General features: G+C 33.6%; 4 protein-coding genes and 1 long non-coding RNA gene across 14 annotated transcripts; 1 reads left to right on the plus strand and 4 right to left on the minus strand.

Moving 5' to 3' along the window:
• Window positions 1-32,359: 32,359 nt before the first annotated feature.
• Window positions 32,360-32,887, minus strand: LOC140448773 (uncharacterized). Its single transcript, XM_072541888.1, has one exon. It carries the CDS (start codon window positions 32,885-32,887, stop codon window positions 32,360-32,362), a length of 528 nt encoding a protein of 175 aa, XP_072397989.1.
• An 80,262-nt stretch (window positions 32,888-113,149) lies between these two features.
• On the minus strand, window positions 113,150-464,329 carry tmod (tropomodulin). Of its 9 annotated transcripts, none has more exons than XR_011951597.1 (10): window positions 341,491-341,643; window positions 229,977-230,129; window positions 225,144-225,311; window positions 224,316-224,439; window positions 217,742-217,962; window positions 213,530-213,781; window positions 200,286-200,433; window positions 180,136-180,208; window positions 136,711-136,768; window positions 113,150-116,276 (listed from the first exon to the last, which is right to left on the minus strand). XR_011951597.1 is itself a non-coding variant. In XM_072540128.1 (9 exons), exons 1-8 carry the CDS (start codon window positions 464,206-464,208, stop codon window positions 193,332-193,334), a joined length of 1,224 nt encoding a protein of 407 aa, XP_072396229.1. In that variant the 5' UTR covers window positions 464,209-464,329; the 3' UTR covers window positions 113,150-116,276; window positions 193,322-193,331. The 9 variants fall into 9 exon arrangements, 7 of the variants coding, with proteins under 7 accessions (XP_072396229.1, XP_072396232.1, XP_072396228.1 ...); XR_011951596.1 differs by lacking the exon at window positions 180,136-180,208 and adding an exon at window positions 193,322-193,411; XM_072540128.1 differs by lacking the exons at window positions 136,711-136,768; window positions 180,136-180,208; window positions 341,491-341,643 and adding exons at window positions 193,322-193,411; window positions 464,131-464,329.
• LOC140448373 (uncharacterized) lies at window positions 265,067-267,034 on the minus strand. The gene is made up of 3 exons (XR_011951699.1): window positions 265,850-267,034; window positions 265,642-265,766; window positions 265,067-265,545 (listed from the first exon to the last, which is right to left on the minus strand). It is a non-coding gene; the product is annotated as an uncharacterized lncRNA (long non-coding RNA).
• Window positions 464,330-487,069: 22,740 nt separating the features above from the next.
• LOC140447453 (methylthioribose-1-phosphate isomerase) lies at window positions 487,070-512,675 on the minus strand. Of its 2 annotated transcripts, none has more exons than XM_072540111.1 (6): window positions 512,170-512,675; window positions 508,580-508,815; window positions 501,657-501,865; window positions 496,662-496,825; window positions 495,702-495,903; window positions 487,070-489,150 (listed from the first exon to the last, which is right to left on the minus strand). In XM_072540111.1, the coding sequence occupies exons 1-6, from the start codon at window positions 512,299-512,301 to the stop codon at window positions 489,026-489,028; spliced, it is 1,068 nt and encodes a 355-aa protein (XP_072396212.1). In that variant the 5' UTR covers window positions 512,302-512,675; the 3' UTR covers window positions 487,070-489,025. The 2 variants fall into 2 exon arrangements, with proteins under 2 accessions (XP_072396212.1, XP_072396213.1); XM_072540112.1 differs by lacking the exon at window positions 512,170-512,675 and adding an exon at window positions 511,931-511,954.
• A 1,124-nt stretch (window positions 512,676-513,799) lies between these two features.
• On the plus strand, window positions 513,800-515,480 carry LOC140448374 (putative glutathione-specific gamma-glutamylcyclotransferase 2). The gene is made up of 2 exons (XM_072541462.1): window positions 513,800-514,162; window positions 514,339-515,480. The coding sequence occupies exons 1-2, from the start codon at window positions 513,983-513,985 to the stop codon at window positions 514,717-514,719; spliced, it is 561 nt and encodes a 186-aa protein (XP_072397563.1). The 5' UTR covers window positions 513,800-513,982; the 3' UTR covers window positions 514,720-515,480.
• The last annotated feature ends 4,818 nt before the right edge of the window (window positions 515,481-520,298 follow it).

The following is a 520,298-nucleotide window of genomic DNA, read 5'->3' on the forward strand; positions in this document are numbered from 1 at the left end:
ACAAATTTGGGTTGGGGGAAAGAAATGAAAGAGGGGACAGACTTGTCATATTCTGCCAAAGCGAGGAGATGGTAATAATGAATACAAATTTTAAATTACCTAAAAGAAGACTTTATACCTGGAAATCACCTGCGGATTCAGAAGACAACATTGTTCGAAACCAGATAGATTACATTTTAATAAAATCTAGATATAAAAACGCTATAAAGTCTCTGAGAACATACACCGGAGCTGACATAAATTCAGACCATAATCCATTAGTAGGCGTAATGCAGATAAAATTGAAGAAGATTCAAAAACAAACAAATATACAACGGTTTGATGTCTTAAAGATAAAAGAAGAACCTATACGCCAGAGCTTAAATCAAGAAATAAATGATAACTTAAAGAAAATCAAACAAGACGTGATAAAAACAACAGATGTTAATGACAAATGCAACATGGTACGGGAAACTTTAATAAAGGCAGGAGAAAAGCTACTGCAGACAAAAATAAGAAAAAAACAGAGATGGATGACTTCAGAAATCTTAGATCTAATGGAGGAAAGAAGGAAACATAAAGGCAGGAGTAAAGCAAAATACAAGGAACTACAGAGATTGATAGGAAAAAAAATAAAAGAGGCCAAATCCACCTGGCTTGCTAATCAATGCAGAGAAATAGAGGCATATGCTTAACAGTATGATAGCTTTAACATGCATAAGAAAATAAAGGAAATGACAAATACACTGAGAAAAAAGAAAAATGTCCTTCTGAAAGACGCAAATGGAAAAATCATTATAGAAATTAAAGAGAAATTAAAAAAATGGAAGACATACATAACAGATCTGTTTGGGGATAATCGACAAGAACCGGAAAAAATCGACAGCGAAACGGGGCCAGAGATCATAATAGAGGAAATCGAACAAGCAATACGAAAGGCAAAAAACGTAAAAACTGTAGGTCCAGACGAAATACCTGCGGAACTACTGAAATGTCTAGACGATGAAACTCTACCTGTACTTCTGGACCTATTTAATGAAGTATATAAAACTGGAAAAATCCCACAGGAATGGTTGGTTTACACCTTTGTAGCAATACCAAAAACAGTATATGCCAAAGATTGTTCAGACTATTGGACAATATCACTAATAAGCCATACCCTCAAAATATTTCTAAAGGTGATTCATGGAAGATTATATAGAAAACTAGAAGATGATATGGATGATACTCAGTTTGGGTTCCGCAAGGGACTGGGAACGAGAGAGGCATTGTTTGCTTTTAATGTCCTCTCTCAAAGATGCTTAGATATGAACCTAGATATTTATTCCTGTTTCATCGACTTCGAGAAGGCATTCGACAGGGTTCGACATGAAAAACTAATAGAAGTACTGAGAAACAAAGATATAGACAGACGAGACTTACAAATCATTATCAATCTGTATTGGAATCAAAAGGCCAATATAAAGATAGAAGAACAAATGTCCGAAAATATAGATATAAAGAGAGGAGTAAGACAAGGCTGTGTTCTGTCACCATTACTTTTTAACGTGTAGTGAAGCCATATTCCAGGAAGCGATAGCGGATCTGGGTGATGGAATCTCTGTAAACGGAAGAATAGTAAATAGCATAAGATTCGCTAATGACACCGTTATAATGGCAGACACCCTAGAATCGCTACAAGAATTGGTAAATAGAATTAACGATTATTGCATTAGATACGGACTAAAAATAAATAAGAGAAAAACTAAATTTATGATTGTCTCAAAAACGCAACATGAAAATGAAAGATTACTGATAGAGCAAACCCAAATAGAAAAAGTAGAAACATATAAATATCTGGGAACCTGGGTTGATGACAAAAATGACCAAAGCAGAGAAATCAAAGTCCGAATTGAAACTGCAAGGCAAGCATTTGTGTCCGAATGAAGACAGTGCTTACCAACAGAGACCTTCAGTTGCATCTCAGATTGAGGGCTCTAAGATATTACATATTTTCTATCTTATTATATGAAATGGAAGCTTGGACATTGAAGAAACAACACATAAGAAAAATGGAAGCGTTCGAAATGTGGTGTTACAAAAGAATATTAAAAATTCAGTGGATTCAAAGGATTACCAATGCTGAGGTACTACGACGTCTAAATAAGGAGTTAGAAATTATGAACAGCATAAAAAGAAGAAAACTAGAATATTTGGGTCACATAACCAGAGGAGAAAAATATGAGCTGCTGAGAATTATTATGCAAGGAAGGATCCAAGGAAGAAGAAGCATAGGAAGAAGACGCATCTCCTGGCTAAAGAACCTTAGAGAATGGTTTAACTGTAGTTCACTACAACTTTTCAGAGCAGCAGCCAACAAAGTGACCATAGACGTTATGATATTCAACCTCCGATAGGAGATGGAACTTTAAGAAGAAGAACAAATTTAACTAGAGCTAACGGCAACAATGTTAAATAACGGCAGTAAAGTCTTACCGGGGTCGTTTTTATTGAGTATGAAGATAAAAAAAGATATTTCCATAAAATTTGTCCCCGTAACAATATAAATTGTGCATATTTTATTCGTTTCACATTCTATATGTGCAGTGCATAGGCGTGGTGTGTTCTGTTTCTTGTGCATGTGACTTTGTTTTACATTTATTAAAAAGACTTTTTTCTATTTAATAATTTTAAATTCGTTTATAGATGTTTATTCTTTTTACAGCATTAAGATGGATGTCGTAGCGGGTCCAAGTAATGTACAAAGAAAGCGGAAGCGTATGTCGGTAAAAAAAATCAGATTGTTTCTAGAGCGTGTGAAAATTTGGAAAATACACTTCGTACAGTGGAAGCTATAGCTCAGTGTTCATTTTTAACGGGAGTATGCATGTCGACAACAGAACGTATTGTACGTGAAAAAAAGGTGACTGGAATTGTGCAAGCTCCAAAAGAACATTGTCGTGGTAGAAAAAAAATTAAATTGGACGAGTATCAGAAAAATTGTGTACGCTCTACTATTAATTTCTTCTTTTTTGAGAATAAAGCGCCAATCCTGGATGGTCTCATTCCAAAAATGAGCAAAGAGACGTTAAAGATAATAATAAAAAAAATTAAAATTTATATATGCCAAACGATCCCGCAAATATGTCTTAATAGAAAGAGAAGATATAGTTCCATGGCGACGAAGATATCTTTGTTCTAATAGAGAGGTTCGTTCTGCCCACAAAAAGGGGGTAACGAGGACCAACGGGTAAAGGGCAACGACTGACTGTCGCCACTATTTAAACGGGGAATTATCACGAAGACGTGGACGCTCAACGCTTTGAAAAATGGTTTGAATCCCTTCTTTCACAAGTCTAGCCAAATTCGGTAATAGTGATGAATAACGCTTCTTATCACAGCCGATTAGTAGAACATCTGCCAACTGTGGCCACCAGAAAAGCAAATATGCAGAGTTGGTTGGGACAAAAAGGAATTCCATTTTCCAAGGACATGGTTAAGGCTGAGCTTATATGTGTAATTAGATAGCATGGTGACAGATATCGCCAGCATGTTGTAGATACAATGGCTCGTGCTAAAAGCATCACTATTTTGAGACTTTCTTCTTACCATTGCGAGTTAAACCCGATAGAATTAATCTTGGCTCAAATAAAGGGTTACATACATCGGGAAAACCTGACATATAAAATTTCTGATGTCCAACGTTTGTTAGAACTAGCAATGGAACGGATACGGAAAGAAGATTGGGCTAATGCCGTAGCTTATGTGATCAAGGAAGAAGGGAAAATGTGGAAATTGGACGGGATGATAGACACTGTTTCCGACAAAATAATAATAAACTTAAATGTGACTGGAGATTCGTTATCGGACGAGTCGCTGGATTTCGAAACTTCATAAGCATAAATTAGGTAATTATTTCTTTGCTTTTTAGTTATCCTTCTTCTACATAAATTGAATATAATAATTATTTTGCAAAGTTTTGAGTTTTTTATTAAGCACCCTATAATAAGAATAATAGTTTACTTTATTTTGTTAGACAACTAGAAGATAAAGTTAAAGTCACGTACAAAAACCGCTTTGCTATTTAATGCAAATAACTTTATTACTAGTCAACCAAGTAAGCGAAGATTTCTTTTACAACATCTTTATGTATAACACTTTACTGCTTTGTTGTGTCAATCGGCCCTGCTTAACAAGTTTTCGATTTATTTTATTGAAATAGGACTTACGGAATATAATACATCGTATTTATACAGTGAATTTATTATTTTTTTATTGTATTTATTTTTATTTTAATGATTTTCGTTTAATTTTTGTGACGTATAATGTAGATTTACCAACTAAACAAGGTAATGCATTTCCAAGAATATATTGTTATTAGAAAAATAAGGTTCCATCCACACATATCATTGAAAAATTATTCATGTTATCTAAATTACTGTTATGGACAAAATATGTGCTACAGCCGCGATATCTGTCGTATTACCATCATATATTACAGTCTTGTTGATGGTTAAAAAATAAATGATCTGGTATTATTTAAAATCTTAGTGAGAATTACATTAAGGTAAATGGACAATCCTTAAATATCTTGTTTAAAGTTTTTGCACAGCATTGCAAAAAAGTTTTTGCAATCTCAGTGTTTAATTTTTTTTTTTCTTTTAAAATATTCTTACGAAACATAAAATATCTGAAATTAAATAATTGACTTTTTAAGTGATTAAAATTAAATTTTAAAAATTGTTTGAAGCCCATTGATCATCGACTAATTACTAACCTGTCTTCTTATATTGCTTTTACTTTACCTGTCAAAATACACATGATAATTTAATAATGATATCGGTCTTAGATTCTAAGGTACGCCTCTGCAAAGTTGATAAGGGAAATATCCTTTCGTCGCTTTAAATGCGATTTTGCCAATAATTCACATTCAATTAAAAATTATTTAAGTATGTATATATATATATATATATATATATATATATATATATATACGAGGCATGTTTTTTAAGTAAGTACCGTTTTGCGATTCCTCTGCCGCAGCGCTACGGTCGGCGTTCCGCGCATGAGCGCTGGTTACCTACATCTCTTGTCTACGCACTGACGCCATTACAGTCTGATTCTTCATTGTATACTTGTTTACTCCAGTGTTTAAGATGCCTCCAACAATCGTGAGTCACGCTGATTGTGAAGTACGGGCTGTTATACGATTTCTTAGTGCTAAAGGCGTAAAACCGATCGATATTCATCGTGAGATCGTTGAAGTTTACGGACAAAACATTATGAGTGATGGAATGGTAAGGAAATGGGTGAGAGCATTTAAAGATGGCCGCACAAATGTGCATGATGAAGAACGGAGTGGGCGTCCTTCGGTCGTTAATGAAAATTTGGTGTAGAAAGTGGACGAAAAGGTGAGAGAAAACAGACGCTTTACTATTTCATCATTGTCCGACTGCTTTCCTCAGTATTCTCGTAGTGTTTTGTATCGCATTGTTACCGAGAACTTGAATTACCGGAAATTGTGTTCACGTTGGGTTCCAAAAATGTTGACGGATTTGCACAAAACCCAACGTTTAGGCAGTGCATTGACTTTCCTTGAGCGGTAGCACAGTGAAGGTGAAGATTTTTTAGACCAAATTGTTACTGGTGACGAAACTTGAGTGGCCTACGTCATACCAGAATCGAAACAACAATCCATGGAATGGCGACATTCATCATCACCCAAAAGAGTGAAGTTTAAGCAAACAATTTCTGCCCGGAAAATCATGTGCACAGTTTTTTGGGACAGAAAAGGAGTATTGCTAGTGGAGTTTCTGCCTCGTAATGAGATAATCAATGCAGCGTCTTATTGTGAGACATTGAAAAATCTGCGTCGTGCAATCCAGAACAAAAGACGTGGCAAGTTGAGTAAGGGTATCGTTTTGCTGCATGACAATGCCCGTCCACATGTGGCTAATCAGACCAAAGATCTCATCAAATCATTTAAATGGGAAACTCTAGATCATCCTCCATACAGCCCTGATCTGGCGCCCAGCGACTACCATTTGTTCCAGCACTTGAAGAAACACCTGGGCGGTCAGCGTCTTCAAGACGATAACGAAGTCAAAACATTTGTGATGCAGTGGTTAACAAGTCAGGCGACAGAATTTTATCAGGAAGGTATTCAAAAACTGGTGCCACGTTATGACAAGTGCCTCAATATTCACGAAAATTATGTAGAAAAGTAGATAAAGGTACAGGCTTTCATGTAAAAATAAAATTATTGCCATATCTTTGCACGTCTTTTTTTAATTCCAAAACGGTACTTACTTAAAAAACACGCCTCGTATATATATATATATATATATATATATATATATATATATATATATATATATATATATATATTGTATATCTGAAAGATTTTCAGGACAATTAAACCTAAAGCTAAAATCAACAGACTTCTGAGATGAACCGCGTCGATTATCACTGCGCCGAGCTTTCGGCATCCTCTTTGATATCTTCTTAAATGCTTCCGAGGTTTCAGTCTCGCGTGCCCCCAGACACTACAATACTGATCACTGATCAAGGCATTACTACTACTATCTATGGCTACATTTATACCGTCGATGGTGACGTGGTTTGAGTGAGGTTAGGGTGGGGGTTGGCATGAGGGTTGGCGCGGTGGTTAGCGCGCATATTTCTGGCAGCGGGATTTTGATTGGAGGATCGAGCGAACGATATTTTCTTCATGAGAAGTCTCCATTTCGAAGAACTGGATGCCGTCATCTCTTTCCCACAGAGTGATGAAAACCTTGAGATTGGTTTTTCTTTATAATAACGTCGAGAAACGGTAGGGATGACTCAGTTTCTACGTCCATTCAGAACTGGATACTAGGATGTGTACCATTCAGATGGGTTTGAAAAGACACCAAAGATTCCTTGCCGTGGGACCAAATAACGAATGTATCGTCAACATACCGTAGCCAATATAAGGGTTTGAACAATGATATGGATAGTGATTGGGTCTTGCAGTATTACATAAAGATATTAGCAATTACTGGCGATAGTGCCATATTGGTGTGCTATTTATTAGTCTGTGAATTTATTTTAAAAGATGAAATAAGTGTTGGACATACAATATTTAATGAGTGGTAACTGGTCTTGCTGGATACTGCATTTAGTTTTCAGAATGTTTAAAGTTTCGTCTATAGGAATATTTGTAAAAGGTAAAACGATATCGAAACTTACTAAAATGTCGGATGGTGAAATAGGGTATTGTTTAAGAAGTTCGATAAAAGGAAAATAATTTTCGACGAAGGATTTTCGACGGGAGATTGTAGAGTTTTGGCCCAGTACTTGGCCAATGGTTGTGTAGGGTAGTTGTATGTACTGACAATGGGACGTAGAGAAATATCGGATTTATAAATTTTGGGTAGGCCATATATTCGAGGTGTTCTGGAAGACTTTTCACGTGGAATTAGAGATTGTTTTATGTCAACAGGAAGAGGAGTTTTATTGATGATGGCTTTTGTTGTTTTCTCTAGATAGGTTGTTGGATTATTAGTAATTGTTCTGTGGTCTGGAATTATAATGGGAGTTTATTGATTTCCTTTATCGGCGGGAAGAATGTCTAGAGTAATTAAACTAGTCCTGAACAAAATGGAACCAACATATAAAGAAAGTGGACAAAAACCGGTCAGCTAAAAAAAAATATCTAGCAAATCTTTTAATATTACGGAGCTTAAGCTTTAGAAAAATATATTATTAGAGTTTGAACTCGTGACAATGTTTGTAATTGAAGTCTAGATCCCCGATAAATTCTATTATCACGACAGCTTCATTACAGAACTGACAAAAAACTCAATTTAAAAAATATCGCTTTAGTAGCATCGATTCGGTTAAAATATCGGTGTAGTTTGAGGGATTATTGGAAATAAATTGTGCATTTGTCCATAACAACGACATTTATTGCTTCACAATGGCGGATCTATGTCGGATCCAAAAATAATTACGACTGGGCTGAACTGAAACGTTAATACTTTAATACCGTTAATTAATCCTGATAAAAAGCAGATTGTCAATAATTGGGAATTCCTGTTTGAATGAGAAATAATTAATTAGTTATATAGATAGGCGGAATGGATCTAGATCACTAAGTGCGCATTATCTGATTAATACACGATAAATGAAATCGGCTACATAATTCATTAGTTATATAATAAAATCTGTAAAGTAAGTAGTTAGTAGATTGTGGGATTATCATTATTATCAATAGTGATCTTGTACTGGTGTAACCCTATCCATTGTCAACCGTTGCCAGTTGCTGCACCTAATTTTCTAACATCTTCGTCTATACAATTCATCCATCTAAATTTTAGCCTTTTCGTCTTCTTGTCGTAAGCTGTAACAGGATAATTCGTATATAAAAATTGTTCTGCTGTGCTCTTGAAAGTCCTGTCTATCTTAGTCTTCCTGGCAGGAAATACATCCTATTTCTAAAGTCTGGCCGTATTCGATTAAATGTTTCGGGGGAAATTGCCCTACATTCTTCAACAATTTGTTGTTTTAAAATGTCAATAGCTGTAGCGTAAACCTTAGATTTCAAGTAGGTGAAGGCGGGGTAATGACGTCAGCTTAAGAGATCATCATTTTTTGTGACTTAATTTTGAGATGAAAGAAATATGCAACTCTGCTAGCGATCTAAGAACTAAGTTTTTAACTTAAATTAGTTTTCAGAAATTTTTCATTCGCCTTGATTAAGCGACAATAAACTCAACACTTTTTTGTGTAACGTGACAGCATTGCCCCAGGCCTAGGGGGTAATGGAGGCCACCTACTGTACTGAAATGATGGATAAGACTGCTCTATAAAACATATTCTAAGCAAATATCTTTATTGAAATTTTATATGGAATCATAAAAAAAATACTATATTGAATGATAAACGAAAACATAGCCTAAAAACAACCTACTATTCTATTCACAGAAGTCACAAACATAATTTTTGGCACTCTCTTTTCCACTGCATTGAGAATGAGCCCATTTCGAGCAAAGTGTACAGCGATACCAAAGTTGAGTGTCTCCAAATTCTCCACAAATTAAACATTTCTCCTTATCGGCAAACACAGTGGGTGAGGAGATATCATCATTTGAATCATCATCACAAAGTTTGTCATCATCAAAATCTTCTGACGATGTTTCATCAAAATCGAATTCTGGTCTGATAGTTTATTTCATTTTTTTTTTGTTTATTTATTCTTAGAAAGCTTGTCTTCAGATATAAACGTTCTTCTGTTTTGTTTCAATTTTTTTTGATTTTTTTTTTTTAATATTTTTGTTATTTTCGCAATCTGTAAAATTTTGTTTCACTGATTTCGCTTTTTGCTTCAACTCCCTTTTTTCTTTAGCGTCTTGCAGTTTATTTTTCATTGGTGTCGAAGGATAATAAAATGTTGCTTTCTATCCTGACCTTTCTGTTTAGGATCGATTCTGTTAGTTGGCATTGGTGAAATGTCGAGAATGCTTTTTGAAAAATCTACTTTTCCTGACCATGTCCCCGGTTGACCACGATTAATAATTTCGATAGCAGTAGCAGTAGCAGTACTTTCAGGAGGATTTTTATTAATAGGTGCCTCATCGGTAGAGGTATCATTGAGTTTTTCAGAAGTTTCCTCCCTGTCTTCAACAAATAATTGCTCTATGACTGAATGCGCAGGAGCAAAATCTTCTTCACTGAATTTTTGTGGTTTAAATACCACTTCAATAGCAGTTTTGAGGTTTTCCTCCTTCCACAAAGTCTTTTCTGTTGTTCTTTTACGTGATCGTACCATTTAAAAATCACAAAAAAATTCGTTGTTGACTTTTTATTTCAATAAGAAAATACGGGGCAATACCGTCATGGCGGCATTATCCCGAAGTAAAGTGACCCTCTAGAACAACTTGGTGGATATATCGCTACATACTGCAAACAATAACCACACATTTAAAAGCAATCTCACCGAAAAGTATCTAAGGTATCATATTATTAAAGGACATATTCAACAAACCAGTTAAGAACCTTATGATCACACTTACCTCGAGTTACAAATACGGCAGAAGTAAGTAAAAATATGAAACTATAACGGTTTTACTGATATTCGCACGAACTAACCTTGAAAGCGGCAATAGCTGTACTGATCAAAGCATGCTTAATCGGAAGCTATGTCTCAGCGTTAGTCAGGTGCGTGCAGAACTAATATTTTGTGAAAAATACTCGGAGACGGAATTGCCCCGTATGACGACATTACCCCGTGCTCCCCTACCACCACAGAAAAAACCTTATGGTGTGAGTTCCGATGACCAATCTGGCCAATTGGGGCCATGGATCTTTATTTATATTATATATTATTATGATTCTCGATTTATAAATTTCTTACGCAGCATAATCACAACTGATCTTACTTTTAATTGTAAATTTTTGAGTGAGTGTCTAGGCAATTCCAATGAATTCAAAAACTCTGCAGGATAGTTGGTTACGTCATCCTGATTTACAGCTGTGCAAACTGATTTGAAGAAAAAAACCTTTCCTGATAAAAATTCAGAGTGGTATATTTAATCAAATATACGCATTAAAATTCATAAAAATCGGTAAAGCCGTTTCAAAGGAGTATGGCAACTATCTATGTGCCACTAATATGACTAATAAAAAATAGGTGTTAGTGATAGAAAGTAAAAATTGAGGGTTGCATCTACTGTTTAATCCTACATCATAAAAAGATAAAAATACCACCACCTTTATTACTTAGGGCAGCGTTTCCCAAATGGTGAGTCGCGACCCGGTACCGGACCTATACGACCTATAAGTGTGAGTCAAGGTTTTCAGGAGGATAAAATTAATTACCATCTTTCCTCCTAACGTGAAGTGAAACTTACGTTAAAGTCTTACCTTAAGTTAGAGACTAAGATAACATTGACAATTAATGATATAATTACAAATCATCCGCAAGAGTGTCTTCAAAACGTTATATTGCAGCAAAATGGAGATACGCCCCGCTATACCGCCAGGGTGCTAAATTATCTAGATAGCCTACATATAGAGTGGCCACCAAGATCTCCTGACTTAACGGCATTATATTTCTTTCTATGGGGTTACTTAAAATTCAAAGTGTATCAGACAGAGCCAGATACAATTGATCAATTATGCTAAAGAAATACCTCAGAACTGTTACAGTTACTGTCTAGAAGTAAATGGAAAACATTTTGAACATCTGTTACAGTAAAATAAGTTTTGGATTCTAATTACTGTAATTTGTTTATTCGGCATTAGTTGTCACTTGCAGTTCGTTATGTATCTTGAATCATTAATTTGTGTACCCCGGAGGTAGTTTATCGAAATTTAGATTATTGCACTTTTAAATATTACTTTTCTGGCTCTACACATAGGTAAACCATACTATGTTCAGAGACAATTTTACGGCAAGTTACCGACTTTTTAATAAACACCAAGTCCACTTCCAGTCAGAGGTAAACAACACCATGTGGACTTGGTGTTGTTTACCTCTACTATATGTGTGCACCGTCATTTACCATCCGGACATAGTGTTATGTACCCTTGTACACTTCCCGTCATATAAAAATGGTACACTTTTTTTCCCAATGTAAACCAGTGTTCAGACCAAAGATATATAAGAGAGCCTCTCTTACATATCTCTGGTTCAGACTGGAGACAATGGTTCGTGAAACAATTCATTGTTGCCATCACAGATAACGGAATTGCACTAAATCTAAATAAAAAAAATAACGTTCAAAAATGTGTTTAGATAAATATTATTTTTATTATTATTAACAAAAAACGGTATCTAATAAATTTAATAACCAGAGAAACGGTTGAGTTAATGTCCAAAATGTTTGAAGAATTTTTTAATAATGGAGATATGACAAAATACTATTATTTCAGCAGTTTCGAATTATAATACATATATTTAAATTACACACTTGTTCACTGTAAAAGTTATTCATTTTGTATTAATTTCAAATTAAATTTTTAATTTTTCCAGTGTGTTTTATTTATTCTAGTATGCCACAACTCAATACAGTTTTGTGCTACACTTTACGAGAAACGAATGACAGCTCTCGATTTGAAATTAAACATAATAATTTAAAGTCATGTCTGAATTTTTTATTTTTTAACAATATTTTTGAATTAAAATATTTTCATAAATTATAATAAAACACGATTCAAGTCCTTCTTTTAGCTGGTTTGATATAATATATTCGTTATAAGAAAGAATTGAACGAAAATGATAATTTGTTTGGAGATGAAAATTCGGATATTAATAAAATCTATGAGCCTCCAAGTGGTGAAAGCTCAGAATCGGACGACAATGATATGAGACGTATAAGTAAACCAGCGAAAACAAAGGTAAAAGAGAAAGTCCTATTATTACTCCTACGATTAGTGGGGCAATAAAAAAAAAACTTCTTCAGGACGATTTATCCCTAAGCAGTGATGGAGGCAATTTCAATGAACATAATGAAGTTATTTTAGAAGAGAAAAGTGTTAAAAGAAAGGTACAAAATATAACTAAGTGTAAACAAAAAGGTAAAAAACGTGTAGTAAATGAACAAAATTGGGCCTGTAATCTTCTTCAGGACGATTTATCCCTAAGCAGTGATGGAGGCAATTTCAATGAACATAATGAAGTTATTTTAGAAGAGAAAAGTGTTAAAAGAAAGGTACAAAATATAACTAAGTGTAAACAAAAAGGTAAAAAACGTGTAGTAAATGAACAAAATTGGGCCTGTAATCTTCGCAAACGAAAAATAGCTGGTGGGAAAGAGTATCTCAGTAAAAGAGGCAAAGACATGCCTGCAAAAATGTTAAAGCCTCCTTGCATGTGTTGCATGAAATGCTCTGAAAGATTGCCAGAATACGAAAGACAAAAAATTTTCAAATCATACTGGACTGAGACCAACGTTTCAGATCTTAAAAAGCAATTTATCTTCTCATGTATCGACATCCAACCTACTCTTCGATCAAGAAAAAAAGATCCAAATTCTACCAAATCTAAAAATAATACACTACACTACCATTTTACAGTGAACAATCAGCTATTGAAGGTGTGCGAGGTTATTTAAACACACTTTGTATATCTAATTTAGTAGTAGTAAATATGTTGAAAAAAATTGAGCCAGGAGGTTTATTAAGAACTGATCAAAGAGGTAGACACACGCCAACCAATAAAACTCCTACCTAAACCATAAATGGTATACATCAACATATTAAATAATTCCCAAAATACGAGCGTCATTATTCCAGAGAAAGGAGTAAGAGAGATTATCTGGACACAAAACTTACAATAGAAAAGATATAACAACTGTACATTGATGAATGCAATGAAAGACATGTAGATCCAAAGCTCAGAGCAAAAAAGTGGTTGTACGCAGATATTTTTAATAAAGACTTCAAGTTGTCGTTTAAACCGCCCAAAAGAGACATTTGCGATACATGCAGTACATTCACCGCTCAATTAAAAAATAATCTTACTGCAGATGAACTAACCAGTATAAAAGCTGATTATGATGCTCACCTAGTTGAATGTAAAACTCGGTATAACTTAAAACAATTGTACTTTATAATAGCTAAAGAGTTACCAAAATACAAAGTACTATCTGGTGATTTGCAAAAATGTTTGCCTTCACCACTAACAAACAATTGTACTAGTTTCTACAAAAGGAAGCTTTGGTCATTAAATTTTACATTACATGATGTCAGTGATTCTTCTGTACAATGTATAATGTGGGACGAATCGAAAGGGGCCCGAGGTGCAAATGAAATTGCCTCGTCAATTTTGAACTGGGCTGACAATACAATTCCAGGTAGTCAAGTAGAGGACATCACTCTTTGGACTGATAACTGCTATGGACAAAATAAAAATATAAGTATTATAATGTGCTATTTTTGGATACTGCAAATAAAGACGATCACTCAAAAGTTTTCACTGAAAGGGCACACACATATGGAAGCAGACACTGTTCATGCTTTAACCGAAAGAAAAAGAAAGAAACTCTCCAATTTGGCCATTTTACCACCATGGGACTGGCAACAACTAGTTAGGCAAACATCAGGTAAATACACAGTGCACAATATGGAACTTGCAGATTTCAAAAACTTCAAAACGCTGTTCGATAAAAAATTGTCATCTAATCCTCCTTTTGTAAATAAAAAAAAAAAATGTTAATAAAGACCCTATTCTACTGTCAACATGTGTTTTCCTACAAGTCCAACAAGAACACATTGGAAAGTTCTTTTATAAGACCGATTTCAATAATCAAAATATGTATGAAGTGGACTTCATGAGGTATCGAAGACAGCAAGTAACGTTTCCAGCCCAATTAAATCAAGTCTCAGTACTCCCATTACCAATCACAAATCAAAAGTACAATGACTTAATTGCACTACTGCCTTTTGTTCCGTCAGTTTGTCATGCGTTTTATCAAAATTTAACACAGCGATGTAGCCACAAACGATTACCCACAAGAAGATGAAGATGATATGGAGCATCTTTAACAATTTTGAAACTTGTCTATAATTTTACTTAATTATTATAACATTATAATATTTACCTCTAATAAAATAATAGTATAGGCTGTTTAATGTGTTTGTATTGTTTATTTCTTAAAGACTTTAACATGGAATGCCGCATTATTTAAAAAAGTTTTTATAGGTAAACAACACTATGTCCAACTACACATTTTTAAAAAAAATTTAAATAATGAACGGTAAACCTCAGGTATATAACACTTCATGGAATGAAAAACGATTATACACACCATAATAATAATATATTAATCTTGGTTAAATTTTATTTTGGTTAATTTGGTTAATTTGGTTAATTTTAACATACCAAAAAGCCTAAACAAAGCCTCGGAACTTTAGATGGGTTTTCAAGGAACCGACCAAAGCTAAGAAAACGGATTATGAATATTGGTACATGGAATATACAGGGGATAAAACAAAAGATTGATATCATTGTGCCTGATCTAGAACAAATGAAAATGGATATTATAGCACTAACTGAAACAAAAAAAAAGGAACTGGTACTGATATGGTAGGAAATTATATACATATATTCACTGGAGTCCCGAAAGATAAAAGAGCCGCTAGGGAAGTATCAATACTAATAAAGAAAAAACTTAAGAATAATATCACAGACTGGGAAACAATTGATGAGAATATTCTAAGAGTAAATATAGACATATATGGGCACAAGATTACCATGATAGCCGCTTATGCCCTCTCTGATGATGCAACAATCAACGTGAAAGAAGATTTCTTTAAAAAAATCGAGGATATACTTAACAACATAGGAAAAAACAGAGAAATAATTATGCTTGGGGACTTCAATAGTAGAACGGGATATCAGAAAAACAGTAGAGTAGTACCTTTTGGAGAAATGGCAACTAATGATAATGGCGTTAGACTTATACACTTATGTGAGAGCTATGAGTTAAAAATTAGCAATGGATTCTACAAACATAAGGACATACATAGATATAACTGGATTCAACAAACACGCAATCTAAAATCAGTCATCGATTATATTATTAGTAAACAAAAATCTGTATTGCAGTGGAATGATGTAAGAGTTCTCCGAGGAATAACATGTGGATCCGATCGGAGATCCACGGAGACCAAAACCTAGAAGACAAGCAAGACTTGCAGACAGTAGATACTCCGAAGTACAACTTCAATAGTTTTATAAATGATAGTACTAAACAGCTATACCAACGACGACTGGATGAAAAACTACGAGAAATAGAGAGACAAACATTTTCAGATATTTACGAGAATATTATTGCTAGTTTACACCAGGCCTCTAAGGAGACACTCGGGACACAGCAAAACAAAATTAGTAACAAAATATGGTGGAACGAAGAAATCGAATATATGGTAAAACAGAATAAAGAACAGCATCTAAAATGGCTAAATACAAAAAATACTGAAGACCATCAAGCTTACAAAGAAGCCAATAGACAACTACGAAAAATGATAAAACAAGAAAAGAATAAAACATGGGATCAGAAATGTCAAGAAATCAATACATACATCGGGGGGAAGCAATGTACAGAGGTATGGAATTTTATACAATCAGTAAAAAATACAGGAAAAGACAAAGCACACATACACACCATAAAACCAAGACAATGGAAAGATCACTATGAAAGCTTGCTGACAGAGACAAGACAAGAATACCTAGCGAACTCCCCAACACAGTCAGTACATATACAAGGAGAGGAAGCGAGGGTAGACATCGAAACAGTAAGGAAGGCTGTAATGACCCTAAAGAATGGTAAATCCGCTGGACCTGAGGGAATCTATGCTGAAATGCTTAAGAATGGAACTCATAAACTATTTGAAATATTAACTTATGTGATCAATCAGTGTCTAAATGGACACCCAGTACCAGAACAATGGAGAACGGCATACATGTCCTCAATATACAAAAAGGGGTACAAAAGGAATTGTAATAATTATAGAGGCATATCGGTAACCAGCACCCTGAGCAGACTGTATGGACGAATTTTGAGAAATATGATCGAGGAAGAATATAAGCACAATGAAGAGGAAGAACAAAGCGGGTTCCGTGCAGGAAGATCGTGCACCGATAACGTATTTTGTCTTAAACAAATAATAGAAAAAAGATCGACTAAGAATCTAGAAACTCATATTACTTTTGTAGACCTGCAAAAAGCATATGACAACATCCCCTTAACAAAACTGTGGACAACGTTGAAAAGATCTAACATCAACCACACATTGATAAATGCTGTACAAGAACTATATAGAGACTCTAAGGCACAGATAAAAACAGGAAAATATCTAACGGAAGAATTCCTGGTTACAAAAGGCTTGCGACAGGGATGCTGTATCTCACCAACCTTATTCAAGATATATGTTGCAGCGGCATTGAAAAGATGGAAAAGAAAGGTACATAGGATGGGTATAGAGCTTAGCAATGAATGTATATATACACTCCAGTTTGCTGATGACCAGGTAGTGCTAGCGACCGACAGGGAAGACATGCAGTACATGCTAAGAAAACTGATAGAAGAATATAACGACTGGGGAATGAATGTCAATACAACAAAAACTAAATATCTTTGTATTGGAAACGAGTCAGATAACATAGACCTCGAAAACGGACAACATATTTCCTGCTGTCAGAGCTATGACTACTTGGGTGTTGCCTTTGACAATACAGGAACTGATACACGGGAAATAGAAAAACGAATCACTCAAGCAAAGAAAGTTTTAGGATGTCTCAATAGTATACTGTGGAGTAAAGAGATAACGAAAAGAAGGAAATTTAATATATATGAGACCATGATTAAAACTACTCTACTTTATGGCGCTGAAACATGGAGAATTAGTGAAAAGAACAAAAAGCGAATAGAAGCAGTAGAGACGGATGCAATGAGAAGATCTTTAGGTATTTCCAGACGAGACCGAATCAGAAATGATGTAATAAAACAACGTATGGGAATAGAAGGAAATATAACTCAAGATATAGAGAAGAAACAACTAAGGTGGTATGGGCATGTTCAACGGATGCCAGCATCAAGACTCCCCAAAAAAGTAATAGAATGGCAACCGATAGGTCGACGGAAAAGAGGAAGACCCAGATTAGAATGGCAACACGGCGTAAACAAGTCCATGAGCGAAAGAAATTTAACAACAAACGACTGCGTAGATAGGAAGAGATGGTGTTTAGGTATCGGACAACGTCGAAAGACGTTCTAAACCGATGTATATATATATATATATATATATATATATATATATATATATATATATATATATATATATATCTTGGTTAAATATAAGAAACATTTGAGTATTTACTGATTACAAATGTAAAAACTTGAAAACTGCTCTCCTGAAAAAGTAAGAAAATGGACATAGTGTCCTTTACATCCGAGGTACCGATTTAGTTGTAGTAATTTAGACAGATATAAATATTTTTTACTTCTTTTTAAAACGAAATCTCTTTACCATCTAAAAAATATTAACTCAAACGAACAAAAATTAAGTAAATTGTTGCAAGGTACCTATTGAGTGATTGATGAAATACTGATTTTAAAAGTTTTTAAATGAGGTATCACATCATGTACTGTCTCAGTTAAAAAAAAAATCAAAGTTATGACTGACACTTGAAGAGGGATCGATTAATGATTGAAATATAAATGCTGTCATATTCTACAATTATTTTAAAACTCGACCTATCAAAGTGTTTTGCTTACGTGCTTAAAATAAATAAGTTAATAGAGGGGGAGGGTAACTCTTATTCCAGCACATGGTCCATATAAACATTATTGTTTGGTATTGATAACTCCTCAAAGATCATTTTTCACTCTTTCATCTGAGAAGGTTACCGGCCCTGGCAAGGTACGGTTAAGTTGTACTGATATCGTACTCCTAGTTTTTAATAAAAACAAGTGGTTTTATTAAATAGTTTTTTAAAATTAAAGTGTTTATCTACTAGATACTACTACGTAAGTCATCTATACGTAATTATTATTTTATTATTGTGAAAAGAAAACGTCAAATAATAAATATACACTACCGTACAATCATTTTGTGAGGTTAGCTGCTATAAGTAGCTTATAGTAGCATGCGATTGGTTTTTCATTTACCAGAGTCGGAGTAAGGCCTTCGCCACCGCAGCTTAAAATGACTTCACACAATGTAAACACACCTTCCGATCTAACCAGTCCAGTAAATCAACGTTCGAATATCACAAACAGTTATGCTTCAGCCGCTTCACATTCTTTTCCGAGTAAGAACCAAGCAATTGTATTTAGTTGTATCGATAATGCTAAACTGCAGGATTATCTCATTCCTTTGGGTACAATCATCAACCCAAAAAATATTATTTTTTCATCTAGATTATCTCATAATAGAATCTGCATGTATTTGGCAAACAAAACCGTAGTAGATAACTTCATGACACAACATGGCTCTATAGAAGTACTCGGCGAAGTTGTAACAGCACACAGACTTGTCTCTCCAGCAGAAAGACTAGTCTTGTCTGGAGTCTGCCCGTCAATTCCTCATCAAGTATTAGTTGAAGAATTACAGAATATCGGTTTAAAGCTTATTTCCCCAATAACATTTCTGAAAATTAGCTCGACTCTTCCCGAATATAGTCACATATTGAGCTTTCGGAGGCAAGTTTATATAAGCCCTATAACATCACCAATTCCAGATTCTATTCTAATAAATTTCGACCAAACACCTTACCGCATATTTTTGTCCCAAGGTACACTCACCTGCTTTATTTGCAAAAATGCAGGACACATATCATCCCAATGCAAAACCAGTTCAGTAACGGAATCAACTCATATTGAGTCAAACAATGAAGTACCAAATCAAACAGCTTCAACAAGTATACTACACAAAGTACCAAACACCCAGCAGTCATCAAGTTATCCATTATCAAATCCGAGCATATCACCTACACCTACAAATCTCCAAGACAAAGAAACTACTAATACTCCTACTCATAGCAACACTTTTAATCAACCTCCTTCAGCGGCAATACCGTTTTCACAAATTTCGGAAGCAATATTTTCCAATCTATCAGCTCCTTTTCCATTAGATACAACTGCAGAAAATTCTAATAAAACTGATACATCACCACAATTTTTTGAAACAACCATTTCAACCAATCTTACAAATAAAACTACAAGCTCGACTTCTGTCACTACCAATGAGTTTACTCCAGTACTTCCAAATGTAATAAAGCCACATCATCTAAGTGAAAACTCTAATAGCAATTGCGAAAACGCAAGTTCTTCCATAAAACGCAGTATTGGTGAGATCGACACGCCTCCTTCAGATTTAGCAATTTCATCAGAAAATCTGTGTGCAAAACCCAAACTCTCTAAACCAAAAAAACCACGCTCATCTAAAGTCCAATCTACACGGGAAACTCTTGAAAATTTCATTGAAAATCATACCCCACCATTCGTTTTAAATTTTCACCAATTGTCCTTACTGATTGATAATGTCCAAGGCTCCCCCGACACTATTAGCGTCGTAAAAGAATTTACAACTGATATAGTTATGGTTTACTCCATCTTTTACAAAGCAGCTATCAATATGCAAATGATAGATCTACAAAAAGCAAGTTTACAAAACTTCAAAAGAAACTACACAACCACTTAGGGAAAGAGATTTCTGATTTAGATAGTGACTCTTCTGTAGACAATCGTTTAGTATCATCTAACTCTCAGGTGTGAGGTTCCCTCACACGTCGGAATAACAGGAAATGAAGAAGCTGACAGGATTGCACGAGAGGCAATTTTAAGTGATTTGTCGGAGCCGATAGACAAGTGTGTTTCCAGTGACTTAAAAGCTTATTTTAAAAAGTGTTGTGTTTGTGGCGAAATGAGTGGTCTCAAACTAATTCCAATTTAAATAAAATCAAAAATAATGTGTCTCAGTGGTTTCCATGGTCGCGTAATAGACGAGAACAAATTGCGGTTGCGCGTTTACGTCTAGGACATACCAGATTAACGCACTCCTACCTTTTCGCAAAGAAAAATCCACCTATATGTGATCAGTGTAACGTCCGATTAACAGTCGAACACTTTTTAACAATTTGTAGTAAATATGACCAAGAAAGACAGCGCTACAAGATCCACTCGCTCTACCACAGGCTTTAGGTCAAAACTGTTCCTGTGACAATATAGTGAATTATCGTAGATCCATAAACATTTTGTATAATCTGTAGGTGTTTAACTTTGTTATTTATATTTTGTTCCGTCGCTAATAACCTTTTGGTGGATGCGACATCTTTTTCTAATAAAAAAAAACTCTTTCATCTGATATTATATCATTTCCTTGGAGTTATTTGCTGAACTATAGCTAATAATAAAAAACCTAATTAATTAGTGGTTTATTAAAGCTACTGGGATGCAAAAACCGACCGGTTAAGTGTAAACACCAACATGGCCGAATCGGAATTATCGAAATCAACGGGACGCAATGATAGATCCATCGATAATTCTCCACAATTCCTGGTCTGTTTAATCTGTACATCATTAACTAAATGAACTTTGGGATGAATGAGTTCGGTTTACAGAACATGCGGCATGGGATGAAGTGATTGGCTTTTAGGCTCTTATGCGTGCTCCATATATACTCTTCGTTTAATATATCTACGTAAATATTTCAAGCTCTTTAAGTACCATTGGACGGATTATTATCAGACGGAGCTAAAAAGTGGTTAAATAGAAAAACTTGGATTATTCGTGAAATTTTGTATTTATCACGAAAAATTACAAATACATAGTTATATAATCATAAAATTTAAGAACAAGAATCTACTCAACTAACAGGGTTCTGCGTTATTTGAATCGGGTACACTTATTTGACGACTAGAAAACCAACTTATTGCCCAACTAATCTAAACAGAATACCAAAATTTTTATGATTTTTTTATGTTTGGAAAAATATTTATAAATTACGTAGACATAGAGTAAAAATTTTTCTTTGTCTGAGTAAAAAAATGCTTTCAGAGAAAAGAAGATTGTGGAGAAAGTGGCATACTACAGAGTACCCGAAGAAATAGTCTACATAGAGAAATGCAATACACTGAGAAATACATAGAGAGAGGCAAAAGCACAAAAAATAATCTATAAACAAATACTTTATTGAATGATAAAGACACTAAATATTCCTTCTAGAAAGCGACGTAAAAGCATATGATTAAAAACGTGTATGCTTTGCTATATTCCTTGACGTAGCTCAGACATTTGACAAAGTCTAAGACGCAGTGCTTAATAAAAAGCTACAACAATGATTTATTTATTACCATTATAACCATTTTATCGATAAGAAAGAACGTTTAGGGTTGAGCATGAGGAGACGTACTGTGACACAGTATTTGAAAAATGAACAGGTAGACATAGTTATGAGCAATAAAGTGATCCCATGCCACAACTCAGTGAAGTACCTGAAATGAAAGTAAGTATATATATAATTTCGGTTTACAACGTTCTTCGACGTCTTCCGATTTCCAATCTCCATCTCATTTTATCGTTCCATAGGTCGTCCTCCAGTTCTTTCTCTGATTTTTTTATCAACTCCTTCTCTCCAACTTCTTCTAGGCCTTTATGGTCTCCGCCTACTTCTTGGTTGCCATTCAAGAATTTGTCTTGGTATTCTATTCTCCGGCATTCTCCTTACGTGTCCGTATTATCTGAGTTGTGTCGTTTTGATGTCATCAACAATATTATGTGTAACCCCCATGATTTCTCGAAATCTCTCGTTTGATATTCTGTCGCGTCTGGAGATTCCCGCTGAGCGGCGCCAGAAGTCCATTTCTGTTGCTCTAAGCATTTTCTCTGTTCTGTCTTTTAGGGGCCACACTTCGCATCCAAATGTTGTGATACTTTTTATTATGGTGTTGTATATTCTTCTTTTATTTTCTTTAGAGATGTTTTTATCCCACAGTACGCTGTTCAGTAAGGCTATGCCTTTTCTTCCCTGTGTATTTCGTTCCTTAATGGCTGCATATAATTTTCCGTCCTGAGTGATCTTTACTCCTAGGTATTTGTAGTCATCACATAGTTTGATCTCTTGATTTTCCTCTACGAGAAGGTTATGTTGATCTCCTCCGATACTCATGTACTCAGTTTTTTCCATATTCACTTCCAATCCCCACTCTGTAAACTCTTCTAATAGTTTTCGCATCATGTAACTAAGGTCTTCAGAGTCCTGTGCGATGATGACCTGGTCATCCGCAAAGCACAGAGTGTACAAAGTTAAGTCTATTAGTGGTATGCCCATATTTGTACATTTTTTCTTCCATTTGTTAAGTGCTGCTTCGAGGTATATTTTGAATAATGTTGGGGATAAACAGCATCCTTGTCTTAGTCCTTTAGTCACTTTGAATCCCGGTGTTATCAGATTTTCTGTTTTAATTCTTGTTGTTTGTTGGTAGTACCACGTTTTTGCTGCTTCAATCAATTCTATATTTATATTTGTTTTCCCCAGTGCCTCCCATAATTTATCAAGCGGGATACTACCATATGCTTTCCTAAGGTCTACGAACGTCAGGTGGACTTCTTGGCTACGAGCCACTTTCTTTTCAATTATCTGAGTAATAGAAGAGACATGGTCTATTGTAGATCGACCTGCACGAAAACCAGCTTGTTCTTCGGCTTCCATATCTTTGTATTCTTCTTCTATTCGATTTTTTATTATTTTCCCATATATTCTGCTAATACTAATAGTAACTGCAATTCCTCTATAGTTTTCAGGTTTCGATTTATCTCCCTTTTTATGGATGGTGCTCATATGCGATTCTTTCCATTCCTCAGGTATTTCATGTTTATTTATGCCTTCCTGGAAAAGTTGTTGTAGTCGTTGAATTAGTATTTTGGGTCCATGTTTAATGAGTTCCGGAGCTACATTTCCTGGGCCAGGTGATTTGCCATTCTTTAGATGTCTGCATACGGTTTCGACTTCTCTCTCATTTATTCTGATTGGGGATCCTATCAGCCTGACCTTGTAAACCATAGTTTTCTATCTGTTTGAAGGACTCTCTTGTCTCTGTTAGTAAATCTTTAAAGTATTCTTCCCAAGTTTGCGGTGATATGAACTTGATAATCATTACAAGAAATTGAAGTGATGTTATCATTAATAAATATAAAAATGGACCCAAGTAGAAACCTTGCGGTATGCCCGAAACAACTTCATTTTGACCTGATATGTAGTTTTGTGAGTGTCTAAAGACTGATTTGTATAAGCTGGGTTGACACATCAAGAGGTATTAGAACGTCTAAAAAAAGCAACCCGAAATAGTGAAAATCGCAAAAATATAAAAATTGGGGTATTTTATAATATATATTGAGCCTCTATCGTATTATTCAGGAAAAATGTATAAAAAGAGAGATCCCAGTCAAAGAAGTACGTCATGGCTTCTTAACCTACGTGAGTGGTTTATTCAGTCTTCATCTTCACTCTTCAGATCTACGGTGAATAAAAATTATTTTAGAAAATATGGTAGCTAACGTTTAGCAATGGACATGGTATAAAAGAAGAAATATTAGTTTTGATATGGACAACCTGCATTCAACCGGCAATACAGCTTTGCAGTCACTGGAGCGATATATTATGCACCTCCTATTATTCTTAATACTGACTTACGGATGTGAATCTTGGACCCTACAAAAAGCATAAAGAACACAGAGAGACGACACTGAAATGTTCTATTGGAGAAGAATGTTATGAATTTCGTGGACTGATCACCGAACAAATAAATCAATTTTAAATGACTATGTGTCAGCAAACAGCTTTGCAGCAAAGTCCATATCCAACAATTAAAGTGTTTTGGACATGTTCATGGACGAGAGAAGACACAGAATACATGGAAAGACTTATTATCCAAGAAAAGGTGGAAGGTCCAAGCTCATGAATAAGATCCCTAACAAGATGGATCGACTTAATTACAGAGATATACAAAAGACCTATTCATGAGTTCAAAGAAATGACAGATCTTTGGAGAAGGACAATATGTGACATTACAATGAACACTACACTTCCAACGGTGGTCAGGACTGAAGAAACAGATAATGTGAATTTATATAACAATATATTATATTGGGAAAATTACTGTCAAATACCTTGGAAAAACCAGTGTAAACATAGTCTACTTAACTATCCCTTTCTAAGACTCCGGACGATAAATCTACAAAGGACAAAAAACTTAACTCTTTAAGGTTTTTCAAGCTATAATTTGTGATGGGTAGCTCTTTCGGGGCGACAGACTCAGTAAAACACAGGTTTGAAATAAAAATAAATCTATTAAGTATATATATACAATAAATAAAAACTAAAAAAAAGGAATTCTACGTTGTATACTTATAAAACAAAAATAAAATGAATTCTACGTTTCCGTCTGGGTCCCGCGATGAATGAATTCCCCGGCAAACGTCTATAAAAGAAAAGAAACTAATTAGTACTACTAATATACTCGCTTTCGCTTCAATTCAGCGAAAGCTCCGAATATGCTCGCAAACAAAATATTTAGCTGTGCAGACCCACGGCAATGTTCAATACACAATGCCGACGGGTTCCGCTTGGCTAAGGACAGAGTATGATCCTCAATACGGAAATCTTTGTCCCGGTTGGTTCTGTGCAGATCCACGGTAATGCTCAATACGCAATACCGATGGGTTCCGCTTGGTTAGGGACAGAGTATGATCCTCAATACGGAACTATCTCTGTCCAGAATGTCTCGCTGGTTCACTACACCGGCGAGTCAGGGAGCCTAGAGCGCTAGCTACAAGACTGTCTAATTCCGCTATTCACACGCCTTAAATAGCCGTTTGAATCCCACTACACCGTCAGGTTGTAGAAGTGGATGCGCAAATATTGACACTCCCACGGTTCGAACTGTTAAACGATCATAGCATCGTTACAAATTAAAAACAAAGGTAATAAAACCAGGTGTCTCACATTCTGGAATCTAACCAGTATTAAGTTATTTGTTAAAAATAACACAGTACAAGGAGAAAACTGTAACTCTTAAGTTGGATTAAAAAATGCCATCAGGGCAAAAACAAGCAAAGGAAAGGAATCGGGAAAATATGTTCACAATATCAAGACTACTTTCAGATTCAGAGTGACTACCTGTGAAATAATTTTTTTTTCTTGCTATTTACCAAATTCCAGAATTGGTCCAGAATATAGTTTAGTACAGTAACCTTCGACCCAGCGCGACTTAGGAAATTTCATGACCAGGCGCGCGGCAGCAATTTGCTGCCATGTAGTTCCTTACTATTTACCACACTTTTTTAAGTATTGATTAACTGTATCGTTATTTATTTTGTCAAAAAATTAAAAAACTTTATTAATTTAACTAATTTAAATAAATTATTTAAAAAAACTTTAATTTACTCGATCACAATTTGTACATACAATATTAGATTTAAAATGTTTACAAGTGAATGCACTTCATTTTGAACCTTTCATAGACGTATACGACTTAATTTTTTTACTGTAGCAATTGCAGCATCTACCACGTTTAGCAGGATTTTCGTCTTCTTGATGAGGAACTGGTTGCTTCAAAAACATCCTGAATAGGAATTCGGGTATATTACGTGGAAGTGTTTTAATTTGTGATCGTGTATAAAGGTGTTTTGCATTAAGTTGATTGCAAGGTTTTTTAGAAAATGTCTACTTTTAAGTGAATTTCCAGAATTTGCAGCAGAATGTAGAACAAAAGCATTTTTACATTTCCAATATTCATTAACTTGAAGAATACAACACACAGCCATCTTTTGGTAATTCGTGAAACACTATATGATGAACATAATCTATACACAGTATCAACCCCTCTTTTTGTTTGGTTGTAACTTAAAATCAACTGTGGTTTCTTAGCATCCAAGTCAATTTTACTTTTGTTGTGCATAGACGATAATAATATGACTGGCTTATTTTATAGGGCACATAAGAAGTAATCGTATAATCCTTTTAAAATCCAAATATGCTGGATTAAACTGTTTGTTGATTTATGTGGAAGAAATTCTTGAGAAATTTCTCTCTTATTTTTCTTTAGCGTCTCAATCAAAGTAACTTTCTTCTCCAACAAATATCTAGCTAATAGAATGGTGGTATACATATTATCGGTTGTTATATTTCTTCTTATTATTTCTATGGACTCTATTATACGTTTTTCAAAGGCCGAATTTGATATATCATATGGGCTGCTTACCGCAATATATCTCTATATGGGCGACAGAAAATGTTCAAGCATCACATAACGCATACATGTTTATACCGTACTTAGTAGGCTTGTTGGGTATATATTGTATTTAGCTACACCTAACTCTGAGGGGATGGAGCATTTCATCAATTGTTGTGTACTCTGATAAATTATATGAGTTTTGACAATTTTTTATAAATTTATCAAAAAACAACTTGTCTATTTTATATCTATCACCTCTTGTGTGTTTATCATTAAATTTCAATGAAAGTGCAATGAATAGAAAACGGTTATAACTTATAGGTACTCGAACAATTTTAATCCAGGTGCCATCTTTTTCCCAAAGTTCCATCACATTTGTGTGATTGTCGTGCTTTACGCCAGTCAAATAGATGAGTCCGAAGATGACCAACAACTTACCCCTGTTTATATTCCTGCAATACATATCTCTTAAATATTGCATTTTATTTATATGTTCATTTATATATAAATTGGTAAAAATTAGAATTTCATCAACCATATCAATATTAATAATAGTAAAAAAGGCATCAATTTCTGTTTTGCATGTTTTGTTGCTTTGTCTTAGGCAAGACAAAATAAGTTTTGTACCACTTACTTACTTGTTTTAAACTTGCTAATGAATGTATCTTTAACGTTTTCATAAAACACGTCCTCCTCATTTGACATTTGTTGCCCTGAACATGCATCGTCTTTGATTTCCTCAATTTGACTGAGGATTAACCGATAAGGGAATTTTAAAAAGATCACGTACATATAATATCCCGTTAAAACTTTACCTGTAAACATTCAGTTTACGCAGCAAATTACTGCGGCGCACCCGGCCGAAAAAGTTACATTAATTTTCTTTCTTATATTTGGTTCCTGAGGATCCTGAATTCTGAAGATATCCGATTCCGACCACGTTACTAACCAGGACGTTTTATTGAGAATATAAAAAGGAGAAAAGTTGTTAACCACAATAAACCAATAGCCAAAATTGAATACCTCGGTCACATCATGAGGAAAAGCAAGAGATATGGGTTGCTGCAATTAATTCTACAATAAAAAGTAAAAGGAAAACGAGGGCCAGGAAGGAGAATGATTTCCTGTCTGAATAATCTATGTACTTGGTTCAACACAACAACTACAAATCTTTTTAGTGCAGCAGGTTGCAAAATACAGAAATTTTAAATGTAGGAAAACCCGTTTAAGTTTCTTTTTTTTAATGGAACTTTAAATTGAATCGCGCTGAAAATTTTTGGAATATTTCGCATTTTGTGGCACGCAAACATTGTTTTTTTTTTAACTGTGGTAGCTCGAGAATAAAACTAAAACTGGTCTACTTTCATCTCCCGGAAAAATTAGGTTAAATACAAAATTAAATAAACTTATACAATAATTAATAATAATTAATATGTATTAATTACTAGCGGACCCGACAGACTACGTTGTGTCAAATAGATTTGAAATGTGGCAGTTTATTTCTTTAATTCTTCTGAACAGAACCGTCACCATGATGATAGGGCGGTATGAAAGGGTCAGCTCGGGTGACCTAAGTTTCTTCGCTTCCACGAACTTTGGCCACCCTTTTGGACCCACTAAAAACCCCGACTAGGATGTCTGCCAGAGGGCTTCAAACTAAGAAGGGAACTTAAGGTTCAAACCTGATTCAAAATAATCTAAAAGGATAGTGGGAACCTAAAGGTGACAAATATTCATTAAGTGGTTGCTTCAATGACAAAACATAGAGAAAATTAATTATTTATTATTATTATTATTATTAACAACATAGATTAATCACCGATGTAATAAAGAATAATGAAATAAAACGTATATAAGTATTTTCAGTAATCGCTTTATTGTAAATAAAGTGAATCATAATTATTATTAACAAAGATCTGTTTTATTTTTATTGTAGTGCTTTATGATATACAATGTTTTTTGTTTGATTACCTGGTGAATATATAAACAAATCTGATGGTTTTCCAACACGGGAACAGGCAATATACAATTGACCATATGAGAAACATGAGTTTTCTAGATTGATACCACAAACACCTAATGATTGCCCCTGGGACTTATTTATGATCATGGCAAAAGCAGGCCGCACTGGCAACTGTAGTCGTTTAAATTCAAATGGTACATTAGTCGGAATCATTGGGATGAGTGGTATCAAAACGTCTTCACCTTTATACTTTCCTTTTAGTATAGTTGCTTCTATCACGTTGTTCAAAAATTTCTTTTAACGCTAACTGTGTGCCTTGGCAAAGACGCGGTTGGTTGATATTTCTCAACATTATAACTACCGATCCAACCTGTAATTGAAGATTGTGAGGTGGCAATCCGGGTAAATCCAGCACGTTTAAAAATTTAAGCGGATAGTTGACTACATCATCTTGGTTAGTAGCCGAATCAACTGATTTATATATCCTCAATTCGACTGTAATTTGTTCTTGAATTTTAAAATTTAATTCATTTACATCTATGTTTTTTGCAGCCAATATAGCCTGTTCGCTAAACCAATCATGGTTTCTGTAATTGTAAGCAATATCTGGAAACACCTTTTAAATAAGTTCATCTTTTGATCGAGTTAACTGACAAAAATTTTAAGGAAAGTTAATACAACCAGTCAAGGTGTCTATAGGAAATTTGTCATTACCAATGTCAATGAGTTGTTTAGAGAATATGTCTCCAGATTGGTTATTTTGTAACTCGACACGCATATTCTTGACCTTGACATGTTTCCACAAACTGGAGGACTTTAAACATGCATTGAGTTCATCAGCTGGCGTTGATCGTGGAATCACTGGCAATGTTTGACGAAAATCTCCTGCTAATAAAATCATTGCACCACCAAATGGGTTATGATTGCTCCATAGATTTTGTAAGGGTCTATCTAAAGCCTCCAAAGATTTTGTATGTGCCATCGTGCATTCATCCCAAACAATCAATTCACATTGCTGCAAAACCTTTGCCATTGCAGAGTTCTTCGAAATGTTGCTTGTTGGAGTTTCGTTGCTTTGTATGTTTAATGAAAATTTTAGTGCTGAATTGGCTGTTCGACCACCTTTAAGCAAAGTTGCTGCGATGCCCGACAAAGCGAGTGCAAGTCCAATTTTGTTTTGTGAGCGAATTGTTGATAATATCAATGAAACCAAAAAAGTTTTTCCTGTACCAGCAGGTGCATCTAAGAAGTAAACCCCTCATGTTTTATCATTTGTTAATTTCATAAGTGTATCAAATACACATTTCTGTTGTTCATTTAATAGTGGGAGATTTGTTTGAATAAATTCTTTCAAAGTGTTGAGATCATACAGTTTTTCTCGGTGCAACTCTTGGTTAAAAGCATTATACATTGGACGATTGGGCGCCTAATTAAAATAATAGTTTGTTTGACATCATCAAGCACATGTCCTCAATTGAAATCAATGCTTCATTGTAAATTTCTTCGCTAATTTGTATATTTAGATTTCCCCTTCTAATCCGTATTTGATACAAAATATCATCACACATATTATTTTTGTACTTGATCCACAAATCATTTGGGTTTGATATGAAGCATATAGATATGATTATAGGAAACAATGTTCGTATTTGATGAGCTTGTGATGATACTACAGCATCATTGAGAGCTTGATCCCAATGCTTCACACAAATCACCATCAACAGTTCGTAAATGTTGGAATGATGTTGGGCCACGTACATTGACTAATAGCAGTCGTAAATAAAAACATTCATCGTTGCTTGGATGTACTGAATAAATTCGATCAATCGCATCGATATACATCTGGGTATCCTGGAACTGGTTTTCTTTGTTTCCGTCGTATAAATCTCCTTGAGGATTGATTCCAAGTATAATATTTTGGCATTTCAGAATATAACAATGGTTGAGCAATAGCGTTGCTTTGGCATATATCAAAAAAACTGGTTAATGTAGTAGATGGTAGTAGATGGTGGCTGAGCAGCTCTTTGTACTGCTTTCTGTGCTGTAATATATACTCTTTGTTCATTTTCTAAATGCACAGCTAAATGAAAAACAGTAGGTGTCTCTCATAAATAGTTAAATAGGAATTTAGTTAGAACATATTTGTATGGGAAAAATAAAAGAGCTGTTTTAGGATTTTCCCGGAAATTATTCTAGTTTTTCCCGCCGTAAAAATCATCCTTAGACTTCAAGGAACATTTTAAAAAAAAATTGTTAAGATTGGTATATGCAATGTTGAGTTATGCGCTTACCAACACATTTTGCGATTCATTTTTATATTATAGATTACATATATAAATATATACCAATATTAATTATAAATGAATACTCCAAATGTGTTTATTTAAAGTAAAATATGAAAGTAATTATTTTTTAAGAAGTTTTTACACTCTCTGAATAAATGGTTTTAAAATAAATTTTTAAACCAATCTTTTTGTACTTTACAAGAAGAATTAATAATAATTATTACATGCTTATATGAATAAAATATATTTATCAATAAAATTCAAATATTTCTTATGAAATTATTGTTAAATTAAACTTTTTTATGGAAAATATATAAATAACCAGACCATTTTACACGTCAAATGCACTTTATCCTACAAAAAAATCTGATTGATTATAAACATACGACCATATCAACACAACATTGCATCTTTTATCATACCTCTTATAACGAGTTTATTTTATAACCCCAACCATTCAATAAACATACCATAATAGTGAAAAAAACAAAGAAGGAATGTGCAAAGCTGCAGCTTCGAGAACCGGTAGCTTCAGTCGGCTTTCAGAATCCGCAAGATACATCTACAGTAAGGCATTTGTTACTTTTTTGAGCTCAAACTCGGCATTCCCGAGAAAAATATATCCAGCGGAATTTACAACAAACAAATACTTTCTATGTAAATGAAATATTTCACCAACAACGGATGCTTTGATGAAGTTTTTTAACAAGCAAAAGAAATAAAGCTGATTTTGGTTTTAATTAAGAACGATTGGAAAAAAGTGGTAGTCCAATCCATCCAAAATTCTAAACGGAAAACGTGCTGAACTTCAATAAGTTTAGTTTTTTGTTTTTTTAAACTACTGTACAGCAAATATCTTCCATAACATTTATCTTTATATCGTGTTTTTAATAACTTTTGACAATATAACAACCAATTGTAAATCAGTTACTTGGTAATTTCGCAACAAAAACGTATCTATCGTTTTCGAAATATAATATTTTACACTTTATTTGGTATTGAGACCGATTGTAGTCTAATAGACCAGGGAACTGATGATTTTCCCAAGAAACTCTGTAATACAGGTGTCTAAAAACTGCTTCTGATAAATTTAGTGATAAAAATATGTAATAAAGAAAATATGCAAAATATTAAACGTCATTTTATATATATATATATATATATATATATATATATATATATATATATATATATATATAATCCTAAACCCATTTACCCTAAGGTGTCGGGTGTAATGTCTTTAGTTAGTTGCATGTACAATTTTTCTCCATTGCTTCTTATTCTTTGCTTGGTTTCTTGCTTGTTCTTTGCTGACTCCTCGTGTCACTAGGATTGAGGTCACATTATCATCCCGTGTCTTCATTGGCCTACCCCTTGGTCTCTTGGTTTGTCTTCTGGCTTCCCATACTTTTTAAACTGGTCTTTCTTGATTCATTCTAACCATGTGTCATACCATCTCAGTTGGGCCTCTTTAATTTTCTTAATAATTGGTTGGACCTTAAGATGTTCTCTGACTGCAGCAGCACTTTCTATTCTGGAACTTATTTCAGTTTCTTCAGTTCCTCTGTTCTCTATTTGTACTGCCAAGTATTTGTAAGTATCGACTTGTTCAAGTGTATTTTCATTAAGTGTTATCTTCGTTTGTTTTCTATTTTTTTTACATACCATTACTTTCGTTTTCTTATTATTGATCCTCAAATTTCGTTTAATTAGTGCAGCGTTCCATACTTGTAAATTTCGATTGAGTGCTTCTTCATTTATCCCAAATATCACTAGATCGTCTGCGTATACACATTCTGAGATCCACACTGCTTCTAGATTTCTATGTCCGGCAGATAATTTCAATGATTCTACTCTAGTTTCTTTAATTATGTCATCCAAGACAATGTTAAACAGTATGGGGCCTACGACTCCTCCTCGACGTAGACCCTCATTTACTATGAACTCTTCGGATTCCATATTATCGGTTCTGATTCTGTTCCTTGTATGTCTATACAGATTGAACGAATTTAAAACGGAACATACGAAATCAATGTATTTCGGCTCAACTCCGTTCTAGGTGGTTGGCCAACAAAAGGTTGTCAAATAATTATATTATAAAAATCCAATACTTCAGCGGGCTGCTGGATTCTGAATTCATTCAAGAACAAGTCAAAACTCCACCCAAATAGGTTGCCTAGAATCACTGTGAAAACTAGACTACACAAGCAGTTATTATGCTGTCAAACCACTTATCGCTTCCTTATAGTCCAAGAGATAGAGCCAAAATTTTGAACTGATCAGTAATATGACATTTCTCTATTGGAATATATTCTTTGTAACTGGGTTAAGACTTTGCCTTACAGGCGGAGCCCCTCGTGGTACAGGGGGTGGCTATACAGGGATGAAGTTGTAATTTTTTTCGGAAAAATTAACGATCGATAATATGGCTGAAAATTTGCCCAGAGTAAGATCTTGGTATAACTAGACGAAATCCCAAAGGGCGGACGCGAGAGTGGATACATAAGGGGTGGCGGACAGGGGTGAAATTGCAATTTTTTGGGGAAAAATTAACGATAAGTAATATGTCCGCCATTTTCATGGCTCATTATTTAGCCCCTAAAAACTCTAAATTCAAAAGAGCGAACAGCTGGATTGGTACAGAGAGTCATAAAAAGGGGTCAAACGTACCACTTGCCTGCGCATTTTAGGTCTCGGTAACAATTTTCAAACTGATTTTATTATGATATTTTTATACCGATTGATTTGAAAATTTGTATGCTCACTTCTGTTACTATTCTGAAAAGCGTCAAGTAGAGTTTTCCTCAAAATTTTCCAAAAAAATTTCCGTAAATGAAAATTTTCGTAATTTTTTGAGGTAAAATCTAATTTGTAGAATCCTTTCGATTTTCTGTCAGTTATACCATAAATTTTTCCAAAAATTTTCAAACGATTTTTCCGATAAGAAAAAAAAATTTAGAAAAACTTTAAAAATTTCGTCATTTTTCTCACTCTCACTGATGTCATCACATTCATCATCTTTGTCACTTTCACTTTCAATAATATCACATTCATTATCTGCTTCATTTTCAATCACTACTTCTCGAACTGATTCTGGCATGTGAGGTCCACTAAACCATTTAAATTTATATGTTTCATCTTCAAGCTCCCAACCATGTTCTTCAACAATCAATTCTGTTGGTACTTTTTTATGAGCATTTGTCCAAATATTTGAAATATAATGGGCTCGCAGTATATGTTGGTGTAATTCATCTTGACATGGTGGTAAGCTTGAGGCATCGAAGTTTTTTTTTTTAAAGGCTCGTTCATATCATGCAACTTATACTGTCGGTTAAATAGTGAAAATCTGACATCGTTTACTTTTCTTTTTGGAATTGTTCTCGTCAGTCCTGTTCCATATAAGTGACATATGAAAATTTCTAAGGTTTCAAAAACTTCATTACAATCGAAGTCAGTTTCACCAAGTTGGATAAAAGCATCTTGATACTTATTACATTTAGCGCATGCGTCTAGAATTACTGATCTAAATGGAACGCGCATCATTATTATTTTAATATTTTAAAATAATAATGATGCAAAATTAATGTCTAAACAGAATTTGTAAAATTATAATTAACTAATGAAAAAAAAAATTCAATCAATTTGAAAGTTAAAAAAAATATTGAAAATATCTAAGTACAAAGTAAATTTCAAAACTTAAAAAATTGATAATTCCACTATTAAATTGATTTTTATTAATAAATGTTTGTAAAATGTTAAAGAAATTCTACAAATTGAATTTTACCTATTGATAAATAGAAATAATATATTTTGTATTTGATTATTAGTGTAATAATAAATCAAATTTTTCTTATATCTGAACAACCATTATTTATGCAATATAAATTTAAAAACCTTTTTATTGTAATAAAAAATAAGTAAAATTACTATTTGTTATACCAAAAATATTTAATAGTTAACATTATAAAATTACTTTAATTTAATAAAATATCAAATATCAAACATTTATTCAATTAAAAATTAATTCGTAAAATATTTATATTTAAGAAAAAAATGTGATTTGTAAAGTAAATATGACTTTAGTTTGAAAAAAAAAACATTATCATAATATCATTTTAAAACTACAAAATATTCTATAAAAGATTCAGACGATGACGTAGAGTTTTATCAAATGTTTTAGAAAAGTTTTTCTAATTTTTTTTTCTTATCGGAAAAATCGTTTGAACATTTTTGGAAAAAAATCATGGTATAACTTACAGAAAATCGAAAGGATTCTATAAATTAGATTTTACCTCAAAAAAATACGAAAATTTTCATTTACGGAAATTTTTTTGGAAAATTTTGAGGAAAACTCTACTTGACGCTTCTCAGAATAGTAACAGAAGTGAGAATACAAATTTTCAAATCAACCGGTATAAAAATATCATAATAAAATCAGTTTGAAAATTGTTACCGAGACCTAAAATGCGCAGGCAAGTGGTACATTTGACCCCGTTTTATGGCTCTCTGTACCAACCCAGCTGTCCGCCCTTTTGGATTTAGAGTTTTTAGGGGCTAAATAATGAGCCATGAAAATGGCGGACATATTACTTATCGTTAATTTTTCCCCAAAAAATTGCAATTTCACCCCTGTCCGCCACCCCTTATGTATCCACTCTCTCGTCCGCCCTTTGGGATTTCGTCTGGTTATAACCAAGATCTTACTCTGGGCAAATTTTCAGCCATATTATCGATCGTTAATTTTTCTGAAAAAAATTACAACTTCATCCCTGTATAGCCACCCCCTGTACCACGAGGGGCTACCGCCTTTAACGCAAAGTCTTAACCCAGTTACAATGAATATATTGCAATAGAGAAATGTCATTACTGATCAGTTCAAAATTTCGGCTCTATCTCTTGGACTATAAGGAAGCGATAAGTGGTTTGAGAGCATAATAACTGCTTGTGTAGTCTAGTTTTCACAGTGATTCTAGGCAACCTATTTGGGTGGAGTTTTGACTTGTTCTTGAATGAATTCAGAATCCAGCAGCCCGCTAAAGTATTGGATTTTTATAATATAATTATTTGACAACCTTTTGTTGGCCAACCACCTAGAGCGGAGTTGAGCCGAAATACATTGATTTCGTATGTTCCGTTTTAATTTCGTTCAATCTGTATATACTCATAATGGCTTGCCTGAATTTGATTGTCACACCTTTCTTTTTTAAACATATGTCAATCACCTTCCTTGGAGTACAATCAAATGCCTTTTCTAAGTCTATAAAGGCTTGGTATAACTCAGTGCTTGAGTTCCGTGCGTCGTTTTGTATTAGTTTCTTGATAGCAAAAATGTGATTTGGATGCTTCTGCCTTTTCTAAATCCACTCTGTGATTGTTCCATTTTAGAATCAACTTCTTGTAAAAGACGTTTTTCTAGTATTCTCTCATATACTTTGGATGGGATGCTCAGTAGTGTTATTCCTCTGTAGTTATTACATTCGCGTCTGTCTCCCTTTTTAAAAATGGGTAGAATAACTCCCACTTCCCAATCTTTTGGTATTTGGCTCTCACTCCATGCCCTATTACATACTTTTGTTAGCAGTTCAATGCTCTTTTCGCCCATGTTTTTACGCATTTCTACTGTGATTTTATCAAATCCAGCCGCCTTACCTTTCTTAAGCTTTTGTGTGGTTTCTTTTGTTTCTGCTATAATTATTTTGTCTTGAATTTGGTCTTCTTGCTCTACCTCTTCTGGTTCTTCTGTGATAATGTCTACATCGTTTTGGATATTCAGTAGATCCTCGAAATATTGCTTCCATCTATCTAGGATGTGGTCATTGTAATGCAGTAAGTGTCCTTTTTTGTCCATTATTTGATCTGATGTTTGTGGAGCCTTTTCGGTTCTTAAATTCTTCAGGGTTTTAAAGAATAACTTTTCGTTAGAGTGGTAGTCTTCTTCCATTTTGTTTCCGAATTCTTCTTAACTTTTCCGTTTTGCTGCTAGTACCATATCTTTTACTTTAATTCTTTGCAGTTTGTATATTTGGTAGTTGTCTGCGGTTCCGTTCCTTATATAATTTTTCCAAGCTATCTTCTTGGACTTCACTTCTGCCTTTATTTCATTGTTCCACCAGTTTGTACACTTTTTGCTTCTGTTATTTCTTGTTATTCCGCATACTTGTTTACCACCGTTTAGGAGTGCTTCTTTCAGTATTTGCTAATTTTGGTCTAAGTCACAGTCATGTTCAGCGTGCTCTATTAGGTAGTTTTTAACGTAGTTTTCAAACTTGTTCGCTGTCTTCTTGTCTGCTAGCTTATGTGACCTGATTACTTCTATAGTGGGTGTATTATGAGCTTTACTTTTTTTTTGTTGGTCTTTTTCGTTATTGATTCTTGTCGCACTCTCAAGCTGGTCCTGGCTACAACTAGATAGTGGTCACTATATATTTCATCTCCTCGTTTTACTCTTACGTCTTTAATACATTGCCTCGATGATCTATTTACTAACACATAGTCTATGATGGATCTTTCGCCTCTACTTTTGACTTCTCTTGTATATTTATGTACATCTTTGTGTTTAAAAAATGTGTTTATTATTACTAAATTATTTTCTCTGCATATATCAATAATATGTTCCCCATTGTCATTTTTTATTTCTTCTCCATATGGTCCTAATACATCTTGGGTATGTTCATCTCTTACAACTACTCGACCATTTAGATCCCCTAGTATTATAGTATTGTCTTCTAAACTATCTATTATTTGTGAGGCCTTATCCCAAAATAGGTCTTTGCTAGCTGCTCTTTCGTCATCATTTATTCCATACATAACGATGATATTGACTAGTTTGTGTTTAGCATCTTTAGAATTCTTTCGGAAATGAATTTCCTATCTTGAATATTCTTTACTAGGTTACTGTGTATCATGCAGTCTACCCCTTCTTTTGCCCTTTCGCCAAAGGACACTCCAAACGTCATTTTTTACTTATCCCAAAAAAAAAAAGCTTTTATCTATAACGTCATTATGCGTAAACTGGTAGGTGTACCTACATACATTTTAAAAGCACCATATTGAAGAGAAATGTTTATATTATCAAATTAAATCATTTAACGGTTAATAAATTTATGGTAAATATTGTTAAATAAGTTTACAAAAGTACTGTGATTTAAGCTTATAAACATTTAAAATAACTCAGACGCATTAAATATTGTTAAATAAGTTTACAAAAGTACTGTGATTTAAGCTTATAAACATTTAAAATAACTCAGACGCATCAACATATAGGAAATTAATTTTTTTTATTCGAAATATTGGTATTTTTATACAAATTTAAAAAAAAATAGAATGTTCTACGACCATTAGAACCTTTTTTTTTTTAAATTCATAGGGACTTCTTTTATAAACTTTAAGACATTTAAACAGCACCATTTGAAATATTAAAAGTTTAGGTTTTAACTAAAAAAAAATTTCAAAACTCATCTTTTAAAAAGTAGCCATTCATGACGCGTCAAAATGAAGTGTTTAGAAGCGAAGCAACTTAGAACCTCTTGATTTTACTATTTCAAAAACTAAATTCATAACTTCAAATTTTTAAAAGTAGCAATATCTCCGGTTCTAATTATCGAAAATTGATGTGTTTTTTTAATTTAGTGTACCTCGTGGCATAGATTATAAAAATGCAATTAGTATAATTGTGAATTGGTCGTTTAACCGAGTAATTTGTTTAAACAATTTAATATAAGTATACATTTTGCACATTTTTTTATTATTATTTATAAAAAAGATTATGCAATTATAGGTAACTTAAATATTTAGGTATTATAGTTATAAGTAATATTTTATAACAATAAATTTTATTAAAAAATTAATTTTTTATTTGAACATACTATTGTTCTGAAGCTATTTTCTTGTGGCATGTTCAAGTAATTACTATTTAAATGGGAATAAGCCACAATTAAAGGGTCAAGTACGTTTATTGACGTCTCAGTTTCCACTTCGGAAATCGTTAAATTAAACAAATTGTATACGGCTAACAAACTATACCGCTCTGAGGAGACCTAAAGAGGTCGAAATACGTAAAAGCAGCTTGTCGCTGCCCTGTATCGAAACAAAAATCTAATACCATCATTATGTCTTATTACTTTACTTTGTTTGGAGTACCAGAAACTGAATTCACTACGAATTTTTGACCATGATGAACGGCATGTTGAATGCAATTTTAGATTCCCTTGCCGAGTAATTTATCAAGCGGTTTGCTTTGCAAGTTTTAGAAAGCACAGTGGGAAAAATTTGAATTCGGTTTCGCCAGATACAAACCGTTTGATTTCTCTTTTTGTTTTTAGATGGCGTAGTTAGGTCCGTATATAGTTATTTTCATAATTATTGTCTAGGGCAGGAAAGATTTTTGTTTTGGTTCAGAGTAGTGGCTATACCGCTCTGAGAAGACCTAAAGAGGTCGAAATACGTATAAGCGGCTTGTTGCTGCTCTGTATCGAAACAAAAATCTAATACCGTCATTATGTATTAAACAAATTTTGTTTTTTTGTTACTTGATGAAAAATTCTTCTAATAATTCAATTTTGTCTGACTCTATATCTTATCGACTTAGTAATACTGGTATTTTCTTTTTAATAACTTCCTCTTTTAATAGATTTTTACTGTCATCATGGCATGTGTTTGTCTTTTTAAAGACGAATTACATGCTATGATTTTTCTGATGAATATTCTCAAGTTGAAGTTGATTTCATGTAATTGAATGAACCATCTTACGAGTAAAGTCTTCCCAGGAACGCAACTCAAGTTTTTTTTTAGTTACAAACTGTTTGAAGAACTCTATAAGAAAAATATATACTCTGTTGGAACTATAAGAATTGACAGATTCCAGAAACCTTCATTCACAACAGATAAACAATTACAAAAAAGTCAGTGCTTCTAGGTTCGAATTTTGTTGAAAAAGAAAAAGAAGACAGTAGAAAGATAGGATAAAAAGCAACAGAAAAAAATAACAAGTCAGAGACCGCAAGCGATTCAATTATTTTCATATCATAGAATCTTTATTAAGTCAAAAAAATAGACATTTCGTTTAATCTTCCATGCCTTTAACTTTGCTTGTGCCAATAGTTGGCTAGAATATAAAAGGGAGCAGCTTAGTTTACATTCCAAGGATCAAACTGATTTGTTAGATTTTTTAAATACAAACTGCTGAGGCGCTAATTAAAGTAGGAAAAAAAATAAAAAGAAGCATTGGTTGTCCCAAAATGTCAAATGAGAACTCCCCCCACACTCCATAAAGACCCAGAGTGGAAATTAGACTATTGAAGGAAATAAGGATGGATAAAATAGATCATTTACTAGAGTATGACAACAAAAAAGAAGCATTCATATGCAAAAATGTTGAGTGTAAAGAGAAAACGCATGTTTTTTGTGAAAAATGTAATGTAGATTTATGTTTTGTAAAGAACAAAAATTTATTCCAATAATTTCATTTAAATTAACTTATTTGCTTGATACAAATATACTAGATTTAATAAAAATATCGTATGTGATTATTTTTGTAAATTCGTATTATAGTCCCAATGTCCACTGCAATGGACATTCTGTCAAACGACTACCTGTTAAACAAAAATGTCAAAAATATGATTTTAGCCCACTAAAATCTTCCATTAAGAAGATTCAAAAGAAAAATATTTTTTTTTCTGCAGAGAAAAAGTCAGGACTGAAAGGGCTGGTATTGATTTGATATAATAAAAATAACTAAAAACACCGTTTTTGCGCCTTAAAAGTGCCATAAATAAATAATAACCAATAGTATGGAGTTGAAGCACTTTGAGGTTGCTACAGGTATTGCACTTTTCTTATTATTATTATACAGTGAGTGATCAAATTATTAGAGCCACCTAGTCAAATTCAATTTTTTTTTTACAAACAGGGTATATAATTAAGCTTTGTAATATAATGCGTCTGTTTCCATTCTATTATTTTGTAAAACTTTATGAAAGTACAATAAATATTCTGACAATAGTGGTAACACAGCAAGCGTGTTTAGAGTTATATTAAATAGTTTCCGTTACTCTTTAGTGATATTCTGACAGTCTTATACTATTTTTTGTGAATTTAGCAAATATTCGTTACACCAGTGGTACCACAACATCATGGGAAAAGCCAAAGACATCCCACCAAGCGAAAATAAAAAGTTTATTATTAAACACTCCCAGGACAAAATAGCATTCACTTCTAAAATTTTAAGAGCAACTGTGGACCGTATAAAGAAAAAACTTAACAAAAATGTGGTCAAAAAAAAATTATAACACCATGAGATAAAAGAAAAATTCGAGATATTGTCTTGGCAAATAGAAAACAGCCTCAAAGGATTTTAACGAAAATGATGCAAGAGTCTGGCATCAATATATTCACCAATGATAGCTCTTCGGCAAATAAAAGATTTGAGGACCTGTCGCCCTGCAAAAAAGCTCACACAAGCCATAAAGAAAATAGGCTTCAATGGGCTAAAGATTTGACCAGTGATGATTGGAATCAGGTAAATAACATTACCTAACATTCTTTTTCTCTTACGTAGTTTACAGTTGATCAATTTGTTCGCGATTCTAAAATAATAGTAATATTCCAGGTTTGTTTTTCGGACGAATCTACCGTGCAGATCCTTAGGGATACAGCTAAATTTGTGAGAAGAGTCGGAGCAAAATACAAAGCGGATTCTTTGTAAGCTTAGTAAAGCACCCCCTGAGCATCATGGCGTGGTCCATCATAAGCAGTCAAGGAACTGGTAGACTGGTAGATAGAAATTATAACCACGAAGCGTCAATTGGTCGAGCGTTTAATATCAGTATGGCCCAGGAATGAAACAATTTAACAAAATTGCTAGAAATGCATAGAAAGTATGCCAAGGAGTCATTGCTGCAGAATAAGCTCATATGCTTAAGGCATAATTTTAAGTGTTTTCATGTAATAACTCGTTTCTTTTTTAAAATTTGTAAACTTTATTGGGTTCTAAATACCAGTAAAACAGAATTAACTACAAAAATATGCTTTACAGCTCAATTACATACCATTATTAAACAAAAAGTAAAATTTTATAGGGTGACTCTAATAATTTGATTACCCACTGTATTAATTTGTACTGTATTACTTACTTACGTACTTTACTTATATTAAATTACACTGTATAATTAACGTGATTATGTAAAAAAATCTCATGGGAATACCCGAGCTTTTCGTCTTGTCTAAATATTTTAACCAATTTATGCATATATTTAAAGCATTTCTTACACATAAGTATCTAAAATTTAGTCATTAGATTTGAATTTGACCTTATATTGTTTTGATATGCCATACCATTTTTAAAGAATACTTAACTCTTTTAGTTAACCTAATATTGATATATCAACTTGACTGAAGCACATTTCACATCATTACCATCCAAGTACAGCTCTGGCTTCCTGCGTTAGAGCAGCGATTTGTTCAATGGCGATTTAATGGCCAGTGATAATTTCTAAGTCAGCAGAGCAGATAACCACGTCAAGTAAAATTACCGACAATTTGACTGAAATTCCCTTCCGGCTCGTACGTGTCGAATCTGGTTCTTGCGCCAGATTTTGACAATTTTCCACGTGTAGTTTCCGATTCAGGAACTTTTAGTTTCCGAAAGAGAAGGTCGGTGGTTTGTGTTTAAGGTCGCAAAATTATTTTCAGTATTTTAGCTCTTGAATTACTTCGGTTGAATATAAGAGAAGAGTATCCCCAATAATAACAACAAATGCTTGTCTGAGAAAGAGAAGGGATTATGCCACAAACATTTTTTTAAGTAATTAAAAGTTTTATTAGACTGAGCATCAATAAATATAAAAAATTTATTTGAAATAGTTAAATACCCAACAATCTAGGAAACTTGTTAAAAAAAATTTATGTAAAATTTTTTTAAATATTGTCAATAAAAGAAAATTTTTACGTAAAACTTTCTCTTAAAAACACATTATGCAACACATAATTACAATACTTAAAAGGCAAATAATATTACATGAATAAATTTTTTTTTATTTATCAGTAAATTAAAAATAATTCATAAATAAGTACATCCAATAAGTATAACCTTTTTCGAGACATAGCTTAACAACTTAAATGCCATATTTATGCCTCTTTACGGAAATTGTCGTTACACGCTTTCTCGGTATACCATGCGGTCCATATGTACGGAATAAATTCATTTTTAGCGATATTATGTACTATGTGAAAAAAACCTGAGACAGGTCGATTTTTATTTTTAAATTGACAATTTACAGTATAAAAATATTATCCCCCTCCAGCAGCCCCTTTGAATTATAAGCACCCCCTCGATAATTTTAAAAATCAAAGGGGGTCGTATGTCCATTGTCCAGTATAACAAAACTTCTTTTATATGTCCAGTATATAGAACTTTGTTCACCAGTGTATTTATTATTAAACATTTCACAAACCTCCTTTTGAGTTCTTCTTTTATTACCACAATTTGGCTTTTTGACTAATATTTTATTATCTTTTATGTTTTTTCCCTAATGTTTAGCAGAGCAGATACGAAAATACCTGATTATTTTAAAGTATATTTTAATAAACCAGGCAATATTTCTGATCTAAAAGATAGGACAACGGAAGAAATTAACAAAATAACCCTCGAGATCATACAAAATGTTGTACAAGAATTCCAAAATCGCCTCGGTTATTGTCAATAAGTGAATAATGGTGGTCAAGTTAAACATTTAATTTAATTATTGTAAAAATCCATTTTCTCAGTTATAATTGCACTAAACTTAAAAAACTTATACTGGTGAACAAACTATATTGGTGAACACAGGACTAAAATCCCTTTCTAACAAGGTGTCGCACGACCCCTTTTGTCATTTAAAATTTTCGAGACACTGCTTGTAATTCAAAGGGGGTGCTGGAGGGGGATAATATTTTTATATTCTAAATTGTCAATTTAAAAATAAAAATCGACCTGTTTCAGGGTTTTTTCACATAGTACATAATAACGCTAAAAATGAATTTATTCCATACATATGGACCGCATGGTATAATTATGTTTAACTGTGTTCTATTTTGCTGCACAATTTGAAAAATATTAGTGCATCCGTTCACTCACAGATGACGCTACTGTAATATATGTCAAACGCTCTGAAGTTTGCCGTTCTAAGGCAAAATGGTCTAAGTCTGACTTAGACCAATCTGCCAGAAATTCTGTCACGAGTTTGTTATAAGTGTCACGTTTGCTTGAGGTAATCAGTAAAAGAACCATGTATGCTAATAGTGATAGCAAGTACGAGCCAGAAATGACAACGATTCAACAAAATCTAGTACTAATAGCGGTAAGTTTAAATTTTTTTTATTTCCTTTCATAACCTGAAATATCGAATAGCAATATTATTTACACGTTTGTTTCAGCTGACAAACCTGTGGCGTACCAGTAGGGGGGTTTTGGGAGTTAAACAACCCCTCCCCCCCCCCGGTAAATAAAGTAAAAAATATATAAAGAATAGTAGGAAAATGTAACTTGTCTTTCACACACAATACAAAAAATCCAAAACGCTAATTGAATAATTAAATTACCACGTTAAATATGTAGAACATCTTTTTGCAATAGAGCCGACTTTAATTTTTGTAAACCAAAAACTGTAGTTATCATCATCATCATCATATAACGGGAGTCCTACGGCGATTGCCGCTTCCCGCATTTCAGCCTCCATCTTTTCCTATCTCTCCAATCTCCCTCTTCTAAGCCTCTAGATTGCATTGTTTTTGTAATGTCTCTTTTCCAGGAATTTGGTGGTCTTCCCATTTTCCTTCTTTCTGGCGGAACATACATTAAGGCTTTCTTTGGCCACCGCTCCTCCTCCATTCTCATCACGTAACCATACCATTGTAATTGCCTTCCTTGTATTCTATCTGAAAGAGTATCTCTAATTCCTGTACGGTTTCGTATTTCCTCATTCCTGATTCTTTCCATTCTCGATACTCGACATGACCTTCTAAGATAATCCATTTCCACAACATCTACTTTATCTCGTTCATTCTTTGTCATCGTCCAACATTCGGCACCATATGTGGTAACTGGTTCTACAATTATTGCTCTGTATACGCGAAGTTTGGTATGCATCTTTATTTTATTAGACCACAGTAATGAATTCAGTATTCGGATGCATTTTTTCGCTTGGGTTATTCGGTTTTGTACATCTATCTTAACTCTGCCATCTGCTGATATGCTGCTTCCTAGATATTTATACTGGTTGCAGCCTTTTATGACTGCGTTTTCAAGCCTCAGATCTGTGGTATTTCCTCCAATTTTTAAATATTCTGTTTTGTTTATGTTTACAGTAAGCCCCCATTTGGCATATTCCTCAAAGAATTTTCGATTCATATAATTTATATCTTCCTTATCGGTTGCAACCACCACCTGATCATCTGCAAACAACAATGTATACAGAGTTTCTTGTCCCAGTTCGATGCCCATAAATCTACATTTATTTCTCCAATTCCTCAATGCTTCTTGGACGTATATTTTAAAGAGTGTCGGTGACAAACAGCATCCTTGCTTTAGGCCTTTAGTGACTTTAAACTCATTTGAGGTTCTGGATCCAATTTTTACACAACTAACTGCATTTTCGTACAATTTATATATCGCTCGGATATACGTCGAATCCAATCCGGACCTTTTGATGACCTCAAACATTTTCTTTAACGGGACACTATCATATGCTTTCTCAAGGTCTATAAATACCAAATGGGTCTCTCTACTTCTTTCGACACGCTTTTCAATTATTTGTCGTAGGATAAATATATTATCAAGGCAGGATCTCCCGGTACGAAAGCCGTTTTGTTCTTCAATATCTTGTATCTGTCTTTCAACCCCCTTCTTTAATATTCTGCCGTACAACCGGCCCACAGAGCTTGTCACACTAATACCTCTATAATTGGAACAGTCTCTTTTATTCCCTCTCTTATATAAGATTTATTCTAGGATTTATATTTAGGAATTTCCTGGTCTCCACACATACATTTATTGAAAAGGTCTACTATTAATTCTAAAAGTGCAGTCGGCCCATATTTAACCAGCTCTATGGCAATGTCTCCAGGCCCTGCGGCTTTTCCGTTTTTAACCTCTTTTAAGGTTTCCGTCAAATTCGGTAAACTGTAGTTATAATACTTTATAATAATGTTAACTTCTGTTTTATGTAAACTGCTGTTTATAATCCCTTTTTGAAATAAAAAATAATTGGTTTTAAACATTTAAATTTAATTCAATCGATTTTGAAAAGAAATGACATCTGGTTTTTTCCCTGTACCCTTCATATTGTTTTTACCAAATTGATCAAAAATAGATGTTAGATATCTGTAACTGGGAGTGTCATTATAGTCTACTTATTTGAATAAATCGTAATAGTATTGCTTTAAAATAATTAAATCTCTTGGTTTAAAATAAATATTTATATTAAGAGTACTATATGAAGCCCACGCTTAATGTTACTCCGTACAATGTATGTTGACGCAATACACCTGAGGGAGAAACAGAGGGGTTGCCGTTCCGTTATTTTATTTTTCAAAACAAACAGCATTTGTGGCTGCATATTACGTGCATTTTTTATTAGCTCACTTTTTTCCGGTTGTACATCGACATCGAAGCAGATGACGTCTAACAATGAGTCATCGTCATCACGGACAGGTAGGGCTTCATGAACAAAAGGGTCAGTAACACCTGCCACCGGCGAGTGTTTACCGAACGGGTAAATATATCGGGAGTAAATCGATCATTTTTTATTTCATATTAGTTAGGAGGTTGTTCAACCTAAACTGGTATATGAAGGATGATTGAAAGAGTTTAATGTTGTTTAAATTATGCACAACCGGTGTTTAATATCATTATGAAATCATTTGCTGTAAAAAAAATGTAACAGCTGGTTGAGTCTTTTAAAATCCGAAATTTTAATGACAGAGGAATGAACTGAGGATGTACACATTAGAAGAAATACTTATGTGTATTTTTTCATTTATTGCTAGGTTTAAAAAGATTGTCACTATTCATTAGTTTATTCTACAAATACAGTCCAGATCTTTGCACGAGTATGACATTATTGACGAATACGTTTCTTTCTTACAGAAACTAAATATAAAAGAAAGAATATTGAGTATTATGTAAACTTGCTTTGAAAAGGGTTATTAAAATTGAACAAAACATAAGCAAAGAAGAACTAAAGGCTATAAGAACTTTAAAAAATGACGACTCCATAATCATCCTATCAGCAGACAAGGGGAATGCAACTGTGATAATGGATAAAATTCAATATGAAAACAAAATTAAAGATCTAATAATAAACGTACCTTATAAAAAATTAACAAAGGATCCAACAAACCTTTGGAAAACAGAATATATAAAACTTTATTCAAGTTTAAAGATTGTTTAACAAGTTATCAAAGAAGATCAATTACACTTGATTACAGGAAGACCCCTCATTTTTATGGAGTACCGAAAAATCATAAAACGAATATACCACTTAGACCCATCTGTAGTAGAGTTATTAACATTATGTACTGATAGTACATATTTTCAACTAAATAATGAATTTTATAAACAAAATTTTGGTCTAGCAATGGGCTCTAGTTAGGTTCTAGATAGATCCTGGAAGTTAAAGACGCTGTAAACTAACTAGCCAGAAACATCACCCGGAATAGGTAATCTCCCAGCGGAATTATATAAAAAAGGTGGCCACGATATCATAATAGCGCTACAGCAGCTTATAAAAGAAATATGGATACAGAAGTCCTTTTCCAGTGATTGGAATATTGGAATACTTTGCACCATACACAAAAAGGGAGATATCTTTGAATGTTTAACCATCGAGGAACTACGCTCCTAAATGCAGCGTATAAAATATTCTCCAATATACTATGCCATCGTATGGCACCATATGCAGAGCGAATAATAGGACAATACCAGGCTGGTTTCAGAGGTGGTAAATCAACAATTCATCAGATTTCAACCCTGAGACAAATTCTAGAGAAAACACTGGAATACGGTGTAAACACGCACCACATATTTATAGACTACAAGGGAGCATACGACTCTGTAAATAGAAGAGAATTGTTTAGAGCAATGATAGACCTAGGAGTACCAAATCAGTTGGTAAGTCTAACCAAAGTAACGCTTGAAAAAGTTGAATGCAGAGTACGAATCCAGGGGGAACTCTGAACCTTTTAAAAAAATAATGGGCTACGTCAGGGAGACCCACTCTCCTGTATACTATTCAATCTAGCTCTGGAAAAAGTAATACGTACGTCACAAATCACAACCTCCGGTTCAATATATAACAACTCTGTGCAACTCCTAGCATATGCTGATGATATCAATATTGTTGGGAAAACGGAAAACGCAGCACGAGAGGCGTACGTAGCACTAAAGGAAGCGGCTACAAAAATGGGTTTAATATTAAACACCAATAAAACGAAATACATAAAAATAGGTACGCAACCACAAATACTACGGCCACTTGTTATAGAAAACGACGTTATCGAAGCAGTTAACGAATTTGTATACCTGAGAACGCTCGTCAATACTGAAAATGACACTACCGCAGAATTTGCACGGCTAATAGATGCTATTTTGGGTTTAATCTTCTTTTTAAATTTACAGTTATATCAAGAAATACAAAAGTAAAACTCTACAAAACAATAATACGCCCAGTCCTAACATATGGTTCAGAAACCTGGACTTTAACAAAAAGAAATGAAAACATGTTAGGATGTTTCTAAAGAAAAATACTAAGGCGAATCTATGGAGCGGTGAATGAAAATGGTGTCTGGAGAAGACGATACAACTTCGAACTCTATAGAGTATACCAGGAACCAGATATCGTAAAACACATTAAGATAGGAGGTTGGTAGGCCATGTAATGCGGATGGAGCAAAGCGAACCAGCTAGAAAAACATTCCTTGATAGACCTTCTCAAAGAAGAAGAGGAAGACCCAGAACAAGATTCCTAGATAACATCGAAATACGTGCTTGGCGGAGGAAGGCGATGGATAGGGACGACTGGAAAAAAATTCATCAAACCCATTACCCATCAAAACAGGCATATAATGAAATTAATGAAGAGAATTGGCACAACTACAAAAAAAATTAATAGGAAAGATGATAAAATGAAGGAGTTAGACAGATTTATAGACAAAACCTTATAGACAACCAGCTATCATTAACGTAGAGAAAGATGGAAATTTATTAGAACTACCGATGGAAATGATTACTAATCCTTAATGTAAATAAGATAAAAAATATCGTGCTAATATTCTACAATACTTCTCTCGACGCCAAATAAAGTAAAGACGAATTTTCTATAATAACATATCTATTATAGTATCTATTTTGTTTTAATTTCATATACAATAAATATACAATAAATTAATTAATTTATCATCCAAAATATGTACAAATTTAATTTATCTCTGCCAATATATTATATAAATAATAAATAAAGTGACACTAGTGTGTGACTACTTCATTCTGCGGTCGGGAAATAACAAAAACGTTATTTCGTCACACAAGACGGTTTCTATAGCAACCATAAATGATCGTCACCCGAGGGCATTAACGTGTAAATAAATATTGTGCGATTATATTTAATAACGTAATGGCTAAAGGAGAAAATAGCACTAAGAACCTCAAGGATTTGATATAGAGGCATGTATATGCCTTGCAGTATATTTTTCAACACATAAAAATTAACGATAACATTACCGGATGATTGTAAAAATGCTTACTCTGCAATTTGTGCCGGATGGGAGGATGCAATATCCGAGTAATAGTGTTAAGACCAGTTCATAATATATGTTTTACATATAAATGATATACACATTCAATATTATAATTTAATATCATAGTTCAATATTAGATTCACTCATAAAATCGCCCTCCAACGGCAAATAGCTGAATTAAAAGACATTTTGGACTCATTTGCAGCTATTCCATGATACCCACAATTTATTTACTAACGGCTCATTATCATCTACTTGGTTATTCTAATAAATTCCAAGAATACTCGCTATACTAGCACGAATTAGCCGCGGTACATGAAAATTACCCATTCTTCACTTCATATGATCTTCTACTAATTATTTTGCTAATATTTTAGCAAACGCAGATTTTTCTTGAATTTTAGAATTATTTTTGTAACTTTGGGGCACTATGTATGCATTTACAATAGCAATATCTATTATACGAAAGAAAACAGCAAGAGTCCATCTGCGAGTTCTTCGACTACACGAACTTTTAGCACATTTTTCGTCCATGCAGCCTACACCTCCTTTTTTGGCATTATAACATGAAATTATATCTGGTTTTTCAATTGAAGAATCATTACAAGCTCTATTATGCATTGATGATATTAAAATTGTAGCTTCGTTTTTTCTGGCCACATAAAATACCATTGTACACTCTTCTTTGAATCCATAAACACTAGACCCAGGTTCTTTGGTTTTATTGGCCAAAAATGACGGAGATATTTCACGTTTGTTCTTTTTCAAATTTCCTACATACGTAAGATTATTTTCTGCAAAACATCTATTAGCTCTAATGACGAAAACCAGTTGTCCGCAGTAATGTTCCTGTTGCTGCCAATTAAAGGTTTAGTTAACCACAAGACTGCTTGTGTTGGTTTTGAGTATTTTTGAAGTTATACTTCTATACGCGCGCTTCACGTTGGAAATTTGTATGGGAGTGAATCTGTGAAATCATTACATATGTAAGATAATGAGTAAGAGAGAGACAGAAGATATATTTTCTCTCTCTTCCTCTCTCGAATATAAAAATGTTCCTTTTGTATATATAATTTAATATTATACATATTATATAAAGATATATATACATATAATATTATACATATAATAAAATATTTATTAATATTGTTATTTATGTGATATGTTTTGTATTATTTATTAAATGTTCATAATTATATTATTCTTTTGTATTTCAAAATAATAATCTCAATAAATCACTGTATGATCCAGAACTGTCAATTTTGAAATACATTTGTGTTATGTCCTCGGTAGTGTAGTAGTCAGTATCCCCGCCCGTCACGCGGGAGACCGGGGTTCGATTCCCAGTCGGGGAGGACTTTTTTATTAATGTTATTAGATTATTGTCATTTTTAAATACTTATGGATATTGCATTTTAGTTTGTATTGTATTATATATATATATATATATATATATATATATATATATATATATATATATATATATATATATATATATATATATATATATATATATATATTGTTATGATTGTTTATTTTGAGTTCAAAGTTAGTTTATTGAGCCAATAAAAAAATTATAGCTTATCTGTTATCAAAAGTAAAATAATTCTTATATTACCTGTGTTCGATGGATTCAAAAGATTTTCTAGTTGTCTTTTATCGGGAGAGAGAAGAAAGGATAATAATACAAATATATTATATTACAAAGATTTACGTTTCTTTATTTTATATGAACGAATAAAACAATTATTAAATTTTGTCGTTATCTTATCAATCAGCATACAAGAAAATAAATCAAATTATTATGATAATAAGATTATAAAGCTACATACATTTATATTACGTGAAAAAACAATTTTACTTAAAATTTTCTTTACTTAAAAAAAGAAACCACAAAACTTTAAACTTTTGATTAGCCTAACAAAACCTCAATTCTTAAATTTGAATGCTAATGACCATCATGTCGAAACGATCCTTCACAGATATAAAATTCAATTGTACAAACACTTACAGTTTATTTTCTTCTTGAGTTGTATGTTGGAACATACCCAGAAAAGTCCAGTCTCCTCAAAGATGTGATCTCCCTTTTTTGGCACCTCGACTCCTTCTTTACGTCTCTGCAAACCTCCTGCAGACTACACAAAAAACACCTGATTCACTTCTCCAAACTCCGCTACTTATTTATGACACCAGGACCTCCTTTTGTCAACTTGATGCCGTAAGAATACTTTCACATATACTTTATAAAATGTCCACGGTAGATACAAGGACCTCTTTTAATCTACTTGTTATCTCCTTCTTCAAACTATTCACTTCTTTTCGTTACGCCGGTATCCAAACTCACGAACCACACCCTATCTTTAGACAAACGACTGTTTTCTTTCGATGACCAAAATATGACTGACTTCTCCTGTCTCATCATCGACTCCCAAATTCCCATTTAAAAACGACCGTCCAATCAAAAAGCTTAAATTGTGTTTACTATGATATTGGAAAAGCCTAATTTCGGTTTCAGAGAAAACTAAATAGCTTACTTTAAAATTGGTTTTTTTCAATACATCATTTATACATATTTCAAAAGATTAGAATATGGTCATTTAATACTCGACTCTACAAACAATGAAGAGATTAACTTACAGGTAAAATGTCTTCTAATTCTAAACAAAGGTTTTTTGATAATTTTGTTTGCAACGGAAACAGGTCGTTTGCCAAACAAATTTCTATTCTTATCTACACTAAATCTTAACTTAAATTAATATATACATTTTTGTTTATAATGATTTCTTAAAATTTTATTTCGATGGATTTTTTTTTATTTATTTTTCTTTGGTTGGAAAAGAAAAAGTATGACAATATATATATATATATATATATATATATATATATATATATATATATATATATATATATGGAATTATATTGCACTGTATTGTAGTGTATTTTTTTATGTATATTATTGTCATTTTTAAATACTTATGAATATTGCAGTTTAACTTGTATTGTATTATTATATTATTAACAAAATAAACAATGAATTTTACTGCAGAGTATGTGTAAAAAAAATTTGCATTTAACTCCTTTCATACATATATGAAAATAAAAATATACATTTTCATCAAAATATTGATTCAATCCTTCATTATTAGTAAGTTGTTATTAATTCTGTTTTTCTTTCTGCTATGTCTTACCTATAAAATTACATATGTAATGATTGTGCAGATTGACTCCCAAATAAATTTGTAACGGCGAATGCGTGTATCGAAGTGTAAGTTCCATCGGCAGTCCCACTGGACTGCCACACCCGTTTTTTTTTTCTTCGGGTAAAAGACTTAAGCCGTTCGAGTCTTTGCCACAGTATATATACTCGTTATAGAAATAACTGGTTCTTGCATCAGTAAGAGCCATTATTTTGATGCCATACTTACAGAGCTTATTAGACATATACATTTTAAAACAGAACCTTCCGTTCCTAATTTTCAATAAAAGAATTGAATATATAAGTAACTGCTGCTACTGGATTATGTTTTTTCTTTCTTCTCGATCATCTGGATTATCAAAACGAAGAGCTGATAAAATAACTGCAAAACGCTTTTCATTCATGACAGATCTAAAAATTTCCCTGCCAGTTCCATCTGTTGCAAAAAGCGTTTTTATATTCTCATGGTTCGATTTGAATACCGCAGAATATACGAGGAGTCCTAAAAAAGCTTTCATCCCCGTTATGTCAATATCCTCAAGGTCATGGTTATTAGGATCATTATACTTTATTTTCATTAAATTCAATTTATGATTGGTCCACTGAATAACACATAATAACATATTTTCATCAAACAATAACTGCCATAACTTTAGAGGATCAGCTTCCTCTCCAAGACTTCGTGCTTTTGTTTGTAGGACGGGAATTTTTGTTACTAAATTATGTTTTCTTGTACGAGTACTAGTCGAACTTCAGATTTACACCACCTGAATCGGTTTTTTCCGTAAAAATATGTTTGATATTAATCTCAACTAAATTTTCTTCCGAATAATTTTCTTCATCACTCTTCGTAGAAATGTCTGAATCCATCTGGTTATCAGATTCCAAATAAACATCATCTTGTACTTGATCAACATCACTAGCGTCACTATCTAATTCGTCCAACCACTTCAAAGCTGTATCTATGAAATTAATTATGAAAGTCTTAAGTGTAATACATGTGGTTGAAAAACGTTGAATAATAAAAGGCTTGTTTCTTCTTCTTTTTTGTATGTATAGCTATTTTGCAGGAATAGTAATAAATTAAACAATTATTAATCAGCTGTATCTTATAGAAAATTTAATTGTCACTATTTTTTTACGACTTTGCTCCAAAATGAATTGTTTTAAAGTTATAAGCAATGAAAGTAGAAAACAATCGACGTTTTTAGGACTTTTTAAATATTTTAATTTTTTTATTATTGTTCCCGACCTATTTAAAAAGGAGGATAAGCCAATTACTATTATTGAAGTTATCACCCAACTATTTCTGAAAAAATTCGAATGCCACCTCTCACATCCAAATTTGGTCGTTATTTTACAAATGCGCCCTGGTCTAATTTTCTTTTTCATTGATACAACAAACTGAATTGTCAGTCATAACGAAATAAAAGAAAACGACAGTATAGTATCCACCTGGGAGAATATAAATCAACCAAAGTGCTACAAAAATATTGAATTGCTACTAACGTAGTACAACTTTTATGAAGGCACTTCGACAATCGTTCCCATTAATATTTGAGAGTGGTTTGTCTGTCGAAAACAAAAGCAATTTCAAATTGAATAAATATTTTAGTACTACTTCGACTTCAGTACAACACTGCCAGAGAAACGAGGCCTATAAATAAAGGGAAAGTGTAAAAATTATTAATAGTTGATGGAACGAAACGTTAGGCCGTAATGCTATTGCGTTCCCTTCGATTGAAACCGGTAAACAGGTCTCTTTTAATAATTAAGAAGCTAAAGTCATAAATACAATAAAGTCGCTTACTATTTAAATAATTTAAAATGTATGATGGGAGCGTTGTTGTCATTATTCTAAGGTAATTAAACCAAATAACAATCAGCGACTCCATGATTGGATCTGAGCCAATGTACTCTCTAAAATAATTTATCAAACTCATGTAATATGTTGGATTGATTTGCACCAATTTAACAATACTACCTATTATGTTCTTCAAATAGTTAAATTGTTTACTCTGAACATGGAATCATACATGCTGATTAACCCGGGTAACGGGGAATAGAGATATCTCATTTTAAGCGGCCCCTGGACGGTCAATATTATTGTCAATATATTGGACAATAATTTATATTGTACAATATATTGATCATTTGTAGATCACATTGAATGATTGCTCAATATATTGTGTCAATCAATACGACTTTGATTTTTATTGAGCACTATTGTAAACATTGCGGCGTCTGTGAGTAATATTGGGCTATATTGGTTCAGTGTCGTTTTAACATTCTTGTGGTAAACATCGTGGTACGTTAAAAAAATATAGCTGCAAAGGGAAAATGGGAAGAAAGAAAGTTTATTATACAGTGCATCGATGTGTATCAGTCGTTACCGGCTTTGTGGAATGTCAAGAGTAAAGACTATAGTAATAAAATTAAAAAAAAATGAACAATACGATCAGTTGCTATAAAAATACAGAAAATATTATCCACATGCTGATAAGTTGAAGTTAGTGAAAAAATTCAATTCGTTGCAAACTAACTTTACAAAGGAATTAAGTACATCGTATAAGGGACTCTGAAAAAAGCGTGCAGGGAAAGACGATGTAATTCAACCAACATTATGTTATTTTAGCGAAATGCAGTTTCTCGTAGGTCAGGACGAATCTAGTGCTTCACAAAGTACTATACAGGAGGGGGGTAATGATAAGAAAGAAGAAGATAATAATATAAACAATGTGGACAGTGATAATTCAAATACTATTTTAACAATCAGTGTAAGTATATAAAGTTTAATAATTCAAGTTTACATTTTAAGCAAATTTATGTTGCCATGAAACCTGCCCATCATTATTAAAAAAATCACAATAACTATCTCTAACACTGTTTGCTACAGTGGCTGAATTTCTAGCATGAGTTGTACAAGGAGATATTGATTGTCCAGTTGTTCTCCAAGTTCCTTCAACAAGATTTCCTGATTCAAAATTATATTTATCCACAGAATTGTTGTACATGTATGACTGAGGCTGGTTTCTTTTTAAATAATTGTGTCAATAGCAACATCATAGACGATGGTTTGAGCTTTCTTAGGCGGTAATGCAATAGGCCGTTGAAATACACCGAATTTTGATACTATTAGTCCATGCGTTTTCCATAATGTGACAAGCACAACTAAGTTGATCATTAAAAATTATTTTTTCTATCGTTAATCCTGTTTGGCTATAAGGTTTCATGAAATTTTCTGTCAGTGCAAAAGCATCATCTCCAACGAAGACAAAGAGTAGTTAGTATCTTTTCGCTATTTGGCAACAGATCAGGTTCTGTGATTTTAAGCGAATTACCTAATAATGCTTTTCCAAATGCAGTATAATTCAAAACACCTCCGTCTGATATTCGTCCATTTATTCCTACATCTAACATAATAAATTCATAATTGCTATTTACAACTGCTATCATTAAAATATAAACTTTTTGTAATTGTAATAATATGAGCCTGTATGTGGAGGTGTTTTTATTGCCACATGCTTTCCATCTACAGCTCCTCGGCAATTAGGAAAATTCCATTGAACATTGAATCCATTGGCAATAGCTTTTAAACCAAAATTTAATAACTGTTTCTTTCTTTACAGCAGTGCACAAAGGAGGGACCATCAAAAAAGAAGGCAAAAAAACTTGATGAGTTCAAACAATTAATAAAATTGTAGCCTTAGCCCGTAATCACCTTACGGGCTAAGGCTACAATTACCGTAATCACCTCAGTAGAACTTGAAAAAATGACGCCTCAGTAAAAATTTTTTGCGAAAAAGGCCATTAACGACATACTATTTGAAGGTCAAATGGGAACACTGCATAAGAATTCAATTCTGTGCAAATTAATACTTTTTCTCCTACATCTACTCCATATAGTAATGTGCAACCAAGTCCATTACAATTATTTCTAAGGATTGTTGTGAAACAGTACTTGTGAATTTTAAATCTTCAAAGGTATTTAGTAGCAAGGTAATGTAATGTTATTGATAAACGCTGACTTGGTGAGATAGCATCTCGCATAACAGTATCCTTTTTTTGAATTTCAGGTATAACCATTCTTAATAGTTCATCAAAGAATGTATTATCTAAAAAAACATACAGAAGTTAAAACACTTCACCATTGTATTTAGGTATATAAAGTAAACATGTAGTTAAAACTTTTACAAGTGTCGTCAAAATTTATACAGTAGCAGCATAACGTTTTCGATCTAATCAGATCATCTTCAGTGCCTTATGTACTTGAAGCTAACAATGAAATTAGATTTCTATGACATCCATATATGGGTTACATCTTTCCAAACTTAAATTATGTGTTGACTCTAGGTCGATGACAATGGATAAATTATTACTTGAGGAACTACATGTCTCTCTGTTCGGTTTTTAACACGTGGTTCTTGTCAGTTAAGACGACACAGACCAACTGGCTGAGGTGACAGGAATATAATTTAAGCAGACAGCTAAACACAAGTATTGGTGTGTTCCGCGACTCATGTAATTATTAAAAATTATAAAAAAATTTTAAAGTTGTTATAATAATACCTGGTATCTTGCTAATGAACCTTTAATTAAAAATGAATCTGTTTAAATGATAAAAAAATTTTATTATTTATTAAAAAATTATTGAAAAAACAACAAGTCAGTTATTAAGTTAATGGAGTTAATATTTGAGGTTGAATCTATGACATCATAAGTGGTTTAAAATTGATAGATATGGAAATGAAAGAAATTGGTGTGGTGCTATCCACATAATAGTGTAAGAATAATATAGATAAGTATATAAATGAAATGCGGATGGAGCAAACCGACCCAGCTAGAAACACGCTCCTTGATAGACCTATTGGTCAAAGAAGAAGAGGAAGACCCAGAACAAGATTCCTAGATAACATCGATGAAGACATGAGAAATATGGAAATACGTGCTTGGCGGAGGAAGGCGATGGATAGGGACGACTGGAGAAAAATTCTTGGGGAGGCTAAGACACACACAGGGTTGTAAAGCCAAAATGATGATGATGATATAAATGAAATGATTAAGTTGGAATTAATGAAATTGAAGTTAAAAAATTTTTTTTTTTATTATACAGTATACTCCCTCTATAACGAACACGGTTATTACGAGGTTTCGCTTATAACGAGATACATTAGATGTCCCGTGAAATTTCTATTGAACTATAACCGTCTATAGCGAGGCAAATTTGGTTATAACGAGAGAAAATAAGATCCAAAAACGTGTTTTATATGTTTTTGGTCCGGTCGTGGCCATAAATAAATACCTTTTCAAACAGCCCCTCAATAAACTTAACTGCAGCCCGCAATAAACTTCTTTACAATAAATAAATACAACTGTTTCACATCTTTAGAAAATAGATGATAGAATGATACTGAACCATTTAAAGCAGTTAAAAATGACAGAGTTCTTAAAATTGCAGAAGCAATAGTTTATGATATCCTTGAAAATACGCTTTATACATTATGTAGTTGGAAAAAAATATAAGTACAGATTTTTTGTTTTAACGTATATCATTGATAATAAAAGTAAACAACTCTTTTATGTTTTAATATATGTCATTGACAATAAAAGTAAATAACTTTTTTTCAAAAACGCCATTCAAACAATATTTATTAGCATCTTATATTGCTCCGATTGGCTTCACTATAGGAAGTTAATGGTTTAGAAAACTACAGATTCATATGTATGCACAGTATTATTAATGTCTGATATAACGAGATCGGCTTATAACGAGGTAATTAGTCTGTCATTTCAGTTCTCGTTATAGAGGGAGTCTACTGTATATTTGGGTAATGGTGGTTGCCTAACAACAGTAAGAGACCTGGTGTGTAAGTCTCTGAGAGTTTAAAATTGTTTTTCTTTTATTATTAATTGGTAAAATGAATAAGCTATTAAAATTTTTGAGATAATATGATAACAGGATATGCTATTCTAACTATAATTATATTGTAGTCTTGATGGTGTTGTAATATTGCCATATTGTGAAGTATGTCAAAATGAGTATAAGTGCAGTTGAGAAAGAATGAATGAGAGTATTAATATAGGAAAGAGGAAATGTAAAATGTTGGTTGAGTAATGTACAGCAGCAAGAATAAATTGGATACTATGTTGTTGTGAACTGCATGAACAAAGTTAAATAATAAAGTATGTGAATAGAAAACCAGACAAAATGATAAGTGTGTGAATAAGTATTAGAGAAAGAATAAAATAATAGAGACATTTTCCCATTAATTTTATTTTTCTAATGTACTATCTAGTGGCAGAAAATTTTGAAAATCACTTGGTTCGCTAATTCTTAAATCATTTAATAAATTTTCATGAGTGTACTTATTTCTTTTTTTGAACCATTCTTTCATGCACCTGTGTTTTTTTTCGTCGCTTGTGAAGCTACAACTAATGTGATAGCCACACAACTCGCCGTTTTTTTATTCCAAATGTTCAAAAGGGTCCAAAAGGGAACAAAACAATTTAAAAAAAGATGTTACAGTAGGCAGTACAGTGGACTAGCTTTGTACTATGTTTGCTATATTTTTAAAATTTAAATAATATATTTAAAATTGAATAAAGTAATTTTATTATTTTTTTATTATTTATATTTTAAACAAATTATATTACATTTAAATAATTATTATGTTTGCCCCTAACGCCACCTGTAGACGTGTTAACAAAGCATGCGTTGTTTACTTATGAGAGACCTGTCAAATTCAAACGAAATGTTAAATTATAATAAAATATAAATAAATATAATTTGATAATAAATTTAATTATAATATAAACTAAATAATATGTTTAAAAATATAATTGTATTTATATGAAATTACTTTAAAACGAAAACTGTGTCAAAATTTTAATTTAATTTAATATTTATTACTTTAAAATTTTGACAATCGTTGCGAATCGAATCTTTTATTGACACGTATTATTTTAATGTTTTACTTGCCGTTTATTGTCTGTTTTGTTTTGTTAGTTATTTTCTATGCAGTTTTTAATTTCAACCTGCCTAGAATAAATATAGTACGTCCACTCTATATTTTTCCATGCATGAAATTATTCACGAATTACTTTTTACACTAGGTCTCTTTTTTATTCACAGAAACTAGTATTGCAAAATTAAGCCGCTTGTCCACAGAAATCACAAGAAGTTGAACAAGGATCAACAATATCGCATGTCTTTGATATCTTGTTTACTATAAATTTTGACGTTTATAATTTTCATTGATAGTGACATTAGTTCATTTGTCGTGTTTATTGATTTATTTGAATTTATTTTTTTTTGTTTTTCAAATTATTTAACTTGTAGTCTTTGGGTATGTCAATTGAATTATATATTTTCTAGCATAATTATTGTTAGAACGACTAACTGTTGCTTTCTTAATTCGATTACTTCCGGTAATTATTTATTTTTAAGCTAATGAGAAAATATTTTCTAATCTACAAATTGTCATTATACTACATAAGTCTGATTATAGTTCTGTCGAACGGAAACTTATTTGTATATTTTCGAGATTATTTATTATTATTATTTTTAATATATGCCTGGAAAAACCCTACATTCCCAAGCGCAGCAACTTGTGTTGAATTTATATGAATATTTTGAGTTAGAAAGAAGTAATGGAGAATCTTTTGAGACTCTTCCATCTGTTCAAGAGGTAAAATATCAAATGCATGTTTGTTAATCAGCTACTAATAAATAATTATTTCTAAGGGAATTGCCGCTGCATTAAAAATATCACGGCGGACAATATACTCGATAAAAAAATAACCAAAAAAACAAAACAATTTTTTAAAAGTAGTACTAAGAATATATAGGATGTAGTCAATAAATAGTCAGTTACATAAAAGCAATAAAAAACATAAAAAATACAAAAAATATAAAAGATGAACGATGAAATTTGTATGGGAGTGAATCTGTGAAACCATTACATAATATGTAAGATAATGAGTAAGAGAGAGACAGAAGATATATTTTCTCTCTCTTCCTCTCTCGAATATAAAAATGTTCCTTTTGTATATATAATTTAATATTATATATTATATAAAGATATATATACATATAATATTATACATATAACAAAATATTTATTAATATTATTATTTCTATGATATGTTTTGTATTATTTATTAAATGTTCATAATTATATTAGTCTTTTGTATTTCAAAATAATAATCTCAATAAATCACTGTATGATCCAGAACTGTCAATTTTGAAATATATTCGTTTCATGTCCTCGGTAGTATAGTAGTCAGTATCCCCGCCTGTCACGCGGGAGACCGGGGTTCGATTCCCAGTCGGGGAGGACTTTGTTATTAATATTATTACATTATTGTCATTTTTAAATACTTATGGATATTGCATTTTAATTTGTATTGTACTATTATATGGAATTATGTTGCACTGTATTGTAGTGTATTTTTTTATGTATATTATTGTCATTTTTAAATACTTATGAATATTGCAGTTTAATTTGTATTGTATTATTATATTAATAACAAAATAAACAATGAATTTTACTGCAGAGTATGTGTAAAAAAAATTTACATATACGAAAATAAAAATATAAATTTTCATCAAAATATTGATTCAATCCTTCATTGTTAGTAAGCTGTTATAAATTATGTTTCTCTTTCTGCTATGTCTTACCTATAGAATTACATATGTAATGATTGTGCAGATTGACTCCCAAATAAATTTGTAACGGCGAATGCGTGTATAGAAGTGTAACTTCCACCGGCAGTCCCACTGGACTGCCACACCCGTTTTTTTGTTTTTAGAATAAATCTCTTAAGACTTTTATGTACTGCATAGGGATAGGTAAAGATGATCTAGAAAGTCTTTTTCATCATTTCAGAGGGCCTCGCAAAATGTATCTTGTCCACATAAAACTATGATCTTGCGCCGCCACTGTTTTAACGTTTAGGTTAACATCGTACTTTTACAACGTTTTTTCAATATTTAATTCAGGAAAGGGATTTAAGAACTTCTTTTAAGATAATTTCTTTTGAAGGTTACTAATCCAACTTTTTCTCTTATAAATTATTCACCAACTGCAGCGATTTAGAAAGTTAAAGACTCGGCAATTATTCGAATCAATTTGCTAAATAAATAGTAAATAAACCATTCAAATAGCCTGGTGATTCGACAAAAACTTCTCGAATAAAATTATCGTAAAAGTACTTGCCGCATCTAAACAGTCCGACTCCTCTCTTTGGCAAAACGTCCAAAATTTCTGTATAACTAAACGAGTTTTGGGAACTTTCTCAATCTAACATTCATTAGCCTTAAAGAGTGGGGCATTAAAAAGGAGCTTTAGTGCGAAGTGTAATGCAATGAATTTTAAGGATGCCAGAGAGATTTTCGACAGGCTCATCGAAGCGTGTCCACGCCAGGGCGACAATGGTTGCAAGAAATTAAACCCATTTAAACATTTTTTTTCTAAAAACCCTTTAAAAATGCAAAGATGCAATGTTTACTTGCAGTTATCAGTTTTTCAGGGTTATCTACAGGTGATGAAAGTTCATCTTACTTTTTTATCTTTAGTTCACCGTAAGCAATATTCACAAAACGAAAAACATTTTATTTGAATAGCATATATTTCTTTTAAAATTGGTTTAACATAAGTCGGTATTTTATTAAAAATTCTGCGTACTATTCTATAAATATAAGCAGTTATAAGAAAATATTGTTTTAAGTTAAAGACACAAAATTATTAGTTATAATAATTATTCGAGTCAATGTTTATAAATTTATGCAAATTGAGTTGAAACACGAAGCTCCAATAATTCTCGAGGACATCCAGTCGTAAAAGTGGTAAAAGCTTGTGGATTTCGTGTCACTACTGTGAAATACATACCAGGCGATCTGTGAAAAAATCATTGATTTCACGTTAAAATCTTACATATATATTTGAAGACTCTAATGAGGGATAGCTGATAACAAATCCGTCTGATCTGGCTGATTTTTCTTTGTTTTTTTTTAACAATCATAAAAAGTTTGTCTTATAGATTTATTTATTTATAATCTACATTAATACGTGGTATTAAGTAAATGTGTTAATGGTTTTGGACGAGAAGGAGAGACATCCATTGATGTCTCACCATATTCTATTTTGGTTTAGTTTTGAAGTAGGTCTTGGGGCCAGGTTCTAGCTAGTCTTCTTGTGGCTGGACCATTGTTGAATAATTCCCTTAATAGCTCATTTTAATGTTGTAAGTAAGCTCATTGGAAAATGCTTTTAATGCGGCAACGTTTGATCCATTCTTTGTTACAACCGACCGGATTTCTATGCCGAAGCACACCAGAAACGTTTTAGTTCAGAAGCAGATTTTTAGTAAAATGTAAAGTTTTGCTTGCTGTAATTAAATGCTTTTTTTTGCTTGCGTCCGTGGGATAATGTGGTTGGAAATAGATAACAACATCTGGAAGGTGCCTGCGTGAACGTAATTCTTTAAAAAAAGTACTTGTAAAGAAAATTTAAACGCATCTAAATGCTTAAACACAGCATGTATGTTTCAACGTGTAAAAAAATCCACATAATGAAAAACTGTTAGTAAAAAACAACTGCTTTTACAGACAACTTCTGATTTAACAGAAATCCCACTTTCAATTCTATACAAAATAGTAAAATATTAACCCTATCATCGCCAGAAGCGATGTGACTACAATTTTTAAGATATACAGGGTGAGTCATAACTATTGGGACATAGACTAAGGACAGGTTATTTGGACCAAAATATGGCTATTGGGCCAAATATGCCTTAATAAAATGTTGCTGAGAAAAAAGATACAGGGTGTTAATTTTTGTTTTTCGTTTTTTGCTAATAGTTTCCCTGTATATTTATAAATTGCTATCAAAATTGGCACAGAGGCATAATCTTAGACAAGAAATAGTATTTTATTTACAATTCCACTATCAAATACCAAACTAATAAACAAAGTTGCAACTAACGTAAGGTTTCCGTTTTGACGATAAATCAAAACTAAACACACTTTAACTTAAAAGAACTCACAAAAACTCAAACTAAATGTTCTACATGGTGTCCTCCGATTTCTATGCGTTTTCTAATTCTTTCTATAAAGGATTTTCGGACGTTAAAAAAAAATATTATTCTGTCCCCTTATAAGATTAGCTGCATTGTGAATGTATCTCCAAAGTTCGTCTCGTGTATTAATTTCATTGGCATAAACTAAGGACTTCATATGTCCCCAAAAATAATAATCTTTCGGGTTGTACTTAGGACTTCTTGGTGGCCATTGAAAGTCACTGCCTCTGCCAATCCATCGTTGAGGAAATACGTCATTAAGATGATTTCTAACAGCTAATGAAAAATGAGGTGGCGCTCCATCCTGCATAAACCACATTTTTCTTCTTACATCCAGTGACAGATAATCTAAAATATCACTAAGAGTATTTTCCAAAAAGAATAAATAAGAATCTCCATTTAAATTCGGAGGAAGAACATAAGGCCCTAGTAGTTGGTCGCCTATAATGCCACACCAAATATTCAATTTAAACTCATGCTGAAAATGTCTAGCTTTAATAGCATGCGGGTTTTCTTCTTCCCAATAATGACTATTTCGCCAATTAAAAACCCCTCGTCTGGTAAAAGTTGCTTCGTCGGTGAACATAATATTCTTAATAAAGTGTCTGTCATTGCGATGTTTATTCAAAATACGTTGGCAAAACTGTAACCGTCGTGTTATATCTGTTGGAAGTAAATTTTGAACAGGACTAAAGTAATAAAGATGGAGGTTCTCTTTTTTTAGAATTCTAACAATAGACGACTGAGTTACTCCTGTTGCTGCTGATAGATGTCGTGAACTTATTTCAGGATTTTCATCTACTCTAACCAAAAGTTCATCTTCTTGATTAGGTGTGATTTGTTTCGGTCGACCACCCCGATTTTTAGTGTGAAATGACCCAGTTTCACCTAAACTACGATATAATCTTGCAAAACTTTTGTGATTTGGTTGCCGTCTGTTTGCGTATAACATTCCATACCTTCTGGCTGCCGAACGACCGCAAAAATTTTCTTGTGCGTATACGCAAATCATATCTCGCATTTCTTCATTAGTTAAATGATTGTGACGAGGCATTTCAATCAAAAAAAGTAATGAAAAGTACTTTTAAAATAGCAACATTACACTACACTATCACATCAAAAATAATTTACTCTGAACAAATGACATTTACTAACAACAATTATCTGACAGTCCAAAGCATACTTTTCATAAATGAAATAATATTTGAAATCCTTTTTTAAGACTCTAAGCAGTTCGACTGCGTTTTTATCGAAAACGGTTGAAATTATCATGTTTAAACAACAGTACCAATTTTACGTAAAAATGATGTTTACGTCATATTTTCTAATAAAAATTACTAAAAAGTTTCATCAGAAAAAGTTTAGACTCAATTTGATCATTAGGAATGATCCACGTGGCGCCCTCTATGACAAAACGTAAAATTGTAAATAAAATACTATTTCTTGTCTAAGATTATGCCTCTGTGTCAATTTTGATAGCAATTTATAAATATACAGGGAAACTATTAGCAAAAAACGAAAAACAAAAATTAACTTTAACACCCTGTATATTTTTTCTCAGCAACATTTTATTAAGGCATATTTGGCCCAATAGCCATATTTTCAACCAATATGTCCCAATAGTTATGACTCACCCTGATGCTTCTTATAAAACTATTGAAAACCATAATATAGAATTGCTACAGAAGAAATAAAATAGATATAATAGAAATAATAAGAAAAAAATTAGAAACAACCGGTACGAATATAAACTGCTGTGAAAAATTCTTCAAAATTGGGTTAAGAAATAATGGATGGTTTAAACACACGCATATCAAAAATGCCTGCAAATAAAGGATCACGGTTAATTATTGTACATTGCAGAGGACATGAAGAATGGGTTCCAAATGCTTTAAAATTATTTGGGAAGAAAATAGAGGATTTTAACGTTGGCTACCACAAGAGTATGGAAGCTGATATTTTTGAAGATAGGAATGAAAACTCACCTATCCCAAACTTGTAGCCAAATGGTGTAATAGTGCTTGGCAACGCTTCCTATCATTAAAAAAGCTCACTAAGATAACAAAAGCATCTTTAAAGAAAGCTGAACTGCAAAGCTTTTTAATGGAAAATAATTTGTATATATAGAAGATTTTTATACAAAAAGAGGCTCTTGGAGAAAAACAAATAAAAAGAAACATGATCAAAAAACCCACACCTTAATTTTCCGAAGATATAAAAATTAAAACACTTTTTTGTTTGAGAAATACATTTGTACAACTGTCAATTCCGTTACATAACACCCGTTGTTACAGTTTCCTACAGTTTAATTAAATAACACCCAATAATCCATATCCTGACCGGTAATAACGCCATCTAAAAGTTTTCCTGACTTCAGCGGAATTTCATCGGAGGGGCTTCCGTCATTTCTACAGATTCGTTCGACTTTAGAAACGGATCACATTTTGTTGCAATAGCAATATCAGTAGGGCTTTTTACTACCGAGCCGTATAAAAAGTCAATTTCGTTCTTTCAAGTCTGTTTTATGATTTTTTCGCCCGATATCCAACACTTGAGTTTTGCATGTTTTTGATTCGTGTATAAATGATAAAAAGTAATTTTTGAAGTAGTTAGCAGCAATTACAATGTAAAGGATATCTCAAAGGCATATAAAACTGCTAAATTATCAGAAATTTTTAAGTTATTTAATACCAATCAAATATACAAATGAGCTGATATACTAACTGTGATAATTTGTAAACCTCCCATAGTTACTTAAGGGGGGAGGTAGGGTATTTTTTGCGTTTTTCATTCATTTATAGTATAACTTTTCAAGAGTATCCAGTTAAAAGTTCAGTGTGATCTTAGCAAAATTGATGGAGTTATAGGCATTTAGGAGTGAGTGAGTTAAGTGAGGTGAAAAGGTGAAGTGAGCGAATGAAGTCTGTGAGTGAGTGATTGAGGTGAGTGAGTGATTGAGGTGAGTGAATGAGTGAATGAGCTTGGTGACTGAGTGAGATGAGTGAGTGAGGTAAGGTGAGTGGGCACTCACAGAAATTGGAATAAGTACAGTGTCAAGTTCTTATAATTATGCACTCGCGCCAGATAACAATTAAATCACTAGAGAAGATAAAATAACTGCAGATGCAACAAAAAAAAGACAGAATTCGTCAAAAGCATGAGCAAAAAAAAGGGTGTGGCAGTCCAGGGGGACTGCCGGTGGAAGTTACACTTCTATACACGCATTCGCCGTTACAAATTTATTTGGGAGTCAATCTGCACAATCATTACATATGTAATGCTATAGGTAAGACATAGCAGAAAGAGAAACAGAACTAATAACAACTTACTAACAATTAATAAACAACATTTGACCTGTAATAGGAGGATTGAATCAATATTTTGATGAAAATGTATATTTTTATTTTCATATATGTATGAAAGGAGTTGAATGCAAAAATTTTTTTACACATACTCTGCAGTAAAATTCATTGTTTATTTTGTTATTAATATAATAATACAATACAAATTAAAATGCAATATTCATAAGTATTTAAAAATGACAATAATATACATAACTTTTCTACTTACACATATATATTTAATTTGCCATGTAATATTATTAATAAAAAAGTCCTCTCGGACTGGGAATCGAACCCCGGTCTCCCGCGTGACAGGCGGGGATACTGACTACTATACTACCGAGGACATGACACAAACGTATTTCAAAATTTACAGTTCTGGATCATACAGTGATTTATTGAGATTATTATTTTGAAATACAAAAGACTAATATAATTATGAACATTTAATAAATAATACAAAACATATCACATAAATTATTATATATATATATATATATATATATATATATATATATATATATATATATATATATATTATATGTATAGATATCTTTATATAATATATATAATATTAAATTATATATACAAAAGGAACATTTTTATATTCGAAAGAGGAAGGGAGAGAAAATATATCTTCTGTCTCTCTCTCTTACTCATTATCTTACATATGTAATGATTTCACAGATTCACTCCCATACAAATTTCCAACGTGGAGCGCGCGTATAGAAGTATAACTTCAAAAATATGCTCTAGATATTTTAGCTGGAAGATCGTCGCTATATTGGCCTAAAATAGACAATACTGTGTGATTATAAAAAAAAACCTTTTTTAAAAGGCGTTTTTCTCGGAATATATTTTACAATATTCCATAATTTCAATAATACTGTCCATTTTGTTGTTATAATTAATTTAAAACACAAAATTAGTCAAATTTTAATAAAAAAATTTAGTAAATTGGTCTTTTTTTTACTTGTAAAATTTGAAAAAACGTTAAAATGAGCAATATCTTGACATTGCTACCTAGGAAAACTCATGATTTAACGAAATCTTTTTGATTTTTTGTCAACAGATGATCCAGTTATAAGTTGCGATGAACACCGCGAAGTAACTTTTTTTCCTCTTGGAAAATTAGCTGTCATTTTCTTAATTTTTAATATTTTTGTACCAAAATTTCAGATCATCATCATCATTCAATCTTCGCTTATCCACTGCTGGACATAGATCTCCCTCATAATTTTCCATCTATTTCGATCTTGTGCCTCTTGCATCCAATTCCTATGACAACGTTTTAGATCATCAGTCCAACGTGTTGGTGGACGACCTCTGCTTCGGTAGGCATCATCTCTTGGTCTCCATTCCAGTATCCGCTTTGTCCATCTATTATCTGTCATTCGAGCCACGTGACCAGCCCAGTTCCATTTCAGTGTTGCTACTCTCTCTACTGCATCAGCCACTCCTGTTCTTTGTCGTAGCTGGCGATTTGGGATCTTGTCTCGTAGTGAAACGCCCAACATAGCACGCTCCATCGCCCTTTGACACACACGGATCTTTTGAACTGTTCTCCTTGTCATGATCAACGTTTTCGCACCGTAAGTTAACACTGGCAAAACATACTGATTAAACGTTTTTCTTTTAAGGCATATTGGTATATTAGACGATTTGAAAATATGGTTCAGCTTGCCAAAGGCTGCCCAAGTCAGTCTAATACGACGGAGAAGGACCTGGGTATTTATAGGCCATTACCTGGTCTATGGATCTTGTTCCTACGCATATATCTTTGCTGACTACAAGATTTGTCATCATCTGGGTTTTAGATATATTTATTTTCAATCCACTTTCTAGCGAGTAAAGGTAGAGCTGATTTAAAAGTTCTTTGGCCTCATCTATCCTATCAGCTATTAGTACAATATCATTTGCAAACCTTAAATCTTCTTCTTCTTCTTCACGTGCCATCTCCGCGACGGAGGTTGGCAATCATCATGGCTATTCTGATCTTAGATGCTGCTGCTCTGAATAGTTCAATTGATGTGCATCCGTACCATTCCCTCAAGTTACGCAACCATGAGATTCTTCTTCTTCCTACACTTCTCTTGCCCTGGATTTTCCCTTGTATAATCAATTGAAGTAGGTTGTATCTCTCATTATGCATAACATGCCCCAGGTATTGCAGCTTTCGTGTCTTGATGGTTTCCAATACTTCCATTCTTTTGTTGATTCTTCTCATGACTTCGTTGTTTGTTACATGCTCGGTCCATGATATCTTCAGGATTCTTCTATATACCCACATTTCAAATGCTTCCAACTTTTTAGCAGTCGACGCGTTAAGTGTCCATGCTTCTATCCCATAAAGCAGAGTCGAGAAAATATAGCACCTTGCCAGCCTAACTCTCAAGTCCAATTTTAGTTCTCTTGCACAAAAACCTTAGATGGCTAAGCTTTTCAGATAATACTTTTAAAATATTTTACTATAATGTGATAATGTTATAAAAAAATTGTTAAAATTTTTAAAATATTGAAAATTAAGCCTACCCCCTCCTTAATATATATTCACTCGATAAACATTATAAAACAAAAAACAGGCAGGTCAATTTTGTTTTTAAATGAGAGACTTTCAGTGTGAATAATTTTAGCTCTCAAAATCTAACCCTCCAGTAAGTTTTTACCCTAGCCCAGGCTGTAGGTGAAAAAGTGTGCATTAATTAGTGAATTTTTGAAATTCAATTTGTGTTACAAAGGGCGATGTCAGAAACATTCCCCCGGCCCATGTAATAGCAAGTTTTTGTTTATTATTTATTTATGAGACTTTATTAATTATTTATGAGAGTTTATTTGTAGGGCAATCCAGTAACCTATACTATTTTAACAATAAAATATATATTATCCACATTTTACGAGTACACTTTGTTTAATATATATTTTACTAATTTTAAGAAGGGGTATAATGGCCGTATAATACTACACGTTTTCTTCTACAATTTCTTGCATTTAATTTTTAAGCTGTATGAGATTATCCAATTTCTTATTTCAGAAATTGATTATAGCGAGCGTTGTGATTGGTAGAAATTTAATGTGGTTACACTGCATTTATCTGCACGTCACATGTCAAATAGATTATAATGTGTATTATAACCACATTTTACTTTTTTGGTTAGTTGTAAAGAGTTGAAAAGCTATTTCTTATTTGTAATTAATAAATTTCTTATTTGTAAAATGTCGTGGACAAGGGACCAAATGCTTATGCTAAAGTGAAGTCGTTTTACCCTGTCGTATTTCGGATTAACGCCCGAAAAATAATTTATGACTCTAGTTACAGCCACTCTGTTATGCTTTCCCTTTTCTACCTGCTGTGTGGTACCGAACCTCCTACTGGTCGGCTGTAGTACTTGAGGATAAATCAGCGCTACCAAAACAATTTTTTTATAAATCGTGAAAAAACGCAAATTGAATGCTTTGTGATGATAATTTATTGAAAAAACTTTTATAATTTTATTTCAAATAAAATTGTCTCGAGGAGTGCATCCATTCCTTGCGGTCGCATAACTGGATAATTTTAGTTATTATATTTGCAAAAATAGTAAACAGTCTGCGGAGTCGAGGCTCTCCATTGGCCGGACTCATCGGCCAATGACCGACGCGCCCTGTCACCGAGGACCCTCTCCCTCGTGTATATATTTAGAGAGCTCCGAAAAATCTCGTTATTAGTATTCAACGATCGCCGGTTTTCAATAGTGACAATGGATAACGTACAAGAAAACGATGGAACACCTAAATATAAGTTTTTATCTCCGAGTGAGCGTCGAATTGTGTTGAAAGTGGAAAATTATTTTCCTTTGGAAAAAATCAACATGGGACCAATTACTGGCAGTTCAAAAAAGGACAAGTGCAGCTTGTGGAATTTCAGAACGGACCTTTCAAAGAGTTCGCAAAATGAGTGAGGAGGAATTAAGTAAGGAAAATAAAAGGATTTGTTTGCATCCGAAAACCCTCGACTTGCCACAAGGTATTAAAATCTCAATCAGAATTTATGGCATGTACATGTACAAAGCAAAAGAACATGTTACAAGAAAGAAACTTATTCAAAAAATAAAGGACAGAGAACTTTGTGATATGGGTTTGACTAGTTTATCAAAAGTATTAAAAGTTATGGGTTTTAGATACAAAAAAACCAATAATCGTAAAGTGTTGTGCGAGCTGTCCAATGTTGTTGGAAAAAGGTGGAAATTTATAAGAAACTATTTAAAAAACAATAATTCCGAATTTGCCAGACAATTTGTGTTTTTTGACGAAACATGTATTTTTGCGAAAGGAAATAATACCAAATCATCCTGGCAAGATGATTCTACCAAATGCTATTCGAGTACTAGTGCGAGTAATGGCAAAATATATATTATATTGCATGCAGGAAATACGGAAGGTTTTATACCCAATGCTAGTCTTATATTTTCTTCGACAAAAAAAACTGATGATTACCACGGAAATATGGACGCCGATATTTTTGAACATTGGTTTGAGGAAAAATTATTAAAAAGTCTGGAAAATCTGTTATTAATAGTCTTAGACAATGCTTCGTATCACACCAGAGAGGAGGAAAAGTTTCCCACAAGCAGCTGGAAAAAAGAAGACTTAAGAAAGTGGCTGTCGGAGAAAAATATAGAACACGAACATCTAGTTTTAAAAGCTGAATTATTAAATTAGTGCAAAGAACACATTACTGAGAAAAAATTTGTCGTTGACCAAATGGCACTAAAATATGGTCATGAGGTCCTAAGACTACCACCATATCACTGCCAGTACAATCCAATTGAATTGGTGTGGGGCATCACTAAAAACTACTATGATAAACATTCATGTAAGACCACCGACTAAGCCAGCGTTTTACAACTCTGGCAAGATGCACTAAACCAAGTCAATGAGGAACAATGGAGGAAATGTATTGAGCATACTGAAAAAAAAATTTTAGAGTCATATGAAATAGAACAAGTTATTGATGAAGTAAGACCTTTAATTATTCGTAATGATGAAGATTCAGATGAATCGGATAGCGAGTCAGATAGTGATGATACCTGTCCATAGATTAAGAAGTAGATAGAAAAATTAACACAAAAGGGTACCAACCACCAAAAAAAAATAAAACAAAAACCGCATGCAGGAGAGAGCCGGAGGTACGCCGCACGACGCTCTTGAATGCAAGCACCAAAAAAATTAGATTAGCAAGTAAGGTAGATTAAGGACATGACTGGGTATTAGACGACGGATGAAAGGATTCGATGCTTGATCGCTCTCGACTGCACTTGGTGCAGAAAATGGAAAGCAAGTATCGGCACACACAACCATCATTAGATCGCCGAACAATTGCTTTGACCGGTAGTGATAAAGCCATATGGGCTAGGGATGGGAAAAACCTACCGGTTTTAACCGAAAACCGGTTTTTTTACTTCGCAATAACCGGTTTTATCGGTTGTTTTTTTGTCCCGGTTATAACCGGTTTTTTATTTTTAAAGTAAAAACCGGTTATTAGGTTTTTACGGTAATTAGGATTAGGTTAGGTATTGTTTTGGGCCCCAATCATAATTATTATTCTCAAGTAAATATTCCAAACAAAACCATAATTCAAATTTTATTTTATTTTATAAATACAGAAGCAAACTGAAAGTGCAAACTTGTAACCTATTGGATTAAAAAAACCGAAAACCGGTTTTTGGAAAAACCGGTTTTTTTGGCCGGTTATAACCGCCAGGTTAAACCGTAAGCAAAAAAAACCGGTATAACCGAAAACCGGTGTTTTGTCAAAAACCGCCATCCCTAATATGGGCTAACCTACCACTTAAATGTAAATACACGGAAATCTCCCATTGCCTGACGGGGGATACCGCAAAATAGTCGAGACCTGGCACCAAAGACCAGGGGGCGGAGAAAAGCCGGGGCTGGTTGTACCGCAGGAGGACAACCTACCTCGGTGGGTTTGGGAAGGTGTGTGTGGGAAGTAGGAATAAGTCTTTGTTTTATAAAGATATATATTTTTATAGATATATTTATAAAATATATAAAAATAAAAATATAATACAAAATTTTGAACACCCAGTATTAACATTGGCAAATTTTTTTATGCTTAAATAAAAATAGAGTTTAGTACATGCTGAAAAAGAATTTTTGTTTTTTCAGCATAAATATTAACCACAATATTAATTTTTGAAGTTGCATGTGTAATATGAAAAATTTTTCAAAAACTTTAAATATCTCAAAAACGGCTATTTTTTCGAGAATGGTATCCCAATAAAAATCGATCCAGAATTTTACGTAGATTCTAAAAAAAATAACATAAAGCACAGTTTCTATTTAAAATAAGAAACTTAATGGCGACTTCCGATACAACCGGAAGTGCTAGAAGACTAGAAGAATGAAAATATTTAAAAAATGAAGAATGCTTTGCATAACCCATTATTCCAAGTTTGCAGAAACCAGTGACGACCAGAACTTTGAAAACTTTTAACCAACATGTTGCGTGAATGACCCTGTATATTTCATACTCAATGTTTATCAATGTACATTGATATTCAATTATTATAAAAGATAATACAAAGTTGTTTTATTAAAAAAATCTCTAATGTCGTATTATCAAATTAAGAAAACCGTACATTTTTAATTTGAGAACCGCTGACGACCTGAGGCAAATCTGAACAGACACTTTTATTACTTATGCGACAGGCTAAAACGATCCTACATTTTCTACAACTCTCCTGGCTCTGGCTCCTGGCCTATAATTATATATTTTGCTGTTGCGTGTTAAATTCCTGTCAGGATATCGCTTCATAACTTTTATAGTTAATGCAAATGCATCATCAGCCACAATGACATTTGGTATTTTTAAAACCCTTCCTAGTCGGTTCCTAGCATTAGGGCAATTTACAAATTTGTTTTCCGTGAGTGCTGCACACAATCTGCTATTTTGGTAAACACCACCATCACTTACTCAAACGTTTACATAAATAAATTTATAAGATACATCTACCAATGCCAACAAAACAATAGAGTGGTCCTTTTTATAATTAAAATAATAGAATCCTTTAGATATAGGAGCACGAAATTTAATGTGTTTGCTATCCATAAATATGCATTTTAGAAATTGCCACATATTTTCAAAATTTTTGGATATTTCATTCCATTCTTAATGGGTTTTGGATATCACCAAATAAAAGTCCGATGTAGGTTGTGCTTGTTTTTAGTTTTTATTTACCTGTAAATATGTGCTTTTTAAACGATTGTAAATTGCATTACAAACTTCAGGTATAAATTTACTTATAGTGATTTCATGAATACGGGTTGAATACATAAGTGATCTATAAGTTTCACCAGTTGCTAAAAACCAAAGGGTATTCTGCCACGTAAACTTATTTAATAAGCTTGTTTGTATTGTGCTTGTTTTTAGTTTTTATTTACCTGTAAATATGTGCTTTTTAAACGATTGTAAATTGCATTACAAACTTCAGGTATAAATTTACTTATAGTGATTTCATGAATACGGGTTGAATACATAAGTGATCTATAAGTTTCACCAGTTGCTAAAAACCAAAGGGTATTCTGCCACGTAAACTTATTTAATAAGCTTGTTTGTATTGTGCTTGTTTTTAGTTTTTATTTACCTGTAAATATGTGCTTTTTAAACGATTGTAAATTGCATTACAAACTTCAGGTATAAATTTACTTATAGTGATTTCATGAATACGGGTTGAATACATAAGTGATCTATAAGTTTCACCAGTTGCTAAAAACCAAAGGGTATTCTGCCACGTAAACTTATTTAATAAGCTTTATTTATAATTTTACTTTCGAAATTGACAAACCTTATGCATCCTGAGATGGATTCCCTTAACAAGGTGTTGTATTTCTATATATCGTCTTTAAGCAACTGGTGCAATGTTTCTAATTGTGGGTCTATCATCAGCAAAAAATTTTTGTATGCATTTGGATATTCAGTTTTAAGCTCTTCGTTTAACATTTTTAATACATTATTACATTCGTTATTATTTCCTCTCAGTAACCAAGGCCTGCTTCATAAACGTTTAATTTTATTTTTTCGTTTGATTTTTGTACAGCTGCTATTGTGAAACAAACGGCAATAACTGCTATTACAACAAAATCATCATCCATATCCATTCTTATATCACTTTATCTCTCTCAAAAAAATTTAATTCACACAGCAAAATACATGAAACGCAAAACAGCTGATTTGATTGTCGCTGTCATTTACGAAATTACATAAAACGCGTTGTGCCCAAAATTTCGCGCATTTCTTGGACAAGAAAAAGTGTAGGATCTAAATTCTGGCATGGTTTCTTGTATAAGAAAATTTACGCGGGTATGAGACTAAGCATTTTTTCTTGGTTAAGAAACGGTACAAGAAATTGTATAAGAAAATGTGTAGTATGATACGGCCATAAGACAATTAACAAATGTAAGGTGACAGAAGTGTTAATATTTAAGATTCCCAAAAAAATCATACAACTGACTAAATGCATACAGTTTTTGTATCAGGAGAATCGGCTGTCTATAATTATCTCGAATCTGATCTTGGAAAAGAAAAATATAAAGGACTATCTACTAAAAAATGACCAATGTGTTGTATACTCGAATTTATTAGTTCTATTAACACGAACACCGTCTGAATTACGAAAGATGTTTAAAGGGATATACAATATAGACAAAAGAAGAATATGCAATGTCGGTATGGTTAGCATATCCATTTAATAAGACCGAATTCAGACCATTTCCGAGAAACAATGGATATGCTAAAAATCTAAATATCGAACAAAAAAGTTGAAACGAGAAAAGTGAACCAGTAGGAATTTATTGCTAATTTACTGGTAATATTTTACAATTTTTTTGTGGAAGACTTCTAGCTACAAAGAGAAAAATTAAGGTTCTTGGATTCTAGTTACAAATGTCAAAAAATATTCCTGGAAAACCGTCTGATTTAAAGAAATTTCAGAAATGCACAACAAGAATAAGAGCATCGGTATCTACAAAGTAAATAATTATTTGAGATCCCCTCGAAAATCATAATTCCTTCTATACACGGTTCACAATTTGTTGATAGCTCACTACAAGTTTAACCCTAATTAGAAAACTGAAATACAGAGAGGATAGGTAATACGATATAATAGTAAAAACCAACCTAAAACTGACGGTTTAAGACGTTTTCGACTAACCCACCTTATATCTGAAGGAATACAATACCTTATAATCCTATTACGGGGGTATTTTGAATGGTTAGAAATGATCGACCAGTGTCGTAGAGTATATGATTGAAACATTTATTTGAACTAAATAAATATATTTTTTAAATTGTACTTATGTAAATTGTATTTTTTAATAAAACTTATTTATTTTATTCAAAAATAAAAAGTTTCTTGCCATTTGTAAAAGATACATTTATTTAATTAAGGAAAAAGGTGCCAAATGTCGCCTGGCAAAATTTCCAATGTGTTTTAAATGTATCCATTATTTTCGAATCCGGAGAAAACTAATAAATATTTTTGAAAAATTTAAACGCAGAATGAAAGATTACATTATTACTCAGGGCAGAAAGTCCCTGAAAACTTCTACAATGTTTATTTTAATATGTTATGTAACAGGGGTGAAAATAAAAGAGAAAATATAGTATAATTTTTAATTGAAAATATTGCATGCAAAAGAAACTTTTTATTTATTCTAAAAAATATTTCATTCTGCCTTTAAATTTTTCAAAAATTCTTTTTAGTTTTCTCAGGATTTGAAAAAAAAATGGATACATTTAAAACACATTGAAGATTTTGACAGGCGACATTTTGCGCCTTTCCCCTTTAATACCTTACGATTACAACTACTATTACTTACCTTATATAATTACGATTAGAAAACTATTCAAATTCAAAATAAATAGGATCAACTTCGGAATGCGAGTCGTTTTAAGTTTTAAGCGAGTCGAGGGTTAATAATTAGGTTAATAATCTCTACGGTCGCATCAATTATGTTATCAAGATCCCACATTTTTTGTTCTTCTTCTATTACATGTCTTACTGCATCTTTCCAGTTTTGTTTTGTAATATGTTATAAAGACTCGTATAACAATTCACGTACAACTTGTATTTTATATGACGTATTTTTTCTAGCCACATAACTTTTCATTTGCGCTCAAATGAGTTCAATTGGATTTATTTCGCAGTGGTAGAGTGGAAGTCTAAAGACTGTGATGTTTCGCCTTTCCACCATTTTGTCAACTACGTATTTCTTGAACTTAGATTTGTGTTGCCGGGCAATTTTTAAAAGTTCTGCTTTTACCATTCCATCTTCGTAAGGCAGATACTTATTCCGCAGCCAGTCAAGAATATCCTGTTTTTTCCACGCATTCGTTAGAAGTCTTTCTACTAGTCGTGAATGATAAGGTGCATTATCTAATACTATAATTGAATTTGGTGGCATGTGTTCAATCATTTGCTCAAAATACTCTTCGAAAACATCAGCTGTCATCTCCTCGTGATAGTCTTTTGTGCTTTTGGAATGAAATTCCAACAAACCATGCTGAACAAATCCTTTTTCACTGCCAATGTGAGAAATTATTAATCTACTGCCTTCACCAGAAGGTGGGGAGATACCAGTAGACCAACCTTCCATAAAGGTTTGCCTGGAGCTTAATATATTTTTATCTGACCAAATTTTTTTTAGAGTATGACCTGAGTTCACCAACGTTTCATCCTGGTAGAAGATGGGCCTTTCTTCAGCCCGGAATTTTCGTATGGATCTTAGATAATTTCTTCTCCAACATCATCTTCTCCTCCCGGTCAATCAAAAGTGATTTTCGGTCTGATTTCTCCCACCGGAAATTTAATTCTTTTAAAACTTGCCACAATTTAGTTCGTCCGATATGAGGCAAATCCGGGTCGTCTCTAACTTCTTGTAAAATTTTGTTTAGGTTTGGTATTTCTTTTTTGAAAAAAAATCCACGAATTTTCCTTCGAATACCATTTTTGGCAAATTCATCAATTTCAATAGGCTTTTTCCCTCTCTTTAAGTTTTCGTTTGTGTTTGGGTTAGCTATACCGTGTTTTTTTCTTTTTGATAAGAACCTATATAAAGTTGACTCTCCTACGCCAGTCATGTTGGCACAACTTTCGACTATGTTGCGAACAGTGTTTGTGGGATTCTGAGAAACCAGATCATCGTGAACATTCAGGACAATAGTCTTCTCTCTTGGTGAATAGACAGACTTACTGACTGTACGCAACAGTACCGGTGTAAAACTTGATGATGTTGATGATGAAGCCATCACAAACAATCCAACAAAACGAGCACGAGCGAAAGGTACGTAATGTTCGTAGGTATATGGAATAAAAAAAACTCACGCACTGCATATAATTCGCAAAAGAAATATTCGAGACGCTAATTACTACCGTAGACGCGGAAATACCGACGAGCCGTAAATTACAAGCGATCAAAAACGTACTAAACAAAAAAATTGTTTTCGTTCGTAATAACTTCACTCTTTTAAGTTAAGTTTCGAATATAATTATATTATTAAAAATCTGGGGAATTCCATCTTAATTATCTTGCAATGAATAGTACATTCGGATATGAATTCCAGGTTTTCTAGTAAAGTGATTAAACGCGAAGATTAGTATTGAAATATCCAAAGAGATAAGGTATTCTTATTTACAAAATTGTTAATGGTTAAATTCTTATTTTTATTAATATAATATAATAACCAACATTAGTAAGCAACAGTATTAAAACATTATATTATTATTTAATGAATAAACACCTTAGGAACGCCTATGATTTACGACCGTTTTATGAGTTTGAGGCATATTTCGTGCTCTCAACAATTTGTGAACAGAGTATAAATAATTGTTTGCAAGCTGAGGTATTTTAAACATAGTATTAGCTATACCTATAGTTTGTCTCAAAATATATCGTTTTAACTTTTCCGTTCTTAAAGGATTAGTGGTATTATTGCCATTATTAATAGACAAATACGTTTTAAAATTCTACCTTACAGCTCAGGGTTGAATCAGGTACGGCTAATGTAATCAGTCATTAAAAATCTCTACTTGCTACTGAGTGTATAGTATATTATGAGTGAAGATTACACATTATAGTGAAGATTGTTCGTAACAAATATGTTTCGTCCACGGAAAAATAATCGCTCGAGATCTACTAAACATAATCAAAAGTATTTGTCATTGGACGCAAAAAATAGATAAAAATGTGTGTCATACTTTAATAGATAGGGGCTTAATCTAACAAAATGTTGTGAAAAGAACATATTTACTTACAAAAACGTCGATATCGTCGACAAGGGCTATTGTAAGCGGAAAACCATTGACAGGACGAAAAAAAGTAGTAATTTTTAGTCTCATTATTTGGACAGTACTCAATAAGATATTATAAGAAGAACAATAAGTTGTTCTTTACGAAAATCAGATAGTTCCTACGTTAGATAAATTAAATTGAAGTTATAGGAAGAAGAAACAAATATAGATACCACTCTTCATACAGTCCTTTCTAAAATAAGTTTTAAACACTTGAAGAACTGAGTATCTCTCTGAAATTATAGGTTAGAAAACAAATCTATCATATATCTGGATAAAACATGGTTTGATACTCATATATAGTATGTAAAAGAATTATTCCTGAAAGTAGTGTAATCGTCATGGATAACACAAGCTACTACAGTCTAGAGCTACAAAAAGCGCCAAACAAGTACTAAAACTGAAATTTATGAGTCTTTATTAAAAAATGTTAATTATTTTAAAGCCATATATATCAGTTTTAGTACTTGTTTGGCGCTTTTTGTAGCTCTAGACTGTAGTAGCTTGCGTTATCCATGACGATTACACTACTTTCAGGAATATTTTTCAAAAGAGAATTTTGAAACCGATTTTCAAAAAGTTCTGCACTGGTATCTTCATGATAGTCTAAGCTGAAGTCTTTGATATTCTTTGCAGATACGAACAAACAGTTTAGAACCCACATATCTTTCGAACTGGCGTGAATTATTGTTATGCGTTTTCCTGTATTTAAAGATGCTTTCGTATGACATTTTTTACTAAAATCGACCTTCTTTTACATACTATATCATAAGTATCAAACCATGTTTTATCCAGATATATGATAGATTTTTTTTCTAACCTATAATTTCAGAGAGATACTCAGTTAGTTCTTCAAGTGTTTAAAACTTATTTTAGAAAGGACTACATGGAGAGTGGTATCTATATTTGTTTCTTCTTCCTATAACTTCAATTTAATTTATCTAACGTAGGAACTATTTGATTTTCGTAAAGAACAACTTATTGATCTTCTTATAATATCCTATTGAGTACTGTCCAAATAATGAGACTAAAAATTACTACTTTTTTTCGTCCTGTCAATGGTTCTTCGCTTACAATAGCCTTTGTCGACGATATCGACGTTTTTGTAAGTAAATATGTTCTTTTCACAACATTTTGTTTGGTTAGGCCCTTATCTATTAAAGTATGACACACATTTTTAACTATTTTTTTGCGTCCAATGACAAATGCTTTTGATTATGTTTAGTAGATCTCGAGCGATTAGTTTTCCGTGGACGAAACATATTTGTTACGAACAATCTTCACTAATATACTATACACACAGTAGCAAGTAGAGATTGTTAATGACTGATTACATTATAGCCGTACCTGATTCAACCCTGAGCGGTCAGGTAGAAATTTAAAACGTATTTGTCTATTAATAATGGCAATAATACCACTAATCCTTTAACGACGGGAAAGTCAAAACGATATATTTTGAGACAAATTATACCTGATAATTGATGTTTGGAAAACTGCCAGAAATAAAAATTTGCTAATAGCTTATAATTGCCAAAAAATGCAAAATAAAAGCATGTAGTTGCAAAAAAATCAGTCTATTGTGTACTTTTATGTAGATGTGGATGACAGAACAATTAACAACATTAATTATTAAAATTATAAAACACCATAAATAACCGGAAGCATGGAAAACGAGCGAACTAACTCTACTACTCAAAAAAGGAGATAAAAATTAGCCAGAAAACTACAGAGGTATAAACTTAAATACTACCCTAAAACTTACAACCAAAATTTTACAAGTAGGTACTAATAAATTAGAGGATAAGTTTAGCAGGTGAACAACAGAGTTTTCTTAGTGGAAGATCGTGTACAGAAGCAATATTCGTTATAAAGCAAATTACTGAGAAATGACTAGAGTATAATAGACCAGCATTTCTGTGTCTAATTGACCTAAAGAAAGCGTTTGACAGAGTAAGACTCAAAGATGTAATCCATCTTGTGTATATTAGAGAAGTTCCCCTAAATATTTTAAAAACTATCGAAAACATCTACCAAAACAAAAAATGAAAGTCAGAATAGATGGACAACTTACAGAAACTATAGAAATAGGCAGCGGAATAAGACAAGGGGACTCATTAATCACCATGCCCTTCAATTTTATCATTAATGAAATCATCAAAAGCGTTAACAAAGGAAGAGGATACAGAATGGGAAACAAACAAATAAAAATACTCTGGTACGCAGACGACGCAATATTGATAGCCCAAGATGAAGATAGTCTGCAAAGACTGATCCACAGATTTAACATAAGAGAAAAAGAATTTATTATGACAATCTCAACTCAAAAAATTAAAACAATAGTAGTCAGCAAAGAAACAACGAGATGTAAAATAGAAATTGATGGCATCAGTATTGAACAAGTAATGGAAATAAAATACCTGGGAATTACACTGTCCAGCTATAAAGACCTGGACAAAGAAGTGAGAGATCACATACAAAAAGCAAATAGGCAGGATGCCTCAATAACACTATATGGCGAAACAGACAGATTAACACTGAGATGAAGTCAAGAATTTATAAAGCCAATGTAAGACCAATAATGGCATATGCCTCAGAAACAAGACCTGGCACAGCCACAACGCAAAGGCTATTGGAAACGGCAGAGATGAGAGTACTGAGAAGGATTACAGAAAATCCGCTAAGAGATCGAAAGAGCGTACAGTGTATAAATGAATGGACACTAAATAAAAAAAAGAATGGAATAACCACATAAGCAGAATCTTATAAGTATCGGACGAAGATGTAGTGACAACCTCCATAGAGGTATTAATCCGCCAATGAAGAAGCAGAATTGCTTTTAGAGAGGAAGAAGAAGAAGAACAATAAATAAACTTTATACATTAAAATTAAATCATTGTTTATTCATTAAATTCACTTTAAAATTTAACATTTTCCATTAATATACACTCCTGGACAAAAATATCGAATATTTTAGAATTTAATTTTTTTTTGTTTTGAAAATAAATTCTGGTCAATCAAGTCATTTCTGATGAAGAAGAGTTCATTTTAAAAATATTTAATGAACAATTTTAAGTTTTTATGCGGAGAAAATAGCGAAAAAATAATGCTTAGGTCTAGCGCCAAACCTTCAAAAAACTCATGTCCAATAAATTCTTGGTGTATCATAAGTTATGTGTACCTTTTTACAAATTGTGTCAAATCGAACCAAAAAATAAAAAGCAAGTACTCAAAAATTAATTAGTGACAAACCAGTTCCGCCTAATTCATTCTTTTCTAACGAATTACCATTAGAGTACTTAGTACGACTGGTAGGATGAAATTATTAGTACCGCCCTTATTTTGATTTTGTCAATTTCTAATAAGTTTGCAAAAAAGAATAGATATTAATTTAAGATATACAATAATACTACAACAATATACGTGCAACAATACATTGGCCTATAAGCCAGTGTTTACAGTAGGTATCCTGGAAAATTATTATAGTGTATTTTTATGTATGAGAGAGTAATAAAACAATAAATTATGTATGCAAATCCCTAAACTGTTGATACGGGTGACTCAATGAAAAACAGATATTTGTCAACAAGTTTACAAAAGTATATAGGAAAACAATTTTAAATTGGGTATGACCACCAGGTATAAAGGTTGGAGCAGAATAGAATACAATAGTTGTGAGGGTTACTAATCCCTAAATAAGGTTGCCAGTGTCGAAGTGATGGAGGTTAACAGGTACTAATGAATTTGCAAGAAATGTAAGATGTTTATTTTATTGGTTATATATAACCAATAAAAGTTTAATAAGTACCTACCTATTTGCAAAATAAAGTTTAATTCTTTAGATAAAATAAAACGTTTTATTTTATCTATTTGCATAATAAAGTTTAATTCTTTGCCTATTTGCACAATAAAGTTTAATTCTTTAGATAAAATAAAACGTTTTATTTTATCTGAAATGAGTGCATTCCACGAAGTAAGGGTTTCAACAATCAAACATTTAATTCTTTAATTCCAGGAATCTACGACAGTAATTGACTAGATAATTACCTTCTAAACTTATTCCACAGAAAATGTGATAGTGGGTTTTTCCATTTTGTATATAGGAAGGTCCAAGTGGCGTATTCAAAATTCTTAACAGTTCACTAAAAGTAGGTACTTCAGTTGCAAGGTGCAGTTTATTGTGTATACTAGTGTTATGGAAAATTTGGAAGTGCCGTGTAAACGCCGAAAAATTGGTCCTCTAACAGTTAATGAAAAAACATTAATATTTAATTGTTTTAAATCATTTACAGACAAACGTTTATGTGAAAGTGTTGATGAGACCGTTGAGTTAGTTAGCAGTACACTTGGTGTTGGGAAATCTACGATTTACAGAGTTATTAAAGAAGAGAAATGTGGTAGTTTTCAAATGCCACGTAATGCTCCAGGGAAACCAAAATTTCAAATAGAATATCATTTTAAAGAAGGACTTCGACGGAAAGTGCATGAATTCTTCTTTAGACAATAATTTCCAACATTGGCTAAAGTTCTTGTCTCAGTTCGAGATGATAAGGATTACCCAGAAATGAGTCGAAGTACGTTATGGAAACTTTTAAAAGAAATAGGCTTCCGCTGGAAAAAGAATCCCAGAAAGTCTAGTTTATTAGAAGGAAGCGATATTGTCATATGGAGAAGACATTTTCTAAGAACCATAAAGGAAATGAGAAACCAAAAAAGAAAAATATTTTATCTTGATGAAACATGGATCAACGAGGGTCATACACCAAATAAATTTTGGCAGGATGAAACTGTTACAAGTCAAAGGCACGCTTTTGTAAATAACTTATCTACTGGTTTAAACCCACCATCAGGAAAGAGACGCAGGCTGATAATAGTACACATTGGCAGTTCAGACGGTTTTGTTGAAGGTGGTTTATTAACTTTTGAATCAACTCGTACCGGTGACTACCATGAAGACATGAACGCTGATGTCTTTCAAGAATGGTTCGAACAAATGATAGATCTTCTTCCTAAGAACTGTGTAATAGTAATGGATAACGCAAGTTATCACTCCAGACTTATAGAAGGACTGCCAACAACCAAGTGGTTAAAAAAAGACTTGCAGAATTGGCTGAGTTCAAAAAATATTACGTACCATCCCGGATCTATAAGAAAGGAACTTTATTCGTTATGTGCCCTTCATAAAGAAAAATTAAAAAAATACGAAATTGATGAAATTGCCAAAAATCGTGGAATGACAGTACTTAGATCCCCACCATATCATTGTGAATTAAACCCGATTGAACTGGTATGGGCACAGATAAAGAGTGAAGTTTCAAGAAAAAATACCACTTTTAAAATTCATGATGTTAAACAGTTGTTTTTGGAGGCCGTAAATAATGCAAAACCTGAAAACTGGGAAAAGGCAGTAAATTACACTATTAAAGAAGAGGAAAAAATGTGGAAGCTGGACAATATTACTGATAAAATGATCGAGCCAGTTATTATAAATCTTGGTTCTGAAAGTTCATCTTCTGAATCTGATTTGGATTTGTAACAAGTAGCTGTAAGTTTTATATTCATATTTTTATTCATCTATTTAGCATACCTTAGACGGTTTTAAAAACTCTTTTTCTCTTTTGTAATTTTTAAAAATTAAAAAAAATGTGAATTTTTTAAAACCCTTTTTAATGTAGGCCAGTCAGTTCTAATATAGTGTGTGATAAAAGAGGTCACTTTTGTTTACATACATAACACTTTATAACACTGAAATAATTCATTTATTTTTTACAATTATTCAAAGTAATTTTTCAATTAATCTTGAGCACGCCCATGGAGTGGTCGGAGCTACCAGTTAAAATTATGCTAATTACTCTCTCGTTCATAAAAATAAACTATAAAACTGCCATTAGACCAGCTACGATGTACGGAACTGACTGCTGGAACGAAAGAGAAACAAAAAAAATGTATGTTACGGAAATTACAATGCATAGGTAGATGAGTATAGGGTTTAGCTATCTTTCTGTAATTATTTCATCATATATTCGAGGATATCGATTATAATACAGGGTGCTTTCAAAAAGGTATGTCATAAATTAAATCACGCATTCCGGGGAAAGAAATAAATTAATGGAATCCAACTTATCTTAGTACTAAAGTGTAAACAAAAAAAGTTACAGCCCTTGTAAGTTACAAAATAAAAATAGTTTTTTTGCATTATCTCCTAAACTACTTAACATTTTCTAATAAAATGGACACGTTACTTTCTTGTTCTGAAAGAATTTTTCATACAAAAGAAACAACAAAATCTAAGCGCACAGAAAAAAATTTTAAGGGGGGTGTGCAGCCCAAAATTCCCCCAAACTTACATTAAAAAAATTATGACACCAGAAAAAGTAGCATAAGTTGTTGTCAAACTCTACCAAATATCGTTCTCCATAAAAAATGTTTATATTTAAAAAAAAAATTGTTTCTTTGCAGATTTTCAAATGTTTTGAATTGTTTATTGTTTTTTCTGTGTAACATTCTTAAGTTTAAGAATAAATTTGACTTTTCAATTTTGTTTATTATTAAATACTCAATTGGGAACATCATAAGAAGCAAAAAAAATTTAAAAATAATGTGTTAAACTACTTAATCATGCTACAAAATTTATTTGATTTGAACGTATTCAAAAGTTTGGGGGGATTTAGGCTGCACACACCCCTTAAAATTTTTCTGTGCACTTAGATTTTGTTGTTTCTTCTTTATGAAAAATGTTTTTAGAACAAGAAAGTAACGTGTTCATTTTTATTACAAAATGTCAAGTAGTTTAGGAGATAATGCAAAAAAACAATTATTATTTTGTAACTTCAAAGGGCTGTAACTTTTTTTATGTACACTTTTGTACTTAAGTAAGTTGGATTCAATCATTTTATTTTTGTCCCCGGAATGCGTGATTTAATTTATGATATACCTTTTTGAAACACCCAGTACATTATAACGAAAATGGCGACATATAAAACACAGTTGCCAATTTCATATTCCAATCCATCAGTGCCATTCTGGATGATAGAAGTGATGTTTAAAATTGTTTTAATGCTTTATTTCAGCTCTTCGATGTTGCTTGGCCTATTTAGATAGACTTTGCATTATAAAAAGCCCTTCAAGCAAAGGTCTAAGTGTACGTTCACACAGACTGCTACCTCGTGATCAGCGATGCTATGATTTGCTATGCTATGCGTTACATAGCAAGCTATTATCTGTGGGTGTTTCAATACAATGATATGCTTGTGAGCTAGTCGCCACCGTAGTCTTTTCTGTGTCGAACGTGACGATGGAAAGAAAACTGAAATAAATATTGGCGGAAAATTCATTGTTAAAGTACAATATTTATTATACAAACAAGTGTTTAAATAGAAAACGTAAATGGGTTTCCCTAGATGGAATCAAACATTCTTGAAAACCAAATCCAAGCGCATACTAGCCGCTATTAGCATCGCATCGCACCAAATCGCCCGCTATTTGAACAAGGCACTTAAGATACAAGTGTTTGATATTATCGCATAGCGAAGCATCGCATCGCTGATCGCGAGGTAGCAGTCTGTGTGAACGTGCACTAAGGAGTTTAAATCCGATGACCGCGGTAATCATTCAATAAACCCCTTTCTACCAATTAATTGATTTATAGATAGTTCTTAAGATAATTCCATACATCTAGATGTTATTAGAGGGTACGTCCGGATCGTCTTTATTAAAAGATATGACTGCTAAGGCTGAAATAAAGTCAAGAGGCAAAAACTCCAAAGATCTTCATTCAAGTTAATATCGAAAAAAGATGGGACCACTGTTCGATTTCCAACAATCTCAGCACAAAAATTAACTGTTTGTGGCACTTCTATATGACCTTCTTGAAACCAATGTGAATATTCTGGACTGCAAAAGCCCACATTTTGTTTATTAACAATTTTTTTATACGGAATTGTTAATAAACAGGGATAGAAAACAGGATACAGTTTTTTTTATTTTAGGGATACTAGTTTTCATTTTTGGGAGTTCGTTAAACTGCAGACTTAAGCAATTGAATTGACAGATAGGTAATCTAAATGGTTGATAAACCATATAATTCCCTAAATTAAACCTACGTTCCTAATGTTCCTCAAGGATTTAACTGTAATTAAAGTTATAGTATTCCCATAGAAATGAGTGCAGACTATAATGGGGTGCAAAATTAACCGGACACTCAGATTTTTTGTGGTTTGTTAGTGTTTAGAGCAAAACTTGTTTAATTTATTTAAGTTATATTTTATGCCTTATTAGCGATAACGTTTTTTTCTTGTATAAACCTGTTTAGATGTTTTGTGCGAACAACAACACTTTTACCCATACTTTTTGTTATTAATGTGAAATATAATAGTGGCTTAGTATTCATTTAAGTTTATTGTGGTACTTTACCTGAAATAAGTTCGGCTGTAGGTTTTTGTATTGTCTCGTGTTTAAAACTTACTTAATGTGTGTTAATTAAAAAATTATGACACCAGAAAAAGTAGCACAAGTTGTTGTAATACACTCTACCAAATATCCGTTCTCCATAAAAAATGTTTATATTTAAAAAAAAAGTTGTTTCTTTGCAGATTTTCAAATGTTTTGAATTGTTTATTGTTTTTTCTGTGTCACATTCTTAAGTTGTAATAAATTTGACTTTTCAATTTTGTTTATTATTAAATACTCAATTGGGAACATCTTAAACTTTTTTAAATGCCAGTTTTTAGGAAAAATCTGAGTGTCCCTTTAATTTTGCACCCTAGTGTGTATTAAAAGTGATATATTATAAAGTGATTATTATATTAGAACTCCTTCTTCTTAATTTGTTTAATTAAAGTTTTAGGTGTTCCCATCTCTTTTAGTGTGAAACGTAGTAAATATGCTTTCATTATTATCCTTAGTTTTATATAATAAGTAGGTACCTCAATGTAGGTAAACTTGATCTGTCTTCTATTGTCAGTAACCAAAATAGCCAGTTACAAAAATTGACAGAGACAAAAAATGAAATGATTTATTACTAATATTTGTTACCTTGTCATTATTGCTAATTTATGTATAAAAAAGCCACCAACATAGATATAATTAGCTGCTTCGATATCAAAAATCATGCAATTTTAAAATTATTAATTATTGTGTAAATGTCAGCTGTCAAATTTTATAAAAAAGCGTCTTCATAATGGAACAGTGATTACCTTTTAGTGATACTTATTATAAGGCTTTTGTCTAGAATTTTCTCATAGTTATTCGTCTAATTATAATTAATTGTAGAAACAGCTGGAAGCTGCGCATTTGAGAAAAAGTTTCAAACATTAAACCGCCAACCGTCAAAGTTGTTTTTCAAAGATATTTAAATTTCTGAACGGACACACCTTCCGTAACTGTATTTAATTCGAATATGCATCGGTAACCTTGACCACGATTTACCATACAAACAAACAAACAAGAAAACCGCAACTCACCTGAGAAATATCCGAATCGGTCCTCATGATTTCTTCCAGTCTCTCACCAAAACCGCTTGCCATAATACCTAACAGGAAAAGCAAACACTTGGAAATCATTTCCATCGTTTTCGCGGGCACAAAAACAACACTCTCGACTTCTTAAAAGTTCTTCGTAACAGTTCGTTGACACGGATGCGATGGTTTGTGAACTTTACGCAATCACTGGCACCATTCGGCGGACGGCGATTGACTAAAGTCGCGAAACGGCGCTTGATATCAACCCCCTCTACTCGTGTGTTCTTCGTGCGTTTGTAAAACGCGCAGACGTCTAATTTCTAACAGGCAGCGGCAGGTAACAATTGAATATCCGGAAAAATTGAAGATAGGATATGGGTAACTGCATGTCACCGGATCACCTAGATATGCCACCGGCTGGCTGATAGGAAGTCGAGGACGCCGACTAACGGCCTGCAGCTTCGGCTTTACACTTCAGGTGTAATACTCAGATACTAAATCGTAGTACACGGGATTTTATGAAACAAAAATCTATTTTATTTAAAATTTACAGACAGAAAAGTTTAGCATTTGAATAAGTTGTAAAACTATTGAAAATGGTCGGTTTTTCCTGCAGTTTTCCTTGTCTCTCCTTTTTTGTGGCAGGCAGAATATATCGGTGCAAGTTCATTAGAAATCAAAAATTCGAAAATCTTCTGGTGAAGTTTTGAAAAGATTGAATGAATTTTCGTCTCAGATTTTTTAACATTTTTCCAATTACCATTGCTTTTAAAACATTTCTTCAAATAAAACAAGAATGAGTCTACCAATTAAAAATCCCTTCTAGTTCATACTGTAGAAAAAAAACGTAAAATACTTAGTGAATTCTTGAAAACACCACAACGTTATAAAGTGCAATGACTGGAGTAACCACCAAGTGTTTGCAGCTCCCAAACTGTTGGTTATAATTTTTCTATGGCACTTTTAAGATGCAAAAAAAACCGTGGTTTTTGATTATTGTTATTTTTATTGTAGCAAATCAATATCTTAGGGTAAACTGACAAGAATATTAAACAAAAGTACATAAAAAAACTTTAATTTGAGCTGTGCACATTAAATTTGACCCAATAGTTTATTCAAAATTAATCATTGAATTCCAAAAATGTGAATATTTCGCAATTTGTAATTTTCAAAATAACTTTTGAAAACATTCCAAAGTAAAAATTCATTAGTAAAATACTAATTCACTAAAAGGATGTCAAAAAGAGATGGAAAAAGTACTTTCACAGGTTATTTTGTTTATTTTTATTTTTTATTCCATAATTATCACTACGATGATGATTATTACAATTACAATCTAGTCATAAGTGACCAATGAGCAATTTTAATTTAACCTAAATTACCACTGTTCCTTAAAATTAAGAGCTTACCCCATAGCGTCTCTTATTTTAGCTTACAAGATAGTGCACTACTCTAACATGTACACGCGCACAAGCACTATGCTCTTGCCCAGTAGTATCGAGGAGCTGGATTGCCTCAATATTCTCGTGCCTATGAAGTCGTTGCTCGTGACTTCCTGCCATCTTCTTGATGATTATGTCCACAGTTTCCATTCCTAGGTCCTTGTGGAGGTCACTGTTTGTCGCATACCAAGGAGCATCTACAATATTTCTCAGTATTTTATTCTGGAATCTTTGTATTATTGTTATATTACTTGGTCTAGTACATCCCCATAGTGGGCATCCATAAGTCCATACAGGTCTCAATATTTGTTTGTAAAGTAATAACTTATGCATCGACAATGTGGAGTTTCTTCCAACTAGCCAATACATTTTTTTGTACCTTATATTTAGTTCTTCCCTTTTTTTCTTTACTTGAGCCTTCCAGCGTAGCTTTGCATCTAATGTTATACCCGAAGACTTAGCAGTATCTGCATTATAACTGGTATATATTGTATTTTTTTGTTGGTGAACATTTTGTTGGTGAATACATTTTAGTTTATGCCTTAACCCTTCATGCCAAACTTTATCAAAAGCATGTGCAGCATCAAGGAAGACAGTTGAACATACTTTCTTTTCTTCTAAAGATCTTTCGATAATATTCCTGATTCTGTGCACCTGGTGGATTGTTGAGTGCTTATCTCTAAATCCGAATTGATGTGTCAGCATAAAAATGTTTGCTTCAATAATTGGTTTTATTCTCTTGAGGAGCAGTTACTCAAACGGCTTCGATATTACAGGGAGCAGAGATATAGGTCTGTATGACAAAGCCACATGTGCTGGTTTTCCTGGTTTAGGAATCATAATGACTTCCGCCATCTTCCATATCACTGGTATATATTTTAATCTAAATGCAGCATTAATGAGATAAGTTAATTTTACGATAGCTCTTCGGGAAAGATTTTTCAACAGCACACCCGTAATTAAATCATAGCCCGGAGCTTTCTTCGGGTTAATATTTTCCCTTATTTCTTCCATCACTTCTTTTGGTGTAGTTTTTTCCTCTAATTGAACAGGTTTCTCCCATCTTTCTTCATCCTCTTGAGATTTATTTGGTTTGAATGTATTTTCAAGATATGCAGCAAATAGCTGTGCCTTTTTTGTGCACTACTTCTGGCCCAATTTCCATTTTCTAGTTTAATAGGCGGAGGGTAAATAATAGGTCTTTTCAGTATTTTAGTAGCTTCCCATAAGGATCCCGTCATCTGTTAACTCCTGTAAGTAAGAATTAATTAAGTCATTCTTTAATTGTAGGATAGTCTTTTTGAGTTGTTGACTTGCACGATTTAGTTTAGTCTTATCTTAAGGGGACCTTGTTTGTTGCCAAATTCTTCTCAGCTTTCGTTTTTCAATTATTATGTTTCCCTCTTCCTTACTTCCTTTGGATAATTGTTTCGTTTTAACCTAGATTTCAGTTTAGGAGTGTTTTCCCATGCCGCTTACTGGATATTGTTCACCAAAAATTCTGCTTCTTTATCTAATTGCTCTGTGGTTTGTAGTGGTACACTTAGATTTATTTTGTCTTCAAGGGTTAGTTTAAAACTTGCCCAATCCGTCAATTTGTTTGTAAGTGTAGGGTTACTTTGTTTTTAACAATTTCGTCATTCATGGTTAGTGAGTGGGAGCCGTATAACTGGCTCCCTATATTCGAGGGTTGGAAATCTTTTGATTCCAAGCCTTACTTCAAAGGACTTGTGAATGGATGTATCTCCATAGGTTTGGTTCTTCAGTGACCGTTGAAGGATAAGGATTGTTAATTTGAGCAAATATAGCTCCAGAGAAATAAAATCACCTTTAGTTTATCGACTTATAAGTTATAATTAACTATTTTTAGAGTAAACAAGCCTCAACACGGCTCTAGCTGACTATACAGTATCAAATAATTCTTTCTTTATCACACGTAAAAGAGAAAACCGTATTTATGAGAAAAATGCCCGCGTTTCGGCGTAGAGAAATATTTATATATGAATTGAGAGTGAATTTAAAATGCGATATGCCTCAAGGGCATGTGAGAACCAACTAACTAATAAAATAAAATTTGGTGCGTAAAAGTGTAGATTACCCCTCTTGTATTTAGGTGTGAAAACTATTTAAGAGGCTGTGGCGCCGTTAAGTCGGCTAGCAAACTTGATATTAGTGAATATTTTACTTATTCTACACTAAGAAAAGTGTAAAGAACTATATTTTTATTTTATATTTTAAAATGATATGTTCATTTCTGGAACAGTTAGTACTATGGGCGAATGATCAGAATTTAAGGCAACACAATCGTCAATGTCAAGGAAATTAGCTGAAATATTCTTAATAATAAAGAAGTATATTAGATCAGGGAACTTGTTTCTTACTGTAGGTCAGTAGGTTGGTCTACCAGTTGAAAGTGCTTCACACTTATGTTCTTTGATAGCTATCAAAACCTCCTTTCCCTTAGTGGTGGTTATTTTAGAGCCCCAATGTGTGTTTTTTGCATTAAAGTTACCTCCAATAATAAACCTTTTCCCTAAGCTTTTCAGGAAATCAGTATACTGCTCTTTTAATGGAATGTTTAGGTGGGCAGTATATTGAACTTACATTTATCTCAAAAGTTTTAGTTTTTATGTTTATTGTACTAGCTTGAATATATTCGGTTTTATAGTCCAACTCTTCATAATGGTAAATGCTATCTTTGATGATGATTGCACTGCCTTCTTTGGCCGCATTTTCAGGATGTACTGTGTGGTATACCTTGTACCCTTCAAATCTAATATAGGACTGATTTGTGAAATCCGTTTCAGGGACAAGACACAAATCAATTTTTTCTATGTCAAGGATTGCTTGCAGTTCTTGTTGATGTTTAAGCAACCCGTTGGCGTTCCATGCAACAATTCTAAGGTCATTAGCCATTTCTTACCTTCGGAATAGCACCTTGAGCTTTATATTCCATGGAAGTGGCGCTTTCATTTAGTTTTTTAATTCCTGTAATATTATTTGTAGAGTCTGTTCTGTTTCTTTATCAATCTCTGTTGTTTTTTGATATTTATCATTAAAATTTTCATTCCGACCTTTTGTTACCGCACTGTTTGTCTTATTACTAGTACCTATCTGTGCTTGTTTTCTTTTACCAATATTTGACTTGGTTTCAGTTGTCATTCTGTCTGGAGGGTGTGGCAAATTCATTTTTTTCAGATTTCTGTTTTTTACCTTTTGCATTTCATTTGTGACGATACATCCTCGGTAGTTGGCAGAATGGTTTTCGCCACAATGAACACATTTTGGTTTAACATTTTCTGGTTTGGCGCAATCTTTAGTAAGATGTTTTTTTGTGCATTTAACACACCTTGGTCCTCTAGCACAGAACTTCCATGTGTGACCATATGCTTGACATCGTTTGCATTGCGGTATTAATTTGGAATTTTTAAAAGGCTGAATTTCAATTCTTGTTCCTAGGATGTCCGTTATCCCATATATTTTGTTGACATATTCGTCTGGTTTGAAGGTTAACATAAACATGTCTAATGGCTGTTTGGTTCGCCACTTTAGCTTGTTAACTGCGTCTATAGCTTTATAGCGTCTTCTTTGCAGATCTTTAATAATTTTCTGCGACGAACAAGAGTAATGTAATTTCTTTACTATAACTTTTAGCGGTCTTTCTGTTTGTTTTTGTATGAATGATATTGAAAATTTTTCTCTTTTAAAGCTTTTATTAAATTTCTGTACTCTTTACCGTCTGGTAGGGTAGATCGGGGCTAGTTGTGACAGGGGCATGTTGTGACAAATAGTTTTATAGACTAACCATAGGTAGCAGCGTCGCCCGGTTACCCAGAATTCCACGTCCGCATGTCCTCAGTCTGTTTGTGTAGTTTGGTTGTGATGCTATGCGTTTCTGCCGCTTTATAAAATTATATGTCATTTCGTTGTAACGAAGTAAAATTTTGCTGTTGTCTTTGAATTGTTATTTCACTTTCAAACCACAAGGTAAGTAACTTATTCTAGTTGTAGTAGATAGTTTGTTTATTTCTCTCTAGTAAGACACAGTTTGGTTTCTATACGACGTGTCAAGGTCTGTGCAAGTGGCTTTATGTAAAATGGCGTACGGTGGGGCTAGTTGTGACGAAAGGCTTGGGGCAGATTGTGACAGTGTCACAACATGCCCCTACTAATCTTAATGCATGTTTATGGGTTTGTTACAGATAATGGTGAGAAATTATAAAAGGAAAACGGAACGTGGTCGGAGTAATATAAACAGTTACGAGTCGGCTTCGTTAGATGTTAAGTCTGGATCGTGTAGTTTAAGGCAAGCAGCTGAAAAATATGGCGTTAACCGGATGTCCTTACTTAGATATATAAAAAAACAACAAACCAATCCAGATGGAGTGGTAGAAATGGGTTACAAAAGACCTCGAATGATATTTTCACAACAACAAGAAGAAGAGCTCTGTGAATATGCTGTTCAGGCAGCGAAAATATTTTATGGTATTAGCCCAAAAGAAATGAAAAGTTTAGCTTTTGAATTTGCTATAGCGAACAAAGTTCTTGTGCCTGAGAATTGGGTAGCAACAAAACACGCCAGTAATGATTGGTTTACAAAGTTCATGCAACGTAACAATAATGTGTCTATTCGTGTTCCTGAGGCTACCAGCTTAAGTCGGAGTACAAGTTTCAACAAGCACAATGTCGGACTCTTTTTTGATAACCTCGAATTAGTATTAAGTCAAAACCATTTTACAGCTAATGATATTTGGAATATAGACGAGACAGGGACTGGGACTGTCCAAAAACCGGTAAAAATCATAGCGAAGAAAGGCGAGAAAAGAGTTGGTGGTGTCACTTCAGCTGAGAGGGGGACCAATGTTACTATGGTTCTTGCTATTAACGCAGAGGGTAACTCAGTTCCTCCTATGTTCGTTTTTCCACGTAAGTTTTACAAGGAGCATTTTGTACGTGATGGGCCAGTAGGTTGTTGTGGTACTGCTAACCCAAGTGGCTGGATAACAGGCCCGGACTTTTTGTTTTTTATGAAGCATTTTGTAAAAAAAGTAAGGTGCTCAAAGAAATCACCGGTTTTAGTTCTGTTAGACAACCACAGTGCTCACCTATATATCGAAGTCCTTGACTATTGTACAGAGCACGGTATTACTCTCTTATCGTTCCCTCCCCATACAACAAATAGACTTCAACCACTGGATGTTTCCGTTTTTGGTCCATTTAAGAAGTTTTTAAACGACGCCATGTGTGGATGGATGAAATCTCATCCTGGAAACACAGTCTCAATTTATGACATCCCAAGTATAGTGAAAACAGCATTACCTAAAGCTGTAACACCAACAAATGTTCAGGCAGGATTTCGTTCTACAGGAATATGGGAATTCAATAGAAACATTTTTAATGAAGAAGACTTTCTGTGTTCTTCGGTGACCGACCGACCTTTGAATAGGCCTATTGACATCGTAGATGGTAATGAGGAAGCCAGTGCTGGGCAGCTTAAAGAGTTTCAGCATCTCGATGAACCTGAACCGTCGTCATATTATGCTAACCAGCCAGGACCCTCCCATACCTATCAACCAGGACCATATCAACAAGGATCATCGCAGGCCAACCTACCAGGATCATTCCATGCCGAAGTTCTGCCTGTCAGCCCTATGGATATAAGACCTCTGCCAAAAGCTGGTCCTCGAAAAAATAAAAAACGCAAGAGCTTAACATCTGCAATTTTGACTAGCACACCTGTCAAGGAGACAATTCGCAGTGAAGAGTTAAAGAGGAAGGAAACAATAAAGTGCAAAGAGGATAAAATAAAGAAAAAATTATTTGACTCAAAACAACTGTTGCCTAAGAAAAAAGCAGCGCCAAAGAAAGAGACCGCAACAAGAAAAAGAGAAGACAGCTCAGAAGAAGAGGAAGAAGATTACTTTTGCTTAGTTTGTATGGGACCATATAAAAAGTCTAGGTTAGGAGAAGACTGGGTGCAATGTATGGAATGCAAGAGGTGGGCTCATGTAAAGTGCACAAAAGATGATCTTTATTATGTTTGTATAAACTGCCACTCTTCAGAACTACAAGTAGAATCAGCACAAATTGACGATAGCGATTAAGTTTTTTATTTTACTTTAAATTCACTAGATGTTTTTCTACACATTTGTTTCTTACATAAACATTTATCAAACATTTATGTATCTATACTTAACTATAAAATAAATTTATTATGGAAACTTTGTTATTATTCTCCAACTAAAGTTTATTATATTTAAAAATATTTACTGTCACAACCTGCCCCAAGTTCGTCACAACTTACCCCATATTGGGGCAAATTGTGACAATATGTGCATTTTGTAAAACTATTTACATACTGTAAGGTATTGCTTAAAAATTGCTGATGTTCCCAAATAATGATTCCCAATTAAAAATAGTACCTTATTAAAGTAATCTAACAGCCCTAAAAATTACGAAAAAAATGTTAAAAATTATTTTGTCCAAAGTGGCACAACTAGCCCCAGTCTACCCTACATTAACTTTTATCACTTCACTATTCACAAGTTTAGTAGTAAAGTTATTTAACTTTGATTTGAGGAAGTTATATCATATTCTTTGAAGCCTTCCGCTACCACAGGTGAAGGCATCTTGGCTTTCTTAACTGTAGTTTCTCTGGAGCTGGGTTTTTGTGGTGAGATGGATGGGGAGGTATCCATCTTACGTTTCTTGCTGGTTCTTGATTTATAATAGAAATATCCGATAATCAGTTTGGCTTTATGCAAGACAGATCAACAACAGATGCAATTTTCATTATAAGGCAGTTGATGAAAAAATACAGGAACAAAAAAATAAACTGAATGCAGCTGAATGCCATAGTGGCACACACAACACAAAAACTGGTCATTTTTCAAAACAGGGGTTTAAAGTTTGTGTGCCAATAAGTTTTGTTTGTGTCTCATTTGTTTTACTATTCTCTGTTCACAAATTGTTGAGAGCACGAAATATACCTCAAATTCATAAAACGGTCGTAAATCATAGGCGTTCCTAAGGTGTTTATTCATTAAATAATAATATAATGTTTTAATACTGTTATATATAATATTGATAATATTTTAATAGTAATATATTTAGCAAAAAAACAATTAAAACTTTCACGATTAATGTTGGTTATTATATTATATTAATAAAAATAAGAATTTAACCTTTAACAATTTTGTACATAAGAATACCTTATCTCTTTGGATATTTCAATACTAATCTTTGCGTTTAATCAGTTTACTAGAAAACCTGGAATTCATATCCGAATGTACTATTCGTTGCAAGATAATTATGATGGAATTCCCCAGATTTTTAATAATATAATTATATTCGAAACTTAACTTGAAAGGGTGAAGTTATTACGAACGAAAACAATTTTTTTGTTTAAGACGTTTTTGATCGCATGTAATTTACGGCTCGTCGGTGTTTCCGCGTCTACGGCAGTAATTAGCGTCTCGAATATTTCTTTTGCGAATTCTATGCAGTGCGTGAGTAATTTTTTATTCCATATACCTACGAACATATACGTACCTTTCGCTCGTGCTCGTTTTGTTGGTTTGTTTGTGATGGCTTCATCATCAAGTTTTACACCGGTACTGTTGCGTACAGTCAGTAAGTCTGTCTATTCACCAAGAGAGAAGACTATTGTCCTGAATGTTCACGATGCTCTGGTTTCTCAGAATCCCACAAACACTGTTCGCAACATAGTCGAAAGTTGTTCCAAGATGACTGGCGTAGGAGAGTCAACTTTATATAGGTTCCTATCAGAAAGAAAAAAACACGGTATAGCTAACCCAAACACAAACGAAAACTTAAAGAGAGGGAAAAAGCCTATTGAAATTGATGAATTTGCCAAAAATGGTATTCGAAGGAAAATTCATGGATTTTTTTTCAAAAAAGAAATACCAAACCTAAACAAAATTTTACAAGAAGTTAGAGACGACCCGGATTTGCCTCATATCGGACGAACTAAATTGTGGCAAGTTTTAAAAGAATTAAATTTCCGGTGGGAGAAATCAGACCGAAAATCACTTTTGATTGACCGGGAGGAGAAGATGATGTTGGAGAAGAAATTATCTAAGATTCATACGAAAATTCCGGACTGAAGAAAGGCCCATCTTCTACCAGGATGAAACGTGGGTAAACTCAGGTCATACTCTAAAAAAAAATTGCTCAGATAAAAATATATTAAGCTCCAGGCAAGCCTTTATGGAAGGTTGGTCTACTGGTATCTCCCCACCTTCTGGTAAAGGCAGTAGATTAATAATTTCTCACATTGGCAGTGAAAAAGGATTTGTTAAGCATGGTTTGTTGGAATTTCATTTCAAAAGCACAAAAGACTATCACGAGGAGATGACAGCTGATGTTTTCGAAGAGTATTTTGAGCAAATGATTGAACACATATCACCAAATTCAATTATAGTATTAGATAATGCACCTTATCATTCACGACTAGTAGAAAGACTTCTAACGAATGCCTGGAAGAAACAGGATATTCTTGACTGGCTGCGGAATAAGTATCTGCCTTACGAAGATGGAATGGTAAAAGCAGAACTTTTAAAAATTGCCCGGCAACACAAATCTAAGTTCAAGAAATACGTAGTTGACAAAATGGCGGAAAGGCGAAACATCACAGTCTTTAGACTTCCACCCTACCACTGCGAAATAAATTCAATTGAACTCATTTGGGCACAAATGAAAAGTTATGTGGCTAGAAAAAATACGTCATATAAAATACAAGCTGTACGTGAATTGTTATACGAGTCTTTATAACATATTACAAAACAAAACTGGAAAGATGCAGTAAGACATGTTATAGAAGAAGAACAAAAAATGTGGGATCTTGATAACATAATTGATGCGACCGTAGAGATTATTAACCTAATTATTAACCCTCAAGACGACTCGGATTCCGAAGTTGATCCTATTTATTTTGAATTTGAATAGTTTTCTAATCGTAATTATATAAGGTAAGTAATAGTAGTTGTAATCGTAAGGTATTAAAGGGGAAAGGCGCAAAATGTCGCCTGTCAAAATCTTCAATGTGTTTTAAATGTATCCATTTTTTTTTCAAATCCTGAGGAAACTAAAAAGCATTTTTGAAAAATTTAAAGGCAGAATGAAATATTTTTTAGAATAAATAAAAAGTTTCTTTTGCATGCAATATTTTCAATTAAAAATTATACTATATTTTCTCTTTTATTTTCACCCCTGTTACATAACATATTAAAATTAACATTGTAGAAGTTTTCAGGGACTTTCTGCCCTGAGTAATAATGTAATCTTTCATTCTGCGTTTAAATTTTTCAAAAATATTTATTAGTTTTCTCCGGATTCGAAAATAATGGATACATTTAAAACACATTGGAAATTTTGCCAGGCGACATTTGGCCCCTTTTTCCTTAATTAAATAAATGTATCTTTTACAAATGGCAAGAAACTTTTTATTTTTGAATAAAATAAATAAGTTTTATTAAAAAATACAATTTACATAAGTACAATTTAAAAAATATATTTATTTAGTTCAAATAAATGTTTCAATCATATACTCTACGACACTGGTCGTTCATTTCTAACCATTCAAAATACCCCTGTAATAGGATTATAAGGTATTGTATTCCTTCAGATATAAGGTGGGTTAGTCGAAAACGTCTTAAACCGTCAGTTTTAGGTTGGTTTTTACTATTATATCGTATTACCTATCCTCTCTCTATTTCAGTTTTCTAATTAGGGTTAAACTTGTAGTGAGCTATCAACAAATTTTGAACCGTGTATACATGGATTGGGATTTTTGAAAAAAAAAATTTGGTTTTTTTGGGAGAGCGTTAGGTAGCCTTTAATGAATTGTACCACAGACTTTTAAATTCAACCCTTATTTTGAGTTGTGCCACTATTGCACATTAACATTTTGTCTTTCAAGACTAATTAAGGCAAAGACAAAACTGGCATTTTTTTGTTATTCCTATCAACTGAAATAAAGGTTCAATAAAGAATACTATAAGTTATTTGAATGAGAAAATATGTTACTTAACAACTATTAGAAGAACGAAATAAAAAAAGTATGTATTATTAATAATAGAAAAAGTTATTATTAACAATGCTTTAAATAGCGGTAAAAATCAGCTGAATTGGTGAACACTCTTATCTTCACAAAGGCTAGTAAGGTCTTTGTTTTTTCTTTTCATTTATTGGCAGGCTGTCAGTGTAAGCCTTTTCTAGTTCTATAATATACATGCTTTCTAAACCTTTTCTTGATTTTTTTCTTGGTGGTATCAACTGATCTATACTCCTCTTGTGCAAATGAAGTTTTAAAATAGTAGTGAGTACCAGAACTTTTTTTTACACGAATATCACAAATATCGTTGAAATGAAAAGTATTTCCTTAGACATATTCATTGATTGAAAATTGTCGCTGTTTTACTATTTAAATTTTTCACGTCAAAAAAATCATTATGAAATAATTCGTGTACTTCGAATGGTTGTTTGCAACGAGCAGTTCGGATTGGTATATAGCGTAATGGGTCGGTAGATAAATAGGCCTTTCTTTTAAAGCTTTAGTGATATTTCTTTCTAATAAAGAGTGGTAGCTGTCACCCTCATTTTGAGTATAACCGACAACTACATACTAAATAGCGATGAGTTAAAGAAGAAATTTTGAAATAGTTTACAGCGTACTGATACATTGAAATTAGGTACTTGTTTTTTCCTTGGCCACCACAATTGTCTTAGTAAAATATGAATTTTAAATTGTCAGAATCGGTTTTTATAGATGTTTGTTCCAAATACATCAGCAGGCACGATCCAATTTCTATGGCTTCTTCTTCGTGCCAAAGAAAGCTATGCACATTTCCCAGTCCCTTTTTCTGAAGTTCACATATAGCGAACTGATATGTTGATAGCTTAGATTTACAGAAGCTTGTAGGTCAAAACAAGACATTTTTGTAAGTTAGTTACATTCTCTTTGTCAAGTATTTTTAGCTCCCGGCTTAAGTTTTTATCCTTATAATGGTTATTATAAGCATCTTCTAGGGCTATTTTTTCTTCACTCCTCGAATTTTTGTATTTTTCACAATACTTACATTGATCTTTTTTGGAAGAAAAGAATGCATAGTTAAATATTAAATAAAAAAGTTTACGATATAAACCAATTTCTACAAATTCACCATTGTCTCTTTGGTCATCAGCTTTATAATCGTTGTACAGATCTATCAATATTTTGCCTCCTATATATATATATATATATATATATATATATATATATATATATATATATATATATATATATATATATATATATATATATATATATATATATTGAGGTACTACTTCGACAATAGTGGCTCTCCATTGTCGGAATTGAAGAAAGGTGTTTACGAACCCTGTTCATAGTTTCATTACAAAATGTTTTATCTTTCCGTCAGTCATTTTCCGTCCATTTTCCATGGTGGATATAAAAAATCTTTTGCACACTCTTATTTTTTTGTATCACAGTTTTCCAAATAAAATGCATAATTATAACCACGGCCTGATGTGTTACCTTTATCTGAATATCGATTCTTCTTACACCTGTTTCCTTCCTACACCTCTACGGTCCTCCATTTTGCCTTTAAGAATCACTGAATGTCTGGTTTAATTATATACATGTATCTCCGAATATAACCTCGTTGTTAATTTATGTTTCCCATTCACCAACATTTTTCAAAGATCTGTGTTCTTTCTTGTAACGTGAATTTTTCATCACATTTCAGTCTACATGGATTGCAAGATGGAACTAAACTGCGAGCCTGTACAAGGTTACCGTTAACATTGGGGTATTTTTGGCGTGAATTTCTAAGAAACTTTCTAACATTTCTTTTTCATTGGTCTGAACAAACCTTCTTTTTCCTACTTTTAGGTTTATTAATCGTCTCCACATTTTTATCAGAGACGTTCACGTAATGAGGGTCCGCATCAGAACTAAAATGGATTTATTTTTTGCTTAAACCAGTAGATGTAATCAAAAAATCGTCTGAAGTTTTCTACTAAATCGATTATTTGGAATTATACATTAAAATAATATTGATATTATTACTTACGTTACTCCTGCTCGAGATAAGATTAATTCCCTTCTTTTCTGATAACCGTTTGGATCTGACATTTTTAAAACAATAAATTTATTCCTTTTGTTTAACGTGAAACAACTCCAAAATTCTCACTGATACAGTTTGAATATATCTAAAATTGTCTGTTATAGTGGCACAACTCAAAAGTGCCGGTATTGTATAGAAACTTGATATCGACAGGGTTCGACTTCCACTGCTACTAAAAAGGGCCAGTACTGCAAGAAACAATTTATCTCAACCGACATGTCATACAGACACTAGTGACGTCCAGCGGACATTTTTGCTATTATTTTTGTGCCAGTTTTGCAGGTCATGAATAAGGCTTTTTCAAGCCCTGTGGTGATGTTAACTCAATTTAAATTGTCCAGTAAATCTGTAAAAATACCCAAGTTATTATTTTAGTAGTTTCTACGTATTTTCAAGTAGTTCATTCAATAGCTCAAGTGGTGACATCTTTTTTAATATGACCCACCATCCACCAAAAAAATTTAAACCTTAGCTTGGCGATATTACTTTCAGATACCTTAAGTGTATCAAGAATCCAATTATGTAAGGCACGTTAATCTAATATTTAATTAGTTTATTTTTAACTTTATATGATTTTAGGATAAAAACCGCTGAAGAATTCAATTTCTATTCCAAAAAGTGCTTTTATCGAACAGTGATCAAGAACAGCGACTCTATCAAGCCGAGACTACAAAAAGCCATCTAGACAGAACTTGATTAGTCATTGTTTCCCCTAAAAGGCCACTCACAATTTATTGGCTGTCCCGGTAATGTCACTCGAGGGTTTTTTCTATATCACAGAAAAAGTTTATTGAAATATAGGGTCAGGCGTGCGTGACTCGCCGTATTTTCTTTCCATCCACCCCTGTGATAACAAAGTAGATACATACAAAGTGCAGAGACCGTCTCGTTTAATCGATATTTGGTGGTAGAGACCGTGGTAATGGTCGTGAAGGATTTTTAAAGGAAATTACAAGCTATCACAGCACTTTTATTATTGTAATACGGCCCGCAAGTGGTATCTTTAGCAAACGAAAGCGTTTTGTGTTCCAAAAGTGGCTAATAAAGGCAATTTAGGGCTATTTTGTTTAGTATTATTGCATAAGTAGTGCCATTATCATACTGGAAAGTTGAAAGCGAATAAAATAAATGTACACTGCTCAAGAAATAAAACTTTTTTTAATTTGACTCTTTGATTCTTAGTGTGAAGCTACCTTAAACAAATGTTCCTAATCGTGACAAAGATTTCTCGGCGGATGTATAAGTAATGTGTATGCCCTATATACAATTTAATTCTACTTTTAGTCTATTACATAATAACGAAAGAAGATGTAGGGAAAACGTGGGTACACTGAGACGGAAAAATTTAGGTCTTCATATTTTTTTTTCAAACTGTTTTTATTTACTTAAGTATGGCGAAAAGACATGACTAGGGTAATTGGTAATAAGTAAATATGAACACTTAAAGTGCCAAAAATATCGTATAGAAAAAAGTTTTACTCAAACAAAATAATAGGTGCAATTGTCTCACTGTGAGAAAACAGTATCTCTTTGATTTTATTGTTCAAACTGATAGACAGCCTTCTTAAATCTTAATTTATTGCTGTTTTTTAAGACTTGTTACAAAAAGAGAAATAAAACACATTTTGGATCACTCATATAAACTTTAAGAAATAGTATCAGTTACTAAGTTAACAAAAAATGACGCCCTCTGGTAACATGCGGCTCTTTTAATATTTTAACAATTTGACCTGCAGAAATACACTCAGGTGCAAAAAAATCGATCCATTCCTTATTTCTTATTTATTTGAAGTTGTATAATTTTAGAGACATTAAATTACGTATGTAAATTTAGGTGTATGTCAAATTGGTATTTCAGGTTTTTGTCAAAAAGGGTCTGAAGCAAGTAGATATTTATTGAATGTTGTTTTTAATTCAACAACCATACTAGTCTAGTGATTTTATTTTCAAAATGTGTTATATTTTTATTAAATTATCCTTCCTAAATGTCTCTAACTCCGACAGATGCTGCAAGGGCGGTGACTTTAGTTTAAGATGGTCGTAGCCAATATTATGCAGCTGAAATGTTGAGTGTTAGTCGATCTAACACGATCGGATCAAAGAGCAGTTCAGCGTTTTAGCGACACCGGTAACTTCAAAAGAAGACCAGAATCAGGTCGTAGAAGGGTAACATCCGAAAGAGATGATCGATTTCTGGGTCTCATCATGTTTGAGAAATCGGCATCTAACTTCAGTTGAACTGGCAAATCATCTGAGCGAAGTGGGAAATGTGGATGTAAGCAGATGGACAGTTCGTCGACGACTTGTAGAAGGTAATTTATTATCCAGAAGGCCAACCCTATCTCCAAAGTACTATCCATAGAACATCGCAGAGCTCGCCTTGCTTTTGCAAGAGAACATGAAAACTGAAGTGATGCATATTGGAAATGTATTGTTTTCAGATGAGTCCAGATTTTGTCTAAGGTCACCAGACGGCCGAGAAAGGGTTTAAAGAAGACACGGAGAGCGATATTTTCAATGTAATATTGCGGAAAGAATAAGTTATCCGGGGGACTCCGTTATGGTTTGGGCTGGTATCAGTTCAGAAGCCCATACTGATTTAGTTCTTGTAGATAGAGGTTCTATGACTGCTGTAAGATACATAACAAGTATTTTCGCTCCTTTTATTGAAACTAATTTTATTTTTATGGACGACAACGCGCGTCCTCACCGTGCTAGAATTTTCAACCAATATATAGAGGAGGTGGGAATTGTCCGTATGAACTGGCCAGCTTGCAGTCCCGCTCTCAATCCCATAGAACTTCTATGGGATATGATGGGTTTCGAGCACGAGTACCCCGTCTAAACAACTTGGATGAACTTACAGCGGCTCTTCAAGAAATATAGGACCATTTGGATCAATTTGATATTCAGAGGTTAATTACCACAATGCCTAGACGTATACAGGCTGTTATAAGGGCCTGAGGGAGAAACACTAGATATTGATTTATTATCAATGTTTTTCTTAATTTCAGAAAGTTTTGAATATTCTTGTATTTTTGAGTTTTGGCGTATGTCTCTATAAATAAATGATTTTTTTGGATAATCTGTAAAAATTATTTTAATCTAACATATACTTTTACATATATACCTGATTTAAAACTAATATCTTCAAACGTTTTGTTTTCTCAGCAAATAATACCCATGGATCGATTTTTTTGCACCTGAGTATAGTACAAATGTCCGTGACATTAGGAAATACAAAACATTTATTGTTTTTTGAACTTTTTCTCATAAAGTTAACTTTGACAGCCATAATTAGTATTTTACAACTTGTCCCACAAAATGCTTTTTCACTGTTTTTCTTTGGATATCCTCGTATTTCCACAGGACCTACAAATTGTAGTTTGATATTTTTTTCTGGTGTTTTTTTCCTTTGTTCTTCAAGTTGATAAGGCTGAATTTCACTAGTAAAAGTAGAATGTAATTCTTCCAACGATTCTGGGGGAGGTGGTCTATCCGTCACATGACTCCCCAGAAAATCTCCTTCGTTAAAGACATGCCGATCAAATGGAAAAATGCCTGTCTTCTTGAAAGTTGCAGCTATGTGTAAAGGGGTCATTGCTCGGGGATAGGCCACTCCTACAAATGATGCCACATGATATATATAGTTGCTGGTGTTGCTGGATTAGATTTATGCCACGAACGTAAGGCGTCATTGTCAAAGATATGAAAAGGTTTTAGAAGACCTACATCACTACTACTACTACTAAGGATTTCCACAGTTTTCACTGTCTTCCTTCACTCAACCGTTTTCTCCAATTTTCCCTGTCATTCCAGTCTCCATCTCGCAGGGTTCTTTTCTCCATAGCCTCGTCGATTTCATCTCTGAATGACCTTCGGGGTCTTCCTCTCTTTCTTCTTCCAATCGGGCTCCATTCTGTGATTAGACCTACATCAATCGGCTGTAATTTGTGTGTACAATGAAGAGGAACTGTCGGGATTGTAACACCATTCTCTTTGCACAAATTAATTCCTTCTATTGAGATGTGACTCTTATGTTTGTCCGTTGTTAAGAGCGAAGGGTTTTCTTTTGAACTTAAGGTGTGTTTGATAAAATGCTTCAATACTTCTATAAAGCACTGCGTGCTCATCCAGCCGGCTTTCGTAGCCAATCCTTAGATGCCCGCGGAGGAGCTCCTACCAACATATGACTTTTAAAATGCACTCACAGGTGCAAATACCATCCCAGGTGGCACTGCACTACCACAGGCGTTTACAATGCAGCACGTTGTAACTAATGTTCCTCGTTAGCCACTTTGAATTGTCAAAACTTGCTTGACGCCCTTTTGGGCTAAAACCTTAGCTGAACTGTTTGCGACTGTCAAAGTCCCCGTTTGATCCAGGTTAAAAATTCTCAGGCCATTTGAGAAATTTTCGTGCCTTCCTAAAACGTTTTCTAGTTTTTCAAAAAAATAATTTTACATTAGCAGGATTAAATTCTGCTGCCCTAGCTAAACTACAACCTTTGGGGTTTCGTAGACTCAAATTTGGATGCCTTTTTCGAAATCCTTTGTACCAATCTATTGATGCTTGGCCTGACTGTTTCCAATTGTCCGGTAGCTTAATATTATTAGCTTTGGCCAAAACATAGGTTAACTTGCGACAGTCGGTTACAGTTATCCCATAAAACATCTTTGAGCAAGTCACAATGTATTGAACAAGAACTTTTTCTAACTGTGACGAAAAAATTTGTATAACTTTGTAGTTAGGACTCATACTACAAGTAGGGTCTTCTTTGTATTTTTTACATATCTGCTTAAAGTTTGGAAGCTTAAGTTTGTTTCCCTGGCAGCACAGCGTGTTTTCATGCCATTTGTAACTAAAACTACCGCCTTCCTCATTCGTTTGTCCGTGAACCGACTAACGGTTTTTGCAGTTTTCTTGGGATGCACCATACAGCAAATAAACAATGACTAGTTTAGTTAGTTTATAAAATGTCCCACTGTATCCACATATTATGAGATGTCTCACTGTACCCACATCACAAGTTTTTTAGTTAAACGACTTAAAAATGTTTCTGAAACTACGTAAGAACATAACATGGTTTAGACTTACCTTAAATACGTAACTATCGGTTACTATTGTTACGATAAATTCTGACCCAAAACCGTAAACATATTTATTACTAACATTCTCATTCATTCACGTATTTTCTAGGTAATGCCTACCTGACACACGATGGGTCCCCCTTTGTTATAAAAACAACAGTCGAACTTTCTGGAGACGAGCCGATATAAACATACCAGTTTTGAGAACAATTCGCCCCTCTGTCTAGTCGAGAAGGCCGTCGACGTTTCTAGTCTAACGGTACTGGGTATATAACAGGACCTTTTTTGGACAAAACAGTCAGTCAAAAAAGAAGCTCGCGCTCGCGTTTAAATTGTAACGTCCGATAGATAAATTATGTAATTATTGGTCAAATAAATTGTTGTACAGTGGTTTAATAAATTGATACAAATTATCGTGTTTTATTAAATTAAAATAAGAACAATAAATTAGAATTAATAAAGACATAACACTATTAACACCACAACTTTATTGTTAATAGTTTTTTCATACAAACTTTAAAATTACGGGCAAAACAATTACTTGACTTCGACAATGACTGAACACTTGACATTGCCTAAGAACAAAATGCTTCAAACTGTCACTGTTTCTAAAAGATCAATGTCATAGTCATACCGCCAACTTAGTTTTTTTTTAGTGGTGCCAACAATCGAAATTCAATTCACCAAATATTGGCAAATGTCTCACTGTTCCCTATGTCTAAGTGTACCATCTTTTCCCCTACCTTTTGAAAACTACTAACAGAACTAGGTATTCCGTTGGATCTCTCCTTTGCTCACAGAAGAGGAAAAGAGGAAAGAGCGGTTCACGTCAATTGATATCGTAAAAATTGGAACGGTTTAACCAAGGCAGCTCAAAAAACGTTTATATTATTGTTAGTAGCAATGAATCTTGGATTAACTCCTACGAACCGAAAAATAAACGCCAATCCGCTGTGTGGGTGTTTCACGAAGAGAAAAAACCAACAAAAGTGATCCGTGTTCAAAGTTTGTCAAAGAAAATGGTCGCAACTTACTTTTTTGCCAAAATCTGGTCATGTGGCAACAATTTCTTTAGAGGATCGAAAAACGGTTACTTCTGATTGGTATATAACCGTTTGTTTGCCAGAAATTATCGCGAAACTCCGCCACCCACCATATAGCCCCGACCTAAGTCCCAACGACTTCTTCAAGTTCCCAAAGATCAAGAATTCAATGTGTGGGTAGCGATTAAAGTCGCCAGAAGAAGCCGTCGATACCTTTAAAATAGCTATTTTACAAGTGTCGACTGAAGACTGGAATAACTGTTCTACCAATTTGTTTGAACGTATGCAAAAGTGTATCGATCATGGTGGGACATAATTTGAAAAGCAATAAAGTACATTAAGTCTATATATTTTTTGTCTGTAAAGCTATATATAAAATTAACAAAAAACTCAGTAAAGATTATTTTTATTGAACCAATTCCACGTCTTCATCCGTCTTAATGAGCTAAATGTGCGTTCCATGCTAAATGTTGTTGCTGGAATAGTAGAAAATTTTAAACGATTTCCTTCAAATTTCTTGTGATATGCAGTATTTAAAGATTCATGAACGCTAAGTCTTTTTCTATCCATGATTTTTTCGAATGTATTTGACGGCAACTGCGTCACAATGCCACTTACTTGCCGCCTGAGACTGAGCACCTTCATAAAATTTTTGATATTTGAGGCAAGGAGAAACTTTGAAGCCGCGCTGCACTGGAGGTCGAAATAAAACACACATCCTGCACAGCGTTTCTTTTGCTAGAGCTAAGTAATGTCGGAAAGCTCGTCTAACATCTAGATTTACATTATTTTTTAAATTGCAGGTCTTGCAGATACAATACTATAAAAGTGCTTAAGAGCTTAAGTTACAAAAAAATTGATCTTTTGGGAACAGTTTCGAATATATCATCATTCTTTCCAGAAGTTTCTTCAACCATTGGAGAAATATTTTTAAATTTTTGTTTAATTATTTTCGTTAAAACTGCTTTTTCTCCTGACTGAGAACATCCTTCAATCATTCTTGAAGTATCTTCTTGAACCCGCTGCAGTCTTCCTCCCGTTCTTCTAGTTGTTCACGTAATTGTTTTACTGACTAATCCTTTCTTACAAAAATCACTACCGAACTACGCGGATATTTTCGACGAAAAATTTTTTTTAAATGTTCAAAAAGTCTTTTTAAAAGTCATTGTTTAACTTATTTTTATATTAATAAATTATTTCGCACCGTGACACCATTGTAGCATATTTAAAATAAAACGAGGGGATATAATTTATTTAAAATTTCATAATAATAACTTTACAGCACGATATTATTTTATCAACTTAACTTAAGCTACATTATATTATTATATTTCCTCAATACCGTTGCAAATAAGTAAAAGTCATAAAAACATTTTAAGCGGCAAGCTCTATTAAAATACATATTTTGTTTGACCGCCCATGCTGTACATTTCTTTATCATTTTGATTTATTACTCCGTCTTGATTCCGAAACGATTATAATAAATACTATTTAAAAAATACTACTATAAAAAAACAGATAGCTGAGTTTACATTGTTTTATCTGCAAATGGTCGTTTAAGGTACAGTGTTTTATTCTTTATTTAGTTCTTTTCAGATCTTTGAAAAAAATATATTTTTTGGCATAGGATGTTTTTACTTATTATTTTACGGCTCTATCGATCTCTCATTACTTTTAAATAAGTCTTTAACTGTACATTATTCAAAATATACGTTTTGAATTTGCCACCAAATATTTTGGTTGAAGGTACAATTACATGCGGCGCTAAAACTCTCTCCCTACTTCTTAATATGAGTGATACAATGCTAAAAAGGAGTGTGTTGTGACAGTTTAACTGACTTCGTCCAAAACGCTTCAATGTAAGAATTTCAGGAAACAAGAACTAACTATTAACAATTCCATTTAAGTTTAATTTAAATAAACGACAAATTTGGTAATCAATTCGGAGCTTCGTTTATTTTTCATGTTTAAGTTACAAAAATACGACTGCAGCTATTTCCATGTTCAGAAAAAAGTAGTTTAAGAAACACCAGAATTCTAGTACCTGTGATAATACACATACCTAAATAGTGCACATACAAGCAAAATCGATGTCCAACTTAACCAAACCATGAGAATAATCACTGGAACAATAAAACCAACGCCAGTGAGATGGCTGCCTACTCTGAGCAATATTGCTCCACCAGATCTACGCCATACAGCAGCATTAGTGAGATGATATACATAGGCAATGGACAACAAGATGGATGCCAACAGTAGAATCGGACTATATTAAGATATCCACCCCAACTCAGGGTTTCATCGGATCAAATCTGCCCCGGTCCACTTGGGCAAGGCTTAATCGTATACGTACCGGATATGGTAAATGTGCTGATTCGCTGTTCAGGTGGGGTCGTGCAGAAAGTCCACAGTGCGATTGCGGACAATCTAGACAGACCATAAGCCATTGTGTTTCAGACTGCTTGAATCGTGCCTACCGTGGAAACCTCCAGGACTTTGCGGAATGTTCCCCAGAAGCAATTGAATGGCTATGTAAATTGGACATTAATATTTAGTGTCATTCATTCTGTCATCTTTAGTGTTTAAATAATATATTTAATATATATGTAAATATTATTGTATTTGTATATTTATCGTACTGTGAAAGTCCAGTAAAGATAATTTTCTTCTTCTCGAATCCCTATCCCTATTTTTTCGTGTTTGTTTTTCAGGGTGCCCTAAAATACTGGTCTCGGAAGGTTTAGCAAACGTGGTAAGTGGTAAAATTCTTTTGATTTGAACATACCCAAAAGTTTGGGATGATTTAGGGCTGCACACCAACCTTAAAATTTTTCTATGCGCTTAGATTTTGTTGTTTCTTTTGTATGAAAACTGCTTTCGGAACAAGAAAGTAACGTGTCCATTTTTATTACAAAATGTCAAGTAGTTTAAGAGATACATAATGCAAAAAAATAATTTTTATTTTGTAACTTCAAAGGGCTGTAACTTTTTTTGTGTACACTTTTGTACTAAGGTAAGTTGGATTCAATCAATTTATTTTTGTCCCCGGAAAGCGTGATTTAATTTGACATACCTTTTTGAAACACCCTGTATAACCCTATAGTCATAAGGTGGTTAGTTTATGGGTGGACGTGGACAAACTCCCAATTTGGCAGATTTGGCTGTTTACGGAGTTCTTAGCAGTATTGATCGTTGCTTAGCTTTTAAAGATTTATTAAATAACTACATATTACTTGTACGTGGTCATTCGTTCCAAAGCCACTCCTAAATCCGGCTTGCTCTAGTGGGTGCTGCTTTATGGTAAATTTAACTTCGTTCTTGGTGCAAGGCGATTGTACTGGGTGCTTGAGGAGACCTGAGGCCTTACAGCATGACGGTTCCTGTTTCATTATGGAAGCACGATTAAATATCCGGGCTCTAGAAGTAAGGCCGGTATGTGATATTTTTTTGTTTATAGAGAGATGGTGCACGTGGCTATTTAATTTCCTTAGCGGGCTTTAAACTTTTCGACGAGATTTTAAGTTAACGTTTAACGTTTTCAACAGTGTTCAATCAGCTTTTCGAGTCTAGGCTGTAACTACAGTAGCAGGAAATCCTTCATATTATTTCTTTCACTACAACAGAGTATATATTATTTATTAGCTATTTTGTGTTGGTAAGATTCAGCCAAGACATATGTCTAGACAACTCAATCGGATTTTTAAAATTCCAAAGCGAGCGTGGGAAGGAGAGAATCAGTGTGAGGCTTAATCCTACCTCCAGAAGATATGGGTGGTGCTGTTTATGTGGGAAACTAGAAAGTACTTCACGTTTGGCTGCGAGAAGAGTTTTCATAACGCAGATTTAAAGGTGTTTTGGGCATGTAACAGGGTCTCAAGCCATATATGAAGGGTAGGAAGAAGTAGGCAATGTACATCAATGCGCAAGGAAAAGGGTGAATAACAAGACGTAGTTATCTAAAAAGTGTACAATGTTGTTGATTGTATTGTCCCCAGTCAATCTGTGAAAAAATTATCGATTTCATGTAAAGATCTTCTACAGGTTTTTGAAGGTTCTAAAACGTATATGAAAGATAGCTGATGACAAGATAAACTCTAATTCAGAAAAATCAAATTGTGTTGCATGTTTTGTTTTTGGTTAAATTCAAATGCGACTTGCTCGTAACATCTATCACTTAGATTCGTTCCATAATGCCTTTGTTTCTTTTTCTATTAGTTAATATATGAAAGGGGTGCCTTTTCGTTGATATCTTCTGCTTTATACGACCACTTCTGAAAAGGATATAGGACTGGTAATTAAGCACACAAAAAGTAGACGTTATTCTGTTTTTATTTTGTGAAAATTACAATTACTATGAATATTTTTTGTCATCACATTTTATGCAAATAAGGAAGTGATAAAACTAGGTTTATACACATTAAAGAAAAAAAAAACAAAACTAACAGACTAAAAATTTACACATAATCACTTGACTTCTTCCGAAGAAACAGCTAATCTATTCGTTTCAGAAGAAACCAAGCTAGAATAGATACTATGAAAATAACAAATGGTACCGGCACCAACGGGCTTTTCTAAACAAAATCCCTTTCAAACGCAGAACGGGTTCTGCGGATTTAGCGGTACCGGAACCTATAAAACCTATGATAAAACTTATATATACATGATAAAATTATTAACAAAAAAAATGTTAAAATCTGTCTTAAGACGAAGATGTGTCAAGCCGATAGTACACAAAGGCTTCGATAGTTCCTTAAATGTAGAACATGCGCGGTGAAATCACCTTCAATCAGAACCAAGACACATACCTTGCAGTCCAGGCATCTGGTTGAAGTGCTCCAAGCAATGGTTTCAGTGTGCAAAAACAATATTTACAGACAAAATGATATATTCACTAAAATAATTATTAATATGTAATAAAATCTTTGATAAGACAGATAGCACTTTAGAAAATCTATGAAAACCTGTAATTTGAGTTTTAAAGTCTAGAAAGATACAAGAGAAAAATGTGAATGCTTAGAATGAAATTCAATATATATTCTTTTATCTAGAAGTAATACCTGGCTTTAAAATCTAGCTTAGACATACCAAAAACTGTGTGGAAAATGACGCTCCAAGAGATCTTGGTCCGGTATGGATTTAAAGATGATTCAAATCGATTACTTCTCAAATCAATTACTAGTAGTCTAACTAGTACTTCCAACAGTACCCTTGATATCTTTAAGACTCTTGATACAATATAAACTTACTAAATTATGTTGATCAAGGTGGTGCTAGAACTGACGCTACCTAAAGAAGGATTAAACTTTCCGTGATAAACATAAACAAACTTTGCTGATAAGTTTATTCGGATGAAGCATAACGAGGCTTAAATAGCATCATAAGATGCAATCCAATCTACCACATTGGTTAGTTGAGAGGATTTTCACTGAAAGTAGTGGAATATTATCGTGGTGAAAGAGTAACTGTTTGTAGTAAAAAAATGGACAGGAACAAACAAAAATCTATCTAAAAGGACTATATTTCCAGTATTAAAAAGAGCTGTTGAACGAACTCTTCTCAAGAACAACTATTAAGTATTGCACCAATGTATCTGCAACACTTTAGCAGTGTTTTCTATACCTATTTCATTCTAGATATTCACATTTTTACTTTTAAAATTTAAACATTAAGTTGACCAGTACATTTAGTATTTTTTCACAGAAAAAGTTTACCTCTCCAAAATGTGTAACATTTAATACATTGCTATACTACATTTTGTGTAATGTTGGGCAGTGATAAGTCCAATGTGAAAGGTGGCAAAATGATACAGTGCTAAAGAGAACTTTCTTTTCAGTAACACATTTCCTAACAACCCTAGATTACGAAGTAAAAGGACAAAGAAAACTGTCAAAAACTACATTGCTTTTAGTACTCACCGAGCATATGAAGGACCTAGGATTTTCTACAACATGCAATACAATTTATGGCTTCTTAAATCAGTTTAAGACCTTATAGGATTGATATTTGAAATCATCCACCATTATAAACTATTTGTTTAAAAACTGATTGTAAACACGGTGACTATATTCGAAGTAGTTGATTAAAAAGTGTTTAAAATGAGTACATCTACTTTAACATACTAATTCCAAATGAGGTCACCAGATTCACCACAACAATAACCTTAGAAACAGTTCCATCTGCAAACCTTTGTAGGATAGATCTAACATATACATTAAATTTTCCAAGAAAACCATCAGTTTCATCAGTAAACATATATGACGCGAAGGATGAAAACCAAACTTTGTATCGCACTGTCTTCGGAGGAGGGGATCTTCGTGAAAAATCCATTTATGTTGACACGGTACCTTGAGTGGGTGAGTTCTTATGTTCCACTAAGCTTTGATTCTCACTAAACTTTCTAAATAATTAAAACAAGAAAATTGAAATATCTCGGACATATTACACGTGGAGAAAAATACACCTTGCTCCAACTGATTATGCAGGGAAAGATCCAAGGAAAAAGAAGCATAGGGAGGTGTAGAATGTCATGGCTGCGCAACCTGAGAGAGTGGTACGGATGTATATCAAATGAACTTTTCAGAGCAGCCGCTCTAAAATCCGAATAGCTATGATGATTGCCGACCTCCGCCGCGGAGATTGAACTTGAAGAAGAAACTTTCTGTCAACACGGGAAGCATATCGTAGGCTGCTCCAGAAGATCACATGGTCATACATATTCATAGCGGCTCTTGGAAATATAATCCAAGTAGTGATGCTGCCTTCCAATATCTGCAATAGAGTGAAACGGTAGGTTCTGCACGAAAGTACTTGAATAGACTACCACCGCCTTAAAAACTAATGAAAAACTAGTCTGGCAAATGTAAATAGTTATCCACGTTAAAAAGCCCCTGAACACTCAGTGAAGCCTGGTGCAGATGTAACTATGTCTCTCTTTTGAACAAAAAATACATAAACAACCCATTGCGTCTTCAAGCAAATTTCTCTTCAAAAATAGAAAAGGAATACGGTAAGAAGCCACTAAAGAATCTTTGAAACGATATTAAGAGCCGGTACGTAGCTCTATTGGTGATATAAAATTAATTCTTTCTGGAGGACCTACATGATTTGTATGTTATTGAAACGAAAAGTTATTATTCTGTGCAATTTTCTCATAAATAATACGTATTTTCCATATACAAAAAATGTATTCTGTAAATCATTTGCCACCTTCAAAAAACTTTAGCAGAGGTAAACTGTACAATAACAAAAAATAAAACCAATGTAGTGAAAACTATCTGTTAAAAATCGGCACGGACTGTCTGCTCTTCTTCCTTCTTTCTTCTTACCTAACTCGTGACAGGCTTCATGAGATGTGACAACAGCGCAAACAGCTCTTAGCTTCAAGCAATATAACCTACTAAATAGTTTTTGGGCAATTGCCCAGTACGGCGTCTGCGGGCTACAAAAAAAAAACAAAATTATAATAATTGTTACTACAATTTATAGAAAGCATAGAGTATTATGAAAGTGATTTTTGTAAAATATTATTTGTTTCTTGGTTAATTGTCCATTACGACAAGGTCTTATATAGAAATTAAGTCTCACTTTCATAAAACTATAAAAAATACCTCATTTAGAACACGTTGTATGATGTCGTTTTTGTCTTCAAGCTTATTATTACTCTATCAAAGATATTTAAAAGAAAATGGTTTATATACAATACATTTATTAACTTTTGAAAGTGTGCTATATAAGTGCTATTCGACCTGTAATATACGTATTATAGGAAGGAATATTCTTGGTAGTGTTGTAGCAGGTAACTGATTATAATCCCATAATAAAAGGGCGTTTGAAAAGTTTATTGCATAGGGTATGAATAGAATTGTTCTTTTGCAAATAATTTTGTTATCAATAGTGAAAGTGAAAACTTAAGCATCGTCAGTCGAGCTTGTTTAATTTGTTAACTACACACAACGCAAAAGTCTAGGGATATTTTTATAAATAGACGTATTTTGTTTATCTGTAATCAACTTAAAAAACGTAATACAAAATTTGTAGTTTAAATTGTTGTTTAATATGTCAAAAACCATAAATTGCAAAAAACAGAAAATTGGAGCAAAAAAATATATTGCAAATCACCCATGTTTCACATACCACCATAAAATGTCAAAAATACGAAATATAAACTTAAAATAAAGTATGGTCACCACGTTGGTTTATCACAGCTTCACATCTACTATTCATGCTCCGAATCACATTGTTAATGTCTGCTTGAGGTAGTTGTGTCCATTGTTCTTTCAGAAGCTCTTTTAATTGAAACTCATTGTAGATATTGCCCATATGTGGAGTAATTCTTCGTTGGAGCATGTCCCATACATGCTCAATGGAAATCAAATCCGGTGATTGTGCTGGCCACGGCAATACATCAATACTATCGTTATCCAACCAGTTTGTTACAATATGCGCAACATGTGGTCGAGCGTTATCATGCATAAAGTAAATATGTTCTCCAACAGCAGCAGCAAACGGACGCATAACAGGTTGAAGAATAGTGTCCAAATATTGCTGACTTGTGAAAAAGCCACGTGGGAAAATGAGGTCAATTTTTCCGTCAATCATGATTCCGCCCTACACCATTAAGGTACCACCTCTGTATGCATACCTTGAATATGTCGTAATCGTTCTCCATTTCCGGGTCGTCTCCAAACTGTTGTCCGGCGAGAATCTGGATGAAATCCATATCTAGACTCGTCACTAAACAAAACTGTGGCCCAGTCATTGTCAGTCCAATTCTGAAATTCTTGACACCAGGTTAATCTTGCAGCGTGATATTTCCTCTAGATAAAGGTGGACATCTCAGTGCTCGCCGACTACGAAGATTGGCTTCATGGAGACGATTCCTCGCAGTACTGCTGCTAATTGTTACATTATGTGCAAGCTGTAATTCATTAACCAGCTCGGGTGCTGTGATTGTTGGCTGCCTTCTGGCATTTATTTAACATTAAATATCGGTCTTGAGCGACGGTTGTAGAGCGACACGTCCTGGATGTTGCTCGGCTGGACTCCCAGTGTCTCTAAACCGATGCCACAAACGACTTACGACGCTTTGGGAGACACCCAGCTGGTCAGCATACCAGCTTCAAGAAGGCCCACGGCTCTATTCAGCTCGTCCAACGTTGAATGTTGTCATTGCATGGTAAAAAGCCAATATACTTAACTCACTTATTAAGTAAGAATGGTATAAAGCGACTAAAATTAAAAATACACAAAACATAAAAATGTCGATTTTTTTTGTCCCTTAGAAAAACATTCTAAAACACGTATTGCTATCAGTTTTACAATTTTTTTTTTTTTTTTTTTTGATAAGAAGTGAGGTCATGAAATTTCTGTCATTGGTATTGTCAAATTATTAAAATATCCTTAGACTTCTGCGTTGTGTGTATTTTGATTTTAAAATGCCGAAAATAACTAGTGTCGCTACTTGGATTAAACCTTACAAAGAGCCTTGTCTATGGATATAGACAAACTTTATTGTTCAGTTTGTGGCAAAATTGTAAGTACTAAATACTTAATTTTTTTCTATATTTGATACGATATTTAAAATATTTTAATGATTGCATAAATTAGCATTAATAAAACGGGAATAATATAGTTAAATTTTAATGTAATACCAATACCTATTTATGTACATTTTATTATAAAATAAATATTTTAACTATTGCTGAAATATCAGTGACTGCCAAGCGATAATCGTGCAGTTACTTGAATGGAATAGTTCTTCCTAAAAGACTTGTCCATGCATTAATATCTTAAAATATACCTCTTTTAAAATTGTTCAATGAAAACTTAACTTCTTTTTTAAAAAAATATTGTAAATTAAATATTCAAAGTGAAAGGACTCTAATTTAATGATTGGTGTTCTAAGCGATCGAATCTTATCAAAATCCTATTTAATTTCATGCAAGCAGTTGGAAAAACCATCTCTGCAACAATATCACCCTTTGTACTAGAAGAAATATCAATTTTTTTTTCTTCCTGCAGTAGTTCCTTACCATGAATTATTATGCTGTACCATATACACTGTAAGTCAGTCAAATGGAATAAATTAGATAATTAATAAATGAGGAAGTATTCGAAAAAACGTTCGAACACGTCGATTATTATTTATAGTTGCGCATTTTTTTCCATAAAAACTTTTTATACGGGGTGTCTCAGATAACGGTGGCCAATACCAACTTGCTTATTTTAAATAGAACACCCTGTTTTTAGATTCCCGAGATCATTTTAGACATTTTTTGAATACAATGTCCTATACCTAACTTTGATTGTTTCGGAAATATTAAGTAAAATGCAAAAATTCACATTTAGAAAAGAAAATTATCTATTTGTCGAAAGTCGCTTCAACATATTCAAAAACTTCTAAATAATTCAAATCTAAACAATATTGTCAATATATGAGATGTTCAAAATGCTCCCCACGAATATCTTGGCAACACCCTAACCGTGAATAGAAATTTCTTCTAACGTTACTCAACATCTCAGATGTGATCGATCTAATCGCAAGCGTTATTCGTCTTCGTAAGTCAGCTAAGTCAGTGGCGTTAGTTTTGTATACAATACTTTTCACATATTACCATAAGAAAAAGTCTAATGGCGTCAAATTGGGGGATCGTGGTGGCCCTTCCATCGATCCTCGCCTCCCTATCCACCGATTTGGAAATATTTGGTTGAAGTACTGCCGGACATGGATTTGGTAGTGGGGTGGTGCTCCATCTTGTTGAAACCATATCATATTCGCTGGAACTTATGGGTTTCCTGGATCAGGATACAAGTTGGCCAACGTTGGCACTACATTATTTTGGAGCAATGCTAAATAATTGTCGCCATTCAAATTGCCATCTATGAAAAAGGGACCTATGATCTGATCTTCAATAATTCCTGCCCACACGTTAATCTTCTCAGGGTATTGAGTATTGCCTTCTCTCATCCAGTGAGGATTTTCTCTGGACCAATATCGGCAATTTTGCCGATTAGCATGACCGTGAAGAGTAAAGGTGCACTCATCAGAAAACAAAACATGTTCTAATTGGATCCCATTGCTGTCTAACATTGCCATCATTTGTTCACAAAAATACGTTCTCCTATCAAAATCATCTTCCATGAGCTCCTGAGTATGTATAATTTTATAGGGATGTATTTTGTGTTTTTGTAATATTCGAATAACCGATGAATAGCTAATATCGAGTACTGGGGCTGCTTTTCGAACAGATGTATGTGGGTGTTCCTCAAACTCAACCATAACAGCCAATTTGGTATCCCCACTTATTGCATTGGCAGCTTCTTTTTTTACGTTCCTAACATGGCCCAGCTCGTGGAATTGCTTCACTATTTTACTAATTGTCCCTTGAGATATGTGCGGCAAATCAGGAAATGCTTCGTGAAATAAACGAGTTACTTCCATTTGCGTCTGTGTCTTATCCCCATAGCCAATCATCTGTATAATTGTAATTTTGTGCATTTCTATTAAATGAACCATTTTTCTGACTTGCGGTTAATGAAATTCAAACGACTATAGCACTGACAACTACTTCTGTCATGGAACAATAAAACATTGGCGTTTTAAACCAAAGTAAACAATTTTTGTTTTTTTTTAACATATCAATAAAAAGTAAAAAGGAATGCTTAAATAGTTTTTGCTTACTTTATCATTACCAAGACCTAAATGGGCAAGAAGTATTATGACAGTGGTAGCGACTTTCGACAAATAAATAATTTTCTTTTCTAAATGTGAATTTTTGCATTTTACTTAATATTTCCGAAACAGTCAAAGATAGGAGGTATAGAACATTGTATTCAAAAAATGTCTAAAATGATCTGAGGAATCTAAAAATTAATTAATATACAGGGTGTTCTATTTAAAATAAGCAAGTTGGTATTGACCACCGTTATCTGATACACCCATATAAAGTTTTTACGGAAAAAAATGCGCAACTATAAATACTAATCGACGTGTTCGACCGTTTTTTTTTTTCGAATACTTCCTCATTTATTAATTAGCTAATTTATTTCATTTGGCTGACACACAGTGTATGGTCAAGGCAGGACAAAATTTAAAAATATTTTATACACTTAATACACGCTACTTGTTTAGCAAATGGAATAAACAGGTGTGGAAGCAATTAGAAAAAAGTTTCCTTTTGTAAACTCCCTGATATCAGACATAAAAAAGTATTCCTCAAATCTCCTATAAGAATTCAACTTTGTAAAGAAATGCTTCTAAATATGTATTCCAATTCTATTTTTTCTATTCAGACTATTTCGTAGATTTAAAAAATATAATTAACGCTTTAACGGATTAAAGTTCCCAATCTCTGCTAGATGCTAAACAAATTTTTAAAAACAACGTACTTCAGAAGCAACTTTCATTCATTAAATTAAGTTTGCTTCAAAAAACTATTACTCAATTAGAATCATCAAAGTTATCCTTGGTAGAAAGCATAGCCTTAATAAAAGAAATTAAGATCAGCTTGTTAAAATGTTAAGGGGAAGACTGGAAAAGATATTTTTCAAAAATTTGAAACAATAATTCAAAAAAAACCTTGGTTTTCAGAAACATGAGGTAGCTGACGTTCTTGTTGGTAATTTTTTCGAAGAAATAGATGTAGAACCGAATATTTTTATGAATTTAAAATATATTCCCATTACATCCGTTGACGTGGAAAGAACTTTCTTAATTTAAAAATATATGTACACAGATAAAAGCCATATATTTACAAATATATGTTTTATTGGAAATTTTTGAAAAACATTTGGTTACTTATGGTTTCCATAATTTTAAGGAATAGTATTTTACTTTTTTTACGACTTTCATTACAATTAATTAGTACATTACAATTGCCTACTTAGTTTGTAAATTTATTTATATTGTTTTCCAATTATTAAAATAAACAGTAATTAATTTAACATTATTAAATACATGTTTCCATTGTCGTACATATTTTCTAAAAAAAATGCATATTTTCTAAAAGAAATGCATATTTAATGCATACTTCTTGGGTAAATTAGTGGATATTTATGCGCACAATTTTCAGAAAATCGACTTTTGGAGAAATTTTTGCAATAATCAAGCAAAAAATTAACAAAAATAACTTTACAAACCCTCATTTTTATAGAGTTTCTATGCTTTTTCGGTAAAATTGGGTCACTTTTCCATATAATTTACCGCTCTTCCCTGGTCTATTATAGTCAAATTAGCTCTTATATTCACACATCGATGAGACTAGTAAAAATATCTTGCTTTTCATATAAACATAAACTTAAATACATATTAAATGACCTAAATTTAAGGATAAAACAAAAACCGACATAAACATATTCATCTATGCTTCGTGAAATAAATTACTGCGAATAATCCAATTAATTAAAACGATATATATAACAAAATAGCGAGTACACAACGTTAAATTCTATATGCATAGGTTAGCATATATTCGAAATGAAATTCAAATAATTATTTCACGAAACATACAAATGAGGTAAATCCGAAACCAACAGTGCCCATTAATATTAAATTAGCTGTAAAAATACTTCCATTCGGTAGGTTATAAAGTGCGTGTTTGTTTTGTTCGCTTTTTTGTTCGGCTTTAAAATGTTAATAATAGGATTTGAATTAAATACCGAGCAAATGTTTAATGATGAATATATGTACAACAGTCTCTGTGGGATTATCTCTGCGCAGTAACAATGAGCACACTCCAAAATATTCCAAGTATTTTGGAAAATAATAACGCCAGTGCATGGATAATTTACATTATTAGATCGGTAGTTTTGCCTTTGCCACAGAATTAATGATATTAATTACTTGATATTTTCATTATATACATAATTATATAACCTCAAAATGATACTTCGACAAAAAGAGAAGCAAATACTTCATTTATGTTGTAATTATAATCAAAAAGTATAGGAAACCATTATATTTGTTGAAAATATGGTCCGTATTAATAACAAACTAACTGACCTGTAAAACAAGCAAACCTTTTATGTAACATTTGCGTTGAGTTCTTGACCTCTTTTTATTTTTCTCTTTCAGTGTCATTTCTTAATCTTTCACAATATTAATTTTTGTTGACTTATTCAAATTGTTTTGAGCATATAAAAAGGCGAGTTTTGGCATCTTTTGTTGCCGCTCCTCGCATACCAGTGCCATCGTGTTCTCTCATTCCAGTCTTCTTCGAGAAGTGCACCCATATGAGTTTGTAGTGTCAATTTTTTTCGATCACTCCACGGTTGTTTCTGTGTGTTCATGTCGAGTTCCAAAGCTTTCATTGCATTCTTTCTTGCACCTACGATGATATAACATTTTCGCGAAATATTCTTATCTGAAACCCACGTTTTCGGTATATTCTTCAACACTGGCCAAATCGTACAACCTGGTAAATATTTCTGTTAGTTTTCTTTGTTAGATTTCTACTTCACAAGACTCGATGTAGTGCTATGACCATAATTCTTCCATTTTTTATTGTTTTCTGGATATTTTTATATTGTCTACCAAGATATTTATACTCTAACTCTCTCTTCGCCTGGCTTTTTGTTTCTATATCTACTCTATGTTTCTTTTTAATACTTTCTAAGCAGTACCTGGCTATTTACAAAGAGCATTGTATAAAGAAGGATACCATGAGAATAATATGTTTTGTTCACTGATTTCTCCATTCGAACTAATTGATCAAACGATATGAGACTTCTTTTCTCGACACACTTAAGAGCGTAGGCGCAAAAATTCGCGCCAACGCTTTTTAAATGCATTCATTTTTTTTCGAATTCTGAGAAAACTAATAAATATTTTTGAACAATTTAAACGCAGAATGAAAGATTACATTTCTACCGAGGGCCAAAAGTCCCTTAGAATAAACAAAAAGTTTCTTTTAAATGAGATATTTGAAATTAAAAATCACACTTAATTTTCTCCTCTTTTTCAGCCCTGTAACTTTCTAAAACAAGCATAATAGAAGTTTTCAGGGACTTTTTGCTCTCGATAATAATGTAATCTTTAATTCTGCGTTTAAATTTTTCAAAAATACTTATTAGTTTTCTCAGGATTCGAAAAAAATGAATGCATTTAGAAAGTATTGGCCCGAAATTTTGCGCCTACGCTCTTAACAATTGTTTGTGTTGCCAATCTGACACGGCTTCTCGAGCATCCCACAGCATGCTGAGTAGTAAAATGGCTCATGCGAAACCTCCTATGGGTAGGTCAGGGAAATAAAAAAAAAAGTACCCTGCTTTGTAACACTTAACAAGTCAGACAAACTACAGTTGTTTTGAGTAGTATGGACCTCTATAACAAAAACCTATATGATTCCTGTAGTCGATTTTTTGGACTTGGTTAGTTATTAACAAATTAAGGTCAAAAAACGGTAAATTTTTTCGTCTATCAGCAAAAATTGAAGGGAAAATTTATCGCTTTATGAGCTCAATTTGTTAATAACTACTTAAGTCCAAAAATTCGACTACAGGAATCATATAGGTTTTTGTTATAGAGGCCCATACTACTCAAAATAACCGTCGTTTGCCTGGCCGGTTCAGTGTCACGAAAAAAACCTTATTTCCCTGGTCTATATAGGTGAAGGTGTATATAATACCGCAGGACAGCTGTGAATACAGTATTACAAATAGTATTACATATAATATTACATATAAATATTACAAGTATTATTATTCTGTGACAAAAACAGTTATCAATGATTAATATTATCGACAGTGAGAAAAGTCTTTAAAGTTGTTACATTTTTTTGTTTTTAATCAAGTGTTGAGATTATTACAACAAACGACATATATTTCTATTATATTCAGAGAGCACTTACTAGCCAACCTCTTGGAAATATTTTCAAAATTGCGATATTACAAGCGAGAGCGAGATCATCAAGTTCTACAAAAAGAAATTTCAATTCCTCCTTATTAAATTTCTTTATCTAAAACACCGAAAACAGCTGTGAGCTAGCGCCGCTACTAAAAAGCTAAAAGATAAAAGAAAAAAAAAAAAGAAAAAAAAAAAGGTATTTCTAGGACGTCATCTAAAAGATCATGCTTTATGTTATAGCGCTCTATAAAAGCTCATCAAAAGCTTCCTGATAAACTAAGTGTTTATTTTCACCTTTATGTCTTCATAAAGTTTATATAGGAAATCAAGGGAATGAGGATACAAGTAGTTATATCCTATACGGAATATACGGGATGTACGGGAAACTCTATACAGGTATAGAGTTTGGTGTACATGAATAGAGTAATTATACCGTATATAGCTGAGTCTGACCCTCAAGAAGCCTAGATTTTAAGTTCAGCAATTCAGATTTACTGTTCATTGCCAGAGCAGACTGCCTTTTTTTATATGTAAAAGGCCAAATATACATTGAAAGAATTTAGATAACCCAACATTTTTTTATATAAAGTTCAAGTTATAAGGATTAAAGAAAAATATGTAAACACGACCAAAATCTCTAATTTTAAGGGGTGAGATTGATCATTTTTAAAAAATCAATGACTTTTTGCAGTATTTTAAAGAAAAATCGTGATATCGATATAACTTTTTTTAAATTGTGGTAAATTGAATATAGAATAAGGAAATATTTATTAGGATCAACATTAACACCTAAATTCGGGGTTGAAATAAGTTCAGTAACTAAAAATCCGAAAATTCGCTGACAGGTTTTGCATGGGTGGTAAAAATGATTACGTAAAGCATACAACACGGTCAACACCCTCTGTTTTTCTATACCATCCCTCCACTCCGGCCGGCGGAGTGTAAAAACTTTGTAATTACTTTTTGTGTGTGGTCAAAACGATTATATCAATCATAACAGTATCGCAATAACTATTTGCAGTGTGCTCCCTTATGACCCATTTGCCTGAAGTGGCTGAAATTCAAAAAAGTAAAGAGGTGAAAGGAGGGGAACATTGCAAATAGTAATTATGGTAAAGTTATGATTGACAGAGTTCTTTTAACCATCCACGAAAACTCTTTGCAAAGTTGTTCAGCGAATTGTTTTCAGTCACTCTCCCTCTTTTCCATCCCCTGAAGTGAGATAATAATTGGGAACTACATAATGATTTTAATAAAGCTAAGGTTTACAAAATCGTTTTCACCACCTGTTTATAACGTTTTTCAGCGAATTTTTGGGATTTACACTCACACACCACTCTGGACGGGTGATAAAGAAGAACACTGCAAATATAAATTGTAATGTTATGGTTGACAAACTAACAATCCATGAAAATCCTTATGGAGCGATGATAAAGAAAAACTCCCTGCACGGCGATTTTTGATAAAGTTATGGTAGAAAAAATCGTTTTCACCGCCCTCGAACACCCGTCACAAAGTTTTTAGCAAAGTTTCTTGGTTTTAGATACTCACTCCTCTTTTCGTCCTGCTATAGTGAGGGAATGGCAATTAGCAATTATCTACGCAATGATTTTTATTAAAGTTGTGGCTCACAGAAACGTTTTCACTGCCCGGGGAAAACCTTCACAAAGTTTCACTCACCCTCCACTACAGAGGTAGAAGTGGAGTGGTGATAAAGGGAACACTGCAAAGAATAATTATAAGAATGTTATGGTTGATAAAACAATTTTCACAAACCATGAATATCCTTACAAAATTTTTCGGCGAGTTTTTTGTTTGTTAGTCACTCTCCTTCAACTTTCACTCTCGGAATGGAATTCGGATATACAGAGAAGCCATCTGCAGGGTGATTTTTGATAAAGTTGTGTTTGTAAGAATTGTTTTCACAATAGAAACCACATGTTAAGAAAAAGCGTAAAAAATTCAGGAATAAAAATTTAAAAAAATGTATTGACCGTAAACGTATAATAAACTCTTAGTGGTTATCTGGTTAACGATCTCCAAGATTGTCACTAGTAAGATAAAAAAGAAGAAGACGCCATAGTCATTACCAGAGGAGGGAAGCTTCATTTGGTACGCGAGCTTTTTCCTCAGGTAGAAGATTGGAGGGAGATGGTTACAGGCTCTGTGGAGGCGGAACCATTTACTGAAACGGAATTGGACGAGGCCTTAGAACGGATCAGGATCAGAAAGGCGCCCCGCATGGATGGACTCATGTTGGAGAGGGTGAAGTTCGCTGCAACAACAGAATTTGTGAGCGTAAAACAGCAGTTTCCATTTCAGTTGAAAAGCTCGTGAAGGGCCGTCTCCTTGAGTGAGAGTTTCAAGAGAAGAATGCGCTAAGTGACCGGCAATATTGTTTTATGGTCAACCAAAGATGCGGTATTGGAAGTGACCTCTTTGGTACAATAGGATATAAGGAGGTGAGCTACTCTGATCCTGGTGGATGTAAAGAATACGTTTAACATAGAAATTGGATATTAGTGAGTACCTGGTCAATGTGGTTGACAGATACTTTACAGACAGATCTACACAAATAGAGGAACCAATACTAGTATCAAGCTGTCAAAGGGTGTGCCACACAGGTCAGTACTTAGATCTACCGTGTGGTGGGGTACTGAGGCTACAATTACCGAGGGGCTGCACACTTGCAACTTGTGCAGATGACCTAGATGGCTAGCTCTCCTCAGAGGTAATTCGGCTAATTTCTAAGACAAATAATGATAGCTAGAACGATCGCAAGGGAGATCAAAGCGTAACATGAGCTCAGAGCTCCATGAAGACGATTTTGATACAGTATACGAGCCAGAGTTTTAACCTTGTTTAGGCTTAACGCCTCTTCGAGGAATGGGTACTCCTTTCTTTCGGAGTAATGGCGGTATGATAAACGTGATGATTGTTGTATTGGTGAAGTAGTGGACTACTAAGGAGCTATGGTTCAGAAGATAGCGTGTTTGTGTGAACGATATATAAGGAGCGAACAAGAGGAATTTGGGTGAATTTTGCCAAGCATGTCAGAAGAGGTACTTCAGGGGTTACCAGCCATACAGTAGGAACGGCTCTTTATCAGCGTTTTGGCTTGCAGTGGTTAACTGCGATATTTAATAGGGAATGATTCTAGAATTTCAAAATACTCATCAGGGAATTCATGTCCAGTGTTGTGCAGAAGTTTAGCTGGATGAAACGGAACTTTTCTTTTGGGAAGCCTGGCGAATATTTGCCCTTGGCGATTGCAAGGAGTCTTTCGTATTCGTTTGGCTTTATTGTTCGAGCCTGCAATGTTTCTTAGGACATACCTCCTGTTGAGGGATAGGATTCTGTTCTTAATTGGTGTGATATTTGCCAGTGTATGTATGTGTGCTGATGGATATAACCTGCTCTGCTTCATGCAGTATCTAAGGATTTTTCTTTCGGTTGCCGTAATGGCATTGATTTCGAAGGTCTTTAGAGAAGCATAGACGTATGCCTTGTATTCGATGATGGGTCTGATGAATGTTTTGTAGATGTGCACTAAAGTTTTGGATGACGTCTTTCCCAGTTTACCGGACAACCCTGCCAGGAGTTTAAACCTCTTTCTCACCCTATCTAGGGTATCTTGAATGTCGGTTTTCCAGTTGAGGGTCCTAGTAAAATGAACTCCTACATAGGAAACCGAGTTTCTAAGAATAAGGTCCTCTCCTAACAGGGTTATTCGGCCCTGGACATAGCGACACTTTGAGGTTTTGAATAAAATTGCTTATGTTTTGGAGGGATTTATCGTCACTCTCCATTTGTTGCACCATCTAATGATTCTATCAAGGTAGTTTTACGCTCTCTCGGATACAGACAGTCGTCCATGTTCTCTGTGTGATCCTGACGTGAGTAGAGCAGTGTCATCAGCGTAAAGTCGAAGGGACTCCGATCTATACTGTGGGCGGGGATGTCACTGTTGTAAACTGTGTATAATACTGGTGCAAGTATTGAGCCCTGGGGTACTCCAGCATGTGGAGTAAAGGGGGTGGATAGGTACTTTGATACTTATCGTCCGATTAGAGAGATAAGATATAGTATAGAAAAACAGACCTCCAGACGTTATTAATAAATGTCAAGAAGAATCTACAACTTTTCTTATAGAGTTTTAAGTAAATAGTTCATACGACTAAATAGAGAATTAGTAGCCTTTGTGATTGTATATCGCACACAGAACACTCCTATCTAATAAACTTTGATGGCGTCATAAGGTGACGTCTGATAAAATGTGTATTTGAAAATAAAAGTTGATTGTTTTCCAAAAATGAACGGGATACGTAAATACCAGTTTCTTGGTATGGTATCTAAAATTTCTTGTATATAAAATATTGAAAAGCGTCACTTCCAACGAACTATATGTAATTTCTATGATAATTTATCGAAAAATTTGCGTCTCACTTTAATAACTTTTATAATGAACTGTCAAAAGTGTCGAGACGTAGCTTCCGTTTTATTTATACGAAGACTGGATTTACATTTATTAGACGATGCAAAATAGAATCGATATGTAGTAGTTTGCGTAGCAACTAATAGCTCTCCATATATCTGATGGTATTTACAAATATATTTTTAATCAAAACAAATGATTATACACTCCAATTATGCATGAGTATTCTTCTTTTTTAAATTAAAGAAGTCTGCAACAGTAAATTTTATTTGGACTATTAATAATGAGTGGTATCTGTCAAAATAAGTGGTATCTGTCAAAATATTACCAAGCTGAGCGGACGGACTATAATCTGGTAAGAAAATTAATAACATTATTCAGAGGTTTAGATATAATTGTCACCGTAATTTATATTGCACAATTATATAAAACGCCCCACTCAGCAACAAGATGCTTAATCTCGAACCACTCCAGTAATAACGAACCCTTTAATTCCGCTTTAATGTTTATACCTCCGTAAAAGACAGGCGAGCGAGCCACGGTCAGGGCCACGGAGGCTGTTTTCCCAAGGGTTTGACCCGAACGATACCTTTCTCCTGAAACGTTCAAAGCAAAGCCCGCCGCTATTTGTAAAATTAAAATTCAATTAGGAAACGCAAATAATGAATTAGACGTGAAACACCGAAGGTTGCTTCAAAAGAAATCCTAACACTCGAATTATTACAAGAAATCAAGGCTGGGTGATTGATGTCCTTTACTTCGAGCCGAAGTGGCTGTTTTAATATGATTTTGGAATTAATTGTGAAGGAAACTCATTTTTATAGGGTGTTTTCAAATATTTCAGCGAGCTTTACGTAGCCCGGAGACACAGTGGTGTCTTGTCGTCTAAAGTAGATGGCGTTGAGTAGCAATACCACTCTTGCCAAGTAGGAAGTTTGTTAAAGTACCTGTTTTTCTCTCTCAGTCAGTCTTACGTTCCGGCTGTAGCTTACGAGTTCTCAATAAAGGTCGTGGCATATTATCGTGGACGTTGCGTTTCCAGCACATAGCGTTTCCGAAAAATATAATTTAAATGGTTTTAAATATGAACAACGCACACTGTCCGGAACATAGCGTTTCAGACACTTAACGTTTCCGTTCAGTATATTCGAAAACAATATTTTACTGATGCCGACGGCTACGTAACCGGTTTGTAAGGATAATGTTAATTAGATGTCCGTCGTTTTCCCCTAATTGTTTATTTAGATCTTTGTTTGATTTTGATACAGAGTATTTAAAAAAATTAATTTTCGAGGCTATTTTGTCATTTATGCATGTGTTTTTATTGCTTTGTGACAATTAATCACGGAAGTGATAAACAATTAGGAATTTAATAATAATTAATAGGTTTAACAATTATTTTAGAATGAATAGGATTCAGTTTAAATATGTTTTAAATTTAATTTCACCTTCAGTTAAAAAAAAAATAGTACATTTAACGAAACCATACATATCAAGCCAAAAAGTATTTTTAAAAAGAAGAGGTATCACTTCCGTACAAAAGTCTTAATTGTTTATCACTTCCGTGATCAATTGTCACAAAGCAATAAAAACACATGCATAAATGACAAAATAGCCTCGAAAATTTTTTTTTAAATACTCTGTATCAAAATCAAACAAATACCTAAATAAACAAGGGGAAAACGACGGACATCTAATTCACATTATCCTTACCAACCGGTTACGGCTCGTTACGTAGCCGTCGACATCAGTAAAATATTGTTTTCAAATATACTGAACGGAAACGTTAAGTGTCTGAAACGCTATGTTCCGGACAGTGTGCGTTGTTCATATTTAAAACCATTTAAATTATATTTTTCGGAAACTAAACGCTATGTGCTGGAAACGCAACGTGCACGATAATATGCCACGACCTTAAAGCGACACAATGATTATAAAAAGAGCAAAAGCGTAAAAAAAAAATTAAGTGTACACAACATGACGCATGTGGAGCCCTCTACAAAATATATAGAGACGGATATCATATTATGATTTCTTATACCTTAAAATCCTTAATCCTAAAGGGTACCCCCTCGTGAAAAATGCCCTCACTCCCAGAGTTCATTTTTTTTTATTTTTTTACGTTCTATGTGACTAAAAAATAAGGCTCAGCGTAATTTTAGCCCAACACCCCTTCACCCTTCCACCAGAAAAGTCAATTTTTCGTTTTTTATACTTTTACAAAACTTGTCTATTTTTTATAGACTTGTAGGTTGAGCGTACATAACCTAAAAATGATTGTATTTTTCAAAAACTACATAGAACTTCTTTTGCGCCATTTTAAAAAATCTGAAAAACTGCTTTTTTGGGGATTTTGGGGGATTTTCTCCATTTTATAGACTTCAAAATAGATTAAATAAAGGTCTTTTATAGGGTATATATCAAGTTATTAATTAAATAGGGTCTTTATGACATTAAAAAATTGGGCAAAATATCTTTTAATTCCCCCCAAAAAAAACACTTTTTCACGGTTTTTTAAGGTTTTGGAGGGGGTAATCATATTTTTTGAAATCGACACAATCTGAATCTATTTTCTCATGTTCTTACTGTTTATCTAATTAAAAAATAGGACTCAGCGAAATTTTTCTATTTTTATAAACCCGTTTTTTTTTTTTTTCGAAAAAAAAACATTTTTTTCGAAGTGGCTGCAGGTCCATTTTATATTTTGCATTTTTAGGTTATGTACACTCAACTTACGGGTCTATAGACAAATTGCGCCGAGTCTTATTTTTAAATCACATAAAAAGTAAAAATACGAGAACGAGTTAAGGTGTTTCGCCCAATTTTTGAATGTTCTAAAAGCCTATATATATATATATATATATATATATATATATATATATATATATATATATATATATATATATATATATATATATATATATATATATATATATATATATATAATATATAACTGTTTTGGATGGGTTGGAGTCAATAAAAAGGCTATTGGTTAACTATTTTTTTATTCTCGAGCTTTCAATTGTGTTTACAATTATTATCAAGAGCTAAAAAAGACAAAATACTTACAAGGTTGAACTAAAAAGAAAAAACAATTTTTTGTTAACTTACCAAATAAAAAAAATAGTTTAGTAAGTAAAAATTACTGCTAATACATAATTTGGTAAGTTAACAAAAAATTGTTTTTTCTTTTTAGTTCAACCTTGTAAGTATTTTGTCCTTTTTAGCTCTTGATAATAATTGTAAACACAATTGAAAGCTCGAGAATAAAAAAATAGTTAACCAATAGCCCTTTTATTGACTCCAACCCATCCAAAACAGTTATATATTTGTTCCAAACGAGTCACAAGTACTTCTTTTTTCTTATATATATATATATATATATATATATATATATATATATATATATATATATATATATATATATATATATATAATATATATATATATATATATATATATATATATATATATATATATATATATAAATATATATATATATATATATATATATATATATATATATATATATATATATATATATATATGCTTTTAGATTTTAGGGTAAATTATATACCTACGAAAACCTTGATTTAATCTATTTTGATTTTAGTTTTAGAGAAAATCCACCAAAAATTTAAAAAACCGTTTTTCGGATTTTTAAAAATCGCACGGAAAAATCTGAAAAAATCAGGGACGCAGTTTTTGATAAAGAACACAAAATAAAAACAATGGACCCCCCTAAAAAAATAATGACAAAAAAATTATGTTTTTGACGGAGTGGGAGGGGTGGCGGGATGATTAAAATTGCGTTGTCTTATTTTTTATAATATAATCACATAGAACGTAAAAAATGAAAAAAAAATCTTAATGGGGAGTACCCTTTGTACACTGGTACATCCAAAATGTTTTAATTTATTGCGATAAATATCTCTACAAATTTCAACATTAGTACTCTATGTATAAATTATTTACATACAAGTTTTGTAAACAAATGGCAAATCATTTTATCAACTTGAAAAAACGTTTAACAATTTCAGAAACTAAAACCCTACGTAAGAATAGAAAGAAAGAGATACCGACAAAACAGTTAATTCCACAAATCATGTAGCGACAATTTGGCAGCGAGTGCTTGTACCTACATAGTGCTTCTAGCGAAAAGCAATAAGCTGAATGGTGTACGTTTATCCAAAATGCACCAGACTAATTGCTCGGGTGTGATTACGCCTTAGGGACATATTGCAGCTACGAATGTGCGAAATAAATTAATAGGCCGGTCAAATTGGTACAAATTAGAAAGAACATTATTAAAATTTCAACAATAAGTGAAACTATCGACATATATTCTTCTGGATTGTCTTCTTCGTCGAAATTAATCTTTAAAAAATGGATAAAATTATCATCATATACTTTTCTTATATTTTTTATGCCTGGTAATGGCATTTGTAGAAATATTCTTTAAATTATGTTATTTTGGCTACAAACATAATTTTATAATCACGATTTTTTTGGTCTAATATTTTATTTGTATTTGATTTTGCTTTTTCGAGTTTTATTTCATTTTTCTATAATATTGTTGGTAGTAGGATATTCTTTTTATTTTAACTGTTACCCGTTCACAGGGACTTTGACATTGTTTTTTAACCCATTCCATATGTTTCTTCTGTCATTTTACTATTTTTTTTTTTGGGAATAAGCCACATTTTTACTTTAAAATTAGTTTATTAAATTTGACACTTGGATTGTTTACTTCGGATGCATTTTTTAATTGAAAACAGGTATTATCAGTACATAATATCAATAACTTCATTACAGCTTGTACATCTATTCTTGGTCTAGTTGTCAGTGTATTAATATTCTCTAATTTTATTTTGTTTATTTTTTAAATTTTATCTAATGGCACATTTGTAAATAAACTATTTATGACAAAACTAACTACAATATTATTTGAATTAAATTCAATATTCAATAATTTATTTAAAAAATGTTGTGAATTATTTATAAATATGTCATTGACCATATACCATATAATTTTATAGATTTCTACTTTAGAATGTATAATATATGGCTGAATTGTCAATATGAATGGGTCAGATAAAATTAAATTATTAGAAGATTTTTTTACCAAATAACAAAAACCAAATTAGTGTAATTTAACTTATTCCCAATCAAAATACTAAATTGTTTCTTGTCAACAATTCTCAGTGAATTGTTGCTCATATATACCGAAAGAAATATTTTTATGATTGTCTCAATAAGTTATTGAATTATTATATGATCAACTCCACACGAAGCTTGTTCAAAGTATTCTAGAAAACTGATGGAGTTATACCACAGATTCTCGTAGTGTTGCATTTCGATTTTTGTTGGTTAATGTCTTCTAAATGAACATTATATTTGCGACAGGCTCTTCAATCATCTTTGGTTTTATTTGGTTCTTTCCTAGTACATCTATATAGCCTCCACGTTCTCTAAAGTTAAATCCTTTTATTTTTATTAGTCTATTTTTTTTGCATCCAATAATATTGCAGAATTATTTATTACCCCAGTCGTCAGAGACGAAAATGCAACTGAACCTTTAAAAATCATACGAACAAGCTGAATTTTGCCGAAAGTGTCAATTTTAGGACGCTAAAAGAGATGCAAAAAAGTTACCACTTTTACGTCCGGGTTCGATTTATCAAGAATCTGTACGCGTAGAAAAAAATGTAGCTAAAGTTTATTCGTTTACCAAATTCCCATCAGTAAACATGAGCACGTGTTGATATTCGCCGTCTCATTCGTCAAGAGGCTATTAAATATAATTTATTACCTTAAGCGAGACAGATTCTCATGTTACAGATCCCAACTTGCGAGCATTTTAAATTCAAATTGTATCGTGTTGATTTTAAGTTAATATATTGTGTTATATTTATGGTATAGTTATTGTTAAGTTATTTACTGGTCGTGTTATTTTTTAGAGTTTCGTTTAATTGTGATATAATGATTAAATTTCAAGAAATTCTTACACTAACAGTTTCAAAAGTAAATATTTTTAAAAATCATATGATACATAGGTCGTACATCAGTACGACCCTGTTTGGCTTACACGTGGTTCTATTGACGATAGGGAATTTGTAGAATGAATAGGGTATAAGGTAAAGAGGTTATCTTTCTTATGCAATTTTTGTATTTTGCTGCAAATGAACTGTTTTTGATGATGCTAATGATCAATACAATGTATTCCATTCAATGACCGACAACGATGGGGTTTCCAAGAACCTAATCTTCAAAATCTATAGCATGAAATTTCAGTTTTAAATTTTGGTAACAAATGTGAGGCATTTGAAATACGCTTAAAAAACGCTGAATTTAAACTTTCATATTACAAACTATCTAAAACTTTTAAAACTGCTCTTTTTTAATTACACTAGTACGTTTTTCAAAAGTACTTAACTTTTGCTATAAATTGTACCCAAAACCGTCTTCTTGGGGGCATTTCCCGTGACGTGCGATCATTTGTAATGTAAAAGTTTAAATTCTACGTTTTTAGTCACATCTCAAATGCCTCATATTTGTTGCCAAAAAACAAAATCAAATTTTCATGTTATAGGTTTTAAAGACTGGTCACTGACAATGGAAATTTTACTACGAAAGGTCAATAAAAGTAATAAATTTTATTGATCTCACAAGAATCGTAAAAATGGCAACAATCACGCAAAGTTTATTTATTGAACAGCTTTATACAAACTGACGTAATACAAAAATTGCATACTAAATCTGCACGCTTCATCTTTAAAACGGTTTTTGATTTTTGTCAACAGCACACTCTAATGAAAAGATATCGATTTTTTACCGTCGAGTTGCTACAAATTTATTTAAAATTGATTCCGCGCACGGAATTGACATTCACAATCGCCGGTCGCTTCAGGCGTTGTTTGTCAGAGAACGATTCATTTTATGCAAAAAGTGCTAATAAACATTTTTGTTCAAAACTATCTCAGCTACATTTTTTATTTAAACATTTTTCTACGGCGTACAGATTCTTAGTAAATTAATTTTTTTACGAAGAGAGTTTTGGGAGGGGAAGCCCTAAACTTTTTTGCATCTTTTTGAAGTCCCAATGTTAATATTCTCGGCAAAATCTTCGTATGATTTTTATGAGTCAAATCCCTGACGACTGGACTATATAAATGAAGTTGTCTTAAATTCTCTGATTATATTTCAAAATAAGTTTAAAGCGCTAACTTGCAAAATTGGGAGATAATCACAAATTATTTCGCTAATTGAGTGCTTTCATCTAACACATAATATGTTGATCTTGAAAGAAGAGTATATCTATTTTGTTAAAACTATAATTCATTTCCTTTATTCTGAGTATTTTTGCTGCTTCATTGCCGAATTTCTTTATAAACCAACCGAAATATTATCTAGTAATCCTTAAATCAATCTAAAATCCCCTCTGATATTACCACTAGGGTTACTAGGCCAAATCAAAAACTATACTTTTAATTAAAAAAAGTACTTTTTTCTTTCGAATTTGTTAATTTGACCGGTCTATAAGCATTCTATCTAAGTCCGCCACCAATAACCAGATTATAATTGTCAATTACATACTCAAAACGGCAATGACCAGACTATGAGCTGGTGGCACCCAATCTAGACAGACGCCTTTCTGTAAACAGCGAAAAAGGGTACATTAAACAGGTGAAAAAACACCCTCGCGACATAGGGGAGGTAAAATATAGATCAATAATAGTCTCGACGTGGAACACATCGTTGTTATTGGTAATGTATGAAAGGTATCATTAAGTATATATTTTATATTGCATTATGGGTGATTTAAAGGCAACGATAGTTTTATGGCAGTTTTTTTTGAGTAGTTTATTATTCTTGTCGATGAATAAAATTATTAGTTTTGATAAAGAGCGGTGAATTTCTGCATAATTTTTATTACTAATGTATAAAACAATAGGTAAATAATTGTGAAATATGTGATTAAACTTAACAGTTTATGATACACCTGTCTTTATAAACTACTGAATGTTGCCACGTACATCATAAAATCCGAGAAAAAATCCGATGATTAAATTATATTATTAAATTTCTTAAAGTTGAACTAGTAGATTCTTCTGTAGAAACAGCTAGAAAATTACTTTTTCTAGCTGCTTCTACGCCATTTTTTAAAAATTTATTGGAGTATCCAGGGAGTACAATAAGTATAACAGAGTTTAAGGGATAGTGACAAACTCCTCGAATTGGCTGATATTGAAGTTTATGGATTTAAATTAGAATTAAACTTATAAAAATTCAAAAATAATATTGATTAACTTTACAAGCATTATTATTAAAAAAGTTTCATTAAAAAAGGTTAGGAGAGGGAACCGGTCTGGCGCCTTTTTTTGGCCTGGCCAGAGCCAGTCTGGCCCTGCATCTTACGACCGATTTTTTGTAAAGGTAATGGATTTTCTAAAGAGCTATGAGTCATATCGACGCAGAACACAAGTACGTCTGAAATAAGTTGGACTGATCATCCTAAAAGTTTTATCCGTTAAATCAGAGAACTTACCAACACAGAGAAGCGACACAACGGTCCAAAAGCGGGTACCATTTTTGTATACGCATGCCCGATTCTGGTTGTTTAACTGTCAAAAACACGTGCTTATTCTTTAATTCTGGTTGTTTTCGATAGTCCGTAGGCGTCTATGGTAAATACTCGACACAACAAGTGCATTTGACCATTTATATAATTTATTTATAGCTAAAAGTTAATTTATTTATAGCTATAGTTATAGTTAAAATATATAAGTTTATAGTAAAAAGTTTAATTTATATTTAAAATGTCTGGATATATTTGTGCGATTCGCGGATGTTCATCTGTGACAGGAAAAGGAATAAGTTTATTTAGATTTCCTAAGAATAATAGCAGGTAATTACTATTGCTTTGTAATTATTATTAGTTATTACATAATAGTATTGGTTTGACTTTCGAACAGTAAGCCGACGCCGATGTGTCTGTCCGAGCTATAAAAAATAAACTTTGGTCTGCCAAGGGATAGTTCAAAATGAAAACATTAAATTTGGTGGCAGTGCTATTTCTTTTATTGAAAGACGCAAGTCTCCGAAGGCTCAGGTCAAAAAATCAACAGATGGTGGCCGGGTGTCAGCGCGTTCGAAGGCAACAATACGAATATAGTATTTTTAAGAAATAAAAATATATAGAGGGTTTTATACACGAGAATATTTGATAAGAAATTACTATAATGCTCAAACTAAAAATTGTTGAAAACATAATTAGACCGACAATTGGGAAAATCTTAAAATTACAACAGAACAAGACTTTAAAATTGTAAAAACATGGTTGCAAATAAACAAACTTACATCAAATTATGAAAAAACTAAATACTTATCTACTTTTTGCTATATACAAAAGTTGTCTGCCAATTTTTAATTCGTTAAATATAAATAACAAAGATCAAATATATGGATCGGAGTACATAAAATATTTAGGAGTTTTAAATGGGAATTACAAATAAAAAATATTAAAACTTTATTTGTTGTATATCTCAATATTTAGTGACATTTTTGTGACTTAGTCAGGACAAAACTGTAAATTTATTAAGATTAGATATTGACAAAAGTTAAATATTTATTACTTACAATATACTTGAATATACTAATACTCTTATAGTTGTAAGTAATAAAGTATTATTTATAAATACAGAAAAAGTTCTTTGCTTAAAATTTGTTCTGTTAAAAATTTGTAGTGCCAAAGTGTGGATAGAAGCTTGCAGACGAGAAGATTTGTTATTCAAAATGGATTCACTTTATAATAATTATAGGATTTGTGAACTGCATTTTGAATATTTGCAATATTTCATATTTTTTGAAAGTCAACATAAACGCTCAATTTTATTTAAGAGTGTAGGCGCAAAAAGTGATCTGCAGAGTGCAAATACAAGGCGATATGTCACAAGCGTTTGAAACATGTGCAGGGTTAAGGCAGTGAGACGCGCTGGCGTGCCTTCTCTTTAATATAGCGTTAGAAAAGACTATAAGAGATGCCGAGTTACACAATAGGGGAACAATCTTTAATAAATCAACGCAGGATATGGCTTACGCTGACGATCTGGATTTGATCGTACGTACTACACGAGGACTTAAAGAGATGACTTCCACCTTCTTGACAGCCGCACAAAATATGGGCCTTAAAATAAACGAGGAAAAAACCAAAATGTTAGCATCTATTCCAAATAACAGAGATAGAGCTAGAAACGCCGAAGAATACTTCAGTATAGACCAATATAATTTTGAGGTAGTAAATAAGTTTACATATTTGGGTTCTCTCATAACAAACGATAATGACACATCTGAAGAAGTAAAACGGAGGGTACTTCTAGCAAACAAATGTTATTTTGGACTAAGCAAGCAGCTAAAAAACAGAAATTTAAGCCAGAAAACCAAACTAATAATATATAGAACACTCATCCTACCAGTGCTGACATATGGGTCAGAAACATGGACCATCTCCAAAACAGACGCAAATCTTCTGCTCGTCTTCGAAAGGAAGATACTAAGAAGAATAATGGGCGCATTCTGTGAGAATGGTATTTGGAGAAGGCGATATAATTTCGAATTGTACGAGAAGTATAAAAAAATAGTAAATGGTAGAGATGTAATATCCTTCATAAAAATAGGTAGGCTTAGATGGGCTGGACATGTGTCAAGAGCAAATGAAAATTACCCACCCAGACGAACTCTATTATCGGTCCCAGTGGGAAATAGGAGTAGAGGCAGACCACGACTGAGATGGAGGGACGGTGTGGACGAGGACGCAAGGAAAATCGGCGCGGCAAATTGGCAACGGTTGGCGATGAACAGAAACGACTGGCGAAATAGACTGGGGAAGGTCAAGGCTCAACTAGAGCTGTAGCACCACTGATGATGATGATGAGGCGCAAAATTTCGGGCCAATGCTTTTTAAATGCAATCATTTTTTTCCAATCCTGAGAAAACTAACAAATATTTTTGAAAAATTTAAACGCAGAATGAAAGATTACATTATTACCGAGGGCCGAAAGTCCCTTAGAATAAACAAAAAGTTTTTTTGAATGAGATATTTGAAATTAAAAAACACACTAAATTTTCTATTTTTTTTTTTCACCTCTGTAACTTATTAAAATAAACATTATAGAAGTTTTTAGGTTTCGGCCCTCAGTAATAATGTAGTCTTTCATTCTGCGTTTAAATTTTGCAAAAATACTTATTAGTTTTTTCAGGATTCGAAGAAAATGAATGCATTTAAAAAGCATTGGCCCGAAATTTTGCGCCTACGCTCTTAAGAATTTATATTGTCCGATATGCCCACTGACTATTAATTTTCTCGTTGTTAGCTGTCATTGGCGGCTTGGCCACGTAACTTAAAAGGAGTGTCGCTTCTCTGTCTGTTCTCTGGTTAAATGTCATTATTTGGCAGTTCTTCGTCCAGGTTGTTTCTACTCCAAATCTTTTCATAGTGCAGTAAAATTTGTTTCTTTTTTCATTAATTATCATAATTTTTAATGTTATTGTTATGTTATGTTATGTTATGTCATTTTTAATGTTTTAATTATTATTTTAATGACTTACAGATAATAATTTTTGGAAATATTTTGTGCAGTGAAATAATTTATTGGAAAGTAAGGTATGTATTTATTTTATTACTTTTTAATAAATTAAAATTTGTTACTTCGTTAACTTTAGTAATAAAAAACGTTTTTTTTTTAAATGGTATATAACATCTGATCAAAAAAATTATAGCTTTACTGAATAGTCTTTTTGTTAACTAATTTTTAATTTCTGTTGCTCTAGAAAATACGTGGAAACATAAGTAGTTCCAGAAAAGTTATTCATAGCCAAGGTCGAAAAATTATATATAAATTTGCAGGAACGAGTGGCCAAAACTTGGAATGTTTCTATCAACACGGTGAAAAGTATTGTTCAAGAAACATAAAAAATCTTCTGGTGAACGCTTTAAATCACCTCGAAAAACTATTAAGAAACCTTCAACTTCTAAAGGGTCCGTTAACGAGTTTGAAGAGGAAATAATTCGAAGAATTATGTATTCTTATACTGCAATACACAAAAGAAGACGTAAAATGAAAAGAATTTTTGAAGAAGTAAAGAATGATAAAGGGGTAAATTTTAGTGACAAAATAGACCCGTTTAGAAAAGTAGTTAAAAAAAAAAGAATTTAGATGGAGAAAAACTGTAGATAACACAAAAGTTTTAATGGAGAAATATGATATGAATATTTAAGAAAACTTAAAAACTACAAAAACGGCCAATTAAAATATTGTGATGAAACATATATTCATGGTTCACATACCGTATCAAAAGCAAGATCGTGCCAGGGTCACTCATTTTTAAATTGGGGATAAAAAGCGGAGAGTACCATGATGAACTGAATAGCACCAATTTTATAAAGTGGTTAAAAAAATTCATTCCTAATGCTTCGAAAAAAAGCATATTGGTAATAGACAATGCCTCTTATCATAATGTATTCCTAGAACCTTTTTCAATTTTTTTCTAGAAGAAAGATGCAGTATGAAGTGGCTTGCTGAAAGAAATATTTTTCATACGAGGCCGAATTATTTACAATTATAAAAACGCACAAGACACTTTGTAAAAATATTTAATTGATAAAATTCTAGCCGAACGTTGCGTCTACCACATTATCATCCGGAACTAAATCCTATTGAAAAAATATGAGCGTTGGTAAAAAACGAAGTTGCTGCCTGCAACGTAACTTTTAAATTGGATAATGTATGGAAATTAACCGAAAAACATTTAGTTAAGTAACTTTAGAATATTGTCAGGAAAGTAGAAAATGAATATGTAGTAAGAGAACATGGCTAGAGTGTCAGACTTAATTATAAACTTAAGAGACTATATTTTTTCAGACATCTGCAAGCTGCCTCGAGCTAGTTTTACATTGTCATTAAAATATTGTAATATGCTAATTTGCTGGTAATGGGGGCATTAGATTTAAATATTTAACAAATTAGTAAACATTAAGATTAAGAAGTTTACCTACATTTATTAAGTATATTAAATTTATAATTGTATATTTCGTGTATGATCACTATTATTAATCTTCTTTAATTAAATATTTCAATGTTTTTGCAAATAATTTCTTACGATAATTTTAACCCACTTCGCCTGGGCTATCATAAGAACCATAAATGTGTGGGACTTTTTCAGATGTCACTTATACCTTCCAGTGCATCGTTGCCAATTAGATCTACGCAACTATTTATAACGTCATAGCTCTTTAGAAAATCCATTACCTCCAACATTCTACATTCTAATTTATATTACGTACATTCTAACTTGTATTTGGCAAATGCATAATCCAGGTAGAATCCATTTGCAAGAGTATCAAGCAAAATTACCAAGAATCTTTACTTTATGAAATATTGGAGTCCATCAAACTTACTTAAATTACCTTTTATAAAAATGTATAAGGCAATATTTTCATACGTGTAAAATCTAACAAAATAATCCTCAATTTCAGAAGAGAAATTCTGCTACCAATCGGCAAATATAAAATCTTCATTAACTCCCTAAAGAGCGGCTGACAATTCTTTTTTTTCCTCTCTTTCGAAAGCCATTTTCAATACGCGACAGTTGTCGATAGGGCGGTCCAGCTGGTAATTAATAGGATCAACTGGAGCTACTCGACTACAGGTCGTCCGGGAATCGGGAAACAAATCGAGGAAGAGTTTTACCTTTAAAAATTAATGGCGGGTGGAAAAAACAGACCGGAAAAGATACTTTGGACGATAACAATAATTCGATATTTTTACGAAGCTTTTAGAGACAAGCCTTTTTCATTTTATTCGTTAACTTCGGGCTGCGATGATATTAGAATTCTGTTTACGCCGAAAGAGAGATTTTTATGAAAATAACAATTGAAATTTAAACAAATTTGAGAATTTCTGAAGACTAGCTCTATGTTCAGTTATACGGTTTTTGAACCTTTGACCTTTTTGACCTATATACAGTTCTGGCTCAATCACACGTGATTGTTTTCATCATTTTCCTATTTGAAAAAAAAAAGTGACAGAAAAAAAAAACCAGTAAGACTGAATTTACTCTTACGGTTAGGTAAGTAATTGATCAAAATTTCAGAAAAATCCAACGGCTGGAAAAAAAAATGAAAAATCAATATGTTGGACCTCTACGATGTCTTCTTCACTAAAAAATACGCATGGACATACTCCTAATGAGATGATAGCTTTTTTTTTGCCACTATTTTTCCTGTAACACGATTAATGAGGTAGGAACTCAGTGAAGAGTATTGATGTAAACCAACCGTCACTGAAAAACTTTTTATTAATCCGACACAAGTCCCTGATAAATATCCTTCACAAGCCTTACGTACTTCTCAGGAACTTATTTCTCTCTCATACATCTCCACAGCTCTTGTCTAGGAACTGTGCGTACGCCATCTTAAGATCTATAAATATCAAATGTGTAGCTCTCTTTTCTTGCCGCATGTGTCTATCAACTGTCTCAAAGCAAACAAGGCATCCGTTTCTTCCTTGCTGACATAAATCCAAACTGTTCTTGCAACAATATTATTCTATCCCGACATATTCAATAAAGCCCCAAGAAAACACAAAGCGTATCGACTAACACCATTTCATTTATATCTATACTCTTGTGTATATAATAGTAATCCATATCCTACGGACTGCGCCACTGCCCTAACCCATACAATTCCTGTACAACGAACCGTAACAAAAGTCACAATTAAGTATTTTCGAGAGATGCCGCTACATGAGCACGTCGCTCCTCCATGTTTTTCATTACTGTGAAAATCTTCGTAATTAGACACTACAAGGACGTGAAGCTGAATAGGGAAGGGTAGAAGCGAGTTATTGTGGCGTTAATAGAGCAGGACTCGGATTCGGTTAATTTCCGTATTACTTACTATGATTGAGTCAATTTTAGAGGACTGGGGATCGGAGATAAGCTGAGTTCGAATAAAGGTTTAGCTCATTCAAGCAAACTGTCAAAAAATATTTTTATCCCTTTTTCTATATGCTCAACGAAGTAACAAATATGTCTATCTATTTCTATCCTTATTTTATGGTTTCATATAATACGAGGTAAGATTAACATAGTCGTCATAACTGAAACACAAGAGAATCTTTTTGACGATTACGAGTATATTAAAACGAAAGAGGTCGCTGCAATGTAGCTATATTAATATGTAAGAAGGGTACATACTAGAATAGAAACGTCATCATTATTCAACTATATATGTGTGAACTGCTGTACGTAGTCTCTCTTAATGGCTTCCATTCTCTTTATCTTTTGCTCTTTGTATCCAGTTTGTATCTATACATCGTAAATATTCGGTCCGTCTTGTTGGAGGACGCCCTCTGTTTTTAAAGGCATTTTCTTTCGGTCTTCATTCGATAATTATTTTATTCCACCGATTATCATCCGTTCTCGCGACATCTCCAGTCCAATACATTTAAGGTTGTTATTTTTTTTACAGCGTCTTATACTCAGATTCCTCAGATTTGGGTTTGGAATTCGATCTCTTAGGGTTATGGCTTAGATTTGTATGGGATACGTCATTAATTTAAATCACATGGGAATATCTGACTTTAGTGTGTCTCGTAGTTTACCAAAGGCGGCCCATGGAGTTCGCATGTATCATTATCTCTACCAATACGTACTTCGTGGCTTAGATATTTATACAAAGCAGTTTTCTGTATCTGACTTCTATCAGTGTCGACACTTTCGTGACAACCAAGTTTGTCATGAATTGTATTTTTGAGAAATTTACCTTTAGACCTGCTTGTCGCAAGGCCTCCTGTACTTTCTTGGCATTATCGATACGATCTGCTATTAAAGCTATGTCATCAGAAAATTTCAAAATTCGTAAGCATGATATGTATGCCATCATCTATTGCCTTTAAGTAAAACTCTTTAATATCATTCTTGTGTGATGTTAATCTTGGATTGGATACCTGGGCCACATCCTGAGAGGGGAAAAATACGCAATCCCTCAACTAATTATCCAAGGAAAGATTGAGGGCAAGAGAGGAGTAGGTCGCAAACAAATGTCGTGGCTGCGAAATATAAAGAACTGGACAGGCGTAACTAACACTGGCGAACTTTTTCATGCCGCAAAAGACAGACGTCTGACCTTAAGATAAATCGCCAACGCACTATAGGTGCACGGCACCATAAGAAGAAGTTAATCTTCCCAAAAAATTCCTGGACGTTTCACCAATATATATTTTGTTACAGCCAGACTGGAGCTCCCTTTAATATTTAAAGGTGTTTTTAGGTTGGCATGTAACTTTGATACCATTTTTATATTTCTGGTTCAAATTTTGATATTAGGTACTTCTCTGAATGGTACTTGGGTACATCACTGAAAATCACATCCAAGAAAAATTTCCTCGGGAACTATATGTGCTTTCTGTGTTTTCCGGGATTGACTTCGCCTTGAATAATTTTGGTTTTGAAAAAAAGCATTGTTTTGACGTTTCGGCAATGTCACACTTGTTATCGTCAAGTTAGGCAGTAACATTTATAGTTACTTATATAGCCGATCTTGGCGCACTTCTCTCGAATGGTTCTTGGCAGCGCTTCTTGTGATTGGCCCTGTACATGTATAGGTAGGAGAGGTCCTAGTCGTCGGCCTTGTTGTCTGATTTATTTTTGTCTTCTTCATGTTTTTAAAGCCTTTGATCATCATCTCTTTGGTTTCGACTGATGAGATTTTTCTCTATTGATTCTCTGATTTCACATTTTCTTTTAATTTTAATGCTAGTTCCTTGGCATCGTCATAGTTAGGTCATCGTCATTTGGTTTCGGTTTATTGTATGTCCTATATTTGTGACATGTTGTGCAAGGAACGACGTTTTTTCTCTTCTTTCGATAGTATCTCGATGTTCTTAACCTCTAACATGGATTCTTCGATTGATCTGTCCAATGTACGATTTGTCACAGTCCCCACATGGAATCTCGTAAACTCCTTGAGTTTCTAACGATATCTTTGATTTTGCGGATGGTAAAATAGTTGAGATTTTTTGGCGGTATTAAATATCGTTTCTATTATGTGTTTTCTTAACACTCTATAATTTTTTTTGTTATCCCCTTCTCATATAGTAGAACGATTTTTGAATTCGGCTTTTCATCTTTCGTTCTTAATTCTTAATTCTTCTTTGAGCATTCCGCGCCTTTTCGATGGTATATGTTGAGAAGCCGTTTTTTCTTAACGCCGTTTTCTTCACATTATGCATTTCTTTATTTTGATGTTCTTCGTCTGTCAGTCTTTCGGATCTTGTAATCAGGGCTTTAATAACTGCATGTAATTGTGCAGGATGGTGATGTGACTCAGCATGTAGATCTCTGTCGGTAAGAGGGTTTTCGGCAATGCATCCGTAAAAAATATCTCACATATGATATATCCTAAGTATAAATGAGGAGTAAAGGCGCAGAACATAAATACATAGATGAAAATATCTAGAGGAGATCTATGTTCAAAAATGGACAAATCAGGACTCATTAATGATGATAATGATATATTATTTTACCTGGAGGTTTTTCGATAGATGTAGGTCCATTGACAAATGGAAAAACGCCCTTGGTGATTTAAAAGCCTTCATCGATTCAACTAACAATTTGTTAACAACAAAATAAATATGATACCTGGGGGCGATCATAACATCTGAAAATAAATATGAAAAGGACGCGGCAGCCAGGATCATTGAAGGAAACAGGGCATATTACTCATTAATGACCGTACTTAAATCAAATACCAGCAAAAATAAGAGTGTACAAGACAATAATTCGTCCCACAATAACGTATGGAAGCGAGACATGGACTCTGAATCAGCTGGAAACGACAGAATTACTGGTACTGGAAAGAAAGATACTGCGGACTATCTATGGGCCTTGCAGAAAAGAGACAACAAGAGAATGGAGAAGAAGACATAATGATGAACTCCAGACAGTATATGGAGATGAAAACATAGTACGCTACATTAAAGCAAACCGAATAAGATGGGCGAGCACGTACTAAGATGGAGTGACGAAAGACTCCTGAACGCCACATTCTGGGAAAGGCCCGATGGCAGAAGGTCAATTGGTCGCCCAAGAAAGAGATGGAAGGAAGCAGTAGCCGGTGATCTACGCAAAATGGGAATACAGCAATGGTAAATAGCTGCTCAGGACCGACAACAATGGAGGCGAATAGTAAACGCGGCCAAGACTCACATAGAGTTGTAGAGCCAAATGATGATGATGATGTCAAAATACACAGTGCTTGTTTTTCCGTAGCCCGCATGCTTGTGCATCGGCATATTGTTGCATCGCCATGATGTATTGTGAGTTTTGTAATGAACGTGGTGTTCTGGGGTTGAAGGTAATAATGTGTGTTGAGGGAAAAAAAGTTTGATAGTGCCGTACTATTTTCGCTCGTACGGAAATAGTTATCAAGGTAGGCCGAGTTTAAAGTTAATCATGGAACAATATAGTGAACACTTTAGTAAGCCGGTACCAAGCAACAAAGTTATGCTGTCTACCGTTAGAAAATTTCGTCGTACGGGTAGTGTACTGTGTCAACGAAAGGGAAGGTCTGTAGTGAAGGTGTTGGAATCATTCAAGTGAAGTCTTCGATGAACAGATTTAAAAATAAACATCAGTAATATGTCGACGGCTGTAAAAAAGACTTAAAAAAGGCTGACTTTTTACCGAATACAGCTGGGACAACGATTGACGGAATAAAATGTCGTCATTGGATTTAATATTGTACACTATTTTTGGCCATGGTATTTGAGGATCCAGATTTCTTGGCCAACGTATAGTTGCTTTTAGAATGATGTTACTGCATCTTTGTAAAAATTTGATTAAATTTTCGCAATGTGTCAGTTCTTTATACAAAATATCTAATCTGCCAAAATTTTGAGTAATGGTAACCATATAACGGTTTCTTCACATGTTTTAAAACTATTTTCTTGGAAACGTTTCAAATGAAACAATAACATTTATAAAAAGAAACCGACTATCTTTTGCTGCTAACTACGTGTAAAGTTTAACACATACAACAAGAGTAACAAAAAAGTCATCTTATGAAGTGTTCGTTGTGAGGGAGTCGGCCCTGAAGCGATTTCTATCCACACACGTTGCGGTAAAAGTTAGCGAATGAGCTAATCTAAAGGATGCTGTGTTCGTCTGTTCTCTATTGCTACCTTCTGGATATGTTTCCGGATGAAACGGCTTTTGTAAGCGTCACGGACGGGGGTTTTTCCACACGAGAAATTGCAAGTCGATTCTATCACTCCACCTTAACATGGGGCTTAAGTCGGTCAATAATAATAAGAAAAGTGTAGGTGAAATAACAAAAAAAAAAGTTACAATAAACTTTATATGAATTGAAACGAACAAAGAAGCGTGAGAAAAATTTCTGGTAGAAATATTACAGGACAAGAATTGAAACAAAATAACAAAGATAGCGATCAATACTTGTTATTTTTTGTAAAAGTTTTTAAGAGATTTTACTGTTTAGTTCCAATAAGCTTTGACAAACTAATTCCATAGCGATATATCCATAGATATCGATATCATTCTGGGAACAACAGCGGAATTTTTAGTCTTGGAATTTTTCGAAGGGAATAAATAATCATGAAAGATATAGAAAGAGATCAGTTGATTACGTAAATGCAACCATGACGATAAAGAGAAACTGAAAATTCTACTAGGTGTCCGACAGGAATGTGTATTCCAAATTTACTCCGAGACAATAGGTATTGGTTAAAGAAATGACACGCGTATCCGACATATAACAGATCATGTAGGGAAACAAGGGGCTGGTTGTAACAGGGATAAGTAGTAACATGACTTTTTCATAGGTTATTTGAACGTTTTCAACTTTAGTTGACTCAGTCTTATCTTATTGGCCTGCATCGGCACTGTCTAGTCAGTCGTCTGCCGATAGTCGTAAATAGTGGGTGTGTAAACGTGCTTCATTTTGATCATGTAATGTAAAATTTGATTTTCGTAAAATTCTAGTTATTACTATTGATTTAAACAAAACCTTATATATATTAAAATATATATATATATATATATATATATATATATATATATATATATATATATATATATATATATATATATATATATATATATATATATATTGTTGGAAGTGCTTCTTTGATTTTCTTAGTTCTTCATTCTCTTTTTTAATGTTTTTTTTTAACTTATACATTTGAACAAATTGTTAACTTATCTAGTTCAATTTATTGTTTATACATCATAATCGTATAATGTCCATTTACTTAAGTGTCTTTACAACTTTGTTATCACTGACTGCTACATATATTTTTAAGATGAACTGATGATGCTTTCTGATTAAGAAAGCGAAACGTCTTCAATAAATAGATGAAGTAGCCATCAACTTTGTCTTTTTTCTCCACCTTTTGACCGGAAAAACCAACCACTCTTTTCGGAGTGATCCTTAATTTATATTGGATTGACGGTCGTACTCCTTTTCTCGATATATATATATATATATATATATATATATATATATATATATATATATATATATATATATATATATGTATATATATATATATATATATAAAAGAAGGAGAATGAGAGTCTACATGTGGACTGTGCTAAATCAAGACCAGTTTTTACAACTGAAGAAGAAAGTAAAATGGTTTCATATATTCTGAAGTGTGCCAAAATATATTTTGGACTATTTCCCATGGAGATACGAAAATTGGCTTACCAAAGTGCCGCGAAACTCGTTGCTTAGCTACTTCTTCTTGGCATCAAATTTACACAGCTGGTCCAGATTGACTCCAAAATTTTATGCCTATAGAAATCCACATTTATCTCTAAGAACAACGGAAGCCACGTCACAAGTCGAGCAACATCTTTCAACAGGACTAACGTTGGTGTTTTCTTCGAAATATACCAAGGACTTTTCGTATTTGGAATATTGACGAAGGAGAGTCACGACTGTTCAAAAGCCTAAGAAGCCTCTGGTCGAGAGCAAAAGCAAGTAGGTGTCGTCACGTCCGCTGAGAGGGGAATCCTTGTAACAGTTGTTTGCGCCTGTAATGCAGCTGGTAATTTTATTCCTCCTACGTTCGTTTGCCCACGACGTAAATATTCTGATCTATTTGTTCGAGGTGGACCTCCAGATTCCATTGAAGCTGGGAATTTTTTCAGGTCCTGTTTTTACTGGCCATTTTATCAAGCATGCTAAACCCACCAAGGAAGAGCCAGTTCTTTTGTTACTCAATAATCATAACTCACATGTGAATATTACTGTTGTCGAAAAAGCAAATGAAAATATTGTTATCGGGTTATCATTTCCTCTCCATTGCTCCATCATCTGCAACCCTTAGATGTTGGATCTATGGTTCGCTTAAAAACTATGTGTACAAAGCAGACAGTATGGATGCATAATAACCCTGGGAAGACGATGATAGTACATGATATACTGTGCACATAAGAGGATATAAATCTTCTGGTATTTGACCTATGAATGCTGATATAGTTCAAGATACTGACTTTGGGCCATCTTATGTTACTGTTCGGTCAAATCCTGTAGAGGAATTAGAAGCAAACATAACAACGGAAAATTTAACATTGGATCTTGAAAATCCGGAACTATTAGATTCTGCTCCTGAATTGCCACCGGACCAATCTCAAGTTATTCAGGTGTTCAAATTAATTTTTCAACCTCAAAGATTAGACCTTTACCAAATGTATCTCTATAGAAACAAAATACAGTAAATAGACGCAAAGGAAAACCGACTAGTTAGTTATTTTTTTTTATTTTGTCAAACATAAATATTTGAAAATATACATCGAAAATAGAATTCAGAATTCAGCCTAAATCTGTGTTTTCTAAACGTTGCAAAACAAATAGACGACGAATGCATCGAAATGCACTGGCATGAGAATTTATAATTTGTGTCCACGTCATGCCAATTTGTCTAGGCAGAAATCCCTTCATGAAAACGATTTCCTAATACTCCATACTAGAGTAAAATATAAAATAAAAACAAAATATAAAGTCAATCAATCAATCAGTTTATAACGTTCTACGCCGTCTTCTGATTTTAAGTCTCCATGTATCTCGGTCGTTAAAAAAATTTTATTCAACTCCCCTCTCCCTTAAGTCTTTATTGATTCCTTCTCTCCAACTTAATCTCGATCTACCTTGCTTTCTTCTTCCATGCGGTGGCCAGTTCAATACTTTCTTTGGTATTCTGTGTTCATCCATTCTTGGAACGTGGCCATACCATCTTAATTGATTTATTCTGATGTCCTCTGTTATATTGTACTTAACACCCATAATTTCTCGTATTCTCTCTTTCCTAACTCTGTCTAATCTTGATTTTCCAGCCGCTCTTCTAAGTCAATTTCTGTTGCTTCTAATGATTTTTCCTTTCAGTGGCCATACCTCACTTCCATATGTAACAATGCTTTTCATAATGCTGTTATAGATTTTGTGTTTGTTTCCTTTGGAGATTGTTTTGTCCCAGAGTACACTGTTTAATTGCCTAATGGCTTGTCTTCCCTGGTTATTTCTATGTTTAATTTCTTCGTCTAATTTGCCATCGTTAGTTATTTGCATGCCTAAATATTTGTATTTTGGACAGTGATTTATTTCTCGATGTATTTCTTTCAAGTTTAGATGTTGTTGAATTCCCAATACATGTGTATATACAGTTTTCTTGATATTTACTTCTAGCCCCCATAGTTCTTATTCTTCGATAAGTTTACGGGTCATATATTCGAGGTCTTCATAGTTTTGGGCCATCACCATCTGGTCGTCCGCAAAACTCAATGTGTACAATATTGCGTCGTTTAGAGGAATTTCCATGTTTCTGCATTTTCTTTTCTACGTCTTCATTGCTTGCTCCGAGTAGATCTTAAACAAAGTATTAGACACGCAGCATCCTTGTTTGAGTCCTTTGCTGATAGTGAAACCCTTGGATACCTCCTGACCCTTCTTTATTTTACTTGTGTTATTCTTGTAGAAGTCTTGAACAGTCTTGATTAAGGTTACACTAATATTTGTTTTCTCGAGAGCTTCCCAGAGTTTTGGTTGTGGCACACTATCATAAGCTTTTTTAAGGTCCACGTAGAGGAGATTTATTGGTTGATTTCGTGCTTTTTTTTCGATTAGCTGGGTAACATTATACAGATGATCAATAGTTGATCTACCTGCTCTAAAGTCGGCCTGTTCTTCGGCCTCCATATCACAGAATCCATCTTCCATTCTCTTTTTGATGAGTTTCCCATAAACTCTCGAGATGGTGCTAAGGACTGCGATTCCTCGATAATTGTCACATACATCTTTACTTCCCTTCTTATGTATTCTCGTGATAAACGATGTCCTCCACGCCTCCGGTATACTCTCTCCGTAAATACATTTTTGGTAAATGCTGGCTAGCCGCTTATATAATCTGCTTGTACCGTACTTGAGTAGCTCAGGTGGGATATTGCCAGGGCTATTGCTACTTCTTTGTCGTCAATCCTAATTGGGAAGCTATTGCATGTACTTACACCTCTGATTGTGTTAGAGGTGTTTGCAAATATACAGTTAAGGTTTGATTTCGTTACAGTGTACCACCGCTTTTCACGAAAGAATTTCTGCCTCGACGAATTGGCGTGACGTGCATACAAATTATAAATCCCCATACCAATCCATTTCGATGCATTCGTTGTCTGTTTGTTTTGGAACGTTTAAAAAATACAGATTAAGGCCGAATCCTGAATTCGATTTCCGATTATATTTACTTTTATGGATGGAAAAGGTTTTATTTCGTTACAGCTTACCATGAGTTCGCTCTGAGAAAGCCAAGAGGCAAAAATATGTATATCAACAAAAATGATGGTACGCTGTAATGAAATCAAACCTTAACTGTCTATTTTATTTTTATAAATATTTGACATTTTGATAAAAAATAAACATTTCACAATTTCATTGATTAAAAGTTTCTTTAGTCAAAAATAGTCGCTTGTAAATTACATATACAGTTGTAGTGATGCACACCCATTCAAAATGATACATATTTGCCGTAACTTGTCTCTCCAAACTTAAGCATTTCCTCGTGACTATCAAGTTTTCCCAAACAACAGCTAGCTTTATGTGACATACGAGAGAAACATAGAATTCCTCCGTCGCAAATGCCACTGTAACGTCTCATTTAACAATCTGATTATATCTATTTGCCTTACCCCAATTTTTCTAACAATGCCGACCAAAACGAATCCATTTAGCCGGGACGCGTTTCTCGCAAAAACGGGGAAAACATATTTTGAATAGTGAATGAATAATAAATTTGGATAATATTTCTTTTCTAATAAATGGAATAAGACGTTTATACGCCTCCGGACCGGAATTTTCTTTCGTCGAAAAGGGAGAGGCGTATTTTTAATAAGATTTCTCCAGATTTTCTTGGATCACAATTGGAGATGACTGTAATTGTCCGGAGAGGGTTGTTGGGATTATATTACTTGTTTCTTGTTAGGAATTTCTCATTTTAAAACGATTAGTGAGTCTCGGACGGAGATAAGGAAGTTCTTGATAAAGACCCTTCGTTCTAATACGTTGCCTTTCGTTATACAGAGGACTAAATACTATCGATTACTTGAAAAGATGTTAGTGCAAAGATAAGTTTGACACTTTAACAACCGCCGCAAGATTATTAGAAGGGAGATGTTGTTCTTCTTCGTCATATTGTTTATCGTAATGTTTGTTGTTAACCATTTTTCCGGTTTGTACAAATTGCTCTAATTTCTCTCATTGTATTTCCTCTTTTTGATGACCAATTTCATCTTTTCTCCTTAAAAAAAAACCATTATGATTGTCAACACAAAAGAAATGTTCTTTATCCTTTTCCTATATCCAGGGCTATTTTCTAATCCTTAGAAATATGGTCCCTATATAATCATATTCGAGCATTTTTATTGTCCAGTCCTCTATTAAGTTTAGATTATATTTACATATATATATATATATATATATATATATATATATATATATATATATATATATATATATACTCATGGACAAAAATATCGAATATTTTGGAATTTTCTAATTTTTGTTTTTTCAAAATAAATTCTGGTCAATCAAGTCGTTTATTGTAAAATAGATTTTATTTTAACAATGTTTAGTGAACAATTTTAAGTTTTTATGCGGAGAAAATTGCGAAAAAAGTAAATGTTTAATATTAGGTAAATAATGTTATTTTACTCTAAACTTAAATGATAATTTAAACTGCTTAAACAAGTCGTTTTAACTGAAAGAAGTGCATGATCAGTAACGAGTATTCCCCCCTCTAGCTCTTATTACTGCTTGCATCTTTCTCAGCATGCTTGCAAGTAAATTTTGGACATATCCTTGGGAAATTGCATTCCATTCATCCCGTGCAGCAAGCCAAAGCTGCTCTATCGTATTTGGAACGGGATTTCTTTGTCGTATGCTGCCTTTTAGGTGATCTAACACACGTGCTCTATTGGATTTAAAGCCGAGCTAAACAGTGGCCAATCCAATCTTCGAATTTGGACCTCATCAAGATAATTACTCACTATGGCAGCGGCATATGGTCGAGCATTATCGTGCATTAACGTGAATCTTTCATATCCAATGTAACCAACATATAACAAAACATGATCTTGCAGGATGTTTTAAACGTAAGAATCACCAGTCATCCGTCCAATCACTTCCACAAGTGCGGTACGTACTTTCCAACTAATACCTTCCCAAAGAATTATGCCATCAACTCCACAACTAACGGTTTGGGCGAGGCTGCAGCTGGCGAATCGTTCTCCAACTCTTCTGTAGACGTAGTTTTGACCATCTGGCTTCCTTAAGAGGATTCTGGTCTCACCAGTAAAAATAACGTTTTTCCAGTTGTCGATATTCCACGAAATATGTGTTCTTACAAATTCCAAACGACGAGCTTTATGATTTTGGAGAAGACGTGGAACTTTGGCAGAGCGTCTGTGCTTTAAGTTTACTTCTTTTGATCTTCGTCTAACTATTTATGAACTCACATTAACTTGTCTAACATTTATTAGTTCATTTCTGACGTGCATCGATGTCAATGAACGATTTCAATAGCCAGTTCCAACGTCTGGCCCGCTTCTTGTGTTGTATAAAGGAGACAATTTACAACACGACCATTTGCGTTAGAAACTGCCGCTAGCAGAATTATAAGTGACTGTTTACATTGCAAAATGCCTTTAGGCGCACACAATCGCCCGCTAGGTGAAAATGTTGAGAGCGGGGATGCGGCTTGAGATCCAATGTTAAAGTGTTTTGCGCCAATTTTTTTTTTTCAATTTATTCCCAGTTGAGGTCTTGAGCAGTCGGGGATTTGGCGTTTCGCCAGGTGATGGGATTGTCCCAGGACTATCACTTTCCGTTTAGAACATCTGAGAATCAAGTATAAATTTTTTGTCTTCGTTCGCTCGCCAGAAGTGGGAAGAAAATATAAGTTTTTATTATTCTATCTTTGAGAAACCGATTATGGTTCCTTTAACATTTCCATTTGCCTGCAAATGGGAGTGGCGGTGAAGCAGTGTTCCTAATTCATCAACTTGTTCGCTGGTAAGCAGTTCATTTAGCCATTCTTTATTAAAAGAATCCACAAAGTCAACGCGTGCATAGTGAAACACAGAGAAATTCACAGTAAGTTTTTAGTTTGTTTTATCCTGCTTCAGCTGATTACTACTAAGCTGAATATTTCCGGATAATGGTCAATACAAAGAAGGAAATTTACCTGTAATTATTTTAGTTTTTTTCTACATATACCTAGTGCAGTGTTATTTTTTTTATGGGGCATATCTCTTATTTTTTCTTCTTTTAATGTTCATTTTTTTTAAATACAACACCAAAAGTGTATGTAGAGTAGATAGTAAAAAAATTCTGCTACATACATATCATGATATGACAATGACCATTCTAATTTTTCATTATTTAAAATAACATTTAACATCAAGATCATTTTTAAATATTTCACCAGGTCATCGAGAGTAATTTATATTTAACTTTTCATAAAGATGCATGAAGGTATCAATTTATTATGGACATTTCTGTTTGTAAAATGTAAATTAATATGTCCAGTAAAATTTATGTCGAAATTATATCTTAGTCAAAATAAAGCGATGTAGACATCACAGCTGATGTCACTTTATCTCTGGAGCAGGACTTGTAAAGTGAAAAGTACTTCTCGTGTACCCATGGAATTGCGAAATCCAAACTGCTTTTCTTCGACATTCTCTTCGAATCTTGTAAATCCTTACATGTATGATTTTAAGAAAATTCTTAATACCATACTCTCCTCTTTTACATTCCCTTCCGTAATAGGACATATTTATTACAAAGAATCTGAAACAGCTTTAGAAAACTCGATACTCAAATTTTTCAATTTTCTCAATTTAAGTCATCTTTTTTCGAAATTATATTGCGCAAACCCAGTTGGATTTTCGGACGTGAAATTTTCCACTGACATTAGGACGTTATTCTACTTTGCTATAACAACCAATATTTTCTTTATCTACGAAACCGGTGCATGTTAAAACCCTTTCAGTCACAGCGTCCTCCTGGGCGGACACAAATTAAATAAGCATCATATTGCCGAATTGCGGCATTTAGCCTTACTAAATAAGATGTTCCCTGTAGAAGAACAGTGTATTTACTCATTTATGAATGGTGGTGCTACCTAGGAGCGAACGCAGTACCAATAACATAAAGCTGATTACGTCAGCTTAGCCGCGAACTGGCCAACCTCAAATACGTGTAAATTTGTAAATGATTTACAATATTCGAGTACAAACTTAAATGTAGCGACTGTCCAAAAACTTATATCGGTCAGGTAGAACTTTTATTAAACGTATAGCAGCACATAAAAGGGCTTTCAATAATAGAAAAACAGATTCTACATACGCACTTCACCTTCAACATCATAATCATTCTTTTAATCACGAATTTCAAATTATTCAAAATCTTTATTAGAATCTATGAAAATTAACAAATTAAAAAACACAGACATAATTCTGAATGACCAACTTGAGACAAACAGTTCTCCCATACTCAACCTATTTCGTTAAAGTATATAAAATGTAAACACATGCCAAAAATAGATCAATTGAGAAAGGCAATTAGTCGAAAAAGCTTTAGTGATAAGATTTTATAATAAATTTTTTGGAAGTTTTGAAAACAAAGTTTTCAGTGTTTTATTGTTATATAGATATACAATTGGTTGGATTGTAACTAGTAGCTTATCATCACAGTTATCATCTGGACATATTCCATATTAGACTATTTTTAGAAAATTATGAAGCTGTTTGTCGAAAACGAATTTTTTTAATAATAAACCAGTTATTCTTGCATCTAACTTTATTGGTATAAGACAACTGGGCAATTGCCAAAGATGGTACAAAGAGAATAAATAATATATATTGATGTACACCAACCTGAGGCTGTTAGATTATATAACCAAAACATTTGAGTTAATAAGCTTGACGTTAATAACTTTTTTGTTTAGTATATATAGACCGTATATAAGAAAAATGAAAAATAACAAAGCCCCAGGAGAGGCCTTTGGCAATAAAGAGCACAAAATCGTAAGGAATGGAGGAGTTTAAGGGAGGTCTATGTCGAGCAGTGGACGTGATAAATGAAGTCTGGATGATGATGATGATGATGATGATGATATAGGCCGTTCGTTCTGCGTAACTGCATGAAAATAATGTAATTGTATATTTTCTTTTGTGATAATTCAATATATTTCAGTGTTTAACTTTTTTCTTGCGGTTTTACTGTGACTACCTAAAGTAACTTTAACCTTGTAGGACATTCAATAAATCAAAAACGAAAAGAGCTATAGCCAAATTCTATGTTTTAAAAATCTTCAAAAGAAAAAGGCTGTCAAGTTACAGATTTTTATTTGTATCATTTCTTGTAGCGTGACTAAAAGGGCTAACTGGATATCAATACTTCCTATAGTTTTAAAAGAAACTTCGTAACTCACTTATCGTCCGCTTACGTTTACCGGCTTCCTCAAACCTATTACACACTCCATATTTCATCGAAACAACACTTTGTGATCTTTTCGGGGAACAACCGGGTCGTGCCGAGAAATCGTTGCTAAAACGAGGTCACTTTTGTCGAGACCATTCGTTCCAAGCATCCGTGAATTAGATCCCGAGGGACAATCCATTCAAACATGTAACTCTTGTCTTAATCTCGCGGAAAATGAGGAACGTTGCGAGTGGATAATTAGAAGAGTCGCTCCGAATGATCCGGAATATAAGAGAAATTCCGTAATGCAGACTGTCGGTGTGCATGCATGTAGATGAACGGGAACGGCGCTTTGGGAATGCACTAAAGTTATTTATTTACTGTATGATTTGAATTGTTAAAATAAATGGTATGTGTAAGATGAATAGGGCATTTTGGGAGCAATATATATGTATATCTCGTAGCATGTTGCAATATTTAACAAAATTTGTACACTGACAAAAGTTAAAAGATTGCTCTTAGAAAATACTCAATATAAAATACGACAGATAGACCAGAGAAATTAGCAAATACAAAAACTTTTTCGTGACACTCTTTGATACATTTATCCAACAACTGCTTTTGATAAATATGGTGATAACAATATGTAATAAACCTAATATGCAATAGATGAAACGTCATTTTTAATTATAAGCAATATATAAACAATATAAGATTGCTATTTGAATTTAAATACTAAAAGTTAAGACCGGTAAATTATATGGAAAAGTGGCACAGTTTACTGAAAAAGTATAGAAAATGCTTTAAAACAAGAGTTTGTAAAATTATTTTTTGTTGCTTAATTATTGCAAAAATAACTTCAAAATTCGATAAAAGGTTTTCGGAATTTGATGCTCTAAAACCCGATCTTGAATTTTTAAAAATCCAATGGGAGTCAACATCCAGAACCAATCAGCAAAATACAAATTAGAGCTGTGCGAACTACAGTTCGATTCGTTTTTTTTAAGCGAAAAAAAAATGAAGACATTAGTACCTTTTGGAAGTTAGTCTCCAAGGATCGTTTTCCTAAACTGCGTAACTTTACGTTGAAACTATATTCAATGTTGGGTAGTACGTATACAGGGTGAAACATGAGGAACTTTACATACTTCTACCATATGTAGAGTCCCTCAGAGAGCATATCATGTGGCCACTAAAAAATGTCAACTCCTCTTCTTTATTAATTAACAGGGTAATTTGTGTAATTGACCATTTATTTCATTTTACTGTAGTGTTTATACGGTTCATTTGATTTTTTTTAATTTTTGCATGATACAGTACACTACTATCAAACATTCGACTGGTATTAGCTAAACTAAAAAATTCCAGGACTGGCTTTGGAAAAATTAATTTAGGGATTCGTATTAAATATTACACCCTGTATATATTTTTTTAAAAATGCAATAAGTGATTTTCAAACTACATAAATAGCCAATGTAAACGACATATGCGACAATGTTGTCACACTTTTATTAAATTTTTAGTGAACGATCAAATCTTACCAAAAATAGAACAACCATAATGAAGTATCAAATTATAAGGTAATTAATTTAAACAAATGTTATAAATTTCAAACATTTTAATTGAAATGATAAACTGAGTCACTGCACAACAAAAAACAGTAACTACTAACAATAACGAAGAACAGTTTAAACAAAAACTAAAAATATGTACATAGTTATAACAAACACATAAATTAGAACTGGAAAAGATACAATAATGGTAACAAAATAAAAATAATTCAAAATAGATTTTCGAAATGGAACCCTGCAGCCTGTACACATTTTTGTTGACGAATTGTTAATTGACGTATTGAATTACGGATACTCTGGGGATCGTTTCTAATAGTATTACAACAATGTATAATTCTATCAATTAATTGTTGTCGGTTATTAATATTCACTGCGTAAACTAGTTGCTTCAATCGTCCCCAAATATGGTAATCAACGGGATTGAAATCAGGGGATCTTGAAGGCCACGAAATAGGACCTGCACGTCCTATCCACCTGTTGCCATAAACATTATTGAGATGTTGTCTCACTGCCAGTAAAAAGTGTGGGGGTGCCCCATCATGCTGAAAATACATCCCTCGGATAGCAACGTTCGCGTTGGCAAGCAAATTCGGCAAAATATTTTGTAGAAAGTTCAAATAGACCTGCCCTGTTAAAGGACCATCAAAAAAGTGAGGACCTACTAATTGGTTATTTATGACACCAATCCACACGTTAACCGAAAACCTTAACTGAGAACGACGTTCTCGAATAGCATGGGGATTTTCTTCTGCCCACACATGTGAATTTCGTGAATTATTTATCCCGTCTCTGGTAAATTGGGCTTCATCTGTAAATAGTGTCCTGTATAGCGTTGGTCGATTATTGTTAATCCATCTACAAAATTCCAACCTATCGATCTCATCTCCAGCATGTAGTCGCTGAACCATTTGAATGTGATATGGGTATAGATTACTTTTTTGTAAGACTCTACTTACTTTTGATTGAGTAACATTGAGTTCTCGACTTACATGTCTAGTGCTTATTGTAGGGTTCATAGTAACGGCGTCCATAATGTCATCTTCCTGCGCTTCATCTACATGTCGCTCTGTTGTTCCACTAGGAAAAGTACTATTTTCTCGCAAATAATTAAAAACTGACCCAAATGTTGGATGACTGGGAGTTCGACGATTAGGAAATCTCCTGCGATATTCTCTACTAGCAGCCCTACCATTCCCATTACAGAATCCATAAACAAATATTATGTCTGCATATTCTGTGGTCGAAAACTGATGTGGCATTTTGAACGAAAGTAACAAAAGCTCTACCAAAACTAACACAATGTACTTAACGTAGATATGGCAGAAGAAATATGTATTCTTGTACACATAAATAACAATTGATAATGACAATAATGACAATGGGTATAAAATATCAAGAAACGTCAAAAGGTCAACGCCAACTTTCATTTTAAACTTTTTTATATTTATTTTTATTTAGTACAGTTGATGCAATGTATTATTATTTGACATAAAATTTTAATCATTTACAATCAACAAAAACTAACACATACAAGAGGTTTGACTTTTTAATCAATTTAATTTATTATTTATCGAAAATAATGCCCCAATACGATCTATGAGTAAAAATTTAAAATTGAAAAACAATTGATTCTATCGTAGAGATAATACAAAGTGACAGTAAAGATGTTAATTTTCTACGTATTAGATTATGTTGTAGGAACTCATTTTAATTAAAATGTTTGAAATTTATAACATTTGTTTAAATTAATACCTTATAATTTGATACTTCATTATGGTTGTTCTATTTTTGGTAAGATTTGATCGTTCACTAAAAATTTAATAAAAGTGCGACAACATTGTCGCATATGTCGTTTTCATTGGCTATTTATGTAGTTTGAAAATCACTTATTGCATTTTAAAAAAAATTTATACAGGGTGTAATATTTAATACGAATCCCTAAATTAATTTTTCCAAAGCCAGTCCTGGAATTTTTTAGTTTAGCTAATACCAGTCGAATGCTTGATAGTAGTGTACTGTATCATGCAAATATTAAAAAAATCAAATGAGCCGTATAAACACTACAGTAAAATGAAATAAATGGTCAATTACACAAATCATCCTGTTAATTAATAAAGAAGAGGAGTTGACATTTTTTAGTGGCCACATGATATGCTCCCTGAGGGACTCTACATATGGTAGAAGTATGTAAAGTTCCTCATGACTCACCCTGTATACTATTTCGTTTGTATATTATTTTTTAAAATAAACTTTTTTTAAATGAGTTGAGTTTTCTGGCCCTTCATAATAATTTCAAATTTAATACGGCCCGCAACGTCTAAAAGGTTGGACCACACTGCTCTAAAACATAGCTATCATTTATAAGCTTTCAATATTTTAGTTGGAATGTCATTATAATTTGTTGTTTTACCACTTTTTGACCCCAGCAATACATATCAAAACAGCCTCATATAATCTTTTGCACAGGGACTATTCATATAATGGTCCTGCTCATTATCGTATAAAGCGGAGATCACTCGCCAGTCGAGACAATCTCCAAGAATTTTGAATATTTGAATAGATAACAATCGCAATCGGGGACCATAGCAGCTTTTGTGTTCACAGACCCACTTTCCAGCACAAGAAATCCCGGGGGTCTCTCTTGTTAAAAGCTTGTAGAGGAAAACCCCGGCGCTCAGAATTGGCAACGTGACTTGATTAACGTTATTACGAAGAAAAGTCATCGCCAGATCCGGAGATCGCGTGGATATTGCGCGAAGAGTTGACAAAATTGCGGAAGCCGTTAGAAGGAAAACGGAAACGTTCGCGACGACGTTCTGATATCTCTGTTGACTTTTTTAATAAAACAAAATAAATGCTGTAACCTGATACTACAATTTTTCATTTTAAATGAAGGATCTGTCTGCCAGTAAATTGGAATTGGATTTGTTAAAAGTAGGATAATGTTGGGTATACTCTTACTTTGTTTGTTCTGTTTTTCGTTGTTCTCAGACGATTAATGGAGATTATGAAAATTTGACACCACTAAGTTAAAAATAATTTTTTTAAGGAAGCAATTCGGTGTTTTAATTGCTTTTCTCAGTTTTGACGTAAACATTTTGGAAAGAAATTATTTTTTATCGAGCTTTACGAACAGGAATTAATGTGAAAAAAAAATGTAATAGACACAGAGGAATGAAGACGGACATACGCAAGTGATGATCGGATTCGAATTCAGCACTAAACATTACATGGAAAAATTACAGCAAAAGTTTTTATTACTATATTCTAATAAAATTACAGTCAATACTAAAAACCCGTTTACTGGTAAACTATGATAGCCGTACTATAACAAATTTCAACTGAAGGTGACTCATCTACAAATTAAACTGAGAGATAACGACAACAATGTTAAATGTCAAAAGTAAATTCTTACCGGAACTTATCGGGGTCATTTATATTGAGTCTGCTTTGCCAATTTGGATAAGTAAAAAGATGGATACCGATTCGAGAACGGGAAGTTTAACGAATTTGTCCTCCTACCCCATATATTTGGCCATTTAATTCAACAAAGCGATAGCAGCTTTTTTTGCTAGAAGATTTAATCTTTTATACATTTGGCATAGCCCAGAGGACAGAAAACGATATTATTATATCGTTTTCGTTCATGGCCGCCAAAGCATGTGGCGCATCTGTACGCTAACCACTGCAGTGGTGAAGTTTAAGGAAACATTCGTTGGACTTTCCGAGTTTGAATTTGTATCAGCCCAAGTGTCTGATGAGGCTGGGATAGGCCGAAATGATTCATAAAACTTTATTGATACCGATTCGAACACGTTAAATTTAACGAATTTGTCCTCCTAGGCCATATATATATATATATATATATATATATATATATATATATATATATATATATATATATATATATATATATATATATATATATAGAAAGCTTTGTAAAGGATCGTCTAAGCATATCGCACGGCCTGACTCTAGTTCTACAGATCATAGCAGGAGTACCTCCAATACAGCTGCAGGAGAAGAAAGAAGGGAAACAGGAATGTGGCAAGAATGGGAAAATGAACAGAGGGTTATGTGGACTTGGGTGCTAATTCTGGATGTAAGGGAGTGGATCAATTACAATTCCAAGAGCACGAACTACTTCTTTACACAATTCCTAACAAGCCATAAATAGTTCAAAGACTATCTCGAAAGAATAGGCAAACCAACGGATGGTAACGATACGGTCTGTGGAGTTTATGACCCAGCGGAGCATTATGTATTTGAATGTAATAGATTTAATAAAGATAGATCCGAAATGTACACAAAAGTAGGCACATTCAGAGCGCATGACATAATGACGTTTATGGGAAGGGAAAAGAACGATTTTAAGAATGTTTGGAATGCAAAACAAAAATTATAAAAAAGAAAGAAATTATAGAAATAGACAGTAAGAACAAATATAAATAAAATGTAAAATATAAACATTCACATAAATAAAAAAGGTAAAAGGAATAAGGGAGGCTGCGCGCGTGATTGAATTTTTCTGGAAAGACGTGACACGCATGTAAGCCGAGAGTGGTGTTGGTATGTAGTATATCCTGGATATATCCGGTGGCAAGAACCCCAAAAGGGGAAATGTGTTCGTATGTACACCATCTACACTGAATCCAACTCACGCCAGGCACGATTCACCTGGTACGATCTTTAGAAGATTTCCACCTTCACACAAAAAGATCTTTCGCCTACTATACAATTATAATGGATGTGAAGAATTATCTTTACTTGCATTATTAAGATGACTAAATTAATAAACTCATAAATAAAAGAGAAACAGAACTTTTTATCTTTCTCTCGTATCCTTTATAAATGTAAATAGCGGGGATAAAATACGAGCACTTAGTGGCACCGTGATCCCTATTTCGGTATGCACCACAGACCCATATAAATTCCCCTAATAATCTGCATTTATAGAAACTCCGCCAATAAATTACGGCAATCAGAGAAACTCACAAAGTCTCACCAGAAAAGACTTCTATACTTTAAATTCCAGTCGGTCTCGAGTTGCAGATTTTTTCGGTTTCTGAGCTAGTTAGTTCGATTCAAGATTTAAACTTTTGTATAGCTTGACCAGGCAATTTAAATCGGAACTAATGAACTATTTAAAAATGTCAGAAAGGCTAGAAAGAGACGAATAATCCGTTTAGTTCCATCTGGTGTGGTTTTAGACCAGGAGCTGCACAATGCCCCTCAAAAATACTGGCAATAATATTTGTAGGTTTTTTAATTTAAAGTTTCGTGGATAAAGACTATCATAGCAATGAATAATAACTTATTGGAAGTAATAATTGTCAAGTTTCACGCCAAAACGTCAAAATAAATTGTGCAAAAATATAAGAATTAAAAAGAAGCTGGTGTGTAATACATACAAAAAGCTGTGAATACACAAAAATTATAAATCTTTAACACTGTACAACTGTACAAACGTATAGCTTGTCTGTCTTAGAACAGTGTGACAAATTTAGGCCAGTCAAGAAAAAAAACAGCTGAAAAAATTTTCAGTGTATTGTGCCATTCTGAATAAAACTTTTCAATGTCATCTACAGTCTTTTGATGAATGCTACTTCGTATCGATGACAGAACTATACAGGGTCATTAATACTACAATTTAAAAAAAAATGTGAATTATACAGGGTGCTCCAAAAAAGGATGGTATATCAAAGTTATATTTTTTCTTATGGAAAAAGACGTAAAAGATAAGTTATACTTTTATGAGGGTTCCTTATACCTAAATACAGGGTGTTTTGATTTATTTCGATTTTTCTAAACATGTTATTCGTTTTCCGTACAGAGACCGAGGAGTATAGGATGGACCACCCTGTATAATATACAGTGCATTCATAAAGTGTGGAAACGGTCTATTGTCTCATGACTTAGTTATTTTCAGAGTAAAGCTCTAGACAGGTCGATTTTTATTGTTGAACATTAAAAAAAAATAACTTTTACCCGCACTACCTTAGCAGATGTGATAGAATAGATAGGATAGAATAGACATGGCATATTTTTATCTAAAAATTAAAAGCCCATATTTTCTGAGTACAACCGTACCAAACTAATCTCATCAAAACTTCAGTATACAGACTGTAAAGGAAACCAGAGAAATCAAATAAATATCATCATCATCAGTGGCATTACAGCTCGTTATGAGCCAAAGCCTTCTTCAGAACAATCTTCCATTCGCCCCTGTCTCTGGCATCTCTTCTCCATGCTTTAACTCCGATAGATTTTAGATCATCCCCTATGTTATCTTGATACCTAAGTTTTGGTCTTCCTCTGGCTTGTCTTCCCACTGGTTCTCTTCGGTCGAAAATTTTTCTGATCGTTGCATGTTCATCTCGCCTAATTACATGTCCTACCCATCGAAGGCGTCCTAATTTAATATATGTATTTTACAACGTCAGGTTCCCCAAAACTTCTATATAACTCAAAGTTGTAGCGCCTACGCCACAAACCCTGTTCTTGGATTCCTCCATATATTTTTCTTAGAATTTTTCTCTCGAAACGTTTAAGCAATTCTTGGTCGTTCTGTGTAAGTGACCACGTTTCAGACCCGTATGTTAACACTGGCCTTATTAGTGTTTTATATATGGTAACTTTAATTTTTCTGGGTAGTTTTGGGGCCATATGTTTCCTCAGCACTTATTGGCAAGCATTATTCTTCTTTTAATTTCTTCGCTGACATTGTTGTCTTTGGTCAGCAGCGAGCCCAGGTAGACGAAGGTGTCCACACCTTCTAGTTCCAGATCATCAATTAATAGTCTAGGTATCTGGTTGTCTGATCTAGTACAATACATATACTTGGTTTTCTGTGAGTTTATTTTTAATCCCATTCTAAGTGCAGACGCCCTTAGTGATCGAAATGCTTCGATCAGAGATTCTGTGGACCTAGCAATAATGTCTATGTCATCTGCATATCTGACCACTTGTACAGATTTATTAAAGATGGTGCCATTCGTATTAATATGGCACTCTCGAGAGTGCCATATTGTGGTATGTCTAAGAGACACGACAGTCCATCTCCCTGTCTCAGTCCATTTTTACAATGGAAGGGTCTGGAAAAGTCGTTTTAGATTCTGACTACACTCTCTATGCCTGTGAGTGTAAGTTCCGTTAGTTGAACAAGATGAAGCGGCATTTGAAATTCCACCATAGCCTGTAGAAGTTTTTGTCAGTTGACTGAGTCGTATGCTGCTTTGAAATCCACGAATATGTGGTGGGTGTCAACTCCGAACTCAAGCGTTTTCTCAAGAATCTACCTGACTGTGAAGATTTGATCCGTTGTTGATTTATTGGGTCGGAAACCGCACTGGTAGTTCCCAACTATTTGTTCAGCATATGGGATCAATCTTCTGTACAATACGTTGGATAATACTTTATATGCCACGTTAAGTAGGGTGATGCCCCTATAATTATCACACACCATCATATCTCGCTTTTTGTGAAGAGGGTGCATTACATCTAACTTCCAGTCCGCGGGCGTTTCCTTCCGTTGCCAGATTTCGGTTACTAATTTATGCATGTGTTTAGAAATGGTGTCACCACCATTCTTAAAGAGTTCGGCTGGAAGATTGTCCAAACCGGGAGCTTTGTTATTTTTCAGTTTTAAAATGGCTTCTCTAATTTCTTCTTCGGTGGGGGGCGACTCTTGAGCGTTTTCATCCATTTCAGGCAAAGTAATTTTTATTTGGTATTCTTCACGACTATCGCTAAGCAGTTCTTCAAAATGATTCGCCCACCTGTTTAGTATCTGTTCTTTGTCACTAATTATGGAACCATCTCTGTCTTTACATACTGTTATTCTGGGTTTGAATTCTTTTCTGCAGCTGTTTATCTTCTGGTAGAATTTTCGCAAGTCTTTTCTATTGTGGCGGTTAACAATCTCGTTTAGAGCGTTTTCGTATGAGTCTTTCTTTCAAATGCTCGAATTGAGTTCATTGGTTTAATTGACAGTATCCAAGACGTCTAATGAATTCTTGGGTTATGTTTGACAACATCACTGGTGTAAGTTGTTGCATTTCAGTATTTCTCTTTTTGAGGTCTACTAAACTGGTAGGTCGGTTTACATACACCTCTTACTTTTCAAATAACCCCAAATAGAAAAGTCCATGGGATTCAAATCTGGTGACCTAGCAGGTCATTCAATGTAGAACCGTCCAATCCAGCGATTGGAGAAAGGTTCATTTGGAAAATTTCTAACCACTACAGCATAATGTAGACTTGCTCCATCCTGATGAAACCAAATGGTCGGATCTATTTGACCAGAATTATTGACATCTGGAAATGTTGCAGTTAAAAATTGCTCAATGCTCAATCAATGATATCTTTAATAAAGATATCGCATACTTCCGCCATACTTCTTTTACGATCGTCGTAACCTAAGATCATCAAAACTTCTATTCGCTGTTTTTCTGACAGCACCATCGTAATTTCAAATAATTCCTATTAGGGTAATATTTCTCAAAAAAATACTAGTCCAGACTTCTAAATCGATGTGACACAACAAATCAATTTAATATTGACATATCCGATGGTGACTACGAACTTACTGTCTTGTAGCTAAGGAATTTGACATGTCTCCACAGTCTATTTGATTGTTGGTAATATACTGAGTACAGTCTATCTTTAATATTTTTATAGTTATCTTTAATAGATAAACAATCTACCTTCTGTATCGTACAACATTAGGCCACTCCATTCGACCATTTGTTGTAATTATTTTATTTCTTTGTCTTTAATATGGCTTTTCATATTCTTTAATAATTTTCTTTGTAAAATAAATTTTGAATTAAATTTTAAGAAATACGAGCACTGGTTTTATTTAAACTCTGTATACTGAAGTTTGAATGTGATAAGTTTGGTACGGTTGTACTTAGAAAATATGGGCTTTTAGTTATTTAGATAAAAATATGCCCGTTCTATTTAAAAAAAATATCGATGACGTCACATCTCCAAGATAAAAGTTATTTTTTTTTTAATGAAGTAATTAAGTAATGAGATAATAGACCGTTTCGACACTTTCCACTTTACTCCACTTTCCAAGTTCCAATAGAACGTCAATGGTTGAATTTCCACTTTCAATAAATGTCAAAATTGACATTTGACTCGATACAACAAAAATGCATTCGTGTGCCTATTTGGTAACCGGAACTGGAGTAGCCGAACAGACTTTATCCTTTCTATTAAAGCCGACAGGGAAATAGCGGTTAGTGAAAAATCGAAAAATACTTTTATGAAAAATTCCGTTCGCTATCTATCCGTTTAATGAGTATAAAAATTAAAAAGTCAAATCGTGAATAGCCTCTGTGTCCAAGATTAATTCCATGCGATAAATTGTTAGAGGAACGCAGGCCAGCGGACGAGGGACAAACAAAACTGCCATGGATAAAAAAAAACCGACAAAAAACCGTTCGCCAAAACAATGCTTTGTATTGGCTGTTTTGTAACGGCAGACAGATGCGGATTGTATAGTTTTTATTCCTAATAAGTCAATAACTATATAAAAGAATCACTTTGAGTCGAAATTTCATTTTATTTATTAGTTTACCAATATAACCATTTTTACCAGTGACCGTTATATATCTTCTACATGTTATTGGTCTTTGTCTTATGCATGTTACTATATCCTTCTTATGTTGCATTTTGTTTCCTACTGCCACGATTCTTGTGTTATTAGGCGATGCAATAAACCTACCAATTTTTTGCAGTTGGATGAATGATAATGAAACTTGTTGCACACTTGTTACGAAATTTTGTGAACTAAAGTGATGATGAATAAAATTTGCAATATTGAACAAGGAAAACACATTTTCCAAAGTTTATTTCTATACTACTACTCAAAGGTGTTTTGGGGTCGCTAAACACAAATATGATGTCGGCAATGGTCTCTAAAGCATCTGGTGCCCAGGAGGGGACTCGTCTTCTAGAGTTTTATGGAAATTCGATACAAAATCAGTTCGTTCTGGGCCGAGGTGCATCGGGCCCAGAATAAAGTGTGTTATTCCATCGCCGTGTTATTCTATGATATTAGTGTTCAGCGAGCAAAAAAAACCCCGGGTAGTAATATTGAACTCATTTCCGCCAATTATTTCCGGTTTACAAATTTATTATTTTTCATCGCTTAAAATGCACTTTGGAAAATGCATTTTCCTTGTGCAATAATGCAATTTTCATTTCGACAACACCACTTTAATTCACAAAATTTCTCGCGAATGCAAGTTTCATTGACATCCATTCAATTGCAAAAAATTGGTAGGTTTTGGCCTTTTACTGTTTCATTGTCTCACCCATATATTCCGTTTTAAGTTTTTACAAAAATAAATGAAAAAAAATCTACTCTGTGGTAGAAACACGGTTTTCAAAAGCTTCGACACCTTTTTGGGATTATGAAAATCATTGTCTAAGCCAAACAGATTATTGTATACCATTCCGCAATATATTATACTATATATGTATAGTTCAAGAATTTTGAAAATACCATGGACCGATCATATTACGAACGAAATGGTTTTGCACAGAATGGGAAGAGACAGGGAACTTTTAATCACCATTAAAAGGAGAAAGACAGCATATTTGGGGCATATACTTAAAAATGAAAAGTACGAGTTGTTGCAGCTAATTATGTAGGGTAAAATCGAAGGAAAAAGGAGTCCTGGTAACCGACAAATATCCTGGCTGAAAAACATTCGCGACTGGACCGGGTTAAATACACAGACGCTTTTAAGAAAAGCAGATGATAAAAACGCATTTGCAATTGTTATAGCCAACCTTCATTAGTGGAGTCGTCACTAGAAGAAGAATTCCCCTTAAACTCAATACTCAGTACCAATCTACGCCTGCGATGATCTACGTTTTTCACGTAGAAATCGTTTGTAGTTTTGGTCAGATTGAAGTTGAAGGAAACCAAATCTGATTATTAGGTTAGATGTTCCAAACGATCATACTGAGTTTAACAGCAATTTTACTTCGTAGTAGATGAATCTTTTTCCAAGACGAATTTTTTAGTGCAACTGAATCAAAAGATTTATATAATATACTTCTGATTTAATGCAGGTTAAAAGTTAAAACAATTTCTGCCGTTGGTTATCACAGTTCAAGATCTTCTTCTTCTTCTTCTTCCTTTTTGTATGTAGGCTTTAAAGCCTGTTTCTTCTTCAATATTAGCCTCCTAAATTGTTTAAATTATCGCACCATCTTTTTCTTGGTCTGCCAATACTTCTTCGTCCATTTGGTGACTTATCTCGTGCTATTCGTACTATCCTATCCTCTGCCATCCTACTAATGTGTTCGTCCACTCCTGTTTCCGTTTTGTCACCCATCCATTTATGTCTTCTATATTGCATGCCCTTCTTATGTTTTCGCTTCTCTCCCTATCCAATAGACTTTTCTCCGATATGCGTCCGAGTACTTTCATCTCTGTTGTTTCTAGTAGTCGTCTCGTTTTACATGTGTCAGGTCTTGTCTCCGCTGTATATGTTAATATAGGTCTAATTGCTGCTTTATAGATTCTTGTTTTTGTGTCTTGTCTTAGGTGTTTGTTCTTCCATATTGTGTCATTAAGAGATCTCGCCGCTTTACTTGCTTTTAAACTTTGTTGTCGTACTTCTTCTTCAACATCTCCGTAACTAGTTATATCTATTCCCAGACATCTAAACCTTGCTTCCTGCTTTATTATTTTCCCATCAATTTCGATTTTACATCGTGGTAGCTGTTTAATGTTGTCATACATTGTTTTTTTTTTCTGCTGATCTTATCATATTGAATTTCTTGGCTGTTGTATTGAAGATGTGTGTTAATCTTTGGAGCTTGTCTTCTGTCTCGGCGATTAATGCGGCGTTGTCTGCATAACATAATATTTGGATCTCTTTGTTCCCCATTCTGTAACCATGGCCTTTACGTACTTCTTGCATTATTTCGTCCATTATTATATTAAAGAGAAGTGGGCTTAACGAGTCACCCTGTCTGACTCCGCTTTGTACTTATATACACTGTGTTAGTTTTCCATTTATCTTTGCCTGCATTCGATTATGGAAGTAGATGTTTTCGATGGTTTGTATAATATTGATTGGTATGTTTCTTTTGTACATTAGGTGTAAGCCGTCTTCGACTTGGATGCGATCGAAGGCCTTTGTCAGGTCTATAAAACATAGATATGCTGGTTTATTGTACTCGATGGCCTTTTCTGTGATTTGTCTTAGTACAAATACGGCGTCTATGCAGATCTGAATCCTTGTTGTTCATCTGATAAAGTTGTTAGTTTATTGATTTTGTTGGTTATGACTTTTGTGGTTCAGTAAAAAATCCAGGTCTCATTCATAATTTATTGTAAATCGGCGCACAAAATCAGTTTAATTCTTTTGAGAACTGGCCAAATGTTAAGAAAAATCTAAATGGGTATTCTATGTTGTTAGTAGCTCCTAGTAACATCCATTCAGTTGAGATGTACACAGCCTCACGCTGTGATTGCATGCTTTGTGTACAGAACAATATCATGTACAGAATTAATCGTGTTTTCAGTAGTAGCACTGAACGTCAACAGCAAGAATCTTTATCATGATTGGACCGATCACGTGAAAACTTTAGCTTACGTGCATACCATTGTTTTTGTGTATAAAATTGAACCTTACTAATTAAGTGACTCTATTTAAGGCCGGAAGACATTTGGATAGACTTGGGGCCTAAAAAGCAAAAATGACCCTCTGGTCATATAAAACGATTATTTAGGCCCATGGTCACATATGCATCTGAATTACAGCCGCAATGTCAACATGCCCCCTTGCAGTTCTGAAAAAGGATGGAAGCAGTAACTACCGAGTTAAAACTGCTACAGATACAAATAATGAAGCCTGGAGATCTAGTAGACCACCTAAAAATCTTGGAAGAAATTCCTTTGGATTCTAAGGACAGTCCAACAGATGCCATGCCAGTCAAATTCGGCTTTGCTTCGAAACACCATTTGAATTTGGTCATAAAAAACCACCAAATGGGTGAAGAAGTTGAACTGAAACTGGAAGAAGGTTCACTCGTCTGGTATACCAATGGATCTAAGATTAAGGAACTAGGCTTTTTCCCTTTATACGAGAAACGAATTGATATTGCTGTATAACAAAAGAGCTTGCACCCACACACTCTCTTACGTTACCAACCTGGTAACCTTTTGGCCTAATTTTGGTCTATCTTTTTGGTTGAAGAATTCAGCAGCACATGGTCGACTATGAAATATTAACTGCTGCTATTTAGAGCCCAATGGCCACATGAAGATATCTAGAACATGAAAGTATCTATATCTACATCTAACCACTATATTCTACTGCAATCCTGTCCAGCTACTTGAAGACAACATCTGAAGCCGTACTTAAGTATCATTTAAAAATCTTTTTATCTAAACCTTATAGGCAAGATTTGTTTGGTTTAATTTTATTTAATATTAAAATTTTTAATTTTTATATTTATTTATGTACAATAAATATGATTAGTTAATATCTTAGTTTATTTGTCCTAGTCAAACCCTTTTTTCACATTTACTCCTAAGATAAGACGTTCTCACATCTGAGAGACTTATCTAAACGAGGCCTAACAATTGGCTCCCAAAGAAAGCTGGGAGTTTTATTGTTCTACAATGGCTCCCAACTTTCGAAGGTAGTTATATTATTTCCCATTGGCACCCACCGTTTCTGAAGGGTCGTTCAGTGGTTAAACATTGACAGTCAACCTTTCTCGGATTGGTAGTTTGGAGCTCTACCATTGATAGAACTCTCACTCATTGATAAAATACCGTTTACAAAAGCCAAAAAAGAGTTCAATTAACTGTAGAAAATAGGAAAAAACAGAATAGAATCATCGTAGTAGATCACCTGAACAACAACGGATAAAACTCTAAATAACGAAAAGGAGAGACCGAAATCTCAAATTCGACCGATTTTTGTGAAACTCTTGAGAAACAACGTGCTAACAAGTAGTTCTTCCGTGTGTATAATATAAATCTAAATATTTTGACACCCATCGGAAGTTTCTACTAAGCTTATTTCGGCTCTGTCCATCGCGCGGGAATTGATGATGATAATTTCAAAAAGGCCCCATGTACCCGAATGAAATAATGCCTGGATAAATCTGCAAAATATATATACCGGATAATACGAAACGATGAATATCTGGAATGTTTAGCTTTAGTTATATGTGGAGGTATCGCGTATTGCGAAGACGTGCGTTTTGGGCCCTTCGTCGTAATGGAAAATGGAATGGGCGATAGGTATTGATATTTTTTAAATGAAATTTCTACACTTTTGAAAAGACATTTCTCTAGTGCTTTTTAGGTGTAAATTTTAAACAGGGTTAAAAAGAGGCAACAACTCTTTTTTAAACCTTTAGATTTTTCAAACGAATACAAAAGTAATTGATGGATTCGACCGTTACTTGATGGAAATTCATTTTATGTAACAATAAAACACTGAAAACTTTGTTTTCACAACTTCCACAAAATTTATTTTAAATTCTTATCACTACAGCTGTTTCGGCTAATTGCCTTTCTCAAGTGATCTGTTTCTGGCATGGGTTTACACTTTATAGTCTCTAATGAAATAGGTTGAGGAGGGGAGAACTGTTTGTCTCAAGCTGGTCATTCAGAATTATATCTGTGTTTTTTAATTTGTTGTTTCCATAGATTCTAACAAAGATAGCTTAAGGCCTTTATTTTGAATGTGTAGAATTTTAAATTCGTCATTAAAAGAATGATTATGATCTAGAAGGTGAAGTGCGTATGTAGAATCTGTTTTTCTATTATTGAAAGCCCTTTTATGTTCTGCTATTCGTTTATTAAAATTTCTACCTGTTTGACCAATGTAAGTTTTTGGGCAGTCGCCACATTTAAGTTTGTACACACCACTGTGTAAGTGTTTTTTATGTTGTTTTTAATATATTTGCCTAGGTTGTTATTTGTTCTGAAAGCTGGTGTTAATCCTTTCTTTTTTATGTGTTTGGCTATTTTTGTTGATATTTTGCCTGTATATGTAATCGAGCAGAAGGTACTGGGTTTTTTCTCTGGTGGTGGAAATACTAAGTTCAGGGCTTTCTTGTGTAGTTTTTGATTTAACATTTTATTAATTGTTTGTTCGTTGTATCCATTGTTTACTGCTATTTGCTTAATGATATTTAATTCTGTCTCAAAATTGGATTTTGACATAAGAATTGCTGTTAATCTATGTAACATACTATGATAGGCTGCCAGTTTATGTTGTGTGGGATGGGATGATGAATTGTGAATAGTCGTGTCAGTATGGGTAGGTTTATGAAATATGGAGAAGTCATGTTTGTTTTTAAGTCTGGTTTAATTTTTAAATCTAAAAAATTTATGGATTGATTTTGTTCTGTTTCTATTGTAAATTCAATATGACTATGAAGAGAATTACAAAAGTATTGTATACGGTTTAAAGTAGAAATTTCAATGAAGGTACAATATACAGAGTGTTGTATTTAAAACACAAAAGTAGCTAATGATATGAGAATATGGTAAATCTGTCAACGTAACAAACATCAAATTTTAATTATTTATATTACAAAATGGGTGTATCCTTATTTTTGTATAATTGGGACCAACGATTTAAGAGATCATTAGGCGTTTCCAGAATTTTGGGACAGTCGATATCTATATATAATAGGAAGAAATTCGGTCTTGCAGTATTATCTTTCTGCAAGTCTGTTCTGTATCACTATCTGATTACTCCAGTCGTCAGAGACGAAAATGCCGCTTAATCTCTAAAAATCATACGAACAAGTCGCAAGCATTTTGCGGAGAATTTTAATTTTGGGGTTCCAAAAAAGATGCAAAAAATTTTACCTCGGGCCTCCCCCTAAACCCTCGCAGGGGGGGGGGTAAAGACGCAAAAAAATCAATTTACCACGAATGTGTACACCGTAGAAAAAAATGTTTTAAATAAAAAATGTAGCTGAGATAATTTTAAACAAAAATGTTTATAAGCATTTTTTTGTAGAATGAACCATTCTCTTAGAAACAACGCTTGAAGCAACCGTCGGTTTTGCATGTCAGTTACGCACGCGAAATCAATGTTCAATAAAATTGATATCGGCTCGCCGGTAAAAATTCGATTATTTTGATTCAAGTGACCTATTGGCCAAAATCAAGATGCGTTTTAAAGGTAGAGTTCAGCTTTCGTACACAGTTTTTGTATTTTACCGCAAATAAACTCAGATTTTACACTGGTGTTAAAGAAATAAACGTGACGCGATTTTTTGTCATTGTTATGATTCTCACAAGATCAATACAATCTATCCCTTTCATTGACTGGCCACTATGAAGTTTCGATTACTAAAGCCTAATCTTTAAAACCTATAACATAAAATTTTAGTTTTGATTTTAGGCAACAAATGTGAGGCATTTGAAATATGCTTAAAAAACGCTGGATTTAAACTTTCACACAAAAAAAGATCTAAAACATTTTTTTTTTTTTTCAATTACACTAGTACGTTTTCCAAAAGAACAAAACTTCTGCAATAAACTACACTCAAAAAAGTATTCTTAAATGCATTTCCCGTGACGTGTGATCGTTTGTAATGTAAAACATTAAATTCTGCGTTTTTTATTCATATTTCAATAATGTCATTAAAGATTGATCACATGTCATTAAAGGTTTTAAAGATTGATCTCTAAAAATGGAAATTTGAGTACAACTGGTCAACGAAAGTGATCAATTTTATTGATCTCACGAGAATCGTAAAAAATGGCAAAACCGCGCCACGTTAATTTATTTAACACCTTTATAAAAACTGAGTTTATTCCCGGCACAATACAAAAACTGCATACGAAAGCTGCACTCTTTGCCTTTAAAACGCATCTTGATTTTGGTCGATAGGACGATTGGATCAAAAGATATCGAGTTTTTACCGTCCCGCTGGTACAAATTTTATTGAACATTGATTTCGCGAGCGTATCATGCAAAATCGACGGTCACTTCAAGCGTTGTTTCTAAAAGAACGGTTCATGCTACACAAAAATTGCTAACAAACATTTTTGTTTAAAATTTTCTCAGCTACATTTTTTATTTGAAAGATTTTTTTCTACGGTATATAAATTATTGGTAAATCGATTTTTTTGCGTTTTACCCGCCTACGAAGGGGGTTTTAGGAGGAAGCCCGGGGATAACAGTGGTAAACTTTTTTGCATCTTTTTTGGGGTCCCAAAATTAATATTCTCTGCAAAATTCAGCTTGTTCGTATGATTTTTAGGGGTCAAGTCTCTGACGACTGGACTAGATAGGGCTCATTAAAGACCGAAACTTGTCCTAGTATTAATTAAAAACAGACTTTTAGACAGAAAGGACCGGCATTTATGTTTTCTGATGCAAAATGCACCGCTCTCTATAAAAAGTTATAAATTCTTTATTATTTATTATATTAAGAGTGAATTAGGGGACACTGCCATAAAACTATTTACTCGTCAGTATAATATTTATATAGAATAAACTAAAGCATCCTTAGATAACACATTGCAATACCGATAGTGGTTCCTACTGCGGTATAATACATTAAGAGCTGCAAGAAAAAGTAAAAAAATAGCAATCTAAGGTATTAATTGAATTCTAGTTGAAAACGTAAAATTTATATACTATTTTCATTATAAATTATATGGTATACCTAAACAGGTTAAAAATAAGCTGTATATGTTGTGTTTTTGAATGTACTATTTCACCATAAACTTCTTGGAATATTATCGTACTTTTTCTCGTGGATTTGAGTTAGCTTTTTTCATAGCTCTTGGTATCAAGAACTTTTCAAACAGTTTGGGATACTATGTAGAGTTGAAAATATATTCATATAGAGAGAATCATGGTTAAAATAAAATATCATGTTATTACTACTTTAAATAAAAAACCATCCATTATTATTTGAAGCATGTTAGCTTTTCTTCATATTTTGTAAATAAAACATCGATTATAACTATACAAGGTGTATTATTGCTACGGATTTGCTGTTTTAAGATTCCAATATTTATAAATAATATATACAATGTGCGCTACATTCAAAAGAATACAAGTTAAAGGGCGAACGACAAAGAATATTAAAAAGTTATTTAGCAGAAACTAGTATGTTTGGACGAGTACCGGCTATAAAATATTTTGTAGATCTCTACACGGTATCTCAAATAACAATTGTATGTTTTAAACCACGTGGAAAAAGTTATGCCAATATTAAGTATAATTGGAATAATTTACACTAACAACTGTAATTTTTTTAGCTGTTATGTAACCTTTTATCGGGGACCTGATGATGGGTAGTAAATTTTAGTTCTCTAGAGCAGATTGTGAGTAAGTAATCACTTGAAAAATGGGATTATTCATTTGAATACTGGGAACATCTTAATTGTGTGTATTGTGAAGCATTGCTTTCTGACGGGAAATAATGTTCAACAAAAACTGGTGATATATTTGAAATTTGCTTTATTCAAAACAATAATAGGTAGAATGTTGACTTAAAACGTAGATTTAGAGACACGAGTGATGCTGTATGCTCTGGTTGTAGAGCAAGAATTCGATACCTTATAAGAGTTTGTTGCAGCGCAATATCATCATCATCAACGTTACAGAATAGCTTACATACAACTAAAAGTTGTAATGCCTTGCTCTTCCACTCTTCCATAATATATTCTTTTTAGATTTTTTCGCTCGTCTATTTAAGCAGTTCTTGGTCTTCTGTTCCAAGATGTGGCTATACAATCGTCAACCGTTTCCACTGAAGCCAATAAAATGGATTTTAAAATCAATATTAATGAAACTAAATCCATGAGAATCCTTGGAAGTGTCATAAGTGACAAAAAAACTTATTAACAAATTTCAGGTCCTTATTAAGAAATGTCTGCAAAGAATTGTTCGTATTTTTTGGGCTAATACCGAACAGAAGGGGATAGAGAATGAAATAAAGTACAGAAAGTGGGGTTGGATCAACCACATACTTCGTAAAAATAGATCCTGTATTTCAAAGACTGTCCTAGAGTGGAAACCTCAAAGGAAAAAAAGAGGGCGCCCAGCACAAACTTGGAGATCAATTATGAACGAGATGGTAGGTCAATGAAAGTTTTGGAACGATGCGAAGGCAACTTCGCGCAAAGGACTCAATATGCGTTTGCTTGCACACCGAAGCTGTTTGCTTGCTCAACTTAGCAGTTCAAGAACCCTATATCTTGCCTAAGTCTACTCTCTTAATCCATATTTATAATGGAAGAGACTTATATCGAGATGTACCACTAGATGGAAAGCCACACAAGCAGTTATCTTAGTAAACAGCAGCATGTGAAAGTCGTCAAAAGCGAACAAAACACCAAACATCGACTGGCGAGGTCATCCCACTTGTTCTTCGAATATAGCTCCCAGCGGAGTCCAGGAAAAAAGATTATCGTAGAAATTGCCACACATTTTAAGATCAACGAAAACATTGTTCTTAAAGAAATATATCAAATTGTGAGAAAAGCTTTAAAAACCACTGTAAGAAAGAGAATCTGTTGGGAGTGTAAGCTTAAATTGTTTTCACCCATTTTACAGTAAAAAAAATGGTGAAAACCTTGAATTATCCATGTCTGTCTGTCCGTCCGTAAACACAACTCCTCCGTTATTAGAATAAGTACAATAACCAGGGAGGTATCAAATGAAAGCTTATAACCCAAAGATGGTATTAAAGGTGTGACATTTGACCTCGGATTTCCGATTCCAGAGTTGCAACCGCAAGTACTGTTTTAAAGCGACTTAGCAACACGTAAACAAATATATACTTCCGGTTTTATAACACTTCCGATCAAAAAGTGAGGGCCGCAAGTTTGGGAAAATGACTGAAAATTTGTGAAATCCTATATTAATCGACGATTAATATAGGACAGTTACACGAAGAGTTCCTATATCGACTTCCGGTCACGTTGGGTGAAAACCTAGGGCTTATTAAGTTGTGTAACTCTAATTTCTGATATCCCGTACACTTTCAATTTTAATTTTTGACTGTTTCTACTAAAAAAATTTATAATAACATCTGTCGTTCTCCCAATGAACAGCATTATGTCAAAATTGGCGTATTTTGTATATATTTATAAGTATACTGATCAAAACGTATTAATATTCTCCTGTTAAAGTATACTTATACCAGAAGATTCTTATTTTTATACAAAATCACTGTACCAGCGTTATAATATCACCTTGTATATGTTAGTTAAGCACTGAAGAGCTTGCGTCAACTCAAACGATAATAGCTTCGTCCAATATTCCCCACATTTACGCCGGATCCCACACAAACGGGATCCATCTGTCGACAAAAATGTGGAGAACATCGTAGTGTTATGCTGAAATGTTGTTCTATAGGTACCTTCACTTAATTAGGGGTGTTTTTCTGTGATTAAAAAACCTGAACTGCAGCCGCAATTTCAAGTCTTTTCGTACTGCCGGACAAAAACAATGGTTTTATTGAGGAACAACATAAAAGGGGTGTGTATAACAATATAACATAAATTTTTGTGTATGTAGGGGTGTGATTTTAAAAGAACAAACTAATGATGCGGGTTAGGATGAGTCAATATGTTTTTTTCTGTTCATATATTAGTACTGAACTTGTCCAAGACACTTTTACAATTATTATATATAATAAATCACCAAAATTGACATTTCTTTTTAGTTGTTTACTTTACACAGCAACTTTTTTGCTTCTTGAAAATAAAATGACTAATATATTTGTATTAGAAGTGAAAGAAAATGGTTACCTCATCCTCGCCGCACAGTCGTCAAATCTCACTAAGAAAAACGATGCATGACTGAAGTAACACCTTTTGTTTCACCCCTAAAACAGTACCTAACCCCTTATATTACCTCTAAACGAAATTTTATGCAGGATCGTGTTCTTAAATCTGTTAAAAAAACGTCGTCTCGTGCAGTTTATTTGCCGTGAAAAGTGTGTTCTGTATAGCTTTTCCGAGAAAATGGAAAAAGTAAAAGAGGAAACTCCAGTTCGTGGAGTGTATAAAATACGACTTGATTTTCGGAGACGCGTTCTAGCGAAAATGAGTGTTTTACTTTCTCGGCTTTGATAAAAAATTCCACGGCGGCAATTGTAGATGCGAGATACGTTGTAGATGTATCTATACTGTACGTATACCGACAAAGCACGGTTCCTAAAAAACCTAAAAAAACCGGTTCAATACTTTGGTATAAAGGTGTTCGATGAATCGAATACGAAGAACGTTTATATAGGGAGCCGTCAATTAAATTTTCATATGCTTTATAAAGATCTATAAATGTGAAATGCTTTTGCCGATTTTTACTCTACTTTTTTCCTATTACGAGCCCCTTCCAATATCAGTTACAATCATAATCTACTTGCTTTTATAAGTTTCCAAAAAAATCTGGACAATGTAATAAAATTGTAAAAATAGTTTGCGCATCAAAGGGACAAACTCAGTTCTAGTGAAAGTTGACAAAGCAGTTCTTACAGTTGCCGATTTTCTTCTTTTTTTTGCAACTCAAGTTTCTCAATGCTTTGATCAGAAGGTCTTCCTCGTTTCAATAAAAAATTAATACTGTTAGCCTTGCATTGCTTATTGTGAAGTACACAACATCTTCTATAGAGGAGCCAACTGTTGACAATAGTCATATCAAAGAGCTGATAAAATAACCGAAGATACCATTTTTTTGTCCGCATCTTTATCTTATAACGACCAATATAACTGTCCGTAGCGTCAACTCCACCCATATGAGAGTTATCTTCAGAAACCAAACTTGGACATTCAATAATGACGTATTTATGTTGCTTCCTGTCCCAACGTTTGGCCTCAGTTAGTGACATTCTACCTTTATATGTTGATAGGAATCTAACAGGTTTATTATTCAACCAAATTACTGAAGATACCTTAACAAAATTAATATCGCATATGAATTCATAAGAAGATCCTTTGGGTTTTTTTTTAATTGCTGGTCAGAAGGTAGCTTACAATTAGGTAATCTCGATCGTCTTACCGTTTCCAACGAGAAAATACCACGTTGCAATAGGTAGACCATCAAAGGTATCGAAGTATGAAAATTATCGAAATATATTCTGTAATTTTCATTACGAGGTATTATTCGACAAAGTCTGACAACAACGTTGGCACTTGATCTCAAGTCGGGTTCATTTATCTCACGAAATTTCGGATCCAGGGAAACAAACAAAGATTGGACAGAGAGAAAAAACATAAATTACCATCTGTGAAAAACTTCAAAAAGGAACGCGCTACCCTGTTGAATCAACTTGTTGTTTCAACCGAAAGGACAATCTAACTAATAAAGAGGATCAAATAAATTTGTCAATAATTCAAATAAATTCAAAGTTATTAAAAATAAATATTAATAAATCAATTGATCCTAACAATACTAATTTAAAAACTATTAATGGCATTAAAAAAAACTAGTGGTATGGGAAAATTACATGTAAAATTTTTGATATAGAAAAAGAGACAGAAGACATAATCAAATAATCAGCAAATAAAATTTGATTCTAAGGAAACAAATGAAATCAATAGTTCAAATGAAATGAAAAATAAACATTTAATAAATTTCGACGAAAATTTTTAAGAGACGAATTTTAAAATTCATATAGACCATTTAGATTGTGATCAACAATCAATAATAAATGAATTAATATGTGAAAACAAATATGTCTTTGCAAAAGACAAATATGATGTAGGAACAGTGAAGGATTATGAAGCACATATTGATTTATAATACAAAGTCAAGATTGTGCATTGATTCCAGATACCTGAATAAAATTGAAGTGCCCCAATCACAACCGTTTCCACTTATAGAGTATTTAATGGTGAAGCCAAGAAATTGCAAATTTTTCTCAACACTGGACATAAACTCTGCTTTTTAGTCACTCCCTATGCGCATTACAGACAGACACAAAATTGGATTTGTCACACAGGAAGGACACTTTTAATGGACTTGTTTACCATTTGGATTAAAAACATATCCAGCAATATTCGAAAGAATAATGTGTAACATAATAAGAAAACACAAACTTGCAGATTTCACGGTGCATAGATAACATACTCATTTTTTCAAAATCATTCCAGTAACATATCAGACATCAGTAACATATCAGACATCTAGCAAAAGTGTTTAAACCTATCAAAAGTGAAGGTTTAAGATCAAAATTTGTAAAACGCATGTTTGCAGCTGAATCAATAAAATCTTGGATCACGTAATACAAAATAATTGTGTAAAACCACTGAAGGACAACTTAGAAAGGGATTTTAGTCCTCTGTTCAGCAATATAAAGTTTTTTAAGTTTGTGCAATCATAACTGAGAAAATTGATTATTACAACTAAATTAAATCTTCAACTTGACCACCATTATTCACTTCTTGACAATAACCGAGGCGATTTTGGAATTCTCGTACATTTTGTATGACCTAGGAGGTTATTTTGTTAATTTCTTCCGTTATCCTAACTTTTAAACCAGCTATATTGCCTGGTCTATTAAAATATACTTTAGAAATAATCAGGTATTTTCGTATCTGTTCTGCTAAACATTAGGGACAAAACTTTGAAGATAATAAAATATTAGTCAAAAAGCCAAATAAACAATTGATTACAGTTAGCCAAATTGAAAAGTTTCGTTATACTGGACATGTAACAAATATTGAACAACCAGGTAGAAATGTTAAATTTACTGAAAAAAAGTTAAGATGTACTTCTAGAGATTGAGGAAAATCCGCATAAGACAACTCGAGAACTTGCCGCCGTCAATGATGTAAGTAAATTATCTATTTTGAGAGTTTTGCATAAAGGAAAATATCACCCTTACAAAGTTCAGTTGGTTCCGGAGTTAAATGAAGATAATCCTGATAGAAGGCAAGAATTCTGTGAAATGCTGTTGGACAGAATGAACGCAGATTTGCAGTTCATAAACAAAATAGTTTTATCTGATGAATCGACGTTTCATTTAAACGGAACGGTTAACAAACAGAACTGTAGATATTGGAGCAGAGAAAATCCTCACTGGGTGTGTGAGACTGACACGCAATATCCTAAAAAAGTTAACATTTGGGTATCTTTAACAATAAAATTATTGGTCCTTATTTTTTTGAGGGCACAGTTGATGGTGAGGTTTATCTAGATTTTTGATTAACTTTTTAGTGCCTACATTACGAAGATTTTTTCCTGATGTTAATCATCCAAATGAGATAGATCGATCTATTTACTACCAACAAGATGGAGCTCCACCGCATTTTGCGCGTATAGTTAGAAATTATTTAAACGAGGTTTTTCCCAATAGGTGGATTGGAAGACGTGGAACGATCGAATGGCCGGCTAGATCCCCCGATTTGACTCTTCTCGATTACTTCTTATGGTGTTATTTTAGATGTGAATGGTGGTTATTTTAAACATTTAATTTAATTGTAAAGTCCATTGAAAAATACATTCTAAATATTATGTAACAATATTATCTTCATTCAACCTAAAGTTTTGTGATAGAGACATTATCAACATTTTACATCTTAAAAATCAATTTTCTCAGTTATGATTGGGCCCAAACTTAAACTTTATATTGCTGAATAGAGGACTAAAATCCCTTTCTAACAAGGTGCCATACGACCCCCTTTGTTATGTAAAATTTTCGAGGAGGTGCTTATAATTCAAAGGGTGTGCTGGAGGGGTATAATATTTTCATACTGTAAATTGTCAATTTAAGAATAAAAATCAACCTGTTTCAGGTTTTTTTCACATAGTACATAATAACGCTAAGAATGAATTTATTACATATATTTGGACCGCATGGTATAAGCTGATTCCAATATCAACACCTGAAGACGAAGAACAAGATGATGAAGATGGGAGCGATTACTAAACTTTTGAAAACATGAATATTTTCTCCCCTGAGAAGGGGGATGTAATGAAATTATAATTTCATCATTTAAATATTGTCGCGCTCTAACGAGCACATTAGCTGAAACATTAGCCACAGACACTTCTGTCATCTTTCTATTTAAAAACCTGTAAGATCTTATTTGTGGTTAGGAATGTTTAATGTTGTGTTACTAATCATTAAAAGCAACCTTATGAAAAATAAAACTGATTTTGTGAAAAACGTACACGTTTTTTATTCAGCTTAAACTCTTTTTCAGCCTGTCTTCATCCACGAAGATACATTTCATAAAAATCCTAGTTAAAATCGTTGCTACGACAGAACGGCACGAAAGTGGCAAACTCTAAGTACAAAATTGACTCTATTAAATTTTCAGAGGCGCTTTTGCCCTGTGGCATAATTTAATTTCGGGAATTTTAGGTTTTCCGCGTGTTCTTTAAAATGGCATCATAAATACTCGGCGGGGATTCCATTTGTTCGCAGAAATGCTCTTAAACGTTTTTTTTACATGATTTATATGTTGGTTTTGTGATAGATTATTAAATTTTTCCTCCCGTCTGCAATTTTTACATAGTGGTCCAATAATTTTTTGCGTAGATATTTAAAAGCTTGCTGTGTATAAATGTTTGATTAAATATTAGATTTTGATTATGTATATCGTCGGAAAACTTTATCAAATGCCGATTTTTTGGTTTATTCAGTATTTTATTAATAAAATGGTTATTCGTTCCAAGCAGATATCGCGAAATAAAAAGTTTCCTCTTTTACTTAAAGCTTTGGCTCATGTGTAATTTTATTTTTTACATGACATGAACGTGATAACTAACTACATATATATACAGGGAAAGTGTGTCCTTTGTACAATCAGCGCACCCAGCTCGGTCAGTGGGCTGGTAAACATATTAATATATACTGTTTTTTTTGTCGTAAACAAAGCGTTAAAGATGCGCCATTGGAGTAAAAAATAAAAGTACACCTAACCACGAACACACATCAAAGGATGAGTCATGAAAAAAAAATTGGCAACATTTATCCGATCACCCACTAGTGTCACGTCTGAATTAGAATTTGAAAAATATTCTAGGATTACTTATAGCGCTTTTTTTTTCGAGATTTTTTATATTTCTGTGCGTCATGTACAGTATGTTTTAAGAATACGGTTTTAGTACTAATCGGATTTGTGTGGTCATTTTGAAATAAAAAAAAATCGAGCAATTATTACATATTTAATAGTAGTTAAAAAAGCATTCAAAATAAAAGAATAAACCCATTTAACTTCTTACTTTCTTACTTTTTAAAACCTTCTTACTTTTATACTCAAAAGGACACATGTATTGGTTTGTTAGGTTAGGTTATATGTTAGGTTAAGTTGGGGTAGGTTATGTTAAGTTTGGTTGTGGACATAGACATATATTATAAATTAGCCCAGGGAAATAACTTTTTTTCGTGATAATTGTCCGGCCAGGCAAACGGCAGTTGTTTTGAGTAGTATGGAACTCTATAACAAGAACCCATATGTTTCTTGGCTTCCTTAGGGCAAGAACCTTAAGTTTTGGACTTAATTAGTTATTAACAAATTAAGGTCAAAAAACAGCAAATTTTCGCTTTTTTCGTCTATCACCAAAAAATTAAACATTGAAACAAATTTTAGAGTAAGAAACTTATAAGTCATATAAAAACCTTTACAATGGCGTTTTTCGAATGTTCCTATCCTTATCTGTTGCTTAGAAAATGAGTCAAACATTTCGGTTTTTTATAAATCTTAATAACGTTTTTAAAAATAAACTAAATTTTTTTTGCAAAAACATAAGTCAGAGAATTGTGTAGTTATAGTAATTGTACGAGCAGCTTCTGAGAGAAGAAAATTTATTATATTAATATTATATAAAAAAATGAGGAAAAAGAATTTTAAATATTGCAAAATAAAACATGTCGATTATTTGCTTATAAACAATAAGAATAACTTTTTAACCATTAAAAAAATTGTTTACAAATTAGTTAGTTTAGTTAACAATTTAAATAATATTTAAATAATACATATATGCAAATAGTACACACAAATTAAAACAAGAACTGTCGAAATCCATAAACAAGATACAAAGATACAGTTAACAACTCCTTCCCCCTCCTCCTCCTTTAAAGCATGTTATTTCAGATGACCCTAATAAGATCTCTTAATTGTTATAAACAACGCTACTATCAATTAAAAAAAAGGCACTAACTTCGTTACAAAGGTCAACTTTTTTTCTTTTAAATTTGTAAAAAATACCGGCTTTCTAAATATGAAAAAATCATTTTCTTGCAGGAAATGGTTAAAACGTTATTCTAATTTGTTAAACTGTTTGGTCGGGCTGTTAAGCCGCTGTCTTCTGAGATTAGTTCTCGATGTTTCGCTTGAAAGCCTAACACAGGCCGTGAAAGCCTAACACAGTTATTCTAATTGTTTATAAGCAAAAAAATCGACATGATTTTGAAAAATTATTTACCAATATTTAAAATTATTTTTTCCAATTTTTTTTTAAATAATGTTTAATTAATATAATAATAATAGAATAAATCTTCTTTCAGAAGCTACACGTATAATTACTATTACTGCAAAATTTTCTGACTTACATTGTTGCAAAAAATTTTTAATTTGAGATAAACAAATTAAATAAAATCCACAAGGAAACTAAGTTCCTGTATTTGGCTGTATACCATATATTAAAAAAAAATTTTGAATAAAATCCTTTATAAAAAGGTATTTAAAAAACCCAGTTGGGCTATGTTGAATTGACAAAACGTTTTCGGAATAAGTATTCCATCATCAGTGTCTAGTTAATACATGGTAATACATAATAATAAATTAAATAACTTTTAAACTATTTGACCGATCGACTTGAAATTTTGACTATATTTTAAGTACCACAAGACCCAACATTGTATGTAATATAAAGGTTATAAGTTTATTTTTAAAAAAGTTATTAGCATTTATAAAAAACCAAATTTTTTGACTTATTTTGCAACTTTCTAAGAAACAAATAACGATAGGAAGATTTAAAAAAAACGCTATTTTGGACGTTTTTATATGATTCACTCTCAACTCTTAACTTTCTTAAGTTTCTCACTCTCAAATTTGTTTCAAATGCTTCATTTTTTGCTGATAGACGAAAGAAGCGAAAACTTACCGTTTTTTGACCTTAATTTGTTAATAATTAATTAAGTCCAAAAAATCGACTGCGGGAAACATACCTATAGGTTTTTGTTACAGAGGTCCATAATACTCAAAACAACTCTCGTTTGCCTGGCCGGTTTAGTGTCACAAACAGGACTTTTTTTACTTATTTCCTGGCCTAAATAGACTGAGTGCTGCAATAGAGTCGCGCCCGTGCGACAAAAAAACTGACGCAAAGCAGTCCCTTTCAGACCAAATTGGCCAGGTTTATCGAGCACGTGACCTAAATTACCAATGAGAAGGTCCATTAGATAGAGATGCAGGGACTGGTTGATTTCTGTATTAACGAGAAATAATTTCAAATGCCTTGTTTAAACTTCCTAAACGTAGATTATACATATGGAGGTCACCAGCTGACAATAACAACAAATTAGTCAGAAATCAAATCGATTGTCGGATTATCAGAATAGGTTATCGTCAACAGAAGATATAAAAATTATATAATATCATCCAAAATTTATCCAGGAAAGGACACAATGCGGTTGTTTTGTCGATAAGAGTGAAACTAAAGAATTCTAAGCATCCTAACTCCAAGAAAATCATGGATACAAGGCGGGTCAAAGAAGACAACACATATGCGGAAACGAAATTTAAAATAAACGAAAACTTAACGAAAGTCAAAGAAGATAATGCAGAAACTCTATTCATCAAAAATTTGGAAAAATTCAACATGCTCTTGTGTCATTTGGAAAAGAAAGCCTCAAATCACTTGGGGAAAAAACAAAACCTTGGATGACAGTAGAAATTGGAAAATATGGAAGAACGAAGAAAACATAAAGAAAAAGACCTGAATAAATACAAAGAAATTCAGAAAAACATCAGAAAGAAAATTCGAGAAGCAAAAGAGAGGTGGCTCTACGACAGGTGCAAGGAAATAGAAGATCTGGATAAAAAGTATGATAGCTTAAATTTACACAAAAAAATCAAAGAAATGAGTAGGTTCTAGGAAAAGCACAAGAACGAATATCCTTAAACCGTCATATCAGTAATATCTCCTATAAAGGAGATATTATTACTGATGTGAAGGAAAGATTGTGTCACTGGACCAATTACACCCAAAAGCTATTTAATGATTAAAGAGAAGAACTATCATTAGAAACAACAGAGGATACCGGACCACCAATATTACGAGAAGAAGTCATCTATGCCATCAAAAACACAAAAGAGAGCAAAGCTATCGGACCAGATGATGTGCCCATGGAATTATTAAAACTGATGAATATATTATTGATGTAATGGTTGAACTCTTTAATCTAATATATCAGGCTGGCATCAAAACCCCAGACAATGGCTACAATCGACCTTTGTGGCAATACCCAAAAAGTCAAGTGCAATATCCTTCTCAGATTACAGCACAATAGCTTTAATGAGTCACCCATTTAAAACATTTTTCAAAACAATACACAACTCTTGAATATGAAATTAGTGACACACAATTTGGTTTTAGAAATGGTATGGGCATAAGAGATGCTTTGTTCGACTTGAATGGACTGGCCCAGAGATGAATGGATATAAATCAGGACATGTACCCAAAAAGGCATTTCATAAGGTTCAACATAAAAAGCTTGTAGAAATATTAAAAAGCAAAAATATTGACACTCGTGATATGAAAATCACATCTAATCTATATTGGAATGCAACTGCCAAGGTAAGAGTTGACAAACAGAACTCCCGAGATATCAAAATACAGAGAAGAGTCCGCCAGGGTTGCGTGTCGTCGCCAACAGTCTTCAATGTCTAAAGTGAAGCGGTATTTAAAGAAGCGCTCTCAGATTCAATAGAAGGCATATCTGTCAATGGAGAAGTTTTGAATAACTTGCGTTTTGCAGACGATACAGTAATAATGATCATGACTAAATCAGCAGATGCAAAACATCCAATTGATTGTTGAGGATACTGTAATTGAGAGTGTCTTCTTTCTTCTTTGTCAAGCATTTTCCATCCACTCCTGAATGTAGGTCTCTCCCAATTGCTTTCATCTTTCTCTATCTTGCGCCAATCTAATCCACTGTTTGCCTGCCACTGTTCTTATGCCATCTACCCATATTTTTTGAGGTCTTCCCATGCTTCTTGTTATCGTCCTTGGTCTTCATTCTAGAATTCTCCGTGTCCACCTGTTGTCATTATATCGGGCTACGTGGCCTGCCCAGCGCCATTTCATTTTTGTAATTTCTTCCACAATATCCCTAATCTTCGTTCTACGTCTTATCTCGGTGTTTCTAATCTTGTCTCTTAGTGATATTCCAAGCATGATTCGTTCCATTGCTCTTTGCGTTGTTTCTAATTTTTTAGCAGATTTTTTGGTAAGGGCTACTGTCTCCAAGCCGTAAGTACAAACTGGTAGTATGCATGTGTTATACACCTTTTTCTTTAAGTTTACAGGAATGGAGGTGTTTTTCAAGATACATATATGCTAATTTGCCGAAAGCGCCCAATGCCAGTTGTGTTCTTTTAATTTCAGCATCTTGATTTGGTTTTCCTAGTTTGATAACATGACCTAGATATACATAATGTTCAACATTTTCTATGGTATGATTTTGTATTGTTATATTTGTCTGGTCTCAGCTCAGTATTTTTGTTTTGCTGTAGTTCATTTTCAAGCCTACCCCTCCTGAAACTGCATTTAATTGTTGTAACATATCATTTAGTTCTTGGATATTATCGGATATTAAAACTATGTCATCTGCGAATCGCAAGTGGTTTAAGTATGATCCGTCGCCGTTGATACCCTTATTGTTCCATTCTAGTTTCTTAAAAATGTCTTCTAGAGCAAGGGTAAATAGTTTGGGAAAAATGGTGTCTCCTTGTCTTACTCCCCGTTGTAGTCTTATGGGATTAGTTTTTGTGCTTTCGTCCAGCTTTATCTGCATGGTGGCATTTTCATATATGTTTTTAATTATGTTAGTGTATCTTGAATCTATACGTGAATTTTCTAGAGATTCAAGCACTGCCCATAATTCGATGGAATCGAATGCTTTATGGAAATCGACGAACGCCATATGAATTGGAACATTATACTCGGTGCATTTTTCTATCACTGTTTTTACGGTGTGCAAGTGGTCTATGGTACTAAAATGTTTTCTGAATCCAGCCTGCTCGATAGGTTGATAGAAATCGAGCTTATGTGTTAGGCGGTTGGTTATGATTTTAGTTAGTAATTTATACAGATGTGAGAGCAAGGATATTGGTCGGTAATTCTCGATATTTGCTTTGTCTCCTTTCTTGAATAGTAAAATGACTTCGGAGTTGTACAATTCTTGAGGAATCTTTCCTTCATCAATTACTTTATTAAATAGAATATTTAATACCTGTTCTATTTTTCTTCCACCAATTTTCAACATTTCGACTGTAATTTTATCCTCTCCCGGACATTTATTCGTTTTTAGTTGATTTAGGGCCATTCTTATTTCATAGTCGGTTATGTCCGGTATTTCTTCTGAGCCGGTGTTAATTATTGTTCGTTCAGTACGTCGTTGTTGTGGTTGTGTATTTGCCGAGTATAATTTAGTGAAGAATTTTTCAATGGCCTCGCTTATTTACTTTCTGTCTCGGACGGTGACGTTTTTCTCATTTTTTATTTCTATGATTTTTCTTGTGCCGTTTGAGTTTTTTGCTTTGAGTACTTTCATATTGCAGTTATCTTGTATTATATTTTTTTTTAGATTGTTAGTATAGTTTCTATGATCGTTCCTAATTTCTTTCTTCACGTTTTTGTTTAAACTTTTGAAGCTTTCCGAAGTTCGATCTGTTCTGTTTCGTCTTTCTTTTAGTAATTTAATTGTATTAGGTTGAAGTTTAGATGTTTTGGCTGTTTTCGTGTTTGAGCATATTTTCTTAACCGATGTTGTTACAGTTACTTTTATTTTATTGGCTAGTCCGTTTATATCCATTTGTCTCAGTGTCTCTACTGATTTTAGTCTTGTGCTTAGCTCTTTTTGGTATTCCGTTTGTTTTTGAAATAGGACATCGGTGGTTGGGTATCATTCTCGTTTAATAAGTTTGTTTCGTTTGTTTCGTTCTACTCTCGTCTGTATTTTAATATTTTTTTTTTCTTTTTTCGCTCTAACCAATCTATGGTCACTTCCGGTATAGAATTTGTTTAGTAGTGTCACGTCGGTGCATATGTTTTTGTTATTGGAGAGTATATAGTCTATTTCGTTCTTAGTTTTCTTGTCTGGGCTGATCCATGTCCATTTACGTTGTTTAGATTTTTTAAAGAAAGAGATAAAATAAATTTTCGTTGTTTAAGTAGTTGTACAACATCTCACCCCTTTCGTTCCTGTTGTCCAGCCCAAAGCGACCGATATATTGTGTGTCGCCCTCTTCTTTTGTTCCAATTTTGGCATTAAAATCTCCTGTGATTATTACGAAGTGTGATTTTTCTTGGTTCCTTGCTGTTGTCAGATCCTCGTAAAATGATTCAGCTTCCTCGTCTGTTGAGTTTCCTGTCAGAGTTGAGAGTGTGGATACCTACAAATACTTAGGAATATGGATAACATCAAATGTAGACCAAACCAAAGAAATTAAGACACTTATTGAAATAGCACGTGCATCATTCGTTAAACTAAATTTCTTTGTTATCGAAGTGCATCTAAGTAAGTTAGTCGCCTTTGAATTTTGGTGTTACAGAAGAATCCTACGAATATCATTGACTCAAAGAATGTCAAATGCAGAAGTAACTAGAAGAATAGGAAATGAAGCTGAAATAATATTGACTATTAAAAGAAAACTTAAGTACTTAGGCCGTGTTATGAGAGGGCAAAGATGCTCATTATTGCAGCTTATTATGCAAAATTCGAGGAAATGTGGGAAAACGAACAATGTCGTGGCTTAAGAACTTGAGGGAATGGTTTGAATGCAGTAACTATTTAGAGCGGCAGTCAACAGCCGCTTCCGTCTTCTAACCTTCGATAGCAGATGGAACATAAAGAAGAAGAAGCAGTGACTGCTTTGCATCAGTTTTCTCTGTCGCACTGGAAGAATGCGTCTGTATTGCAGCAGTCAGTCTATTTTGTCTTATATGTCTATGGTTGTGGATATAGAGACATAAAAAAAGGAGGAGGTGGAGGAGGAAGTTTAAATATTATCTGGAATATCTAATATAGTAGTCTAACACAAAACAAACGCTTACTCTTCTTCTTAATCCACAAATTGTGTCACAATTTACATTCTTTCTCCACTTAATTGGGAAACATCTACCTCAACTGTTTTTTTTTCTAAATTAAATCGTCTTCAAACTTAAGCTCAAACGCTTTTGTATAAAAGAAACCGTGTAATCATTGTTAACCGTGTAAAAAGCAAATTCAAAGTCAAAAAATAAAACTGTCGTTGAAATTAGATTGAAAAAGCTGTGAACTTGGTTAATCCATTAGCGTGATAGTCGGTTCAAAATGCTAGCCAATATTTTTTTCAGACAAACACCATACTCACAGCACTACCTACTAGGTCAATATTATTCTGTGCGAACGATTTTCGCCGGTTTCCCCTGTTTTCCCAAAGTTACCTGGTATTTCGCCATCACACGACGACGTTCTATAAATTATGTCAACATTTGGGTCTTTTGTTTACTCAATATATAAATAACATAGTATGTTTTTAAATATTGAAAATATATTCTTATCACATCAAAATATGTATAATTCGTTTAGAAAGTATGCAGAATCTCTTTTATATTTTTCCCTTAAATTTATTGACTGATTTTTATTATTACGCATTTATTAAAATGCAAATGCTACCTGAGATATAAAAGCACACAATCGGAAGAAGCTCTCGCAGAATATGTCCAAGTAAGAAACGAAGTAAACGCAAGAATAAAAACAATCAAAAGAGAACATTGGGCTAAATTCACCAGCGACATGGACTACGACCTACATGGTGCCCAAAAAGAAAGTATGGAAAATGCTTCGCAACAGGAAAAAACCAGTTAACGAGTTCGTGCAGACCAAGGGAGTACCTATAGAGACATGGCAACAGCATTTTAAGGAGCTATATGATCCTAAAGAAACGCTTAATATAAACGAATACGAAGCAGATATAAGTGCTACAATCAATGACGAAGAGGTAGAAGCAAAGATCAAGAAGCTAAAAAATACAAAATCACCTGGAACAGATGGTATACCCAATGAACTCTTAAAATATGGAGGCCCTGAACTTGCAAGTAAACTGTCACAACTATTTAACAAAATCTTAAAGGACACAAAAACACCAGAGGATATAAGAGCATAAGAGCATAATGGCATAAAATTCAACTAATTTTACAAGGCAAGATAGAAGGCAAAAGATCTCAAGGGCGCAGAAGGACATCGTGGTTGAAGAACATCAGACAGTGGGCAAGAATGACTACCATACATCTATTTAGAGCAGCTGTCAACAATGTTGTATGGACGAGATTGCCAACATCCACAGAGGATAGGCACCAAAAGAAGAAGTAATGACTTAAGCTCACAAATGCTACAGCGAAAAGAACAGAAGAAGCAACCTCTGCGCTCACATCATTGTAAAGGATAAGAAAACAAAATGACCATGGGACCGGGGACGTATTGGACCCAGACCAATGCATCCAGGGAAGTAAGATGCTCTTCCTAGCTTAGTAAACAAAATCTTCTAGAAGATAAATCAACGCAAATGTGATGACGTATTTAAGGTGGTTCCATTTCGGTTTCCTGAGTGTAAAGGTTTCTTTGACAGATAAAGATTTCGACGTACAGCCAATATAAGTGCACAATCCCGGTTTCCTAGGATCGCGCCGAACCGAAGCGAAGCGAAAACGAATCCATAGCGGTTTTTCCCATTGCCGTCAGTTTCGAAGACGGTTTCTTAAAAACACTGATCTCCACTGAATTGTCAGTCGAAATGGATAATACAAAGAGAAAAGTCTGTTCGCTATTATTATTAAAGGAAGATGAAGAAGAGAGTGATTATTTAATATTTCAGATTAAAAGAATAAAATAACGGAATTATATTTGAATCTAGAAGCGGTAGGCATATTTAAGTTATTAACTGAATTTAGATTATATACCGATTACAGAAAATTTCGGGAGTATTTAAGATTAAGAAAAGATTGTTAACAACAGTCTTATCTTTTATAGAATGATATACGTATACATACATTTTTTTCAATTTTAAGCAAACGCATCCATTTTTTGTGGTGATTTTTACAACCGAATTCTCAATTCGGTTTCCGTCGAACTGTACATGCGACTGAACGTGACAGACAGATGAAACCGAAAAGTCTGGAATTTTCCGTTAAAGACTTCAGCGGAGCTAAAGAAACGGCCACCATAATCTAAAGTTGGCTGCATTCGGTTTCTGCCGACGGAGCCCCCTAGGACACCGCATATTAAGGAGCTCCTACTTCACAATTTTGCACCACAATCTCAAGCGGTGTTTTGGGTGAAGATTTTTTTGTTAGATTCTTAAAAAATAGCAATACAAAGCTTGTCTTTGTTTCCGTCGAAATGTACTTGCGACTGAACGTGACCGATAGCTGAAACCGAAAAGTCGGTAAAATTGACCATCACCGACTACAGTGGAGCTTAAGAAACCGCCAGCATACTATAATTATTCCCACTGAATCTTAAGTCGGCTGCATTCGGTCGCTACCGACGGAGCCTTCGAGGAAATCGCACATTAAAGGCCTCGTTCTGCGAAATTTTGCACCACTAAAGTTCAAGAGGTGTTCGAGGTGAAGATTTTTTTCTTAGTTTCTTAAAAAAGTAGAATACAGAGCTTGTCTTGGTTTCCTTCGAAATGTAGCTGCGACTGAACCGATAGCGGAAACAGAAAAGTCAGTATAATTATTCGCACTTAATCTTAAGTCGGTTGCATTCGGTCGCTACCGACAAAGCCTTCGAGGAAACCGCACATTAAAGGTCTCGTTCTGCGGAATTTTGCACCACAAGTTCAAAAGGTTTACTGGAAGAAGATTTTTTTGTTAGGTTCTTAAAAAAGGAGAATACGAAGCTTGTTTTGGTTTCTGTCAAAATGCACCTGCGACTGAACCTGACCGATAGTGGAAACCGAAAAGTCAGTGAAATTTTCCGTCACCGACTACAGTGGGGCTTAAGAAACCGCCAACATACTATAATTAATTACTATTTAAATGGGAATAAGCCACAATTAAAGGTTAAAATACGTTTATTGACGTTTCAATTTCCACTTCGGAAATCGTTCTCAAAATACAAACATTAGTTTGTATTTTGAGAACGATTTCCGAAGTGGAAATTGAAACGTCAATAAACGTATTTTAACCTTTAATTGTGGCTTATTCCCATTTAAATAGTAATTAATTTAAAATGCCACAAGAAAATAGCTTCAGAACAATATACTATAATTATTCGCACTGAATCTGAAGTCAGTTGCATTCAAACCGCACATTAAAGGCCTCGTTCTGCGGAATTTTGCACCACAAAAGCTCAAGCAGTGTTCTGAGTGAAGATTTTTTTGAAAGTTCGTAAAAAAGGAGAATACAAAGCTTGTTCGGTTTTTGTTAAAACGTTACCTACGGCAGAACGTGACCGACAGAGGAAACCGAAAAGTCGGTGATATTTTCCGTCACCGACTACAGTGGTATTATAATTATTCCTATTGAATCTGAAATCGGCTGCATTCGGTCTCTGCCGACGGAGCCTTATAAGAAACCACACATTAAGAGCCACGCGCTTCGGAGTTTTGCAATACAGAAGCTCAAGCGGTGGTCTGGGTGGAGTTTTTTTACTAGCGGCAAGAAAAAGATCTTTTACTCTTTAAAAAGGAGTATAAAAAGCTTGTCTTGGTCTAAATCCTAATGAAAACACTTTAGGGAAGGAAAATATGCAGCGTCTTGACCCAGACCTGACTTATCGACAGTAATTAAGGACATTTTCCATTGAATGTAAACGTGTTTGCGGTTGGGAAATAGCATGAAATTTTGGAAATAGCATGCAATTTAGGAAGTAACATTTTTTTATTTAGTTAATTATATTCAAAACAATTTGTTTATTAATTTATTATCAGCACATGTTCTAAACGAATTATATATTTCATACTTTCATACTAATATCTTTTTTTTTAAGAATTCCCTTTTATAATCACAATATGTTCTTTTGTGTTTAAAAAAAAACAACATATTGGCAAAAATTGTTTGATAGTTTCACCCCAAATTAGTATAATTCAATAATAACCAATTAACATTTATTTTTATCATGAATTTTTGAATTCTTTTAAAATCAAGCCATCCCTTCGTTAAAAACCAATTACAAAGCTTCAAAATAATTCACAAAAAAAAACTAAAACTTGTAATCTACCCTAACCGATTTTTTTTCTAGCGGTTGTCATCACGTAAATTCTAAAATTATAGAATTATTCGTTGTTAACAATATGGAAGAGTATAACGATGAGGTAGATTGTTAAAAACAAGTGAATCGGAAATGTATAAAATCACAAATTTCACAATTTCCAATTATTTAACGTCAATAATGGATGGACTAAAATGTTGCCGATGGTAAAAATGCCAATATATGATTGATTAAAAATTGAACAAGTATTTTACGAGATTTAAAAAAACGTTACAAAGAACGGGTTCATCGAAAATATGCTTTTTAGCAATTTCACTATACTACTGTTGTCAAAAATATTGTTTTTGATAGTAATGAAGAACAAAATTTTACGTAAGAATGTGCAGCATAGAGAAAATGAAGTATAGAGACAAATAGTATTTGAATTTTTGTTATATTCTTTAGGCATTCAAAAAATGAGATAACTACTTGAAAGTGCCATCATAAACGAAGCTTTTAACCTCGAAATAAAATTGCACAACAAAAGAAACAACCGCTTTCTTTAATATCGATAATGCCATTATGAAACAAACTACCGAAAAACGAAGAGAATTTACCTTAGAAACGAATATTGCATTTATAGATTTTGAAACAGCATTCGACTGGGCCGATAGAAACAAATTATTTAAAATGATACAAAATCAATTAAAAGAAACCAAGATAAATATCAACTAAAAAGCTGGTTATACAGGGTGTTTCAAAAAAAGGTAACCCCGTCTCTAGGGTAGATAAAAAACTGAAAAATAATTGGGTTTGCTTAGTAAAAAATTTTTGTAACGCCATCCGTTTTCAAGATACAGGGCGTTGAAGAAAAAAACGCATTTTTTACGATTTTGCCGAAACTACTAGCAACATTGTAATGAAATTTTATACGAATATGTTTTGGAAGCTGATACATCCCATGAATTTGTTTTTATATCTGATTCTCATAGAGGGCGATAGTTACACGGATCGTATTAAGTATTAGTCAATATAACTTTTTTAAGAGTATAATTATTAATCAAAATTTCAAGTAAACTTAAACATCATTCAATTTTACACGAAAAAGGTACTCTTGGTAAAACTCGATACTGTGTACCTTTTTCGGAATATTATGATTTGAAAATTATGAAGTAATAATTGATGCTGGTAGTAATGATAAAGTTCTAATAGGTATACCTCTATTTTCTCCAAGTGTGCCATGGAAATCTGACATTTATTGATAGTTATGACGATAAATCAACAATAATTAGAGTTTTGAAACCTTGTTATTTGTAAAATCAAACCAAAATGTACTCAAATGTTGAATACACTGACATGTTATTAACCTTAGGCGAATGTTTAGGATGTTCTAGTGCAGCTGTGACACGTTAGCAGAAAAGTTTCCTAGAAGAAACATACCAAGTAAAAAAACATTTAGAGCCGTTGAACGACGTTGTCAAGAAACTGGGAATGTGAGACCAAATAACATAAATTCTGGTAGACCAAGAACAACAAGAACAATTAATAAAGAAAATATATTTTAAATTTACTTAATCAAGATCCAACAGTTAGCGTAAGGAATATAGCAAGACCAACAAATACTTCTTCTTCAAGTACTTGGCGGATACTGAAAGAACAGCAATTACATCCTTATCATTACAGACAAGTCCAAGAGCTCTTGCCAGATGATCTACCGGTTAGAGTGGATTTTTGTGAAACATTGCAACAAAGGACAGCCCACAATCCAAATTTTTTTTAAATGCATTCTTTTTACGGACAAGGCCACCTTTACGCGACAAGGTATGTTTAACTCCCACAATGCACACTACTGGTGTGATGAGAATCCAATGTGATGATCACACTACTGGTGTGATGAATGTCAAAAGGGTATCACATTACCAACACTCATTTAAAGTTAATGTTTGGGTAGCAACTTTAGGTAAAAAATTAATAGGTTATCATATTCTACCTGGAAATTTAAATGGTGATATGTATCTTGATTTTTTAAACAATTCTTTATTCGAGATATTAGAAGATTTAACGCTAAACGAACGAAGATCTTTATTTTTTATGCACAATGGAGCTCCACCACACTTTGATAGAAGGTGTCGTAATTGGTTGAGTAATCATTTTCCGAATTGATGGATTGGTAGAGGTGCAGAAGCTCCGATTCATTGGCCTCCTCGTTCATGCGATTTTACCCCTTTGGACTACGCAGTTTGGTCGTATATTAAGGAAAAAGTCTATGCTACAGAGGTAAATTCGCGCCAAGAATTGGAAGAAAGAATTCAACGTCAATTTAATGACATCATAGCTGATCCCCTACTGTTTAGAACGTTAATGGAATCTTTAGAAAAAAGAATAGACTTGTGTATTCGCGAAAACGGAGGGCATTTTGAACACTTACTGTAATTGAATTTTATTTTATGTTCTTAGTCATTAATTTAATTTTCTTCTTGTGAGTTTTGTTAGATTACTCCCTATTTTATACCAGCATCAATTATTACTTCATAATTTTCAAATCAAAATATTCCGAAAACGGTACACAGTATCGAGTTTTACCAAGAGTACCTTTTTCGTGTAAACTTGAATGATGTTTAAGTTTACTTGGAATTTTGATTAATAATTATACTCTTAAAAAAGTTATATTGACTAATACTTAGTACGATCCGTGTAACTAGCGCCCTCTATGAGAATCAGATATAAAAACAAATTCATGGGATGTATCATCTTCCAAAATATATTCGTATAAAATTTCATTACAATGTTGCCAGTAGTTTCGGCAAAATCGTAAAAAATGCGTAAAAAATTTTTTACTAAGCAAACCCAATTATTTTTCAGTTTTTTACCTACCCTAGAGACGGGGTTACCTTTTTTTGAAACACCCTGTATACCTGGAGTATCCAAAGTCCCGAGAAAAATGTACTTCCCTGAAGTAAAAAGGGTTTGTATATGATTAAAAATGAGTAAAAATGGTGTTAGGGTTGCAAAATATAATTTGTCCGATCTATAATCGTTATAATTATTTTTGTTATAAAAATATATCAAATACTGGTATATTCCTGTTACGAAAAAGTCCTGTAAGAAAAGATTATTATATTTTTATTTAAAAAAGAGTAAAAATCACTTACTTGTGTCAATATTTCTTTGTAGGTGTTTGGCGATACGATGCCGGGCATCGTTGTATTCTAAATGCAATCCCAGCCTTAATATCGTCGGATTTTTCTCGATGAGTTGGGTGATCTCCATTTCAATTTTGTTACCCAACACCTGTGACCTCTGTAACAATACAATTTGGCATATAATAGAGGATATATACTCGTAGCAGAATGAATGGACTGAAAATCGCAATTTAATATATCGTTTTCTTAATTGTAAAGACTACGATCTCCTTCCCATATCAGTTGGCCCACCTATGGAATTTGCATTTAAGTCGATTACCATAAACAAATTATGATCTACATGTTTTTATAAGTTCCCATATTAATTAATATGGCATTTTTATTAATATTTATTAAAAACATTACCCTTATGGTTTTCTATTTATTTTCAATAATGTTAAAAAAATCACTAAACCCTGTCTGTGCATTTTTTCATAATTACGTTAAATCCAGAGGTAGCTATGAAAAAATGACATCAAAACAATAATATTGTCAGTTAATGTCAAATGTATTTTGTAAAGCTTTTTGCCGTTTGTGGATTGTGCAATGGGTCGAGAAAAAGTTATCGATGAGAAAATTTCAATCATTATTAGATTTTTTAATTCTGGAAAATCAAATTCGGAAATCGCGAATATGTTGCAATTGTCACGCTATAGTGTAAGAAATATAGTCAGAAGATACAAAACCTACAGGTTTGGTTGTCACAAAACCTAGAAATGTACGAAAAAGTAAAATAACCGAAGCAGATCGAAAGGCATTAAGACGCATTATAGTGAAAAATCGACGAGCAAATTATATGGAGTTAAGCGTTTTATGGAGTGACGTTATTGGAAGACAAGTTTCTAGATCAACATGTCACCGAGAGGCCCACAAATTAGGATTTGGTACTTACAAAGTAAGTTTTATACTTACTTGAAAAAAATTAGTACGAATTGTTTTTAATAAATTTCATTTTATTTTAGGCTAAGGAAAAGCCACTTTTAACATTATAATAAAAGAAAAATAGACTAAGATGGTCAAAAGAGCATAAAGATTGGACTCAGTCGCAATGGGATTCAATACAATGGAGTGATGAGTCCAGATTTGAAGTGTGTGTTAGAGACAGTAGAAGTCGCGTCATTCGCAGGAAAATAGAAGCTTTCCATCCCGACTGTCTCTGAAGGGAAAAGACAAATTTCCTGCAACTGTCACGATCTGGGGCAGCATGTCGTCTAAAGGTGTGGGAAAGTTACATTTTATTCATGGGATTGAAAACACGGACAAATATTTGAATATTTTAGAAGAATCTCTTTTACCCATTATGGAACACCGAATCAGCGGAAGATTTTGTCTTCCAACAGGACGGCGCAGGTTGTCATACCTCAAAAAATAGTTTAAAATGAATTGAAGACCATGGCATACCATTTCTGGAATGGGTTTCTAACAGTCTCGACTTATCCCAGATAGAGACTTTGTGGCGCGAAATGAAAAAAGCTTCGAGAAAACATCCTGCCAGGTCCGTCAACGAATTGAAGGAAAAATTGCAAGAAATATGGGATTCGTTTACATTAGAATTTTGTCAGAACTTGGTAAAAACTATGCCTCGAAGCATTGTGGATGTCATTAAAAATAAAGGGGATGTAACCCAGTGGTAAACTTTCACATTTTTTTTGTTAATATAACATATTCTATACGTTTTTTTTTTAATTTATTATTATTCTGTTTAATCAATAGTTTTCATTACGTTATAAAATATTTTCTATAATTAGGAAATTCAAAAATGTTGTTCAATGCATTAAAACTTCTAAGATTTACGCTGCGCTTTAATTTTTGTTCTCTAAAATTTAATTTTCTTATCAATCTAACGTTGGACCAACTGATTGGGAAGGGGCTCGTATATGAATAGTTGTGAGTCTAATTATTCATACTACAAATTTTAGACAAAATTCGTCTGTCATTCAACAACATAATCTCAAGCTCAAGCTAACGCTATCTATTAAGGTGATACACTGATTCTCAATAATTTTATTGCTTTTCATAGAACGATTTTGTTTTTGGTCTCAAAATACGGATCAACACCTGCCATGGCATCATCATGCGATTTAAACAGACAGTCTGTAAAGAGACAGTAATCGCTGAGAACAATATCTGATAAATACGATGTGTTCAATTTTTCACATCATTTTCAAATCATTACCCTCAATTTCAAATCATTCACAGCCCAACAAAAAAAAAATTTTGTCTTGCTGCTGAAAAAAAATCAACTGATTTTGCTTAATTTATCTGTGCTGATTCCAAAAATACAAACCTTTTCTTTGTATCAGCTCTAGTTTTCGAGATATAACATACTCATCAAATACTTAAATATTCTTACATTTTTGTATATTCCGCCACTGATACTGCAATATGTTTATAAAACAACTTAACAAATTCTAGTACAAATACATACTAATGACTTCTAATTAAAGTGTACTTTTTGGAAATGCCCATAACTTGAAATTAACGCTAATTACTTTTTAACTATTGTCCGATAAGTAAATAGTATTTTCTCTGAAACGACCTTAATAAATTCCTATAAAGTCAATTGCGTTCTATTGTAAAATTTAGTTTGAACTTGAGTTTCGTTGCAAGAGTTTGTTTTTGACAACTGAAAACCATGACTTCTACAAGCAGACATTCTACGTGGACATATCCTAACCTGGATTCAGCAATAAGACCAGTTCCACATCAGCTTGAACAGATACCCATTCCAATATTTAGCTGTCTACCTACGTTGCCAGAGGATAATATCAAAACGTTATCTGACGAATTACAGACTACTAGATTTGAGGAAGACGACAGTAATTTTGAAGAGGAGTCAACACGTCCTGAGCTCTTTACTCAGGAAGAGAAGTGATCGGATCAGAGATTTGAACCTTCCAAAGGATTCTTCCGAGTTGTTTGCCTCCAGACTAAAGCAAAAGAATCTTCTTCATCCAGACATCAAAGTTACATACTACCATAATAGAGAAAAAAACCTTTTGCCTTTTTTTTTCTCAGCAAAATGATATGGTTTTTTGTAATAATATTAAAGGACTGTTAGACAAATTGGGTATATCGGAATATACACCAGATCACTGGCGTCTTTCTATCGACAGTTCCAAACGAAGTTTAAAGTGTTTACATAATGGCAACAAATATGGAAGTACACCAATTGGGCATTCTACAAAAATGAAAGAAGAATATAAAACAAACTCGCTGGTGCTAAAAAACATCAAGTATGACCAACATCAGTGGGCGATCTGTGTTGATTTTAAGATGCTGAAGTTTCTCCTGGGACAAGGTGGCTATACAAAATATCCTTGTTTCCTGTGTCTTTTGGATAGCAGGACTAAAGACCAACACTGAGTAAGAAGAAAATGGAATCCCAGAGATTCTTTAGTTCAAGGAGAAGCTAATGTAGTTAACGAAGCATTGGTCGACCGAGAGAAAATAATATTACCTCCGTTACATATTAAACTTGGGCTGATGAAACAATTTGTAAAGGTCCTAGACCATAATCGTCCTTGTTTTGAATACTTGTCCAGCAAATTCCCTGCACTTAGCAAAGAAAAATTGAAAGCCGGAATATTTTACTTATAAACTTATAAAAGATTCGCATTTTACAGAATCGATGACTGAAATTGAATGTAATGCATGGTGCTCTTTTGTGAAAGTTGTACAAAATTTTCTTGGAAACAATAAATCGGAAAATTACCGGTATATAGTGGAAGAAATGTTCAACAATTTTAACAAACACGGATGTCATATGAGTATTAAAATTCATTACCTCCACAGCCACTTAGACCGTTTCCTAGAAAGTCTTCAAAGTGACCGTCCTTTTAAAGCCTTTGCAAGAAAATCATATAAAAGGAAGTTTTTAGGTGACGCTGGTTAGGTAAGATGAAAAGTTAAGTTTTTTTGCAGATGTGTGTGGTGATTTTTGTAAGTACATTATTGTACAATAAATATCTTAATTTTTATTAGTGTTTTGTTTATTTAATTGGTAGCAGCACTACATATATGTAGCTAGTGCTGCGTTAAATTACCCTATATGTTAGAAATGTGATCTGTTGTATTTCCTGAAAACGATCTGATGGAGCAAATCTAATGGTATTTTTGGATTCAGCAGGCCCAAATTACTTAAAAACAGTAAAAAAATTTCCGGCAGCAAACTGTGTGTTTACCAGTGAATTATCTAAGCCAACCCTTGGTAATAATTCCTTCTACCTATTTTTATTCCTACCCAAGTACAGACAGTCTTGGACAATGCAAACTAAAAATATCTTTCTCTGATTTTGTTGTCCGCAGAAAACAGACGTGTTTTTCGGTCGTTCTGATTTTTGTTCCCGTATAGAACAGACGTGTTCTTCCTCTATCTGTTGTTGGCTCCTGGAGACAACGGACGCTTTGTTCCTCTCTCTAATATTGGAGAACATATACGTATTTTTCGCGCTCTCTGAGTTGGTTGCCATAACCAACAGACGCTCTTTTATACTCTCTTAGTGAACGAATACTCACAATTACCTCTCCTAATTATTTTGAATCACACATATGATACAGTAATAAAACTTAAGGATTATTTTAATAATTTTGCATCTGTACATGCCTTAATCGTACACGATGGTTGCAGAAGATATTCAATCTGCAATTCATGTGCTTTAAGCACAATCTTGTCAAAAATGCGGCCACTGATCATATTCCTGCAGCCCTCCGAATTAGTTTAAAAAAAGGCAGGTAGCCTGTGAGCGTGTTAAAAACGCGCGAGCTGCAACAAGTATCACTCAGCTTCCATCGGCCACACTCGTCGCCCACGCCCACCCTGGTCCAATCGCTGAATTTTCTGATGGCTTGATCCAGAAAGTTCTATAATGTGAAACTCAGATTTCGATTTCGGTATATGAACATTCTAAAGAGTTTCTAAAGGTATGTTTAAACTTAAATATTGTATTTATATATGATTAACCCACAATTGATTGTAATTAAAATTTTATTTTACATTTATTTCACGTTTCGATTTCCATCTACGAGGCGTGTTTTTTAAGTAAGTACCGTTTTGGAATTAAAAAAAGACATGCAAAGATATGGCAATAATTTTATTTTTACATGAAAGTCTGTACCTTAATCTACTTTTCTACATAATTTCCGTGAATATTGAGGCACTTGTCATAACGTGGCACCAGTTTTTGAATACCCTCCTGATAAAATTCTGCCGCCTGACTTGTTAACCACTGCATCACAAATGTTTTTACTTCGTTATCGTCTTGAAGACGCTGACCGCCCAGGTGTTTCTTCAAGTGCTGGAACAAATGGTAGTCGCTGGGCGCCAGATCAGGGCTGTATGGAGGATGCTCTAGAGTTTCCCATTTAAATGATTTGATGAGATCTTTGGTCTGATTAGCCACATGTAGACGGGCATTGTCATGCGGCAAAACGATACCCTTACTTAACTTGCCACGTCTTTTGTTCTGGATTGCACGACGCAGATTTTTCAATGTCTCACAATAAGACGCTGCATTGATTGTCTCATTACGAGGCAGAAACTCCACTAGCAATACTCCTTTTCTGTCCCAAAAAACTGTGCACATGATTTTCCGGGCAGAAATTGTTTGCTTAAACTTCACTCTTTTGGGTGATGATGAATGTTGCCATTCCATGGATTGTTGTTTCGATTCTGGTGTGACGTAGGCCACCCACGTTTCGTCACCAGTAACAATTTGGTCTAAAAAATCTTCACCTTCACTGTGGTACCGCTCAAGGAAAGTCAATGCAGTGCCTAAACGTTGGGTTTTGTGCAAATCCGTCAACACTTTTGGAACCCAACTTGAACACAATTTCCGGTAATTCAAGTTCTCGGTAACAATGCGATACAAAACACTACGAGAATACTGAGGAAAGCAGTCGGACAATGATGAAATTGTAAAGCGTCTGTTTTCTCTCACCTTTTCGTCCACTTTCTGCACCAAATTTTCATTAACGACCGAAGGACGCCCACTCCGTTCTTTATCATGCACATTTGTGCGGCCATCTTTAAATGCTCTCACCCATTTCCTTACCATTCCATCCCTCATAATGTTTTGTCCGTAAACTTCAACGATCTCACGATGAATATCGATCGGTTTTACGCCTTTAGCACTAAGAAATCGTATAACAGCCCGTTCTTCACAATCAGCGTGACTCACGATTGTTGGAGGCATCTTAAACACTGGAGTAAACAAGTATACAATGAAGAATCAGACTGTAATGGCGTCAGTGCGTAGACAAGAGATGTAGGTAACCAGCGCTCATGCGCGGAACGCCGACCGTAGCGCTGCGGCGGCGGAATCGCAAAACGGTACTTACTTAAAAAACATGCCTCGTATATCCATACATATCAGCTTTAAATGCCAAAAAACTTGAAAATCTGTCGCCTATTGTAAATGCTGAATTTCTTACGATGAATTGCACAACGAAGACATCACTGATTGGGGCTGTAATCCAGATATGGTTTCGATGGCGACAAATATCAGAAAACTGTAACCAAACTATCCCAGTGTAAATTTATGAGCCTTAAACAAGATATTGAAACAAAAAAGACACTAAGAAATAGCAAGTATCCATTTCAAGCAAGCAAGTATCCATTTCAAGCAAGCAAGTATTGACCCGACCAGACCAGTGTGCAGTTAATTACAATATGTCTCACGTCTAATATCACGCTTCGCATAAAATGTCACATTTTATGTCAAAACATCACGTAATGCTTCAAAATGTCACGTACTATGTCGAAAGCAAGCCGCACTGGAAACTGTAGTCGTTTAAATTCAAATGGTACATCAGTTGGAATCGCTGGTATGCGTGGTATCAAAACGTCTTCTCCTTTATACTTTCCTTTCAGTGTAGTTGCTTCTATCACGTTGTTCAATAATTCAATCTATCGCTAACCGGGTGCCGTTGCAAAGACGCGGTTGGTTGATATTTCTCAACATTATAACTACCGATCCAACTTTTAATTGAAGATTGTGAGGTGGCAATCCCTGGTAAATCCAGCGAGTTTAAAATTTCAAGCGGATAGTTGACGACATCATCTTGGTTAGTAGCCGAATCAACTGATTTATATATCCTCAATTCGCCTGTAATTTGTTCTTGAATTTTGAAATTTAATTCGTTTACATCTATGATTTTGAAGCCAATATAGCCCGTTCGCTTAACCAATCATGGTTTCTGTAATTTTGAGCAACATCTGGAAACACCTTTTGAATAAGTTCATCTTTTGATCGAGTTAACTGACAAATACTTTGAGGAAAGTTAATGCAACCAGTCAAGGTGTCTATAGGAAATTTGCCATTACCAATGTCAATGAGTTGTTTAGAGAATATGTCTCAAGATTGGTGATTTTGCAACTCGACACGCATATTCTTGCTTAAGTGTAATACCTTGACATATTTCCACAAATTGGAGGACTTTAAACATGGATTGAGTTCAGAAGCTGGCATTGATCGTGGAATCACTGGCAATGTTTGACGAAAATCTCCTGCTAATAAAATCATTGCACCACCAAATGGGTTATGATTGCTCCATAGATCTTGTAAGGTTCTATCTAAAGCCTCCAAAGATTTTTTATGTGACATCGTGCATTCATCCCAAACAATCAATTCACATTGCTGCAAAACCTTTGCCATTGCAGAGTTCTTCGAAATGTTGCAGGTTGGAGTTTCGTTGCTTTGCATGTTTAATGGCAATTTTATTTCATGTAGTTCATTTAGTGGCAATGTTCGACCACCTTCAAGCAAAGTTGCTGCGCTTCCCGACGAAGTGAGTGCAAGTGCAATTTTATTTTGTGAGCGAATTGTTGCTAATATCAATGAAATCAAAAAGTTTTTCCTGTACCACCAGGTGCATCTAAGAACCTCCTGTTTTATCATTTGTTACTTTCATAAGTGTATCAAATACAGTTCTGTTGTTCATTCAATAGTGGAAGATTTGTTTGAATTAATTCTTTCAAAGTGTTGAGATCATACAGTTTTTCTCCGCTTTATTCTTTCGAATTTCTTCGCTTATTTGTATATTTGGATTTCCCCTTCTATTCCGTATTTGATACAAAATATCATCACACAATATTATCTTTGTACTTGATCCACAAATCATTTTGGTTTGATGGGAAGCATGTAGATATGATTATAGAAAACAATGTTCGTATTTGATGAACTTGTGATGATATTACTGCATCATTGAGAGTTTGATCCCAATGAGCGTCATTTTCTAGCAGTTGCAAACGTTGACAGGCTTCTCTGTATGATCCACACAAATCACCATCAACAGTTCGTAAATGTTGGAATGATGTTGGGCCACGTACATTGACCAATAGCAGTCGTAAATAAAAACATTCATGATTGCTTGGATGTACTGAATAAATTCGACCAATCGCATCGCTAGAATATGTATCTGGGTATCCAGGAACTGGTTTTCCTTGTTTCCGTCGTATAAATCTCCTTGAGGATTGATTCCAAATATAATATTTTGGCATTTCAGAATATAACAATGTTTAAGCAAAAGCATCATTTTGGCATATCTCAAAAAACCTGGTTAATGTAGTAGATGGTGGCTGAGCAGCGCTTTGTACTGCGTTCTGTGCTGTAAGATATACTCTTTGTCCATTTTCTAAATGCACAGCTAAATGAACAACAGTAGGGTGTCTCTCATGAATAGGAAAAGAAAATATTCACCAAACTGCTTCATTACTACTAACATAGCGACCCATTTGGTATTGGGTAACTTCATCATTGGAATTCTCTGCATTAATACCAATCACAGCCATATCACTCCCTTTGGTTACATATTTGCAAATGTATTTAATAGATTTCACTGAATGGCAAGATTCAACGTTGATATGCGCTTTGAAGGTCTTTGATAAAATGGGTGAATATGGAACAATCCAGCGATTATCTATTTCAATATCTTGAATTTCAAGATAAACCTGAATTAGATTAGATTATCGATTTCAATATAAACTTAATTGAAAAGCAATAAAATTCAAATTGACTCTACATTTAGTTAGAAAATATTTGTATAGGAAAAATAGAAGGGCTGTTTTAGGGTTTTCCCGGAAATTATTCGAATATTTCTCGCCGTAAAAACCATCCTTAGACTTCAAGGATCATTTTAAAAAAAGAATTGTTAAGATTGGTCCATGCGTTGTTGAGTTATGCCCTTACCAACACATTTTGCGATTCATTTTTATATTATAGATATAGATTAAACCAATGGTTGTGATTTGTGACATACGTATTACTTTTTCCTGAGCCAGATTAAACAGTATACAGAAGAGAGGGTCTTCCTGGCGCAGCCCGTTATTTGTTTTAGGGTTTCAGAGAGTTCCCCCTGAATTCGTACTGTACATTCAACTTTTTGAAGAGTTAGTTTTGTTAAATTTACCAACTGATTTGGTATTCCTAGCTCTTTCATTGCTTTGAACATGTCTCTTCTATTCTCAGAGTCGTAGGCTGCTTTGTAGTATATAAATATGTGATGAGTATTTATGTCATATTCCAGTGATTTTTCTAAAATTTGTTTCAGGGTGGAAATCTGATGAATTGTCGATTTACCACCTCTGAAACCAGCCCGATATTTTCCTACTATCCGTTCTGCGTATGGTGCCATACGGTGACATAGCACTGTGGAAAATATTTTATACGCTGCTACGTAATTCCTCTGTGGTAGAGAGCATTCAAAGATATCTCCTTTTTTGTGTATGGTGCGAATATTCCAATATTCCAATCATTGGAGAGGGATTTCTGTGTCCATATTTCTTTTATAAGCTGCTGTAAGCAAACTATGTCGGTATAATTTTAGGAGCAAGATCTTGAAACAAAAAAAGGCACTAGGAAATAATAAGCACCCATTTGGACTTGACCCGACCAGACCAGTGTGAAGTTAGTAATAACACGTTTCGCTTCAAATGTCCCGCTCCGCGTACAATGTCACATTTTATGTCAAAACATCATGTAATGTTTCAAGATGTCACGTATTAAGTCAAAAGATCACGTAAAATGCACAAAAAAATCACTAAAATGTAACGTTTTACGCAAAAGACAAAAATGATTGAAGCTGTAATCCAGATATGGTTTCGAGACATACAAATATCAGAAAACTGTAGACAAACTATGCCGGTGTAAATTTAGGAGCTGTGAACAAGATGTTCAAACAAAAAGACCCTAGAAAATAGCAAGCACCCATTTGGACTTACCCGATCAGGCCCGTGTGAAGTTAGTCACAACACGTCTTTCTTCAAATGTCACACTTCGCGTAAAATGTCACATTTTATGTCCCCTAATGTTTCAAACTATCAGGTATTATGTCAAAAGGTCACTAAAATATCACGTTTTACGTAAAAAGTCACGTTCGATGTGATAGTTCGCGTCGAACATCACGTTCCATATATCTCTTGTGTTCTAAATCTAAGAAAGTTATCTTTCTATTCTGGGACGATTGGAGGTGAGCAAAAAAGTAAAATGTAGAATGAAGAGGAAGCAGCAGCATGAAAAAAAGCTTTTTTAATGAGGAAAAGTAAATTTAACCATGGGAAATTAAGCAAAAACTTCAGCAAGTGTTGTTATCCAAAGCTGGAATCTGTTCACGACTACATTGTACAAAACTACTTATAGAAACTAAAAGAAAAAGGTACAGCCTTCAAAAAATGTAACTGAACTGTTGCCATGATGAAGAAATAATAAGATTGAACAAAAAATGCTGGCAGAGTTTCTCAAAACAGATAGAATACGATTTCTACGGAATACAAAAAGAAATATGGAGAATGATCAGAGGACAAAGAAAAGAGATTAACGAACTAATAAAAACGAAATACATTCAGAAGGAAACATGGGTAAACTACTTTCAATCCCTATTTGCTAAAGCTGACGATAATGAACCACCAACACCAGAGGTGACGACAAACGAAGAAATAAATATTGAGGAGGAAGAGGTAAAGGAAGCATTAAGGAAATTAAAAAATAGAAAATCACCAGGAGAGGACAGAATACCGAACGAACTCCTAAAGTACGGAGAACCAAATCTGACCAAACAACTATTAAAACTAATCCAAAAAATAATAGAACAAAAACAGAATTCCTCAAGAATGGAGATCAAGCATCCTAATACCTCTCCTCAAAAAGAGAGACAAATCGGACCCGGAAAATTACAGAGGAATTAATTTATTAAACACAACACTAAAATTAACAACCAAAGTGATAACAAATAAATTGAAAAAAATTATAACACTAGCAGAAGAACAACAAGGTTTTAGGTCGGGAAGATCATGCACCGACGCTATATTTATAATGAGGCAAGTGCAGGAGAAATCATTAGAATACAATAAACCGGCATATCTATGTTTCGTGGACCTTACAAAGGCATTTGACCGGGTCAAATTAAAAGACGTTATCTTTAAGACTTAGGGGGAAGATATTTCCTATTTAATTCGTATTTTCCTTCGTCTATTACGAAAGTAATCAATTTATTTTGAAAGCAGGTCATTAAATTAACTTTTGACAACACTTATGACCTATCTTAGCTATATGAAACAGTCTATAGGTAAAAGTGGCGTGTATATTTGCCCCCCTATACTATTCCGCTATATATTCCCCTATATACTGCTTTACAAATCTAGTATCTGTAAATAAGTGTAGGGAGACTACTATAGCACAATATGTAATATACCATTTTTCAAAGTAAAAACGTTGCACGTCACGATTTATACAAAGTGACGTCACTTGTATTTAAAATTTCCAGAACATCAACCTCAGATTTCATATTTCCCTAACACAGCTAATAATACGAAACCCATACGGAACTGCTCGATCTTTCATAGGCCTCAACATGGTATAATAATAAGAAAAATGTAATAATGATTATATTGGGAATTTTAGAATTATATTGATTAAATAACGAAAAACATTTGTTATTATTAATAATACAAATTTTATGAAATAACTGTAAGTTTAATATTCCATAAAATAATAATTTTAATTAAATAAATTAGACAATCGTACACCACTGCTACGGGAATACTTCAAATTTCAATGACATTCAATGACAGTTTATCTATCATTTGGCAAAATTTTTTAACGTGTTGCCGTTTTTTTAGAGTAAGAATTTGGTTATGTTATGATTTCTCACACAATTTGATTCACAATATTTATATATTATTAAATTGTATTTATAAACACATATTTAATTTGGCTTAATAGCTTTAAAAACTAATTACTGTTGTGTATTGTGATTGTGCTATGCCAAAAACAACTGAATAGTCTGTAGAAAGCTGGTAAGCTTTAATAGATTATTTTGAATAAGAAATAATGGCGGGACGTTTTTACTATTAATGCTCTAAAAGAGGTAAGTTTAAAATTTAGAATAAATAATTTTGTATTAAAATGTTTTCTTATGTATTTTAGTGTGTTGCAGTAGTCTTAAAACTAAGTGTATCTACTGTTAATAATATTTCTCAAACTGTTAAAAATAATGAATTTTTAAAATCAGTTTTGAAATTTTGAAAATGTGATTATTTTCTTTATTTTAAAAATCCAATTGACTAGTGTATTGTATTCTAAAATAGTTGAATTTTAAAAATTCCTCACTTTTTAACTATTCTGATGTTTTGGCAACTCTGTGGGGTTCTGACGTCGTAAATCTTGACGTGCACTCATTTTTATATGAAAAATTCTATGCTAGTTTCGCCCTGTATACTAACTCGAACGTAAAACTAAACCAATTTGAAAAAATGTACTAAAACTCTTACATTACTATTATATGTATAAAAATGGATCCCTATTTTCCTATTTCACTCAATAATATAAGAAGGACTTTACCGATTTTATCCTTTTTTTTTAAGTTTTCTGATACTGTGTAGAATATTCTTACAGAAAATTTTAAGAGAATTGCACAAAAAAATTAAAAATGTCAGAAAACTTAACGATTATTTAAATTTCGCGCATTTGACAGTTACCACGATTCAAAATTCAGTAAAGCAGTAGTGAGAGTATCAACGCTCCCTGCGTGTATTCACGCGAGTGAGCGGACCTCGAATCCCCAACCAGGAAGAAGCTTTTATTATTTTAAATCTTATCGTCTTAGTAGGCTAGTTAATTCTTACATTATTACCTCCTCTGTAATTGTTTTGATTTATGTAGGTTTGCGTTTGATGATGAAGATGGAGAGGGTAAAACGCTAGTAATTATCGTTCTTACCTGGTTTGCCGCCCGAAATTCTTCGACAGTCTTCTTCTTGAGCAGGGCTTTGACCAACCGGACGATGCCTTGGGGCGAAATGAAGTTCGTTTCGACGTTGATCACCCTCAAGGTACCGTTCTCCTCGATCGCCCTGCCCAGCTTCTCCACGTGTCTGTCGGCCAGACCGCAATTCACTAACGACAACGTTTCGAGATGTGTGTTGCTACAGAGGGCCTCGAACAATCTGTCGATTTTTTCGTCTGATATATTCTGAAATAAGAAAAAAAACGTGCCATTAACATATATGTTTGACTTTTATGTTTATAGTATAAATAAGTAATACAAATTGAATTATTGGAAATATTTGTAGGATCACGCTCCTACAATATAAGGAAAAAACAAAAGTGGTACGTATCTGTCTAATTACTGATTTACGTAGAAAATTTTAGTAAGTAGCTAACAATACTGTCCATTCCCTACCCGCTGGTGTAGATATTTTCACCCTATATTAGTAACGTTATAAACGTTAAATTTTTATTTAATACCTTCAAATAATTGTTCCAAATTTCTTTGGATTTCCTTTCTTTCTTAACTTTCTGTGTTGTTTTACTGTTGTCCTTCTTAAAAAAGTTGGCGTACAAATTTTGTTTTATTTAAATATAAGTTTAAGTATTATTTTTTTAAATCGATTGTCTACCAACCCAATTCCCCCTTTATTCATCGTATAATTCTTGTATATACCCTCGTACATCTTAAGTTATTTTATTTTAACGATTGGTAAAACTGATCGACACTTGTCAACTGGCTGACAGAATCCGTCGTCCTTCTTCCAGTGCGCACAGACCATTCCTAGGACCAGACCTCTACCAAAGTCCATACAGCATCATCCAGTGCATCCTAGCATTCGAGAAACGCCGTGAGGGACAACCACTAAGCCATAATCAAAATCAAAAAAGCGTCCTCAGGTATGCAGACACTTCAGAAGGTTGTCCAGTTAGCTTGCTGGGACAAAACGATTGAAGTCTTCAGTCTTTTTATCATTTTCGATGTGTTTCTTGATGGAACACATCATCACAGTGGACAAGATGAAGATTGACAGGTACATGGACTTGTAAACGAAGTTCAAATGTCACAATGGAAGGCAACACAAAAATCAGCATGATTATCAGCTCTCCACCCCTCTACTCACCAGACCTAGGCTCTTCTGATTTGTTGTTATTTCCCAGAAATCATTAAAAAGGCGGGAAGGGTGTATTGTTAGGCTGATCAGGGAAAAGAACCTGAAAGGAAAGCGGCCGCTTTGAAGACCAAGGATGCGGTGGAGAGATAACATTGCAGCAGATTTAGAAGTGGGGGCAGATTGTGAAGTCAGACGCACCCCGGGTTATAGTGCTAAAGGAAAAGAAAAAAAAATTAACAACTTTCCACACGAACAGATCTCGTGGTACCTTTAGTACAGCAAAAGACCTTTCGAAAAGTGTGTATTTTGTATGTGTAATTTACGTCTTTCAAATATTGGAAAGAGAAACACTTGAAAATTGCGTCTCAAAATCTTCAAAGAAAAACACTTAGTGTCTATTCGAGTAAAAATACATAATCCAATTATTCGTTTATATTGGCAGATGCCTCTACCTAGATCGTTACTGCTTTTCTCTTCATTCGTTTTCTCTGTTTCGCTCATAGTACGCTTTAAAATAATTTGTGAGCTGTCAAACAAGATAGGCATGATATCGAAAAATATAGCGCGTCGATCTAGCTATTCAAAGTTAAGTGAAACACTCTTCGCCCCGCATATGGGAGAAGTGTAACTGCGGAGCTGTATCATAGCGGAGATTTTAAGTTATTTCCATTTACACCGTCAGGGAGTGAAGTCGAGGTCTGGAGCTGGCCTTTGGTCGATCATGTAGTGCTGGGATTATCCCAGTACGTCTTGAAACTTTTGATCGCCCATCGTATATAATTATGAGGAAACAGTAGCAGCGGGACAAAACAGTTAGAGACCCCCAAAAATAATTCAAAGAATGAATGAAATTTAATAAATAAAAAATGAAAGAAAAGTAAAAAAGAAGTAAAAGTAACAGATATCTTTAGTAATTCTGTAGAAGAAGACTCTGTAGATCTTCTGTAGATCTTCTGTAGATTATCGTTATTAGGTGTCGGGTATTTCAAAACTTAGTTAGGAAAAAATGTACAGGAAGTTCGGAAAATACTTGAAAAACTGAAGAACAGAAAAGAAGCAGGTAAACCGGGATAAACACGGGATACTAAACGAATTACTGAAATATTGTGCAGCAGCAATGACAGAACAATTAACAATATTAATTAATAAAATTATAAAACACAATAAAATACCGGAAGAATGGAAAACAAGCGAACTAATTCTACTATTCAAAAAAGGAGATAAAAACAACCAGAAAACTACAAAAGTATAAACTTGTTAAACACTACCCTAAAACTTACAACTAAAATTTTACTCTAAGTGCTAATAAATCAGAGGATAAGTTTCGCATATGAACAACAGGGTTTTCGTAGTGTAAGATGGTATACAGATGCAATATTCGTTATAAAGCAAATTACTGAGAAATCACTAGAGTATAATAGACCAGCATTTCTGTGTCTGATTGACCTAAAGAAAGCGTTTGACAGAGTAAGACTCAAAGATGTAATCCATCTTCTGTATAATAGGGAAGTTCCCCTAAATATTATAAAAACTATCGAAAACATCTACCATAACAACAAAATGCAAGCCAGAATAGATGGACAACTTACAGTACCTATAGAAATAGGCAGCGGAATAAAACAAATGGATTTATTGAGCCCCATGCTCTTCAATTGAATCATGGATGAAATCATCATAAGCGTTAACAAAGGAAGATGATATAGAATGGGAAACAAAGAAATAAAAATACTCTGTTTCGCAGACGACGCAATATTGATAGCCCAAGATGAAAATAGTCTGTAAAGACTGGTCCACAGATTTAACATAACAGCAAAATAATTTAATATGACAATCTCATCTCAGAAAACTAAAACAATATTAGTCAGCAAAGAACCAACCAGATGTAAAATAGAAATTGATGACATCAGTATTGAACAAGTAATGGAAATAAAATTCCTGTGAATTACACTGTCCAGCTATGAATACCTGAACAAAGAAGTGAGAGATCAAGTAGAAAAAGCAAATAGACTGACAAGATGCCTTAATAACACTATATGGCGAAACAGACACATTAACATGAGATGAAGTCAAGAATTTATAAAGCCAGTGTAAGACCAATAATGATATATGCCTCAGAAACAAGACCCGACACAGTCACAACACAAAGGCTACCGGAAACGGCAGAGATGAGAGTATGAGAAGAATTACAGGAAATACGCTGAGAGATCGACGAGAGAGAAGTGAAGACATTAGAAGAAAATGTAACGTATATGTATAAATGAATGGATACAAAATAGAAAAAAAGAATGGAACAACCACATAAGCAGAATGGAGGAGACCCGTGTCGTCAAAATAGCAAGAGATAAGTCACCGGTCAGCAAAACAAGTATCGGACCACAGCGCAAAAGATGGAGTGACAACCTTCCATAGAGGTATTAATCCGCCAATGAACAAACAGAATTGCTTATAAAGAGGAAGAAGAATAAGACGAAAACGTAATTAGCTACTCATAGTGCCTCCTACTAATATTAGTCTTGAAACTTTTGATCGCCCCTCGTATATATTTATGAGGAAGCAGTGGCGGCGAGGACACTAAAAAATGAAAAGAAGGTAAATAGGAAATAAAAGGGATAGAAACCTTTGTAATTCTGTAGGAAAAGACGAGATTTGTATATTATTATAGTTAGCTACTAAGAGTGCCTCCAGTAGTACAAACAATGTTGGGACAGCAGTATTTTTTACCAATACTTTTGAAAAAGGTAATGCTGAAAAATTTATACCAGTTTGTTACAAAGTTTCTAAATATTAGTCTTAAAACTTTTGATCGTCCCTCGTATATACTTATTAAAAAACAGTGGCGGCAGGAACAAAAGAGTTACAGACCACAACCAAAATAATTCAAAAAACGATAAATAAAAAAACAAAGAAAAGTAAGTGGGGAGTAAATGTTACAGAGAACTTAGGAATTTAATAGAGGAAGACGAAATTTATACATTATTGTAATCAGGTGTAAAAAATTAAAATAAGTAAAAAATATAAAATAAAACAAATAATATTCATTTTCCACTCACTTTAATATTGTTCCAATTTAAGTCGATGAATTTGCCATCGTCGTCTTGAACTTTCTTGACCGTTTCGTCTGTATCTGTCATATTAGGTGGATCCATTGGGAATAGTTTGGGTTTAGAGGCTTTTGTGATGCCGTCCCAACCTAAACCGACCGGCTGGCCTTTGTTTAGAAGCGACGCATGGTATTGATCTTGGTTCATCATAGAATGGAAACCAAGGATAGCTAAAATATTAATGTTATTCATTATATATATCTTAATAACGGTAGGTATCTATATATATAAAAGGCTAGGACGACAAGTCACAATGTTTGTCCGGTAGGGTAACCACGCCACCTAGGAGAGAAGTCTGAACTACCAACTGACATTTTAATCTACTGAGTTATCATATTTTGTTCTTGAAACGATACGTTTTATTGATAATAATAATTATATATTAATATAATTAATAATACAATTATTTTTTTCGCAAAATTGTCAAAAATATTGGTTGCTGTAGTTTTAAAATAATATTTAATAAACAAAATAATTTAAAGATTTATTTTAGTTTAGATTTAAGCACTTAGCGCCACCTACGAATGAAATCTGAACTACCAACTGTTATGAATAAACTTATATTTTGTCTGACAGACAAAATATAAAATATTTATTTGGCAAATAAAGTACCGAATAAGAAGTTATCTGGAAGATAAATTGTGTTTATTGTAGTTTTTTATTGTTGTAGGTTATCGTAAAATAAAAAATATTGTTGTTTATTGTGGGTGAGAGACATGAATGCGGTATAAAAGGTTTAGATAAAATAAAACAGTTTGATGTTTAATGTTTATAAACTCAGTGCGAGAATATAATATTTAAGGCAGAATCGACCATTTTCATTTTTGTAATAATAGAGACTTTTTTAAGAGGTTTAGATTAAGTAAACCGACAGTGATCTATATTATGAGAATATATTGTAAATAGTCTTGTAAATAGTCTTGTATTGTAAATAGACTTAAATTTCCTATTAGAAAACAATATATATTTAATGAATAGCTTCTTCTATAAGAAGATCCATAGAAGATGGACTTGGAAGAGCCCCGATGGTAAGACAAAAAATGAGATCGACTTCATCATCACTGACAAAAAACATATAGTCAAAGATGTTACAGTCTTAAATCAATTTTCGGTTGCAAGCGATCATAGAATGGTCCGAGCAACTGTAGAAATCAATATTAAGCAAGAAAGACTGAAGATGATAAAAAGTAAAAAATTCAAACCTTGGATGCGCCCAATGAATGAACTTGACTTTGAAAAATATATCACCAGTAACTTACTCAGAAATACAACAAGAGAAGACGTAAATAACCTAAACGAAGAAATAGTAGATACATTAACACAAGCTCAGGAAAAATTTGGCCCTAAACATGGAAAAGAACAAAAAATTAGTAAAGAAACGAAACAAAAAATGGAAGATCGTAGAATGCTGAGAAGTCAAGGAAATGTTGACTCACAAGATATAAACAGCATCAATAAAGAAATCTCTAAAGCCATCAGACGGGATATTAGAAAATACAACAACGAGAAAATTATAAAAATTATAGAAGACAACAAAAGCATGAAAGCATTGAGAAGAAAAATGGAAAATGGCAAAAAAGAAATCTTCCAACTTAAAGACAAAAATGGAAATATTATCTCAGATAGACCAAGCATATTACATATAGTGGAAAGTTTCTATGAAACATTATATAAAAGTCAAGTTATTCCAGAGCTCATCGAACAACCAATACAAAAGGTACAAAATGTAGGATCGGAGCATATACCAGATATATCACGAGAGGAAATTCAACATGCCCTCAAAAATATGAAAAATAATAGAGCTCCGGGGAAAGATGGTGTAGTCATTGAGACAATTAAACTAGGAGGTCCACTTTTGATGTCCCGAATCCAAACACTTTTTAATCTATGTCTGCATAGTGAAAACATTCCAAGTAAATGGAGGAATTCGGTTACAATCCTCCTCCACAAAAAAGGGGATAAATCAGATCTCGAAAACTATAGGCCAATTAGTTTGCTTAACCACCTATACAAGCTCTTTACTCGAATACTGACAAACAGATTAGAAGCAAAACTCGATTTCTATCAATCAGAAGAACAGGCAGGATTTCGAGCGGGACACAGAACAAAGGACCATTTGCAATGCCTTAAAACTCTAGTTGAAAAGTCTATCGAATATAACAGACCCCTTGCTCTTATCTTTGTCGACTTCCACAAAGCATTTGACACAGTCGAAACAGTTACTATCTTAAAAGCACTATCAGAATGCAGAATAGATCACAGGTACGCAAATATTATTCGAAATATATACGAAAATGCGACAACAACCGTTAACCTCCATTGCATGACTGAGAAGATAAAAATTGGCAGAGGGGTGCGGCAAGGAGATACCTTGTCGCCAAAACTATTTATAACAGTTATGGAGTACGCATTTAAACGGCTAGAGTGGGAATCAAAGGGTATTAGCATCGATGGAAAGATATTCAATCATCTCAGATATGCCGATGATATTGTTCTCATAACAGACAACTTAGGAGAAGCCAGAGTTATGCTACAACAACTACAGCAAGTAACCCAGAAAGTCGGTTTAAAAATAAACTATGGAAAAACAAAAATGATGACCAATCTCGTCCCCAATGAGCTAATAGAAATTGAAAAGTCGCCCATAGAACTTGTGGAAAAATATGTGTATTTGGGTCACGAAATAAGGTTAACGCGAGATAACCAAACATGCGAGCTACTCAGAAGAATAAGTCTGGGTTGGGCTGCATTCGGAAAAATGAGAGACGTATTTAAAACAAATATACCGATCCATTTAAAAAGAAAAGCTTTTAACCAGTGCGTTCTACCAGTCCTCACATACGGAGCAGAAACCTTAACTCTCACAAAAACATCAGCCGAAAAATTGAGAAGGACACAACGAAAGATGGAGAGATCAGTGCTTGGAATAAGCTTGAGAAATAGAATAAGAAACGAGGAAGTTCGTAGACGAACCGGAGTGGAAGACATTATCGAACATATTACAAGGCAAAAATGGAGATGGGCAGGACATGTTGCAAGAATGAAAGACGACAGTTGGACAAAAAAATTGCTTGAGTGGAGACCACGGGCTGACAAGCGAAGCCGAGGAAGACCCCAACGCGATGGACCGACGACCTCAAAAGAATCGTGACCAATTGGATAGCAGACGCGCAGAACAAAAGCAGATGGAAAAGTCTAGAGAAGGCCTGTGTTCAACAATGGACAACTCAGGGCTGATTGATGATGATGATGATGATTGTAAATAGTTGCTAATAAGAGATTATAAAAGTAGGTATTCTACCTCTTTTTCTTTACTTAATTTAGGCCTTCAACGTTTTCATTTACTTGGGTTGTTACTTGAAGATTCTGATTGTACAGTGAAGCCATTTTTAAGGGATCCACTAAACAATCCATGAAGAAAATTTCTATACTGCATTCCATATTAAAACCATATATGTAGAACTTTTTATGTATAAAAGAGAAGATTTAGGTACTATTTTATCCAATTGAAGTGGCCGTAAAGTTAAAAAGATTCAACCGTTCTAATCTACAGCAATATTCTATAACCCAGCGAGAGATGAAAATGAAGACAATTTTGAAGATGAATTGCTTCTGAAGTTGAAGACGTTTAAGTAAACCTTTTCTAATATTTTAGTGTTATGGAGAAACAGCAGAAGAATCATTAATATGCATGTATAATTTTTTTATTCGTTATTAAATTTTTCTTTACATAATTTAATTTATTTCTGTCACCACATATTGTATAATCAAAAGAGATATTAAAATATTAGTGTGATTTCTTTGATAATGAAATATTGTTGTGTTCAGAAATAAATTTTACATTTATCTTACAGATAAGTAACCGCAACATAATTTGACGTGAAACAACGAGTACATTTCATTTCATGAATAAATATCTATCCTCCAGATGACTATCTGTCAGATAGGACAATATTTATCTGGAGGTGAAAAGATCGGCCCTTTCATTCAAAAAGTTTATTATTTTAAAAATTTAATTTTTAACTCTTGAAAGTTTGTTGATCTTAAAATATTGTTTGCGAATTTGGTGATCGGTACAAAATATAATACAAAACTAGAGCTTTCCCAAAAAATGAATTGCTATACTAGAATTACGCTGGTTTTTATACCTAGATCGATTTCATAACACAACTTTAGGTAAAAGTTCAGCGATTCTCCAAAAGTGACTTATTTGTTAGTATAACAGACTAAAATATCATTTTGTTTGCGACCTAGCCTTAAATAGGAGGAAGCCAGAAAAAATTGAGTGGAGTGACTGTAGATGGCAATTGATTGAATTCCCTGTCGCATGGTAACAGGCAAAATCACTAGTTAGTATATATATATATATATATATATATATATATATATATATATATATATATATATATATATATATATATATATATGATGCGTTCAGAATCATAGTGGATCATGTAAATTTACATAGTACACCAACGAACCTAATCTAAGTGAAAACCTCTTATCTAATACGCTGTTTACATAATTAAACTATGTGTAATATTATATAAATACCCTTTTTGTAAATAATTGGTGACACTTGAAAAACATTGGACTTGATCCATTATTTCTCTGATATATTTGGTGAAAAAAAAAGGATTAAAAAACGAAGTATGACAAAACTGGAATTTTAGTTACAAAAAATAATATCAAATAAAAAACGTATTATAACAATGTTCAATAATACTCTCACAGCTTAAGTGGCATTAGTTTTAATCATCATAGACCAGTTCATGATCGTCTATGTCGTCTTCTTCACCCTGTTGTTGGATTCGTGAACAGGTTCCTCTGTTGATGCAGAGATTTTTAAAATGATAGTGTGTGACTGGTGGCAGATATGAGAGGAGAGACAGCATGTCTTTTTTCTTTGCTTCTGTCAAGAGTCTAGGTGTGGAGTACCGATGACTTTAATTACCAATGAATTTTGAGACATTTATTGTGGCCATCGAGACAGTAATATACGGAAAATCTTCATTCAGCGTAGGTTTGTACTTCAAAACTCAAGGATCTTCTCCCTCGTACCTCATCCATCTTCTATGTTCTTTGTCGACACAACGTCACTACTTTTTATGTTAGTTACTTCAAAAGGCACTGTCAATTTTGAAGTTTGTATTACATCAATCCAGTCGTCTGGCCCAAAGATGTGAGAAGATTTTCTGGCAGCCTTTTCAATAATCCCAAAATCTCGGTCGTTTGGCAAAAAGGGGTGGCCAGATACAAGAAACTTGTGATCTATCGTTCTTATGTTTATGTAAGGATCTTGAACAAGATTTAGTAACGTGGCAGCAACTTTAAAATTTCTGTTTTGTCCTATACATGAATCTGAATAGAGAGTTATGTGGTTATGATTTTTGGCATGTTTTTTCAGATTCATGGTCAATATTGAAGATATTTCCTGAGATCCTCTACCACCATCCCATACATACATAAAGCCGTTGCTTTTGTTAGGTTATAGACATACATATTTCTTTTGTAATATGCAATGGATGTAGACAATTTCGTGTATGGCAGTGCTTTTTGGAGGTCAAAAGTAGCAACATAGTGTTCATCTGATGCATCATTACTGTCCAATTATAGTACATCTCGAGCTTGTTTTACTTTTGCTAGGTGAACATTATTCTCAACAATAAGTGAATTGGATGTCTCAGGTTCAGTTGCTGCAGCTATTTTTAAGGACAGTTGATCACATTTGGCGCACGTATCTTTCGATGGTATTTTAAAATGTTAATTAAACTTAGTTGTAAACACAACTGTTGTTTTTTTTTCTGAAATACTTTGCCTTTGTTATTGCATTTAGTTACATACAGGTCATACATTTTTCTGATATTTAAATCAGGCTTAAGATACTTTTTTTCGGGGTTTTTTGTTCTGCTATATTGAATGTCGTCATTTGAATCCATTTTTAATCATAAACGATTACGATAAATGCACTGAGCACAATCTGACTATTCAACTGGACTTGATCCACTCTGTCCCGAAATAATATAACACATTGTTCAAAGACATAGGAAGCTAACGTCATATGTTTATTATTGCGGTAACTTTGGATTTGGTTTGTTATAGCACCGAAAATATTTCTATTTGTAGAACATAGATACACCGCTAAATTAATTTTCGTAAAAAGTGGACTTATCCACTATGGTTCTGAACGCCTCATATATATATATATATATATATATATATATATATATATATATATATATATATATATATATATATATATATATATATATATATATATATATATATATATATAAAATACATAAAAGTGTAAGAGCAAAACGGTTTTACAACGATATTTGAATATATAGGAGGCGGTATGAAAGAGAGATACATAAGAGGGGGGGAAGGAAGTGCGACAGAAAGCGAGATAGTGGTGGGGAGGAGGTGCACACAAAACTTGTGTTTTCTACACCGTAGAGAAGCAAAAGACACAGTATAAGCTGAACGGAATTTTTGTTACTGGTTGATAAATCAAACTTACCGGCTAAGTCTATAATTTCCTCCTGTGAAGCATCAGTCAAGGCTTGTTCATATTCATCTCCTAAATCTACTGCGATTTGTTCTTCAGCCTCTTGTTCTTTCGCTGGCGGAGGCGGAGGAATCCACTACAAACAATGCACATTTATATTATTTCAGTCGTAAAATATAACAAATATTGCGAAATTTGGCGGATTATCATCAAAAAGTAAGGTTTTGTTCACAGCGACGAAGTTAAAATAAACAATTCTTTAGCACTACAATGATAAAAACTAGTATTACTGATTCAACACAATGAGTAACAATACAAAGAATTGCCATTTCTTCATGTTAAAGGTATTTTAATAACTAAATTAAGCCTATTTTAAGACTACCTTTAGTTCATTTTATCTCGTGCGCATGCGTTTCCTCCATTTGATGATACTTGTAAGCTTCCTTAATTGTAATGTTGATGGATTATCATAAAAACTTCCATCAACTTCTTGGAGATAAACTGACAAACTAGTTGATACAAAAAAATATCTGACCTGTAGTCAGAGGTTATGAAAGCTATATTTTATAATTGGCCATATTAATAAATTTTAATAATAATTAATAAAAATTGAAATGGGTAACTTTCATAATGTTTTTTTATACAGCAATAAACTTACAGATTTTCATAAAAGTTGGGTTAAGTGAGGTTATAACTGTTTTTTACATCGACAAATTCGTAATGAACCACATTTTAAATCAAAATTAAAATATATTATTCATTTGATACAAGTGGAGTGAATATGAATAAAATATATCGTGTAATAGTGTAAATTTCTAAGTATATTAGCAAAAAACTTACTTTTTTCCCTCGTACCATGCCAGCAACGTAAGGTTCCAATTCAGGTATATCGGGGGTTTCTATAGCTTCCTTATTTATATGCTCTATTAACTTTTTCCTATTGAGGGGTCCTGTTGGATCCTTATCACATTCATAACTAGTCCTTTGGGAGGGAGGTAAAAAACTATCCTAAAAAAAGTTAAGAAAACTGTGAAAAATGCCTTCATTATGACAGTTTATATAGGATTATTGTGAATTTAGAGGATAAATTCGAAATAACTCAATAAAAATTCAATAATGACATTATTACTTTATAGTCGCTGTATGAATGGACTCGTGGTTTCTTTTAATGAACTTTTAGCAGACTACCAGTAACGAAACTTTTCCAAATATAACAAGAGAGAAAATTTTGAATGAATTAGACTTAGTTTGGGAGAAACACAATTTAAAATAAGTGCCTGTAGAAAAGGAAAGAAAATTTGAGGAGGATATTGAAGAAAAATTTTTAAACTAACAAGAGAAGGCACTAATATTTTTCCCTCTGGAGAAACATGCTGTGGTTACAAATGCTCGTCAAGATAATGACATTCTACACCAGACCGCACGAGTTCGAATCTTAGCACCAACAACGACGTTTCCATTTCTAAAAATGATAAGAGCCGTCCATCGTTCTTCGGAGGGTACGTAAAGCCGTCGATTCCCTGGGCTAGTGTGTATCGACACTATAATAGTTACTTGAAACATGATTCAAACAGGATAACAAACAAGGAACCTGTGCAATAGTATCTCCCCAGTAAAAATGCCATACGATATTATTATTACGATTATTTTTAAATCCTACCTTATCTCCAACCCACCAACTTCTCCTTCAATAGTTCTTTGGTCTCAAGATTAAAAAGGTAGGGGCTCAATGAAGAACTTGATGCAATAAATATTCTACTATAAAAACTAGAAACATTCTACTACAGTATCTACAGTCTGACCAGCTGGTAAAGCTTTTAGGGCATATTTTGTCTATAGAAGATTTTTCAAGCTGTGAAAATTAAGTTTGGGTGTTACGGCGACGCAACCGTAAACAGCTTTTTATTTTTCATGAATATTGTTTCTGGCTTTTACCATGGCACTGGCGCTGTTCGTTAATAGAGCAATATAATATGACAATTTACAAATAAACGCCTCTGGAATTCCCGGCAGTCCGTTTTGCTCCGCAAACCATACTGCTAAAAGTATTTTGAGAAAATTACCGGCGGGAATTTTCTCACCGAGAATATCCCTTTCTCAAGAAGATTCTCGCCCCATATCATTAAGTTAATCTAAACCTAAACCATGGATAAAGAAAACATTGTAGAAAATAGCGGCTGTTACGAAGGGAACAAAAGAGAATAAATCGAAGGAAGAGAATAGAGGATATAGAAAGATAATTGGAGAGAGAACTAAACTTTTTCAAAATCAAAATTCTGGCCCCTCAACAACAGATACTAAAGCAGACATCACTGCTTATATAAAAATATTTTACATTCCCATTGCTAGTTTCTTGTATTTCACTACAACTTTACAAGAAAAATTAGCATATATTTCAATATTTAAATTTACAATCAGCATCTTCAATCGCTGTTGTTTACGATTTCAATAAACAACAAAATTTGCATTTTTAGTTTATATAAATACACTAGTGATTAAATTATTTATCAATGTTTCTGATGTATACAGATTATTTTTAGATTAAAACACTTTATCTTATATTCAGCAAGGTCAGAGTTTGAGTTAAATCATACCAAAAGTGTCAAGGATAATGGTCACATAAATTTCACACAGGAAATTGTGAAGAATAATAATTTTTAACAGATTTAACACAATTATTCTGTGTTGTATTATTATGAGCTCAGAATTTGGAAGAGGACAAGTACAGATAGAAAAATAGTAACTCATATAGGCGGTGTACTATAAAAAGGGATGGCAAAGAAACATATAGTGATAATTGAATTTTTTTTATTCCAGGGTTTATAAAGGAGGTATACATTTATTAAACACAACAACTACATTAACAGCGAGAATAATATCAACAAAAGTAAATGATCAAGTTACCCTACAAGGATACAAGGAGGCAAGAGGAGTTTCACACCGAGAGATCTCTCTATATATGAATGGTTTTGTAGAATGTGCCATTGCTGTTTGTTTACTAGATGTTTTTATCTCGGCACATTTCATCATCGAAGTTTCTCGAGCCTATTGCTTTTTTGACGTCCAACATAGTCTTTTTTCTCTTAATACACCTAGAACACTCTTTCACTGTCATCTTTGGCTCAATTTACTCGAAAATTTACCTTTTTATCCTTTCTGAACACTAACTTGCTTGAACTCGCATAGTTTCGTCTATGACCTTATCTTCGTTGCATAACGGCGTCGTCGCGTCAGAAAATAATCACATGAAGTTAAATCTGCCGAAGTTTTTGGTCGATCAGTTTGTATCCCAATTGGTGTAATTTAATGAGGACAAAAGTTGTCTTGACAGAAGAAAATGTTTTTGCGGGACAAACCAGGGCATTTGTTCCACAAATTTGCGTCAATTCATCTCTGGCATTTAAATAAGGAGCTATATTTCATCGATGAAAAAATTGGTTCTGATTGCGTTTGATCATCGTCAAAAGACTCTCATCTGAGATATGTGTCCATTTTTGGTCAACAGTGAGTAAAACCCGACAATCATCATACAAGCTTTTTCGTATCGAAATGTCAGCATATTCTACTGATTATGGTGCAGCCTCCCTTACATAGTTGTTCTTTATTTCTGCCCATGATTATCTAATATTCACTTCTCTGTGCCACATTGTACCTGCTTGTTTCTTTATGTCATAGTCCCATCTTAAGTTTGGATGTCGTCTTGGTCTCTTGACACCTCTTAGATACCACAGTGTAACTCTAGTGGTCCATATATTGTCAGTTCTTCTCTCTAAATGTCCCACCAACTGTCATTTTAAAGATTTGATTCTGTGGATTACATCAGTGACCTAGGTTCTTTTGCAATCTCTCTTTGTTATGCCTACATGCATCGCTTCATTGACGTTGGGAGTGACTTTGAGTTTTACTATTATCTCTTTCTTTAGTGTCGAAGTTTCTACGCCGTATGTCACAATTGGTAGTATACACTAATTGAACGCTCTTTTTTTTAGGTGGAGTGGCATTCTAGATTTGAATATTACATTTTTATTCAAAGATGTCCAAGCCAATTTTATTCTTCTATTGATTTCTTTAAGTAAGGAGCCAGATTTATGTATCAATTGTCCCAGGTATACATTGTTGTCTACTGTCTCAAGTGTAGTGTTGTTTATTATTACATTTTGGACATCCACTAGCTCATTGTACATGGTTTTTGTTTTTGCTTCAGTTCATTTTTAGACCAACTTCATTGCTACTTGCATTTAGGTCGCTTATAAGTTCTTATAGTTCTGTAGGATTATTAACGATAAGAACAATGTGCTATAGCACAACAATCAAAACGAAAGCAAGCATACTCCGGCAGAATGACAAAATAGAAGAGCTGGTTTCAACAAAAATTAAGCTTTACCAAAAATGGCTAAGTACTAAAACTGGTGAGGATCAGATGGAATACAAGAGAATAAAATGAGCAGTGTAAACCACAGTTCTAAAAGAAAAAAATATTGATTTATGTTACTGCAAATAAATACAAACTTACTGACAGAAGAAAGGAGAAAATAGCTGGAAAATGATGTCATAGGTTTAAAAATAAAGAGGGAATCTGTAAATATTAGCATGGAAACTTTGAAAATGGTAGTGAGTAGTATAAACAATGGTAAAGCTTACAGTCCAGTCCAGTCCAGTAAGATATACCGGCAGAATTGATTCAAAATGAAACATCTAAACTTTTTCAGGTGTTAACAAAAGTCTTTGAAATATTGCTGAATGGACACCCACCGCCAGACTAATGGAAAATGGCATATTTTATCTATTCACAAAAATGGAAACATAAGAAATACTGAAAATTGTAGAGAAATATTAACAAGATAATTAGAAATAATTTTAAAAACATTTTACTAAATGTTTGAGCAAACCTAAACATAACACAAATTCTTTTGAGTTTCAGACCATGTTTACCATAAGAAACAATTTTAAAAATGTACTACTAAATACTTTATGAAACCTAAATGTATAGTTGTCATCCAATTATTGCAGAAGTTGGTGGAGGTGGTGTAGTTAAGTTTATCTACCACAAACAAATAGTCCAGTCACATATGAACACAGGACTTCTACCTGCTTTTGTGAGTAATCCCAGCAAATAGAAACAATTTCATAATGACATGCAGATAATAAATTCTACAATCATTTGGTGGCAACTGTAATGCATATTCCTTGAGTTACAGAGCTTCTTGAACACCTTTATCACCTGAATCGCAAAGAAAATGATCTAAATAGTCTACCAGACCTTCCTGCAATTTATCATCTCAAAGTAGTGAGTAACAACATTGAAAATTCAGTAAATTTCATACCAGGGTTTAAGTTCAAGAAGAATGGACAGTTCCTAACAAAAAAAGAGTACAACATATCGAGAAAAAACAAAATAGTTTTACAATTATGCATCTCAAAACTGTAAATTGTAATGATTTGGTGGTTTTTTGGTATTTTGTTTTATCTGCTTTAAATAAAATTAACAAAACTGAAAAATTTAGTAAGATACGTCCCGTTTTACATAATAAATGTTACAACAGTTAGTATTAACAGGTAGAAACATAACATTTGTGTGCCAGGGACAGAAAAGTCAAAATAAACAGCAGTTAAAACCATCTGGCCGCTCACCTTAATGCAAAAAGGATGTGGTAAAAGTGTTTATTTACTTACATCAGGATCAGCCTCCTTTGCTAAAATACTAATTTCTTCAGCGGTTAATTTATCCAGTAGTTCATCAACATCTACATCATCGTAAACACTCAAATCTTTTCCATATAATTTTGCAGGGGTGGTCATTGTAGTTGTGGTGGTCTTTGTGGACGTCTGTAAAAATACAAAATTGTTTATATCGTACAATACGACTGCAATTATCTTGTAAATAGTACTAAATTGTTTTCAAACGAATCGGCAACAATTTAAAACAGGGCGTTAACCTCAATTTTCCACTAAGTAGCTTATTTACAATGCAAAGTGGCACAAAAGCAGTACCTGTTAGAATTTGTTGTGCTGAAAGAGAATTTTCCACACCCAATAGCAAGTGACCCTAATTTTTTAATTGAAGATGATAGCTAATGAGATCACCAGGTACTTTAAACAAACCGATGACAGATTGTTGATTTGACAGATCAATAACCAAATATGTAACTATTGTGAAGATAGTTGATAATAAACCTTAAATTTTATGCTGTCATATAACTTTTTTATAACTTCTGCGTTTTTTTTTAAACTGTGCTTTTTAGATTTAATAAACATAATTTGCGAATCTTTATTTGAAGATACCTTGTAATTACTCCTCATTATGCGTTAAAAAAAGTGTAAACAATTGAAAATTTTGTTTATAATGTAGATAATTTGAAAATATTGTACATTTGTGGCCAACTTCACGTCCTAAACAATGGCAAATTGCAATGATATAACAGGTGTTTATGATTATGTAAACGTAAACAACTACAAAATCTGATTTTGAAAATAAAATGTTTCTAACATATACAATTTATCCGAGTTTTATTTATGTTTTATCCTACAACTAATCATTTTGCTGAATTTTTAAAACTTTAACCAAGGTTTGAAACCTGTTTTACGCTTCTGTGAAACACGGGTTGCATACTTTTAAACGTTGGAATGATATTATTATTATAAAACATAAATTTTAAAATGATATCATAATTTATTAATAAAAATTGAGAACGTATGTAGAAACAATCGTCTATAGCATTTTTCTTTTTTTGTTGATACGTATTTGCTGCGAATAAAGAACCATAAGATGTACAATAGGTAAATAAAATTCGTTGAATCACAGGAATAATGAAAGTACTTTCTCCGATAAAAGAAAAGAAAGGCTTAGACTAAATACTACATTCAAAAAAACTTATCGTCAAGAACAGATTTATTTTCATACACAACGACCACTTCAGCTGAGAAATTCTCATGGCCTTAATAATTAAAAATATGTAACCCTGTCAAGATAATTGATTTACACTCCTACAAGCAACAGAATAATATTTTTCCGAGATAATTTATACATAGTAGTAGACAAGCATTGATCAGCTGGTGCCTGCAACATTTTTGACAAGATTTTCCTCCCAAATAAAAATAGTCGAAATCGCACACATGAAATTCAAGGTTATAAAAGCAGGGCCGATTTAGAGATTTTCCGCCTCCATTGAAAAAATATTGATATTTATAGATCCGTAAGTAATGAACTTTATCAGATAACGAAAAATTTCTCGTTTGAGTATGAATAAAATAAAGGAAGTTTTCGTAGTATACATCACTGCACCATTAGCAGCAGTATTGTAGCAGATTCTTATTTTAAATAGGTTACAATTAAAATAAAATCTGCTTACATAGTCCCGTCATCAGAGATTTGACCTCTTAAAATTATACAAACTAGCTGAATTTTACTGAGAATATCAATTTTAGGACCAAAAAAAAGTGCAAGAAAGTGTCCCACTCCTACTCCCGGCTTCCCCATAAAAAGTCACTCGTAGGAGGAGAAAATCGGGAAAGCTATTTATCTAGAATCTGTAGGTACGCCGTAGAAAATAATGTTTCAAATAAAAATAAAAAATGTAGCTGAGATAATTTTAAACAAAAATATTACTTATTAGCACTCATAAAACTGATATACACTGTTAAAATTTCTATCATTCGACGGTAAAAATTTGATATCTTTTGATTAGAGTGTCCTACCGACAAAAATCAAAAGCGTTTTAAAGGTAAAGTTGCTCGATTTTTGCCATATTTTACGATTTTCATAAGAATAATAAAATTTATCACTTTCACTTACCGATCGCAGTGGAATTTCGATTGTTAGAGATTAATCTTCAAAACTTATAACATGAAATTTTGATTTTGTCCACGAAGACAGGATTGGGTAGAATTTGTAGCCGAAATTGTGTAGTTTCGAAAAACGTACTTGTGTAATTGAAAAAATGTAGTTTTAAATGTTTTAGATCGTTTGTAATGTGAAAGTTTAAATTCGGCGTTTTTTAGGCATATTTCAAATGCCTCACATTGTTGCCAAAACTCAAAACCGGCATTTCATGCTATAAGTTTTAAAAATTAGGCTATAGCAATAGTAATTCCATAGCAACATCTCAATGAAAGTGACAAATTTGATGAGAATAATAAAAAATGGCAAAAATTGCACAACGTCTATTTTCTTAACATCTGTATAAAACTGACTTCATTTGAGCAAAATACTAAAATCGCATACAAAAGCTGCACTTTTTAGCTTTAAAACGGATTTTGATTTTTGTGGATCGGACACTCTGATCAAAAGATATCAAATTTTATTTAAAATTGTTTTCGGACGCGTCACTGAAATTGAAAATCGCTAGTTGCTTCAAGCGCCGTTTCTAAGAGAACCGTTTATTCTACACAAAAAGTGCGAATAAATATTTTTGTTTGGAATTATCTCAGCTGCATTTTTTATTTGAAATATTTTTTTTCTACCGTATACAGATTCTTGGTAAATCGATTTTTTCCGCCCCTCCCCCCTTCGAGAGGTTTTAGAGGAAAGCCTGGGGGGAAGCAGTATTAAACTTTTTTACATATTTTTTGGGGTCCCAAAATTAACATTCTCAGCAAAATTCATTGTTTTTATGATTTTAAGAGGTTCAGTTGCATTTTCGCCTCTGACGACTGGATTAACGTTAGTTTTTAGATTAAATAATCATCTGTCCCCCATGAAATCTTTATAATATAAAACTCTTCCAAATATTTAACAGAATTGGTTAGACAATATATTTTTTGTTACTTCAGATACTGTACCAATATTGCACAGTTTTTCGTTAAGACTTTGAAGGAAAGTGTTTCGATTGTATAGAATCACGTGAAAGTCTAATATATTGTGAATCTTTTTGACATCAATCCAATTATTCTCTGATTAAAGAGAGTAAAAAAGAGAAAATTCAGTTACAGTTTATAATATAATAAAGTATTTTGTTGCGGTATATGAGACTTTTTTGTGGTGTAGATACTCTTCATGTTCAGTCGACTCAACTCTGGGTATTAGGCGACACAAAGGTTTCTTGAAAAATTTCATGACATACTGACCATTGCCTCGTGAAAACAGATCAACGCAACCCCCAGACGTACAGCAGTAAGTATAACGTGTTCCCATTCCAGTTCATACCTATGAAAATGAAGAAAAACTACTAAAAAGTTGGCAGCAGACCGCAATGAAGATCAGCAAGTATTGAAAAATGTCCAGAGAGCGAGCATGAGCGGTACAATGATAAAAATGTATAAGCAGCTGTTGATGCAAGGTCTTTGTCCAAAAGAAGATCGACAGTAAAGCCTGAATGAAAGCTGCAAAAATAGATGTAGCAAAGTGATGTAGTAAAATGACAGCAAAGATCTTATAAAAAACATAAAACACATTAAAGGTCGGGCCGCAATGTGAGGTCTAGATTAGATTAGATTAGATTAAGAGAGGTGGCCTTTCGGCCTATTCCACTGCGACCTTTTCAGATCTATTGTGGTCCTCTAGTCCTAGATAACATTCTCTAGCCTGACCCTTTTTTATAAAGTCTAGTAGCTTCGAGACTGTACCTTCCATGTAGCTATTTGCCGGTGGATTTTCTTCTCCTAATGCAAAGAACCGCACATTTGCCAGACTGTCACACTGACATAAAATGTGCTCTGCTGTTTCTTCTTCGAGGTGACAGAATCAGGTGAGGTCTACTAGGCTAAATTACTTCATCTACAATTTATAGGGTAATTAAAGAAGTCAGTGGAAGAAGTCAAGAAACATATGAGTGTTATGTATTAATAGGATTTCAGACATTAACGTTTATTCAAGAACGACTCACAAGCATATATCACCATGATAATCAAGACAAAGAACTAATTAAAACCATAGACGTTATATTAATATATATGTTAATATATACGTCTATGACTAAAACATTACAACTCTCAAAACTAGAAGAATGACAATTGTCAAAACTACTTGTTACTGTCGCTAGCTCCGTTGAGTGTTACTAGCGACAGGGTATTTATTATCGATATGTTATTATAATAATGAGACATTGAGTTTCCGAACAACATATTTTTACATGCTCTAGCTAGTGCAATGACTCATTTAGAAATCAAACAAGTAATTGGATTATTTCTTATACATAATTGCTAGTAACTTCGATACAAATGCCATTTTTGGGATTATCCTCGAATTGTAAATAAATTTCACATAAGTAGGTAATTATTTCTTCCACTCACTACTTGGGTAGTTCCGCAAATATTCTTCTTAAAGTGCTATGCCTATATCTTGCTAATCTAATTCTATATCCAAGATCTTCTAGTTTACCTCTCCTAATAATATTTAATAGGGTTCTATTCTTCGAAAAAGTTCTTATTTTCTGGTTTCGCTAGTCCAAGTTGGTTTGAGTATTGTTCGATACAAGCACATTTAAAAAGCGTCGATTTTATTCATGATATCGACGTTCAAGTTTTACATTCATATGAAATATATAATATAGAGTCCACACGTAACGTCTTGAAAACCTTTCATGGATTTCCAGATGCTGATATTACTGCAGATACAGATATTACTAACAATAGCATTTGTTTTGCGGGGTTGTGGAAAATTGGAATGTATAATTCTGGAATGGACATCATGAATAAATGGAGTACAATCTGTTAATTGACTTCAGAACTGTTTCTGATGAAAAAAAATCGATATGGGACATGAGTACCTAATACCAAAAAAAATATTGAAGAATAAAGACCAACTCGGGGTATTTGAAAGAAATTTAAATATATCGTTCGGTACAAAAACATGATAGTACTTCTAAATTGGAGGAAACATAGTTTAGAAAACGCAAAGGAAAACAAAGGAAATGTTACAATATAAACCAACAGGAAGACAACAGAGAGAAACGCCCAGATAAAGAACAAGGTTGGAACGTAGAGATCATGGACGTAAATAGCCAGAAGAAAAAGTTCCATATAGTATAAAGCAAAGAAGAATTTCTAATGTGTTTTTGTTTTTGTTATTCAAAATATTTTTCATGATATAAACATAGACATTACATATAAATCTCTATAAAACTTTCTTTCAAATATATAAAAATCATGCATTTCTTGATAAGAAGTATTTTCACAACACTGTAACAATCGACCATCCTGCTGAGAACGATCCTGTTCACTCAGGGCGCCCCATGACTCTGGGCCACATAAGTTTGGGGCATGGTCCGGGAACGAGGCTCACCGCGGCTCTGCCTCCCTGGCATTCCTCCAACGCGCTATACTAGGAGAAGATTGGATATAAATTTATTTATAGGTTGCAGGATGAATGCATTGTTGCCGTATATGGCAGAAAATCTGCTAAATGGGGAAATTGATTTTATATATTGAAATTTGGGACATGTTTACATTGTTAGCTAATTAATGCCTACTTTTATTAGTGTGTCATCGATTTATCATTACGTCTGAAATGATTGTCAAAATTTGATTTAATATTATGAAAAAGGAAGTTAAAATAAACTATTTTTTGTACATATTAACGATTATTTTGTCTGAGTGGTAATTTATAAGAAAAATATGGCCTATTTCATTGTTATTTTATCACATATTTACTTCTAACTGTTGAAATTGGTTTATTTAATCGCTTCACTTGGTTTTATCACTTTTAGATAAAGAAAAATAGTACGTATTCTCTTTTAACATCCTTCTAAAAGGTATATTAACAAAATATACAAAAAGAGAAAATATTTCTGAGCTTTAATAAATGTTTTATTTTCAGTTTTTACTATATAGACTACTCAAAAACACCTCAAACTAATTAAGGAACGGTAACGAGTTTTTACTCGCAAAGGAACAGGTAAAATTCAGAAATTAATTAAAAATATATGGAAATAAGAAATACTACCTGAGGAATTAAAATCCTTGGACCCTTAAAACATCAACCGTAAATAAATTGGAGGCCTTTGAAATGTGGATCTACCGGAGAATACTCAAAATTTCATGGACATCGCATACCTCAAACGAAGAAGTGCTGCATAGAATAGGCAAGGAAAGAGAACTTTTTAACACAGTAAAAGTTAGAAAAACATCATACCTAGGCCACATACAGAGAAATAATAAGTACCAATATGCCAAACTTATAGTGAAAGGAAAAATCGAGGGAAAGAGAGGCCTAGGAAGGAAAAGACTATCGTGGCTCAGAAACATCCGACAATGGACAGGGCTAAATTTTGAACAGCTAATAAGAACAGCTGAAGATAGAGAAGAGTTTAAAATTATAGTAGCCAACCTCCATTGAGGAGAGGGCACTTTAAGAAGAAGAAGAAGAAGACCTGAGGAATGGACAGAAGCAATACTATGCCCTATTCATAAAAAAGGACATATGGCTGAATGTCAGAATTATCGAGACATAGAATACACAGGAGCAGCTTTCCTGGACGTAAGCAAAGCTTTCGATAGAGTCTAATACAAAGGGCTAATTTACAAAATGAGAGGCTACGAATACAGTGGGGCAATGACGAGACTAACCTCATCGTACTTGGACGGCCGGAATTTCAAAGTTCGGGTAGGACATGTCCTGTCCGACCTAGGAACCCCGAAAGCTAGAGTGCCACAGGGAACGTTCCTGTCTCCACTACTGTACACGATATACACCGCCAATATTCCAAGAACAAGTGAAACCCTCCTCAACCTTTATGCCGACGATACAGTAATAGCGGCCAAACATAGAAACATAGATATTGTGGTAAATAACCTGCAAACAGCGTTAGAAAACATTGAAGTATGGAGTTTACAATGAAAAATCGCCATAAACTCAGAAAAGAGAGCGGTGCTCTTCAAAAAGAGACATCAACAGCCAGAGGAACAACTAACAGTGCACGAAAATCCCATCGAATGGAAAAGCGAAGCAAAATACCTGGGAGTCTTAATGGTCAAAGGACTGTCATTCACAAAATATGTAGACGCCACAATACAAAAAGCAAACATGGCAAAAGCGTCAATAAGAGGACTCGCAGGTAGAAAAAGTAAACTGAGGACAAAAACAAAAATGAAATTAATAAATAGTATCATACTACCAATACTAACGTACGCATCTCTCACATGGGGACACGTATGTAATACAACAAATAAAAATATACAAAATTACCAAAAACCAAAAAACCCTGGTGCATAGGACCCAAACTCTTGAGCAACAAGTCTCCGAACTGAGCGTCCGCCCAGAACAAAGGCTTGAGGATGAGTTTCGACGATGAGGCACAGTTTCTCGGATAAGTTACAAAAGAATAAAAGGCCCGTCACGCTGTCCTAAATTTAAAATCGATTAGGGAACCATATTGGAGTTCTATTACCCAGGACTTCCACATGAAGAGCATTTGGCTGATAGTTGTGCCCCTATCGCACATCAGAGTGCTATAGGGGGAAAGGGATGGTCTGGAGCATTGGACCGAGGTGGAGTGACTCCTCTATCCTAAAAATGGATTAACAACGAACGTTGATAAAAGCATAGGAAAATCTCAGTGTGGGTTTAGAAAAGGCAGAAGTACTTTGGATCAAATCTCCACACTACGAAAAATACAGGCTGAAACTTACGAATACAATGAAGACACGATGGTTCTTTTCATTAATTTTAAACAGGGTTTCGATCGAGTAAAAAGAAGGGAACTATTCACAGCACTGCAAGATATGGATGTTTGTCCAAAGCTTCTTTTTCCTTGTGTGCCGTGCTTGTTTTCAAGCGTTAGCTATCGCCGTACTACTTACTAGGCTGATAGTGCTTACATATTATTATTATAACGAGTTTTCCTACACTTGTTTTTTCTACGGTTGTAATTTGGTACTTGTTTAGCTATTCGGTTGGCATTTATTATATTTAAATGTTGTTTATATTTTGTCCTGCATTCTTTTATTTTCTCATTGATCGAGGAAATATTCCGTTCTTGTTTTACGTTTGTAATTTCTCTGTCTCTCAAATCTTGTTATACATAACACACTGTCTAGATCCCTTATCAACTTTTAAACAGTTTAGATCACTATTTTGCAACCAACCTTGTATATAGGGCGTAGATAAAATTAATTTATTAAATTATACAGATCCATAAATGGCTTAAACACCATTCCGGTTACGGTATTTCTATTAATACTTATGATTACGGAAACCATTTGAAGTTTATGAACTAAATGTTTATTCATCGTGATATATAGACACTCTACATATTCATGGTACAAAGCAATAATTAATTCGAAGAATAATAAAACGGTTTATATAATTCACCGATCCCTAATTTTTTTAAATCGAAATGATCGTAGCAAAGGAAATACACTAAAACCCAAAACCGTATCGAATCAATATAATTCAGAATAAAAAGTTTTTTTTCTTTTTGCAAGGTGATCAAACTTGTGTGGTTTGATACTGTGAGGCTGAGGTCGTTGGTGCTGAGCATAGAACAGGTTGTGTACAAATATGAAACTGATTACATGACAAAGAAATTAACTATAGATTTCAGACAGCCGCGCCACAACTAACTCCTAAATCATAAGGTGTGATTTCTTCCGCGAAACTCAATCATACGGTGAGATTTGTTCTGCGACTACCACCTACGTTCTCCAATTTCAGGCTGTAACACCATGGAAATGAAAAACACCAGAAAAAGTGTTGCCTAAACTTTGCCACAGAGTGACTGATACCATTTTATCCTAATTAGTTCGAATAAATGGACACGGACAAAGGGATGGCCCAGTAAAGAATTCAGAAATTAATGATTCCACAACATCCCCTGATCCCCTGATTTCACAACAACCTACCTACTATTTTACATGTCCAAAGATTTAGGATCCTAAAACAAATATATAGAATAAAAATGATATGATCTCTGGAGGTAATAATTTTGGTAATGATTTGGAGTAAAAGAGCTAAACAAAAGAAAGCCATATTAAATTATTTAGAAGAATTTGTTTCCATCGTCACACAAACATTTAAAGAATGATTCAGTAGGCGGTAGATACTGTAGACTAACACGAAGCTTTATATTAATCAACTTGCTGTTCATGTTTTGTTACTGGTTTTACTATTCTCTTTACAATTCATAATATTTACAATTAAATTTCTATTTAGCAGTAGTTTTTATTGGAGTATCTTTTTTACATGCTTTATCGCATTCGTTAGTAAGATCTTTTTTACGTTTCCTGTACAAAACATTATGAAACATTTCAAAAATCAACATAGTAAATTATGGTCAGTTTTGACATTTTTTATATCTAACGTCCATCCCCTTGTTAGGTACACAAATGGACTCTCCGCTGTGACTGTATGAATATGAAAATGTTTTACTAATAACTCTTTTTATCGCACTTTATTCGAACATAATATTCGAACTGATAATTGCAAAAATACAACATTGTATTTATGTGAAATTATATTTATATGAAATTATGAAAATATAAATAAATATCATTTGATAGTAAATTTAATTATAAATTTAAAATAACATAAAGTAATTTTCGTCTCTAATTCGTATGTCTCGCACAGAAGTTTTTTTGGTATACCAAACTCACGCATTGATTGGCATAGTACTGTTCTATTTACACTGCCGTATGCGGCTTTGAAGTCGACGAATAGGTGATGGGTTTCAATGTTAAATTCTAATGTTTTCTCGAGGATCTATCTTATTGAATGAATTTGGTCAATTGTTAATTTTTCTTTTTTTTGTGTTGAATCCCGAATACAGAAGTGTTAAGGAAAATAGGTAGAGAGAGGGAAATGGAAAATACAATAAAAGAAAGGAAATTGTAATATCTCGGACATGTGATGAGAGACGAAAGATGCAACGTAGAGTTTAGGAGAAGCGTAGGAAGAAGACGCGTTTCCTGGTTGAAGAACCTGGGAGAGTGGTTTGGTTGCAGCTCAAGGCAATTGTTCAGAGCAGCTGCCTCAAAGGTCAGAATAGCCATGATGATTGCCAACCTTCGTCGCGGAGATGGCACTTAAAGAAGAGGAAGTGTATTTTGTAAGCAGTTGTTAACTGGGTTATATCTCTGTAGTTGTCACACTGGAGCTGAGCGCCTTTTTTATGTAACAGGCATATCACGCCTTAAGACCATTCACAAGGCATGGTCTCAATTTGCCAGACAAGAAGTAAAAGTTTATGCAGTGCTTGTAGCAAGGCGTCGCCACCAGTCTTGTAGAGTTCACTATAAATTTGATCAGTTCCTGGTCTTTTATTATTTTTAAGCTTTTTAATGGCTTGGACAATCTCTTCAGTGGTAGGTGGTCTTTAGTTTGAGTTGAATATATTCCAATCATTTTAATCTGATACGGTGTTATCTGCTACTTCGATATAATGGCCGTTAAATTTTGCGTCGAAAAATTCAAGCCATCGGTTCAAGATTGACGCCATATTACTAACTTGGCTTAAACTCTACTCATTTTGTTTACATTTCTGTAGAACTTTCGAGTTTCGTTTTGTGTATCTAGCTTAATTTGTCTTTAGGTATGCTTTACTTTTGTTATCTGTTGCTTGTTGGCACTACTCGTCAAAACATGATGACATTTATGACTTTTATTAGATTTTGACAATCGTTACGAATCGAATCTTTTAGTGATAGATATTCTTTAAATGTTTTACTTCTTATTTAATGTTTTAGTTTGTTAGTTATTTTTCATGCAGTTTTTATTTTAAACCTGCTTAGAGTAAATATATGATGACTAAAAACGAATTGATTGAGAGTAGTAAATCGATGTCAAGAAACGCTATTCTGTGACGCTATCCGTCACGACACCATACGTCATCTTGTGGCGCTAGTTCCGTGATGCTCGTCTCAGCATTTTACTGTAGAGAAAAAAGTAATACAACGCCAGTGTAGAAGCTTTGCTTCAAAAATCTTTTTCTTTTAAAAGTCGACATATTAATAAAGTAGTATTATATTTAATAAATACTGCAGTAGGCGGTACTGTAGACTAGCGCGAAGCTTCATACTGTTTTCTGTATTTTTAAAATTTAATAAAGTAATTTTATTATTTATTTATTATTTTTATAGATTTTTTATACATTTTATTTAAATTTAAAAAGTGTACATGTTGTATAAAGGACTTCCCTCGTCGCGTAAATGGACTCTTCCAACTGTTTACTGTTACGCTGTTTCGTAAAAACCATTATTTAATATGTGGTGATATCTTCCAAAATATAAATATGAAAATTCAACTTGTTTTGTTTTACTAATATCTAGAGCTCTTTTTGTCGCACTTTAATACAATAGTCGAACTGATAATTGTAAAAATCCGACATTGTATTTATATGAAATTATTTGAAAAGTGTCTAGAATAAAAATTTAAACAGATGGTTCAATATTGTTATTAATTGGATGACATTTATGATGACTTTTGAACTTCGACCGTTCCAGAATCGTTACGAATCAAATTCTAGCATTGTAGTGAATTGATGTGAAGACCGCTATTTCGTGGCGCTACTTCCGTGTCGCTGGTCTCAGAATTTTACTACAGACAAAAAGTAATACAACGCCATTATAAAAGCTTTACTTCAATAAATCCCAATCCAGATCCAGTCGTTCCTTGAAGTAGCGAACGTGACTGAACGGAAAAATATAAGGGGCTGCCGGGTAATATTGCACTTTGGTTGTATTGACAGTGTGTTAGCAAAATCATACTAACCATGATACTGATGGAAAATACTTTCAGGCATCAAAGATTAGAAAATCTTTTCATGGCATAATTAAGAAAAAAACCTCCAACATAACGCTAATTATAATGAAAGGATGGCTTCTTCTAAGATGACCTGTTACAGAAGCAATCAAGGACTAAACAATAATCTTTACATTGCCACTGTTTTTTGTGACTACGCCAAAGCTTTTGATTGTGCAAATCACGACATTTTGATAAAAAAACTAAATTTCTATGTGGAGTGGGGTATGTGGAGTACCACAAGGTTCAGTATTGGACCCTCTACTTTTTATTAGATATCTTTATAAATCACATCACTGACTTAAAAATCGATGGACAAATTTTTATTTTTGCTAATGATACCAGTATTACTTGGATAGATGCAACTATAACTTCTGACCTACTTAAAATAAAAACCTGGTCCGACTCTAATTTGCGCTCTTTTAACGTGGATAAGCCAGTACCATTATCCTATAAAAGAGCTCTTCAACCCTTGTTTCCTAATAACAGCCAGCTCATTATTGTCGATTCTGTAAAATATTTTGATATTTTTACAGCAATCTTAAATGGTCCCTTCATATCGATTTCTTAAGTAAGATACTAGCCCCAGCCTGCTATGCAATAAGATCTGTTTCGAAGGAAATCAATTTAGCATCTTTCAAAATAACATATTTTTCTTTGTTCGAGTCTCATCTTCGATATGGCCTTCCTTTTTGGGGTTCTAGTACAACTGCCCAATCTGATATTATTTTTAAATTACAAAAAAGAGCAATACGTTATCTTTTTGGCCTCAGTAGAATAACACATTGCAGAAGCTACTTCAAAAATCACGGGATTTTAACTCTTCCCTCTTTATATACACTTCTCCAAGAAATTAACGCACTACTTTGAAATATTAAAATATTTTATTAGCGGTAATAAAAATTTCCATTATAATGTTATATTTTGCAAGCCCCTTGTATATGCTATTCGTACACTCTATATTTATTGACTGTGTTTTATCGCTATAGTTTTTTTTTGCAACAAAACAAAAAGAAGCAAAAAATGTACTAATTCTATAAATATACTAATTTACAAGTGTTCACGAATTTTATTCGGCTACTGTTTAATTGTTGATTATTGTTAATTGTGTTTATTATGGAGCGTCGATCACGTAATTTGACCCGAGATGAATGTGCCCAAGCAGTGATACTGTCGGAAGAAGGTTGGAGTTACCGAAGAATTGGTCGTCGGTTTAATGTGTCCCACACATCCGTCTCACGGGTGTTAGAAATATTCCTCGAAACAGGGGATCATACTCGCAGACTAGGGCAAGGACGAAACCGGGTAACTACCCCTATTCAAGATCGATTTTTAAGAATTTCTGCTCTTCGACAACGTTTTGTAACACTTTGAATTAGCTTCGAGACGTGCATGCTATACAAATTAGTACTGAAACTGTTCGCCAGCGACTTAGGGAATACAACTTAACACCTAGGATTGCCGCCCGAGGTCCTCTATTAACTGCAGAGCATCGAAGGGGGAGACTACATTTTGCCAGAGAACACGTTAATTGGTTAGAGGCTGACTGGGAACGAGTGCTATTTACTGATGAATCCCGATTTTGTTTGTACAAATAATAACGAGAGACGTGTTCGTGTGTTGCGACGACCCAACGAACGATATGCTCAGTGTAACTTCTCACACACCACATTTTTTGGTGGAGGATCCGTTATGGTGTGGGGTGGTATTTCTTTGACCGCACGTACGGACCTTGTGGTTATACAAAATGGAACTGTTACAGCTGAAAGGTACATATTGGAGATCCTGGAGCAACATGTAGTACCATTCGCTCCTTATATCGGTGAAAATTTCTTACTAACGCAAGATAATGCCAGACCTCATGCTGCACAGATCGTCAGAAATTATCTAGAAGAGGTAGAAATTAACACTATGGAATGGCCAGCACATAGTCCGGATTTAAATCCGATTGAAAATCTCTGGGATATCCTTGGTAGGCAATTAAGAGTGACACCGATCCAACCAAACAACTTACAGGAAGTGGGAGAGAGGCTGATCCAGATTTGGAGAGAACTAGACCAAAGTGAAATACGGCTATTAATTTTAAGTATTGGCGATGTGAGGCTGTTATACGTAGTAGAGGTAGAAACACTCGTTATTAAGACTTTTTTCATATTTTAGTTTACTTTTTTTATCATTATTTTTTTAGAATTTTCCGTTTTATTTTATTTTTTCTCCTGTATTTTAACATTTTCTGATAATTAGACAAATTGTTATAATTACTAATAAAATGTAGAATAAATCTGGTGAAGTTTTACTTTTTATTCTTTGCCTGTTTACAAATAAAATTGATTTATTGAAGTGATGCGTTAATTTCTTGGAGAAGTCTATCTTAGAAACTGTTTGCTTAATTCGTAAACACCTACATGTTTTTACAGCAAGGCCTACTCATGACTACTCCACCAGAAAGTCAACCTTTGGTGTGTATATACCGACCCCGTCCACTGAGTCGGTAAAGAAATTTATATTATATTCGGCAAAAAAATTATACAACCATCTCCCTTTGCAACTTAAATCTACAACTTCTTTCTTTAAGTTCCGTAAATTGACAAAAGCCTATCTATCTGAAGACCATATTATTCAGTGGAAGAGTTTTTTAACAAATAACTAAGAAATTACAGTACGTTATTATTTTTATATATATTTGGGTATCACATGCAGCAACTTAAACAATTAGTTGGTAAGATTTTATTATGCAATTTGCAATTTAGTTAAATTTTGCAATGGATTATGTATTTTATCATCTTTTATTTTGCGATATTGACGATTTATGTAATTTTGTAAGCTTTTTCCATAAAATTGTACGATTTTCAGTGACAATAAAGCATATTTCTATTCTATTCTATAAAATTACCACAGTAGAAATGCCATTACAGCTTAAAAAATTAAATAGTACATTGGAATCTTGGACGCTCAACAAGGAATATGGAGTTGGTCGATTCCTTGTCTTCACGAGGCGAAGTAAAAGAAACAACGGGCTAAAGAACTAGGTGAAGGATACGACTTGTAATATATGGGGAAAAGAAACTCCAAAAATGGAGTTTAAATATTTACAATAATTACTCTACTAAAAGTACCACTTTCGGCATTGACATAAATTCAAATCGAACGCATGGAAAACAATTTAATATTAACTTATAAGATTTCTTAAAATTTTGTATTTCCTTACAATTCAACCACGAAAAATCTATTGTTTGTTCTTAAAAAATAAATGGAAGGTTTTTTTCAGGGCAAAAATAGTAGAAAAATTGAGATGTAACATGTAAGAGAGTCCTAATAGAATTTGAAAGGTTAGTATTATTAGAGATAATGTAACTAAAACATCTGGTAAAACCTCAAAGCAGAAATTTGTGAATAAGAAGATCTATAAAGAAGTCTAAGAAATAATAAATGAAAAGACAAAATTGTATAAAAAATGAAAACAATATATAACTGACACAGATCTCAAAACATAAATTGAAAACGAAATTAGGTACACCAATTATAATGTACGAAACGAAAAGGTTTAAAGATAAAGAGAGATGTCGGAAGGAAGTGAAAACCTTATTTTAGCACCCCTAAATATATTAAAAAGTTTTCGGGAGAGAAAGAAAAGTAAATAGAAAAAACCTTGAAATAAAAATCATGTAAGTAAAGAAAATTATGAAGATTTAAATTGGAGTGTGGAACATTTTACGTGTATTAGTGTAGATTGGTCATAAATCCGTAACTTCTGTCCATGCAATTTCATAATTATAAACGTAAACAATGACTATTCATGTGGTGTGTATTTTTTTGTACAATACTCAAGTAAAAGTATGAGTAACGGTATCGTTGCATGTGCCGTGAGAACTTAAGAGCGAAAACCATGTAGTTTTTAAATGAATGTGTTTATAGTATGTTTCTTCGCCTTTGTTTGTTGTTATGGACGATTATGTTCGGAGTCTTTGTTCTTTTCATTACAGTTGTAATTGCATACATAAACTTTTTAACGATTTTAACGCATTCAAGCGGAACGAAATGTACAAAGCAATAATTTACGACAATTATAATAGGAAATGCGGTTCAAAATGTTATTCTTTGTTATACTCCGTTTTAAAATTATTGAAGATAAATCATTTTTCGAAGATCTGACACGGAGCACATTAGTTCGCTTCCGAGGTTAAAAACCGTTTTAATTATATACTAGTTCGCCCCCATTGTTAAGCGGATTAAGCATTTATCTGCTAAGTTCTAGGAAAATTAATATCCGCTAAATTGGTACTGCGACTTTTGTATTTTATATAGAAATTATATAAAATATTGGTTGTTACATATTTATATAGGAGACAGTGGAATTAGATCATTTAAATTATATTCACTTCATTTTTGTCTCTATAAGGTACATCAAACATATATCTAAGGTAATGCCCGACATCATTGTCCTTTAAATACTCAGTAGCCAGTCCAACTTTTTAAATTTTTCTCCACCATGAATGTCCTACATGCTTTTATTTTGGCAGATGGAAACGATTCACTTACAGCTGCATGGATCGCTTTTTTGAAATCGGCATATACACTCTTGGGACTAAAATTTAGGTTTAATTTATGACACTCCTTCTTTAAACAATTTAAGGCAGTCACATATGAATTTGCAAACTTATTTGAAAGCAAAAAAAAGTCAACGGTACATAGTGTCCATTTTCAAGACCGTGAACTGTAAATCATCATCATTTTGGCTTACAAACCTGCGTGGACCTCCTCAAGAATTTCTCTCCGGTCGTCATTATCCATGGTCTTCCTCCGCGAAGCACGTATTCCCATATTTCTCATGTCTTCATCGATGTTATCAAGGAACCTTGTTCTGGGTCTTTCTTTTCTTCTCTGACCAATGGGTCTATCAACGAGCGTTTTTCTAGGTGGGTCAATTTGTTCTATCCGCATTACATGCCCCATCCACCTCAGACGTCCTATCTTAATATGTTTTACGATATCGGATTCCTGGTATATTCTATAAAGTTCGAAGTTGTATCCTCTTCTCCACATGCCATTGTTATTCACTGCTCCATAGATTCGCCTTAGTACTTTTCTTTCGAAGCATCCTAACATGCTTTCATTACTTTTTGTTAGAGTCCGGGTCTATGAACCATATATTAGGACTGGGCGTATTTTTGTTTCGTAGAGTTTTATTTTTGTATTTCTCTATATAATTGTGGATTTAAGGAAAAGATTGAGCCCAAAACAGTATCTGTTGGCCGTGCAAATTCTGCAGTTTATCTCTGCGGTAGTATTATTTTCAGTGTTAAGGAGCACTCCCAGGTATACAAATTCGTTTACTGCTTCGATGACGTCGTTTTCTATAACAAGTGGTCTTAGGATTTGTGGTTGCCTGCTTATTTTCATATACTTCGTTTTGTTGGTGTTTATTATTAAACCTATTTTTGTAGCTGCTTCTTTTAATGCACGCCTCTTGTATAGCGTTTTCCGTTATCCCAACAATATTAATATCATCAGCATGGACAAGGATTTGCACTGATTTATTATATATTGAACCAATGGTTGTGATTTATGACATACGTATTACTTTTTCCAGAGCCATATTGAACAGTATACAGTAGAGAGGGTCTTCCTGGCGCCGCCCGTTATTTGTTTTAAAGTGTTTAGACAGTTCCCCCTGAATTCGTATTCTACATTCAACATTTTCAAGAGTTAGTTTTGTTCAATTTGCCAACTGATTTGGTATTTCTAGCTCTTTCATTGCTTTGAACATTTCTCTTCTATTCACAGAATTGTAGGCTGCATTGTAGTCTATAAATATTTAATAGGTATCAATGCAATATTCCAGTGTTTTTTCTAAAATTGTGTTTCAGGGTTGCAATCTGATGAATTGTTGATTTACCACCTCTGAAACTAGCCTGGTATTTTGCTACTATCCGTTCTACATATGGTGTCATACGGTGACTGTGGAAAATATTTTATACGCTGTATTTGGAGGTGTAATTCCTCTGTGGTTAAAGCATTCAAAGATATCTCCTTTTTTGTGTATGGTGCAAAGTATTTCAATATTCCAATCATTGGGGAGGGATTTCTGTGTCTATATCTCTTTTATAAGCTGCTGTAATGCCATTATGGTATCGTGGCTGCCTTCTTTATATAGTTCAGCTGGGAGATTATCTATTCCGGGTGATTTGTTTCTGGCTAGTTTTTTAACTGCATCTTTAACTTCAAGAGTCGTTGGTGGTTCCTCTTCCCTCTCGTCTGTTGCCCTTACTTCATCTCTTTCGTCTTTCAGGTTGTCTTCTTTTATATTATGTGCCTGGTTAAAGTATTCTACCCTATTCAATACATCTTTCCTAGTTGTTAATAGGTAACCATTCTGACTTCTGCATTGTCTTGTAGTTGCCTTAAATTCTTGAACTGCAAATAGTTAAGTAAAAACTTTTGTGCAGTATTTAATAAAAGCTATATCAACATAAATTGCTTCGAATTTACTTAAAAATGTTAAGTTAAATACACAAGAAAAAGCAACAAATTTTTGTACTATCATTTTTCAATAGAAATTGTTCTTCTTGATTGGTTGTCACTTCCACGGATTTCAATGAGTCATATACTTCCTCTGCCATTATAAATATTTTTTCCAATCAAATGTACGTCTTCTACAGTAAGAGTTTCACTGCCAGTTCGTTTAATTACGCTGTGTATTAACTTCAATGTTAAAACTTCGTTCAACTACTTAAGTTTTGCCGGTTTAAAAATGTGTTTGATAAACTTTCAAGGTTGTGGTTATCACCACATTCAACTACATTGTTACAAGCAAGCATTTTATGAAAGTTGTTATCAGTTGTTATCAACAGGTCCCCGAAGACACTTTGTCTCAGGACCATGTAACCTATGTAGAGTCATACGTTGCCATGTTACCAATTCCAACGGTCACTTGAACATCCTAATTTGCAATAATATATAATGTAACATATCTATAAATTAATAACCTTTAAAGGGTTTTCACCCATATATTTTAGTGGCTCATAGCATGTATACTTCGTTACACTGATGATGGAATTTACATTCCGAAAACGTTCTGTAATATATTTGTGATATAGCCCGTTTGGGTATTTTATTATATACCTTTTATAAAGGATTTGAAAAAAAAAGTTTTCCTACCATATACATATCATATGACACGCCTTCAACAAGTGTTTTATTTTCAGCGTCAAGGAGAGTAAAATGTGATATTTAAAATATTTTATTTAGAACAAATGTTTTGAAAGTTTCAAGATCACTTCAAGGAATTCGTATGTTATTATATTTTCCGTTATTTTAAAATTTTTAGCTGAATTTGCGTCATGAGCATTAAGAAAATATTTTCGATATTGGAAAAGGTATAATATTAGCTGTCCATCAATGAGTTCTATGAAAAAAAAGTGATGATATAACGAAATTAAAGGTGTGGAGAGTTGGAATCAAACCAATACTAAATATTTTATGTTTACGAACTAAAAAAAGGAAATTTTTGTTGTAAGTGGTGTTCCTTTTCAGTCAATTAATTGTAGCAGTATAATAGATCACATGCATGTAGGTGGCGCTGGCGTTAGGGTTTGGTATTAAAACATAAACTAATTTTATTCTGCCATTTATTTACATTGTTTGGTACTCGTTTTCTAGCGGGTATGTAATTTTGTGAGTGATTTAAGTTTTAATAAGTTATTTAGGACATTTTGATTATTTGGACACTTTTACTAAAACTTTACAGCTTATCTTACAATTGTTGTGTGCTACAATGTAATTCAGTTTGCAATAAAACTGACAATGTTAAGTTTTATACATTTCGCTTGAATAAAGCTTTACAAAAACGATATTTGATCGCTATCAAATCTGAAAAAAGTATCAGCAAGCACATAAAAATCTATCCAGGCTCTTTTCAAATGAAAGTTTTACTATTACAACTATGCGCAGGTTAAACAATACTTATCCTAATTTCTTGCATTGCCATTGTCTTGTTTTTCTAGGACAATGGAGGATCCCTTAAAAAGATGCAGTACCTTAAGTAAATTTACCAAAAAGAAAGTTGAAGACTGCAGTGAAGGACTCTGGGAGAAGTGATAGAGATAGAAAAAGTTTTTGTACAGCAGTATTGCCACCAAACAAAAAGAGCAAACAGAAACAGAATTATTACAAACAGTTAAGAATGATACACAAAAGTGTGGTTCAACCATCGAGCAAAAAGACAAAAGAGGGAATCTAATCGTTATGAAAAGGAGACCAAAAAAGTGGCCTCTGATGGCGGACATATCCGGAAATGCGAATGCGCCAAATTTAAATTTCATGACACTTCACAATAATCATACAGTGGTGTAGGGGTTCTAATTTATCTATTTATTTGTTATATTAGATAATATTAATATTACATAATATTAATACATAATACACTTAAAATACTTTTTTTTAAACTAGGACACAATAAAGTTTTAATTAAATAATATCAATAATAGTCTAAAATGTGAAGCAATTGTTAAAAAACTTCAATAGAAAATACAAATAATCTTTCATGTGACAGTTGGGACAAACAATAACATCAGAAATGACATAACCTAACTAAATTTGATTTCTTAAACAAGGAAAGAGTCTCTCTTTCCTTGTTTAATGTGGCCTCTCAAGATGGCACTTCCTGTCTAATAATATTTTTGCCCCCACTACCTTTACATTCCCTCTTTTGTCTTTTTGCTCGATGGGTTCAACAGAGACACCTGCTAATGAAAATAAGTAAGAGAGTTCAAAAACATGTATTTCAACTCAAACTGTGATAACATGGAATACAATTCAATTAATTTTTGTTTGTCAGAAGAAACATTCGAAAAATATTTGTTAAGTTGAGCAAGCATCTTTGCACTTGCTTAAAAAAAATTAACTTTTGGAACATTGCAACAACTTCAGAAGACCAGTTTAAAATTATTCTGGACCGTACCTAGATTCCATTAGATCTAAGCAATGTCTCTATTATACTACAGCCAACATATTCTACATATTATAGAACCAAAACCTTTAAAATACTAATAGCATGATCTGAAAATGGAGAAATTATATATTATGTATCTGATGGTTATGGAGGCAGTATTTCAGATAAAAAAAATCACAGTAGAATGCGGAATTTTAGGACTTATTGAAGGAGAATTTATTTTAGCGGACAGGGGTTTTGATATATTAGATCTTTTAGAGGAAAAAAGGAATATATTTAAATATACCTCCATTTAAAAAAGGGGCTCAATTAACAGAAGAAGAAATAATAAAAATAAGGGCCATCGCCAATCGTAGAACCATTGTTAAAAATATAAGATTGGCAAAAAAACATAAAATTCTGAAAAATAGAGTTTTTTCTAAATTATTCCCATATAAGTATGAATGAAATTTTTGTACTGTTTTATGATTTGTAATTGTAAAAATAGAATAAGTAACACTTTGTGAAAATTATTTTTCTTTCTATAGATCTACCTATATTGATCAATTGAATTCCTGGTGGGACAGCATTAATTTTTATTATTAGTTTTACATATAATAATATTTGTGATTTGTTACTATTTATCAACTATAATTTGTTTTAAACTTGGAAAATATAAGATTTACACAAGATTTAATTTGCGTTATTTCATTGGTTAACTATGAGACAGAAAATCAAAAACAAATAACTTTTTTTTCAACGTTGAAATATCTATTATCCAAAAATGTTCAAACTAAAGACTAAATAATTCACTAATTTCACAAATTTTAAATACTGTGAAAGTATGAGTGAAAATCTGCAAAAATGTATATCTGAAAGTAAGGAATAATATGAAGTTATGATTTAATACCAAACCTCCACGTAAGCGCCCCTTACGGATATTTTTTTAACTGACTTATGGCATGTGATCTATTTCTGGTTTCCACCTTTCTGGGCGTTGTAGCCATCGTGTGCATAGTGGAAAATATTAGTTACTTCCTTTAATAGACCAGATCATACGGCAGACAATGTCTTCTGCTATGTTTTTCACGTGGTATGTATCCTTACAGGTTTGGGTAAGAGTTTGAACTCTTACCCAAAGATGCTACCGTTCCTCTATAAAAATTTTTTAGCTTGCTTTCGATTTTGCAGTATGATTAATTCATTGGTGAAAAGCTCAATTGACTATGATGTTTTTGCAAATTGTAACTCGTATCAGGTATCAGATAATCAACTCCCAGCGCATTATAGCTCGAAAATGCGACGTGTGGCGCCTTCGAAGACCAGTTTTACAATTAGGGAGCCGTTAGTATCAATATCCGCTGATACTGCTATAATCTAAGAGTTTTTATCAAAAATTAATTCATAGATATTAATTGAATTAAAAATATTTGTGGCCACTGTTTAATTGGCAACCTATTATCCATGTGTTCTCCTTATTTTAAATATATGTAAAAATGTGAGTTTGATTATGTACGTAGTGATCCAGCAATGGGATCTTAGGCTATTAGAGCATTATTTGTTTATTCCAAAGTAGCACATGCTATTTTTTGTCATGTATATTGGTCTCAAATGGTCATTTGGGTTCAATCAAATGGTTTTGCGATGGGCCTAAAATGATTACTTTAGTATGACTGAACATACAATGACTGAAAATTAAGATGTCTAAAAACAGTGAGTAGAGGGACTTATGATTTCAAAGGAAAGTATAAAAAAATATTCTTTTTTTGGGTGGAATTTTCTTCTACATTTTCTCAGTATTTCCAACGAGTAAATAAAAGTATTATCTCAGGAAAATAAAATTACATCGGTGATTACTACATATTTTCAGATAATAAATACTCCTATATTAGAAAATATTTTATATGGAGTTTTAGAGCTCACTAAAAAATCTAAACACTTCAGAAAGCAAGTTCTACTAACCACCAATCAACATGATTTTTTTCAGATTTTTTAAGAGAGTAGATTCGTATTGTATATATCATAAAATACTCCCATTTTCGAAAGAATATTTTATACAGCCTTGGAGGACACTAAGAAATCTAAAAAAAATCATAAAGGGGCTTCTATTGACCACAAATCAACAGTAGACTCTTCTGCAAAAGCAGTTCAAAATTTATTCATACTCTTTAAAAATTTATTGTAGTATCCAGGGAGCACAAAAGTATTACGGAGTATAAGGTACAGCTGGTTCATAAAAAAACTGATACGACTTTTAAAGCGTGTTTTGTAGAAAATTGAGCAGTGTATATTAAAGGATTTAAGCTGGATTTTCACAGATCCGATATCCGATGACACGAAATACGAAATTTTTTTGTACGAATATATTTTATTGTCGTATCCGAAATTTTTTGACATATATGTCATATATATGTATCATGTGTCAGATTATTGGATGGATTGATATTTATTTCAATTAACTCCATCGAGTTGATGATTACCTGTCAATAAATGATAACTCTTTTTTTATATAATATATACATTATATTGAGCTACGTTCTCGTCGTTTTTGCCTCACATAGTGTAGAAGACCCAAAAGCAACACTTTATTCATTGCATTTATATAATAATTAGGTATTTGTTCCATTTTAAATATATTTCAAATAGTAAACATAAACAGTCCACAAAAGTAAGGCTAAGGTTCAAGTTAGAATGTCAACAATGTCAAAATTCATCCGATTTTCGTGCAAAAGTTAAAATATTTTTAACTTCTTCCGACGACTTTTAATTTCGTACGAAAATCTCACCTGTCATTTTTCAACCAATGAAATCCGCTGAAATTTATATCGTATCATCGTACCGTCGGATATCGGACCTGTGAAAATCCAGCTAAATACTTATTATTTACATACTGTCACTGTCACTGCCAAATCTTAAAATTTGTCAGATAACTTATTCTGTTCAACGTTAAAAAATGGCTCCACGTGCTAGCAAAGAACTAAAAGCAAGAATTGTAACAAAATTAGAAGATGGTTGGTCACTATCTGCCGTAACGAACCATTTTAACGCAAGCAGAACAACAGCTTTTAATATTAATAAAAGATGGAGAGAACAAGGAACTCTCGAAAGAAATCTCTGGAAGACCAAAAATATCTACTGCTCATGAAAATCGTACGCTTTTGGAGATATTAGAAGAGAATCCTTTTAAAGATACGAAAACTGCAAGAATTAGGTCACAGTTTCCGGCAAGAAAGACAACAACTTGGCGCAGAATTAAAGCATCGAGTCTTAGGTATCGAACTGCAGCAAAAAACAAGCTCTTACACCACAACAGAAGCAATCAAGACTTATATTTGCTTTAAACCATCAGCTACAAAATCAAGATTTTTGGGGCAGGGTAATATTTACAGATGATCAAATTTTTCAATCTTCTAAAAGTGCAAAATTGGGGTGTATAGACCAAATATTAATAGATTTAATCCTCTATGTGTTGACAGATATCGAGCAGCTGGTCATTTTAGCGCCAATGTATGGGGATGGATTTCATCTAGAGGAATGGGAATGATATGGCGTATTGATGGCAGGTTTATTGGGTAGACTTCTGGAATATTCTAGAAAACATCATGTTTCCCAGTGTAGAACAGTTGTATCCAGAAAATAATTTTATCCTTCAATAAGATAATTGTCCTGTTCACACTACAAATATAATAAACCAGTGCCTCCAGAATAACAACATCGAAACCTTACCATGTCGTAGCTACAGTCCAGATTTAAACCCAATCGAAAATGTGTGGGGGTTATTATAAAACGGTTGTAAGAAGACAATGGCATAGTTCCTTTCACGCAGATGGACCGAAGACTACAAGCTGTTATCAATATTGATGTAGATATTACAAAATATTAATTTTATTTTACATACCTAATTTTTACAATTTACTATTTTTACAATTTATGAATTAACATATGTAGTGAATTGTTTGTTGTTTGTTTTTTTTTGTATTATTTTTCTGTCATAATAAATATAATATAATGTTAGACCAATCAAATACACTGCTTAAAATGATCAAATCTTATTAAGAGTCGTATCAGTTTTTTTAGGAACCAGCTGTATAGTGACAAACTCCTCGCTTTGGCTGATATTAAACTTTAGGGATTTACATTAAATTTAAAATAAAAAAAAATCACAAATGATATTGATTTACTTTACATGCATAAGAATTTCAAAAAAGTTTGATTTAAAAATCTCAGGAGAGAGAGTCTAGCGCCTTCCGTTTAAAGTTAAGGTTGGCGCCTTTTTTGAGCCAGTCCGGCCCTGAAACTTCACATTTTCAAATAAAATAATCCTAAATCCACTACGTCGAAGATATTGATGTCCTATGTGTTTGGATTTAATGGTAGATATTGGTTAAACTACAGTATCCAAGAAATCCAACCACATAACACAAAGTCATTATCTTATTTTGAAAATAAAATGAATGCACTTTTCTTGAAAATTGTTTACTTCTAGACAATTATGGCTCGTTCGTTTGTTGACTGGAGTGTGATCCCACTTCATAAGTATTTTTCGCAAGAAAAATGAGTCTCCAACTTGCTGGTTGTCTTTTTCTTCTATTTTAAGTGTATGAATCGTGCAGTCCTTCTACACCATTATCTATGATCTCTAATTCATCAGAAAGAACTGCATTATCTTCAGAATCATCACTTGTAGGGATTGTAGGTCTTGTAAGTAGGCACATTGGAGTACTTTGACAGTTTTCATCAAATAATTGCAAATTATAATGAAACTTTATCTATTGATAGAAAAATCAGACGTGATAATACAGTCGTATGAATTATACATGTTTCGAGGATTGGATAGAATATTAAATCTTTTAACAACGACAAGAGTTCAATAACAACTATATATTTGGTTAAATAATTTTAAAATCTGTTTAGTCTTAGTATTTGATGTTAAGTATTAAATTTATGATACTTTCATAACATTTCTATCCAAGTTGCACCTGGTCAGACATATCTCTTAGCACTTGAGTGCAGGAAACCAAGTCGAACTCTTTAATCTATAGTCAAATAACTGAGCACGTGTCGTGGCGTCGTAAAGTCAATTAAGTCATCGGTTATTAGACACGACTGGCCGGCCGGATTGGCCGACTTTGCTTTCAGTGAAATGTAAACAAAAGCGTATCGGTGACGAATCAAAGCCTATAGGAAATTTGTACAGTTGGCGTCGAAGCCAAACGTTTAGTATTACATAATTGTAGTTAATTAAACATGTTACGGTTGTTCACGCTGTCGTTGATGACACTAGAATTTTAGTTGTCTTTTTGGATTGCTGCAATACAGTTCAGGGAATGTCTTGGATGTTATATGTGGTGCCAGATAATTAATTTGTCGTGTTATTTAATTAGTATTATTCAAGTTTATAGACTAACGAAGATAACAACCATGGTCACGAAAATAACAAACTAGGAAGTTACTTAAGCACCTCAAAAAATAAAGATAGTTTTAGGATGATATCTCTAAATAAGTGTAGACAAAGCTAGGATTATATTCCACATGCATACGCAAAATTTTTTAAGCAGTGTCTGGAAATCTTCAAAAACTTCCCCCGATTTAGCAAAAACACGCCCCGTTCTTTTAACCCTAGGAGGTCATACAATACAATACATACATGCCTATTTAGAAATTTTCATTTCAGAATGCAAATTTCTAAATAGCCATATTCGGCAAGTGCAACATAAACAGAGACTTTATCAATATAGTCAAGTTTTAGAACAATATTTCTAGATCTAAAAATGCGTTTTCTGTTTACGTTTACTATTTCGATACGATATTCGACAGTAGTTTTTTGTATCCTTACATTGTTTGGTTGTTTGCATTTTGTGTTATTTGTGTTATTTTACGGTTATAGTTGCATCAATTTATAACGACTTATTTATCAGATATTGACGACTTTTCTTGTGCAATCATTGGACTCAATCAATATCTCAGCAAATAAAGGGTAAGATAAGGAAATTTTAACACTTATACTTGTAATAATGCTCTCATTGTAATATATCTGCAGGAGACAGAATAAGTTCTAAGAGGGAATATAAAAGTGGTTCAAAAAAGCGAAAGCAACGTGCTCAAAAACCCGAACAAAAACAAAAATTACAAAAATTTCTTCGTTTTTTGTGGTAACTGGTGAATTAAAACAGTAGCCTAATGAAGCTGGTGACATATCAATAGATCCAGTTGGTCTTAGTCAGGAAAAAATAAGTACTAATTCTACTCAACATGAAAATGACAACCCAGAAGTAGAGTTGGACGTAGAGCAGATTAATTACGCTCATTGTAGTTCAAGGTAACATTTCATTTTTATTTTGGTAGATAGACTAATTAAAAAATGCTCTTTAGTTCCCATGAAGTTTATTACTGTTCCGATTAGGAGTTGTATGACAATACTGAAGATTTTGATATAAAAAACCAAATTCTACAGCAGAGGCCATCTAAACCTAAAAAGCCATTCCCAAAAGACGCCAATGACCGTTCTTTTTCGGAAAACTTTTATTGTTTTAAATCTCTTGCTGGAACTGAATTATCGCGTTACTGGTTGTGCTACTCGCAAAAAACCGATGTTGTATATTGTAAGCCTTGCTCGCTTTTTGCCGATAGAACATCACAGTCATATATTGCGCATAAATTAAAGAAGTGAACGATTAACAGGGTCTTTCAAAAAAATTAATGTTCACGAAAAATTTACCTCTACATACGTGTCGGTTTCTTATAACATCAACAAAAATAACAAATCTTTAGAGTATTGTACGGAGAGTCCAAAAATTCAAAATAACTTATTAACTTTATTAAGAAATTCTTATTAAATAAGAATATAAGAAAATTATTTTTTCTATATTATTGGATACAACACAGGACATTTCTAAAACAGGCCTTATCAGTCATAGTTGGGTACGTTTCGATTGAAAGAGATCCAAATTACTGATGTTCCTAGTAATATAGAAATGAATTATGATTAGATGATAGAATAATCATTCTTAGGTTTCTGTGATATACATAGCCAAACTGGAGAAGATGTTTCAAATTTAATTTTATGTTTCTTAAAAGAACATAGTATACCAGCTGAAAAGTGGTCGCGGACAGGGTGATAACGGTGCAGCAAATTTGAGTGGTAATTATTCCGGAGTGCAATATAAAATTAAAACCGTCCAACTCCAAGCTGCTTACAACCATTGTGCATCTCATGATTTAAATTTTATGTTGCAGGACGCAAACAGTAATACATAGAAGTCTGCGATTACTACGATACCATACAAAGTATTTATAATTTTTTCGACAAAAGCATTAAAAGATGGATCATTTGCTAACAATGCTGACAATTTTAAAAACACTATCTAAAATAATATTAACTACCACAGATTGTGAGGAGAGAATCACAGCTAAGAATTTAAAAAATAAAACGGAACACTTTGAATTTGTCTTCTTAACTATTTAACAAAATAAAGTTGTGGAATCTATAAATCTATCTGTCACTATTTTGTGCAGGTCAAAAATATAATAATACCTACGTCATTTTTACAAGAATCCAAAGATTTTGCTACTAATTGTGGCTTGACCTGTAGTTTGTTAAATCAAATGGTTTGGTAGCGTTAAGAAGCATTTTGATGAATTATTACAAGATCAACGCATCTCAAACCCTGAAAAAAGATATAGAGTTGGCGTGTTTTTCGGAAATCTCGATGTAATCATTCAACAAATTCAAGCTAGATTTAGTTGCAGTAGAAGTAGTTGGAATCGGCGAACTCTATTTATGATGCAGTCAAAATAAATTATTCTTATAGATTTTTATTGCACTAGGGCTTGCATACCAGAAGTGTGTCAAGCGTACATCTTGTTTTTAACTTAACCCATGACGACCGCTAGTTCAGACAGATCTGAAATGATGATGTAAACATCATATCTTCGTGATACAATGTCAGAAGCACGGTTATCTTTTCTAGCTCTTGTAAGTACCTGTCGAAAATAAAGTTGCCCATCAGATAGTTATTAATAAAATCGTAGATACATTCGCTGATAGTAGTGCACGTAATTAATCTCTCTCTCTCTCTCTCTCTCTCTCTCTCTCTCTCTCTCTCTCTCTCTCTCTTTCTTTCTCTCTCTCTTTATTTAGTGATGAAGGAACAAGTAAAAGAAATATAAAATTGTATTACAGGTCTCAGTATAACAATGGAAGAATTAGATAAGGCAATAAAAATAGCCAAAACAGAAAAGCTACAGGATACGAAGAAATACCAACAGAAATACTTAAAATACTTGGAAATAAATGAAAAAACCACTTCTTAGCCATTTAAATAAAGTAGGCGAAACAGAAGAATGAAGAAGAAATCTTGTTTTATGCTAAATATTGTTTTATGTTAAAACATAGAAATCTCTTATAGTTATGCACGAATATTTTAGTATTATATCAATTCGTAACCCCATTTATCACTGTAAAAAAATATAAACACAGAATCTAAAAATAACCGCGGACGTGAATCACATATTTAATATTAAGAATTCGTCCATTTTGTAACATACAAAAACCATTGTCTCGGTGCCAATTTTTGTCGAACAAATCGCCTTAATATCTGTCGGTGCTCAAAAAATTTTTGTTTCTAAAGATTGTATTCGTAGATAAACGTAGTCGCCAAAATAATATTTTAAGACTGTCAACGCCGCGTCAAATCGTTTAGTGATTGCATGTGGACACTTTTTAACAAAACGCTCTAAAAAAACATAAATACTTGCGATAGTTATTTGGAGCTAATGAAAGTATTTTATGTAAAAATAAGTATATAAACTTTTTTAAACATATAATGGAATTTCCAATATATGGGATAATGGGATATATATATATATATATATATATATATATATATATATATATATATATATATATATATCCCATTACAGTTGAGTCCATGGTTCTTTACCCGTGCGTCACTAATACCTGGCGAGATAAAACACATAAAACGCATACTCTTTATCTAGCATCATTGTCTTCCACGCATGGAACTAAAGACAAACCAGCTACCGCCTGGTATTAAGTAAACATTAAACATTAAATAAACATGTTATTTTTATGAACGCTCTAGACTACATCGAAAAGAGATATGTACAAAAAAGGCATTTGGGGACGTTTTCATATTTTTTTTTAAGTACAATTTGTGACGTTTCTGGTTTATTTACTTGTGGATGTCAGTTTGTTGGATTTTGTGCTGTTTTTTTGTCCTACTTTTGCATTCCACCCATCTGTTTAATTTTTTCTGATGTTTCACCTAGAAGTAAAGCTTTCGCATTCCGTTTTGTCTCCTTTTTTATAGATAGGCAAATAAGAGCGCTATTTTATTGTTTCGGCATTTCTTCCTTTTGCCAAATTATTATTGTCAAGTGAAATATCATTTCCTTCAACTTTCTTGCATTATTGTTATTTTTTCGGTCTCTTATTATTTCTTTGACTTCATTCAAAGTTGGATCCTCGCACGTTCCTTCTTCATCTTCTTGCCAATTCTCATTTTCCTCAAGTTCCTCTTGTTGGTCTGTATTTAATAGATCTCCGAAATATTCTGCCAATCATGAATAAATAACCTTCCGCTAAATAGTTAAAATGAGACATCATAGATTAATAAAAATTGGCACTTAATCACTTCCGAGTTTTCAGCAAAACAAAAGGTTTAAACATGTGTAGTCCAGTAATTAATACCAAAGCTATTGAGAGTATGCAGACTAGTAATTAGACCGAAATTACTTTATCGTTTAACTAAAACACTAACACCATCAGAAACGACGATCTGCTACACCTGACCGAACAAAAGAGGGTACAAAATGAAATTAAGTCCAGAAAGTGGGGCAAAGACTGCCCTAGAGTGGAATCCCCAAGGGAAAAGAAAAAGAGGTCGCCCAGTACAAACTTGGAGAAGATCCATCATGGACGAGATAAGAGGCCAAGGAAAGTCTTGGAATGAGGTGAAGGCCTTAGCGCAAAATAGAACCCGATGGCGCGTTTTCACTGAAGCTCTTGTGACGATTAGGGTTTATAGAAAATAATTTATAAGTTATATACTACATAATATTAGATATTTGATTAATTTAAATAAGTTATATACTAGAGAATTTTATAAAATTATATTTATGTGAGGGCATTTTTAATAAATTAGCATATAATAATTGTAAATAGTTGTATTTTAATATTGTAAATATATATAAGTGAGCCATGTGCTTAGGCAACCAAAAATACTCTCGGAGATTGACAGATATTTATACTCTGAAGTGACGTTTAAGAATATTTACGAATATAAAGTGGATTATAATAATATATTGTTTGAAATGTGTATTTTATTAAATTAGAATGTTAAGTTACTAATTTAATTATATATTCTGATCTGAAAAGCCTAAATGTAAACAAAATTATTAATAGAAAAGAATGGAATTCTCTGGATCTCCGGAGATGGCCATGTTTGCGAAATGGTTTGTTCCAGAAAATTCAGACAAGTATTAAATAGAACAAATTGGAACATGATATCTTACGAGATGGTTCTAGAAATCCAAAAATATATAAATACCCGTGATTTGGATTCAAGATGGCAGTTTTTAGCAGTTTTATCATGAAAGTTAGTTAGAAGATAGATACATTTACTTAGTGAAGTCAATTGTTCAGAAGTTTTTTTGAAAGTTTTTAGTCAGAAAAGTTTTAGATAGTGCAGTCAGAAGAGTTTTAAGAAGTTTTTAGGTCAGTTTTTGGAAGTTTTTAGTCAGAAGTCAGGCCAGTTTATTATGAAAGTTATTAGACACATTTAGTGAAGTAAATTGTTCAGAATTTTCAAGAAGTCAGTCAGAAAAGTTTAGTAAGAAATATGAAAGATTATTTGGAGTCAGAGAATCAGGTACAAATAGTCAAATTGTTTAATATAGTGAGTTAAATGAAGATTAAAAATTATGCATATAATTAATGCACATTTATAATTATACACAAATAATTATTGAAGATTATAAAAGTATATTGGAAGAAATTAAATTATATTGTGGTTGGAGATTAGTATAAATCAACTTATAATAATTGGATATTGGTATATTGAAAAGAATAAATATAAATGCTGTTTGCTGGTTTGGTTGGTGGTATGTAAATGCTGGTGAAGAAAAATATATCTTAAATTAGTAGAAGCTGATAATTGGAAAAAGAAATTTCACAAAAACAAGGATAACCGAAGTACGAAGACTTTCAGTGGTGATTAGAATATATATAGTGGAAAACAGTTCATTTAGGCATTCAGTGAAAGAAAGGTACAAAATTTTGTTAATATAATTTAGTTAGTGTCATAACAATTTCAATTTTGAAGATAGTTTGTTTAAATTTTAGATTGTCTATAGAATTTAATTAGTTTTATAAGAATATCAGTTTAAAGATAGTTTATTTTAAATTTACATTGACTAGGTTAGATATATATGTGTGTTTCATAATAGTTATAATAAAGATAATTTAAAAAAGTACTTACAAGCTAATTCTTTGAGAACCGCGATAAAAACCCTATATATTATATTATTAAAAATACTCATTGCTCATCATTCAAACACAAAAAACACATCATAACAATTTGGCACCCAACGCAGTGGCTCTCTATTTAAAAGAATTAGTTTGGGAAGATAAGTGCTCTCATATAATTAAATTAATTATCAGTAGAAAGAAAAAATTATAGATTTTATTTTTAATTATATTTGAACAAGTAAAGTCTCAAAATGTCTCAAGGAAAGAAAGGTACAAGAAGCAAAAAGAATGAAGAAGATGTGGAAGTAGAAACACAACCTATACAAGAGGAGAGTTTAGTTCAAGCTCCACAAGATACTGCAGAAATGAATCCAGAAAGAGAGGAAAATGTCAATATGGCAGCTTTGATGTCATTATTGATGCAGATGAACAAGACAATGGAAGAGAATACGAAAAAAATAGAACACAAAATGGAACAGAATTCACAAGAAGTCAAAGAAGACATGAAAAAAATTGAACAGAAAATGGAAGAGAATTTAAAAGAAATCAAAGAAGACATAAAAAAATTGGAAGAGAATTCAAAAGAAGTCAAAGAAGACATGAAAAAAATGGAACAGAAATTGGAAGAGAATTATAGAAAATTAGAAAAGAAAATAGAAGATAATAATAATAAAATTGTAAAACAAATGGATAAAAAACTTGAAGCTGCAGAGAAAAAAGTAGCAAATGAAATAAAAAGTATACGGAATGACTACAAGAAAAGGATAGACAATGAGAGGACAGAAGTAAAGAGGATTATTCAAGATAATAAGATAGATATAGAACAGAAAATAGAGTTACAGAAATGTAACTTAGAAGTAAAAATTAACGAAGACAGGAGAAACACAGAAGAAAAATTAGACGATATACAACAAAATATCCAAATAAATTGTAATCAAATAAGAAATGTGGAACAGAGAATAGATGATATTTTACAAATGAGAGACATAGGGAGACCTTACTTAAATTTAACAAATGAGACTGGGATTAAATTCTCTGGTAATATAAAAAATTTGCATCCTAGAGTATACATAAATAGTTTAAAACATAAATTAAGATTTGTGAATAATATTAATGATATTAAAGATTATATTAGAATGACATTAAATGACAATGCAGCAACTTGGTTTGCTAGTATTGAAAATGATTTAGATAACTTTCAAACATTTGAAAATAAATTTTTAAATTATTATTGGGGTGAACTAGAGCAAGCCAAGTTTAGAGAAATTCTATATTTTGGAAAGTATAATCAAAATTTAAAATCAAATATGGTAGATTATGCATTGAAATTGATAACAGTTGCAAAATATTTAGAACCACCACTTAGAGAGGATGAAACAGTCTTAAATGTATCTAGACATTTTGATGCTGATGTTGTGCAAACCGTAACTGTACAAAATATTCAAACAATAGATAGTTTTATTAATTTTATTCAAAGAATACAAAGAGGCAATATGACAAGTAATAATAACAACAGAAAAAACAATAATAACTTTCAATATAATAATGATAATCAACAATATAGACAATCATATAATAGATATGGTGATAGTTTACAAAATTTTAATAATAATAACAGTAATCCAAATAGACAGAACTTTAATAATAATACTAGTTATAATAGACAAAATTTTAATAATACTAATTATAATAGACAACATTTTAATAACAGTACTAATAATAATAGACAAGATTTTAACAATAGAAGAAATACAGAGCGACCTAACTATAACAGACAGGTAAATTGTGTTCGAAGGAATAGGAGCTGCGAAGACAGAGAACGAAATCGTACAAGGCAAGAAAATGTGAGTAGAAGTCATAGTAGGGAAAGACATAGTACATCAGATCCAAGTGGTCAGATACAATCTGACAATTCTAATAATCAAAATTTTGTGCAGTAAACTTTCTGAATTACAAGTTAGGCCATTGCTATTATGAAAAACCTTCTGAATTTATTTCTTTAGATGAAGATAAAATTATTGAATCCATTAATTTAATTTATATAAATGCTTTGGCCAAAAATAAAATGATTAAAATTATGATAGATACTGGTTCAGAAAGTACATTAGTCTCGGAGAATTTTATTTTTAATACATTAAAACTATCAGATATAATAAAGATTCCAAAAATTAAAATTATTGGTGCAAATAATAAGAAGTTGGGTGAAATTGATAAACTAGCCAATTTTAAAATTAATATTCTTAATAAAGAAATTAATATGCAAGGATTTATTGTCAAGGATTTATGTGTTGATATATTAATGGGAAATGATGAATTGGAAAAGAAGAAAGTAAAGATAGATTTTGAAGAAAAAATGGTAACTTTGGAAGGGCAAATAATTAAATTTATGCAGAAAGATGAGGTAGAAGAAGGAATAAGAGTTGATAGGATATTATTAAAAGAAAATAATGATGTTTATGAAGAAGAAATGTATTTTGATGATAGGGAAATGTCCCAGAAGAATGTAAAGAATAATTATTGTAGTGAATATTTAAGGAATGGAAATTTTAAGCAGATGGATGCCTACGAGGCGGAGTGCGTAAAATTGGAAGCAAGGAATAATGAGTACATAATGAAGAATAATTTTATTTGTAAAGAAGAAGATATGATAAAAGTTTTAAATTGCCCTGAAGAATATAAATCAATAGTCATTTCCATATTGCAGCAACACAAGGGACTTGTCAATAAAGAAAATAGAATTGCACAAAATTATATCCATAGTATAAAAGTTAAAGAAGAAAAAGATTTTAAAACAAAATCATACCCAATACCATATAAATACAGAGAAGAAGTAAACAAAACAATTAATAATATGTTAGAAGATGGAATCATTGAGAAGGCAGACACACGTTTTATTAACCCCATAGTAGTAGTACGAAAAAGATCAGGTGAAATCAGGTTATGTTTGGATGCAAGGAATATTAACAAGATTACAGGATTTCAGATAGATAGATTAGTATATCAATTCAAAGTAGTACCAGTTGGACTTCAATCATCTTGCAGTGTTCTATGTAGATGTCTTCATGATATTTTGGATCAATATGAACATTTTGTAATTCACTACATTGGTGATATATTAATTGTTTCTAAAACGGCTGAAGATCATGAGAAACACCTAAAAATTATAATAAACAGATTAGATAAAGTTGGACTTATTTTTCAAAAAGAAGTAATATATTATAAACTTAACACTAATTATAAAAATACTAACAGCTTACTGATATATCCATTTTATTCAATAGACTTGATTTGTTAAATAGATGGTAGATTTCATTGTTGTGAATAAATTTGACATCATACTTGTTGAATTTTGTACATGTGGAAATTGTTGCTACCCTAAAAATCATAATTTGGGGTTAGATACAGAATTAATACTATAAATGTCTTTCTAAAAATAATATGGAAAGTGTAAAACTTACGATTCATATAGATGAAAGCCTTGTGAACGGAAATCTTGTCTATAAATAAACAGAATACAAAATAATTATAGAACCTTACATTAGTTGTTTTTTAATTTTTGACATAGCCTCCATTTTCATTGCTCCAATTGACATGACAGTTTGACCATAGAATAGCCGAACTGTGCTTGCTCCGTTGTTCTCTGTTTTGACATAGACAGCGAACAGGGATGTATTTAACACATTTTAAATAAAAAAAAAAATTGATTTATTAAATTTAATAAGGGATAAGAAAATTAATATTTAAAAAAATAATAAGTAAATTATTTATTTTAAATTTAAATTTTGGGGTATTGTGACGATTAGGGTTTATAGAAAATAATTTATAAGTTATATACTACATAATATTAGATATTTGATTAATTTAAATAAGTTATATACTAGAGAATTTTATAAAATTATATTTATGTGAGGGCATTTTTAATAAATTAGCATATAATAATTGTAAATAGTTGTATTTTAATATTGTAAATATATATAAGTGAGCCATGTGCTTAGGCAACCAAAAATACTCTCGGAGATTGACAGATATTTATACTCTGAAGTGACGTTTAAGAATATTTACGAATATAAAGTGGATTATAATAATATATTGTTTGAAATGTGTATTTTATTAAATTAGAATGTTAAGTTACTAATTTAATTATATATTCTGATCTGAAAAGCCTAAATGTAAACAAAATTATTAATAGAAAAGAATGGAATTCTCTGGATCTCCGGAGATGGCCATGTTTGCGAAATGGTTTGTTCCAGAAAATTCAGACAAGTATTAAATAGAACAAATTGGAACATGATATCTTACGAGATGGTTCTAGAAATCCAAAAATATATAAATACCCGTGATTTGGATTCAAGATGGCAGTTTTTAGCAGTTTTATCATGAAAGTTAGTTAGAAGATAGATACATTTACTTAGTGAAGTCAATTGTTCAGAAGTTTTTTTGAAAGTTTTTAGTCAGAAAAGTTTTAGATAGTGCAGTCAGAAGAGTTTTAAGAAGTTTTTAGGTCAGTTTTTGGAAGTTTTTAGTCAGAAGTCAGGCCAGTTTATTATGAAAGTTATTAGACACATTTAGTGAAGTAAATTGTTCAGAATTTTCAAGAAGTCAGTCAGAAAAGTTTAGTAAGAAATATGAAAGATTATTTGGAGTCAGAGAATCAGGTACAAATAGTCAAATTGTTTAATATAGTGAGTTAAATGAAGATTAAAAATTATGCATATAATTAATGCACATTTATAATTATACACAAATAATTATTGAAGATTATAAAAGTATATTGGAAGAAATTAAATTATATTGTGGTTGGAGATTAGTATAAATCAACTTATAATAATTGGATATTGGTATATTGAAAAGAATAAATATAAATGCTGTTTGCTGGTTTGGTTGGTGGTATGTAAATGCTGGTGAAGAAAAATATATCTTAAATTAGTAGAAGCTGATAATTGGAAAAAGAAATTTCACAAAAACAAGGATAACCGAAGTACGAAGACTTTCAGTGGTGATTAGAATATATATAGTGGAAAACAGTTCATTTAGGCATTCAGTGAAAGAAAGGTACAAAATTTTGTTAATATAATTTAGTTAGTGTCATAACAATTTCAATTTTGAAGATAGTTTGTTTAAATTTTAGATTGTCTATAGAATTTAATTAGTTTTATAAGAATATCAGTTTAAAGATAGTTTATTTTAAATTTACATTGACTAGGTTAGATATATATGTGTGTTTCATAATAGTTATAATAAAGATAATTTAAAAAAGTACTTACAAGCTAATTCTTTGAGAACCGCGATAAAAACCCTATATATTATATTATTAAAAATACTCATTGCTCATCATTCAAACACAAAAAACACATCATAACACTCTATGCTCCACTTAGGAGTTCAAGAACCTTATATATATATATATATATATATATATATATATATATATATATATATATATATATATATATATATATATAACTAAAACACACCACAAAGCCCGAATTGAATTCCCGAAACACTTTTTTGTTACTTCTTTTTAGCAAACGATTTGTCTTATTCACTGTCTGATATTTCACTATCACAGTCGTCACTATCTGAATTGTCTATTCGAATAATTAGAGGCCGGACCTCACCGGACTCGATCGGTTTGAAAAGACTGAACGATTATGTCTTCCGTATGTCTAATACAATTTTGCCATTGTTCTGCCTTTATTTGTTCTAGCGATTCTTTCCATAAACTAAGAACGCTAGCGTCATCTGTTGTTTTGGATGCATGTTTATCATAAAAAGTTTTGGCTATACTCCAAACTAATTCAATTGCATTATAGTGGCAATGGTAGGGTGGAAGTTGAAGAACTTAATGGCCATATTAAAGAGCTATTTGGTCAGTAACAAATTTCTTTTGAATTTTGTGCTCTCCACACCTTTGAAGTAAATCGACTTTTAAAAATATATCACTCTGATAAATTTTCTTTTCTGTCAACCAAATCTTTATTTCTTCTTTTGTCCAGCTGCTTGAAGGAAATCTCTCTTCTACTCTTGAGTGGTAGGATGCATTATCCAAAACTATTATGGATGGTCGCTCCAATTTTTTTAACAAATTTTCTTGACACCATTCTTCAACAATATTTGCATCCATATTTCCATGGTAATCACCCGTATTCTTTGTGGACGAAAAAATTAAACCAGAAATAAAACCTTCATCATTTCCAGCATGAAGTATAATGTAGCGTTTACCATTACCGGAACGACTAGAAGAATAACATTTCGTGGTGCCATCTTGCCAGGATGATTTTTACATATTTCCTTTAGCGAAAATCCAAGTTTCATCTAAAAATACAACTTGCCTCGAACTATCAGACTTTTTATTGTTCATGTATTTTCTTAAAAAATGCCAAAAAATGTTTTGAAACAACATTAGAGAGTTCACACAATACTTGTCTATTATTTGTCTTTTTATATCGAAAACTTAAATATTTCAGCACTTTCCACAAACTTGTTAAACTAATATCACACAGTTCCTTGTCTTTTATTTTTTGTAATACAGCACTAATTGTTACATAGTCTTTGGCTTTATACATATTATATATAATATTTTTAATTGCAAGTTTAATTGACTGGTGCAAATCTAAAGTTTTTGGATGTCGATGATTTCTCTTGCTTACTTTATTTATTTCATCCTCACTCATGTTATTAATTCTTCGGAGTGTCCTCTCTGAGATACCGCAAGCATCGCATGTGCGTATGAACTGAACTGCCATAACAGGTGTCAATGGACCCATATTATGTTTTCCTAAATTGAAACAACTTTCGACTTTCAGAACTAAACGCCGTTCTTCTGGAGATAACACTCTACGTTTCGACTGTATTTTATTTTCTGCCAAATTACTCATTTTACTTTAAAGTACCGCTTCACTACACTACTATAAAAAATAGGTACTTATATACAACTACTACACCCTAAAAAGGACGAGGGTTTTAGAACAGATGAAACAATCAAACACAAATTATTTAATAGCAAATACTAAACAAGCATAAACACTGCATTGATTGTGATTGCAAAAACCGTTCGCATGTTTTAAATAAGATTTTTGCTGATTATGTATTTTGCTAAATTATTAAATAACACCAATACAACCCACGACCATCAATTAATTTTTAACGATAAACAGAAGTGTAATATGATAACAAGTTTGAATTTGATCTACTTTGTCGATAACAGTGTCGTTAACAGAAAGATATTTTTAAATAGCATGAATCATTTTTCAATGATTGTGTGGATTTAAGAAATACATTACTAAACAAATTTTTAAAGTGTGTATAAATGAGATTACAATTATTATGACAAATGGTACTCCTTATTTTTCAAATAATATGTTCTTGTAAAGGCATAACTTTGATTATTGGGTAAACCTACATTATACGATACGTCAGAAGAAATTAAAAAAAAGTTAACATGTAATAAATTCATTGATTAAATAAAAATATTGCAATACATATTAAAACTAATAAACCATAACTTGTTGCGCAGTGCTGATTGAAACAACAGAGCAGTAAAATGTTATTCATAAAGGTAATGTGAAATATATCGCCGCTTATCTGGTTCGCTAGTAATAAAGTTAAGCATTTAATTGAAAAGCGGTCTTCTTAGGTGGAAAATACTTTATACCTAAATTCAAATTTAAACAAAAGTTGTAACTAGATTTTATGGCAATCATTGTTAGTTCTATATTTATTAAATTTCCCCAAAAGTTTAGTGACATATTAAGAACAATTCTAATTATCAAAATATGCACTCTGAATAAAGAGCTTTCAGTATACCTATCGACGATACGCTAAAACAAAAGATAAAAGACATTTCCTATCCATTGTCATAAGTTGATGACTACTAACTAAGTTATCTAAAAACAGGAAAGCATTATTTTGAAGTAACAATCACTGTCTTTGTTCCAAAATCAGGTTATTGACCGAAATATTCTAAAATTCTCGTTCGTTCATTATTTGGGAAGTTAATTAGTGGTATTTTTAAGATAATCACAAAAACCACCGCGTATTTGCCGCCAGTAATACGGTTAGTTGGTTTTTGAAATGAGGAAGTTATAGAGTTTGGTTAATATAGGTCTGTAGTGGAAAAATATATTTGGACTTTTAAAAAATAAGTCAAATCACAAATTTATTATTTAGTTTTAGAAAGAGGAAATGGAATATAATTTATTGACGTAAACTACGTATATAGTTCTGAAATTATTTTCATGTCAAGTGTTTTTTACTGAATATTTTGTATTTATGTTTTTTATATAGATTGTATGGAAGAATACTGAAACAACTTATATAGAGGAGGAAATTAAAGATCAATAAAAAGGAAAATGTGGTTTTCGTGTTAGCAGAACATGTAACGGCAATATATTCTGTCTTAAACAAATCATTGATAAAAACAAACGGAAACTAATAGAAAAATGCGTATAGCATTTGAGGAGATAATTTTTATAACCCCACATGTTTCTAATACTCCATTTTAAAATACATAGCCTTTCATGTTGATTGCTGATCAAAACCCCAAAGTTCGAGTTGTAATATTAATTCAAAAGTAGGTGTTTAAAGCAAAACCCTACATTTAATGTGATGGTTATAGCAAAATCACACATTTTCTATTCGTCCAATGAGGAGTAGGTATTCCAGTCACGTGGTTTAGACACATGGTTTTGATTGTTATTGGTGACTGTACACATTAGATTAGTTTCAGAGGAAGGTTATAATTTAATGTTTGTACTTAATTGAGTGAAATAATGGGTTTAAATGAAGGTACTGTATATAGTGAATTAGTTATAGTTGGAAGAGCAAGTGCCGGATCACGAAAAAGACAAAAGACAGTTCCCAGGCGACAACTTCTTAACGAAAAGAGATACGCTGCTCCTGCTGGTAGTTGTGTGTTCATAGGTAACTTACACAAAGGTAAAGCTTTTAGATGTTCTGAAGTTCAGCCTACAGACGCTGGTGCATTTCGGAAGACTCTTTATTCTAAACCTGAAAATTTTTTTCAGGACCTATTGGTTGGTAGGTTCATAATAACAAAAAACGTTCATCGTCGGAGGTCTCGAAAATATTAGTTAAGCCTAGGCATACAACAAGCAAAATCCAAACCAAATCGACTTCCTTTACCGATTTCCTCTTGCTTATAGGGATAGCGTAACTGTATGTTAATCTTTCTTTTTGCGCCCTACTAAGTTTACCCTAAAAGAGTTTCGACTACTAATATTAAAACTAAAAACTGACCAAGGACTAGAACACAACAGAGGACGTGATAGAATAAGTCAAAGATCACTGGTTAAGAAGGCGGTTCGCCAGTTTATTGGGAATTTAAAAGGTACTGAAAGTCACTACAACCGCAACAAATCAAAAAGAGTATATTTAAGTAGTAATCTTTCAATTTGGAAACTTCACATGATTTATAATGCTAGTGCAGGAAACCCTCAACTCCAAGTAAAGTGACTAATGTTTCGTAAGATATTCTGCAGATAATTTAATGTTTGTTTCAAATCTCCGGCGTCTGACTTCTGTATGCCATGATGGACTATAAAATTAAAAATGCTACAGGAACAAAAAGCAGATACTTTTTACTAAAAAAAATACACAGTAAAAGGGCACAGTTTTTCTATGATCTAATGAAAGAACCTAAATAAAAAGAGGAAACTTTATGCTTTGATATGCAGCAGGTGCAACCACTTCCTCGAACTCCTATCAAATAGGCTTTTCATGCCAGACAACTAGGCTTTTACAATGTTTATGTAACAGATATTAGTAATAAAAACAGACCGTACTTTTATATCTGGACTGAAGAGCAATCAGGGCGCGGTTTGACTGAAGTAGCTTCTGCTCTTCTTAATTATCTTTAATCAGATGACCTTACAAATGTTACCCACTTGAGATTGTTTTGTGATGGATGTACAGATCAGAACAGAAACAATAATGTGCTTCATACCTTGATGCACTTCTTAGCACCCCATGAAGGCAGCTTGGCACATATTGCTATTAATTTCTCCGTCAGGGGCCATTCTTTTTTACCAGCCGATAGGATTTTTGGAAGAGTAGAAAAATTGTTACGGAAGAAACCTACTCTTATTAATAAAGAAGAGTAAACTTGAAGAATATAAAAAGTTGGAACTGTGAAGGTACTTGGAACTGATTGGGGTTCTGAAGGATGTAAAGTCACTTGCTAATAATTTTTTGAAACATTTACCTAAAATCAGTTACACAAAAAGAATTTTCATTGAGAAAGTTGTAATAAAGAACAAAGTACAGCTAATATGGGTTAAAGGCAATGAGTTCTATCGGTTTCAAGCTTTGGAAAAACATAATGGAAAATCCTCTTGAAGAAATTCCTTTAGTTCATCCAATAAGCGAAACAAAAAAGGAGGATCTGAATAAACTGTTAAATTTTCTTTATGATGCAAAAGGGCAAGACATTGAAAGCCTTGTAGATGGACCTGAAGAAGAGGAGGAAGTTGTGTGTGACTATTTAGAAAAAGACTGTGCCCATCACTTGTAATAGACTATTAAAATATTAGTAGGGCTGTTGTAATTATAGCTAGGACTATATAACATTTCACTGTAATATTGTGAAAAAGGTTAACTATCTTATTATATTAAATCAAATGTTATTCTTCATATTATTAAGAAGAAAATATTTTTTACTTTGTATACTACAAGTAGTTTGTCCAATACTGAGTTCAAACCTACCCTTAAATAAATAATCTTAACTTTATGCAAAACCCCACATGTAACAGCTTTTATATTATATGTTTAATTTGTTAAATCACTTTCTACCCAAGTATGTAGTTTTCTTATGGTTGCTTTCTGTACAGATTTATAACTATACTACATAAATATTTGTTGGTGAGACAATATAGATGAATCGGTTTTTTTGCTTTCTTAAAAAAATAGTCAACAAGGACATGTTGGGTTATGAAAATTACCTCCTCATTTCTAGACTTACACTAAGCATGATATAATACAAACAGCGAGTCTCTGGAAAGCCTGGGATCATCATCAACTTGATCATGAAAGATCTTGGGAAGGTCGAAACTGTACCTATTCTTTGTTTTTATTCACAGTTAGTAAGGTGCTACTTCTTTATTTACCTAACATTTGCCAATTAGGGAGATCTATTGAACAACATTATTAGACAATGTATTCAAATTTCTGCTAAAGTTATCTATACTTATCCATAGATATTTTCGTTTTTTAGCAACAGCATTAGATAGGGCGATTTTTGACATATTTTTTCAGGTCAGCTTATCACATGTATTGAAGTGGACAAGATAATTTTAAATGGACTATTTCATATTATGACAAGAAAAGAAGATATAAATTAACGTAAGGATTGCAAGGGGGAGACTGTGAGCCAACAACATAAGCTGCTTGAGCTGGAAATCGAAGTCAAAAGCGAAAAGAAACCAAAATGTCGAAGAAGACGACAAAAAATCAAATCATTAATGTTAAATGACAGAACCTAAGATTTAGTTCTCCAGTTCTCCTATAGAAAAGTCAGATCATGCAGTTATAACGACTCACATCCTAGTGCTTCGAATTGGTAAAAATAACCCACTTGTGCCGTACTTTGTTAAAGAGCAACCATTAGATTCTGTGTTCTCGTATAACAACCTTGGTATTACCGTAAACATCAGCCTAACTTGGTCTAACCATATTACATCCATTTGTAAACGTGCAAACTCCAGACTATATCTTATTCGAAGGTGTTCTTCGAGGGTTTCAATGCAGTCATTCTGTAAACTTTACACTCTTTACGTAAGGCCCATTCTTGAACACGATGGACCAACGTGGTATCCTGATTTGGTTCGAGACAAAACTTTGTTGGAAAACGTTCAAACAAAAGCCACTCAAATTCCTTTGGGACTAAAAAGACCTTCTTACGCAGAAAGACTTGGTATGGCTAACCTAACTTCTTTTGAACTTCGCCGACAATGTGGAGACTTAATTACCACATTTAAAATAATAAAATTAAATTTCGGAAATCTCGATGAAATGTTCACCATAAATCAAGATAAAGGCCTCAGAGATCAGCAGTATAAACTTAAAAAGGGAACTTTTCAACAAGATCAAGACCGAACTTTCTATTAAATAGAGATTTTGAGAGCTGGAATAACTTTAGTGATAACATTGTCTCTGCTCCGCCCTCCATCTACCAACGCGTTCAAAAACAGAGTTTTTTATATTATAGTAAAAATATTGATTTTGTTTTAAACCAAAAATTGTAATTTTGTAATTTACTAGTAGGTTACTAATGTTATTTGCTTATGTATAATAATAATAATAATATTTATGATTAAAAAGGTCTATTTAGGGCAAAATAATAGAAAAAATGTGTTGGAACATGAAACCTAATACAACTTGGGGGAAGATGGTCAGTATCATTGGAGATACTGCTATTGGACTTTGCTTAGAAAAACGTCAGGAAAGCAGTTTAAGAATAACGAGACCAAATAGGTGGTGGTCAAACGAAGTTAAAGACAAAAATAAGGAAGAAAAGAAAACTATACAAACAGTGGCAAGAATCTGATACAGATCTTGAAAACTATAACGCAGACAAAAAAGGAAGCAAAAGTAATAGCAAATGCTACAGCAGAAGCGTTTACAAATCTCTACGAGTATGCGAAGGTTGTGTATAACATGTATGAGAGAGTACCAATTAGTGTTAGGACAAGTGTAGGAGAGATGATGAGTAGAATCAGAGATCGGTGTTTAGTCCTTATTTATTTTTATTAATGTTGGATGAAACAGCAGGAAAACTACTGGGTAATATTCTCTGCTGCTTAATGTATGCTGATAATGTAGTGTTAGTAGGAAAAGCCTAAAGGGATTTAGAACAAAACTGGAACAGTAGGGGCAAGCTCTTGAGAAAAAGTTTTGAAACTTAGTTGGTCAAAAACGTTGTATTTGGTATGTTCATTCAAATAAAACGATAGCTTTGGATGGTCAAATTATTGTGAAAAGTAACAGTTTTAAGTAGGTATCTAGGATCGGGATGAATGGAGATGTATGCAGTAGAATGAAGGTGAGATAGATGAAGTGAAAGAAAGTGAGTAGTGAGTTGTGTGATAGAAAATTTTTAATTAAACGAAAACAAAGATTATATAAAACTGTTATAAAACCAGCTGTGATGTACGAAACTGAATGTTGGGCAGTTAAAAAGAAAGAAGAACAAAATAGAAACAACAGATAAACCGACTGGATGAAAGTTGACTAACTATAGGATAAATCAAAGATTTTAAATATATAAGTATCATACTTTTTAAAAAGAAGTAAAATGGAAAAGAAATATTTCCAAAACATGTAGCTATTTCACTATAATTAGATATTTTCGGAAAATCACTTATTAATGAATTTTCGCAATAAATCACGGGTTTACGCAATAGCTTGACATTGAATTCAAGCAACATTAATTAATTTTCCATGGCCATTACATTTTGAAAATATCCTCTTATTATTTTGCAATGTCAAGTGGCGTTGCCAGTTTTTACAAAAACATAGATGCTGTGTATGTAAATCTGATCGGGCGAGGTGCCTGAAAACAATTTTATCAGATGGGGATCGAAATTACATAGTTTTGCTAAAATAGACACATGTCTTGGCATGCACATACGAAGATATGTACACTTATTCTATATAAAAAAAAAACAAATTTAGAATATCAATATTTTTCTTAATTTTTTATGTGTTTAAAATTAAAAGACAAGTGAATAAACATTGCATTACTCTAGAGCATATGTTCTGGTTCTTGTAAATACATTTGGAACTCTATCTTACCGGTAATCCCAATATCGACTGCATTATGACTGGGGTTCAATAATATTACACATATCTTTTAGTAAGTGGTTTTTCCTGTAAGCTTCTGCACAAAAAATCAACACTGGAAACACATATTCTTCAAAAACCGTCCTTTTCAGACATATCGTCATATTGATTTTAAAGATATATTAAAGATATAATATATAAGATACTAGCTGATTCGATTCTCTTTTTTTTTTAATGACATAAACACTAGTCATTCAGCCAGTTGCAATAGACTCTCCGACCAGACAAAATACACTATCATATTTCTATCCTGTCCTTATATGGACAAAACAAGTGAGGAAAATAGAAATGAATATGAAGCAGAGAAAAGACACGCGAACGAAGTGTATAGGAGGAAGAAAAGAGAGCATATGATGAAGAAGTTTGATGAAAACCTTGGGATTGGTTTTTCTTTATGATAACGTCGAGAAACAGTAGAAATGAATCAGTTTCCACCTCCATTGTTAACTGAATGCTAGGATGTGTACCTACCATTCAGATGGGCTTGAAAAGATACCAAAGCATCCCTGCCATGGGGCCAAATAACGAATATATCGTCACAGAATACACCACCCAACAAGAAGCGAAAGCTTTGTCGGTACCTTTGATGTTCATAGGACAGAAATTTCGGAGCGACAATGACAGTTAAACTAGTTAGTACACTAAGAAAAGTAATGAGGAAGTCGTTCAAAACTCTAGCGTAGTAAAATTATAGTTACACTGTAATTTTCTATTTAAAGTAGATCTGTTTTGTATGAATTGTATTTTTTTCTGTAAAATTTAATATGTATAACCCATATATCAAATCTGTACTGATAAATAAAAAGGTCTTAAGTCAAAAATATAGATTTGTTTTTTTTAAACAAACAAATCTTATATACTAAAACGCTAAGCCCTTTTCTTGTCCACCACTTTACTGAAAACCCATATTAGATAATTAAAATATTTTTTCGGAATATTATTACTTATTAGTATTACGTATGAGATTGTCAAGATATACTTTTGGTACAAAAATTCACTTCCGGTTTTGAGATGACCGGAAGTTAAAATTTACTTTAAGTTTTAGACCCCACAATGTATATATGGATCGAAAGGTCTCGTCGAGACGAATCTAAATATGTACTTCCGGTTGCGATTCGACACCGGAAGTGACCCGAAACGCGTATAAAACGTCAAGATAGAGCAAATCTGACACCGGATTCGTGATCAGCATGCAAAATTAACTGCTAAATGATATCCATGTCGACATTTGATGAACTAAAAATTGCATTCCGGTTTTGAGGTCGACTTCCATAATCACTTTTTTTTTACTTGCATTATTATTGATGAATGTTATGTATATTCTTGCTTATATTGTTTGTATGGATCTCTTAATTTTTCTCGCAAAATAAAAATTTCATTTAAAAAACTCGATGTCGAGTTGGTCCGCTAGTTAACGTACTAAAAGTATTTTAATACGTTAAAAAACCGATAAAAAGCGATTGAATTTGAGAGTTAATTTCAAAATAGAGATAAAAATCAGTCGATTTATATTACTTTTTATCGATTTCTTTGAGGTATTAAAATATGTATATGTATATACAACAATATGTATAAGAGTATTATTGTTTTTCTACTATTAAACAACAGACACGAAACAACACTTCTCAATACGTAAACAAACTTCAGTTTTTATAGGTCGACAGATAAACTATTTAGAACATGGCGGATCTTACAGAAATTTGGATTGCGAAAAAGCCCTTCGTTTCGCTTCTTGTTGGGTGGTGTATTCTGTGGTATCATCAACATATCGTAGCCAACATGTGGGTTTGAGCATTGATGTGGATAGTGCTCGGGTCTCGAAGTCTTCCATAAAGATACTGGCAATTACTGGAGATAGTGGGGAGCCCATTGGGCCATCGACCTTATAAATGACCCGTCCTCTATTCCCAGCACCAGTAATGCTTTGATAAGTGATCAGTGTAGTAGTGTCTGGGAACTCGGGGACTAAGACCTCGGAAGCCCTGAAGAAGACATCGAAGAGGATGTCGAAAGCTCGGCACAATGAGAATCAACGCGGTTTAACCCGGAAGACTGGTGAGGTTAATTCCTGTATTAGTATATTAATCTTAGCTCTACGTTTAATTGTACTAACCGCGGAAACCTTTTGGAACATATATACATATATATGTATATACATATATATATATATATATATATATATATATATATATATATATATATATATATTCTTAATATACAGAGTTTTTAAGCTTAATTTTTCCAAACTTTACTTTGTAAAAATATCAACATAATATCTCGGTTGACGCAAAGTAAAATGTACTTAACAACTCTTGGCCTTCTTGAGTCTGTCTGAAATCAGCACTTTATTATCAGCGAAGCATAAATGGTTTATTTTTTCACCATCGATGTTGATTTCCATGTTCACCCACTTAAGTTTCTTCAACATATTTTCTAGTGACATTTTAAAGAGTTTTGGTAAGATGTCATCGTACTTTGTTGTATTTCACATTCCACTTTAAATGCTTACTTTTAATTGTTAATAAACAATATTCACTGTTATATAATATATAACAGTGAATATTGTTTATCAACAATTAAAAGTATAAACACATTAAAACTTTGCATATTGTCATATTTGAGAGAAATATCAGATATTTAGCATAGTTTTATGAAAAATAAAACTTTTAAGATTCATTTTCTCATTTATATCATATTGCAACGTATGGCCAACTAAACAAACAAAAGACGAATTTTAAAGACGATTTCCTATTTGGCTAATTTCCTAATATTTGATAAATTGTTGGATCATATCCAAATGTACCAAAATGTTGGTGACATTCCATTAATTATTAATTAAAATGTTAATGTAACTAAAATAAAACGGTAATTTAATTTATTATGCTTTATTCCCATACTGTAGTCGAGTTGTTGAATGCGGTAATTATTTTTCTCAAGTTGTTCGAAATAACAAATTTGTGTATGTTGATAATAGTTCATTTTTTGAAACGAACTTCTATACTGGCGTTGTATTACTTTTTTTCTATAGTACACGATACACAATTACCGGTATGCTACTCAAGGAATAGAAATGTATATTCCGACGCGCATGACGTCACCTGCGAAGTAACAATACAGTGTACTACGTACATATATAGTGTTTAGTATGTTTAGTTTAATTTTGTGTATTATCTATAAACATGCCGGGTTGTGCCGTAGCTAATTGTAAAAATTATAATATCCCCGCATATAAGATCACCAGTGACATGGGTATTGGAAATATGCCCTTTGGTCTCAGCTTATTACCCCTGTGATAAGTCTTTAAATATTTTTGTTTTTGCAGATCCTCCACATTTGATTTAATTTGCCCGAAATCATGTAATTGATCATGGGTTTGTTATTGACAATAAAATAATCAACAATGATTCCTTTGAAGCGCTAATAAATATATCGACTTCAGAATTGACCATTGCGCATAAATTGACACTACATCATTTCTGTTTAAAAGGCTCTATGGGGCAAAGAGTGAGATCTGCAGTTCAATTATTGTCAAATTCTGTAGCAAAAGCTATTTGTTATGCTGGAAAAAATGAACTTATGCCAAAAGATAGTTACTGGAACACGAAATGCATATGGTACAGATTTAAAAAAGCAGGCACGTCTACTGGATTAAATGTCAGAAATGGTCAATTCAATGCGGGTTGGTAAACATAAAGGACTTATTCCATTTCAAAAAAGAATATTGTCTACTAATAGATCTCTGAAAGAGTTAATTCCTCACCTACAAGCAAAATACAACGTTAACTATATTTTAACTTCGAGGTTGAATCAAGACTTGCTAGAGAACTTTTTTTCTTATATTCGAGGAATGGGTGGTGCAAAGGATCATCCTTCGCCAATATATTTTAAATATAGACTAAGATGGTATATTTTAGGAAAACATTCGGCGGCGATCTTTACAGAATGTCGCAATACTATTGAAACTAGTGAATCTGGCGTAAGTAACAGCTCAATAGAAAGTCCTCAATTACCAAGCAATATTTCGGCGTCAGAAGATATTTGCTTGACACAAAAAATGCTGTCTAATTTGGTAGAAAAAACTGAAGGTTCGAAAGAATCTCAGTCTGAAGAGGACAAAATACTTCAAAATACATTTATAGAAGCTCACTACTTGGAGGAGAATTATATAATTGACGATGACATTTTCAAAGTCCCAGACAATTATAAGGTGAAAGAAAAAATTCATCGGGGCTCTTTGAAGTATGTTGCTGGTTATGTTGAATACAAATTCAAGCATAAATATAGTTTAGGAAACCCTACAAAATTATAAGACATACATGGAACCATTGGCTACAGACAGTCTCTAGAGGTTCTCTTTTGTACCCAAACGAAGAAGTTTTTTAACTTCAAGAAATAAATTTTAATAATGTAGTATAAAATATTCAATAAATCAACAAAATAAAGGAGAATGCAAGTCAAAATTCGAAGATATTTCAAGAAAGTGTTTTTAATATGTAACCATTATACATACTTTGTTCAAATTCCACGATTTTGGAAATATTCCAGTAATGAATTTGACCATCGAAATATGTATAAAATAGAATTAATTTTTATGCTTATGAATTGAAAAGACATTATTATATTCTACATTAAGATGAATATACACACTTTATGTAGAGAAATGTTGAAAAAAGTTTTATTTTTTAATAATCAGAAAACATATACCCAAGAAAAAAAAACATTGTAAACTACACATCTTAATAATATAAAGTGCCAAATATTCATGCTTATATATATTTGATTGCCTAATATTTAATATTGAGCGACTAACAGGGCAAGAGTTAGTGTTCTAATACAAAATTTGCTTCGCACGTAACGTCACACAGTGCGAGCGAGATAGAGCTAACGTGCGCAATAGCATACCGGTATTTGTGTATCGTGCTGTAACCTCGGAAACCTTTTTTGGATGGTGCTACAAAGGTCACCAATGGAGACACTGCGTTCGACAGCCAGATGGTTGGTGAAGAGCTAGTCGTGGATTCGAAACTAGCTTTTGGAACCGGGAATGGGCCCAACGGACGAAATAATTAAATATAGGACAGGATAAGATATATTAGAGTACGCTACAACCTAGACAGTTTAAACCATGAGAGTGTAAAGCTACTGTATAAAAAACGATTAGACCAGAAATTAGAAATGGGTAATTTCGAAAATACCGAAGAACACTACGAGCACATCAAAAGGGCGATTCATTTAGCAGCAGAAGAAGCACTGGGGAAATGTGACGAAAATCATAAAGGAATAAAACCATACTGGTGGGATGAAGAAATAGAGAAGGAAATTAAAGATAAACGTCGGAAATACCAAACATTCTTAACAACAAAAACAGAAAACGATAAAACAATTTACAAAGAAGCACAAGCCAAAGTAAGAAAAAAGATCACTCAAAAAAAGAACGAATCATGGGAACAGAACTGCCAAAAGATCAACACCTACATAGGAGGTAGAAGAAGCACAGAGAGTTGGAGATTGATTAAAAGTATGAGAAATAATAAGAAAAAAGACGTTATATCACCAATAACAACAGAAAAATGGGAAGAATATTTCAAAAAATTACTAACAGAACAAAGACCAGAATTTGCTAACATGGAAGACAACACAAATCAGAGATGGAAGAAATAACCAAATCCCTGAAAAATGAAAAATCCCCTGGTCCTGGTGACATCCCTGCAGAATTAGTGAAAGCCGGTACAGACAAACTCCAGGAACAGTTAAGAAAACTCTTTCAAGACTGCTTGAATGGAGCCGAATTACCAAAAGAGTGGAAATTATCTATCATGTCAACTACCCACAAAAAGGGCAGCAAGGATCAGTGTGAAAATTACAGAGGAATTGCGGTAAACAGCACAATAAGTAGGATGTATGGGAAACTTATTAAGAACAAAATAGAAAATGACTATAGAGATTACGAAGCAGAGGAACAAGCTGGTTTTAGAGCTGGGCGATCCACAGTAGACCACCTGTACTCTATTATGCAAGTTGCAAGTTGAAAAAAAACAGCCGTCAATAAAGAAGTTCACCTGATGTACGTAGACTTACAAAAAGCATATGACAGTGTACCCCTAAGTAAACTATATTCAACCCTACAGCAAACCAACATTAAGCATGGTCTTATCAAAGCAGTCCAAAGTCTGTATAATGGAACGACTGTAAAAATTAAAACTGGATCAAGGATATCTGAAGGATTTAAGGTCATGAAAGGACTAAAGCAGGGTTGCTGTATTTCGCCTACCCTTTTCAAAATTTATCTGGAACAAGCACTCAAGCTGTGGAAAAGAAAATGTAATGGCATGGGAATTCCTCTCAATGACGAGACTATACTGTACACCTTATGTTTCGCTGATGACCAAATACTGATTGCTCAGGATCATGACGACTTGAGTTACATGACTCAGAAGCTAATAGAAGAATATAACAAATGGGGTCTCGAAGTCAACATTAAGAAAACTGAAGCCATGTGTATTGGAGGGACAGAACAGTCCATTATATTAGACGATGGGGTAGAAATTAGAAACTGTGATGAATACAAGTACCTGGGTATGAAGATAACTCAAGATGTAACACTCGATGCTGCTATAAAAGACAGAAACATACAGGGTAGAAAAGCCATATCCATGATGAACGAAATTCTGTGGGACCAAACAATATCTAAAGCGAACAAACAACTCATATACAATACCATACTTAAAAGTGTAATCACATATGGCAGCGAAGTTTGGCAAATGAAACAAAGAACAGAGAAACTGTTACTAGCAACAGAAATGGACTTCTGGAGAAGAGCAGCAGGAAAATCAAGAAGAGATCGGATACAAAATGACAGAATACGTGAAATGATGGGAGTCAAGCATACAATAGTTAATGACATAAAAACAAAACAGTTAATATGGTACGGCCATGTACAGAGAATGCCAGATGACAGGATTCCAAAACAGATTTTGACGTGGACACCACAAGGGAGAAGGAAAAGAGGAAGGCCGAGAAAAAGCTGGAGAGAGGGAATTGAAAAAGAACTAGAGGAAAGAGAAATCCCTCCAAGCCTATGGCTGAATAGAGAAGAATGGCGGTTAGGAGTCGGAAGGCGTCGGAGAACGCTGTAAACCGATAGTAGTAGTAAGATATATTAGAAAAGATACCGAAATAAACAAAAAGATAGATGAGTAAAATTACCAAAGATAAGATAATATAGAAAAAGGGCGCCACTTAACTTTTTGGGGTTCAAGGGGAAAAATAAGAAGCCTTAAAAACGAAAAGAGATAAGGAAAGATATTTAGGTTCTGAGACCAAATCCAAGGAAAAATATCAACAGTTAATTAGTAAATAAATTTTAACAATACACTACATAAACAAATAATCAATATATTATCCAATCTATCCTAAATCAAAACAAGAAGCTAAGGAGTGTTGAAAACTCGGTATTTTGGGTATGAGGCTAAGTAGATTCCAAAATTCAGACAAGACAATGTTTGAGAATGCAAGAAGAACTTTTCTTTTGGATTACTATATTCATATAAATCAAATTATTATTAGAATCTTTTCGGTCAGCTGGTTGTTAAAAGTAGTGATAAAAGACATGGTTTACAAGAAAAAAATATTTATTTTTGGGGACAACCTCAGAATTCATCACGAAAATCAGTCAGTTAAAGTACAATTGTCATATCGTCTGTCTCAGTAGCCAGATTTAGCTACATTTGATTGCTCTGTTAATACATTCGAATGTGATTTTATTAGCAAAATTTGGAACGTTTTATAAAGTGTAAAAGGATTTTGACTATTAACGTATCAAGACGAATGCCACTTTGGTGTCTATCAGTACGATCCTAAATCAAAACAAAAAGCTAAGGAGTATTTGATACTCGGTATTACCAAATTAAATATAAATTTTAATTAAAACATATACTCTATGCTCTACTACATATGATTAAATCTATAATTCTTTACTGTTTGTGCACCAATTATCAATATTAATTTTGATTTGTACACAAAAGAAGAAGATCTCAGAAATTAATTTTATAAATGTTATGAAAACAAACAAACTGAATAAAGTGACAAAATTTAGATTGATTGTGTGACCGTTATGAAGGTGGTTGAAAATCCTTGTTCCATTGTAAATCAGACTGACCTTTGTTCTGTCGGCTTGCTGCTTTTCCTTGGATGCTGTGCAAAAACCCCCTTCTCCTGAGCTGTTTGAAAATCTCTCACATCCACACTAAAGCCCCTACAGTATCTCCAACACCTCCTGGATAATTCTATACCATAAGACACACTTCCTTACTAATTAAAAGGATTTTCACTCTCTCAATTAGCGTTACACATCTATGCTACACCGGTTTATAATTTTTCAGACTGTAACTTCCCTGTGAACTATTATGCTCTTCTTGCGGCACGTTCGACAGATACATTAAAATAATATAGACAATTATTATTTTTATTTAAAAGTAAACTTTTTTTCTTGTTACTGCAGGCTATGGTCTCCCAACTTTCAACCCACTCCTTCCACTCTTCAGAACACAATGTCGCTATCACGCCAGCAGAACTCCCTCGGCGTCTCTCCGGTCCCACTCTTTCACCGTTGACCAATCATCACCTAGCATCATTTACATTTTGCCAGTATTTTCAATCAATCAATCAATAACATCAAGACAACTTTTTGAACGTCACAATTTATATCATTAGGAATTTCCAATTCTCATAAACAAATCTCCGTTTTCGTGTACATCCTTATCAAATAAAAGAATCTAAAAATCGACCTGGTTTATCTACCTAAACGCTTCTATATAAACTATTGTCTTGAATGTTGAATTTTTGTATACAAAGATTTCTACTTAGGCATTCAAAAAATTTACCCATAATCTCAATGCCTTTTGGAGTTTTCAACAGAAACCATTACTCATTTTACTTACTGGGTTTTTAACAAGACAACTTAAGAACCTTTTCGACCAGCTGGATGTTAAAAGTAGTGACAAGGTAGGTTTACGAGAAGAAAATAATCTCCCACATATTGCTATATCGTCTGTATAAGTAGCCAAATTTGTCTATATTTAATTGGTCTGTTATCATATTTTAAGAAAGTGTGCGTGGGAAACGATTTATATCGGACGAAAAGTTTTGAGCTACTGTATATTATTCCGCAATCCCCGAAATCTTTAGTCCCTTGAAGTTTTTTTAATTTTTTTCTTTTCTTTATTGTCTAACATTCTTCAAACCGATCACTTGTTCTGCTTGTTTTTGCTTTTCTCCATACCTAGTACTTCTTTAGCCGCTTCCGTTGTGATGTTTTTATAGGCATCTCTCTCTTTATATGTGTTTTTGGGCTCTGTCTGTTTTCTACTCCGTTATTTATGTTTCTTTTATATTTTTCATTTATGTTTTCATCATTGAGTCTTCTATAATATATCGAATCGATTGTTATCTACAAGATTGCTATCTCTAGAGTCACTGTTTGGACAAGTACGGTTTTTTTCAATAATCATACAGTTTCTATTAATAACAAAATATATTTTTTTAATAAATAAGTTTTGAAGTAAAAAAATGTGTTACATAATCTATACTATGTCGTTAGATCAAATAAGTAATGAAAAATATCGATGACGTGACTGCAACTGTGTATTTCGAATCGGTGGCAGTTGCCAGTAAACACACGGCACACGGCGAGCAAGACACGTAATTTTAGTGCGTTAATTAATGGCAGTGTTAATGACATGGCGAAACAAACACAAGACGCTAAATGTAAATAGTTTTATTGGTTCTACTACACCGTTAGTGTAGCCAGTAATCATATAAAGGGAGAGATGAACGAATATCGTTCGTACATAAGTTTTGATAATGCTTTTGGCGACTACCACAATGCATAAAGTTATTTTTAAATAGTGATAGAAAGGGAATGTTCACAAACGTTTCTGTTTCATGATATTCCTTTTAATATACGTAATTTGGAATAAAGCGATAAGAAACAAAAAAATATATATAAATATATAAAATATTAATAAATATTAATATTATATTAATTATTATTAATATAATATATAAATATTCATACTGTATTAATAATATTAATATTAATATATTATTATTTAAACTAATTTAACGGATGGCCGTATCTGCAAATAGATATGCGAGTGGGCTCTATCACCCTTAGCAAATTTTATTGGAACATACCGACTATAGTACGGATAGGTCATACTCATCAAAAGAGGCCGAAGTAGAATATTATATAGTAGAGCTTTGTTTAGCAAACATTAATAGGTTGGGGTAAAATGTGTTCTACCCTGTGGATAAATATTGGCAATTGGAAAACAGATTGTATATAAAATTAAATGATGAAATTAAAGTTATTAGAATTAAAGATAGGCAAACATCAATAGATATATCTTCCAGATTGAGAATAAACTTGCATAATAATAAGGCCATATATGTTAAAATCAACATTTGGTACCTGAGAAACTTGATGTGTAAAATGTTGAGTTATTAATTATGAAATAATAAGGTGTTAATTGAATTATGAATGGATTTATAAAATATGGAAAATCAACAAATTGATAAATAAATGGGCCCGGACCCATATTATGATCATTTGATGATAACGTATTTTCTTGCACATATACTATGGACAATGACGGAAAATGTCCTAAAAATCTAATTAGGAAGGTATAGAACGAGAGCGACTTGTTGGCGATACAAAGTGTGTTAGAAACAAGAATGGGACTAAAAACAGCCGTTAAACAATTTAATGTTACTAGAACAACCCTACAGAGATTAGCCCATTAATGTTAAGAATCAAACGCTAAACCCTCTGAAGTAGTTCAGTCCAAATTGGGAAGAAAAACGGTATTGGGAAAAGAACTAGAGGCTGAGTTAGTACAGTATGTCTTAGCAATGAAGGCAGTATTTTATGGTTTGGCCAAAAACGACATGTGTACTATGGCATACTTATTAGTTGTGAGGAATGGAATAAGACATCCATTTAAAAACGAAACAGTACAAAGCAGTTGTATAGACTCGTTTTTGATTAGGCATAAAACAGTTTTGTCATTACGTAGGCCAACTGGAACTTCGTTTGCTATAGCTCTCGGACTTAACAAGGAAAACGTTAATGAATTTTTCAACTGATTTTAGCTTGAAGATTCGAAACATAATTTTAAAACGGCATAGAATATTTAACGTAGACGAGAAGGGTCTATCAGTGGTGCAAAGTAAAATTTCAAGAGTTGTGGGGCGCAAAGGCAAAAGGCAGATCGCTGCATTAACATCGACAGAGCGTGGATCACTGCTAACACTAATTATTTCTATGAGTGCTGGAGGTCAATATATTCCAGCAATATTAATTTTTTCTAGTAAAAATAGAAACAATCAACTGTGCGTGGAGCTCCAGCTGGATCAATTTATGAAGTTCATCCTAGCGGTTAGGTTCAACAGAACAGTTTTACTCAATGGTTTAACCATTTTCTCAAATTTGTTTAACCAAGTAAAGAATCCCCAGTTCTTCTCGTACTGCATGGGCATTAAAGCTACATGCGCAATTAGACATTATTAGGTTGGCTAGAGAATATCATGTAGTTATCGTTCCATTGCCGCCTCACACGACTCATAAGCTGTAGCCTTGAGATAAAACATTTATGGACGCTTTTAAAATATATTATAACGAATAAATACGTGTATGGCTTAGAGAAAATCAAGGTGCTTTAACTCAGTATGATTTCGCAGAGTTGCTTGTTAAAGCGTTTCTTAAATGTCAAACAGCTGAAATTGCAGTGAAAGGCTTCAAGGTCACTGGAATTTGGCCCTTTAATAGGAACATATTTTTTGAAGCAGATTTCATTGCAGAAGAAGATAAAGCAGGAAAGAACTACAGTTCTGATTCTTTAGAGAATCATAGTAAACCCAATGATGCACCACCAAAATCGGTAAAATATCTTTCAAAAGACATCTAGTCTCAACCGGGAAGTAGCAAAAAAATTTCTTTTTTATTATTCAAGCGATTCTGTAGCCAAGACTGTTGTATTATCAAAATCGACAACACACATGGTGTCATGATGTCGCAACCGGGATGCTGCAAAAATATTGATTCTTCTAGCTGTTCAAGAAAATATGTAGCAAAAACGCATAAGTTTGTTTCTCCATTTCACTTCACCTTTACCAGCTATTAAAAACAAAAGAGACAACAGAGGCAGAAAGCCACCTAAATCAAAAATTATAACTTCGTTGCCGTACAAACAAGAGTTGGAAATCTCATGGGAAAAACCGGTTGCAAAAGCTGCAGAAAAAGCAAAAAGAAAGGTCTTTGCTACTTCTGAATTAGCAAACAAAAAGTCAGGAAAAACAGAAGAAGCCTCAAAGCGGTTCAGAAGATGATGAAGATTTTGTACCAGCTGACGAAGCCGATGATTTAGAAGAAATAGCTAATATTCCAGAAAACAATGACACAGAGTGCTTGTTTTGTGATGGTCGATTTTCAGAAGACAAAGACGGAGAGCTGTGGATTTGTTGTCTCATGTGTTAATTATGGGCACATGAACAATGTTCTGGCACAAAACAGGACAATTATATTTGTGATTGTAATTTTTGCAAATAAATGTTACAAAATGTGTATTTTTCCTCTTTTTTTATTTCCTCTATATTTCAAAAGTAGTGTGATCAAGACCAGGATGAAACACAATTTGGCTTCAGAAATTGTCTCATGTGTTAATTATGGGCACATGAACAATGTTCTGGCACAAAACAGGACAATTATATTTGTGATTGTAATTTTTGCAAATAAATGTTACAAAATGTGTATTTTTCCTCTTTTTTTATTTCCTCTATATTTCAAAAGTAGTGTGATCAAGACCAGGATGAAACACAATTTGGCTTTAGAAATGGACTGGGAACTCGGGACGCCCTCTTTGCACTAAATGTATTACTGCAGAAATGTCGAGATCAAAGGAAAGACGTCTTTGCTGTATTTATTGACTATGAAAAGGACTTTGATCGAGTACAGCATCACAAATTAATTACAATATTAAAAGATAAAGGATTTAATAGTCAAGACATACGATTCATAGAAAAGTTATACTGGCGTCAAACAGCGACAGCTCGCATAAACGGAAAATCAACAGAAATATGTAAAATACAAAGAGGTGTCAGACAGGGTTGTATACTATCCCCACTGTTATTAAATTTATATTCAGATAGAATATTTAAAGAAGCGCTGCATAATTTGGAATGGGGCGTGAAAGTTAATGAAATTCTGATAAATACAATCAGATATGCAGACGATACAGTTATTTTAAGTGATGACATGAATGGATTACAATGTCTTTTAAATGCCATTGATATAGTGGGAAGAGAGTTTGGCCTAAACATAAACTGTTCAAAAACAAAACACATGGTGTTTAGCCGTTTAGCACATCAAGATGCACGATTATATGTTGATCGTCATATAATTCAAAGAGTGTCCAGTTTTAATTATCTTGGTTGCCATATTACTGAACAACTAGATCCAGATCAAGAGATAAAACGTAGAATCGAGATAGCCCGCACGGCATTTTTAAAAATGAAGTCATTCTTCTGTAATGATAACTTGCAACTTCAACTTCGAAAGCGCATGGTTAAATGCTACATTTGGTCAGTCCTCTTAAACGATGTCGAAGCATGGACATTAAAAATATCCACCATTAATTGTCTGGAGGCCTTTGAAATGTGGCTGCACAGACGTATACTAAAAATTCCATGGACGGCTATGCTGACAAATGTCCAGTCCTTGAGAGAGCCAATGCTGCTCGCGAGCTGCTTGAGAACATCAAATGTAGAAAGATGGCCTATTTTGGACACGTAGTAAGGGGAGACCGATATAATATTTTTCAACTTATTATGATGGGTAAAATCGAAGGACGCAGAGGAATTGGTAAAAAGCAGGCCTCTTGGTTGAAGAACATCAGGGAGTGGACAGGAATGAGGAAAGCTGAGCAACTCTTTAGAATAGCTCAAGACAGAGACAGTTTCGCCATGTTAATCGCCAACGTCAAGGGGACTTGATAGGGCACGTTAAGAAGAAGAAGTGTGATCAAATGAAGACAGACTGCCATCAAAATACTTAATAAAGAAATCAATAAAAGGTAGGTGTAAAATAGATGAGAATCAAGTTTATCGATCAATGTACACAGTATTAACACTTTCTAACTGTTTTTTTATGAAAGGAAAGGCCGGCGTAATTGTTCAATTATTGTGACAATATCGCACCACTTTTACAAATATATAAAAATTTAATGCACTTTATTGTTCATGGAGAACGATGTATTCTGTCAATTGTTATAAACAGTTTTTACCTAAAGAATCTATTTAAGAAACAAGAGTGTCTTGCCACCGAGGGAGATGTATACATTCGTTCTATTTCTGTGTCTATTTGGATATCTCCAGTCTCGCATAGATCTTTGAGGTTCAATGTATCAAATAAAATTCAAACAAATCGACCAAATAGAATGTTATATATCAATGTCAGGACGAGTTATTTTCGATTCCCGACTTACTAAGAAGATTTCACCGAGATCTGCGTTGATGTTTCTCTTTGTCTATTATTTTAAACTATAATAATACGCTGGTGTCTGCGTGGTTTAGATTTTGAGTTATTAGTAAAATCATATAAAAAAATTTTAAAATAACTACTACATTTTATATCAAAAATGTTGAAATTTTTTTATTGGACGCGGATTTTGAACGCATTAAAAGAAACGAATGGACTTCATTTTGGCTTATGAATATTGCGTCGTCTGCATAATAGCCTGACTTGACTATTTTGTTTGTCATTCTGTGTCGTTTTCCTCTATTGATGCTTTTAATAACTTCATTCACGATTAAATTGAAAAACAAATGGTTTAATGTAATATGTCTTATTGTGTTGCTTATGTCTATAGGTTCTGTAACTTTTTCATCTATTCTGACTTTTGGTTGGATTTTTGGAATTTCTCTTAATAAAAAAAGAATATAGAAGGAGTAATAAAACCACCTACAATGTTGCCACAAGTACTCATAAATAAATTTGAAAAGAATTAAACAAGATAAACAAGAAACAAACCTGTTTAGTTCCGAATGCCTTAAATAAAGTGATAACAAAATAGTTTTAATTAATCCCAAGATTTGAAGATATCCGCCCAAAATTATTAAATGAGAAATACAATACTTTGTTAGACTTTATATCAAGCTCGATGATCAGTCATCAGATCTCTGTATCTTCAGTACACGTTTTGGGTTTTACCAATTTCATAGACTACTTTTGTTCATAAACATAGAGAATCAGTAAATATACTTAAAAAAATAGTGCTAAACTGTCAAAGCCTGTTTGTATTAACTTAATTTGATTCAAAGCGTTCTCCAAAGCTTATCTCCTAAACGAGACTTGCCTGTAAACAAAATATTTCTTTAATCTTTCATATCCCAATCTGCATGAATCCCAAAGAATTCTAAAGGTCGATTCAAACACATCAGTCCCGTCACGTCACAGTTCCGGCGCCGAGCGGAACAATCCGTCATAAAAAATATTCTTTAATAGAAATATGCCGCCTTCGTTCACATTCATCCATTGCCGAACAGTTTCCAAGCATACAGGTTTCGACCTGTCTAACGTCCGACCGATTTTATAATCTCCGTGACGATATTTTTTGGTTCTGCCGGAAACATGTCGGGCAATACAAGAGAACAAAATAAAATTAACGACAAACAATAAAATGTATGAGAAAATATAATGTTTTATATGATTTGTTGCATACAAAATACATACGACATTATTTTAAAACATAATATTTCGGAAGAAATCGGAGATGGCGTGAAAACACAAGTTAATGAACTTCTCTTTATTATTTTTATTTCACTGTAACAAAAAAACATGCAGTTTTTAAATTTTATGTTTTAATAGCAATTTTTGCTATTTATTTATCCGAGAAACTTGTTATCTTTTCAACAGATTGGTCGCCGAAGAACGATGCATTCCGGGTGTGTACGAACAGACGAAACGTATAGCTCTGTGACGGGACGGTACCGGTTCGGCGCCGGTACTGTGGCGTGACTGATGTGATGCTGATGTGTTTGAATCGATCTTTATCTTTTTAACAGATTGGTCGCCGAAGAATGATGCATTCCGGGTGTGTACGAACAGACGAACGAATAGTTCTGTGACGGGACGGTACCGGCTCGTCGTCGGAACTGTGACGTGATTGGTGTGTTTGAATCGACCATAAGCGTTGTCTTCCATGAGATGCGTTCAATAAAGAGCCTGAAGCAAGTACATAAGGTGATCAATTTTGTTCGCTGAATCTTCTGTGCACAGTATCAGGCGAAACCTTGGTACCTTGAACATATGTCAGTCTCCTAGTCAAACCTGTAGCAGTAACTGTGCGCTCTCAAATAACTTAAAGTCTAAGTAACCGATCTTCAACGGCGTTTGTTGCCGTTGGTTCTGCCTGTCTAGGTCTTCTTGAGTACGAACCAGTTCGATATACCGAAAGGAATGCATCATTATGCAGAGCAACCACTCGTGTTACTTAATATGACCTCATTGTAAATTATTCTTTGTTATTAAAAACACTTCTTTAGACATATCTAGTTTATTTATGACTTTCAACAGCTCTCTTTTTAGAGTTGTCATTATTTGATTTACCAGGTTTTAATATGGCAATGAGTTTGAAGCTTGTAAATTCTTGCGGTATCAACTGATGTATTGCGCACAATGGATGTATCTGACGAGAGAGAGAGAAAGTCGCGTTTCGCCCGTATATAGAATAACTGGTATATACGAACATATGGAAACAAAAAACTACAGTAAACCAGGCAGATTGGAAAGACATCAAAACGTCTGGAAGGATAATAAATTTTAAGTAAATAAATGTCATCTTATGTTTGAATTTTGGTTTTACTTTTGAAGTTTATTTATATTTAATCTCATATGACGTGTATCATTTACTAATAATAAACGACATTTTCCGTTCAAAATTAAAACATCAAGACAACGAGTCATGAGAAAAAATTCTAAGCAATGACAAAATGTTAATTCGTACCGCGGGAAACATATGTAGGTAAATATATTCTCATACTTATTAATAAATTATTTTTCGGATTAGCGTTGTTGGCATGGAATTTTCTTTGTCAAAATTTACGAGTCAGTATATAATGATTATAAAATAAGATGATTATTGTACAAGAATCTTCAAATAAATCAAACAGAAAGTGATAAAATGGTAAGAACATTTCAAACGATAGAAAAAATGTTTGTAGACGAAGATATCGTGCTGTTACACGGTTATACTATACATACAATATATATTGCGTGTAGGATTATTAAAATATTCAGTCCTTTTTAAATGTATTTTAACAACCACATTCTTACATGTATATTGACAAGTATGAAGTGTGTGTCTGATGACATTCTGACAGTTTTTATGAGGAGTGACATAGTGTTGCCAACTATACGAAGATCTAGATTTCACCGAAGAAGTAGAAAGAAGAGGAAGAAATCTAAAAAGAAGAAAAGCAGAATAGGTGTTATGCATACTTCCCCTGAAGAGATAAAACAATTGATCAAGATAGCCAACGCAAAGAAAACACTAGAACCGGACAACAGCACAAGCAGAGCGCTCAAGAACTTACCAGCGAAAGTGATAGTATATATCACCGACATTATCAGTAATATGCTAAAATTAAGGTATTTACCAAATATATGGAAAGGGGCCCATGTTATGATTATTGGAATACCAAGGAAAAACGGGACCTTTCCACAAAATTACAGGCCTACAAGCTTATTATGATCAATAAACAAAATTACAGGAAAGTGATACTAACTATTCTTAAGGAGAAATCCATAGCAATAAAAACAATACCTGAATATATAACGAAGGGCTTCAATGAAAATATGTATACAGCTGCTGCTTTCTAGATGTCAGTGAAGCCTTTGACAGGGTATGACATGAAGTCTTGCTGTAAAAATGAACGACCATGAATACAGTGAGGCGATGACATGTCTTCTTACATCGTACCTAGCCAACAGAAGGTCCCGATTCCGGATAGGCTCAACCCTGTCCGGGGTCGGAATCATAGAGGCTGGAGTGCCACAGGGACCGTTGCTGTCGCCTTATCTGTACACCATCTACCAAGCCGACACTCCAACAGACCCCAGATCGTTATTGAGTTTATACGCAGACGACACTGCAATAGCAGCATGTAGTGCAGATCCAAACCTAGCTAAAAGTCACCTACAAAGATCTCTAAATCGCATATAAGCCTGGTGCATAAGAAAGTAGCAAATAAACCTGGAAAAAACACAGGCCGTCATGTACCAGCACAGAAAAGGCAGACAAAATAGAGATTTACCTTACTTAACACTTCAATAGAATGGACCAGCAAAGCTAAATACCTAGGCATAATGCTTGACAAAAAGCTGACGTTTACAGAACATGTAAACCAAAAGGTCTACAAAGCGAAGGCATTAAGGAGTCGTCAACTCTCTTCGGTAATAGGCTGGAAAAGTAAGCTGAGGTTCAAAACAAAAATCTGAGTTGCAAACAGCATTATCCTGCCAACATTAGAGTATGCCTCTGCGGCATGGGGACAGACCTGCAAAACAAACAGGAAGAAGATCCAAACAGTCCAAAACTCGATAATCAGAGACGCGCTGGAAATACCAAAATACGTACCGTTAAATTACGTATATAGAGACTCAAACCAAAAGAAGATCCTACGAACAATGGACGAGAGAGCATACGAAATTTTTAATGACCTCAGAAACCATCGAAACAGAATATTAAAAGAGACTATAATAAAAATCTAAGGATGGCGCACAGACGGGCCAAACAACAACTAGCCGGATATAGAGTGGACCAGCAGGATCTAAGAATACAGAGATAGCCATGCAACAGTCAACACAAGAGGTGAAAGAAGGCACAAAAAAACCTCCAGAACAATATAAATGGGGTGTGTTATGGCAATATACACCTTGGAATGCACACTGGGAAGTTTGAATAAATACCGATGATCTCACTAAAGCTAAATAAATAAGTATAAAAGGCCTATCAGACTATATAAGTATAAAAGTTTTACACGGCCGCTTAGCCGTAGAAATGTCACATAGAGACCCTATCGCGGAACCTGAGAATCGAGACCATGTGCGACAAATATGGGTCGGTGGTAAGATCACTCGGATGCCCAGCCGACAAGGAGAACAATTTATTTTGCCTAATCGGCAGCTGAGTAACCGAGCACACGCAAAGTTCGGATTGAGAGACAGTAATATAAATATGGAGAAAAGCAGATATGTGTGCTACCCCTACAGATAGGTGGCCTAACCACAGCCATGAGAAACTGTCAGGGCATCCGAAATAACTTTCAATATCATAAGCCTCACAACGAAAGTCACGCGTTGGGGAGGAGTGGAGGAAAAGCCTGGGGGTCAGATAAGTACCACTTCACAATGAGGTGAGACCGGTTTGATCTTTGGACATGTGAATGCCACTGTACAATGGTATACACATGTTCCTAGGGGCAGGGTTGATCACTAGGTGTGTGTGTCAATATACGTTACTAGTTCACGACATCTCCGTCTTTAAGTAAGTTACTTAATTTTGTATTAATATAAAAAAAAAATTTTACACCATGATGATTGTTGAGTTCTCTGGGCAACAGATGTTTCAAATGATTATTGTCTACATCCAAGTGTTCATACAACTTTAATAAAGTTGCGTGACAATAAATTTGTTATATGTTGAGATTTTCTAAGTTTTTAATGAATAAAATTGAGTTAATATGTCCAATGTTGCTTATCTCCTAGAGTACAGTTTGGTGGTGGAAAATTTTCTCCAAATGCACGATAATATTCGACCGCGCATAGCCAGGGTAACGATGCAATACTTTACAGAACACAGATGTTGCTATTCGGGTACTAACACGGCCTCCTAAAAGTCCAAACCTTAACTATATAGAGCACTTTTGGGACAAGTTGGGAAGAGTAGTTAAGCAAAATTATTGTAAGTTTTATACTGTGGTAGCGGTATAAAAGCCGCTGGTAAACGAATAGGAACAAATACCGTAAAGCGAAATAACTATTTTAATCCAGTCTATGTCAGAAAGGATGGGAGCTGTTACTCGACCTCGATTTTAATTTCCATATTTTGGAATTATGGTATGATTACGATTTTGAAAAATATCTTACTCCGGAATTAAAAAAAAAATTGTAAATTGTTATTTGTTGTTAAATTAATCAATAGTTTGGAACAATATTTTATGGTTTGATATTGAACATAAAATAAAAAAAATTATTAGAGGAATTTTTAATTGTTTGGAAAAGTATTTAGTATTTATTTAAATATTATGTTTTATTATTATTACTATTTAAGGTATAACCGTATTTAAAAGCTAGTTTCATATTTTAAATTTCTGCTTGAAACTGGCTAACTAATAAGGTTTGTCAAGATATGAGAACGCCACTTGTCTAAATGAACACACGTTTTCGGAAAACAATTAATTTGGACCTCGAACACTTGAAATAAAACGTTTTCAAAAGACCAACTTCTCAAGTTTTTATCTAATTTATCGCATCTCTCTGGACCACCTAGGTAAGAAGATTTGTCCCTATGAAACGGGCAGTAGTTAACAAGAACTTGCCATGATCAAATCTACGATCTAACGTCGAAGATGTCACTTCTCTTCGGTAATGCCGTCTTCCATTCTTTTGCATCACAACGCCGGATACCGAGCTTAGATTCTGCTCTCGTTACATGCCAATTAACACATTTCAACAAATGTTGAGTGAGATTCTCGCACAAATTCATAACAATTTATGAGTTATACTATTTTTTTTCTCAATCGTATATATTTTATTTGATTATTTATTGCTTCAATTAATTCGGCTATGTTCAATACTTCCTATTAATTTTACTTAAAACAAACTTAGTGTCGGTTAATTTTGCGGAGCAATGTAAACTTTGTGTAAGTTTTAAGCGTATACAAATAAAAAACTGATGCATAGAATTCTTTACCAAAAATAAACAGTTTTTATAACCTATTAAACGAAAAACTCAGCACGGGTGGTTAAAAAATACATTTCAACAAAAGTTGAGTGCGATTCTCTTACAAATTTATAACAATTTCTGAGTTATACTATTTTTTTTCTCAATCATATATATTTTATTTGATTATTTATTGCTTCAATTAATTAACCGGCTATTTTCAATACTTCCTATTAATTTTACTTAAAATAAACTTAGTGTCGGTTAATTTTGCGGAGCAATGTAAACTTTGTGTAAGTTTTAAGCGTATGCAAATAAAAAAACTGATACATAGAATTCTTTACCAAAAATAAACAGTTTTTATGACCTATTAAACGAAAAACTCAGCACGGGTGGTTAAAAAATTTAAGTACTTAAGAAAAAACAAGAACTGCTTTATGTTTGTTTATTTTAAAACCCATTTTTGAATTTAAAATATGAATGCAACACAAAATTTCACTCGTGTAGGAAGCGTGAAATGATGTCGATGTTGTTTGAAAAATGAGTGTTTACAGTTTGTATATAAATATATATATTTTTGTTCGACATACTTACTTTAACACTTTTAAAATTGCAGAAATCGGGTACACAAGTAGAAACGAATACAAATTTTTAAAAGCATTAATGAAATTCATCGTGGAAAAGGAAAACAACAACTCAATACCGTTTCTGGATGTGTTAATCACACAGCACATACCACACCGACAAATATTTAAATTATTCTTTAATCAGAATATAAATATCAAAAAGGGAATCATCAAACCACTATATAATAGAGCCCAAAACACATTCTCCTGAAATGCCAAATCGCATTTCAAGAAAAAAAAAACTGCCATGGCACCGCTCCAAATTTCACCTAAAAGGATGGTTAATGCCTATACGATCAAGACCCAGCCCAAGCCAACTGTCAAATTGGTATTACCACCGATCGCCAATAATTATAAATATTTATAAGTCAAGATCATTGATAATTTCTATTTCAGAATTTTTTTGAAAACAATTAAACACTTTGGCTAAACATTACCCATTTCTAATAGCACAGATATCAGGTTATCACCAAAAAGTTACGTCGATACTTAACTCCTTGTGTAGAAAACCAATAATTACGATCTCACTGGTTTTATAAGCCAGAACTCAGGCGAGAAAAAACGCATAATTTAAATTTCTATAATTCAAATATACCCTGGGGTATCACCCCAATAAGACGGCAGGTGTGACAGAAGGAAATTTTGTGTCTAAAAAATAAAAAAGAATTGGTGGACAGTTATATTTGTTCTGCGAATGAAAGTTCCTAAATAGGACCTTTTGGACTTGAAGAAATGGAACATTTAAAATCTGTATATCTAGAAAACATTGCCATTCTAGAATTCAAGTAGATTAGAGGTATGTCCAAAAGGTTTTGATAGATGAAGATGCAGGGAGGCCAAATAGCTAGTAAGACATATATCAATTCACACTATTCTAGTTCCTAAAGCCAGACATTCAGCAACAAACATGACACCTCAAACTTACATAAAAAAATGAAAGAACTTACAGGCAACACCAGACAAAGAAGAACACTCATAACAAGAGATAATAATGGAGAAATACTTACTGAAGAGAGCAAAATAAAGGAAGTATGGGAACAATATATAATCCATCTGTTCCATGACGAGAGAGAAAATGAACAAGATATAGGTAAAGAAAAACAATACCTACAAATTTTACCCTCAGAAGTAAAGAATGCCCTACAGAATGCAAAACAAGGAAAAGCACCGGGTCCTGATCAAATTCCAGTTAAATTGTTAAAAGGCTTAGATGACGGTAATATAAAGAGACTCACCCGAATTCTCAACCACATATATGTAGAGGGCAACATCCCGGAAGAATGGCTTAAATCGATATTTTTACCTCTACCAAAAAACAACAATCCCAAATCATGTAATGACTATAGATTGATAAGCCTAATGTGCCACCCTTTAAAGATTCTCTTGAAAATTGTTCAAAACCGAATTTATAAGAAATGTGAGAAGCAGATAGATGAAACTCAGTTTGGCTTCAGAGGAGGCATGGGTACAAGAGAAGCATTATTTGCGTTGACGGTACTCTTGCAGAAATGTCGGGAATATAACAAGAGTGCATATGTATGCTTCATAGACTTTAAGAAGGCCTTTGACCGAGTGCAGCATATGAAGTTAATAGATGAATTAAAAAACATCAATTTAGACAAAAAAGACATTGAGTTTATTAAGGCTATATACTGGAACCAGAAAGCAGTAGTAAAGGTGAACGATATAGAAACAAATAATATACCGATTGTTAGGCAAGGATGCGTCTTGTCTCCGACGCTTTTTCAACTCACAGGTCATATTCAGAAAAGCCTTATGGGAAAGAAAAGAGGGAATAAGAATTGGTGGAGAAATCATAAACACCATGAGATTTGCAGATGACACGGTAATTATGGCTGAGAGTATAGAAGAACTACAAACTTTACTAAATGCAATAAATACTGAATGCATTCAAATGGGACTTGACATCGACACAGATAAGACCAAATTTATGATAGTATCAAGGAGTCCAATAAATAATGAATAACTAACTCTTGGTGGACAGCAAATGGAGAGAGTGACAAAATATAAATATCTGGGAGCTTACATCAACACAGAATTAGATCCAGACCAAGAGATCCGGGTACGAATAGAAATGGCAAGGGCAGCATTCTTAAAATTCAAACAATTGTTCTGTGACAAAAATCTGAATACTGCGCTAAGACTGAGGTTTGTTGAATGTTACGTCTGGTCGCAACTATTGTACGGGGTAGAAACATGGACACTAAAAGCGCAAATAGTTAAAAAGATTGAAGCCTTTAAACTTTGGATATACCGGAGAATGTTGAGAATTCCATGGACTGCCAGGGTCACCAATAAGGAAGTGCTGAGAAGGATGGGTCGAGACAAAAAATTGTTGAGAACGATAAAAGTACGCAAGACTGCATACCTTGGACACATAATAAGAAATAATAAATATAGTCTTCTGCAGGTCATCATGCAGGGTAGAGTCGATGGCAAAAAGGGAATAGGTAGAAAGAGGAAGTCATGGCTGCGAAATATTCGAGACTGGACAAACATGACTGTAGACGAATTATTCCACGTTGCAAAAGACAGAGAAGCTTTTAAAAATGTGGTCGCCAACCTCCGTTAATGGGGACGGCATAGGAAGAAGAAGAAAGCCAGACATAGATGTCAGCGTAGCGCTTTAATTGACTTCTTTTTACTGTGATTACAACCCTTCGAAGCTTGGCAATCCAGTTGGATACAGCTACGCGCGAAACAGCGGCTCAGAAGTTCTCGGTCGATATTTTGCCGAGCCAATGTCGCAGGTGTTTGAGCCAAGAATTTTGTGATCTATTGACGTTTTCTCCTGAATTTTTCCTATGTACGTTAGTTTGGACTCTGCTCGTTTGCATCAGTTCTTCTGCATTATGTTAGGAACTTTGGTATTTGTTGTCCTTTTGGTCTAAGGTATACGTGGTATTCTCCTATTATCCCAGGAAAGGAAGCCAAAAAAGCCTTAAAAATCGAAAAATTACTGGGGGTCCTATTTTTCAACTGAAATGTTTGGAAGAAGTCAATAGAAAAGAAGTACCATTTCATGAGTATCGTAACTGTTACTGCATCTTGGTTTTTTATTAACATTTAAGCAACAACAGAGTCTTTTTTCATTGTACATAAAAACGTTCAATAGACGACTTTCTTGAAAACATTTGATCTTTAGAATTATATTTTCTAAATTAAAAAATATTTACAATTAAAAAATGTATAGCAAATTAAAACTGAAAGTAAGCTTTTTCCCAATTGTTTATAATTATTTGAAAAAACAATAAAAATATTTAAAACACATTTCACAATGTGAGTTATTATGTAGTTACTATATGTGCAAAAGATGAGCCCGATCTGTCGAGTAGCTTTTAAACAATTCTATTTGTTTGTCCCATTTGAAAAAAAAAAGGTATTTTCAAATGGATATACAAGTGCTTTATATATATATATATATATATATATATATATATATATATATATATATATATATATATATATATATATATATATATATATATATATATATATATATATATATATATATAATATTATTTACTGCATATTCCATTTATATATTTTAAAAAATCATTCGATTGTTAGACACAAATTGTATCCAAAACTTGACGAGAGATAAAATAAAAATAGCTACATAACTAATGGCAATAAAACCAAATTCTTAGTCTATAAACGGTAAGTTTACTGAGTTTTAAAATAGTTTTATCCTGCGTGAAATGACTGCAACAAATGCACTCTTATTAAAAATAGTCTCTCGACACCTATTACCACATCTAAATACACGAAATTTTTTAAAGTGTCCCCAAACTTCAAAGTCTATTCTGGCGAAAGTGTCATATTTAATATTTTATCTACTATAAACTCATCGAAAATATAAATTTTGACGACATTCGACCAGAAGCGATCGTAAACAACAGCTGTGATCTTTTTTAAATTTATTAAGTTACCTCTCGGACGGACGACCATTCCTGAAAGAACTCCATGGCCCATAGCCCACTGTAGCACTCGCGAACCCGGAAACGCGCACTCAACACCAAAGTCCCGAAGAAAAGTTGACCTTTCAGAGGCACATAGTCGCGGCTTTCCACTGAAAAACTAATAAATATGAATCAGAATCCGAATCTAGCAGACACTCTCCTTATTTTTGGAGACTCACTTAAGGTGAGATCGTGATATACAACTCTCGGCATCTGATCGGTTACGAACGCCAACGGCAACTGTATTTTACGTATGTAGAGGTATTTTTGAAATTGTTAGGTGCGTATACATAGAACGCATTTTCAGAAATACTCACGGTATTTTAGAATCTGAAGAAATCAAATTTATTAACTTTCGAGATTGTTCACGCAAGTGCAATACAAAAATAAGACGATAGGAAGATTTTTTATTACCATTTTAATCTTAAAAATATATGTACCGCTGACGTAAGCTTATTTCATCTATAACGAGATCATTTCTCTCCAATTTTTTTGAATTTTAGTTTTTGCTCTACAAATTTTAACACCCAAATATTTAAGGCTCTTTTGTGCTTCAAGGCACGATTTTATTCTTACTCGACCCACTCTTCTTTTATCATACATATCTGTTTTTTATCAATATCGTAGATATTCCTTATTTGTTATTTCTAAAGGGCCCAATTATTGTAATTGTAGAACTCTGAACATTTCCAAAGCGCTCTAAATAATCTCATTATATTAGCATTGACACTTCTTCTACGTGTCTCTCTTTCTCCGATGAAATGTCATAACTTTTGTCTTTTTTGTCGATAGTTTCATATTGAAATTCTTACACGTTCAGAATTTTGACTTTTGTTGTGTATAGGTATGGATTGATTTGTAAAACTGTATAGCTGTATATATATATATATATATATATATATATATATATATATATATATATATATATATATATATATACAGGGTGGTCCTTGTAAAAAGAAACAGTAGATTCTACACTTACCGCGGAATAACTCTCCTAAATACAGCATACAAGATATTGTCAAATATTTTGCACGAGAGATTCAAGCCTTATACTGAAATGTTTCTAGGAGAATATCAGGCGGGATTCAGGCGTGGACGTTCAACCATTAACCAGATCTTTACACTACGACAGATCCTCGACAAAGCGCAAGAGTTTAACATAGATATGTATCATATTTTTGTCGATTTTAAAGCGGCATATGACAGTGTCTTAAGACCAAGTCTTTACAACGCTATGAATGAGTTAGGAATTCCAAAAAAACTCATATTTTTGATAAAAGTGACAATGGCGAAGATGCTATCAGCAGTAAAAATTCAAAACGACTCGTCAACCCCATTTCAAATACATAGGGGGTTAAGGCAGGGAGATGCGCTGGCGTGTCAGCTTTTTAATGTCGCCTTAGAAAAAGTTATACGAGACGCTAATTTAGATAGCAGAGGAACAATATTTAATAGATCAGTCCAAATTCTAGCATATGCAGACGACGTGGACATTATAACAAGAACTAGGGCGAGAACTGCGGAAATCCTAACCGAGCTAGTAGCAGCAGCAGAACGAATGGGGTTACAGATAAATCAAAATAAAACCAAATTCATGGCGACTAACACAAACACAAGAGCTGGAAATGTTGACGCAAATTTAAACATCAATGACCAAAACTTCGAAGCAGTCAAAGAGTTCATATATCTAGGGACATCGGTTAACCCCAATAATAACACATCTGAGGAAATAAAAAGGCGAATAATAATTGCAAACAGGTGTTATCATGGTCTATCAAAGTACTTAGCTAACAAACGTCTGTCACAAAAAACTCGTATAAGGCTGTATAGAACACTGATAGTCCCCGTTCTCACATATGGATCAGAGGCATGGACGCTAACGAAAACAGATGAATCCGCTCTATCCATTTTTGAAAGAAAGGTGCTACGCAAGATATTCGGAGCGGTCTGTGAGAACGGAATATGGAGGCGTAGATATAACTTTGAACTGCAGAATATCTACAAGCATACGTTTGGTGGTAAAGATATTACCACTATAATTAAGCGAAACCGCCTGCAGTGGGCAGGACATGTAGCCCGGGCCCCTGAGTCAAACATGATAAAAAAGATTCTAACAGCGCAACCCGTGGGAATGAGAAGACGGGGTAGACCAAAGCTGAGGTGGATGGACGGGGTAACACAAGATGCCGAGAAGATCGGAGTCGGCAACTGGAAAATGCAAGCGAGGGACAGAATAGAATGGCGTAGAAAGCTTAAAAAGGTCGAGGCCCTCTAAGGGCTGTAGCACCAAGATGATGATGATGAAGATTCTACACTTTAAAATATTAAGATTTAAGTCAAATTGCTTTAATAAAATGTTGATATTAAGAAAGATACAGGGTGTTAAAGTGCAAAATTAAAATTTTATTTTTCTCTATAACTTTCATGTTTGTAAACATTTATGTATAAAAATTTACAACTAGGTACTTTTAAATATGCGAAATTATAATTTGATGCACACTTTGATGTAACTGATAGAGGGCGCCACATATGTGGTATAAATTTGCACTTAACTTTTTTGCTCTTTAAGTTACCTGTATTTGGGATAAAAAATATTAAAGACACATTATTTTAACAAAAAAAAGGTATACCTATTAATAACTTAAAAACTCAACAGTTTTCGAGATAATCGCATTTTAAAAATCAGCTGCACAATTCTGATCTAAGGCAATTACTCCAGGTAACGAAGAAAAAATAGACAAAAACATTAATACTTCTGAATTTTGGTATAAAATACCTTTAACTAAAGTTAATAGTTAACGAAATATTAAATATAATAAATATATCAGCAGGATAATTAATAATAGGATTTGACAAAATAACAGAATAATAGGATTTTACATCAAACATTTTACGTTTTATGGTAAATTAAAGTCATAATCAAAACATTTTGTTTACAAACCAAATTAAGAAATAGTTAAACTAAATAACATAACTTTTTGTCAAAGTAAGTGTTCGATATGTCCACCATTTTCTTTAAGTCATTTGTCAATATATTCCATAAAAGATCGTCTCATATTAAATAGCATCATGGTAAACATGGAAAACATGGTTCTAAAGAAACTACTGCAGTATTTATTTTTTCACATAGTTGGTTGCGAATGTTTATGGGATTCTTATAGAAACGTTGTTTTAATGCGCTCCATACACCAAAATCAAGCGGATTAAATTCGGGGCTACGTGGTGGCTATAATGTATAATGGATGAATATATTATTTTGGATACACATCGAAATCTTATGGTATTTTATGGAACTACATCTTATTTGTCGCAGAAGTTAAATAATGTATTAAACTGTGATGTATCTCGTTCATTGGTTACTTATATACACACGGAATAACCTATCGATGACATTACTTATTTATATGATTACGTTACAGCTTACGAGTAACTATAATTACATCTCGAACAAATGGACTATTATGATTTACTAACGAACTAATATTATGCTGAACTAAATTGCCTATGTGTTTACTATATTTATAACAATATCGGTTATTAGGACAACGATGATGTTTTTGTAAAAATGCTGAGTCATTCAGGTTAGATTTGTAGCAAAAGTATTATGAAACAGGACACATATGTGTTATTCAATACCTAATCTGTTAATCTATTGGTCCTAATAAAAATGGTAAACAATTTCTGTAATGAACAATAAGTATTCTTTTCGCATTTTTTATGAATTAAATTATATCAATATATCACATTGCCAAGGAATATGACTATCACGACCAATCCAACGTTTAGAAAAGTTGTATTTAAGTATGTTCTAACTGCCTTCTCTCTAGAATGTGGTGGTGTACGATCTTGCATAAACCACATATTTTGGGTTTTTAGCATTTTACAATAGAGAAAAAGTAATACAACGCCATTATAGAAACTTAAGAAGCGATAGCAAAGGGAAATTGTAAACATGATGACGGCCAACGTCTGAATACGGACACCGCACCTAAAGAAGAAGATCAAATATCTTTTCTCCAATAAGACATTTAGCACCCATAACAAAGCATTTTGTGATGTTACATTATCATCGTTGAGTTGTTTTAATAAGAATAAACTATGAATTATGCTTATCTACAGGTATTCAGTGCTTTACCGCACAAATATCAAACTAAGAATTATTGTGCAGCTGACTTATAAAATGTATTTATCTCGAAAACGGTTGAATTTTTAGGTTACTAACAAGTATACCTTTTCTTTGTAAAAATAATGTATCTTTAATATTTTTTAACACAAATAGAGCTAACTTAAAGAGCAAAAAAGTTAAGCGCAAATTTATGCCACACATGTGGCATATGTGGCGCCCTCTATTAGTTACATTAAAATAAGTATAAAATTATAATTTATCCTACTCAAAAACATCCAACTGTAAATTTTTGTCCAAAAATATTCACAAACGTAAAAGTTATAGCGAAAAATAAAATTTTAAATTTCCACTTTAACACCCTGTATCTTTCTTAATATCAACATTTTATTAAAGCAAGTTGGCTTAAATCGTAATATTTTAAAGTGCAGAATCTACGGTTTCTGTTTGTACAATTACTTAAGAGCCACCCTGTATATATGTACCCTGGAGTCAAAATTGGTCAAATCCAAAAATTAAGAAAATGTATTTTTATGGTGGGTAAAAACCTTGCAAACGAGTCTTCAGAATAGTAATGTTCAATACCGGGTCAAATCCATATTAACGCTTACAAATTGCCTATAAAAATCAGTGTGATGTTCAAATTTAGTCAAATCCTGACAATTTCAGTTTCAATATTGGGCAAGTCCATTTCGACCAATAGTAACTCGGGACTTGCTCACGTGACTATACCATTCTAAATGAGTTTTCTGGTACTTGTTTATTACTGAAAATTAAGTTAATATTACTGAAGTATGGATAATTCTATAGAGGAAACAACGCCAAACAAAAGTAGAAAAAGAACACAGCGACAGGAAGATACTAAACGTGTAAAATTGCAAAGACAAAGGTAAGAAACTTTCCATCTTACTACTGTATACTAAAAGCAGGGCTGTACTCAAAATTATTTTATACGCGAAATTTCTTGCACTAAAACATTAGACCAATTTAGGGATATACTAAATCAATGTAAACAGATATTTGTTTTTGTGTTTTGTTTGATGAGTTATAAATTATACAACAAAAAAATCCCATTTAAAATAATGTCTACAGATTTAATAATGGTATCTCTCCGATTTCAAATATTTATTATAAATTTTTTCTTACAGATACTCTGCCTCATCATTGCCAGAACAGATAACTTGTAAACATAATTCTAAGGCATACTCTTGTCAGAAGCTTATGATACGAGATATAAAACAATTCCATGATGCTTTTTATGCTCAAAAAAGGAAAAGTTATCAAGACACTTTCCTTGTTAAATATTGCAAGGCAATTGCCCACAAATAGAACTTGTGAAGCACAAATTATACCCGTATGCCGAAGTACATTTTTAAAAATACTTTTGATAAAGAAAGGAAGAATAAGGGGAGTCCTTCATCGTTATCATGGTACTGGAGAAATGCATACTGAAACTAGAGGTGGTGATAGAAAAACAACGAAGTTTCAAAGTATGAAAGGTAATATAATACAATTTATTAAGATTTTTAAATCTGTTGAATCTCATTACAATAGAGCAAAATTGATTCGAAAGTATTTACCTTCTAAAATTAATATCTCCAAAAGCTACAGGATGTACAAAGGGTCATATCCAAATACTCTTTGTAAGCTCTCATATTTTTGTCATGTATTCAATACAAAGTTTAATTTGGGATTTGGAAGTCCCAGAACAGACGTGGATTGTAAGTGTTTCGAGCTGGACGGAAAAATTAAGTCTGAGCAAAATGCGCATGAAAAGACAAATTTAATTGTAGAAAAACGAACCCATAAGCTAAAGTCAAAAGCTTTTTACCAATTGTTAAAAGAGAAGAAGCCGGATTTGAAAACAATAACGTTTGACTGCCAGAAAAACCAAGTTCTCCCCAAAGTTCCTGACCAGTCTGCCTATTACTCACGCCAATTATATATTTATAATTTTACCATTGTGGAAGGTAGTAGTAACGATTACTTTAGTAAAGAAAATACTCATGTTTTCTACTGGACAGAAAACCGACACAAAAAAAGTTCTAATGAGATAGAAAGCTGTGTTTATCACTTTTTAAAAAATGTTAATTTGCAGGGTATAAAAGTTTTGCGTCTTGTCTCTGACGGTTGCGGGGGCAAAATAAAAACTCAATTGACTGGTTGACTACAGAAGCTCCTGATACGATTGACAAGATAGAGTTGATATTTCCAGTAACGGGACATTCGTATCTTCCCTCTGACAGGGTGTTAGGGGTTATTGAAAAAAATTAAAAAAGATGGAGACCATTATATCTCCAAACGAATATGTGAAAGTTTTTGAAGAAACTGCAACAACGTACGATGTTTCAAATATATCTACATATTGAACGAATTTAAAACGGAACATACGAAATCAATGTATTTCGGCTCAACTCCGCTCTAGGTGGTTGGCCAACAAAAGGTTGTCAAATAATTATATTATAAAAATCCAATACTTCAGCGGGCTGCTGCATTCTGAATTCATTCAAGAACAAGTCAAAACTCCACCCAAATAGGTTGCCTAGAATCACTTAAAAAACTAGACTACACAAGCAGTTATTATGCTGTCAAACCACTTATCGCTTCCTTATAGTCCAAGAGATAGAGCCGAAATTTTGAACTGATCAGTAATATGACACTATGAATATTGGACGCCTTACAGGCGGACGCCCCTCGTGGTACAGGGGGTGGCTATACAGGGATGAAGTTGTAATTTTTTTCGGAAAAATTAACGATCTATAATATGGCTGAAAATTTGCCAAGAGTAAGATCTTGGTATAACTAGACGAAATCCCAAAGGGCGGACGCGAGAGTGGATACATAAGGGGTGGCGGACAGGGGTGAAGTTGCAATTTTTTGGGGAAAAATTAACGATAAGTAATATGTCCGCCATTTTCATGGCTCATTATTTAGCCCCTAAAAACTCTAAATCCAAAAGGGCGGCTAAATCGATTTTCTGTATGTTTTTTTTTCAAACTAAAGTCATATTTACTTTACAAATAAATGTTTGATATTTGATATTTTATTAAATTAAAGTAATTTTATAATGTTAACTATTAAATATTTTTAGTATAACAAATAGTAATTTTACTTATTTTTTATTGCAATAAAAAGGTTTTTAAATTTATATTGCATAAATAATGGTTGTTCAGATATAAGAAAAATTTGATTTATTATTACATTAATAATCAAATACAAAATATATTATTTCTATTTATCAATAGATAAAATTCAATTTGTAGAATTCCTTTAACATTTTACAAATAATTATTACTAAAAATCAATTTAATAGTGGAATTATCAATTTTTTAAATTTTGAAATTTACTTTGTAGATATTTTCAATATTTTTTTTAACTTTTAAATTGATTGAATTTTTTTTCATTAGTTAATTATAATTTTACAAATTCTGTTTGGACATTAATTTTGCATCATTATTATTTTAAAATATTAAAATAATAATGATGCGCGTTCCATTTAGATCAGTAATTCTAGACGCATGCGCTAAATGTAATAAGTATCAAGATGCTTTTATCGAACTTGGTGAAACTGACTCCGATTGTAATGAAGTTTTTGAAACATTAGAAACTTTCATATGTCACTTATATGGAACAGGACTGACGAGAACAATTCCAAAAAGAAAAGTAAACGATGTCAGATTTTCACTATTTAACCGGCAGTATAAGTTGCATGATGTAAACGATCCTTTTTAAAAAAAAAACTAAAAAATTTCGATGCTTCAAGCTTACTATGTCAAGATGAATTACACCAACATCTACTGCGAGCCCATTATATTTCAAATATTTGGACAAATGCTCATAAAAAAGTACCAACAGAATTGATTGTTGAAGAACATGGTTGGGAGTTTGAAGATGAAACATATAAATTCAAATGGTTTAGTGGACCTCAGATGCCAGAATCAGTTCGAGAAGTAGTGATTGAAAATGAAGCAGATAATGAATGTGATATTATTGAAAGTGAAAGTGACGAAGATGATGAATGTGATGACATCAATGAGAGTGAGAAAAATGACGAAATTTTTAAAGTTTTTCTAAATTTTTTTTTCTTATCGGAAAAATTGTTTGAAAATTTTTGGAAAAAAATCATGGTATAACTGACAGAAAATCGAAAGGATTCTACAAATTAGATTTTACCTCAAAAAATTACGAAAATTTTCATTTACGGAAATTTTTTTGGAAAATTTTTAGGAAAACTCTACTTGACGCTTTTCAGAATAGGAACAGAAGTGAGCATACAAATTTTCAAATCAATCGGTATAAAAATATTATAATAAAATCAGTTTGAAAATTGTTACCGAGACCTAAAATGCGCAGGCAAGTGGTACATTTGACCCCGTTTTATGGCTCTCTGTACCAACCCAGCTGTCCGCTCTTTTGGATTTAGAGTTTTTAGGGGCTAAATAATGAGCCATGAAAATGGCGGACATATTACTTATCGTTAATTTTTCCCCAAAAAATTGCAATTTCACCCCTGTCCGCCGCCCCTTATGTATCCACTCTCGCGTCCGCCCTTTGGGATTTCGTCTAGTTATACCAAGATCTTACTCTGGGCAAATTTTCGGCCATATTATCGATCGTTAATTTTTCCGAAAAAAATTACAACTTCTTCCCTGTATAGCCACCCCCTGTACCACGAGGGGCGTCCGCCTGTAAGGCAAAGTCTTAACCCAGTTACAATGAATATATTCCAATAGAGAATTGTCATATTACTGATCATTCCAAAATTTCGGCTCTATCTCTCCGACTATTAGGCAAGCTCCTCTTTCCTTTAAAGGAGACAGATAGTTGAACGATATTTTATACAATGTCTATCACTGGGTATGGATTTATTTTTGTCCAAGTTTTATATTGGTCCACTATTTCAAATGCAGTTCAAACAGACATATATTAAATTGTATGTTCCGTTTTAAATTCGTTCAATCTGTATACTAGATTTTAAAAATATGGCGAAGGCTGCTCTGAAAAATACCCAAAACTTTCATTTCCAAATAACAAAATGTAAAAGATTTATTATTACACGTTCTCGCAAATCTGTATTGGTCTCCGGCGAAGTTTTATAAATCCGATATTAGCAACGCTCGAAGTCTTTTAAAAAAAGGTGTAACATTATCTTCATTTACACCAAAAAGACTAACAACTGGAGTTTTAGTTAATGCTGCTAAAATTGCAGATGTTAAAAAGCTGTTAGAGAAACACTATGAAGTGGACTGGATTGATAGAGGAGTCGAAAACACAAAATTAGCATTTTGTTTAAACATTATTAATAACACTACATTGACAGAGGTACTTGAAGAAGATGAATCTTGCTGCAATCATGATCTAAACGACGAAAGTGTACGCGTTTGATATTTATGAAATGTTGATTTTTTTTAATTAAATAAATTTTCTTAGTACTAGTTTGCATTTATTTAATAATCCTATTAATAAATCTGAAGGTATTACGGCATGATATCATAGTACAAGAAATGGCAGAATTCCTACCTGTTTATAGTGGCATTTTGTTAGTTTCAGATTTAGGCAAATCCATTATTGTAATTTTCAAAAGGGGTCAAATCCTCTGACATCCAGTACCAAATTTTCAAAACTGGTCAAATCCAATTTATTAGTAGCATTTTATGTGCAATAAAGTATTCAAACGATAAAATCGATGTGGTTCTTTAATAAATGACACTCATATATTAGTAAGAAAATAATAATGTATCACGAAATGCCAGTCCATTGTGTTTGTCACATATACGAGTTGACCATTTTTGATTCCATGGTACAGATATATTCTTTCATCTATTAAAGCTAAATCACTGAGGATATGTAATGCTGTGGCTCCATGTTTGTAGTCGTTGTCTAAAATACATAATACCCCTGTGAAAAAAATCATCGATTTCGCGTATAAATCTCATAAAGGTGTTTAAAGGTGCTAGAAGGTATATAAATGATAGCTGGTGACAAGGTGTACAACTGATTTTGCTTTGAACGTTTCTTACAAGTACATTTTAGAGAAAAATGTTTCATATAAAAGTTCATATAAAGTCATTCTTTAATTCGCAAGTTTCTAAATACATACAAAAATTAACTGAGATGATTGCAAATAAACCCTTATTTTTGTAGTAATTTATAAATGGTAATAACTTCATTTTTTGAATAATGACATGTAATTTAATTTCTTAAAATTTTGGCATTTAAAGGAGTTATTACAGTGAACTACTAAATAACAGTTTGTTTATCCTGGAGAGTGATTATTTAAACCACTGTACCTGTCCAAACAATCACTAGAGGTATCTAGCAGATCGCAATTGATTCTTTAGAGCTTGACTTTTTAGAGATATTTTAAAGATATTTTAAAAAAATTTCAATATTTTAACAAAATTGTTATTAAAAAATCTGTTTAAAAAAGGGATGACTTTTCAGCTTATATACATTTAGAATAACTTTAATATTTTTTGTTAGGCGCTTGTAGGTAAGCTTACTGAAAAGTTGATAAGAAACACAATACTTAAGAAAGAAAAACCATCAATGACCAATAGGTACAAATAGATAACATTTTTTTTTAATCATATTTCCTCTATTTAACAACATTAAGAGCTGAAAATTGAACAGATTATAAGTTAAGATCAAGAATTTATGATCAAATTTATAGAGCACATATACAGAGAAGGTGTAAAAAATTACAACCTGCTAAAGTGATCGTACTCGTAAAATACCGCCACGTTAAAGTGGAGGGGAGAACTTTCCGAGCTCAGCTTTTTTTAGAGTGAAACTTCACTTTAAAGCGTGCTGAGAAAATTTGTAATATCTCGCCTTCTATGGTACGCAGAACATTCATTTTTTAAACTAGGATAGTTCAAGGAATTAATAGAAACTGGTCTACTTTAGGCTCCCGGAAAAATTGTAAAATCACGAAAAACTATATTAATTAATTTAATCAAAAAAAATCATTTAGTTTTACTATTATTCCGTAAGAACTATTTAAATTTTAATAATTAATGTATATTATTAATATAAATATATAATATATTTATATAAAAGGCTAGGACGACAAATCACACTGTTTGTCCAGTAAAGTAACTCCTAAAGCCACCTAGGAAAGAAATCTGAACTAGCAACTGACATTTCAATCTACTGAGTCAATCATATTTTGATCTTGAAAGTTAAAGAATTAAAGTCTAAGAGTTAAAAAGAGCACAGTCCTTATTATTTGATTGAGCTACCGCAATTTAAAAGCAAGCTTCTGTGTGGCATAGAAACCGAGATATTGCAAAATTTTTCAGCGCGCTTAATTTGAATTGTCATTCTAAAAAAACGGAGCTCGGACAGGTAGTATTTTACGAGTACTATCACTTTAACGGGTTATACCTTTTTACTCCTCTGTATATGCAATATATAAAATGCAAATATAAAATCTGTTCAAGTTTTAACTCTTAATGTTAAACAATGGAAATATTATTTAAAAAAAATTGCCATCTTAGTTCCTATTGGTCATGGAAGGTTCGTTTTTTTTTAAGATTATGTTTTTTCACCACATTTTCAGTGAGCCTACTTACAAGTGAGTGATGCAAAAAATATTAAAGTTATTATACATGCTAATAAGCTAAAAAGTCAGCCGTTTGTTAACAAACTATTTGGTCGATCTAGCACATTTCAATAACTCATTAACTGCCATAATTTCAAGTAGTTATATTACCTGTCATTTTTCAAAAAACAAAGTTATTCTGTTAAACGCGGCTGTGTACTGTGCGTCCTAATCCTAGTAGCTCATACGAGCGAAAGACGAACTAAAAAGTAGACCAATGGGATGGAACGAGAGATGGTGAGCCGTCGCTTATGGTGAATGGATCGCAGCAACGAGCCCAAGGCGCGAACTAGTACTTATGTAGGAACAGTACCGTGGCCGTCGTTTGATGTGTCGGTAGTCGGTATGAGGGCTAATAGAGCGAGACAAGTCCATAAGTTGCACTGGTCAACGGGTTGCGTTCCTAGTATCTGGGAGGAGCTCATGTGCGACCACTCTGCTTTCGTTCCACTACACCTCTGCAGGGGGTTCTATACGACCAGCCCCAGTCTGACCATGCGCTTGTAAGACGTGCTTGTAGTGGAGATGAGTGGTAGAGAAGTAGGCTCCTCGGCGGCACTTGTTGACCTTCATAAGGGTCACGAGAAAGGGAACGCATGGTAACACTGGTACTGCAGGGAGCGTGTAGCCACACGATATGGCTATCGTGCTACCCTCACTGGAGACGGACTTGCAGGGCATTGGTTCTTCCAGAATAGGACAGAATTTCTCTCGGATACTGGCCACACCTTTTATGCGCCGACTGTACCCAAAAGATCGCTTATTGTACGAGTAAATCCTCGTTATCCATTTGTGTTGACACGGATTCCTTGATGGGTATCGGGTCCAGGTTTTATTGGGTTCCCTGGGCTTAGAATCCCACCCGCAGCATAAATGTGTCGTGCCAACGCTGGATGCGCGCGACAAGTCTGCGCCTAGACCAGAAGACCGCATAGTGTTTAAGATTCATAGTGCTCTGGAAAATGCAATCCAAGTAAATGCAATTTGTATTTAAATAAATGTATTTTATTGTGTGATTGTTTAAAAAACAAGGCAAAATCAGCTGTTTGTGTTCAAAGATTTATCACCAACTACCGCTCATATACCTGTTAGAACCTTTAAAAACATGTATAACAGTTTTTCAGCTTTTTGTTTTCTTTACTGGCCTAAACGAAGTGTTTATACTCTTCAACTTTACTGTATCATATCAATCTCTTCCAAAATTAAACATGTTAGATAAAGTATTTCTACTTAAATTTGTTTCTCAAAATCAAAACCTAAGATTGGAAATTTGTATCTACTGGCAAAATACTTTCTAAAATGATTTCGCTCTCAAGTTGAAGACGTGTACAAATCGTAGTCCAAAAATTATTCGTCTACTATCTTATAAAATTTAAATCGACCTAAACATTCTGGACACCTTATTTAAAGTATTTTGTAGTGGCTACATGTAATTCCGTAATAATAAACACATGATTTACTTCAAACCAACTAAGTAAATTCAACTCTTGCCAACTTGTCATTCAGATCCTGCTAGAATGTAATTAAATCTTAATATTCACAAATTGGAATAAAAACATTCGTTTTTTTTTATGAAAATGTTTTTACTTAAGTGTATTTTGTCAGTTCTAAAATCGTCAAGTTGTTTGTTAATCTAAAAAATATCAATATCAAGAAGAACTACCATTAAGACACTTCTAGACTAGTATTAAGAGTTAAATAATAAACTATAACAACCGTAACAACTTGTTGTTCTTAATATATTTACCTAAATTGTTGTTTATTCTAAAAGCTGGTGTTATTTCTTTCTTTTTATGTGTTTGGTTATTTTTGTTGATATCTTGCCTGTATATGTGATCTAGCAGAAAGTACTGGATTTTTTCTCTGGTGGTGAAAATACTAATTTCAGGGCTTTCTTATGTAGTTTTTGATTTAAATGAGTACAATGACATGGGTACAATGAAAAAACAATAAATAAAAGTTTAACCCTGCGTTGGTGTGGTGCCTAAAACTTACGTGTCTGGTGTGGTGGGGTTGTGACATACCCCATAGCAAAATACGGCTCATCATTCACGGTTATCAGCTCAAACAATTTATTGCACAGTTCAAAAATAGCAGAAATAGCAACTTAAAATCATTATATTTTTCTGAAATGAAAAAAAAACAAAAGACTTCTGAACACAAAACACAACACAATTTTCTTTATTGACTTATAAACAAATAAACATTATAAAGAATAATACATACATCAACAAAAGTTACAACATCATTTACTGACTTTTCTCGTTGACGCAAGTATCGCATTTGAAACATGCGTGTTCTAAACAAACAAAATGTCTGCAATCATAACACACGTAGCGACTTTTTGAAGTTATACTTCTATACGCGCGCTCCACGTTGGAAATTTGTATGGGAATGAATCTGTGAAATCATTACATATGTAAGATAATGAGTAAGAGGGAGACAGAAAATATATTTTCTCTCTCTTCCTCTCTCGAATATAAAAATGTTCCTTTTGTATATAAATATATTTAATATTATATATATACATATAATATTATATATATAATAAAATATTTATTAATATTATTATTTATGTGATATGTTTTGTATTATTTATTAAATGTTCATAATTATATTAGTCTTTTGTATTTCAAAATAAAAATCTCAATAAATCACTGTATGAACCAGAACTGTCAATTTTGAAATACGTTTGTGTCATGTCCTCGGTAGTATAGTAGTCAGTATCCCAGCCTGTCACGCGGGAGACCGGTGTTCGATTCCCAGTCGGAGAGGACTTTTTGAAGTTATACTTCTATACGCGCGCTCCACGTTGGAAATTTGTATGGGAGTGAATCAGTGAAATCATTACATATGTAAGATAATGAGTAAGAGAGAGACAGAAAATATATTTTCTCTCTCTTCCTCTCTCGAATATAAAAATGTTCCTTTTGTATATAAATATATTTAATATTATATATATACATATAATATTATATATATAATAAAATATTTATTAATATTATTATTTATGTGATATGTTTTGTATTATTTATTAAATGTTCATAATTATATTAGTCTTTTGTATTTCAAAATAAAAATCTCAATAAATCACTGTATGAACCAGAACTGTCAATTTTGAAATACGTTTGTGTCATGTCCTCGGTAGTATAGTAGTCAGTATCCCAGCCTGTCACGCGGGAGACCGGGGTTCGATTCCCAGTCGGAGAGGACTTTTTGAAGTTATACTTCTATACGCGCGCTCCACGTTGGAAATTTGTATGGGAGTGAATCAGTGAAATCATTACATATGTAAGATAATGAGTAAGAGAGAGACAGAAATTATATTTTCTCTCTCTTCCTCTCTCGAATATAAAAATGTTCTTTTTGTATATATATTTAATATTATATATATATATATATATATATATATATATATATATATATATATATATATATATATATATATATATATATAAAATATATAAAATATTTATTAATATTATTATTGATATGTTTTGTATTATTTATTAAATGTTCATAATTATTTGATTAGTCTTTTGTATTTCAAAATAATAATCTCAATAAATCACTGTATGACCCAGAACTGTCAATTTTGAAATCCGTTTGTGTCATGTCCTCAGTAGTATAGTAGTCAGTATCCTTGCCTGTCACGCGGGAGACCGGGGTTTGATTCCCAGTCGGGGAGGACTTTTTTATTAATATTATTACATTATAAATTAAACATATGCGTAAGTAGAAAAGTTATGTATATTATTGTCATTTTTAAATACTTATGAAATGTGTATAAAAATTTTTGCATTCAACTCCTTTCATACATATATGAAAATAAAAATATATATTTTCATCAAAATATTGATTCAATACTTCATTTACTATACTCCTATTACAGGTCAAATGTTGTTTATTAATTGTTAGTAAGTTGTTATTAATTCTGTTTCTCTTTCTGCTATGTGTTACCTATAGCATTACATATGTAATGATTGTGCAGATTGACTCCCAAATAAATTTATAACTGCGAATGCGTGTATAGAAGTGTAACTTCTACCGGCAGTCCCACTGGACTGCCACACCCGTTTTTTTATTAATATTATTACATGGTAAATTAAACATATGCGTAAGTAGAAAAGTTATGTATATTATTGTCATTTTTAAATACTTATGAATATTGCATTTTAATTTGTATTGTATTTTTATATTAATAACAAAATAAACAATGAATTTTACTGCAGAGTATGTGTAAAAAATTTTTTGCATTCAACTCTCTTCATATATATATATATATATATATATATATATATATATATATATATATATATATATATATATATATATATATATATATATGAAAATAAAAATATACATCTTCATCAAAATATTGATTCAATCCTTTATTTACCATACTCCTATTACAGGTCAAATGTTGTTTATTAATTGTTAGTAAGTTGTTATTAATTCTGGTTCTCTTTCTGCTATGTCTTACCTATAGCATTAAATATGTAATGATTGTGCAGATTGACTCCCAAATAAATTTGTAACGGAGAATGCGTGTATAGAAGTGTAACTTCTACCCCGTTTTTTTTTCTGTCTTTTGTTCTGGGACACACTACACATCTACCTTATACTTTCTAACGTTTAGGCAACGGTTTATCACAATCTGCAGTCTTATAACCCGGTGTCCAACGCAGTTTTCTCGGCAACCGAGGATTCTGTTGTCTTTCTTCCATATAATCTGCTCTCAGTGACAAACTAAGATATTTCAAATATTTTCGACGCTTCAGTGTATAGTCATTATTATTGATCTTATGGATTACTTGGGAGTTAATTCCACACATATTCAAGAGCGCATAGAATACCGTCAACGGTCACCTTCTGCTGTTTCGGGAAACGTCGTATGTACCTGATAACTGGTCAACGGTGTCAACCCCTCCTTTAGTAACATTGTAGAATGTGACTATTTCTGACTTCCTAGCGTTTCCCGTAGATGAGTCTATTCTGTCATCATGGTGTAGTGTTGATAACAACAGAACATTTTTGTTTTTCTTTGGGATATAGAATACTAAGGTTGTATTTTTTTGGAAACCAAAAAGTGTACAATACTGTTCTCGATTTTTTGTATTGACCATTGTGGAAGGAATTTGCTTCTTGTTCTTTTGGGACAGTACCCACAGATGTTAATTGGTGTTCTTCAAGAAGTTGTTGCATTAATGGATAATTAGTGAACCAATTATCGAATGTGATATTTCGTTTGCTGCCAGACACTGGTAAAATCAATCGTAAAACTACATCTGTAGGCTTCGTACTCAGTTTGAAAGGACCATCCGGTTGATAACCACAATAAATTTCCAAGTTTGTAGTATAATAACATCTTGAATCGACTAAGGCAGAGATTTTAATTCCATAACGAGCCGGTTTATTTGGAAGGTATTGTCGAAAAGGGCACCTGCCACGAAATGCCTCCAATTTTTCATCAACAGTGAGATACATGCCAGGTGTATAGGCAGACTGAAAATTGTCAACTACTCTTTCGAAAACACCTCTAATTGGGGCTAATTTATCTATTTTGATTCTATCTACGCGTGTAGCTCCATTGTCAAACCGCAAGCATATTAGCAGAAATTGAAAGCGTTTTAGAGACATAGTTTTTTTTTAATATTGTCATTTCTGTGCCGTCGTTTGCCCAGAAATCTTCAAGGTTTCGCCGGACGATCGATGAATTCCTGCTAAATAAAGTAATCCAAATACAGCCTTGATTTCTTGCTCAGAGATCTCTTTTACTACGTATTGGTGATCATCGTTGTAACGTTCACTTACTGAATTGATTTTCTCATTAGTATGTTTTACAATATCAGCAATGAGTATGTCATCCATAAAAAGATTTCAACAATCAATTGCAGTTTTAGCTTCTTTAGCGTGTCGTTTCACGCCAGGCAATTGAGAAATTATATTTTCAGCTCTAGTCCGAACCGATCGTAGTTCTACCTTTTTAGCAATATCTAGCAAATGTACTCACATCATCTCCTTTCTCTTGTTCACTTTCATTTTCGTCGCCATCTTGTTCTGTGTCTGTGTCATGAGAACTTTCACTAACATTGTCGAGCTGCACTTCGTCTTCGGAATCAGGAATAGCCTCATCTTCATCACTTTGTACCTCTTCCCAGAATCTTAGCAATCTTGCTTACTCTTGTTCATAACTACACATATTCATAACAAATTTTTAGCACAACAACCAGAGTAAAAAACAAAAAAATCACGTGAAGTTCGGAAAAAATGTCCAGGCATCAACAATGATTAACTGACTGTCGCCAGAGGTGTGGTGGGGTATGACATACCCCTGCGGCATATTCTGACATCTATGTAAGTGGGTATTAAAGAAATTATGAAAATAATGCTACTCGATAGAGTAATGTTATAGTAACAGCTACTGAACAATAGAGGGCAGTAAGAGAGGGCTGTTTTTGAGAGAAATACCATTTTTTGCATGCGTGGGTTTATCACACCCCACCACACCAACGCAGGGGTAAATCAAAAACTACGTAAGAAAGCTCTGGAATTAGTATTTCCACTACTAGAGTAAAAAACCACTACCACTACCTTGTGCTCGATTAGGCACGATATTAACAAAAATAGCCAAACACATAAAAAAGAAAGGAATAATACCAGCTTTTAGAACAAACAACAACTTAGGCAAATATATTAAGAATAAGAGAAATGGCCAAAAGAAAAAGCACTTACACCGTGGTGTATACAAACTTAAAATGTGGCGACTGTCCAAAAACACATCGGTCAAACTGGTAGAACTTTTAACAAACGTATAGCAGAGCATAAACGGGATTTCAATAATAGAAAAACAGATTCTACGTACCCACTTCACCTTCTAGACCATGATCATTCTTTTAATGACGAATTTCAAATTCTCCACATTCAAAATAAAGGCCTTAGGCTATATTTATTAGAATCGATGAAAATTAATAAATTAAAAAATACAGACATATTTCTGAATGGCTAACTTGAGACAAACAGTTCTCCCCTCCTTAACCTATTCAGTTGCCTATAAACTGTACCCACATACCAAAAATAGGTCACTTGAGAAAGGCACTCCGCCGAAACAGCTGTAGTGATATTAATTTATAACAAATTTTTTGGAAGTGTTGGAAACAAAAGTTTTCAGTGTTTTATTGTTAAATAAGAACGTATCGTTATTCTCTCTTAACTGCATAACATTGAAAAAACCTACGCCTGCTCCCAAATAATACATTTTCTTCCAGCATTATTAGACAAGATCTGAAAAGTTTTAGCAAAGTGGAAGCACAAAGCAAAGAACAGATCAGAATGAAAGAAAATCCTGGAAGAAGCAATGATCCACTAAGAGTTGTCAAGTTAATGATGATGTCGGCTATTAGTCATATCCTTCATAAAATTATCTTACAAAATAGTGCATTTTTTAAAGTTGAACAGGCACTTTGGTTCAATAATCCGGAAAATGGTTCATTTAAGTTTCATGATTCGGAAAACATGTTCTTTTGTAGACTGTAGGCAATAGCTCAATTACGTTACTCTTTACTATTGTCATCTATTGATAGAGTATTCGCTTATAAATTCCATGGATACGCTACTGCTTAGTTTTCAAATAGCAATCCGCGTCAAACAAAACTGTTCGACCTCAAGGACCCGATCTAAAATTAAGTACACTTACTTGGTGGCGAATGCAAGATAATGTCTGAAAAAAATGCCGCAGATTTGTATACACTGGGGCCATTGGAACATTAATTAGTTCATAAATTCAGCAAGTAAGTAGGAAGTGAGGCTATTATTAGAAAAAAATCACTAATTTGCTCTCAAGCATGATATAGGCTAAAAGCTGTTCGCGCAAATACACTTGTATACGAGGAAGAAGGTGTCACATTAAAACACAGATGATTAGACGATTTTTCTTGGAATTTTATTGCTGTGTGGTACGTGATAAGTAGGCTTATGAATTGAAAGACAAAGACAATAAAAACGTAAATCGGTAATAAAATCTGCTCCAGGTACTTTGAGTCTCAACACACCTTTAGGAATATGTGAAAGAAAGGAAGAAATGTTTTTATTATACGTTGGAATTTACAGTAGACTCATTGGGTATAAATTGCTAATATTGAAGTTGTATACAAAAATGCCTTAAAAGGAGCTTTGTCTGTTGATGTTTGCCATGTTTTATAACTACTTTCTTTTTCCCGCGCTGGTTATATGAAGAAATCTCTACAGTTGAAGAATATGTTGTCCTCACTTTTGATAGAATCTCTTTTTAAGCAGTTATTTAGCAAAAATGAAACAGCTACATTGTCAAAGTTCTGGAGGCAAGAAAAAAGTATTGGAAATAACGTATAAAATGGACAATAAAAGATGACAAGAAAAATTATTTATATTTTCCGCGGTGGTAGTGATTATTTTCTCCTATACGAAAAATGTGTCTTAGTTTTTTTTATGAATACACACACACGATCTCATGTTTTCCTAAATGCATTTCACACATTATGAATTTCATGTTTAAAGATGAAACATTTCCCAAAGTCACTTAGCCTCTGCTTTTAACAGACACATTAAATTTATTTTCGGCAAAGAACACGTTGTCTCATCCAAAATTCAATGTCGCCTTTGCTGCTTTACGCATCAAGCGTCTGCTTCGTACTTCTTGGGCCATAAGTCTTCTATTAATAAATCGTGGAACAACTCTAGTCACAAAAAGTTTACGTTAGGCATATCGGTGGGAGAGCGGCGTAGCAATTACTACCCCTTCTTCATCATATATATAAAGTAGTATTATAATATACAATATATATATATATATATATATATATATATGTATATATATATATATATATATATATATATATATATATATATAAATCAAGGATCGGGTTTTTCGGTCAAAAGGTTGAGAAAAAAAGACAAAGAAGGTGGCTACTTCATCTATTTATTCGAAGACGTTTTGCTCTCTAATCAGAAAGCATCATCAGTTCATCTAAAAAGAATAATATGAAAAAACCAAACATCAGAGAGGTTAATACAAAAGTGTTACCTCAAAAAGACATGTAGCAGTCAAAGGTATAAAATATAAAAAAGCTTGAGACAATAAACCATCGAATAGTTAAGTTGTATAAACAATCAATTGAAACTAAGTACAGTTTACAATTTAACACAGACTTAGAACAGCAAAAGAAACATGTGATTATTATACATGTAATGTAAAAAACTTATGTAAAAAACTAGTTTCGCCGAGAAACTAACAAGATCACCCTTCCAACAATAGAGTATTAATTTAGTTTAAGTTTGACTTTAGGTAACATTGTTAAAATGATTGCCAAAGTTTGCTGTAGTAATCTTGTAAAAAATGTAATGAAAGTTACCACATAAGAGCTGATAGACAGGTATATTAGGGACGACGTGCTGATGGAGAATCCACTTAGCCATCGCCAATATGCATACCAGCCAGGAAAGTCAACTGACTTGGCGCTGGATGATCTTAATAGACTGCTCTCAAAGTCGCTAGATGACAAGGAGATAGCGGTGGCGACGTTTCTGGACGTGGAGGGAGCGTTTAATAACGTCTCCTTCGAGTCTGTAACGGACGCGCTTAAAAGAAGAGGAGTTCCTGCCTTCATATGCGAGTGAACAAAGGCGACCTTAACAAACAGGATCATTGTGTCCTCGTTAGGTGAAGCCACTATTGAAGCGAAGGCAGGAAGCGGCTGCCCACAAGGAGGAGTTTTATCCCATTACTGTGGGCTACGCTTATGGACGACCTACTTAATACACTGTCCAGGGAGGGTTTTTACTGTCTGGGTTATGCGGACGATTTGGTAATTGTAGTCCGAGGACGCTTTACCAAAATAATTTCGGAGAGACTTCAAGTCGCTCTGAGGATGGTGGACAGCTGGTGTGAGGAAGAAGGCCTGAAGGTTAACCCTAAAAAAACATCTGTTGTTCCCTTCACCAGAAAAAGAGCACTGCAAGGCTTACAGCCACTAGTGCTCAAGGGAGTAGAAATCCCATTCACAAGTCAGGCCAAGTACTTAGGTGTAATATTCGACCAGAGGCTGACATGGAATGCACACATTCAGAAAGTCACACAGAAGGCCACTATGGCCCTGAACACAGGTAGACGAATGTGTGGTAAGAATTGGGGGTTAAATCCTAAAATGAACCTCTGGTTGTACACAAGGGTTATAAGCCATGAGAACAGCCCCAACGGACGCGCTAGAAGTTCTGCTAAACCTACCACCTCTGCATATATACATACAGAGTGAAGCCAGATCAACAGTACATCGGTTGATCCAAGGCCAAGCTCCAATAAGTATGATGCAGGGAGCTGATAACTTAAGGCTATACCAGGACATAAAGGCAGACCCCGTTCTAGGAATGCCTGTAGACCGAATGGTTACGAGGTATAGTTTTAACAAAAATTTTCAAATTACAATACCAAAAAGAGAGGACTGGGAAACTGGTCCGCCGCTAACAGCAAACTCAATATGGTATAAGGACGGCTCCAAAACGGATACAGGTACGGGGGCTGGAATATATGGCATAAAACTAAGGACGGAAGTCCGGGTATGTCTAGGAACATACGCGACCGTATTTCAAGCCGAATTAGCTGCTATACACAGGTGCGCTATGAAACTAATCGGCCGAAATGTAGATAACGACTCCATCGTTATCTATTCGGATAGTCAAGCGGCTCTAAAGGCTCTCAGTTCGGTACAGGTCGATTCATGGCTGGTATGGAACTGTTTGGATGTCCTCTCTCAGGTGGGAAGTCAAAACAGGTTGACACTTGCCTGGGTGCCGGGACATAAGGGTCATCGTGGCAACGAGAAGGCCGATGAATTGGCCCGAGAAGGCGCATCTACGCCACTGGTTGGTCCGGAACCCTTCTTTGGAATCGCAAATACGATAAAAAGGGCAGCCATACACAAATGGGTGCAACAGAAGTCTCTTGAGTGGTGGAACAACTCACCAGGACAGAGGCAGGCCAAACAGTTCATCAAAGGACATTCGGCTAAATTTACAGCAGACTTACTTTCGCACAGACGCAGGACTGTCAGAATGATAGTGGGTCTGCTCACTGGGCACTGTAGACTCAATAGACACTTGAGTCTCATAGGCCTGACAGAAGAGGACACCTGTCGTTTCTGTCTGGAAGAAGAGGAAACCGCTCTACACGTTCTGTGCCATTGCGAAGGTCTCGCACGAATGCGGTTTCTAGAACTCGGAGAGGAAAAACCGGAAGCACCAGGCTACATGAAAAGGCTACTATCAAGGCTGTTGAGTCTCATTAAGAGGACCAAGCTAGATGAAGTGCTTTAAAATAAGGGGGAAACACAATAGATCTGCAAAGGTCGCAGTGTATCAGGCTCTATTGGCCGTCCCATTTTCTACATTCTTTCTTCTTTCTACCACAAAGAGCTTCTACACTTCTCGGAAACACTCGGTAAGTGGGACCTATTGAAAAACAGACAGAATCATATCTACGTAAAAAGAAGAAGAAGAAGAAGAAGTTTTGGGTGCAGGCTGAGATATCTACTTTACATCACGCGATGTGCACAGTAGATGATACCGCTTAAACTTAGTGAACCGGAAATGCGCACAAACCGCCTTTCTAAGGAAGAAAAAATGCGCACTTGGATGGGTAAACCTCTGCATGAGTCACATCCCAATTAAGTCAGCCTTCACTATGTTTGATATCAGATATTGAAGGAGATAGAGGATTTATTGATTAAGATTTGTTAGCATTTTTTCCAAACTCTACAAAGGAGTACCATGAAGAAATTACTTCTGATGATTTCGAAGATTATTTTGATCAAATGATTTGATACCAATCAATTATGTTGTATCTGTGGACAATGTCAGTTACCATTCAAAATAAAAGGAACCAACACTTAACAATAACTGGAAAAAGAAAGAGATCTTGGATTACCACCTTATCATTGCGAACTTAACCCCATTAGACTAATCTGGGTACAAATAAATGGATATGTTGCAAGAAACCATAGGCCAGGTAACAGCCTATAAATACATAGGTCACGAGACTCACATCGGAACAGAAAATCAAACCGATGAGCTTCTCCGTCGCGTAATACTGATTTGGGAACCTTTTGGAAAGTAAAACCACGTTTTTAAATCATTCCTATTTTCCAATATGTCTTAAAAGAAAGACCTTTAATTAATGTGTGCTGCTGGTGTTGACTTACGCAGTGAAAACCTTACCCATGACAAGGTGAAAAGTCCAACATTTCAGCTGTCACTTCATACTTTTTTGGGCTCTTATTTTTCTTTAGTTTCTCTTCTCTATTATTTCATTTTCATCAGATGGTCTTTCCTCTGTTTGCCTTTGATCAGTATTTTACTTCAGCTCTTCATCTTCATATTCTGTTGTGGGTTTCATTTAAAAGCTCTTCGAAGTATTCTTTCCATCAGTTTAGTATTTCTTCGTCACTTACTAATTTTCTTTCTTTTTGCTTTTGTAATGTCGAGGTTTTCTTTAGTATACTTTATCTCATTTTTCACTCCTTGATATGTCTCTAATTTCTCTATTTTTAAAGCTTTCTTCTATGCATTTCAATTTAGCTTAATTGAATTTTTTTTCTTTGATCTTATGACTCTTTTGGTTCGTTTCCTTTGTTCTTTGTATTTTCTCTCTATTTCTAGTGATTTTTCTTGCATTATTTTGAAAGTAAGCAATACGTTACTTTCTTCAAATTTTGAACCTGAGAAATCTAAATATTCCTAACCGATTGGAGATAAAATGTTTTTAATACTTAAATAGAACTTGTTGGTTTACAATTTAGCTTATTTTAGGAGAATAAAGTACAAAGGAAAATGCTTGCCAATTGTTTTGGCTACTTGTTGTAATTTTCACTAACAATTCACTACAAACAACACACTTGACTTTCCTAATCCCTTCTGAACTTATTTTAGCGACGAAAACATCGGAAATCGAATAGTTTCTAATCATAAATCACCACCAATGGCATATTTACGTTCTGTGCAGTACATTTAATGTAAATACAAAGTGACACTGAGTAATAAGACACGAGCCGGTCATCGGCACTGTTTCTTGACAGTTTTATTTTCTTCAAACTGGCTGAAAATTTATTACCAGCAAGCTTCGCAATTATTTTAGACTAATTCAACTGCAAAAATATTAGTTCACGGATAAGACATTATCAACTCATTATTGTCTATAATATGCAGATTTGATAGAGACAACATTATAGAGAAATGCCTAACTACACTTTATTTGGTATTGAGAGGGAGTTATAAAATAAAACGCATTTTGCAATTCTGCTTATTCATTGGCGGGTTAATACTTCTATGATAGGTGCACACTCCATCTTTTAGTTCACTAAACTTTTCATTTTTACAGCTTGTCACATTCTTAAATTCTTGAAGTATCAATTTATATACTCGACAAATTATGATTTGCCTAGCTCTACCTAAGTATCTTGCTTTAAATTTGACTAGCATGTCACCTTGGCGCAAATGTTTAATAAAATCGACAGAATAAGAATAAATTTAAAACTTGATGGTCTATATTATAGTGTAGGGAAATGGTGCCCAAACGATCGCAGATCACGACAGCTTCTGGAGTTGATCGCGAAAGAATTCAAAATTAATCGAGCCCTGGTCGAAATATTCCAAACTTATGAGGCAACGCGACAGTGCGATGTTTGGTGAATGTTACCGATTCTTCTAGAATGTGTATTTCACATTATAATAAGCTGCGGCGACGGAGCATCATGTAAGGTTTTATAAAGATTCTTTATTAAGTTATGATAGGTAGAAGTTCTATGTAAAATGGCAATCTTTAATACGCAAAACGAGTGCTGCGAAAAAAAAATAAGTAATGCCCATATTTGGATACAATGCAGTAAAATTTTCATTGTATTTTACAATATGTAGATATAAAAACTTTTAATAACAGGGAGAAATGCCCATTATTCGTAGTTTGAGTGGAAATAAATGGTGCTGTTAAATCTTCTTGGAATTTCATACAATAACAATATAATCTCTAATGACTTTATGAGATGGGGAAACACAAAAAATAATGTACGTTTTGTTCAAGAAGAATAATTGTCCAACTTTTATCTTGCAACTACTGTACCTCACAAAAAACTCTTGTCTTTTTTGTCTAACGCTGTTTCATATTATGGTAAAGGGAAAAAAATTTACAAATATTTTATCACAAAGTGATTCATTTGACATGTACAGGGTAGTGTTAACAGAAATTAGAACAAACTTTCCTTTTGTCAATGATTCAATTTCGAGTATAAAAAAGTTTGTTAATGCATAATTAAAGTTCAACTGTTTAAAGAGAGGGTTCCTAATACACCATTATCTCTATAACCAAAGGTGGTAAGATGGGGAACCTAGTTAGAGACTGTATATTTTACGCTGATCATTTTGAAGACATTAAAAGTTTAATTTTTAAGAGACTTCAGCAGCGCAGAACGAGATCAAACCTGGAAGACTATGAAAATCTTAGACGAGAAGAAAAAAGGAAGTTTAGAAGGAAAAAGAAAGAGTCATACGAAAACGCTCTAAACGAGATTGTTAACCGCCACAATAAAAAAGACTCGCGAAAATTCTACCAGAAGATAAACAGCTGCAGAAAAGAATTCAAACCCAGAATAACAGTATGTAAAGACAGAGATGGTTCCATAATTAGTGACAAAGAACAGATACTAAACAGGTGGGCGAATCATTTTGAAGAACTGCTTAGCGATAGTCGTGAAGAAGACCAAATAGAAATTACTTTGCCTGAAATGGATGAAAACGCTCAAGAGCCGCCCCCCACCGAAGACGAAATTAGAGAAGCCATTTTAAAACTGAAAAATAACAAAGCTCCCGGTTTGGACAATCTTCCTGCCGAACTCTTTAAGAATGGTGGTGGCACCTTTTTTAAACACATGTATAAATTAGTAACCAAAATCTGGCAACGGAAGGAAACGCCCGCGGACTGGAAATTAGGTGTAATGCACCCTCTTCACAAAAAGGAAGATAAGATGGTATGTGATAATTATAGGGGCATCACCCTACTTAACGTGGCATATAAAGTATTGTACAACGTATTGTATATATATATATATATATATATATATATATATATATATATATATATATATATATATATGTTTGTTTTGAGGTTTCCGCGGGAGCTATATGTGCTGTCACTATTTTTCCGGGTTTGACTCCGCGTTGTAAAATGCTGGTTTTCTTGAAAGCCATTGTTTTGGCGACGTTTCGGCAAGGTCTCACTTGCCATTCTCAAGCCTGGTGGAACTACTTCTCGTCGTTACTCGATTAGTACTGACTACTGACTTTGATAACGTCGCCAAAACAATGGTTTTCAAGAAAACCAGCATTTTACAACGCGGAGTCAAACCCGGAAAAATAGTGACAGCATATATATATATATATATATATATATATATATATATATATATATATATATATATATATATATATATATATAAGCGGGGATCCTACAGCTTCTGCCGCTTCCCGCATTTCGATCGCCATCTTTTTCTATCTCTCCAGGTGTCTTCATCAATGGCTCTATCTTTCATGGTTTCCATAACACCTTGTATCCAAGACTTGGCTGGTCTTCCTCGTTTCCTTCTATTACTTAGATTGTATTCCATAGCTCTTTTTGGCCATCTGTTGTCGTCCATCCTCTGTACGTGTCCATACCATATTAACTGTCTAGTTTCTATTCTTTCAGAAGTTGTATGTACTCTATCTGTTTTTCTTCTAATTTCAGCATTAGATATACGTTCTACTCTTGATATACGGCAAGCTCTTCTTAGGTAGTCCATTTCAACCGTGTCAACTTTTTTCTTTCCTTTTACTGTCATTTGCCAACATTCTGCTCCATATGTAAGAATGGGCTCTACAATTACTTTGTAGATAGTCATTTTAGTTCTCAGAACCAAATGAAGATAGTCATTTTAGTTCTCAACGTATTGTACAGAAGATTAATCCCCTATGCTGATCAAATAGTTGGGAACTACCAGTGCGGTTTCCGACCCAATAAATCAATAACGGATCAAATCTTCACAGTCAGGCAGATTCTTGAGAAAACGCTTGAGTTCGGAGTCGACACCCACCACATATTCGTGGATTTCAAAGCCGCATACGACTCCGTCAACAGACAAAAACTTCTACAGGCTATGGTGGAATTTCAAATGCCGCTTCATCTTGTTCAACTAACGGAACTTTGAGTTATATAGAAGTTTTGGGGAACCTGACGTTGTAAAATATATTAAATTAGCACGCCTTCGATGGGTAGGACATGTAATTGGGCGAGATGAAGACGCAACGATCAGAAAAATTTTCTACCGAAGAGGACCAGTGGTAAGACGAGCCAGAGGAAGAGCAAAACTTAGGTATCAAGATAACATAGAGGATGATCTAAAATCCATCGGAGTTAAAGCATAGAGAAGAGTTGCCAGAGACAGGGGCGAATTAAAGATTGTTCTGAAGAAGGCTGTGGCTCAGAATGAGCTGTAATGCTACTGATGATGATGATGATGAAAAATTTAATTTTTGAATTTTCTGATGACAATAATGAAGCAATTTCTTCTGCTCAGCGCAACGAACATTTAAAAATAAAATCGGTAAACAAAAAATTCATTTTCTGAAAGAAAATTAGGCTTTTGTTCTTGAAACACTGAATAAATTACAAAAACAGCAAGGTCCGCTTTCAGAACGTATTGCATTAGTGGAAACATTTATTTCTTCTTCTGAAACCATTAAGGGAACATTTGGAGCACAAATTTTACGAAAATTAAATATGTAACACTGTTGACAGAAATTTAGGATTTGCCATGGTTTTTCAAGTGGCAAATATTTTACGGGAAAATTTTTCGGAAGAAACCAATGTAAACCAATGCCTCTTAGCCAAACTAAAATATGCTCCTATCAGATCAGTGGATATCGAAAAAAGTTTTCCTCTTTATAAACATCTATATTCTGATAGATATCTATATTCTGAAGTCGTGCATATTTATGCGCATATACTTTATGTTTGAAAATCCATATTTGCCTCTGTCTGGTAATTAGGTACTCATATAGGGAGTCGGCATTCCAAATCGGGCGATATAGTGGGAACGTAGATCATTGTTGATAATTGATCAAATGAAACTCATAGACACCAATGGAAAATTAATCATTGACACCCAAGAGATGAAAGACAAATGGAGAATATATTTGGAGACACTTTTTCAAGATCAAAGAACGGATTATAGGCATCCATTTTCAGAGAGGATGACGGGCCCGGACATACTTAAATCCGAGGTAGAAGAAGCAATAAAACGGATGAAAAGCAGGAAAGCTATAGGGCCTGATAATATCGAAGCTGAATTTTTAAAACTCTTGGAGGAAGAAGGAATAAATTGGATCACGGCTGTCTTCAATAAAATATACAATACAGGAATCATCCCTGATAAATGGCTAGAATCAGAATTCATAGCGATACCTAAAAAACAGGGGGCTAAAAAGTGCGAAGAATATCGAACAATCAGCCTTATGAGCCACATGTTGAAACTGTTTCTTAGAGTCATCCATGGAAGAATTTATAAGAAGTGCGAGGAACAAATATTGGACAGACAGTTCGGCTTCATTAACGCAGTGGATACCAGAGAGGCACTTTTCGGAGTACAGGTACTGATTCAGAGATGCAGGGACGTTAACTGCGACGTATACGCGTGCTTGATCGACTATGAAAAGGCATTTGACAGAGTTCAACATTGATGATAAACATTTTAAAAGAAGCAGACCTGGATGACAAAGACCTCAGAATAATTTCAGAACTATACTGGAATCAGACCGCATACATGAAAATTCATGGAGAAGAAACAGATGGAAGCTACAAAATGAAGTATAAAAACGAGTTTGATGAGGAATACTTGGAAATCAATTTTTTAAACTTTAAAATTACAAAAAATAATAAATTACCAAAGCCCATAATTTGTGAAAAGGTAAATGGAATGCTGCTTCAGAAAAAAAAATAACATAGTTCACAATATGGGAGGGATCATGAATACCCGGTTACGGTTTTGGGAAAATTTACCTACTAAGTTGGAATAAACTCAGCGCTGTTTTTACTTTAAATATTTAAATGTACAAGTATCTATATTTTATTATTTTCTTTTTAGAAAGTTTATTTTAATTTAATGATATATTTCACTTTAGGTTTTATTTACAGACACTTTATTTTTATATTATTGATATGGAGTCATTTGTGCAAAATTCCATATATGTTCTTTATTAGAAAATAAAGGTAATAAAGCTAAGAAAACTGAAATGATCAATTTTTATTTAGTTTTTCCTGATAATGTCTGTGTCATACAAGATAATGATTGTACATAAAATCAGTTCAATAACGTAACTAATCTAACTGATATCAATTTCCTAAGCAAAATAAACTTATCTCGTTTTTTTCTATTAAATATATAAATTTTTTTAAAAGCATACTAGTGCTAATTTTGCATCTTCTCAGTAAGTTTATATCCAAAAATACTAGAAAAAATAACAAAAAATAACTTGTGTTGAAACCAAATGACTAAAATGTTAATTATCTTAGATTAACCAAACCTTGAGTTATGTCATCTTGACTTAGAAGGGCAGCATACCAAATCGAGTTTTTAGAGTCAAGAATGAAGAAGCCTATTCCGAATTAATAGTTATTTAACCAACAAGTGTATTAATAAGGGCGATTAACAATTGAGATATATTAACGCGCGAGCGAAGCGAATGCGTTAATGTTCGAGATTGTTAATCGCCATTTTAATTCACGAGTTCGTTACAAAACTTTTCCGTCGACCGAACTATTCAGAAATAAAAATATCTTAGTTTATATTTTTATTTACTTAACGATAAATAATGACATACAATGACAGACAGTACTTACAGCGGCTATGTCATTTTAAATAATTTTTTAGTGGGAATATAAATAGGTACCTATATGTTTGGTTGCCTACACCACAGGTCACTGCCAATTACAGAGCGTTAAATGTGGTTAAATTATTATACAAGGAATGTATGTTGTGTTGCCTATAATAAAATCGTTCATTAATAGAAAATCATTCATTAATAGGGGTCATTAATCAATGATTTTGAGGGTGTTAAAATTAATCATAAATGGATGATCGACGGAAAATTTTTATTTACTTAACGATAAATAATGACATACAATGACAGACAGTACTTACAGCGGCTACTTCATTTTAAATAATTTTTTAGTGAGAATATAAATAGGTACGTTTGGTTGCCTACACCACAGGTAACTGCCAATCACAGAGCATTAAATGTGGTTAAATTAATTTATACAAACAATGTATGTTGTATTGCCTATAATGAAATCGTTCATTAATAGAAAATCATTCATTAATAGGGGTCATTAATCAATGATTTTGAGAGTGTTAAAATTAATCATAAATGGACGGTCGACGGAAAAATATATTAATGCAGGAGTACTCTAGCCACCTTCGCAGACGATACTGGCCTTTTGGCCGTAGGCAAAAATTATGAAGAAGCAGCTAGAAATCTACAAACTTCCATTAATCTAATTAATGAATGGACTACACTGTGGCGAATGAAACTAAGTCCGTCCTAACTAAGTATGCAGACTCAGCAAAAATATTTGGGTATCACTCTAGATGCAAGGCATCGCTGGAAACCCCACGTAAACAAGAAACGAGAAGAGCTTGGCATAAGGTACAAGAAAATGTATTGGTTATTAGGAAAACATTCCTAAAATTCTTCTGTGCAAACAAATTCTTAAGCCCGTATGGACATGTGGCATCCAGATGTGGGGTTATGTCAGCAAAAGCGATATAGACATAATACAGCGTTTTTAGAATAAGGTGCTGAAGAACATCGTTAATGCCCCTTGGTAATTCAGTAACAGTGACCTCCATAGGAACTTATAAGATAGACACTGATAATCAGACCGTCGAGAATTTTGCCAGAAGTCACGAAAAATGACTTTTCAATTACAGTAACCCCGAGGTGATCCAGCTCCTTGACAATGTGAATTTGGTCAGGAGACTCAAAAGAAAGAAGTCTTTCTAGTTGGTGAAGTGTTAGTATAAAGCAGAGTACACTGGGGTAGTAATACACGCCAAAATGTGTGTAATTAAGTTATTAGAGTCTAAGGATCGCTAGTGAGTAGGTATTTTGTTTATATTTTCTTGTTAGTAATTTAACCTAGACAAAAACTGCTTATTATAATATAATAAATATGCCACGTTGGGATATTTTATTAAAAAATTTTTTTTATGTTGCTGATTTTTGTAACACCTACTAAATCTGTGAAAACGTAAGGATTTGCAATAAAAAGAGTCATTTTCTGACAAGCTCTACGTGTGCATCATGTGACTTACTCGCGAAATTGAAAATAACATATTTTCGCAAAGTGGATGCGAATTAATAGCCCGATGCGAAATTATTTCCGAATCAAGCACGCGGACACATTTATGATAAATAACCCAAACGAAATATTTATTTCTCTCATGCATTTCTACTAAAATATCTCGAAAAATATGTTCGTATTGGTGTTGATGTACTTTATGTTTTAATGCTTGAACAAAACGGATCAGTGCTGCGTATGTTTGCCACTATCTTCAAAATGATTGATGTATTTTGTGTTTGAGTATAAAAATATGTAAAGATCTTATATAAATTCAGTCAACTGAAATGTGTTTGTAGAAGCAAACTCCTAAAATATGGTTGCATGGTAATACCCCAGTCTATCTGTCAAAAATAATCGATTTCATGTAAAATCTTATACCGGTTTTTAACGGTACTAAGGTTTTAAACGGTATATAAGGGATAGCTAATGATAAATCTTTGAAGACGTACGATTTTGCCTAGTTTTTTTAAATAATCAAAAAAAATTTTTTCATCATTTTTGCATATAAAACGTTTCTAATACATTATAGAGAAAAATCGTTCAAATAAAAAGTTGTAGATCTTAATGTAACAAAAATGTGCTAAGGAGTCTGGGTGACTCTATCCAGTGTAGCAAAAGGGTGAACTCTAAAATGCACCTTGATACACCAACGAACTAATATGTGGAATAACGGAAGATGGAAGGGATTAGATAGAAATAAATTATGTAAAAGAAATAAATAAAGGGTAAATATGAATTTTAAAATATAGCAGAATTAAGTGTTGGCTAGCGACTATGCAGGAGAATGACCACTTGACACTCAAAGAAGGATTCGGCCAATTTGCATGCCCTACAGAGACCGTAAGATATAAGAACTAATGACAAGAAAACCACCAAGAAATAAACAGATGAAAGATAAAAGTTGCTCTAATGAATGCTTGGGCGCCAGGAAGGTTAATGTTTTCTTCCGAGATATCTTGTATTGCTGAAATATGAAAGATAGGTACTAATTGAAATATTAAATTTTAACCACAACTTTAATAATTACCAAACTTGGGTACAGACTATTTTAAATGCTTATATACTAAACCACCACCTCTTATGTACAGTTAACTATAGCTATATTTACAGTAAAATCCCTGAATATAATTATAAAACAGTTTACCCCTGATATACCCCTTAATTTCAAATCGTGACAAAGTTATACCCAATAATAATGTATAAATAATAAATATAATTATATACTACTCACTAATAGTTTAGTTTTCGTTCAAGAATTGTCTAGGTTTTCAAGTGAAAACTCTCTGGATATGTGTGCACACGATAACCTAACAAAGAGAAATTCAAGGGAGAGTTATAACCTCATCCCTTGGTAGACAATAAATAATTAAATTAAGTTACAATAATTAATGTTTTAAGAAAATTGAAGGTATTTATTATTAAGAATATATATTTAAATTAAAAGTGGAACCAAAAGTTAAAACCTTGAAGAGGATGTAGCAAAAGTTATTTAAAATAATTGAGTGAGAACCAAAAATAAAAGTAAGTTCTTCCTGCCGGTTTCCGTAGGTTTCCCTTGAAGATGATCCGGTGGAGAACTAGACTCAGGTGGTAAAAGGTACACCAAACCTGGATTCCCTGGATCAGGTACTCTTAGACAAATAAGTCAACTTAAAATTCTTCTTAAATTTCCAATAAATGAACTTGAAATTTCTTCCCCTTGTCCTTAGTAAGTACAACCCAAAAAAAAACTAAAAAAGATTTCTTCCCCTGACTTGCAACTGGATTCTGGGAGTAGGCGGCTAGGGTGATCCAACTGAAAGTATCCTCATACAAACAACAAAATAACTCAAATGATTTCTTCTAAAACAAACAGCTCTTGACAATAAAATAAACTTAAACTCAATTCGAGAAAAAAATGGCACTTCCCAGCCGCTACTACTCTGATCGAAACGATCCTTCTTCGATCACATCCAGTTGACAAGTGCCCTGTTAAGGTTCTACACGTCGTCGAGTGGATGTACTTTCAGAATCTTACCACTGGTGGCGCGGTTTAATGCCAACCTTAGAAAATAAGATTTACTGGGAGTTATTTAAATATTTAGTTTAAGAATATTTCAATATGAATTTAATTTAGAATTAAATTAAAAGATTCCAGTCACAAAAAAAAGGTAAACGATTATTTAAGTAACGGACTCGTTACATTAACAAGTTCTTTAATTTTAGAGTTCCTACATTAAAATACATGAACAATTGACCGAGATGAATAACTCTGTTTTTGCATGATATATAATCGAACTACTTGAAATTATTATGACAATTAATGAGTTATTGAAGTAAGCTAAATCTCAGCTAGATCGATTCAATAGGTAAGTTATTCAATTTGTTTATCCCAGAGAGCGAATATTTAAACAACTGCACTTTCCAAACAGTGACTCTAGAGGTATTTCAGCAGATCGCAATCGATTCTTTGAGGCTTCAGTTTTATGATATATTGTTATATGACTGTAATTACGGTCCTGTAATATCTCGAAAATTCTACATGGCGTTCTATCAATGCTTCATTCGCGATATTTTCCTGTTAAAATCGCTCACTCGGCGTTCACGCCTTCGCTGGCAAGATCTAGAACATATGTTCTTGTATAAAAACAGCTGCAGCTTCACTTTGAGAAGTTTTATGCGATTAGCAAAGATTTTTTGGTTGACGAAACCAAACTTCACATGTTAGCTTAAATATGTGCCTTCCATAAACTACAAGGCAAAACAGACAATGAAAAAGATGAAAAGAAAGACATGGGGAATCTAAAAATTACATTGCACAACATATCTACTCATCTAAGCAACAATCTTTGGTGAACTGATTTCTTGTACTTCTTTGGGTGCCGTGTACGTATTCAGACGTTGGCCGTCATCATGTTTACAATTTCCTGAAACCTTTCTCTGTCGGCTGCTGCGCGAAATAATTCTTCTACTGTGGAACCACACCATTGTCTAATATTACGCGGCCATGAAAGTTTCTTTCGACCAATCCATCTCTTTCCTTCCACTTTTCCTTGTATTATAAGGCGAAGTAGATGGTATTTAGGTCCTCTAATTATATGGCCGAAGTATTCTGTTTTTCTCCTCTTTGTTCTCCTCCTATTTCTTGTACTCATAAAGAGTAAATAAAAATCTGAAGTGCGGTTTCGTCAACCAAGAAATCTTCGGATTTTTACTTTCTGGTTTTATTCTCAGATGGCGCTGTAGAGTCTTTATTGAAGTTATTTTATTATTGCTTCTCTTGACGGAAAAGATCTGATTTCATTTTTAGAGCTCCTGTACCAGTCGCTCTGATGAATTCTGCTTTGATAAAATACGTATAAGCGACGAATATACAGAGACACTATACGTGAAATCAAATATTAACTGTCTTTTTTTCCGATATACGAGAATTTATTATTAATGAGATATTTGTTATTTAGTTAATTTGTTATTTAGTTATTTTGTTATTATTAGTGGGTTTTTATAGTGAGTTAAATAAAATTAGTTTAACTACGTGTACTTTCGCTTAATCCCTGGACCCACAGAAAAATATAACAATGGGTGCCAGAAGAAAGTGGGATTAAGTGAAATAAGTTATTTTCGAGAATTTATATGGTAAAAATAAGAAACGAGACCAAGATGGAGGAAAATCCGAGATATGATTGCCGCAATGGAACAACGTCGTCTACAAGAAAAAGAGGCTGACGAAAAACGGCAAGAGAAACAAAAACGTCGACAAGAAGCTGAAGAGAGACGTCATCAGGAAGAGAAAGAAGCTGAAGAATAACGTCGTCAGCAACAAGAGTTGCTCATGAGTCTTTTATCAAAAATAGAGGCCTTAAAGTGAGTAAAGAAGATATGAAAAGAGAAATCGAAGAGACAAAATAAGATATGATTAAATAATTTGAAGTAATAAAAGTCTAGTAAAGCAAAGACATAATGAGAGAACGAGTACCCTTAAAAATATCCGCCTAGAAATTGAAAAGACCAAGCAAGTGAGAGGTAAAGGTAAAAAGGTAAAGCAGAAGTGATTTGTTTCTCTGTCAACGGAATAATGAAGCCTCCTACATTTGCTGGCGAAATCTCCTGACCAGTGTATAGAAGACAATCCGTATAAATTCATTATGAATTTATACAAAATTAAATAAAATTAAAATATTGTACTTACATAACTATATAATTTTGATAAGTTAAGTTTTAATGTTTTGTCAATTTAAACATTTAATGGATTAACCTCATGTTGTAAATTTTTATACTACTTTTATACAATGTTATTTAATTCTAATGTCATTGTATTTACTGATACCATATTTTAGCATATCCTGAAGAAGCAAATAAATTTTGCGAAAGCTTGATTAAAGAACAAAGAGTTTCACTTTCCTGCCCTATTAATGACTGCAACCTCAAAATAAAACTTTATTTTATATACATATATATATATATATATATATATATATATATATATATATATATATATATATATATATATATATATAGCTACATTATTATATCAAATATAATGACAAATTGCACAGAAAATCAGAAAATATCCACTTTTTGAAAACATTGATTTTGAAATTTGAAAGCACTCTCTTGGGACCAATTTTTTTTTATTCTTTAGTACCTACTCAAAACTAGCAGATATAAAAACTCTATAACCTCAGTTAAAACTTATTCTGGAGCAGATGTTAACTCAGACCACAATCCGTTAGTTGCTGACGTGAAAATAAAATTAAAAATAATTGAACTCAGAAAACAACAACCAAAAATTAATGTAAGAATGCTAAAAACGAAGAAATAAAAAACGAATTAAGAAATAATGTGAATGTTAATATGCAAAAAACACTAACTGACAACAAACAAATTATGGATGTAAATAAAAAGTGGTATAAAATAAAAAACAAAATAAAACACATTACTGAAACCAGCTCAAGAAAGTTTGATACAACATAGGCTACAGGCTATGTTGGTGCCTCTATAAACTCTTACTTATAGGAGACTTAAATGCCAAAGTGGGAAAGGGTAGATGTGGAGAAACCGTAGGACCCTTTGGACTGGGGGAACGAAACGAACGCAGAGATCGCCTGATCACCTTCGCTGTGGAAGAACAACTGGTAATCACCAACACTTTCTTTAAACTACCAGCTAGGAGATTATATACGTGGAGATCACCTCAAGACACCCCAGATCACATCATCAGAAACCAAATTGATTACATTATGGTGAATAAAAAACATATATTGGTGCTGATATCGGGTCGGACCATAACCCACTGGTAGTTAACATCAGACTAAAGCTGAAGAAGAAAGATGCAAAAGCAAGAAAATACGATTTAGGACCATTAAAAAATAAAGACACCAGGCACCAGATACAAACCTATATACAAAAAGAATTAAAAAATACAGACAAAGCTAATGAACCAGATAATGAAATGGCAAAACTACAACAAATTAACCAGACAATCCTAGATAAATATCTTCGCCCAACAACGGTTAAAAAGAAAGAGTGGATTACTGATAAAATCCTAAATATGATGGAAAATAGAAGAAGAGCTAAAAACAGAGACATGTGAGATTATAAACGAATTTACAAAGAAATAAGAAAAACTATTAGAGAAAGCAAAAACAAATGGTTGTAAGATCAATGCAGAGAAATAGAATCATTGGAAAGTAGACACGACTCGTTTAATCGTTTTTAAGGTAAAAGAGGCAGCAGGAATGTACAAATCCAAGAGATCAGGACATATGACTGATGATCATGGCGACCCGGTAATAGACATTGAACAAACAAAGAATATATGGAAGAGATACGTTGAGAAGACATTCGATGACGACAGAGATAACAACCAGCTAATTATGGAATACGACACAGGACCACCAATCACTCAAGAGGAAGTCAAAGCCGTAATTAAAGCAACCAAAGCAGGTAAAGCACCAGGGCCCGACAACTTTCATTCAGAATTTCCAAAAATCATGGGAGACGAAGAAGTAAAATGGCTTACGACAACGTTCAATAATATCTATGAGTCGGAAAAAATCCCAGAGAGCTGGTTAAAATCTACATTTATTGCTATACCTAAAAAACCTAATGCAAAAAAATGCGAAGAGCATCGTATTATTAGTCTAATGAGCCACATTCTTAAGACCTTCTTAAAGATAATACACAGAAGAATTTATCAGAAATGCGAGTCACAGATCTCACGAACGCAGTTTGGATTCAGGGATGCGTTAGGTACAAGAGAAGCCTTGTTCGCGGTTCAGGTATTATTTCAAAGGTGCAGAGACGTCAACTGCGATATTTATGTATGCTTTATCGACTACCAGAAAGCTTTCGACAGAATCAAGCACGATAAACTCATGGATATACTAAAGGCAACTGATATGGATAACACAGACCTTCCCCTATTATTTAACGTCTATTCGGAACACGTCATGAGCCAGGCCTTAGAGCATATCGAAGAGGGTATTCTCATAAATGGTGAGCGCCTGAATAACATCAGATATGCAGATGACACCTTCCTCTTTGCAGACAGTTTAGAAGGTATACAGGCACTAGTAACGCAATTGTGGAGAATCAGTCAAGAATACGGGCTTGATTTTAACATCAAGAAAACAAAGTACATGGTCATCACTAAGAAGCATATTCCACCTAGTCAATTACTGGTAGATCAGCAACAAATACTACAAGTGCCACGTTACTACTATTTAGGAACCACCATAAACGACCAATGGGACCACTCAGTTGAGATAAAACAAAGAATTGAAAAAGCCAGGTCAGCATTTGTCAGAATGAGCAAGATATTTAAGAGCCACGACCTACCCTTGAAAACGAAAATCCGTATATTGAGATGCTACGTGTTTACAGTGCTGCTCTATGGGGTTGAATCATGGATACTAACCGAGGCATCCATGGGAAAACTCGAGGCGTTTGAGATGTGGTATTATAGACGGATACTGAGGATTTCCTGGGTGGACTGAATAACAAACATTGAGGTTCTACGTCGGATGGATAAAATATGTAAAATTATATCCACAGTGAAACAGCGCAAGCTAGAATATCTTGGACATATAATGCGAAACGATCATAGATATAACCTGCTGCAACTTATATTACAGGGAAGGGTCTACGGAAAGAGGGGACCAGGAAGAGGAAGAATATCTTGGCTCCAGAACTTACGAAAATGGTTTTCTTTGACCACTTCAGGACTATTTCGAGCTGCGGTCAATAAAGTTAGAATTGCCATGCTAGTAGCCAACATCCGTAACGACACCACAAGAAGAAGAAGATAAACTCTTGAAAGTTTAGATATATTAAAAAAGTAGTGAACAAACAAGTAACTATACAACATAGCGAACGTACATGGTGACCTATACAAGAAAATAATTTTCAACTGAAAACTACTACGAGAGATTGCATACATTCAAAATAAAGTAAGTCAAAAACTTGCCTTGTAAATCATCCTGGCGACCATCCTGATCTTTTTAGTTTTCTTTACTTCTTCGTCACTGATGCACTCACAACTTAACAAAACCATATTCCGCCACTATCGACTCGTTTGTGTTCATCCAGTTTCGATCTCGTATTCACCACTAGGAAGCCGACAAGGGCATCCATGTTTTTATACGTATATTTAGCATTTACGTAAACCAAAATAATTTACATTGCACGGGGATCTGGCGTTTTCCACTGGATGTAAACACATCTCGGAGAGGTTGTAACTCTTTCAGTTGTAATCGTTAATACGGTTCTGCTTTTCTGACAAGTCTGTTTTTCTGTCAGGTTTATTGTATACACGTACCTTGGCAGCGGAAAGTTCGTAGATTTTAAACAAGTGCATGCTGAAATAACTAAATTTATTGCATTTTAGGGATGCACGAGTGTGTTATTTAACACGATGTAACAAACAACTTGTTTAAAAATGTATCAGTATTGTGAATATTATGAAAGTATGTAGGAAACCAATATGCAGAAAAATACAATATATATTTAAATTATCAACAGATTCTTTTAAATGCACTGCTGGACATAGACTACCTCTGTTTGTATCAAAAGTTCTCGATCGTGTGTTGTTTGTAAACAGTCTTAGTTAATAATTCTTAGATCATCATCAGGGATTTTCATTCCGGGTGGAATGTTTGCTGCTCTTACTTAAAGCTTTGCTTATTGCGGTGAATCACTCTGCATTCCACTTGTATGTTGTCAAAGTTTGTTGTATGATTTGGCCTTCGTTACAATTTTCTTCCACTTATTTCGATATGTGCATAGTTCCCTCCAGTTTCACACTTCCAGAATTTTGATATCTCTCATGACCTGATCCTCCCATTTCTCTCTGGGTCTTCCCCTTGGTCTTTCAGTTGCTGGTTTCCATCTGGTGATCTTCTTGACCAGTAGGTCGTTTTTCCTTCTCTCTATGTATCCCAGCCATCTCAACCTCTGTGCTTTAATAAATCTAACTATATCTTCTCCCTTCATTTTGTCTCTTAGTTTATGGTTCATTCTTCTTCTCATTTTTCCGTTGTCCATTCTTATCAGGCCCATAATCCGTCTGAGGATTTTCCTTTTGAAAATTCTCTGCAACTCTGTATATTTTCAGTTTTGTATTTCTGGATAAGTTCTTGTCCTTCATGAGCCTATGACATCTCCAATATATTTTGTTGCCTTGGGCATTCACTATTACTCCCAAATATTTAAATTGTTGGACTGTTTCAAAAGTGTAGTTTTCTATTTTGATTTCTCTCGTCCTGTTATCTTCTCTTCTAGAGCAGAGTAGATATTTTGTTTTTCCTTCGTTAATTTCTAGACCTCTTTTCCGTGCTTCTTTTGCCAGGATTGTTACTGCTTCTTTTAATCTTTCCTTGTCTCTTCCCATAAGAACTAAATCATCTACATATGCAACTATTTGTGTTGAGGAGTGGGCTATAGTTTCTTTAATTTTGCTGGCCTTGACTGTTCCTTCTACTGCTATGTTGAATAATGTGGTTGACAGGGAATCGCCTTGCCGCACTCCTGTTTCTATTGCAATTGATTTTGTGCTACCTTCTTCTGTTGTTACTTTAGCTCAAGCTCCTTCCATGGTCATTTTTGTTAATCTGATTAATTTTGCTGGTATATCTTGATTTTTCATTTCAATAAATTCTTAGATCATCCTTTTATTATGTAGCTGATCTTCATTTCAATATAGCTGATCAAAGAAATTATAATTGTTCTGACGAACTTTTCAGATTCGTTTGCAGTGGTAGATGAGTACACTGGTTTTTCCATTCGGTACATCTGCTTACTAGATCAGGACAAATCTGTGAAAAACGACTTTTGGATGTGAGAGGTGGCATTCAGATTTTTACAGAAATAGTTAGACGGTAACTTCAGTAATAATAATTCACGTATCTTCCCTCTCAAACAGATCGGGACCGTTAATAAAAAAATTAAAATATTTAAAAATTACTTAAAAAAATCGATTTTTTTCTACTTTCCTTGCTTATAACTTAACAATTCATTTTGGAGAAAAGTCGTAATGAAACAAAATAGCGGCAATTGAATTTTCTATAAGAAATCGCTGGTTAAAATTTTTTTAATCTATTCCCTTACTACAAAATAGCAATAATTACAAAAAAGAGGGGGAAACAAGCCAATTTTGCAATCTATTTGTATCACGACGGTAAAAACTCGATATCTTTTGATTAGAGTGTCCTATTAACAAAAATCAAAAAGCTTTTCAAAGGTGAAGAGTGCAGCTTTCTTATGTGATTTTTTATTTGGCCGCAAAAAAAACTTTTTGCTTGTAGAATATTTTTTTACCCATTTTTCAGTGATTTATTACCAACCCAATAATTTTTTACCCTCAAACAGCGATTCTGTTAGCTTACTATTCAAGCAATCAGAATTTAAAAAAATATATTTATAATATAGCACAGTGCTCTGCTAGGCTTTTACGAATTTATCGCCACCCTAGTAATTTTTACCCCTCAACTAACTCCTGTGGGAAGTCAATAATTCTGCTGGGTTAAAATTTAAGTTGAAATTGAATCTTTTTTTATAATTTCATTTTATTTTATTTATAACTGAAATAAGAAAGGGTTCTGGTAAGTTTTTACTAAAGTAACTAACCTTATAATTTTTTACTCCTAAGCCACCCTTAATAGGAAACATTTCATCAGCTACACATTTACGCTAGTTGAGTATAAAAAAATCTTTTCGGAAATACGAAATACCACAGTGTTGTGCTAGATTTGTACTAATTTATTACAATCCTAGTAATTTTTCATCCTTCAACTACCATTAATGAGAATGTACCTGAAATCAGAAATTGCTGTGCCAAAAGTTTTTATTGAATGTTAGCAACCCTCATAATGTTTTATCCATCCTCTAAGCGACAGTTAATGGGAAACATTGCACCAGCTACACACTTACGCTAGCTGAATGTAAAATTCTGTTGGAAATACAAAAGTGCTCTGCTAGATTTTTACTATATTTTTACCATCAAATTCAAATCCTCTTACTGGAGGCTGTTGAACGACGCTAGAGATAAACTTTTACTCCGCCATGCATCTACAATTCACCCTTAAAAAACACTATCTTTTACACTCTTTACGTAAAGAAAAGAAGAATTTGCGGTTCACCTTTTTCGCTATTGAAAGAGGTCTCCCGACTTCTTGTTATAGTACTTCGTATAGACGCTGCTAGCGTATCAGGCTGTTATTTTAATTATAACGGCCAAATACTAAAATACATTTCATTTCATTTAGAACTTCTGTAAGTGTTCCTGATAAGAGTTGAATAAATCGAAACACATGTAAAAGGATAGTGGAATTTGAATTCGAAATAAAATGCAATTTTTATTTTCATTTTAACGTCTTTTCTCCACGTAAAGAGTGAAAGTACAAAGATTCGAGTATCTTGGTTGCTGGATAACAAACGATCTTGACCACGAGGTCGAAATACGTGCTCGTATAGAATATGCTAGGTCCGCATTTCAACGAATGAAAAAATTCCTAATAAACTCTAAGTTATCGTTGTATATCCGATACCAATTTGTAAAAACGTTTATTTATTCCATATTGCTATACGGAGTGGAAACATGGACTCTCGGAATTACAAGCATGAGGCGTATAGAAGTCTTTGAGATGTGGGTTCTTCGAAGGGTGCTGAAGATCTCTTGGACAGAGCACGTGAACAACAACGAGGTGCTAAGAAGAATGGGTATTGAGAGAAAACTCCTAAATATTGTAAAAAACAGAAAAACGAGTTATCTAGGACATATTTACAGAGGAGAAAAATACAACTTCCTACGACTTATAATGGAAGGGAAAGTGGAAGGAAGAAGAGGTCCAGGAAGAAGAAAATGCTCCTGGTTGAAGAATGTAAGAGACTGGACAGGCATGGACACACATTCGATACTAAGAACAGCTCAAGATAGAGAGCAATTTGCTGTAGTTATAGCCAACCTTTAGTAATGGAGAAGTCACCTTAAGAAGAAGAAAGAGTAAAAAAGATAGGGTTTTTCAAGGGTGAAATGTAGATGCATGTCGGAGTAAAAGTTTACTACTAGCGTCGAGAATTTGCGGTTCACCTATTTCTTCTTGTAACTTTTATAAGTGTTTCTAGTGCAATTAACGAGTAGTTTGAAATGGCGGGGTGAAAGTCGCAATAAACGTCCTCTGACACAGAAAGAACTTGAAGAGGAGGGACAAAAAATTATGGACAATGGACTAGATAGTGACAGTGAGTTTTTAGACCAGGCTAGTGAACACAGTGATCACGAAACAGACAGTGAAGAGGAATGGGACGATGATGACAAAAAAAATTGGCAAATTAATAATTCCGAAACTGGTAGTGAATATTCGGGTGAAGAAAGTGATATAGCTGACTCAAGGGATGTGTTTTATGGCAAAAATAGGTACAAGTGGTCTAAAACTTCTCCCACCTTTTCAAGTACACATAAGCATAATTTAATTAGTCATTTACCTGGTGTTATTGGAAAAGCTCGAGCTAGTATGCCAGAGAAACCAGTTGATGCTTGGGAATGTATTATTAGCCACGATATATTGCAAGAAATTCTTGAGAAAACCAATGAACGAATAACTAATATGGCTTCTAAATATAATTTACACAATTTATCGTGTCAATATACCAATCATCTTGACTTAATTGAATTAAAGGCCTTCTTAGGCTTATTATATTTAGCTGGGGTATTTAAATCCAATAATGAAGATTTAAGGTCTTTATTTGTTACGAATGGTACTGGCTGTGATATATTTCGAGCAACCATGTCACTAAACCGATTTTATTTTTTGCTTGGAAGCCTTTGTTTTGACGACCCAGCTACTAGACAAGAACGTATTGCGCACGGAGATAAACTGGCAGCTATATCCAATATTTTTAATATGTTTATAATTAATTGCCAGTCCAATTATAGCTGTGGTGAATATCTCACAATAGATGAAATGCTTATTGCATTTAGAGGAAGGTGCCAATTCAGGATGTAACTCAAAAATAAGCCAGACAAATACGGTCTGAAAATGCAGTGTTTAGTAGACTCTAAGACACATTATTTGCTAAATGGTTTTATATATACTGGAAAAGATACACGCAGAGCAAATCCAAAAAAGTTATCCATCCCCACTCTAGATGTTTTGACACTTATTCCACCCATTTCTGGTACAAATAGAAACATAACAGCAGATAATTGGTTTTCGTCCATTGCGCTCATAAAAGAACTGAGAAGCCATAAAATTTCATATGTTGGAACTCTAAAAAGAAATAAAAGAGAGGTTCCTGCTGAATTTTAACCCCAAAAAAAACAGGCCACCTAATTCTGCCTTATTTGGTTTTACAAGAAGCGAGAGCCTTGTATCTTTTGTTCCTAAGAAAAATCGTACAGTGTTGTTAGTGTCAACTATGCATCATTCCAATACAATGGTTAATGGAAAGTCAGAGATTATAAATTTTTACAACGAGACAAAAGGTGGGGTGGATTCATTGGATAGGAAATGTGCATGCTATAAAACTGGCAGAAGAACTCGTAGATGGCCTCAAGTAATATGGTTTCGCATTTTGGACATTGCAGGATTAAATGCTAACGTAATTTTTAATGGAGTTCAGCAAAATCAAATAATGGAAAGAAGATTGTTTCTAACCACTTTAGGTCAAGAACTTATTAAGGCCATTAAGGAACATTACTTATTACCGAATATTAAGCTAGCGGGAACGTTTTCAAATAAGATTGGTTTAGGGATCGAAACTTATCAGGATGGTCAAAGTTTAGTGAAAACTTACTAAAAAACTTTTTTTATTTCAGTTAAGTAGAGTATAGTAAAATTGTAAAAAAAATGTTTACTCCTCTTTTGCGATAAAACCTATGTTATCATTCATTTCCAAATCGAGTATAAATGGTTATACCGTTCTTTTTTATACAACTATTGGAGCACGATAATAACAAAAGGAGTGTAAAAATTGTATATGTAAATTCTCTATGCGTACACACCAAAATAATCTTATTTTTTACGTTTTTCCAGGAAGAAGCCGGAGTTCGTTCAAAATGGAAGACACCTGAGCGTTGAACTGTTAAGATTCCATGACTCAATTACTCTCAGAAGCGAGATTTATTCACCGTTAAATCACTCGTGCAGGTTTAATGTTATGACTACCGTTTGTGCATTTGCATTTGAAAAGTTTGTTTCAAGATTTCACAATTCAGTGTTAGCAGTCGACTTGAAAAGCTTCCCATCGATCACTCACACCTGGCTTGTCCCAATTTGCCCGTTTATTCGCCTATTATTTGCAGAAAATGTAAAATTACAAGCAGTTGTATCTGTACATGCAGTATAAAAAGTAAAACAATATGATTTTTTTAATGGAATTTTAAACAAAAAAACCTTCTTTAATAAAGAGAGTCACAAATGAAAATAAATCTAAATATGGAAGTGAAAATCTTTCCAATCAACCTTCGATATCGAGTTATTGTGCGAAATATAATAAAATAATAAGCTTTTCTATGCTTGTTATTTGTTAAACTTTGCCTTTGTTACTTGTGGGGTAAATTAAGTAGGGCTATACCCGATGCAATTAATCCCAAGTCCAGAAAAAACTATATAACTGAATTGTTCCAATATGACAGGCCAAGCACACAGTGCAATGTAAATCAAGGACTTAAAGTTTTAAAAAATGAAATTCTTCATTCCGTTAAATCCATCAAAACCAAGAAAGCAACTGAACCAAACAACATCCCAGCTGAACTCTTAAAAATGATACAAGAGAACCGCATCGTTATTCTAGTTAAGCTTTTTAATGATGAGTGTACCTGGTGAAATTCCTGAGGAGTGGATAAAGGCTGTTTTATAGCAATTTCGAAGAAAGAGTAGGTAAAAAGATAAATCAATCTGATGAGCCAAACATTGAGAAATAAGAAGTTATTGCGAAAGAGACCTAGATGAAAGTCAGTTTGTATTTAGGAATACGCTGAGTACCTGTGAGTCACATTTTGGCATAAATGTACTTTTCCAAAATAGCCGCGTCCAACCTAAAGATATGTATGGAGCTATGTAAGTGATGGAGTTTAAATATCATCACATTGACTGGCTACAGAAAACTCGAAACAGAAGTGGAAGATCAAGTGAAAAGAGCAAACAGAGCCGCAGGATGCCTGAATAAAACAATATGCACGAATGAAAATATCAGGAAAGAAATGAAAACCAGAATTTACAAAACAGTCATCAGATTAATTATGACATACGTGGCAGAAATACGCCCTGACACAGAGGGAACAAAAAGGATGCTAGATATAGCAGAGATGAAAACTGAGAAAAATTGATATTGATGGTAAGACACTATATAACCGAGCTAGAGCTTAAGGACTGAGTAAGAAAGAGAAGAGTAGAATGGAACGATCTTATAAGCAGAATGACAACAAATAGAGTAGTGAATAAGACAGATCCTCGAGAAAACCATTCAATGCGTGAGTTTGGTATACCAGAAAAACTTATCCGATTAACGAGAAAGACAATGTATAACTTAAAACCCAGCTTTAGGATACAGGGAGAAAATTCTCGATCCTTTGAGATAAAGGATGGACTCAGACAAGGGGATGCCCTGGCTTGCCTCCTATTTAACATTGCCTTGGAAAAGGCAGTCCGAGACACACGAATTAGAGACGGCGGTACTATTTACAATAGATCGATACAAATCTTAGCATACGCTGATGACATTGACATAATAGGGCGTAGCAAGCGAGATGTTGAGCAATATTTTCTAGAATTGAAAACGGCGGCGAAATAAGTCGGTCTAGTCATCAACGAAGATAAAACCAAGTACATGTTGCTTACTAACGATCCTACATATAGCAAATGAGGAACAGGAAACAGCATTTGGAAGTCACATCTTTAAACGTGTTGACAGCTTCACATACCTTGGCTCGCTAGTGACTACTACCAATAAAACAAGCGAAGAAATTAAAAGACGAATAAACCTTACAAATAGGGCACACTATGGACTTCAAAAACAATTCCACTCAAGCAATATCCAAAGGAAAACTAAAATTATTAAATTCAAAACACTGCTGAGACCGGTCCTCACATACGGGGAGGAAACATGGACTCTAACGCAGAAGGATAAAAGACTTTTGGGAATATTCGAGCGTAAGGTACTCCGCAAAATATTTGGAGCTATAAACGGTCAAGGGTAGTGGCGCAAAAAAATGATGTTCGAATTATACTAACTCTTTAATGAACCAGATGTAACGTTCATTAAAACACAGCGATGTAGAAGGGCCAGGCACATAATACGAATATGCCTGACAACATGATTGCTAAAAAGTTAAGGATAGGAACACCTATAGAAAGAAAAAGCAGACACCGACCGCGAATTAGGTGGTTAAATGAAGTTGAGACCGACTTAGGGATACTAGAGATCCAATGATGGCACAGAAACCGAGCAGAATGGCGACTAATCTTAAAGCAGGCCAGGATCCACAGAGGATTGTCGAGCCAAAGATGATGATGATGAAGACGGCGAAAAACGGTTCCCCAATACGAAGACAACCACTGAAAACGATGAAGCGACAACTTGCTGGAGACACATTGTAAACAGACAGAGTCATGACTAGATGAAAAAAAGAAGAAGAGGGAAAGGCGATCCAAACAAGGTATCGAAGAATGATTGATTATTTAAAAATGCTGATGCTCAAAGATATTATACTATTGAAAAAGCAATAAAGAAACTTTCACGAAATAGTAAAAATAGATTTCAACAATAGCAGTAGTCCTCCAGCTACTCTATAACTTAATATGACCATATGGGAAAGAACATAATCTACAATGACAGATGACATAGAAAAAATAATAGAAGGCTCAGAAAAACTGAGTCGGAAAAAACTGCTAACTAAAAGACTGTAAATCAGCTACATTATTAAACTAGAACACAAATTAACCGCATCCTAAAAGAAATATTCCTTAGCTCTTCTAAACGAAGAAAAAGCGAATTATAGAACAATATAATAATATCGAAAAATCTGTTACAATTCGAAATGTAATGTTTTTTGTGAAAACCACGTCTATAGACAAATGAAGTAAGGTTAACCGGTTGGCTACCGTCCAGAGTTGGTTGCCAAAAAAATTTAATCTAAAAATTCTCTCAAAACACATAAAAACAAGTTTACAGATAATAGTCAGTGAGTTCTTTTTAAAACTTGCGATTGTATTTTGGTATGATTCATTAGCAGCAGGTTGCTGTGTGTATTTTTATATTTTATTAGTAGCAGTTTTGTATTTTAGACGAGTTCTTCCGCATTTCGGTTGTTTGCTGTTATTTGATTCCTAATTGAGACATAATCGGTAGTTATTTGTTACGTGAGATGTGTGATTTGATATTTTTCATTTGCTGCTTTTTTGTGATATGGTGAGATCCTAGACTGCCATAGTTGATGTATCAGCTACTCAATTTACATTACGTTCGTTCCGCAGTACGCAACATTCTGACCTAAATGTGTCTGGTGTAGAAACAGCCTATAAGCCCCAAATTATTTTGGACTATAACAAACACAAAGGTGCAGTAGAACTCTCTCTCTCTCTCTCTCTTGTCGTTTTCCCATTACTGAGGATCGTAGGATCTTCCAATATTCCTAACAATTTTTCTCCATTGGTCTCTATCTTCAGCTGCTCTGAGAGCTTCCCAGAATGAGTTTCTAGATGAATTCTTAATTTATTCAGAACATCTAGTTGGTGATCGTCCTCTTGATCTTCTCCCCGGAACGTTTCCAGAAACAATTAATCTCTACAAACTATCGTCACCTCTGCGAACCACGTGACCGAAAAATTACAGAACACGTTGCAGACATTTTGTGGACAGCCTTTTTTTAATCTCATGTTGGTTTAGAATGGAAACGTTTGTCCTATGAGCTGTCCAAGGTATGCGCAGCATTCTTCTCCAGCACCACATTTCAAAGGCATCAATTTTTTGGGACTCGTGTCCACGAAGAGTCCAAGTCTCTGCCCCCCATCCATAGAAATATTGAGAATACAAGGGCATTCACCAGTCTTATCTTGATATTTTGAGAGATAGATCTGTCTTTCCAAACTTTAGTTAGGCGACTCATCGTATTTTTTGTCATACCAATACGTCTCCGAACTTCTTCTTCGCAGTTACCATCGTTAGTTATACTAAACCCAAGATAGACAACTATCTGGTATTCCTGTAACATGTTAGTCAGTTGAATAGTGTGGAATCTGTCGACCACCATTATTTTTGTCTTAGCTTTATTGATTTTCAGACCAACTTTATTGCGTTCGTACTCAACTGTTTGCAGGAGATTAAACATTTCTTGCTCATTTGCTGCTATAAGTGTAGTGTCATCAGCAAATCTTAAATTGGAGATTTTCCTACCAGCCACTGTTACTCCACCGGCCCATCCATCTAAAGCCATCTTCATGATATGTTCAGTAGATCAGTACAGTAGATAGTTTGGATAAAATGGTCAAGGAATATTCATGCAATCGTAATATAAAGCGGTGGCCTCTAGTTGTATTTTTCAAATTTATTGACATAGGTGCTATGTGCATTTGCCCTGTACATAGATAAAAATGTACACTAAGAAAAAGAAAAATCTTTTCGAAGGAGGCTCTTTCTTCAAGATTTGGCCCTTGAGCTAGTTACATCCTTTATACAATCCTGACCGCATCAAGGTTTACATAAACACATTCAAATAGCCATAGATATGGTACTAACAAAATTTTCAGAAGATTATGAACATGCAGAAACAACTCAAAATTCCAGGAAACGTGGCCGATGTAAAATTTGTAGTCGATCATCTGACAGAAAATTCACATCGAAATGCGATAAATGAAAACATTTTGTCTGCAAGGAACATTCCAATATTAAAAAAATATATATACAGTCATATATAATTTCAGAATGATATTTCCTGTTTTTGTTCAGTTGTGATTAAAAATGTGCTTTACTAATGTTTATTAATCATTTGTTGATACAACTCCAACATTGAAATTACAAATACAATATTTTATTTCTTAAAACAACTTCATTTTTTTGTCCATTGTCATATTTGACCGGGGGTAAATTTTGACCCCCATTGGTCATCAGTGTAAGAAAAAACGGTTGGTCATCAGAAGGTTAAGGAAGTATTATACTTTAAAAATATCACCCACTAACCATAGGTCATATACCTAACCTATGAAAAGAAAAGAAGAAGTATCTGAGAATTTTTTTTTGTCTTTTTTGCTCCAAAGATATTTGACTACGGTATTGAAAGTTTTTTGGCTAGTATACATAAGTTTTTACAAAAACGACGCACCATTGCGCCTCCCTCCTTCCAAATTTAAAACTAATATGTATAAATGTCTATCCACTTGGTGTATCGTTCAATCACTGCTGCAAGTAATTTGCCAAATCACATTTTTGTCCTGGCCATGACACAATAATTCTCAAATTTAAGTTCATGTTTAATCAGATATAAAATATTAGCTTGCACTTGAATAAATTTTGAAAAAGAATAGTAGGTATGTCTAACAACAAAGAAAACTATCGCAAGGATCTTTTAATCTATTTTTTAAGGAGAATAAAATGCCTTGCGTGGGACTTCATATAACTTTATATAAGTATCACGATACTAGTTTTAATGGCAACCGTTTTTATAAAATTATTAAGACGTTACATTCTTATCATCTCAGTTTTACAAAAGAATTTATAAAAATAATATAACTACCTTTTTTTGTTGCGGGAGCTTTTGAGGGGGTGAGCAACGAGGCAGGTAGTTTTGGGTAGCTACGGGCTTTGAAGAAGTTAGTGTTTGTTAGAAAAAGCATCATGAAGAAGAGTTTTTAAGTTGGCCAACCAAGCCATGAGCAGAAGGTACCTCTGGTGTCACCAGCCATACAAAGGGAACGGCTCTTGGGTCAGCGTTTTTGTCGTGCAGCTATTTTATCTGTGATTTGAGGGGGTTGATTCTAGGGCGTCGTAATACTCATCAAGAAGTTTGTTACCAGCGAAGTGTAGAAGCTTACCTGGAGGGAATAGAACTTTTATTTGGGGGAGCCTGGTGAGTGCATGCCCTAGGCGATGGCAAGGAGTCTTTAGAGTTTGTTTGGCTCTGTTGTTGGAGCCAGCTATTGTGCGGAGGACGTATCTTCTGCTGATAGTGCGGATTCTGTCTTTTATTGTTGGAATGTTCGCAACTTGATAAATAAATGTTGATGGATAATACGCATGTTTCCTCATGCACTTCCTAAGGATTTTCCTTTTTGTTGCCAGAATGGTGTTGGCTTGACTTGAGTGTTTAGTGACGCGAAGATACCATAGGACCTGATGAAGGTCTTGTAGCTGCGCAAAAGAGTTTTATTTTGATGTATTGTCAAATTTTCAAATAGTGCTTCTAGGAGATTAGCTTTTCTTCAACCTGTCTAGAGTGTTGTTGATGTCGATGTTCCAATTGGGAGTCCTACTAAGATGTACTTCCGACACCGAGTTCCTGAATTCCAGATTCTCTCCGAGGAGGACTATCTGGTCCTCCCAGCATTGCGACTATGAGGAGATCTGAATAGGATCACTTGAGTTTTTGTAGGATTAAGTGTAACTCTTCACTTGTTGCACCGCCTAACAATTCTGTCTAGCAGATTTTGCGTCCTCTCGAATACAGATGTATGTCTCAACGTCACAAGATATGTGCCTGTGGTAAAGAGCATATAGCATACAGGAATATTGACTCTGATCTATTTGAGGGGTGGGAGATGTCACTATTGTAGACTGTGTATAATATTGGTGCTAGAATTGAGCCCTAGGGGACTTCAGCTTGTGAAGTAAATGTGATGTAAATGTAATTAGATGGAGCTTTTTAATCAAGCTTATGTGCGAAACCTGATCAAAGGCCTTCTGGACATCTAGGAAGATACATATGGCGTATCTATTATTTTCGTTGACGGATTGTGATATGAAGGTTGCTGATTCAATCAATGCATTTTGTGTCGAGCGTTCAGCTCTGAATTAAAATTGGAAGTTTGGGATGATAAAGTTTGCCTTTAGGAATTCTAGGAAAATTGGTCTAGAGGATTCAGTGCTGGTTCGGGTTTTCCCTGGTTTGGGAATCATGACTGTGCCGGCCACTTTCCAGGGAGTAGGATAGTAACACAGCGAGAGGCAAGCATTGATTATGTTGGTAAGTAGCGGGATAATACTCTCTGGGAGTTTAGTTTTTTGAGGCATATTCTGTGTATGCCATCTGGCCAGATGTGTTTTTACCAAAGTTACACATCTGCCTGACAGTGTCTTCTGACACCATCTGGCACCATCGGAAGAGGATGGGCCTCCATGTGAGGTGGAGAGTTGTAGAGTAGGTCTTTCGCTGTTCTATCGGCTTTCCTTTTAGATCGCTCATTAAAATTTGGATTATTTAGGGAGGTGAGTGCGGCCTGGAGTGAATTTTTTAATATCTCGGCCTTATCTTGTGGATTGTTGATAATGATGTTATTGAATTTGAGATGAGAATGGGTCTGTGTTTTTTGTCCAGTTAGGATTTTGGATTGGTTCCACAATTTTGAACCATCCCGGTAGTCAAGGCTGGCTGTAACTGCCTAAATTAACAATGAGAGACGGTTGTATTCTATTTTAATGAGGGAGTCTCGGAATCTTTTATAGTCTCTGAATAGTCTGCGTTTTATTTTGATCTTTGCTATGATTCTTTGGAGGAGCATTGAAGTATATGGATTGTATTGATTTATTGGAATCGAGAGAAGTGGAGCCTTTTGAAGAAGACTTCCAATTCTAGAAATACCTGTGTCAACTTGGTTGATTGTTGACATGTTACCTAACTCAGGGAGGTTATGGTTGATGTCTTCTTTGAGTAGTTTCAAATTAGTTTTACGGTAATCTTGTCTATACATAGCAGTATTATTTTGCTTAGGTAGTATATATGATTAGTATATATAGTTCAATTATTTTATTTTTAGCAGCATTGCCAAGCATTTCATAACTGTTTATTCATGTCAAAAAGTCAGTTTTTAGTCAATTTTTTCAAAATGATGAAGTTGGATAAGTACCATCCCACACATTCAATATACGGCATCTGAATCTCAATAAACAAGAATATGGGATCCGATTTTCATTGACAGGGAAACATTAAGAAAGAAATTAAGTCTTCACGGACACGTGCAAATTTTCCCTATCAACTCCAGTTCCGGTCATGCTCCAGTCAAATTCCGGTCATGGTTAAACAATTAGAAACTATATTCTGAACACTACTAGTGGAGTATTTATATACAAGAGTGTCATGTGCGCGTAACACTACACTTCTCATATGTTCTGTTAAATGACATTTAAATTTTACAGTAGTATTTTTGTCTAAAGATAATAGAGGTAAATGATGAATTATACATACTGTAGAACAACATTACCAAGAACTAAAATCAAATATCTGAAGCAGACAGCTGTTTTATTATGTTTTTTAATCGTAGACTTTTTGTGAAGGAATATTCGTTATTACTCTTTTTAACTGATTATAAAATAGTCAATATTTCATCGAGTTATATGATGCTGACGCATACAAAGATTTGGCATTTGATAGTTCTGCTAAAGGTGGTTTTAAAGCAAGCGATGCTTATCTATAATAACAATTCGAGAGAAAAAACAAGGACAGCTATTTGCAGATATGTATTTAGATCAATTGTAAGGATTGTGTGGTAAAATAAAAGACGAAGAAGACGTTCATGATGAAGATTACGGGTTTCTGCCGTCGCAGTTCTATGGCTTTGTAATTAATAAAGGGGCAGGATCGGAATGAGAATTAATTACAATAGATAAGAAGTAAATTTCTGATATACGCTGTTACATAAATAACACACTTTCATGGTTGTAATTTTAATTTTTATATTTCAATGATTGAGGGTTGGTAAAAACCTTAATACCGTCGATTGTATTGCTAAATGCACTCTACAACTAACTAGATTAGTAATGAGGAGATAGATAATCTCTTCGTAAAAAACTATATTGATTATATCCTAATAGATTCCTTTTTAGTTCTTCAGCTACAATTACAAAATACGTGCTATCTTATATTCCATTGAATCAAGTGTATGATTGAATAGTAAAATGTTTTCTGCAATAATACATATATCTAGCTCTTTCTATGTCAATGTCTTTTTGCAGCTATAGCTAATAATGAAAAACCCCGTTCTGATTGAATTTCTTAATTCATCGATTAGCCATTTCTTTATACAACATATTCGAATTTGATAAGTCATCCATCTTGTTCAGTATAGCAAGAATGAACTTTAAATTTTATTCTTGGTCTATTGGCTGTATAAAATCCAACTAAAATGTCACTTGGTGTATTTTAGTTGGATTTTTATATCCATTACACAAATAAGTAAAATTTTTCCTGTATATTTGACAGTCCTTAGTTTTCTCACAGTAAGCCTGTGTATGTAAAAAAACCTGGCAGTTCTTAGACTGTGGGCATTTTCCAAAAAAAATAGATTTCTAGAAGAAAAATAGAAGAATTTCTAGAATAGATTTTCTAAGAAAAATTCTTAGAAAATTTACCATATACTCCAGTCGTCAGTGACGAAAATGCCACTTAACTTCTAAAGAATGTCAATTTAGGGTCCCCAAAAAGATACAAAAAAGTTTACAACTTTTAGTCCCCGGTTTCCTCCTAAAACACCTCATCATAGATGAGGAAAAACAGAAAAAATTGATTTGCCAAAAATCTGTAAGCCATAGAAAAAATGTAGCTGAGATAATTTTGAATAAAAATGTTCATTAACACTTTTTGTGTAGAATGAACCATTCTCTCATTCTCTCATGAACAGCGCTTGAAGCGACAGTTACGCGCTCAAAATCAATTTTAAATAAAATTTGTATTAACTCGACGGTAAAAATTTGATCTCGTGCAGCTTTTGTAAGCAGTTTTTGTATTCTGCCGCAAATGAAGTTAGTTTTTATAAAGTTTTGACAACAAATGTGAGGCATTTGAAATATACCTAAAAAAAGCTGAATTTAAACTTTCACATAACAAACGATCTAAAAATTCTGTTTGGTTGCACAATTACATTTTTCAAAACTATACAACTTCAGTTGCAAATTCCACCCAATACCGTCTTCGTAGAGGTCTTTCCCGTGACGTGTGATCGTTTATACTTTAAAAGTTTAAATTCTGCAATTTTGTAGGCACATTTCAAATGCCTCATATTTGTTGTCAAAACTAAATATTGAAATTTCATTGATTTATGAGAATCGTAAAAAAGGCCAAAAATCGCGAAACCTTTATTTATTTAAGACCTTTATAAAAACTGACTTCATTTGCGGCAAAATACAAACATTGCATACGAAAACTGCACTCATTACCTTTAAAATTCATTTACATATTTTTCAATAGGAGACTCTGATCAAAATATATTTTTACCGTCGAGTTGATACAAATTAGATCTAAAATTAATTTCGCGCGCTTAACTGACATATTTAAATTCGCCGGAAACTTCAAGCGTTGTTTCTGAGAGAACGGTATTATCTCAGCTACATTTTTAACTCAAAACTTTTTTCTACGGTGTACAGATTTTTGGTAAATCGATTATTCCCGTTTTGCCCTCTACGATAGAGCATTTTAGAGAGAAGCTGGAGGGCAAAAGAGATAAACTTTTTGCATCTTTTTTGGGGTTCCTAAATTGACATTCTATACGAAATTCAGCTTGTTCGTATGATTTTTAGGGGTCAAATCTCTGACGACTGGACTAATATAGACGTATATTTGAGATCATTTATATAAAAAAAACTTAAAGTTATATTAACAATAAAATAGATATAAAAGCCATCCCCAATATATATTATATTCGAAGAAATTAGTCGTTATCAAAATTGTTAGGACACGTTCATACTGCACATATATTTAAAATGGACTGACTCCATCCGTGTTTTATCTTAAGACATATTTTGCCTGCCTTGTGCTCTTAGTTTTAACTTTTAATAGCACTAATTTTCTCATATTAGCATTATTTCATTAACTAGGACTGGGTTTTATGAAACTGAAATTTTTTCCTCGAAAATTTATCTATTTACAAGAATTCTATTTTGATTTTCATGAAGCTCTAAGTGATCGTCAAAAAAGTGTATCTTGATCTTTGTGTATCAAAAGTGTTGATAACTCGTTGGTATAAATTACGAGAGTAGTGTACCTTTTGGAACTCATTAAGTTAAAAAAATCATCAAACTCATCATTAGTTTGCTTCAAAGCTCTTCACTGAGTCCCTACCTGTTTAATCTTGTTATGGCCGTACTGACAGAGAAAATAAGGGAGGGGCTCCTTGGTCAATGCTTCTTGCTGATAATACCATGTTAGTAGAGGAGAGCAAAGAAATGTTGGAGGAAAAGTTGTAGTAATATAAAAGGGCTATTGAAGAGGGAGAAGTGAAGTTTAGCAGGTCGGAAACGGAGTATATGTGGTTGGGGGAAGAGAAATGGTTGGAGACATAGACTTGCTTGGAGAAAATCTAGGAAATGGCTTACATAATAGCAAATGTGACACTAGATCGAGAAGTTACCCACAGAATACAGGCTAGTTGGTTTAACTGGATACGAATGTGCGGGGGTACTCTGTGGTCGAAAAATCGGAGAGGGACTGAAAGGAAAGATATACAAGAGTGTGGTAAAATCGGCATTGATGTATGGCGGTGACGTGTGGCCTATAAATAAGATTCAGGAAAAGAAGATGAAGGTAGCTGGAATGAAAATGTTACGGTGGATGTTGGGTAACACTAGAAGGGACAGGATCAGGAACGAATTGATTATGGAAAAAGCCTTCAGTCTCAAAAAGATTCAAGAACAAAGACTGTAATGGTTTGGTCAAAATAGATGAAGAGATGAAAACTATGTGGAACGAAGGATAAAGTTATGTTAGAAGTTGATGAAAAGAGAGTTAAAGGAAAAACGAAGAGAAGATGGAAGGACTGTATGGCAGAAGACTTGAGAGAGAAAGGTTTAGGTGAAGAAGACACTCTGGACAGACATGAGTGGCGACGAAGGAACAGCGACTCTTGAAAAGGGAAAACTGAGGAAGAAAAAGAAGTAGCTTTTGGAACTCCTAAATTGATTTTACGTAAAGAATCAATTTTTAAGATAAGATCTACAAAAGATGGTTTTTATAGTCTACCAAAGGAAACAGGGAAGAAATATAAGAGACCAAGGAATGAAAGTGAAGGAACTATACTATCCAGAAGACACGTAAACCAGGATACATGGATTTACTATCTAAAGAAACTGTATAGAGATGAATGACATGATATTAGAAGCATTAGGAACTAGAAATAACTACAAAACAAGAAATTAATATAAAGATGCAGAAAGTTTGCAGATGCAAAAAATTGAAGAATGGAAAAGACGCAGGTAAAGATCGGATACCAAAGGAACGGGTAAAATATTGTTTAGCAGCCATAACGTAACAAATAACAGCAGTAAAATTAATAAAATTGTAAAATTTAATAGAACACCTGAAGAATAGAGAACTAGCGTACTAATCCTGCTATTAAAAAAGGCGATAAAACACAGCCTGAAACTACAGAGGTATAATCTTGTTTAATATTTTTTTGAAACTTACAACTAATTTTTTGTAACAATTAATGAATCACAGATTAAGATGAGCAGATGAGCAACAAGGTTGTTGTACTGGAAGATCATGTCTAGATACAGTATTTGTTGTTGGTGTAACAATTCTATATTGTATATTTTTATGTGTTAAGTGTTAGTACTACCTGTTATGACACAAGTGTCAACGTCAACAAGTAGAACCTAGAGAGATGGTAATCAGGAATTTGTGTTAAAATAAAAATGTTTATTTCTGTCAACGAATCGTTTAGTATTTCATCTGTGGCAGACTTTTTCCATCACGCATCCCTAAATTCGTCATGAATCAAATAGTTCAATTGACCTCCCTGGATATCATAAAAACTGTTGAAAACATATATCAAAACAGTAAGATAGAAATCAAGAAAGAAGGATAATCTTCAAAACGGAAACGGAATAAAACGGGGGAGCTCCTTAAGCCTTATTCTCTTCAATTTAATCGTGGATGAAGAGATCAAAAGAGTCTACAAAAGAAACAAATAAGTAAAAATATTTATGGAAATGAATAGGAAGAAGAATTTAGGAGGTAAATGTAAAGTAATTTCTGTTCAATATTACCAAATATTACTGTTTTTTTTTTCATTTTTGTATTTTGTTAGTTTTTGTAACAAACTGTTGAGCTTTTTCTGTAAATTGTTATATTAGTAGCTTGAAAATAACAACTAGTACAGAACAAACCGCCGGACCTGTATCTCAGACTTTTATTTAGTGTGATTCCATTAAAATTTACACTCTGTTTCGCATACGAAGTGTTGGGTAAGGAAGATGATATGGTACGTGAATATATACATAATTTCCTGCTTATGTTAATTTATTCCACACTTAAAGAACACGCTAATGGCCTTATGAAATAGCCAAGCACTGACATTACGCAATGCCGCCGGCTAAGAAATCATCCTACACCTCTGTGATGGCTTATGGCGTGTATAGAAATAAGCCTTTTAGTTTAACTTTTCCTGTTAAAAGACAAAAGTTTAGCGGCTCTATAATTGTTCAATCATTTATTGAAAAAGGGTTTAATAGTATTCATTAACAATAACAAGTTAGCATTTACTCTATATAAATGGTTACTGTAGATAAATCCATATCTTGATTAATATCTAGGCATCTATAGGACATAATATTGCTTAGATTATTTCGAAATCCAAATTGAATTCCACTAATAACATGTTTTAACTTTCTGCATCTACTGTCACCTCGGGGGAACAAATACGGGTCTATACACCTTCTGTTATCTCCGGGTGCTCTGTAGAGGGTTTCGAATATCGCAGTCGAGAGCTCCTCTACCCAAGTCCATTTACTGGGTATGGACTTGTAAATATTTATCTTCTGATGGCTTGTCTTGAAAAAGACAAGATATTTCTTACATGACAAAGGTACACCAAGTCGAAATAAAGCATCAGGTCGTGGTCTTCTGAAGGCTTGTCTTGAAAAAGACAAGATATTTCTTACATGACAAAAATATAGGTCGAAATAAAACATCAGATTGTAGTTGAATAATATCTCAGCCACAGAGTATAATTGGAACAGCAGGAAGCAGCGCCCCAAGAGCACTAAGCTCTCGGAGGGCCCGTGAGGGACTGACCTGGCTGACCTGAAAATCGCCAATATTTATATGTGCCGTTCGAGCGATAAATAGGGATTTCCAGGTCAAGAGCCAATGGGAAAATTCGAGGCGGGGCGATGCGCATCGAAATGCGCACTAGTCCACAGACTATGGCATTCGATGACACTACAGTACATAATAATGCCTAGATTATTTCGAAACTCAAATCGAATTCCACTGATATCATTCCACTGATATCTTTCTGCACATTGTAACATGTATCACTGTTAAGAATGTTTTCAACGTATGTTCCATCAGGCGTAGAGTGCGGTAATCTGGGCGGTGTTTAGAGATTATTTTATTTTGTCGCGTAAAAAGTTAATATCAGCCATTCTTGGGGTATAATTCCAAATGTTGCACAAATTTACCAAACATCAATCTGTACTTTAAGAACTTCGACTGATAGTTTGTCCGGGCCTGGTGCTTTTCGTCTTTCAATGTATTTAGTGCATATAAAATCATCAAAGGACGTCTCAGGTTCCTCAACACTCTCTGCTGTAAATATATGAGGTCGATTCCGTCTTTGTGGTTCTTTAACCTTTTTATGTATATTGCAGCTGTCACGTTTCTGTTGCAACTCCCCAATTTCTTCACATTTTGTTTTAGAAAATTGTTAAGGTAATAAATAATTTGAATAATTTTTTTGTGTTTTTGCATAGAATTTAATTTTTTTATTGCAAAAACTGGTATTTGACGCAGATTAAAAAAAGTTCCCTGCAACCCTTTGGAACGAGGTTAGCCCTTTTTTCAAAAATTCGACACTATTTTATTAACGACATTAAGGAACAAACAAATTTATGTAACTTTTTAAGTTTTCCTACCTTAACTTGCAAAAGGATGCCTATCAAAATAAATCCTTGGCAAAGCTTTAAACAAGCTAAACGTAAAGGGTTATTGAGTACGCCTCGTTTTGGCGCAAAATTGAAGGGTGTAAAATTATTTTTGCAAGTTATTAACAATGTAATCTCAATTTTTCTTCTTCTTCTTCTCCTTCCTCTTTATAAGCAATTCTGCTTGTTCATTGGCGGATTAATTCCTCTATGGAAGGTTGTCACTCCATCTTTTGCGCGGTTGTCCGATACTTCTTTTGCCGATTGGTGACTTATCTCTTGCTATTTCACAAAAGAATATATACAAAATGTGAGGAACAACTAACAAGAACACAATTCGGATTTCGTGATGCTCTGGGAACACGGGAGGCCCTTTTTGCTGTACAGGTGCTATTTCAGAGATGCAGGGATGTGAATTGTGACATATACGTATGCTTTATAGATTACCAGAAGGCATTTGACAGAGTAAAACATGACAAACTAATGACTCTAATGCAAGAAATTGGAATTGACAACAAAGATCTTAGAATTATCAGAAACATTTACTACAATCAAACGGCCAAAATCAAATAGAAGACCAGTTAACTGATAAAATTGCAATAAAACGTGGAGTACGACTGGGCTGTATTTTGTCTCCATTGTTGTTCAATCTTTATTCTGAATGGGTATTTAAGGAAGCTTTAGACGGTTGTGCGAAAGGAATACTAATAAACGGTGAATGGTTGAATAACATTAGATATGCAGATGACACTATAGTTTTTGCCGATAATCTGAATGACTTACAGATATTAACAAATCGCATAACAGAAGTCAGCAACAGATACGGACTAGCTCTTAACATAAAGAAAACCAAATTTATGACAATTAGTAAAAAACCAATAGTAAACGCTCAACTTACAATCAACCAACAGAATATCGAAAGAGTCGAGCAATATACATATCTAGGCACCAATTTAAATAGCCAATGGGACCACTCAACAGAAATTAAACAGCGAATAATAAAAGCAAAAGCAGCATTCGTTAGAATGAGAACCATTTTCAACAGTCGAGACATATCATTAAAAACAAAATGCCGTCTATTGAACTGCTACATATTCACAGTTCTGCTCTACGGAATGGAAGCATGGACACTGACTGTTGCATCTATGAATCGGCTCGAAGCTTTCGAAATGTGGTGTTATAGGCGCATCTTACGTATATCCTGGGTTGACAGAGTTACTAATGTGGAGGTCCTGCGTAGAATGGGGAAAGAATGTGAAATTCTCATGACCGTCAAAACTAAAAAGTTGGAATATCTAGGACATGTAATGAGAAATCAAGAACGTTACGGCCTTCTCCAGCTGATTCTCCAAGGGAAAGTAAATGGTAAGAGAGGACCGGGAAGAAGACGCATTTCCTGGCTTCAAAATTTACGAAAGTGGTATAACACGACTACCACTGAACTGTTCCGCGCTGCAATAAACAAAGTAAAGATAGCCGTGATGATCGCCAACATCCGGAACGGATAGGCACTTTAAGAAGAAGAAGATTTTGACGACACAGGTCTGCTCCATTCTGCTTATGTGGTTACTCCATTCTTTTTTTCAATTTTGTGTCCATTCATTAATACACTGTACTTTACATTTTCTTCTAATATCTTCACTTCTATTTCGATCTCTCAGCATATTTTCTGTAATTCTTCTCAGTACACTCATCTTTGCCGTTTCCAGTAGCCTCTGCATTGTGACTTTGTGGGGTCTTGTTTCTTAGGCATATGTCATTATTGGTGTCTGTTTCACCATATAGTGTTATTAAGGCATCCTGCCAGTATATTTGCTATTTGTACTTAATATCTCACTTCTTTGTCCAGGTCTTCATAGATGGACAAATTGATTCCCAGATATTTTATTTTCATTACTTGATTAATACTGATGCCGTCAATTTCTATTTTACATCTGGTTGGCTCTTTGCTGACTAATGTTGCTTAAGTTTTCTGAGATGAGATTGTCATATTAAATTCTTCTGCTCTTATGTTAAATCTGTGGACCAGCCTTTGCAGACTATCTTCATCTTGGGATATCAATATTGCATCGTCTGCGTAACAGAGTATTTTTATTTCTTTGTTTCCCATTCTGTATCCTCTTCCTTTGTTAACTCTTTTGATGATTTCATCCATGATTCAATTGAAGAGCCTGGGGCTCAATGAGTCCCCTTGTCTTATTCCGCTGTTTATTTCTATAGGTTCTGTAAGTTGGCCATCTATTTTGACTTCCATTTTGTTGTTTTATATAGTTTTTATAATATTTAGGGGAACTTCTCTATTATACAGAAGATGGATTACATCTTTGAGTCTTACTCTGTCAAACGCTTTCTTTAGGTCAATCAGACACAGAAATGCTGATCTATTATATTCTAGTGAATTCTCAGTAATTTGCTTTATCCTATTTTTCATGTTTATTAATAAATAAATATATCTAAAAACTTTTACCACAGCTCATTTTAATTCTTTTTCAATAAAATATCCGATGGACCAAAAACTAGCGTGGGGGAGTCACCTATCCAAAACGATCAACGGGGCCATAAAATAACTATGGTCATATTGCCAGGTGGTTGGCGAAACGTAGGAATTGAAGCCCAAAGCGAACACATGGATCTATAGTCTATAAGCAGGTAGTTAGACCTGGCATTAGTAAATGGAGACATCAAAAAATCAACAGAACTTGGAATAAATTACCAGGTCTAAACCACTATAAAAAGTTCCTTAGCCCAGGGCCGGCGATATCGAGCCTGCGCAAGGGAAGTTCCTGTTTGGAATGCGCTAAAATAAGCCTTTTTCTGCTAGTGGTATACAAAATAGTAAAATAGAAAAATTATTATTATTATTGTAATTATATTAAAATTTTTTAAATGTGGTTTTAATTCCAGTCATAATAAGTTAATCTGGGTTTGTATTTTTGCATCCCACACTCTTAAAATATACAAAAATATATAACGCATAGAATTCCTACCGTGTAGTAATAGAATTTATTGGTAAATATATTATGTTTCAAAGAACAAACAACTTTGCAATTATTCGAAATGTTTTGTTAATTTTCTTATTCAGCACTTAGGAGCGTAAATGAATTTTTACATAAAAGTTTACATAAAATTTTGTTTATCAGGAGCTTTGTCAATTTAGTACTATTGCGGCCACTATACTACTCGCGAAGTTGATCGAAGTTCAGCTAGTACGAGAGTGTAGACAGGTATTGCTTGTCAAATTTAACGTGGTACTTGGCCGATTTGAAATTAGGCTCCACCCACGATGCGCATTCGATCACAACACAATTCGTCCTTATTATTTCTTGGCCCTTCGAAGTGCAAAGTACTTGTACAGTCTGCGACAAAGTTTTTTTTTTATTTTACTTATGTTTTAAGTTACTGTGTGTTGAAGAAATATCGTATTACAATCGATTTGACTTTTTAAATAATTATTGTTAAGTATTTTAAATTATAAACATGGATTTTCATTCAAAATTAGAAGGCAAAGTCTTATCTGGACAACCGAGGGAGGTAATAGCAAATGTAATTATTTTTATGCAGAGAGAAGCGATGCAAAATCCGCATGTTAAAGATTTTAAAAAAAGTTCAAGAGCGTGCTTCCTTAGCAACGGGAGTACCTAAGTATAGCCACTATAAAATAGATCTCTCGTGAAATGAAAAATATAGAATAAGGTGCTAATCGACGCATAAAAGAATGAAATCTGTCCCAAAATCCAACTTGGGCGATTTTGACAAAGGTTTACTTCGGCGTATAATAATAAATTATTATGTCACGGAAAAACGAGTCCTACATTGCGACATATAACAAACATATAACATTGCGACATATAACAAAAATTAATGAAGACAATATTTATACAGGGTCGCATGAAACTTTGAGAAAAGTGATGAGAGATATGGGATTTCGATGGAAGAAAGCGAAGAATAACAGGAAAATCCTCATGAAAAAACCCGATATACAAGTGCTCCGGAGGAAGTTTCTCAGAAATATTAAACAATATTGGGAAGAAAATCGGCCCATAATTTACATGGATGAAACTTGTATTCATTCCTCTCATACCCATGACAGATACTGGGGAAACAATACCACCGAAGGTTTGCACAAGCCAGTGTCCAAGGCAAAGCCTGATTATTGTTCACGCCGGCGGCCAAATGGGGTTCATAAAAAACGCATGTTTGACATTTAAATCTGGTACGAAGTCTGGAGATTATCATAGCGAAATGAACTATAATAATTATAAAAAATGGATTCATGAAAAACTTATTCCTAATATACCAGCCCGTAGTGTATTGGTTATAGACAATGCATCATACCACAATGTCCAAGAGCAAAAATGTCCCACTATGGGGTGTAGAAAAGACGAAATGAAGGAATGGTTAAGACAAAAGAACATTTCCTTTTCAGACGAAATGATAAAAGTAGAATTATATAACCTAATAAAAATTCACAAACCCAGAAATAAAACTTATGAAATAGATCAAATTATGAACAATGCAGGTCACTCTGTCTTAAGACTACCTCCCTACCAATCGGACTTAAATCCAATTGAGTTAGTGTGGGCTACTCTAAAACAGTATGTGTCAAATAAAAATGTAGATTTTGAATTTAAAAATGTTGAACTGATAGTGTGGATTCTCTAGAAAATAGTAGTTCGGAGACAAAAGACGAACTTTAATTTTAATCGTGATTTTTGTAGTGAGTTATAAATTAAATTATCTGAAGTGTCTTGTGTAGTCAAGTGATTTGTATCTAAAAGTAGTATTAGACATCAGACTAATCAGTGTGTTTGAGCGCCAGCGGCACCGAAACACCTTTCTGAAGGACGCGTAAACTGAGCATTGAGGTCACGTACCGACAGACGTGGGCGGATGGACAGGCCTTTTGGGCACCCAGTCGCCGAGGAGAACAAAATTCATTTTGCCAATTCGACGACTGAGTGACCGAACACACACAGTTTGGACAGCGAGACATCGACCCAGGTCGATGGCCCACTGTCTGGTCAACACATTTAGGGGACATGAGTCCCAAGTAGTCATTCAGTTTTTAGTCATCCAAAGGGAGAAAAGCTCTTCTAGCTACCCCTAAAATTAGGTGACTTAACCACATACGGAAGATGTTCTGTTAAACAGGGTCTCCAAAGTAAAAAATGAGTACAGTCTCCTCTTTCGTTATGTGCTGCGAGGGGGAGGGGTGGAAGGATAGCTTGTGGGTCAGATAGGTACTACTCGAAGGGAGTGTGACCGGTTTGATCTTCAGACATGTGGGTCCCACTATTCCATTGGAACACACATATCTCTGTAGGAGCTGGGTTGTACGTTTGTGTGTGTGTGCGTGTGTGTGTTTTTATTTAAAATAAAAATTATTCTTAGGCTATTTTCCTGTGGCATCATAATGTAATGTACTATTTTTATTGGGAATAAGACACAATTTTAGTTTAAAAGAAGTTTATTTTGAAGTTTCGAGTTCCACTTTGGAAATCGTTAACTCAAAATACGAAATACCAATAAATTTTTTTTTTGTTACTTGGTAAAAAAATTCTTCTAATAATTTTATTTTATCTGACTTATTCATATTGACAACTCAGTCACTATTTGAGATATATTTTATACGATATATTTCTACAAAATCTCCTTACAAAAATAAAATATTCGGGAAAGTTAATAAAGTTATACAGTTTAGTACCTAAATACCGGATGTTGACAGCCATCCCAACGGGGCTGGTATTATTCTATTGTAAAGAAATAAACAACAGATTAAAATATTTATGATTTACTAAAATGCTAAAATGCCGAAGATCCCAAGAATAAAAGTATATGACTATAATATAAAATATGACCACAACTCTAGTATAAAAATTAAGTAATAAATGTTTCGTCGGTATGTTCCAGGTATAAGATTAACTACTGTTCTTTTATTCTTATACAGTTTACTGTAACGCAAATGTAAAGTTTTCATCTCTGCCAATATTCCTCTTATAAAATTACAGAACGAGACATTTATAGAAGTGTTCGAAAAAACTGCCGCTTCAACATGACTGAATGGTCAATATTATTGAGTCAAATAAAATATAATTATTAGAAGAATTTTTTTACCAAGTAACAAAAACAAAATATTTTGTATTTTGAGAAAAATTTCCGAAGGAAAAATTGAAACGTCAAAATAACATACAATATAGACATATCATAGAAGTTCCATTAATAAATAAGGTCACTCTCTGTAAACTTGTAGTATGGAGTGTACCAACGAGGCGAAGAGACCGAGCGCATTGTGTATCCCTTTTCCTCCGAATGCGTTCTCACTTAATTTTCTACGCAAGTGGACAAATTTGTCAAGTATCACCTTCTTCTTCTTCGTTTGTTTTTGGGTTTCGATTATATAATCATTTACCAGTACATGTAAGGTTATGCTCGTCTTGCTCTAGGCAATGCACAACCAGGGATAAATTTCTACTTCTGTTTACTTTACTGCTAATTGACAACTGGGTGATACTGAAAGATCAGCTTTTTCATTTGTTTATCTTCTTCATTTAAGGTTACTTTTTACTGCTAATTGACAACTGGGTGATACTGAAAGATGAGCTTTTCCATTTATTTATTTTCTTCATTTAAGGTTACTGTTTACTGCTAATTGACAACTGGGTGATACTGAAAGATCAGCTTTTCCATTATTTGTTTATCTTCTTCATTTAAGGTTACTGTTTACTGCTAATTGACAACTGGGTGATACTGAAAGATTAGCTTTTCCATTTGTTTATCTTCTTCATTTAAGGTTAGATTAGACTTTTCTCGTTTGGGGGTAGCTTCCAAACATTGTCACATTAGGTATATGGGTAATGCTACCTTCGGTTAGGATTAAGGATTTTAAGGACGTACATTTTTGTATGTTAGGATATTTCCAGTATTTTCTAGATTTATTTTGTTATTTTGACAAGTATAAAAAAAAAAAAATTTTTATAGATCGATTTGAAAAAATTTGATGAATTTAATAATTATTTTTATAACTTTCTCAGAGGGTTTATATAGAATACTATGTAAAGATATTGGAGTCTCTATTCCTGCTTTTATTAGTTCTAAATACAGATCCATATTTTTGTGTTTGTTTATGGGACATTCAAAGAAGATATGGATCACTGTTCCAATGGTTCCGCATTCACATATCGGTGTTTCCGTTTTACCTATTTTGTAGAGATAGCAAGGAGTTTTGCAATGTCCACTACGTAAACGATTAATATTTGTTATGGTATTTCTGCCCATATACCCACATTTGGCATACCATGGTTTTATGGGGAAATCACACTGCAATCTGCAATAGTTTGGATCTTTATGTTTAATTTGGGAATGCCATTCATTGTAGAACTGTGTTAAAATGTCTTTTTTTGTAACGCAAAAGATATCTGTACTAACATTTTTTATATTATATGGTACTCTTAATTCTCTCCCAATATTCGCCAACCTATCAGCTACCTCATTACCTTTAATCCCCTGATGTCCAGGTACCCATTCTATTCCTATCGAGAATCCCATATTATTAGCTTCTACCAATAGTTTTTTGGTCATTATGGTTACGTAATCCATTTGATCCCATTTGAGACTGGAAATTTTGGATAAAGCACTTTTTGAATCCGCAAAGATAACTGCTTTCATGATCCCCTTCTCAATGCACACAGAGATAGCTTTATATATAGCTATCATTTCAGTTGTACAGATTTGTGTGTAATTATGGAGCCTTGATGAAAATTTGTAATTAATCTGTGGTATATAAATTCCAAATCCGGATTGGTTTGTTTGTGGGTCGATAGATCCATCTGTATATACATAGGTATGATTACTATATATTCCACCATATTTTGCTAAAAACATTTCATTAGATTCAATTTCATATTTTTCATATTCTAGGCTATTAATTGTAATAGGATACAAAAGAATTTTTCTTTCTACTTCATATATGGGATTAATTTTGTATCGGATTATATTTTTTGATTTTTTGAGTATGTCCGTATATGCTAATGAGTAGTCTGGTATAGCTTTATTCTTCCAAAATTGGTTATTTGCGTTTATAGCTTCATTTAACTTATTTAAACTTCTTATTACTATGTTATTTTTTTCAGACATTTGTTTCAATATATACTTATGAGCCAATATTTCCCTTCTAACTTTTAGTGTGGATACTGAACATTCCGCTTGTAATATTAAAATTGGTGTAGAACGTAGACAACCTGTTATAATCCTTAAGGCCACATTTTGTACTTGTTCCAACTTCATCATCAGACTTTTACTGCAAGGATTTAAAAGATTGGCTGCATAATCTAAATGAGATCTTACTATCCCTTTGTATAAGCTTAAAAGAATGTTTGGGTCAGCTCCCCATTTTGTACCACAAATTGCTCTCATAACATTAATTCCTTTGTTTGCTTTAGCTATCATATCATTTATTTGAATTGTCATATTCAAGTTACACTGTAGATGGAACCCCAGATACTTTATTTCATTTTTCCATGGGATTTCCATGGGATTTTGTTTTGGTACATAAGGTGGGGGAAGTTATAAGCTTGAGCTCTTTTTCTAAATATTATTGCTTTTGATTTATGTGCTGAGATTTTAAAGTTGTGTGTTTCAAACCACTCCTGTAATTTTTGTAAGTAAGTATTTAAGCAATTAATTGATTTATATATATCTGACCCTTGTACCAGAATTACAAAATCATCTGCATATTGGAAGCACTCCATTTCAGGTTTGATTAAATCATGTAAAGACTTAGAGTACAAATTAAACAATATTGGACTGAGAGGAGACCCTTGTGGCAATCCAGTTGATGCTTGGATTGGGCCTAGTATATTGTTTGATTTATCTTTAATATAAATATTTCTATTGAGCAAGAATTGCATAATTAGGTTTGTATAGGTTGTTGGAATACCATACTTTATTAGATATTTATATAGCAAAAACGTATTGACAGTATCATATGCCCTACTAATATCCAAAAAAATTGCGATTGTATTTAAATTTTTACTAAATCCTGTTCTAATATAATTTATTGTTAAAGCTAAATTATCGTTACACCCTTTATTTCTTCTAAATCCTAACTGTTTTGGATTCAATATACAATTTTTTTCAATTATTTGTTCAATTCTTAATTTAATTATATTTTGGAGTATTTTGCCCACACATGACTCTAGGGCAATATTTCTATAGTTGTCTGCACATAATGGATCTTTATAGGGTTTTAAGAAAGGAATAACAAGAGTGTTTTTCCATTCTTGTGGAAATCCAGCTTTTCTGTTCATTATTTGATTAAATATTATTGACAGTGATTCTAATGCTACCTGAGGAAGTCTGCCAATCATACTATATGTTATTAGATCTAAGCCAGTAGCCTTATCCTTTTTTTTAATGACACTTATTATTTCCTCTCTGGAAATGTCCTCCACATTGTCATTGGATTGGATAGCAGTAAATTCTGGATCTGTTATATCAATTCCCAATTTATTTAATATATCCAAAGCTATGTGTTTGCTGGGAAGTTTGGCAGGAATTATTGCATTTTGATATGTGGAGAACTGTTTAACAGTTCGCCATATTTCTGCTAGAGGAGTGTCCCTGTTTAGTCCATTACAAAAGCATCTAAAACTATTTCTTTTTTTATTTTTAAATATTTTTTTACTATAGGCAAAGATTTTTTTGATTTCTATATAATTATCTGTACTTGTATCTTCTTTGTATTTTTTGATTTTTTCTTTCCTCATTTTAATTAAATTTGAGCATTCCGTGTCCCACCATGGAGGACTTTTCTTTTTTCCTGTGTGCTTTTTTGTTTCCAAAAAGGGTATTTCTTCATCACTCACCTTCTCCATAATTTGCGTAAAGGTGCTATATTCTTTACACCCACTTTTCATTAGTTCTTCTATTTTTGAACAGTATTTTACCCAATTGGCATTTTTAATGTTTCTTTTGTAACTTTTTTGGATAGATGTATGTTGAATTTGTGTCTGGAATTTACACATCGTTGGGAAATGATCACTACCACCCGAGTCCTCTAACACATCCCATTGACATCTGTTCACTATTTCCGAGGAGATTAGTGTTAGATCTACTGCTGAAGCATTCTGACCTGGGAGTGTAATCCGTGTGGATCTTCCATCATTGCAACAAACTAGATCCAAATCCTCTAGAGAGTCAGCAATTATTCTTCCATTAGCATTAGTAGTTACCTGACTTCCCCAAAGTGCATTATGTGCATTCAGATCACCCATTATAATTTTATTGCCTCTGATTTTTTCTATTCGCCCAACCCATCCATTTAAATCTATTTTTGCCCCAGGATGAATATAAATATTAATTATTGTTATATCCCAATCAATTATTTTAACTGCTAAAATTTGAATTTTACTATTATTATTGTTATAAGTATATACTACTTTATGATCCAAACTATTATCAACAGCAGTAGCAATACCACCATAACCATCTAATCTATCCAATCGATGTATTTTATACCCTCTTAAATAAAAATGATGATTTATTTTTAACCATGTTTCATTTAATAATATTACTTTAGGGTTAAAATCGTGTATAAAAATCTTTAAACTATTATAATTACTGTTTAAACTTTTTATGTTCCATTGTAGGATGTATGGATTCTTGGGATCCATCTAGATCTAATAATTTTCTATTTGTTGAAGTTTCATGTGTAATTAGCTTGTTCAAGTAGGTGATTAGGTCTTCCTTATGTCTCCAATTCAGTTTTTTTAGTATTTCATTCAATATTTTTTCCGTTTCCCTCTCTAGTTGTTCTGTACGTGAACATCCAGGGATAGGAATTTTAGAACTAACAGAGAAGGTTCCCTCTTCAAATCTGCCATTTGGAGATATTAAATTCTGATTGTGAAGCTCTCTGTCATAAGTTTTATTTGACTCGTTAATTTTTCTTTTATTTTTGTTCCCGCTATTTTCTGTTTTTTTGCTAAACCACTGTTCTGGGTTACTTCGAATATTTTCTATCCATCGCTCATTAATTGGAATTCTGTCAGGTATATTAACCTGATTTGATAGAGGTGGAAATTCGTCCTGGCTTACTCTAAATGTATTTTCTTTTGATAACTTTTTATTGGAGACATATGGATACCTTTCACTTGCCTCAAAATAAGAGAGATTATCTAATGACATAACAGCTTTAATATTCTGTTGTCTGACATATTCAGGACACTCTTTAAAAGTACTTACATGAAAATTACTACTACAATGGAGACATTTCATCATACATTCACCTTCATGTGCTTTATCAGCACAATTTTTACATTTTTTATCCCCTCTGCATTGATTTTTTGTATGGCCAAAACGAAAACAATGATAGCATTGAACCACCGGAATCATATATGGCTTTACCCTAAAGGGAATCCCATATATAGAAACCTCTTTTGGAATTTGTTTTCCTGAAAAGGTAAAAGCAACTGTCTCTGTATTTATGTATTTGCCTGAATCATATTTTGATTTTCTTTTAAACGTCTTACCTCCAAAATTTTAATATTTACTGAGGATGTACCCGAAAAACTAATTAATTCAACATCAGAAATACTTGCATCAACATTATTTACTACACCCCTACAAGTTACTTTATTAGCAGAATAAAGAGTTCATATCCATCATTTTTAATCTCTATATTTGAAACAAATTTATTAGCACATTCCCATTTCTTAAAAATAACGCTAATTCGGTTTTTACCCTTTTTATTAATTTTTTGTATATTCTCAATTTTCTTATCATGTATATATTTTGCTAGCTTTAAAAAACTATAATTTCCGACGTTATTGTTTTTTGATTCCATATAGACCTCAAATGGGCCAGTGTCGGTATACTGATAAGAATACTGTTTTTTGTCTTTTTTACTCTCATGTTGATTAGTGGTCTCCGAATTATCATTATTTCCCACAAATGTTTTGTCTAAATTTATATTACATTCTATATCTGAATCATCTCTCTTACTTATTACCATCTCAACACTAGGAGGACCAACCCCCCCTGTGCTATCCCCCATTATTAAACCTCTTTAAATCTTTTTTTTTTTTCAATTGATTTTAAACAATAAAAATTATTTATATACAACTAAAAATTAAATTAAAGTTTATAAAGATAAGAACAGAACTATTATAATACAACCTCTCTCCACAAAAGCCAATCACGGAAACCGAAGATAGCCTCAACCCTCAACCTCAAATGAGTTTGACAGAACCTCTCTCCTACTTTCGATGGACAAAATCGACAAATCGTTAAGATTTTCTTCAAAAAACCGTGCTTCAAGTTTGACAGTTTTTTGACAATCCAAGTATCACCTTAAATTTGACAAGCTGTAATACTTCATGCGACTTCGCTTCGCCTCGTTCTACTTCCGTTCTGTATCGGTTTTTCGCGTCAGAATCAAAGGGTTTGAAGTTCGAATACGAACTGTCACGCTTATTGTGCCGTGAAAAGAACATTGTCTAGTGTTGCATTCAATTAACATAAAACGATTGCCAAACGATAAAGTAAATACAATTAAATTAAAAAAAAAACCGAAAGGCGCCAATGCTAGTTTTGCAGGCGGGAATCTTATACCCTAGCATCGGTACTGCTTTAGTGCTTACAAAAAGAGGGTGAAGGAAAAGCTAAACCTAAATAGAATAGAATTAAGACTCATGTGTGGTTTACTAACAGAACACATCCACTGCAGATATCACCTGAGTAAGATAGGACTGGTGGATGACGAGATATGCAGGTACTGTGTGGTAAAGAGTACTCCCATCGTCAGAGACAATGCCACTGAACCTCTAAAAAGCATACGAACAAGCTGAATTTTGCTGAGAATGTTCATTTTGTGAACCCAAACAATATGCAAAAAAGTTTACCACTCCCCCCACACAGCTTCCCACTAAAACCCCCCTTGTAGATTAGGTAAACGGAAAAAATTGATTTACTAAGAATCTATATGCTGGCGCTGTAAAAAAAATGGTTCAAATAAAAATGTAGCTTAGATAATTCTGAACAAAAATTTTTTATTATCACTTTTCATGTAGAATGAAACGTTCTCTCAGAAACAAGGCTTGAAGCGACCGACGATTTTAAATGTCGTTACGCGCGCGAAATCAATTTTAAATAAAATTTTATTTTTTTCCGCAACTTTATTTATTTAACACCTTTATAAAAACTGACTTATTTGCAGCAATATAAAATATTGCAATATAAAATATAAAACATTTTTGTTCGGAATGATCTCAGCTACAGTTTTTATTTGAAATATTTTTTTGTACGGCCTACAAATTCTTGGTAAATCGATTTTTCCATCGCCCCCCACGTCCTTTCGAAGGTGTGTTTTGGGGGAAAGTCAAAGGGCAGAAGTGGTAAACTGCATGTTTTTTGGGATCCCAAAATTGACATTCTCAGCAAAATGCAGCTTGTTCATATCATTTTTAGATAGCAAATCACTGATGAGTCTACTAGAGGTGGAAAAACTACTTCTCTTTTCAAATTTCAGCGGTAAAAACTTCTTCTTCTTCTTCTTCTTCGCGCGACTAGAATTACTCCTGTTTGTCTGCCTCTTATTCTGTTTCAGTCGTTGTTGACTGTATATTATCTTTATACCTTTTTGGTGGCCTTCCAACGGGTCTTCTGCTATACGGCTTGTTTTTACAGATGTTCGCTAATCTATCTGGTCCCTTTCGGTTTACATGTTCGTTTCAGTTTTTTTTTCTTGTTTTTATCCACCTGTTAATATTTTGAATTTTGCATTGTTCTCGTATACTTTTGTTGGTTTGTCTGTCTCTTAATGATATGCCCGATATTGATCTTAATACTTTCATTTCGAATTCATTTTCGAATTTTCGAATTCATTTTCGTTGATTTGTTGTTTCGTCTTTTTTGTATCGGTCCTTGTCTCCGTTGCATATGTTAGGATTGGTCTTACTCTTGTCTTGTATACTTTCATTTTGCTTTCCATGGTCAGATATTTGTTTTTCCATATGGTTTCTCGGAGGCAACCACTTACTCTTGCCTCTTTTGATGCTTGCCTTGTGGTCTTTGTTCTTATATCCCTGTCACTAGTGATTTCTACTCCTAGGTAATTGAATTTCATTACTTGTTCTACAATTTTGCCGTCTATTTCTAGTTTGCATCTACGCGGCTCTTTACTGATCACTATACATTTAGTTTTTTCTACTGATATTCTCATATTAAGTTTGTTTGCTGTGATATTGAAGGTGTGGAGCTGCCTTTGTAGGTTATCTTCGTCATCAGCAATTAGTACTGCATCATCGGCATAGCATAGTATCGTGATTTTATGCGCTCCCATGTGGTATCCGTGTCGTTTTCTTACTTCGTGAATTATTTGATTCATCACCATATTGAATAACAATGGGCTGAGCGAGTCTCCTTGGTGGATTCCTCCTTTTAGTTCTATGCATTCTGTTTCCCCTGTTGGCATTATAACTCTGGTCTTGTTGTTCTTGTTAATTTCATTAATTGTCCTTATTATCTGATGATCTATTTGTTCAGCTTGTAATAAATTTAAGATCTCATTTCGCTTCACCCTGTCAAAAGCACTTTTTAAATCTACAAAGCACATGTGTGCTGGTTTTCCATATTCAATAGACTTCTCTATTATTTGTCTGATAATAAAAAACTGGTAAAAGCTTCGAAAACTCAATTAAACCAGAATAATTATAACGTCCCTTGATTTTGTTGATTACTTACAAGATAAAATATATGTAAAAGCGAGCACCATCTGTAAATGTACTTTCATCAAGCTGCTAATACCGGTACACTTAAATCGAATCATCTATAGGTTCGCAACTTCTTGGTTTTATTTTTTTTTTTTTTTTAGAAGTAATTGTTCGTTCATTAAAGAATTAACAAGCGCACAACCTAAAGATCGATCGTATATTTTAGATATGAGTAGTTTATAAAGAACGATATATAACATAAGTTGACTTTAATACCTTGATATATCGTAGTAATTATATTTTGAAACTGCAACATTGCAAACAACCAGAGAGAAATATCACCTTGAGCCACCGCTATAACGACGCATTAGCTCAAAGTGGAATATCACGCGCCCTCCAGTGGTTATTTTTATATCACAAAATAAAAGATGTATGATCGTTGCATGTATGAACACAGTGCCGGCAACATTAGGATATTTGTAGGAACAATAAAAGTGTTTGCCTAAAAACTATACAGGATTTGAATAAAGAATATTGACTGGATTATTACGGAATTCAGTGACAGGTTTAAGCCTTTGGACAACATAAATAACAAGTTTGGATTTTTCAATGGAGTTCAAATTGAAGAAATGTGAATAAAAGATCTACAAATAAAAGAAGAAGAATTGACAAACATCTACACTGCTGATCTCAACATTGAAGAATTTGTGCTTGTTTCCCCGTTACATTTTTCTACATAACCTGTATATCTATATATGTATATAAGATCTGCCATATTTGTCGTTCTTCTTCACTTTATGGCCATAGAACACCATAAAAAGAATTAAGGAAACTATTAGACTTTACAGAAGCAACATCAAGATACATGTAAGTCTTATTTACAAAAGTACACCTTCTTCTTCTGATAGTTCCTTCTCTTATTGGAGGTTGGCTATCATCACAGCTATCCGTACCTTATTAGCGGCTGCTCTGAAAAGATCTACTGAGCTGAAACTATACCACTCTCTTAGGTTTCTCAGCCAGGAAATTCTTTGTCTTCCTATGGATCTTTTACCTTGCATTATGAGCCTTAATATCTCATATTTCGCGCCTCTGGTAATGTGACCTAAATATTCCAGCTTTCTTGTTTTGATGTGATTTATGACCTCACAGTCCTTTTGTAGCCTTCTTCTTAACACTTCTGCATTTGTAACTCTTTGAGTCTATGGTATTTTCAAAACCATTCTATAGCAACATCTAAAATGATTCCAACTTCTTTATATTATCCACTTTTAGTGTGCAGCTTTTCATTCCATACAACAAAGTCGAGAACACGTAGCATCTTAAGGATCTTATCCTCAGCTCCAGAGGGAGGTCTCGATTAACAAACATTGTTTTCCTTTTTATAAATGCTTGTCTTGCAATTTCAATACGTGTCCTTACTTCTCTACCTTGGTCATTGTTTGCATTTACCCAGGTTCCCACATATTTGTAGTTATTCACTCTTTCTACTTGTTTTTCAAACAAGTAAATACACCAGAGGAAGGCTACCTTAATATCAATACTGCTCTGAGAGTGTTTCTCAAGCTGCCAGTGATAGTATCATTTGAAGAACGAAGTTTTAACAAACTCAAAGTCACCAAAAACTACACAAGGAGTTTAATCAATGAATCAGTACAGTATAATAGTACTAATATAATAGTACTAGTATAAGTATAATATCAATAGAATACTTTTTTTTTATTAAGTATTAAGTAAATGTGTTATTGGTTTTGGACTCAGCTTATAAGGTTTTACCTTATTCTATTTTGGTTTAGTTTTGAAGTAGGTCTTGAGATCAGGTCCTATCTAGTCTCCTTATGGCTGGATCATTGTTAAGTAACTCCCTTACTAGATCATTTTCGTTTTGAAGGGTACCTTCACGTTGTGACCCCGTGGATCCATGGATTTCTTCTCTGATGAAAGGAATGTTTAAGTCGTAGTAAGGTGTTTGATTACTTACGTACCATGGTATCCACTATCGATTCTTAGCACTTTAGATTGAAGTCTACATTTTAGATAGGTGTTTTCCGTAGTACCAGATAGGTTTTAGTATGACTTTGTATAGAAAAATTTTGTTTTGGATGATGTTTTGTTTTGATTTATTTCCAAAGAGCCAATATATTTGCCGGAATTTTAAGTCGAGCTGTCTTCTTTTGGCCTGTATATGTTTTTTCCATGTTAGACGTTGGTCAAGATGAAGACCAAGGTATCTAGCGTCTGTTACTGTTGGTATTCTCACATTGTCCATTCTTGCAGGTGGGCATATGTTGTGGCGATTGGTAAAAGTTATTTAAGGTGATTTTGTTTTGTTTGTCCAGAGTATGTCCAGATGATATTTCAGGTCTTGCGAGGCTTGTATTTAATCTTCGTTTACAGCTAGTGTTGCTATTGCGTTGTCAGCAAAGGAAGCGATGGAACACAAATTAACATCTCATAAATTTGAAGATATCATCAGTACATTTGCAGCTAAGAGAGCTCGACAAATTAAATTCTGAGGTACAATATATAACACAGTTTTGCTTGACTGTAATTTAGTTACAATACAAACAATAAACAAATTATTTCTATTACTTTTATTTAACTGTATTAAGATGAGTATTTTTCAATAAAATTGTAATGCATATATACGTGCATTAGTAAAGTGATTTTCATATGTAAAAAAAAATAATAGCATGCTTATGGTATATAATTTAATAATATCTGAAAACTTTGTTTTCAAAACTTCCACAAAATTTATTTTAAATTCTTATCACTACACTTGTTTCGGCTAATTGCCTTTCTCAAGTGATCTGTTTCTTTCATGGGTTTACACTTTATAGTCTCTAATGAAATAGGTTGAGGAGGGGAGAACTGTTTGTCTCAAGCTGGTCATTCAGAATTATATCTGTGTTTTTTAATTTGTTGATTTCCATAGATTCTAACAAAGATAGCTTAAGGCCTTTATTTTGAATGTGTAGAATTTTAAATTCGTCATTAAAAGAATGATTATGATCTAAAAGGTGAAGTGCGTATGTAGAATCTGTTTTTCTATTATTGAAAGCCCTTTTATGTTCTGCTATTCGTTTATTAAAATTTCTACCTGTTTGACCAATGTAACTTTTTGGGCAGTCGCCACATTTAAGTTTGTACACACCACTGTGTAAGTGTTTTTTATGTTGGCTCTTGTTGTTTTTAATATATTTGCCTAGGTTGTTATTTGTTCTGAAAGCTGGTGTTTTTCCTTTCTTTCTTTCTATATCAACAAAAATAGCCAAACACATAAAAAAGAAAGGAATAACACCAGCTTTCAGAACAAATAACAACCTAGGCAAATATAATAAAAACAACAAGAGCCAACATAAAAAACACTTATACAGTGGTGTGTACAAACTTAAATGTGGCGACTGCCCAAAAACTTACATTGGTCAAACAGGTAGAAATTTTAATAAACGAATAGCAGAACATAAAAGGGCTTTCAATAATAGAAAAACAGATTCTACATACGCACTTCACCTTCTAGATCATAATCATTCTTTTAATGACGAATTTAAAATTCTACACATTCAAAATAAAGGCCTTAAGCTATCTTTGTTAGAATCTATGGAAATCAACAAATTAAAAAACACATATATAATTCTGAATGACCAGCTTGAGACAAACAGTTCTCCCCTCCTCAACCTATTTCATTAGAGACTATAAAGTGTAAACCCATGCCAGAAACAGATCACTTGAGAAAGGCAATTAGCCGAAACAGCTGTAGTGATAAGAATTTAAAATAAATTTTGTGGAAGTTTTGAAAACAAGGTTTCAGTGTTTTATTGTTACATAAAATGAATTTCCATCAAGTAACGGTCGAATCCATCAATTATTAATAATATCTACCATTTTTAGTACAGTAGAATTTGTAGAGAGAAGAAGTGTACTTTTGGACCAATGGACTACCTAAGTCTGACAATGAGCGGGGATTTTAAAAATCTTTTCAAACATTTTTAATTTCTGTGTATTTATCCCATAAGAAGTTGGAAATATTGGTTTTTTAATTGTTTGGAGAATAAATAAGGACTTTTGGTTATGAAAATTCATTCTGTGCGATTGGTATTATTTGTTGTTCGTGAATTTCTGAAGTAAGAATATCAAAGTATTAAGTTATTTACTATGAATGTTCATATTTTAAGGTTATGTTATTGTATGATTAAAACTTTAATTATTTTTTTACTGTATTTTAAGGTATTTTGTTATTATTTTCATCAGGGTTATTACAAAATAAATCAATAGATCATTAAATTTATTTACGAAGTTTAAAAATATTTGACTTAATGTTTTATTCTTTTTTCGTTGTCGGTGATTTTATCCTGTTACATACTAAAGATATTCGTTTTCTCGTAGTTTAAGTTCTAACATTCTGTGGAAACCTTTCTATCAAATTGCCATAATAAGTGTTTAAAAAAATGTTTTTTGAATGTTGTAATAGTTTTTGAGTTTATTTTTTTAGATCTCGGCATATTAATGGCTAATAATCATGTGTTGAAGATATTTAGTATTACTGAAGTTTTTAGTAATGACAACAAAACTACTATTACCAATTTAAACTACGAGAAAACGAATATGTTTAGTCTTTTAAGGGATAAAATCACTAGCAGTTAAAACAGATTAAAACATTAATTTAAATACCTTTTAATTTCGTAAATAAATTTAATGATTTATTGATGAATTTTGAAATAACCCCGATAAAAACAACAACAAAATACCTTGAAATACAGTAAAAAAATAATTAAAGTTTTAATCAAACCATAACATAACCTTCAAATATGAACATCAAATAATACCAATCGCACAGAATGAATGTTCATAACCAAAAGTCCCTATTTATTCTTCAAATAAATAAAAAATATAACATTACCCTTCTCCCCTCCCACTGTGACGTCACAGCTTAGGTAGTCCATTATTGAACGTGTATTTTATTTTAAAATAATTACAAATGTTTCCAGGACAATTTTGCTCTGTTAGCAGTTTTGAAAAACCATTTGTTTTAAAAAGCATACTGTAAACGTATTAATTACATATAACATTACACAATAAACTTTTAAAAGCTCATTTGTTGAATTTTTGACAATTATACAAGACAAATAAAAATATGCACGCCCATGTGCGTCGATACTGATAAATAAAATCCTGTTTTTCGCGTCGTTCTAGACCACCGCTCTCTCTAGTATCGAAAAATAGAACTATCAGTTTCGGGAAACTGTTCAACTACTGGGAACTGCTCTCCTTCTGTTGAATCGCATGCGCTTTTTCTCGGAAAATTTCGAAAGTTTTCTGTAAATAAGTTCAAACTGGAAATCAACTGCATGCGCTCGAGCATGAGATACTTGCAATGTTTCAAAATCTATTTCGTTGGCAATAAAACATAAAAATGATCCATGAACTGAATAGATAGCTATAAAGTATTTTTTTCTCTTTATAATAAGATTAAGCTGCGTCTAAATTTAATCATGCAAAGAAATATATTCTAATAATAAAAATAGAAACCACTAAAATTATATCGGTAATAAGAAAATTGTTGTGGAAATTTAAATGATTTTTATAAAGATTTAAGATGATCCATATACAGGACGGACATATACAGCAGATATTAAAGAAGATATATAGAAAATATAGATAGTCCAGTCGTCAGAGACTTGACCCCTAAACATCATACGAATAAGCTGAATTTTGTCGAGAGTACAACGGTACGTCGAGAACTCGACGGTAAAAAATCGATATCTTTTGATCAGAGTGTCCTATCGACAAGTATTAAAATGCGTTGTAAAGATGAAAAGTGCTGCTTCCGTGTGCAATTTTTGTATTTTGCCGCAAATCAAGTAAGTTTCTATAAAGCTGTTCAATAAATAAACTTTCAGCGATTTTTGCCATTTTTGACGATTCTCGTGAATCAATAAAATTGATTACTTTCATTGACCGGTCGTACTGAAATTTCTATTGTTGGAGACCAGTCTTCAAAACATATAACATGAAAATTCGATTTGATTTTTGGCAACTAATATGAGGCATTTGAAATACGACTAAAAACGCAGAATTTAAACTTTTACATTACCAACGAACTCCGCCTGAGTTGTCTGATGGGTGAATTGAGTAGCTCATCGGATGACACTACCGGTACCAAGTCCGGATAAATGAGGAGGGTCTCTAAGATGAGGTTAGCCACCTACCTGGGGTAAAGAATCCATACTGGCTCACAGAACTGAAGATACAGCCTCGGATACCGGACGGAACTATCAGATGACGACACGCTCTATGACAACAGAAAAACGAATTGGTAAACAAAAACCTTAACACCCCATCACAAGCATCGCGTGCTGGAACATAACGTCGTGGAACGGGAGAGACCAGGAGATCATAATAGAAATAAAGAAACACAATATTGACATCTGCGCAATCTCCGAAACAAAGAAAAAAGGCCAAGGAACATCAAAATACGGAGAGTTTACACTCATATACAGCGGAAAAGCTAAACAAGAAAGAGCACATTCAGGAGTCGGAATTTTGCTGCACGATAAATACACGCAAAGCATCGAAGATATCGAATACATCAACGATAGGTTATTAAGAATCTTTATAAAAATTCGTAACAGCACAACACACCAGATAAGCACATATGCACCAGACATATCTAAGCCCACAGCAGAAACTGAAAATTTCTATTAGCAACTACAAAACATAAATGCTAAACACAAAATTATTGTATTCGGGGATCTTAATGCACGGATCGGAAACGATGTCATACCAGGTATAAAACAAAAGTACAAAAAGTATACATATTTATAGAAAATAAAACACCGACCAACATAACAAAGATAGCCCATAACCTAAATAAAAACAATGTAAAAAAAGTTAGAGCAGGAGAACAATTCACTGAAAATATTCCAACACCGAGAGGAATTAGTTTAACCTACTCATGGGCAAAATTATAAACAAAGTAACATCTCTTAATCTCGGATACAGAATGGGCAACAAAAGAATTGGTATGGTGTGTTACGCAGATGATGCAGCAATTATTGCCGAATCAGAAGATGATCTTCAAAGACAGCTCTTTCAGTTCTTTCAAATAAGCCGCCAACTAAATATGACCATTTCTACCAACAAAACTAAATGTATGACAATAGCAAAAGATTGGCTCAGATGTGAGTTAGTGGTTGAGAACAACCCCATAGAAGAGGTGATGCAATTCAGATATCTGGGCATAGATATATCAAGCACACACGACCCAGTAAAGGACCTAAGGAGTCAGATCAACAAAGCATCCACATTATCGGGATGTCTGCGGGAGATAGTCTGATCAAATCCGTGCGCACAGATAGTAAAATTAGAATCTACAAGACTTACATACGACCGATCATGTCATATGGCATAGAAGTGCGCGAAGATACCAAAAAACGAAACAGATGCTAAGGGTTGCCGAAATGAAAACCCTAAGAACAATAGTGGCCAAAACAAGAAGAGATGGGGTGAGAAATACATATGTCAGAGAGCAGTACAAAATTCAAGATATTGTAAGTTGTAAGTTGTAAGTAATATACTCCCAAAAATTGCTCTAGAAAATAACCCGCCCTGTTCAAGACCTCCCGGAAGACCACCTAAAAGATGAAGGGATAATTGGCAATCTACCTCCCAGGAAATTAACCAGAGGCAGCTTCAGAATTAAACAGATCGAAAGATCTCCAAGAAGTAGAAAATTCTCATGAAATCTCTACAATTTATCCCTTTCAGACGAAGAAGATGACATTACCAACGATCGCACGTCACAGGAAATGTCTTCAAGAACACGGTTTAGCATGTAGTTAGTTTATAGCAGAAATTAAGTACTTTTGAAAAACGTACTAGTGTAACTAAAAAAATTGTATATTGTATAAATTGTATTGATCTCATGAGAATCATAAAAAATGGCAAAAATCGCTTCACGTTTATTTATTTAACACTTTTATAAAACTGAGTTCACTTACGAATACAAAAATTGCATACAAAAGCTGCATTATTTACCTTTCAAACGCATCTTGATTTTTATCGATAAAACACTCATATAAAAGATATTGAATTTTTACCTTCGAACTGATACAAATTTTAATAAGCATTGATTTCGCGCATCACTGACTAATTCAAAATCGCCGATCGCTTCAATCGTTGTTTCTGAGAGAACGATTCATTCTACACAAAAAATGGTAATAAATGTTTTTATTCAAAATTATCTTAGCTACACTTTTACTTGAAACATTTTTTTCTATGGGGTACAGATTCTTGGTAAATCGATTTTTTTTTTCGTTTTCCCCCTCTACGTGGAGGGTTTTAGGGAAAAGCCCGGGAGTAAAAGTAGTAAACTTTTTTGCAACTTTTTTAGCGTCCTAAAATTGACATTTTAGGCAAAATTCAGCTTGTTCGTATGATTTTTAGAGGTTCAGTGGCATTTTCGTCTTTGGCGACTGGAGTAAAAGAATGGTTACGATTTAAGAAAGGTGTAAAAGACTCGGGTAAAAATCATCAATTCTATTTGCTATAATTGTGGTAAATAACAAATCCAGTAATAAAATTCGACAAAAGACCGAGCGAAGATAAACGATAAGAACCGAAGATAAGAACAAAGAAGAAAACTTGAGACAATTAATCATCCTCTACAAAATACTTTTGTCTAGAGCCGACCGCAGAAATGCCAAAACGCACAATCAGAAAAAAGTCTAGTTTCAAACACAACTGAGAAAGTATCTCCGGTTAAGCACATAGTAAAATATATATTTTACGAACTTTTGCTAATAGGACTGAAATACTGCAGAAAACAAGCTGGAATCGGCTCAGACTTCCTTACTGGACAAGCTCTAATTAGTGGACATCTGCATACAATAGGACAACTTCATAGATACTTAAAGGTGCAGACTCTATAGCAGAGACCTGAAAGTCAACCATACCCTACCTTACTATCCATCCACTATTATTCAACCGTATCCATCGACTAGACCTGTACGTATCATTCTTGGATAGTATTATTCTTGACAAAACGTTCAGTAAACAATGGGCAGATCACATAGCCCGAATGACCGACAATCGGTGGACCAGAAGATTGATAATATTGATACCCAGAGAAGATAAAAGGAGTAGATGGAGCGACAATATAAAGAGAAGAAGTTGAAGGAGAACTATGTTTAGTATTGGGCAAGACTGGCTTACTGATGATAATGATGATCAGTCTTGGAATTTTAAATACGGTCATCGGGTTCTCGATAGAGTTCAGCCAACTCTAGTGCAGTATATGTTTTGTGTTCTTCCCTAATAAAGAAAAAGAACTAGTTGGAATAGTAGTGCAACCAAAATAAAAGACGTATTAAGTAAAGCTGAAAAACTTAACTGGAAGTTTGCCATACCCCAAAAACCAAATTAATCCAAATTTCAAAAAATGGGAGGTCATTTACAAACCATATCTCGTGTGTCCTAGAGAAGAATTGAATATCTATCTACAAAATACAATAGGAAAGCCCTCAACTTAGATTATTAGATGACATAATGTAATACCCTGGACCATAATGGACGTAAAGGTCCCAGGATACATAGCGAGAAAGTTAAAAGTGGGATTGTTTTTTGTTAAACAATAAGTGAAGATCAAGAAGCAGTCAGAGTCGCAACTTTTAAGTTGAGACTCTGACTGCTCCTTGATCTTCACTTATTGTTCTTAATTCTTCAATAACATACACCGAAGTAAATTTAGAAAAAGATGATACAAAAACTGACAAATTTATTTTTATTGCACTATAAATACCTTTATAGTACAATATATGTTATTGTAATATAAAAGTTATAATGTAATAACTGAGTTTTTTTGAGATTTTTAACTAAAAAAAATGTTTCTCAATTAGCAAGAAAAGTTTTGATTTTACCCACGTATAAATATACGCGTATATTTTTTCATCTTGCATTATGCTATATCGCTTATCGAACTATATAATTTAGACACTCCTTACAACCTTTCACTCCTCGCCTAAAATGTGATCTTTATAATTTTGAAGTTTAAATTTTTATCTACAATTTGACTGTCCTACAAAAATAATGAAGACATTACCAAACAATGCACACCTTATTAGTATTGTTCCACTCAACTCGAATTACTTTTCATGGTTAAAATACAGAAAAGCAATATGCAAACCTTAGCTGAGTACATTTTTCCTGAAAGCACACTTGTTATCATCACACGAAATTCAATTATTCGGAATGAGATTTGGCCAAAAGTAGACTTGAAAACATCAATTTTCTAACAAAAAAAAATTCAAAAACAGTCAAGCACATTTCCTTTTTTGTGTATAGGGCATATAATTCCAGTATTTCATTCTTTTGGTAAAATGCGTTCTTGCCATACCTGTACTAATAGTCTGTGAAAGAGGGTTACCAATGTTTGGCAGCCACATTTAAATATTACTGTGGGTAGGTTGCCTCTGCTAGGTGACTTGTTTCTGGCTAGAGACTAAATTGCTTTATTTATTTCTTCCAAAGCTTAGTTATCTCTTCTTCTAGGTCTATATCATTTCTACCTTAGATCGACTTTCTCCACTAAGTAGCGTACTAAAGTGCTCCTGACAACTTTTCAGTACTTCTATTCCCTCGTTCGAAAGAATTCCATCATGCCTTGACTTGGTTCGCTTGTGGTTTGAAAACTTGAAATTCTGGCTCTAGAAAGAATCACTGAACAAGAAAATATACAGGAAGAAGAACTAGTTGAAGTAATTAATGAAAATAGAAGAAGTACAAGAAATAATAAGACACCAACATATCTTGAAGACTACATTTGTGAGTATAATTCAGAGACCTACTAGCAGCTTTGATAATGTTCCTGAAACATTCACTAAACCAGTCAAAAACGTGGAATAAAAATAAGCAATTCGAGATGAATTTCAGTTACTGGAAGACAACAACACATGAGATTTAGTAAAAAAAACAAAAAATGTGAGTTTAATAAACTCAAAGTGAGTGTTTCGTAAAAAAGATTAGTTAAAAAAGTTAGCTCGAGGCTTTCAACAGTGCAACTGTGTAGTTTTAGTGAAAATGTGAACGCACCAGTAGCAGGAATGGCTACAATTAGAGCATTACTTTCATTGTATGTAAAATATGATATGTTTGTCAAACAGCTAGACATTAGGTCCACTTTCTTTTATAGAATGCTGAATCAGTATATACTGTGACGTTTCAACTTCTTTAATTTTAAAAGTTTTAACGAAACGATACTTTTATGTTAACCACATGTGTAGAAATTATTTTATAGCACTGAATATCTTAAGTTTATGTACTTTAAAGTTTCCCTTTTCTCAATAAATTAGTTCTGGTGCGAAAAATACACTTTAAATAAAATTTCAGGATCTAAGAAATATGTTTCTCATAAAAAAGTCATACAAGAAAGATCAAAATCCAATTTCAGTCTCAGTCAGTTTTTGGTCTTCTATCAAGATGCAGTCTGACGTTAATAGAGTTTAATTGTGATCGATAATATGTGAACTCACATATTATGTGGTAAAGTGATCATAATCTGTTTTTTTTTTAATTAATTCCAATATTAAGATATCCAATATTAAGATAGGAAAGGAAAATAATAATCAACACAATATCGTGCCTGAATTAAGACAAGAAATAGAAATCAGTTTTCAGGAAGTAGAGATAGCCCTAAATTCACTCAAAAATAGAAAGTCACCAAGCCCAGACGGAATAACCAACCAGCTTCTAAAACACGGAGGAGAAAGTATAACCCTAGAGATGACAAACCTTATACACAAACTAATATTGCACTGCAAGATACCAGATGCATGGAGAAACAGCATAATGATACCAATGTTCAAGAAAGGAGATAAAAATAACCCAACAATTATAGAGGTATAAATATACTAAACACCGCATTTAACCTTACTACAAAAGTCTTAACCAACAAAATCAATAAACTAACAACTTTATCAGATGAACAACGAGGATTCAGATCCGGAAGATCCTGCGTAGACGCCGTATTTGTACTAAGACAAATCACAGAAAATGTCATCAAGTATAAGAAACCAGCATATCTATGTTTAATAGACCTGACAAAGGCTTTCGATCGCATCCAAGTCGAAGACGTCTTACACCTACGGTATAAAAGAAACATACCAATCAATATTATACAAACCATCGAAAACATCTACTTCCATAATCGAATAAAGACAAAGATAAATGGAAAACTAACACAGTGTATACCAGTACAAAGCGGAGTCAGACAGGGTGACTCGTTAAGCCCCTTCTCTTTAATATAATAATGGACGAAATAATACAAGCAGTACATAAAGGTCATGAATTACAGAATGGATAACAAAGAAATCCAAATATTATGTTATGCAGACGACGCCGCATTAATCACCGAGTCAGAAGACGAGCTCCAAAGATTAACACACATCTTCAATACAACAGCCACGAAATACAATACGATAATATAATCAGAAAAAACCAATCGCAATTGATGGGAAAATAATAAAGCAGGAAGCAAGGTTTAGATATCTGGGAATAGATATAACTAGTTACGGAGATGTTGAAGAAGAAGTACGACAACAAAGCTTAAAAGCAAGTAAAGCAGCGGGATCCCTTAATGACAAAATCTGGAAGAACAAACACCTAAGACAAGAATCTATAAAGCAGCAATTAGACCTCTATTAACATACACGGCGGAGACAAGACCTGACACATCTAAAACGAGATGACTACTAAAAACAACAGAGATGAAAATACTCCGACGAATATCAGGGAAAAGTCTGTTGAATATTGAGAGAAGCGAAAACATAAGAAGAGCATGCAATATAGAAGAGATGCAATAAATGGATGGGTGATAAAACGAAACATAAGCACGAAATAAGTCACCAAACGCACGAAGAAGTATTGGCAGACCAAGAAAAAGATGGTGCGATAATTTAAACAATTTAGGAGGCTAATATTGAAGAAGAAACAGGCTTTAAAGCCTACATACAAGGAGGAAGAAGAAGAAGAAGAAGAATAAGATATCTTCTTCTTTACATTAGAGTTACACCGCCAATCAATTCTAACGACGCTTCACACTAAAATCAGACTTTTTTTTTTATAAAAGTCTATCTGATGTTGGTTTTCGACGATCTAGGAGGGATCCTTTTTGTATTATAAGGATTTTATATTTTTCTTGTTTATGTTGATAATTTGATAATATTTTCAAAAGTGGAGAACAATATTATTTTCATAAAAACTGAGTTAAAAAAAATAAAATGAGAGAGTTTGATGGTGAAAAATTAATATTTTAGAAGAAAAGATAGTTGAGATTTGATTTTACGTATAGTGCCTCTGTATATTCGCTTACGCTATACCAGGATTCATCAGAACAACTGGTACAGAAGCTCTAAAAGTAAAATTAAATCGTTTCCAAAGTGTTTTAGGTTTACAGATAATTAAAATTGAAAATAAAGTTTATATTTCACGGAAGGAATTAATTATTTCTTATTAATTAATTATTCAGATATTCCAATGCAACCTAAAATTTATTGGTAAAGATAAAAATTTGGTAGAGTTTACATAGGAAATTGATTGGTTGTCTTATGTTTTTGTACTAGCCTGTAGGCCGGATTAAAGTTTTTGTGTATCATATTTCAGTCAATTTCAAAATGATTACACTGAAGAACATTGAAAATATTTAAAAAATGTTTTGAGTTACTTGAAATCTACAGAAAATTATGTTTTGAGATTTTTTAAAGGCAGAAACAAAGAAATGGAGATAGTATAAAACGACGATGCAGATTTTTCAAACAATAAAATAGACAGAAAAAGTATTAGTGGTTAAAAGCTGAAAAACAATGTTCACACCATTTGTTGGAAAACTAAAAAGCAAAGTATAGTGGCACTATTTAGTCCAGAGGCCGAATATATGGTATTATCTTCATGTGTTGCAGAAAGTTTGTTGTTTAGTCAGATGTTGGAAGGGATTTTTAAAACTATGTTATCATTTTGAAATAAGCGTCATTTTTCTCTTTGGTTACCCGTCTGCATACCTCACCAAATCCAGTTGTTTTGCTGCCCTTTGGGTATCTCACCCAACATTTTATCTGCAGTGTTTTGCAGCGTGGTTTTTTATAAACCCCCAATTTGTGTTAAGCTCAGTACGATCTGCTTCACTTCTGGGATGTTCTGATAGTTTACGATCTAAGCATGTTTGAAAGTTTCTTACGATGTCAAGGTACTTTAATTTATCAACATTTTATTTCAGTTTATTTAACCACCATTACCATCACCACGGCCATTCTTTTTTGTCCATCCTATTTTGTAAAGACTGGGGATGATTGTAAATTTTAATGTTAATTATTTTCTCCAAATTCATTAATCAAAACATAAATAACTGCTTTTCATATCCTTGCGACTAATGACAAAGTGGTGCCATATATTCTTTTGTCAGTTATCTAATTTTTTTCGTGCTAAATGGAACACACATTCTCATTTTTTTTTGGTCCAACCATATATCCGTCGCCTCCTCCTCAATAAAAAATATGAAGTCGCTACATTTGTCGACACAACCTGGCCTTGATCTAATAAGCAAAAAATCGTAGAAAGCAAAACGTTTACTCTCTCTGGAAACAATAAAATCATTCAGAGAATGTCTTTACGTCGTTCACACGATTAATAAAACGTCCGTGAGATCTAACCTTAAACTCGGTTGGATGTTATTAAGTATTTCTTTCACCTTTACGTGAAACCTCCGAATTGTTCCATTAAAAATGTGTGTCTAAATCTCATTGGAATTCTTTGATACTAAGCCAATAATTTATTTTCAGTGCTGTGTATTATTTTGTTCTCGGTTTTTTCAAAAAATAAAAATAAAAATATAGTTAACAGCATGCTACTGGTATTGCTAAATGTGTACGGAACATTCCAGTCAATTGTTTTAATTCAACAAAATTTAAAATAAACTTTAAAGCTTCTTTATCTGCAATTTGCACAAGAACGAGAGACATATCGGAAAATTGTCATTGAGGCTACCAAAGCCTAAATATGGGCACCGTACTCAAATAAAAACAAGTGGAACAGGGTACTGTAGACTTGCGCGAAGATTCACACTATGTTAATAATATGTTTAAAATTAAATAAAGTAATTTTATTATTTATTTTTTAAATTTTAAACAAATTCAATAAATTATTGTTTGCTCCTAACGCCACCTGTTAACATATTAACAAAGCATAATTTGTTTATTTCTGACGTACCTGTCAAATTCAGACCAAATATTAAATTAATTATAAAATATAAATAAATATCATTTGGTAATAAATTTAATTATTATATAAACTAAATAATACGTTTAAAAATAATAATTGTGTTTTTAAATGAAATTATTTTAAAACGAGAATTATTATAAAAATTTATAATAGTTCTGAAACAGATAGTTCAATGTTGTTATTAATCGGATGACATTGATGACTTTTAAATTTTGACAATCGTTACAAATTGAATCCTTTAGTGACAGATATTCTTTTTTTTTTATTTTATTTATCCGCGTCAACCACTAGGGTTATTAGCGGTAGGTTTATGATACAAATAGAGAAAATACGATACATTTTAAAAGTCATGACTTACAACAATATGGTACAATGTACATGTATGTACATGTAACAAAAATTAAATCATAATTTATTATAGAGTTTACTGTAATTTAAAAAAATCCACAAGGAAACTAAGTTCCTGTAGCTGGCTGTATACCATGTATCACAAAAAAATTATTTAAAATTCTTTATAAAAGGTATATAATTAAAATACCCAATCGGGCTATATCACAAAACGTTTTTGGAATCTGTATTCCATAATCAGTATACCTAGAAACACTGATGATGGAATACAGATTCCGAAAACGTTTTGTGATATAGTCCAATTGGGTATTTTAATTATATACCTTTTATAAAGGATGTTAAATAAACTTTTTTAATTTAAAAAAGACAGAACTTCATTGAATTTTGTAACCAGTGCTTCTTTATGAGAGTAATAACTAACAGGTTAACGTCGAAGCTCGATAGCTATCAACCGGTAGAGCAGGCAGGATTCTGAAAAGGTTACAGTACAGCGGATCATCTTCTTACAGTCAGAACTATAATAGAGAAAGCCAATGAATATCACTTGAACTTATATATTGGCTTCGTTGATTATGAAAAGGCATTCGTCTCCATAGAACTTTGGGCAATAGAGAGAGAAAGCTATTCACACTTGGACTTGAAGACGTGTTCAAAGACATTAACTGGGAAGATAAGGGAGTAAATGTTAATGGAAGAAAACTGAGTCATTTAAGATACGCTGATGACATTGTAATATTCGCTACAAGTTTCAAAGAACTACAGACCATGATGACGCAACTATTTCAAGCTTCGGAAAAAGTAGGTCTTAAGATGAACTTAGAAAAAAACAAAAATAATGACAAATACACCGAACATTCCAGAAATAACATTGAACGACATAAATTTAGAAACAGTAAGCGAATACCTGGGACAGATAATGAAAATTGACAAAGAAAATCAAACTGCCGAAATTACCAGAAGAATAAGGTTAGCGTGGGCAGGATTTGGAAAACTGAGTTGGATCTTTAAAAGCACTAAAATACAACAGTATTTGAAAACCAGAATTTACGATCAGTGTATCCTCCCTATACTCACATATGGTTCACAGACGTGGACACTCACCAAGTCCAATATGGATAAAATAGTAAAAGCACAAAGAGCGGTGGAAAGATCAATGCTCGGGGTGAGACTTATAGACAAAAAAACAAACAAATGGATTAGAAGCAAAACCAAAGTAAAAGACGCAGGAGAACATGCTGCCAAATTAAAATGGAGCTTCGCAGGACACAATGCCCGACTGAAGGATAAGAGATGGAACCACGAAATACAACAGTGGAGGCCATGGTTAGGAAAGAGAAGCAGAGGAAGACCACAAATGAGATGGGCTGATGACATTAAGAAGATCGGAGGACACAACTGGAGCAAGTGGTGCAAAATAGAAGACACTGGATTGATTTGAGGGAGGCATATGTCCAAAGTTGGATTACTTAAGGCTGAACAAGAACAAGAACAAGCTTCTTTCAGGCTGTTGGGTATCTTGAATATCGGTTTGACTGAGGTGTACTCTGGACATTCTATTATTATATGATTGACTGTGATCTTTTAATTTTGTAATTCTCATTTCATGTCTATATTTTATTAGTTATTTTTTATGCAGTTTTTAATTTAAACCTGCTTAGAGTAAATATATGATGACTAGAATCGAAATGATCGAGTAGTGAATCGATGATGTAAAGAACCAATATTTCGTGACGCTACCCGTGACATAACCATTTTGTGGCGCTAGTTCCGTGATGCTCGCCTCCGCATTTTAATGTAGAGAAAAAAGTAATACCACGCCACTATAGAAGCTTCGTTTCAAAAAACATAATTTGACTTTCGTAGAGGAGTATGGACTGGTATGGTATGGAGGCTACGTCAGGTGCCCGTGCGAAGGTGCTTAACAAAGTAGTTGTTCAACAATTCTTAAAACTTTTTAAAGAAACTGTCACAAACTGAACACAAATATAAATTAATACCAGAAAAGAATTTTAAAGTAGACGAAACAGGAGTTTCGGTCAATCTAAAGGAGGTTTTTAAAATAATTCCTTCAAAAAGAAAGTGCCAAGTTGGCGCGTTTGCATCCGCCGAGAGGAGTGAAACTACAACTGCAAAAATTTCTTTCTCTGCCTCAGGAGCCTATATGACTCCCATGCTAATATTTTCCCAAAAGCGAATCCAACAGGGGTTTGTAGATGGCCTCGTACATGGTGGATGGACTGCGCTTAATGAAAAAGGATGGATAGATAAGACATTGTTTTTTTTTTCGTGGGTTAAGAAGGTCGAGTAGTCTAGAGCTTCAAAGGATTCACCAGTTCTAGTTTTGCTAGATGGTCATTCATTACAAACGAAAAATCTAGACGTAATTAATTAAGCGATGGAAAATGGGGTGAAAAATCCATGTTTTCCACCTCATTGCACGAATCATCTACAGGCCTTAATGAAGCCATTAAGTGCATATTATGACGACGAAGTAAGGAAATGGCTTAAAAACTTATGAAATGGCCATGTAAACATCCTGGAAGAGTAGCAAATTTCGTCCTTATTCAGTGCCGCATATTTAAGAGCAGCTACAATGGTTACTGCTATAAATGTTTTTTCTGAAGCAGATTTTTTGTATTAGCTACAACTGATATAGAAATTGACCCCAGTAGACCTGAAAATCAAGTAGACCTTATTACACAGTCCAATACAAGATCCTCCAAAGAAAGTAACTTTAGTTCGTAAGTCCTAAAGTTATTTTAGCAGTGCCTAAAGTAGATCAATCCCAGAAACGCATATAAAAAAAAGAGGCAAAACCGCCATTTTAACGTCTTTGCCTTACAAAACGGAGCTGGAATTGGCACAGGAAAAACGCAGGCTGTGGAGGCGAAATCAGCGAAAAAAAGATAGTCGATGATCAAACCAAATCATAGACAAGTAAAAATCGAAATTTAAAAAAACTAAAAAATAAAGTCAGATTCAAAAGGCTAAGATAGTGACACTGACTGCTTGTACTTTTATTCAAGTTCCACAGAGAGATGGATAAGCTGTTTCAGTTGTTATAAATGGGCTCACAATTCATGTGCAGATGTAGATGAGGATGATGAAGCAGTACTTGTAGGCGAATTTTGTCAATAGGCTTTTCTTGGTTTTAATTTCGTACCCCATTTTTACCCTATACAACGGGCATAATAGGTTAATTTACATTATTTTCTGTTTTTTCATATAATAATAAAAACTTTACTCTTTGTTACTTATAAGTTATATTAATAAATAGTTACTACTATAACAATAAACAAAAAGCAATCAAAAAGTTAAAAAATTGAAAATCTCCTGGCGCAGACCAGATCATCGCAGAAGTTTTAAAAGAGAGTGGAGTTATTGGAGTAAATGTTATGCATATGATCTGCAAAAAGATTTGGGAAACCGGAGAGTGGCCCAACGACTGGACAACATCCACTTTCATCCCTATATTCAAAAAAGGAACTCCGCTAGATTGCAGCAACTACAGACTGGTAACCCTAATATACCATGTAAGCTAGGTTCTACTTCATGTAATACATAAAAGACTAAAAGCTTTTCTACTGATTCAGATATCAGAAGAATAAGCTGGATTTGTCCCAGGAAAAGGCACAAGAGAACACATCCCTAATGTCAGACAGCTAATCGAAAAAACTCGTGAATTCAATACTCACATGCTTATGTGCTTTGTGGATTACACAAAGGCCTTCGATACAGTCAAATGGCAATAGCTATGGTCCATACTAGCGGAAATGGGAACACCCCACCACTTAATTCAACTAATTAGAAGTCTATATGAACATAATAAGTGTACAGTAAAAATAAACAACACCCATTCCGATCATTTCAGAACAGAGGCAGGTGTCAGGCAGGGATGCATAATCTCGCCAACTCTGTTCAATATCTACAGCAAACACATTATGCGAAAGGTACTAGATAAATGGAAGGGTGGAATATCAGCAGGAGGTCAAAAAATCAGTAACTTGAGATATGCTGATGACACTTTAATAATCGCGGCAAATCAAGAAGAAATGGAATACATAATGAGATGTCTGGAGGAGTAAAGCAAAACATATGGACTAAAGCTAAATAGGAGTAAGACAAAGATCATGATAGTAGACAGAGCTCGGAATAATCTTCAACACATTAAAGAAATTGGGGGCTTTGAAGTAGTAAATAGTTTCATATACCTTGTGTCCCTAATAACAAATGACGGAGGGTATGACAGAGAGATACGTAGAAGGTTGACTATTGCTAGATCAACTATGATGAAACTGGTAACAATTTGGAAAAATTCTAACATGATAATACACACAAAACTAAGGCTGGTAAGGGCACTCATTTTCCCATAGCCACATATGCATCCGAAACGTGGACCTTAAACAAAGGTCCAGTTTACAGGTTTACAGATAAAAATAAACTAGACGCTTTTGAAATGTGGGTATACCGCCGCATGTTAAGAATATCCTGGATTGATCATCGCACTAACGTATCGATATTAGAACAACTTAAAGTAAAGGATAGATTGCTTAAACAAATACAACAGAGATATTTGCAGTATTTTGGACACATTGCTAGAAGAAGAGGTACGATGGAAAAACTAATAATTGAGGGTAGAGTTGAAGGAAAGAGACCTAGGGGAAGATCTCCAAGCCATTGGGTAGATCAAACAAAAATTTTGATTAACCAAGGGTTACATGAAGCCGAACAACTAGCCCAGGACAGGGAAGGATGGAGGGAAATCGTGAAAAAAACTGTAAAGGCCTGATGGTGTCACCACATCCCAAAAGGGATTAGGACTGAGGAGGAGGACTATAACAATGATATTTGCCTTATTTCAAGACCTTTAAAGTTACAGATTTGTACCCCATTTTGTCCACCTTTCTCCCATTTATATTTATGTATTTATTCCTTTAATAAACACTGTATGCTTCTACAAAAAAGGGGTGTGCAAGTCTCTCAGACTGGGTTAATCAAATTGCTTGGTTGAGAAACTAAAACAAGTGTGGAAAGATCCCATTTCAGATGATGAAACGATATTTAAAGCATCACTGAAAAATACTCGATTTAGACTACTGTATAAAAAAATTCATGAAAACAAATCTTTATCCAGAAGTGGTTAAATAAATGATGAGAAAAGAAAAAAGGGAGTAATTACGCTAAAATCTTGCGTCCGTATCGTTTTTCTTTAATTTAATGCAACAAAAGAGAACAATAAATATTTTTTATTTGTTTTTATTCAACCGATATAAAAATAGTGTAATTGTTTGTCAAATGAGTATGTATAAACTCAATTAAAGTTTATACATTGTAAATCAATATGCCATTTCACTAACAACAAACTAAAAGCTGGTGTCCTGAACTGCCTCTATTTTTCTAACATCTAAGACTCATAAAACTATTACATAAAACTATTTTAGTTTCCGCCCGATGTTTTTCTAGTAAATCTACTTCATAGATGCGGTCCGTTTAATGTCCAACTTCCCAAACACAAAACAACATGCATTGCTCTAATCATAATCAATTTCGAATTTCGAAACGTCGCTTAAAACGGCCCACGTCGCTAAAGCTGTTCAGCTATTCATAGGCGGATCTAATACCAAGATAAATACTCGCCTAACTTCCAGACAAATTTTGCATGTCGTTCGATTTGTCGGAATATGTTTTCAGTCACGAAGGATGACGGATTTGCAAAGCCGTTTTACTTACAGCAAGATTTGACGCGTCTTGACGTAGGCAGAGGGGTTTGTCTTTTATTACGTAATTATCAATACAATCTGTCCTACGGCAATCAATGCAAAAGGGTAAAATCACGCTCGATTTCCCCATTGATTTCGTATTAACGAAAATTATAATTAAAGTTACATATTTAATTGATATTTCGACATAGAAAGACTCAAAAACCCAGAAATAGAATGTCAGTATCTGATAGAGATTCAAAAGAGATTTGCTGCCCTGCAAAACCACCAAAAAGATATAAGTATTTAACATAAAATGGGATAGTATAGTACATAATATCAAGAATGCTCTAGGGAAGGAAAAGGGGTCCAAATACAAAACATGATTTGACAACGAATGTCAGTAACAAATTAAAAAAAGAAGAAAAGTTAGAAAGAATCAGCTAGCAACAGAGACAAGTTTGAAGTTCATTATAGTGAAGTAAAAAAGCGAAACAAAAAATCTACTAACAAGAAAAAAAAGAGAAAATTGCGAAAATAAAATAAATAACCTATAAAACCAATACATTAGTCAAAAGTTAGTAACTTCTACCAGGAAATACAGAAGGAAAAAGAGGGAAACACACTCGGAATATACAGAGACGAAAGCAACTGCTGAGGTAGAAATACCACAACCAGCACTTGACAAAGTATATGAGGAAATGAGAGTTTTAAAAAACCATCAAGTTCCTGGATGTGATAAAATATCAGCAGAATTAATAAAGATGGAAGTGAGAAATCGCAAAATAAATACACTCCCTTATTGTAACAATATGAGAAAAGGAAGAAATTCCTGAATAGTGGGTCAAAGGACTAATTTTACCATCATTTGAAAAAGGAGATAGAACAAACTGCTGCAATTATCTCCGCATAAATATCTGTGTTGTGCACGAGCTATAAGATGGTTTCCGATATCTTGCTTAAAATATTAACAGCCTACTTCGAAGAAGACGTTGGTGAATATTAATATGGTTTCAGAAAAAAATAGAGGAACCACAGATCTAATCTTTAGAATCCGGCAATTCTTGGAGAAACGGTAAGAATATAATCTGGATGTCCTCAACCTATTCGTGGATTTTCAACAAGACTACGACAATATTGAAAAAATAGTTGATGGAGGATAATGAAAGAGTATTGTTTTCCTCAAAGACTGATAAATATGACAAGATAATGTGTCGAGAATTCTGAATCCACTGTCAAAATCAGTAATTAGATCATCATCATCATCATCAGTAGCTCGACAACCCTTTCTGGGTCCTGGCTTGTTATAGGATTTTCCGCCATTCTGTTCTGTTCCTTGCTTTGTTTTTCCAGTTGGTAATCTTAAGTGTTTTCAGATCTTGTTCCGCTTGTTCCATGTATCTAAGTTCGGGTCTACCCTTTGACCTTCTCCCTACTGGCGTTTGCCTCATTATATGTTTTGGTGTTTCAGTCTCCAACATCCGTTCAACATGGCCCATCCAGCGCAGACGTCCGATCTTTATGGATGTTATGACCTCGGGTTCATTGTATGCTGTGTATAGTTCACTGCTTCGGTAATTGGATCACCGAAGTTTTTAACTGCAACTAGAAGACCCTATATCTCCACTTTTATTTAACATTATTCTGGAATGTGTCGTTAGTAAGGTGCAACAGAAAAAGAAAGGATTTCATTGGTGGCAAGCAGTACAAAATATTGGCGGTCTTGGTCTGTGCTGTGCTCAGAAGATAATTGGTAGAGCTTAACCTGGCAGAACCATCTCTATCTGCTCTACAATTCTAGCAGCTGCAAAGCCTCTGAAAGCTTCCAAAGTAAGCTCTAAGCTGGTTGTTCCCTAGACAGACCAGCTGATATTGCGCTGACCAATAAGGTAAAGTTGATGTTGGGTACCGGGACACTCGGGTGTGGAAATGAACGAACGAGCCGACGTCCTGGCAAGACAGAGCTGATCCATTCTGTCTATGAGACGCGAATCTGTGATTGCAGTGGTGGCGAGGTGAACCTTCAGTACTGGGCGAGGTATCTCAATGAGCTTTTTTTGAGGAGATTCCAGGACACTAGCCGAAAACTTGTTTTTCCCTGATTCTATTTTGTAGATGAAATTCCTCCAATAGATACCATTTATCTCCCCACTTACTCTATTCTCGTTTTTGTGTTATACAGTTTTTTTTAGGATGTTATATTAAAATAGAAAAGATCAACCATACAAGCAGTAATTCCATAAAAATTATAGCTCTTCTACTTGGTTATAATACACACAGTCTAGTGAAGATGGAGGTATAGACTCAGACAAACTAAACAGACAAGCCCATTAAACAGCAAATGACAAAGAAAGATGACAAAGTTAACAAAAAAATGAAAAAAACTCGTAGACAGACCAAATGAGATGTAGCTAATGATTAAAAAATAAACATAAAAATTAAACGGTCAATTTTTTGGTGAAATGATTATCATATGTCGAAAACGAAAATAAGTATTTATATACTTAATAATTAAAAACCTCTGAAGTACAGTATAATGTTTTATTGCTTTCAGTAGACCTATTTTTGACTCAAAACATGCATTACAGACAGTTACGTAGCCAGGAAAGGTGTCCAGGGGGTCCGTACACTCCCCAAAATATTGATGATTTTAAAATTCAATAAATACGTAAAAAATATTAAATTGGACAATTTTATTTTAAATTTAACAAATATTTTGATTTTTCTGAAGATTATTGTTAAGATGCCTCTTAGGAAGTAATGACTCTTAAACAATTTTAACAAGCATTGCACATTTAAAGATAAAATGCGCAATCGAAAAATTTGATTATCACAATAATCTTCAATACTATCGAAACAGCTTAAGAGAAGATAATTTCATTTAAGTAATGACAAAGAAAATAGAAAATATACCTAGTCAATTATTAGTCAACTAGCAAAAGAACGAGAAGAAAATAGAAAAGCTTTAAGACTCATAATAGAAACAAATATATTTTGCGGAGAAAATAAATTTCATTTAAGAGGCGATAATGACGATGGACACGTTACTCTTCAAAAACCTGAAAAAAGTTTAGAGTTTTATTAAGATTTAGAGCAAATTCTGATGATGGTCATTTTAAAGAACACATTTTAGATTGTAGGAAAATGCTTCATATTTTACACAAACCAAAAATAAAAGTCGAAGGATTAAATACGGAATCCACGGAATACTTATACAGAATAAGAATAGCAGAGAAGATAGCTGGGAATGAAATATTAGAAAACGATAACATGGAGGAAAGCTGGAAAAACTTAAAAATGGCATAATTAACGCAGCAACAAGATCACTTGTAAAGAGGAAAGTAACGAACACTAACATATCAAAAAATAAAACACCATGGTTTAGAGAGGAAGGGAAGACAAAATGTGAAAAAAAAGAAGAAAGCCTTTTTACAATACAGAACACAATAAACACAACAGGCATATAACCACTGTAAACGAATCAGAAATGAAACAAATACTTTAGTAAGACAAATAAAAAGGGAACACTGGCAGAGCTTCTCAAAACAGATGGAACACTACTTCTACGAAACATAAAAAAAATATGGAGAATGATCAAAGGACAAAGAAAAGAGACGAACGAACTAATAAAAACGAAACACATTCAAAAGGAAACATGGGCAGCCCACTTTCAATCCCTATTTGCTAAAGGTGACGATAATGAACCATCAACACCAGATGTGACGACAAACAAAGAAATAAATATTGAGGAAGAAGAGGTAAAGGAAGCATTAAGGAAATTAAAAAATAGAAAATGACCAGGAGACGACAGAATACCGAACGAACTGCTAAAGTACGGAGGACCAGATCTGACCAAAGAACGAGTAAAACTAATCCAAAAAATAATAGAACAAAAAAGAATTCCTCAAGAATGGAGATCAAGCATCCTAATACCTCTCTTCAAAAAGGGAGACAAATGGGACCCGGAAAACTACACAGGAATTAATTTATTAAAAACAACACTAAAATTAATAACCAAAGTAATATAAACAAAGAAAATGAATGACATTATAACACTAGCAGAAGAACAACAAGGTTTTAGGTCGGGAAGATCATGCACCGACGCTATATTTATAATAAGGCAAGTGCAAAAGAAGTCATTAGAATACAAAAAACCTGCATATTAGGTCGTTATCCACTTATTGTTCGCAATAAAAATACCTCTAGGAATAATCAAAACGATCGAAAATATCTACCAAAACAACACAGTAAAAGTAGAAGAAGAACTAGCCGTCCCTATTGAAGCTGGCAATGGGATAAGTCAGGGAGATTCCCTGAGTCCTTTATTGTTCAACCTGATTATGGATGAAATAATAAAAAAGTAAGAACTAAAAAAGGATATTAAATGAGAGAAAAACAACTTAAAATAATCTGCTATGCAGACAACGCAGTACTACTCTCTCAAAGTGAAGATGATTTACAACGTATGCTGCACCAATTTAATATAACCGCCAGAAAATTGAACATGTTAATTTCCCCAAAAAAGGCAAAATGCATGGTTACAACAGCAAATTTACTAAGATGTAAATTGGAGCTGGAAGATCAGATAATAGAACAAGTGATGGAGTTTAAATATCTAGGCATCACATTATCTAGCTACGAAAAGCTCGAAATCGAAGTGGAAGATCAAGTGAATAGAGCAAACAGAGCCGCAGGCTGCCTAAATGAAACAATATGGAGAAATAAAAATATCGGGAAAGAAACGAAAGCCAGAATTTACAAAACAGTCATCAGACCAATAATTAGGATGTTAGAAACAGCAGAGATAAAAACACTTAGAAAAATTGATAGTAAGACACTATCGGGCAGAACTAGAAGTACAGATATACGACGTAGATGCAAGTTGGAGAACATCAAGAACTAGGTAAGAAATAGAAGAGTAGAATGAAATGATCCTCTAAGCCGAACGACAACAAATAGAGAGGCAAAGAAACGGCAAGAGACGGTTCCCCAATAGGAAGACCATCGGTAGGAAGACCAAGAAAACGATACAACGGCAACTTGCTGGAGGCACATTGAAAAACAGACAGAGTCATGTCTACATAAAACGGATAAGAGAAGAAATACAAAATGAGATTATTCAAATCAATTCAACTATTATTCAAGAAAAAATTGTTGAAAAAATACAAGAAGCAGAGTTCTTTTCAATCTTGGGCGACAAGACAATGGAGAAATCCACAGTTGAACAGTTATCATTGTGTATTAGATATACTGGTTTTACTGGTAATAAACCAAAAGTACGAGAACATTTGTAAGATTTATTTCTATATGTGAGTTAACTTGTTAAAAATCGCACAACATATTTTAGAATATATTACGAATCTTGGATCATATGATGGTGACCCTAATATAAGTGACAAAGCAAAATACATGAGTTGTATCCTCTTGTAATTTACGTTTATTGTGCCAGTCACCAGCCAGCCAGAAGAATAAAGATATACCAATGTGTCTAAAACGTAGAGTTTATGACAAATATATCTTGCCTGTAACTACATATGGACGGGAGACCATGGCCTATACAAAGAAACCCTTAGAGCAGCTCAGTACAACCCAAAGAGCCATGGAGAGGGCCATGCTAGGGATTAGCTTGAGAGACAGGATTCGAAATATCGACATTCGTGAAAGAACAAAGATTACTGATGTCGCAGAACGTACAGCAAGGCTCAAGTGGCAATGGGTCGGACATGTTGCCCAAAATAATCCCGAAAAATAGACACAGAGATAGATTAACAAACCAAGAGACCAAGAGAGAACATGCGAGGAGTAGGCAGACCACAGAAGAGGTGGGCAGAAGATATCAAACAAGTCGCGGGCAAGCAGTGGATGAGAATTGCCAAGAGTAGAAATCAATGGGACAAAAGAAAAAGGCCTATGTCCAGCAGTGGACGAATACAGGCTGAAGAAGAATATGAAGAAGTGCCAGTCACAGATTTATTCGTGCATCGTCCATTACTGTGTCAATGACTAATATAAGAAACTGTTTAGATATCACCAATCAAGTAATTAATTTTTTTTCAAAATGCTAATGCTAGCAAAATGTTAAAAGATGCAATTCAAGTTCACATTCCAGATTATAAAAAAGGTTTATTGAATGTCAAACTAGTTTGTTCAACTTTGTTGAGTTGTTTGAACCTACTTGTATCAGTCTCGAAGAAATTTCTTAATCTGGTCGCGAAAGCTCGGGAACAGCTAGTGCGATATGTTCAGCGATAGGAAAAAGTAGTTTCTTAATTTCCTTCTTGGTTTGTGAAAAGATCTTAAGCATTACGCTTTCATTATTCATAGTTCTTCAAAGTTTGTCTTAAGATTTCGTTAGTGCTATTAAATGAAATTGAATAACTTTATTTCTGGTTCTAAATTATCTACAGATATTTTTGGTACTGAGCTTTAAATTTCAAGGATTAATAAGAGACAGACTTGTAGAGAAACTTCAGCTGAAGAATATTTTAAAGTATCAACGTTCATTCCATGTTTAGACAATCTAATCTCTAGTTTATCAACAAAGATTTATCAACAATGAAGACATTTTGACTGTATTTCAATCCTCCTGATCGCTCCTGATAATCTCTACATCTTGAAGATAGATGTTCTCTGGCAGAGTTGACAGGAGAGTGTTTAATATGGTGTAAAAAAATAAGAACTTTGAAGACTGATACAGAAGTTTTGGAGGTTTTGGAGTTTTGTGATATCATATCACTGCGAACAGTGTTGAACCCCTTATTTTCAACTATGAAACGAGTAAAAACATATTTGAGGAATAGAACTAGTAATGAAAGGCTTACTAAACTTGTCCTACTGCCGTGTCACTGGAATATTGACGTCAATTCAGACAATGTTTTAGATATAATGGCAAAAAAATAGAAAAATCAAATTATACCTATTTTTAGTTTTATTATTATGTATAATGTTTTTCGTCTTTATTTAAAACTTGAATTTTGCAATAAATATTTCTAGTAGTTATAACATGTTATTATTTTTGGCAACCCAAGATTTAAAAAATGCAATTCAAAAGTAATATATTAATGTCAATTTATATTTATTATAACTTTTTTAATTAAAAGTCAATATCTTTTCTTATAAATACTGTTTCTCATAAACCAATACATTCATTAATACTACTCACAAAAATTCTTTATCAAAACCATTATATTGTCATCGTTTTTTTATGTAAATTTTTCGTTAATGACAGACTACTTACTCAAAAAAATATATTAAAAAGAGTAAGTATTTTTGTATAAAAGAACTTATAAAAACAATTACTAAAAAATATACATCATTCTTTGGTAGATTGAATTGCTAAACGTTTTGTAGAAAGGGTTTGGGTGAACTTAAATGAGCGGACAACCTCCGAAACAAAATCCTGGCTACGTCACTGATTACAGAGCCCTGAGACTTCATTTAGTTTATATTTTAATAAAATTGTCACAAAAAACTGTTAAATATAATGTGTACTGCCTTCAAATAGTTCTGATCGGCACTAATTGGTGCTGAATCATACTATTCGGTATTTATAGTTGTTGTCAGTTAACCTATCAGAAGAAATGTAGGCAGTCCTATTGAATATACTTAATTAAATAGGAAAAAGTACCACCTTTCTTTAAATTTACTAATTACACCGTACAATGGGTAGATCTAAAATAGATACGCATAGCAGTGGCTAAAGAAATCGATTTTGTGATTATTATTATATGATTCTTGTGATTACTATTATCGTTATTACATAGAATCCATGCACATTCATCATTGCACAAATTCTTTAAAATCTAAATTCAAATCCTTAATTCCTACCAATAAATAATCTTGTCTATTCGGTTTTGTAGCTAGAGAAACAATTAGTGAATTAGAATAAAGAATCTTCCTACATAGTCCAGTGGTCAAAAATTTGAACTTCCGCCCTAAAACTCTCCCTAGTAAGGGATGAGGGGTGAAATATCGATTTACCGAGAATCTTTTTATTTATCATTTATTAACACTTTATATGTAGAATAAACCATTCTTTCACAAACAACGCTTGAAGCAACCGGCGATTTTGTATGTCAGTTGCGCGCGCGAAATCAATTTTTTAAATATAAGTTGTATCAACTCGACAGTAAAAAATCGATATCTTTTGATCAGAGTTTCATATCGATAAAAATCAAAATGCGTTTTGAAGGAAAAGAGTGCAGATTTTGTATACAATTTTGTCAGTTTGTATAAAGCTGTTAAAAAAATAAACGTTACGCGATTTTGGCCATTTTTTACGATTTACGATGAGATCAATAAAAGTATTACTTCCGTTGACTGGTCGCGGTATAATTTCCATTTTTAGAGCCTAGTCTTCAAATTCTATAACATGAAATTTCGATTTTGAGTTTTGGCAACACATACGAGACATTTGAAATATGCCTAAAAAACGCTGAATTTAAACTTTCTCGTTAAAAACGATCTCAAGTCACGGGAAATGCTTCCACGAAGACAATATTGAGTGAAATTTGAGCTGAAGTTGTGTAGTTTCGAAAAACGTATTTGTGCAAATGAAAACAAACAGTTGTAAACGTTTTATATCGTTTGTAACGTGAAAATTTAAATTCGGCGTTCAGCTGATTCAGCTGATTTAGCTGATTTAAATTCAGCAAAATTTCATGCTATGGGTTTTAAAGATTAGGCTCTAAGAATGTAAGTTCCACAGCGACCGGTCAATGGAATTAAGAAATTTTATTGATCTCACGAGAATCGTAATAAACGGCAAATATCACGCAACGTTAATTTATTTAACAGCTTTACAAAAACCGACTTTATTTGAGACAAAATGCAAAAACTGCGTACAAGCTGCATTCTTCAGCTTTAAAATCCACTTTAATTTTTGTCAATAGGACACTCTGATCAAAATATATTGAATTTTTACCGTCGAGTTGCTACAAAATTTATTTTATTTTTTTTTTTTTTATTTCAACTTTAACGTGCTCGGCTACTATGGCCACTTACACAGGTACTATAACATGAATTTTCATTACACAAACATTAAGTGGTACATTAAGAATATGTTATAATAATACGGAATGATAATAATATGTTATACAATGTCTAAATTAAAATCTAATTATATTTTTTGATATAAGTGTTCATCTCTAAGGAATTGTAGCACAGCTTTTATTTGGTCAGGGTTGTTTAGAATATCTCGTACTTCACTTTTGAGTTTGTATTGTAATCTTCTGGCCGAATGTTGATGGCATTCAGTGAGAATATGATTGTCAAATATGATTGGCAGCTTTGACAGGAGGGACGGATGCTAGAGGACATTAGGTAGCCGTGTGTGAGTTTTGAATGTCCTATCCGAAGTCGTCTTATCACAATGAGATCTCGTCTTGAGAGGGCTGAATAGTCAAATGTAGGCTGACTGGTTATTGACGGTTGTATTTCGTGTAAGATCGAACGGTTAGAGTTCCAATGCTGCTGCCAATGGAATCTGGTTCTTCTTGTAGTATATGATTTTAGGTCCTTACAAATTTGAATTTTATCGGTGATTTCAGGTGATGCTGTAGCAAGTTTAGCACAGTGATCTGCAGTTTCATTGCCTTCTATACCAATATGAGATGGCATCCAAATTATGGTAACTGTTATGTTTTGGGACAAGATAATTTGGTAAGAGTCTAGGATCTTTTGGACGATTAGATGATCGGTAAATATATTTTTCATAGAATGGATTAATGCTAAAGAGTCTGTGCATATGGCAACTTGCTTATTAGGTGAAGATATATGGTTAAAAGCTTGCAATATACTAAATAATTCGCCAGTATGAACGCTGCTGACGGCTGGTATAAGTGATGACTTAATTAGTGAATGAGAAGTTGTAACAGAGCTCCTGTGTCATTTTTTGAGGCATCCGTGTATAATATTAGGTCGTATTTATTTGTATTTATAATGTCTTTAAATGCATTTATAACGATCTCTTTCGGATGTTTATTTTTATCGAAGTTGGTGAGCGAGGTGTTAAATTTGGGCGTGGACATGATCCAAAGAGGAGATGGAGGGGGATAAAGAGGAAGGGTATGTGTAAGAGAGATATCATTAAGTGTCTGTGCTAAAATTAGTGGAATAGGTTTTATTGGTGGTAAGGAATTGGTATTGTGTAAATTATACGTGGACATTACAAATAAGGGATGCACTGGATTAGCTGATACCGATGCTGCATAAGAGAGTAGCAGTTGTTTTCGTTCGTTAGCTTCGCAATAAATATTATCTACAGGACTAGATCGAAAAGCGCCAATACAAAGACGAAGGGCTGTATTGTGAATTGAGTTTAGAAGGTTAATATATGTTTTGGAGGCGGATATATATATATATATATATATATATATATATATATATATATATATATATATCTATATATATATATATATATATATATATATATATATATATATATATATATCTATATATATATATATATATATATATATATATATATATATATATATATATATATATATATATATGTGACAACCATAATCTAGCTTGGAGCGTATTAGTGATCTGTATATTTTAAGAAGTGAGTTTTCGTCAGATCCCCAATAATGATGTGATAGAGTTTTTATTATGTCCTTTTATTGCAAATATATGTTGCTTCCAAGTTAATCGTGAGTCAAACTTTAATCCGAGAATTTTGCATTGTTTAACAACAGGAAGAGGGACATTGTTAATCAAAATAAGTAGAGATGGAGAAGGGGGACGTCTACTAAAGTTTATAATTTTAGATTTTACATAAGATAAAGATAACCCCATGTCACTAGTTTTTTTAAAAAGTGTGTCAACAGCAGTTTGAATAAGCTTAGAGGTGGTAGAAGAGTTTTGTCCATGACAGTAAATTACTAGATCATCAGTATACATGATATGTTTAATAGGGGAAATGAGGTGAGAGCATAAATCACTTATTGCTAGATTAAAAAGTGTAGGACTTAGTGCCGATCCCTGAGGTACGCCATCAGTTTGAGTATGAGTAGAAGATAAAATACCGTTGACAGAGACTCTGAACGATCTAGAAGATAGAAAATTTCGTATGAAGTTAAATATATTACCATTAATATTAAGAAGGATAAGTTTGTTTAATATACATTGCCTACTTATAGTGTCAAAAGCACCTTTAATATCAAATATGGCAGCTACGACTTCTTGTCTTTTGTTTTAGGCCTCTGATATATGAGTTTGGAGGATTACAAGGTTGTCTTGGGTTGAACGGTTCTGACGAAATCCTGACTGTTCACTAGCAAATATCTTATGTTTTTCAATGAACCATAGGAGTCTTTTATTAATCATTTTTTCAAATATTTTGCACATCGTACAAGTTAGTGATATAGGCCTATAAGAGTTGGCCAAGGAACGTTCTAGGTTAGGCTTTTTAATGGGTATTACGATAGAGGTTTGCCATTGATTGGGAAATTGGTTAGATGACCAGATTAAATTATACATCTTAAGTATTTTGAGTAGGCTACAGTTGGAGAGCTTTTTGATAAATATGTAAGGAATGTCGTCAGGACCAGCGGCATTGTTTTTACAAGTTTGAATAACTGATACTAGTTCTTCAAAAAGAAAGGGAGAATTAAGATGTGTGATGTCCATTATTGTTTCGGGTGAGGAATAGGGTGGTTCGTAAAGTTTATTTAAAAAATTGATTTCGCACAGGTAACTGACAACACTTATTTCTGACAAAACGGTTCAATCTACGGAAAAAGTGCAAATAAACATTTTGGTTCCAAATTTTCTCAGCTACATTTTATTTTTTTATACAGCGTACAAATTCTTGGTAAATCGATTTTTTCCATGTTTCACCCTTCTATTAAGGTGATTTTACCTAGAAACCGGGGGGCAGGAGAGGTAAACTTTTTCCATCTTTTTTGGGATCCCAAAATGGACATTCTCACCAGAATTCAGCTTGTTTGTATGATTTTTAGAGGTTCAGTGGCATTTTCGTCTCTGACTACTGAAGTATATGCTGGAGTATATACTAAATATGAATTTAAAAATATGTACGGATGTGCAAAATACTTTTATTCTAATCATAACCTAGCTTAAAAAATACATCTGTTTAAAATTAGTACAGTATTATATGAATTACCTCAGAGTAAGAATATACAATCAATTGTACAAAAATATAAATTACAATTTAATAAAAAAAAATCAAAAGACAATTTAAGATACTTCATAATCCATAAAATTACATTATTCTTGCAAATGCATAAATTTTGCGTGTTATATATACAGTTCGAGACAAAAATATGAAAGTCTGCCAAAATCTAACTTTATTTTTAACCGATTTCTTTATTTTCAACACAATTTTTCTCTCAATGTGTATGCGATACTAAAATAAACAAAAACGGAGCCTTGCAAATTTTCAATACTACGTTTCTAATCCTTTGACACTGAAAAGTTGGACAAGGATTTTTGCATAATACGATATAAGGCGGATATCATTTATTGTAACGATTCTCATTCTACTGGTGAAGGTTTTAGTTCACTGATTTGTCGATTGTTTGAAAGCTGCTGCCAAATATTTTTACGGATTTAAATGCTCTAGTACACCTTTCCCACGATCTTTGCAGTCATATACGTATGTATTAGATGGATATCTATATAACTGTTTTCTTGTGGCATGTCTAAGTCAAATACTATGTTTATATGGGAATAAGCCACAATTAAATGTAATGGCAATTACATTTTACCTAAAAAAAATTGTTGTTTCGATTTCCATTCCGGAAATCGTTCTCAAAAAAGATTATTAAATTATTTTAGTTGAAAAAGGGTCTGCATAACCACCAAGATTGTCGATCATTAAAAAAAATTTGAGTATTATTGATATTATTTATCAATAAATACACACTACTACAGTTTAGAAACAATATAATTTGTAATTTTCTTCTATTTTTGCACTAATAATTGTATATTTCTCTAAATAAATGTAAAATACATTCCAGTCAAAACTGTATTTTTGCTTGTCTTTGACAGTGCTTCAAATATTGACAGACTTTTCTATTAACTTTCTCAGCACAGCGGATCGTTCAAGTCAAAGCTTTCTTCCCTAATCCAAAATAGTCGCAATTCGTGAAATTTTCTGTACAATAGATAAGCTGGTGTATAAGCTAGATATAGCATTAGATATCCCGACTAGTTTTTGTTGTTCTATATTTATTTAATTCCTCTATCAGATTATAATTAAAGGTTTTTTCAAGGAAAATCCATCCCTGCGTTATACATTTCGTTCTAATAAGATATATATAGTTTTCAAGTTCATTTCACAGTTTTGTACATTAAAATAATCGCTTTGTCACTGGCGATCAGTTCCATCACAAAACACAGTCGTTACCAACGAAACGAGGAATTTGAAGCAGATCAACAAACAACAAACTGCGGCAGTTGCCGCCAAATTACATTTTTCTAATTCAACCCTGAAATTAATGAATTAAACAAGGATATTCCCGATCGTTAGCCATAAATAAACGTGCCATCCTTATGGACAATATCCAACAAATAGAGTGACGTTTCGAAAATCGCATTACCGTCATATATTGCCCCACACTTGAACTTATTAAAACGTACTAGAAATAGAGACGTTCTAATTTTAGATGACTTCAATATTTTCTAATTACCAGACACTTCCTTACTGTTTCAAATAAAATACTCTACTAGTTCCTAGTTGTATTTTTTAGTTACACATTTTCGGAGAATATATTTAATTTAATGTAAATATTTAGAATATTGTGACAATAAGTTTTCTTTTGGACAATAATTTCTGTAGTAGGTTTTATATAGGGTGGCATCTTCTTCTAAAACTTCCGTCTTCCTCTAAAGTATAATATCTATCACACTAATCACCCAGATAATACAGCCCATGGAGGAACAGCAATTATAATACGCAATTCAATAAATCAATATGAAGTGGAAGGTTATAAGAAGAAACATATACAAGTCACATCAGTAGCACTGGAAAGTAATACAAGCACATTGATAATTTCCGCAGTCATTTGTCCACCTAAATTTAACAATAAAATAAATGAATATGAAAGCTATATTCAAACGCTTGGAAATAAATTCATAAGTGGCGGAAGCTTTAACGCCAAGAATACACTATCGGGATCCCGTTTGATAAACACAAAAGGTAGAGAACTGATGCTCACCATCACTGACAACAGCCTAAACTCGATAGCAACTGGCCTTCAGATCCTAAAAAAATCCAGATGCCACTGACTTCTTTATCACTAAGGGTATTAATACCAGACATCTAAAGATAGAATCCAGCTTTGATCTTTCATCGGATCATTCTCCAATTTCGTTAACCTACTTCGCTGAAATAGTGCAAAAAACAAAAGATCCACATCTATACAACAAAAACACAAATTAGGTTGCTTTTAGAGAGAAACTATCGAACTAAATCTTTCCCTTAAATCGTAATATGATATAGAAATGGCACTAGAAAACATTACATTCAGAATCCAAACTACTGCTTGGTATGTAACTCCATCTATGAATAACAATACATATAAAGATGAAAACCCAATGGCATTAGAAAAAAATCGCAGGAAAAAGGAAACTTCGCAAAAAATGGCAGAAATGCAGAACTGCAGCAAATAAAAGAAACTATACTAAAGCCACATCAGAACTAAAAACACTTTTACATACAATTAAAAACCAAACTATAAAAACATTCTTTTAGATTCTAACATCTACAGAAGCAACAGATTATTCCCTCTGGCGTGAAACACGAAAAATCAAACAACCTCCACAACAAATAAAACCGATAAGGTGGTAGGTTCTTCTTGGCCTATACAATAAAAGTCATATTTTGAGGTTTTATAAGTTATTTCATCAAAAAGTTATACAAAGTTATAAAGTTATACAACATTATAACAAAAAAAATGAGATATTGTGAGTAAAAAATCGGAGTACTGGGCTCAGAGAAATAGCTCTTCAAATATAGGGTAAAAGGGCTATTTTGACCCTTGTGAAGGGCATATCTCAGGCTCAGAGGCATCTAGAGGGTTAAAAAATAGCTATAGGCTACTTTTTTACTTAAATACTTTAATACTGATGATATATATATATATATATATATATATATATATATATATATATATATATATATATATATATTGTCATACTACTTCTTTCCCAACCAAAGAAAAATAAATAAAAAGATCCATCGGAATAAAATTTTAAGATATCATTATAAACAAATTGTATATAGTAATTTAAGATAAGATTTAGTGTAGATAAGAATAGAAATTTGTTTGGTTCCGTTTCCAACAAAATTATCAAAAAATCCTTTTGTGTAGAATTAGAAGACATTTTACCTGTAAGTTAATCTTGTCATTGTTTGTGTATTAAATGACCATATTCTAATCTTTGGAAACAGGTATAGATTGTGTATTAACAGACTGAGGATAGAAAAATCAATTTTTATTTATTCTTTCTCTGAAACAGTAATTTGGTCTTCCCAAATGATACACAGAATTTTTAGAACAAACATTAACAGTAGTAAACAAGATTTGAGCTTTTGATTGGATAGTCGTTTTTGAATGGTAATGGGGTTAGCCTGATTAGGAGACGGGGAGAGGTAGTTGTAATTTGGCCATCGAAGGAAACAGTCGTTTGTGAGAAGATAGGGTGTGGTTCGTGAGTTTGGATACCGGCATTGTGAAAAGAAGTGAATAGTTTTGCAGAAGGAGATAACAAGTAGATTAAAAGAGGTCCTTGTATCTACCGTGGGCATTTTGTGAAGTATATGTGAAAGTAGTTTTACGGCATCAAGTTAACAAAAGGAGGTCCTTGTGTCATAAATAAGTAGCTGAGTTTTTGAAGAAGTGAATCAGGTGTTTTTGTGTAGTCTGCAGGAGGTTTGCAGAGACGTTAGGAAGGAGCCGAGGTGCCATAGAGGAGAGATCACATCGTTGAGGAGACTGGACTTTTCTGGGTATGTGCCAACATAAAATTCAATAAGAAAAAAAAGCTGTAAGTGTTTTGTACAATTGAAATTGGTATCTGTGAAGGATCTGTGTTGACATCATAGTCATTATCATTCAAATTTAAAGAATTGAGTTTTGTTTGACTAATCAAAAGTTACAGTTTTGTTGTTTTTTGTTTCAAGTAAAGGAAAGTTTAAGTAAAATTGGTTTTCACTTAATATAAATTTATGTAGATTTAAATCTTATTATTATAAAAATTTCATTTATTTTCTTGTATGCTGATTGATAAGATAACGGCAGAAGTTGAAAATTGTTTTATTCCTTTTTTATATAAAATAAAGAATACTTAATTTTTGTAATATACTATTTTCTTTTATTATTACCTTTCTTCTCTATCTCGATAAAGGAAAACTAGAAAATCTTTGAATCCATCGAACACATGTAATATAAGGAGTCTTATTTTTACATTTGATAACAATTAAATTATAATTTTTTCATTGGCTCAATAAATTAAAATCAAAGTCAAAATAAACAATCATAACAATATATATATATATATATATATATATATATATATATATATATATATATATATATGCAACCCTATGTGAGTCCTTTAGTGAGAAGGAAGCCTTCCATATTAATTTAATTTTAAAGGTACTTATTAAAATTTTAAAGGTAGAGTTTATGGTGGTGTTCTTTACAGTTCTTCACTGGCGAAGCGTACATGTAACCATTGTTACCATTGGTAACAGTTAAAAAATCTCGCAAATAAATATTTTATGACTGCTGTGAAATAATTTCATTTATATTTTTTACCAATAGATATATGTGTTAATAGTAATTTAGTAAATAGCCAACTAGACGTAAGAAAATATTGACGAGTTTATGGGACTGGGTTACACGTTACGTTGTTACCACTTTTGTTTGTGGATACGCGAGTTGGTCTGTCGGCTATCGGTCTGTGCCGGCTCGTGTCTGATACTTTTGAAAGCGAGAGAGCCCGGGCGCGCTCTGGGTTCGTAGTTCTCTGCTCTGGATATTAGTAGGCTTGTTACCATTTTTTGTTTTGATTACTTATTATATTATTATACCTATTATATTACCTATTATACAGTGTGCGTGCAATTAAACATGGATGAGTGTCGTTGCGTAATCGATAAATTACTTGAAAAGTCATTCTCCTTGTATAATTTTGAAAAAAAAAGGAGATTATTGAAAATAGAAGACCAACATCTATTTTAAACAATTTAAAAAAGGAATTAAAAAAATCAGTTTGATATTTTAAATTTAGTTGGTACACTGAAAATTCTTGGTTATGTGGTTGCAAGAAAAATAGACAGTATTATTGGCCGTGTCTTCTGCTTTCTACAGAAAAAAATGGGTGGCCAATGGCGAAGTCCACGATTTAAATTGTTTTAAAGTTTTAAAAAGGAGACATGAAGTTTCTCCGTTACATCTAAGATGTGTAGCCAATTTGATCCAGTTTGGCAAATTCGAAGAATTGAAAGTTCTCTTAAACCAAGCTTTTAAAGCAAATATTGCTAAACATATACACACACACTTATAGATGCCGTATGTTTTTTGGCCAAACAAGAATTAGCGTTTCGAGGTCATTTTGAGGGCGATGACTTTGACAATCGAGACAATTAGGTACGGGGAATTGTTAACATTAATTGCCAAAAAAGATAAAAAATTTTGCCAACATCTAGAAACTTCAACTATTTTTTCGGAAGTTTTAAGTGATATACAAAACGATATTATTGAAGCCGTATCTACATTTACGATTGATGAAATTACGTCAGAAATTACCGAAGCAAGTTTTGTAGCTGTTATATTGGATGAAAGCACTAATGTTTCAAACCAGTCACAAGTTTCTGTTGAATTTTAATATGTTTGCCCATATGATAGATATGTAGATTTTTAAAATTTGTTAATGTTAGTAAAAAGTATTCAGCATGCATAAACTGGTTAAAGATAAGTATCAAGATGCAATTTTTGTTCATTTTTGTGCACATAGACTCAATTTAGTTTTACAGCAATCTGTGGAACATATTAAAGAGTGCAAAATTTTTTTTCAAACGTTATCAGGGCTTGTTGTTTTTTTTTTTAATCGTCCAAAAGGGCTGCTGCTTTGGATAAATTAGTACAAAAACGTTTACCCAAATTAACCGCAACAAGGTGGATTTGTGCTGGTAGACTCGTTGAGGATGTTTCCTGTATTCTTTCAGATCTTTTCGAACTATTTAAAAAATGCATACTGACACAACATGGGATAGAGAGACACGAATTTGTTTGAAAGGTTTTTACATTACATTGCAAGAATTTAATTTTAATTTCTTTTTAAGTTTATTTGAGGTTATTCTACCAAAATTAAAAGTTTTCTTTGATATTTTACAGAAAAAAATGTATGACATTAGATTTTGCACGAGAAAGGTTAATAAATTTCTTGAATTTTCGCAATTGGAGCGAAATAATTTTGAAAGTCTATGGTAAAACAAGAAGATTTTGTAAATGATGATGTCCCTAAACCCAATAAGAGGTAACGAATTAAGAGATAACAAGACAGTATGATTATTCAACTTAAAAATAGGTCTTCTGATTTAAAGCATTTATAGTGGCATTATATGATTTTGACAATTTAAAAAATTATGCAAACAAATTCCCACATAGCGCTTTTCATCAACTCTTTTTTTTTCCTAGGTTAATGGCACTGGCAAAGCCAAAAGGCCAGTCATGTTTTCTCAAAGTTCTATCATCCATTTCCATTGTTTACATTACAAACATATTAATATTATAATACATGTTAAATTGGGATACAATAATTTTAGTGTGTTAGTAAATGCCTAAATATTTTGGTTACTTATTTTCACTTTTATTGTTTTTTTATATAAGTCTATACAGGGTGTCCCATAATTAATTGGACATTAGCTAATGGGTGATAGCTGACATCAAAATAAGCGTTTGAGCTCAAATTGCTTAGGCAAAATGTTGCTAGTTTTCGTTCTACAGGGTGATTAATTAATATTTTTTTATATTATTTTTAGGGATATATTGAAAACTATTTAACCGATTTAAGTGAAATTTGGCATCTTGCTATTATTTAGTATGGTCAATATGAAAATAATATTAGTTTTACCATTGATACTAGGTGGCGCTACCTACTATAACATTGGTTCATTAATGTGGCCATAATTTTTTTGTTCGCCCCGTATAAACATTCTAGGAAAAAAAACATGAAATAACATTCAATTCTACACAAAAAAGGTATTCTTGTTTCAAATAAAAAAAGTACACCGTTTTCGAAATAAACATATTTTTTAGAGACTTGCATAAAATGAAAAAATTTTACAAAAACTTGTAAATGTAAAACATGTAAATTCAAACATTATTCAAAAGGTCTTAAATACCAGTGAATATTAAATGTATTAGTAGTAGGTAATTTTTGCGAACAAAACGCATATGATTGAAACAATTATTTTTATTAAACCTTTTACACAGTAACGAATTTAAAAAAAAATCAGAAATTAAATTAAATTAAACAATGAAGTGAACATAAAACAATTGACAAAGTGAATAATTCAAAACGAAAAAAAAAAATTACAATAAGTGTTCAAAATGTTCACCATTAGATAAACTACATATTTTAAATCTTTTGTGTAAGTTTTTCTTATTTTAAATAATGAGTTTCTTTGGGTCCTAATTACGTTAACTCCCTCTACAATATTTTGCAATAACCCTTGACGGTTATTTATTTTTTTTTTTATAAACGAGTGACTTTAGGTAGCCCCCTAAGTGAAAGTCTAGGGGATTTAGTTCGGGACTGCGTGCTGGCCATGGGTATACACTACCTCTACCAATCCACCTTTAACGATAAATTTCATCTAGATAATTTCTAACTTCTAGGCTATAGTGTGGAGGTGCCCTATCATGCATGTACCAAGAGTTACGTCTCAAATACAATCCCCAAATATGCCACACCAGATACTTATAAAAAACTCATGTTGAAAATGATGTTCTTGAAATGCATGAGGATTTTCTACAGAAATTCCTCACATAGGCTATTGCGCCAGTTAAACACACCTCTTCTAGTAAATGTGGCTTCATCGGTAAATAAAATTTTATTATAAAACAATGGATCGTCTAAATGCCGCCCTATCATAAACTGACTAAATCGGAGCCTTGCTGGAAAATCCTGTGGTAAAAGATTCTATACTGGAGTAAAACGATACGGATATAGATTTTCTGTCCGTATTATTCTTGACATTGTAGATTTGTTTATACCAGTGGCCGCAGAAACAAGCCTTGTACTGCTTTCTGGATCTTCTTCAACACGCACAACAATTTCATCCTCCATATCCTCATCATTTACTCTCGGTCTTCCAGTATTCCTCTTTTTGAGATGAAATGACCCTGTTTCGCCTAATCTGTCGAACAATGATCTAATAGTTTTATGGTTTGGTTGTCTTTTATTGGTATAAAGTTCGAAATAGCGTTGAGCTGCTTTACGAGAACAAAAATTTTCCTGGCCATACAAACAGATCATATCGCGCATTTCTACATTAGAAAATTCACTATGACGTGGCATTTTACCTTTATATTAAGTGGTTTATAAAAAACTTAATAGCACTTTGACAAATAATGACTCGCACTGCACTTTGACAACTAACAATAAATAAATTCCTAGTTACGTCTTGACGTTGCCATTAAGTTTAAAGCATACTTGTTTTGCAAAAAAATAAATACAGACATGCGTATCATTAACAAAATACGTTTATTTCGAAAACGGTGTACTTTTTTGATTTGAAACAAGAATACCTTTTTTGTGTAGAATTGAATGTTATTTCGTGTTTTTTTTCTAGAATGTTTATACAGGGCGAACAAAAAAATTATGGGCACATTAATGAACCAATGTTATAGTAGGTGGCGCCACCTAGTGTCAATGGTAAAACTAATATTATTTTCATATTAAGCATACTAAATAATAGCAAGATACCAAATTTCACTTAAATTGGTTGAATGGTTTTCAATATATCCCTAAAAATAATATAAAAAAATATTAATTAACCACCCTGTAGAACGAAAACTAGCGACATTTTGCCTAAGCAATTTGAGCTCAAACGCTTTATTTTGATGTTAGCTATCACCCATTAGCTAATGTCCATTAATTATGGGACACCCTGTATAACATTGTAACTTTTCTTTTATATTTATTATTAATTTCTTTTTATTATTTTTTTTTATTGTTTAATATTATTAATTTATTGATTTGATTTTTTTTCTGCTTACAAAGTAATATTAGTAGATTTTACATACTGATATATGATGTTGTAGATACTATTATCCTCTAATGTCAATAGATTTGAAACATTTATTGGGTAAAGCTATATGGACAAAAATTTGACACAGTAAAGTTAAAAACAGAATTGACAGTTCTTTATAATGATCCAGACTATATTCAAAAAAATGTACAAGAATTGTATCATTATTTAAAGTCTTCAGAGCTTGATAATGCATTTCCGGAAGCTTTTAAATTGGCAAACCTATTTTTAACAATTCCGGCTACAACAGCATCTGTTGAAAGAAGTTTTTCAGCAATGAAACGAAATAAAACATGCCAAAAAAATACCCAAATGCAAGATCGAATGTCATCACTTTCTTTAATATCCATTGAGAAATGCTTTTTAACGCTTTTGAAAATAAAGGAAATCGCCGTATTGAATTCAAATACAGTAGACTCCCTCTATAACGAGAACTGAAATGGCAGACTAATTACCTCGTTATAAGCGGATCTCGTTATATCCAACAACAATAATACTGTGCATACATATGAATATGAAAACATTAACTTTCTATAGTGAAGCCATTCGGAGAAATATAAGATGCTAATAAATATTGTTTGAATGGCGTTTTTGAAAAAAAGTTGTTTACTTTTATTGTCAATGAAATACATTAAAACAAAAAAGAGTTGTTTACTTTTATTGTCAATGATATACGTTAAAACAAAAAATCTGTATTCTGTAAATCTGTATAAAACGTATTTTCAAGAATAACATAAACTACTGCGTCTGCAATTGGAAGAAGTCTGTCATTAACTGCTTTAAATTGTCCAGTATTCTATCTATCATGTTTTATGCTTCTTCATAACTTCTTCAACAAAGTGCAAACTTTATAAAACAATAATACGCCCAGTGCTCACATACGGATCGGAAACATGGGCAATGACGACCCGAGATGAAGAGTTAGTACGAGTCTTTGAAAGAAAAGTATTGAGGACCATATATGGCGGAGTAAACGAACAGGGTCTGTGGAGAAGGCGATATAACTTTGAACTCTATAGACTTTTTGGTGATGCAGATATTGTGAAGACCATCAAAATAAACCGCCTAAGGTGGGTGGGCCACGTTATGCGGATGGATGAGAGTGATCCCACTAAAATAACTATGCTAAACAGGCGGGTCGGAAGAAGAAGAAGGGGGCGACCTAAACTCAGATATCTGGACGTTGTACAGGAAGATCTGAGGAAGATTGGAGTGAGGAGCTGGAGAAGACAGACACTCGATAGGGAAGGATGGAAGAATGTTTTGAAGCAGGCCAAGGCCCACGAAGGGCTGTAGCGCCAACTGATGATGATGATGATGGTCAATCCCCTACAATGACACTTGTGAATCATAAATTGTATATTTCCGACTAAGAATCATAAATTGTAAGAAGTTTATTGTGGACGACACTTAAAAAGGGTATTTATTTATAGCTACGGTCGGGCCAAAACGTAAAAAAACACGTTTTTCAATCTTATTTTCTCTCGTTATAAGCAAATTTACCTCGCTATAGAGGGTTATAGTTCAATAGAAATTTCACGGGATATCTAATGTACCTCGTTATAAGCGAAAACTCGTAATAACCGTGTTCGTTATAGACGGAGTATACTGTATAAACAATAGTTTTCAAAATAAGTTTTTTTTTCCTACTTGTTCGTTTTTCATATTGTTTGGAAATAGTGATTCGTTTAGTTTTATCCATGCCATGCTCCAGTCGCCCAGTCCAGTACATAATAGTTATTTATGTACCAAGGGTATTAAATAGATGTTTATGCCCAGAGGGCGACGATGTTACAAACCCGAGGGTCTCTGGTCCGATGGTTTGTAAGTCGCCCGAGGGCATATACATCCATTAATACCCGCGGTGCATACAAACTTTTATGTCATACTAGTTCGTTATTGCATCTATAAATAAATATGTTCTAAAAAATCCGAAAATTCAATTTTATTTTAACAATATATTTACTATGGTCTGTTTTTTAACCAGGAGGAGTAATTCAAATTTTCCGCGCCGTAATTCTTGTTTGTAATTGGTCCAACCACAGGCAAGTTTACTCCACTAAATTATGACATTTTGACACTAATGACATTTGTGAAATTTTAAATTCAAAATTTATATCGACGATTTTTTGTTTTCTGCGTTATTCCTTACATTTTTAGATATTTCGTTTGTATTTATATAAAAAACAGTTCTTTTCAGAACTATTTAGCGATATATTAGTGTTATTAAGATAACAATATGGATTCGATGCCAAGTACTAGTGGTAATTATTCCTCTCCACTTAACAAATGCCGTGTAGATTTGGGTCATTTATCTTCAAATGAGAAACAATGCATTATAACCATGTATAAACAAATCAAAATTGATAATTCTGGAATGAAAATAACAGCCACGGTAGCAAAAATAAAACAGGCAACAGGTTAGTTTTGCAGAATAGTTATTGTTAAAATCAAGACTTGTAGCTTGTATTAGAATATAAGCAGACTGGAATAGTAATACTGTAAAATTCCATTGGATTTTAGATATCATTTTATCACGAATATATCGCTTTCGTATACGTTCCGGACGATTTTCTTCTACAATGTGATAAATAAACTTTAAAAATTCTTCAACTTCTTCATAACAGTCCAACATTTTTTTATTGTAATTAGAAATACTAAATAATATATATTGGAAGTTAATTCGAAAAATTATTATTCAACCATAAACAATCAAAGTTATGTTAGAATCAACGTGTGAAGGTGTCCGATACTGATTACTGGATTACCGCAAGGCCGAGATAATCAACAAAAAAAGAAGATGTATTTGGTGACTTTTCTAGTAACTTTCTTGGGTGTGAATCTGTCTTTTTAGTTTACTCCTCCTGGTTAAAAAACAGAGTATAGTAGACATTCTATCGTCAGTATTATATTGCTACGCTACGGAAATGCTGTCAAACGTGTCAAACTAAAACCGTGAAAATGCAAAATATTTTTGAGATCCCTAACCAAATTTAAAAAAAAAACGGAAAAAGCAACGCAAAAGTTACTACCACATAAGTCGAGATATGCCTACGACAAGGAATATGAAAAATTACATCACTGGATGACAGAAAACCATGTGGAACAGATTAGTGAAACTGTGCTACTTGTATACTTTGCCGATCTCGCCGAAACATTTTCTCCGAGTTCCCTGTGGTCCAAATATTCAATGTTAAAAAAGACTTAAATCGTAAATAAAAATATTAACATTAACAATTTGACATGTTGTTAAATAAAGATGTTTCTAATAAGTTATTTTTTTTGTTTGTATCTTTACGCCCATGCGGGCCATAAAGTACACTTTACCAAAACACCATAATAAACTAGTATGGCATAAAATAATATAAAATACCTAAAATAAACAAAAAATTATATTTGGTAGGTTTAAAATATTTTTTTTTAATTAGATTTTTTACATTTGGTTTTGGTAACACTTTTGAAAACTGCAGTTCTTTCAGAGCACATGACAGTAGTGTTTATATTAGTTTTCTCTAGGGCTTCCGATAGCTTATTAATCTATGTCATATTCTTTCGTTAAATCCGCCATTAGTAAATCTAATTCTTGTGAATTGAAAACCTTTTTGGTTGTCCTCAGATCCATTCGGATTAGAATATTCTTCACATATGAGATCATTTAACACTCTTACAAGAATAAATCATTATATAAGTCATTCGTTTTATCCTCAACCTAATCTAATTAAAAAAAAAAATATGTTTTAAGTGTATATAAAAAACTATGGATCAACTATATTTGTAATTTGTATGTTTGAGGTATTAGCCATGTTGTAACTGGCTGATTGACACCTAGTCTATGCCAATAAAAAAAACTATATATTTAATATCAAGATCTAACCCATAATCGCACCTACACCTCCTGTCTCATTAAAGACACTTCAATGAAATTTTGAAACCTCCTACGCGAGAATTACTCTATTTTACGCAATGCAATTTATCACAGTATTTCACAATTTTAAAACGACATTTATAATGTAGCGTCCACATATAAATCAAAAATCTTTATTTTCTGGACAAACACTTTCTTTTTTACTTTGCACGTTTTATCTACATGCAAGTCTAAAGATTGTAAATGTATTTTTGAAAAAGTAAGTTTTCTTGCCAAAGACTTTAAAAAAATATTTATGGGAGGAAAAATTAGTATCAGTTCCAGTCGATTTCATTGATACTTGCTCAATGTCATGACACAATAACTTCCAGGCGTAACAAATAGATGGCGCTGCTGCTAAAGTCCGTAGAATTTCTTCTTCTTAGGGTGCCTGTTCGTTCCGAACGTTGGCGATCAATTCAGCTATGATGACTTTGTTGGTTGCTATACGGAATAGCTGTGTTGAGGTCTTTCTATTCCATGCAGTCAGGTTAGCAAGCCAGGATATTCTTCGTCCTGGGGCTCTTTTTCCTTCAACTTTATCTTGCAAAATGCATTGGAGTAGCTCGTATCTGCCTTGATTTCTCATTATATGTCCCAAGTACTACAGGTAACGGCTCTTCACGATGTTGACCAAATCCGCGGTTGCGTTCATCCTCCGCAGTACTTCTTCATTGGTGACTTTGTCCATGGTATCTTCAGGATCCTTCTGTATAACCATAGCTCAAAAGCCTGAAGTTTTGATAGAGTTTCTGCCTTCAATGTCCACGTTTCTACTCCGTACAGAAGCACTGAGTACACGTAACATTTAAGGAACGTTATTTTTGTTTCTAGGGTGAGGTCATGGCTCTTGAACACAGAACTCATAGTCAAGAATGCACTTTTTGCCTTTCCGATGCGACATTTAAGCTCTTGGGTATTATCCCACTACTAATTGATTATAGTTCTCAAGTAATTGTACTATGAGACACGTTCAATTCTCATTTGGTTCACATACAGATTTGCTCCAGTTATGTTTTCCTTGCTGATGATCATTAGCTTCTGCATACATCTGCATACCGCAGGTTATTGAGATTGACTTTAGTTATTGAGATGCCTTCACCAATATGTTTTAGAGCCTCTTCAAAAATGTGCTCCAAGTACAGATTGAATATCAGTAGTGAAATTATGCACCCCTGTCTCATTCCCCTTAAGATTTTGACCTAATCTCTATATTCTCCATCTATTCGGAGCATCGCTGATTTTTTCCAATACAGGTTAGCTATCATTTTTAAGTCTCTTCCGTCAATCCCTATGCTCTTCAGCACTTCCATCATTTGTTCATGCCTGACTCTATCGAAAGCCTTCTTGTAGTCAATCATGCATGCTAAAACATAACAGCTGACATCTTATATTTCTGAAACAATACCTGCACGCTTAATAAAGCTTCCCTCGTACCAACGGCGTTCACAAATCCAAACTATTTGTGCGCAATTTGTTCCTCGCATTTCTGGTAAATTCTTTTGTGGATGACTTTTACAAACAGCTTCAGCAGATGGCTCATTAGGCTTACGGTCTTATAGTCTTGACAAACTTTTGATTCTGGTTTTTTGGGCAATGGTACGAACTTCGATTTGAGCCACTCCACTGGTATTTTTCCTGCCTTGTATATTTCATTAAATATTTCAGTTATTATTTTTATTTGTTCTGCATCTAATAGCTTCAGCAGTTCTGCAGGAATTTCATCAAGTCCCGGTGCCTTTCCATCCTTTATTTGTCTGACGTCTGCCGTTATTTCTTCTGTTAGGATTTCGTAACCTGAATTTTCTTGAATGGTGGGTTCTTGTATTGTTCTAAGGTCATGGATGAATTTCTTTAAGTATTCTTCCGATACCTTCTTTTTATCTTCTTTGGTTATGGCAAGATTGCCTTCATCATTTGTTATTTTTCCGCTGTTGCGTTTTCGTTGTTGCTATTTTCTTCACCCTTCGATGAACATTGAAGTTTTATCGACTCTGATACTCCTCTATTTCTTGACATTGTTCTGTTTTTTGTTTTTCTTTGGCTTCTCTTATTTTTATTCTGACGAAGAATTTAGAAAGTATCAACTTTTTGAACGTCACTTTGTCCGAATTCGAGCTTAATTAAATGTATAGTTTGCAAGTTAAAGTGGGTTGAGCGACAGTTCTTATGTAGTTTTCAAAACAATGGAAGACATGAAATTTCATATAGTATACTAAAAACAAGTTTTTCCTTCTATGGAAGCCTTCTATTCAACACCAGCCATCTGCTTCTTCATATACCATGTCCTCTCAGAACCTTTTTGGTTGCCATCATAGCTATTTTCTCCAACTTTCTTTTCTTGGTGCATTTTATAATCTCAGTAGTCTTGCTGTGACGTTCTACTATGTGGAGTTTTGACTCCACCCAAGAAACCTTTAAAATTCTTCCATAGCATCATATTTCGAAAGTCTCAAGGCTTCTTCTTTTTCTTCTATTATGTAGACATGACTCTGTCTGTTTTTCAATGTACCTCCAGTAAGTTGTCTTTCCATCGTTTTCGTAGTCTTCCTACTGATTGTCTTTTTATTGGAAAACCGTCTCTTGCCGTCTTTACTACTCTATTTGTTGTCATTCAGCTTATATTATCGTTCCATTCTACTCTTCTATTTCTTACACAGTCCTTAATGATGTCTACCTTGCATTTATGTCGTAAATCTGTACTTCTAGCTCTGTCCCATAGTGTTTTACCATCAATTTTTTAAGTGTTTTCATCTTTGCTGTTTCTAACATTCTTTTTGGTCCTCTTTGTTTCAGGTCGTGTTTCTGCCGCGTTTGTTATTATTGGTCTGATAACTGTTTTGTAAATGCTGTCTCATTTCTTTCCCTTTATTTTTATTTCTCCATATTATTTCATTCAGGCAAACTGTGGCTCTATTTGCTCTATTTACTTGATCTTCCACTTCTGTTTTGAGCTTTCTGTGGCTAGATAATGTGATGCCTAGATATTTAAACTCCATCGCTTGTTCTATTATCTGACCTTCCAGCTCCAATTTAGATCTTAGTAAATTTGCTGTTATAACCATGCATTTTGTCTTTTGAAAGTCTCAAGGCGTTTTAGATTACTTTTATTCACAGTCCAAGACTCGACACCATAAGGTAAGTTGGACATCCTTCTGAAAGTTGCTCTGGCTTGCTCCATTCTGAATCTAATTTCACCATGACTCTCTGAGTTACAATTTAACTGATATCTAAGGTAACAATTTGATCAACTTCCTGAAGTATTGTACTGTATTTTGTGTTCTGTACTTTTGAGCACCGGTCATGCAGCAGTTTTCTGTTAGCCACTAAGACGCGCTGTTTCGGAGACGAGATCATCTTCATTGGTTTTTTCATACAAGGAGCACTAGAGAGTTCATATTCACTCCGAATGAATGTCCTCCCAATTAATACCACGTTAACAATAACTGGTGTTGTGGTTTGTTAAACAGCTTTATATAGTGTGTCACGTTAGACGTGAGGCTCCACTTTGAGTGAGTTCTTCCGATAACGTGGCATAGGGTTCTATCAGTTTTAAGTAGGTCGTTGAACATAGTAGTAGTACGTGATTGATGGATAGAAGACGAATCTTCACACAGTTCTGTTTGAATGTTACAGCTCCAATGAGTTTTTCACGCTACGATTGATTGTCAGGAAGGTCACCCAACAGTCACTTGTTGAGCAGCGTCATATAGTATGTCACGTTATACGTGGGGCTCCACTTTGAGTGAGTTCTTCCGATATCAGTTTTAAGTAGGTCATTGAACATAGTAGTTGTACGTGATTGATGGATAAAAGATGAATCTTCACATAGTTCTGTTTAAATGTTACAGCTCTAATGAGTTTTTCACGCTACGATTAATTGTCAGAAAGGTCACCCGACAGCATCGGGTTGCAAAAGTTGGCTTGTTTATATACATTTCCTTAACAGTCGGTCAGTTGATCCTAAAGTTTGTGTTATTATCTTGAGGTTTTCCAGACAGTACATGGTTTTGCTTTGATATAGCCAATTTCTGACTAACTTGAGGATTGTCTGAACTATCATAGTAAGACAGTTCAACAGATTGGAGAGACTTAGCTTCACAGTCATCGTTGGATTGAACTCATGGCCGATGTATGAGTAAAGTTTATTCATTTACTCGGTAACTGGAATGTCGATTCCCTCTAGCTGGAATACCAGCTTAGTGTGGACCTTTTTGTTATTTTTTGTTATCATTTTTTCTACATCAATAGACACATTTTTCAGTGAGTTAAGAATCATACCTCAAAGAAGGCGGCAGTCATGTCTTTAGAGTCCTCATATCTTCTCTTCGATCAGTCATCAGTCAGTATATTATCAGCGAATTCCAGAGCAGAGATCTTGACTTCTGGTTGCAAGGTGACTTTTCTATTGTAGTAATATTTCTATATACACATAAATTTTGTTTAAAAGTTATTATTTGGTTAGTTATAGAAGAAAGTTATTAAGTGAAGGATGTCGTAAATTATGTCTAAGAAAATTCACTCCTAATCATCATACAAAGAGAGCAAAATAAAGGAAGTATGGGAACAATATATAATCCATCTGTTCCATGACGAGAGAGAAAATGAACAAGATATAGGTGAAGAAAAACAATACCTACAAATTTTACCCTCAGAAGTAAAGAATGCCCTACAGAATGCAAAACAAGGAAAAGCACCGGGTCCTGATCAAATTCCAGTTGAACTGTTAAAAGCCTTAGATGACGGTAATATAAAGAGACTCACCCGAATTCTCAACCACATATATGTAGAGGGCAACATCCCGGAAGAATGGCTTAAATCGATATTTTTACCTCTACCAAAAAACAACAATCCCAAATCATGTAATGACTATAGATTGATAAGCCTAATGTGCCACCCTTTAAAGATTCTCTTGAAAATTGTTCAAAACCGAATTTATAAGAAATGTGAGGAGCAGATAGATGAAACTCAGTTTGGCTTCAGAGGAGGCATGGGTACAAGAGAAGCATTATTGCGTTGACGGTACTCTTGCAGAAATGTCGGGAATATAACAAAAGTGCATATGTATGCTTCATAGACTTTAGGAAGGCCTTTGACCGAGTGCAGCATATGAAGTTAATAGATGAATTAAAAAACATCAATTTAGACAAAAAAGACATTGAGTTTATTAAGGCTATATACTGGAACCAGAAAGCAGTAGTAAAGGTGAACGATATAGAAACAAATAATATACCGATTGCGAGAGGGGTTAGGCAAGGATGCGTCTTGTCTCCGACGCTTTTCAACGTGTACTCACAGGTCATATTCAGAAAAGCCTTATGGGAAAGAAAAGAGGGAATAAGAATTGGTGGAGAAATCATAAACACCATGAGATTTGCAGATGACACGGTAATTATGGCTGAGAGTATAGAAGAACTACAAACTTTACTAGATGCAATAAATAGTGAATGCATTCAAATGGGACTTGACATCAACACAGATAAGACCAAATTTATGATAGTATCAAGGAGTCCAATAAATAATGAACAACTAACTCTTGGTGGACAGCAAATAGAGAGAGTGACAAAATATAAATATCTGGGAGCTTACATCAACACAGAATTAGATCCAGACCAAGAGATCCGGGTACGAATAGAAATGGCAAGGGCAGCGTTCTTAAAATTCAAACAATTGTTCTGTGACAAAAATCTGAATACTGCGCTGAGACTGAGGTTTGTTGAATGTTACGTCTGGTCGCAACTATTGTACGGGGTAGAAACATGGACACTAAAAGCGCAAATACTTAAAAAGATTGAAGCCTTTGAACTTTAGATATACCGGAGAATGTTGAGAATTCCTTGGACTGCCAGGGTCACCAATGAGGAAGTGCTGAGAAGGATGGGTCGAGACAAAAAATTGTTGAGAACGATAAAAGTACGCAAGACTGCATACCTTGGACACATACTACGAAATAATAAATATAGTCTTCTGCAGGTCATCATGCAGGGTAGAGTCGATGGCAAAAAGGGAATAGGTAGAAAGAGGAAGTCATGGCTGCGAAATTTTCGAGACTGGACAAACATGACTGTAGACGAATTATTCCACGTTGCAAAAGACAGAGAAGCTTTTAAAAATGGTTGGTCGCCAACCTTCGTTAATGGGGACGGCATAGGAAGAAGAAGACATACACTTTTTCTTTCAAACAAAAACTTTCGGTGTGTTTATATTTTCACCACAACTTTCATTTTAAAAGCGGAAACGTTCAAATAAAAGTGTTTTTTCTTAAATATTGTAGAATATTTATATCTGAAATTTATAAAAATATGAAAAACTTGATAAATACCCATCGACAAATGCACAACTGATGAGCATATTTGAAGCGTCACCCGAACTTCATATTTTACATCATGTTACCGAAATGTTTGTTTTATTTAGGCTCGTTTATATATTTTTAAAAATAATATTTATAAATGTGACTGCTACTGCTGTTTTATACGAGGTAAATCGGAATTGGACGGAAATGCTCGGTAACAGGAAAATTGTTTTAAATACGAAAAACAACTCTTTGTCAGTAAAACTGTTTTGCTTATTCAGTGAACATGGAACTATTAACCTGTCTCTTTCTAGTATTTCTTTAATTTCTGTTATACATTTTATCTTCACTGCGTGATTAAACCAAGAGGTTTTCTTTCTGGATATGTTAATGTTCGTCAATATGTGTCTTTCTCATCGTTGATTTTGAGTTGTTTTTCCCATCTTTCTTCAATTTTACAGATTTATGGAATGGGCACTAGAGGACTATTTGCCATCAATAGCGATGTCGTGATGTAAATGTTGATCTACACTGGTGCTTTGTTAACTACGAAAAAGCTTTCGATAGAGTAAGACTGAAAAACTAACATCAATACTTATGAATAAGCACATTGACAGTAAAATCATAAAGATAATCCTAACATTATATTGGACCCAATACGCCATAGTTCAAATTGATGGGCAAAAGTCAGAAAAAATTAAGATTTGTAGAGTTAGACAGGGTTGAGTTTTAACGCCACTTTTGTTTAACTTATATTCTGACACTGTGATCATTTCAACCAGCATAGAACACCTTCAACATCTAATCGAAAGTTTAAATATGAATAGTCCTGAGATAGGAATTACTATAAACGCTAAAAACGCAGAAGTCTGTTAAAAAATCTATGTGATTGGTATCAATGTAGATCAATTGATTTATTTAGAGCAGCAAGTTCAAAAATGAAAATAGCCATTATGATTGCCAACCTACGTAGGGAGATGGTACTCTAAGTGGGAGATGACATTTCATTCTCAGCAATCTTCTCCGGTCAATCAATCACGATTGTTATCAACTGCATCAGCATCGATCACCGAATGATAATGGTAGAACTACCACAACAAACCTAAAAAACAACCCACTGAATTTTTTTAAATCGTTGGGTGTGCCTGGCTTACCACCGTACCATTTACAGCTAAAGGTTAGCTGTAAACTATGCCATTCGAATTTAAACGAGTTCAATATCCGACTCATCTTGCATTTGTCATGACGATAAACAAATCATACGGCCAATCATTAAAAGTTTGTGAACTGAATAAAGAAAGCAGTTGTTTATCTTATAGTCGGTAGTACGTAACATGTTCACTTTAAGGCTTTGCTTATTCTCGCGCCTGGCAACAAAACGAACAATAAAATATAGGTCCCTGAATGAAAATTCTTCTTGAACTTAATTAATTTTAACTTAATATAAAATAAGTTTATTAATTCTAAGCCGATACGAAACTAGCTGGGTTAACTAGTAATTAAATAATTCTAAAATTATTCTGAGAAAATTTATAGGCAGTTGATTGTATTCTTAATGATGATTTAGTACTTTGCGTATTTTTTACAGCTTTTAAATAGTTCTTTTGGAGTTTTCTGTATATAAATAAACAACAATTCTGATTTCTTGATTTAAATAAAACATCAGAAATTCTCCAATGTATTTCTTCATTTCTTTTGCGATAGTTTTTACATTTGCTAGATAAATAGGTAAAACAATTGCTTCATCGTATATTTTCATCGTGAAACCAAAATTACAATATAAATAAAATCTCGGTTGCTTCCTTCTCGTCAAGTCAGAGTGTTGGATTAATCCATTTGGCACTGGACAATATAAATACGATATAAATTATACCGCAGGAGCCATTTTGCTTGTGGCCCAATTAGAACGAGCGTGACAACGGCGTTAAGGTGATCGACGGCCACAATTTATTATAACGTATTCTGAGTGGCTTTGCGGCTAGTCTGCTTCAAAAAATTATCGTATAGCGCATTTATTGAATTATTGCAAAAACAAACTAATAGCTGTAATATATAGTTTTAATTTTTAGTGTTTAGAACACCTAAGTATTCCAATATTACAATCATTGGGGAGGGATTTCTGTGTCCATATTTCTTTTATACGCTACTGTTTGTACTGAAATTATGGTATCATAGCCACCTTCTTTATATAGTTCAGCTAGAAGATTATCTTGTTAAAATTTCTAAAATTGTTATTTTTTAGAATAAATTGTTTTAATTTATACCGCTAAGAATTTATTATGTTATTTTTTATGAATTGAGATAGAAATTGTTAATTTAATCTAAGATATGAACCTGCTCTTAAATCTTGTAATCACATCGTTGAAATATTTCCCCAGACCATCTAAAAAATAAACCTTCTGTTGGCAACAATGTACAGACAAGACTGCCCATAGTGCTTACGGGTCTATCACAGACATGCGGTTACATATTATTCCCGGACATATAAGTCCGTATATAATATTTTTTCTCAGTTCGATGCGTTGTCTTAATGCCCTATAGTGAGATCATTTTTTCCATACCTGCATATCGTGTTTTCCAGAGGCTTCGTAGGTAGGATAATTATGGAGTCATCATTTTTTAAAGCTCTTACAGGTTTTAGTTCCTCTTTTCTTGTGTTTTCTTTCATTTTATTAGACTTTTCCAATTCAATTTTACATATTACTCTATATTCCTCTTCTTCGTGGAGTGGTAAATATTGAGGGGTGACGTTTTCTCCACAGAGCTATTTGTATCTCATTTTGGAATAGAGGGATAAGTAACGGCAAAGTTTAGACCTTTTGACAGTATTAAACCCTGTATATACATAGTATATTATTTATCTATGGTATTAAACTCTCCTTTCAATTTAAATGTCGATTTTATAGATTGTTACCATTATGTAATTATTTCTATTTAAGTTTTCTAAAGTACGTACATATACTGTTTTGTTCTAAAATAATATGAAATTTACATATTTAAATGTATATTTCTCTGTTTCTCATATTAATTTACACTATATGTATACTAAAATATTTCTATACTAAAATAATTTTTAAGCCATCTACTTTAAAATATATAATGTATGTCTGAGATAAAAATAGTTAATTACATTAACCCTTTCGACCCCCTTGGGACAAAACATCCTATCAGAAATGTAAAAAATTCTATTATGTAAATGAAGCCCAATTTTACATTGAAATTAAACATAGTGGTATTTTGTAATCGTCCGACCATGTGCCCAATTCATAGGCAACCCACCATTCTTTTAACCTATATTTCTCATTGATCAAACGAAGGCGTGTCTATTTGCTCTAAAGTATTTGTGTAATTTCAAACAAAACTGCGGCAAAAGGTGAGTTAACCTTTTCAGTTCCACTTATATTAAAAAAAAAACACTCGTAGTATATTTGTTCCTCCACAGGGACAACTTTTTCTATAATATTAAATGAACGGATTGTGTTTTTTAGGAGCTGAAAACACATTGTACCTTGCAACGGACAACCTTTCTAAAGCATTTAAAAGACCAGTTACGTCTATGGGTGTAGTTCAAACGATTTCCGATCATGGTACAATGAATACACAAGGTATGATATTGCGCATGACATTTGACAGCTGGCCCAGGAGTGTGACGTAGTTAAGATCGCCTGAACCACCTCGAACCCATTATTACAGCTTAACGTACACATTAATTTTGAAATTATGGTTAAAAAGTGATCTAATTTTTTTTTAAATGTTTTGTTTTGGTTATAATTGAATAAAAAATATATTTTCGGTAGCGTAAAACCTTTACTTCTCCTAGAGATTCAGGCACAATATTTATTTTTGTTTTCATACATATACTAATAATATAAGTACTCTTTTTCTATGCAAATCCCTTGAAATTTAAAAATTTTCTCCAGAGGAAATACTGTGAATAGGTAAATAGTAGTAGATTTGCTTATTCTGATTCACTGTCACTCACTTCCAAGCAGTTTTACTGAAATAAAAACAAAATAGAGTACAATAGAGAAAAATCTGTTTTACAATTCAATATGGTATTTTAGATGAGTTATAATGAAATTTAGTAAAATAAAAAATATACACATTACTATAACCTACCGATTATTATATGCAAAATTTACTTATCAAACAATATAATAATATGAAAATAAGACACAAATTAGTTCAAACGCAAAACACAATAAATATCGACTTCAGACGACTTTACACCGGCAAGACAGAAAGCTTGTATAGAAACAAAAGTTCAACAATAATATCGGTTATCAATGGTGACTATTGCAAATTGCAAGTTATGAGATAATAAATATATTTTAAAGTATCTCAATACTGACTGAGTCATCTATTTTATGATAGAAAAATAATTTAGATATATGCTTATATATGTGTCTTTATACAAATGGTGTTTAGTTACTATTTATTTATACTGTATAGTATTTTTTTGTAAAACTGAAAGTTTTTATTTGCCATTGTATATCTGGTTTTGTACCTTTTTCAAACTACGCTGTGCAATTGCTTATTGCAATACTGACAATGAAGATAAAATCTTTAGGTTTCATACATTTCCTAAAGATAGCGTGACCAGAAAACTGTGGATTATATCTTGTTGTAGATAGGATAATTTTAATTGTAATACTGCAAGAATTTGTTATACACATTTTAAAACTGAAGATTACCAAAGAAATCTACAACAGGAACTTTTAAATTACGTTTCTAAAAAGGGTCTAAAACTCAAACCTGAGGCAGTACCTAGTCTTTATTTGCCTAAATCAACATCGGCTACCCTTTTAACCAACCAAAAGAAACGCGTACAAGGAGGCGAACACAGAGAGTCCAAAAAGTATGTTGAGCAGCTTCTTACTACTTCTAGGTCAACGACGTAAGTCTAAATCTTTATTTTTATTAATTATTAGTCATGAAACCTTAATGGTTTTTTCATATGGATTTGTTAAGTAAGAAATTAGCCTCAGCCTGCTATGCAATTTGCAATAAGAACTGTTTCGGAGGAAATCAATTTAGCATCTTCCAAAATAACATATTTTTCTTTGTTAAATCATGTTATCATTATTAAAATATACAATGTTATCATTATTATAAACAATACCAAGATAATTTTATGTGTGAATATTACAAAAATGTCATTTTAAATGTTGTGCAATATTGTGTGCCCTCACTACACTCATATTCGATGGCCAGCTAGTTCATTCGATATAAATAAAGTTGACTTTGTCATTATTTATTTTGATTTTGTGTTTAGTTCAGTAGGTATATATACGTTCAAATTTTGTGTACCTCCATTACCACTTTTCTGTATCTTTTTAAACATCTGAAATATCGAACTCTGGAGTATAAGTTAATTAACCTGTACCTAGGTACGTGTAATAAAAGATAATTAAAACTTGTCTTATAAAGGATATCTATGTTTTATAAAGGATAAATATTATAATAACATAATTTTATCATCTCTTTATAATTACTATAATTAAATTAGCCAAATTATCTAAAAAAAAAACTTAAAATTAAAAGTCTTTCCTATACAACTACATTCAAATGTTGCGGGAATAAGCGATCTTGACTACGTCATGCGCGAAAGCGAACCGATTTTGGAACATTATGTATCATACCTTGTGTATTCATTGTACCATGATTTGCGATTGTCATAAGTCAGCTGTTTTGGGTATATTTGCTGTGCTGTGAAACTTGTGCATAAATAATTACGTAGAAAACTGGTTTTTTGATAAATAAAAACTGTAATATTGTCAAGTTGGTAAATATAAGAGTTAGTTTTGCGATAATTATCAACAGTTTTGCATTTAAAGATAGTGTGGTGTTTACAGAAGGGATATTATTGTTATGTCCCTTTGCAGGGACAACCAAACTGTATGCTTAAATAAATCATGCATCAGTGCTATGCTTTTTATGAAGTTTTTAAAAATTTTATGTAATTTTTATGATTTGGACCTTTTGACTTAGATACTCGTTACTAGTTATAGTATCTTTTTTATTTCAGGAAATGTGGAACAATAAAAAGACCTTACTGAACAGGAACTTTTGTACTATTTAGAAAATGATGACTCCTCGGATGTTCCGTTGTTGTCTGACGAAGAGTCTGACAATGAAGAAGACACAACTGTTAAAGATAACATTTTTTCAGTCCTGGTTGCAGATGCTCTTGCATTAGAAATCAACAAAAACAAGATAATTGATCTTCTGGCATTTCGCGAAGGTGTAGCAGAGCATCTAATACTATTCAAAAATCCTTCTAAGAGAGGAAGGCCAAGTGACGCCAAAATTCGCCAGTTCAAGCAAAAAAAAGTTTGAAGCAAGACCTTTTGTAGCAATGAGATATGGCGGCTACAATCACGGCTACTACTCCCAATGTAGACGAAAAAAAGATAATTCTAGATGCAAATTTGAGGGTAGAAAAAATAAGACTCATATATTTTGTTCCAAATGTGAAGTTCATCTGTGTGTGATGAAGGGAAGGAACTGTTTCTAAAAATTTCATTTAAAATGTTTGTTCTATTATTTTTATCTGAATAAAAATATCGTAAAGCAGTAAATAATGTTTTGTATTATTTTGATTCATCAAGACACAATGTCCCTTCAGAGGAAACTTCTGTAGCTAACTTCAATTTGCTCTTCGCGCTGTTGCCATATAAATCATCAAACAATCATAAGTAAGGAAATACCGATATTTTTTTATTAATATGTATCCAATATATTAGCGAAAATTGATTTATGGTTGGATTTTGAACTTAAATTAATGTAAATGCTTTGTTTTTAACATGTTTATAGATTTGTACGTAAATACATGTCTAAAAAAATTATATGGTATGGAAGTATTTCTGCGAACATCCAAACTTGGCAATCATGTTTCTACCCCTAACTAAGGGATGCGCAACAGTAGCATTTCTTCTTGCGAAAACGTGAAAAGTTTATAAAAAAGATGGCGTGTGTTGGATGTAGCGTGGGTATTTTTGAAAGCGGTTTTGTGGCCAAAAATAAAGGCAAACTCATAGAATTTTATTTTAGAGGTGATAGTGTGCCGATGTGGATATACGTTAAAAATTGACAGCAAAATGACTTTTAGATGCAATAAAAAAGTCATAATGAAGAAAAAAGCTCCTAAAAAGTGTGGATTTTGTATATCGGCAAGAAATGTACGTTTTTAGAACATGATAGATTGCCGTTAGACAAAATTTGTCTGCTGGTGTCGGCTTTATTGCATCTTAAGCCTCCACGGCAATCTCTTGTGGAGAGTGAGTTGAAGATATCTTCTTCTACAATGGTAAATTGGTATAGTTATTGGAGAGAAATGTTTATTAGTTTCGCTAAAAACAACAAAAAGGAGGAAGTACAATAGGGGGCGTCTGTACACTGGCCAATGGATATTTGGAGGATAGGAGCAAAACACTGGGAACTTTTTCGTTATTTCTGTTGATAGGAGGGATGCCGATACTTTGCTCGGGATAATTCACGAATGGATTCTTCCTGGGACAACCATTTATAGTGATTGTTGGAAATCATATAACTGTTTGGCCCATGAAGGATTTAAACATCAAACTGTGAACCATTCCAAACATTTTGTCGACCCTGATACTGGCACACACACCAATAACATTGAGAGGTTGTGGCGGGAAGTTCGCAGTACTATCCCTAAATATGGCGTCAGGCAGGAGCATTTTATTAGATACCTAACCGAATTTTACTTTAAGAGGAGATATCCTGACCGCATGGAGAGGCTGCACCATTTTTTTAAAGCTGCAGCAGAATTGTATCCACCGGCATACTAAGGTAGGTTAATATACATATATATTTGACTTCTTTTGATTTAACAATATATATCTTTGTTTGTTCCGTAAAAATTAATTTTAAATATGGCAACAATGTGCAGGTCCACAAAAACTCAGCTAGTGCGCATAACGGTAATTTTGGTGTGCAACTTAAATGAATTTGGACTATTTAACAATATTAATATGCATTTTTACATGATTTAACACCAAAACCCTGTTGATATTTACAATTGTTTTATTATTTTTATATATATTTTTTATCTTCTTTCATAGTTTTATTAACTTGTTTCATCACAATTATTAAAATTTGGCCTTTTCTCGGATTTTTAGGCTAAGTCCAAAAAATTTTTTTTGCGATTTTTGGCAAATCCGTTTGATGTGAATATTTACCCAAAAAACTACTAAAGATTATGAAAATGGTACTTAAAATTATGAAAAATAAAGAAAGTAAAATAAATAATATAATTTTTTCCTCAAAAAATGACGAATGTATACTACAGGGGTACTTATCGTAATGTCCCTCTAGAGGGACAAATTCACTGAAAGGGTTAATGTTGATTTGTATTTGTAAATAATCCTCTGTGGAATGACTGAAATTAATCATTATGACAAACAAATCGGAGTGGTACAAAAAAAATGACAATTGTTGTTTTCGGTGGGACTAATGATTCCAATGGTTTTTTCAGCATGAAGCGCCGTCAACTGCTGACTCAAGCAGATATAGAAAAGTTCACCAGCAATTTTTATTCTGATTAAGAATTAGATAATGTTGAAGATCAATTTGCCAATTCTAAAAATCCAAACTATACAGATAGTAAAGTTTCTATTGGTCGATATACTTCTGGCAGCGATTCTAAAGAATCAGATTTCGAAATCATTAAATGTGAAGATGAGATAATCAAGAATTTTTAGAACGTGAAGGTAAGAAAAACAATGAAAAAATAATAGATAAAGTGATTGAAAATAGTAATGAAAAGCCAGACAATAAAGGTGAAAACAAAGTACCAAAAAAGAGGCGAGAGGAATGAAAAAATATTTTGGTATAATCTTCCAAACCATTTTGAACCCAGATTTCCAACCATTCTTCCTAAGAATGTTCCTGTAATTCACAGAGAAATTGTTCATACTTTTAGTCTGTTAGGAGTCCTTAAGAAGATATTTACGTCAAGTTTGATGTTCTTTATTGTGGATTGTACCAATGAGAGAATTGATCTCTGCAGAAGAGAGAAGACAACACGAAGAGGAACACAATAGAAGTCCAAAAATTTGGGGATACCCTAGGGGAAAGAATTGTGCACACACTCTCAAGTACGATAAAAGAAGATAATGTCGATTTAACTTTCGCTAGATTTTTCACTACAGCTATTAAGGCCATAAGGACCAGAAAAAATATGCCTCTCGTCAATAACAAGTTAGAGGAGAGTCACACTTCGTTTGCACCGATGCAGGAATAATTCTACACCAAAGAAGTATTGTCATTGAGTAATTGCCACACAGATGATGGTACAAAAGCAGACGTCCCTTGCCCAGAAGCTATAGCTTTTTACAACTTCTGTATGGGTGTAGTTGACTTTGGTGACCAAATGTCTTTATGGTATGATTTAGAAAGAAAATCGCTCAAATGGGTAAAAACGTCTTTTTTAAATTCACAATTTTAGCGGCTGTCAATAGTTGGATTATTTACAACCAACTGAATTGCAAGACAATTTCATTCAACGATTTTTCAATGAGAGTAGGTGAAGATTCAGTAACCGAAGGAAGAAGCTCTACCAAAGTTGATGTTCGAAAAAGATCTGTAGGAAGACGTTCGAAGAGAACGAAGAATGAAGAATATGATAAATGTGGGGGATCATTTACCAATCATAGAAAAATCTCGTCGTCGTTATTCGGTGCGTTCTGCCAACAAAAAAGAAATACAAACACAAATGATATATAAAATGTGTCAGGTACCCTTAGGTAAAGAATGCGCCATTACTCCTTACCATTTATAAAAATGTTTTGTTACTTATACTGTGAATTATTATTGGTTAAATTCAAAAGAAAATTGTTTTTAAGGTTTTTATTTCATATAATTAAAGGTTGAACTCCATTGAAAAATTTTATTTCGATACCATTGGGATATATCGTCCTACCAAAAAAACCATTGGGACAATATATCCCAGAATAAAAGGATTCCAAACTTAAAAAGAAATATTAATATGAATAAACATATCCGTAGAAACACTTTATATGACCAAATGAATAAATATTAGTTTTTTGGTGAGAAGAAAAATAAGTGGGGTCCAAAGGATTAAGACGTCACAAGAAAATTGCTTCAGAACAATATTAAGAATATATCATTATAAGAGTTCACACAGATTTTGTCTACAGAATATTATTCTTGTAATACAAAAACAAAACAGAAATTTTCTATCTTTTTATTCACTATTATCGTATTCTGTACTAGAAAGAAAATATTTGTTTCTAATTCGTCGTAATCGCCAGGATGTTTAAATCAAAAATTTCCAGAGTAATACATCTGAATATGTCCGCATGATAGATTCCTATTTGCTTCAATGAATCGCTGAGAGTTTCGTTTATGATTCTCGAATTGAAAACAGTTAATTTGGACTCGAGGCAAATTCATTTGGTAACTAGCTATACTAAATTTACGACGATCTATTTTTGTACGAAGACACTCACTCTACAAATAAGATTCATCTTTTTCAAACAATACAATTCCACAAATATTTGTTGGGCCAGTTTTCGTTGTGGGATGGGAATTTTTCTTTAGCAGGGTGGTCGTGTACGATATTTTTGTATTGTATTGAAATTATTTATGCAAATATATAATGATTTCTTGATTTGATCAAGTTATATTCCGGAGTTGAACATTATTGTTACGACAATACTGAGGAGCTTTATTTTGAGATGTAAAATTATAAATACAAATAAATTAAAGCTAATTCGAGAAAAAAAATTCAAAATCTACACCGATAGACAAAACTATTTTCTGGTATCATTTTTACTTGAACTTGTTCTTCAGGTAACTTCTCCTTTAAGGAGGATGGTAATCATCATGTAATATTGCATTACTCATCTTCGTATCTCTATATCATCAAAAAATTCTTTTCCTTCTCTGACCTTGGCAGTCTGAGTCACATGAGTTATTATTCTGATATTTTTGTTATCCATATTCTAGCCTAGATTAGGAACATGGAATACCCGAACCCTGTACCGAACCGGAGCACTCACATCTTTACTATACATAGTGAACACGTACAAAGTAGATGTTTTAGCACTGCAGGAAATGCGGTGGACGGGAACTGGCACTTTGATAATTCCATATATTACAACTCTAATGCAAGCCTACACATAGATGGGGTGGGATTAATTGTAAACCGAAGAACAAAAGGCCTTATTATTGACTTTAAAGCCTACAGTCAAAGAATGTGCTATTTGTGCTTAAAATAGAAATTCTTTAATTACAGTTTGATCAATGCACATGTCCCAACTGATGACAAACCATAGGAAATAAAAGAACAGTTCTTCGAAGACCTAGAGCAAGCCTACAGGAGATGTCCCAGAAATGACATTAAGATTGTATTAGGTCACATGAATGCAAGAATAGGACGAGAGTTTTCATGACCACGATAGGAAAGCATAACCTACACAACATCAGTAGCGATAATGTACTACGACTGATAAACTTAGCAGCAGCACTCAATATGACAGTTGCTAGCATTTATTTTGAACATAACAACATACACAAGGTAACCTGGACCTCCCCTGATGGAAGAACAACGAGTCAGATTGATCACACTTTAATAGATTCAAGGCATGGAACAGACTTAATAAACTGCAATAGTTATAGAGACGCAAACATAGACTCAGATCATTGGCTAGTGATCTCAACATGGAGGGCTAGAATTTCAAACACCAATAAAGAAAATAAAATGGATACAAAAATGGAATGTGCAAAAGCTGAGAGATGCGACAATTACAGAACGGTACTCGGAAAACATCACCAACAGGCTAAGGAATCAAAATGTAAATGAAGAAAGCCAGACAGGTAGAGAGTCGTACTGGACCAGAATAAAGGAAGATATTGAAGCAGCAGCGAAAGAGGAAATAGGCACAGAAATTTGTGCCTGTAAAAATCATTGGTTTGACGATGAATGCAAGAATGCAAAAAAAAAATAAAGCCTACAGAAAGATGCTTACCCGACAAACTAGAAAAACTGTAGAGAATTGCCAGACAAAGAGAAGAGAAGAAAAGAGAATACACAAATGAAAAAAACGAAACGACCTAAATGTGGAACTTCAATATATAGAAAATCTCGACAGAGAGAAAGAATTCAGAACATTCTATAAGAAAGTTAATATCAACAGAAAAGGATTCAAGGCAAACACAAATCAATGTAAGTATCTATTAACAACAAGAACAGACGTACTAAACCGATGGACGGAATATTTTAACCAGATACTTAATATAGAGGAAGAAGAAGAAAACCTGGAGGAGGAAAGAGATGGGGTAAGGGGAACAGACCAGAGGGAAGAGGAACCACAAACGATTCTTGAAGTTAAGGATGCAGTTAAAAAACTAGCCACAAACAAATCACCCGGAATAGATAATCTTCCAGCTGAACTATATAAAGAAGCTGGCCATGATAACATAATGGCATTACAGCAAAAAAATATGGACACAGAAATCCCTCCCCAATGATTGGAATACTTTGCACCATACACAAAAAAGGAGATATCTTCGAATGCTCTAACTACAGAGGAATTAGGCTTCTAAATACAGCGTGTAAAATGTTTTCCACAGTACTATGTCACCATATGGAACCACATGCAGAACAGATAGTAGGAAAATACCAGGCTCGTTTCAGAGATGGTAAATCAATAAATAATTTATCAGATTGCAAGACTGAAACAAATTTTAGAAAAAACATTGGAATATGGCATACATACTCATCACATATTTATAGACTAAAATGCAGCCTACAACTCTGTGAATAGAAGAGAAATGTTTAAAGCAATGAAAGAGCTAGAAATACTAAATCAGTTGGTAAATTTAACAAAACTAACTCTTCAAAAAGTTGAATGTACAGTACGAATTCAGGGGGAACTCTCTGAAACTTTAAAACAAATAACGGGCTGCGCCAGGAAGACTCTCTCTTCTGTATACTGTTTAATCTGGCTCAGGAAAAAGTAATACGTCACGTCAGTAATATCGTAAATATCACAAATCACAACCATTGGTTTAATCTATTATAATAAATATACAATATAATAATATTGTTCGGAGAACGTAAAACGCTGTATGATAGGCGTATATTGCATTAAAAGAATCAGCTACAAAAATGGGTTTAATAATAATCACCAACAAAACGAAGTATATGAAAATAACACGCAACCACAAATTCTACGACCACTTGTTATAGAAAACGACGTCATCGAAGCAGTGAACGAATTTGTATACCTGGGAGCGCTCGTTAACACTTAAAGTAAAACTACCGCAAAGATAAACCGCAGAATTTGCACGTCCAACGGATGCTATTTTGGGCTCAATCTCTTCCTTAAATCCACAATTATATCGAGAAATACAAAATAAAACTCTACAAAACAATAATACTTCCAGTCCTAACATATGGTTCGGAGACCCGAACTCTAACAAAAAGTAATGAAAACATGTTAGGATGTTTCAAAAGAAAAGTACTAAGGCGAATCTATGGAGCAGTGAACGACAATGAAGTGTAGAGAAGACGATATAAAATCGAACTTTATAGAATATACCACGAACCAGATATCATAAAACATATTAATAAAGGACGTTTGAGCTGGATAGGGCATTTAATGTTGATGGAACAAAATGACCTAGCTAGAAAAACGATCCTTGATAGACCCATCAGTCAGATTTTCAAAATTGGTCAAAATAAAATTTTACACAGTTTTTTATTGTGTAATTTTGATTTTTTACCTTTTTTACCACTATTTTTTAATTTGCAGTAAATTTCTATATTCTTGTATGAAATGACGCCAAATTTACGGCGTGTTCTAAATCGGCCCTGTTCTAACATCAATATATTTGGCTCGTTTTTATTCCAATGTTGAAGCCATCTTAATACACGATTGGCTATCTTCATACAGAAGTATATTATCTAGTTTTAAAACTCTCTTCTAACATCTGACTAAAGACAACCTTTCTGTAACACATGAAGATAATATAGCACATATTCAGCCTCTTCACTTGGTAGTGACACTACACTTTGCTTCTTAGTTTTTCTATAAATATTATTATTCTTAAGCTTTATAACATAGCACAATACTTTTTCTGTCAATTTGATTGTTTGCAAAATCTGCATCAAGAGAGGATTCTAATAATATATAGATTCATTCATAGACCATCCCTATTTCTTTGTTTCAACCTTTAACAAATCTCAACGCATAATTTTCTGTAGATTTCAAGTATTTCAAAACATTTTTTAAATTTTAACAATATTCTTCAGTGCAATTATTTTGAAATGAACTGAAATATAAAACACAAACTTAAATCTGGCTTAGAACATAGCAGCTCATACACAAGACAACCAATCAATTCCCTGTAAGATAACTTAGGATTTTCTACCAAATTTTTATCTTTACCGAGTGACAAATTAATTTTAGGACGCATTAGAATTCAAACATTTTACAATTATTAAGTGATGGTTTCTACCGTTCCTTGGTGGAAATTCATTTTATCTAACAATAAAACACTGAAAACTTTTTCAACACTTCCACAAAATTTATTTTAAATTAGTATCACTACAGCTGTTTCGGCCAGAGTGCATTTCTCAAGTGATATATTTTTGGTATTTTATATTTTGGTATATCTTTGGTCTATATTTTATAGTCTTTAACTGAATAAGTTGACCAGGGAAGAACTGTTTGTCTCAAGTTTCTCATTCAGAATTATGTCTGTAGTTTTTTAATTTGTTAATTTTCATAGGTTCTAATAAATATAGCTTAAGGCCTTTATTTTGAATGTGAAAAAGTTGAAATTCGTCATTAAAAGAATGATTATTGTCTAGAAGGTGAAGTTCATGCATAGAATCTGTTTTTCTATTATTGAAAGCTCTTTTATGTTCTGCTATACGTTTGAGAAAAGTTCTACCAGTTTGACCGATGTAAGTTTTTGTTTGTTCTAAAAGCTGGTGTTATTTCTTTTCTTTTTTTATGTGTTTGGCTATTTTTGTTGATATCTAGCCTGTATATGTAATCGAACAGAAGGCAATTACATCAGAAAGCTCTGAAATTAGTATTTATGCCATCAGAGAAAAACCCAATACGTTCCAGACCAGATTCCGGGTTTTCACATCGTTTTTCTTATAAATTACTCGAGCTGCATCATCTGGAGTTTCATCTTGGGATAAGAGAGCTAAGACACCAGCTTATTCTAGTAACAATTTTACTCTGAATAACCAGCTGGCGAAATTATTTCCATCAAAGGGTTTGATGTTTACAATTTAATTTGTTTCTGCCATTTTTTAGTTACGTTCCGTACCACGTTTTCCGTAAAAACTGATCACCACTATGTAAGCTTCTTTAATTTTCACAACTCTGGGCTTATAACCCATAGGGATGCTTGGTGGAAAAAAATCTATGTATTTAGATGGAATATAACAAAAGATACGTTAACAAATATAACCGTTTTTATTATAACAGTAGTGCCTGATTACAATAGGATCTACTTGTTGACCCGTTAACAGTCCTGGGGCGGACTAAGGCCTAGGCAAGCTAGGCACGTGAATGGGGCCCGTAATTTTTGGGGCCCGAAAATTATGTTTTTAATTCTAATTTTTATTCTTAATTTTTGTTTTTATTTAGCAGAAAAACGTAATATTCATAATTATTGCTGAAACGTATCCAAATTATACCGAATCGTTGATTAATAAAGTCGATAAGGTTGGACGAATGTTCCCGTGCTTATCCATCCATACTGGAGAGTGTCGATGTGTGTAAATAGGCTTCAGCCTCGCGCCTATGAGGCTTTTACTATATACGTGTTTAAAAAGTCAAAAGTAGCTACATATTTAAAATCAGTGTCTCCTGAACGTTAAGTATTGAACCTTATGTGAATTTTGATTGAAAATTGTGGAATTAAGACTGAAGTACCTAGACTTGACTGCATATAGATTGTTTTGGATTAATAGATAATACTTTCTGGAATTCATAAAATAAAAATGTAAGTTTTTTAGAAACGTATTACTTTATTTAATTAAAATAATATATTGTAACGTTATAAACGTCACATCTTTATTAATTTATATTTTAATAATTATTTCATTTTAATTTGTTTATTTATTTATTAATTCCTTTATCTTCAGTTTAATTTTTACTATTTTTTTCAAAATAGTTGGCGCCCTATGTTTTTTCTTTTCTTCCTCTGTCTTTATTTTCTCTCTCTTTCTGTCCCGTAGAATAAATATTCGCCCTCTCTCTTTTTGTTCGGCAGACTATTCTGTTCCGTGTTGACAGACAAGCTAGTTTCATGATGTCTATAGCAACATCCTATGACATCTGTGCTAACTTCATTCAGTCTCCCACTTTCTGTCAAAACAACTTTTCTGTAGTGGGATTATTTTTTGCCTCTTTTTGAAATTTATAAAAGAAGGCAAAAATTATTATAAGACTCATTTTTATGGTCTACAAATTCTCTTGGGGTAAGTACTTTCATTGTGATATTTATTCTATAATTCTGACCGCATTTCCAATGTAACCTTACTTTCTTTCGAAAGCACATTTTTTTTTTCTGATATATGCATTAGGACTCTTTAACAGAATTTAACTAAGTAGTAACATTCATATTTCATTTTATCCTTGCCATATGCTATTTGTTTAAGTGTAATTTTGTAAGATGGCAAGGAAGTTAAACCTTTCTTTTTGATGTGTTTCTAATGCAAGTTGTTCCTTATCTTTTAGTTTATTGGTTTATTGGACATTTTATTGGACATATCAAAACTTTATTGGTTTTATTGGCATTATATCAACCACCTTATTTGGATTTCAACAATTGGTCAGGACATACAGCCACGTGTGACTGCAGCTCTCCAGAAGCCACAAATTCTAATTAGAGGACCCAACAGCTAGAACACACAAGCAGCCCATCGAAGCAATAAGTAGCACTTATTAACTGTTAAGCTTTGGCAGGGTTAATTATTGTTTTTTTTATTCTTTTAAATAAATATGTTTGGTTAAAATTTGTCTTATTTGCTATCAACTGAGAACTCAGGTTCACTCCCTAGTTTAAGACAAGACGAACTCACCCTTGAAATACTGAGCTAGGCAAGGTATAGACGATAAGCTCCCATGGTTGATTGAGGTATTATTTTTACAATAGTACTTCAATTCTCTTTGGTAGTCTTATCGTTACAATATAATATAAAATATCACAAATTGTTATTTGGTTTGTGATCGCGATATTGATTAAAAATAAACTATATTAATTCAAGATAATTTTCTTTTTATTTTTAGTACGTAGTCTTTAAAATGAGTTCCAATAAACATTTAGCTGGAAGTGAAAAAAGAAAACGAAAAGCAGATCGAGATAAAGTGGCAAAACAAATGAGAAGATCATGGACAATAAATATTTAACTGGAGATGAAAAACAATTACAACAATCGTTATCATTTTCACAGATTTTACCTGCTTAAATCCCAGAAACATCACTTGTTTCTGAAATTATTCTGCAAAACACCAGCAGGAAAAACCAAGCAATTCTTATTACGAAGATGAAAAAAAGGAGAAAATATAAATTTAAAATCATCTAAAAGTAATGATGAATTAATTAAAAAAAATTAATAAACATAGCATTGGAATTATCTTTTAATCGATGAAACAAAGGGTCAAACAAATTACAAGAAAATTAACTATTGCCTCCTTCTTCAGAACAATTAATAGAGGAGAAAAAGTTAAAAGAGCTTATAAACCAACAACTTATTGTACTGTTACGTCTGTAAATTATTTTTCAATTAAAGAAAGCAGATAATAAAAGGAACGAATGATTGGAAAAATGTACATAAAAAATTGTCAGAGTATGAAAACTCCAATGACCACATTAACTCCATCACTAACTGGCGGGAACAGTGTTATGATAATGCGTTTAATATCTCAGGTAAATATAAGAGGTTCCAGTCCAAAATAAAACCCTGCCCTTTTCTGCCCATTTTATATCTGCTGCCGAAATTTTTATGGAAAATGAAAATTTTCTATTTTTTTAAATCATTCAGAAATTGTTCGTATTTTAATCATGAATGTGTTACTTGTGTGAGTCCATTTTAAAAAGAGGTAGAAGAAATAAATTAGACTTACTCAAAATCAATTTAATTTTACTACCCAAGACGACCGGTTTCGCTTTCTAAAATTTACAAAGCATTATCAGGTCAGTGGTACAAAGTAAATTAAATTCTGAAATTATAAAAAGCCCATATTAGGGTGCTGTCTTATAAGGATATAGATCAAACAAGTTATAGATCAAAAAAAGGTTTTAGTAAATATGCCAATATTACATGTCTGAAATGTCATGTTTGAAAGAAAATGTGATGTTTTATATGATTTTTTTCAACAAACAATAACATATACCTTACTCCTATATCATCTGTTAACATCCCTTCCCTCAAGAAACTTCCTCCTGGAGTTGTTAGACAGTTACAACATTGACCGAAGATCACTCATTATCAGTAATACGGGATAGTTTGAACTATGTATCACCAATCACTATATAAAAACTCTTGTACCGGAATGTAAGTAGTATTTTGTTTATTTCTAATTTATTACAATTCAACAGATTTTTTTCTCTTACCAATTTGTGGGTTGTTACTTTGTCTGCTAAAGCAATTTTATGCATATTAATAAACACAGACATGTAATATTGGCATAATTACTAAAACCTTTTTTTGATCTATAACTTGTTTGATCCATATCCTTATAAGACAGCACCGTAATATGGGCTTTTTATAATTTCAGCATTTAATTTACTTTGTACCACTGACCTGATGATGCTTTGCAAATTTTAGAAAGCGAAACCGGTCGTCTTGGGTAGTAAAATTAAATTGATTGTAAGTAAGTCTAATTTATTTCTTTTACTTCTTTGTAAGTATTTTCTTCAAGTTCTACGTATAGCTGGAATGCATTACAAAACACTTGAATATTAAACCTATTTGTGATACCAGATGGTCTGCTCATTCTGATGCTGTAACATCTTTAAAGGGAAATTATAAAGAAATTAAACATTGTTTACTTTATTTTTCCTCAAACAAAGGAGAAAAACCGTTAAAAAGGTCCCAAGCTCCGGTTCACATAAAAAACTTGATACATTTAAGTATGCACTGTTACTTACCATATGGGAAAATATTTTAGAAAAATAATTGATCTAAACAAGACTCTTCAACAGAAAGACAAATACCTAAATACCGCAGTTTTAATATATGATTCGTTGAGTAAATTCATTCAAAAGAAGAAGAAAAGAAAGTTAAAGATATCGCATATACTAATGATAAAAATGGTAGAAAATACGAAAACTATTTCATAATGAAATTCCAGAACATGAAATACGATTCAGTGGCAAACAAAATTTTACAGATAAGATTTTTGTTGTTGTGTTGGATTCTTTACTGATCACATAAAGTAAATCTATAATATAAAAATGAATCGCAAAATGTGTTGGTAAGCGCATAACTCAACAACGCATGGACCAATCTTAACAATTATTTTTTTAAAATATTCCTTGAACTCTAAGGATGGTCTTTATGGCAAGAAAAATTCGAATAATTTCCCGGAAAAACCCTAAACAGCCCTTTTCTTTTTTCCATACAAATATTTTCTAACTAAATGTAGAGTAAATTTGAACTTTATTGCTATTCAATAAAGTTTCTATTAAATTACAAGCACTCACTGTTGTATAAACAATGTAGGTGTGTTCCTAATATCGAAGAGTCAATTTGCGATTTATTGCACAAAGTTCAAATTCAATCAAATGTGTGTGGCATTCGTGTGTGCGCGTTTGCGTTGGAGGATCTAATGCGTTCACAAAAAAGAGATAATATCGTGAACCCGACCAAATTGAAAAGTTAAAAAATGTAAGAGCTATAGATTTGATTGGCCTCGCAATATTCTTTCTTTTGTTTTAGTTTCGGAACGCGAGATAAATTTGCATCAGTTTTCACGTCGTTGCATCTGTCAAACAAACCGCTTTAAAAAGCATTTATTATCTTTAATAATTAATTTATTATTAAATTAATATACTCTATACACATACAACATTGTTTAGGCTTAAAAGACTTGACTCCAAGTCATATCAAATTTAAAAAAAAGTTAAAAAAAAAACTAAAACGTAGTGTTATATCCTCTTTGATTATATTCTCTTTAACAGACAAAGTAGTGATTTCACAGACAGCAAAAACCTGTCAATTTGTGGAAATATGTCAAGGTATTAAACATAAGCAAGAATATGCCTATCGAGTTGCAAAATTGGTAATGACATTGTAATTGGTAATGGCAAATTTCCTATAGACACCTTGACTGGTTGCATTAACTTTCCTCGAAGTTTTTGTCAGTTATCTCGATCAAAAGATGAACTTATTCAAAAGGTGTTTCCAAATGTTGCTCAAAATTACAGAAACTATCATTGGTTTAGCGAACGGGCTATATTGGCTGCACAAAACATATATGTAAATGAATTAAATTTCAAAATTCAAGAACAAATTACAGGCGAATTGAGGATATATAAATCAAGGTGATATATAAACGAAGATGATATCGTCAACTAAATTCGTTAAAGTGCAGAGACTTAGATGGACTGGACACATTGCTAGGATGTCAGATCACGAATACACGAAGAGATTAACATTTTCAAAACCAGAGGGCACAAGAAGCAGAGGACGACCACGAATGAGATGGATTGATGATGTGGAAGAAGACCTACAGATTCTAGGGGTTAGAAGATGGAGGGAAGTTGCCAGGAATCGACAGGAGTGGCGACTTCTTTGTGAGCAGGTCAAGATCCACAACGGATTGTCGAGCCACTTATGATGATGATGATGTCGTCAACTATCGGCCTGAATTTTTAAACTCGCTGGATTGACCAGGATTGCCACCTCACATTCTTCAAAAAAATTATTTGAAGTGTTTTACTCCTGTATAAGTTTTTATGTTTATTTAATTTTTGTACTTACATGTATATTATTTTTTTCCTTTTTTCTTTCTTGGGATCCGACAACTAACTAGAACTACATACCACATGCTTTGAAACTAAACTACCAAACGCAAAGTATCTTTCATGACTGAAAAATAGGACCGGAATTACAATGTTGCCTAGAGCCCGCTGTAGTCTTAGTCCGTCACTGGTTAACACACTTGTCAGGCATAGGTAGTGCTAACCTTTAACACTAAAAAGTTCCAATATAGAATTGTAATAGCAACAGTTTCTTCGAATGTTAACTCATTATTAAAGATATTTCCCATATAGAATAATATACATAGCTAATATTTGCCTATTATTATGCATATATTATATTTCAGGAAACGTTTTTATAATTAGACGTAAATTGGGTTCATTCCGGGTCTTTATTCTATCGAACAAATAACAAATTGACGCGTTGAATAATTGAAGCAGTTATGTGTTTCTTAGCGAATCCGCGTGATTGACATATGTTATGATTATCCAGGAAAAACGTTCCGAATCAACGAAATGCACGTTTAATTATAATTTCATTTGTGAACTTAGGAAACAGACATGTACAGGTTACGGAAAATGTTTTTCTTGAATAGAAATATGTTACAGTGTTTGCTTCATGTAAAGTGCGCAGTGATTTTTTCCGATGAGTGATATCGTGAATTTAAGACTTATTTACAGACAAATGGAATACAAATGGTTTTTACATCTATTAATCATTCTGGATCGAACAAATTATATGAAAGATTAAAGCAAACCCTAGTACATCGACTTAGACATAAAATAACTGATAATAACCACAAAGCTTGGCTAAAACTTGCACCATAATATGATAATACTATTCATAATTCAACTAAATTTCCACCCTCTTATTTGTTATAATATAGAAGTAAACAAATATTATACACCTTTAAGTAAATAGTTAATCATCTCTCGAAGATTACAGGACAATAGCCTTTTTAAATAAATTCTAATTAAAATTTTAAAAGTAACAAAAATTAGATTGATAAAATTAGAAAGGAACATACTTTTTCACAAGTGGATATAGTTTACATAGAAAATGGTTCAAAATTAAATCGAAATGAATTAGATGCAGTTCGAGTTGGACCCTATCCAGTGATTCGTCAGATATCTTCTTCTTTTTATGAAGTGTCGTGTGGAAAGACGAAAGATTTTTCAAACTTTTGTTATTCCAGCAAACTACTTCTCCGAGTCCTCAACCCCGACACGGTGCGTCCCAATGGCTGATAGGGAACTTCCTGTAGATATGCAGGACAGGTACGAATAAGGCTTAGCCGAATAAGTACCCGCGGATCAACTGAGGACTTGACAAAGGTCAGCAGCTGTGTCATTAATGGCTTGTGGCTGAGGAATACAATTCCTGATAGGTGAGGCACCACAAAGTCACAGGCGGCAATTAAGTCGATTTAACCGGCAGTGATACTTTGAAAGATAAAGAAATACTCAACACTATAAAGAAAAGAAAAATGAGCTACTTTGGTCATATACTAAGAAACGAGAAATACGAATTGATGCGGCTGGCCATACAAGGGAAGGTATAAGGCAGAAGAGGACCGGGGAGAAGACGCATGTCCTGGCTGAAGAATCTGAGATAATGGAGTAGAAAAACGTCAATAGAACTTTTCAGAACGGCTGCAGATAGAGTCAAATGGGCCATGATGACCGCCAATGTCCTCTTAGGGATAGGGCATGTTAAGAAGAAGAAGAAGATATTGCGAACACTCACCAACCCGTCTTACAGGCGTAGTGTTTTAATGCCAATATACCCCTTAAAATCGAGGTATCAGTTTTTGAAACAAATACAGATTTACCACAGGTGAGTAGGATGCGCCCAAAATCTCACACTGATTTATCAGTATGTCCCAAGGTTTATGGGGGGGGGGCAAAAAACTGACTATACGGAAACTGCCAGAACCTCTACTGTCCGAGGAGAGATTCACAGAAATGAAAACTGAAATGAATAAAATTAAATGGGATGTCATAGGTATTAGCGAAGTTAGAAAGAGAGGTGAAACTTTGAAAACCCTGAAGTCAGTGCATATATTCTATCAGATTGGTCCTGAAACTATATCAGCTGGAGGCATCGGTTTCTTTGTCCATAAAAACCACGCGAACAAGATAATAAACATCCAAAGTATATCATCTAAAGTGGCATATCTTATTCTGAAGCTGAAAAGTAGATATCAACACAAAATTATCCAAGTATACGATCCAACAACAGACCATAGAGACGAAGAAATCAAAATGTTTCATGATGATATATCTACTGCGCTTAATGACTTTCGTACTCAATTCACAATTTTATGTGGCGATTTCAACGCAAAAATAGGTGTAAAAGAAGCAGAGCTAGAAACGTCCTTGGCAAAATTCAGTTCCCAAGGAAGAAATGACCAAGGAGAAACGGTACTAGGATTCCTAACCCAGAATAATTTATTCAACATGACAGCTTTTTTCACAAAAAGATGCACAGAAGATGGACCTGGGAAAGTCCCAACGGTAGAACAAGGAACGAAATCGACTACATCATAAGTGACAAAAAACAAAAAATCAAAGATGTAACAGTACTCAACAAGTTCACCACAAGCAGTGACCACAGAATGATACAAGCGAAAATCCAAATCAACATAAAAAGAAAAAGGAACATAATGATTAAAAATAAATCTCATGGTATCTGGACACCCCCATTAGATATCAACCAATATCAGGCACATATCAATAATAAGCTACTACTGCATGAAACCTCCGAGAACGATCTTAACGACTAGAATAATTGCATCATAAACGCCTCACAAGAAAGTCACCGAGTGCACTGTCCTAAAAGAAAATCAGATAGTAAAATAAGTCCATATACTGAAACGCTGCTAGATCAAAGAAGACAAATGAGAAGCGATAAGAATGCAGACAGTCACACTTTAAGAGTAATGAATAAAACTGTTTCGAAAGCAATCAGGAAAGACTTAAGGAAATTTAAAAGGCACGATAAAACGATAATATTAAACGCACTATACAGAAAAATAACAGCCTAAAAATTCTACGTAGAACGCTAACGAATGGGAACTGCGAAATTTATAAGTTAAGAAAAAAGCAAGTTTAATAAGGAAAGCCCAAAATGGGGAAGACTTTGCAGAGGTCATCGCCAACCTTCGCTTAGAAGACGGCACCTAAAGAAGAAGAAAAAAGCAAAATAAAATAATATCACTTAGAGACGAGTTAATACAGGTCGTCGAAGAGTTTTACGAGGAATTATATGGAAATAGACGAGAAGATCAAACAGGAATACAAACAGCTATTTCAAAGAAGGTCATGAAACAAGGTTACGAACTAATGCCAGAGATAAAGGTAGATGAGATTCGACAAGCATTGAGAAAAATGAAAAATAACAAAGCCCCAGGAGAGGACGGAATTGTAACTCACAGATGACATTGTCCGTATTACAGATAACTTAGCTGCTTATAGGAGAAGCTGCAGATATGTTAAATCAATTGGACTTTGCATGTTCGAAGGTGGACCTCGGAATGAACTTGACTAAAACTAAGTTTATGACAAATATGGTCCCCAATAACCATTTAACTATTCAAGACAAAGTGTTAGAACTGGTGAAGAAATATACGTATTTGGGTATTGAAATAAGAAACGAATAAGAATAATTTTAAAAATAATAATTTTAGTGTTTGACTTTTGCTTTTGTTGGTATAATTAAATTTTTTATAGGTAATTACTTGATATTTTGTAATATGTTTTATTAATTTGTGTCTTTTATAGAATAAAATCACGTAAAGAAAATAATTTAGACTCATTTTTTAATTTATTGTATTTAAAATTTCGTCTAAACTTCCTACTAATTTACTACAACTAATGCATCATTACTTTTGTAGCATTCCACGGTCTGCAGAATATAAGTGACTTTTAATTACTTACATAAGTACATCATACGAAAGTTATATTATTATAAATTCCAATTTGTCATGGCCAGTCAGTTAGCAACATAATCATTGCAATCGTATTGCATTTAAACAAATATTAATTAAATATTGTAAATTTGTAACGGAAATGAGATAACAATCGTTAGGATATTTTAATATTTTAATAAAAAAAGACAGGAAGCGAAGAATATGTGCAAAAGGCAACAATGTGGTTCTTGAGGCAGAAATTGGGCTATGTTGAACTTGTTCTGCCTTTATAAAACGGTTGTGAATCCAGCATTGATGGATGGAACTAGGATCACCAACAGAGAAGAATTACTAAGGGTAGTAGAGGAGTTCTTATAGAGAATTATACAGAAATCGACGAAACCATGATGAGTAGCGAACATAAAAATAAAAAATTCCGAAAAAGAGTAGTCAACCAAGAAGATACATCAACAGACGAAAAAAGGAATGCACTGAAGAAAATGAAAAGAAATAAAGCTCCGGGAGAAGACAATATACGTGATAAATTTGGTACCAAACGAAAGTCCAAAAGTTGTCCAAATTACCAGGGACAACCAATTCACAGAACTGTAAAGAAGAATCTCTTAGCATGGGCCGCATATAGAGCTATATCAGACATTTTGTAGCGTTTTACTTTTCTAGCCATTAAAATTTTTGTTAGTGCTTTACCAAAATCTGACTACAGTATCTCGTAGACTGTTTTATTAAGTATAAGTATGCCGTACTTTAGTTCCCATGACAATAATTTTGTCTGAGTGTGATTATGTAAGAAGTTTGTAATTTTTCTCACGAAACAAACTGCTTATTCTAGACTCAGTTTCACTCCCTTTTCTTTAAGTACCTAATAAAAATCTATCTATATAAAAGGCAAGGACGATAAGTCACACTGTTTGTCCGGTAGAGTAACTACGCCACCTGGGAAAGAAATCTGAACTACCAATTGATATTTCAATCTAATGAGTGAATCATATGTATTTTGTTCTTGAAACAATACGGTTAAATAATAATATTAATTACATAATAATATAATTAATAATACGATTAATTTTTTCGCAAAATTGCCAAAAATATTGGTTGCTGTAAGTTTAAGATAATATTTAATAACCAAATTAATTTAATGTTTTATAAATCTGTAAAATAGTTTCGAAACACAATTCAGATTTCTGCCTTAATCTGAGCCTTCTAAAAATTGCAAAGCAAAGCAGACGTTGATAAAGATGTTAATAGAGACATGGGGAATCTAAAATTTGCATTCCACGACATGTCTCCTCAACTAAGCAGAAATCATTAGCGAATTGGTTTCTTGTACTCATACAGAGTAGATCCGAATAAAATGAAAAAGACAGTCAAGATTTGATTTCACGTACAAAGCGTCTATGTATCTGTTTATACGTATTTCGCCTTAATAAGGCTCATCAGAACAGCTATTCATAGGCGTTCTCAACGTGAAAAATAAATCTTTCCTGTCTTTAAAAAGCAACACTAAAATGGCTTCGAAACGGACGCAATAGCGACATCTGATAATAAATCCGTAAAATAGTTTCGAAACACAATTCAGATTTCTGCCTTAATCTGAGCCTTCTAAAAATTGCAAGGCAAAGCAGACGTTGATAAAGATGTTAATAGAGACATGGGAAATCTAAAATTTGCATTCCACGACATGTCTCCTCAATTAAGCAGAAATCATTAGCGAATTGGTTTCTTGTACTCATACAGAACGCATAATTCGCTAATGATTTCTGCTTAGTTGAGTAGACATGTCGTGGAATGCAAATTTTAAATTCCCCATGTCTCTATTAACATCTTTATCAACGTCTGCTTTGCCTTGCAATTTTTAGAAGGCTCAGATTAAGGCATAAATCTGAATTGTGTTTCGAAACTATTTTAAGGATTTATTATCAGATGTCGCTATTGCGTCCATTTCGAAGCCATTTTAGTGTTGCTTCTTAAAGACAGGAAAGATTTATTTTTCACGTTGAGAACGCCTATGAATAGCTGTTCTGATGAGCCTTATTAAGGCGAAATACGTATAAACAGATACATAGACGCTTTGTACGTGAAATCAAATCTTGACTGTCTTTTTCATTTTCATTTAATGTTTTATGTTTGTTTAGATTTAAACACCTCCTAGAAAAAAAAATTTGAACTACCAACTGACATGAATAAACTTATCTGACGGATAAAATATAAAATATTTATTTGCCAAATAAAGTACCGAATAAGAAGTTATCTGGAAGATAAATTGTGTTTATTGTAGTCTGTTATTATTGTAGCGTATCGCGAAATCAAAAATATAACCTATATATTGTTGTTTATTGTGGGTGAGAGACATGGATCCAGTATAAGATTATTTAATAAAATCGAAGAGTTTAATGTTTAAAGTTTATAAACGAGAATATAATATTTAAAGCAGAATCGACATTTTTCATTTTTATAATGATAGGAACTGTTTTAAGGGCTTTAGATTACATATGACTTGGTAAATACTTATTATTTAATAAAGAAATTTACACCACCTGGTGTAAAATTTAAATGGTCTATAGAATCTTTATATTTATTCCGAACCAACGCCTCTATCTGAGTTAAATATGGGTCCGAAAAACATCAGAAGACCCGTTAGCTTGCAAATCTAAGAATCCTTTCCATTCCCATATTAATTTCAATACGAAAGATACTTTGGAACCATCGATAAATCTGGATCTCACCAAGGGTTAGATTAATCAATAACTCGAACAGTCGATATCGTCCAGCAAGATTAAGGAAACCGGATATCTTAAAAGCCATTAAGTTATATCTTGCTTTTCTGCTTCAGTATGTTACCAAGGATTTATCAATATAAGCGTTAAATTCTTTTTGGCTTCCGAAGGACTTCCCACTAAGACTAAAGATTTACGAAAAATCAAGCGAATGTCACCGAAATAACTATTCCGTTGTCTCTCCAAAACGAAATTTTTAAACAATACGACGTGTTCTGTGGGACTAGAAACCTCAAAGTATTTTAGTAATGACAACTTTACCATGGTTCTGATTAATATTCGTTCTATAAAATATAAAACAGATGAATTGTTTTTGTTTTTAGAGGAATTAGGGTTTCCCTCGATAGTTGAATGTTGAACACTGGATTGAAGTCAACGAGCCTTTTTTGTAAAAAAAATATACCATAATTGCTAGGTATGATCGTCCAACTTCAGCTCATGGTGGTACCCTAATTCTTCTACAAATAATGATTTCCCTCCGGTAAAAGATATGACTTTTTGTTGAAGTATTCTTTGAGTTTTCTTAGTTTATAATAAGAATCTTAATCTATACGTTCTTTGAATTTACAAATCACCTGACTCTTCCACGGAACTATTATTTTAGAACATGTTAAATTTGTTAGATGACCCACTAAAAGCAGAAAAATTTTATGCAGTGACTTAAATATGAATTACGCTGTTGCTTGTGCTACCTAACTGTCCTTAATCAATATATTCGAATCTTATGGTCTCACAATGCACGTTAATTCTCCTACAAGAATTACTAAAACAACATCTAGCATAATTGATTATACTGTCACCCCTCTGATTAAACCCTTTTCGAAAACCCGATGTTTAGGATTTTTTCTGCTCAGAACTTTTGTAAATTCCAAAATTTGTGCTTGACTTCTGGGTGGCACTTTCCTTCTGTGGACGTGGACTATAATTTCAGTGATAGGCTTGTCTGTATTGTCAATAAGGCATTTCCTTTAATTACAATTAAGCCAACACATCACAAACCCTGAACTACCAAAGGTATAATGCATATTTTATCTTCATATTCTTGACTGTAAATTAAGAAATTTACTACTGACGTCTTTGTCACTGAATATATCCAAGTACAGAGGCACCTATCTAAAACTTTTCAAAACGTACCATCAAAGTCTTCTGGGAAGCTCTAAAAGCAATCGAAATTTGGTCCATAATAAACGATCTTCGAAATAGAGCTAACACAGCTCAAATATGTTCGCTTCCAAACCCGTAAAATCCAAATAAATACTTCGCTAATGTGAGTAAAAACATATATCAACTATTTTGCCAAAAACCACAGAAAGAACCAAAACATACACAGAAGGAATCGTTGGAGATTATCAATGCGGATTTAGACCGGGCCGCTCTATCATTGACCAGATATTCACAATAAAACAGATAATGGAAAAATGCTGGGAGTTTGATTGTGAGCTCCATCAGATGTTCATATTTTAAACAAGCATTTGATAGAGTATGCAAAACTAGTCAGGTTGATAAGGATGTGTATGAAACGGTTACGATGTAAGGTGAGAGTTGGACAACATACTCGGAGACATTTGAAATAAACAATGGACTAAAACAGGGAGATGCACTTTCACCACAACTCTTCAACTTAGCTCTGGAACACATAATCAGAATTGCAAGAATCGAAAAACCCAATACAGTATTTCATCGAGAAGGACCAAACTTACTACTGACATTTGCAGACGATATCGATCTAATAGGAAACACACGATTAAGGATGAAGGAGACTTTCGTGAGGTTCGAGAAGGAAGCAGAGAAGATGGGGCTCCAAATCCACGAAAACAAGACGAAATATATGTATATGAGCCGCAATAACTAAAGCAGAGACCCTAAATCGGTCAGAACACCACCATCGATGACTTTAACCTTGAGCGCGTTGGAGAATTCAAGTATCTTGGAATAACAATAACTGAAGACAAAAACGGATCACAAGAAATAAACAACAGGATCCACGCTGGCAACAGATGTCTTTTTGCCCTCCAAAATCGAAACAACTAACAAGACGTACGAAGATACAGGTCTATAAAACAATCATACGAACCGTTGTGATCTATGGAAGCGAAACGTGGACGATAACAAAGGCAAACGAAGAGAGACAATGTGTTTGTGAAAGAAAAATCCCAAGGAAGATCTTTGGCCCTGTGCTGGATGAAGCGTCAGGACAATATAGGATAAGAACTAACAAAGAGCTCGAAGAACTTTACCCAGACGCCAACATTATAAAAGAAATAAAGTCCAGAAGACTCCAATGGTCAGGACAAATGGAAGGAGACTACGCGGACGCCCTCGTCTCCGGTGGCGAGATAATATAGCAGGAGACTTAAGCACTATGGGCGTGGAGAATTGGATGGAGGTTGCTAAAGACAGAAAACAATGGAGGCATGTTGTCGAGTCGGCTAAATCCCACGAAGGGTTTTAACGCAAGTAAGTAAGTAACTATTTTGAAACAACAAGATTTCATATCCTATCTCCCTAATTTAAAAAAAGTTTAAAATTAATTCTCTTAAGACCAGTTGATAAATCTGAACTGATCCAAACAGTTAATAGCATAAAACGCAAATCTTCTTGTAGTACTGATGGACGATCCATAAAAATTTTCTTAAATCTCCCAAAAAATGTGTTAAAAGCCCTGGTCCCACTAATTAATGATTCTTTTAAAAAAGTATATTTCCAGAGTGCCTAAAGACAGTCATCATTATTCTTCTTAATAAGGGTGGTAAAAAATCGAATGCCTACAACTATAGTCTCATTCCCTTACTACCGATACTATCCAAAATTATTGAGAGACTTATAAAAGCCCGGCTTATGTTCTTTTTCGTGGAAACAACATTCTATCACAAAATCAGTTTGGCTTTTTATCTAATAAATGTACCAGTGATGCTGTTTCCTGTATTAAATGAGGTTTATCAAGCACTAAACAATCATCTTTACACTACCACTGTTTTTTTTTGCTATGCCAAAGCTTTTGATTGTGTAAATCACGACATTTTGATAAAAAAAAGCTAAATTTCTACGGAATTTAAGATATTTCTTTGAAGTTTTTCCAATCTTACTTGGAAAATAGGAAACAACTAGTTAAAGCAAATGATACTGACTCTAATCACAAAAGCATGGTATGTGAAGTACCACATGGTTCAGGGTTAGGTCTTCTACTGTTCCTTATCTTTATAAATGATATCACTAATTTAAAAATCGATGGAAAAATTTTTCTTTTTGCTGATGATACCAGTATTATCTGGAGAAACTCTAATATTGCAACTCTTCATGCAACTATATCTTCTGATCTACTTAAAATAGAAACCTGGTCCGACTATAATTTACTCTCTTTTAACGTTGATAAGACAGTGGCATTATCCTATAAAGGAGCTCTTTAACCTTTGCTTCTTAATAGCAGTATCGTTGAATCTGTAAAATGTTTTGGTACTTTTATAGACAGTAACCTTCAATAATTCAGGAATTCGGAAGAATTCCGTAAGTAGCGAAGTTAATCCACGTATTTCCAGTGGAAATCGTACATACTATGCTAATAAAAGATTGATGACATCGAAATTATTAGACAAAAGAACCAAAATGACTATCTACAGAACTTTGATTAGACTCGTAACCTATGGTTGTGAAACATGCGTAATAACGAAAAAAGGAGAAACCCAAATGACATTGTAAGATTTGTGAAAAGTCAAAAACTGTCGTGGCTGGGATATGTTCAGCGATAAGAAGACACGAAAACGACAAAGAAGATGTTACGGTGAATGCCGGTAGAAAGGCGGAAAAAAGGAAGGCCCAGGACGAGATGGGTGGAAGACGACCTGAAAACCATGAATAAAAGACAATAGAGGATAAGAGCCCAAGAGAGATCTGAATGAAAGGACATAGCCAGACATGCAAAAACCCATCCAGGCTTATGATGCCAAAAGAAGAAGAAGAAGAACCTTAAATAATGGTCCCTTCATATCGATTTATTAAGTAAGAAACTAGCCTCAGCCTGCTATGCAATAATATCTGTTTCGAAGGAAATCAATTTAGCATCTTCCAAAATAACATATTTTTCTTTGTTCGTGTCTCATCTTCGATATGGTCTTCGTTTTTGAGGTTCTAGTACAGCTGCCCAATCTGATATTATTTTTAAATTACAAAAAGGAGCAATGCGGTATGTGTTTGGCCTCAGAAGAACAACACATTTAGGAATAAAAAACTATACAACCATCTGCCTTTACAACTTAAAGCTGCAATATCTTTCCTCAAGACTGCAATTAAGCCAGTGATCACCTATGGTGCAGAGACGATGTGCCTAACACAAAAAGATGAAATGAGGTTGGAAATCTTAGAGAGAAAGATAATTCGACGAATAATGGGACCGGTGAGGATAAGTGTAGGCGAATTTAGAAGATTAACCAATGAAGAAATTAAAGAAGTCATCGAGGGTGAAGACATAATCAAGTTCGTGAAGACGCAAAGGATCAGGTGGCTGGGACACACAGAAAGAGCTAACCCAGACTCTACGCTAAAGCGAATAACTGGATGGAGACCAACAACAAAGAGACCAAAGGGGAGACCCAAACAAGATGGAGAGATCAAGTCTTAGGAAACATAAAGAAGCTGAGAATCTACAATTGGAAGGAGCGCTGTAAGGACCGGAAAGAATGGAGGAAAATTGTAGACAGGGCCAAGTCACACATGCTGCTATAATAATAAAAAAAAACAACAGCGGACTGATTCTCCGCAATAAATGAATCAGAGAGCCCAAAAGGGCGGCAAACACTCAGCCAGGAGTGAATAAGCCATGATGATGATGATGATCTTTCCTCAAGTTCCGTAAAATGACAAAAGCCGATCTATCTGAAAGACTTTATTATTCGGTAGAAAAGTTTCTTAATGAATAACTAAGAAATTATTACAGTACCTTTATGTAGGTACAAGTAACTAAATTATTTTTATATATAAATCTCGACACGAAATTCGAACATTTCTAATTGTCGAAACCAAATTCAGATTTCTGGTTTAATCTGTGCCTTCTAAGAATTGCAAGGCAAAACAGACGTTGATAAAGATGTAATTAGAGACATGGGGAATCTAAAATTGCATTCCACAACATATCTCCTCAACTAAGCAAAAATCCTTAGCGAATTGGTTTCTAGTACTCATAAAGAGTATAACGAAATAAAAGAAAATACAGTTAAGATTTGATTTCACGTACAGTGCGTTTGTGTATTTCATCCTAAAAGGAATCTTCGGAGCGACTATTCACAAACGCTCTGAACGTGAAAACAATCTTTCCTGTTCTGTGTTATTGTTATATATATTTGGGTATCACATGCAGCAGCTTAAACTTATTAGTCCGTAAGATTTTATTATGCAATTTGAAATTTATTTAAATTTTGTAATGGATTGTTTATTTTATTATCTTTTGTTTTGTGGTATTGACGATTTAAATAATTTCAGTAAAATTTAATGTTATTGTTATTTTATGACTTTTTGTAAGCTTTGTCCATAAAATAGTACAATTTTCAGTGATAATAAGACATATTTCTATTCTATTCTATTGTATATCTAGCTCGGCCACAACAGAACAACCCTTCCAGATGAATGCTTATGGGACAGCCCGGACGAAATAGATATAGATGGATAATAATGAGTGGTAAAATCAATTAAATATGCCGACATTCACGAATAGAAGAACAGAACTAAGACTGTAAACATAACGTCCAAACAATTGACAGCTTAAGACTTTGCCAAATCTGACTAATTATAGTGACTCAAGTTTATGGTTCTTATTATTGGGAAACGCTTTTAATCTTCTGCTTAATTGTTTTGTTTAGATATTCGCATCATGTTGGCAATCTATTTGAAGCCAATCAAAAGTTCTAGTAAACTGAACTAAAAATAAAAATCGACGAACATAAAAATCGCAAAATGACGAATGTGTTTTAGTAAATGGACTATTGCAATTTTTTAACAACGTTTTTGTTACAGAAATAATCCTATAAAAGAGTGTTTTTGCCAAAGTAAACTGTTCTAACCCACTTTTCGTGTTTCAGCTTAAATTTTTCGCTTTATTTTTCAAATTGTATGTACGTTAGCGTTTGAATTGTTGTAAGAAAGAAAAAACGTCGTTAGTTGTAGAGGATGTGGTATTTTTATGTAACAAGTGGGTCTAATTTAAGAATCAAAAACATGCACATACGTCAATACTTAACCAATATCCTAAAAAAAAATCGAAGATATCTATAGAGCGCGCTTTAAAAGTGCCATTACATCATATAGAGTATTTAGGATCGTAGTAGGGTACTTACTTCCTCAATGTTGAGTTTAGTCCTGACAACTTTCCGTCTGACTTCCGTCTCATAGCTCTCCTCTATTGTCTCAGCCATGGCTAACTTTGTCACGTTAAAACAACGTCAAAAACGCCGGCAGAGGACGTCTTGTAATACTTTCACTGTGCGAACACCCAGCGAGCACGTTAAAGACTAACCTACAGTTCTAATTTTAATCTTTTCTTGCCTCCTGTCGATTTTACATGGGAAGTAGTCGCGTCTTGGTGTGCCGCTGCGAATAGTTCATTTGTACCGTGTGTTGACACTTATTTCATAGTGGGATTGCTTTTTCAATGGGCCAGCGGATAAGCAAAAGCAAAAGGTGATTGATTGTATGGCCGCTGGTGTACGAGATTTAACATTAACGATTTGTTTGGTTTATTTTTCGTCATATTCAGACGTTTATTGACTGATCGATCGTTTATTTTTACAGATTTTTTATACACATTTAACATTTTATCACCATAAACATGGTAGTCGATATTAAATACAGTAGTAGTCCATGTTCTGAGATCGCTCCCGTAGGAAAAATGTTTCTGATTCGGTTTTTTGTGGATTCTTGTTCAAAAATGTCCCCTTTAAACAAATCTGAAGGGTACCGGACGAAATGTCTGGGCAGGAATTGTTTAAACGATATTCAAATTCCAAAAAACACCTCTTTTTGCTCCGGAAAATATTTTTTAGGTTTATTGTATCATTTTAATCAAAAAAGGTCTCCTGTCATTTTTCTCTGAAGTTGACATATATTAACAAACTATTAACTTTATTATTAATATGAATTGTTAATATTTTTTTTAATAATACCACACCGTTAAGTTCTTTAAAGTTTGAAAAATCTTAATTTTTTCTTTGAAAATTTTGTTTAATAATAATTTTAGTAATTTTCAAAATTTGTTAAATAAGTATATAATTAATCATTTACATTTTCATTATTATTTTGCATTTATGTTTAATCACACCATTTTGATTATCATTATATTTTATTAAAATGGTTTTAAAAAATCAAAAAGTGATACATGTTGTAATTCTGGGAGTGAAAGCATAGCTTTCTTATCGTCTACGTGCGGAGCCGTGGTTTTTAATTTAATTTATTTTATTTTATTCGATTCGATTTTACTTAATTTAATTTACTTAATTTTATTTTATTATGTTTTATACAGATATTTATACAAATATTTTAAAATCAAAATTACCCAAGTCGATCCGCTATTTTTCGAGTTGTTATAAAAAAGTTTTAAAAAAATTAAATGACGTCTTATAAAATCGATATACGTACAAAAAGCAGCATGTACCTTCTTGCATATAAACCAAATAAATATAAACTAAAATAAAGCTTTAAATTATTTTGTAAAATAAATCTTATTTTTAAATTACGACAACAAAGATTTTTTTAATTTTGCGAAAAAAAATAATAAATGTTCGTATTATTAATTATCTATTAAGTAGGTAATATGTACTAATATATGTAATTAATTTTGCTAGTATTTTTAATTAAACGTATAGTTTCAAGAACAAAATATGATTAAAATGTGGTAGTTCATATATTTTCCTAGATGACGCCTTTACCTTACTGGACAAACGGTGTGACTTGTCATCATAGCCTTTTATATAGATCTTCTTCTTCTTAGAGTGCCATATCCCTACGGAACGTCGGCGACTACCATGCTTATAATATTTTTATACTGATCTCGGTCTTGCGCTACGTGTAGCAATTGGTCCGCTGTCAAACCTGTCCACTGCCCCAAATTCCTCAACCAAGAGAGTTTCTTCCGTCCTATCCATTTCTTTCCTTCGATTTTACCGTTGAGAATTAGCCGAAGGAACTCATATCTTGGTCCTCTGATTATATGTCCAAGATATTCTAGTTTACGCCTCTTAATAATATTTAATAGAGTTCGTTGATGTCCCATTCTTCGAAGAACTTCTTCGTTTCTGGTTCTGCTAGTCCATGGAATTTTTAGTATCCTTCGATACAACCACATCTCAAAAGCCTCGATTTTATTCATGATATCGGCGTTTAAAGTCCAAGTTTCACATCCATACAAAAGTACAGACCACACGTAACATCTTGTAAACCTTTCACGGATTTCCAAATTTAATGAGTTATTGGATAATAGAGGCTTGAATTTTTGAAATGAGTTTCTTGCCTGTTCAATTCTACATCGAATTTCGAAGGATGGATCTAGATTTTGGGTAATCCAACATCTAAGGTATTTGAATCTCTGAACTCTCTGTAGCGGTTGTTGGTTTAATATCAGTTGGGTTGCGCCGATATCCACTTTACTGGTCACCATGTATTTAGTTTTATCGATATTTATCGACAGTCCCCAATTTGTGCATTCCATGTCAACTCTATTGATTAGCTCTTGCAGATCGTCGATGTTTTCAGCTAGAATCACAGTATCGTCGGCGTACCGTATATTGTTGTTGTGAATTTATTAATTGTTATGTCTTTAATTTATAATGTCTTTACTAATTTATTATCTTGTTCCTACTTTAATTTATTAAAAGGCACGATAATTAATATAAGTTTATTTATCACTACATACACAATAATTTATTAGTAGGCGAGCGTAACAATAATATCACGAGCGCGAATCTTCTTTATTAACTGTCCCTTCCAAATAAAGTTCCGTTATTATATACCAGTGCCGTTATCTCGAATAGTCTAAAACCTTCGATGGCGAAACGGTAAAGGCAAACTGGATTTCCCCATCGGTTCTGGAAGGTCGCTCAGGTAAATCGAGGCCTCTCGTAAACTCTACAACATATTAGATTAAAAACATGTTTTAAAGGTTAAAACTATGACTCATATTTTTACGTAACATTGCCCCCCTCTCAAAAGATGGTTCCTCCTGGAACCTTGTTGGGCCTAGAACTGGAACGGTATGCTGGTATCGGCAACTGGACCCTCTTTTACAACTTCCAGTTGTATAAAAATGACAAGGGACGGTTTTCTCTCCGCACCAGTAACTATGCGGATTGCAACAGACTAACACCTGGACTTCGGTGTCTTTAAAGATCTCCTCCACCATATTTCGGATAACCCTCCAATCTAATTGGCGGCACTCCAACTTTGGCATGGCTAACTTTTGCACGTCGGACTCTAGTACGTGCCCTCTCAATTGAAGTAAGGCTTCCCATACATCTCGGTAGGTAGGTTGGTCACGGGCAGTGTCTTTTGTTACCAGGTGGAAAAGGTAACGTGATGCATCTTGGAGTTTCAAGGTTTTACCGGGAGCTGGCACTTGGCATTGAAGTTCTGCAACTCGACCAAACTTCCTTCGAAAGACGGATGCCAACCCTGGTGCGTCTTTGATACTGGCTGGGATGGTAAGGGCCAGCGAGTAGTCATCGGGGAGCTCGAGTAGATCTTGCTTTTCTTCAGTGGTAACACCATGTCTCGCTTTACCGGTACCTCCATAGGCACCCATGAATTCCTCAAACGTGAGGTCAAACACATCTTGGACTTGGTTTACTTCCACTTCTTCATCTACGTCGTGGTCACCTTCGAAAGATGCCAACCGGTTATGGTGTACTATCATTGGCTTTCCCCTCGGAATCTTGCTTATTCGGTAGATGACATCGTTGATCTTCTCCATGATGAGGTATGGACCTTCCCAAAACTGCTGCAATTTGGGAGAACAACCTTTTCGCTTCTTGGGATTATACAGCCATACTTTGTCGTTCTTCTTAAAGCAACCCTTTTCGGCTTGTGTATCGTACCGTTTCTTCATTCGGTCGCTAGCGATCTGAAGGTGGGAACGGACCAACTCATGTACATCGTCCATTCTTCTTCGTAATTCGATCACATAATCTTCACCTGCTACATCTTCTCCAGGTCGACACCCAAATTCTAGATCACAAGGTAGTCGCATTTCGCGTCCGAATAGGACTCTGGCTGGTGTCTGGCCCGTTGATTCGTTAACAGCAGATCTGTAGGCCATTGTGAAGAACGGAAGGTATTGGTCCCAGTCTCGCTGATGATCGGACACCATCTTTGTCAAATACTTGCCAACTGTCCTATTCATTCGTTCTACCATACCATCCGATTGCGGATGATACGCGGTAGTTCTTGTTTTCTTCATGCCTAGTCTATCACATATTCCTTGGAATAGATCACTTTCGAAGTTCCTGCCTTGGTCACTATGGATCTCCAAAGGCACTCCAAATCGGCTGATATATTCTTGGATCAACTTATCTGCAACGGTGGCGGCCTTCTGGTCTGGAAGTGCGTAAATCTCGACCCACTTAGTGAAGTAATCCATTACTACCAACATGTACTTGCCCCCATTTTCACTTTCTGGAAATGGCCCTGCAATGTCCAAAGCTATTCTTTCAAACGGGCTTCCAACATTATATTGTCTCATAGGAGCTCTCCTTTTCCGGTGAGGCCCGTTACTCGTAGCACAAATAGTACACTTCTTACACCAGTCTTTTACGTCGTCGGAACTGTTCATCCAATAAAACCGTTCCCGAATTCGCTGAAGGGTTTTCCTTACACCAAAATGCCCTCCCGATGGACTGTCGTGTAACTGACGAAGTACTTCGGCTATTCTGCTCTTTGGGATCACCAACTGTCTTCTCTTCTCTGAACCGTCATCATTTTCCAGGACTCGTTTAAGCAAGCCATCTTCGATGATAAATGAGTCCCACTGGGCCCAATACGTCTTAACTACTGAGCATAGGTTTGATATTTCCTGCCAAGGTGGTCGACGGTTTTCCTCTTTCCATTTTCGGATTTTCTGTATAACTGGATCTCTCTCTTGTTCTTCCCTTATCTTAGTAGGCGTCCAGTCGTCGTTGACAATCGTCGTTCTTAGCACTGCTGCTTCCTTGGATTCCGTTTTGTTGCAGTGGGGACACTCTGCTGGGCATGGCCGTCTGGAAAGAGAATCAGCGTTTCTGTGGCTAACTCCGGCTCGGTGCTCAATCTTAAAATCGTATTCTTGGAGTCGTTCGATCCACCTGGCTATCTGACCCTCTGGATTCTTAAACTGCATCAACCACTTAAGGGCGGCATGGTCGGTTCGGATTAAAAACTTCCTTCCATAGAGGTATTGATAGAAGTGCTCTACTGATTTCACTACTGCCAGAAGTTCTCTTCTCGTGACGCAATAATTCCGCTCAGGTTTTGAAAGAACTTTACTAAAATATCCGAGGACTCGTTCCTGTCCTCCTTGAATCTGAGACAGCACTCCTCCAATTCCCACATTACTTGCATCTGTATCTAAGATGAACTCTCCTTCTGGCAGTGGATACCCTAAAATTGGTGCTGTTATTAAATGCTTTTTCAAGGTCTCAAAGGCATTTTGGCAGTCTGTATCCCAGCGGTAATCTCTTGCTTCCTCCGTAAGTCGCGTTAATGGCTTAGCGATATCTGCAAACTTCTTAATAAACCTCCGGTAGTAAGTACATAGTCCAAGAAAACTTCTCACTTGATGTTTGTCAGTTGGTTTTGGCCATTCCTTAATGGAATCGATTTTTCCCTTATCCACGGCCACTCCTTCTTTACTGACTATATGACCCAGATAATTGACTTTACCTTGAAATAGCTGGCACTTCTTGGGGTTTAACATCAATTGGGCAGCTTTAAGTCGATTAAAAACGTTTTCTAAATTCCTCAAATGGTCTTCGAATGTCTCCCCCAAGACGATTATGTCATCTAAATAAACCAGGCATGTTTTCCAAGATAACCCTCTCAACACATTTTCCATAAGCCTCTCAAATGTCGCAGGAGCATTACAAAGTCCAAATGGCATAACGTTGAATTGCCACAATCCAGATCCTGTGGTGAAGGCTGTCTTTTCTTTATCGACTGGGTCCATTTCTACCTGCCAGTATCCAGACTTCAAATCCAAAGTAGAAAACAATTTACTTCCAGCCAATGTGTCCAATGTGTCATCGATCCGAGGCAGAGGATAACTATCTTTCTTGGTAACGTTGTTCAGCAAACGGTAATCCACACAGAACCTCGTCGTTCCGTCTTTCTTCTTAACCAGGACCACCGGAGAGACCCATGGGCTCGTAGAAGGTTCTATCACCCCGTCTTTCTTCATTTCCTGAACAATCGTTTCAGCTTCCTCTCTTTTCGCCTGTGGTAATCGTCGAGCTGTTTGACGAATTGGCTTAGCATTACCAGTATCAATTTTATGCTTAACAACGGTAGTTCTTCCCGTCTTCCCTCCTTTCGGTACGAAAATATCACGATACTGCCGAAGAAATTCCCTTAATTTCCTTTTCTCCATCTGATTTAGAGACTGTCCTGCAACTGCAACCATTTGGTCGAATTTGTCGTTGGAATTATCAGATGTTGTCGCCTGACGGATTATGGATGTCACAGGTACACAAGTTCCTACTTTTGTCTCTTTCTTTATGGTCACTGGGTAGTCGTTGACATTGATAAGTCTCACAGGAATTTCTTTAGCCGAAGTCACCAATTCCTTTCCAATTATGATTCCACGGCCAACCTCATCGTCGTGGTTCCAAGGCTCCATCATAACAGGTCTCCCTTCGTCTACAATTCCCTGTAGTCGCGCTACTATGATCGTTTCGCTTCTCGCAGGCACGACTGTATCTTCTGTAATGGCTGCTTGCACAGTGTTGTCATTATGTGGATGGAGAAATACCTCCTCGTTGCCAACTTTGATTACCTTATTCTTAAAATCCAATTGGAATCCATGCATATTCATTACGTCCATTCCTAATATAACATCCTCTTCGATGTCAGCAACTATAACAGTATGGACAAACTTTTCTGCCCCAATTCCCAATTGTACCTGGATTTCTCCATGAATGTTGGCATTTTCACCTGTAGCGGTCCGAAGTCGTAACCTCGTTGGTAACAGTTTCTTTCGGCTGTTTATAACTGTCGGGCGTATAATGGTTCTGGTCGCTCCGGTATCCACCAACAACGTATGCTTTTTACCATTTATGTCTCCATCTACATAGACACTATCTTCACGACATTTCAAAGAAGCTATTAGTATGAGAGGGTCTTTGGAAAAGTTCTGGGTCGAAGCTGCCCCCTTAAGGCTGACCCGTTCTAGTTTTCCTGATGGTGAGTTTCTTGATTTGCGTCGTACCTAGGGTGCTTACAGGAGCTTCGTACGTGTCCTATTTCGCCACAATTCCAGCATCTGATGGTCTTCGTTTTCTTGTATGTCATGCTTTTTATCATATTAACGAGCTGGTCAAGTTTATCTTCATCTTCTTCCTCTTTTACAGTCCTAACTTTACTGTACCCGCCAGAGGCCTGCGTAGCTGACTCGTATTCGAGGGCGGCGGATAGGACATCAACCAGCGTCTTGTGACGAGCTAATCGCAGTGTTCTCTGCATTTCATGATCACGAAGACCATCAATAAATGTTTGCACGGCCAATTTTTCCATCATGTCTTCGGGAGCTGTTGGATAAGCATATCGTACTAATCTGGCAATATCTACCTCATATTCTTGAAGAGCCTCATCTTTCTTCTGTCTACGATTTTTAAGCTGTGACTGATATACATGCTCCAAATGTTCGTGGCCATATCGCATATTTAACCTCTTCTTCAGTTGTTCGAAATCATCGGTCTCCTCTACGGCTATGGTCTGAAGCACATCTAAGGCATCTCCTCGAAGAGCGATAGTCAGGTTTACCGCCTTTTCTTTTTCAGACCATCCATTTGCTCTTGCGGCTGATTCGAACTGTTTCATGTAGTTGTTCCATGATGATTTTCCGTCGAAAGTTGGGACTTTAACATGAATAGAACCTCCACTTCCTTCAAATTTCGGCCGTGTCTCCAACTTACATTTCGTCTCGTCTTCTTTTATTTCCACTGTAATCGGATTGTTACCTCTCTCTGCTGTCCCTGTTTCCTCCATCTTCCTTTCCATTTCTTTCATCTTTTCTTCGAAGGCCAACATATCGGCAGCAACTTGATTTTTTAACGAAGATATTCTATCGTCGAGGGCAGACATCTCAGAAGTGACTTTAGAGATTTCCGAAGAGATGTTAGCAGAGACTTTGCTTTCCAGCGAAGAAATCTCGTTAGAAACTTTGTCTTCCAACGAAGCGATATCGCCGGAAACTTTGGCTACATCACCAGAAACTTTGGCTACATCAGAAGAAACTTTCGAAATCGACGAGAGGACAGCATCTTCAAATATATAGGTCTCTGGATCTAGTCCCTCTTCTAGCAAAGCGTTCTTTAGTCGTTGGACTAACTCAGCCTTTTTTCCGGTAGAAGCTAATTCTCTGTCTTCAAGATGTCTTCTTAAATTAGTCACTGTCAGCTCATAAATCGTAGCCATTTTCACAATTTATTTTATATTCACTTGTAATTTATTTTCGCAATTTATCTTAAGTATTCCACTGTTCTGACACCATTTGTTGTGAATTTATTAATTGTTATGTCTTTAATTTATAATGTCTTTACTAATTTATTATCTTGTTCCTACTTTAATTTATTAAAAGGCACGATAATTAATATAAGTTTATTTATCACTACATACACAATAATTTATTAGTAGGCGAGCGTAACAATAATATCACGAGCGCGAATCTTCTTTATTAACTGTCCCTTCCAAATAAAGTTCCGTTATTATATACCAGTGCCGTTATCTCGAATAGTCTAAAACCTTCGATGGCGAAACGGTAAAGGCAAACTGGATTTCCCCATCGGTTCTGGAAGGTCGCTCAGGTAAATCGAGGCCTCTCGTAAACTCTACAACATATTAGATTAAAAACATGTTTTAAAGGTTAAAACTATGACTCATATTTTTACGTAACATTGTTAATTATTTCTCCTCCTATGATAATTCCTTTTTGATCTTTTAAAGCTTCCCTAAATAGATTCTCAGAATACACGTTAAAGAGGGTGGGAGATAGTATACAGCCTTGTCTTACGCCTCGTTCAATACTGATTGGCTTTGATTCTCTGTTGTTGGTATTAATAATGGCTGTTTGGTTCCAGTAAAGTTTGGCAATAAGTTTGACGTCTTTCTCATCTAGTTGGATGCTGTGCAAGGCGGTAATTAGTCTGGTATGCTGAACGCGATCAAATGCCTTTTCAAAATCAATGAAGCACATATATACGGGTTTTCTTACCTCCCAACATCGTTGAAGGAGTGTTTGCATAGAAAATAGTGCTTCTCTAGTTCCAAGGCATCTCCGGAACCCGAACTGCTCTTGACTAATTATTTCTTCGCACTTGTTGTTAATTCGATTTAGAAGAATATGCAACAGTATTTTAACGGCATGGCTCATTAAACTAATGAGTCTACAGTCGCTACATTTCTTAACGTTTGGTTTCTTAGGTAGAGGAGTAAAGATCGATTTTAACCAGTCCGATGGAATTTCACTGGTATCATATATTTGATTGAAAAGTACAGTGAGTTCTTTTATATTGTCATTTGAGAGTAATTTTAGCCATTCGCTGTATATTTGATCTGGTCCACTGGCTTTGTTGTTTTTAGCTTGGTGTATGGCTTTTTCCACTTCAGCTTTTAAGATTGATGGTCCTGTATTTGCACTTAAGTTAGGTAGTGATCCTCGATCATCCTTAAATAATGCTTTAATGTAGTTTTCCCACTCCTCCATTACTTCGTCTTCTAGGGATAGTGCATGACCTTCATTATTCGTTAATGTTATGGGTGTATTTCTTTTGTGTACTGTAACTTCTTTTATTTTCTTATGTGTGTTAAATTCGTCATGTTTTCGTTGCAATTCTTCTAGTTCCTCACATTTTGCTTGCATCCATAACTCTTTGGCTTCCCTGATTTTTCTTCGAATCAGATTATGCTTTCGTTTATACTCTATTTCTATTTTTAAGCTGTCTTCTTTCGTCCATCATTTCGATTATTTCATCTGTCATCCATGCTTGCTTTTTATAATGGGTGACAGTTCCACTTTGCGTTGCTGTATCGATGATACCATTCTTTATGTTATCCCATCTTTCTTCGACTGTTGGTACATTGTATACTTGTGTGATGCTGTCTCGAATTTTTTCGTTCATTGTCTGTTCAAAGTGATGTTTAAATTCTTCTTCTTTTAGTTCTTTTTTTTTTCTTTTTCTTCTTCTTCTTAGATATATTCTTTATATAGATAGATTATATTAATATGTAATTAATATGTTTTGTATTATTAATTAAACGTATTATTTCAAGAACAAAATATGAATGAAATGTCAGATGTTGGTAGTTCAGATTTTCTTTCCTAGATGGCGCTAGGTTTTAAATCTAAACTAAAATAAAGCTTTAAATTATTTTTATTTAATTCTACCTTAAAAATATTTTTAAAATTAATTATTAATTATATTAATATATAACTAATACAGTATTATTAATTGAAGGTATCGTTTCAAGAACAAAATACGATTGAAATATTAGTATATTTGAAAAATAAGCTGGAGTAAATTCTCAGAATACTAATCTTCGATCCTCGAAATACATAGGCGTGCACATCTTCTAACTAAAACGTAATCTTAAAAGAAAAGTTTGCGTTAAATTTATTTGGATATTTAGAACAAAGAAATTAATCAAATCCAATACTGTTTTAAAATAAAAAGATACACATAAAAAGAATAAAAATTCTATTAATTGTGAAACATACAGTTAATATAAAATAATAAAATACAATAAATTATACTGAAACGTAAAATAAATACACAAAAACTGTTTTTATACATTCCTATTAGTAATTAATAATATTCTTAATACTAATAATATTGGAAATAAGAATGAAAATTATATTAGCAATAAAAAATAAACAAATAAAAAATAAACAATGAAGTTGACGGTAATTAGTTCAAATGTAAAATAAACTTCTGAGCTACAGTTTAAAGTTAAGCTTCCTCATATTCTGTTTCAGACGAAGTTTTATCCGATCCGGGATGAATTATTATAGGTTCTATACTGCTATCTATTATATGATCAAGTTCCCACATATTTTTCTCAATATCCATAACGTGATTAATACATTTTTGCCAATGTTCAGTCGTTACTTCGGATATTGATTTATGAAAAAGATTAGTAACATCTGAAAATTTAAAAGTTGTATTATTTCGAGGAACGTTACCATTAACTTCGGCCCATACTAATTCAATCGGATTTAGCTCGCAATGATACGGTGGTACGCGAAGTATTTCAATTCCTCGTTTTTTGGCTATCTCCTCAATGACATATTTTTTATAATTTTGTTTACTAATTTTAGCAAGCTCTAATAATTCTACTTTTGTCAATGTATCGTCAAAGATTAAATTCTTAGAAGTTAACCACATTGCAATTTCATCTTTCCTCAATTGAGTAGTTGGTAAACGTAAACTAATCTAGAGTGGTAACTTTCATTGTCCATCACAATAACTGAATTCTTAGGTATCAATTCAATCATCTGTTCGAAATATTCTTCAAATACGTCTCCGTTCATCTCTTCGTGATAATCACAGGTCTTTTTTGATTCAAACAAAAGTGAACCCTCCTTAAGAAATCCATTCATACTATCTATATGGGTAACAATTAATCGTCGACCTTTACCTGTTAGTTCCTTGAAACCAGTTGAATATCCTTCCAAAAATGCTTGTCGACATGTTTTTATAGTTTTGTCTTTCCAAACTCTCCCCACAGTATGCCCTTATATAAAAGGATACCTATTATCGACACATTGTATACAGTTCCCTTACACCAAGAGAATTCGATATACTAAAGTTTAAGACTCTAGGAAACTTAATTCAAGAAAAATAAAAGCCTAATAAAATGGGAATACGAAGAATACTCGTGAACCCGAACTAAAATTATGTTCTTGCTTACACCAAGAGGAACTTGACTACCGAATTTTAAGACCATGGAACTTTTGCTTTAAAAATGAATAATCGTATAAAAAGAAGAAGAAAAAGACCTAATGACCCCATATTTAATAGAGTTTTTTCTTACTTACGGATATTTTATATACTAAGTTACAAGAAGACTTCAAGAACAAGAAAAGGCATAATAATTTGAAAAGAAGAATAAGAAAACTTACTTACTTACTTACTTACTAGCCAACGCCCACCCTTGGCATGTTAGCCATTTGGTGGCGCGCTGACCAGTATAGACGAGCCGTTTCTCGTAGGCGATCTTCATCCTCCTCGGGTGGGTCTGTTTTCAGGGCTGGGCACTCTGGAAGGTGAGCAGCATCCATCTGGGGCTGATCACATAATGGACAGTTGTCATTTTCGCGGACGCCGATGCGATGTAGATGGGAGGCCAGGTAGTCATGCCCCGTAATTGTTCTGAACACGGCTACACTAATGGGTCTCGGCAAGTTGCGAGGGATTGGTGACTCTATTAGGTGGGCCCAAGATTTTCCAGCACCGGCTTGTATTTGCTGCTCTTTTATCTTCGCTTTGATTCCTCTTCTAATGGTGGATTTTGCTGATGTGTACGATTGGAAGCTAGGGGGCTGTGGAAGAGTAGTGCCTTCTTTTGCAAGTTCATCCGCCGCTTCATTTCCTTCAACACCGACATGACTAGGGATCCATTGTAGAGTAATCAGCCACCCTTTTTCCATCAAGTTCGATAGTTGGACACGACAAGATATTGTTTTGGCACAGTCGGTGTATCGATTTGTCGACAGAGCGAGGATTGCGGCTTGGCAGTCGATGAAGAAGGCAACTTTTTGGGGGTGTTGGAAATTCTCAAGATTTTTGCAGCTTCGTGTATAGCAGCAATTTCGCCGTCGTAGTTGCTGAGAGGGGCACCCACAGCTATAGAGCCGTTGAAGAAGGATGAGACATATCCTGCTCCTGTTCTTCCCGAGTCCGGCATCGAGGATCCATCGCAGTAGATGTGGAGCCACTCATGTGCTGGGTACTTGGTGTGTATCGTCTCTAGGGCGGCTTTCCTTAGGGCAATGTCTGACGATAAGTGCTTCGGGTCGTTATGGTTTTCAAGCAGTAATTCTGTGTTTGGTAGACAGCGGGCCAGTGTGGTTTGCGCTGGGAAGGGGGCGGCTTCCGACAGGACAATGTGGTATTTTTCCATGATTTGGTTTGCTACTGTAAGCGGAGTGGTTTGTGTTTTAAGACGTCAGGCTGCTTGTCTATATTCGTCCCATTTTTGTGGAAGTGTTCGTCTTTGCCTTTCCCAGAAGGTTAACGCGTGTTGCTCTCTGCGGCATTGTATTGGTTCAATACCGGTCTGGGCTTCCATTGATGTAATCGGTGTTGATTTTGGAGCACCGGTGATGACGCGAAGGGCAGTGTTCTGGGCGACTTCAAGCTTGGAGGTGGTATTTGTACTCGCAGTTATTGTAGCTTCACTCCCATATTCTAATATCGGCCGGACATAGGTTTTGTATGTTGCTACCAGGACATCTTGCGTGGCGCCCCACTTTGTTGCTGTGAGACGTTTGAGCAGTCGACATCTCTTTGTGGCTTTCTCTGCAATGTCGTCGATTTGAGGTTTCCACGTCATTTTCTTATCTATGTACACCCCCAAGTATTTTGTTACGTCCTGTCTTTCCAGATCAACTCCTTTATACGTCAGCTTGACAGCAGTCTGTTTTGTTGAAAGGCTAAGTACTTGATATACGGTTTTGGTTGTACTGACTGTTAGGCAGTTTTTATCCGCCCATTTTTCTAGATTTTTCAGAGCCTGGTTCATTACTCCCTCGAGCGCTCTCAGACTGCTACTTGATGCCCATATTAGGATGTCATCAGCATACAGGAGGGCTTCCACACCAGGTGTCTTTCTAATCATTTCGAGCACATCGTTTATCATTAAGTTGAATAATTGACAGCTGATGACAGCTCCTTGTGGCAGCCCTTGTGTTTGCAGTCTGAATTTGGAACAGTGGTTGTGAAATTTGACTCTCTGATACCTTTCCCCTAGAAAGGATTTTATCCAATTGAATAGTTTGCCGTCAACTCCGGACTTCGCTATCTTGTGTAACAGCAAACCTCTCCATACTGTGTCGTATGCAGCTTTGAGGTCTACTAGCACTGCTACTGTTGACATCTTACGGTGGAAAGCATCCTTGACTTTTTGGGCAAAATCGACTACATGGTCCATGGTGTTCCTGTGTTTCCTGAAGCCAGCCTGAGCGTCGTCAATCAGTTCAAGATGGGTTAAGGCTCGGTTTAGTCTGCCCAGAACCATTTTTTCGGCTACTTTGCATAAGGAGCTTGTGAGGGATATTGGCCGGTAGCTATCAGTCAGGCTCGGGTCTTTTCCTTTCTTTAAGGTGGGTATGACCTCGCTCTTCCTCCACTGACTTGGGACTCTTGAATTCCATGTTAGGTTAATCAAATTCAGAATGGTGCCTTTGGCTGAGGCTCCCAGATATTTAAGCATTTCCGGGTACAACTCGTCAATCCCTGCTGCCTTTTTCGTTTTTGTGTCAGAGAGAGCCGCTTCAAGCTCCAACATCGAGAAATCTTCTGAACAGATGTCGTTTATATTTTTGCTCATCTGCCGGGGAGGGGGATAACGCAATAGTCTTGCTCTCTCCCTCTTATTTATTTTAATATTACTCACTTTAGTGTAGTGCTTACAGAGTTCGTTTGCTATATCAGCATGTGTAGTGAGTTCTCTAGCCATGCCTCTCATTGGCATTTGCTGTTGCTTGTTTCCATCATTGTTTAGCGTAGTAACGAACCTGTGCGCTTTGACGCCGTCTTTTCGGAAATCGAGCTTAGCAAGAAAGAATTTGAAAGCTTCTCTTTTGCCTGACTTAATGGCTTGAGTTAGGACCGCTTGCCTCTTTCGAAGCTCTATACAATCGTTCATTTGCCTGGATTTTTCAGCTTTTCCTCTGGCTTTATTTCTGGCAGCTTTCAATTTGGATAGCGTTGGGGACCAGAAGGTCTTATACAATTTAATTTGACCTCGCGGTATGCACTCTTTTGCACATTTGAGTATGGCCTCACTTACTTTCTTTGTTGCTTCTTCTGGTTCTTGTAGTGTTAGTTGAGTTAGGACTTCATTTGTGCATTCCCTGTACTTTTTCCAATCCGTCTTTTTAAAATTCCAGCGCGGGGCGCGATTTTGGGCTTTTTTGTCCTTTGCCAGTTTGCATGTCACTAGCAGAGCGCGGTGACCACAGCCTGCTGCGTCGTCCAGGAGGGTTACATTGATCTTCCCTGTAATGTGTGGGTGCGTTACGACAAGATCAGGCCTTGTTTGACTTCCTGTAAACGATAAGAACGTAGGTGGGGTATTCACTACATCGAGATAGTTGGTATCCAGGAAGTCCTCGAGGTGTTTCCCAACGTTGGTGGTTCTAGAGTAGCCCCATCTCGTGGATGGACTATTGAAATCTCCAATTATGATGGTACTTGGCTGGATTTGTTGCTCTACCAATTCCAATGCAGGTATATTATCTGGCGGATTGTATAGTAAGAAAAGGGTGACATGTTTCGAGTTTTTCCAGACTTCTACCTTGAACATTTCCAGTTTGTCTCTATCCTGCATTTCGTGGATTATGTTAGCCTTGCATACTAGAGGGGTTTTGATTCCGATGATAATTCCTGACGCCACTTGTCGACTCCTCTTCAGCACATGGGTTGAATAGCCAACTGTAGAGTAGAGATGAGGTGTGTCTGTAGCGGCTCCTGCCTCTACAATGACATATATATCAACGTTCTTTTCGAGAACGCTTCGTTTGAGTTCTAAAAACTTGCTGTTGCTTAGACCCCAAGCGTTCCAGAAGATGACTTTGAGGTCTGTGTCGCTGCACTGAGAAGGGCCGTTTTGAGTAGTGATTCGTACACTCATGGATCAGCGCGCGTAACGACGAATCGCTGCTGCTCATTTAGCGTTACCCAGGGGACACGTGTGATCGTACCTTGCGATAGACCACGGACGCGAGCAACTCTGTCCCCCGAGAAGAAAACTAAGTGAACTGCTTTCACTAAGAGGACAACTTTTAGAACTCCAAGACATTACCAACTTTTAAAACTCCAGGACATTGTGTTTAAGAGAAAAAATAGCATAAACGATAAAAAGAAGTCCAATACTCTTCTCTTTGTTCCTTAGTTCTTTCTTAACCCAAGAGGAATCGATGTATTAACTTTATACTCTATTAATTTTATTTTTATTTAAGTAAGAGAAGAAGAAAAGTTATAATATATAAAAAAACAAAACTTATTGACTTTAATTGTAACTATGTGTAAAAATACTACTGGGAACGAAGAAGGAGACATGACAATCCCAAAATCAATAGGGTTCTTTCATAAACCAAATATGTATATGCCAAGTTTTAAGACTTTAGGAATTCTAAGGTAAAGAAAAGATTTAAGAACACGAGAGAGAATGAAGGAGAAGAAGAAGAAGATATGTCGATACCAAAATCAAAAGATTATTCTTATACCATGGAAAACTTATGTGACTAAAATGAGTCTAAAAAAATTAAGAAGAAAAAGAAAACCAAAATTGACAAAAAATATAACAAAACACAAAACAATACGAGAAGAAAAAGAAAACAGTTTATTTATATTATATTATTTATAGTACATTATAATAATCCAACTTACTGTTTTTTAGTCTTCGGTTTAATATACAAACTGACCTATAATCTAAAATAATAAAAAAAAAATTAAAAACTCACCTGAAAAGAATTTAATTTTACAATTCTGTATGCGCTTCATGTGTAGCTGCGGTACATATTATAGGAGGATATGCGACATCCACTGGAGTACCTTTCCTGCTGAAGACTGCCCCCTGAGGGGCCTCTTGAAGGTGCACTGTTTATATTCCTGATCTGTATGCTGGATTTGTACCGGTTGGTTCTAGTTCGGTATGGGATTTTATGTGTAAAAAAATTTAATTTTACAATTCTATATGCGTTTCATAGTACCTTTCCTACTGGAGACTGGCCACTAACTGAGGGGCTTCTTAAAGGTGCACTGTTTATATTCCTGATCTGCGTTCTGGATTTGTACCGGTTAGTTCTAGTTCGGTATTTAAATTTTGTGTGCGTCCGAGCAAAATTTAGTTTTTGGGGTATTATATTTAATTTTATTTATTATGGGATAAGGATAGGGGTATTGGTGGCGATTTGAATAGACATATGAGTAGAGAAGGAGCGGAAATAGAAAGGGTTCGTGGGGGTTTGGGGATGCTAACAAGAAATTAAGAAGAAAATAGTGTGATTGACTTTACAGTGGCATGAGATTTGACTATCATTAATGCGTTCTTTAGGAAGACCAAAGACCAGTATGTTACCTATAGTAGCGGGGAAGGGAAAGTCAGGTAGATTTTGTGTTGTGTAGAAGAAGTCAGCTAAAAGGGGCTACTAACTGTAAAGTGATAAAGACAACAGTAAAGTTGTGGTGCGAGTGGAAGAGGAAGTGCTAGAAAACACATCTGGTAAAGGGCCTCCTATAGACAAAGAAACTTGGTGGTGGGACGATGAAGTGCAACAGAAGGTTAGAGGGAAGAAAGAGGCTAGAAAGAGGTATGACAGGTCTAAAAGAGAGGAAGGTAAAAATATTTACAAGGAAGCAAAGTACGTAAGTTTTCCACTGATGGTTGGTTTGTATTAAGGCTCTTCACTAAATCCCTACCTGTTTAATCTTGTTGTGGATTTACTGATAGAAAAAGTAAGGAAGGGAGCTCCTAGGTCAATGCTATTTGCGGATGATATCGTGTTGGTAGAGGAGAGCAAAGAAATGTAGGAGGGGAAGTTGGGGTGTTGGAGAAGGGCTATTTAAGAGGGTGGACTCAAGGTTAGCAGGTTGAAAACGGAGTTTATGTGGTTGGGAGAAAGCGGAATGGCTGGGTGTATAGAATCGCTTGGGGAAAGGGAGTAGAACGACTAGAACAATTTAAATACCTTGGCTCCTACATAATGGAAAATGAGGCACTAGATCGAAAAATTGTCCACAGGCTGGTTGGTTTAACTGGACACGAATAAGCGGAGTACTTTGTGATTGAAAGAGGGCGGACTAAAGTCTCAAAAAAGATTAAAAAAAAATACTGCAATGGTTTGGTATATTAAACGTAGGGATGAGAACTATGAATGAATACGTGTTTTTACCTTGTTTAGGCTTTAGCGCCTCTTCAAGGATGGGGTTTTTTATTGGGTAAACGTCAATCTGCAAAAAAAAACGTGGTGGCTGCAAAGCTGTAGTATCAGAAGGATAGCCCATCATTAAGGAGCGATTGGGTTTAATGAGGCAAATGTACGAATATTTTTTAATAAACTACATGCTTGTTACCAAAAGAACGAAAGATTCGCTGATGGGACAAGAGTTTTTAATCTCTATGAAACGGCGACCATAACACAACAAAAACATCAAATTAAAATTTTAGCAGAAAGAGGTTCAAAGCAAGTAAGCAAAATAACTTCTGGAGAGAAGGGCGTACTGGTCACTACCTGTATGGTTGTCAGTGCAACGGGAAATTGGCTTCCTCCAGCAATGGTTTTCCCTCGGGTTCATTTTCACAGTAGGATGGTTAACGGTGCACCAAGGGGGAAATTAGGTTTAGCTTGTAAAACAGGCTGGATGAATTCGGACATATTTGTGGATGTAATGAAGCATTTCATTAAGTGCAGTGGATCTTTAAAAACAAACCCCTTCATTTTATTATATGATAATCATGAAAGCTATATATCTATTCAGTGCTTGAATCTGGCTAAGGAGAATGGGGTGACTATTTTGACCTTTCCGCCAAGCTCGACCCACAAATTACAACCGTTATATTTGGGTATTTTTGGACCATTTCAAAAATTCTACAATGGGGCTGTAGACAGTTGGAAACTTCATAATCCTGGCAACTCTTTTACCATTAATGAAGTTGCTGTATGTGTTGGGCAAGCCCATGAAATTACCAATTACCCAATTACCAGTGCATTTAAACAGACTGGTATTGTGCCATTTGACTGCAATGTTTTTACTGAAGATGATTATTTAAGCAGCAAAGTGACTGATAACCTTGTTCATCTTACCAATGACGATAATAATCAGGAGAATATGGGTATGCCCCCTAATCCTGAGAATGCACATCTAATTGAAACTATTCCGAAGGTTGAAATTCCAGAAGTCCCATTACAAATAAAAGAAACTAAGTCTAAGACAGATGTATCGGAGATCCCATCAACAAGCGGTGTTAGCGAACACAAATCAGCGAATTTTGTTTCTCCAGAAATATTTTGAGGATATCCCAAGAAAGTAAGTGAGCAGACAACAAACAGACGAAGAAAAAAAGGAAGGTGAATGATAGCGACTGATACGCCCGAAAAAATGAGATTGAAGAACAATTTTTAAAAAGGCAAGAGAAATTGGAAAAACAGAAGCAAAGAACCATTAGGAAAATTTGTAAAGCCAGTGAGGAGAAAAAAGAAAAAAAGAAGCAAATCCCAATACCAAAACGAAACTTCAGATGATGAGTCTAGTTTAGACCTGATGATGATGATGACTACGCAGATATCTCAGATGAATTGGAGGAAGATGACTGTGTAGAATTGCTTTTACGTACATTAGATAGGCCACCAGAGAGCAATGACTTCATCTTAGTTCAATTTGAAACAAAAGGATCCGATATTTACTACGTAGGTAAAGTTGTAAAGGAAGGTCTGCAGGAAACAGAAATTAGTTTCCTACGCAAACTAATTAATCAAGAGAAGTTTGTGTGCCCACAAGTTTCTGATGTTTCCTTGGTCCCAAACGCAAATATTAAGGCCATTTTACCTCAACCAAACGTTTTTGGTCAAACGAAAAGGCAAAATTCACATTTGATTTTCAAAGTAAATTTTGGACTTTCAAAGTAAATTTACGATGAGTTTAATGTATTACAATTATTTGAGCAGTGATGTGTTTTCCGTTTAATTTTTTTTTTTTTTTTAATTAAGGTAATTAAATTTGCCCTTATCATATGTGTATGTTCAGTTACCCCTTAATTATTTTTAATGAAATATAATTATGTTACTTTCGTTTTTTCCTTTTTGTATTTCTTAGTACATTCAAAAATATAGTAATATCTGTTGTAACAGTGTTAATTTTCTACCTGTGTGACTCAAGGTATTATTGTCTCACTCTTGGACAGTGAGACAAAGTTGACTGTTTATAAAACGTCATTTTTTTTGGCGTATACAAAAAGAATATGTTGTTAATAATTTACTGAACTATTAGGAGTTTAAACTAGTGTTAAATATTACATAAGACTTAGTCCATTTCAGATAAATAATGGATGCAATTTTGAGAATACAAATCAAATTGTCCCACTGTTGGCCACTTTCCCCTACAGTTTTCGTATTGGACATTACTATCTGGGCGATTATTTACAGCGATGTTTCACTTAATTGATCAGTTTTTCAATTCATTTAAAGCACTTTGAAAGTATCCAACTACATCGCCTTAACGTCTAAGGTCTTAACTGTGTATTGGTGTACAGTATCGCTGGCAACACTGTGTGATATCCTGGTAAACATGCTAGAATAAAATATAACTAATTAGAATATATTTTACTGATTTTTATTATAGCTTATACATGACACATTTACTACCCACTAACTTATGTTAACCACGTCTTGCATGTTATATCCACAGACATACATAAAATATGTTTATAGTCCCAAGTTTGTAACACACTGTAATGTACGTTGCCTAAGAATTGCAACATTAAATACATTACATCCTCCATATCTAAACGTTAAGGAAATTTTACAGCGCGATTCACCCTAGTAGTTTTAAATGATGATACATATATTTTGAGTTGTTGATCCTATATATTAATCCCTCTTCATTTCTAAAGGTCGGCAACAATTCTGACATATCTTTCTCTATCCTATAAGGCTCTCAATAATGACTGAGTATGTTTAAAGTACAGTTAATGATTTTCAACCACAAACATCTTTTCTGGATCCATGCTTCCTTTAATTTTCCCCTCCATTAACAAACTTAAGTTAATAATGTCTTCCCCGAATTCTCTATCATGGTCCATTTTATCCAATACTGCCTCTTTAGTCATATGGTATGTCCATCGTATTTTCAGGAGTCTTCTAAACACTCACATCTCGAAGGCCTCCAACCTTCTCATAGCGCTTAGGTTCATTGCCCATGCCTCTGTCCCATGTATTTTTTTTGTGGCATAGACTTTCGTCATTCAGCCAGTCTCGAAAGGTTATAATATATTCCTTAAGAAGGTATATACACATAAGTACAGATTATTTCTCTCAGACAAATGCACAGCGATATCCCTAAAACGAAATCGACGAATAATTAATAGAAGAACACGTCGAAGGCAAATACAAGGACATTCGCTTCTCGTCTAGGGGTCCGTCAAGACATTTATTTTAACAGACAAACAATACTGGACCACGGATAAGGTATTGTTACATATAGGATAAACAAAGGGTACAAGTCTAACCCTATACACGCTCATGAAAATTTTCATGAACGAGTACCAGATTTATAAAGCTATGCATATATCTGACAAAAATTCTATAATTAAATTATATATTGTTACAGAACCTATGGCTAACAAGGACTGTATATTATATGGAATGTATGTATTGCATTTAGTTAATTTTATATACAGGGAGTTTGAATGCTGAATAAATTTAGGACATTCAAAGATGTGATCGAGGTCACCTAGCTTACCGCAATGTTTGCAACTATCATCATCGATGACTTTAATTTTAAATAAATGGCATGGGTAGCATGCATGTCCAAAGCGTATTCGATTTATAGTAGTAATATATTTACGAGGAGCTTTGAAATTCTGAAACCAGGTTGTTTGAGGTATAGTTGGTTGTAAAGAGGTATACCTTTTATGGTTTGTAGAACAGTAATGTTTCCATTGCTCTTTCCATCTAAGTTGCTGATTTTTTTTGAAAATCGTAGTAACATCTGATGTATTAAGCATATATTTCAACGTAGAGCAAGTTGTTACACTCATTTTAGCCAAATGATCTACATATTCATTATGTTTGAGACCAATATGTGCTTTGACCCAAATAAATTTTATGTTGACTCCAGTCGATGATAAATGATACAATCGATCTTTTATTTCAAATATGTAGGGGTTGCTAAATGTTGAGGGCAATTCAATGTTTTTTATGCTCTGCAAAACTGAAAGGCAATCTGACAGAATTAAAATATGTCTATTGCAGGTATTTTTAACATGTAAGATAATATATATATATATATATATATATATATATATATATATATATATATATATATATATATATATATATATATATATATATATATATATATATATCATTGCTGTCCCATGTAAGATAATATATGTGTTTTTCATAAATCAATACCTAGTATACAGTGAAAGAGTTGTAATAGTCCAAAGATGTTAAGGAAAGCACATATTGAGTATCCAATTCGAGCTCTGATTTCAACATCCGGGTCTCTATCTTTGGTTATTCATTTGAATGTTAGCTTGTAGATTTGGAATTTGGACGTTTGCTTTGATATGAACGAAGAAACAGAGTTAGAAAATAATTTAGTTTAATCAATCAGGATAGGAAACGCTGTTTTGTTACTCAGACACAAACTTTTCAACCAAGACTAGACGCTGAAGGGAAGAAAATTCCCATCAACTGAAGAAACACGACTGTTATTAGTTGGCTTTTACACACTACTCTCTAGTATAAAGGGGGTTGTATAAGCATAGCCAGCTTCCGGTACAGATGATGTGGTCAATAAAGAAGTCTAAAGATTAACTGTGGTTTTAATCATATATTTATGTAATTCATTAATTATTGATCATTATAACGACAATTTTCAGCTACGTAAGAATCGTTGCAGAATGATTTCAGTGGATACATTGTTCTGTACTGGTAAGTGTTTAATTAACTGTACGTGAACTCCCGACAATTGGTTTTTTTCTCTGAGTACGTTGGAAACTTAAGTTCTCCATGACCAACAGCTTATCCTGTTCCCGCGCCAGTCAACCATTTGTTCTACTCTAAGGTGTTGTATCCCATCAAATAAAACTACGCTAATAAAAAAAATTTATTCATAGTATGCATTAACCTTATAAATCAACGTCATTTTTCTGACAACATTCATATAAATTTTAAAAATGAAAGAATAAGAGAGATAGTTTATTTCAAAAACAGATCCGCGGAAAATCGATAACTCAGTTCGTACCTATATATACAAATCAACAAACATATCTTAGATTTAGGGAATGACATTAAATAAGCATAAAAATACACAATCGGGCGTTATAAATATTTCGTATCGAGTATTTTTTCTGTAGTAAAGTATAATAAGTGCCAAACCTGGCGAACCTTATCGAATGTACTTGAAAATCGCTCATTTACGTTTGTATGGATTCATACATTTAGTAAATGTGATAATGAATGTTCTGGTCAACCCGTCACAAAGCATTCTTCAAAATTAATCAAACTTTTATATCATATACCACTCAATTAAAGCTGCACAAAATGGGCATAGAAATAAACGAGAGTTTCAGTATAATTCTCTCTAGAGGTACATCTCCAAAGTTTAGGTCAATAATCAAGTTTTTTTACCATTGTCACTTTCATACACAGTTCGATTTAGATAAAAATCTTCTAACTTCGAGTATTCTATGAGTTATTCGTTTTACGACCTCACTAACAATGTATCTGCTTCCCATAATCAATTTTTATTATTTTTTGTAATCAAAACGGTAATTAGAAGTGGTAAGTCTCCTAAAAATAGATACAATGATCTTACAACAGCAAACTATGACCCCAATTCGATTTGTCATATCACAGATAGATCATCTTAAAAAAGGCATCGAGATTGAAGAACACTCGGGAAGTCTTAACAAAAAATGACAGAACCGGATTACTCTTTACACTTACTGCCTAGTAGTAAAAGAAACCGCCTAAATTACCTTGTAATAACCCCTCTATATGATAATCTCTCCACAGTCCGCATTCGTTTTCTTATACCACGAAGTATTTGAGAAGCAATCGAGATTGAGAAACCCCCTAATTGTGTTAACAAAATATCTGACACCACCCGATTATCGTAACATATTTTACCTTGCGTCGATTTAATAAGTACCTTCTAAATCGCCGCAAAGTTTTTTCCACTGCTTTAGCTAAATCAGCTTGAGCAAAATCCTCTCCCAACATCACATCTACATCCACAACACAAAAGCAAACAGTAATAAACCTACTATAAGATCGCCTGACAGACCCTGAATGTTTTAACAGACGATATGACGACACCCCCGATTACTTTTCGACATTTATTATCTAGCTGTAATTAAGGAACCGCCTAAATTACCATAAAGCTCCTTTTGTACAGTAATAGTCCCACTATACGGTAATCCCTCTACAGTTCGCATTTGAGAAGCAATCGAGATTGAGAAACACACCGATTGTGTCAACAAAATATCTCACAGCACCCGGTTATCTTCATGTTTCACCGCAGCAAAGTTTTTTCCGCTACTTTCGTCGAACCAGCTCGAGCAAAATACTCTCCAAATGTCACATCTATAAAAGCATACAATAATAATCCTACTATATGATCACCTGACAGATCCCGGTTGTTTCAACAAACGATATGGCAGCACCTGATTACTTTTCAGCATTTGTTACCTAGTGGTGATTTGACATTGACAGTGTAAAAGCCTTGACATGCCAGTACAAGCAACAAGCGACAGTAACGTTTACATAAGGGATTGGAATCTTAGGAAGACTACCTGACAAAGATCAAGTACTGAAGATGATTCTACGAAGAGCGTTAACAATATCAGATATACAGACGACACGATTATAATACCAAAACGCTTGCAAGAGAAGTTGCAAGTTAATTAATCCAAAATACTATACATTCTTACATATATAACTTATATTTTGTATCACTTGCTCGGCAATTTTCAGAAATACATTACTACAAAACGAATTTTCCGTTAATATTGTCCATTTTTGAAATAAGTCTCGCAATCCGTTATTTAATGATTATTTTGAGTACATTGTTCCTTGAGTTGTTCAGGTTTAAATACTCCCTTCTCGGTGATGATTCCTTCGATCAAAGCTGCGGGTGTGACATCAAAAGCGGAATTCCAGCATGAAATACCTGCAAAAAAAATAACAAAGACTGAGTTGGATAATGCCACATACAAATAGAAAATAAAAATTCGTAAAAATTATTTTGCAACATCCACAACCAAACAGAGCTTATAGATTTGTAAGACCCCTACGAAGTAGGCAACACGCTATGCACTGAATTAAAAACTATCTCATCTGAGTATGATAGGTAATCATTTTCTGTTTTATGTTGCAAATCTTTGTTTTAGTTACGTTAATTTAGGCATAGATGCGAAGATACTTGTAGAAATTGAACGTATTCAACTGTATGACTCCACTTTTATATATTTTATAATTTCGGACCTCAAATAGGATCAGATTCTACCTCTACGTGGTCCAGCTACTTTCTTCGCGACCGTCCACAGCGTCTTGCCCTTATGGATTTTATCTATAATCTTTTATCACAACAATGGCGCAGAGGTTACAACCCAGACGATATATTTGTCAGGATTGGAGACCAGGTGACAAAAAGCGCCCTCTCAAAAACACAGCACAGACCAATAACTTGCCTTTTGAACGCGGCAATCAGATACGAAATTGTTCCGTTCAGGAGAAGGTTCAATTTCACTAAAGCAAAATGGGAAAAATTCGCTGAAGAATTAGATCAAGAAGTTTTCCAACTAGAACCGTGCTCTGATTCATACGATAAATTTGTACCAAAAAAATATATTCTTAGAGGTTGCCGAAACGAATAAATAGCGGGGCTAAATGAAGAATCTAAACTCCTACTTAAAAGATACGAGCAGCTATATAAATACGATCCCTTTTCGGAACAACAATACAGGCCGGGGAGGAAGTGCTACATGCGATATCCGCCAACAGAACCGACAGGTGGCTAGACATGAAACAAAACAGCAGCAGCAAAAGTCACACCTGATCAGATAGCCCATCGTCTCCTGACCAATGGTAAGATGACATCAAGGAAGAACAATGTGAGAGTACAACGAAGTATCGACGAAAAACAGGATGCTTTAGGTATACTCGTTTTCATCGTTCTTGGCGTGTGCCTGAAATAAGCTACTACGGAATTTTTAATATTCGTCTCTCTCTGATACACAGATGCGTAATTCAATTGTGAGAGTCACGTTCGTCATGGTAAAGTGCGATGAGAAGGGAATGAAGAGACCACTCACGTCTCCTAGTATTGTAGCAATAACACCGATGCGTTTGGCTGATACGGTGTCGGTGATGTTCGGCCTCTTTACGAATACAGATAGCTGGCAGTGACGTGTTTTTTTTTAACATGTTACCCTGATCTGTGCAGGTTTGAAGTAGCTGATGAAATAGTTTTTATAGGTAAACAGTTTTTAATTAATTAATAGTTTGAGCTCTTACTGTGTGAAATTCCATTACATAAAATAATGCTCTCGACACCTTAAAAATTCCAGTTTATTATAAATTAACTCTCTCTCTCTCTTCCGATACCCATTGCAATAATGACTTGTGGCATTGTTCTTGAATGAGCTGGCTAATAGGTTTATAATTGTAGCAATTACCATTGATATTTTATGTTGTTTTAGTCGATTTTAGTCAGTCATTGTTGGAATTTGTTCCGAACAGTTTTACTTATTATTTTTTGTTATGAATAACTAACTGTTCTATTTAATAAAAAAAATGCCAGGAAAACGATAACAGGAGAAATGCGACAATGTGTAGTTCATTTATTGGAGTATTTTAAAAAAGAAAACAACGGACCTTTGCTTTCGTTATCATCGGTACATGAACGAGTAGCGGACGCTTTGAAAATCAGTCTTCGCACAGTGACAAGAATAAAGAGTGAATACAAGACAGGGGCAGCTCTTACTACACCAGGAGAGTCACGTAATGTACAAAAAAAAAGACTAATGATGTCAGCGTACTATACTTAAAAGGAGAGATTAGAAATGTACTGTATGGCATGAAAGCAAAAAGGAGAGCACGTTACAATTAAAGTTCTAAATACACAATTAAGAAACAAGCATCTCTATGACGGTTCAGATACAAGTTTGTGGAGTCTTATGAAAAATTGTGGGTTTTCATACAAACTAGAAAATAGTAGACGAGTGCTATGTGAGAAATCATGTATTGTCTCCAAACGACTGTATTTTTTGAGGCATTATATGAGAAATTTTTTAAGTCCAAGCCCACTTCAGTTCGTTTTTTTAGATGAAACATGGATATTCCTAAAAGGGGCATATAAACGTACTTGGCAAGATGACTGTGTGAAAAGCATCAGAAAAGGGCACGAAAATACAGGTAAACGCTTTGTTGTTTTACATGCCGGAAGTAGGCAAGGATTTGTTAAAGATGCTGGATTACTGTTTTCTACGAAATCGAAGAGTGCAGACTATCATGATTCTATGGATAAAGAGTCTTTTAAAAAGTGGGTCTCCGAAAAGCTGATACCAATATTGGAGGAACCATTTCTAATTATTATGGATCATGTCTCATACCATAGCTCTTTAATAGAAAAGTTACCGAATGCCAGTTGGAAAAAATCGTACTTACAAGAATGGTTACGAGCGAAAAAAATAATTTTTTACGACGATTCGGGCAAGACAGAGCTATTGAGTCTTTGTCGCCAGAATAAACCACAAAATACCAGGTACGTTATAGACGAGCTACTCCAAGAACATGGGCATCAGGTTTTGAGATTTCCTCCATATCACTGTCAATATAAAACGATTGAGTTGGTCTGGGGCATTTCTAAACAATACTATGATCGTCATATTGGAGAACATGGACGTGGAGATGAAACAGTGAAAAAAGTTTGGGGCGATGCATTAGCTGAGGCAACACCTGCAGTGTGGGCGAGTTGTGTTAACCATACTGAAAAATTAATTCAGGACGACTGGGCAAAAATGGTCACATATGATGAAAATGAAAGTAGGATTATCATCGATTTGGCGGAAGATTCCAATGATGAAGACAGTTCCAGAGAAGACGCTGACTGATTAGCTAATTAATCAAGGTCAGTACGTTGTAACAGTTCAGAATTCGCTACAGTGCTTAAAACTTAAAAAATCTGTATCATTTTTTAATTAAAGTGGGTTAAAGTGGGTTTTTTGGGTATATTTCAAAATCCTTTTAAAATGTACTTTTCGTTATATCCTGTCCTATTGTACTGCAAGCTAGAAAAATACTTCTTCGCAATTTATACGTATATTCCGTTATTAGAAATTTAATGAAAAATAATTTATAATTTTCTTTTATAACTATTATTTCGTTTGACATGCTACATTTTGCTCCGCCACTGGAGGAGGTAAACGAATCGAGCTTAGACAAGGAAAGACAGATGAAACAACTTATTGCAAGTGTTTTTACACGCACACGCCAAGAACGATGAAAACGATTATACCTCTTTTGTCTGGAGAAGATGAGAGGTGCGATCCACCAAATGAAAGATAATAAAGTGGCTGGCCTGGACGATATACGAACAGAACAAATAAAGCTTCTTCTTCTTGTAGTTCCTTCTCCTATCGGAGGTTGGATATCATCACAGCTATCCTTACCTTATTGGCGGCTGTTCTAAAAAGATCTACTGAGCTGCAACTATACCACTCTCTTAGGTTTCTCAGCCAGGAAATTCTTCGTCTTCCTATGGATCTTTTACCCTTGATTTTACCTTGCATTATGAGCCTTAATATCTCATATTTCGCACCTCTGGTAATGTGGCCTAAATATTCCAGCTTTCTTGTTTTGATGTGCTTTATGACCTACACACAAATAAAGCACTTTGGGCCAAAAACCCTACAGTGGCTCGTAAAAATGATGAACTGCTGATTTGGAACATTCCAAATTCCCAAAATCTGGAAGAAAGCTAGAATGGTGGACCTCTTAAAACCAGGAAAGGATCCGGATGATACAAAGAGTTTTACACCTGTCTCTCTTTTGTGTCACCTTTTCAAGGCGTTCGAAATAATGATACTGAACCGGATCGCTGAATCTGTGGACACTAAAATTATTCCTGAACAAGCAGGGTTTAGACCGGGAAAATGCTGCTGCAGTCAAACTCTTAATCTCACCCAACATATTGAAGATGGGTTTGAACGGAAAGAAATAACAGGAGTAGCGTTAATAGATCTGACTGCCGCCTATGACACAGTTAACCATCAACAGCTGCTGGTAAAACTCTACGAAATTACAAAGGATTTCCGACTAATAAAGTTAATGAAATATCTTCTCCAGAATAGACGCTTCTACGTAACACTCCAGTTCAAGAACAGTCGGTGGAGGGATCAAAAAAATGGACTCCCACAGGGAAGTGTCCTCGCGCCGATGCTATAGAACATTTACACCAACGACCAACCCAAAAACCAACAAACAAGACAGTTTATTTCCGCGGATGATACAGCTGTGGCACCTCAGGAAAGTACCTTCAATGAAGTCGAAGTAAAACTGACAGATGCCCTAGAAGACTTGGCACTATACTATGACGAAAACCATCTGAAACCCAATCCTACAAAAACCTAGGTGTGTTTTCCACCTTAGAAACAAGCATGCCCGAAGGACACTGGAGGTGAAATGGCATGGTCAGATGCTGGAACACAATGAGACGCCAAAATACCTCGGCGTACGTGTGGATAGAACTCTGTCTTATCGATATCACTGTCAAGATGTCAAGAAAAAAGTAAGCGCCAGAAATAATATCATCCGCAAATTAACAAATACAAAATGGGGAGCACAACCACACACTCTCCGTATTTCTGCCTTAGCATTATGTTTTTCTGCCGCCGAGTTTGGAGCCCCAGCGTGAGAAAACTCTGCTCACGCTAAAAACGTTGATGTTGCGTTAAATGAAACGGTTCGTATAATATCTGGTTGCCTGAAACCGACACCTATCGAAGAAGTCACGTCAGAGATAGAACGAAAGAAGCAGGAGACGGATCGAAGACACACCTTGTATGACCACCGAGTTCAGCCAAGTAGACTAAGATCTCGGAAAAGCTTTCTGAAAAAATCACGATCCCTTCTCGAAGAGCCAGAGACGCGCCGAATACACCTATGGTATCCTGAAGAAATGGGGATACCAGGAGGACGATATCTGCGACTGTGGCACGGTTCAGAATAGTCACCATCTACTATCATGCACAGAGATGAGAGAGACCTGCACAGAAGAAGACCTATTTATAGCGAATGACAGGGCCATCTATGTGGCCAACCATTGGAAATACAAAATTTAAAGCTGTTGGTGTTCCGGACAACGAAAGTAAGTAAGTACCACAACCTCTTTGTCAGGCAAACGTTTAGCCCACAGCGTTCTACCAGCGCACTTACATCTTCCTACGATAACTAGATGATGGTATAGCTTTTAGTTTTCTGCATTTCTTCTTTGATGCATTCTCCATGTTTCGTATCCGTAGGTTGACCATAGGTTAAAAAATAGTAATTTAAAAAGATGGTGTTCAAGTAAACAATTGCAAATTTTTAAACCTGTGAAATCGACATAGGTCCACGGAGATACTGAAAAACAGATATACCTCCATCTTCCCGCACTTTCAGTAAATTAAAAAGACACCGCCTACTTTGGCGGTCTTAAATAAAAATAATTCTGCCTATTTGCTATACACGGTTGAAACTCCGCAAAAAAGGAAAAGAACACATTGCAACAATACGAGCCTATCATAGCTTTGACAGAACCGCTTATGTGCTGTTTACTATTAATTACGCTATATTAGAAATCACAGTTAGAATGCAGCGTTGGTCTTACGGCGCGCAGCGATGCCGCTCATGTTGGCATAGTGGTAGATGTGTGGTAGTTTGGCGATAGACTAGAGAAATCGCGCGGACCGTACGCGCTTCGTTTCAAAAATCTTAACTCATTAATTTAACTGACTTAAATAAAAGAATAAACAAAAAAAAAACAAATTAATTCTATAAAAAATGCCTGTATATATAAAACATCTAATACCTCGTAAATACTTACATACATATATACAAAAAATGCAAGTAGTATAGTCATGTATTTACAACTGGTATTTAAACAGGTAACACAAAATATTGCATCGCCTTATTTTGCCAAATATTTGCTTCGTTATTATTGTTTAATTGCCATTCTGGCTGAAATAACCAATAATGGTTTAAAATATCATTTCTTGTTGGCTCACAAATTCCCAAACGATCATAAAATTACGTCTCATGTTTGAAGCATTACTAGCGTTATAGATCTCAAAAATTCGGTAATCTTCAGTCATAAGTCTTCAAATTTTGCGCTTTTTCACGAAAGTGACGAAGTGATAAATTTTGTTGTCCACATAAACCTACACAAAATAATCACTTAGGACTAAGTCGACTGAACGAGTTGGTAACTAAATCGTTTTCTTCGCCAATATTATCCGCCAATGCATCAAGAAAAATCGTAATGACAACTTTCCTTATAACAAAAAGTTAGGCATTATTATTCTACAATAGATTTAGGGATTAAAGTAGCCTCTTGTTGAATCTACTGCTCCTTGTCGTAACATACCACTGTCGCCGATATAAATCTTACATTTTCACTTCTTGGACTTCAGACCTCAGTATATTTATGTCCTACACATATTGAGAGTAAACTTGACTTACCTTTCGCAGCTATTCTGTGTTCTCCGACGTGAGTCATTTCTCTGTCGGGTCTCTCCTCGATGACGATGTGATCTCCGCTGGGTATAGACACGTCGATAGACGTGAAAGGTGCTGCTACGTAGAAAGGCACGCCGTGGTACTTGGCAAGAACGGCAATTTGATAGGTTCCTATTTTATTGGCAGTGTCTCCATTTGCAGCTACCTATATCGAAGAAAAAATTAGATATAACATATTAAACGAATTAAAATTTTGATTTTGCCATTATCGAAGAATTAACAGATGAATATCGCTTCGAAACAGAAGACTTTTACCTTTGGACCTGATCCGACCAGTTTGAAGTTAGCTGACATGACGTTGAACGTGAGATTTGACGTGGAACATGACATTTAACCGGCATTTTGCGTGGAATGTGACATTTTACGTGACATTTGGCGTGAAACATGATATCTGAAGTGACGTTTTGACATAAAATCTGACGTTGGAAGTGAATCGCAACATTTTACAGGACTCTTGCCGTTTTCACATCACATTTCACGTTTTATCCAGGTTTTTCAGAGTTTTGCAAATTAAATGTCACGTTACACATCAGATCCGTCAATAGTAGGATCAGGTCCAAAGGTTTTTACAAGTATTCTATTCTCAAGTGATCTCCATTTACTAGCGTTAAGGTGATCTTCCTGTATGTAATACATCCTGTTTGACTTAAAGAATCATGTATAACTTAATGAAATGGATAAGATTAGCTGAAAGAAACCTTGCAGCTATCCGGATCGAAAGGACCATGGAGAGCAGAAGTAAAATTTGACCAGAAGGGGAGACCAGGATTTATGAAATATTGAACGTCTTGAGCGGAGAAAATAATCCTGTAGGCTCTTATTGACCGTAGGATTCACTTCTAGAGTAGCGTATACCTGTCTATCTAGTTTATAATCTTAGTACTACACTAAAACAGTTCTTACCCTATCGGCACCAACTACGACCGCGCTAATGTGTCTGAATTTCATAACAGCTGCTACCATACTATCAACTATGAGGGTGGCTGGAATTTTATCGTGAACTAGTTCGTAAGCAGTCAGTCTTGCACCTTGGTTGTAGGGTCTTGTTTCAGTGCAATATACGTGTTCTAAAATAAAGAAAAATGCCAAAAAATATATCAGTACACTTAAATATATAGAGTAAAAAGTTCAAAAAATCAACATAGATCAGATAAATGTTGCAATTAAGTAAATAATTATTATTTCGAAGATTAGTCCAGTTAATTAAAGAAGAAGTCCAATTACGTCTTCTTCTTATGATGACAGCAGCTTGTCTAGCTTTTGGTGAGCTTGCCTTGGCAGTTTTAGCTTTTTGCTTAGACGGCGTTTTCAATTTTTCCTCTAGTGAAGTTGGAACTTGCTGCAGAATATAATGCACTTTTAGGTGCCAATTTCTTTTCAAATTTCTTCGTCTTGTCCGGTTTTTCCCTGTCATCGTTGCAACTTTTTTACAAGCGAAGATCAAGCCAAGCATAGAAAGGAAAAGAATCTCATAACTGTGTTTGAGGAAATGGTACTAATGCATTTAAAATCAAAATAGACACGATTATTACCAATTTACCAAGAAAGTGTTTTAAATGAAATAAATAAAAGTTTAAGTCTTTAGAAAAATAATAATGTGACGATCGTCACCCTGCCTATCGACTAGTCTAGAAGGCGGCACGGAGTTTCGCCTCGATGATCTATCATTCGAAAAGGCCATGAAATAAATCTAGAAATTCACAAAATGTATATAAAGAACGATTTAGATTTTTAAAAGATTAGTCTAAATTATTCGAGAGAAAGATACTGAGAAAAGTATATGGCCCGGTGCAAGACCCGGTGCAGGAGAAACAACGAGGTTAATGAACTGAATGAAGGGTATGACATTGTAAAATTTGTGAAAAGTCAAAGTTACATTGGAAGCCAGTAGGAAGGCGGAAAAAAGGAAGGCCCAGGACGAGATGGTTGGATGACGTGGAAGACGACCTGAAAACCATGAATATAAGACAATGGAGGAGAAGGGCCCAAGAGAGATCTGAATGGAAGGACATACCCAGACAGGCAAAGACCCATCCAGGGTTATGATGCCAAAAGAAGAAGAAGTCTAAATTATAAATTCGTATTGTCACGTAATAAATAAAAATATTATAAATTAATTAGTTGTGTTAGTATAAATAAATTAAAAGAAGTGTTATAATACTGTACGTAAATTAAAGACTAAAATATCAATAAATAAATAAAAACAGTGCAATAATTTGCAAAATAACAAACACAAGAGGAAAAACAGTAACAAATAGAGAAGAATAATACTTCAGGCAGAGAACGCTTTTTTCGGACCACTGAGAAACGTTAGTGAATAAAACAATTGCAATTCAAGCTACAGTTTTTTTTTAATTATTATTATTAAATATCTAGTGGAGGCCTAACCGCCTATAAACACAGCGTGCGACAAAATGGACGACGATTTGCGAATCATATACACAAACTGGATACGAAGTTGTAAAGATAGAGATTCAAATGTTCAAAAAGAGATTTTTTCAAGAACGACTGCTTAAATAACAAGAATAGCAGCGACGATAGCCAATCGCAGATGTGATAAGGACATATAAGAACTTCTTGATTTTTCTACGCAATTTTAGGCATATTGTTTGTTTTCGAACATTTTTCAGGTTTGTTTGGAAGTACTAATCGTATTTTTCGATCATTCAACTAAAACTTAGATATAAAACCATAGACCACAAAAACATAATTTTAAAAATATTGTTTGTCATCGCTGTTATCACTAATACCGTTGCCAAACATTTGTCGATAACTGTTTTATACGGATGTATATATATATATATATATATATATATATATATATATATATATATATATATATATATATATATATAAGATTTACAGAGGATTCCTCGGCTTTGATGAAGTGATACGCCGAATATATAAATAAACGGCGAAAGGAGCACAAACTTTCCGTGTATGAATTGGTATCAATAGACTATGATAACGTTATTTCTGTATGCTCTATGTCTTCAGACAGTCGGGTATTTTGGTCATAAAAAAGCATCACCTACTTTGGTAACCTTTTTTGAGCGATACTAAATGTGTAAAAGATTTACAAGATTTCAGCAAGAGCTTTGCTACAGCTTTGATGAATTGAGTTTGACGAATTGTGCTCCTTTCGCCGTTTATTTATATATTCGGTGTCTCAATTCATATACAGATTCATATTACTGCTAATATTGTATTGCATTGTTTTGGAATAATAATTTTTTTAAAATTTGTTTACAAATAGCAGCCAAAATCACAATATTAAATGTTATAAAAATTTACGGATCAAAATAACTAACTTGCCAAACATAAAATTCACGTGGATTCAGCCAACGAGGAATTTGAAATCAATAATCGATTACTGTATATGCAAAGAAAACTCCACAATAAAGGTTAATAACGTTAGAGTCCATCGAGGAGCAGAATGTGGATCTGATCACCATTTGCTTAAAGCGTCACTACTATTTACATTTAAAGGAAGCCAACGACAAAATGAAAACTAAAGTTCAATGATACTGCAAGACATTTCAACAAAGAGATATAATCTACAAGGTTTTGAAAATGAGTCTACCCAGTTTCTGTATCGAATGAGGTTGAATCTGAAATTGCACGATGTTTGTTACTCCTCACCAATTAATACGTACGAAATTATGAAAGCTCTTGACGAAGCTGCAATGGAAGCTATTGGAGAAGTGGATAGCATAAAAAATAGAAATGAATGGTGGAATAAAGAAATAGAAGATCTTGTGGGGAAGAAGAAGAATATGTATAACAAATGGCTAGCAACAAAGGACCCTTACTATCGACCTACTATTGGCTACCAAAAATATGATATTTCCTACCGCGAAGAAATTGAAATAACACCAGAAGAAATTAAAAACACGCCAACGCTATGAAAAATGTAAGGCTCCAGGACAAGGGGAGTACCCATTGAACTGATTAAATATGGCCTCCTGACAAACTATTTCATCTATTGGCTTATACTTTTAATTTATTCTTGAGAGGAGAAGAGCTACCTCCAGAATGGAAAACTGCATATATCAGCAATCTATACAAAAATAAAGGCGACAGAAAAGATTGTAAGAACTACCGAGGGCTTAGTGTAACTAACTCAATCTGTAGAGTCTACGGGAAGATAATTAAAAGTCGAATTGAAGATTGCTGAATAGAACATAATATGGAGACACACATGGTATTTATTGATCTTCAAAAAGCGTATGACAGTGTCCCATTAGCCAAGCTATGGCAGGTGCTAGAAGACAAGAATATTCCACCGATTTACATTAATGGGACTGTAAGGGAGTTGTACGATGATATGACGAGTGTAATAAAGATTGGACAAAAAGTGACAAAAAAGATAAAAGTGACCAAAGGACTTCGCCAAAGCTGCTGCATTGCACCTACACTCTTTAAGATTTATTTGGAGGGGGTTTTGGATATTTGGAAAAGAAAATGTGAACCTATGGGTGTTAAAATTGGAGACCATACACTGTACAGCTTGCATTTTGCTGATGACCAAGTAATACTTGCAGAAGATCAAGATGATATCCACTACATGTTACGAAAAATAGATGAAGAATATACTAAGTGGGGCTTATCAATTAATCCATCAAAAACAGAGTACGTAGTAGTGGGAGGTGAAGGAAAGCACTTAGAACTAGGAAGCAAACAAATTCAAAATACTGATAGCTATAAATATCTCGTTGTAAACATTACAAACAATGGTCGGAATACAAAAGAAATAGCTACTAGAATTGGTCAAGGAAATTCAGCAATACGTCAACTGAATAGTATACTTTGGAATAACCACATCACCCGAAACACAAAAATTAGGATATACAAAAGTATCATAGAAAGCATTGCTACATATGGTTCAGAGCTTTGGGTAATAAATAAAAATGACGCATCCAAAATAAAAGCAATGGAAATGAATTATTGGAGAAGATGTTGCCAACTCCCTAGAAGAGATAGAGTCAGGAATACTGAAATCAGAGAGCGTATGGGCATAGACATTGACGTCCTGGAAACTATAGAATGCAAAAGGCTGAAATGGTATGGCCATGTAGAAAGGATGAATGATCAACGATGGCCAAAGAGAATATTACAGTGGATCCCCACCAACCGCAGGAAAAAGGGAAGACCAAGAAGATCGTGGAGACAAGAAGTAAAAGGTGCAATGGAAGATAGGGGTCTACAAGTAGATGACTGGAACGATCGCAAGCGTTGGAAGCTAGGTTGCGAGAAACGGCGGCAGCTGTAATAAACTCGTTATATATATATATATATATATATATATATATATATATATATATATATATATATATATATATATATATATATACATAAAGCTACAGAAAGTAAAATACTTTTTCACGAATATGACGCACGCGTCGTCCAAACTGCTCTAGCTACCATAGTTTCTTTTTTAAATTTAATTTTATATAAGAATAAAATAAAACGGTCATGCTGCTGAAAGGATTCGACTTTGTACAGACAGATCTCTGTAGATTACAAGTCTGTCTCCTATGTCACTCAGGCAATGCAGATCGAGTTAAGATGGTTTATAACACATCTCTCTCCTCTGCTCTAGCTATTATATTTTATGAGAAAGTATGTTTTCCTCAGTGTTTTTGTACATCCTCAGTGTTTTTGTATCTCTTTAAAGACTGAGATTCAAATGTTAACCTAATATAAACAAAAGTTCTCCTGTAGTTGTCTTCATGATTTACTCTATTTCACTTTCCTTCCTTTGCTTCCTATTTCTATCATTGTTTTTTCTAATACATTTTTCATATCAAACAAAAAGAACAAAAAACGGCAATCAAATATGATTAAAATTGGTTCTACAACTGAAAAATGTTTTAAGACTATAAAAATCCTACTTACCTAGTCTTTTCATGTTGTGCAGGGTCCGAACAACACCTAGGGCGGTACCATAACCAGCTGTAGCTAAAGACCCCGTATTGCAGTGAGTCAAAATCCGTACGAGGTTATCTCCACTAACTCTAGACAGAATATCTTTGGCACCATAATCACCTATAGCTGTATTGTCGGCTATGTCCTTCGTTAACATATCCTCAATAGTCTTTGTGAACCTAAATGATAATAATACAAAATAGATAAAGATAAAAAATGTTTTTTCTGTCTGATTTGAATCCAAGTACTTAAAAAAATACATTCAAATCAAAGAACAAAATCTTATTGTTACCTTGTGGTATTTCAGGTTTTATCAAATATTTCAGAGGTAAACCACAAATTACCAAAACCGTGACAAGTCACTATTAAATTGAGATAAAAGAAATCATTAATCAAAAACAATGTGGATGAGGTGAAATAAAGAACGTGGATGTTAGCCTAGCACTGAAAGACATTATAATTCAGAATTAAGATACATTACTACATTTGTTTAAAAATTTCAATTTCAGCGGCATTTAATTTAAAATTTTTTTATGGGTCCACATGTCACCGATATATCGCACCTTTAATAAAACAAAATAACTCAAAAATCACAGTTTGTTGGAATTTGCAGTCAAAGTTTTTAACTTTTGCACAGTACAGTTTAAAAATTCATTTCAAAAAAATTAAACAGGTCGGAGGAATTCTAAAGGTTGAAGTGGATCGTTTAATTAGTAAGCTCTTAGATTTTAGTAAATACTAATCCTCTCGTCTATTGTTAAGGGTGCAAATTTGTTATTCTTTTGATAGTTCATAGCTATTTCACTTTATGATTAAACATATATTCTGCGGCTATGAAATAATTATTCTACATGATGCTTTTATTTTTAAATGAACTGTCATGTTAAATAAACAATTAGGTTTGTTGCAGTTTCGATATAAAAACTTTAAGTTGACACTGAATTAATCCTAGTTGTGTCTATATTTTCTTAAACGCAAAATGAATTTTTGTTTTCTGTATACTATTTATTTAGCGTATGGCTACATCACAGGTTCATATATATACATATATATAAATTATATAAATTACAAACAACAGTAAATACAAAAATATTATTCTACAAACAAACATCTAGATTATAAATATATTCGATTGACTCTTTTGTAGCAGCCAGGAAATCCGAAGGGTTGCCGTTATACGATCTAATCGGGCATTCCTCTACCATGTGTTTTACTGTTTGCCTTTCGGCGCCGCAGTCGCAATTTGGTGATTGTATTTTTCCCCATCTAAAAAGTGAGTCGGAACATCTGCCACAGTTCGTCCTTATTCTATTGAGTGTGGTCCAAATTGGTCTCGGTTGGTTGAAGCCCTCAGGTTTGCTTGTAACACATGGCATGTTCCAGTTAGCTGGTGCAGCGTTATTCTCCCATTGTTCTCTCCACCGTTCAGTTACATTAAAGTTTTGATCTACTAGCCTTTTTGCTGTTTTTAGAGGCGGGTGTCTTGAACGGAGCCTATTTATGTCTCTGGCGGAAGTTCCGACATGGGAGCGGAGCTCAGGATCAGTATTGATTTTTGTAAATTCTCTGACAAGGGCATGTTCCCGGCGGATGGGTGGTGGGGCTATATGACTCAAAGCTGGTAACCAGTAAGTGGGCGTGGCCTTGATTGTGCCCGATATAGTTCGCATGGCTTGGTTGAGTTGGACATCAACACGGTGAGTATGTGGACTGTTTATCCATACTGGTGCACAGTATTCCGCTACGGGTATACCAGTCCTAATGCTGTCGATCTAAGTGTGGGTGCTGAGGAGCCCCATGTAGTGCCGCAGAGCTTTTGCAGGAAGTTGTTACGAGTTCGGAGTTTTGCAGCAGTCTTAGTAAGATGCTCTTTAAAGTTTAGCGTTCTGTCAAGTGTAACACCTAAGTATTTTGGGTGTTTATTATAGTTAAGGAGTCTATCCTCAAAATGGATTTGAGGTTGATAGTTGGCCATCTTGTTGTTCAAATGGAAGCAGGACACTTCTGTCTTAGTTGGATTGGGTTGCAATCTCCATTTGCGGAAATAATTCCCTAGGGCATTTAAATCGTTTGTTAGAATGCGTTCAGTGACCTCGAATTCTTTATGACTTGCGGCAACCGTCCAGTCGTCTGCGTATCCAAACTTTTTTGATGTGGTTTCTGGCATGTCTGCTATGTAGAGGCTGAAAAGCATGGGAGCCAGCACGGATCCTTGTGGAAGTCCATTATTCAGTTTTCTTTGGGTACTAGTCTTGTCTCCCAATATAACTTTAAAACATCTGTTGGATAGAATGGCGTTAATAACCTCAGTGGTCTTTCTGCATGCGATTATTCGCATTAATTTATATATTGCCCCTTGTCGCCACACAGTGTCGTAAGCAGCAGATAGATCGATGAAGACAGCGGTTGTTTTTTGTATACTGAATATACGGCTTATTCGTTTATTTATCTTTATTAACAAAATTGCCTAATTACAAAATTAAACTAAAACATAACTTAACACTATAATAATAAAATGAAAGGATGTTAATATATTTAAAAAAATAAACCGAAAATGTAAAATAGATTGAAAAGGAAAAGACAGTTAAGATTTGATTTCACGTACAGGGCGCCTGCGCATCAGCTTATACGTATTTCGGAATAATAGGCCTCATCAGAACGGCTTTCGCAGTCGCTCTGAACGTGAAAATAAATCTTTTCTGTCTTAGGAAGCAACTCTAACATGGCTTCGTATAGACGCAAATAGCGACATCTGATAATAAAATCCGTAAACTAATTTTCGAAACCAAATTCAGAATTTCGCTTTAATCTGTGCCTTCTAAGAATTGCAAGGCAAAACAGACGTTGATAAAGATGTTATTAGAGACATGGGGAATCTAAAAATTGCATTCCACAACATATCTCCTCAACTAAGCAAAATTCTTAGCGAATTGGTTTCTTGTACTGGTACAGAGTATATCGGAATAAAAAGGAAAAGACAGTTAAGATTTGATTTCACGTACAGGGCGCCTGCGCATCCGCTTATACGTATTTCGGCCTAATAGGCCTCATCAGAACGGCTTTCGCAGTCACTCTGAACGTGAAAATAAATCTTTTCTGTCTTAGGAAGCAACTCTAACATGGCTTCGTATAGACGCAAATAGCGACATCTGTTAATAAAATCCGTAAACTAATTTTCGAAACCAAATTCAGAATTTCGCTTTAATCTGTGCCTTCTAAGAATTGCAAGGCAAAACAGACGTTGATAAAGATGTTATTAGAGACATGGGGAATCTAAAAATTGCATTCCACAACATATCTCCTCAACTAAGCAAAATTCTTAGCGAATTGGTTTCTTGTACTCGTACAGAGTATATCGGAATAAAAAGGAAAAGACAGTTAAGATTTGATTTCACGTACAGGGCGCCTGCGCATCCGCTTATACGTATTTCGGCCTAATAGGCCTCACCTTCGCTAAGAATTTTGCTTAGTTGAGGAGATATGTTGTGGAATGCAATTTTTAGATTCCCCATGTCTCTAATAACATCTTTATCAACGTCTGTTTTGCCTTGCAATTCTTAGAAGGCACAGATTAAAGCGAAATTCTGAATTTGGTTTCGAAAATTAGTTTACGGATTGTAAAATAGATTGTTTCAAGAAACTTGTGTGGCTACTCTCAACTACGGCACAACGTTTACCTTAGAACTATGAATTAAACAATCGTTTAAATTATTAAATTATATAATTCGGAGTAAAAAGAAGGAACAAATCCCTTAGCAATGCTTGTAAATCTTTCCGTTTGTTTGTACTCAGTTTTTGTGTTTTTCTGTATAGGCGGATTTGAGTGTTATTTCCGTTATTAATCTTATTGACGTGACAACGTCTTAAATTAGGTTGTGGCTCGGAGTCATTTAAGAAAAAGTGTAACGCCCGCTCACGTCTGTTACAGTGAGTCACCGAACGAGAGAAAGGCCCGCCGGACCGGCGAATGCCTTGCGTCTCTCTCCCACTCAAACATGATCGGTCCGCTGCGCGCGGCACTAGAGAATTAGGCGCGTTGAATCGCTAAAGTTGAAAATCGTTGAAAGTATCGTCAGCTGTGTCTGTAGTGAAAATGTGGAGTGCTTACAGTGTCCTATTTTAGGGGGAACCACCAGTATCAGATATAATTTTAGGAAATTACCTAGGGACCTATATTCTTTTATAATATTGCTATGGATTTATCCATTTAATATTGAGCAATGATTGTAAACATTCTTTATAGTTTAAACTTCAATGAAAATTATTAACTGTGTCTAAAGACATATATGATATGAGGTATTTTACCCAAGAGTATTAAGTATAATGAATATACATAAAAACATAATTTTGTTTTCTTAGGATTTAACATTTTGTCAGCACATTATCTCAAATTCACACTTAAATCAATATGTTTTTACTATTAGGTCTGTTGAATGTTTGTTCTTTACACAAAATTTAGTCTATACTTCATATTTATTAAAGGCGGTAAAATATACATTACAATTCAGTTGTTTATAAACCACTTTCAAAGCATAAAGAACCTTTTAAGCTTTGTTTATATTATTTTGTGTATATTAATTGAGTTAATTGGAGTAGCCCACTTTGATACAAAAATACAGTCAATTTATGGATATTTCAAGGTGACAATCTAAAAAAAGCTGATTTCCTCCCATGCATTTTATTAGAAACACTTGAAATTTAAAAAAAATTTAAAAATCGTAAGATGTAAGACCTTAATCGTGAGATCGTGAGATTTGTCTTCAATTCGTGAGTAGATTCGTCATTTACAACAACTACAACAATAAAGGTAAATAATTGTACACTAATATTTCATTATCGTAAACTATGATTGATTGATTAATTGTTAGATTGACACAAAAGTTGAGAAACTGAGTTTATAGCGGCAATTCCTTGTTCCTATTGTGCAATTTAATAATATTCATATCAATAAATATTCTACCGAGAAAAAGACGTTGTCACGTAAAATCTTCGCCCGTAAAACCGACTTTACAGGCAACCGATTTTTTTTTTTTTTCGTTTGTTCCTTACATCTACTTGTTTATAGGTCTCATCCCTGTATGATGTCTTATAAAGAAAATCGTAGGATTATCTTTGTTCGCTTGTATTGCTTTGATTTCGTTCCAGTTAACATTTTCATCCTCTATATTAATCGTAAAGTTATACCCCCTTCTTGCAAACCTTTTAAATCATGAAATGATTGGTAATTCATCTCGTGCACAATTAAAGGTGGGTTCGAGTCTTTGGCATTCCTTATTAAAGTTACATATTGGTCAGGAGTGTAAATACATCCAGATTTCAAGTTCTTTTTAACTTCTTTCTCAATAAGACTGTGCACACTATCGGCTTCGTTCTGCGTGTGGCTACGTATTTAAAATTTATATGTAATTCTCTTAATTTTTAACGTGTGCACAACGAATAAATACAGAGACGTTATATACTTATTTTTGTTTTGGCTACAGCAATTGTCTGAATAGAATATGACTTCTTTTTCATCATCGCCCTTTCACTTATATTTTTTAAATAGGCCCATATGCATGAACCAATTTCTATAAAACCACGTTTTGCATCACATTCAGACCAAAAATAACAGTGTACATTTTTATATGCCTGCTTAGATTCTTTCTGTGTCAGTTCCGATACCGTTAAATTGTAACAGTTTAGTTTTGATTTATAATAAAATAAAGAAGACTGATCTGTAGGACATTGCAGCACAGCTTCTAAGTCATATATAGCTACTTTTACATTTTGGCTGACTTTCTTTCTGTCATTCAATTTCTCAGCCCTACTCCAGTTTTTTTCTTCTAAATGTGTTTTATATTTTTGTTCAAGGTCTTCATTTTCATTAGCATTAGTTGTAGGCATTACACAGATCGCATTGATCTTTTTTGGTTGGAAGAAACCGATATTAAATTCAGTTGTGAATATTTTATAATTGGTAATATATGTATTAATTTATTTATTGTTCCGCTCTTGTTCTAATTTAAAATCATTGTATAAATCCTTAATCGTTTTGCTTCCTTCTATGTATTCTCTTGAAGTAGAAGCATGTAGGTAGTGAGATTAAATCCTTGCTATAGAGTTAATATGCCCCTTGATGTCAAAGAAAAATCTAAAGCCTGACTCACTAAAACCATCTAAAACTATTATTGGACAGCTCTGGACTGGGCTATACTTTGTATGTAATTTGTTTGAAATATATCAAGATATTATATGAATTTAAAAAAATAATCATTCTACAGCCATTTAGCTGAAATAAATTAAAATTCTGGTTCTAAACAACTTATTTATTATAGATATTTCTACAAAAATCTGAAACCTAGCTGACTAAAATACCCTTAAACTATTTTTGGACACCTCTCCACTGGACTATACTTGGTAAATTATGTCAAAATTATTGACATGTATTAAATTGAACAAAAAACTCATCCTACAACTTTTTAGCCCGAGTATACTCAAATTCTAGTAGTAAACGACCTTCCGGGTGCATTTCTACAAAAGTCCAAAACCTGGCTCACTAAAATCAATTTAAACTATTTTTAGACATCTCTCAACTGGACTATACTTAGTAAACTATGTGAAATGTATCGACATGTTGTATGAAATTAACAAAAAACCCATTCTACAACCTTCTGGCTCAAGCATACTCAAATTATATGCTTGTAATTATACCTTGTAAATTATTTAATATCTATCAACATATAAGAAATTTAATAAAAAAGCTCATTCATGTCTTTAACAGCTCTGGACAGATGCCACTATTTCTTTAATAAAACAAAATACCCCATGAAATTCATCACTTGATGAATTAAAAAACAAATGAAGTAAAAAAACAAATTAAACTAATAAACTAAAAATAAATGAATGATACTCACTTTGCTTTCATCTCTTGAACATCAACTTTTTCATCGTTGCACAACTGGTTGGCCAAATCTATCAGATCTTCAGCAGCAATTTTCATGTTAACAGCGGTTGGTCTGGAAGACACTAAATAGTTCAATTTCCCCTCGATCTCTTGCCTCATCTGCTTCTTGGAATCATATTTTTCGCTGTGCAATTCAACTGCTAAACTTAAACATCCTACTATAGCTATGGCAGGTGCTCCTCTTACCTGCCGAATAACCAATGCTGTGTAGTTTTTTATTATTTATGTAGAACACATATTTGAATAAAAAGAGTAGAGGTAAAGTAAAAGAATGGATAGGTCTAATTTTTGGACTGTAATGAACTAATTTTAACACAATGTCAAAACTAGTAATTAAAATTGATCTGATGCATTAGTAGAGGTAAAAATAATAACAACATAACTTTAAGATGCCCTTAAGATATGGCGTGAATATACTAGCACTCCAAGAAACAAAGCAAAAAAGAAATATTCACAATATACATAGGTGATTACATGTTCTTTATGACATTCAAAAAAAGGGTGATGACTGGGTGTTTAGAATAGATTTTATACTTTAAAAATAATAATAATAACAAAGCTAGCTGGTTTAAGCCCATTTCAGAAACAATATGCAGCCTTAGACTGAACATTAATAAGTATTGTGAATGTACATGTCTTAAACCAAAAAAGGAAGATGAAAAAAAAGATTTTTTATGAAAGCATAGAAAATTACTTCAATTCAGTATCAAAATACGATATAAGAATAATACTGGAAGACTTCATCAACAATATTGGCAACATCAATATAATAAGTTTATTGGACAAGTTTATGATAACCCAAGTAGTCAAAGCAGCACAATTAGAGATAGTGCAAACACTCCTGACCACAGCGCAGTAGACGAAATTTGGTTTACAATAGAACCTTTCTGCCTTTACGTGAATTATGACTCTGCCTTCGCACAGCTCCATGGTCAGGAGTGTTTGCACTATCTCTAACATGGTTAGGACATTTAGAAAGGATGAATAATGAAAGGGTGCCTAAAACACTGACAAAACAGAGATGGATGAAAAGAGAAGACTTCATAGACCAATAGAAAGACAATTAGCTGAAGCAGAAAAGGATCTTTAAGAAAAAGGTGTTCAAAATTGAAAATTGTGGTTTTACCCCCCTGTTCACCCTATTAAAGTGTGGCAAAAAGAAATTGATATTGAGTCTTCTTCTTCTTCATGTGCCTTGTCCGTTCCGAACGTTGGCAATCAACATGGCTATTCTGACTTTGTTTACAGCAGATCTGAATAGTTCAGCAGATGACAATGCCGCAAGTTTTGGAGCCACGAGTGTCTTCTCCTCCCTGGACCCCTTCTGCTGTCTATTTTCCCTTGAACGATCAGCTGTAGTACTCTATATTTATTATGTCTCATAACGTGACCCAAGTATTCCAACTTTCTTTTCTTTATAGTTATTCCTACCTCTCTCTCTTTACCTATCCGGCATAGTACCTCTTCGTTGGTCACGTGCTCAGTCCAGGATATACATAATATACGTCGGTAAACCCACATTTCGAAGGCCTCTACTTTTTTCATCAATGTTGCGGTCATTGTCCACGCCTCCATTCCATATAACAAAACCGGGAATACATAACATTTCAGAAGTCGAATTTTGAGAGGTAGGGTGAGGCTTTTAGAGGTGAAAATTTGCTTCATGCTAGTGAACGATGCCTTTTCTACTCTTATACGTATTTCCTTCACTTGAGTTAACTGTTGTTCCCAAGTAGATAAAGTTGCATATGGTTTTATTACTTAGTTAAAAGTTAACAAATATATGAGGCTCAGTTTTGACTTAAATTTGCAAAACATTTTATTGAAGCAATTTCAACTCAGTCCAGTTTTAAAGGTTGTATCATCTAGATTCCTTTAACTGTAAACTATTTTTCAATTTCATACTAGTTTTCTCACAATATTCACAAAAAGTGATGACTTTTTTCATCTAATTTAAGAAACAATCACATTCAAAAAATGGCCCATTTTCATAGTTTTTTCAATGATTCTACCATTACTGCTTGGTCTAATATGAATATGTTTCTCCAAAAGGGTAACAAACTGATTAAGGATAAAAAAAATCACCAGCAACTGTAGTTTTCCAAAAATCTAGTTATTCTAGTACTTTTCTTAAATTCTAACTATGTCTCTAACAACAGAAAGGTTCTGTAATGCTTCTGCTCAAGAAATAATCCAGATAAATGTTACTACCTCTACTAATCACCTAATAAAATCTAGAACTTGACAGAATTGTGATGGTAGGACCTTTTCTGTAGTTAATCCAATGTACATCAACATAATGTTGACTATAATATAACCATTTAGTAAGGAGATTCCAGTTATACCCTTACAAAATGTGGAAACCTTCATAAATTTGATAAATAAATGCTTATCAAAAAGCTTAAACAAAAAACAGTAAATAAAGCATTATTAGTAGTTGGATCAACTGTATTTGGGTATTATATATTTTAGTTTCTGAAATATCACATGTTAAGTGTCTAAGATTCAGTAGTGATATAAATCTAGACAGAAAGAAAAGAAATTTTTCTAGAAAATATAAATTTTCAGTCAGAATAAAATTTTTCTGGAAAACTTTCAAACCAAAAACTTTAGAGAATGTTTTGATAGATTTTCAAGGACACTAAGTAAGTTGAAAATGAAAACAACTATCTTCAAACTATCAAAAGTTGTGGCAGTTAAGAATCTATTAGGAACATACATTCCAGTGGACACCTGTAAAAAAGCTGACCAGAAAAACCTAGTCCCAAAGCAGAATTTTATTTGGGAAGTAACATTACTAGGTACATACTCACATGTGCATGTCTCAGATCATTTTATTGACATTGTTGGGCACTCAGAAAACAAAATTGTTTAGTTGTGATTTGTTTTCCACATAAAATATATTATTATTAAAACATGTTTTAAGAAACAATTTAACAGCAAGAACCACCTAGAGATAAAAATAGAAGTGTATATCTTGTAGTATAGGGAAATGACAGCTTTAACAACTTTGTCCAGAATTGCATTAATACTTAGTGTGAAGTAGAATATCCACCAGACCATTTTTTTGTTTGTTTTACTAATAACATAGGTCATACAGGAAACATACTATAATATGGTTTATAATGTATATAGTATAAATATTTTGTCTCACTACACACAGAAGACACATGAAAAATGAACTACAAATGCATTAGCTAGACTATCACTTATTCTAACTGGAATTTAGAAGAAAATGAATCGATCTAATCTAATCTTTATCAACACCATGTAAATTAATAACAGGTTATAATGTTAATACCTAGTAGCTTGTTTGTTTTGTTATAATTCACACCATTGTTTTAGCAGTATCACATCAACATTGTATAGAATATTTATAAATATACCCCTTTCATTAAAACTTTAAATACTTGAGACATTATATTTAGCAATTCCGATATAGAAATGTTATAAATAACGTTTACTTCTACTAGTTTGATCAAAAGTTCTAAACATAAAGTTACCTAACCTAACTTATTGCACAAGTTGTGAAATACATACCTGCATTTTATTTATAACTTTCCAACCATCCTCGACACCTTTAACTTGGATATACTTAGTTTGTGCTGGTAAAAGTAGCTGGTCTAAGATCTCTAGCGAATTATTATCATATTTAATCGCCCGCAGAGTCATTTTAACCTCACTTATCAAATCACCGCTGTTAAAGAGGATTTCTTTGGTGGTTTGATAAAAGCGTACAGACAAATAATTTACATCTTATCTGCACAAAAGTTGATATCGGTTACTTAATTGGAATAAACATTAGATTGTTTAATTAATAGTTTTGGCTCTACGTCCGGCAAAAATGACAGCAATCTGAGAAATGTATGTTTTAATTTAATCCCGTGTTACCATTGCCAGATTATTTTAATTAAAACATTAAGAACATACTTCCAGGTGTAATTTGAATTTATACATCTTTAAATATATGATTTTATTCTAATATAAGTAAAAATAACTCAATTACTTTGCATTTTTTATATTACGGTTTTCACTACACAACCGATGATGAGTGTAAAGCTGTAAAGTAAAGTTTTTTACGCCTGAATTTATGCAACAGACATTGCAGGTGGATTTTTTAACTGTTATTTTGAGCAACGGCAAGAAGAACTGTTTCGAAATACATTTTCTACAATTACAAATAACACAACTAGAGAAAGGACTGCTAGAATTATGTATTTTGCTCGTATATTTTTCATTATAAGTGCCCAAATTATGGCAGATTTTTATATTATTTATCGAGTCTATTTTGCGATCTAATTTGTGTATATACCACCAATAAAATCTGTGAGTTTTGTTTACAATTATTATATGATATGAGTTAACTCTATTCCCAGTATATTAGAAATGACACAATACTCACAATCTTAAGTAGTTTTTATTATTTAATGATGATAAATTTTGGGCTACTGGTTTCAAGGCTTACAATATTTGCTCCATTATAGGGTCCAGTACCTTAGTCTTATTTATTAAAAACTACAAGATATAAGATACAGCAAGCTCTATAAACAAGGAATCCATTCACTCAAACCCGAGAATGTGTATAACTTTTTTATTTTATGTATATTATTATGTCAATATTATAGCGAGATGTTTTTTCATGTGCTTATTAATTGTTATAGCTGTGATGTCAAGATATAAAATTCAAATTTTTGGACGCACATACATGAAAATACAAGCAATTTAATAAAATTTGAACAGCCTACAGTTGTTATCCTATGTTATATCACAATTATCGTTTTAGGGAGGTTGTGGCATATTAACTTAAATTCAGCATATATTTTAAAAGCACGATGCCAGACTGTTATTAATATATTACGTCTATGTGTCAGACAAGTTTTTAATTAATTACCTATAAGTTTATCTTTACATAAACAATTGATAGAGACAGTATTTTCAATGCTTGCATGGATTGTTTGATGATCTAGAAATTGTGTATTAGTGTTTTGGGATTTGTATCTTTCTTATACATCATATATTATAGAATATCATTCTATATATATTTTTTCAAAATGTATCAGAAGTAATAATTTATCCACATTACGTATACTTCCGACTGTGTTATAGTCACTTCCATAACGACCCAAAGAGATGACATGAACGTCATTTGTACGTACGGTACACGTGCCAAAGACGTTGTCATTTTCACTATGTTGTGACGTCATTCGTCAATATCATGATGATTAAATAAATTCAAATTATTTTGTTCACGAACCAAGATTCCAGTGCTTGTTTTTAATCAGTGTACTTAAATGTTCTTTTTATGAAAAATCGCGACGTAATGCATTCTATACAATAATTTATTTATTCAATAATGTGGGTTTTTGGTTATGGGTCTCTTATATGGAAAATTGATTTTCCATATGAAAGAAAAGTTTTAGGGTATATTAAAGGTTACGATAGAAGATTTTATCAGCTCAGTACAGATCATAGAGGGACTCCAGAAAATCCAGGACGTGTTGTAACCCTTATTCCATCGGACGAAAATTCAAAAGTAAGTTTTTGAAAATTAAAGAAACTTAACTTACTCAAAACATATGTGAACACATAATAAAGAAAATAAAGATTATTTAGATTTTATGACGTCAGTAAAGTTCTTCTACGTTTTAGATAAACGATTTATTTTATAGAAAACATTTGTTAAACAATATCTTTGTTTTGTCTTTCCAGGTATATGGAGTAGCTTACAAAATTTCTGATACGGATGTAAAACAAGTAGTAGATCACTTAGATTATCGAGAAAAAGGTGGATACGAAAAAAAAACACTCGAGTTTTTTCCGATATGTGAAGACCAACAAAACTTTGATATCACCATTTATCTTGGGGATCATGATAATGCAAATTACGGCGGCCCAGCTGATTTGAACGATATAGCAGCTCAAGTAGTACGATCTGAAGGGCCCAGCGGGCCTAACGTAGATTATGTTTGTAATTTAGCTAATGCAATGAGAAATTTTTTCCCTTCCATTCAGGATGAACATTTGTACGAACTTGAAAAGAAAGTTCTTAATTTATTGAGGAAAACTAACGGAGTATGTACTAGTACATAAGTGATATTTCAGGCATATAATGTATTTGTTAATAAGATGTTTTTGGCTGTTTAATTTTCTGTTTTATAAAATTGTTCAATCTGTTAGTAAATGAGTTGCTAAAATTTGTTTTAAATTTTAGATAAATAAAGCAGGGAAAAGTTTTTAGACACAAACCTAGGGTTTGTGGTTTTAGTCAGAAAATCCACATATAATAAAAATAGATATTTTCAGAATAGTTAAAATAATTTTTTTTTTAAATATGAAGGGAAAATTTGGAAGCTTTATACATTACCTGAAAAAAAAGTATTACTACTTAATAAAATGTCAACTTATATTTCCCTCAAAGTAGAACTTAAATGCCAAATGTGCAAAAAATGTGTTTTCCCAGTACCTATTTATAAGGATCCCAGTTTTATACTTAAAAATGTCAGTGGTTCCTAGGTAAGCAAGGATAAGTCAGTATAATTGTCAAAACTAATGAAATTTTTACAGGTATACCTAGTACATTTCAGCGCTAATGGCAAGTACATGAACATAATTTTTTTGTTATGAACTCATTCTCGTTTACTTTAGGGCTACAAATATAATGATATTTATCATTAAAAACAAATAAACTGTGACAGTATTTCGAATTTTATATTTACTAATCGTTTTTGGTAAATTATTGTGATGTTAAATATGTTTTTAGGCTTAAGATATTTGGAAACAATTTACTCCAAAACTTTGTAATTTGGCATTTTATTTATATTATTTATTTTATTATACAATTTTAAACTTAACTGAAGTTTTATTGTACTGATTTATGAACAGAATACAACATAAAATTACTCAAAGAACTATCAATAAAAGAACCAACAACTAATAAAATTGATGTATATACTATACTTGTTGTATGGAAATGCATGATAGCAGAGTTTTAGTGGCAGAAGTCCAACACATTCAGCCAAGCAGTAGCCCAATCTATTCTATAATTTCATTCAGGTTTTATGCTTAAAAGGCCTGAATGATTTTTTGACGTAATTCGTCTACAGTTCCGGCATGTTTATGCTCATGTCGGTAAATTTTTTGCATCACATAGCCCCATAAGAAAAAGTCCAAAGGTGCAAGATCAGGAGAGCGAGGTGGCATTTTTATGGTACCTTTTGTACTAATAACTATCTGGAAACATAATGTTTAAAAAATCTAACACCTCCCGTGCATTGAGCTGGACAGCCGTCTTGCTGCAACCAAATTTTATCCATATTAATATGGATATAATATCCATTAATAGGAAATGCTCGAACTGCTGAAATTACGTGATTTCTCAGAAGATCTGACGTTGACTTTTTGACGGTATTGTGTTTTGTAAGGAACACTTATGTGCCTGTTTTCTCTAGAGTACCCTACGGTAACAGATGTATTGTGACGGTCAGTTAGAAAAAAGAAGACTCATCGGTAAACAAGATTTTTTTTATGAAATCTTCGTCACGATTAGTGCGTTCCAATATGTCATCACAAAACATCATTCATCGTTCATAATCAGCAGGGAAAATTTCCCGAGTTTTTGTAGCAATGGTACTGTTTCTTTTTAAAATATTTCGTACAGTTCTAGCACTTTTTTTGAAAATAGAATATTCAAAAGTTTTTAAAACATTTATTTCAAAAACTTAAATTTAATGTTTCTAGAACACAACAAAAAAATAATAAAGCGAATAAAACATATTTTTGCAAAAAAATACATTTAATTTTTTTTTGCCACATTTAATAGCCAGGTATCTAAACTTGAGACAGGTACCTTAATTTGAGATACTATTCAAAAAAGCCCTTTCCTTCGCAGAAAAGGCAAATAAATGTGCTGGACTTTATTTCTCCACAGTCTTCATGTGCCCACCTGCCACATTGGTAACACTTTGCCCATCGTTCGCCATATCTATCGTCGGAAAATTTGCCGGTGCAAAATAAACATTCTGCGTCGTTTTCTCCACTTTCGTTGGACGATGAATCAGCTAATGGAAAGTATTCACTGCTATCTGAGCATGAACTCGAAGAAACTTTCCGCTTCCTTCTTGATGTTTTGTCTTTTGATGTAGAAGGTTGACCTACGTCTTCATCTGCTATTTCTTCTTCGGGCGTTGCTGTTTTTTTTTTTTGATCTAACATCTTTTGTTGAATTGTTTTTTTCTGGAACAAATACACAATCCAAGTTTAGCTGGGGAGTGGGGTACTAGTTTTTTTGCTTCTGCAAACTTTACTCTAATTCTTCTTTGTAGGGTGTTAGAGTAATTACTGAAGCCTTTCCTGATCTGGCATGTGGTTTTATAGTGGTATCTCTCTTGTATGTAGGGATTGGACAGATGTCTTTCGGAGAAACAAGTTGTTGATGAGGTAGTGGTGGACTAGGAGTTGTATGTTCTCTCATTGGATGATTTGGTTGTTCATGGTTTGGTTCTATTATTTGTTCGTCCCTTTCGTTTTGTGTTTCTAAGTGCTCTTGAATTCCAAATTCAAAGTCCAGTCCAGTTTTTCGGAAACCATTGCAAGACATTTCCATCGTCGCAGCTTTGTTATAAGCTTTACAAAAAATACTGGCAACGGTATCAGGCGACACAACACTCAACTGATTTTCTCTAAGCCAGTTTTCTATTTCTTGTGCGTAGTAAGTTGTCAGCGGTGCCATAAAAGCAACATCCAACGGTTGCAGTTTATGTGTAGAATGTGGTGGGAGGCAAATAATTGTCACATGATTCTGTTTGGCCAAATCTATTAGAGCAAAGTTTCTCGTATGAGAATAGTGACCATCAAGGACGAGAAGAACAGGGTCTGCAGCTGAAGGTTTAGTGAATTTTATGAAGTGTTGAAGCCATCTAGTGAAAATATCTGCCTGTACCCAACCTGACACATGGCATTCTGCGACTGCTCCAGTAGGAGCTCCTAGCATCAACTCTGTTTTCATATTTTTTCTAGGGAAGATTAATAATGGTGGTACGAAAACTCCTGCACCATTCATACATGTAATAGCAGTAATCAGCTTGCCCCTTTCTGCTGAAGTAAGTGACGAAACCTGCTTCTTCCCTCCCATGGAAATTACTTTGCTATGTTTGTGCTGAACAATTGTAAGGCCCGTTTCGTCTACATTGAATATACGTTGTGCTGGGTTAGTAGGCTTTTGAAAAAGCGTTTAACAGAGTACGCCATGATAAGCTAAAAGACATTCTTGAAAGAAAGGAGATAGATAGTAAAGATCTGCGAATAATCCTCAATCTATATTGGAATCATAAAGCTAACATCAAAATAGAAAATGAGATATCGCAAGCAATAGAAATACGTAGAGGAGTACGACAGGGTGCATTTTGTCACCGCTGCTATTTAATGTTTATAGTGAAAGCATCTGCCAGGAAACCCGTTTGCAAGCAAACGAAGGAATCGTAATCAATGGAGAGGTTGTAAATAATATTCGATACGCAGACGACACTGTACTAGTTGCAAGAACAGTAGAAGAATTACAACGATTACTTACAAATATAAATATTACCTGCAACAATTATGGCATAAGTATCAATATCAAAAAATAAGTATATGGTCTTCAGTAAGAACATGACACAACCAGCACATATTAGTATAAACGACATTCAAATTGAAAAAATATCAAGTTACGAATACTTGGGTACTTCAGTAAACGAAACTGGAGACCAAAACAATGAAATAAAAAGACGTATCGAAATTGCCAGGGCCACTTTCATAAAGATGAGGAAATTCTTCTGCAACAGAGATATAAGCATCCCTCTCCGATTAAGAATGCTAAGGGGCTACGTATTTAACACGCTATTATATGATGTAGAGGCCTGGACTCTCAAGCAGAACAATATAAAAATATTGAAAGTTTCGAGATGTGGTGCTACCGTCGAATGCTGAATATAAGTTGTGTTGAAAGAGTTACAAATTTTGAAGTAATGCAAAGGATAGGAAAAGACCCAGAAATTTTGTCAACGATCAAACGAAGAAAACTTGAATATCTGGGTTACCTGTGGGAGGACATAAATACGCATTACTTCAAAATATAATGCAAGGAAAAATAGAAGGAAAACGGAATCCAGGCCGTAGAAGAATGTCATGGCTGCGTAATTTGAGAGAGTGGTTTGGCTGTACCACTAATGAACTCTTTAGGTCAGCTGTAAACAAGGTCAGGATAGCCTTGATGATTTCCAATCTCCGATAGGAGTGGCACAAGAAGAAGTAAGCTTAAGATATTCTGGTTCATAGAGGTCAAAGAACTTGGATACATTTTCGGGAGTAATAGATTTTACTCGAGCACATGACATTCCCTGAGGAGTACGTATTGAAAGCGTCGGAGGCCTTTTCAGAAAGAGCCTCAACCATTTCTTTCCGGCTGATTTTTTTGACTTCGCTAAATGGATGTGGTATTGAATTTCATATTGCAAGTTGAAATCCCAGTCGTTTTATACCACGCGCTCTTAGTCCGAAATAACGTTACTCCATAGTTACGGCATACTCAACCAACTCATTGTCTAATTCCAAAGGAAGAATAGGTCGGCGGCCAATTGATATCCCGACGAATTCTTCTGGAGTCTTGTCTGATTTCACATATCGTTCTAAGGTACCTTTTGGTACTCCAAAAACTTTTGAGGCCTTCAAATAGCCCATCTCTTTATTTCTGACTGTATGTACAGCCCGTATCATATCATTTGCGTTCCATTTTTTATTTTTTGGCGGCATCTACAAACAAAAAAACACATAAAAATAAAAATTTTACACGGGGTCCTAATTTGAGACACTCTCAAATTTGGAACCTACAGGTATTTCAAATTGGGATTGTTCCGTTAAAAATACAGACCATACATACTCTGGATGCAAGCATTTGAGCAATGAAACGACGAAAAGTTTCACCAAATATCCTTCTTGAAGTTAATAAGTATTTTATAGAATATGTGAAGTCATAAAAAGGTTCTGCGGTAGAAAAGACTAATCCAGATTTGGCATGTTTTTAAAGTTTGCTCCCCGATATTGCAAAATTAAACGATTATCAAAAGAGGCTGTTAAAAAAAAGAACCCTTGAAACACTAGATGAACTATTGTGCGATAATCCATTGCAAAACAATTCATTCGTAATAATAGCAACCCCGAGTCCTGCTTATTCCAACTACTCAACTCAATCAAATGCTTCCAACTACACAACTCTTTCGCATTCAATCACAGAATACGGTCAGGTTTCATCTGCAGCAACAGTTGATGACGATAGGAATTCAACACAGCATCTAGTATATTTTTTCACTAATATACTTTTTAAGTTTTATTTAATTTATCTTACCTTAATGTGATAAAAAGTTTCTTCTGTGGGCTGATTGCATATCTGTAACTGGTCTTGTTTAGTAATGAGGTAAAAAGATTGACGCATTCGAAATGTGGTGCTGGAGATGAATGTTACGCGTCTCGTGGACGGAGCACAGATCCAATCAGTCGATTCTCGAAGAGCTAAACATTCAGACCAGACTCCTCTCAGTGTCTTGCAAATGTTTTAAAGTTTTTTGGCCACATTGCGAGAAGAGACAATGACAACTTAGAAAGACTAATTGTGTGCGGAAACGTAGAAGGATGTAGAG

Source organism: Diabrotica undecimpunctata, chromosome 8 (assembly GCF_040954645.1).
Source record: "Diabrotica undecimpunctata isolate CICGRU chromosome 8, icDiaUnde3, whole genome shotgun sequence".
Classification (NCBI taxonomy): Eukaryota; Metazoa; Arthropoda; class Insecta; order Coleoptera; family Chrysomelidae; genus Diabrotica; species Diabrotica undecimpunctata.

What these genes read in the sequence shown, in the direction of transcription:
- LOC140448773 (XM_072541888.1), bottom strand. Translation starts at nt 32,887, where the DNA reads ATGGAATCCGAAGAGTTCATAGTAAATGAGGGTCTACGTCGAGGAGGA.
- tmod (XM_072540126.1), bottom strand. Translation starts at nt 341,577, where the DNA reads ATGGTTTTGTTAAGTTGTGAGTGCATCAGTGACGAAGAAGTAAAGAAA. An exon ending in TAAATTGGAACAATATTAAA is followed by an intron (nt 213,782 to 217,741) that starts GTGAGTGGAAAA and finishes TTCTTATTTCAG; the next exon opens with AATATATCAGACGAAAAAAT. An exon ending in ACAAAGAAATATTGACACAA is followed by an intron (nt 193,412 to 200,285) that starts GTAAGTGATTTT and finishes CATAATTTATAG; the next exon opens with AACGTCGTCGTGTGATGGCG.
- LOC140447453 (XM_072540111.1), bottom strand. Translation starts at nt 512,301, where the DNA reads ATGACTCTGCGGGCGATTAAATATGATAATAATTCGCTAGAGATCTTA. An exon ending in AAGTTATAAATAAAATGCAG is followed by an intron (nt 508,816 to 512,169) that starts GTATGTATTTCA and finishes GTTATTCGGCAG; the next exon opens with GTAAGAGGAGCACCTGCCAT. An exon ending in GCACAACATGAAAAGACTAG is followed by an intron (nt 496,826 to 501,656) that starts GTAAGTAGGATT and finishes TCTTTATTTTAG; the next exon opens with AACACGTATATTGCACTGAA.
- LOC140448374 (XM_072541462.1), top strand. Translation starts at nt 513,983, where the DNA reads ATGTGGGTTTTTGGTTATGGGTCTCTTATATGGAAAATTGATTTTCCA. An exon ending in CATCGGACGAAAATTCAAAA is followed by an intron (nt 514,163 to 514,338) that starts GTAAGTTTTTGA and finishes TTGTCTTTCCAG; the next exon opens with GTATATGGAGTAGCTTACAA.